The sequence below is a fragment of the Anas platyrhynchos genome, chromosome 12 (genome assembly GCF_047663525.1).
Source record: "Anas platyrhynchos isolate ZD024472 breed Pekin duck chromosome 12, IASCAAS_PekinDuck_T2T, whole genome shotgun sequence".
In the NCBI taxonomy this organism is placed as follows: domain Eukaryota; kingdom Metazoa; phylum Chordata; class Aves; order Anseriformes; family Anatidae; genus Anas; species Anas platyrhynchos.
The window spans coordinates 19,138,295-19,715,010 of NC_092598.1; the positions used below are offsets into that span (position 1 = coordinate 19,138,295).

The 576,716-nt window shown below is 38.2% G+C and overlaps 2 protein-coding genes and 2 long non-coding RNA genes across 5 annotated transcripts; 2 read left to right on the plus strand and 2 right to left on the minus strand.

Moving 5' to 3' along the window:
• The first annotated feature begins 18,456 nt into the window (after positions 1-18,456).
• On the plus strand, positions 18,457-34,080 carry SHCBP1 (SHC binding and spindle associated 1). Of its 2 annotated transcripts, none has more exons than XM_072043810.1 (13): positions 18,457-18,645; positions 19,154-19,324; positions 19,920-20,035; positions 21,536-21,744; positions 22,696-22,788; positions 23,796-24,029; positions 24,131-24,299; positions 25,747-25,867; positions 28,875-29,006; positions 29,945-30,063; positions 30,827-30,913; positions 31,275-31,410; positions 32,017-32,590. In XM_072043810.1, exons 1-13 carry the CDS (start codon positions 18,558-18,560, stop codon positions 32,442-32,444), a joined length of 2,103 nt encoding a protein of 700 aa, XP_071899911.1. In that variant the 5' UTR covers positions 18,457-18,557; the 3' UTR covers positions 32,445-32,590. The 2 variants fall into 2 exon arrangements, with proteins under 2 accessions (XP_071899911.1, XP_071899912.1); XM_072043811.1 differs by having other exon boundaries at positions 18,461-18,645; positions 32,122-34,080.
• Positions 34,081-47,523: 13,443 nt separating this feature from the next.
• LOC101804338 (uncharacterized) lies at positions 47,524-397,547 on the plus strand. The gene is made up of 9 exons (XR_011812257.1): positions 47,524-47,651; positions 95,967-96,137; positions 106,987-107,084; positions 270,825-270,889; positions 341,062-341,204; positions 373,232-373,297; positions 390,164-390,338; positions 395,749-395,861; positions 396,707-397,547. It is a non-coding gene; the product is annotated as an uncharacterized lncRNA (long non-coding RNA).
• On the minus strand, positions 342,990-346,581 carry UQCRFS1 (ubiquinol-cytochrome c reductase, Rieske iron-sulfur polypeptide 1). The gene is made up of 2 exons (XM_027466929.3): positions 346,311-346,581; positions 342,990-343,794 (listed from the first exon to the last, which is right to left on the minus strand). The coding sequence occupies exons 1-2, from the start codon at positions 346,516-346,518 to the stop codon at positions 343,184-343,186; spliced, it is 819 nt and encodes a 272-aa protein (XP_027322730.1). The 5' UTR covers positions 346,519-346,581; the 3' UTR covers positions 342,990-343,183.
• Positions 377,519-378,973, minus strand: LOC140003486 (uncharacterized). The gene is made up of 2 exons (XR_011812258.1): positions 377,756-378,973; positions 377,519-377,674 (listed from the first exon to the last, which is right to left on the minus strand). It is a non-coding gene; the product is annotated as an uncharacterized lncRNA (long non-coding RNA).
• Positions 397,548-576,716: the final 179,169 nt, after the last annotated feature.

Sequence of the window (576,716 nt, forward strand, 5' to 3'; positions counted from 1 at the left end):
GTGGGCTGTTGAATATTTAAGGGATAGTGAGAAGAACAAAGTGATCTAGAATTTATTGAAATCAATGAGATTTTTCTGTGTTCTTCACATAGTTTCATGTCCCAGTCAAAAGTGAAATTGAGTTACATTTGTCTTTTGTTCTGTTGCGCTGCAGGATCATGGCTGTAAATTACCAGATGCTGCTGAGTGAGACTATGAAGTAGGTGCCTCCCAAGGTTAGTAAGGACACTGAAGTTTGGTGTCTCTGCTTCCCAAAGGCCAATACAGTAACCTAGGCTTTGAACATGGGAACTGCAGTGAGATGCCTGAAGTTACTGTGTATACTCATTCACCCACGTCTATTTAATAGGACTATTGACACAGTGTAGATTTATCAAATTTATTTTTTTAATCTTGCTTGTAAGGAGGATGATCAGAAATCTGCTATGTAAGGTTTTGGAGCTCAATTTCTCTATGACAGGATACAAATAATTCTTAATAACTCTTAGTGTAAGAAGCAGCTCCCTGACAACAGTGAAATCTTTACGTACTAGACTGTAGTAGGTCAATAATGTAACTTCAGTGTAATATAATGAAACAGCATGCTCATGGAAAACACAGTAAGTTCTTTGGAACGCACTATGGAATAAAGATATCATTTACTTGATGGCACATTTAGTAAGTATTTATCTTTTAAAAATAAGATATATATATATTTTAATATGCTCTGTGTACTTAAGCAAATTCTGCAGAATGAGGCCTCAGATATTAAAAGGATGAATGGAAATTCAATATATCTCTGTCTCCTTGGCAATGTAGTCCTGTATTTCCTGTTTCCTGGGCAATTTACATAATTATGCCAACTTACTGGACATCTGTTTTAATATCCACAGACAAAATTGCATGGCTGAAATAGCACTGCTTCCATCTTGCCTGTTGAGACAACCTTTTGAAGTTGAAAGAAAAATTCAAAGTTGGGCACGTTCTAAGGAAAATAAAAGCCATAAAAGTAAGATATGGACATATGGTTTGGATTTCTATCCCATTAAACTTCATCCTATTCAGTCACATCTGAGCCAAGCAAAGTTCAAGTGCTGACTGGCTAATTAGGCACAGCAGGATGCGATGTTTCTTAAGGCTGCCCCTCAGTGTTGTACAATCCAGGCAACAAAAATTACCCAGAAATGGCAATTCAAAACTAGGAATTTAGCAACCCAACTTTAAAAGTGGTGCTGCCTCTCCTGCCAGCTTGTGTGTAGCTGAAAGAGCCAATTTCATAAACTATTATCATGGTCATGGCTGGGGAGCATGCGTTACAGTTACCTATGAAATGTGGAGGGACTGCTCCACGCTCCATGGTGCGAGCCCCTTGCAGCCCTGTGTTTCTGGGCCAAGCCCTGGGGCATGGCTGTCCATTAACGTTCTTCCAAGATGCTGTGGAGTGAAGTTAGGCAATGGCACTTACAGAGCTAAGGTAACATCCCAGACAGGTCAGGGTACGGCCTACCGGGCTGAGGAAGAGAAGGGATTTAATTTAGAAATGGGTATATCTAGCTGGATGAAGAAAGGGTTGGATGTTACTCATGATGCTGATAAAGACTTAGCAAGCCTTTTCTCCCATTTCTCTCCATTCTTCTTCCAGTCTTTTCAAATTTTCTTATACTCTATGTTCAGGATCACTTTTCATGCACCTCTGTTAAAATAAAACAACTGAATTGATTCCTGCCATTACACACCTCTTTATTTGCTGAGAGACGTCCCTTCAGTAATAGAATGGCATCTTCTATGTCTCATGTCTCTGTAAAATCTAAGTTTCATATTGAAATATTTAGGGTGAAAGCCAATCTGGAATTCCTGGAGTCATTCTCAGGACATAGTCCAATAAATTGCTTAGGCCCTGTTAGCAAAATACCTTTAACTATAAATTCATTTACACAGAGATAACAGAGTTAGCATAAAATCAACTATGCACCCAAACACTGCTGTGCTGAATTTATACTCAAATATAGCCTAGGTTTGGAGGGATAGTTTAACACTGAAGATAACTTTTGTCCTATTTATTTATTTATTTATTTATAGGTATCAGCCTTATCTTCTCTGCTATGTATTTTTATTTTATAGTAACATAAGAAACTTAGCTCCTGTGGTAAATGGAAGAAGTATGACTACTGCTTTGATGATGAGCTAAGCCTTTACTATATGTACAAAGAATAAAATAGAAATGGAGTGAAATGTATGTGCTTCACTTCTGGCTGTGTGATGAACTTGTCATCCCATAATGGATATTAATGGGTTTTCTTCCATCAGATATCCCTTCAGAACTATTTGTCTGACACAGAAATAGCCTTATTTATTTCATGGACAGGGTGAACAATTTTTTGGGAAAATTTCAGACTGAAAAGGGTAAAATGAGTCTCTCTTTACTTTAAATGTTCTCCTTCTGTCTCCCCAGTTGTCTATTAGAAAATGCTATTTTTTAAGTATTCCTAAGAAAACTAAGAAAAATAATGTTTGTTGTTGTTTTTGGTTGTTTGTTTCCCTTTGGCCATAGGATTTACTTATAATTTGCTCTTAACATTTGATATGTTGATAGCAGCCTACTGCTCATTTTTTCCTTCAAAACTTTATATGAATTTTACTCCTAAGACAGTCTCTGGAGAGTTGCTCCCTGAGCAGCCCGTGTTCTTCTTAGCTGCACAGATAGCAGAATAGCACATTCATCTCCAAATCCTGACCAGGTTCCACTTCAGTTCTAGTTTGCTAACAAGACACCTTAAAAATAAGCAGAGCTGCTGCCTGCTTTAAATGAACCAGCTGCCTTTTCCAGCTGCTACTTCAGTAGTCCGTGTCTCCCATCTGTTTGGTTCCAATAAAACAATCATGTTTGCAAGGATCTAATTCTATTCCCAGACAAATCAGTGAGATCAGGATCCAACTTAGAAAACCTGCGTTGCCTCCTGTGCTGCTTGTTACTAACCTGTGTGGAGCACTGAAGAGCAAAGTGTCTGACCTGGGGGGAAAAAAAGAGAGAAGGGGCTGTGTGCATGCCTATCCTGCATGGCCATTAGGTGGGAAGCAGTCCAGGAATGGCAATGGGCTTCTGTAGCTGTGGAAATAAAGAATCCTTTCCTTTCTGCACAGCTTCTAGTAGCCAGCGACCTTCCTGCGTTGGGTGTCCCAGCAGTGCAGTGCTGTGTGCGGTATGGACATGTCTTCCATCTCATAGCTGGGGAATCACAGGATGGTTGGGCTGGAAGGGACCTTAAAGGTCATCTAGTTCCAACCCTCTGCCGTGGACAGGAACCCCCCCCCACCAGACCAGGTTGCTCAAAGCCCCATCCAGCCTGGTCTTGAACACCTCCAGGGATGGGGCATCCACAGCTCCTCTGGGCAGCCTGTGCCTGTGCCTTACCACTCTCCGAGTAAAGAACTTCTTCCAAATATCTAATTTAAATCTCCCCTCCCTTAGTTTAAAGACATTACGCTTTGTCCTATCGCTATACTCCCTGACAAAGAGTCTCTCCCCAGCTTTCCTGTAGACTCCCTTTAGGTACTGGAAGGTTGCTGTAAGGTTTCCCCAGAGCCTTCTCTTCTCCAGGCTAAGCTGTGTGTGACATGGCGTATGACTCATTAGTGAGCTTCTGTCCTGGCTACTCTCTTTACTTCCCATTAACTGGGGAACCAAACCTGCTGTTATTTATTTATACGTGGGCACAGTTTCATTAGTATTGTAGTTATAAACTTGAAAAACACATCTCAATTTTCAGTAATTTTTATATTATATTATTTTATATTTTTATTTTATTTTATTTTATTTTATTTTATTTTATTTTATTTTATTTTATTTTATTTTATTTTATTTTATTTTATTTTTGTGGAGGTTCCCTTTTCTTGGCTCGCTTCTAATTTGCTTTACTCCAGGACCAGTGACACTGCTGCGCTCAGTTGGAATCACTGCATGATATATTTTGCACCGTCTCCCAGCATTAACTTGTTCAAAGGAAACTGCAGGCCAGAAACTGTAGCCCAAAGTTGCATTGCCAAAGTCAGAAAGATTAAGACATCTGCCAGCTAGGTGGTGCCAACAACTCCTAATGGACAGGCACCTAATGCCCAATCACAGTCATTTCCAAATAAGCTGGACAGTGATTATCAACACAAATAAAACAAGAAACCATACAGTGTTTTTTTTTTTTTTTTTTTTTTTTTTTTTTTTTTTTCAGAACTTTTTGAATCAAGTGGATTGGTTGAGGAAAGGCTAGCAAGGGAAAAATGCAGCAAGCATTAAGTGCAGCATTCAGACATGCTGCTTTCTGCACAGGCCACAGGTGAACTGTGTGCACAACCTCTTAATGCTCTTCTGTAGAACACTGCCCGTATGCACCGTCCACGAGAGGTGTGTCTATCTAGCACAATCCTCCTTGTAAAGTGCTACAAAGTCACTTGGAAGAAACGCTGACAGAAGAAGAATGTTCCTCATTTGGTACTGGCAGTGATGCTACTTCGGCCTGTCCCTGGCATGGACACGCTGCTAATAAGGGACTAATTAGGAGTCTGCCCAGCTGCGCAACTGTACCCCTGCCTGTGTGCTTCCATGCTAGTGTGTGACAGTTACTGCCAGATTAGCTTTGTCACATCCCCATATAGATGTATTTGATGTATATGAGTCAGTGTTGGAATGCTGCTTTGCTATAAATGAACTTGCATGTTAAGGGCTTTGGATGCAGAAGTGAATTTCTGCAGTGCCTGGATGGGAATACAGCTTGACTTTAGTGTGCAGCATGGCCTTGTTTTCCTGCTGAAATAACTGTCTTGCTGTGTAAAATCTCTCTCAACTATTTGCTGGTTAGTCATTGTCATGTAAATCACAAGTCAGCACTTTCAGAGATGTTTTTAGCAGTAGCCCTCCTGTGTACACTTAAGCAATATCAACTGAAGAAAAAACAGTAAAGCAGCAGTAGACATTTCTGTATCAGAAAGAACAGGATTTAAAAGCATACTGCATTTTTCTACCAATTTATATCTTAAAATGAAGATCTATATCTTAAAATGAAGATTTATATCTTAAAATTAAGAAGGGTTATAGCACATTTTAATGACAAGTTCATTTGAGTAACAAATACAGTTACTGTATTTGTCATCACTCTAGTCTTTGTTGCATGGACTCCTGCGTACGGTTTTGTCTTGACCTTTTTTTTTTTTTTTCTTTCTGTCTTCTCTAGTGCAGTAATGAGAGCTTTTTTGTACTCTTTCTTACATAACTGAGTAAGAAAGTTGGCAATACTTAGAAATATAAAGGAAGAATTCACATACTACTAATTAACATTATAAGTGTCAGTTGAACTTAAACTCTGTGAAACTTCTTGGTCAGTTGTTCCCTAAAAGAATGCTTGAATTTGGAAAGCACATGATAAATGGAAATTTAATATATCTTTTAGCTGTATCTTGAAAATTTTGTTCTGATGACACACATTAAGCTGTGCCTCATTACAAACTCAACTGCATAACCCAAACCAGGCATACTCAGTGTCCAGTGCCAAACAGAAGACATGATCTGATAGATTCTTCAGGCTGAGCCATTTTTTAATTTTTCTGGAGGTTCAAGGTCCCCACTGTCCCTGTGCAAGTGTTTCTAGCTGCAGACTGGCCTTCTACAACCTCCTCTTGTACTGTTTAGCCGCTGACTTTGGCATGAGATACAGATGTTGGTACTAAGTTTTCCCTTAAGGTCTGACAAACTTATTCACCGGCCTCTTTCCAGGGTCCCTGTTCTGCATATTGAAACTGATGAAATTTGATCATGAATAATCTGAATGAGTCATGGTCACTTTTTTTTCTTTTGAAGTATAAATTTCCTCCTTGGATTCTCCAAATGTTACCAGCCTATAGTGTGAACTTCTTGTTGAATACCCATTTCATGTGTGAGTGGCACTTATTTTCTTTGAGGCTGAAAGCAAGTTGGTTGATCCCTATGTAAACAGCCCTCTTTTCCTAGTTTTTATTGTTGTTGATGTTGTTTTTGTTTTTTAAATTTCATATCTGTCTTGTACCTGTACCTGGGTCTAGTGCTTTACTTGGAGTAAGCACCATAACCGCGGAGTACCAGCATATCCCAAATTAGCATATATGGTTGTTAAACACTAAGTATCTCTACATCACTAACAAAGTCAATGCCTAGTTTGCTTTGAAATAGCAATTTAAACTTGAAGCTCATTATTTCTTCAGGAAGATCATTCATTGGCAAGTGGTGAATACACTATCTTTTTTCAGTCTTACCAGTGGAGTATTTAGGACATTTCATTTTGTCTTATTATATACGTTGAAAAGCCTGTCTGTGTCTTCATACGATGCAGATTTCCATATAGTGTGATGGACAGATTCCAGAAAATAGCTAAAGATAAGGATGGATGAGGCATAAAGAAAACAAATGCATATAAATGCTGGATTTCGTGAGAGAAATCTCAAATAATTTTCTTCAGACAGGATCTCCTATGAAGCTATTTTATTCGCAATTGCAATGGCAGGTGTTCTGTCAATTAGAAGTGCATTTTAGTAAACAAATCCTAAACTTTTATTCCCTATTACCTGATGCCTGGTCACCTCCCCAGTCTCCTCATTGGCTGAGTACTACAGGTTCACAAGCTACTCAATGCTCCTCTATACCGTATATGCACATTTTTTTTTTCTTTTCTTCAACCCTTTAAATTCTCCTTTTTCTGTTTTTTTTTTTTTTTTTTTTTTTCTTTTATCTTTTCTTTTTCTTTTCCTTTCTTTTCTTTTCTTTTCTTTTCTTTTCTTTTCTTTTCTTTTCTTTTCTTTTCTTTTCTTTTCTTTTCTTTTCTTTTCTTTTCTTTTCTTTTCTTTTCTTTTCTTTTCTTTTCTTTTCTTTTTCTTTCCCCCCTTTCTTATGTTTTGAGAACTTGTGATCTTTGTTTTACTGTTCTCACACTGCTCATCCTGTTTTTCTCAAGCTTCTACCTTATTTTGGAACTGTGAGGCCTTCCACTATCCACTTATCTACTTAGCATTTCTCCTTATTATGACTCCACAACTACCTTTGAATACAGAAAATTTGTTCTCTACTGCAAAAACACGACTGTTTCTCACAATATTCCACTTTGGACCAGGTTTGTTAGGTACAGTTAGCAAAAACCTCTTCTGGTCCTCAGTACAGAGCTCAGAACAAAGCCGGTGTTTCTGCCTCTCTGTGTCTCATCCTCTCAGAGGTGAAAGATCTGGATAGGTACCAGTGTTAACCCCTAGCTACCACCCACAAAGCCCCATACGGGGAACAAGGACTGTGCATTTTCTTGGAAGCCTTTGAGAGAAGTCTTTTTCCAGGTTTGATAGAAATGTGATCTCTCGCTGAACACATTTATTGGAAGTATATTGATCATATACCTGTAAAGGTTTTTCAGGTGTAAGGCCTGCTGAAAGAGGTTCACTGCTCCAGACCTGAGCAGGAGAACAGCAGATAGCATACCACGCAGGGCACCACGGTGCCATTGCTACTGGCAGCCTCCTTATTGCTCTGAATAAAGTTTGATAATAAAGGGATACAAACTCCAGTGACAAATACATGCTAGTGGTGCAGTTATGGGTGTTGCACAATGCTCAGCAGCAATAGAGGGAAGTTAGTAAAAGGTGTTCTTTATAGACAAGGCTGGGACTGCTGGAGTTTTACCAGTCTAGCAGGAAGCTGTATATTTAGTATGTTAAAGATGAGATGTAAGCTGGGTGTGCTGTTAGCCAGTCAGCCTTTATTCATCATGAACACAAAGAAGTTTATGTCCGCTGAGAACACCATGCTGCCAGCTGCCTCCTACCCCAGCTGAGCACACCCACACTTGCCGGGGACAGGTGCTGAGTACACCGCGGTAATGCTGCTTGGGAGGCGGGGGAATTAGGCCACCCGCTACTGCTTGTATTTTCATGCAGCTTTAATTTCTGCTCTATTGTTTGCTTCCCCAATACTTTGTTTCAAGCAACAGATGGGACCACTGTCCTACCTCATATGAGGCTGAGGTTTTTAATCTAAGAAACAATCTCTGCTTTTGAGTTGTCCTTTATTTTAAATAGCATGACATCTATTCTATTCAAATAACACTGACATCAGAGGAGGGGGGACTAAAAAGAGATAGTCAAAGAAAAAAACTAAAGCATAATAATTAAGAGCCTTAGCCATCCAATAATAATTATTAATATTGCTAATTTTCATAGCACTTTGACAATATCAGTTTTTTTTTAATTATTTTATTATATTGGTATTAGTATAAATGGAGTTGCCTTGTATCAGCAAGAGAAGAATTTTTGTTTATACCACATAATGGGATGTGCATTTCCCTGCCTCGATACGTGTGTGACATTGCTTCAGGCACTTTCAAATCCTTCAAGGTAAGTTTGCTGCCAAATGGGAAATTTGCCAGATGGCAAAAAGTGTACAGAATTTTATGGCATGGAACAAAAGTAGGGCTGGGACATGCTAGCCTCAGTGCCTACGGATATTGCTATTTAGATTCTGGTGTCTGCACAGAGGGCATCTGCAAGAGCAGCAAACATTAGTTTAGGTACTGGGCTGGGATACACAGAGTCACATAGAATATTTTAAGCTGAACGGACATCAAGAAAGCATCTAGTCCAATCCCCCCTAACTAAAGCAGAGTGAGTTAGGACAAGTTATTCAGAGCTGTTTCTGGAGGGGTCTTGGATATCTCAAAGGACGGAGACTCCAGAACCAATCTGGGCAACCTGCTGCAGTGTTTGACCACTCTCAGAGTAGAAAGGTGCTGTCTTATGTTTAAATGGCATTTCCTGTATGTTCCTGTTTGTGTCCATTGCTTCTTGTCCTATCATTGGGTTCCTTAATCAGAGATAAGAAAATTGATTTGGCTTTAGAAGTGGGACTGAATAGGGGAAAAACACTCACTCATGCTTTGCTCTTCAACTTCTGAAAGATCAGAAAACCTTGAGAGCATTCTTCTGACCCTTCATATTCCTAGTAAGAGCTGTGGAGCTCTGGGTGACCCTCATGCTGATTCTGCTGCAAACTCTGTCACTTCACAGAAATATTCAAGATGTGTGTCTTTGAAAACTCTAAGGATTAGGTAATTAGTGGGCCTGATTCACTCCACTGACAGTCTCCAGGCTGTGAGTTCCCACAGACAGAAAGTTGTACAAATAGGCACTCTGAGCTGTACATTTGATACAAAGCACGAGTCACATTGTCTTGGAGCATATGATTTTGTGGCATGACAAGCATTTGAACCAAACTGACTGCTTTTCTGCTGCCCCTCCACCAACCCTGCTGTGCTGCCATTCTTGATTAATGTTCCTTTTGAACTAGTAGGGTGCTGTGGCGTGACGCAGACCCTGCAGCACAGCTGGGACATAGTGCTTGGTGCATGGAGACCACCAGACAGCAGCTGGAGAATTAGATTGCTGTGACCCTGGGTATGCCGCTGTATCTGTCTTCTCAGTGAAGGAACCCCCAGTGCAGCATTTTGTGCAGGACTGTGCAGAAATAGCCGATGCTGAAAGGTAGCAATTATGTTTTAACCTAATGCAGAGGGAGAACAAGTTCTTAGTGATTAGTCTCTGTTTCTAAAAGGAACTGCAATAGCATTAGAAAAAGAAATACACAGGCCAAACTTAAATACAATCTGAATGATAACTCTTCCTACCAGAACAGTAACATGATATTCTGTAGCTCAGGAGATGGCTGTAAATTCTTCTGCAGTGTATTTTCTACCACAGTCACCTCTCTTCTCTCAGAAGAGAAGACCAGCTCCTCACAGGCTAGTGTGCACTGGTATGCATGTGAAAAGCCATTCATTTTAATGTAAATGATCAATTTAATGTTTGAATTAACAGCCTCAATTTCAGTCTCTTTTGCTACAAAATCTTTCTAGACTTTCATTCTTCTTAGACACGTTTCACTAAAAGGATCTCTTCTTTCTGTCTTCCCTCTAATTTTTTAAAAATTTGGTGAGCAAGCCACAAATATTTGTGTCCCCTCCTCCATGTGTGTAAGAACATGCTAACTTGCCTGTTGTCTTCTGTTCTGTTCCTTGAACACACATTATTTTTGTGTGACGTGCAGCTCTTTGAGGCTGGTTTGCTGAGTGGCTGCATTTCATTGAAAAAGCATTGAGGGATATGAGTGTCTCAATTTTCTCTCCATCATCATTACATCCCATTTGTTGCTGGGGTATTTAATCTGCCATTTTGCTGTCCATTCTCCTTGGGTATAATCCAATGTACTCAATGCACGCATCCCTTCAGTTTGAAGAATTCAGCAGATAAGAAACTTCCTCTGTCACCTTTTTAGTTGCAAATGGTCCCATAAACTATGCAGAACTTGAAGAGTAAACCTTCAATGTTCTCCGACTAATATTTAGTTTTCTTGTAGTGCTGCTCAGGGGTTACATGAGTAACTGTTCCTGGTCAAGGCCATGGATCTGAGAAATTAGGTCCTCTGGCTTTGGTTCTCCATCTTTAAAATAAGATTTTCTTGGCCCCATGAGGGTGTGGTAAGGATTGATCTGCCATGGTTTTGATGCACTTGTGTAAATCACCTAAGTGCTGTTGCACAATGATGGTATCTGTACATCACAGTAAAGCTGTGAGCTGGATTGAGCCTGGGGAAATCCTACTGTCCAGCACAGTGTTACCTGCGTAATGCTACATTTGAAGGGAACTTCCAAAATTACTGGCCTTGAAATAGTTAAGACTATCAAATTAGTTTCAAAGACATTTGGAATAGTTAGCATTGTTTTTCATATTGGGGATTTTTACTTATGCATGACAGCTTGCAGGGATGGATTTTTTTCTCCGCATTTTTCCTATGTTGGCTAGCTTGGAGGAAAGCTACCAAGGGCTACAATTCTTTATCAATTGACTTATTTTAAGGAAAATCTTTAGTTATTTTGCAAAGAAGCCTGATTGTTCAGACATAGCAACACATTCTCATCAGCATGCAGTGTTTTGCTTTGCTACAAACAAAAAAGATGTATCTTAAAAAGACATCTACAAATGAGCATACAAACATCATCAAGAACTTGTTTTCTTTTTAAACTGGACAAGGTATATTTTCCATTTCAGTACAATTCTGTTCTGCATTATAGATGCTATTACAGAGTGGCAGTGTGTACAAAGGAAAGAAATGTAGTGGCTTCAAATGCATTTAAACGTAGCATTTTTCTTTTTTTGAATAAGTAAGGACCTGTTTTTCATGGGTAAGATTTCCAGATATGTACAGAAATGACAGAGGAAAAAAAATGTTTCTATCTAAAGAGTTCATTTGAAAGAAAAAATATATATATTTTAATTTTAGACTGCATAACCATTACTTTGTTTATTAATTTGGATATAATTTAAAGATAGTATATACAGGTTGAAATGTATTTTTCATTGTCATGTTTGAATTAAAACATTTCAGTAAATAAACAGAATAGCTTTTGATATTTTGAAAAAAGCTTTTTCTCCTTCCATCCTGGGATCTAATTCATAGTTGGTTTTGATCTCCCAGAAGACCCATATTATATTTCATCTACTTAAAACCAAAGCCAAAATAAAACAACCCCCCCCCCCCCCCCCAAAGCAAGTCCCCTGAACAAACTATGATAAGCACATAAAACAATAACTTTCAACCAGGGCATTTGTTACTAACATTTTGGGGGGTGGAATCTGGAAATGTGTACACCCATGAACCCAAATGTCTCCAAATATGTATGCCATCCTACATACAAGAAGTAAGATTTGTGCATATTTTATCTAGATTAATAGTTTGCAGTTGTCAGGAATTACTGAGCCACATATTCTATTGTTTCAGAAGCCCACCACAAAATATACTCCAGTATCTTCTGTATTGAGCTGAAAACTGGTATTTTGTCTGAAATGCTTTTTCCTGACATGTCTTAAATATACTTTTAAAATTTCAAAATATTTTAAGAATTCCATTAGAGAACGTGTTGACTTTATTATGTGGCATATATGCAGTTATACGTTGCACTGTTATTACACATAAGCAGACACATTTACGCGGTATGTAGTAGAATTGTTATAATTACGCACAAATTGCTAAGCAGATTGCAGACTACAGAAAACCAAATCAAAACCAGAAAAACAAGTAGAAAAGTCCGGTGTGACTGTGCATACTTTATTCTGGCTTATAATGTCCAGAATGAACTGGCTGCCTATTACTGTTCTGGCTATCAGCTGAAGTAGCATACTTCAGATAGTTCCAACCTTTCAAACTACCATCTGTTAAGACATAATCATAAGCCCACTGACAAGTGTTTGTCAGAAATCACTTCATGCTAATTGATCTCTTTTCCGACACACTTCAGAAGCTAATTTTTAAGACCCGAGAGCCATCATTACAACACATTAGTCGTCAAGATAACGACACAGCTGTTCTTTGAGAAAAAAAGAAACCCAAATCCTAAAGCGCTTGAACAATCACAAAATTATAAGAGAATCATTTTTAAACAGCCATGTTCAAAATTTTAACTGAAACGAAAGGAAGGATTGATCAAAACAAAATACCCCATCACCAACAGCTGTATTCTTCTGCATCTTTAGTAAATTTAATTTTGTTTTGTTTACAGTGAATGGAGAGGTGCAGTGATCACATGAAATCAACACTGCAAGCAATTTTCACTCTTTTCAAGCATGCCTTCTTCCTGACATAATTATGCATAACGATTCGTTGTGTTCTGCATCTGCAGTAATTATGATTTCATCCTTATCTTTAATCCCCACATCTTTGCTATTCGTTCAAAGATGTGGTCAGCAGCTCTGGAGAGGCAGAAAGGGTAAGGGGCCAGTGATGGCAATGATGCCTATTCTTACTTATGCCCATAAAAATTCTGATGGAAATAGGGCAAAATACAGCATTCACTGCGTTATACGATGTTAAATGCCTGATAAATAAACTTCACGTTAGTCATAAAGCTGAAGCCTGTTTACAAATTCCATTTTTGCCCACAGTTGCTATTTATTCCCATCAATATTTCAACATCTGTTGGAAAATCTGCCTGCCTATTGTTTGTCTCTGAAGAAAGAAACCATTTTATTATGGGTTGTGTTCCTGTTTTATCTTTGCAGTCAGTTGAGGGACACCTTGTAATATTCAGTCTGTTCTTCTAGGTTCTCGAGGGCAACTTTAAAACACCTGGAAAAGGGATTTTTTTTAGCTCTTTTCATGTCTTCTTCCACAGAGCTGCATGTCTGGGGAAGCGGCTGATCCAACACTAAGGGAGCATGGCCGATAGCACTTTTGTTGCAGATGAGTCTTAGTGAAGTAATCTGCATAGACTTGAATTTTCCATCATTATGCAGCTTCCTCCTCAAAGTTATTACCTAGATTGAATGTCCCCTGAGATGAAAACATGGCTGAGAGGGAGATATATCTCAGTAAATATGAAATAATGGCAATTCCAAATGAAAAACCCACCTACATTACATCAGTTCTCAGCTGGACCTGATTCTACTCCTGCTGAAATGCCTTGCCTACTGTATAGTGGAACTTGAAAACATCTGAGGAGGTGAATGGAAATAAAACTGCAGTATCCTGTTTAATGAGCAGAAAGGCTGCAATCTGTTTTACCAACTTCCTGCTAAGAAAAGCAAAGGCTCAGTTTGCAAGGTCAGTCAGCTGAAGCTTGCATTTCTGAAATTGAAGGAGTTAGTGATACCAGGCATGTTTGTGGTTAAGAGAAAATCAATACTCAGCAGACAAAGTAGTATAACTCTTGAAACTCTTTAGAAGTTTGCAAGAAGTGTCTATGCAGCATGTTCACGAAGAAGCCTATGTAGAGGACATTCTGAAAACTGCTTAAAACATAGAGAAAACAGTTCAGAAAGCATCCTCTGTTAATAAAGACAAGCAGCAATGCAAGCAGGTGATTTCCATCTCTAATTTTTCTGACTTCTGGAATTCAGATATACTGATCACAGTGATGTGGCTCTGTCTTTGATATATGTAGACATTTGGATGAAGAGAGAACTCACATGTGAAGCTCCAAAATAGTTCTTAAAAGAAAAAAGGGATTTGAGTTTTTGAAGGAATGAAGCTATACAGGTTTGCAGAAGTTTAATTGCTTTTCTAGTTACATTCAATTTATTTAGGATTACTATGATGAAATACCTGACAAAGAACACCAGTAATAGCTAATCTCCCAGCTAATTAAGAGCAGTTTACAGTTCTATGATGCCATTCTTCCCCAGAGGTAAAAAGTGGTTTACAAATGAATTAATAAAACATATGCAGTTAAAAATATTATCTACATTTACTGGTTGGTAAATGGAGGCCTAGAGAGACTAAAGTGATTGCCATGGTAACAAAGGAAATTTGTGTCAAGACCAGAAAAACTATGCAGAATTTTTTTACTGTCTTACGTACCAGTCTCTCTCTCTCCTTTTTTTTTTTTCTTTTTTTTTTTTTCCTTTCATGCCTTTGTATTGTTTCTTCCCCATCACTATGTGAATCTTTCTTGGCTTGTCTCAATTGCTTATTCCACACATATTTGACAGACATCTTCATATTTGCCAAGTCTTACATCAACTATTTTTTTTTTCAATACATGCAATAATATAATTTGACCTTTTGATATATTTTATATTTTAAGGTTGCCCTGTAATGAGATGTGGTAAAGAAGATATTACTATTTCTGTAAGGCATCTTAAAGCAGAAACAGCCTGTGTTCCCAACTGAGATATACATAATGATGATATGATATACATACAAAGGAGAACTAATACCAAGGGGTTTATCTTCTAGCACTGAATTAGAATAAAGATATTGTTTCTTTGGAGAGGAGCACTGGGTAAAACACTCCACCATTCTTTCTGTAGGTTTTTAACTTTAGAATTGAGGTTCCAGTTGGCATGAACAGACACTGCCCCAGGGAAATCAGTGGCACATAATGGAGTTCTGGTTCCAAACCATCCAAGTAAGTTTGTATCCTATATATATTTCTGTGGACAGCGGTTTTTCCTTTGCAACCCCATATACAAAAAGAATGGCCAGGGAAATTTATTTCCACTGTATGCCAGTCTTGCTCCACATGGGCTCGCAGGCTGACTTGTATATGTCAGCAGGCTGCTTGTATAAGCAGCCCTTCTGCCTTTCTGCTCCTCTTAGCTGGGAGTGTGGATTACCACCAGCCTCGGTGACTGAATTGCACATATATTACTGACAGGAGCAATTGCAAAGCAGTTTAATTCAGAAGTGCGAGAGTTGAGTACAGACTTTCCTCCTTTCAAATAGAGATGTGTTCCTGTGTTCCAGGTAAATTTTTGCCAGTCCTTTGCACCTCACACAGACGAGTCATCACAACTCACAAAAAAAAAAAAATAATAAAAAAAAAAATTAAGCCTGGAGAAAAGTACAGAAAAGAGCAACTAGTGAGATTAGGGGAATGGAGAGCCTGCTGTGCAAAAGAAAAATAAAAAAATTAAAAAAGAAAAAGAGAGAGAGAGAGGTAATTCCTGCCTAAGAATAAATTGGGCAGAAAAAACACTAAGAAAAACACTGTAGAAAGAAAAAAGGCTGTTAAAGCTTGAGAAAATAACTGATGGTTTGCATTGCGTGTGCACATTCAGGCTGGCAAACGGAAGGCTTTGAACAATAAGAGGACTGGGTTTCTATTTCACATATGAGGGGGAGAAAAAACTACTGCAGTGGAGTTTTTTGAGCACAATAGAGCTTGATCAGTCCATGACTTAGTTGCATGCAGTAGGAGAGGAGGAACAATCCCTGCTAGGACTGTGTTTCTTTGAAATATAACAGCTCTGTTGCAAGGGTCAGGGATAATTAACTCAACATTGTGGAAGCATCTCAGACAGTGGAACATGTTCTGCTGCAGCCATACTGAAAGGTGAACATCCCACCAAAGTAGGTTATGCCTAAGCACTGGAAGATGAGCTTCATCGTCTTGGTGGAATATCCCTTTTCCATCACTTTTCTTTCTAATCATCTTCTTCCCTTCCATTCCTATTGTGAAATTTCTTATTGTTGTTCCTGTGTTATTTGTCCTTTGGTTTAGACCATTTCTTACTCTTTTTTTTTTTTTTTTTTTTTTTTTTTTTCCCCTATCTTTTCTACTATTACTCAATTCCTCCTGACTATGTACAGCCTGAATATAATTTTGCTGGTATGTGTTGCCGAGGTTGGATTCAAAACCCTTAGTCATTCAGTGAAGTTTTCTTCATGTCACAGTCATTCTTGTGTGAATATAATGAATGTGTGTTGCTTGCTGCAGAATCCCAGTGCTGTGTAATTGTAGCAAAGAACTGATGTAATTAACTGTATCACTTCTCTCCTTAGACACAAGAGATCCTGTTTCAAATGTAATACAATGTTCAATGGTATTGGAGGTTTTGTAGGGACAAACTCCCAATTATTAATTACTTAAAACCTATCAATTTATAAACCCTTCACTTACAAACATATTCTGCTTTGAAGGCTGACCTCATCAAAACATAAGCTTTTGGGAGAAAGTTAGGTAATTTTAGTTAGAAAGTTAGTGTAATTTTGTAACTGATAGATCAAAACTATATGACTATTAGCTAAACGTGCATACCCAGTATAATAGTTAAGTTCTGCATACTGCAGAAAAGTCATGGGGACTAAGATATGCTTTTTTCTGCAGGGGTTACGATAGGCAAAGGTTGATTTCAGCAGATCTGTGGCAACCCTGATTTGTGTAATGTAGGGATAAATAGCGCTCTAGGTTTGCTGTGAATGTGTAAACTGTTACAGGCACGTGCTGCTGCTGCAAAAGCAATTAATATTTTGAAAGCTAACATGAAGAAACTCCAGCCTGGCAGCTGCTTAACCATGTGGTTAGAAATCTAAGGCAGCCCCCTCGTGGCCATTTAAGTTTTGAAGCAATTGTGGTTTCAAAAAAACATTTTAAAATAGTCATTGCTTAGAGAAAAAATGAATGCCTCTCGCTGTAATGTTACACTCGTTAAAGGTGTTGATAACACCAACAACCTGTCATATTAATATTGTTCAAAAATACTTTTTTCGGGGTATGAATCTGAAATGATGGTATTTCCAGGAGCAGCTCTCTAAAACTTGCCTTATTACTTGTTATTACTGAATATGAGGAATGATGCTGCTAGTTAGCCTCATTTGCCCCTGTTTGAGGGTTAATTTGTTCCTATGGACAAGTAAATTACTATTGTTATTGTTGTTGTTATTATTATAATTATTATTATCATCAAAGGACTTGTAAATTCAAGCTTATACTAAAAACAGAAAGCTGCAACCTAAATCTTATGTATTCCTTATATGGCCAACTTGGAGAAATGTCCTTGTAACTTATCCTCCAGGCTGTGTCTGTAAGATTTTGTTGGCAAGTCTGCCAGTGATGTGAGAATTAGCTTGTTTTCCTTTGCAATAGAAGCATGTTTTATTGATAGAAACATGTATGCACTTAACTCTTCTTTGAAGGCAAGATTAACCTCTGAGCAGAAATCCCGCTGTATCCCTGTGCCCTTTAAAAGCAGGATTTATGAGGGACTTGAAAGCTGTCTAGATTTTGCACTGACCTGTGCCTATCTGTGTCTTTTACTCCAACACATATGCTCTGTTTTGCATGTAATCCAGCAATTTTATTTCTTGATAAGACTGTAAGTATCAGTGTGCTTCAGATACACGGCATTCAGCTTTATCTGGCCAAGTATTTCAGAGTATCTCTGTTTCCCTGGCTGCTTTCAGAACCCACACGTCTCTCAGAAGGTGCCAGGCCTCTGGTGCCCAGCGCCTCCCCGCCTGGCTCCTCTTCTGAGCACCTGGCCCCGCAGCAAGCTCCTGGGCACGCGAGCGGGCTGGGCAGGGGCAGCCGGGGGGCTGAGGCCGTCTGAGGAGAGGCGAGACAAATACAAAGGAAAGGAAGAATCCAAGCACTTCAGAGCTCAAAATACAAAGTAGGTTGGACAGCTGGGTCTTGAAGAGATGCAAGGCAGAAATGTGATGGGTGAGACACAAAAATGGGTGAGACACAAACTGGACAACAGGAGATTGAGGCAGTGAGAAAACTGAGGGGAAAAAACGCGTGCCTTGCTTTTTGAGTCGGCACATTTTGTGTTGCAACAGCTCAGAGCTATCAGCAAGGCGTGTGGCCTTGGCGTTCCGTGAAGCATTTGTGTGGCGAACTACTATTTTTTAATATTTCTGCGGCTGCGCGTGGCTGGTTCTTTCCTCAGGGCGCGCCGTGCGCTTGAAACACCCACACAGGCACGCGTGGCCCGGCGGAGCGCACCGCCCGCCCGAGGAGCACACCCGTGCCTTGTCCTCTGGGCGCAGGCTCGCTGCCGGGCTTGCCCACGGCGGGCGGGGTGAGCCCGAGCCCGAGCCCGAGGCCGCGTCCCGCGGCCGGGGGAAGCTGCGGGCGCGGGGAAGCCGCCGAGGGGGCCGCGCCGCCGCCAGCCCCGCCTCACGGAGCCAACGGCCCGGCCGCCGCCCGCCCAGCTCCGAGCCGCCCGCCCAGCCCCAGCCAGTCAGGGCGGCCGCTGGCGGTGACGTCGCGGAGCGGCGGTGGCGGTTTGAAAGCGGCGCGGGCGCCATGGACGGCTCCGGGCCGCAGGGGCAGGGGCAGGGGCAGCCCGGGCGCGCCGCCGACCCGCAGGAGCTCGCCGAGGAGGCGAAGCCAGGTGAGGGCCCGGGCAGGAGCAGCTGCGGCCGGGGCGGGTGTCGCTGGCGCTCGCTTTGGGAGCGAGTTAATGGCAGCGCGCGGACACCTTGGCTCTTGGGTACCCGTGTGCGGTGCCAGGCTGGTGTCTGTGGCTGCAGGCTTGCGAGCTAGGTTAAATTGTTCTGGAAGGGGTCTTGTGCTCTGGGGCTCCTGTTAGCGCTGGTGCCAGGCATTGCTATCATAGCTGCTGGATTTGATCAGGAATGTGTAAGTGTAAACAATATTTTATTTACAGTGTGCGTGTGATATGGTTTTACAGGAGTTGTTTGAAAACTTTCTGAAATTATGCGTGATTAAAGTCAACTTTTCATTTTCAGTGTAGGAGGGCTTTTTGTTATGTGTTGTAGAAAGCAGATCCGTGATGGATCTTGGGCTGAACAGGAATTCTCTGGGAATAGAGGAGTGAGCGATGATTGCATTCGACTGACAACTTGTGGGATTTGCTTTGTTCCAACTCCTCTGTCCAGATCAGCTTCAGGAAGATGAGGATATCAGCAGTGACTATGGGAGTCGTGACAAACCAGGGACTGCTTTGGGACGGACTGTACCAGATGGGAATGCACTTCTTCCAGACATTTTTCATACTGATCGTCTTTTGTTTTATGAACGATTTAAAGCTTACCAGGATTACATTTTGGGTAAGAAATTCCTTAGTGGAAAAGGAACATGTAGTCAGGTTTCTGAAATCATCCAGTTTAAGTGGAGTCAATTCTGTATTATACTGTGAGATATTCCTAAAAACAGGGGCTAGAAAACATGAAGTGTTTTGTGTTGCTGTTGGATTATCATATTGTAACTTCAGCTGCTCTAACTGGTAGAGCAGGAGGTAATGGTTTTAACGTAAGTAAAAAAAAATCTGAGTGAACGAAAGGAGAAAACGCTAATGCTGGACTCTGTGCCTTGTTTTAATTGCCATTTCTAGAGCTTTTTTTCTTTAGTGAGGCTGCTTAGGATAAGGCAGAAGTTAACTGTTTAATAGTACTGGTGCTGAAACCCTCAATACCTAGGAGATTGAGTACTGCTTCTTCTGGAGAAGCACAAAACAGATGACTCTCTATCTCTCTCGCTACTGAGATAAGCAGCAAAAATACTGACAGTTATGAGCAAAATAGAATGAAGTCTGAGTTTAGATGAGTTAGAGGGATATATTAACTGTGAATTTCATTTATCAATGATTTTGAGGACTTTTCCTTCTTTTCCTGCATAACTGTACTGCTTTAATTTTCTTTTTAGCTGACTGCAAGGCTTCTGAGGTGAAAGGATTCATAGCTGAGTACCTGGAGAAGGTCCTTGAACCATCTGGATGGCAGGCAGTCTGGCGTACTAATGTGTTTGAGGTTGTCGTTGAGGTAAATGGAATGCAGTTGTTCAGCCATTTGTCTTCAATTAACATCACTTACCTCTCTAACAGGCAGATAATTTATCTATGAAGTTTATGAGCTAGTAGAAAATTATATCTTTTTAGTATCTAATTGTCAGTAATAGCTAGAGCAACAGGAATTTCTTTCAAAAGGAGCCTTATTCTGAAACACTGTCTTGTGATACTCAAGACAGTGAGGCACTGTTCCTCCAAATGAGTTCTTTAGGGCTGCAGCATGTGTTGTAAATCCAGAAAGCCATGCACTAGATATACTTGCTATTTTTGGCATTGTTGCGTTTTTTAACCTTGGAATTTGGCTGTTATTTGTTCTGCTATTTAAGTTACTTCTGCTGTTGAATTATAGTAGAATCAGTGAGGTAGGTGAATCTAATTTTCTTTGAGGCATCAACCTAAAATAAAGTGGCATTGATATCTTGCAAATAAGCTTGATCTGGTTCCATTGTGCTGATACAGTTTATCATCTGTGTTTTTTTGAACTTCACATTCTTGGCAGGGTACGAAATGGATGATTATTGCTTTTGGGATAGGTTCATCGGTGCTAAACCAAAAAGTCTGTGCAGCGTTTCTTTCAGGCTTTAACACATGGAAATGTGTTAAAACACTGCACAATCACCTTTACATGAGTTTCTGAAGTGCTGCACAAATGATTTTCAACCTCAATGTGGCAATACAAAGCCTGTGTAATTGGCCTTATGCGAAGGGGTTGTGACAAGAACATCTCACGTGGGCTAATTTCAGGGATACCTTTGCTAGTGTCTTAGTATTTTGGTGGCAGGACTATGCCTAAATGAAAGCAATATCTTCAAGGGGTCCTTGCTGAAGCGGGGGAAGGAGGATCCCAATGCAGTGTGAGTGCGCTGTGAGGTTGGACGCGGTGGACGCAGAGGGGATAAGCACTCTTGGTTCAGAGCTGGTTGCTGAAATACAATTTTTTCAAATAACAGGCTCTGATCATTCATTATTATTTTTTTTTTGTTTGAACTTGGACATCCATTGTATGTTTTCAGAGGGGAAAAAGCTTTGAATTCCTTTGGCTTTTCAGCACAATTAATAACAAAATGGATTTCACTGGTCCAGACCAACTCTGGGGTTTCTCTGTGTCTTGTGGGTACTTGGAAAAATGAGCTACAAAGGAGTTAATGAGAACTGTAAAGTATTGATTCAAGTCTGAAAATACTGCTTTTCCCTGTCTGAAAGAAAATATAATAGGGAAGCAATTTACTAGCCTTATATGGATGTTATGAGGGTTTCGAGATAAGTTGTGAATGTGAGGCTCCAAATCTTTTGGTCCTGAGAAGCTCAGCTCTGGGTTATCACTTCAGCTGACCAGGTTGCCTTTGCTGTACTATGCAGTGTGCATTGATTTATGTGAGTCAACTGGCAGTTTGTGAGGCATGTCATGTTCACCTTCCTCAGCTGCATCTATCGCTCTGCCTAGGGAAATCCTAAGAGCTATTCGTTCCAACAGGTTGTTGACGTGGAGTACTGGGCTCTCAAAGCGGTTGTTCGACTCAGCGAGCCTTTCCTGTGTGAGGCACAGGTCAGCACCTTCACGTTGGAATGCATGCAGGAACTCTTGGAGCTGAAGGAGCGTCAGATCCCACTGCGGGAGCTGTGGGTTGTGTATGATGAGTCGGGAGAATTTGATCAGACAGCGCTAGCCGTGGAGCATGTCAGGTACAAAAACGCATAGGGTCTTATTTTGTCTTATGCAGCTGGAGTTGATAGCAAAAACACAAGGCCTGCTTTTCAGCAACTTACTCTCCGTGCCAAAAGGAGTAGGAGGAAGAAGTCTCTGCATTGCTTTCCCTCTCTTCTCCACCCCAGTCTTCCTCGGGCTGTATCACCTTGTTGGCTCTAGTGTGGTGTTTCTTTCTATTCTGAAACATTTTAATATCTCTTTCTCTTTTGTCTCATTCTTTCTTTTGCTGCAATTTGTCTCTTCCCCTAAATTTGCTCTTTCTTCATTAGGTGTCTGTTCACATCTTATTTATTCTACTTTCTTGTCCTTTCTTTATCATCTCTATCTGTTCCTCATCTCTCTCACAGTAATGTACTATGTGCTGCATGAAAAGTCTACAAATTAGCACTAGGACTGGATTAAAAAGATAAAACAGAAGGAAAGACTTCCTTGCCTAGAAAATAGGCTATGTTCCAGAAGTGGTGGGTGTGGAAGGAAAGAAGGAGAAGAGACTCGTTGTTTCGACCATTGCTCAGTAGTAGAGATATAAGCATGTATTATGGAAGTGACAAACTCCAGGTAGAAAGGAAATCTGAAGGATGTCTAGCCAAAAACAACTAGCCAAAAAGTGTCAGAATCCTGAGGTCTTATTTTCAAATCCAGCTTTTAGTTATTCCATCTATTTTGGTGAAAGTCAATGGGACTCAGGCTGTTATAGATTTTTGAACTCGAAACACAAAATAAAATTGTTTATGCAGGTAACAACAGACAAGAAAGATAACTTTTGTGACTACTAAATAGCTCACAGGATGGTGACATGAAATGGGAGAGAGATGATGTTTTGAGCTGAATTCTCAAATAGATTACATTCCTACTTCCAGTGGTTTTGTCTCTGCTTGAGTAAATCTGGCCTCCTTTGTGTTTAGACGCTTATTTTGTTTCAAAAGGTTCTTCTACCAACACATCTGGAGGTCCTGGGATGAGGAGGAGGAGGATGATTTGGATTACTTTGTGCGATGTGTTGAGCCTCGACTGAGATTGTAAGTGGTTCTTTGATATTATTAGGTAGAACCACAGGGAAAGGCAATGTGGGAATAGTGACAGACAAATTTCAAAGAAAACTCTTCACTAGTAAATCAAAGCAAGTCTGTTCTAGCAGCAGTCACTGTCTGATGCTCAAATTTTTTATAGGAAGAGGGTGCAACTGAAATTGCTGCTCGAGTCCTGCATTTTTTTTCCCCTGTAATCCTTAACCTCCCATCAGATGGCGCTCCAAATCCAGCTATTGCCTCCTTTAACTTGTAGGCTATGAAATGTAATCCTAACTAAAGCTAGCGTGGAATGCTTTCATACCTTTGGGCATTGAATAAGAACCAGAATGGAACAGAATGTAAACAAAAACTTGTAAATTCGTCATGCTGAAGGAGGAGTGTGTTCATTTCTTTCCTTTGTGGGATTAGTTGGCATTAGGCTTACTGAAGGTGGATTTTTTTTTTTTTTAATGCCATCTGGCTATATGAAACTGAAGCAGTGCACAAGAGCACAATCTGGTTAAAATTTTGAGGGTGCTAAATAACCAGAGCATACAATAAAATATGCCTGGGAAAGATAATTATAAGTGTTTCTTTTGCTGTATTTTTTTTCTGATGTTTGACACGGTGTGTTTATGTTTTTCATGAGTTATTGTTCATTTCCTTTTTTAAAAATCATATAATTTAGTATGAGTATTTTGAAGTTTGTATGTCATTCAGTTGCATGCTTACAACTTTATTTACTCTAAACCTTTGTTTCAGAGTAAGCTTCAGATGACTGGTACCTATCCACCTTTAAAAATTATATACTACTTAGAGAAGAATGTAATATACTTGTGTGTGTCTGAGGGTTTTGGTTTTGCTGCTTTTAAAAAAAACACCATAGTGTTGGTGCAGACTGCAGAGAGTTTTGACTTCAGTACTGGTATAGAACTTCTCAGGTTCTCTGTGGGTTTGCATTTGATCTTTCAAAATTGGAAAGGGGAAATACACTGACCCCTTGTTCTGAATTGCAGGCATTATGACATCCTCGAACACCGTGTGCCTTCTGGGCTTGTTGCTGATTACCAGAATTACTTGTCTCAAGGTGAAGAGCTCTACAGGAAGTTCTTAGACGTGAGGAACAGCATATCAAGCAGTGATTCAGACTCTGAAGTAGAAAACGTCTCCATGGTGGAGGGACTTCAGTTGTATGAGAAAATAGAGCACTTGAAACAAAAGCTAAAACTAATTGAGAATCCACTGCTGAGGTACTTAGTGGGTTTAATGCAAGGAGGAGATCCCATGTGGGAAAGCGTGTGTAGAAAATTCTTTACTGAAGAAAGCACTGATGGCTTTGCTCATGTTTTAGGTATGTGTTTGGTTACCAAAAATACAGTGGTCTCCAAGCTAAAGGACAGAGGCCAACAGGAACCAAGATCACTCATGTTGTGTCTTCCACCATGATGGCAGGTCTGCTGCAGTCATTGATAAGGGACAAACTTTGCCCTGAATCTTGTGGCGAAGAACTAGAAATACAGGTAAAGTAACAGCAATGGTCTGTTTGCCGTTACTCTTTTCTCCTCAAGAAACCACATGGAAGGATAAGTTAATTTGTCATTTGGAAGATATTGCATTTGCACGGTGCTTTTTTTTTTTTTGCCAGTCTAAAAAGAGCTCTTTAAACAATAAATGATATGTTTATGATAAGTTGTAATGATAAGTATGTAATGATAAGTTGTCAATAATTTATCCTAATTTGTCTGCTGAGTACTTCATAGGAGCAGTGAGGGGGGAAGGGGGGAAACAAGCCTTCTGTAGTAATTCCATAATAAAATGTGCTAAGGTGTAATACTTATATTTTGAGATACCCATTTCTTTTGATGTTATTAATAATGAGATCGGGTTTCAAGAATGAAATGTTCTGTTGCTCTGCTTCTGTGTAGGGAATTTATTTACTTACTAAGAACAAATATACTTAATTAAATTCAGCTAGGACTTAGCACTTAAGTGTTTAAGAATAGTCTGGAACTGTAGTTGGACCATGCTCTTAGAAGCATGGTTGGATTTTTTTTATTTTTATTTTTTGGGGTGGTCCTTTGGAGACCCAGGAGTTTGACTCTATGATCCTTGTGGGTCCATTCCGACTTGAGATATATTATGATTCTTATGAATCCTTGGGCGTAAACAAAATTGCTTGCTGTATTCTGGTCATGTTTGTGAATTGCAGGTGGGCAAAACAGACCCAAAGTGAAACTCTTGAATTAACTCTTGGGTGATAAATCTGATTTTTCTCAGCAACTGAAAAATTCTCATACAGTGCTTACCATGGAATTTACTGGAAAGCAATAAATGTGCAATTTTTCTGTACTATTTTTTACCCTTCAGTACAGAATGGCAATACTTGAGAAGGACATTAACCTGTGTTCTTTAGGCATTGATTCACTTTTTTTTTTTTTTTTTTTTTTTTTTTGTCCCCAAGAAAAAGTGCCATGTGGACCCTGTATTTGCCATTGTAATGGCTAAATGCTGTTTTGGAGTGACGTGTTCCAGGAGTGAGGAGTTACAGTGGTGTTTGGCCAAGCTCAAATCTAATAGCTGAGTTGCCTGTGGTTTATTTTCTTTTTCTTCTGTCATGTCTTTAGTAATTTATACAAGTCACTTGAAGCAGAATTCAAATGTTGGCCTGGAATCCAGGCCATATCGAGGTCTGCTTTCTGCTGCATATGTTCTTCAATCTGCCACTGCCCCATTTTTCTCATGGGGGGATGGACATAACACAAAGGAATGCTTTGAGGCTTTTTTTTTTCCAGAGAGTGCTATGATTCTTGAATTCAAAGTAGAAATTGCATATTATTGGTTCCATTAAAAAGGGCTTCTTTTAAGCAAAAGCAGCAACACTTAATTGAAGAACAAGCTTTTAGGGCATAAATGCATCCATTTTATAGCATTTTTTAGGAGCTGATTATATTGTTTTTTCTCTTACAGTTTCACAATGATCCACTGGCAGCTGTAAGTGCTTGTTACGAAGGAGACACAGTCATCATCTGTCCTGGTCATTATGTCGTAGATGGCGTGTTCTGCATTGCTGATTCTGTTGAATTAGAAGGTAGGGGACTTGCTAGAATAATGGTCCTTAAAATAAAGTAAATAACGTGTCTTTAACTTAGCTCTGCTTAGAGGTTTGTTATATTTTTGCAGAGTTTGGCTGGAGCATTTATTTTTTTTTTCTTTGAACTGTTCCTATTTCTGCTCGCGGAGCTGTGTCTATTTCAGGAAGGAGTAAGCCGTTTCATTACCCATGATCATTTCTGCAAATAAGTTTTAACTTTTGCTGATTAATGGCAAACTCACTATTTCCTCCTAACTATTTGCCTGGATAGATCCTGGTTATATAAATACTAGAGGGGATCCGACAGCAACACAAGTGTGTTGATTTTTAATTTAATAAACACTAAAATCATTCTGGAGAGGTCTCAGTTTCTAAAGTATTTGGGAGAGGTCCTTGTTTTCCTTTGCTTGTCTTGATCTGCCTCAGAGGCATAGTCAGACTCACTGTCAGGGTAGAACTGGTAAATACAGAGAAAGAGCCAAGTGCTATTCAAACTTAGTTTATGACATTTGTTGCATGTCAGCTATGTGTGTGGGGGCTACTGATGTGGATCTGTGCATTATGTGAAGCACATATACAGAGAGTGCTATTGGCTTAATATGCCCTTTTATGCTGTAGAAGTGGATGCAGCATATATGTCTGTTTTTCTCTCAAAATATTTGTTTGAAATACTTTTATCTTGCCTAGGATATGTTGCTTTCTCTTCCTCACAATTCTTGTTTCCTCAGCATAATGTCTCTCCTTTAGGTATGCATGCTGTTGCAGTGTAATGGTCTGTGTATCACTGGGGCTTGTGCAGCTGTTCAGATGCTTCTTCAGCTGCATTTCTTATCTTGTCAAAGCTGCATAATGGGGAAGGCTGGGAGTTTAATTTCCTGCTGTTCTGGATTGTATTTTTCTTGTCCTTATTTTATGAGTATCGTTTTCTTTCTTGCCCTTCTCTTGTGTGTGCTTGGTTTGCATAGAAATGAATGCTGATGGACAATGCACCTGCAGGATAAAGGAGCTCAAATTGTTTTATTTGTCTTCAAAATGGCATTGTTCTAAAATTGTGAGGGGACAACTTCTTTTGTAGTTTTGAGGAAACGGGAATGCAAATGGTGAAATAGCACACCTATTAAAGGATGAGCTACTCTATTTTAAGGAGCAAGGCATATAACTGTATCTTTAGTACAAACCACTCTCTGGGTAATGAATATGTCAGGGTGTTTAATCTTCTTATATGGACTTCTGTTAGAAGTTTTTATGGCAGCAATAGCAGCTGAAAACATTTGAAGTAAGAGCATCAAGAAAAATTCTGCTGGCGCTAATCTGAATAGTTGGATGTTTTGGTGGCTTTTTTTGGGATGAAAGGGTGACTCATCAAAGAAATAATGTTGTTTTGCTTAGTAGAGATTTTATTTCTTTTCCAGTCACTGTGCAAGCCAGTACTAAGGTTGAAAGTACGAGGATTAGTAAGTCAGGGATAAACAAAGACTTACAAGAACTAAGTAAAGTTAAAGCAGTAACAGATGCAGGAAGCCCTAGTCAGGATAGCTTTAGCACTTGACAAAAAAATGTAGCAAAGGTACTGAAGAACTTTGCTCCACCTTGTTTAATAGTTTAAGCTGGAAAGGAACCTGTAGTATCAACCCATCCAAAACCCATGATCAGTGTTACTGGATGACAATTGCCTGTAGCTCCTGGGGAGTCCCTTAACTTACAGGCAGGGCATACGGCCCTGACCTGGCTGGGTATTGACTACTATTTGATATCAGGTGAATCATTCCTTCTCTGTTCCTTGTCAACAGCTTCCTTTACTGCTAGAGCTGCTGCTTCAGAAGTGAAGCAAATTAAAAGCTTTGTTAGAAAATCTGTAGGTACTCGTAGGACAATTATTCCTAAAGCTTTTTCCACTGTTGTGTAGTTAGACTGGATCTGCTATTTATGGTCCCACAATGCTCTTTACATACTGGAAGTAAACTGCTCCCTGCCACCTCCTCCCTAGCAGCACTGGAAAAAGATTCCTGGGTAGTATAGTGTACTTAAGTGTCAGTCACTCAACTACATTAAATCTGCTGTCTTTAAAACTTTCTCCCAACTCTTGTTCAAAGGCTCTTTTTTTTTTTTTTTTTTAACCTTTCTACTTGCACATTAGAGTATTTATTTATGTACTTGGTTAAAAGCTAGCATCCCGTTCAGGCACTTCTTATCTAAGCTTCTGTGTGTGTGTTCAGAAAATGATAGGACTCATGCTGCTCTAATAGATGCTGCATTATTGCTTTCCTTATCATGATTCTTGGCAGTGACAAGCAGTAAAAGCTTTACATGCTCATAAATTGCCCTGTAAGTGGTTGAACGCTGACAAGTGTGGATGGCTTTAGTAAATCAATGCTGGCATATGCTTTTGAAAGTTTCCTTTTTAATCTGAATTAATCTGGAAGTCCCTGTAACACTGGAATGTCAAGTATTGACCCAGGCTTCTCTAAATAGAGAAGCTGAGTTAAGTTTAGTAACAATGGGGAGTCCTTTGCACTTGTTTCCTTGCTTTCTGATGGGGACTGCTTCTCCCTGCTCCCTGTGCTATTTGGAGCCTCTGCCTGCTGCAGTGAGCTGCCGTACTGGAAGCAGGCTGCGGGTGCCCATTGTGGCTGTGGTTACTGCACCTCCATACCATGGTGCAGTCTGGGGAATAAGAACTTTGCCCTCAGCAAGTGTTAGCCCTTTGTTTAATTGGCTAAAATAACCGTATTTTATTATATTATGTGTCTGTCATTCAAGGAAGGGAACTTTTGAGTTTGGTTGTTTTTTGTTGGTGGTGGAGTTTTTTGAGCACCTGGGTCTTGGTATACAGGAGATGTACATGTAAGGTGTGCCATGGCCACTGGGGGAAAAATCCTGTTCAAGATAGTCAAGGATATCTCGAGTTCCAACCCTCTCTTACCTCATCTGAATGTCTGCTTAGGTACCGAGCATCTGATTACCAGTTACTCAACAAACTTGTGTCTTTCACCTCTGCTTTCAGGCTATGGCCTGCCAGATGATATTGTGATAGAAAAGCAAGGGAAAGGAGACAACTTTGTTGACTGTACAGGAGCCAACATAAAGATCTCCAATTTGAAGTTAATACAACATGACGCTGTGGAAGGGATTTTAAGTAAGTGTAAAAGTATCTTGAACTTTTCGTGAATCTTTTATAATTTTCTATTAAAATTAAGTCAGGGATCCACTCTTACAATTTACTGGTTTTAACAAAATACTGTAGGAAAGAATCCTACAGATGTAAATGTTAAGGCTTCCTTTTTGTTTCTTTCCCACTTGCTTATAATGTGGACATCAAAATAACTTCTGTTGTTTGTACTTTCAGGTTGTTGTGGCTCTTAGGCTTTATTCTTATTTTTGGATAAGATAATTTGTCTTAATGTTTCGGCTGTTATGGCAGCCTGACTGACCACTGCAGAGCCTCTGCCAGGCTGCCTGGAAAAGGAAATAATTTCTCTTTCCACAAAAGAGCTCCCATGACAGTATTCACCTGTAGCTGAACCCAACCAGCTCTCCATTGAGGAATGGCATAGACTTTAGAAATAGTATAGGCCTTTGTTTACTAAAAACACATTTGAACTGCCATTCAAATAATCCCAAGTTTTATCCAGTGAGTTTGGCCATGACCTTCTGTCTTTTCAGAAGGTGCTAATTAATACTTTGCCTTGACAGACATTTATTTGTTTTTAAATGTTTAAAAATGTTTATTAATACCCATATATTTGTATTTAATATATTATTAATTCAGAGGATTCTTAGGCGTATAGAAAAAAGAATCGTTGTCACTTTCAAACAAACAAACAAAACCACCCAAAACTAAAACACTTCTAAGACAAATCTTTGACTAGGGTTCCCTTACAGTTTTTCTGCTGATATTAGGAAAAACAGTGTGAGTTCCAACTACGCATGGGCAAATCAATAAAATTAACATAACGTATGATTAAAATGATCATTTTCTCACACTGTAGAAAACACTACAAGTCCATGTACCTGTAGGAGGGATTTGCCTTTGCGTAACCGATTCATTTAACAATATTTGTTGTCTGTGTATAGGTGTCCATCAGGGGAAAACTACTCTGGAGAATTGTGTGTTACAATGTGAAACTACAGGCATAACAGTGCGAACATCAGCTGAGCTGTTAATGAAAAACTCAGATCTGTATGGTGCCAAGGTACAAATGAATTCTTAACTCTGGCTATTTCCTAAATTAAAATAAAGGGTTCTGGTTTGAAATAATACTTCAGTAAAGGGGTGGTTTCTGTCACTCTTAAGAGTACCTTTAAAAAGTGTCTTGGACAGCTTTGTGTTAATAGGTTTAAGAAATTGTTTACAGTGGTCTTGTGGCCTTCAATAGTATCTAGTGAAGTATCTTATGTTGATTTGTATGTGATGATACGAAAATGATCCAGTTACAGGGGATATCTATGAAATAATGACTGCTGCCTTGCTGGACTTATTCTTGTCCTGCAATACCTTTAACGTGATTTTTTTTTGTTTTCCTTGTACATAAGTCATTTTCTAATTAAACCATGTATTTGGCAAATGAAATGCCCTTTTTGGACACCTTATCCATTGATTCTTACAGAATGATGATAAACACAGAATTGAACTCTGAATAGGGCACTTTGGAGAATGATGGGGCTTTGAGTGTTGGAGTGGATGACTAAAGATCAATAAAGCAATGCAAAGTTGCGTGGTTACTCCTTGCCAGAGATTTTTATGGGCTGGTGGCAATAGTATTATTCATGGAGCCTCAACGTTCATATTACTGCTCAAGTTAGTTCACAAAGCTGTGGAGCTGGGGTGGTAACGCAATTTTACCTTGTGCAGCTGGTGAATGAGCACAAAGATCCGTAATGGAGTTGTCAAGCCAAACTGTAAATGTGCCCCAAATTATTTATGTTTTGTGAACTGCAATCTGTTTTATCTTGTAGGGTGCTGGTGTGGAAATATATCCAGGGAGTACATGCACCCTGTTAGACAATGGCATACATCACTGCAAGGAGGGAATACTTATAAAGGTCAGTTCAAAGCATAATGCACTTTTTTAAAATTAAAAAATAAATATATATTCTTCTTAGCATTCAATTCTTATGGCTGTTAGAATTGATGCAATGACTGCTGTTTAAATTGGCTTATAAACTTGCTGCTTTGTGTGTCACGTCTAATGATGATGGTGCTTGTTGTTTGCCTTGGGTTGGTACACCAAAGCAATATATTTGTTTTATTCCTTATCTGTCAGAAAGAAAATCCCTTTTGCACTGTCACTTGTATTGGCTAGCATGTTATTAGCCTATCCAGAGAACTGACTATCCAAAAGTGGAAAGGTTTGCATCCCTTTAGCTGGACATAACATGCTGGATGTCTGTTTCTTTGCTGTAGAACTTCTTAAATGAACGTTATGAGATCCCCAAGATAAGCATGGTCAATAACATGATCCATAATAATGAAGGATATGGTGTGGTCCTGGTTAAACCAACAATTGCGTCTGATGTAGAGGATGCTTCAGCAATGAAAGGTATTTTTCTGACTTCCTATAAGTAAATCGTAAAAACATTAAATATATAGCATACCTATGTTTTTAGATCTTAAATCTTCATCTTCAGCAAATTCCATTGTTCTGATAGTTATGGATTATAAACTTCAGACAAATCCTGTGAATGTCTATGCTCCATGTCATGTGGATGCTTACACTTTTAAAGTCCTTAGACATTTGATCTATGCTCCTGATGAACCAGAGCCTGTGTAACTCATGGGCTACCTGAATCATACAGAAAGAAGAGTGTAATCAGCAAGAAAGCAGCTATAGCTTCTCTTATAGCTGTTCTGGTTCATAGTTCTCTGCAGTTTTCTTCCTTTGTACACTAGATCTGAGACATGGATTAGCCCAGTCTCCCAACACAGAAATTGTTTTCTGCAGTAAATGAAATGTTAACAACTCTATTTCTCTTTTTATGTCTTAATCAAGGAGTGTCATGGTCTTAAGTGCAGTGTGTAAACCCACTGTAACTTTCTCTATTATCATTATCACTTGGCAGCCTGAAGTCATCACAAGAAGAAAACTCTTCTTTAAGTATCATATGCTGTATTTGAAATATATGGCTGACATTAAATTGTTTTCCAGAAAGTATGGGTGATGCAAATGTTAAGACTGAAGAAAACATAATTCCAGGAGTTTTAACTGATTTGGCTGTTTTGAGGATGACATTCTCATTGTTTCCTGACTTAGGGAATACACAGCTTACCTTGTCAGGTGATGGGAGAGCATGTGTAGAGGGCTTCAGACAAGAAGAACTACCTGAATGTGTGACTGATGAGTTGGAGCTTTATGAGCAAATTGAGACTTCTGAACAAACTGAAGGCAATTATGAAATTGCAAATGAACTTGGTGCTGCTTCTGTGAAGAAGAACCAGATGCACAAGAAAAGGCTGAGTAAACTGGGAATCACAGAAGCTGATGACAACTTAATGTCACAGGAAGTGTTTGTTTCTATTGTGGGCAATCAGTTCAAATGGAACGGGAAAGGGAGTTTTGGTACATTTCTCTTCTGACTGTCCTGCTCCTAGTGGCATTGCAATAAGAAATTTGCACAAGCTGTTATTTTCACTTCTGCTTTCCAAGGAGTTAACATGTTCTATCAGCCTTCCATAACATTACTAGAATGTGACAAATATTTATTGACAACGTATATATTGCATGTGGAAGCTTCACTTCTTTGCTGCAAGCGTGGACAACATGGTAGAAAGCAGAACTCTGCTTGTCGACATACTTGTTCGTTGCTAGCTCTGATGAATTCTGTAGTATATTTATTTAACCTCTCTTAAAAAATCTTCCAAAAAAAGGTTCACCGTGGAAGAGTGGCTGACAAATGTACAGCAATAATTGGTACACCTGCCTCCATATGTTTGTAAAAGCACAACTAGTCTGCGGTGCCTCCTATGAGAGACTGACTGAATTTGTATGTTGAACAGAAGCTAGTGAAATGTTATTATGAAATGTAGTAGTTAGCTGCCATGCTTTATACTTGAAGGATTTTTTAGGGAAGTTAGCATCTGGAAACTTAGCATCATTCAGTCAGCTTCGTGGGCCATCTGTTTACTTCCAACAGCAACCCCTGCCTATGCAACTTTTCCTTAGGGAAGACAGCATCAAAATAAACTATTAACATGAATAAGGAGCAAACAAAACAGCTATTTGTGACTGTTAGTTTTGTTCCTACTGTATATTTCTGTGCCTTATTCTACAATATTTAACACTGCTCTGCCTCTTGTAGCAGCAGAGGTATTGGAAATAAATGGAAAATTAAAAATACTTTGCACTGAAATCTCATCAGCACACGGCTGTGGAACATTCTGCAAAACAAAGGTGTTTCAGTGTCTTACTGTTGTTCTAAGTCGTTTCTTGAAAGAAGACTTGAACGGACTGCCTGAATGAAGACTCTTCCTTCTCAGTGCCTCCTTGATCCTTAATTGCAAATCCAAATGCCTTATTACAAATTTTTATGCTGTCTTTGGTTATTGTAGATCAGTTTTTGAAGTGATATGTGGAAGTACATGTGAGAAGATACTCAAAAGTGGTGCAGGATGTCCTGTACAATATGGTATTAAGAAGGAGAAAGCATGTTGCCAGCAAATAGAATTCAGAATAGTTCCTGCAAGTAGCTTAGCAGGTATATACCTTCGCTGGAAATGCAATGTGTTGCCTAAGGTGGATGTCAGTCATCTGCTCCAGGTTTTTCACTCCGTCTGTTTCTTAAACTACAGTGAGAATCAAAATTCACTTCAGTACATAGTTTGTGTGAGCAGAAGATGTGAAGAAAAAGAAGAAATGTATGTTAGAAGCTTTTTTTTTTTTTTTTTTTTTTATGAACCATGGAACATTAATTGCAGCTTTCTTATCCCACTGCTTCTGGCTTTGTTCTGCTCAGGGCACACGACTTCAGGACTGCACTTTGAGTTTTAATGAGACTGAAAACCATGACAGTGTCTCATCCTGCACAAACCAACAAATATTTGCATTTTAGAGACTCTAAAGAAATACTTGAGTCAGGTGAAAACCCACTGCTCAAGCTAGCGCTAGTATAATATCTTAGGCTATTCATGAAGTCACATGCCATGTTTAATGCTTTGATATTATGCCTTTATTTCCTGAGTGTAATACTAATTAAATAACTGGGCCTAAAACTGATGTTGTTGTTCTTTTATCTTTTTCAAAACCATGATTTTCCTTGAGTGAGCTGCCTTCATGATGTGTACACAGTATTTCTTTCTCTTGCAATTCATCTTAAAGCTGTCCTTTTTTTTTTTTTTTTTAAAAAAAAAAAAAGCTTATCTACCTTTTTAAAATTCAGTTTTAAGTCAGGGAAGATACAAGTTAAAATATTCATCTTCTGCTTTCAGTACTGCAACTAGTTTGCCTGTGCCAGAGGCTGATGTTGATTTTGTTATGCAGGTTGTCAGAAGTTGAAGGATCAAAATGTGAAAAGATGAGTCTGCTAATAAAACTTTGAGCCACTTCCTTTGTGCAGCAATTATGAAATTGTAGCTTGGTTCTTGATGATACTTGAACCTTGAAGGACAAAAGTGAATGGAGTCTTTTCCTCTCTGTGGAATTTGGCTTTTCAGTCATGTATGTCACTTATAAATGCAGGCTTCTTTATTTTGCAGTTCTGAAATGGCAAAGGAGATATATTTAAATATGAAGGAAAGAACTGAAGGAACTGTTGACCAAAACAAGATATGTGCTCATCTTAGTATTGCATTTTGCTGTAGGTTATGTTTGCATTTTCTGCTCTGTGTAAATATTTTCCTTATCTTTTTCCTTGAAGTTCTTATTTTTTAAATTTATTAAATGTTTCTTAAAGGTATTTGATGCTACAGTGATGACTAATGATCTTTTCTCTGGGAATGTTCCCTGCCTCCTAAATTAGAAACTAATTCCTGAATGTGTTCTAGCACAGCTGTCAAAGAAAGCTAATGAAAATATTTAGTTTCAAGAAATGCTTAAGCAGCTGCAAAATCACTTGCAGGATATTTCCCCAGCCCGTGTGTATAGCCTGTTGTTCTTAGACTTGCCATGTTTTGCCCTTAATGTGTGATGTAGTTTATCCTATGGCTTGTCTGGGACACTAACAATCCAGCTTATTCTTTGTCTGGCCTTTCCACTATTTATTCTCTTGGCAACTTTGAGCTTTGTCTTTAACCTTTTTCCTGTCTCTTTATTGTTGCTGAGCAGCACAAAGCCAAGGATTCAGCTTTTTTTAGCAGGATCACATAGGTAAAATCACTTCACTTCCTTTCCAATTTTAAAACCTACCAATGGCTACTTCCATACAGATCTGAGATACTAAGATGTGTTGCTCAGTTCTTATAGCTGTATAATTGTACTATACAGATGCTACAACACTTTAATCAAGAAATCTTGTGTTCTCAAAGTTGTAATGATGAGATTTATATTCCACAAATCATGTTGTATTGGTATTTCATTTAATTATGAGGCCCATATCATTGTTACTTCAATGCTTGCTGTAAGGCTGGCAGGCTTATAGTTGTCCAGGTTATTCACTTGATTTGCAAACAGAAACAAAGCCTGACAGTACTAGGACTTTTTTTTCCTCCCTTTGGAATTTGCAGTTATTCCAAATCTACATCCTAGATCTGGAAAAATGCTACACACACACACACACAGAGCTTAATGAAAATAACTCAAAAAAAATAAGTTTCTGCATAACTTCTCCTGATGTGACTTGATTAGAGGAGCAATCAATGCTGCAAGGTGCCTGTTTCTTATTGCAAGGTAAGGGAGAGCTGAAATAAGTCTAGCCTTTTTTAAATGGAAATAAATAATGATGTCTACGTATGTTGTCAAAATGATAATTCTACATTGCAACAGGCTTGTTAGCAGCACTATGTTGTTATGTCAGATTTTTTTTTTTCTTCCGGTGCAAAGGAATTTTGTCAGCTGGCTGGAAGCTTTTTAAGGCAACATTTTGCCTCATTTACTGATGTGTAGTGTCTTTTTTTTCCCTGCAAGCATAAAATCTGTTGGAAACATACAAACACTGGGGATTAAAATGGAAACTGATCTGAAACTGGTAGGTTCATCTTTTATAGGCCGGACATGATTTCTGCATGGTGCAATTTGAAACAGTGTGATGCAGGGCTCTTCTTTTTGTCTGTTTACTGATAAAATGAAAGCATAATTTTCAGAATTTCTGAGAAGGAGGAATTTTCAACATCTTTGTTTTAAAACTGCTTTAGAACAAACAAACAAATAAAAAATGGTAATATAAATCATTTGTTAATATGATGGTGGCAGTAAGTGGAGTTGAAAGATCTGTATTTTGACATATTATTTTTGATGTGAGCGTTCTGGGTTATCCATCTATTTTCTAAATGATCTGCCTTGTTTTTAAGGGTGGATTATGGATTCTTAAAAACTTTTTGCTTTATTTGGAAGTCAACTTTTTAGAGTGATATCTAACCTAGTTAAGGGAGGATCAAGAGTTATACAAGTAATAAAGGTATTGATCGACACCAAGGAAGGTAAGGAGGGCAGGAGTTAGCTGAGCCTATTCTTGTACCAGTCAGTAATTATGTGTCTTCTGCGTCTAGAAACCAGCAGCACATCCCATCCTATCTTTGTTTCTAGTTAGCTGTGAGTGTAGTGATGTGAGAAGGAATTTTATAGACTGCACTTGTTGCAAAGACTTACAAAACCTTGAAAGTCTGAGCTAAGGGCTGAGGAGCTGGTGTAATAAATGGTCTGCCTGGATGATCCCTTGTGAGTTCCACTCTCAATATAAGCAGCAGTTGGTGACAGCCTGGATGTAAGAAGGTTTCCTTAGCAGATGACTGAGGGTGATCAAATCTGCTATTACAGCTTCTGGTGACTTGCCTGATGGAGTTTTAGTCTTACTTTCTAGTGTACCTATAGCCAGGGTAGCTGCAGCAGCTGAGCAACCAACTGCTTTAATAGCTGGTGCCCTGTGTTGGTCGTGTTAGTTCACATTCGTATGTGAGCTAGCAGTTTTAAAGCTACAGATATGCTCTGTGGGTAGATGTAAAAATGACACTGTAAACAGGTGTAATTGTTGCCATTGAAAGTAGTACACCTGCATCTGCTAAGGCAAGATCTGCAAAAAATATTTTGTGTAGGCATCTTAGTTCAATGTGGCTTGAAAGCGTGCTTTTAATAGTACCCCTTTGACTCCACAGAGTTGAAGGGGTTGGAAGGGACCTTGAAAGGTCATTGGGTCCAACCTTCAATCTTCCTCTTTCATTAAAAATCTTATTCAGAGTACAACAACTATCACAATTTGGGATTTTTGTAATAGAAAGCCAAAAGCTTTGGCTGAACCTGCAACTATAATACAATTACAGAATTTTATTGTATTGACCTAATTCATTTAAAAATATATCCTTGACTGAGCAGTCTGCTCTAGATGACACCTGTTGGTTTTTAAGTTTATTAAAAAGAAAGGATGAAAGAAAGCAAAATGGAGAAAGATAGCAATTTTGATAGGTCAGGGGTTGGGTAGTATGTAACCAACCACTGTATTGGTCCCCTGGGGGTGGAAAGAGAAATGAAGGAGAAGGAAGTCAGTGTGTGTGTTGAGCAGGTACCATTTCAGTGCTGCTCCTAGCACCACTGTCCAAATACTTGTAATATTACAAATACCTCTGGGAGACTAAGCTCGCATCCCTGAGATATGTAACAGCTGAGATCTTGTGAGATATTGGGGAAACTCAAAAAGGTGCTTTTCCAGGTTGTGTGCAGGGAACAGGCTGGTGGTGTTGGACTTCTCATTGCTCAGCAGTGCAAAGCTCCTCAACTCAGAGTTCCTCCTTATGTCCTGGACAAGTAGATTTCTCACTTTACTGGGTGAACCAACTATCCAGTTTCAGTAGCTGTCTGCTGTCTAGCACAAGTAGTTGCTCTTTCCTCATTTTTACATGTGTGGCTGTGGATTACACAGAAATATCAACAAAGCGTTAAAACTACTTTCAGCTTCTTAGTTGTGTTGTTTCTAGCTGCTTTGGACTGACTCTTGTGATTGACTACTGCTCCACAGGCAGGTTTCATCATCTGCTGATCACAGTACTTGTGTCACACTGTGTGATGCATTTGTGTGATTTTTGGTAAATGACCAGGCCATTTTAACCAACTCTAGTAGGCCTTAATCTGTCAGCAGAAAAATAAAACTTAAAAGCAGCGGTAGAACACAAGTACCACTTTATTAAGAGTTCTCAAAGTCTTTCAGATCTTCCCTTCAAAAGCTTACTTCAAAATAAGCACTTCTGTTCAAACGCTTCTCCAGGTTTGGTGTGCTTGTTTAATGGAGTGAAGCATGTTTGTCACAGGTATTTATCACATTAGCACATTCTTGACCCTCTGAGTCTCCCCATGGGGCTATTTTTAAAGGAAGTGCTATTCCCTGATAACGCCCACAGCTCATTGCAGCTTGGGAGAGAAATACCACAGGTTCAAGTTTGTCTTTGGCTGGCAGATTACCTTCTATCTGAACTGAAGTGGGCTAATGCTCAGTGCTTCTAAAGCTTTCCGAAACCCTTTTTTGATATTCTGAAACAGAAGGTACTCTGCAGAGTATCTGACCCTGTACTGTCCTTCCACCCAATTTATTTCTCCGGGGGGTAAATAGCTGTGACTAATGTTGCCATGTTAAGTGGCAGGGTATTATGATGTCTCAGTTTCCCCCACTGAGGTTAGAGATGGCAGCACTGGAAGGAACAACAGTCCAAACAGCCTCCAGTCCGGATCTCCTGCTGCACTCTTCACCCTGCAGCACAGTTGGGATTGGTGCAACACCTGCATATGATCTAGCAAGTGAAAGCCCTTAAAGATAGATTAAATATAGGTAAGATTTGACTCAGGACTGAAGGGAGTAGATATATCACAGGCTACTCTACTTCTGTAAGATGCCAAAATCTGTCTAAGCTGCCCTCTGCGCAGAAAGTGACACTGCTATCCATGTCCATAATCAGCTGTATCCAAATAGGATTATGTATGTATACAACTATGATTAAAGAAATCTTAGTCCACAGCACATAAATGCTCCTAAGGAAATTTCCCTTCAGGCGGTTATCAAATGGAATGGCTCAGCTCTCCCAGGCAGTGGACCATGTGCACTGGATCTGGCCAGGCTTGGCATATCCAGCTGGTTACTGATGAGGGGAGCTGGTGCTGTGGTCATGTCCCATGGCAGTCACCTGCTGCTGAACATCTCTGGAGGAGGTGAAGGGGAATGATCATTTCACCAGGACAAGGTTTAATGTTTAAGAGAAGGGAAGGAAGCTCGGCTTCCCTTACACAAGGAACACATCTGAACTGATCATATACATGTACATTCCATAGAGGGTTAGTTGCTGTACAGAGTCCTGTAGTGTTTAATTTCTATTTTAAATACCAAGAGAGTTTAAATTGATGGTTTAGACTACCCAGTTAACAACTGAACATTTGAAACTGTTCTCTCCTCAGCCCATCGATTCCACCCTGCAACAGTTCTGGAGATTTTGACAGTTTATTTCTTGCATACAATTTCCTCAAGAAAACATAAGAACATTTTGCACAGACTGTGTGCATCAGAAACTTCTCCCCTTACAACCGTTTCCAACTCTTGTACCTCAGCACATTAATCTTCAATCCAGTGTGTTACTTAGCAAATATTCGCACAAGCTGTAATCCTAACCACTAGTTTCCTCTGTCTTTGAAGCATGTTCCATGTTTATTTTCTTAATTATTTCTCCACTTTATTCACTTATTTTGCCCTTTTGCTGTAGTTTTCTTGCCAGTTTTCAGATGTTGATAAAATAGTGAGCTGAAACCATTATGGAAGCAGCCTTCCCAGCCCCTGAGTCAGATTGATGCATTAAAGGGAGTGACCATTAGCCACCACCATGTCAGATGGCATTGAAGAAACAGAAGATCGTGTTTGCACAAATATATTCCATGCTTCCTTTCTGTTTCCCCCCCCCCCCCCCATGTTTTTTCTAAGAAAAAGATATTTAAGAAGCAAAACAAAGGAAAAAAAAGCCCAACCCAAGCTAAAAACCAATAAACAAACAAAACTAAAAACCACTACACCTCTTGGTGATAGTTTTCCTCTTTCACAAACACAGTTTTGCCCTACCTGCTCTCTGAGCCACGTGACTGACACAGACAGTATTTTCATGCTGTGCAATTAGAAAATAAACTTAGCTCAGGCTGTCCTGTGATATTTCCTTGAACAAATGAATTCCTGTCTCCTTTCTGTCACCTCACTGCTGTGCCTTCCAGCTCTTCAAGGTCCTTGAGTAATGGCCAGTTCTGCACTCTGCTTTCATCTCTTCCCCGTGTAGGTTTTCATGTGAATCTCTTTCTTCTGCAGGCTGACATTGCTGTTATTTTCTCTTCAAATTTCCTCTCTAAAGCACACTTCTGTTTTTCTTTAAGGCCATTCTAATATGGTGCAAATGGTAAAAAGGATTTTATTTTTTCATGTGTGAGATGAAACCAGCCAGCACTGCTTGCTTTCTCAGAAGCAGATGATGTTTGCAGGCCTGGCAGCACTCTCGTAAGTGAAACTACAGCTTGTGCCACGTGGGTCAGAAAACTAAATCTAATTTACTGTATTCACTTGTAATGAGCTGAGTAATTGTAAGTGTGCCCAAGGGAAAAATCTGAAGGAGATGTAATCTGTCTTACCTGTGATGTTGTTTGCTTTCTTACTTCATCAGTTTTTAGTTTCATAAGAGATGCATAAATGAGTCAAGGCAGAGTTTAATTGTATATTAAAGAAAGCAAACAAAAAAACTGAACAAAGCAGATCCAAGCCGACATTCACCACCAGCAATGGGAATTACACACATCTATTCCTTACAGCTATTTTACAGCAGAAATAAAGCCAGTTGTGTTCAGGGTAGGAATAGCCAAAGAGTACTGAAAGAGAGAGTCTGCATTATGGATACATCTGTATTTTCCTACAAGAAGTCAGCTTGGGAACGCATCCAAAGATGATTAAAGCTGCTCTACTAAATAATGAACTATGTAAACTAACTGCGAATATGTGAAAATTCTTTTGAATTTAAGAGGAAGCCATCCTTCTTTTTAAAGTACATTTCTCTATGCTTCAACTGGAAGACTGGGTCCTCAATTCTTCTTCATTTGTTTACTCTGAGCATTTAACTTCATGCCATGTGGTAAACAAACAAACAAAAAACAACAAACAAACCAAAACCCACCAACCCTTCCTTTTTTTCCCGGTAGACTGGAAGCTGGCAAATGTTGTGCCGATTTTCAAGAAGGGTCAGAAAGAAGACCCTAGCAATTACAGGCCTGTCAGTCTCACGTCAGTGCCTGGTAAAATCATGGAGAAGATGGTCCTCGAACTTATTGAGGCGCACCTGGGGGACAAAGCAGTCATTGGTCCCAGCCAGCATGGGTTTGTGAAGGGTAGGTCCTGCCTAACTAACCTGATTTCCTTTTATGATAAGATCACCCGTATGGTGGACCAAGGGAAACCAGCTGATGTGATTTTTTTTGGACTTCAGCAAGGCTTTTGACACGGTTTCCCATAGGATCCTACTGGACAAAATGTCCACCATACAGCTAAATAAAAACATCATACGATGGGTGAGCAATTGGCTAACGGGCAGGGCCCAAAGGGTTATGGTGAATGGGGCTGCGTCAGGCTGGCGGGCGGTCACCAGTGGGGTCCCTCAAGGCTCCATTTTAGGGCCGGTACTTTTCAATATTTTTATAAACGATCTGGATGTAGGAATAGAAGGTATTTTGAGCAAGTTTGCTGATGACACCAAACTTGGAGGAGTTGTGGGCTCTGTTGAGGGTGGAAAGGCCTTGCAGAGGGATCTGGATAGGTTGGAGAGCTGGGCGATCACCAACCGCATGAAGTTCAATAAGAACAAGTGCCGGGTCCTGCACCTGGGACGGGGAAACCCTGGCTGCACGTACAGACTGGGCGATGAGACGCTGGAGAGCAGCCTAGAAGAGAGGGATCTGGGGGTCGTGGTAGACAGCAAGTTGAATATGAGCCAGCAGTGTGCCCTGGCAGCCAGGAGGGCCAACCGTGTCCTGGGGTGCATCAAGCACGGCATCGCTAGTAGGTCAAGGGAGGTGATTGTCCCGCTCTACTCTGCGCTGGTGCGGCCTCACCTCGAGTACTGTGTGCAGTTCTGGGCACCACAGTATAAAAAGGACATGAAACTGTTGGAGAGTGTCCAGAGGAGGGCTACGAAGATGGTGAAAGGCCTGGAGGGGAAGACGTACGAGGAACGGCTGAGGGCACTGGGCCTGTTCAGCCTGGAGAAGAGGAGGCTGAGGGGAGACCTCATCACAGTCTACAACTTCCTCGTAAGGGGGTGTCGAGAGGCAGGAGACCTTTTCTCCATTAACACCAGCGACAGGACCCGCGGGAAGGGGGTTAAGCTGAGGCAGGGGAAATTTAGGCTTGACATCAGGAGGGGGTTCTTCACAGAGAGGGTGGTTGCACACTGGAACAGGCTCCCCAGGGAAGTGGTCACTGCACTGAGCCTGTCTGAATTTAAGAAGAGATTGGACTGTGCACTTAGTCACATGGTCTGAACTTTTGGGTAGACCTGTGCGGTGTCAAGAGTTGGACTTGATGATCCTTAAGGGTCCCTTCCAACTCAGGATATTCTATGATTCTATGATTCTATGATTCCTTTTTTTGTTTCTGAGTTCCACGTCATGATAAGAAGCTGACAATCTTCAATGCTTATTTTAGAAACAGAACTGTACGGAAAGATGCATTAAAATTTATCCAAAGTCTGGTGGATTTGGTGGCAGATGGCATCACAAGGCAGGCATGTCTTGTATTATCTATAGATCCCAGTGCATTGATACCAGACAAAAAGCAAGATAAAGACATACAGAAAAATAATAAGGTACTGCAAGCCTAGATCTTGCTTGGAAAGACAGACAGTCTTTGACCTTAAAATGGGATGGCAGGAGTTGCACTTGTTCTACTTGCGTCTAACTGCTTTTCTTGGTCTTTAAAGTACTTACTTATCTCATGCTATGTGACTAAGGGGAAACGCACTGCACAACACATGACTACCTCAAGCACATACCATTCCAGTATGTCTGCCTTATGTTCCATTTCCATTCTTAGAGTGGTTTTGTAAGCAACTGTGTTATTCTCTGTAGTATTGCATTCTGTAGCAATGCATTGCTTCCCAGTTGTGAAGCTTTGCGTCTTCTTTGGATGTGAAGAAACAAGCCGGTAATTTTCTTGTGATGGGTAGAGTCTTGATGATTTTAATTAAAATAATTAAATCCAGAGAGAGCAGCTGAATTAATCCGATTTAGGTTGTTATATCAGCGTATCTGTTTACATGGACATTCTATTATAATAATTTTTATTCTGGCTCTTCGACCATCTACACCAGGCTTACACTTGCTGTATGCTGAATAGTAAAGTGGTAAAGTAAATGAATTTCTTCCACTTTTTAAATTGCAATTGCTTCCCAATCAATAAAGAATTTGCTTAAAAAAATTAAAAAATGCACAGATGAACATTGACTTTTGTTGCTTCCCATTAGGTATATGAAATACTTACATCTTTACTCCTAATGACAAATCAATTTCATCATTTTAATGCAAGCTAAATCCTACTGGTTGAGAATGTTATTTTCCTGTTTTCAAGTTTGAACATCTTTTGTATTTGTCTTCCTTCACTGAGTGCAATTTGAACAAACCAATAATTATTTTGTTAGCACTGTACAGAATTTTCGTTGTCTATATTGCTATTTTAGTGGGAAGACTTGTCTGAAATTACTTAAATATTATGGGGGAATTATAGGAGAGGCATGGAGGAAATTATCTTTCACTCTGATAAATGTGTACTATAGTACACAAAATGCTGTGATAGAAACTTTGATGAGACCAATAATCTGTATAAGGGCCCTTTGTTATAGTGAAATACAACTTCCCAGCCTAATACCAAAAATAGCTAACGGGGAAAGCATTCTCAGAATCTACCTTGCATTATGTTTCATAGGGAGTTTCAATTCCTAGAATATAATTGCATTATAGGTTGGATAGTGAGCTTAAATTAGGATGTACATTCTTATAACAAGGAAATGTACTCTCTTAGTTTTGCTACTTTAATAATGCTATTTCAACGTGACTTTGTATAATATTGTTAATTCTGTTCTGTACATATCTGCCATTGGTTGCTACCAATACGATTTGTCAAAATTTCCTCCATACATGATGCATTTAAAGAAAAACTGTAGGGGAAATGCTGTTGATTTTTTTTTTTTTAATTTTAAATTGTGTTGTCTTTGTCTTCATAGCATAAATTTCTTCTTCCATATGTAAGTCAGATCCATTTCTAGACCAACATTCCAAGTACCATAACAGCAGGGCACTAGAAACATCCACATACCAAGTAAGGATGAGGAAGAAGGGTGGGGAACTGACAGAAGGATATATACTTTAAAAATCTTTTGTTTCGTTACTGGAAATGATGTGCTAGTTGTAAATAAGAGGTGTTACCAACTGCTGCACTTTATAAGGTGGGGTGGCTTACACAAATGACCTTGATCAAGAGCATGCAGTGAAGATGTCTCTCACTCCTGCACTGGCAGAGATGAGTTTCCTTCAGCAGAAGGGTGCTAGTGGGTGTGGAAAGCACTAAAGCTGTTTATGAGAAACTGGTTCAGAACAGTCCAATAATCTCCCAAATGCCAGCCAGGTAGGACCCATCATAGGCATACTCTGAATGTAGTACCAAATACAAATTGTATTTGCCCTCTAAAAGAAACAAAACTTTCAAAGAGCATTACTTTCAAACCATTCATCATCATGTTTGTGTCAAATGTTTGAATATTTTTGTTAGTATGACTTTTAGGAAATATAAAATTTCATGAAAAACATTGCAATTTTTCATTTCCAGCTCTAGTAAATAAAATTCCATTGGAAATGTACTGAATGGATTTTTGCCACTAGCATCTATTTCTTTTGTTTTCCCTCTGTGACATTTGTGGAATAGTGTACTACTATACACTTAGATTATTCTAAAATTCTCTGTATTTTTCCTTAAATACCTAATCTTTTTCCCTCTAAAAGGATGACCCCTACAATTTAAACTCATATAGCCTAAGGGGTTATACTCGGTAATATTATTTATGATGAATATATTTATGCTCAGATAAATATATAAATGTTTATTCAGGGTGGAAACTAATCAAATAACTAATAAAGAAAAAATAACCCCAGGTGTTTTAACAGAAAGCCAGGCAAAAAACTTCCAAGATTATTTTAGGAGGCACAAATGCAATGTTGTTTAGTAGAAATCAGGTTTTTATTTTTATTTTTTTGTGGCAATGTTAACTATTAGGGTCATAATTAGGGAAAAGAATTGGTGTTTTCAAATGAAATAGGAAAAAATAGATTTTAACAGAATTCCCATAGTACCTCACTAAAGAGATAGACAAAACAGTCAGACCAGACTAACAAGCACTTAGGGAAAAAAATTAATCAGCAGAAAGCAGGCTGCTTTGTCTCCTTAGCTATAGACATAATCAATGAATGCTCTTTTGTTTATCAATGGAAGTTGGGTATGGTTTGGTTAGGGAGATGATGAACTTCTTCAGAGACAGGACCTCTTGAGTCCTTCACAGGACTGTGATGGTTCATGCTCTTGCTAACCAGAGCAGCAAGACAACCTTTTGACCTGTGTACTAGTTTAATTTCTTTAAAAAAGAAATACAAGCAATTAAATGAGAGATGATGAGATTATTAACAATCAGTGAGATGCTTACCTGGAAAATGTGTCAGCAAGTGGTAAGAACAAAACAAGCCCAAACCCAACAACATAACAAAGTTACAACCCTGGATGTGTAGAAAATTAAAACTGGAGTGTGAGCTGCCCCAAAAGCTGTTTTGGAGAGTGTTTTATCTAACTTTTTACTAAATCCATTGCTGTAAATAAAGCTAAGCCTGGTATACTTTTTTCTCTATTCTAAATTTTATATCTAAATACTTCAGCTGAAGGTTTAAAAAACCTTTAAAAAAACCTTCTCGTTAGTTTTTTTTTTTTTTTTGGTAACGTGCAATGTTTTAAATCTGAAAAGAGGTTAGTTAAAACTGCATTTTAATTTCAGTAGGCAAATAGCTGTAACTTTCCAATTTTGATTCTTATATGTAGGCAGAAGGATCTAGAGCTAGATCAGTTATATCTGGCTGATTATTGCATGTTCTGAGCACATTCCTAAGGTTTCAGGCTGTAGATGGCCCTTTAGAAGGACTTTTATTTTCCCTAAGCTCTGTGATTATACAATAATATTTTTGATTTTGGAAAATATTTACCATTTAAGATAAATGAAATTTATCATGTTTTACAAATGAATTTAATGCTGGCGGATGAGTTTGACTGACAGTCCTATGGTCAGAATGCTCTATTTCACATCCCAGAACAGATATACCAGCAAGTAATGATGTGCTGTAACTTAAAAATTCATAGTGAAAATTCAGTGTCTTGCTTTATTAATACTAGTCAGGTATTACATCTGTTCTGCTAATGCAGCCAGTAAAGCACACGTCTCTCCTGTGATACGGTGACTTCTTTTTATTAAGGTGGAGATCTGTGTACATATAAAATGTGATTACATAAACAATTTGTATAGCTTTTGCCTGAAATTTCTGTAAAACGCACTTACTGCAGCTGGTAACCATAGCAACAGGCAAAGGAGGCTCGTTTAAATTTGTTAGTTCACTCTGGGAGAGGCTTTATATTTTGTTGTCTTTTCCTTCAGATAGGCCACATGCTGGTGTAGCATCCCCACACAATTTACATCTCACATAAATCAGGGCATTGGGAGGTACAGCATGTTCCTCTCATGTAAATCACGTACCTGCGTGCTCGGCTGTGGCACTTCCTGATTCCTCTGAGCTACATTGGTCATGTTTTGTGTGCGAGGCTGTAAAGATGATGTCATGAGCACTCGTACTTTATTTGTCCTACTTCCCTCTTCTAACATGTGTCTTGCTTATTTATTAAAAAATATTTTTTTAAAGGCATGCTCTAACTCAAGGTGAAAACATCAGGAAATGTGGGTGGACATAAAAAGTACAGTATCCTGCCAAGCTAGACAGCTTTATATATCAAAATACAGTTAGGTCTTTCAAGTTATTGCACAGAAGTGGAAGCCATACCAACATGCTGCACAGAGTAAATGTCATTAGCTGAAATAGGATGTCTGCTGAAATAGAAAACTAGTAAAGAGTATGTGTAGGGTAAGTTCTAATGGAAGAAGAGACTGAAAATAAGTGAACGATAGCTACATTCATCACAGACTTGTGTTGAACCTTATTCCTGGTAAGTATTTAGCTACTGAAAACAGCTGGTTCACAGCAAGAGAAAGATCTTCACAAAGCTGTTGTCCACCAGTGGTCCCTGTTATACTTGTAACTGTGGACAAGTAAACGGGACAGGCTCTGCAGGCTTTGAAGTTCCTACAAAATATGAGAAGCCATGATGATTACAGATGTTTTCTTTCTTGTGTGTAGGTTAGATTTGCATAAGCACTCAGCTGAAATAAATCACACCTGTAGCCAAATGACCCAAAGTCTTTATTTGGGTAAGGATTTAACAGCAACAGCAGACCTGAAGCAGCCATACCTTGTCTGTTCCGTATGGCTCTGCTGTTTGCCTGCTAGAAACGAGCATCTGAGAACATCCCGCTGGATGCTGCCAGAGATGGTAATTCACTTAGGTATCTCATCTGCATACAATGCAATGAAAAGTAGCTTAAAATTAGGTAACAAAAAGGTACATTTACTACATATAAAGTCAGTCATATATGATCTTTCTGATTTTCCAAGAGTCTGTGGAAAGTTTCAGTTTCCCCCATTTGTCTCAAGTCCCTTCTTCTGCACCTACAACAGGGTATGGATGCTGCAGAAGCCTTGAAGTCTTTGCAATCTTAGTTTTCTCCTTAATTGTGATAACATTTAATCATAGTGCATTAGATTGATTTGATTTTTTTTTTTTTTATTACTGCTATCTGGTTAGGGGAAAAAACATCATAATGGCAACACAGAATGGTAACCAAAATATTATTCCGCAGAATTTGTGCTCTAGCAGATGTTTCTCTTACATAAGTGCTGCAATCAGTACAAAGAATAAGGAGCTACATGGCTTTTGTGCTGAAATGTGCATGGGAGGCTTTTTCATTTTATTAAAAAAAAAAAAAAAAGTAGCCAAGTAGCCTGTGAGACTCAAATCCAACTCAGCACTGTGATTCAGAAGAGTGTCAGGTGAATGATTCCTCCTGGATGACCTTGCTCATTCATAAAAAGAACAGGAGTAATTTTCTTCTTCAATAGAAAATCTAGTGTTTTCCTAAAATTCATCTTGTGATTATGATATATGATCTATACTTTCCTGAAGCGAATTCATTGGAAGTCAAGTCTATATGACATTTCTCGAAAGAGTACAAATAGCACAAGCAGTTGTCCTGTACTCCATGCTAGCAAGTAGAAACTTGTAGCCAGCAGCTCAGCCATTTTGTTTCTGGTAGGTCTAGGTTCAACTCTCTCTTCTTTTAGTTTCTTTCTCTGCTGTTGCAGCATCTTTTCTACTCAAAAAGAGTAAGCCAGGAGCAATTTATTTCTTCTCTGTCTTTATCCTTTTAAACTTTCTACTTTAATGTTCCAACAAGCATGTTAGTCTTTTCAGATTTTTCCTGTACCTGATGTACCTAAATTATATTATCTGCCGCAGTGTTCTGAGCTATTTACACTTCGTGTTTTGTCACAGTTTCCTAGCAGATATGTGCATGACCTCTCTTCTCTAGGTGCACTACAGTCCACCATATACCATCTTGTGGCACACTGCACTTTCCCTATGTTCTTGGTTGTTATTTTGGTATTTTTCACTACCATTTGGAATTATTTTACCAACGTTAGGCTAAATCTTTCTCTGGAATTTAAGCATGTCAGTTTTTAATGGTCTCAATTATTGAACTATTCTTTGAGCTCTGGAATAATAAATATCTCTCTCATATTTCATTCACCATGTCACTCACCCCTGTGAAAATGTATTTAGGTCTCAGGGATGTGCTCCAAATACTTTCATGAATGTTAAGGCAAACAACTTATTCAGGCCTTCAGCAACACCAGCCTTATCTGTCACTATTAGTGTATTCATGTTCCTTAATGACCCCGTTGACTTCTTTTTTATTCTGGCTGCTTGCTTCTTTTTCATGTTTATCATTACTCATTTTGAAAAATGTCCTTTGTATTTGCATTTTGATGAATATTCTTATCATTCCTAAAGCACTCAACTAGCTGTGATCAAAACCAGCACTAAACAATTTTATTATCTTGTTAATATTACTTAAACAATCAGGTTTCTGGAACCAAGCTATCAGCTGTGCTGTTGTTTTTTTCTTTTATTATAGACATTACATTTTCTAAGTTTTTTATTTTTCAGTTCATTTCAGTACTATTTCTGTTATTCTCAGGTATGTGATCCGAATCACCAAAGACTCACATCCTTTAGAAGTACTGTTTCTTAAAAGTGTATTCTCAGATAATCCATACCATCAAAAAATCAGTAGCACATAATGGGCATCAGTGTTAGTACATTCTCCCCAGGAAATCCATCGTGGAGAAATTTAGATTTTTCTTTATATTTATGCAGAAAAATCACCATTACTTATCCTTGGAGTGTAGGGCTATATGAATAAAAGCTGATGGTCACATGAAGAAGCAGTTTCTAGGCTGTTAGATGTCTTTTACGATCACTTACTGTGTTTCTCATTTAAAAACAGGCTTGCTTTTAGCTGTGGTAGTGCACTGAAAGCATAGCACAGCTCGTTGCTAAGCAGAATGTGCACCTCAGTTCTACGACAAAGTGCAAGTAAAGTATCTGTGAGCTTTAACCTCCCCCAGACATGTATTAAATCAAAAATATAAGAGTTAAAATATAATTAAAAATTCTGAAATGAAGTCCTTTTTGTAGTCTTGGTGCCTGGATCTTTGCTTTGTGGTTTCTATAAAGGTTTATGTATTTTACCTCCTGAGGTGCTACAGTGCGAGTTTTGCTTAAGATAACAAATACTGGTATTGTGGCAAATGCCATTGAATGCAGCTGTTAGCATGCCAGTCACTTGCTGTATTATTTTCTCTTTCCAAAAAAAGCATTCATTTCCTCGTCATACAGCTTTCTTTTGAGGTTTTGATTGTTTGCATTACAGTTGGATCCCTAACTTCAGCACTTAAAATAGACAAGACTGATAAAGGGGAAGTGAAGGGGTAAATGGCAAATCATAAACAGAGAGAGAGGGACAGTGGTTTTCCCAAGGTCACACAAAATGACTGTAGGAGAACTGGGATCAGTCTAATCATCCTTTATTCAGTCCCTATTTTCTGGACAAGAGCATTTTGGTATCAATACATGACACAAGTGTTTCTATCTGTGATGATTTTATTATCCATAAAGAATTAACATCTTACTGAAAAAAAAAAATTACTAAATTTTGTGACCGATTTACTTGCTTCTTTAAACTGAATTCAGCTTTGTCAACAGAAGCGTATGGACTTCTCACTACTTGTTTCAATGGATGAATTATTTGAAGTATTTGCCTGTATCAAATCCAAAATGGCTACCAATGGCAGTACCTTAAATAACCTGCTCTTTCAGTGCTCTGAAGTTATGCTCCAGGCCTCTTAATCTTATTCTAGTTTATGAAGATAGTTTGTAAATTGACTTTTTTTTTTTTTTTTTTTTTTTCCCATGTGGAAATTTTAAGTCTTCATCAGGAAAACAGAAACAAAAAAGGCATACATACATTTCAATGGTGTAGATAACTTCTTTTCTGGATAGCTTGACTTCCACATTAATGCCTATTAAACTTGCTTCAGCTGGGAAACATTACTTTATTTTGAAGTTCTGTCACATGCTTAATGTTTTGTCAGTAAGATTACTGCAATATCTCATGCCATCTGTCACATTCCCTTCTCTCAGCAGGGACTCTTTTCCAGTTTAAATTTATGAAGTCTAAACCCTTAACATGAAAGAGTACCATTCTTGGGCTTTTTGTTGCTTGGGCAGCAGGCTATGCTAAAGAAAAAGGAACGTTGTATAAGATTTTGGGGGGTTATTGGTTTTAAATTTGAACACAAAACTTTCTACAAATACCAGATAGTACAATAGTCTTTGACGTATTCTTGGTTTCTGGACTGCTGTTGTTGTTTGCCACAATACAATTTGTGTGTTCTGAAGAGCAGTTGCTGCCTTCCTTGTTCTTGCTTCTAAGAACTATTTCCACATGCAAATACTTTTTGAGAATGATATTCATGCAGTGCATGGGAGTTAAATTACAATACCAAGTGTACAGTGTCTGGCATGCGTGCTGCATAGTAATAGCTGATTCTGCCTAGTCTGCTGAAAAGACTGGCATCCCTACAAGTCACTGGATACTGCAGCTGCATTTCTGTGTGCTACAGAACTCTCTTGTAGGAGGTAGGAAACTGTCAAAATGCTTTGACAATTAACTTAAGAAGATGTTTAAGTCTTCACCCAAAATCTTTATGCTGGTGTAATGTAATTTCTACTGGCACAGGATAGTTAACCGAATATTCCTGGCCAAATTCCAGCTGAGATAAAATGTCATCAGACCTAAAACTTCCTTGCACAACCAGATTGAAAAAAGTGCTTCCTTCCAGTTTGGTGCAAACACATATTGCACTATTGATGTAATAGCTGTCATCAGTGTTCTCTCATACTGCTATGAATCCAGCTAAGTTTTGGCATGTCATTCGTTTCTTAACACCCCTATATTCTTAACACCTCTTTATCCCCAAAAGGCAGTGGAGTATCAAGAATGTATCAGTCAAATTAAATACCTATGCTTCTGCTGCAATTCATTAAATATTCTTTCTGAAAACAAGTAATGTTTGCAAAACATTTCTTTAAGACACACTTTTGTGTAGATTTAAAAGCTAATAGATTTCTTTGTATACAAAAATATGAGGAATGAAATTATTTGGGAGTGAGAATCTTTCCCAAAGCTGGGCTAAGATCTTCATCTAGCAATTGGATTATAGTTAAGCAAGTGCATTTCTTCTGAAGGCTTTGACAAACATTGCACTGATTAATTTTGTTTGAATAACCCTTCTGTTATGTTTCAGTAATTCTGGAGTATTAGTGTGTGGGAACATTAGGAATCAAAACATGCTCCTTTTCCCCTAGCACTGGCTTCAATTCATGCCTTTCGTGTTTGTATCCAGGAATATCTTTGGAGGGTTTAAATAGCTGCAGTCTGAGCTCTGTGAATCACTGGAGGAGAAATGAAGACAAGCAAATGAATATTTAACAAACTTGTAGACTTGTAGCAGTGTGGAAACAATTTCACAGGTGTTTATTGTTGTGCCTTCAGCAGCTAGTGAGATATACATCAGTACTTACAATCTATTCTGCAAGGACTAATCAGAGTGTAACAAGGCTACTGTTTATTTCACTTAAAGTATTGTATTACTCAGTCCTTTGCATCCACCTGTAAACAGCTTTGTAAAACAAACCTTTTTTTTTTTTTTTTTTATAGCAAGTTATACAAATTCTGTTCATTTGCTTACTTATGTTGGAAGTGATTTCCTTGAGCATGAATTTTCCTGCAAAGCAGAATAAAACCCATGTTCATAACCAACAAATGTATTTTTGAAAATCCTGTGTTTTATTTTTGATTTATTTTTTAATGTATTGGAATGTAGTTGTGAGGAATGTCATGTCTACTGTGAGAGTTTGTCATGTCTCAGTTGTGAATCTGGTATTCCACAGCTCTTTAATTTTATGCATTTGCCTGTGGTTAGAAACAAAACTAAGTTTGAAATGGAGTTAGGAAATTTCAAATGGACAGCTTTGTGGGCAGTCCTAATTTTTCAGCTTTTAATATCAATAGTGTGTTTTGAATCTGGGCCTATAGAAGAAAAAAGATGTTTTTGGAGACTCTCATAAACTACGTAGATCAAAGGCAGAACTTAAGTTTCCGTTAGCAGGGTAAGTAACAGAGGCATGTGTTTTAACTCCAATTTAAATGACTTGTGAATTTGCTCCGTATTCTAGCAAATGTTGCTGCTCTTACAGCTCTAGCTGATTACAAGCTGAGAAGTCCTTAACCTGGTTCTGAGGTAGCTCTTCTCAATGCTGGTTCTTTCTCTATTTGATTCCAGCAGCTGCAGCTATGCAACTGGGACTGCCCATACAGATTTTCTTTCATGTGCTAAAGAATTTGACAATCCATGACAAAGTCTTCGCTGTTAGACAGGACTACAGGCAGACAGAGAGGTGCCAGAAAACTTAGTTTGGGAGGCTTCAGGAGTAAAAATGACTAAGTCTGGTTCTGACTTGTGCTAGATTGTGCTTTTTGTCAAAAGTACTTGTTAGGCGCGGGTAATTTTCAATTCAGAATTAGAGTTAAATTAAAGAGTTAAACTTTAAATGGAACTTTTACTGGGAAGGTGAACTTAGACTCCTGTATTATTTAGAAAAACAACTTTGCCTTTGAAATTTGTGACGTTTGTCTCAATGTTCTTTGTGATTAAGGATGGCTGCATAAAAAGAATTTATGCTTTCATTATCATGTTTCACTCCCAATTGAAACAACCTTCCCATATGGACTATTTGAGTTAAAAGAGGTAATACACCTTACAACAAATTCTATGTGTACTATTCAAAGCCTGAAATATATGTGCACAAAATATCTATTTTCAAAATAGAAGTACTATCTGGTATAGAGCTGAAATCCTTTGCTTACAAAAGCTTAAGTTAGGCTATGCTTAACCTTTGTATTCATACAGTGAGCAGAGAAGGGAGCAAATTTTGTTAGTTTCTGTTTTGCTTTATTTCCATTTATCCTCATTTCAGTTGTGGTTCAGTATGGGGTTTTGCACAACCAGTATCTTCATACCTAGGATGTATACTCAGACACATGGCCGAGGCAGCCACTTGCAGCACTAAGCACCCATCTCTGTTGGAATGCGAAAAGGGGTGCCTGTCTGCTGTGCTTCATGTGCTACTAAACTAGCCATTCATGTAGGTGCAATTATTCTGCCAGCCAATCTGACCAACAGGCCAGAAACTGGAGTGTCATGCATAGTGAATAATCAAGGACCTCCCTAGCATTGCCTTTTTTTCCCTTACCAGCCTCAGGACATACAGCATGAGGAGAAAAAACATTCCTAAGTTCCACATCTATTTGTGTCCTAGAATCACATGTATTGAGGTTGTATTTAAAAATGTTATCATTCACATAATGGAAATATAGGTTCTATCATTATTTTTAGTTAAATTAACTGATTTGTTTGAAATTGTAGAGTTTGAAATACCTTGCAGCATGTACATGCATCATATAAAAACTGAAGCATTGTGACCAGCAGGGTATGTTCAACTGTGTTAAATCTTAGACAGAAAGACACCTGAGGATTACTTTTCTGCATAGTGAACTGCCATTCAACGAGACACTGCATAAGAAACACAAGTGAGTATTAAGTCCTAGAGAGGTTTTTATGTATAGCAGTATATTTTTAGTTGCAAATTTTCATTATATTGTCAAAAACCACAACACGTTAAATGACAATGGTGATACGTAGTGATGCCACTGCTAATATTTAATACAAGATTTTTCTTACACTGGATACTTAAAGCCTCTGTCTATGGACAGTTAATCTGCATTAGCTCTACTTAAGAAAAGAGGATCAGTCAAACAACAATCTGTTTTAATTATAATCAACTTAGTAAAGCTAAGAGCACCTTACAGGGGCAGGCCTCCATCATATTCTGAACTGCACGCATACAAAGCAAAGACAAGTCAATGCCAACAAATCAGAGAGAAATGTCCTTTTCTGCAGAGGAATATAAAGTAAATAGCTTTTAAAGAACAATCTTGAGTTAAAGCTCTGATATCCAGACAGGATTAGCTCACGACAGATGGATTTATTGGAGGACTAATAAGGCCCAATAATTTTTTTGCATATTTTGGTCATGTGGTGCAGTGATAGGGGCAAGCATTCCCACCTCTTCCCTTGGAGTTCCAGTAGTTTTGTTGCAGTCACTTGTATACCTTCCAGTATTGGCACTGCAATGTACCAAAGATAACAGTACAAATTCTTTCTCAGCTTCCTACTGCCTTGGACTGTTGGAATATCTTTTGCCTTTCCATGACAGAGAAAGACACATGCTTCACTAGTATCCTGATTTATGCCAAGAAGTCGATTTTCTGTGCTTCTTCAGTGTGTGGTGTGTAAGAGAAATAAAGAAGTTTGTTCCTCTTTCCTTTGTGCCAAAGTGTTGATTCCTGGGTTCCAATGCACCTCCAGTTAACTGGCCCAGCATCAGCAGCTCTCCCAGAGTTACAAACGTTTTGGTAGCTGCCACTTCCAGCTGAGAGCTGTAAGAATGTTGGCTGAAAAAGTGACAGGAACTTCCAGGGTGAAATGACTCTGCATGCTTGTTATTTTATGTGCTTTGTAAAACCACACGAGTCCTGGCAAGCTGCACAGACGAACCTGGTTTAATTAATGCTATCTGTAATATCTCATTCTATTTTTTCAGCCTATTCTTGATATTCATTAGGTTGAGATCATGAAAAAGAAGCATGTAGTTGCATCATACAATTGGTTGCATGTGGAAGGAATCTGGGATGTTAAGTAGCTGTGTTCGTGGTCTGCTGAAGCTTTACATGGATTGGAAAACAGCATAATTTGCTGAGAGGGTATTTTGCTGGTGCCAAAATAACAAAGTGATAAAACACCTAATACCAATCTCAAGCTGGTGAGTTTTGTGCTACTGAAATCAAGGGATAATATCTACCCCTGTACACAAGGGTATTGAGTTGCTTACAGACCCAAACAGCGAAATACTGCAGTTTGTGCATGCATGTATGTATTTGTTTATTTAAAACTAGGGTCATGTCTACATTAAAGAAATACTGGAAACTTTCTCAAATGGAAACTCACCTTGCAGTAATGTTTTCTGTTTTTAAACTGAAACTAATTTTACTGAGGAAAGTGTTCTTGCTGGCTGTGGCTACAAGGTTCTGTAAAGTTATTAATACTCTTTGCATTTTATTTATTATTATTTTATTTATTATGTTAACAAGAACTTTGAACTTAGGCTTCTGTGTGCAGAAGAAGGACTTTTGAAGAAGTTAGAACATGTTTTAATCAATTGGCTACTGTAGGCAATTATGAAAAATATTTGCACAGGCAGTGAGCCATGTTTTTTTTTTTTTTTAATATATTTTTGTATATTTAATAGGCTTAGTGTTTAGGCTCCCTGCCCAGGTTTGGAAGAGGAAGAGCTATCCTGAAGCTTGCAAATGCAGTATGCCTTGTTGTATGTTCTCTTGTTACAGGATTTTGCCTTTGGCTCAGTTTCAGGTTCAAACAAACTTGAAGGAGTAAAATAAATGCTAAGATAAACTTCTTGAAGTCATTGGAATTATATCAGGAGTCCTTATTAGGTCTTTTTAAATTTGGCTTGATATTCTTATCAAAATCGTACTCAGGTTTCTCTTTCAGAAAATTGGTGGTCCTTAGTTTCCCAGGCAGCTAATGACAGTAAGAGGTGTTCAGACTTGCTTAGGCTCAGTTGCAGATAATTTTGATGCTGAGCCTCTCGTTCTGTTTTTAAACATTTATATAACGACAGCAACTTTAAAAATAATCTGTAATAAGTTTTGTGACCATCACAGAGATGATACCATCTGAGTCTTGAAGTGCTTAGAGCTTTGTAGTGACTGTCTGATGTAGCTCTACTACATACTGTCAGTGAACTGTTACAGGAGATGTACTACTTATATAGCAATAAGCAAGCCAGGTAGATTTATTTTTTGGCTTCATATGAAGTTTTTCTGTAATTCCAGAAATATTCCTAAGTGAAACTACTATAGGATGACTTCGTTATTTGGCTTTGGGACAACCCAAGTAGAGAAGGCTGCCAAGCCTATTGTTTGGCAGTGCTCACCGTTTTTATGTTTCATCATCAAAGCTAGATCTTTGTTACATGAGTAAGTTTTGTAGAATAATGTGTAATTTGTAAGGTGGGAGTTTAGTTGCACTACTGGAAAACTGCTTTTCCCCTTGGTAATGTGATGTTAATTACTGAAGACACAGATGAATACTTTGTATGTGCATAGGACTGTGAAAGCATTAATAAATAACATCTCTAGTGATCAACTGACAGAATGGCAAATACGTAGGTGTTACAGTGAACAGATGGATTCTCTGTCAGTCAGGTTCACTCTGGCAGTAAAAGGGTCAAATGTGTCTTACACTATTTTCTTATAGAGAAATGTCTTCCTGCTTCCCTCAAGTAATGAATAAAGAACTAAGTGATTATGACAGTGTCTTTTCTTTCTCCTTCATTCCTGGGCTTTGGGAACTGAACAACATTTTATTACTTTTAGGGGCTGCTGAAAGGTAAATATTGTGAAACCTCAGGCAGGGAAAAAAATCTCCCATTCCCTAAAGAAAAGCAGAAAAGCTGTATGGATAGAGATCTTATAACCTGAAAACCCATTTCAAGGTCAATTTTTTGCTTTACATGAAATGTGCCAAGCCATTGTGTCCTTAGGAGTTTTATGTTCTTTCTGAAAACAGCAATAACCGAAAACTTGAAGGGATTTGCAAAATCTTTCCATGCCAGTTGTTTGTTGTGGAATTTGTTTGCCTTGTTTTTTTATCTCTGTTATATTTGATAAATAGCTGCAGAGATAAAATTCGGAGAGGCTTTTCTGAAATGGTCTAGCTGCAGGACTGCCTGATAAAGTGGAGTTCTGCACAGGCTGTTGTTAATTTTCACTTTCTCATTTTTAAGGACATGAACAGCTGACTGTATCTAATTATATTTGTTTCCCATCACTACAGAATTTTCCCAAAGCTAGGGCTGGGGTCAGCTCTCTGACACATGGATCAGTGGAGATAAACTGCAATCTGGAGTTCATTTTAAAAGATACTGTACTTCAGCTCTGTTGTTGATTATCCCGGATGCCTCTGTGCAAATCTTTCACAAAGCATCCAGAGTTCTCTAGGGAACCATTCCACCCAGCCTTGAATAAGGAAACTTTCAGCCATGTTTGTTAAGGGAAAGAAGAGAAATATCCTGTAGAATAATGGCATGCAAAATAGGTCTTGGTGAAAAGCAGCTTCTTCTGCTCTTGTAGATTGTGGGAAAGGAACTTTTGTGCTATGCAGTCGTAGGAAGTGGGCATATAATGAATTATGCAGAGTAACAGGGTTTCCAAGGTGATGTGAAGGTGTTAGTACATTCTGTGGGCCTGTATTATCAACTACAGGCTATTTGTAATAGCATAGGACAAGTAACGGGCTCAAGCATAACATAATCCTTGATCTGTGCCCACATGTCTAAATGACTGTCAGAAGCCATCTGTACTTGAATTGTTTGAGCTCTTCACTAGAAATGACAGGATATGAGAATTAGGACTTGTCCAGAACTTTCCTGGGCTTGTTCAGTCTGCTGAAAGTAACTGCATGGGACTTCGTCCTGCAGTGCTCCCAAGTTAAAGGAGGCTGTAGTGAGGTGGGGGTTGGTCTATTTTCCCACATGCCTGGTGACAGGACGAGGGGGAATGGGCTAAAGTTATGCCACACAAGGTTTAGGTTGGATATTAGGAAGAACTTCTTTACTGAAAGGGTTGTGAGGCATTGGAACAGGCTGCCCAGGGAAGTGGTGGAGTCACCATCCCTGGAGGTCTTTAAAAGATGTTTAGATGTAGAGGTTGGTGATATGGTTTAGTGGAGGACTGGTTAGTGTTAGGTCAGAGGTTGGACTAGGTGATCTTGGAGGTCTCTTCCAACCTAGACAATTCTGTGATTCTGAGTTTGGCCATGTTTGAATATGAGGTGTGTTTGGGAGCATAGCTTTGAGCCACTACTGGCTCAAAACATGGATGCACTCTAAAGCCATCTAAGTTATAGTAATCATGGCACATGGCCACTTATGTGTAAAGCTATCTTTCTTTCCCACTTTATACAGTACAGGACAGACATTCAAGGAACTGGGATGCAATTCGGATGTTCTAAAAGCCAGTACTTACAATAGCTCCCACCTATGAGGGTATCTTTCTCACAAGGTCAAAAGCAACACTAAGGAAGCTACGCAATGGTAACAAAACACTAATTTCCTTCCCAGCTGATTACCTGTAATGTCTGAGTGCACATGTTCCTGTGGTTTGGATGCGGGATATGTATTTGTAAAAAGATAGATATTTTCTGGTTTGTAAACCTTTGGAAAATGAGACTTTACATGCCCTGCTCAACACCTCCTCTGAATGCAAATCTAAACATTTAGGTCTCTAGTATGTATGTAGAATTATAAATCTCTTACATAATATATGTTGCCAAACTGAAAGTTTACATCTTTGTAGGTGGAATTTAATCCTGGCCTGCCTAACATCACAAATTTCGTTTCTCCTGATAATGTCATGTCTTTTTTTTTTCCTTTTTTTTTTTTTTTTTGGTGTGTGTGCGAGTAGGATAATGAATACTATTATGTAAAGTAACAGTTTGAATAAGAGAGCTTTTTATGGATATTTCATCTGCTTTCATTTTCTGTGTCACTACTACTTTGTACTATAAATTAGTTTAACAACTTCCAATAGGCCAAATTGTAGTCTTACATATACCAAAACCCTGGTGAAGCAAGATTGTGAGTCTATACCTAAAAAACCCTTTTAGGTGAGCAGTAATTCACAGACAATGGACTTAGATAAACTTAAATACTAGGTTGTCAGTGACGTGTATACAAACTTAACCCATGATTCTAAGATGTTGATGTGAATACCTCCAAGTAAAATGAAACCTTTCAGTGCATGCAATTATTGTGGAACTAGCATTGCTACTTTGAAAAACAAACATGGCTATTTTGAAAAACATAAACTTATTTTCTTTGCGGTTTGGTAGTACATACACAGATCCATACTGCATTTAATAGTTTTTTTTTTTTTCTTCCCCCAGCCAATATTCTTAATATTTGACAATGGAATACTGTATGCCATTTGAAGCCAAAAATCTATCTTTACTCTATAGCTGTGGGTATAATTGATCAGACATTTGTGGCTTCTTTAAAGAATTTCACTCCAGAATATGATTAAAATTATCTCAATCTATATTAGGCCCAAAGATTTTTTGTAAAAAGGAAAAATTAAAGACAGGTAATATTTGCTTTTAGTTTAAATTTTCAAAGATTTCAAAGGTGGGTATTATGCCCAACAGAAACTTAGGAAAAGGAAAAAGGTAAAGAGCTTTCTGAGCCCTCTTAATGGAATTGGTTGGGAACTTCACAACACGTTTTCACTGATGTCTTTTGAGTCCTGAACAATCTTATTGACACATGAGTAGCAAAACTGTGACATAATAATTTACAGACAGCACACGAATCAAACTAGAAACATGACTACAAATCCCATCTGATAATTGGGTAATTTGTATTTGTCTTTGACATTTTTGTGTACAAGGTACTCTGTTACTACCTTTTACAAATAATATATATCTTAGTGCTGAACATAACCATGAGACTTTTGAAGGTACTACAACTATTTTCTTCAGTTTAAATTTAGGACATAATTGTTTCCAGTAAGATTAAAGCTTGCTCTTTAAAGCTCAAGTGTTCTTCTAAACTGCTGTCTACCTGATAGTAGTCAGAAATGGATATTGATTCCATCGATTCACTACCTGCAGTAGTATGAGCTTTTCCTCATTCCAGAGGCAAGTAAGAATATTTATGAAGCAATTTAATAAAATATGTTGATGAAGAGCAAAACTATAAAGCTGGGATTTCAATTACTTTAGTAAAGCAGGCCAATTACTTTAGCTAAGCAGTCCAATACTACTACTTTCCATTTTAAATGACCTGTATTGATATAGAAAATACACATATCCAGAATCCAGAATCTTTGGAGAGTTCCTTCAGTTGTACAGGTGCTGTTCCTCTTCACTGAAGCTCTGAAAAGACAGAATTTATTTGTGTTTACAAATAAGTGTTTGCCAAATCCATGTGCTGTCTAGTTGAAACTTTCCCACTTGGTTAAATACTGTTTATATTTCCATAATTATAGATAATTCTGCCTTTTTTTTTTTTTTTATTGTTGTATACTATTTCATTGCTTTCTTCAGTAAAAACAAACTATCTTCTTGGAAGTCTTAGATGAGAGTTGTCTGGTTAATCATGAAACATTGACATACATGGGGCATATGAAAAATTTTGTTTGTGTTGCATCTGTGTGTCTGAAACATGAGAAAACACAAATCTTCAGGAGATGTTTGGATTTGAAATGAAATCTTCAAAAATACTAGTACACTTAAGCTCTCTAATTGCTATCAGAGTACAGTCTGTCACAATATCACCTTGCTCTTCCATGTTTTACCATTGTGTTTATCTGCTCTAAGTATGAAATATAAAATAAGGTGTCAAACAGAAATAAAGCTCAAGAGTATGCTGTCAGCATATGTACTAAATGAACAATACCAATCCTCACGACTTGATATCAGTTAGAAAGGTGTCTTTATTGACATGATATGCATCAACAGTGAAAAAGACAATCTATAGAAGTCCGTTGGTCGAACATACAGTATAAATTATTAAGAAATTAACATTTCTCCAAAATAGCTGATTGACATACAGTTTGTAGAATGGAATGGATCCACTACAATCAATAATCTCTAGATTAAAGAGCAGGAACTCACAAGAGGATTAGAAAGGTCACAGAAGAAAAAGTTCAGAGTCTAGCAGAGAGCTTCCTGGAAAAACTAACAGTTATAACCAGCGCACAGCAGGAGACAGTTCTAGTAAGGCTGAAGGCAGGGGAATAAGGAAAAACAAACAATCAAATGACAAAACACAACAATATTCCTGATTTATCTTTAAAACATTTTCAAGACAATTAATTATCCATTCTCACAAATCCACTGAATACGGTAAATGATGTTCTTTTGTCTTGCAAAGGAGAACTTGGCACAAACAGCTCATGTGTCTTGCTGAACTATGTAGCACCAGCAAAAAGGTGGGAATATAGGAGGTCATAACTACTAGTTTTATGAAGGGCACAACCTCCTGCCCTTCTCTGTTTCTCTAGGAAGCTTTAGGAAGCCTGTCTTAGAAATCATCTGCTAAACAACTATTCAAGCTCACTGATCATTAACTCTTTTCCAGCTGTGGCTAATGTTGGCTACTGCTGTTTGAGATAAGCGCCTTTCCACATAAAAATTATTTTTTAAAAGGTTAAAAAGTGGCCCATCCATGCAATTATTACCAAAGTAGAAGACAGTAGAAGACCAGACCCAGCCTAGATTTCCAACAAAGTTATGCTGAGCTAGACTGTAACTGAAAATCTCTTTAAAGAGTGGAAGCCTGCACTTGCTTTCTGATGCTTCACTTGGATAATTGCATTCTGACATTTTTGTAGTCCTGATAAGTAGACTACAGGCAGGTCCCTTGCTTTGCAATGGCATGGGCTACTCGCTCCAGCTGGTGGGAGAGCACTTATCATTGGCAATGTGGTTGCTTGATAGCTGCTAAGAAACTATGCATGCAGTTAATTAGTTTTTGCTGTTGCAGTGGCACACCCCTTCTTTGGTTAAAAGCCTTCCTTTAGCCTCAGTGAATTTGGTAAGATGCTAAACGTATTGTTTATATAAGATTCTACTTTCCATAGTGTTTAGTTTTGCATGTCTGAGTTAGCCTTATTGGTGTCTACTTTATTCTTCTGTATTATTCTCAGACAGGTAACTGAGGTAGCAAATCCTTACAGAGTCCATAGCACAGCCCTGTTGGGCTGTCTGAAAGCTGTGCAACAAAGCATGTTGTTTTATTACACTATTCTGGGCTGGGGTGAGGTGACATGGCCTCTGCATTGTAAAACCCCAGCCACAGTTGTGTGTACATGGGGGAGCTGAAGGTGAATGCCACAGAAACCCTGGGTGTCTGTGGTTCCTCAGGTAGATTCTTGTTGACTGTAACAGGGGCCTGAGCAGTTGCTATGGTGGGGGGAAGAAAAGCCATTTTTTCTGGCTAGTGGGCGGTTTGCTTGGCATTTGCCTGAGGGCACTCTGATGGGCTAATGCTTCAGTCGGTGTTTATAATTCTCATTTTTTCCTCGATGTGCATAATTCCATAAATTACTGGAGCTTTTCACCATGCATTTCAACAAATGTAAATATGTTAATCGCAGAGTGATGTGAGAGAAATAAATTCTGTGGAATAAAACTGTCCTGAGAAGTTGTCACTGGGGATTATGTTAACAGCAGTGTTTACTTTTGGACTTAGGTAATTATCGGTGATGCGTACACGATTACTTGGTTGCTAGTCACAGAAGTGTTTATGGAAAGTATGGCTTGTTAATCTCCCTTCTGTAAAAATTAACTTACCGTTGGCTTTGAGTCTTTCTGAACTTTTAGCGTTTTGCTGTAAATTTGACTGAAGCCCTCTCCCTAGGTTTTCTGTAAGGGTCTCTTCCAAAATGTGTATGAAACCTTCAGGTGAGTTTAGCCTCCATTCAGTGTGCAATCTCTTTTGCTTTTCCTTGGCTATGACACAGTTTCCCAATATCTTCCATTAGATGGTTTGTTACACATCCAGAAAAGAAAAAGGCCATGCGATGATGTGACTTCAGGGCAATATGGTGCTGGTGAGCTAAGCTGGAGGTTGGGGGAAGATGCTCACATCACTTAGAGCAGACAGATCCCTCCCCACCTTTCCCTCTCCAGTAGCTTCCATTTCTTCCTGAACCTTTGGAAGCCAGAGGGTCTGTTTGTAGTTCCTCTGTAGCCTCAAGACTGATTATTGGGTGCTTGATATGCCTGAGAGTGTTGTTACAAAATACTTGCTGTGCTTTTCTCTGTACTGGTCCGACTCTTGGTCTGGTTCTGTAGTGTCTTCCAAGTATTACAGCCTGTACTTTGTCACAAACTAGCTGAATGCTCTGCAGCATCAGGCAGCAGTCTATGGTTATTTCTTTCCCAACAATTAGCTCCCCTACACTGAACTGCTGAGTTGGAGCCAATGGTATCCATTCGCTGCTTCATTTTTGGGACTCCTTTTCTTGGGAGTTGAGTTGGTTGATAACAAAGGGGGTAGTTGGGCTTGGGCTCAGTGCAGCGTCGATCTATTAGATGTTGAATTACTGTGGTGGCAGGTGGCTGTCTGAAAGCTGTTAAGCAGAATCAAGAATAAATTTGTGTGCTTTTTTAAAAATTTATTTATTTTATTTTAATAGTTTAATATTACATGAACGTCTGATATGTGGCAGTTATGGTTAAAATCATTCAGATAAATACTGCTAATAGAATTGTTCAATGAAATTAATTTATGACATTGCTAATTCTTAACACATGGCATAAGCTTGCAATACAGACAAGGTATGTTTCCAGAACTGAGCAGTGTATTTATTAGTTGTTTCCTTGCTTATTCATGTGATAAATAATCTCTTTTCAATCCTAAACTATCTTTCTATTTATAAATAACATTACAATGGAAAATTGTGGTTCTGACACACAGCAAATATTTCCAATAAGATATTTAGAAATATGTTTTTGTGTTGATTCATTTACTGTGTAATTATTTTGTCAATGTTATGATTTCTATTTCAAGATGAGATTTGTAGCTCCATAACCACTAGAAGGCACTCTGGTATAAAACTTCCTATGTAACAGCTTACAAAACCTGTGTCTAAGTAAGGACAAAGCATAAATAAACAAACATGACTAGCTTTAAGCAGTTTCCTTCTAAAGATAGTTCTGTTCACTCTTATGTGAGATGATAACCTTCAAATTATGATTTGTCCAGCTACACTTGTGCTTATGCTCAAATGAGTACATACTACATGCATATGCATGCATAGTAATAAGTATGTTGATTATTATTACTCGTTTCTAATTGCTACTTGTAATAATAAAACAAAAAGAGTTTGGGTTGTCTCAAATTCTGTGGCCTGTACACATGTATCCTAAACACACTGCTGACGAGCTAGCAGGTGGGATTTTTCACAGGCCAAATCAAATCAGCTCAAATCTCTGTTGGCTTCTGTGGGGTGATGTCACTCCACCACTGTGTATTTGTGCAAAAATACACTCATTCAGTGTTACAGTTCATATTTAAAATAAACATAGTAGTCTAGAAATGTGAAAATGTTGCTATAGTAACACTAAATTGTTTTTATGTTTTGTGATATTACGAGATGTTTCCAGTTTAGCAAGTACTTTAGAAAACAGTAGCTTTCAAGTCAAAACACTGCTACAGATAACTGATATACATGTAACATATTGTATATATCTTTTTTTTTTTTTTTTTGTTTTCATGTATCATTGGTTAAATTTCTGTCTCTATATGGTGTTTTATTATAAACTGTTAAAAAAAAATAAAACAAAAAAGTCCAAGACCTCTTGAATTCAATACTGTAACACTTTTAGTCTCAACATTTTTGAAAGGTTTTCTGTGAAATTACTTACAGAGCATTTAGTACTTACCAGTCTTCACTGAAAACAAATGCAGGTATATATATCCTGATCAGAAAAGGCTGTCATATTGGAAGAAATCACCTGACTAGTGAATTGTCAGTATATGTCAGCATTAAACCTGATCAGCACAGCTAAACATTGCATGTCAGAATCTGAAACTTCATAAATGTGTTTCTCAGCATATCTAGTTTACTGTGTCTTATGGGTAAGCCTGGTCAAGCATTTTTCCAGACACATTTTTCCATAGTAGGAAAGGATTCCAGTACTTCTAGTAAGCATCTGAACCCTGTTTAGTTGTTGGGGCTGACACCTCGGTCCCTCTTGAGATGCCACATCACTAGTACCATGTCAAGAGAGAAACCTAACTGCTGTCAATTTCAATAATATAATTTTGCATAATAGGAGTCCTTCAAAAATATTAATCCTATGCTAATTTTTTTCACTTAGTGTACTTTAGTTTCAGAGAAAGTTAATATCTCTTCTCTGAAGGATTGTCAAATTACATTATTATTAGACATTTTTTTTCCCAAGCATAGGAAAACAGATTTGCAAAGATATGCCATAAGGCTCTCTTTCTGTAACTGAATTTAGAATGGCAGATCTTTCAGTTTGGACATCTATTAATTATACATAATACCAGTTTATGTAATCTGGTTCCAAATATATTATCTACAACTAATTCTGATGCTGTCATTTCCATTTAGTTCCTAGGGAACACTTACTGAAGTGGTATAAAGTTGAAACCAATGTTTTGTGGAAGTGTAGGACTGTTTAGAATACTTTGACATTTAAAATTAAAACCTCACAGGAAATGTTTCTTCAAAATGCTGGAGTGCAAAGTATAGCTGACATAAAACCCAAGGAATAAAATAGTATATTATATGACAATAAATCCAAACAAACAAAAATTTTATGTTGCCGTGAAGAAACAAAGTGATAAAAAGCTTGGTTTAGTTTCAAGAATGAAGTCTTGATCCTACAAGATGCTCAACGCTTGAAGTTTGACACTTGGTCATTTGATTTTTCTCAAGTGTAAGAAAAGTTAGACATACAAGTTAACTCTGCTGGAATGGGGGTTCTGCCTTCCAAGTATGGATTTTATTAAAGCAGTTAGATTAATCCTTGTTCTAAGATAAAAACATAGGAATGCTTCCCAAGAGGGCTGAAAACAACAAAGCCTAACCTGAACAACTTTCCCTCCTTTTCTCAAGGAAATGCTTAATGTAAGTTGGGGGGGGGGGGAGGAGGGAAAACCTGCAGAGAGCAAGGGTAACCTGACTTTGCAGAATAGAGCTGTTATTGCTACGCTATAGGTGCATGGAAAGAAAGGTTCCTTTTGAGGTTCATGTTTGAACACAAGTAAAAAGGTAATGAGGCAATCAGTCCCACCCCAAGCATTGAGAAAGTTCAATCCATGTGCTGACGTTTTGGAAGGCTGGCACAAGAGGCATCTGTTTGTATAGCACAAATGCTTTTGCCTGCTTATATCAGGTCAGAAGTTTGTGAGAATCTCCATCCCCACTTCACTTTTTCTGGGGGTCTACAGGTGAAAGTTTCTGTTCAGAAGAATATGCTTGAAACTGCAGGACAGAAACATTTGATTTCCTTTAATGAGAAAATCCTGTAGACTAAAGTAAATCTCAGAAAAAAAATTTGGGTTATGCAGTAGCAGTTCCAAAAATATACGTTTTGACGAGACAGTTTGACTGTAAGATTGTCTACTGAATTAGAGGCCAGTGGAGTCTAAGGGGATATTTTAAACTGAATGTCAAGAAAGCAGAAGTAAGATGTTTCTGACATTGCTCACTAGCCAGAGAACTTTAATGTTGAATGGAGATCAATCTTTAACTAGTTGGAAAATAGAGCAGTAGCTTGAACATCTGGATGTGTCCTTATTAAACAGCCTCATGAATTAGCCTCAGAGACAGAAACGGTGTCTCTGTTACCTCATGGACATACAGCATGTTAATGCTGTTCACCTCCTTGGAGAGCCACAGTGAGTGTGTTGTTCTTATGTCTATCAGTATTAAGAAAGAGCTTCTATCACATTTACTGCAGGTAATGCTAGTCAAAGTCTCCTATTGTTTTAAGTGAAGGTTCTTTTGACTAAGTGCTTAAAACTGGACCAGGTCATAGTTCAGCCAGTTGGTGAGTTTGTGATTCAAAGTTCCTGAAGGATCTAGCCAGACTGGTATCTTTAAGTAGTGCCTTTGGAATAGAAGAATGGTGGTAAAGTTTTTGTAGGACAAATGACTTCTAGTGAAATTTCCTGTTTCTTCACTAAGAGATATAGTGCATTGTGGTATTTCTATAGCTTCCTGAACCTTCTGGACAATCTGAAGTATGCTTGCACAGTAAAAAATTGGATTTGGTTCACTCAGTGTATACAGGTTCACTCTCTGTATACTTGAAGCATTAACATTTTAACTCTATTAGCATACTGGTAATTGGTAAGACTTTTCCTTGCTTAAGTGGTAATGACAATAGGAACTGATAACACCTGTTAGCCTCCACACAAGAAGTGTCAGCCTACACATGTAATGCTGACAGCATAGCTCACTCTTTATCTGTACTGTATTGCCATGATTTTTCATTTTTGTCCTTTTCTAAGAACAGACTACCAGCTGTGCCAGATTTTATGGTAACTTAAGATAGAGTGAGTAAGGACTGTCTAAATGATCATGTTCAGATGATTTAAGTTATTTTCATTTTTACACTACAACTAACTTCTGCTTTCCTAGGAAAGAAGGAATCTGTCTAACTCAAGTCAGTTGACTGCATGTGTGAAAATAACCACCTAGGTGCACGTGAACCCTGATTCTGTGTCCACTGTCATGATTCTTTTTTAACTTCACAACTGTTTTGTTTTTAAAAGCTTTCCACACAGCAGGATAACCACATTCTCTTCCTCTCTTTTCTATACTTTTTTTCTGATAAGAGGTCAAGCACTGTAGAAGAAAAATTACCGTGTGAAGCATCTCATTGACCTCTACACCAAACTGGACTCCCTCATACAGTTAATCTGTTATATTGATGGACAGTCATGGTTGCAAGTAGAAGGTGCCTATCATCTCTTGTGTTTCCTGGCAGAAAGAATGAATCATATTACTAGGATAATGAACCATTTAATGACTTGTGTGTTGATTTATCAGATGGTGCTGGAGAGGCCAATGTAAAAATATAAAGCCATAAGTCATGGTATTGCTGTGTGTGGCCCATCGAGGCTGCTTGGCTCCCTTACCATTGATTGCTGTGTTAATCAAGGTGTCATTAGGGTTGGCAAGCAGTGAAGTGCTTAATGCAGTGCTTTTTCATTCTGCTGTGGCATTTCTTCAAAACAAGAATTCATTATTTTTCTCATGTTTAAAAATAATTTAAGCTAATAAAGTCAGCATTTTTGTCTTTCACAGCGAGGGAGTTTCATCCTCAACTGAGGAATGTATTAGTAGTGGGCATGGGCGTAGAACGAAAAATGTAATTGTTAACTGGCAAACACTAGGTTGAGGTGGTGTCTCAGTGCAAGAATAGTAATGTTTTATGGCCTGGTTTCTGTTCTTTAAGTGATACATACCTAGTAAAAATGATAGCAGTGTGCAATATAAGGAAGATAAGATGGCAGGAAATTCTTCACTAAGACATATGCTTTGATATTGTTTCTCTTTACAGAAGTCCATATTTTATATCTTCATTTTAAAAATAGTTTTGAACAGATTTTCACTAAAAGCCTAGAGAAATGTTGCCTGAGTAGCGCTTTTACTTACTAAATGTTGTGGTGTGGCATAAACTGATGGAGGAAAACACACAAATTGCATTCAGGCTATTGACAAGCTAGATAGTTTTGTTTGTTTGTTTTTCTTGAGGAATTTACTAAGGAATTTATCAAGGTATTTATAAAGCAACAACAAATGAATTGTGTGATCTCTCAGAACGCTGGGGCGAGTCTGTGCTCTGTTGCATTATAAGAATGTTAACCTGTGAATGCATGTGTAGGAAGAAAACATTTCCAGCAGCCCTTTTTTCTCTCTTTTTCTCTCTGTTTATTCTCTCCAAGAACCACTTTTTTTTTTTTTTTCTTCCCCCTTCTTCTTAGTGCTTAATAGGCAGGGGCTAGTCCCTGCCCCTTTTGACTTAGAAAGTATGTGTATATGGGATTTGAGTTTCAGAGAATAGTTGTCTGTCTTCCAGCAATTACTCATCTACAAGTTAATTCTTGGCATTTGTAAGTAGGATTATAAAATGATGATGGATGATTTCCACGTGATGATCATGTCCATTTTTAAGGACAAATACAAGTTATTTTAGTATCTCCTGTATGAATTGTTCATTCAGAATGGATTTCTCTTATGCCAATAATTATCTAACCTACCTTCTGTTTCCATTAACTAATTTTTTTTGAGGTTGTTGTTAAATGCATATTGCTAAAGACTGCATAAGCTCTCCATCACTCAGCTTTGATGTTGATGTTTTAGTCCTTCCTCTTTCCAAATGTGAGGACATAGCTCTTTTTATGAACTTCTGTATTTCTGGGTATATAATTTTGCTTAACAATGGTTTTGTATTCAAAGGTCTTTAAGATTCAGAAAGTAGCTTCACAGAAAAAATATATTTGAAGGCTTGTTTGCAGACATACTGAAAGTATAATATGCCTGGCTTTTGTTCCTTCATTATGTCATTAGCTGTACACTCAAGATTAGAGGGCAAAAATAAGTATGTTAATTTTTCTCCACTATACTGTTGATTTTTCTTATTTTTAATATTTTAGTATTTCAAGACTCTTTTCTTAATATTTTAATATTTCATTTTTAATATTTCAAGACTCTTTTCCTTTTCTTACCACCGACGTTACTTCTGCAGATTAAGTAGTACTGGTTCCTTGACCTCTTTCCAAAGAACAGGGATCAGCTTCTGTAATCTTTCTGGTTGGTCTGCGTTTTTCTTCAAGTGTGGTACCTAAAGAGCATGATGGAATTCTCCAGCTGAAACTTCAATAATCTTTGTAGAATGGGGAGGTTCTCCTGTGTTCCTGTCACATATTGAAGTACAGTACTTGCCTTTTAAGCAGCAGTGTTGCTATTAACAGATGTTCAGCTTGTGGTAGACGGTAACTCTAAAGTAGACTTGCTACTTAACCACTTTGTCATCATCATGTATTAGTAGTGGCTGTTGGTTATTTCTGTCTTTATATTATTCCTTGAGCATAGCGATATTTAGAGACCACAGTTAAAGTTTCATACTCTCATGTTGAATTCTAAGCCTGTTTTACAACATGACTGTTGTCCCTAGCTCTGTATCAGTTGCATCTTTGGTTAAGAATAGTCCTTACTCCATCATTCAGGTGATTCACAAAACTACTGAACAGATATTGGGGAAACCTTCTTCATGAGTTCTTGTCAGGTAATTATTAATAACTGAGTGGGATTGTTCAACCATTTTCTTCCTTACCGTGCAAGAGTTTTATCTTTCTGATTTCTCAGCTTTCTTAGGACTGTCATATGAAATGGTGACCAAAAAGTCATACAGATCAGTTACAGACCTGCCATTTATTCACTGTCTACAAGCTCTGGTGTCCTGTGGTAGAAGGAAATTAAGTTGGTTTGATTTATTTATTTATTTATTAAATGCACATTGCCTGCTACTTACTTACATGAATACTGGTTTATTAGTTCTCTTCCTTTCTCCCAAGATGGTCTATTCTTTCTAGTATTAGTTGTTTTAAATGTCTTTTTGTTTTTCCAAAATGCTAAAATAGCCACTAGAGTTAGATAAAAGAGCAAGAACAACTGCAGGAAAAGAAAAAAAAAAAAAAAAAAAAAAAAAAAAGCCTGTTAAGTATATGGAAATGACAAAGTAAAAGAGCAATTTTCTCCCACCCTGACATGGTGGGCTCCAGAGATCAGTATAAGCGAACATTTTAGATACAGGTAAACATGCAGGTCCGTGCTTATGTAGTAGAAAAAAGTCAACAGAGAAATTACTGCATTAGTTTCCACCTCCTCTCCCTAAAAACAAACAAACAAACAAAAAACCCACACCCACAAAACAGAATGAAATAAACCAAAAACAAAGCAACAAAACCAACCAAACAAAAAATGTTTCAGAGTGTCAGTGATGATCATTATTATCTGACAAGTAAAACTGTTTCAGAAAAGGGGCTTTCCAGGAAATTTTTATGAGGGAGACATATTTACTTGTATTAATCTTGGTGATGAGATACTGATTATCAATATTTCCCTGTGATATTTGCCTATCAGTGTGATTGATCCATTCCAGTCTGTTCTGCACATGACAATCTAGGTATTTATTCACCAAATGCAGTCAGGGTAATACATAATGCCACCAGATCTCTGCAGTGAAATTCCTCAGCCTTATTTTGATCTTGGTTACTAAATTGAAAATGTCCTTGTTGCAGATTTGCCTTTTGTTTCTTAAGCTTAGATAAAAATGTCATGCAGTGCATGGATTCCTGAATTTGGATTAGGAGGTATATCCAAATGCAAGAGGATAATCTTGGGAAATGAGGGTCGCATTTTAGGATTTCCATAACGTTCTTCTCAATGTGCTGATTCAGTAGGTCCTGAGTCTTGAGAACATACCTGAAGCCAGTGAAGCTACTCATTTCTAAAGTACAATAAAGAGGCAGGGGTTGTTGCTGTCCTTTACTGGTTGCTAGTGTGGAATAGTGGAGTGACTTGAATTAGTTCTGAGAAGATTAACATTTATATTAAAAACGTATATAAAAATAGGGAGGAACAGTTTTCAGAATGAATTCCTTGGAAGGAAAGTTCACTTTAGTACAGTGGCTGGCTTCTAGTTTCATGGGTCTCAGAATTACATCTGTAATGGCAGCTTAAATTAATCTGAAATTGAAGGGATGAGTAATAGTGAAGTCATGAGTGACATTTTCCTGACAGAGAGCAGAAATGGTTATTCTTTATTTTCCCTAAGATCCAGGCAGCTCCTGGACTTTCAGTTAAATATGCAAAAGAAAGCAATATATACGCTGCAGTGCTCGAAGTTATTACTAAATGTATAGTACATGCAAATTGTAGCACTTGTTATGTTTAACTGATAAAAGCTGTGAATGTTTCATATCATTAGAGGGAGAGTATGTCCCCTTTCCCCCATAAAATGTTTCTTTTCAACTGATCTGCTTGCAAAGAACATAATGGTGGGAATACAAATGGACTTAACTCCAGAGCCTGCATGCACATTAACACACAGGTATGAACATACACACATTTTTGTGTTCCTTGCTCACCATAAATAGTGTACAAAGAATATAATCCATCAGATATGGTCACTGATTACTGTTCAGTCTGTTTGGCAAAACCACGCTGCACTAGGTTTCCTGTCTGAGGTCAGATTAAAGGTATTAATAACAAGCACAACCTGATTGCAGAGGATTTGTAGCAAGCAGCTTTGAAATCAAATGGTATCAAGGGTACTGCCTATGACAAACTGTAGATGTGATGTGAATTCTAACGTGCAGCTCAGGTGAAAATTGTTGAAATTCTCCTCAAGTGGGCACACCCCCCATAGACGCTGGCTTGCAGCATCCAATCAATATAAGAGGTAATGCACAAATATACTGTTTTTCTGCTTGAAAGGTTTGCTATATTACAAACAGCAAAGGTTTTCAGTTTCAGTGTTTTGTGGGCTTTCACTAATAAAATAGCTCATTTTAATCTTAATCATAGGACTGTCAGCCTTTATAGTGATACAGTATTCACCTGTTCTTAAAAAGTGAAAGTGCTTGATAATCTAATGAGAATAACTCCTATATGGGCAGTGCTGACATCAGTGTGTTAAAATTCCAAGGAATACTTTTTTTTTTTTTTTTTTTTTTTTATCTATAAAGCTCAAACATTTGAAGCTACAAGTGATAAATGTTGCAGGGATGCCTCTATTATATTTTATAAATACATCTGATTCTGTATCAGGTTAAACATTGTGAGGATTAAATGGCTATGCAAAATCATTGGCATGGGCTAAAGGGTTTTGGAAATATGTCAGTTCGCAGTTTGAAATAAATATGATAAATGGTTTGTCAGAAAGAATGACAACAGATTTTGCTTTGAGCACAATAACAAAAGATGGCCATTACCTTCAGACATGTCTTATTCCAGCCTGGTATGTCAGAACTTAAAACATATTTTTGGGGGGTTAGAGGAAGGTTAGTATTTCAAACAAATCTATTTTTTACCCCTTTAACTTTATTCTGTGCATATTGCTCTCATAAATTAACCTCAAACTCAACAATTGCTGGTGAAGGTGTCTGTTATAGCTGCTCTCAATATACAGTTTATTTTTCCCAGGGAAGAAGCAACTCCCCTCTGCAGTAAGCTATTTCTCTATATAGCATTGCTGTTTATTGGATTAATAATGTGATGGTGGGAGGAAACAAAACTTGTCAATGACTCGGAAAGAATTAACTGGCATCTTCTAACATGTTCCCCACAGCACTACAGACTAGCTCCTTAAGAAGCATTTGCTTCCACTGCTCCAGACTGGTTTTCCAGAGTTGGTTTGGACATAGTTAACTGCCTTGATTTTTAACTCCAGATTGTTGTATGCAATTAAACTCCTGCTGTCAGAAATTAACAGATGTGTTAATTGTTTAAGACCTATTTTGAGGTTTCAGTACTGCTAAATCTATTACTTCATCAGGACGCAAAAACAAGTTATTGTCTCATTGTGTTTCCACTAAGTGTTTTTGAGTATAGATGAAATTCACAAGCTAGCAGTGGCTGAGATAGTGCTGGAATGTTTTAAACACTTTCATTTTTAATGAAATTAAATACTTCATGAAAAACTCCTATTTCTCAAAAGCTAAATGCCTAAAATCTGAAACATTTCTGTTTAGGTGTCCTTGGGCTTGAAATCTTTTTTCCTCAACTATCTTGCATCATCTATCTATTTTTTCCTCATTTATCTAAGATGCAACTTTCTGCTGCATCTCCTATAGGATTCTGGAGGTGAGGCTTCTCATTATGTTCTGGTACATCCTGATTGTTGTTGCTTTGCTATCCCAGTAACACTGTTTGCCATGAAGAGCAGAGAGGGTTCCTGTATTGTCACATATGTTTATATGGGGCTGTAAAGGTAGCCCTATAAAAGATATGAAAAAAGAATAGACACAGGTGGTGATACTGTTCTTTATTATTGCAAACACACATTCACAGCCATTGATGGTATTTGTGGCAAAGGTCTGTTTTCCAAGAGATCATTTTCTGTTAACAGTGATGGCTATGACTAAACTGCAAAATCAAATTTTTACTCATGACAATAAATCTGTAAAGAAATAACTTTCCATGCTGAAAAGCTTAAAAATAGGCAAGCTATATATATATATAATACATATTTTATATATATATAGTATATATAATATAATAATATATAATGTATTTTATAATATGTATTATATATATAAATATATATATATAATATAAATATAAATATATATATAAAATACATATTTTATATATATATATATTTTTTTTGCTTGATGGGAAGAAAAAAAAGGAAAAAAGTATCTTCAACTTTGCATTGAGGGGAAAAAAAAAAAAAAAAAGAAAAACCCCAAACCTAGACATTTCTATATGTAGTTTTTCTGCTGCAGTCACTTCAAATTGTTTGGTTCATTCTAAGCTCAATGCACAATTTCCAAAGCAGTTAAAAAAACATTCACTGTTGATTTGAAATAATATTGAGAAAGAAACAAATATGGAGTATATTGTGAAATAAAGGTAAATTGATATAGATGGGAAAAATAGCCAGTTTAGACTTAATCACACATTTTAACTGAACTAGGCTGATTCTATTTCATAATCATGCCTTGAAAGCTTCAGGAGCCATGTTGACTTAAACAGTACCTTATGCAGAAGTACGTTTAAAGGCTGAATTACCATTTGTAGGTAGAATACACACTTTATGTAGATGTCCGAATTTAGGAACAATATCCAGCTCTTCTCTTCACAGGCACTAGAAGGCCCATGATATTCCCAATGAACAAAAGCCTGATTCAGTAGCGTGTTGCACCAGTGTAATCCCAAAGTCTCAAGTGGGATAATGAAGAATGATGTGCTTGTGTCAAACTTTAGTCAGCAGATGCCATCATTCTATTGAAGTTTTATTTCTCCTGGTCTTCTGTAGTTTTCTGTGGCATATCCAATATGCAGAACTTTTCACTAAAGTCAATGGAATCTATGTGTCTAGAGTAAATGTTCTTTATTTTAGTGACATACCATGTGTCAGATTTTGCCTCATTAATATTATAAATTTGGAAGGGAGCCTTCACAAAGAAGTCAAATAACCTTCCCCCCAAAAAACAGACTAGAAAATCCCCTCTGAGTGTTGTTTATTCACAGATACCATAATTAGCTTGTTGAAAGCTGAGACATCAATGGCAGAGATTTCTGATTAGAAATCCTTACGTGAATTCAGCCGTCACGTAACACATGGATGAAGAAAGAATATTGGGTCATACTGAAGGCCAGAGCTTGTCCCATTGTGAATTAGATGGGAATCAATTGTCAATGATTGTAGAAAGTACCCTGGATATGGATCGCTGAACTGGCTCTAATTAATTTAGGAGAGTGACAGGTTCTGGATAAAAGAGCAGCTTCGCTCTGCTAGCAGCAGAAAAATGCAATTCTGTAGTTGATGTTTGGAAATTTAGAAGACAACTTCAGGTATTTAAGCACTACCTGCCATTAAATTTGTTCATCTACATTGCCTTTGGTCTGCACAAATTTCAAATTGTTTTCAATTTCAAGCCATTTCCAGCATTAAAGGTTGTTGTGCAACAATAGCTAGGAAGATGTCAAATGGGTTGCTCTGCCCTTGACTTAATTCCAGTCAGAAAGGCCATAGTAAATTAAATACTTTGATGTAAGTCAAGTAAATGAATAGCTGAATGTAATTTGCTATTTATAAATTAGTGAATAGGCAGAAAATAGGAGTGTGCAGAGGGTCTGGGCATATGAGCTGGGGCAGCTGGTGGGTGCCTAAGCCACTCAGCTCTTGTGGTAGGCATCTGTTGGTAAGGAGAGTGAGGATTTTTTGAGTGTTTCTGTAAATGTGTATGAGTAATATTGGTTTGTTGACATCAGAAGAGTGAAAGCTCCCTCAGGAGTTATTGAAATCTATTATGTTTGAGCCAAGAGAGTCATGTACAAGATTTAGAAAAACTTCAGTGATGTGTCTTGTTCTACAAAATAAATGGCAAACCTCACATAAATTTTAAAATGTGATCAGAAGTCTACTGCTTCCACTTTTTAAAATGTGATCAGAAGTCTACTGCTTCCACTTTTAAGTTAGGAATGGTAGTTCCCTTTAGGCAAGTGTTTCTTTTCTGATGCAGCCAGTTGATTTGAAGTTGCAGGATTTTGATTTCTGTATCGGGGGGGAAAGGAATTAAAAAATCAGTACCTTCCATTTTTACCTTCATCTGTAGGAGGCACAGCATTTTTTTTCCAGTAGTTTGCACCCACACTCCTTACCTCTTAGCACAAATCCTCTAAATTACGATAAGTCCCAGGATGATATTTTGCAAAATGAAAATTGTGCTTCCAGTGTTGTTACTTAAAGCAAATAGTGACAGTTCTGATGGTGTCCAGAGATGGTTGCTACAGTGAAGGAAAAAAAAAAGTGAGAAACAGCAACCTTATAGCAGTATTGAACCTCTTAAGTGACATTCCTGTAATTTCTGTTAGAAAAATGACTCCCCAAATGTGTGTTATAACTTGAAGTTCCAAATTGCAGAGTTCTTGCAGAAATTGCTTTCTGCCCAGGAAGAGATAATGTCAGTCAAGATGCTACCTGTTGGGATTAGCTCTGCGCTTCCTCTGAAGGGAGTTTTCTGTTCAGAAAACAGTGTTTGCTGGAAAGCTTCTTTTTAAAATACAATTCAATTTCCATGTTGAAATTTGATTAGTACTTCTAAAGAAAGTCTTTCTCTGTCTTGTTATGCATGAAACTTTCAGTCATTAGTTGATGTGGTGGGAATGTGCAGCTGCCTGCCAGGAAGAAGGGGTGTGCATGCCTCAGATTGTCTCCCCTTCTACTGAGGAAGTGTTTCTTAGTGAGCACCTGGCATTGTTTGTTATAGTTTATTCTGCAGGGTTTGTTTGTTTGTTTGTCAATGGTTTTGTTACAGGGCTTACTGAGCTGACTGTGCTCAGGTGATGGTGAGTAGTAGCTTGTGTGAGCCAGGCACCTGAAAAACAGAGGGTCTATGTGATGTTCCTTTGGCTTAGTTAGCTAAACCACTGGTAGCTGATAAAGTGCAGTTCAGGAGTTGATGTTGGATTTAAAGTATAATTCTGATTAAGCAAAATTCTAAGAACCTAGAAAGCTTTCTTAAAAATAACAATAATAAAAAAAGTAGTGGAGGAGGCATTGCAAGGTTAACATATGCTGCCCATGACACTTGTAAGAGAGATTCCACCTGCTGTGAAGTTTCAGAAGCAATTGCTTTGATTTGGATCCTACCTGACTGTTGCTGTGCTGGCTTGGGCCAGATGGGAATGACTGCCTTCCATCAAGTGATGCTTAGATGTGCTAAGCCTAAAAGAAAATTAAAAGGTGTTGAAGTGGTGGTGAATAAAATCACATTTTTAATGTAGTTCTTTTTGAACAAGAGCTAAAGCTAAAAGTTTGAAATGCATAATCGAATATTAGCTATGCACACAATTTGTAAGCACTTATTTCTAAATCATTTTTGTTTTAAACCCAGTAAAAAAAGAGAACAGATGGAAAAGAATAAATTCTGAACCTGGGATTTTGGTGGCAAATAAGCATTTTTCAATTTGCCATTCTTATTTTTAAGCAGAAAAAAACTTTTTGAATTGTTATCTACCTTTTTGGCACTTAGTTTATTGGTGTATGGGAATGCAACTTTAATGTCCCTCAATTCTTTAAATGACTGTTCCTTGAAAATATCAGACACAACTGTTGTTCAAGGTGAAGCTTATAATTATTACAACCTCCCCAGATGTCAAAGGATTTTAAAATCTTTTGAAACATTCGTATAACTGCTAGATAAATGGACCAGAGGTTCTTTTTTTTTTTTTTTTTTTTTTTTTTTTGTATAAAACATCACTGTAATGGACAGACAAATAGTAGAAAAAAGTGCTTAATCCCAATTTCAGTATGTTTAATTGCTGTTGTAGCCTCAGCAGAAATACTGGCATTAGATTAAATGCATGTGGGAATATCTTGCTATTCAGCAGTCTAGTGTGACATAGTAATTGAGCTATATTTTTGGTAAATGTGAATTAGTGCTGGTTGTATGCTTCATTTTATACCAGTAAGCAAATATATATATATATTTTTTTTAATAATTGGTCCTCTTCTGCCCTTGAAAATATTTGAGCCTTAAGAACTGAAAACTAGCGACAGAAAGAGGGATGAATACGCAGGGAGCTAAGGGTAACATAGCAATCTGATATAAAAATTTAATGAGCTTTCTTTTGACACTGTAATTTGTCTTAGTAAATTTTTCTAGTGAACAAGGCCAGAAGCCATATGTAAATGAGTTTTCTTGTGACTTGTGCTTGCCAGACTGCTGCAGCTGCAGGGAGTATTAGGGTGATGAAATGATATTGCACATAATGGGGTTAACAAAAAGATTACAAGTTACTTCCTTCAGGGAAGTGTACTCTGTTCATTTTTTGTTGTTGTTGTTGTTGTTTAAAGCAAGCTCACACTGAAAGCCAGGAGTTCAACTCTATGATAATATATTGTAAAATCTAAGTGGGGGTTGAGGCAACATATCACAAATTGCAGGTGCATAATTAGCTATTGTGTTCTTTTGTGATTGGTTGTATTCCTCTGAGTGTGTACTTCTCACTTCAGAAACAGTAGTGCCATATGAGCAGGCTGGCAGCCTCCCTTATAGATATTACTTATAACTAGCAACTCATCCAAATGATTGAATATTGTTGGCCTTGTCCCTAGTCCTATACACACCTTTAAAATACAGTATTTATAAAAGACATTACCAGAAATCTGTGAGCTGCTTAGATATGTCTAAGAACAGATGAAGTACTTATAAGATTTTAATGAGAGTAAAATATTCAAAATTCTGTTATTTAACACAACCAGTTTTTCCAGTATCTCCAAGAAGCCTCAAATTTCAGCAAGCCCTCGCTGGTTGCATCCTTGTGGTCTTCAGACTTTTGCATTTGCTTTTCATGGAATACTGTCCTTAGTTTTCCAGTCTGCAAGAGGTATATCAGTTGTCTAAATCTTTCCAGCTTCTATGGAAGCCTGTGATCATTAATTACAGAATAACAGCATTTATTAACATCAAGTAGATTATTACTTTCCAGGAAGTATCAAGAGGGGAAGAACACCTGGTCTTCAACATTATGCTTCCCTCTATTTGATCAGTTTAGTTATAACTCATTATCTAACCATCTAATCTTTTTATAGGTTTCTAGCCCTCAACCCCTCCCCTCCCAATTGACTTATCAACTTAACTGTTATACTGACAGGCAGTTCCATACATTATATGTATGTTATAATATACATGTTATATTACGTATGTTATGAAATACATACATATGTTATAATTGCTGTTGTGGGGGACGCAAACCACAAACAGTATGAGACACGTCTTTGGCACTTTTTATTGTTCTAACAAGTAATCTGAGAATTATCTGTAAAATTTGCATAGGCAGTCTCTTAATAGGCAAAAGAGTAATTTATTGCAGGCACTATAAAATTCATGTAGGCAAATACCTTTTTTTTTTTTTCCCTCTGCATAGCTACATGAGCATTGCCTGATCTGATATAACAGCAACTATTCTATGAAATACTTGAGGCAAAGTTTAACTCTGTATTTTAAGAGTACTGATTTTTCCTGGCTTTTTGTGCCCTGTTTGAGTTTCTTTAAAGAATCGTTTCCTTTGAGAATGCAAAGAGAAACAGATGGTAGATACTAGCTTTAAACTTTGCCTTTCATTATTGGTCTTTTCTTAACTGGTAATATATTGGAAAAGAGAAGATATAATATTCCTTTTGTAATAATAGAATACATCTTTATTATTATTTGTAGCAGAAGCAAATGTAGAAGATATTCGGGTATTCTTATTAGTCCATACAGTGTTACATGTTTTAGTGACTCTATTATTTTACATCAGCAGACGAGTGCTGAGAAAAGATAAGATACTGAAGAGAAGTGTATCCAAGTTTTTGTTGGGTTGAAAGCATTTTATGCGAAATGAAGCTCTTTTCATATCTTATTCTAAAAGAAGATAAAATTAATATACTTCAAGGAAGGTAACTTGCACAGTGCTGTGAAAACTTGGAAGGATCTGCCTAGTGGCATTTTCAGTTTATGGTAAATTAATTCACACCTGAATTTTATAGTGGCTGAATCCTGCCAAGTCACTTTCCTAACTTATTTTCAGACTTCAAAAAAATGTATCATATTAGGTCTAGCTGAGTGTTTCTGTTCACATAAAATTATATATAAGACAAATTAACATAATTTAGGTGACCTTACAGGGAGTATCTCTTTATGATATCCTCTTTTTACCTGTACCAAAACTGAAAATAAAACCTATAAAATATAGTGGGAGGAGTGCATGTGCAGAAAGGAAAAATGCTTCTGTCCTTCATGTTATTCATCCTACGCAGGAAAACTCCAAAGTAATCAAAAATGAAGCCTGAACTTTGGATGAAGAGTTTTTGAAGTTATCTGCAGAGTCCAAAGAATGAACCCTTTTTGTATCCTAAAGAAGCTAAGGACTGAATTCTGTTCTGTTTGGTACAGAGGTTCTGGGAGGCAGCGGAGAGAGATTCAAGGACTGTTTGCGGCAAGCACTCCTGGTCCACCTCTGTGTTCACTTTAGTTGTAGTTCTTAGAACCTACAAAGACAAGGCTTGCTACTCTGGGAATATTGTGGTTGCTTTCAATGCATTACCTGAAATATAGACTTGAACAGATGTTGTTCTTGATCTGGCTTCAGGATCAGATTTCAGATTCAGATTTCCCCATCAGTTGCTAAGAGAGTGATAGAGTCTTGACGGAAGACCCCAAAAAGCATTAAACCACTCAATTTTTTCACGTTCATCTATAAACTGAATGAAAATGAAAACATTTCCTTTCCTAATGTTTGTAAGAACTGGGAGAGAATGACAGTATTTTAAGCCATAGACAAGCAAATGCTGAAAATGTAAAGGTCTCTAACTAAAGCTGCTTAGCTATGTTATATTTATGACTTGAGAAAAGCCTGTTTTTGTCTTTGTAAGTTGCCAGGAGTTAGTACACTTCCTCTACTTCCTATCAGCAAAGACTTAAAAAGCAAGGAAGTTGTTCCTTCATTAATATTAAATATTTTATCTCCCTCCCTATCATGCAGTAAAGTTAGTTTTTGAGAAAAATAAGTAGCAGAAATCTCCAGTGCATTACTGTAATTTTAAAGGAAAAATAGGAGGTTGTGACATAGTTTTTTTGTCATCCTGGGAGAGTTGTGCTCTGCATTTTCAATTAAATGCATTTTCAAGTGCTTGAGTCCAGATTATTTTTCAGTTTATTTTTTTATTGGGGAAGAGGAAGAATTACTTCTTTATTTTGCAGAAAAAATATATTCCAGTTTGTTGTTATTAAGTTCTGTGCTTCACTGGCTTCAGAGGTATACTGTAAAGAAGTGTTCTGATTTTCCTTTTTGCTTGTATTAAATCACTTTGGTTTTAAGCTATCCTTAGCCCTAACTTTGCTTATACATTCACATTTTATTTAGTTGTTAGGCAAAATCTCTGTTCAGACCCACAAAACTGTGATCAAACTTACACCATTACAGGAAATGGAGCACATGAGAGAGTGAAAAAGCAGATGTGCCAAACACATCCCTTTTGCAAGTAGGTATTTTTATAACTGGCTGTGCATCTGAAAATATTTTATACTGGGAAAAATGAATGAACTCTTGACCCGTGATTTTTAAATGGCTAGCTATTGTAATACTTTCTTACCAGGGACAAATAGAAATGCAGACTTGATATGTTGGTGGGACAGATAACAGCCACTGTGTAGGCAACCAGAGCTTTGCTGATGATCAGACCAACTGAATGTGACTAGTGTAAAAATGCAGGTACTTAAATATGGACTCCTGTGTGTGTAGTTGGGAAGACCCTCAAAAAGCAGTGTATATTTTGATTATGAATATTTCACTCTGTTGTTTTTTAATATGCCTTGAAGTTTTTTAGTCTTCATCTCCAAAATGTTTTTGGAAGGACTTTGTCCTCTACCTTCTGCTTGGCTGGCTGCTCCTGGGAAAGCTGGGGCATTAACTGTATCACTGATGCGTTCTCGACAATCTGTGCAATTGGGTCAGAAAAAATTTGAAATCTCTTGAAGGGCTTCCCTTCCAATTAGGAAGATTACAGGAATTCACGGGATCAACATAACTAATATGGATTATTGCAAACATATTTTTTTCATTACACACAGAAAAAATATCTAGAAATGTTTAATCAGTAGGTATCTGTATTATTTTCGACCTGTATTTATTTAGGACAATTTCTCCTAATAAGCTCTAGAAGGAGCACAGCTTTGTGTTTCATTTGAGTAACTGGGGAGGTGGGGAAACAACCTCTACCCAAAAAACTATTTTACACTTAAATAAATTTATTTCTGTTCATTTCACATTTTGTTTTGCAAGTGGTGATAAAGATGATTTTTAGCTTCAACTTGCATGGAGTTCTTTTTTGCCTCAAAGAAAAATATTTAGATTTTATTAGTTTTAGTGTTTTTTATATCTCTGTGTGATTGTTTTTAAAGAAGAACATTGGAAGTTTTGGCTTAGACCTTGAAAAATGTCAATGTTATTTGTAAAATAAGGTAGCATAAAATGCTGAAGCTTTCTTCGCCAGTGCTTGTGCTCTAATTAGTTATGAAAATCCAGGTTCAAATACCTACTTCAGCTCTCAGTCAAAGCAGAGATGATGTGGAGTGTCCTGTCTCCTGCAAGTTCTCCCTTAGCTGCTTACTTCTTGCATATGCTGCTGTTGTTTGTTTGTTTGTTTGTTTTTTCTTTTTCTTTTTTTTCTTTTCCATCTTTCTAATTTACTTGATACTGTTCTGTTTTAGCATATTTCAGTTAATTGGAATGGGGACTAGAACTATACTTCCCTGTTCCCCTGCTGCCAGCCACAGTGAGTACTGTAAGCAACATGTTACAGTTTATTCCCCTTTCACCATCCGTGCCAATATTTTCTATTCTGTGTCCGTTGAAAATATGGGGCAGTTATGTGGGACTGTCAGCATCAACAAAGGAGCTTCGTGGCTCCCGTACCATGTGGACTGTATTGTGAACCACAACAGGGAAAAGAACATGTGTAAACCACCTTATTGAGCAGGAATTTATTTAAGTTGATTCTGTTTCCTGATCCAGTCCACAACAAAGCCCCACAGATAATTGTTAGGATAACTCCATGAGGTGAGGGAGGTTCCTCTCCTTGGGCTTGATCTTCAGGAGAATCTCTGCTGACATCCCTGCATGACAAAGCGAGCTGTAGAGGAGAGGGAATCTCTACCAAGTTTCTAGGTTTATTTCATTTTTGCCCGAACCAAATGTATTTAGTGTATTCAGGTTTCACAGTGCTTCCTGTGATACAGAGGCTGTGTTTGAATTTGTTTTACTACTGGAAAAACAAGCAAACAGCAATGTCCAATTTGAATGCAATTCCAGATGTAATTCAGTATAACTAGGAGGCCAGGCCATTGACTTCTGTGAAATTAAACTGAACGAAGAGTATTATAATGTGAACATATACATAAACTCATCTGCAACTGAATGATACTCAACTTTTTGTATGTCTGTGTTTACACGTGTAGGCCTACATAGTGAAAGTTTAAGGCCCCACATGTACTATAGTTAATTTTCTTCATCGCAGAAATGGAAATATTTTTTGCTCGTGCATTAAATAGGTTATTTTCTAAACCTTGCTACATTTTTCTGCAAATGCAGAAGGAGTTGAGAGTATTTTGTGAGATATCTGATTCTGCCCTTGATAAATAAACATACTTGCAACCAGTTATCTAGTGGTAATATAGGCAACACTGTCTGCACTAGGTTAAAGAAGGAAGGTTTGAACAACGCTTGGAATAATGACCTTTCTTTTAGGTTAACAAACTCATTTTTGTTTCTGGTAAGCACTTTCACAAAATGGATTTAGCTTTATTAAAGAACAATTCCAACAGGTGCTCCAAAGAAGAGGTTTCTTCTACCATATCTGTAGGACAGCTTTGAGGCTTCTGTTCATTTGTTTCTCCTAATGCCTCATGTATTGCGGTATTTAAGAAGCTGGTGCCTACAGGATCAAGGTTATTTTTTAACATTATTTATAGACATGTTTATTGGGTGGAAGAGATTGTATTAAAATGGCTATTTAAAGCAAATCGAATGTGACTGCATATGTGTGCCAACTGCTGCTTGCTCTTCATTTTCTTAAATTACTAATCCCATAGTGCTGTGCTCATGTAGGTTGTTTAGGGAAACAGATGACATATGCTGTAGTATTTAACAAGCTGAGGTAGAGCCAGGAAAAAGACAGAAGGTGTTTGTTTAGTTTTAAATGATACACAGTCAATGAAATGGCTTATCTCAGAAAGATACACAAACATGACATGCTTTGTAGGCAGTGGTCTAAGAGCTAAAGCAGTTAGCAATGCCCAAATGAAACAGAAGAATTATTCGACTCAACCTTTGTTGCTTGAGATAAGGAATACTTCTAATCACGCCTGACAAAGGCTAGTAAAATGGTTTATTTCTAAAACAAAGACAAGTGAGGCACACTTAGTGCATAATCTCATAAGCCATGTAAGAAAAGAAAGGAGAAAAACCTCAGGTTATGCAAACTCTGACTTTCAGCCCAAGCTGTTTACTGGCATGAATTCACCTCTGGGTCAAGTCCAGAGATCAGGTCTCAGGCACAACCAAGAGATGGAAGAGGTATGTGGTGACTAACCAAGAAATTTCAATAACAAAGTTATTTGAGGAGTCCAAAAACATTTTCCTCACATTCTTGTCATTGACAAAAAGCCCATTCTCTTGCTGAGGCGCTCTGCTGAGGTCTCGGTGGTTTAAAAAAATAAAAATAAAAATTAACTAATCTACTTCACAGTGGAGTTACTCTGGGTTTACCACAGTCTTTGGTGGGGTTGCTAGATATAAATGTATTCAGTTTTATTACAGCATTATGACTAACTTAGACTGTGGAAGAGTGCTGCTGACACAAACTGTGTGAAGTTCAATGGAGGGAAATGCAAAGTCCTGTGGCTGGGGAGGAATAACTCTTTATTGGTCCAGCCTGAGGGCTGATTGGCTGAAAAGAATCTCTGCAGAAAAACACCTGAAAGTCCTGGCTGACAAAAAGCTGAACATGAAGCACCAATACACCTTTACAAGAAAAAAGAAAAAAGAAAGGGATGGGGGTGGGTTGGGTAACAACATTCTGGGCTACATTGCAAATAGCACTGCCAGCAGGTTGAGTTCGGTGATCATTTGGGTGGCTGAAGAAGATTTTATTCTTAAGACTCCTTAGTTTGATTCTTTCGTCAATTATAGCATACTGTATTTGCAGATCTGTGCTTTTCCTGCTACCTTGAGACATATTATTTTAGTTCTGTTCTGCCCTGTCAGCCCATGTTTTTAATTGCTTTCATCCCCTACAGATCTGCTTTTCTGCTTCATTTCATTATCTACCTTGTTTATCTTTGTCACAATTTAAATTCTTCCTTTATTTCTTTAAAATTCTTTGCATACTTTCATTAAGTATCTAGTCATCTTTTAAGCCATGGTTGGTATCTTTTCCAATGTGAGAAGAAGAAATTTCTAACTTGCACACAAACTTTTTCATTGTCAGTTGAGAATTACCCAGTAGAGGCAGAAGAGAGGGAATGAACATAGGACCATTACCTCCCTGTGTATTTGCACACACATTTTGTATTGTGAAATGTAGGCCCATGCTTTTTGTTTTATCAAATTGAAATTTATCACTGTCTTCCAGTCAGACAGAACTAGACACAATGTGGTAATTTGTATGACTGTGTGTACCTGTATCCTTTGATTGAAATAAACCTTTATTCCAACCTGATGATGATTTTTAATGTTGTGGAAAGATTTTAGTTAGAGTATGTTAGTTTTCTGAGCTGTAGGCTTTTCTGTGGATTTTTTTTTTCCTGCTTTATGGTAATTAATGATTCAATCTTAATGACTGAAGAATCAAATGGGGAATATTTTATCAAGCATTTCTGAAGACATACAGAATAATAACAAATACAAAACCCATGCTTTTATCTATTCTAGCTTCATTATTCGTATGCTATGCTAGTATTTCATTTCTGTATTGTAATGAACATTAATGAAACCTCCTCATCACATTTTGTTACCTTTTTAATATTTGTATATAAATCAGAGAATATTACCTTACAGCATTACTCTAGGAAACTATCTTTCATGAGCGTTAAGCAAGTGTATTTAACATTACATTTACCAAAGAGAAATATCCCACACAAACTGCTAACTTCTGTGATGACAAACTTTGTCGTAATTTGTGATAAATTCATTGAGCTTCTGAAGTTTCTGTCTAGCAATAACATGTACTTTTGGCACCATGTGGAAATATTTTTCTGTTTTAATAAATGAGACATGGAGGAACTTATACGTGATGTGCACTGTTTATAGTCGTATAGAAAGTCTATTGCAGAGGGGACTGAAACGAGCCTTCTGCCTCGGTGACTGTATTGTCCTTTCTCTGACTTTGCTGTGAGGGAAATTTACTATGTCTGTCTGTCTCAGACTCTTTACTTCCTGATATAATTTTAGAGAATTATCCATAATTTAATGTATTTCCACTTGCAATTATGAAATGTATACAATAATAGAATTGATGCTATCAGTAAAGAGTAAAATTTCACTTAGGTAATCTGTTCCTGCACTTCACAAAATTGTGACTGGTAACTTGTAGGTGAGCCAAGAGAATCCAATTATTGTATGCTTTGGGGGGCCACTTTCTCTTCCTGAACATTAAGTGGCAGGGTTGTATGGCAGAGTCTATGTTGCGCTGTAAGTCACTCCCCTTTTCCTGAAGAACTGAGGTTACAGTCTGTATGGGCTTTATTTAGTGTTCATTCATAGAAGTTGATCCTAGGAACTATCTAGATTTAATGTTAACTCTTTTGTCCTCTGTATATCTTTTTCTGCTATAACTCTAGAGAATTCTTCAAAAAAAATTTTTTTTTGGCTGTAACAGTGTAGTGTTCAAGAAGAAAACCATATGTTCCTATCTGATACACAGGAGGAAGAGATGTAAAATGTTGGTATGTGTGTTTTCATTTAAAACAACATGATAAATGTAATACATTTATTTAATTTTATTTCCAATTCACTTAACCATTCATTCCATATTTACAAAAGTAACTTCTCATTTAAGTTACCAATTAAAAATTGTAATGTGTAGAGCACATCTAGGAAATGACCTTTCTTCATTTGAAGTGCTCTAAAAATTAACTTCTCATAGATTGTAGGCAGCACTCCAGGGACAGTTTTTTTAATGTACTGGATATTGCTTTCAAAGTACTCTTAATTGCCTAAATTAATAATTTTTTGTTCCTTTGGTTCTTATAAGGGACAAATGTATTTGAAGCACTCTCTAAAGAATTGTATCACTGGACATCTTTTTCTGATTGCTTTTTGCATTCATTATGAAATTAAAAAAAAAAAACAAAGAACACCAAGGTCACCCTGGGGATGTTTTTGGTTGTGAGAAAAATAAAGGAAACCGACATTAACTCCTCTTCACCAGTTCTTGCAAAAACACAAGGTCTACAGATACTATGGTAATGTTACACCAGCTCTAGTTGGCATATGTGTATGTAAAGGTAATAGCTTCTGAACTGTACAATGAAAGATAAATGTATGTTTGTTGCAAAGTATTGAGGTAATACTTTGCACTGTTGTGTAAACAAAGGTTGGATATTAGGAAGAACTTCTTTACTGAAAGGGTTGTTAGGCATTGGAATGGACTGCCCAGGGAAGTGGTTGAGTCACCATCCCTGGAGGTCTTTAAAAGGATGTTTGGATGTGGAGCTCAGTGATATGGTTTAGTGGAGGACTTGTTAGTGTTAGGTCAGAGGTTGGGCTTGGTGATCTTGGAGGTCTCTTCCAACCTAGACAATTCTGTGATTCTGTGATACTTTATTCTAACTGTAAGCTTTATTCAATAATGGGAAAAATTTGCATTATGGGGTGTAGATGAGTTTTCTGTACTCCATCTGTCAGTTCAGAAGAGAAAGAAAATTAATCAGGTACTTTATAATTCACCTGGGGATCAACTGAGTATGTAATTAGCCCAGAAGAGCTTCTTAAAATGTTGTATATAAGGTATGATAAATCAATTCCAGCTCACTAAGTCAAGCTTGTTTGCAAGCTTGAACTTCCAAAGGTAATACATTCAAAATGCTGATCTGCTGGCCATTCGGTACAGAGCTCTTTGCTGTTGGGTGTCAGCATTTTGGATCTTTAGTGATAACACTTGTATTAAAAAGGGAAACGTGGGAAATGGAAAGATTGAGAAATTGTGGTTTAGATATCCTCAAGTACTAGTGGCACTTGAAAGAAAGCAAAGTACGTGGACGTTCAGGTTTATGCTTATGACTCATGATCTGATGGGAGAGGGATGTGCCTTTTTTCAGGCTGCATCTGCTAATGACAGAAAAAGCATAAAAATATCTCATGTTCTGTGTTAATTGTGGCTACTGAAAGAAATGGAGCAGGTAGAAGCCAAATAAATACCTGTGGTAATTTAATGTAATGATATCTTGAGGAAAACTTTCCTTTTTAAAAAATTATTTATTTATTTTTTATCTACTGTATTGTGTATTGTCTGTATTTTAATATTAAACTTAAATACTTATTCAAGAAAAATAACTAAGGAGGCAGAGAAGACTGAGCAGAATTTGTTATGTGGTGGCCCATTTTTGTTCTTACTATTTCTTGTGTAAATAATAGGTGTAAGTTGTTTAATATAATTGTATAATATATTGTAATGATTACAGACTTAGTATGATTTTTTGTTTTGTTTAGAGGGAAATTCAACTTCATTTTATTAAGAGTGTTTCCTGGAAGAACACAAGACTTGCCACTTTAATGCTACATTCTAATGATATTTTCTCTATTAGTATTTTGAAAGCCTGGCTGGCCGTTTCAGTAGTCTCAATGCAGTGGATTTTCATTAGACAGTGATGCAGCGGTTTGTTCTGTAGACTCATATTTTGCTGTAAAAGGCTGGTTACTATCTGGACTTTCAACTCAACCATAGCAGGGGTACTACAAGCAATTATGGAAACACCTGCTGTGGGATTGCTCAAGGTAGTCCAGCTTTGCAGCTGAGAAGCTTGTTTTGCAAGGGCCTATTGAATCTACTAATCATCAAAAGGTGTGTTAAAGATCATAGTACAAGACTGTTGTGTATAAATTAGAGAAACATTTTTTAACTTATATTCTAATACAGTAGATTTCAAGTTGAAATGCCTAGAAAACTAGTAGTGAAAGTTGTCTCCTAGCTTGGCAAAATACATATCACACATCCCCAAACTCTTCCTCCTAATGTGTCAGATTTCCAAAAGCAGAAAAAAAGCTCCTATTCTTAAAGATGATTCAAATGTTTAGTTACAGCTGGGTTTTCAGTAAGTATTCAATAGCGTGTATAATTTTACATGCTTTTAATCTGCTTGTGATGCTAATACACCACCAAAGGTGCATGCATTGCACCAGCATCTTAGTGTGCATAGGAATACTCTAACATGGGTGTTAACCTGTGGAGATACAGGTGAAGCTGTCAGGTCTGGCATGTGAATCTGTCATCCACTACATGTACAGTTAACTCACAGTGATAATTAGTACATCTAGCTATATGTAGTCAGAATTGTACGTACAGTCCTGAAGGTAAGTGGGTGAAAATCAGGTTCTGTCTATGCAAGTGATAAGCTGATTTGGTAACAATAAATAAATAAATAAAATGTGTGTGAAGGTTACATTATACATAGAAAAACAATTCCAGGGAATAAAGTCTGAATATTTTTGTCTGGTTTTGCTTATTGCAATACCTGGCATAATGCCTGAGGACAAAGTTGATTTTAGTCCTGTAACTCGTTCTTACTGTTATTGAGTCTCACTGGGTGACAGTTCAAGTGACTGTACACAACTAGCAATGCAGAGCACGTTATTTCTACAGTCACTGCCAAAACCAGAATTCATTTTAATAAGAGGGGAGAATTCTGTCAGGGCAAGATTTCTGATATGCCTTACAGGATTAATCTCACTTTCAATAGAAAATATTTGTTATCTTAGAGCAAGACACATGCTGCCACAGCTGGGACTCTTCATAATCTCTCAGTTTGCTTAATTGCTTTAGTGTTGCTTTTACAATTAAGACCTTTTAACTTGTCACATATTAATAGTAGGGATGGCCCCTGAAACAGGCTGGTAATCTCCTGTTCTTCTGAAAGTTCATAGGAATGTGTTAATCTTGTTGTTACTGTAAAAGCAATAGAGGGAAGTAGAAAACCATTTCTTATAAATTGCTGGAGTCTGGCTAGTAGAACACATGTAGTTCTGTATTATTCAGTAGGCAGCTGATAGCTGAGATAAATATTATTTATTCCTTATTTATTTTTAAATGGCATTGTCCTGTGATATGTGCTTGGTTGTGGGCTTATTGATATAAATCTACTAAAATTAGTTTTTTATTATCATCTTGTAAGACAGAAGTGAAACGCTGTTTAAGAAGGAAATGTTGGACTTGCTGGAAAAAGGACTCTTCCGGGTCTATTGAGCACATAGCAGAGCTTAGCAGATAGCATCCATTGAATAATTTCTGGTTGTGGAAGCTGCACAATAATCATAAGCCATTTTTGTGGGTCATTAACAGCTAGAGATTATTTTTAAGGTGATGTTTACAACAGACAATATTTTCTCTCTGAAGCCTATCAAAAAAAAAAAGAAATCTGATTAAAACAGGATCAGAGAAAGCACTGAGATGTGCTGTTATAACTTGAAATCTCATTAGACTATAACAAGTTAAAGGCAGGGCAAATTTTATGCTTCAGCACGTTATGAGGATCTTTGATGTTTTCAACCATAAATAATTAGTCCATGGTGATGATTCTCTAGCTAGTTCCTCCTCTTGCAGTACAGTATATTGAAGCAGAGCAATCTGTTGGATGCAGAGAAGCATTTAGCAAACGTCATTATAAGGTAGTAGGAAACTGTTCAGAGACCTCCACTAAAGCTGAAGCTGAATAACTACAGGAAAAGAAACTACAAATTAATGGTCCAATTATACTTGCAGCAATTTACATTTAATTATTATTTAATAATTTATAACTAAGAAAGATTACGTGGTGTGTTTCACAGCTGGATTACAGATTTGGAGCAAGCTCTGTATAAATTTAGGAGTATATTTTTTTCCTGGCATAGTCTCAAACTGCAGCTGATGGTGTTATCCTCTGCTCAGTTTGGAAGTGTGTTTAGTTTATTAGTTACCAAATAATGGTAATGTTTTTATTTCTGGTATCACAAAGCAGGAAATTATGTTGCTTCACTGAAATGTTGACAGGTCTGTTTGTTTGTTTATTTTTTTAATTATTTTTTTTAGATAAACACTAGTATTGTTTTTCTCCTTTTAAAACTGAAGTGGAATAAAGTAGTGATCGTCATTGAAGAAGCTGGGATAAAGTCTGGAACAGACTATTTTGCTCAGTGGTATCTTATTTAAATGAATTGGATCATTCTAAACAAGAAAACCCACCTGTTCAAACAACCTCCAAAGCAACAGAAAACACCCACCAAACAACAAAACAGAACAAAATGAAACAAAAAGATTACCACCGCCACAAAAATGAAATCAAATAACAAAAACAAAACAAACAAAAACAAACAAACAAAAACCTAACAACACTACACTTAAAACTTACCTGCTGGAGCCACCAGATCTACACAGAACTCTACTATTTTTTCATTAAAATGTAAACAAAAGAATGAATGTGATTTTCTGTTATAGTTTCTTTTGTTATGCTTGTTTGTTATGTTTTCTTTTCTTAAACTCTGTACAAATCCAGAAATAATGTGTCCCCTACCTTAATCTAGAATATTTTTTTTTCACGTGGAACTCTCCAGGGGGACTTCATGTTGAAATTTTCCATCAGATGTCTGAAATAAAACCTTGTTCATCATCCTTTGTTCCCCAGAGTAGTAATGTTAAATAGAGTGTTCTAAAATTGAATAATGTACATTTACTTAAATTACTTGAAATGATAAAAAAAAAAGTAGATACAACAAAATAAAGAAGTAGTTTTTATTCTACTAGAATAAAGTTTTCTACTAGATTTATTTGTAGGCTTTTTGGGTGTGAGTATGAATGTAATTATAGCAATAAGAAGGCTGGTAGACTACAAGTTTCTTTCAAAAATATTAAATGGGCAGTCAAAAGATGAATTAAATTTTTAAATTGGTCCAATCCCCTAGAGATAATATTAGAAAGCTTTTTGATCAGAAAAGCCCTGTGTCATAGAATATTTGCTTTCACTTTTTTTTTTTTTTTTTCTTCTTTCCCCACTGGGTACATCTACAGCATGCAACACTAGCTTTTTATTTTGTAAGAGTTCATACAGTCCTGCTGTTTTTTCCATCAAAGTTTTCATCTCTTCATGGAAAAAAAAAAAAAAAAAAGTAATTGGTTGTGGTAGAAGTCATTTGAGGGTCAAAAATCAAGGAAATAGGATGGTTCTAAGTGGGGAGTAGGCATTAGGAATTAAGGTCAACCCTTAAGGAAGAGAGGTCCTGGAAATCTGATGAGCCTTTGGGTCACAAAAGGCAAAGAGCATCTAAGCCATTTGAACTCTTTCTCTTCCTAAGCAAAGTAGATTATACCTTCACCTCCTTACTTCCTCCCAACATTTTGTTTTGATACAAACATGCTTGTAATTATGATGTGATATTTTTTATGTCTCATATGAAGGCAAAGGAATGCTGCTCAGGCTTAGACTACCAGCAATAATAAGTAGCATTAGGTTCTACAGTAAACATTATAAAATGAGAAAAAATGAACCAAAAGCAAGAGAAGGATTACAGATAATAGAGCTTTTATTTTGTATGTAGTAGGCAGATGCTGATCATTGGTGATATGAGGTAGAAAACACATTTGCTTTCTATAAAAATAGAATTTTGAAGTTGTTTTAAAATCTTAATGGCTGATTTTTTTTTTTTTTTGCATTAATGTCATTATTGCAAATATTTTGTTGCAATTTCTGTAATGCTTTTATTAAAAACCTTACTAAGAAAAAGTCAATCTTTTTTTTTTTTTAAAAAAAAAGTATTTTTAGTGAGTGAGAAATTTCATACATCACTTGAATGTTTGCAGTAAGAAAAAGAAAGGGGAGAGAGAGGAGAGGGAGAGGAAGGGCAGAGTCCAATATTTACTAGAAATAAACATTAGGTAAAAATATGAGAGAACCTACAGGGTCACTGTGAAAACAGGGGGCTAAATTCTTTAAAACACAGGTGGGATGGAAAAGCTCTTTGTGGCACTGTCAAGAAGCTGTGTGAGTGGGATGTTTGCAACCGCTTTGTTTCTCTTTTGTTTAGTTAGGTAACTAAAATCATTTAATTCTGCACTCTGAGAGCAGAAGGAGGAATGAATTTGTGACTTTGTGACTTAAGAATCAAATCTATTTACTTCTCCCTGCTTTTTTATGTGTATTTGTTTCTTTACATGTACTTTGTCAGTATTGTTAGAAGTTGCGTGCTATGTGGCTGGCTGGCTGAATAGTGATGGATTCCTAACTCTTGCTGCCAGGTGATTTCTTAAGAAATCTAGTATTGTTCTCTTCATTTTCTTCATTCTGCTTAAAGTAATAAAATAAAATAAAAATAAACAACAACAACAATAATAATAATAAACGGGGCAGGATAAAGCAGGAGCTCACTGGAATGGTGTGCCTCTGGCTTGAATTAGTGACCAGCACCTTGAGGGGCATAGCTGGTTGCTGGCACACATGAAAGCCCATGTCACAACTTCTGTGTTCACCGTGGGAACCAGGTTAAATTGACACTGTAATGGGCTGTAATCAGATCTAGTTTTCCTACTGTAGATATACTGAGAGCCAATTTAGTGTTCTGAGAAGACTGTGGCAGTTTTAGTTTAATTTTAATATCCTGAGAACAGAATTGAGACTGAAGACTGTCAGTAATAGGCTGACTAAAAGTAATTGGTTTGCAGGAAAAAACTTTTTTATTATTTTATTGTATTGTATTGTATTGTATTTTTTACTGATGATCTGTGAGACTTCCTGTAGAACATTTCACAGTCCTAATTTGAAACCAGATACTGCAATAAATTCAAAATCCAGTCTGTGTGTACAGAGCAGAACTAGCAGGACCCATGTCACCCCCAAGAAAAGTTATGCCAGAGGATTCACAAATGAATTCTTGGTTTCACAAGAGATGAAACGTGTTGTCTCAGATTACTTATTTAGTGCTTCCTGGTTCAGTCATTTTTTGTGGTGTTTGGCAGTTCTGACTTATGTGGAAATAGTTTGTGGCCTCTAAGTTAGAACTAGGGATTAATGCTCTTCTGTGAATGTAGGTGAATTGGATGATTATGGGGGCTTGAAACTGATGCTGCCTCACTTAGAAAGCTATATACAGATTTAGCTTAGGTTGACAACGGGTGTGCAGATCCAATGAATATTTTTAGAATGCTATTTTTTGAAGAAAACCTGCAGTGTATGCTCATGTAATTTTTTATGTACGCCTTGCACTAATCATAATTTTGCTATGTGTCCCTTTTTGGAGTTGCTAACTGTAAACTTGGGGGGATGTTCCTGAGAAGGACCAGTGTCTTATCTTTTCCCCATCTTAACTCTGCATTGGATGATTTGCACTGGTAGCTAACACAGCATGATGAGCATAGTCCATAACCTTTTATCCTGTCATGGTTTAACCCAGTCAGCAGCTAAACACCACGCAGCCGTTCGCTCATCCTACCCCCTCCCTCTCTGGGATGGGGGAGAGAAACGGGAAAATAATAATAATAATAATAGTGCTACTAATAATCATGTGTATGAAAGAAGTGATGCACAATACAATTGCTCACCACCTGCTGACCGATGCCCAGCCTATCCCCGAGTAGCCAGTCCCCCACCCCATCTAGCCACCCCTATATATTGTTCAGCATGACCCCAGATGGTATGGAATACCCCTTTGGCCAGTTGGGGCCAGCTGTCCTGGGTCTGTCCCCTCCCAGCTCCTGCTGCACCCCCAGCCTGCCTGCTGGCAGGACAGAGAGAAAAGCTGAAAAGTCCTTGGATTGGTGTAAGCACTGCTCTGCAACAATTAAAACACCAGCATGTTATCAGCACTCTTCTCATCCGAATCCAAAACATAGCACCCTACCAGCTACTAGGAGGAAAATTAACTCTATCTTCACTGAAACCAGGGCAATACTGAAGTAGCAAGCCAAAACTTTTGGTTTTCTCTGTTTAGGAGGAAGGAAGACCATCCATTCTGGATTATGCAAGAAGTGGTAGTTGTCCTTGAGGTGGAGCAGACTATTCAGTCAAAATCAGCAAAAAGAGAGAGGAGAACATGCTGCTTTTGAGGATGAAGCTATGCTTCTTCCTGTCCCTTATGCGACTTAAGTGGCTGGAGAAGCAGGTAAGAAAATTTCACAGGTTTCTCAGAAAACTGTTATTTATTTATTTATTTTATCTGATGCATGTATAATATGTAACAAACTTTGCAAGTCTGAAATGGTGGTGTTTGTTCTTCAAGAGACTTGAGGGAGCCACATTGTCTACTCTCACATGAGAGGATGAGCTCTGCCCTTCAGTTGCCTTTCCAGAATGTGGTTACTGTTCTGCAACAGTAACTATTAGACAAGGGGATAGGAAGCCCTCTCCTGAAAGCGTGAGTAAATCCTGTTAGATAAAGTAGTTATCTCATGAATGTATTTAAGAGGTGCTTTCAGGATAGGGATTTATGGTTTTGTTTTACAACACAACAGGAGCCTAACCGTAATCAGGCCATATCTGGACTCTTAGCTCTTTTAATTTCTGTAAGTCACTAACTGACTGGAAATAGCCTGAATCAGTAAACATAAGAAAGTTGATTCATGTTCATATGAAATGTGCTTTTTAATTTCTGCATAGTTATATCCTTATACACTGCTGTGTTAAAAGAAAACCTTATAATACTCTTAACCTCTGTATAAAACATGTAGTTATGTTATCAGAGGCTTTAAGGAACAAAACATTCATTATGTCCAGAATCTTCAAATGCATAAATATAAATATCAGTTTAATGGTTTAGGTTTTACAACTGTGGCGTTGTTCTGTCATGCTTCTGAAATGAGAAAAAAAAATTGCTTCTGCTGTTGCTGTAGCCTTGCTGGTTCCTATAGTGCTTTTGGAAGATTTGGAAGATGCTATTTAATTAAATTCAGATTCAAAGAATTATTTTCCTGCAGTTACATGAAACAGTTATGTTCAGGGAAAAACAAACAAACAAAAAAAAAAAAGAAAAGAGAGAGAGAGAGAATAAGGACACAGGGTGGATAAGGTTGATTTTTGTAAGCTTACAGTATATGCAGCACTTTATAAAAGACATCCTGGAAATGTGATTTCAACTTTTTAAAGCATAACTAGCTTTAGATCAGAAAACCATGACAGGGAGGCTTACCACTCTAAATTACAGAATCAGAATCACAGAATTGTCTAGGTCAGAAGAGACCTCAAGATCATTGAGTCCAACTTCTGACCTAACACTAACATATCGCTAAGTTCAACATCTACACGTCTTTTAAAGACCTCCAGGAATGGTGACTCCACCACTTCCCTGGGCAACTGTCTCAATGCCTCACAACCCTCTCAGTAAAGAAGTTCTTCCTAATATCCAACCTAAACCTCGTGTGGCATAACTTTAGCCCATTCCCCCTCGTCCTTTCACCAGGCATGTGTGAGAATAGAGCAACCCCCACCTCTCTACAGCCTTCTTTAATGTTATTATAAAGAGCAATAAGGTCGCCCCTGAGCCTCCTTTTCTCCAAGCTGAAAATTCAGTCATATAAATTGATTTGCTATTGGGGTTCTTTGGATTTTAGTGATTGCTGTAGAATTTAGGGCAATGTGATCTGGATCTGTTTAGATTTCCAGAAAATGTACTGATTTACCACTGTGTTGGAACTGAAATTGTCAGGAATCCTATTATCTTCTAGGGTGCAAAAGTTGATGTCATGAAAAAGAAAAATATTTAAATTGTGATTTCTCAAGACTTGTCATGGGGGTCTTGTAAAAGATACTTTCTCTCTCTAGAAACCCTGGCTTTCTATGTTTTTCACTAAAGATGTGAATTACAATATTTCTTGTATTCAGCCATTTCTGTAGATGTCATGCTGTTTGTTTATAATTATAAATCTTAATCCTTAAAGTAACTGTTTTGTTATCAAATTAGTCTTTGCACAATATGTGCCACAACAACAGTCACTAGTTCATCAAGGGTCTAAACACTAGGCCCTAAGTTAAGTTGAGAAAAATCCTATTGACTTGAGCTGTATAGGACCAAACCCCAGACCACTAAATTTTCTTTGAGGTTGCTAGTATTTTTAGGGTGGTACCTAATCTTGCCTTAAAATTTTCAAAAGACAGAGAAGTCAAAATATAGTGCTGTTTTAGCACCAAATTCTCTATGAAATAAAGAGAACAGAATGAAGTGCCTGGAGGGGGTGTTTCCAGCTGTCCCTGCATAGTAAATTGTAAGCATTTAGCTGAGGCTGAGAGATTTTTGCTTCTGTACAGGAATAAGCATAGCTCAAACAAAGCATAATTTGCAGAAGTCAGAGCTAACTTAAAAAGAATTATCCAAGATGAGTCATAGAAAGATTAAAAACCTCCATTTTTAGCAAAGCTGATGAGCTGTTAGAAAAATATGACAGCACTGAAATGAAACACTGCCATGCAAGGATTTTAGGGAATCTACAAATTGTAACATGACAAAGCAGATAGCCACCTTTATATGTGTAGCTAATGATATGGTAGTAATTTCTGAAATACTGAAGAAACAGGATCTTTTGAGAAACAAGAAATTATTTTATATGAAAAAAATGTAAGCTATGTTTAGCTAAACTTAGCTATAGCATACTGACACTTGAAACACCCTAGAAACTACTTGATTTTGGACTAAAAGTTGAACAGAAACCTATCATGGTCTTAAGTATTTTAACAGGTTCTATGATTTTTCAAAATAATCTACTAATCTACTTTTTTTTTTTTTTTTTTAGATAATTCTGGGTTCCAATACTATAGTTCCACAAGAAATTTATTTATTTATTTATTCATTTTCTTTTCCCTCTTCTACATGTTGTGAGGGAAGTAATCCATGCTTCTAAAGTAACAGATGAAACACAGTGAGGTGTCAGAGGAAAGGCAAACATTTTAATGGAGTAGGATTCTGGACATTCCAAGTCAGACTCTCTCACAGTCCACCATTATTTCTCTTACGTGACTTATGATGTATAGCAGATAAGTTAGTATCTATGTACATGTGATTATTTCTAAGCAAAATTTCATTTGTCCTTAAAGCCAGCTTCCTTGTGAAAGTGATTTTCCTTCTTTATGTACTTTGAAACTAAGGAACAGTAGTTCGTGTTGGGCAATTTTTATTGTACCCCTTGAGACAAAATAAATGATTAAATATGCAGAAATTTTTTGAATGTTGCCTTGGACAAAGTCCTACCACCACAAGCGATTCTACAAGGAGTCTGCAAAGATGGAACACAAGTGGATTCCTTATATACACTTGCACCTGCACCAGTCATAGGAACATGAGCATCAGGTGTCTTCACCCACTGTTTGATTCATGTCCCAGTGCCAGTTCTGTTTACAAGAGTGGCCTCTGACCACTAGCTTTCCATGATCATTAGAAAACAACATGGTGGCATTTCTTGCCAACCCTTCCTTTTCCACAGCCTGTACCCCAGCTGTGAACCAGTGAGAGAAGAGTTTTAACGATCCCCTCTCACTCACTCTCATTAACTAGCACCTTCATTGAGGTCTCTTGGAGTCTTTTGCTCTGTACACTGGACTTTTCCTGATTTTAGGAAATCTGCTCAGCACAGTGATTCATAGGTTAGGTAAGAGTCTGAAATGAAGCTGAAAAGAAATTTATAAAGAATAACTACTCAAATTAGGACTCTTCACCCACAGAATGTAATAATGCCACCTTGACAGTCCCTTTCAACATAGATCTGAACACACTTAAATATATCATATTAAACTGCTCTTTTTGTTCAACAAAGAGAAGGTAAAGCTTATTGTTAGTTTCTTAAGAGGTTACAGTATAAGCCTATGTGGTTAAATATATTTTAAAATTACTAATTAGGTTTTCTGTAGTAATAGTTGTAGTTGGAATTATAGAGAGTCTATAGAGAATAATTCATGTGGCCAAGGTATTGTAGAACTTTCATTTTTGTAGACATATGGGACTGGGAAGAATGGTTTGATGTGATCATGTCTGAATATTGCTAAGCAGGCGCTGATGAAAGCAGTTTTTTAGCAGTTTTTTCACTGTTTAAAACAACAAAAAAAAGGCAAACAATGGTTTATGTGAAACACAAGTCTCATTTAAAAGTAAGAGTTAAGAAAAAATTCTGCGATGCCCATAGCAAAAGGAAATGTTCAAGGTCCATCTTCCATGATCATGAGTTAAATGCTGATTTCATAGTGCTTTAACACATCCTTCTCTGATTTTTTCCCTGCTTCACACTGAAGTGTCAATCAAGAAAGCAGATTTAAATTGCCTCTGGTTGCAAAATAAAAACAAGAAAATAGTTTAAAATTTCCAATTAAAGCAGAAAATAAGGAGCTAAGTGTAACTGAAGTAAATTTATCTAAAGTTCTAACAGTTTCTGGTAACCGCAGCTACTGTGTGTGTCATGTTCCCAGTACGAATGCAGCTCCTTAGTTAGCATGATCTTTTGTTTTTGTTTCTTTTTCTTCAGGTCCAACTGAACACATCAAAGCCAATATTGCATTACAGAATTCTAATGAGATGAAGCATAAAACCAATCTAATGTTAAAAAGTTCAACATGCCTGTCTCTCATAGGAAAACTTGTAATTGGAGTAAAAATATTGAAGAAGCAGTGTGTCATTTTTCTATTTACGCTTAAAAAGTTGAAGGAAATGTGTTGAGAATCCACACAGCCTAGAGATCTTTAACAAATTGTCTTTTGGTGGTATAAGGAGCCAAGTGTGAACTGGAGCTACATTATGAAGTTAGTGAACCCAGAAAAACAAACAAACATTTAATGCCTGCAAGTCCGCTCGCATTAGCCCTGAGATTTCTCCAGTGTGGAGCTGGCAGTTCTTTCTGATTGGCCTTGCCTTAGACACATTAGTTGCAACAGTGAAGTGTCTTGCTTTACAAACAAACAGATTTCAACCAGAAGATAAGAGCTACTCTAGGCAGGTAGCTAAAGAATTTTTTGGGTGGCAAAAACAAGTGAAGTTTCACTAAGTATTAATATATTTCATCAACTTGCAGGCCTCTAATGCTGGGAATTAACAATTCATTGAACTCAGCTGTGATTGCTCTGGATTCAAGTAAAATTTAATAAACCATAAACTAAACGAAGTTTTCTTTTTAGCCAGATGAAGTGCATAATTTTCCTCCCTCAAGTATTGAATTCTGTTGATAGTAATGAGATTAAAAATTATTCACAGTTAATCTAAAAAAAAATATTTACCAAAAAAATCAATTTGAATGCAAATTGGAATGACTCTTCATTAAAATGAAAATACATGTAAGCTTGCAAATTTTACTTGCCACATATTGATTATGGAACACAGTTATCGAAACAAAACTTTTCATTATAGAAACAATAATGGTGGTTAAAATGGCTTTTAACAGCAACAGCACTAACCACAGTATTGTCTAAAGATTCACTGGGAAACTCTCTAAGAATATCTGCAGTTTTTGCTTGTGACTCTGGAGGCTTTGTGCAAAGCCTGTGCACATACCCTGTTCACTCCAGATAGGCACCTCTGTGTTAACAAGCATCAGAGAAACTTCTTAATTTCACTTCTTTTATGACTTTGAAGTTCTAAGGCTGCCTCCTTGATGTGGCACATATATGTGTCACTGAGACCTAGCACAAGAGCAGGGAGAATTGACAATTGCAAGTGCAAAGCAGGAAGGAAAAAAAATTAATTAACGAGATCATGGTTTTAAAATTTCATAATTGTGTAGCTTCCCTACAAATCTAGGGAAAAACAAAACAAAACAAAAACAAACAAACAAACAAAAAACAAAAACAATTGGTGATTGGTTGAAGCCCCAGGTTGATGGGTCTGAGCCTGAATTGTCAGTGTTCTGTTTTTGTATCATTCTGATTTGCTCATGGAATTTCAGGTTCTGGAAGAGAGCTATGGCAATATTATTTTAAAAAAGAGGATTAATGTGCTTCAAATTTAGTGCTGCGTTAATTGCAATATAATCTTTGTTTTATAAAGTTTCTAGTATCTACTATAAATTTTGTGACTTTGGTAACATTTCCTCTGGGAACATTTTTGGCCCTAATAAATTTAGCATCAACAGAAATGTTCCATCATTCAGTGTAATTGAGTTGGCCAATTAACTGTATGTAAAGGCCATGCCTACCAAATGCTGAATGTATGAAGTACACTGTTTGGCAGAAGCAAGGTCACCTGCTCCATATGTTTGCTTTCATTAATAATGTGCACATTTCATCTGAACATTAAGCTAAATTAACCTAATTATCTGTGACAGCTAATTTTCTTAGTGATAGGGAAGTGTTTAGGGAGTAGATTTTTAATATAGTGAAGGATCATCTATAAGTTAGAAATTGCAGCCTGAAAAATACATTAGTACTTGTGAGAAGAGCTCACCAAACAGGTCAGATGAGAGAGCAAATTAATAATTAAGAATGCGAGAATATATAGAAGAAATAGTTTCGGGCCTGGAGGAAATTGGAACTTCTATTTCATGTTTGTGTGGTTGTTGCTTTTTGTATATATATATATATATATATATATATATTTTTTTTTTTTTTTTTCTTGAGAGAGAGGGAGAATAATTCACAAGCAGAGGTCAACTGTTTTGTAAAGAAAATGCAGAACAAGTCTGGATGGCTTCTTAACTTTTCAGTGCCAGTCCCTAAGGACATGGGATGGGGATATTCATGTATCTTTAATGCATCTCTTACCAAAAATACTGGGGTTATGTTACTGAAAGTGTCTGAAATAGCATCTTATTCTAGGAAGTGTTAACAGGCAGTGTTATTCAGTTAACAGGCAGTTCTCATTTTCTCACTCCTCTCCCAGCTGCTGTAGCACAGCAGTTTTGTTCTCTCGTCTTTCAATCTGCTCTCCCACAGGCCCAAGCAGTGTCATTGGCTTAGCTCTGGCCAGCAGCAGGTCTCTTTTGAAGCAGCTGGAGCTGGCTCTTCTCTGGCATGGGGCAGCTGCTGGGGTGTTGTAGTGGGTTTACGTGGCAAGGCTTTGGTAGCAGGGGGCCATAGGGGTGGTTTCTGTGAGAAAGATCTAGAAGCCGCCCCATGTTTGGGAAGGGCCCCATTGTTTTCCAGATCTGAGCCAATAAGCGATGTTGTTTTGCGCCTCTGTGAGAGCATATTTAAGACAGGGAAAAAACTGCTGCGCCACACAGCAGCCGGGAGAGTCAAGGGAGTGAGAAACAGCCTTGCAGGTGCCAAGGTCAGTGTAGAAGGAGGGGGAGAGGTGCTCCAGGCGCCGGAGCAGAAGTCCCCTGCGGCCTGTGGTGAGGACCATGGTGAAGCAGGATGTCCCCCTGCAGCCCATGGAGTACCACGGTGGAGCAGGGTTCCACGCTGCAGCCCGTGGAGGAGACCACGGTGGAGCAGGTGGCCCTGCACTGATGGAGGCTGCCGCCTGTGGAAGACCCCTGCCGGAGCAGATTCCGGGCCGGACCTGTAGCCCGTGGAGAGGAGCCCACGCAGGAGCAGGTGATCTGGCAGGAGCTGCTGCCCGTAGGGGAGCCAGGTTGGAGCAGTTTTCTCCTGAGGGATGGACCCCGTGGTACGGACCCATATCTGGAGCAGTTCTGGAAGAGCTGCTGCCTGTGGGAAGCCCACGCCGGATCAGTTCGTCAAGGACTGCATCCCGTGGGTGGGACCCCACAGCACAGGGGACGAGAGTGACCGAGAAGGAGCGGCAGAGAAGAAGTGCTGTAGACTGACCATAACCCCATTCCCCCGTTCCCCTGTGCCGCTCGGGGGGAGGAGGTGGAAGAGGGTGGATGGGGGGAGGCGCTTTTGGTTTCTTTCCTTTGTTTCTCACTTCTCTAGCTTGTTAGTAATGAGCAATAAATCTTACTATCTGTCTTCTTATGCTGAGTCTGGTTTGCCCGTTACACTAATTATTGCGTGATTTTCTCGTCCTTATCTCAATCCTTGAGCCCCTTTCACATATTTTCTCCCCATTCCTCTTTGAGGAGGGGGAGTGAGAGAGCGGCTGTGGTGGAGCTCGGCTGCCCACTCGAGCGGAACCACGACAGTCCTTTTTGGCGCCCAACGTGGGGCTCGAGGAATTTGAGATAAGGATGATAGTTGGTAGAAGTAACGGGCAAAATATGCGCAAGATGATTGTTAAGAATGTACAAGTTGTGAAGAATTTAAGAAAGCAGTAACTGTGAGATGTTAGTGTGGTGAAGGGACGAGGGGTGGTGTGTGTGTAAAATGTCCACCTTGTCGGTGCTGTGATGATGTTATGTTTATTTTGGTGTGGTGAATTTTGTTTTCTTTTTGATTTAAGTGAAATTTGTGAAAGTTGTTGTGATAATTGTAAAGTAAGAGTATATTGTGAGTAATCTTAAATATGCTTTTCACAGAGGCGAGGGGTGGAATGTAGTGGGTTTACGTGGCAAGGCTTTGGTAGCAGGGGGCCATAGGGGTGGTTTCTGTGAGAAAGATCTAGAAGCCGCCCCATGTTTGGGAAGGGCCCCATTGTTTTCCAGATCTGAGCCAATAAGCGATGTTGTTTTGCGCCTCTGTGAGAGCATATTTAAGACAGGGAAAAAACTGCTGCGCCACACAGCAGCCGGGAGAGTCAAGGGAGTGAGAAACAGCCTTGCAGGTGCCAAGGTCAGTGTAGAAGGAGGGGGAGAGGTGCTCCAGGCGCCGGAGCAGAAGTCCCCTGCGGCCTGTGGTGAGGACCATGGTGAAGCAGGATGTCCCCCTGCAGCCCATGGAGTACCACGGTGGAGCAGGGTTCCACGCTGCAGCCCGTGGAGGAGACCACGGTGGAGCAGGTGGCCCTGCACTGATGGAGGCTGCCGCCTGTGGAAGACCCCTGCCGGAGCAGATTCCGGGCCGGACCTGTAGCCCGTGGAGAGGAGCCCACGCAGGAGCAGGTGATCTGGCAGGAGCTGCTGCCCGTAGGGGAGCCAGGTTGGAGCAGTTTTCTCCTGAGGGATGGACCCCGTGGTACGGACCCATATCTGGAGCAGTTCTGGAAGAGCTGCTGCCTGTGGGAAGCCCACGCCGGATCAGTTCGTCAAGGACTGCATCCCGTGGGTGGGACCCCACAGCACAGGGGACGAGAGTGACCGAGAAGGAGCGGCAGAGAAGAAGTGCTGTAGACTGACCATAACCCCATTCCCCCGTTCCCCTGTGCCGCTCGGGGGGAGGAGGTGGAAGAGGGTGGATGGGGGGAGGCGCTTTTGGTTTCTTTCCTTTGTTTCTCACTTCTCTAGCTTGTTAGTAATGAGCAATAAATCTTACTATCTGTCTTCTTATGCTGAGTCTGGTTTGCCCGTTACACTAATTATTGCGTGATTTTCTCGTCCTTATCTCAATCCTTGAGCCCCTTTCACATATTTTCTCCCCATTCCTCTTTGAGGAGGGGGAGTGAGAGAGCGGCTGTGGTGGAGCTCGGCTGCCCACTCGAGCGGAACCACGACAGGTGTGCACACAGCCCTTGAAGTGTCCCACTTTACCTTCATCCTACTCTTTGCCAGTCTTCACTTCATTTTGCATCTCTCACTGCTCATCAGCATTCCTTCCTGGCAAATTCCCAGAGGGTGTAGATGGAAATGTGACAACATGCACATTTTGAAAGTTCAACAGAGTTAAGGGAGCAGTTCATTCCACTTTGGTTTACCAAGTAGAATAAATTTCAGAAACAATGGTCTCTCTTACTGAAACTGTTTTTATTTGATGCAGTAAAGTTGCTACTGTTTTTTTTTTTTTTTTTTTTTTTTTTTTTTTTTTTTTTATAAGTGTTTTAATTAAATGCTATTTTCTAAGGCTTGAGATATCAATGGGATATCTTCTAGTAACCCAGTGATGACAGCATCTTTTGCTTTTGTAGCATGGACAGATATTTATTTTTTATGTAAAACAAGGTAGCTGACATAATTAGACAGCAATTTGTGACTTCAAATGTAAACATTTTAGGAGCTACAGAATAAGAAGTGGGTGCTAATTAGAGAGCTGTTAGCCAAACATATATAATTGGGTACAGACTGACAGACTATTCCAAACAGCAGGCTATTTATAACTCCACACTGCTTTAAAATTATATTTTGTTTAAAAGACTTTGGACAATGCATAACAGGAGAGTTTGATGATTAGATTTGCACTTTAATTTCTTTAAATAAAGTGAAACCTTGCAAATGTGAATGCTACACAGGCTAGCTGTGATAATTAAAAAGTATTAACTAGATGACTTTGAGGCTGAACCATTTTCTAATTTCTTTAGGAGTGGGGACTCCCTGAAGAGAATTGTAAATTCAAGTATTACTTAATTATGCTTTTAACAATAAAGGGCAGTTTAATCAGCAGCCTCTCAAAAGCCCTTGTCTTGTAGTCATTTATTCCAACAATGAAAATGTCAAGAGATACTTACATTATAAAGTCTTCTGAAAGTACAGTGTACCTATTCACAGGCCCTAACTTTTAGTATAGCTGTTCCTATGGACATTTACCTTTCAATATCCATACAAAATTATTAGTTTAACTGTTTTCAGATAACTGAAGTGTGATTTACTACAAGGTTTTTTTCCTTTTTAAAGGAAAACTTAGAAGATATTTGGGCATTGTGATCATTCTTATGAATAGGGTTGAGAATGTGAATTCCAATAATTACCCTTTAAAGAATGTATTATGTTTCAGAGGCTGGGAAAGCTAAATGTACTCCGGAAACAATTTTAAAGCTTAATAGGAGTTTTTATCTAGATCTTAAAGGGAAATATATGTTAGTTTCTTTTTAGGAGAAGTCATATGAGTTTCTACACGCTCATTTTGAAAATACGTGCTTATACTAACACTGTTTAGATCTCTGGTTGGTAAATTTAAATAACTTACCCTGTAGTAAAAGAGACTACAACAAAGATACTAGTCTCTATTGCACTATGTTTTCCAGTATGCACTTTTTAGTATTTTGTTTTGTTTTATTCTTCTCCATGTGTTTTTTAACCCCTTGATGTAGTATTTCACATCTTATTTTATTCTAGAAGAATAAGTGAACTGAGTGGGGAGAAGAACTGGCCACATAAAATCCTGAACAAGCAATTTTATTGAAGAAACTAGACAAGACAGAAACTACTTTCTTGTAAGTGTGACTCTACATTATATTTCTCCTAGATAATTCTGTTCAAACCTAGTCAATATTTTGGCTTCTTAAATGTGTATGATTCCAGATTAACTGAACACAGTTAGTAAATTGTATAGATTTGCACTGGTATTACTGAGAGAATCTTTTTGAACCAAAAGCTCTATAAGTCTTGGTGGTCCTGGACTGATCAAAATTGCTAGTTAAATTTAAGCTACCTTAAGATCTCGATGTTTGTCTTAGTGACCTTGCCATATATCTTTGAGTATGGACTTACATTTTGTTGACATTGTGGCATTTTGATTAATTACCCCATAGCTGAAACATGGTGATAAAAATGTTTCTTTGACTTATTTCTGTTATATCAGTACCTGTTCAATAATACTTGATTCTGATATGTCATGAACTTCTGTAATTGTAAAAGGATAAGTTGGAGGTTCATTTAGACATCCAGAGTCTCCCTATAAAAAGAGAAAACAACAAAAAAATAAAAATAGAGAAGCCTTTCTTTAAACCCCTACATTTAACATCTGTTTAAAGATGACAGAAATTATAGACTTTAAGGAATTAACATAATACAAAGTAAAATTGACAAAATTTTAATGACTATATCTGTAGTTAGTGCTGGAAAAAGTGGTATTGTTTTTTGTTCAGGAAGCAGAATTGCTATTCAGAAAATGAATCATCCTGATGTAGAAGCCAAAGGCAGAAACAGCAGATTTAAACCATAATGCTCTTAGATTTCTCAGTTCTGCTGTGAATCAATCACACATTGACAAGATCGTGCAGGTACAATGCGAAGAGCATGACACAGCTCTTCTGGCAATGTCACCTCTGCTAGGAGCTGCTAAGACTATTTATACATAAACTGGGATTCTAGTTGGATAGCAGCGTTCCCTTAGTTTTAGCTTTGCTAATGAAAGAGAGCTAGTTCAAATAAAACACAAACCCCAGAGACTCTTGTTTTCATTTAAGTGTGTTTTTATTAAGCTTGACAGCTGAAGCTATCAAATAATCTTACTGTTTTAAGCTTTCTAAAACTAAAGACAAAATCCTGTCACATACTCAGAGAACATGTGTACAGATGCAAGCCTTATCAGTTCCTTCTTAAGTTAATAGGAAGTTGATCAAACTCTAGAATGATGTGAGAGATCTCTCAAAACACAGTAACATTTCAGAAGAAGGTAACTTTTTAAACCCCTTTGTGATCAGATGTCTAAACTAAAGGCAGCATAAGAATGGTTCATTTAGGACATATATGATTTGAGTAGTACACTGAGAGATGTGTAAGAAGAGTTTGGCAGTTCTGGGTGTTATGTCATTGGACAGTTCTGTAAAATAAGTCTTACCACTGGAAGCATATGACAAGGTTCTCTTAATCGGATTCTCTTGATTCATTATTGCTGAAAAAGAAAATTAATAGTCGATTAATGATGGCTGCTTCTATCAAAATGCAGAGTAATGGTTATTCTTAATCTGTGGTGCTTGAGGGAAGGATGAGACTTCACCAAAATTTTATTACAACAATTTTTATTGCATTTACTATGTCACTTTCTATCCTTCGGTGATCTTAAGTTGTTTTGCCTTTAACTGTAGCTTTCCTAATTGAAATAACACATTTTTTGAAAGTAAAATTTGAATACAAATTGTTCAATATTGAACAGTGCTTTCCAATTACAAATCTAGAAAAAAATTAAAGGGAAAGTTGAATATTTTTCTTTGCTGTTTTGACAGTTTATTTTTCCTTGACACTCTTAATTCTCTCATTAAAGGTCCCTGGCTTATTTTAGCCTTTTCCCATTTCCACTGCTTATCCAAGGGTTTAGTTGATTGTTGTTGTTGTTGTTGATTTGTTTTAAACTATTTTGTTTTCAGTTTTATTTATAACAAAGACAACTTTGGACATGTATAGTTTCTCATTTGCCATTTCTAGTTTAAATGTGCAAACACTGGAAGAATTTAAGAATGTAGATCACAAGTTTCATAACTATGAATTCATAGTGCTTGCTGTTAAGCACTCATTTCCAGACATCTAAAAACCAACTGATTTCAGACTTGCAAGGCCTTAAAAAAAATCCGATGCTTTTCAGATTATGTTAGTGTTCTGACATTCCTGTTCTGCGTTAGAATAAAAAATAAACCTTATTACCTTTTTCACAAGCAGTTAATTATGAAAGCAGTGGGAGAAATTAGACTTGTTTACAATCTATGGTTAGATTCTCTTATCTAAAAAGGCAAATCGGCAAATGCAGATTAAAGTTTTTCTTGTGTTTGGGATGTTCATAACCCTTTCTCTGGTATATGATGAGAGTTGGATTCATATTGCAGGCTTTAATAAAGCATCTAAGAACGTAATTAACTTTGAGATGCCAATCCAGTTATTGTTGATTGAACTTGGCAGATAAATTCAGAGATTTCAGATGCACAGGTGGGCAGATGTGAATACATGCAGAAATGCACGTGCCCTCAGAATGTGCTAATTTGCCTAGTTTACTTAATCTCATGATAAAGACAGATTGAGAGACAGACACAAAATTATGAGCAATAATCTCACTAAGCAGTTGTGTGCCATACAAAATACTGAAGTTCATGTTATTAATGATGCAATACACAAGTTACAAATTAGGTTTCTCTTGTAAATTCCTGAATAAAATGGCTGTCCTGGTGTTGATGTGTATATCTAATAACATGAAAAACTTTCCACAAAATTTACTGCAAAAGTATTGGTTTCTTACTTTTGGGTTGTGATGAGGAAAAAGAAACACTCCATAGTCCTTAAAAGTGGGTCTAGATGGATCCATTTGGACTAGGCAAGCACATTTGACCACATTAATGACTGGGTTATTTAAAAAATACAGGAAACAGATCAATTTCTTCATCCGAATAAGCATATGATAAAGGAAACTATTCTAATTACTAATGAAAGGGCAGCTGAGCCATTTGAATGAGAAGTCAGTTCTCTCTTCAGACACTTCTTTATCTTTGAATCTCCTGTCTTCAGTCTCCATTTTTGATTCATATTTTGTTTTCATCTCTCCATTAACATTTCCCTCTTCACACATTAAACACAGTTTTGTGAATGTATTCTTGGAATTCTACCTGAGATAGCCTATTAAGCATTATAATTAGTCATGACATCATTAATAAACTGGAAAAGGCCAGTTATGATGCATCTGTGAACAGTAATGAATTCTAGAAACTCAGATATTATAAACAAAATATATTAAACATTTTATAGTATAAAATATGCTGTAGGGACATTACAAAATGAATGAATTTGTTGATAATATTGTAGATATGAAGTTTAAAAATTGGGCAGTGTATGTTTTCCACAAAAAAAAATATTCTGGTTTAATTAAAAAAAAAAAAAAAGTGCAAATAGGCAATGAAAGGTACTTAGAACCCTCACAATTTATATTTTCTCTTCACCTAATGGTATTTTTAGTATGTGTGAAAGAAGAAACCAGACTAAAAATAGTATTAACTCCATAATTGAAAGATTTTGATTTGCCAGAATGGAAATTTCATAGAAAAGGTAAAGACGTTAGGTATTTTAATTTTGTTTTTAAACTTCAAAATTTGTCAGACCTAAAAAACAAAAACACCACCACCACCAAAAACCAATTTCCAGTGATGTCAATAACTAGCTAATCAATGCTTAAAGATTCACATCCCTTCTTCCCCAATCTAGAAAGATTTACATACATTGTTATTTCTTTTTATTAAATTACAAATATAGTTTTATATTTTGTTCAGTACACTTTACTTTTTTTCTTTCTTAATGAAGCTGTTTTTAAAGGTAAGGTTATAAGTGTTTTGTGATGAACTGTAAGCAGTAGTTTGATTCAAGCCAGTGGTTGTGGTCCCTCTTTCAGAGAGTCTGCTGAATTTGCTCCTGGAGTTTGTCTTGCTAAATGTTTGCACGGTTGCCATTAAACAGTGCCTTTTGGAAACTTTTTGGAGCAATCTGGTGTGCCTTTCATTTAATACCGACCTCATTGGGATGTTTATACAAAAGGGCACATTTAGCCTAGACTTAAAAATTCTTGACATTAAGCTATGCCTCCTTGAAAATAAAGCATGATTTTTTTTTTTTTTTTTTGGTGTTGGGATTGGATCCTTGTGCTGGGAGGCTTTATTTAAATAACTAAGCTGTCCAGGTTTAGAATACGATTTTTGTCATCCTAAATTTTGTGCTATGCATGAACGATAATTTACTAAATCTAGTTAAAAAAAATAAATAAATCTGGATGCCTTCTAGTAACTGGAGCTTTATTTAGAATTTTTGATTTTGCTCTTACATCTTAATATACTTGCAGTCTAGTGTATAAGTATGAGTATACTACGAAACTGGGCTTTTCTTTTACTTTAGTATAAATAAATTTTGAATTTACATTGAAGTGCACTCAGATTGAATGGATCGTACCGACTGTGTGATTGCAATGGTTATCAAGCCTTTTTGATTTGTGCATCCCATTAGTAAAAATCAATAAATTCCGAGCATTCACCCACAATATGTGTATATGTACACCACTGTTTTATGCACATTATAAAATATAAACATAGAAATTTAAAAACCTGAAAATAAACAATCATAAGAAAATATTATTAAATTACTTTTGAGAGCAAAAAGATTAAATACTGTTAAAATTAGATTAAAAGATTAAATACTGTTAAACGCTTTGTGACACAGTGATTCAAAGGTTAGGTACCAAATTCAGTTTACTTTAATAGTTGGTTTTAATGGTTGTTGTAGATGAAAAAGCTGCCTAATAAAAGACACATAGATACAAACAGAAGTGCATTGTTGGCTATGTTTACAAAATTGTAATATTCATTTTTGAATCCTATCCACCATGTGAGAGTTTTTATTGAAGTTTGGCTAGTAAATTTCTATCCTCCCTGATGCCAACCAGTTGCTCTGACAATGCAGTCAAAAACAGTCAAAAAGTGTTTTCATTGTCTTTACTTATCTGAAAAATTGCTCTCTTTGTCCTCCTGCCCAATTCTTACCTTTCCCTGCCTAAGCACTGCTCCCTGGCACTCTGCATATGCTGCTCTAAAGTCATTCAGATCAGCATACAGTAAATCTTGTCCATGCTATGGCTGAGGAATTAAAAATCAGAGGAAGGTAACTGGTGAAATCAAGCTTCAGGTGGCAACAGAAATAGTAGCTAGGAAGTATGTTTTAATTATACTTTGCTACTGCTCTAACTTTATTTTTAAATTGTATTTTTCTTCTGTTTCTTGCACGATTAATCCTATTTTTGATTAATTTGAAACACTAGGTCTGTGCTACTCCCACGTATTATTCCTGGAGGGATAATGTGCTTCAGTGACAAATGTTAACTGAATGAGCTGCATTATCTTTTCTTGGCATGGCAAACAAAGAGGAAAAATCATTTATTTCCAGTTTCAGAAAGCAGCCTTAGGGGATCACACTAGCAGTGCTTTGACTTCAACTAAATAATTGTGGTAGCTTTTCCTTAGTTTTATCAGCAGACAGGAGTGATGACACTCTTACTCCATTAGTGGACTAAGAAACATAAAACATCTGTGGAATCCATTCCAGATGAAACAGCAACCCCCTTTATCATTTGTTCAACACAATCTTGTTCTCCGTCAACTCTATTCCTCCTTCCATAAAATGAATATATTGGTGTACTAACTGAACAATTATAGGTAGTTCTAGACTTTGATGGCTTAAGATAATGTGACATTAGAGATCCAGTGAGATGTTGGAATGAAATAGTTCCTGAGCATTGCTACAGGAACACCATGTAGGCCAAAGGCATTATTCTTTTGCTTACCTTCCCTGGGAGTGTGTGGTGAGTGACAGCAGGGATGGGTATAAAGGTTCTGTGCAAGAAAAAAAGAGGAAAACCATTGCAAGGCAGTTGGCTTTTAAAAGAGATGAGGAGACAAGTGAAATGCTTATAAGATCCAACTCCTACTGCATGTTAGTATGTGCTTTGTTGTGTATATGTATTTACATGTGCATGTGTGTGTATATGTTTATATGTATATAGACTTGTGCACACACATGCTGATCTGATGACTTCAGAGCAGCGCATAGGAACAGTGGACTAGTGTATATTTAAAGACAATAAAGACAATTGTATAAAGACATTAAAGACTATTGTACATGTATATTTAAAGACAATAAAGACAATAATCTACTGTATAGTAACTACTGGCTACTGTACAATCCAGTTAAGTTAGTCTTAAGCATGAGTGCAATTCTGATAAATGTTTTATAACTGCTCACAGCTGTACCTTGCTGGGCTAATTTAACTGCTATATGGTTATCTTAGTTGAATTGACATAGAAAAATAGAATTATTTTTCCCTCCAATTTTCTTTAAATTTACCATTTAATTAGAGAAATAACATCTGGTTTTAGTTCAGGAATCCTTATCTGAGAGTTTTTCACCCTGTATACTCACACACATATATATCCTTGATTTTTGGCTGTGTATCTGGCTGACTTTAATGTGCATGACAGTTAAGGTGTTGTTGGCTCCTTTTCATGAAAGCTATATTCTGAATGAAAGAAATTCATCTGAAAATAGAGATTGGAAACTTTAGGCAAATAATAATTACAGCTGTGTAAACAAATTGGGTTGTTATGTGCAGAAATGAAAATAAGGCATGCACAACAGGGCAATGGGCACATGGAGGAGTGGTAATCATAACTGTAAATCAAACATGCAAAAACATTATAATAATATGTAGGTATGGTGTATCATCTTTATTTGAGGATTCTAATACATTTTAGAATCATACACTTTTCATTGTAATACTGAATGACTAATGTGTCTATATGATAAATTCATCTCCCTGCCCAAACACATATTACACCACCTCATCCATTTTGTTAAATCTTGCAAATATCTTCTTTTTTTGGGTGCTCTTTTAGTGGACTTGTGGAAATTAAAACCTGGGTTATTTCTGTTAAGTCAACAAGTCAAAATTTTATCATTTTTTAAACCAGCCTAATATATATGGTGTATATAAACAGCAACCAAAAGACCAAAAATTGTCACTAGTAACATTGTTGAAGATTTTACACACTGCCATCCTGTTCTGGTAAGGTTGCTCTTGCCTTTTTTACCGCAGATAGCATTTTTAGGGGTGCAACCAATATATGATAAGGTGATTTGTTTTGCATTCTTTTACCTCATGTGTAACCACAATACCTTCTTCAGGGTTTCAGATTGGTACAAGCCATGGTCTGTTCTGTCCTGTGCATATTCCATTTTACTAAGACTCATTTCTACACTGGATGTGCATTCAATTTTTAACATTTGTGGATGTTGGGGCTTATAATAGTGCAAGCTAAAAATAAGATGTTTGCCCAGCATCAGTCATGAGTGTGGTATGCCACAATATATTTTGTCTGTGAAGACAAATAATGTCACTTCATAATACCATTGCTGTGAGGTTTCTTCAGGATTATGTTGGTTAACAAAGCAAAACATGTAACTCTTTCACCTGGCTTAAATATACAGGAATATTTTTAAAAAAGATTTATTTCATTTTCATCTTGTCTTAAAATACAGAAACAATGTATAAGGGGCATGGTCTCTGAATTCATTTATATACAAGAACTATTATTTTTTTATCTGGGAACTAGTGGTTGATGCTTCTATCATTTTATTTCCTATTTTTCTATGCCTTTGTTCTTTTCTTTCCCTTGAAATGCTGTAGTTAATATTCAAATGGTGTATTTGCTCTTTAAATTGGAGAATCAATTCTAATGGCTGTGTCCTGTTGACAAGTTTACTTCCTTGCACTGTTGACTGTTAAAAGAGATACTTCACACATGATAGGTGTAGATTATTATTATTATTATTTTTTAAGCCTCCATTTTAGGAATGAGATCTTAATTTCTTAGAAGTGAAAGGTACAACTTCTTCATGTGAATGAATTGATCACATCCAGTAATCAGAGACCTACTGACTATCCTGCAGTCCTTGTACTGTTCTGAATTTACAGATGGCACACGTTATAGCTAAGTTCTGATATTAGGAAAAAAGATTAAGAGCATTTGTTAGAGCCCTTTTAGTTAGCTTTGACAAATGGTTGAATATGTCATTTTCAGTAATGACAGTATGCATGAAAAAGTAAAGTATTTTAAGATCACTTAAGGTGAATTATATAGGTAACAGCTATTGAGCTATTAATCAAGTCTGAATTGCTAGAAGTCACTGAAGCAGTATCTCCAGGATGGTCTTCTGTCTCCTACTTTTTTTATATAGGCTGTGAAAAATGGGATTTTTGTAACAATGATTGATTGGTCTATCTCAGTTTTGGTTATGAGAGTTACAGATTATATTTTTTTTTCTTATGTTCAGGTAAGAAATGGATGTAATTTTCCCCAGCAGAGGACACTGTGCTTCTGCAGTTGACATTGTAGTTTTTTATTTTGCCAAAGACCCATGGAAACAAATGAAGTAAGATATGATTTTGTACTTGGTATTCTGTATGGACTTCCTGACTGACATTGCAATTATAGGTTTTTGCATTGTTTATGCTTCTCCAAAAGTATATCTGAGTGCTTTGAACCACTGGCTGAAAAGTTCTGTGCTAGGTTTTATTATAGTGTATAATTACATTTACCTTTTAAGGCCTCCAAGTATGGTTGTGCTTTTCTCTTGTGCTCTAACACTATTTTATTCATAATTAAATGACTGGATGAATTAATATGCTTGAAATAATTTCTTTAAAAGAGTGATTTAGCATAGTTTTCGAGTATCTATGTGAAACTGTCCTGTGCTCTTTGTTTTATTTTCTTGGTGTTTGAGGGCTATTGATGTTCTACCCCCCTTCCCCCCATTTAAATAAAACACATTTCTTGGAAAACATACATTGTGCCAGTGATGATACAGTATATCCCTATACATTATTACAGCTTGGATATATTATAGCTGTTATATATAGCTTCCTTGATTCTGGTCTCCTTGACCTCTAAACTCATAGAATTGTATAGGTGTATAACCTATCCCTTTCTGGTTATCATTTGGCTTTTTGTTACTGGTGTTGTATGGCTTCAGCTTTTTCTTTCACCTGTGTTAAACCTTCTAGATAAGACCAGAAACCATAAGAAATTTAAACCATTAGAAATTAGCTTCTTGAGAATTAGCTTCCATTAGAGTTCTGTGTAGGTGGGCTGTTTAGAGAAAGTGTAATAGAACAATCAAATCATGCGTGTGTTGTCTTTGTTTCATGATCACTATGACCCTACAACTATATTTGTGGTTTTCATAAGACAGTCTCTGCCATGAAAATATGGGACTTTTGTTTCCTTCATTATTGCCACTGAGATTTCACCAAATAAAAGGCTTCCCTACTGTGGTCCTATTCCTGATCACTACCGAGATAAATAGCCTTTGATTTAAAGCCTCACTTATGTGATATATTTTAGGTCTCAGACAGAAATGAGAATATTAATATAATTATGTTCATAAATGCATATAACAAAATAGAGTGAGATAGAGTGCGTAAAGTCCATAAAAGTTAACTATGGAATTGTCACAGTTTATTGTACATGAAGCCACCTTAAACTGTGTACTTAGCTGTCTTTCACATCTGAAAGCTTGACCACTAAATTTCACGTGAAAGGCAGTCTTTCTGCATTATTACTAGTAAAGTACTGAGAAGCACTTAGGTGCATAGTGTCATCTGCCATTGCTTAAATCATTCAGTGAATGATGCTTTCATGCAGGGTATGCTACAAAGAATTCAAACTTTTCACTAATGGCTGTTAGGCAAAAACATTGTTCAAAAGATATTGATGAATGCCGTCCAGAACGGCACTGAAGCTTTTTAAATGAATACTGGCTTTTGTAGAGACATAGGCGGACTGAAAGACCATAAAATAGCTTAGAGTGTTTTAAGGAAACCTTGTAAGAAGATTCTGTTTGCAGTGGCTAGATATGAATGTCTTATTTGGATTTGGGGGGATTCTCATAGAGGCTGGTAGCAAAATAAAGACAGAAACCTTTCATGGAGTGTGTTTTCTGAAAAGTTTGCTTTTCAAATGGACACCTAGGAGTAGGCATCTTAACATACAGGCAGTTTTTCAAAGTTATTTAGAGATGACTAAGGGTACCACTGTCTCGGCACTTTAATTTCCACTGTTTTTCAGGTGAATTAAATAAATAGGTGGTTTTCAAAGTCATGTATTTGATGTGCTTTTGTTATCCTTGGGATCTGTGCTAGTTTTTCTTTTCCTGTTTCCTTTTCCTGGTTCTCAGGTTGTTTCTGTTTTTCTGATGTCTCAACATACAGTTTCTGAGTGTTATCCTAGTTTTTAACATCCTTAGTCAACTAGTGGGATGGTTAAATAATGCACTATTAGGGTTCAGCCTCTGAACTGAGAATGATGGAACTAGAAGAATCTCTGTATGCGCTACAGACAAGCACAATGTGTTCTGCTTTATAGTTTTATTATTTGGGGCCCTGGTGTATTTAAAAGTAAAGCAACTGCCTGCATCAAATTACAGTTCATGCTTAGGTACCTAATAGGCTACAAGATTATGAGTCTTCTGTGTTTTTGTACTTCTGTACAAAGGAACACAAAACTATGTTATCTTAAAGCTGGCTTACCTGCTTTAGTTACTGGGGAGGTGTCAGGGGGGCAGGAAAACCTTGTTTATAATGGAAATAAACAGTTAAAGGGGAATACTAGGGTCAGTAGATATTAGGAGTATTCTGATTTATCCCTTCTCAGAATTTGCATGTTATTGAGACAATAAGGGAAAGATAGAGTTTCTTTTCTTCCAGGGACCAACGCCTTTTGTGTCAAAACTAAACAGTATCACTCATGTCACTGCTTGTGCTGTCTCTGAATTGACATGTATCCAGCAAATATCTTCCAAGCAAAGAGATTCTTGTGTATAAGTGATTTGTTTTAAGTTGGAGGTTTGCTGGGACTTATGAGTGGGTATGATTTAGGAGCACATTGTAGGTAAGTGTATTTAGTTGGATCTGAGGAAGGAGCAGTTTGACTAGTACAAAGAATAGAATAGATATACTCTATTCTATTCTGTATTCTATTCTATATACCTAATAGATATGTTCTATTCTATTCTCAGGTTGATAAAATACTTGATAATTGTCTGGTCTAATTTGTTGCGCAAGATAATGTATATGTTTTGTGTTCAGAAAATTTCTAAGGATCACTACAGCATTTATTTGCAGATAAGTTATATATTAGAAATTAGGTAAACATAAAATTTAGCTTCAAACAATATTCTCCTAAGCAGAAATAATTTGAAATATTCAATATTGACATTTTTAAACAAAGTCTATTTATTCCAATATTGTTAGATATTTAACTGCCTATAAATTGCTGCCTCTAGAATGTTGTTGAAATTCAGAAGTATATTGTGTTATTTTTGTGGGTAATTGATTGTAGTAATTTGATGCTACTAAGGAAAATGCATCTAGTTATTTTTTTTTTTGGTAATAATTTATTTTTGAAAGGTAGATGCACAAATATGCTCTATTAATGTTGCTTTAAAATGTAGTTGAGTTGTCATGCTCTGTTACTGCCAGACTTCTGTTTCCAGTTTGAGGGATTGTACCTATGTTTTAAAGTTGTACAATTTACGGTTGCTTGTTTTTCATGAACTGAATTTTGGTCATTAGATTAAAACAAAACAGAAACAAACCAAAAAAAAAAAAAGCAAAACACGTCATCAGTGTTGTACAAAGCACACCATAGAGCATTACCCTGTGGGTCACTCAGACCTGAGGTATAACTGTGATTTGTTTTAATTTGAGTTCTACATTGGGAGTAAAACATTCATATTCTGTGCAGTTACTCAATGTGTTTTGGTTGGCTGGTTTTAGATTAGTCATTTAATGAGAATGGAGTGTGTCTGGGGAGCTGTAATGCTTCTGCCAGTTTCTAAAGGCTGTGCAGCTGAGGAAATCAGTTTGAGAGTTCTTTACTTTGAACAAGAATGGAGCCTATTTTCTTCAGATAAAAAAAAAGAGTTGAACATCAAATAAAAATGTACTATCTACTATCCCATGTATATTGTCTAGTGGGCATGTGTATATGGATCATCAAATACAAAGAGCTGGATACTGAGCTCAGTCCAGAATGTGAGAGCAGGAGTGCGCTGTTCCAAGTCACAGGTGAAACTTCAGCAGGATGTTTTGGGAGTTGGTGTCCGTTGGTTGGGCTTGTATTCTCTGCATTGAGAAAAGGTGGCTTTCAGCCAAATATTCAGGTCACTATTGCTCACCACAGTCAGCAAGCCAATTAACAAGTTTTCACGGAGGTTGTTTATGTTTTGAAACACTGTGGCCATTACCATCAGTTTTGAATGGGCATTTCCTTTTTCTAATTCACTGAGAACTTTAGTCCCTAAAAGAAGAGTAGTGCATCAAATCATACTGTCTTGATTTCCCTTGATCTAACCATGTTAAGTTCTGTGTAGCTGACCTACTAGATACTTTATTCACTACTTATGCACTAGATTAAGTTTGTTCTACAAGAAAATGAAATAAATAAATAAATAGATAAAGCTATCATGATTACAAAAACTAAGTTTGAAAGTATTTTGTGCATTAAATGAATTGCATCAAGTAAATAAAACGTATTCTGTCCATTTAGTATAGATGTTCTGTCACCAAGATAAATGGACTAGCTAGTAGAAATATTGGTGTGGCTGAAATGCATAACCACGTAATTACTGTGCCAAGAAAATGCTAACCTGCTTTAATCATTCTGTTCACAGCATAATGTAAAGTGATTTAGTGGTAAAATGAATCTACTTACAATTTCTGGTATGGTCATAATGCAGTCCCTTTGTAGAATGTAAACTGATGATGATAATTTTATGGGCAAATGATTTTTCAATTAAAATGTCTTTTCACAGACAAAACGGGAATGTTACAAACTGCTCCTAATAACTGTATGTCAGGGTGGAGGCATACAGGGCTGTCAGATGTATCCACTAGAGCCTCAGCTGAAAGAACTCTTATGTTAAAAATGTGATTTATTTTAGTCAAATTTGTAATTTACTTACATTACACATGAAAAGTACTTTTATTTGGCCCTGTTGATATAATTACCAGTGTAAGAATTTGCTGTTAGATAATAGTAACTGATATTTGCCTTTTTAAAGTATTTTTATCTATTAATGATGATATGTTTTAGTAATTCATTTCATCTAACTATTCTCTATTATCTTTATTGCAATAGTTACAATGTCTAGAAGGACTAGAATAAATCATTGCAATAAAGTCATCTTTAATTTTACATTTGTGATGAGGAAAGAAATTATATTGCTCAGCCTAACTAGAGTAACTCCTTTTCAACACAGGAGGGTACCCTTTGATTATTGCTACAGCATTATTATACCCCTAGCTGTTTATATAGCACTGGTGTCATCTTACTAAGTAAAAATGACTTCCGTTTTTGCTACTGCACTTAAATGCTTCTTTTCTTATTAGAGGTGTAAGCCAGCCTATGAAATATTTGTGTGGTAACTCCTTTAAAGAGCTTTTACCTGGAAGATCATTAAAACATTATCAAGTGGCTCTAAATGTGCTACATAATATCTAATTTAAGTAACTCTATTTGATTTTTTCCCCCCACTTTAATGTAGCTCACCATGTTATCTTCTTAAAATAGTATTCTCCCAGAATAAAACAGGAATAAGTGGAATGTCTTCCTCATTGCACTAAATAAGATGATCTTTATATATTTATTGAATTCATATCTAAGTACACATCTGTCTTCCCCTCCAAGGTATTGAACTACTTCAGCTTGCTACTTTCACTATAGTCTCAGTCTATTTCTTCTTTTCTTTTATTATTCATGTTTACATTCAGTAAAAATTTATTTTGAGGGGAAAAAAAAGAAAAGCTTTTAAATAAGCTGAAAAACACCTGCATTTTTTTCTCCTTTACCTGTTTCACCTGTTTTTGTGAGGAAACAAATATTGAAAATAAGGATTTTCTCTGCCTAACAAATTGTCATTTACAAGTTGAGAAAATAGAATGGGGAAGGAAAACTGATTCAAGAAAGAGAGGTTAAAGAAAATCTCTTCAGCTGAATAGAAAAAAAAAAAGAGCAGATGAAGAAGGAAAGAAACAGAAAGGCAATCAGAGAAATGATGAGATCAGACTAAGGAACCCCTTTTAAGTATCCAGCAGCCTTGGCTTTGCATAGTGTCCCTCTTGAATCCTTTAGAAATTATCTGACTTGGTGGACTCTGACACTGCTGCTCTTGGTATAAACCAAGAAAAGTGAATGTTATTGAACTCTTCAATTGCACTTTGTTAATTGTAACAGGATATAGAATAAGGAAATGATAGTCTCATGATTTCTGGAGGCTAGCTTTAGTGTGAGATTTTACCACATATGTCATATGTAACCATATTGAGCACAAAAAGGAAAGTAACAGAAACACTGAAGGCCCTACTCTTATGAATGATGAGTTTTGCTCTATTGGATGCTCCTTCCTGGTGTCAAACACCATCCCTTTTATTAGGATACTTGTCCTGAGTTAGACCCCTCTTAGGTTTCCTCTGTGTTACTCTTCTGTTTGGATTTCATTGTCAGAAGCTCTGGTCAGGGCCAATGGGTCTCAATTTAGACTCACTGAACAGATCTTTTGGAAACCTTGACAAAGTGAAAAACCTCAAACCCTTGTTACTCATACCAGTTATCCAGCATATGCCAAATATTTAAGGATTGTGAGTCAGAGTAGATTTTCAAGCTTTTCCCACTTTACTGGTCTCTTGATCTCAGCAAAGAGCAGCTCCTATTGTTAAAAAACAGAAGCCATACTTTTGTTATTTGTAAGAATGGAAGAATATAGAACTTTTTTTTCAGTGAAATCTTTACAAAAAAAAAAAAAAGTGAAAGAGTGAAAATGACCTTTTCTTTTTCAGAATATTTCAAAGACACAAGCAAATAATTGATCTAACTGGAAGACACTTTTATTGTACCTAAATGTTGTCTAAGGCTGCATCCTGTTCATGCATCTTCCTGACATTTAGAGGTCCATCAGTGCTCATATGCCAATACATGGCACTTTAAATAAAAAAATAAAAATTTTGCAGTAGCCAGGAGAGCTTGGGATGGTAAACCATTTTATATATGAAGTTTATCTTACGGTTCCATGTGATCTGATCTCTAAAGAAAAAATCTGAGTATTGTTTACAAGATGATCCCATATGTATATTTTTATTGAATAAATAAGGATTCTTAGCTGCACTATTAAACTAAGGATTCACAGACCTTCAAAACTTTTGAAGTGTGTTACTTTTTAAAAAAATAATTTTCTTTTTTTCTGGTGAATGACTGTAACTTAATAAATCCTCTCACTCTACTACTATTTCTGCATCTTGTGATTTTAACTAAAAATGACTTGCATTCATTTCTGCATCAGCAGCCAGGGATCACTTTGATAGTATCTCTCTCATAACATTTTTCCAATGGGGATTGTAGCTGGAACCCTAACAAGAATAGCAATTTGTTACAGTTAGAGAAATGTCTATAAATCCTTAAGACCTTGTCATATTAGAAGGAATTTAGCCATATGATATGGGCAGGAAAGATACAGAATCAATGATAAAAAATAGATAAGAACCAGTGGGTGGTCTAAATTGATATTGACAAGACAACGCTACAAGCTATTCTTACCTGATTAGATTGACTATAACTCTATAAGGATTTTGCAAGCTAATGGTTTTGTCATGTTCTGATGGTTTTGAAGTGTATCATCTCTGAATATATTGTGTGTTAGTTTCTTTTGTGAATGTCAGGTGTGGACTTCATGTCCCAGAAGCTATAATTCATGTTTTATCTTTAGGTCTTTTAAAGATGGAAAATCTTATGTCTAAAAACCAGAAGCAAGCAATAAAATCATACTTTAGATTTAATAATTTTAATCATAAAATTATTATTATTATTATTATTATTATTATTATTATTATTATTATTATTATTATTATTATTATTATTATTATTTTTAAGGGAACAAACTACAAAGGAGGGCATCCAAGAAAGGAATATACGTAAAATCCATTAAAATAAATTGTTGGGCACCTTAATGATTTAATAGTGAAAAAAATCAGTAATACTAATAGAGCTTTGTGAGCTTTAGGATTTTATTTCCTTGTTGGTAGGCACAGAATTAATCCAGAGGGAACTGGATTTTGTTAATAAGCAATGGGATATACAGTATTTACTGAGAATTTGGCAAGTGTATTCTTATCAGTCCTATTATTAATGCTGATGCTACGTGATCCTGAACAAGATCTGTTTTATCTAATGAACAAGACATCCTTAGATAACTTTTTAAGGCCTTGAGTAATTCCAAGACCTACCAGTAGTTTAAATTTTCTCAGAAAAAAGGAGGGTTGGGGTTTGTAGTACATTTAAGCCACTTGAAAAGTCTGCTGTGAATTTGTATTAGAATTAAATGATCATGGAAAATGCTATCAATCTGGTATAAATCAATTTTTTTTTATGAAGCAGTAAAGTCACGTAAAATTCCGGTGGGATTTTGGCGGGTAGGCAGAGAATATTCATCTGCAGCCTTCTTTGACATCATGATGGAAAGGTAATTTCACTTTTCTGACATATTTTGCTCTTGCAAACATTTCTCTCAGAGCTGTTTCTACTGAATCACATATGCCATAGTTCTCAGTAGAGATAAGCAGAAAAGTAAACCAGAACTAATCTCTCTAACACCTGTACAACAATCACAATGAATCATGGCTTTGTAGAAATGTGGTAGCAGTTCTTTTGACATTTACTTGTACAAAAGATTTTCTGTAATTCTTTGTATTGGAATAAAAATAGAAAAGTCATTTTGTGAGTTGACAGCAATATAAATGACACCATCTTTAAGAATGCAGTGTCACTGTAGGTCATCTGTTAAAATCTTATATTGGGGGATTTAGTACTGTTGTATTCAGGGATGTTATAAAGTCTTTTCTTAGTAGAATAGACCCTCCCTTTCTTAGATTCTCCTGTAGTTTATTACCAAGAGACGTGACTCAACAGAACTGGAAATAATGATGTAGTTTTCCTTACCCATCAGACCGTACTGCATATACGCACATTGAAACCTTGTTAGTCTCTTCACTCAAAATATTTCTGCTAAAGGGTATTGTTTGTAGGTGTCCTGTTAATGTTTGCCTGGAACTGATTGTTCTTCAATTTTATGATTTTTTTGTATATTATTCTGCAAAGTATTGCAGATATACTAAGGAAACATTAGTGGAAACAATCAATTTTATCAGAATGTTGCACAATGTTTATAGAAGCTCAGATTAATATATGACAGCACGTTTTTGCATTGGAAAGCTTTATAAGATTTCTTTAACGCTGAAGGTAATAGACTGAAACTGAATGATTGACTGGTTCCCATCAATCTAATCCAGCTTCTTGTAGACAAACTACATGAAGATGCTGAATTTCAAATACAGTTGAGGAAGTGTATGATAAGTCTGGGCCATTCTGAACAGAAGGAGGTATGTTGTAAATTGATTGTGAGTTTTTTTTCTGACATTACTTTTCTTACAGCTTCTTGTACTTTCAATTATGAAGAGACAGTTATAATGATTTTGTTTAAATATGGAAAGAACTGGGCAAGTGAGAGAATAAAGAGGTACAAAATTCTGTATTACTGATTCATTTCTCTAGTTCTGTATTACTGATTTATTTCTAGAAACATTAATTGTTTACACTGTTTTATCAAAAAGTGTTGGATCCAAAGCACAGTAATTAAAGATGGCAGGCAAGAAATAACCATTTCAAACCTAAGATTTTTTTTGTCTTGTCTGAAGGTACAAGCAAGTAGTTACTGAACGCTTCAGAGAATATGGTATAATACAGGCTACAACCAGGAACTGTAATACTTTATTCCCTTTAGTAAGTAAACCCAGGGGAATAAATGCACATGTAACTGTTCATGTGCATGTAACTTCAGGGTGGGCTGGAGGAATGCACTAGATCTGACAGAAGCAAGACATTTCTGGATTTGCATGTTGTCTTTATTCAGATTTTTGGCCATTTGCTCACCGAATTTAGATTTGCCTATTCTGTACACAGTGAAGATGACTACTTTTTCTGTGGTCAGAACACATTCACCAAATGAGGACTGTCTTGATTACCTCTAGGCAGATGACAACCCCAATTCACAGCTTAGTATGTAGCTAGGAAAGTTGGAATTTGTTCTCTATTTCAGCAAACTGATTGCATATGGTAACAATGCTGCTGTTTCCGGTATGAAAGATCTCACAGTGATTGAAAATCTGTATCATGACACAGTTGTTATAAATTGCTACTTTTTCTTTTTTTTATTGTCAAGTAGGAGATATTTCAAGTAGGTGTTTCCATCTAAAAAGACCAGAGTCACAAAGAACTTCAGAATTGATGGAAGGGGTAGTAAGGAGTAGCCTGACCTAATGCACCTTCTCTGCATCTCATTTAAATGCACCAGAGGTGTCCAGATTACCTAAGGCATTTTAGAATGTGTAGCTATGGCAGCACAAAATGTAGTTAGCATGGACTCTTATAGTCTTGTTGAGCGAGCTACAAAATTTAATAGTGTAAAGTAGTATCTGCAGCTCAGTAAACTGCATAGAGCATGAACAAAAGGAAAAGAGTAAAAGAGTAGACAGTAAAAGTTTTTTTTTTTCCTGTTTTCTTTTTCTTTTTTTTTTATTTTTTTTTTAATGTTAGTAATACATGTAGAACTTTCTTTTGGAATTCTACATATGCTTCTTGTCCCTGTTTGAAAAACCCTTAATTGAATTAGCATTGAATGGAGAAAAGCAACAAGAAAGAGCAAGGTAATGGAATGGCTTGCACATGACAAATGGTTAAATAGTCTAGAATTGTTCAGTTTGGAAAGAGATAATAAAGAGGGATATGAAAAAGGTCAGTGATATCACAGTAATACAGACGAAGTAGAAAGGGAGTGATCGTTCCCTGTTTCTTATGATATGATGACTGCTGGCATCAAAATGAAATCATCAGGAGAATGTTCAAAACAAAAGGGGTATTTCTTCACTTCACAGAGAATGTAACTGAATTTTAGAGCTTGCTCATTGCAACGGGATATTATGGCTCCGTGAAGGACACTTAAATACAAAGATATCATTCCTGGCTCAGCCTAGATGTCTTTGAACTATGAATTGCTGGACACTGATAGGAGTCTGTATAAGACAGGTGGTATGTGGTAAGGTGAAAAGGAAGAGAAGGAACCTCCTTAGGGTCATCATATATTAACATGTGGCAGAAGAACAGTTAGAACAAGTCTGGATATTCTTTAATATGTAAGCTACACCAAGTGTCCAGAATTTCTGGCAGACTCCCTTCTGTACAATTTTATTTTCTCAAATGATGGGAAGTGTGAAACAATACATATTACACAGGTTTGTGCTTCCAGCTGGGGAACAGGCTTGGATCTAAATGTCACTTGAATACCTTGCAGTAAAGCTGGATCCATGGTAAGTCCAGCTAGCAGACAAAATGCACCAGCTCAGTCTTTTATGGCTAGTTGTATTCTGGGGTACGGCTCCCCTGATTACAAACAGCAGTATTGATCTGCCCACAATTTACTGTGCGCCTGATATGGTATCCTGTCTGGGTTGAATTTAGCCTGCATCTCACATCTTAAAATTAGCTACACTTTCTCTTTGTGGCATGCATTGTGCCTTGTACCCACATGTTGGACAATCATTTAACTTTACTGCAGCTCTGTGTAATTGACTTCTGATGAACTGGAAGGCTTCAGTTTGTTATTGCTGGCTGATTACTGTGACTAAAACCAGACTTAATCATTATAGATTTGATTTAAAAGACTTGAAAGTGAAGGGATTTCCCAGTGACTGTCAGGTGTGAAGCCCAATTCTGTCACTCTATTTTCTCACAAATTGTTCATGAATTTAACTAGAAGAACTTTAAGTGTGGTATTACTCAGTTGAAGAGACATTCAAGTATAGCTAATGTATCTTAAAAAAAAAAAGGTGTTTAAGCTCTGTAAATTAATTTCAGTTTGCATTTCAGAACATCGTCTGCTACCTTAATCAGTTTTGTAGTCTGATTACTCTGTTGCATTGTGATTATCCTCGGTACTGAATTTTTTGAAATTATTTCCTCACTCTTAATTATTATTTTACAGCCTCAGATAAAACACAACAACAAAATAACTCTACAAAGTGCCAGAATCCATTTTTGGGATAGCAACACTCCTTGAATTGCAAATATACCATTACAATTGAAAGGAAAATAAACTGATTCTATTCAAGTGAGGAATTTAGTTTATGATTCTAAATAGAATGACTTGCTTTTGACTCAGCAAGAGGAAGATTACAGTATCTGATAAGCTAACAGCTTTTAATGGAGGGCATTTGTGATGAGTTCATATTCATGTACCTTTTTATTTTCCTGAGTAAATTGTTAATACTGTTTTTTTTGTTGTTGTTTTTTGTTTTGTTTTGTTTTTTGTTTAGCAGTGGAGTAATTTTAACGATAATAGAAAATAAACTGGGAAAAAAAAAGAGATGGAGGGCATTTAATGAGTTTAAGATAATCTTAAAAAACAATGGGATTCTTGTGAGTATGTATATCATGTGTAGTAAATTGTATAGTCTTCCCTTAGAAGACTATAGACCGTTCCCTTAGATGGTTATTAGCTTTGCAACTGGAAGAGCCAAGCTAGTGCTGTGCGCTCATTAATTATATAACTCAACCTGGGAATTGGTTGAGGGGATTGGGAGAACCCTGCCTTGTAATGATACGTTTCAGTGTGTCAGCACGTCTGGTTCAACTTGAATAGTATGTGGCCATTCGAGCCAATGAGGCCTTTGAGGGAATTGTTCTCTGTGTACATTTCCTTCCTTGTACTGTTTCTTAGGGGGTGTGCTGGTTGTTACTGCATGTGCAGGTCACTTGAGAAACCAACAGTCTAGCCCAAAAGTATGTGGTTTATCTATACTGAAATGAAAGTAGGATGGTGCTAGTTTAGGAATTATTGCACAGACATTAGAAAGATGCACGTCACTGATGTTAATTTTCATTACATTTTTTTACAGCTTTTGCTGGAGCTTAATAATACCGTACATCTTCTTAGTGTCAGGTTTTCTAAGCCTCTATTTTCGGTGCACTGAATGCTACAGATAAAACTAAGCAGTAGCAAGCCGGACAGAAACAGGAGCAACTCGGATAGAAAGAATGAAGGGATTAGTCAGTGTCTGACTAGTCCAAGCTTGTAGAGGGAGAGTAATCAACCTCCATGTCAACATTTATTAATGCTGCTCATGTCAAAGGCTGTCAGATGAGCACTGTGCAAGAGTCCCTGGCTTCAAAAAAAGGAATATTGATCGAAAAAAAACTCAAAGTGGTGTTTCAGCATCCTTGTTCAATACATATTATATAGCTTCATATTCTGTTACAAAGCCTCTGAAGGCTGGCAAATTCAGTAAAGTACTTACAGAAATGTCGAATCTTGATCTTCACATGATGAATACTTGCTTGTCTGATTCCTTCCATTTAGTGTTAGACTTAACAAAATAATAGGTGCAAATGGAAAAGATACACACACCTACAAACTACTTTTTCACATGCAACTTTATATTTTTGTGTGCCTACAGTGCAAGTATTCATCATACAAAATTTTTAGAGAAACTATATGGTGTGGTAGAATTCTGAAACTGATATAAAGCAGCATAATGAAAAAAGCAAATTTTGAATCAAACGTGTAAATATGTGGTTTTAAAAATAAAATTAAAAATCAAATAGTGGATTCCAGGATGATTACATTATGGTATCTTTGGCAGTGGTCAAAGTTACAATTGTGAACTGAGAGAGAACAGTGCCTTAGGAAACATGTTTGCGTGTGAGAGAATACAAGCCCTTTAACAGCAGAAAGCTTTTATATGTGTGGCTAGAACTCTTACACTGAATTCCTGTGGGACCTTGAGCCTTTCCTCTTTTCCTTCTCTATAATTTCTGGTTTACCTGTTTTTGTCAGGCTGTCTTTATGGCCCTTGCTTTCTCAACTAGAAGGGGTCCTTGATCTTTACAAGGCATCAGATATAGTGAAGATAAATTTTAGTATTAGTACTGTGAAGAGTTCCTCTTAAAGAACATTATTGTTGACATTAAAATGTTAGAAAGTTTGATTCTTGTTCATTTCTTCAAGAAAATTTAAAGGGATAAATGTGCTTAATAAATTTTTCTCTGGCTCTATTACCATGAAACCTGAGCATCTGACATCTTTCCTATGTGATTGGAAATGCACTTCTCTACAATACACAAATGCAACTGTGGATTAATTATTTCCTAAAGACAAAAATCTGGCTGTCAAAACAAGATGGATTTATATGTGGTATTTGTTGTTCCTCTTTGTAATATGTTGGTTAAGTCTCCTTAATTCCTCTGAAAACTCACACAATGTAGGATAACTTTAGCAATCTTGGAGAGCAATGTCAGCAGCCATTCTTAAGGTCATTTACAAATTCAGGTTGGCTACTTCCAAGCAACAGGATGACACGGGAAAAATTGGTTGCTTTCTTGATTTCTTCAGCAAACCAAGGCCTCTGCCTCTCTCACAGCTGGTAAGTGTTGTAAAGCAAATTACTCATGGATCTAATTTAACATATAGTTATTTTCAGCATTATTTTTTCTTAGCCTCCTAGTGAGTATATGGGGGCATTGTTTGCCCTCCTCTCCTGTATTTGATATCCCATAGTACAGTCTATACACGTGATGGAATTTAGTTGCTGAAATTGCCAGGGAAAGTATCACGTTCCTATTTGCAGGCTGTTTTCTATTTAACTTTTCATTCTTTTGCTATAACATGAACAGCTTTGTAAAGAAATGTTGAGACTTGTGGGTTACCAGCACTTCCTGTAAATATTGCTTACAGCTAAGTGAGTTTTATTGTTTGTTTTGTTTTGCTGAAACTTTGCCAATCCCATCCAACGTCACAGAAACTGTATAGCATCTACATTGGAAAATGGAGGAAATGGTAAACAATGTTTTTTTGTCTTTTCATGAACATTGCAGAAATTATAAGCCTTAAATTTAGCCATGTTCTGGTTAGGTTTGAGTGTTCATAATGGCTTTGGAAAAGCTTTCTTAAATGGAAAATTTCTTAAGTTGAAGTCAGTTGTCATTTATAAATTACTGTCTCTTTGAGATTCTACCACAAATTATGCCTGAGTTGAGAAAATGGTAGTGGCTGCCAGACTATTCATTCATGTTTCAAGTTGAGCAGAATTATGGTCTGGGTCAGAGTCATATACAACTCACTTTTAACTCTAAGCCCAGTGCTAAGTAAGTTGAGCAACTGAGTTGCTTCAAATGACGTCATGATTCAGGCAGTCTTTTCAATTCTAACAGTTTACTATTTTCTTACTCTGAGAAGATGGGGTGGGACAGTGCAGCAACTGACATAGGGGACAGAGAAATTACACTATTTACTTAAAACATCAATTTATGTATGTCTGCCAACCTTCATGGAGCACAACTGGTAATTACCCAATTTACATACTTACTTATGAATGGTTTGCATGTTGTTTTAAACATCCCTTTTAAGACATTGTGTAGTGCTCGTGAATTTTCCTTTAAAAGGTGTCTTTGGACAAAATAAACAGGTGGAAAATGCAGAGTCATTGTCCCATCTGGCAGAATTGAGGGTGTAATGACTTGGTGAGTTAGAGCAAATTGTTTGGATTCAAAGATAAATGGCAGATTTTATGGGGGGCATGGTTTCTGGAGGGGAGAATGCTTCAGAATTGACTTCTGTCATTTCTGCATGTCTGCTATGTAACATTGTTTTTGTGTTTTCCCATACTTCATAAAACCAAGTAATCCTGTAGCCGTAACTCCTTTTTTCTCACAAACTCTTTTCTTTACTTTTGCTCTGTCCAGTAGCTCTTGTCTTTGTTTCATCTCCAAGGAGTTTCTTTTTGAGTTATTCTTTTAACCTACAATTATGTTTTGGTTTTATCTGAAGATGTCTTTGGAAGGGACTTTAAAACTCTTCACAAAAAGGGGCTGCAGGGATATCTGGCCCCTCAAAACTGGTACTCAGTACTAGGAGGCTGCTTTGTCATAGCTTGTGAAGCAATTCGGTATTTGTTGACTTGGAGAATGTGGAATTCTTGGATCCACTGATAATCTATAAATATATTCATGTGTATTAATCTGTACCTCCCTTTCTCATTGCTTTTCATCTGCAGCCTGTTAGGCTGAGGCCTGTATCACTTCATAAAAAGAACAGTGTTCTATGAAGATAAATCTTCTGACATGCAACTATATTTAATGGGAAATTCAAGTCTCTCTTAAAATCTGGCTGAAATTGTTTTATCTATGGCACTATGTTGTTGTGGTAACTGACGCTTCAGATATAGTAAATAAATAGAATTTCTGGGCTAAGAGAAATACAAGTAGTTTTGGTGAGAATCAAACAGAAGAAAACAGTGGTTAAATTTCCAAAACTGATTCTGCTTCAAGTATTAATACAGCAAGCAAATATTAGAAATCTTTATCTCACTGGGTTCTTGTTTACTTCAATTCTCTCTGGTAATTCCTGTCATCATCATACCCCAAATAATTGCTTTTTTGAGTTACCATGTTACAGATAAATCAGTTAGAGCACTTCTGTGTTGTAATGGTGTTACTAATAAAGGCATTTTTGGAGTAGAGCTGGTTAGAAATACCATCCTTAAGGCAGAGTTTTAGAAATGGGCAGCAAATACTTGTGATATTATGAAGATGAATACAAAACATGCCTTATTAGTTTAGTAGCTAAGTCATAGCCATTTAGGGCAGACTCACAGGGGATGCATTAAGGTTGAACTCTTGATTCAGCAAGGTTGTGAATATACATTTAAAAATAGAAACTTTGTAGAGGTTACAATTGAGTATCTGTTTATCTGGAACTGCCTTTAGAAGAAAGTGGGAACCCAGGACAGTTGTGGGAACATTTATCAATACCTTAGTTTCCAAACCAGAATCCTTAGGGTTTTGACTGTTTCTGTAAAAGCTACACCAGGAAATGAATTAATGTTGGAGGTGTGATGGGTGTGTGTGTCCATAGAACTGTACATTAGACAGGAGATATTCACATGATAAAGACATTAGCCCACTAAATTCTTCCCTTGCATGTGGGTGGTTGCCTTTTGAATTTTTGAGGAGCACTAGCTACCAGAGTAGCATAAGGATTCAGCAAACTCTTGCATGTGCCAGGAAAATTATTATTAGGTAATAATTAATAGATACTAAGCCGTTATAAAATGGGAAATAAAGTGCAGAATATGCAGGTGTTAAATTCTGGTGTGTTAGTCAAATTACAGCTCATATGGTTCTCTCTAAAACAACTGCATTAGAGGCAAATTTTGGAGGCATCAGATATGTAATATTAAACTGCTATCTACAAAAATCTGATACCAGATTCCCATTCCTTTATTTTACTTGCAAAGAGCTAAATATCTTTCTAGTCTTGTTGAAGTTATGTCATCCATTAATTAGTGGTAGATTTACAATTGTACATCTTGTTAATGAAGCTATAGAGATTATTTTATGTACTGCCCAAGCTCTTGTATGTCTGGGTGTCTTGCAGCATTATAGTAATCCTCAAAGATTTTTTCAACACTTAATGTATGGCATGTATACATGGCATGTAATACATGGCATGTATGGCAAATACATATGAGGAGATGTATTTGTGTAATTTGCAGAAATTCCTGGGTACAAGTCTGTATTAGACCTTTTTCTAGAGTGTTTCTGAAACTGGTACAAAAAGTTACTGTGTTGTTATACATTTTTAAAATCTGTTGCTAGCTGTGCATTTTGATGGTTTTGTGGCATGTGTGTGTTTAAAAAAAAAACTTTTATGATTTTTTTTTTTTAAGAAGGAGGTCAAAAGATAATTCAGCTGCATTGCAAGTATTCATTTGTAGGTGAGTACAATAAAGAATACACAAAATAAAATACAGCTGTGTCATATTGCTTCAGGCAAAGGAAGTTGGGGCTGGCATCTCATTGGTGTGTTTGTACAAGTAAAATTTCTATTGCAAAAAGAACTGAAGCATGTGAATTTTGTGGTACTAACTTCTGGGTGGGTGTATATCTGTGTATATATATAAGGAGCTACGCCTGCTATATCATTTCACAAGGATTATTCTGGGGTTGGGTTGCAGTTTTGTATTCTGCACAGAAAAGCAGAAATGCTGTGTATGTAATTCTATCCTCCCTGAATATTTTGAGCAACAGAAACGTAATAAGAGCCAGTATGTTCTGTAATAGTATATGCATTAAAAATTCAAAGAAAAATATTATTAAAATGGATGTTCTTCACCAAAAAATATGTTCTTCTGCAAATACTGCCTTCTGTTCTGTTATGATTAAGCAATAAAAGAGCTTGTTAGTGTGTGTCTTATTACAAACTTTCTACGTGAAACAGATTCTTAACACAAAAAACACAAAATATTCAGATTAGTTCCAAATTTCTCTGTTACTGTGTAAGATATGCTGCTTAGAAAATGAATTTCAAATTGTTTTCCTTGAAGATGTTCAAATAATTAATGTCACTGTTGCATCTTTTAATATTATACTTAACAATTCTTTGAAATCCAATTTTTTTTGTTAGTTTGTTTATGCCACTGATAATTAACAGTTACTGTGACATCTTATAATTCCTGCTGTCTCTCATTGTTGTACCCAAACTGGAGAGTGCTGGGAGACAGTGAGTGTGTTCAGGGACAGTTAATCCATCTCCAAGGTGAGATGGCTCATTTTCTAGGCTATAAATATTTTGTTTAGCATCTAAATGTAGGTAAGACCTAGAACAAAAATGCATTAAATTTTCTTTAGTCTGGGTTATGACATATTTTCTGTGTGGAGGTTAACAGCTGAGACAATGTGAAGGAAAAGAAGGAAGTACTGAAGAGGCAAAAATATTTTAGTTTACTAACAATGAGTTTTCTGAATGTTAAAAGATTAAGATCTACGATTGGTTTTGATTTAAAAACAAACTGGCTTTTCCTCATTATAGTGGTAGTAATGTTACCTTTCCTTCTTCAGAGGTTATAATTCCAATTGTTGTCTGTCTACTTGTGAAGTTCTAACTGATTTGTTTTTCTTTTATATTCCCCTGTGGCTTGAAGATAATAGAAGGTTTCACAGACATTTCACAAGGGGTCTTTGCTTCTTCCACCCTACTCAACTGCAGTAATATTTGCCAAATAAGAACACCAGCTAAAGAAATATGATTTATTTTCCTCTTTCAAACAAAAGGAGACCTCTAGCATTATAGATGGGACAAATAAAATTGTAAAAGGATATGCATATTATTTTTCTAAGTGTACTTATTGTTTCTTTGTAACTAAGCAACTCTGTTTCCAAACTATGAGGTTTGCCATTGCATTTTTTTTTTTCTTTTTAAATGAGGGATTTCTGACTTATATTTGTTTGGGAGAATATGTATCCTTATTTTCTTTTTCCATAGGAAGGCAAAAGACTTCGTATAATGTTAAGAAGTTGTTGAGTAAGAAGCTCTAATATGTTCAGGAAAGTGAATTTTTGATTTACCTCTTCATATGCACTGTAGGCTCTGTTTTTTCCACTGTTGGGAAATTTGGGAATGTTTTCTCCACTTGGGGGAAATGTAGCAAAGTCTAACATGATATGATGTTTTCTGTAAATCTAGGAAGGTAGGTCATTCATGTGTTCACTTAAATCTTTTCATATTTGAGATTCCTTTAAATTTTAACATAAATTTTAATGGGGAAAACTATACAAAAGAAAAATAAAGTTTGAGTTACGTGTTCCATCAGTATTTTGTGTTCCAATAGAAAACAAAATACGCATGGCAGTGAGGGCATTTATGAGGACAAACAATTTCTATCCTGAATCAGTGCAAGCCTTTTTTGTCACCCAAAGGTCACATTTAAAGTCTTTGAAAATAGGCGATATGTAGTTGTCTGTGGTCCCTATAGTCTATCACATTATTTTCATTTCAATTTCTTGTTAAACTGGAAAGAATGTGTTACAATACAACTTCACCTCAGCATGGTATGGTTTGTATTTCATTTCCTCTTTCATTCATGGGCATAAATATGTTAATTTGAAGATTACAACACTGTTTGGTTAAAAATATGGATTGTTATGGAAATGGCTCCTGTTGCATTCTCACACAGCTCTAATGACTGACTTTTCATTTTGTAAAACCAGATATAATAAAATAATTTAAATAGTATGCAAGTTAGAGTTTTGCTCTGTTAAGAAGTCAGGGAAAAATGATAGCTCAAGCAATTAAAGGCAATTTGGATGGTACCATAAGTGGGGGGACAGGTGACGTATGTCTAGGTGAGAGAATCCTTTTTACAGAGTAAAAAGTAAAACAGTACATTTTACAGAGTAAAAAAGTAAAACACTAAAACAACACATTTGAAAACCATTGAATTACAATTAGTAAATAATCTTAGCTGTGCAATCTTAAATATATCCATACTGCCCCAGACATTTTCAATCCTAGAACTATGTTACTGAATAGATCAAACATACATACCTGAACTGAATGCTCACATATTTTGTATGCAACAAAGGGAGCTTCTAGAACTAAGCCCAGCTGCACAGTTTACTAGTACACAATCACAGAACTGGAGATTGTGTTCCTGATCCTGGGACAGCAAACCTGATGTACAAGCCATACATTCTGATGCAGTAACACTTTTGGCAGTTTCTACATACAGTTAATGCACTGGTGCAATAGCTCCAGGAAAGCTGACACTGTTTTAGAGTTGGACTGAACTACCAGAAAACAGTTTGTATAGCAGACAGAGAACTTTCACTTAACTGTGGACAAGAGGCAATGCACATACTGTGTAAACAGGTATGCAGTTTTTGTACAGTGTGTATACATGCAAGCTGTGTACCGACTGTATGTATAGGGTCATCACTGCATTCATGCATCATCTTGCTCCCTTTTTGTTTTCTTTGTCAAGAGTATATATCTGCTTCCTATCCCCTATAGGAATTTTAGCTTGAGCGAGAACTGTAGAACCCTATTCTGAACCAGATCCTCTTCTAATTTTCATTTGCTTGGCTCTCAGAGGAACCAAGTCAATTCACGCTAGCTAAAGGTGGAAGAATTGATTTTTGTCTTACTGGTCACAATACCTCCTTGGAAACTCATATTTAAATAAAATAACATTTCCCACAACAGTGTCAGATATGAATAAAACCCAGTTATGTCAGTAATTCTACAAGCTTGCCATTTCTGAAATACATGATTCTAAACACTGTGTAGAGTCATAGTTTTGGATTTATTTTAAAGCACCAGTTACCTAACAGAGAGTGAGGATATTTTTTGCAGTGATAGTTCCTGCTTTATGGAAATTCAGGAAATACATTAGCTGAAACAAAGGCAGTCATCTTAGTGGTTTTCGTGGATTTATAAGTGTTGACAGCAAATCTGGTATTGCTTTTCACCAGGATTTTATGTTCTAGTTGTGTATTGTCACAGAACTGTTGGGATTTTTTTTCCTTCTTACATCAATTGAAAAGAATTATAATGCTGGTCTGTCAAGTCCATTTGAAATGTTTCTGTTCATATTTCATAGCCAGAGCTATCAGTCAAGCTAGTTATATTCCTGAAGTGGTATCACATCTAATAGTAAACAACATTTTTTGAGTGACAGAAAAGGTTAGCTTATGTGTGGATTTGACATCACATCCACTTGTTATAAAGTTTCCTTCTGACAAGCTGTAAATGAGAGAATTTTCTCCTTGATTTTATGTTAGGAAATAAAATGGTGTGTGTGTATCTGTCATAATTAATTTTTTTTTCTCATTTTATTGGCTTGTGAAGGAAGGTCTGTTTTGTTAATAGAGGTATCGTACGAGTTATTGAGTTTCTGGTTTAGTACTGTGCTGAACTGGACCTCTGTGTCAAATTGTCACGCTGGCACAAGAAGTAAGTAATAACAGTACCTGAGGTAAGCATAGTTCTTTGTAGTGCCAGAGAGAGCAGCAAGTGTAAACTTGTGCAAAGTGTCGAAATACCCATGATTTCAGAGTTTGAACAGAGTAATTTATAACCATGATAATGAAGGTTTGGGTTACACATAATTCACAAACTATCTTTGAATAATGTCAAAAGTTAAAGGACATGTGGATTTTGGTTTTCATCTTTATCCCATCAGGTAGGTAGATTACATAATTTACTGTATTTTTGATTAATATAATCTTAGTAGTTGTGATGTTGATTCCAGTGTTTTAGTGAAGTTAAAGATTTGCATGACATATGCCATACAAACCAACCTCAGTGGAGCCACACAAAGCATTTCTTTAGCATTGAAAGGCACTTAGAGAAGGCATAGTCCTTTCTGTCCCCTGCTGTTCTTACACTTTTCAATTGATTCTGGCAGTGGCCAAGCACATATTTACTTTTATCTGAGATGTTTGGATATGTGACTTCATTGTCTTGGAGCAAGGTAACAAATTGAAACATGTCAAACAATTGATGCAATAATGCACTGTTGCTTTCTGTTCATGACCACAAGCATATAAATTCAGAAAAATGGATTAAGTTTTGAAACTGCTCTCTTGAAATTATATATAAAGTAATAACATATTCTGCGACTTGTTCTTTGATCAAGACCCAGATTGCTTTAGCAATGTTGTGTTGTTTTATATATTATGAATCAAAAGAAATCTTGCCTGTGCACTATGGGAGCATAGGCAAGCTGAGAAGTGGTGTCAAAGTGGTATGAGAGAGTCTTGAATGAACAGCCAGCAGCAAAAAGAAACTTTGAACAAGGTTGTTGGAGTCTGAAATGGAGCTTGGTATTTCAGACTGGTTGGTCTTCTCAGTGCTTTCCTGTGCTTTTCTTCACAAGCTGGGCTTAAAATATCTATTTATAGGTAAAACACTAACTTTCTGAAAACATCTTTTTTTTTTTTTTTTTTTCTTTCCCCATTGAACACTCAAAACAAGTATGTAATGCAACATCTATGTGGAAAAGGTGAGGTGTGTATGCATCTCACATTCTCTTGGAATAGGAACAAGAATTTATTTATTCATTTATTTATTTATTGTAACTCATTACCACATCTGTGATTGAATTTATTCAGCAATAGTATGAATTTCCTTTCTGGAGAGTAGCTTCATCTTGTTGCTGTTGGATTTCATGCTGGAGCTGGCCTTGTGCATTTGAGCATTGCAAAACCAGTATATAGTACAGCTTGTTATCCTGCATTCATATGAAAATACGATGTCCAGTCAGAAACTCAGTAATAATAATTCAGCATTTCTGAAAATGTGAGTTATGCTGCTTTGGATGGCTGCTGTGTTAGAGCCAAAATTGAACATCGAAGTCATATTGAATTCAGAAAATATTTTTAAAGTACTAAAATAATCCTAAATAACCTTCAAAGATTTAAATATAAAGACTTAGATGTCAAAATTGATTTAATCTGATGACCTGTGCAAAATGAACATGCTTCCTTTCAGCAAAATATCCCAGTAGTAATTTTTCAGAGTTAATACTGAGGAGTGAATAGAAATTTTGTGCCTGGCTGGAGAAGTATGTGATCCTCTGCATTCTCGTAAAACTGTAACAAAAATGTTTGTTTCTAAATTTTAAATTTCTAAAATCAGAAATCATATGCAGAGGACACTGCATACAATGGGCAAAAACTTACACCACAGGACAAGTTCTGGGGCATCTAGAAAATATGTTACTAGTAGAGATGTCAAAATTATAAATATATTATTTTTAATTATCAGGAAAAAACTGTGGAAATTAAAATATATAAAAACGATTGCACCTGTAGGGAACAAAAGCTTGGTCGAAGATTAAGAACGGAATTATTAGGAAGCTGAAACAAGCATAACTGGAAAATGTTGACCATGTCTTCTGTGCTCTGCAAGAGGATGAAGAAAAGTAGAAAATTTAGGAGAGCATTAGGAAGGAGTTCGGGAGGTAGTAACTGTATCTGTCAAAAAATCAAGATCTTTAATAGTACAGTCACTCAAGCTGTCCACTTAGGTCTGTTGTTCTCAGAAAGGTATATAACAGGAGAACATTTGGAGCTCTGGCTTTATGCAGGTGAGGTCTCAACAGTTGCTGCTATTCTCAATAGCTTACTGAGAATGATTTTATGTAATTATGCAAAAGGTCTTGGATATTCTCTTTTCTCTTCCTCTTCCTCTTCTCTTTCCATTGTTTGCTTCTATCTAGCATTCTTTTGATTCTACCTCTGAAATGCCTGTCATCTGAACTTTTAGCTAATGGTCTCATTTGCAAACTGTTGTGACCTGTACAGACTAAAAATATTCCACTGGAGTTTTGCTGGTATTTGTCTAAAAGAGAAAAAATAGGATAATAAAAAGAAGATACAGAAGGCATAGAGACCTAAATTAAATATGCACAAGGTCTACTGCCAGATTGAGGAAATAATCAACAGACAGGAATATGGGGAAGATGCACTGTATATTCCCCACATTACCAACCTCATTTGAGCCTCATTCCCTTACTACAGTGCACAACTGAAGATAGGTTAGTCTTCTGTTTTAAGAAATAAGTATTTTAACAAGGTGTCACACCCATCCTTAATAATTTATTTTCTGAATACTTGTGCTTTCAAGTTTTATAAAGAATGATATTCAATCTCTTTTTTGAACAAATTGATGCTTAAACTGGCATTGTGTCAAACTAAGTGGTTCAGGCTGATATTCTCATATCATTGAAGTTGAATTTTTCATACAGAAATGCAAAGTGTTTTTCTCAGTGATAGGTTCCTGAAATTCTGTCCTCTGTATGGCAGTACAGAGCTATAAAGTCAGTTTAATTCACCACTGGAATGTTTTCCTCATATTAAGAAAACCCAAGGGCATACTGCTTAGTAAAAGGCAGGGGAAATATTACATGTTAAAAACAAATTTGGGTTCCCACCAGCCTTCTGTAATTTTTCTTTTTCTTTTAAATGTAGCCTCATATCAGCATTCCATGTCTTAATAATCAACTTGATCTTCAAAAAATAAAAATTGTAGACATGCATTTCTCTACATAAATATCAAAGATTATATTTGTTCTTCTATTAGTGTTTATCTTATATAGATATTGTAGAATCATAGAATAGTTTGGGTGGGAAGGAATCTTTAGAGATCCTTAGCCTCACCCCTCCGCCAAGGGCAGAGTCAATTCCCACCAGACCATGTTGCTCAAAGCCCCACCCAACCAGTCCTTGAACACTTCAGGCAATGAAGCATCCACAGCTTCTCTGGGCAACCTGTACAAGTGTCTAACAACCCTCATGATATATATAGAAAGATTTCTGTTCAAGCTAAAATCTTTTTAAGACTGTTGTAAAGTTAGTGAAACATAATTTTACTTCCAGGAGCTATTTTTAATGCATGACTTGGCAAACCAAGCTAGAGCAAATGTTAATGCAAGTACTAATTTCAAAAAAGGATGGATAAAAATTAAAGATGTGGCAAGACTGATCTGATTTCACATTGCAACTGACTATGAGTACCAGCAAATTATCTTCTACTTCTGTTTAAATCTACTTCATTTATCATGTCCACAAAAATTAGAATATACATTCACCACACAAGTTACAGCGGTTTAATACTTGACAAATAATGGTGTTGTCAACAAGAAAGAAGGGAGGGAAAAATTAATGTTATTTAGGAAAACAACTTTCAAGGCTGTTGAACCGCTATTCAAAGTGGAAGCAAACTCTGAAGTCACCAAATTAAGTTTGAAAGGAAAGAAAGTATGTAAACAAAACTGTTAGTATAGCTTAAATATCTCTGAAAAGAACTTCTGCAGGTGAATTACAGGTTCTAAGTTTAGAAAGAAATTCTTAACTCCACCCAGCCTATTCCATAGTAGGCCAGGGAAAACACAAACATGGGGAAGAGTGACAAGTGATGAGAATCAAAATAGAATGGAACATCCTCAGCTCCAGAACAAGCTGCTTTCAAATTAAAGATTTTGTATATTTAGGCATGACTGCCCTTATATATATGTATATATATAAATATATACATACATGTATATAAATATATATATATATTTTCCTCATGAAATTCTTTCAGAGAATTCTCTTTAACTCACCTTGTAAAATCTTCATTGCTATGACACTTTGCATCTTCTCATGAAGCCTCTTAAAATTTTGTCAAGTCCTTTCCTTTCTTTCTTTATTCTAAAACTTTTAAACCCTCTGGTTCCACTATTTCTTCAGCAAGATCTTTTAATATGTATAACTATGCTGATTACTGCTGTAGGGAAGGTCAGGATGGAGGCTGAAATATTTACCCCCCAAACATTCCCTGCATCCAGCTATATTAGAGGCTTGACACTGAATTGTTAGGTTGGTGTGGATAATGTATCACTTTCTCAGTTTGTATTCCATTTTGCCTTGAGCAAATGGTACTGCTTCAAAGACTAAACACAAGGGTGTGTTCAGCAGGAAGACTAGCAATCACAACAGATTACAAGTGTGATTTTGGGGAGTGATACTCTGACATATTGATGTACAGTGCTGGAGGCCTTGCTCTTACCAGAGTCTTATGAACAATTATAGCAAACTGTTCTCTGTAATAACACATTTGGTAGTGTTGTTTACTCATAGTTTAATGCTTGCATCCAAATATCATATCATTTGTTGAGTTGTACAAAATCAGATTTTATGGAAATCTTTGGTAATTGCTTTCAGTATAAGTAAGGAGGTAAAATGGAAAGCGGTGGTTTTTTTGTTTTGTTTTGTTAACAGAAAGTTGAAAACGTCTGCAATTAGCAAATGTCTGAACATTTGGATCAGATTTATTACTGTGCAGCCTTTAAACTGCCACAGTGGAGATGTTATCAAAGTGCCTCTGCTCCAGTTTGTATTTCTGACAGAACTGGAGAAAAGATACCTGTCAGTATGATGCAGTTCCATCACAGGAGACACAACTAACTCTTCTTCCCGTAAGGCTGAATATGGGCTTCCATTCTTCTGTGTGATGGTGGGTTCTCATTACTGAGACTGCCAAACTTTTCATGGCTGTGACCTTGCATTCTCTCTTTTGCCCAGGATGAGTGGGGTGGCTTACTCCTTGCCAGGAAAAGTGGGGAAGCACAGGTCAGACTCAAGAGGTGAGAACTGGTAGTGCAGGGAGGTCACTTGTCTGAAAGCTGATAGAGGTTTGAGTTGCATTGGCTCTTCTGTGCAGATTCTCTGTGTAGTTTTGCTGCATCTTTGAAATATTTCATGATAAAGACTTCATCACAACTTTAAATATGCTTTAAATAGTTCCTTCAAGGGTAGGTGGGCTTAGGCCATGCCTGTTCCAGCACTGAAGGGGTATTATCACCTGCAGTATTCTAATGTTATATTAATCACCTTTTTTTTTAGATGTTTTGATACTGTTTATGTCACAATTATATGAACTATTAGCTAAACTGAATCTCTTACTGTCCTTTCTTTCCATGCTCTAGTTTGTGGTATTTTTAGAACACAATGTTTCTAAATGATTTATTTTTTAGTTGTTAAATTAATAGCTATGAAAAGTTTCATAAAATGTTATTGATGTCATTTTTTTTCCCTACTCAGAGTTATTCTGGTTTAAATTTTTAATTGTGTCCTGGTTTTTGATCAAATTACCTTTCTTAGAACTATCTGCTATTACCTGTCCACAGGTAATAAGTACATCTTCTAAGTCTTCTTTTTCCAAAAGTAAAAGTCTTGTAAGAGAGAGACAAAAGCCTGTGTTTAAAGCTAACTACATAATTTCTTCATTAAATTCTTTAAAATACTGAAAATTTTCAATGCAACCTCCTGGTATAGAATCATCTGATACATGATACACTTGCCAATCTCTTGATTTTGGAGTTCAGTATTTTTAGAGAATATTTATTAAAACAAACAAACGAAACAAACAAAAAAACAACAAGAGTTCATGTTCTTTAGTTTGGTAATTATATTCCCTATAGTATCAGTTGAATAGTTGCAAATTTATAGTCAGATAAACAAGAAACCTCATACATTGTTATGATGAGTGCTAATGGTGATTTTTTTTCATTAGTCTGTCAAAACTGTAGTTTTGGAAGGAACAAAATCAAAAGAAAATCAGAATAATTTTAAATATTTTGAATTTGGTTTGAGTTCCACTAGGGTTGTTCTTCCATAAAAAATAATCAATGGAAGTTATGCCTTCAGGTTAAGTTTGGCTACTTTTTACAGAAATTATTGAAATAAAAATTCAGGTTTTGATTGAAAATTCTGCCTATTGTCTTTTTTTTTTTTTTTTTTTTTTTTTAAATTTCAAACTGATCTAAACATTTTCCTGTTTTTGTTTGTTTGTTTGTTTGTTTGTTTTCTCCTTGTTTACCTGGGGGCCCAAAATAATTTTTCATACAGTTCAATTTCAAAGTAGTTGTTAATTAACATCATTTTGTTTTTGTTAGCCTCTCCACCTATTTCTGTTGATTCAACTGCCTGACAGCAAAACAGAATCTGTTTCAAGGAAATTCTATTGCCATGTGCCTGATTGGATTTTTAATTAAATGAAGAAATATCTTTAAATTGTTTTCTTTTCTGCTCAACACATTGTTTTTTGAGCACTAATGTAGTGTGTTGTAATTTGCAATACACTAGTTAGAGGCTATCTGTATTTAATATTGTTACATCTTTTTGATATTTTTTCTGAAGCTTTGTTTTATATTTCTTATTCAGTTTTAATGCGTAAGTAGCACAGCACTTTATACAGATGTAATAGATTGATTAACTCTGGCATGTAAATAAAAACTATATGTATACCATGTTAGAATGTAGCATGTTGTTTTGCTATGGCAAATCTCAGTTGTCTAAGAAATATTTACTAATATGGTTTTACTTGACTTGCTGTTTAAAGTACGCTGATTATGAATATATGCATGTGGTAGCTGTTCTTTCCTGAAGAACATTCCAGTTGAAAGGATGCTGATAGCCTCCATTGTCCTACTTGATTTTCTGCTCATTCTCTGAGCATAAAGGTCTCAAACTCATTTTGTTTTCTTCTGTGACACAAGTAGTTGTTTGAGATCACACACAGACTGTGCCTTTATGAGACTCTAATTCAGCACAAATAGTAATGGGTAGAACTGCATATGGCTCCCAAGTCCTGTTGAGATTCATCATTGCAATGACTCTTTTCTGGGCTGAACTGATATTTTGTCAAAGGAAATGCACTCTTTATTTCACATCTTACTGAATGAAACGTCAGTTCTGAAATTTCAGCTTTAATCCTGTCTCCCTGAGATAGTTCAGTGCAGTATCTTTTTGCCTCAGATGTTTCAGGAAACCACTTAAGTAAATCAATAGGTCACCACAGCAAGCTAGCAAAATAGAAAAAAAATATTTTCACAGTGTTGTGGAACATTTTTTTCAGATCAAAAGATGTGCTCAAATAGTAAATCCATGGGTATCACACATGCAGGATTTCATTGAGGTTCTTCTGCAGTAATCTTCTGATAGTTGTCTATCCAAATAGATTTTTCAGTACTGAACACTAACTGTTGGTAAAAGATGAAGAAAGCTATCTCTGTTGGTTTCTATATGATTGGATATTAAATTCATACCAACGATTATTCAGTTTTTAATTATTCCCTCTTCTGAGCCAGGAGATTTTTGAGGCTGTGAATCCATGTTATCAGCTGCATCTATTTCTTCATATTCATTTAACATTAAGATTATAGCTTAAACATTATAGCCTAAGTTAAAACAATTGTGTGTGCCTTTTTGTTGAAGTTAGAGAAACATGAAGAGTCACAAAACAGGAAGCAAAAATCAGCGGAAAATAAAGCAGGTGGATTGAGAGATTTCCCTGGGAACAGTCTCCAAATGCAAGGGTAGGAGCATCTGCTGATTGTGGTAACACAGGCCAGAGATGGATAATAAGCTAGAAGCCGGGGAGAGCTCGCACATTTGAAATAAGGAAGACATTGAGAAGTAGTCCTAAAGAACTGGGGAATCTGGAGAGGGAGAAAAAAATGTAATTTTGAAGATGATACTTAGCTAAGGTAAATTTTATCCTAAGTGAGCTGAAAATGTCAACCTTGTCTCCCCAAGATAATTATTTTAGGTCAAATGAGTTATCCAATCTGATCAAAAGTTAAATAATTCTCAGCTTTCTTGCTTGTGGGAGAACTGAACTTTTTATTATAGCTAGGTATTTTTATACCTCAGTTTGGCCATCATAAAAAATAAAATAACCAGTTTTTGGAAAACTTCAACTGAAAATATTACTTGTGAGAGAAAGGAGACGTACACATTTGAAAAATGGCAGTAAGTCAAATAGATTCTGCTACTTTTTCCTCTGGGAAAGAGAATGTGTTTTTGTCTTTTTTTCTGGAATTAGTAAGACTGGACAAAAGAAATGTCATACTCATCGACAAGTTCTCCTTCCCCAGGGAAACAAGGCAGTATGTTCCTAAGCATCAGGTAAATTCTTTAGGCCAAAAAAACAAGTACAACAGTCCAGTAAAGGGCACCGTTAGCTTTTTATTTTTCTTTTTTAATTTAAATTTTTATTATTATTATTATTTTTTATTTCTTCCTCTGTTGTCCTATGTCTAGCTCAAGCTTCACCAAAATACTTCCCTACTTAGTGATTTATTTGCAGTCCAAAAGACATATTGTGAGGCTACTTCTCTAAGACCCTCCAGGTAAGCCAGCACACAAGTAATATTACCTCAGTTTGTCACCTGCAGTGGCAGCCAACACATCACCAGAAGGTTATAATGTCAGAGTAGCATTCCTTTCAGTTGGAAACTCCTCCTATTTCAAATGCGTTAGTATGGAAAGATATTCTGTTTAAGAATGTTTTATGAAGAATAAAGCTAATATGTCAGAACTGACTGTTTATTTGAGAGGAAACTGAGCTATTACAATAGTTGTATCCTTTCATATTAGAAGTGATTAAACAAAAAACTAAAGATCTGGGAATAGAAAAGCCTCGATTATTTCCTTTAATTACAAGGACAGACCATGGGCTTTGTGAGAAACATCTCAAATAATTTTCTTCAGACAGGATCTCCTGGGAAGCTATTTTATTCACGATTGCAATAGTGAGTGTCCTGTCAATCAGGAGCGCATTTTAGTAAACAAATCCTAACCTTTTATTCCCTATTACCCGATGCCTGGTCACATCCCCTGTTTCCTCATTGGCTGAGTACTACAGGTTCACAAGCCACTTGATGCTCCTCTATAACACATATGTACAATTTTTCTTTTTCTTTTTTTCAACCTTTTAATTTCTCCTTTCTTATGTTTTGAGAACTTGTGATCTTTGTTTTACTGTTCTCACACTGCTCATCCTGTTTTTCTCAAGCTTCTACCTTATTTTGGAACCATAAGGCCTTCTATTGTCCAGTTATTTACTTAGCATTTCTCCTTATTATGACTATGCAACTACCTTGGAATACAGAAAAGTAATTCTCTACTGCAAAAACACAACTTTGTTTCTCACAGCTTCACCTGTTTTCTGTCCTTTGGAAAGGAGCAGTATTCAAGAAAGCAATAAGATACTGCAACTAAAATTGTGTGTTTTGGTGTGGTGTTTTTCCAAATACCTGTAAGTATTTCTTGCAAAAGATTGTCAGCTGCACCAACAGTGGCACTGCTAACAGTGCTTAATTATCTTATATTCTTTGCTGAAAGGACCCCTCCCCCCTTCAAAAAGAAAAAAAAAAAAAAAAGAGATTTGAGTAATCAGCAATAGTAATTGCTAGCAATGCAGATATTCATGTTCCTAGTGCTGTTACTAAAGGAAAAAAACAAACAACTCATAGTCTCAATATCAGACTACTGGTACTAGTGTTATTTATAGAATAAAGGATTGCTTTTGTTTATTTTGCTATTTTTCGCTTTAGGCCAACTACAATACTAAGGCTTGTTACTGCTATACTTGGCAGTTGATAGGAGTGCCAATTCACCTGATGAAGATGATAATTTATATTGTAGCATGAGGGAGCACAAAACACCCAGCTGTCTTGCAATAGAAATTCCACTTTGATATGCAGAACTGTTAGGCTCTTAAAACTGATGTTCTCATGGAATACGAGCAAATCCTATTTTATTCCTTTATTTGGAAGGACAGGGAAACTTTTTTCTTGTTCTTTTACCCATTTAAGAAATTAAATCCTGAACGCTGAACTGAAATTTTGATTCAGTAGAAGATGAATGAAACAGTATGTTGTGATCTTTTATTTTGAAGAAAGACAATTCATTCACCTGGAGTTAGGAATTATAGCTTAAATACAGTAAATGAGTTTGAACTGGAGACAACTGAAAAGGTGTTTTCCTTTCTGTAGGCACGATGGATACCTAGGAGTTTGAATAGCCCAACTCAGAGTTTTCTAACTTTAATAGTAGATTGACACCCAGTGCTCCTTTGCATTTCATTTAGTGTTTAATTAGATGCTATAATAAACTGAATTTATAATTAATATTCTTTATTTTCTTGATGCTATGGAGAAACTGTTGCAAATAAAATTGAGTTGTATATTGGAAATTGGAAAAATGTTTCTAGGTAAATTGCATTAACGAGATTGGTTCCATATATATATTGCATAAAACTATACTATTTCTGGCCTATTCATGATTTAAAAGAAGTGAAACATTTCTTTGCTGCTGTCAGTACTAATTAGTCAAAGTAAAGTTACAAAATGATTCTTCATGAAATAAATATAAAATATGCTAATATGTCATCTTGTTAAGAATACCTTGCTCCTCCTCTTAAAAGCTCATTTTTTTCTGATTGTGTAGTCTGATCATTAAATTAATCACAGTTGATTCAGGAACATTTTTACAATTAAAATAGAGCCACGTCACCAAACTATGCAAATTTTATTTTTATTTTTATCGTGTAAAATGCTGAAGGCATGGATACTAATCTTTAAATTATGATCTGTTCTTTCCTGCCTTCTTCCTCCTTTTTGTACTTTCTGTTTTTGCCTTTGAAATACTCCCATTTGGATTTACGTCTAAGAACCACAGATGACAGAAAATGTAGTACACGGAAATGTATTTTCTACTTAAGAGGCATACATCAAACTTTCAGTGATATGGTCTTATTTACATAGTCTTGTCTTTGATAGTTATTTTTAAAATTGAGTCAAAACAGAAATCCTCTTCAAGACAGGACAGCATCTATTGATATATACAGGTGGAATTTTAGAAGATTTCTAAAATGATGAAGATTTCACATTGGCTTTATCAACGTGCAGAAGAGCTTTTAAGAATAAATAGCTTCTGCAAAAGTGCTATACATGTTCCTAAGGCTTCCTCATCTTCCTCAGACCTGTGACTCATAAATGGGTTTGTTTGAAAGTATTAAATGAAATTTACAACCTCGAGGAGATTGAAAACAGTCTGGTTTTGAGGGTACTGCTTTCACTTTGGAATGCACTACATTAAAGACTTCAGTATTTGAAGAAGTAATGAATATTCGGCATACCCACTCTGAGTAACAGTTCATGATACCTGCTCAGGAATGAGTTATCTCATGTCTTGGCAGTAAAGATAAATAGCATATGAAACATCAACACTGTTCATTAATTAATTAAGGCTTTTTGGGGGGGGCGGTGGTGAGAAATTTATGAAAAAATCACATTTGTGGAAAATAATGAAAGTCTTAAAGTAAATATTGTTTTAGATGTTTTAAAACATCAGATGTTTTACTTACAAATATTATATTGAACTTAATAACCAGACATTGCTAATTTACCAAACAAATGGAAAGTTAAAAGGCATTTAGGTAATTTTAAAAGGATAGGAGCTCTTCTTAAAAGTAACTTTGCTGATAGAAACTCTTACACAGACACACAAATTTTTAATAATTTTGCACAGAGTGGACATACTTTCTAAATATGCATACATAACATCACAGTCATGTATCTTAGCTGCACATTAAAAACTAGAATATATGGAACATGTAAATACAAAAAAATAATAATTCATTATTCTGTGATAAGGAGCAGTTCTATAAATGACTGTTACTTTTTAGCTATAAATTCAAGTCTGTATTCTCCTGTCCTTAGCAAACAAAATCTTGGAAAAAGTAAAATATTTATATTTTTGCATTATTTACATATACTTTAGCAACTAGCTTTAGTAAAATAGTGTCAATCTTTGTATCAGAAAAAATATCTTTTTCTTCAAACTAGCCTATAAATGAGCAATGAAGTATGTGTGCTTTGGATCCCAAATGGTTAGATTCTGTTATTACAATCCTATGTGTTTTTGTAGATGTCCATGTTGCTTTAGAGAGTGAGAAGTCTATAGTGTAGCTGATGGATGCTCACTTTTATATATCATTTGGATTCCTTCAGTTTGCTTTCTGTTGTGAGGAAAATGCTTCTTTATCATTATTGTAAATCTTTTGTAATCTCTTTCTTGGCTTTATGAAAAGAAAAATTGTAGTCTCTTAAGTGAGTCGAATGATATAACAGGAAAAAAAAAATACCAGTAAAGCATTTTCTTGGAAAACTAGTCAAGGCAATTTTTGTGCCCTAAGTATAAAAGTGATAATCGTGGAAAAATCACTTCTGGTTTGCTAAAGTACTGCATGCTGATTTTATGGATTTTGTTTAATTTTAAGATTATTTGTGTTATTAAAGTAGAGAGTTTCCAACTTGCTTAAAATCATTTCATTTGATTTATCTTAATTTCTCTAATTCCAAAAAGTGCCAGTTGAAGGCTTTTTCTCCCTTAAGAACAGGCTAACTTCAGGACTTGATCTTGCACATGTTAGAAGTTATAAATAAATATATTACAAAGTTATCCAAAACAGGTCAATTTAATTCTTTTTCATGTTCATTTTCAGTAAATCTTGTTTTTTTTTCCACTGACAAATGTATTTAGTCTGTAGATAAATAATGCTTTTAAAATTATGATGAATGAACTGTTTATAAATTTTCTAGATGTTTCCCATGAACAGCAGAATTATCCCATGTTTTTTTTTCAGATTTAGGTACAGTCAGCTATCTCCTTGCTAGTTGTACAACTGTACTTTGGTAGTGGATTATATGTAGTAATAGTGAAATGAGAAATTGCTGGTTAAAAGGACCATGATTTTCATTTTTGATTATTTGGATAATTTCATTTTGTTGAAAAACTTCTTTATAAAGATTCTATTTTTCAATATCTTCAGGTGATTAGCAGTAGGCCTATAAGGAAGAATAGCTAATATTTTATGGCTGTCCCACAATGACTACACTAGTGTATGTATCTTGGAAACAGGTAATTGTAAACAGCTGCAAATAATGGTATTGTATATGCATTTAAGGGGATAGATAAAAGTATTGATTTCTTTCTTCCAATTATTCAAGTGATAATGTTTTTTCTGCAGTGTCTAGAAACTTGTTCTATATTAAAAATTGTCCACCCAATATATTGCTTTTAAAGAATCTTAAAATATTCCTTACTTATTTTTTTTTTCTCCTCTCTCTTACATATTTTGCTGCTCACACCACTTTGTCTGATGTTCCTTTTGGAACTTCAGTGGTACAGTAGATCAGAACTGAGGTCCCCAGCCACCTGACATCCTTTCCTTTTCTGGCACTTGCTTGGCCTAGGGTTCAGCAGCTTAGAAGTTATTTTAGTGTCAGTAAGAACATTGATTCACTGTGATACTGCTCTTGCTGATTTACTGTCCTTCCATACCAATAATTTCTTAGGCCTACTTGATAGTCCATAACACTACACTTTTTTCCTAAGGGGCTTTGTACACTTCTGAATCACCCTTACATATGGGTACAGTTTCTTTAATAAATGGAAACCCTGCTGATTTTTTTTTTTTTGCTAATGAATGTGAACTGTTTACATTAACAAATTAATTTATGTATGATGTTAGTGGTCACATCAAAAGGTGGTATAAAAGGCATATTTAGGTATAAAATTATTAGTACATATACAGAGCTCATTTGTCAAATGTATTTTCTTTGCAAAGGACAGTTCTGTTTGAAATTTATTTTGCAGTCCAGGTACTGGGAATGCCAAAGGTAGTTCTCTTTTTCTGTGTTGAATTAACAAAACCTGACACAATTCAGGGTAGGACTTGTGAAGTAATCAACATTGCTGATACAATCGGGGTTTATATCCAGGTCTTTTAAAATGAAATGTAACAAGGAAATTCTTGGAGCATACTTGTAACACAACAGAAGCAGACCCTCAGTGTGTTCCTCATGCTGGTAGAAAAAATGTCTTCAAATAAGTTCTTACTGAAAAATTCAGCTTCATTATTCATATTTTGAATTAGAAAAAAAAAATGTAATGGCTTTAATAAGATTTTCATCTTTTAATGAAAAATTTCTTTCTTACCTTTTCTCCCCATTTTTCTCCATTACCGTATTTTATTTTTCATCTCTCAGGTGGAAGAAGGTGTTGGGAAAGGTAAAACAGAAAAGAGAAGTTGAGGAAATGTCATTTTTCTTTTACTGTTAAAAAAAATAAAAATATATTTTTTAAAGTCAGGAAAAGATATACATATTTAATTTTAATTTACCATTATTTTGTTTTAGTTTGTTCAGATAATTTTCCTCCCTTTAACAATGAAAAATTAGGTATTTCCTACTTTTTTTTTGTACGTGGAAAATGTTTGGCGTCAGAGGTTGTGAGATACTCTGCATTAAAATTTAAGAAATGGAAAATGAAATTCCGATTGGCTAAATTCAGGTTGTTTAAATTTATTCAGCAAGTTATTTTATTCTGTGTAAAGTTAGAAAACAGAAAAGATCAAGTTCTGAGCAATATTTGGATAGGTAATACACTTTCTTAGAGAACTTCAGTAAAGTCAGTAATCTCATTACGAGGATAATTTTGATATCTTCTTGCTCTTGTTGATACATTAGTGAATATGCTAATAGCAAGTTTGGAAGGGATTTCAGTTCCCGTAAACGAATTGTAGATATTAAATATTTCATGTCTTTCTTACTTCTTTATATATATATATATATATATATATATATATATATATATATATATATATATATATATATATATATATATATATATATATTTAAAAGAAAAAAAAAACACAACAAACAAAAAAACCAACTTGTTGAAAACTATTAAAAGTTAAAATTTATTCTTTAACTAAATATAGTTAAAGCCTTTACACAGTAAGGAAACATCTGCTTGTTTTAAAAGCTAAGAATTTACCAACCTAACTTTAGGGCACTAACTGTAGTAAAAATCAAAATTAAAGTAATGTGGCATAAATATTAATGGATATAAATGCTGGTAAAAATCTGTGACACGCCTGTTAAACTTGTATTGGAAAAATTATGTCCTGTTTTCCTCTGTCCTCTGAATGTAAAGCATTCATTTATCAGGTAGTATAAAAATATGTCAGACCTGACTGAATAGTAGATGTATTTCACTATAACCACTTACCATTGTTCTAATGCCTTCTGATTTGAATAGGTCTATAATGTTGGCTCTTTTTATATTCTACTGTAGGATTCTACTTCTCAAAAGAAGCATAACTAGAATGACTTAGATACAAACATTTTGTCTGTTGTTTTCCCTTATCTTGTTCTCCAGTATTTTTCTTATGATTGCCTTTTGCTTCAGAAATCACTCATACCTCTTATTTATTTCTGGGTTTAGACATGTTGTACAAAATACACCAAAGCCAACACTACAATCTGCTCAAATTCTTGCTATCTTGGTGTCTTTGATTTCAGTACAATTCAACTGTAAAGAAACTTGCTAGTTTGCTTTATTGCCTATCTGGAGATTCAGAGAAGAAATAATTCTAGCACAAAAACCGTGCTGGTAAAAGTTATTTTTATTTATTTATTTATTTATTTAATTTTTAGCGTTATCTAATGAGGTTTCCACTTTATTTAAATATGAAATCATTTGGGAAACCTTTTTATTTATCTGAAAGTAATCTTGGAGCATAGAATAATTTAGATTAAAATCAACAATTTCTCGAGGTCTTCTAATCCAAATCCCTTTTTCAAAGATGGGTTAACTATGTCAGGGTGTTTAGGTCTTACCCAATTGATTCTGAATATCTCTGAAGTCAGATATTCCACAGCATCTCTGGTTCACTGTTTCAATATTCAACTACTTTCAGATCCCCAACTAGGTCTTCTTTCTTTGTAAATAGCAGGTCCAGCAGAGCATTTGCACACACTGGCTCCTTGATCAGCTCTGTTAGGAAGTTATCACTGATGAACTCCAAAACCCTCCTACATGCAGGTGCCCTGCCGGTTTGCCCTTCCAGCAGATACAGAGATGGTGAAAGTACACCACGAGGGCTTGCAAACATGAGGCTTCTTCCAGTTGTCTGAAGAAGGTTTCATGTATATCTTCTTCCTGATCAGTTAATATTTAGCAGACAACCACCACAATATTATCATGTCTGTCTGCCCTATAAACCTGCCCCAAAAGCTCTCAGCTGGCTCACCACCTTCCCCAGGCAGAGCTCCATGCACTACCCTCCATTCAGCTGCTCTCCCACATACAAGACAACTCCCCTCCTTGCTTTTCTGCCCTTCTTAAATCACCTGCATCATATCATCCTAAATCATCCATGCATCATAGCTCTCCAGTTGTGTGAGCTGTACCACCATATCTCTGTGGTGACTTTTTTTTTTTTTTTTGAAGTAGTTAAATAAAAATAAACAAGATTTCCTAGGAGGATGTAGGTTTCTTGTCTTCAGAGTATCTGCCAGGAACTAAAGGTGCTCTTAATCTTACAGCTCATCTGATGTGTTTGCCACGTTATCTTTTTAATATTACAAGGGCATAAAAATCCAACCCATTTATGGAAAACAGTAATTGAACTATTCTAAGGGCATCCAAGTGAATGTGGATTTTTTTCTTTGTAGGATGAATCAACTTTTTTTTTTTTTAAATCTCAATTCCTTTACATTTCCTACTCTCTGGTTCTGTCTAAAGCACCTGTCATGGCTTTTTGTTGTTCTGAGTTTGTTGTTTTCCCCTTTTGATGGTATTTAATATTGCCGTGGTGATTAACAATAAGTGCACTAGTGAAGTCCTGCATTAGATCATTCATTTTCACTTTTGATAGTGGAGCAGATGGTTTGGACTAACAGTTTTACTCTTGAGCCTGCTGTACTGTAATGGGGAAAAATGTGTTGGAAAAAATGCATCTTCTAAGTTAACGTTACTTGTTAGATTCATCTTTGTCTGTAAGGAAATACACAGTTCTTTTAGAGAATGAGAGAAAATAAAAGCTATTGAGCTAAAATAAGAGAAGAGGCCATATCAGGAATGTATTTATGTCTGGTAGAAACAATGGCTTCTGGTGAAGGAGTCTGCCCAGGTCTGGCAGAAAATAGAAAAATACATTGTGTTAACTTCTTAGTATGAAGGTGTCTAAGGGTTAGGTAAGAACTTAAGCAATGAAGAATCAGCCTAAACTTCATCCATTTGAGGTTACCAAAGGGAAGGCATTTTCATTGTGAATTTGTTTTCCCTGGATGAGTTCAGTTGAGAAGCCTTTGAATTTAAGGGCCACCTGATACAGCCTAAGCATAGTAAATTCATTGTATGAATCATGAGGAGAGGGGTGAAGCAAAGGTATTTCATGGCTGTGCCTTTGTTATCATAGCTTTGAGAACTGTTCTTAGCTACTCCAAGAACCCCTATTAGCATGATACTATGCAAATAGTTTTGACATTTCCGAAATGGGAGGGAATATATTACTACTTTATATACAGTAGCAGTAACAATAATTAAAACAGTGGTATGATAGCTATTGCCTTTGATTTTAAGCCAGGTTTTGTAGACTCTTCATGCAGTGAAGGCAGGAACAAAACCACTTGTTTTACTTGGGATGCTAGGAAAGAAGAAAATCAAAGATCTTGTTACATTTTTAAATGACTATTAGGTTCTAACACTTGTTATTTGTTCTGTGGAGAAGTTTAATTTATTTAATGAATGAGTACATATGGAACATGCAAGGCATACTTTCCTCAAAGTGCAAAGCTGTTTTACTGTCTGTGCCTGTGTTCATGAAAGTTCATGTTGCAACAACTGCTAAACATCATAGTGTAAAGCATGCAGTGCCCATTATGGTTCTTTATTGGAAGTGATTGCTGTTGATTTATGTTGTAAGTTGCTTAAGGTGTATCTAACAGGATAGGGTTTGAGAAAACAAGGCTGAATAGTTTGTAATTTGTTTGATAATATTTGTTTGATAATATTGTCCCTGGAAACATTAAAACACCCAACATTTTTGTTAAGTAGGTTAGCATTAGCTATGCTTTTATAAAGTACCATCTTGCAGGACGAGTTAAACTGTGAGTTGAGCTTCTGACTGCAATAAAGAACTTCAGAAATGTTTAACACAGCTCCCCCTTTTTGTTTTAATGTTTAGTAACTGGCTTTGAACAATAAAATAGCTGCTGTACTCACATCAGTGAGTCAGTTTGACCTCAGTTTGACCTCAGTACCAGGGAAGCTCATGGAGCAGATCCTCTTGAGAGTCATTACGCAGCACTTGCAGAGCAAGCCTGCGATCAGGCCCAGTCAGCATGGGTTTATGAAAGGCAGATCCTGCTTGACGAACCTGATCTCCTTCTATGACAAAGTGACGCGCTGGGTGGATGAGGGAAAGGCTGTGGATGTGGTCTACCTTGACTTCAGCAAGGCTTTTGACACTGTCTCCCACAGCATTCTCCTCAAGAAACTGGCTGCTCTTGGCTTGGACTGGCGCATGCTTCGTTGGGTTAGAAACTGGCTGGATAGCCGGGCCCAAAGAGTCGTGGTGAATGGAGTCAAGTCCAGTTGGAGGCCAGTCACTAGTGGCGTCCCCCAGGGCTCGGTGCTGGGGCCGGTCCTCTTTAATATCTTCATCGATGATCTGGACGAGGGCATGGAGTGTACCCTCAGTAAGTTTGCAGATGACACCAAGTTGGGTGTGTGTGTCGATCTACTCAAGGGTAGGAAGGCTCTGCAGGAGGATCTGGATAGGCTGCACCGATGGGCTGAGGTCAACTGCATGAAGTTCAACGAGGCCAAGTGCGGGGTCCTGCACCTGGGGCGCAATAACCCCAAGCAGAGCTACAGGCTGGGAGAGGAATGGTTGGAGAGCTGCCAGGCAGAGAAGGATCTGGGAGTGATGGTGGACAGTCGGCTGAATATGAGCCAGCAGTGTGCTCAGGTGGCCAAGAAGGCCAACAGCATTCTGGCTTGCATAAGAAACAGTGTGACCAGCAGGGCTAGGGAGGTGATCGTGCCCCTGTACTCGGCTCTGGTGAGGCCGCACCTCAAGTACTGTGTTCAGTTTTGGGCCCCTCGCTACAAGAAGGACATGGAGGTGCTTGAGCAGGTCCAGAGAAGGGCTACGAATCTGCTGAGGGGCCTGGAGAACAATTCCTATGAGGAGCGGCTGAGGGAGCTGGGCTTGTTCAGCCTGGAGAAAAGGAGGCTCAGGGGCGACCTTATCGCTCTCTACAGGTACCTTAAAGGAGGCTCTAGCGAGGTGGGGGTTGGCCTGTTCTGCCACGTGCCTGGTGACAGGACGAGGGGGAATGGGCTTAAGTTGCGCCAGGGGAGTTTTAGGTTGGATCTTAGGAAGAACTTCTTTACCGAAAGGGTTGTGAGGCATTGGAACAGGCTGCCCAGGGAAGTGGTGGAGTCACCATCCCTGGAAGTCTTTAAAAGATGTTTAGATGTAGAGCTTAGGGATATGGTTTAGTGGGGACTGTTAGTGTTAGGTCAGAGGTTGGACTCGATGATCTTGAGGTCTCTTCCAACCTAGAAATTCTGTGATTCTGTGATTGAGGTAGTGTTGCTTATTAATTTTGTAATACTCCTGTTTAACATAAGCTCTTGTTTGGCTTGAAGCACTCTTGTGATGCCCTTTTTCTTGTGTTCATTTGGGTTATGTATCCCAAAACCTTAGCATTAATCTCTTTTTTAGCTGAAAAGTAGTACTAATCTTTAAAAATGCCAGAGTATTTTGGACAGTCTATTTTATTATATAACTAACAGTGTGACTGTCTGATTTTATGGAAACGGTTGCACTTTTTTTTCAAAAGTCAAAGAACTCTCCACAAAGAAAAAGAGAAGTAAGAACTGTGGGTTGATTTAATAATTAAATAAAATTGTAACTGATATTAAAACACACAAAGAATGTGTTCATTTTGAAACAAAGAAATTTCTTTGCATTTTTCAGTACCAAATATTGGCATAATTAAAATAATTTCCCATGTCATTTTTTCTGAAGGACCAATATTCCATCAAAATTCCATCAACTGTAATCCCAATACCACTTGGTATGTTCTGTGTGCAGGTGTCCGATCCCCATGGTTGTCCCACGTTGGAGTTACCTCAGTGTTGTCTATGTGCTTCTCTTAGACCATTCTGATATTCATTGACCCCCATGTTACTAAACACTTCCACTCAGTATCTTTTAAAGGGGTATAAGGATTCAATTCTTCATTTATATTTCAGTCCATATCTGGAACTTCCTTGCCTATGAGCAAAAAAACTTAACTTTGTTACCAGATGTGCTTAAATTTATATCCAGGGTTATACAAAGAGGTGTCTGGAAAGAGTATTGACGTATTGACAAGAAATTGTTTCTTTATTTTTGTTTAGCCTTGGCTAAAGTTGCTTCCTATGGAAAAACAATCAAACAAACTTTTTATTGACTTAAAAAGGAACATAACTTGTTATTACTGCCAACCAAATTATCATTAATATTCAGGAATCTATGTTAAGGTTACTTAGCAGATTTCCCCTATTTTGTATCCTTATTTCATGTCTGCATTTGATTATACTAATTAATGAACTGTATTAAAAGATCTTCAGATTAATAAATTTCTAGCACACTTTAAATCTTTTCTGTAGTATTGTGATGATCCTCCATCAGATGGTGCTATTAGGATTTAAGAGGAAAACCTAGTCTGGCTTGCACTTATGAAAACTGTCAGATCTTCATCCTGTTTGTCATTTTCTATTTTAATTTAATTAGTGGAGCTTTATTGGAAGTTTTTATATTGTTCATACAGCGAAGAAAGCTGTGTGTGAACATATGGTAAATGACAAATTCACTACTGATTTGAAAACATGCCTCTCAACGAGTTTTATTAAATGTTTTAGAGAATGGAATAAGATTTCATCTTCAGTCTCATCAGTTCTATGCCAAAGATAAAGCCAAAATCCCACACTATCCTTCCTCCTCTGAGTCAAAAAGGATTGCTCAAGTATTCTTGAAAGCTGTTTCTGCTACTGACATCTACATGATGCCTCACAAGGAACTTCTTTCCCCATGTACTCTTATGATAACAGGAACAGTAAGAATGGTTGGTGTACTTCCCTAGCAGCTCTCTGTATTTAAACATTTAAAATTATATAAAAACAAATTTCAGTTTGTAATAGCAGCGATAACAGTTGACAGTGATGACTGTAAAGCCAACATTCATCTCTACCTTACTGACCTCCCATTCTGCCTGGCACTTCAGTACTACTGTTTTATGCACATGTACATTTTTTCATAACAAAATCATTGTCTCTAACACAAATGTATATCCCTGAGGATATATGTGTAGACTGTTAATTATTACATTACAAGCAAGCATTTAGAAATTTCATAATACATAATTAATTTACATGGTGTTAAAAATCAGCAGTCAGAACTCATGAGGAGCTATGGGCAAAAGTATCTACCGACCTTTTCCAATTTTGTTTTCATGCTCCACAAAGAATTTGATTTTATGATAAACAATTTTTCCAGTAGAATATGTTGTTGTTACCAAAGTACAAAATTGTATCCTGCTTCCAGTGAAGTTAATGTGAAAGTTCTCTTTAATCTTAGTAGGAAAGAGTTTGTACTGTAAGAAAAGCTGACAGATAGGACATTCCTTCTGAAGGACTTTTTATTTTTTAAGTTAATTTTTTTTAGAAAGTTTGTGGTTGTCTAGTTTATTTTCTAGGCATAAGAACTGAACAAATTATAATACACCTAAATCAAACTGCGTTTGCCATTTATTATGTTCTGACTGGTTTTTATCAGTGTGACATAAAATGATGTTTATCGTTACCAAGAACATTACTAATTTGACAGCATTTTCTGAGTAGAGTAGTGGTCTCATGAATATTCTATAGTGAGGCTTTGGACTGAATTATAACATTGCTCCCGCTGGACAGTTTTATTATATTTTTTAATTCCAGTGTTTGTTCTTCACTAAGCAGAACATAATTCATATAAAATTTTAATTTCATTAGTGTAGAAAATGATCTTGAAGTGATCTTTACCTAATGCACAAAGTCATTACATGACTGAACTTGTTAGTGCTTTTACATGCTTTGAGATTCTATGGTGTAATATAAAATGTTGTTATTACCTCATGGTGTACAGTAAATGAGATACGCAAATGCCTATAATGGCTATGCATGGTTTGATTATAAGGTATGACACAAACATTTTTAAAGGTGTAATACACTGCTGTGTGCATTAGAGTCCTGAAGCAATGCACACAGTGAAAAGTCATCTTCAGCAAACTCTAATAGATGTTACCTGTTGTTATGCAAAATAATAAAATGAACAAAGCACAAGATACAGGTTTTATTTTAAGACTGATGAAATTAGGAAAAGGCTAAGTCATTTATTGTAATCCAGTAGAAAAACTCACCTTGAATGCAAGAGCGGTCTTAAAAGATAAACTGCTATAAGTTTTTGTGTGCGTGTATGGATATTTCAAGTATTTCATTATGCTGGATGAGAAATAAAAGGTAATTTTTAAATACAAAGTATTATAAATATAAAAGTAACACTTCGATTACTTGTTTCCATTAAATAATTTCAAAGAACAGGAATAGTTTATTCTGTAATTGGCAGCAGATGCACCCCTTTTACATTGAAATTTTCAGTCATTTGAAAGCTCTGTGTGATGTAGTTTTTGCACTCTAAACACAAATAGACCATTTTTCCTTCTTCCCATAATAGAGAAAAATGAGTGAGGTATCCCACTGAACAATCATATGGGACATATTTAAATACTGTTCTGAAGACGAATTTGGATTAAATGCAAAATTGTAGTTAACTTAAAGCTTATGCCTCTGATATTCTCTCTAGTAGGTACCAACCAAAATATAATGCCATCAAACCTTTGGTGTGGGGCAATATGGGGACATGTTAACAGAAAATACAGCCTTTTACTTCTAAGGTGCTTATTTAAATCAATCCCTGATGAAGGTGAGAAATTATATATGGAGGTAAGTCTGTTTTCTAGTGTTCTGCCTAACACAATTTCATATCATGCATTATTTTGCTGGCCAAGTCCTCCATCTTTGTGTGACCACAAAGTGATGTGACATTTGCTACTTTCTGAAGTTTGTCTTGGATATACTGTGAATGTAAGCTCTTATTCTGCTAATGTAGTGGGAAATAAATGTATGAAAGATATTTTACAGATGTTTTCAAATACTTAAATATTGGTACTTGTAGGGATGCACTTTACAAATTTGACTTTTTACTTTAGGTAAATATTTTTCCTTTGTAACAATACATTGCTCAAATTTACCCAGTGTTAATGGATAAATCTCATGTAAACACAATTCAAACTGTGACTTATTTACTCAGTTTTACCACAGCTATTCTTCTGCATAATGCTGCTATTGGTCATCTAGGGCAGCCACGAGTATTATTTTTTTTCTTTCTTATTAAATGGGTTTTAAGTCCAGCAAATGTTTTTATATTAACTATAATTAGGGCCCCTGATACAAATATCGATTCAAACAAGGCCATTCAAATATTTTCATTTCAACCATCTCTGTAATATAAAAGAGAGCAAGGATTAGTTAATACAAGGTTCTTTAAAATCCTGATAGTAATTCTTACAACTAATTTTGGCAAGCTCTGCATTGAATATAATTGATACATATCCAGCATATAGCATGTTTCTAAACAAAAACTAATTTGGGGTTGCTCTTGGTAACTAGACCTTGTTGAAAACATGCATCTAGAAATGCTAAAAGTCAAGGAAAAAGGATTCATCTAGCAAATTTCAAAGTTTTTGATTAATACAACTTTATAAAGAGTTAATTTTACTCTTGCCCTTTTTGTTACATAAATAATTTTCTTCTTTCCCATTCTCAAAAGAAATAAAAGAAATATACAAAAGAAATAGAAGTTGATGTAAGTCCTTCAGTCCTGAACTGAAAGAAAAGTACCTCTCCAAAAAGGCATATAGTGTCACCTAGTACACCTTTTCTTTATAGATCAAATTATAATATAGGAAATGCCCAGCGTCCCTGAACTGTTTTTTTCAACGTTTTAAGTATCTATCCAAAGATGTAATAATGTATCTTACATGGAAGTCAAACACAAAAAGCAAAAACTAATTACTTAACACATTAAAATTGGAAAATACACAAGTTTTCAAGTCTGGAATTGGTGAGTTTTTGTGGCATATCTCTATAGACTTGAATATCATGAGAAAGAAGCAAATGTTCCACTTATGAATAAAGAAGAGCTGAATACGTTTTCTATAAAAATTGTGAAATAACACATTCTGGACTTCCATAAATAGTGACTTTACATGATATGAATGTTTACAAGTAAACTATAAAATGTTTGAAAAGTAAGTTTGTACCAATACTGATTTGTGAGGTTGTATGCCATCAGCTGAAACAGAAGCTTTAAAATACGTTTTTATTGTGTTTGATACTTCTTGAGATACTAGTTAGTGTTATAGCCAGATACTAAATAGCGTTATAGCTTTGTGCTGATTTCACAGCGTTTAAGGGAACTATTCAAAGTATTTCTCATGGGTAAATCTTGCTTTAGGCAACAAACAAAAACAACAACAAAACAAAACATTTTCAGAATAGCCCAAAGATAAATAATTTCAATAGTTCTTCCTAAAATGGTGAAAATGTCACGTGCGGACAGTGGAAGCTGGTAACTCTGATATAGGTGTAACGTTGTCTGTGTTTCTTGGGCCTCTGCTTGAGAAAAACTGATGGAATAATAATCAAAATCTATAAAAATAAGGCAATAAGGCCAGAAAAAGAATACTAAGATTACTGATTTTTATTTTATTTTATTATCTTTTTTTTTTTTTTTTTTTTTTTTTTTTTTTTAAGAGTTTAAAGCTCAGGCTTTCACATATCCCTTTTGGATGTTTTTTTGCCTGATCTATGTTTTCTCGAGTACTTGGGCAACATTGCAGCTGGTGCAGTAACAAAAAAACAAATAGTGCTTTTGATATACAGTTCAACGTAATTACTTTCCTAGAAGATGCAGGGGTGACCTAAGCCCTTGTTTTATTTATTTTTTTTTATTTTTTATTTTTTTCCCAGAAATTATTATGGAAATCAAGGGAGTCTGTATACTATTAAGTCACTGAATTACTGTATCAGTACAGAGGAGTTGTACAAGAAGCAAAAGTGAAACATTGGGAACAATATCCTTTCCAAAGTCATGCTTACAGGTGGGGAAATATGCAGTATTAGCCCCACTGTATCAGGCAGTGTTTGTCACCATTTCCTTGTGGAGGGTGCTAGAATTATTTCAAGAATAACAACATAGTAAAAAAGAAAAACAAGCTAAAAAACAGCAGTGTAATTACCACATCAGTTGGTCAAATGATGTGCGTCATGAAAAGTATGGTGACACTACTAAGTACCTTTTAGATCTCAGTGTCAGAACTAGTTGTAGCAGAGAGATTTTTGGGTAGCACCCACTTTTATGGCATATTGTGGCTTAGCGGGTATCTTTAGACCCTGGCTACATTGCACAGGCTCACTAATCTGCTGTAAACAGTAGGATTTAAATGGCTCATTAAAAGGCATTCTGTGATTTTGCACTGCAATCAAAAGAAAATATTTTGATGGAGTTCAGTGCTATCCTTGCTGGGCAAATTAAAATTCCTGTGTAGGGATCAGGAGGTATAGCTTAGATTAATATCTTATAGAAGGAAGAACATAATATCTTCCACAGTCTAATGCCTTTACCTGAGCCAGCAGTTCATGATGCTGTGAACTGCTGGATTCAAGTGACCTTTCCCAGTGATATTCACAGCAAGTGGTAAGAATAACAAGTACACACACAAAGATGCTCTGAAACTTTTGCCCCCCTCTTTTGACATTATTACTTCATTATATTTAAAGACTTCTTGCAACAATGGCTGCCACCAATATTCACACAGCAACAATTTGATGCCTAGTATCACGCCACTGCATGCAATTTCATTATAACTAAAAAGACAGAAAAAGGCTGTCTCTGCCCTATTATGGCAAGATGGTGCTTTTTATATTCCTCTGGGACAAATTCTTATTGTGTTGCCACAGTGGCTACACTCCATTAATACTTTATAAAGTCATTCTCTGGGAGGTGACTGTGTCAGAATTTCATTCGGTAACTGCTACTTCAGTTTCACTTCACATTCATTCCTCTGAGTTCTGGTCCACGTACTTCTTGTTGGATCCATAATAGTCAGAGATAATCCTGAGAACAATTGCCACTGAATCAGCAGGTCTGCTCTTAGATAAAATTATATATATTCTCAGAAACCCTTATCTTCAGCTGAAATTGATTGATATGAAATAGGGGTAGAAAATGCATTTTTTCCTGTACAATGAATCTTACTTGTATGTGGCTTTCCTGCTTATTTGGATGAAAACCTGAATTACCAATATGATTTTAAACATGTTAATGCTGATATACATTTCGTGCATATTCTGCTTATGTTCTTTGCTGAATGAGGTAGATTATAAATGCTTTATTTATATGAGACTGCCTCTATGCTAGTGTTTGGCAATACCGTAAGTGGTTACTTGGTCTGTCTGTCTTTTATAGGGATTTACAAAATGCGGAGAAATTTACTATTACTTTAACCTGGGTAAAGTTAATTATCTTAATATTTGTAATCTTGTTTTTGTGCTGGCTTTCTGAACAAAACCGTCCAATAGACTCATGGCTTTAGAGCTCTAATGTATTCAGTGAAAATTAAAACCTTGCTAGATAAATATAAATTTATTTTAAATAAAACCTTGCTGTAATAAATTTATAAAGACTGTTTCTAAAACAATTTCAGCAAGTGTTAAAAGAGGAGTAATACAGGACACTTACCAGTTGTTAAAATCCAGCCTTATGAATTGCCTAATGACTCTAGTGGCTTCTGAAGAAAGAGTACCTACCACCATGATGTATTTTCTTCCAAGCATTCTGCCACATTTTCTGTGGTTTTGATTGTTGTATCTTACTATTGCTTTTTCTGTGGGAAATCCTGATAGCTGGAGACAGTAACTTGGCCTAATCTATGGAGTCACAAATCTGTTATCTCCTGATAAGACTTGAAAAAGTGTGTGAAAAAAGCACCAAAATACAAGTTCTGCCCTTGGTGCGTGACTGACTGTCTTTTGAAAAAGCACTAAGTAGCTAATGCATTATTTTCCAGCTGGACCTGATGAAAGTCCACTTTTTTCTGGATTAATCTATTTGTATTAAATATGAGAGAATTAATTTGCATATTAATGGATGAATTTTGCGGCAAAATACCAAATATGTACCAATATGTATTTAAAACTTATTTAAAATTTATAGAGGTATACTGTATTTAAAATTTATACATGTGTTTAGTCTATCTGCCCTAATGATAATAGTATATAACAAAATGAATCAGCAAATGAATGGAGAGGAAAAGTTTGTAGTGATTGGTTGTGTTAAACAGCTTTTTGTTCTCCTTTAGCTTGATGTGTGTTCTATATTGTGTTTTGGGAAAACTGTTATTCATTCCTGGCATAAGGAAATCTTTTTCACCCCTATAGCTATACTGATTAAATAAATAAATAAATAATAGCATTTCACTTTAAATGTGGTGATAAAAATTCCCACAAGCTACTCTCGTTTTGTGAATACAAAAAATGCCTGTTGAGCTTCAATAGAATTTTACCTCTTTAAATGGATTGTTGATTGAAGTGTATTCTTCCTTCTTCTCCTCCTTTTTGAACCAAAATGTAGGTTTAAACCTCTAAAAGTGGGGGGCAGTGCTAATTTTAAATTTAGACTTTTAAAAATCCACATTATTTTATGAATTGGATTTCATAGAATTCTTATTTTGAATATTATATTTTTTTTGGATAAAAATTGTGTAGGCTAATATTGAAGTTTCAATAGGCTGTATTTTCAGTCCTTTAATTAAAGAAATTACCTGCAATGTCTGGAAATTTGAATGTCGACCGTCTACAGGAAGCTACTAACTACTGCTGAAGAGGCAACAAGCCCTTATAGGAAAGGTTTTCTTGTACTCAACTGAGGAGCTAAAATAATGGCTTCAACTGGAGGAACATTTTACATATTTATGTGATACTTCGGTATAATCCTGAGGTATGTGCTATATAGCCACATAAAATGTAATGTTCTTAACGGTTTGTTCTTCTGCAATGCCCAGTAAGGTTTTTGGTATTGTTAATCAAGAAGATATCTTCCTTCAGCATCTTCCAGACAGCAAGTATTCCCTAGTGTGTGCTTAACTTGAAAGAAATCTTATCTGCTCTCTGCTGACAGTCTTTTCCATTTATCACCGCAGTCTGACAGGGGTGACCCGTAAGTACAAGAACTGGTCGCGTTCACTTTTTGCTGTGTGTCTCAGGGTGTCGTTCCAGTCAAGCTGGGACAATTCCCCTAAGAAATAAAGACAGCTATCATCAAAATCTGTATGGATTTTTTTTTATTTTTTTTATTTTTTGTTACCTATGTTCCTCTGAGATCATCTGACCTTTTTGTTTCAGAATTTGTCACTTGTTTAAGAAGTGTCATGTTGTTAATCCTTCATGTACTGAAGTGGTGGTCACACTGGAAGTCTAAGAGTCCTGCAGAGCCAGCCTTTTGTGGTATCTTCTAATAATACGCTGAAGATAGCAGTATTAGTCACAGCTGAAGGGTATCTTGGGGTGCTTAATATAAGTAATGGCCAAGCTTAGCTCAGAAGGTCTTGGACAGGCTGAATTCAGAATGCTCTGAGGAGGAGGAAGCGTGGAACTTTAAAAGGAGTCTGTTTTTTAAAGAAAGTATTTGATAACATTGAGGTTTCAAACAGCAAAACCCCATGACTCTCAAGTGCATATTGCTTTTTGGCTTGCTTCCTCCTGCATTCTGGTACCAGCTGCTTCTTTCCATTTTCTTTTTTCCTTTTGTGCATTGACCTTGTTAAAACTAAATAAAGGTTTTTCAACTTTTTATGGAATTTTTGAAAGAATATTAAAAGGAAATGAGACTTGAGCTGAAAAACCTTTGGTTTTCCTCTTAAAAAGACAAACACCTTTATATTTTATATCATTGATCTAGTAAGTAGTCATTAAGCTTTCAAGTATTCCTTATCTACATCACATATTTTAGAAATAAAAGCTCTGTTGGCAAATTGGCTATTAGACTTTGTTGCTATTTTAAATTGACTGACAGAAACTTGCATGGTATTAAAGGTGAAGATAAATGAAACCAAATGGGCTGTATTAATGGCAGGCCAGTGTTCAGTGGTTCAGTGCATTTTTTTTTAATTTTTTTTTCAGTGTAGAAAAAATCCTTTGGACTCTGAACAAGATCTGTAAATGCTTTTAGTGGAGCTCTGCTGCAGTGGAACCCTTGATACAGTGAGGGAAACACTGAATCCACCTCAGTGACTGAGTGGAATTGTGGATACTGGAAGAGAAGCCCAGTCTGTCTAGAGCTGCTCTGCCTGTGGCCTGCTGAGCTTAACCTTGTTGGGATTGTCCAATGCAAATTTGAAGCAGATGGGACAATAAATCAAACGCAGTTCTTGTTCTGCACTGAGGGTAAGGGAGCGGTGGCACAGGATACTGTCTGGATCTTAGTAAGAAATACCTGGAAAAAAGTGGCTTAATTAGGTGACTGCTTTAATAAGAATAATGTGAGTAAAGTAGAATGAGTAAATAGAATGATACTTCAGATGCTGGACACCTTGTGGTTGTGCAGCATCAGATGGAGCCCAGGTGGATTTTCCTGTGGCATGCTGTGTGGAGCGAGCAGACTGTGTCTGTGGAGAGAATCCATCTCTTTTGGTCATTGGAGCTATTACAATTTACTCATAAGAAAACAAATCCACTCCTGAAGGAGTGTTTGCATGAGAACTTCTTGCTGCAGTTTTAAATAAAGGTGAAGCAATGCCAGCGGCACGATTAGCAGCACCAAGCGTGAGCTGCCTGCAGGCTCCTCTGTCACAGTGACCTGGCTGAGCTGTCCTGCAGCCAAGGGGCTTGTGCTGCCCAGCACAGGCCTACACCTGCTCAGGTTCACTGCTTAATGGATCACTAACTCCTAAATGTGCCAAGCTGTCTTGGTCAGGATCAGTACAGTAATTTTATACAGAAACACCTCTATATAAAATACTGTATTTGCTTCACTTATTTATAAATCGAGTAGCCTTTATTGACGTAGCTAAATTCATCCCTGTGTCAAAATCGTGAGCCTGTGTCAACAAAACTTGTAGATGTTGGTAACCAGGTGGCTTATGTACATAGCACTGTGAAGTACATCAGAAACTTGTTCCTCAGGCTGGTAGTACAATCATGATACATGGTTATAATTTTCTTTTGGAAAGAAGAGGTTTTTATAAATGTCCTCTCACGTTCTCATGGGGAGATATTGCTGCAAATGATAGTAAAAGTACAAGGTTTTATGAAAACAAACAAACAACAACAACAAAGAACAGCAGAACTCTGGATTATCTGTAGACATTCTTTTGTTAAAATGTAGCTTATGGTTTAAGAAAAAGTTTGATACATTTTGCTGCCATGAAATCAACCCTTCTGCTCCAGGGCCTAGTTTTCCTTCTAGTTAAAAATAGTTCCCTGCCTTCTTCTAAGCATATCCTACATGTGGAATAACTAAAAATCTTTATTTTCCATTTTCTAGTTAATAATGTAATTATAGAATATGCCTGTGTGCTATATGTGAATACAGTTGTATATGTGGCCTACCACTTCTAGGGGTGCTAGACATAGAGAGCTACCGACTCACCACCCATCTGTTAGATGCCTGAGTGGAAGACAGAGGGGGTGTAGTGTTTTGTGGCTGTTGTGGTTTAACCCAGCCGGCAGCTAAACACCACGCAGCCATTCACTCATCCTCCCCCCTACCTCTCTGGGATAGGGGAGAGAAATGGGAAAGTGAAGCCTGTGAGCTGGGATAAAGACAGTTTATTAAGACAGGAAAATAACAACAATAATAATGATAATAGTACTACTATTAATGTGTACAAAACAAGTGATGCACAATACAATTGCTCACTACCTGCTGACCAATGCCCAGCCTATCCCCAAACAGCTGCCACCCCCCACCCCCCACCCCATCTAGCCACCCCTATATATTGTTCAGCATGACCCCAGATGGTATGGAATACCCCTTTGGCCAGTTGGGGCCAGCTGTCCTGGGTCTGTCCCCTCCCAGCTCCTGCTGCACCCCCAGCCTGCCTGCTGGCAGGACAGAGAGAGAAGCTGAGAAGTCCTTGGATTGGTGTAAGCACTGCTCTGCAACAATTAAAACATCAGCATGTTATCAGCACTCTTCTCATCCGAATCCAAAACATAGCACCCTACCAGCTACTAGGAGGAAAATTAACTCTATCCTAACTGAAACCAGGACAGTGGCTAAGCTTCAGTTATTTTTTATGCATTGAGGTGAGATAGCAGTAGACTTGTCTGGGTATAACTCTCCTGTTTTTCTTTAATGCTACGGACACTGAATAGAATTACAGTGAGATGGTACATGCAAAAAATACTGAGCTGTCAAATTGTTCAGCTGTTTGACGTAACTGTAAAATTGTTTGTCATACATCTGTCCTTGCAGTTGTACTTAGCTCCACCATAAATTTCACAAACATTTGTAACTGAAATAATTTCACTCCATGTCTATTAGTATGTGAGGAAAAGCTGTGGCAAGACCAACTTTTTGTTTAGGGACAGCATTCTTGTGAAGTGATGAAACCTTCACTGAATTTGTAGGTAGGTGGACACCTACAGCCTTGTGCAGGCTGATTAGTACACTTCATGAATAATATCTTTACCTGCAAGACATCCTGCTAAAGTCAGTGTAAGTTATGATACTGAAGTATGGACTAGGAAGGGGAGAAAGCTGCTTTCTTTTTGCAAGGACATACATGTATTGCTGCATTAGATAATGCAGTAAAAACGTAAGTGCTTCTAACAAAGGCCACTTTACTGCATTGAAACTGTCATAGATCTCCACAGACCAGCATAATTACTTGAAAAGTGGGATTTCACCTGGGAGACTCAGTTACTTCTATCAGTGGTTAACAATCAATGCTGTAAATATTTCTGCAAGAGATCTGATGAGGCATATATGGGGATTTATGATGACTCCTAATATGCTTTGGAATGGGGAAAAGTCATATTCAGTGTCTCTGTTCTCCTCATTAGTGACATTGCTGAACACAGGTGTTTATTGGTTTACCACTAAACTGCTCAAAAAGAACCTTTATTTGCCATGAACCTTCTGAAATCTCTTACCTGCTGTTGAGTGAAAATAGGACAAGAGATACTCTCAAATTTAAAGTGTTTTCACATATCCAGGATGTATCAGAATACAAAAAGGACAAGGTTCCTGAAGAATAAAGTGGTTAAAGTATATAAAGTGGTTAGAAGTTTTGGGCCCCTTGCTACAAGAAGGACACGGAGGTGCTTGAGCGGGTCCAGAGAAGGGCGACAAAGCTGCTGAGGGGCCTGGAGAACAAGTCCTATGAGGAGCGGCTGAGGGAGCTGGGCTTGTTCAGCCTGGAGAAAAGGAGGCTCAGGGATGACCTTATTGCTCTCTACAGGTACCTTAAAGGAGGCTGTAGTGAGGTGGGGGTTGGCCTGTTCTCCCACGTGCCTGGTGACAGGACGAGGGGGAATGGGCTAAAGTTGTGCCAGGGGAGTTTTAGGTTGGATCTTAGGAAGAACTTCTTTACCGAAAGGGTTGTTAGACATTGGAACAGGCTGCCCAGGGAAGTGGTGGAGTCACCATCCCTGGAAGTCTTTAAAAGACGTTTAGATGTAGAGCTTAGGGATATGGCTTAGTGGGGACTGTTAGTGTTAGGTCAGAGGTTGGACTCGATGATCTTGAGGTCTCTTCCAACCTAGAAATTCTGTGATTCTGTGATTCTGTAAAAGTATTCTGTGAGAATAAGACAGATCCAACTCTATCCTAGCTTTTCACCATGTCTTTTGATACTGTTGTAAGCAAATGAACTGTCTAAAAGTGTGTGTAAAATTTCATTAACTTAAATCACTTCCAAAGAAGGAAGAAGCTCTATCAATGTCTTTCCTAATCTGAAGTTGATTTTTTTTTGGTAAATAGTTAAAATGCTGTTTTTGCTGTTTAATTTATTATGTATTTTTTTTCTCTAAAATTCGAGTTTCTCATTTAAGTTTCATCTTAAGTGTACCACCCCAGTTTTCATACAGAATACATTTTAAATATAATTGATCTTGTGTTTATATGCTTATAAAAATTCTGTGCAGATAAATCAAATTCAAAGTCTGGGTCTGCAAAGAAGAACATTATTCCAATATCAAATAAATCACACAGTTTATGAGTCTTTTTACTGCACTGCCAGAAGTTATTTACTGAATGATCATGAAATACAGATGGTATTTCACTCGTAGCCATAGCTACCTGAACAGGTCAAATATTTTAGTACACAGCCACAGCACCCAACAAGAAAATTTGAATGCTAAATCTAATGGCTCTTTGGTATTTCACATATAAGTATAGCTTTTTATATTCACTGCAAATTAAGCATTCTTTGTATTTATATGCTTTATAAAATATTATTGCACTTTCATCCAGAAGAATCCCAAATTTTAAATAAGTATAAATCCAGCCAGGGTCAGTGTTGGTGGTACAGGTTTGGTACCAACTGTCATTCATAGTTCTGTTGACTTTAATGAGTTTGTACAGGTAAGCACTGAGAAAGACAGTGAGTAGTTGTATAAAGCTCAGCCCCATTCTTTGAACTAACACATTATGTGCTGCTGATGTCACTGAGGGGAAGTCTGAAAAACTCAGCGCTCAGTTTAAAATAAACAAACAAAAACTTTGAAAAGTGAAAAGGTGATTACATGAAGTTTCAACATAAAGTTAAAGTACTGAGGAATTGTAGTTGTTATTGGAGTGTCATATTGATGACTTCATTTACTGTAACTGTGATGAATTCTGGTAATTTAGTGACTGTAGCATCCAGGGTTTCATTCCGTTGTCATACTATGCACTATAACTGTACTTGCCCTATTTTCAGTCTAGTGAGATGATGTAAATTCCTTTCTATATAAGACAGTTTTCTGTGGAGTTTTGTTCACATTTGTAGGTCATCTTAGTATAGCATGGTTCTAAATGTTTGGTATCTGATCATATCATCACAAAAAGGCCACGCGCAGGGTAGCTACTTGTATTTGGGTGTCCTCTACACAGTCTGAAACTTCACCTAGATCTCTTCAGAAAGATTAATGTGTTTTCCTTTGGTGATGGCGCAGACAAGCTCCTTACTGCAGACTGACAAAAGGATAAATTAAAATAGGCTAGTCAGCTGTAATGGTACTTAATGACTCTCCTCACTTATGGCCTGTGAGGTTTTCAGCTGCACACTAGGTCAAGAGAGAAGTAATAGGTCCTTCACCCTGTCATTCTGGGAAACGTTGTTAGAGGCCAAAGAACCATTAAGAACCTGTCACAGTTTCTTTGTTCTTCCTTTTATTTGAGGACACAATCTAGTATGTTTTATAAATATATATATATATTTTTTCAAATACACTTAGAATAATCTTTTACAAACTTGCATTAACCCTACAGAATTATACCCCTATCTGGGAGCTGCAACATATGTTTACAAGCTTTTATATAAGGAAATATTTTCATTTGTGATGATTTACCATAAATAGATAAAACAAAAGAATGATGCTCTTTTAAACTACTTAAAGTTTTCCAAGAAGATTAACGATTGTGAGGATTTTAATGAATCCCTTATGACAGAACATGTTTTGGTCATAGTAATCAGAACCAGCAGTAATTCAGTCTTGGTGTAGACGTCCTGTAATTTGGTTTAAGAACATTGAGTAAAAACACAAATGTATGATTCAGAATTTCTTTCTATTAAAGCTATTGCTATTTGCAGAGAATGTGATGTTTTAAAAAAAATATATACTAGGTCAGAGTACAAAAAAGTTTAATGCAGTAAGTAAACAATGTAAGCAGTTTGTAGTATGAAAGCAAAAAATTATTTCTTGATGAGCAGACCTCCATTTTTTCCCTGGCTATTTGGCCATCTGAAAATATGAGTCAGCAAATAGACGTATATATAAATTTAAACCCACCTTTGTTTTAGAAACTGCTACTACTTTTTGGTTCATCAAAATTTGCCATTTGCTGAGGCGATCGGCTCTGGGACAGATGCGTTCTGGAGCGGAGCGGGGGATCGGGCCAGGCAGGGCTAATTTTTCCAGCATGGAGCCTACTTGAGGGAGCCGCCAGGACCCGGCAGCCCTCGTGAGGGAGGCGGAGCCAGCAGCGCCCCCTCCCCAGCCGTTCAAAAGCTGCTCCTAGGGAGCGCGGCGAACAGGACGGGCAAACGGTATGGCGCGTCACAAGGGCATGGCGCGGCAGTTACCGCGGCAGTTTGCACAGGCAGGGCGAGCAGGAAGGGCAGAGTGCTCCCCCCCACCCATACAAACACCTCCTGTAGCGAGGTGGGGGTTGGCCTGTTCTCCCACGTGCCTGGTGACAGGACAAGGGGGAATGGGCTAAAGTTGCGCCAGGGGAGTTTTAGGTTGGATGTTAGGAAGAACTTCTGTACCGAAAGGGTTGTTAGACACTGGAACAGGCTGCCCAGGGAAGTGGTGGAGTCACCATCCCTGGAAGTCTTCAAAAGACGTTTAGATGTAGAGCTTAGGGATATGGTTTAGTGGGGACTGTTAGTGTTAGGTTAGAGGTTGGACTCGATGATCTTGAGGTCTCTTCCAACCTAGAAATTCTGTGATTCTGTGAAAATCTTAAAAGCTTGCTAAGGTTGACATTGCCTTTAAACTAACTTTAAACTCATCTCTTAATTGGCAGTAGAAATTCCGGCTGTGCACTTTGTTTTAATTTAATTTGAAATGTACTCCTGATCCAGTTTCTATAATATGTCACTGGCATTTTGTTAACCTTACAATATGCACAGCATTGCTTTGCTTTAGCACTTTATATCACAGTAGTGTATTTAATAAAGTATGAGAAATATATGCATTTGCACTGAGCACGATGCATTATAAAGAGAAGCAAAGATGATTGAGATTAGAAATGCTGATTAATGATTAATTCTGGATTCTGATGTAACGAATATGATCTGTGCATTGATTTCTGCACCTTTGTCCGGATCAACAAATTTCACTATTCAGAGTATTGAACTGTGATGATAGTTTGTCATGGGAGAAAGCCTACTCATTTTTTCAAGTTCTAGAAATTGAATGAACTCAGATTTTGCAGTTGGACTTTGATCTTTTTAGGTCCCTTCCAAATGAAATATCCTTATTTGGACCATATAAAAAAAATTAGTGGATAATCTTTGTTGCTGTTAAGTTTAGATTGACCTCTCTTATAATTATAAAAAAGGCATTGTCAGTAAATAAATCACTATCTTAGTTTTTTTTTGTTTGTTTGTTTCTGTGCAGCAATGCACAAAGCACAAAATTTACCTTGTAATAAAGCAGAATAAAATGGATTTATGAATCTTTGCTAGTTGTTTTCAGGTTTCTCAGGAATTTCTCTGAGGGAAATATGCAAACAGGAAAATCCTGCAGGGGAAGTAGGCGTGCTTACAGAGCTAGATCTTTGTAGACTTTTAAAAACTTTCCTTAAAATAAATAAAAATTATGAAGCTTCCACCAGACCTTCAGGTTTTTAATTATGAACTTATGAACTGCTTAGCTGTCATATTTGAAAGCAACAGTTAATTTGAAAATGCTATTTTATTATGCAACTTATTGAAGTGCTCAAATTGGTCAAATTCACAGGGAACATTTGCTCAATATTGGCAATTTTGAGAAGTTTGAATAACAAACTAGGAAATGATTTTATGTTCAAAACTATTTTTCATTACCATTTCATGTAAAAATATCTTTAATTTCCTGTTGCATCCACTGCTTCCCACAGAAGCCAAATAAATTCATATACAGTCACTGCTCATGATGTTCAACATACTAGGAAACAAATCGTGTTACCACTGTGGAAAAAAGGCAGTGCATTTTCTTCTGGTATTTATAGTGTTTAATTCTAATGCAAATAATGATCAATGGTTTAAAAGAGCCAGCTTATCTGGCTCTTAATATTTATCAAACTAATTTGTATTAGGAAAAACTGATTTTAACATAAATATGTTTATATATATATATATATTTGTAGTTTAAATTTCATAAAATAAACAATAAGAAAGAGAAATACTTAGATGTCATTGTCCATGTAAAAATGCAGGTACTGCTATTTCGGCCTCAAAGTGAGACTGGATGAAGTGCTTGATCCTTTGAATTCCTGGAGGATGTGAAAATGGGATTGTAATGGTGAATAGATATCACAACAGTATGTCTTGAAGGGTTGAATCACTTTAGCTTTGAAATATTTGCTTCAAGACTAATGCTTTTCCATTCTATATATTACTGAGAATACTATTCATGCAAATATAAATCCAGTTACAAGTATCAACCAAAAGGCCTTATATTTTGACCTCTTCTAACATTATTTCAATCAGATAATGCAGTATAGACTAGGCACACTAATTGCAAGCTCACACTTGGCTTCCTGAAGAGATCTTTGTTTCATCATCAGCTAGCACCTCTTTTTACATAGGACCCAGGAGTGTTAAAAACTTTGTTATGTTCCTCACTCAAAATATGACCAAGTCATTTAGGCTGTCTGTTCTGCTAATAAACCACCAGGAAAGACATTATTTCATTTTTCATGGATGAAGGAGCATATTATATATGTGAGGCAAGAGATGAATGAGGAATGGAGAGGGAACTAGAACAGACAGTCCTAGCAGTAATCAGGGCAAAAATGACCTGTTGGAAAAGAAGTTACAAGTGTAGACTCTTATTGGAAAAGTTCCTTAAAAAAAGTTCTTCTTTTCAGAGAAGTCTCAAATGACCTCCAAAAATGTGGCTAGAATGTATAGAAAGTGGACAGAAAGCCATTTCTGTTGTTGAACTGCAAAGTCTATGAATCTGCAGTACCCCCAGCTGAGAAGAATTCACAATTCTGTTTTCTTGGAGTCCTCCAGCATTTTAGAACTTGGTTTTTCTTCTCATCTTTCTAACCTTAATTACAATATTTGATTTACTGCATATTTTTTTCCCTTTTTATTTGTTCTGAATACAAGTAGTTTCTTTCATACATGTAGCAGCAAGAAGGTGAATAACAATGAATAACAAATAACAGTGTTGCAAAATCTTCATTAGGCAAAACCCAGAAATGAACATTTTTAGCTAATGCAACCAGATATGGAACAAGAAGTTTGGAAGTAAAAGATACCTATGAGAATGTAACCATTTTGGAATGGGAGAATGTAGTACAGGAGAAAAACAAAATAAACAAAATGAAAACACAAAATGTTTTAGGCTTGTCCCGTTACAAGAAGCATGAAAATCAAAATAGTAAATTTGTGTCAGAAAAGTGAAGAAGTCCATGTCTTCAAACACTGTTCTATTACCTCTGTGAGGAAGGTTTTTTATTTAATCCTAATTTGAATCCTGAGCCATTTATAACACCTCCCTAAACAGTAAAAGAAAAGAATAAAATTGAAATAGATCAACAAGTACAGTTCAAAAATATTCAAGCACAGTCAGGATGTAGTAGAAAACTTAATGAAATGTTATGTGCAGTACAGGATATTAGAATCATCATTCTTGTGAACGAGATACCTGTTTTCACTTGCCTGGAAGTTTTGGAACAGTCTGGGGAAAAAAAAAAAAAAAAGAAAAAGATTATGTACAGTTGAAACTTCAGAAAGTAATAGTGTATCAGAAAGTATGCAATTACTAGAAAATCAGGCTTCTGGAATGTCTAGGGAATAGGATTGCATTACTTCAAGTAGTAGCATTGATATGTGCTGACATTTGGATTCTGCCTGTTCATCTGAAGCCTGTCTGATCACTTGGATCTTTGCACACACTGCTTTTCTTGAAAGGCAATTGCAGAGGCACGTGGCTGTGTTTGGAGCACCTTGCTGTATTCACCCACCTACCTGCCTAAGGTACCTAGACTCTGCTGATACTCATATTTTTGACTTCAATTAAACAAAGCTCCCACATGGTGCTCTGATACTTCTGGGCACCTCAGCCAACATGGAATCTCAAAAGAGACATTGTTCATGTTCTGTTAATTGAGAAACAGGAAGAATAGTAATTCAATTTACAGCTACAGAGGTACACCTTCTGTGTTAAGGTGAGTCTCTAAGCAGAAGGCATGTTGTCTCTATTCATTGAGCTGGAAAGGGTAGCAACTAAACAGAAAATTGCCAATGCTGATGTGCTTGAAACAGTTTCTATCTGAATTGTGCTGCTTTGTGGCAGTCTGTGATTGCTAACCTCATCAAGTGCATCTTTAGAAACTAAGAGCAAATCACGGAAAGGATTATCTCTGTCACAAAGTTGCTCTAGCCTTTCAGCAAGTACTGCATTCATGCAAGCTGGTAAAAAAAATCATGGGTTTAAGTGCTATGCTATTTGGAGCATATACATAACCACTGTGCCTTAGGTAAAAATAAAGACAGTTTGAAAAAGGCACAACTGTGATGAAAGACTCACCGTAGCTCTTCTCAATTTCAAGTTACACGTGTCCATGAAAAGGTGTAATTCTGTAAATGTGGTTATGCTAGTAATTGGATCTCTAGTGTCAAGTTAGCTGGACAGTTGTAATTGAGTATAGCAAAACATGTATTCATGTCATCAGCTGTGTGGATTAAGAGAAAAACTTCAGTCCTCCAAGATTTCTTGTCATGCTTTCATAGGGTAAACCTCTGAATGATGTTTCTAGAGACTTTTATATGAAGTTGTTTGTACACATTGCACTGGCCTTTTGATATAAAGTAACCAGAAAGGGAAATACACAGATTATATATGTAAATATTTTGTGATATATGCAAATATTTTACAGGTGTTTGGGAAGGATTGGGGGAAAAATGCCAAATGTATACTGAAGAGTTTCAGTTGTGTATTGTGTTAATGCATAACTGCTACCTAATGGCCAACTTGTGGGTCAAATTCAGTTCAGAGGAAACTTCTATCTGGCCAGATATTGTCTGATTTACTTGCTAATAATTTAGAAAAGCTAATGTGTAGTTTATCACCAATTAATTGTTACCTAATGGTAACAATTGGTATGATGGTTGGAGAAGTTCTCAGGTTTAGTAGCGTCCACATGTGTGGAATGAAATGCAAAATATGCAGAAAAAATGCAGAATATAAATAAGTAACAGAATTCTCCACTTTGATACAGGGAGTTAAAATATTGTAAAAGCTCAATCTCAAGTAAACAACTATGCTTGCTGATTTTATTTTGGTGTTTGCAAAGCTTTCAGTATGCAGATAAATGCGTGTGTCAGTCAGAGGAGCAGCTGCGTTAGTAAGGAACCAGCTAGTATGTTCTCAAAAAATGAGAGCTGTCAACTGGGAGTTTCTCTTTAATGCAGTTCTTTTCTGATGTCTTGGCAAGTGTCCTGAGAAAATAAACACATGTATATGCTCTCTTTACTTTGCATAGGTTTGAGTCTCCACAAGCTTCTCTGTCTTGATATCCATTTTCTTCAACAAATGCAGACTTTTTGTACAGAACTCTTGTCACTGTAGAAAATGTTTGTTCTAGTCTGGCAAACCCCCTGAGGCATGCAAAACTAGAGTCTAGTTATGGTAAGGGACAAAATATGCCCCTGAGCCGGCATCCTTATGTTCCTTATGTTAGGATGTGTGTGTATATATATATATATATATACACACACACACATAATATGGTGGCTTTCACATCTTAATGATATAAATAGTGTTTATTTTCATACATATTTTATTTCTCATCTTTGTATGCGCACAGTAGCTGAAGGCAGTATTGGAATACTCCTGCCAGTTCTGCATTCTCAGGTATGTCTGCCAACTGTAATGTTTGTCTGACAACAGAGACAGTAAAAGAAATGTGGCAGAACTGTTTTGATATTCTGGATGTAGGCAAAGTTAAAATAAAGCGATAGATGAGATCAATGTCATACAAGAGCAGCACAATGAGACTTAAAGATTAAAAGAAAAAAAAGTAAATGAAGTACTTTGACTAGTACCACAAGGAGGAGACTTCATTTCATCTTCTCTCACTTTGGCTGATGCCTTTTCTAGTCATATCAGATGTCAGATTTATCACACATGAAAATATTTTGAGCTTTTTGGGGGGGAGATAATTTTTGGAAGTTGTTGTTTTAAGACATTATTAAAAAAAAATGTATTTAGGAATACTTAGAATAGACCATTTTGGGTTAAATGACTTTCTTTTGAAAAAGCACAGATTCTTAAAAGGGAAATGTTTGGTATGTTGAACATGGAAGTTGATAAAAACATTAGAAATCTCTTTTTCCTCTTCAGCAGTGTCAATAATTAGTGACAGTAACTACCTGGCTTCCATAGTTCTGGCTATGATGAAGTGTGGCATACAGGGGCTGTTGAACGGAAGATGCTTTTTTTTTTTTTTTTTCCCCCATCAGTTTTGGTTTTGAAAGTTTGATAAAGTATTTTATGATGGGATATAATGTGTATCTCAGATTTCACCAAAAGTTAAGCCATCTGCAAACTAATCAGTTTATTAGTTTATCTGTTTATCAGCAATTATTTAATTTCTTCCACCTACATAACAAAGCCACAGAGTGAGTTTGTACTTCAGAAATGTTGTAGCTTTATAAAGTCATAGTCATTGAGTCACTGGACGACCAGATCACCATTTCTCATGACTTTTCAAATTTTAGCATTTATCTTCCTCCTAAAATCTTTCTGTTTTAAGAGATGAAACTGAAGGCCAGAATATTAAAAACTAACATCATAATTTTCTGTGAAACCCGAATTTTAATTTGACAAAAAAGAGTACCATTCTTGAGAGGTAGAATCTGAATTATGTTTCCACATTAGAAAAATTGATCCCCTAAGGCTCAGTGATGAAGCCTCTAAGCACTTCAGGAAACTTGCTTTAATCTATTCACTTCATCCTTAGAATAGGCCTGGAGGGGAAGACGTACGAGGAACGGCTGAGGGCACTGGGCCTGTTCAGCCTGGAGAAGAGGAGGCTGAGGGGAGACCTCATCGCAGTCTACAACTTCCTCGTAAGGGGGTGTCGAGAGGCAGGAGACCTTTTCTCCATTAACACCAGCGACAGGACCCGCGGGAACGGGGTTAAGCTGAGGCAGGGGAAATTTAGGCTTGACATCAGGAGGGGGTTCTTCACAGAGAGAGTGGTTGCACACTGGAACAGGCTCCCCAGGGAAGTGGTCACTGCACCGAGCCTGACTGAATTTAAGAAGAGATTGGACTGTGCACTTAGTCACATGGTCTGAACTTTTGGGTAGACCTGTGCGGTGTCAAGAGTTGGACTTGATGATCCTTAAGGGTCCCTTCCAACTCAGGATATTCTATATGATTTTATGAATATACAGCATATAAGAGAACCAAAAGCCAGGCATACACTCTGACTTGAGTTTTGTGGGAATTATCTTGCATGATTTTAATATGAATGTACTTAATGTTCCATCATCTCTCATTAAAATATTTTAATTTTGATTTTATGGTATAAACATTTTTTTAATGGTATGGCAATATTTTTAAACGGCTTTTAGCATATTTTCAACCTAAAAAAAAGCTGTAGATAGACCTTAAGTACTTTCTACTGCGTTTCTTTACCTGCATATTTGTGCTGTCTAATGTCTGTTTGGCCTCAGCTATTGCATAGCAATGCAGTAATATCTTACAGTGCTTTTACAGGTCTTGGCAGTAGACTACTGCTTTACAAGTAATTGTGGTGACTTCACTGTTTTCCTCTGCTGTTCATCTGCAATGGGCAATGCTTAAGTTTCAGCCATTTTAATCTTACACATTTTATAAATTTTAATATTTTTTTTCATTAAAATTGAAAGTCTGAAGAGAAATTAATGGCTACATAGAAACAAAAACATTGATCTTAAATATAATACTTTGGCCTGAAGAAATAGGCCAAATGCTGTATGATAAAATGCCCATTTGTTGGAGGGGGGCACACTTGAATAAAAATTTATACAAATATTCAAGCTAATATTCATGGTATCTAACCATTCCCTTATCACTTCTCACTAAATATAGTTGAAATAGAATGACTATGAGCTTGGTATAATGTGCAGTTGCCTACGCTCGTGATTTTGTCAAATTTAAATAAAACTTTCTGGAAGAACTAATCAGTATTTGGAGTAGTTATGTTATAACATGTACCTTGTAAATGTATTACAATCGGTAGTTTACCGGTAGTGGTGTTTATAGTATTAGATGTACCTTGTAAGTATTCCAGCTTCTGTATGTATCATTTGTTGATGTGCTTACATGTGGTGGAAGGGGGAGAAGGATAATAAAGAACTTTTAGTTTGTACACCTTTCTACCTAATAAGAATTAAGGCTTCCCTTAAGATATAACATATAATGGAGCAAAATAACATTCTGCTTTGCAGCTGATTTTAAAGAATAGTGGCTATTACTCACCACGCTGTTAGAAATACTTACATGTGTATGTAATCCATCCTGGATTAAGATCCTCGGTATAGATCAAAAAGACAAATTTAGAAAGGACTGGCTACCTGCCTAGATTCCCTTCTGTATTTCATCTGTTTCCACAAAAATATTGTAATGAAGGCAGATAGTGGGATTTATAGAGGTAAGGCATTTTGAAAATGTGCATTTTAATAGAAAACATTCTAATGTTTTTGAAAAACTGAAGTAAAATTAATTTCTCAGAGACACTGTCTGTAACTGTAGTTGACTCAGTGCATCTCTAACTCGTTTTCCATGCTTAGAACAGATTGTCGACAAAATGTTCTTCCGTGTACACTCTCAAGTGTTCAGTATTTTAACACAAATGTGTGCACATACATGCATGTCAGAATGTGCTGATGCTTTCATTATGTTAAAAGAAAGTGAAGCTTGTAAAGTCAAACATGAAAAACAGAAAAATGTTGAGATGAGGGGTTGTGTGATGTTATGATCCAATACATACATTTAATGTTTCTATATGCCTTTTGCTTTAGGAGTATATTGTCTTAAAACCCCGTACATTTTTATAATTTTATCATTTACCATAATGAAACATTTAAAATGATATGATTTAATAGAACATATGGAAAATAAATGAAGTTTCTTAAAGGTTTATCCACAAAAGTCACAAAGATATGGTCCTGGTATATTATGCTACTGCACCTTTTATTTACATAACACTTATAATATTCTGAGGGATATGGAATGAATAATTATCTTAAGGCAAGCAGTTTTGTTTCTTCTTTTTTCTGCATGTGATTTTCCAAGGTAAAGGTTCAGTTTCTGACAGTAAATATCAGGGATGGCATTCCAGTCTTGGTAAATCCAGAGTAACTGTGAAAAAATAAATGGAGCTAAGAGGAGGAATAACTTTGCACAAGATCTTGAAATTACAAGGTAAATGATGATTGGGAACTATGGCAGATTACATAATGTATTAAAAAAAAAAAAAGTGTTAAATCTTGAAAGAAAATACAGTGATACTGAATGTCATACCTCATAGACCTTTGCTGAAAAAAATGAGTCTTGTGTTTACAATTTTAACTCAAAATCATAGCTCTTATGAAAGTTATAGACAGAAAAATCTTATCTGTAAGACAAGTCAAAGTTAGTTTTCTTCCTCTTCATTAATTGAAACAGGAGGAGACTGTTAAATAAGGGTCATTTGCTGTAAGAAACATAAACAGAAACCCAGTGTTTTCTCAAGAAAGAAAGAAGAAAAGGGGGAGGGGAGAACCTGAATTACCTAGGCAGGCTTTCTATTTCATTTATCCAGTAATTACAACTGACAGGTTCTTTTTCTCATTTATTCCCCAGATGGTTCTCTTCTATGTCACCCTATCTGTGTCTCTTTTCTAGCAAGTTTCAAATCTAGGTAGATACAAACAATAAGCAAGAATCTCACTGCAGAATTAAGCAACATTAGCTGTGATTGTTGTGGCGGCTTCATGCAGAAGATTCCATTTATTATTGTATAAATATAAAATGATAATCAAGGTCAGGTATAATGTCAGGACTATGGCTGTAATAAATGCAGAGGATCAGAAAATTGCTTCATAAAGAAAAGATATGGCCTTGTTCCAAAACCAAATTCATACCACCACAGCAAATTAGAAGAGGGTATTTCAAGAACATTTGCAGTAGGCTACACTTACAGAAGACAAAGTGACATGTCTGAAATTATCTCATTATTTTTCCTGTTTATTTTAATTTGATATTATACACACTTGTCTGTAAATATCTATAATTTTAAAATAATTCTTCTAGAGTTTTTATTTCCTAAACTTTTGCAATTTTCTCTACCAGTGGAGAAATTTTATTACCTACTCAGTGAATAGTTTGTGGAACCAGTCAGCCACAAAGTTCCCCAAAGATGTCTCTTTCATCAAACCAAGCAAATTCTTACATGGTGAAGATCATTTCTTAGGAGGTTGTCTTTCTGTCCATGAAACATTATGTGAGTGGTATTAAGACAAACCCTGCCTGCATGTGAAGAAATTAATTTACCAGAAACAATGAGCTGAGTTGATAGAATTAGTCTGAAGTGAGGGGAAACAAGGATAAATTCCATATATATGTAATTTCAGGTATCAGCAATGCAATGACTAGAAGGCATCTTAGGTGGATATATGAAAAGAACAAGGAAAACAGAAGTTGCTTTTTCAGGTTTATTGAGAATAGAATTCTCAACTACTGCTGGAAATATAATAAAGAAAATTCTAACGATTAAATCTGAAAGATATCAAACCAGTCTCTGTCTCCGGGCTGTGTCAGCTACAGAACATTGCAAAAGATTCCTGGAATCAAATGTGGTCTTAAAATTCATGGAAAAATTATGTGATCTATCATTTAAATCTTTCCTTCTTTTATTTTAACATAATTGAAAGATCAATTAATTGTGCATCTTATAAGCAATTATGAGTGTTTCCAAATGGCACTCTTCTCTTTCTTATTGTTTTTCCCTACTTGCTTTTTTTCAAAAAATTATTAACTCATTTTTTAACACTTGTGATAGTTGTATATAAAAATATATACTAGGTCATCTATGCAGATGTTTGCATGGATACCTTTGGAAAATGTATAAAAATACGTATAAAAATTAGTGCATCCTTATGCTTTTTTTTTTTTTCTCTTTGCATTTGTGAGCTTAAGATTTGATTTTTTGAAACTAAATTTAACAAAGCACAATAAAATGCTAATTATGTTCTCTGCGAAGGAGAGTTCAGAATCAAAGTTAATGCCTGTCCATTTTCCAGGGTTGCTGAAATTCAGGTATTTTTCCTGTATGCTCTTAAATAGGACCTTAAAAATAAAGATTCTGAATCCAAGTAAATCCTGAAAAAAAAAATCTAAAACATATTATGTTTAAGCTGATTATTACTGAACTTGAAGTGGTTGGTCACATGATAAAATAACAAAAGGAGCTGATATTTCATAATGTTCCCAGTAGACAACAAGGTAATTCCACCTAATTAAAATTTATATTCCACCTAATTTAAACTTAATTTGGCAAACCAGGAAGGCATACTGCAACAAAGTGAAATTCAATATTTTTTGCAAGTAATTTGTGTGTTATTCTCTTTCTTTTGCTATAAAATTTGCATGTTTGATGACTGTACCTAGAATAGTCATTTACAGACTACAATTAGAAAATAAAGGTAACCTCAGCTCTCTGGCAACAACAATGCTATGCAAAAATGCTTTAACTTCCTCTGCCTTCTCATGCTATAGAAGCAAAGTGACCGTAAATTTACTCCACTGGCATTGTTGTATGAGCTGAGTCTTTGAGTAATTCAAGTCATGCTCAAGGTCAATTCCTTTACATTCAGTAATTAAAAAAGGCATATTGAAATGGAGTGAATCCTGAGTGGTATGCATGAAAGCTCATTTACCAGGCTATTATGACAAACATTTTATGCTATTAATGACTTTCCTTAAAACATACTTATGCACTCCCCCTTCACATTTTAAATTTCACTACCTTGTAAGTTTATGAAAAACACTACTTAAAACTCCACTGTCAACAACACACAGAAATTCAATGCTCTGCCTTTCTTGTAGGAAACTTTACATGTGATGCATCATTATTTAATTTCTTCCATAAATTTAGGTTAAATGTTCCAGGAATTTTTTTTTTTTTTTTTTTTTTTTTTTTTTTTTTTTTTTATGATTTTATTCAATTAACCCTATTCTTTAAAAGAGCCACAAAAAGATTAACAGCTCATTTTTACTCTTGGAATTCAGGCTTGAAATACCACTGTGAGTTTAGTTTTAAGCTAAAGAATCAGGTCTCAGTGTTCCCCCTTTCTTTAAAAACTATTATGTATTAATTTGAAAAAAGTTCCTGAAGGATCATAGATAAAATGGTGTTCATATAGGCTTGTAATAATACAAAGAACAGTGGAAATCACTGAAAAACTAGTAAAAGACTTTCCTTCTTACTGGATATAATTTAGGATATAAACTAGAAATGTTTGTAAGCTCTAGATTGTGTTATGCTCTTCATTTAGCAGTCAGACAAGGTAATGTAACAGTACCTAGGTCTGAAGCTCTCACAGTCAGCATTTTCTGCTATATTTTTCTTTTACGATTTTCTCCCACTACTGAGACACAGGAGCTACAGGGGAGAGGAATCGCTATTTATAGCATGAAAATAGTGCGATGGATATTATCTTTTCCCCAAATTTTGAAATCTCAGAGGTTATACTGGTCATCACTGCCATGTCCTTTTAAAAGTAGGTTATCAGAATATGTTAATATTTTGCAAGTTCCCAGACCACAAAAGAATATCTTAGTTTGATTCAGAGCATCCATTGTTAGTGTAGCAATGTACATGACAGTACTTTGGCTTTAGGAGGTTCTCTCTAGAGGCATCAAATAATTTCATGTGCCAAGAATTTCCCTGCATGGAACTAAGAAAAAAATAATTCTCAAAGCTTCAAAAATTATTTCTAAAAACTGTTTTTCAGATGTTGGGAAGAAACTGAATTTTGAGTTCAGAATATTGGGGAACTACTTAGTATAGGAGAAAGAGATGTTAAAATTAAACAAAGGAATGCTCATTCATGGTGGTAATTATCTTTTTCAGAGGAACAAGTCTTCCTTTCTGAATTGCATATACAAAGGTAAATTTTGAAGATGGAAATTGTGTCATATTTCTAGTATGCTCTCAAACATGCTATGATATTTTATAGTTATTATCTTCAGAATTATTCAAGTATTTTACACTGATGTATCTCCACATTTGGGGTTTTGCTGAATCATTGATCTGCTGTTTTCTGTTAGTTTGTAATTGCTGTCTGAATCGACTGCCTTGTTATATGATCCTGCAGTGTATCATTCCTACTAGAGGAAGAGAAAGACTGAAATAGCCAGAACTATTCTTTTGCCAGATCACCAATGTTCAATATCTTTTTTTTTTTTTTTTTTTAATTTTTTTTTTATTTTACAAAGCGTAGACTGAAAAGATCTTTTAAAGTTGTATAATCATCATTTGGTTGTTGCAGGGTTCCATGCCTTTCATTTATCCTATTTCAATGCATTTGATGTTGAAATAAAATAAAAATAAATGAAAAAAGTACAACTCTAATGTGTGTGTATGTTGATTGTGATGCAGTGTTACACAGTATCTTTCTGTCAGCAGAATATTGTAGTGCATTCCCATTTGGCTACCAGTTTGGAGTGTTTCAGTACAGCCAAATGACTGTCTTTATTTTAAATTCTGTTGGAGTACCACATAATATTTTTGGCCAGCTTTGTTCCTAGATAGTTTTGATGAAGCTCCTAATTAGTTTTTTGATTTATCTGTGTTTAGGAAAGAGATTTATTATAGTAGCACCCACTTGTGCTGCTGTCAATTAAAAGGCTGTCAGCATTTTTGTTATATAGCTCTAGTCTTGAAGGAGAGAACCCCTCCCCATCTGACACTTTGGATTATTTGTGAATGACTCAGGCAGTCTGAAGAACTTGCCACTTTGGCTAAAATTGACTGGAAACAGCACACCTATTAACCAGCCATCACTGCTATGAGGTATGCCTGGTTTGTTCTTTTCTTTTGGGAAAAATTTAAGGAATTGAAAAATTAGGAGCAGGGCCCTCAAATGTTTTTTTTGGGGGGGAAGCTCACCATGCTGCAGATAAAAGAATAAAAACTCTAGCAAAATAAGAAACAGAATTGCATTTTTAGAAGTTCAACATTTGTGTAACTTCTTCATAAAACTATACGTATCTGTCATTGTCTCAAGAGGAATTTTTATATGTCAGTAGCTGAGTCTGTATTCCTCATTTTTGGCATATGATCTGCTTCTAAAAGTCAGATTTTCTGAATTACACATGCGCCCTTTGCTCAAACTAAGATGTAAACTCTTTTCAATTTAGGGTTGTAGCGTGTACAAAAAATCTCAGTTCACACAGTGTAGGTGATTCTTGACAGCATTTAGATCCCATGCATTGACTCCATTGTATTCTCAAGCAAACCTTTACAGGCTATCTGAATTTCTCAGCAATTTTGATTTTGCAAGAACCTGCAAAATTGAATATTGGCTACCATCATAAAACTTTTTTTTCTTTTGATGAGACATTTTAGTGGTTTTCTGTGTCTTTCTAAAAACCCAGGTTGAATCCATGGCTGCGTATAGCTGCTCATGTGACTTGCTCCAGAAACAGCTGTTTACTGGTGGGGGGGGTGGGGGGAAGCTCTAATATGCTGCTTTGAAAATTTATGTATGTTTTAGGAAAGGACATATAGCATGCTGGGAGACAATATGAATATTACTGCAAAACAATAATTCAGCTTTTATTTATTTTTTTTTTTAAAGACTCTTGAAGTAATGCATTATTTTTACTTGGCTATCAGTGCTTTTAGGATTTATACAAGTGAGGTGGCAGAGAAGGATATGGGATTATATTAAACCTCTACTTGCATTTATGTATTATGTATTTGTGAAAGACTGTATATATGGTTTATAAATTCTGGTACATCTAGTTCCTATTACTCATCATAACATAAACTTTATTTTTTTCTATCTAGACTTTTTGACTTGTTTAAATAGACTTCTTTCCCCCTTCATTTATTTCCATTTTCTCTGTTGATAAATCTGATCTGCTGTCAGTAACAGTAGCTTCTCATCAACTTCTGCCAGCTTGTACTTTTTTTACTTTTTTTTTTTTTTTTTTTGAATAGGCAGCTTGTAATTGGCATCTTTGGAAACCAAACAGCAGTGTTTTGTAATTGGGGAAAAAAAAAAATTAAGCACAGGATGTTCTGTTGCACTGCTCCTGTTCCAGAGCTCTTGGCCTTCGGAGGGCAAAGGTAGATCTGCTGTGGTTAGTTCTACAAAAAGCAAGCACAACACACTTTCACATCAGTGTTATCAGAAGGGAGAGAAGGAAAGACTCTTGTCTTTGGACATGTAAACTGAAGTTGTGAACCATGTAATCTACTTAGCTGTTTTAGATCTGGAAGCTGTTTTCTGCTGAAGTATGTCAGCTCCTTGGTAAATCTCTAGATTTTCAGCATAAGACAAAAATTTAAAAGAAATTTTAATTTGGTGAAATTTTAAATTGGTTAAAAGAACCCTCACCATCCTCCATCTGACACCAAGCATGCAGGTTATAGTGGATTGTTAAGGGCATGCTTATCAATATAGACTTCTAAATTGAAGAATGATGCTATGTGTGTCCTGAAATCATTGTTTTATTGCATTATAACAATGTACTAACAAAAGACAATGAGTATTTTCACATATTTAAAAAAAAAAAAAAAAGAATTAAAACCACTTACTCATTTGGAGTTGCCCAGTACAATATAAATAAATAAATACAATTTGAATATGATCTGGTGACTGTGAGCATTAAGTCCAGAGGAGATTGGAGATGACTTGCACACAAGTCAGTTGAGAGAAATAACATATTACTGACATAGTGGAATTTACTGTTACTTCTGTTAAAATCCCATTCTACCAGGACTTGATTAGTGCTTTTGAATTTTGTTGAACTTCAAAGACTGGGATGTGCTTTCTGATCTGATATGTAAAAATGAGAAATGATGTTGGAAGTTATTCTCAGCCAGATAGAGCACCCATTTACCATCTTATTATTGCAGTGTAATATATCATCAAAGAACAGATAAACAAACTCTCTTCTGATTAGTTTCCACCTCATTTATCTACTTGTACAAATTAACTGTTATCCTTGACATCTAAAGGTGAAACAGTCAAATTCCAGTACTTAGACAATAACAATGATTATCTATGTATATAAAACCCATGCTTTGCACATCTCAAGTACCTTTCTATGTATGCGGTTTTGGTATGTGTGGAATATTTCATGATGCCACTCTTCTCCCTCCTCACCTCTTGGAGTTAATTGTTTTAGGATAGAAATACACACATGAATTAAGCTACAAATTCACTTTTATGCAGTAACTAGTTCATTCTTTCCAGCACTGCTTTTTCTCTAGTATCTTTCTAGCTTCTTGGAAATATGTCCTAGCTTGCTATTACTTCTCTGATTCATAAGAAATGTGCAGTTTTGACAATGAACAGTTTTAGGACTGTGAAAACATCACCACTAATACCCAGTAATTGCTTTGTTTTACCCAAGAAAAATATCATGTACCCCTTTATATGCAGTAGTGAAAACGGAATATTGTACTCCAAAAGAATAAATCTGTTGTCCCTAATGGGAAGTGGCAATTGTGGTTTTCAGTGAAATACTGCCAGCCCTGATACAGAATAGCAAAAACTGATCCTTGAAATACTATGGCCTGTAGAGCCTGTGCTGAGAGATTTCAGGATGATCAGATATGCATTGGCTAGTACACATTCAGCAAGGGCAGTCGCTTTGGATTTTGAAAGTCTAAGATTAGACTATTGTATTGCAACTGCAAGGCTATTGCAAAAAACATTTTGGTAATAAAATTTAATGAACAGCTAGAGGTATATCTTTTGTACATTCTGTACAATTTTGGAGTATAATTACTTTCATCATATAGTAGTCCAGGGTATGTGTATTTGTGCATGCCTATTGTGCGCAAAAACTAATAAATTTTTCAGAGGTGAGGAAATTATTATAAAAGAAGTGCATTTTAGAGATCTAATCCTCCAAATTTATTCATCTTACTCATTGAAGTAATTAAATGTAAGTTAAACAGAAGATGATACTTATCATAACTTAATTGACTATATTTGCCTGTAAAAGGAGATTGGGTTTTACAAGAATTGATGGTTTGTGTTACCTGTTTTTAGTGGCAGTAAGCTTAATCATAAATGCAGATACAGATTTTTCTTACACTCATCTTTACATTTCAACTTTAATTTACAGAATGTAAGCCAGATACTGTGTTATCTGGAATAAGTCATCATGCCAGCTGAAATTTAAAAGGAACGTGTAAACTGTTTTTGTTATGATAACTTGTACTGAATACAAAGCCTAGGCTTTCTGTTTCATTTCATTTTTGAAGTCAGAAAGTTTAGTTTATGTTAGCAGCAAATAATAATAAAAAAAAAAGTCATTATGTACCTATGAAAAAGTTTTAAACCATAAAAGCTATGTCACGAATACAGAAGTACTTCGGTTGTGAGGGAATGGAAGATATCGCATTACTTTTACTCCATTTCTATCCCAAATTCTAGAAACATTCTCAAGCTTTTACCTTGAACTAGAATGGTGAAAAATGAGATTTTACTTTTGTTCTAATTCATCTCCTTTGTTTCTGATGTGTGAATAGCATACTTTTTTTTTTTTTTTTTTTTTTTTTTTTTTTGGTTTATTACACTGTTCCCACTGAGACAGAAAACTTTCCTCTGAGCTTTTGAAACAGCAAAGCAAATAACTGGTCAGTACATTTAAGAAAGTTTATTTTTAGAATCAGTCTGACAAAGCCACTCTCTTTTGAAGATTCTGGTTTTCCACCTTTATTTTTATTGTAGTGCTGTTTTGAATCTCATCAAATGTGAACACCTTCAGGAACATCACAAGGTTTGGAAAATGCTTTTATAAAGTGGAACTATAAGGGCACCTGGCTTACATTGGCAAACTCTTGAGAACGGAATAAACTCAAGCTATCCATGGTATTTATTTGAATGGAAAATAGACTTTTAAAAGTTGTGTGCACGAACTACTGGATTTTTATTTTTTTTCAAACAAATCCTTTTTTTCAAACAAAGACAAATTTCCAGGCTTTGTAAGTAAGTCTCTCCAAAATTGATTTGTCTAGTTGGAAAATTGCATGTCTCAATGTACTGCATCAGGCACACAAAATTATTTGAGAGACCTTTTAATCACTGTACCATATGAAGAAACTGAAGCCATTTAAGTGTTTATGGTCTAATTAAGAGAGAAGCCTGAAGATATAAGAGCTGAAAATAAAGACCTAACTTCCCACAGCATACAGTAGTTTCTGTCAATTCTACAAAACCTTATCATAAAGTCATAGGAAAATCAATAGTTCAATCAGTTTTGTTGTAAGGCAGCATGCCAAGAGGCTATTATGAAGGTTATCATTCCAGATCAGGATATGCCATACCCATTGCTCCACAAAAAGGTGGGTAGTTTTTTTTGTTTGTTTGTTTTGTTTTTTGTTTTTTTCTCCCCATTTTCTTTCACTTCTAAAGAGAGGACCAAGTTCCAGAGAAATCTTTAAGTCGAAATGAGGAATACACATGAGAAAAGTGACTCCCTGTAACATGCACAAGAACACTGGTTTGTCAGGAAGCCCATGTTACCCCCATGCACGTTTACAGGCATATGCCTTCATTTGTGTGATTTGGTGTGACCTCTTCTGGGCATTCCCAATAACATTTTCTCTGCTTCTCCCACATCCCTGAGGTATGCTGTCTGGCACTACTTGTGTCAACATTTTGTTTAGTGTTAGCCCCACATAGGTGCTCCTTTGCCAGTCATGGCTAACAGAGATTGAAATATGTTGGCACAGGAAGGCAGGGAACTGAGAGTGACCGCTCCATGGCAGAGATCTGTTTTTCCACTTTAAATAATAGACGACTGTTCTTTCTTCATACTTCTTATTGCAGGGTCTTGTTTGGGTCTTCTGTGCCTTGTGGGGCCACTCCTCACTGTTCCCCTCACAGGCAGGCAGCAATGGCCCCCTCCCCAACTCCTGACTGGCTCAGCGCTGCCCTGCAGCAGTGCTGCAGAACCATCTGGAACCCTCTGGCACATACAATAGATGCATCCATGTGTTTGCCTATCCGTAAGTGTACTTTGAACAAGCTTGCTAAAGAAAAACATTACTAAGCTCCAGATGGGCTGCCAAATTCAACCAAAAAACAAGCGTTCAGTCAACTGGTTTCTGCTAAGGGCTTAGCCACTGCGGCTGCAGCTCATTTAAAGAGCGCTGAGGCATGTGCAGAATTCAATGGCTCTCAGTATAGCTGGGCCCTCAGACCTCTGCTGTCTCTCTTTTGTTACTGTACTGTATTTTAGCATACACTGGGGAAGATTGGGCACAGATTGACTTCCTGGACACTCAGCCAACTAATCACTACTATACAGTGCTTTGTGGTTTGTTTCTTTTCACAAATTCTTGCCAACAGTTTAGGACTTGCTTTCCTTCCTCTTGGGGTGGGGGGTAGCAATTAGACTTACATGAAAAGTCAAACTGTGGTCACATTTCTTATCTGTACCACAGAGTTCCAGAGAATGGGGCTTGCAGGGCTGGACCTGTGCAGATAAATGAGAGGCTTTCTGGGATAACATCCTGTCCAGGACTGACTCTTCTAAACGTTAGAGAATTGTCCTCTTGCTGCTGCATAAAAAGCTTTGTACTAGATGGGGACACTGGTGCTGATTTGCTAACAGAATCGGTGTTCAACAAGTTTGGAGACATGTGTTCCCCAGGGCTTCGCTCTTACTGAAGCCTTTCAGGACTATGCAGGAATGGAGAGTGTTAGACAGAATTTCTCAGTGTCATACTTTTCCTCTGCTATTAAACTAGATTTTGTTTTTATTGACTTAAAGTTGACAATGACCTGTCTGTTCTTAAGCTCCTCTCAGAAAGAGGAGGTAGAAGTACAGCCAGAAGTTGATTGCAGTAAGCATCAGAAAGGTCAGCAGTGAATGTCAGAGCTGAAGGCTGCTATAAACTCTGAGCAGCTTTTTCTAGTGGTTCATTTATGTATGCTTAATTACTGATCATTCAGCTTTAACACTTTGTATGTTAAACATTTTGTCATGAGAGTCTATTCTCAGGAAAATCTTCAAATGGCAACTGATGATAAAAGATCTAGGGTTTGTTTAATTGTTTGTTAGTATACTTCTGGTACGTATCACTAGGAAAAACCTGGTTAGGAAAGTCAAATGAGCACTGACATACCTGACACAGCATATTGGCACAACTCTATGGCCATTAGCTGAAACAGTAACTGGAAAGAGAACAGCTCCTACATATTTATAAGAGAGGGAAAAAACAAAACAAAACAACAACAAAAAACCAGTTTGTCTGCCTATATTCTTTCACAGCCAGTTGCTTTATGTTGTAATTACAGCATGTCCTTATCTTATGGTAACCTATAGGACAGCCAGCCCTTGAGAGTCACCCTTGTCCACCCCTTCTGATTGTCATAGGAATAGGCACTTACAACAAGGGTGACTTTGTGTCTTTGAAGAGAAAGCTACCAGTAAGTGCCAGGAGATTTCTTCAGCATCCGCCCAAACAGGACAATTCTGATCCTAATACGCAGTAATTTAAAAAGAGGAGGCTTCAAAGTAAAAAATAAATAAATAAATCACTAATACAGATTTTTAAAAAGCTAGGCATGACTTTGTTTCTCATTCTTCTAGAAGTAGCTATCATCTGTGATAAAAAGGTACAAAACTCTAGTCGTGGTGATGCATTTATCTCACGAAATGCTTTTTTACAGCCTATCAGAGATTATCACATAAATACATGACCTTGACATTGATTCAGTGTCAGCAAAGCAGTAGCTCTGATCTTCCACTGCATGGAGGGGCTCCCAAGAGAAATGAAAAATTGAACTGTATCTTCAAACCACATGGGTTCAGGTGCAGAAAACAGTTTCCCTCATAGGAGAGGCTTTTGAACACTTTTTTTTTTTTTTTCTTTTAATACTTCAGAATCAGTTGGTGTCAAGGTCAAGTTTAAAGTCTTGATTTTGCTCTGAGCCTGATTTGTCATCCTGATACATCTTCTCAAATAAAAGCTGTGGTTCTGCAGACTTCCTAAGAGAAAGGAACATTCTGGGATGCTGTGGGCCATGATGATCTTATCCCTTACAATTTCTGAACAGTTTAAAATATGTTGACCTTGAGAACTAAAGTATTACAGTGTGAGATCTGGCACATGTTAGCAGATAATCCCCATAGGCTCTCAGGCAGAAATTGTGTGTGTGTTTCTCTCAATAAGTTCCTGGATGGCTTGTCCTACTCTAATTTAGCCACAGGCAGGTAATTGCACTGATCATGTGCCTGCTGAAATTCTTATGGGTGGGTAAAAGGTATATTTTGTGATCTTAGATTGCAGATTAGATTAAAATAATTTGTTGAGTCTGAGTTTTGTGCTTCTGAACTGTCAAATTTCTGTGAATGTGCTTTCAATTTACCAAGGTGTGCAAAATACTTAGGGCTGGCACTCATTTGTGTCTAAATCTAAACAAATAATATGAAATAGGATAAGTGATTAAATACAGCCACTCTACTTTTCTTTGGAAAATGTTTGTACTGTCACTAACTGGATACAACTGTGGTGTTACCTGCTGTAAATACATTAATTATAGTTAGCAAAAAATAATTTTATTTGTTCTCTTAGTGCTTCAAGAGAGATGAGGAACTATGCAACTGACTTTGCTAAGGGTGACACAAAATCAAAGACTGAGATACCTAGTGCAGGTGATGCCCACAGAATGTGAACAAGCTGGCTAGATGGCAGTGACTTCATCTGTAGGCGGCAATTAAGACAGCGACAGAGGTTGTAATTATTAGCAATTTCTGTGAATTTGAAATGTTGAGTTTTAAATACCTCTAAATAAGTTTTAAATACATTTAAATAAGTTCTGTATTTTGTTTGCCTGTATGCTAACTTCATCGTTTTAATGTAGTTTGTAGCACAAAGTGGGTTTGGAGTCTTAGCATAATCTGTGTCATATCTACAGCAGGTGTGTTCTGGGGGGCATCTAAGCTGCGTTCCACAGGTGTCACTAGTGTGTCTCTGGTCTCCTCTGTGAAGCTTTTTGAATTGCAGCCAGATAGTTTAGAGCACAGAATCAATAATGTGATATTGAGATAACGCATTAACTACGTAACATAATGAGTTTGAACAATTGGATTTAGGAGTCTTGTGCAATAACAGTCCCCTCGGAGCATCATTCTCCCCAAGCTCTGTCTCTGAACTCTGCTCTGACTTCAGTTCCTTATCAACCAAGACTTACTGGATGTCTGATAAATTTGAATTATCTCAGAAAGTCCTATGTATTTGCTGTATGAGAAGCATAGTTGGCAGTGTATTCTTTGCTGGTCCTTTACAGTGTGAGAACATAGGACATCTAAGCAGCTGTCTGAGCAGTCTCTTAAAAAAACATTCTGACTGCTAGAAATATGGATATATATTTCCTGGGGGTCTGTGCTTTTTTTTTTTTTTTTTTCCTTTAACCTCTTTCATGTGGCTGTTTTTATTTTTTTTTTTCTTTGTGACAAGGGCTATCCAAAAATAAATGTTTGCAGTTCTACTAAAGTGGATAATTTTACTGGGCACTAGCAGAGTAAATTGACACCATGTCTTGCCTGTTACTTAACCCAGAAGCTATAGCAGAACTCCTGAAGAGCTCTACCAGAAGTTTTGGAATTGCACAACTCCTTTACGTACACGGTTTATGCTTTAGGTGGTGTTCTGCTTAACCACAATGGATGACAAACCAGTCTCTAAACTCTTTAAAACTGTTGTGATTTTGATTTCCTGAAAACCTTGTTAGGCATGGACAGCAGGGATTTTCAGTTCTTGGTATTATGATAGACTTTTACGAAAATAAAGAAGTGTAGGTAATTTAGCTCTTTTTTTTTTTTTTCTTTTTTTTTTTTTTCCTTCCTTCGTTATGATTTTTAAATTATCCTAATAGTTTTGCTAGGCTTTTTCTATTTCCCCACTCTTCCCTTTTGGAATATCGATACAGTATTATTAAGCAAACTCGTTTCTTTTTTTATTATTATTTTTTTATTTTATTGCTGTTATTGACAATCATATGTTTTTCTGAAAAGGTATATTTTTGTTTGTTTGTTTGTTTGTTTTTGATTTTATGGACTATTGTTTTTCTGTCTGAAAAGGTGCTCTAAATTCAGCCAGCAATGCTCTTTTTGTCGTATCTCTTCTTATTTGGCTGCATTATGTGTAAGGGGGTCAAAATGCATGCCTTTGATTTATGTGACAGTGTAAAGAACAGCTACAAATGCCATGAGGCAGACAGTTTGAATCTGTCCCGCTGTTAAGTGTTTCACTGTGAAAAATGATTCCTTGTTCTTCAGATCACAGAGATTGTACAATTACAATTTTAATCAATCCAACGCAAGATTCATTGGTTGCAAAGCACATAGTCGAAGTCCAATAAATCTGCTTTTGATGTGCAGATCCAGACTCCTGGGTCCTCTAGGGACTGTAAACAGATGATAGGCATGTCTGCATTGCCTGGGTATTTCCATGGTGTCATGCATGCAGAAGGGAATGCTGATACTTTTGTGACTCCTAATGTGGCATCTTATGGCTTGCATTTGAATGACAGAAATAAAGTGCTGGAACTGTTGGGTGCAGGAGGTGAGGAGGTGATACTTTGTCTTATATTTGTCTCTTGCAACAAAATCTTATTTCTGTTGTGTGTGATTATTGCTGGGTGTAAGTTGTGTGTGTTTTTTTTTTTTTTGTTTGTTTGTTTTTGACAACAGTTTTCCTGTATTGTTGCATGCAAACACTGCAAGTTGATCAGCCAAAGCAAGTTCCATTTTGAGAAGTATTTTGAATTTAAAACAAGACCTTTCAGAAGTTTTCCAGAACTAAGACTCCGAGGTACGAGAGAAGAAAGATAAAGTAGAAATTATAGATCCCTAGCTTAAGAAACTAGTTGAAGAGGAGGCTGCTTCAGATTGATGTCCTAGTTACAATCCACGTAAGTAGCAGTGTATTGCTACTATAAGTAGCACAATTACAATGTTTTGGGAGGCCATGGTACATTTTTTTATTAATAATGTACAAACAGCAATATTGTCTGTGAAATGTCATGAGCAGAGTCTGTCCTGTGCTGATAGTCTGCAGGAAACAGGAGAGAATGACAGGCCTGAGCCAAGTGTTAAGGAATGGCAAGCAAAGAGAAACGGGCAGCAACCTGCTGGTGAAGGAAAAGGCAGATAAGGACAGAAACCCGAATACTTGATGGGCAACAAGATAGGTCACAGCACTGAGTGGGAATCCCAAGTATCTTGTAGAAAGAAATCCTAGCATGAAGGAAGCAAGACCAGAAACAGGGTTTTTACCTGTTTTTTTTACCAGAGGATGCAGACTGGATTGCAGGGCTTACAGTCACAGTGGAGGGTAGGGAGCAGGAACTAGGCCATAGGAAAGAGAATGGGATAGAAAGTAGTAGGTTACATCATTCTGGGCATTTCTGTAGCTGCAGCTACCGGATTAAACCCACCGTATTCATCTGATACAGCATGGGTCTTTTTGGATTTAATGTCCGAATGTTTTATGGCTTTCCTTTAATATTTCACTGGCCTTCTGCTTATTTGTGAGTCATTTTGTTTGTTTCTGCTCTATTCATACCTTGCTTTCTTGCTCTATAGTTCTCAATTTTTCCCATTTCCCTTTCTTTATTTACTTAATATTCTATTTCCTCTTTTATATTCCTTCTGGTTGTTGTTGTTTTGTTTAATTTTGTTTCTCTTTTCCTCGTTCACTGCTGATCCATTCTTCCATGAGTCGTTTTGACCTCTAGATTGTTTTTCGACATAGTATTTTTTTTTTTTTTTTTGAAATGCACAAAAATTGAGAATAATATTGTATTGGCTTTTTTTTTTTTTTTTTCCTCCTGAGGAAGTGTTACCATCAGAGAACTGAAGTGGGCTATCCATAGGTAGTGTTATACCCCATGTAACCCTTCAACTGCATCTGTGAAAGCATTTCTGATAATAAATGTAACTTTTTGCTAACTGAGGAAGTTAATAATTTCAGAAAAGTTAGTGAAGATGTTAGTTCGATGTGGACTGAAAAAGGTATATAGAAAATGCATAAATTATCAAACTGGCTGAAACAAAAGTGATTCTGAAGATATTTTCAGTATGTTATTTTCTGTTCATTAGTAGATCTAATGCATTAGCATGTAATGCTATACACATATAATGAAATAAATACCACTAGTATAGTAGCATGTAACATTATATAATGAAGGGTTTGCTACGTAACAGCAGGTGACTTTATAATCATAAAAAACATAAAAATATGGTAAATATTTTACATAAGTAAATGTTTTGACCTTTCATAACTACATATAAAGGGATTGTGTACACAGCATTTCAGATGAAGAATTGCCATTTTTTCTACATGGAAAAGAATAGAACTTGTTTTTAGGAAATGGTTTTGTGCTGACATCAAAACATTTCCTTTCATGCTTTATGCACAGATTTCTGCATTCTGCTTAGGAGCAGCTTCTCTCTTTTGTGTCAGTAGGTGTAAGTGTTTCCAAATATTTTTGATCACTGAGAATGAATGCAAAATATTTTCACAGCTCTGCTCTTGTCACGCTCACATGTGTGTTTGTGTCCATGAATTTGTTTCCTTCATATCTAGGGGTAGTGCATATTAAATTTCTTTCTCCTCTTGCTCTTCTTCTTAACTCTTGAAAGCAACCTATTTGTATTGTCACTGAGTAGTATTTTTCAAAGTCCTAAGTTGTTTTAAACAGTCAAGTTCAACCAGGACAGAAGCATGTTCTTGCCAGCAGGAAGGAGGCACCAAGATACAGGGATTACAGGTTCATAATTGACTGTGAGTCAGACCTCTGAGTGAGGCGACTCAATTACATTGAGACATGGAGATAACAGGCATGCACTTCACTGTGATGCTGTGAGGACTAGGTAGTTCTTACAGGCTGTTTTGAAGATGAAAAGTACCACAAAAGCTGAGAAGTCAGGCTTTTGATTTTATACCAGGAGCCCAATGCAGGAGAATTTCCAATGTGGTTAAGTGTTTTCGGAATACATTTTTTTCCTGAACATCCACGCAGTACATATCCATTTGCTTTTTCCCAGGCAAATCATTAACGGACTCTGCCTGTCCTTTTAGAAGCTTTAGAGCATGAATAGCATTTTCAGGCCTGAAAAAAACATTTCATGACTTATTTCATATACAAATGTAAAATGGCATGGGAGACTAGCACTGTTTTCTGACAGATTGTCAAGCCTGAGGGTAGTGTGCATGTCTGGCCTCACTGAATTCAACAATGGTAAATTTTAGAGGAGGATGGCTCACTGAATTCCTGCTAAATTGTTTTCTTTTTAGAGTTTTTGTGTTCTCCCGTGTTGTGGTTCATACTGTCTTTCTCTTCATAACAGGCATTGACAAGTCCTTGAGGTAGCCTTAACTTAGAATTCCAGGAAAGTCATGTAGGTAACACTGGTACATAATAATTCACTGAAGTATGTTCAGCTTTTTTCTGCTGTCCATGTTTCCTCATATGCTGTCCTTACATTTCAAAATCACATTTCTCCTTGTAGATCTTCAAGAAAGACAAAGGAAAGTAAACCTACTCTGACTAAATTTAGTGAACAAGCTTCATATCTGGTAAATCTGAGATCACAAACATTATTCGAAGCAGGGAATGCTTGAAGATTTTGAAGGATTGAACAAAGGAACCTTTCTTTGCAAATAAATCATGCATTGTCCAAGTGATTCTGCCATACTGAATGAATCTGAACAGACTCAGAGCACAAGCAGTACAGAACTGGGTGTTGTGCAACAAGAAAATGCATATTTTAACTGCACTTGTGCAGCAGTTCTTCTAGCAGATGTAAAGTAGCATGGGCTGCTCAGCACCTGGAAAGAACACAACAGCCTGGGAAAAGCAATATCCATATGCATGTCATTTAATGCGTGCCTCTTTATGCAGTACATGATGTATGTCTCTGAGGCCCAGCACAAGGCAGTGATTCTGTGCATCCCTCACAATTTTTGTTTCATGTCCAGTCCCTGGGCCCGAACATTCAACTGGCACTTCTCTGCAATCTTTTGCACACACCTGACAAAGTTAGAAGAAAACTTAAAAAAATAATAATAATAAAAAATAATAATAATAAAAATGAAATTACTGTTCTAGCCATGCTTTATATGGTGTTGTCAAACCTATGTTTTGCCAGGTGAGACTACTCCAATGAATACTTTTAATAAGGATATATGTTAGATGCCTCCAGCTTCTCCAAATATGGGAATTTTTAGTGTGAGGACCTTGTAGCTGTCAAGGAAGGGTCCATTATGTCAAGATGTGAGCAGATTTCTGGCAGGACAGAGCCTGTTTTCTCCCAAATAGTATGTTTTGTGGTATACACCATTTTGTCCTTGTCATTAAACTTTGCACACTGTAATTGAAGTAACTTGTTTTCTCTCCGTTCCTCAACACAATGGCTTTTTTATTTTTATTTACTTTTGTTTTTATTTTTATTACTTTTTTCCCCCACAGCTCTTTCTTAGATGGTAGGAATACCATTAATGACTTTTCTTTCACGTTACCTTTTCTGTTTTCCTTTTTTCTTAAGGCATTTGGTAATAATTTAAATGGTGTACAGAGCTGTGGCTCAGTAAGCAGTAGGCAGGGACATTGCTAACTCCTTACAAAAGGAGAAATACATTAGTTTAGGTTGCTTGTAGTACTAGTTTCAACATAAGGATGCGGATGCTATTGGTGAATAGGACAAGAATTTCCTCTGCAAGTTTTAGCATCTCCAGGCACACAGCTGTATCTTGGCATCTAGTCCATTAGTCTTTAGCTAATTTAGTCATGCTTGACTTACAGTGCCAGCAGATAAGAGGGGAGAGGAACTGAAGTGGTATGGGTGATTTTATGATATTGTACACAATCATCTGTGATGGCTTCTGTTATTTCAGAATAGACTAAGAGGTAGACCAGACTTAAACACAGCTTCAGGAGCTAAAATACAGTGTGCAGCACTTGGACCACGAATCCATGGTTGCTGGATTTCAGCTATGATCTCAATCTTCCCTCCCTCCCCCCACCTTTTTTTTTTTTCCCAGCTTCTCTTGTATAATTGTCCCTAGCTGTTCAACAAATGACATGTTACCTTATTTCTCTCTTATTCAGTTTGCATTTAAAAGTACGGTACATAGGACGTGACAACACATTCTTTTGACCTTGTAGTGCTGACCTTATAGGTTATATGTTTCATAATATCTCCTGTTGAAGAAGATAAGGTTGACTAAACTAGATCTGTTTCGAGCCATTGGGCATTCATCCACAATGCTCAAGCCAATTTCAGTGAGGTCGCTTTTTCACACAGTGAATCTATAATAGTTTTTGTCTCCTACTGTCTGATTTATTCTTCTGGCAAGGACTGCTGTTTTCCCTGAAACTGAAGAGGCAGTTCGTTCTTTTTTTTTTTTTTCTTTTTCTTTTTTTTTTTCTTTTTCTTCTTCTTTTTTTTTCTTTCTTAGACAGGAAATATATTTATTTTTAAGCACACAAAATTTTGTATGTAACACTTCACTACAGTGTAGTTGTATTATTTTACTGGTTTTTTTTTTTTTTTTTTTTTTTTTTTTTTCTCTCCCTATATTTTAGGCTCCTGCAGGATTTGCATTGTGAGCCAAATACTGTTGCTATACATACAAGGCAAAATATTTCAATACTTTCCTGCGTTATGGAGATAATTATAAGCTCTATTTCCTGAACAATGAAAGCAAGACCAATGTATGAGTATTCACATTTCTTTTCTAATAAAGCAGATGTAAAATGAGTTCCAAGGTATTAAATAACCTGGCTGTACTCTGAATTGTCCCATTAAACACCTTGTCCCAGAGAGCATTGTAATTACCATATTTGTTTGATAGTTTCTCATTAATTACACTGCCACTAATCCCTAGTATCCTATACATTTTTGTTTTAAATTTTATCAGAGTTCTTTACATGAACTAAAAAGTATAGGATATAAATATGTAAATAAGATGTACACTAGGGAGTTACTGGGGTCAAATACACAATAAGGTCAAAATTGAAGTGTTGCTCCATACTGGCCTGGACAGATTTGCTCACATGCAGATGTGTCAAGCTAGTTTGTGCTTGAGATGTGTTTCTACCTTTTCAGACAATTGTCATTCATAGCTCAGTATTTAGCTAGGAGATCATCATCATAGTGTTCATGTCCATCCCTGAGTTTCTATTTAGGCAGGCTAAACAAAGCCAGTCTCTTCTAGTTTCCCTTCATAAGACAAATGCTTCCAACAGTAACCCTTCTTCATATTTTTGTTTCATTTTCATCCATGTTAGACAAGGATAAACAGAACTATTCAAGATAGGAACATGCTAAATTAGGTCTCTCCTGTGTTTTCATTTCATAGCGTTAATGTTCCCCTGTGCCTAACAAAAATGTTTTACTTTGTCCATTCTAATATTGCATTCACCTTTTGATTGAATCAAAAAAAAAAAAAAAAAAAAAAAAGAAAGAAAGAAAAAGCTACAAAAGATTACACCACATAGTCTTAAATTTCATCCCACAGTCCTCAGTATTGGCAGTGATTTCTAATTTCGCATCATAGATTCCAAGATCACTCTCTGAGGAATAATGCTAGTAGCCTCTTGATTTTGATAACGCTCCTTTTGATATAACCTCTTGAGTCTTTTCATTCCAGTCATCCACAGTAACACATATGGAGCCATCCTGTGATCAGTCCTCCAGTTTCAGAACTGCACATGACAACCCTGTTAACCTCAGATCGTAACTGACCATAGTGTTAACATTTAGTTCCAGTTTATTCATAGAATTTTTATGAAGGGATAGGGTAGGGAAAAGAGGTAATAATTATTTTTTCTTGATCAACTGATATCGATAGAGCAGACAGGTTTTTGGACATACCATCAAGGTGCACAAGAATGGCATCAATTTTATTCCTATTGCAGTATGTTTCTAATGTATATTTCTAATACTGAGTCACTTAACTGGAGTTTGTTTAAAGACTAACTTTTGTCCTACAATACTCTCTTCAATTCTGTGAGCCTGTTGATGGTCGATAAAGGAGTGTGACTTATTGATGTGATGTGGTAAAATGATGAAGTTCTTGCTTCTGGTCAAACCTTTCTGCAGATAGCATCTCAATTTAGAAAAGGAATGATGCCATTAGTTCTGATATCAAAATAGCTTCCTCAGCTGACTTCTGGTGTAAATCATCATGACCTGTGCATTCATCATTTCTAGAGGAAAGCTTTCTAGTAGAGGAGTCTCAAATGTAACTAGTAGCAAGTTAGCCTTTCATAATGTCCTTCAGGATGAGTGGTTTTCTAAAGCTGCCGCAAAGAAAGGATGACATGTCTTGCTGAACCATCTCAAACTCCATCTTTCTCTACAGAATGAAGTGCTAGGTGTTGAAGTGCTCCAGTTACTAGGCCATCTGTGAAACAGAACAATCTTCAAAACAGCAATGAAGAGGGTTGTAGTGATCATTGTTAAATGCTACAGATCTTCATTAACCTTTAGCAGAAGAAATCCTCATTACCAGGATACTGTATTTCTACTGTCACATCCAAATTTCCACCATTGCATTGTTAGTATGTGGTGCTGGAGTAGGATCTGTCTGTAGGGCACCAATGTTCCTAAATTTATGATGGCATCCATTCAGAGGCATGGTAGAATTTTTCTTATGTTGCAAAAATTAATTTCAGTCTTTCATCATCGTGTTGTAACTTTCTTTAGGGCATTGTTTCTGGCATTGCAATTTTAAACTAGAGCTCTTTCTTGGTAAAAGATACCTCTAGGCAGTGATTCTCATTATTTTAAGCACTGTGTTTGCCTCCAGAGAAGAATTCCTGCACTAAAATTATAAATTTATACTTTTTTTTTTTTTTCTTCCCCAACTAAGAGCTACTTCCTGAGTCACTCTATCTGACAGTACACTCACATAATACAGCTACCAGCACAAGGTTCCCAGCACTCTCTTTAGAGACAAACCAAAGAACATTTATACAACCAATGTGACCAGCAGCAATATATGACAAATATGTATAAAAATAATGCACCTGTCTTATTTTCCCTTTTCAGACATATAATATCCACAATGAATTTCTCCCTCTTCTCTTTCATAAAGGCTTCATTGCCATATATTCTCATTCCATTAATTACTTCAATCTGCTCAATAACTGCCTTACTGGGGGAGTCTATGCAAATAAATAGCCAGTCAGGATAGAAGAGAGTACATTAAACAGATAAACAAGTATCAAAGATCTCTGCAGTCACAGCAAGTCACAGCAAGTAGTTTTGGACTAGCACATCTTGGCCATTTTTCTTGTAGTGCTTGCTGTTCCAGCACTTGGGCAGGCCTGAAGTATATGACAGCAAAGCAAGATTCATGAATGGAGTAACAAGTAATTACACTACATAAATTCAGCAACAATAAGGCATACATTGTTTCAGTGTACGAAATGCTGTCTGGAATCCAGATGGATCTAGGAACACTACCATCAAGACAGAGCAAGCGCTGGTAACTGAAGAGTAGAAATTTGGCATTGGCGCTGAGATTTAGTTTGTTTGTTTTTTAATTTTATTGAACAAATGGCTTTCATCTCATAATCTGCTTCTGAATTTTAGTAAAACTCTCTGTAGACTAGATTGGTCTGTGCATGCACACATGATATATTCCCAGACTTAATGACTTTTGAGCCCCAGAAAGCCCTAATGTTCTGTATTTATCCGGGTGAACTAAATTCTGCCCTGTTTTTATACCTATTTAATTGCCATTGTCAGCTACACTCAGCAAACAGTTAGGACTTAAAATAAGGTTGGCTGAAAAATATCATAGGATGTTTAAAATAGTAATAATTTACAATGCCTTTTTATTTTTACAATATTTTTTGTAGTCTGCTGGGTTCAGTCATTTCAGTTCTCTGTCTTTCAAAGGAGACTTTTTAGGACATCTTGGTCTGAACCATACCCTGTCTCCCCTACACAATTCTCTATCCAGAGCAAGTCAGGATGTGCTTGGAGAAGGGCCCTGCAGCACTGTGCAGCAGGTTGTGGATGCTGCAGCCCTCTGTGTGAATCTGTTTATGACCCAGGTTAAGGCAACTCAGAAAAGGTCATTTATTGCACCCTTCCTCTGTCACTGCTGGCACCCAGGGCACTGATGTCACAGTACAGCATCTGATGGAACAGAGAGGTCTGATGGGACAGGCTGCATCATACTGCCCTGCAGAGATACCTGAGACAGTGTGGGGGTAACGAGTGGACAAGTGGAAGAGCTGCACAAGTGTGATTCAGCCTGTGCAGAGCACTACTGCCCGGTGAGATTGTGTGCGGCACTTACAGTTATCAGAGATACTCCTACCTTGTGTGGTACACAGTATTTGTCTTCTCTGTCTCGGGTGTCATGGTTTAACCCGGCCGGCAGCTAAACACCACACAGCCGTTCGCTCACCCTTCCCCCCTCCCTCTCTGGGATGGGGGAGAGAAACGGAAAGTGAAGCCTGTGAGTTGAGATAAAGGCAGTTTAATAAGACAGGAAAATAATAATGACAATAATAATAACAATAATACAATGATGATAATAATACTAGTACTAATAATGTGTACAAACAAGTGATGCACAATGCAATTGCTCACCACCCGCTGACCGATGCCCAGCCTAACCCCGAGCAGTCTGGCCCCCTCCCCTGGCTAGCCACCCCTATATATTGTTTAGCATGACGTCAGATGGTATGGAATACCCCTTTGGCTAGTTTGGGTCACCTGTCCTGGGTCTGTCCCCTCCCAGCTCTTGCTGCACCCCCAGCCTGCCCGTTGGCAGGACAGAGCAAAAGGCTGAGATGTCCTTGGCTTGGTGTAAGCACTGCTCTGCAACAATTAAAACGTTGGGGTGTTATCAGCACTCTTCTCATCCGAATCCAAAACATAGCATTCTACCAGCTACTAGGAAGAAAATTAACTCTGTTCTAACTGAAACCAGGACATCGGGGTAAATGGTAATTTAAGTCTCTGTCAGTCTTTCCTTAATGCATCTTTAAGATGATAGACCTGGCTGCCTTTGACATTTTGCTGAGGGAGGTTTACATGCTTATACAGTGAGAAACTTTGCATTTCTAAGCCGTTGACTCTTTACTTCCTGTAGACCTCTTAGTTTGTTAGGCTTAATGAAGTTTTGTTCAAGCAAGTTGTTTTGCCCTCAGATAGGTGTGTCTCGCAAACTGATTGGAGTGATACAGCAACAACTCCTTCCTTTTATTCCTTTACCCAGCACAACTAGCATACACAGCACACATTTGAAGGGCTTGGATTTTCTTTACCCGTGCTTCAGTCATTCTTACACCAGTTTTTGAACTCCAGCGAACTGCACCTTTGGTTGGGCAGATGTGTTTCTGCAGCATGCTAAAAATAAATAAATAAATAAAATTTAAGACTCACTAAAAATTGAACTAAGGGGAAGATGCAGGAGGAAGCATTTTCCGCTTAGTAACTTCCACCCTGTTTCTCACAAAAACTTTAATATTGTATGTGAGAGAGCCTTTAATTTTCTGTGGTTTTGTTTCCTCTTAAGGTCATTCTTATTTTATTTCAGACAGGCTAATATATTGGGATCTATTTGATTTTCTAAAAATAAAAAATCAAAATGGAAGATACTCATTTTTCATGCTTTTGATGAAAGTCTTTCCAGATACCCTCAGAGTCTATGGTTCTGCTCCCATGGTAAGGAAAGCAACAGTGAGTCTGTTTCTCCAGATGTGATACCTCGACAGCTTTACCCTCCTTAGCCAATGAAAAGTAGGCTTTCTCTCAGCCTATCATGGTTTACACTTACATTTCAATGTTCTTGATGCTAAATTAGAGAGAAAAACAATTTAGGTTTTGGAACTGAATGCAAAGAAATATGTTTTTTTTTGTTTGTTTGTTTTTTTTAAAAAAAGGAAGACTTAACAGCTCCCCAGTTCTTTCAGAATAATTAGAATTTAGAGAGAGAAAGATGAATGGTGTTGAATACTGAGGTGTTGTAAAACTAGTTTTTGGGAAGGTTAACTGATGACTTGTACAGAAAAATATCTATACCAAAGTATTACAGGAGCTATTTAGTGTATACTACTGTATAGCCAATAAATCATTGTGGTCATAAAACTGAAAATGCTTTTGAGCAGATTATATATAGTCAAATTTAAATGAAGCCACAATAAATTTACAGATTTTTTAAAGTTTAATTTGACAGTACAGTGTAATGCAGGACTTGGACTCGATGATCCTGTGGGCCCCTTCCAACTCGTGATACTCTTAAGATGTCTTTAGTTGCTATGCTGCTCCCTTCTTATTTGACTTGCTGATGTTTGAGGGACTGTTCTCTCTGTGCTGTGGCAAAGAGGTTTCCAGCTTTAGGAGACATCAGTCATGCAGGCAAGGGGAACAGCCTGATACTGCTGAATTCTTCATTGGGAATTTCTTATTTAGCAGCAAACCCTCACTGAATTTGCCTTTATTTTGTAGCTTCTGCAATCTCATCATCCCTTTGTTGCTGATCTGAGGTTAGGTGAAAGTGCCCGGAGTCAGGCCCTGAGAATAGTCTGAGCTCAGATGAAGGAACTATGGACAATTCTGAAAGACAAAATGAGAGGATGAACTAATATTTTGATCGCATGTTTCAAGTATATCAAAACTGAAAATTACATGAGTAGTCTGATAGCATATAATTTCACATGCCAGGCTTTAGTCCCAAGAAGCTGGCGATTAATTTGAAAAATTGTAATGATTAAGAAACTTAATATTTTGCTATCAACAAGCATAGCACTTTTCAGGATTTTAACTGCAAATCTTTGATGTAAGAATCGAGATGATGGCTCTCTATATTACTATCTCTTTATCATAAGTGTTTCATGGTCTTTCTGTTTTACAGCTTGCATTAAGCCTGCAGCTACTAGTTCATCTTCAAAAAATGTTTGTTTTCTAAATAATTCTATGCTTGGACTAGATGGGTTACATTATCAGAATGGTGTACAGGAAATTAAGTGTCTGACTTCTGTTAAAAAATAATAAGAGCAGCATGCTTTACTTGCAATGAAAGCTTACCATATGCTTTGAAAAAAGTTCAGTTTTTGATATTGAAAGTAATTTAAAGTGAAGTTGTTTAGCAGGTGTGGGAAAGTGAGAACCAGAGAGGCATGTACCCTTGAAGCTGCCCTGGTGTTAACATTGTTTGACTTGTTGTCATTGCTTCAAATAATAACAAATTCTTCCAGATGCATAGTACAGTGTAGTTGGTCAGTAAACCTTGGCCTACTGTATTTCAGGTTAGAAAAAAAGGACACAGCAGGAGGTGTCGTAAGGCATGCATGCAACAAGCACTCTGAAGCATTTTTGATCACAGGCAGGATGAGAAAGAAAATGGCTCACGCAGCTACACAGTTAGACCAAAGTCAGGACACAGTTTTTATCTCATTCATACTATATCTGGTGCTACACCAGAGTTGTAAAATGCTAATATTATTTCCAGTAATGTTAACTGGAAACTTTTATACTACTGTCACCTCTCTCTTCCTATGAAAGGTTCCTGCCGGTTGAATTAGAATGTGGCCACAGAAAAAGGCAATGGGCCATTTGGCATGGCCAGTGGGGTCAAAGGGCTCCTGGGTGTGCTTAAAAATGCGTGGCTGGTCTGGGAGGAAAGTGGAGGGCAGGACACAATATTCACATAACAACCACTGCTGAAATGGAAACATTCTCTACCAGCAATACAACTGTTGTAGCTGAAATTGTTAAACGCAGCAGGGAACATGAAGAGAGATCTTATTAGTCTTTTTATTTACTCCTTCCCCCCACCTTTTTTTTTTTTTTTTTTCCAAAATGGTTTTCTGCATTGTGCTTACAAGGCAGAATTAACAGCTCTTCCATGCTTATAGTGCCTCACTGCCTTGGGAGAAGTTAGAAATCTGGAAGTCTTTCAGCAAACTCGTAGGAAATTAAGATAACAGAAATAACTATTTTCCTTTTGTCTGTTGCATCTTGCAAAGCCTTTCACAGAGGATATGAGTGCAACAACTTTTTCTCTGTCCCTTCTCAGTGCTAACATGGGGGAAGCATGTTTCAGCTCAAGGTTTTGAGGGTTTCAGTCTCACCTCTCTGGAGTTTCACAAATGAGTTTGTTCTTACCCCTAAGCAGAGCATGAATTACCAGCTAACTCCACTGTCAGTACTACTATACTCAGAGATGGTTTCAATCAATTCTGTACATAAGGGAACCCTCAAAATGTTTGCATAGAATATGCTACAGATCTAAATTTAATACATCGGAGGATAACTTTTTTTTCTTTTTTTCCTCCTGAGCAGCTATTTTTTTCACAAGAGAATAGGCCCATTTACTAGAAAATAATATGCTTGGATTCTGAAAGTATCTCCATGCTCAGTAAATTCTGAACTTTTTCAACCTAGTATATCTTATGCACATCTAAATACGAGCAGCTAAAAAAGCTAGACAGCTATGCACATGGAAAAAATAACACTCATCATAAAATAAAAATTACCTTGGTAAATGGGATTGGTATAAATAAATACCATAGAAGCATAGAGACATGAGGTTAATAAAACATGGATATTATCTGAATTAATTTTCCAGCTTTTATTCAGTTAGCTCTGATCTTCAATTTGCGGGTATTGGTTGCTTGAAATGCATAGATTTTTCTATTTCCTTTACATTGCATCAATTTTCCTTGATTTTTTTTTTTTTTTTTTTGGTCTAATTATCTGCTAGATTACACTATATAGCCACATTGATATTGAGTATTTAAAAAGATGGGTTTGTGTACTCTGAGCTGTAAATTTGGATTGGTTTCTATGGGCCATGCAACTAGTACCCCCTGTTAGTTAAAAAATATTCATGCCTTTGCTAGTTCCAAAACAAATAAGATGAGCAGCAACATGCCAGCCCCTTCCCCACTAGACTTTATATTGAATCAAATGCTTGCCTGCAGCAGCAACAATTCGATACTGGTCTTCATGAAGCTAGTTCAGAACCCATTACTCTGGGCAAATTGCTTTGTATAGTATAATGTACTATGTTGGAGTCTAAAGGGACATGAACCCCAAACAGTGCTTAATACAGACCATAAAATATTTAGAGCCTAATACATTGATTTTAAAATGCTTAGGAAGTTAAAACTTTATCCAAAAAGAGAGAAAAAAGTCATTCTGATCCCATTAAGTCAGTGATTTAATAGTTTTCAGTACAATGCATTTATTCCATGATAATCAATTACCTCTAGTAAATTAAAATACAAATGAGGTTGACTTGGAGAGAAGGAAGCTGTAAAACAATTCATTTTGGTTGTGCATAAATAGAAATTTCATAATTATGGTATCTTAACGTCAGAACCAACATATTAAGAAACCATTTCAACACACCATGACAGAAAAATATTTTAGCCACCATAAGTGGCTAGCCCATCAACCCTTTTTTTCAAAGTTGGGAGAACAAAATTATAATCTCCCTTTAAAAAGTTCCCACATTTCTTCATTACGTGTATGAGCTGTGTATTTCTGTCAATGACAGATCACTGCATAGCAGAAAGCTAACTATGAATTATAAGATTTCAATTTCAAATTTAAAAGGTGCTTTAGATTTTTCCTTGATCATTTATTGAAATAAGAAAAAGGGTTGCAAGTATTGAGCAGTATTAGCAAAGACAGAAGGTAGTTATTAACTTCCAGATTCACTGAAGTAGTTTGAAGGATATAATCAGACCTCAACAGATAATTTTTCCGTCAGTTGAAATATGTAGAGCTTGGTTTTAGGTATTTGCATTCTGATACCTAATGATTTGAGGTGACTTAAGAGGAAACATGTTGGAATTACTTGAAGGGAGGGTAATTACAGTCTGTGCTGTGGTTGGTGGCATTATTCCCCTTCTCTTTGATTTGGCTGTAGAGTAGGAAGTAAAACCTTTCTATACTGAAGTGGGATATTTAGGGGAGTATGGCTGCATGTAATCTGTTTGTTCAATGTGAGACGATGAACCCTACGTACTTGTGCTGACTTGTAGCTTTTTAGCCATCTGTCACTTCTCTTTATCTGCAAAAGGCTAGAAATTCATGCAAGGTATTATACAAAGCTAATAATAGGAATATCATTAAATCCAGATGATTTTCTTATCAAAGAAAAGCACTCACAGAACTGGCTGTAGATAGAGGTGAACCAGTTTGCTGCGAAAATATCGTTTGATAACATCCAAGGGGAAGGGTGGGCTTCAGGTGCAGTTACAGTGTTACCTGCTGTCACTTAAGAACTTAAGAAACTCTGAAGGTATCTTGTGTGTTTTCACTACTGCGTATGCCTGTGAAGATTAATTGAAAACTTCAGACTGCTGGTGGCTGGAGCTCCTGGAGAGAAGTATGCTCAGGGTGAGGAAGGAACACCCTGGGGACAGCCTAATTCTGTAGTCAAAGCCTTGGGCTGTGCACCTCCTATGCCAGGGAGATGAAAACAAAGTGGGGCATTGCAAAAGCAGACATCCAGGTCACGTTGGGCTTGCAGACAAGGCTGGGAGCAGTGCCCTGCTTTGGGCATAAGAAGAGCAGTGCTCTTGCATTGCTGCACAGCAAGGCAGGACATGAAGTTTTCTCACCTGTCCTCCCTATGCTCTGTGCTCTGTGAATGAGCCTTGGGCCATGCTCTGGGCTTTGTGTGGTAATTTTGGCACTACATCTGTTTAACCACGTATTTGCTTTTTTGTGACTTTGTGTTTTTGAAGATGATGATTTGTGGCTACAAATGAAAAAGATCACTTTTGTGGTCTTGTCAATGTAACAAAGAGTCCTTGTTTTCCAGAGGAGGAAAAATTGATTGTTGAAATCAGTTAGACATTTTAAGCCTGCAGTCCTGGTGCTGGTAAATTCCTGCACTATTTAATTTTTATGTATGAATGTTTGGGGGAATTTTTTAGATTATAAATGAAATCAGGATCATCAGATTTCCAGCAAGGATTTTTCATTACTTCTAAAAAAAGCTTTCTTTCTGACACCCAGTATAACACAGCCGAGTTACTCCTGAAAATAAATTCAAACAAAAACCCCACTGTGAAGCAGGGCTACTATGTGAGTAATTCTACAGTAGCTGGATTCCATATTATATGAACCAGAGATTGTGTCAATGTAGTTCAAAAAGAATTACGAGCTTGGTTTAATAAAGTCTAGTCTATAGACTCCATTCTTGTTTTCCTGTGCTATTTACCATTTGATACAGAATAGGTTTTTATATCTTTATTCTACCTGACCTTTAAATATTATTTTCAGATTCAAAGTAAGGATCTCAGCAGCATTATGTCAAGGCTGCATTGTATATATAAAAATTAACACTGACGTCAATATAAACACTGAATTATAATGAATATTTCTTCAGCATTCTCAAAATTATGACAATCTTCTATAAGCCTTCCCACAAAAAGTCAAAAAGCATTGCTTACTGACACAAAAAATTAAAATAAAAATATTTTTAGTGAACTATTGGAGCTAGAATGTTCTAAGTAAATATTGCTAGAGGAAATTAAGCAAGGTTTGTCCCCAGATCCCTGAGAAATTTCACTTGAGAATTCATGAAGCGAAGGACAGAGTCACACATCATTCTGGGCTTCAGTTCTGCTCAGTCCGGAATGTGGTTAATTTTCCATATGCGAATCTTTGCACATTAGATTTGAGAGAGGAGACTTGGGAATGAAGGCAGTAGGACAAAATATCCATGAGACACTGAGAGATACATTTCCTTATTACAAGCAGAGTTAATGATTTGGTCTTCTTGAGTAAAAGCATCTTATCCATAGATGATAAATGCAATATTTTAATGCATAAACTAGAGTTTATAGCAAAGAAACCTGTAAAACTACACTTAATTCCTCCACCAGTTCCTTTGATCCTTTGGTGATCTGCCTGCGTGATGAAGGGCATTATTTCTGTTTCTGCATTGCTGCTCAAGAAATACAGAAAAAGTTCAAAGGGAAGGGGCAATCCTCCAGTGGTGTCACTTCAGAAATGGGAAAAAGGTAGGGGTTACCTCTTAGAGCTCTTTCAGAGTTATTCTGTTATGAGAGCTCCAGCCAAGACAGCTGTTCAAAGGTTAAAAGAAGCTAATAGAGGTTTTAAAATGACCGTGACTGAAATGAATGTCTGCTTTGAAGCTGCACTGCTTCAGTGTACCAAGGCAGGCAGGATGCTCCTAGTGCTTGCTAGTCCCCAAGGGAGAAGTTGCTCGTACCATCAGTGGAAATCTGGAAGTATGAAATGTCACGTTAAAGTCAAGCTTGTGCTGTCTCAGAGCCTAAATACACTGTGCTCCCATAAGAGCTGCTGTGTGCTCTGACCCCAGCCTTTGAAAGGGCCAGTGAAATGGAGAGCAGTTACTGCTGAGGCTGGGGAAGAAGCAGGTCCCCATGCTGGGGCTGGAGGGAGCAGCCTGCCTGCCTGCCTGGAGGAGCAGCTGGGTCTGCTTCCCCAGTCACTAGAGACGGGCAGCACCTGTGGGACACGAAGGTTTTAGAGGATAAAGGTGAGCAAGTTAGCAGGGTTTGGGGTGTATGGCACTGGGAGAGCAGGCTGTGTTGTGGGCTGTGGTAGAGATGCTGTGAGTGTCTGTAAGAGCTGGGGTGTTTACCTATATTTTTGTTTAGGTAGTTACCTAGCACTGTTCAGTGTTGCTTAATGTTATGGTGACAATTCTGTGGCTTATGTTGAATGAAGACAGAGGATGGTAATGCCATCAATCAGGAAATATTTTTAGCTTGTGTTTAGGTTAGTGTAAATAAGTGGTGTTACTTTTTGTTATGGCTGTATTTGGCTTGGATTTATTTTTCAAAATGCCAGATCCACTAGGTAAATTCATTGTAAACTGAAAAACAGCCCTCAGCTGTGCTAGCAAGTTCCTAGTTCTACCTGTAAGGTAGAACTGTGTTCAACTGTGTTGAACAAATTTTGCTTACGATGGGTATCTTTGGCCTCTAAGCCTCAATTAATGTGCTTGAGGTGGAAACTGACTTTCCTCATCCTTGAGGGGATGCAAACTGGAGATTTGGCTGCTGCCTTCTCTCAGAAGTATTATAATGAAAAGGAAACCCTCTACCTCATATTGCAGAAAAAAAGGCACTTCATTTTAAGGGGATAGGTAAATAAATATGTTCTCAACGCAGAACTGACTGGAATACTATCCTTAACTTGAGTTTTAGCTGCATATACTTTTTTACTTGGGCAGTACTGTTTCTACTTCTTTGTTGACTAAAGTGGGAGTTAACACAGCTCAACTGCTAACATGAGAGCTCTGTGCAGCCATGCTCCCAAGTGTGCTGTTCTCATTTAAGCGAGTCTCCAGAGGAATCGTTTTCACTGGAGGAAACTTTAACAAAAACAAAAAAAATACATAGTTTTGAAGTACCAGGCTTTTAAGTTGTGTGCTTGTGATCCTTTGAAAACGAACTGTCTGTTCCAAACACATGAACCAAGTGAGAACATAAGGACTTGTGTGATCTAGTGGCTCTGAACATGCGTAGCCCAGCGTGTTTATCAGTCACACTCTCTCTACATCACTTTGAACTACATGCACATATTTTATAAGTTTTTTGTTTTTGTTGTTTTCTAACTTTTTTCAAGGATTTGATCAAATATTATTTTCCTCCTCATAAACTTAAGATGTAAGACAGGCAGGAATCACTTTCAAGTATATGAAATAAATTTTTTAAGAAGAATTTTGGAGCCTTTCAGTGCAATAATCCTAAGCATTGTTTTATTTATTTATTTATTTTCCTACGGTGGTATGCCATGTGTTCTGGTGTGGTAGTTCTCTGCTTGTTCAATACAGTCCTTTCATTTGCATCAGCAAATGTTAGAGTGTATATGTGTAGAACAAGAAGCTTGTACTTCAGTACAAATACTAAACTTGGTAGTGCTTTTTTAGAAGTATTTTATCACTTTTTTTTTTTCCTCCTATCACTTAATGTTTCTGTGTTTTCTTTTAAATCAGTATCTTTTGAAAAGTAGTTTTGAAGCATGGACTATGCATTATGACTACATCTGGGGACTTTGAGTGAAGATTAAGTATTGCAGCTGATCACAGCAGTAGCTGAAAGATTATCTGTTGGGGAAGGATCCAGATATACCGTGAGGGCAGTTCCTGAAATTTCCAGACATAGGGAACTCTGTAGTGAAATGCTTTGTGGAAGCTGTTGAAGAGAAGGAAAACTGATAGAGATGGCAACAGTGTTGTTCTGGCTAGAAGGAAAAATATTTATAGAATAGCAAAAGTGGATATTTTCTGTAGATAAAAGTCCTGACTAGGTTTTCTTGCAACAAATCCAATAGTTTATTCTGGACTGTGGTCTCTGTGATCCTTTGAAGCTATGTAAGTAGTTTATTAACGGGAAGAACAAGTAGCTTATCCTCTGTTATCCAGCACCCTGTGATAATCTGCAAAATTAGAAAAGGCTTCCCATCCTCATCTGGTTTAGAAGCATGTGGTACTTCTTTGCTGTAGTCCAAGCAGGACGGCAACCTCTGGGCATCTCGTGATCCTGCTATTAATTACTGCAAGGCCAATGTCTCTGTTTCCCAGGTGAGGTTTTAAATTGTGCATCTGCTTCTGCTCTCATTCTGCAAACTCAGAAATAGAAACAAAACCAACCCATTTCTCCCTCCTCCATGTGATGGGAAACCTGGGATGTGATGACAGAATTGGATTTAAACACCAACCCTGGTTTTAAACTTGCTGTTAGAATGACTTTTAGTCTGACCTTGTGTACTTGGGTAACTGTTTGGTCTTTGCCTTAAAAGGACTAATTCATTTCTGAGAGGCAGGACACTTGCACTGAGGAAACCCAGCACTCAGTATTTTTTTGGGTGTATAATACTGCAACTAATCACCATTAGCAGATGGTGGTATGATGCTGCCATTTTCTGTAGTTCACACTGTTTTCTTGTGTTCAGATTGTTAGATGTCTTTGTTCTTTAAAGAAAAATATATACCACTTAATAGAAGATATTAGTGACTTAGGCAAGTATCTGCTGCTATATATTACTCCCACCTAAACAACTACAAAAAGTAAACAGCAGAATAAATTGCTTGTCTGCTACTATAAATCAAAAATACGATCTTAGTCCAGTGTAACAACAGGCAAATACAATAATGGCAAAATCTATAGCTGTAGAGATGATGAAGTAGCAAGAGGATCTGCCCTTTACTCTGAGGCCTGAGTATAGGATACATTATTTAAATGTACAGTAGGCAGTGGAAGTGATCAATACTTCACGAGTCTCGACTTCTGAAAGTGGTAAATTGATTTGATCCTAACAGTGGATCGTTAATACAGTAATAGGGATTTCTAAGATGCATGCTATGGCCAGTATTGTTGCAGTCTGCATAACTGTTTAAGCCTGGGGAAATTGAACATGGTATGCCACTAAATTTAGATTAGTAGTGTTTTAATGAGTAATAAATAGGTAGAGTAAGCACAAAGTAATGGAGAATCTGGCTAATATTTTGGATTCTCATGAGATTACAGGGTAGCATCAAGCACTCAGAGGTAACTTGCCATTAATTGCACTGTTGCCATCACCATGATTCCAGCTGTACAGCTATAGTTTTCATCAGTGTAGGGTCCTCCCCAGTCTGCTGCTGCCTTTGGCAATGAGTTGAGGCTGCCTTCACCTATCCAGTTCATTTTCTAAATGTTCTGGATAAATCCCAGCCCCTCTAGATGGGCCTGTGGTTTAGTGGAGCCCAGAGATTCTGAGCTTCTGGAAGAAAAGAGATTTTTTCATTTTATTTGAAAATGGGAAAGGGAAAAGGTAGAGGGGAGAAGGATGTACACAGATTTTCTTCCAGTGATGCAACTGGCAAGGTCAAGGATCCAGGCTTTCAGGTGCTGTGAGCTAGTGTTCTCCCATTTGTGGGGGCTTACTGGTTATAATAATAAAGATAGTGGTCTGGCAAGCACAGAGGGGACAAAGTTCTTTGTTTTATAAGCAGCACCTTATGATTTGTGGTGTAAACTGTTAAAATGTTAACTTGACAAATTAAGTCTAGACTGTGCAAGGCTTACAAAGATTTAATTAGCAAGATGATGTCAATTTACATCTCTCTAATTGGTGCTAAAAGTTATTTCCATGAAAGCTTTTAACCATTCCTAACATGCATGCTAAAGGAGGATACCTTTCCTTCACTCCCTCTGAAATACACAGCGTTCTGTCTGGGTCATGGGATAACTGACTAATTGCGTAAGTCTGTCTTTCCATGGGAAAGTAGGCATTTCTAATAATTCTGCAGTTTATTGAAAAATTGGGCAACTTTACAAAGGCATCAGAGAAAGACGATCCCAGTAAGGATGAAAGGTGATAAAACTTAATTTCTGAAAAATTTGAGACATCTTTGCTGCTACTTCTGTTTCTAAGTTACAGTTGATACTTTACCCCTCCTCCCTCCCCCAGTGACAAGAAACAGAGCTGAAATAACTGCCCTACATTGTAGGTAAGCGAGCAATGGTCAGTGTTTTGCACTGTGTGGGGGTTACTAACAAAGACCATTATGTGCTTGTACATGCAAAATTGAACAACTCTGTGAACCATTTTCAAAACCTTAGGTCTTTCAGACTGCAGATGGTCTGTGGGAGGACCTGCAGGTGGAAAGGAAGCCACTACAGTGTGATCACCTTGACAGTGTGCTTAGCCTTCAGCCAGGTGATGGTCAATGTCTAGGGTTGTTTGAGAAGGAAGCTACTGATATAATTTTTGCCTCATAATAGCTACAGCTACCGTGGATGTTTGAGAAGTTGTAAGAGTTTAGAAAACTATTTTTTACAGACTACTTTCCTTTTGTCTGACATCACTTGTGCTTTAAGGGTTGATCTTTAAACCTATTTTATCCAATTAGAGCATCTTCGAAAGATGCTGGTGATGTTGCCTTAGGATATCAAGGTTAAAACAAGAATCTGTAAGTCAAATTTATTTAAAAAAAAAAAAAGTAGTATACTTCTTGCCAAAGTCATTAGGATAAAAACAAAAGCAGATACAGCATACATTTAAAAGTATTTTGATTTTTTTCAGGTGTTATGTTTGAGGGACATGGCTCAAAGCAAAGTTTTAATGACAAAGGTGGGGGGAGAGATTGTGAAGACAGAGCAAGATATAAATATTTTCTGTGGTTTGAATCTCTACAAGTTTGTGTGTGGAAAAGGAAACTTGTAGTATTTTGGTTTTAATAAACTGTACAGCATAATTGAATTTTATGTGGGGAACCTATTCTGCTCGGCTGGTAGCCCCAAACAAAAACATCTCAAGAGCAAGAGATCTGGAAAAAAAAATACAGAAGTAAATTTTACACCTTTTGCAAGTGGAATCTGCATGAAAATTGTAGGCAGAGGATAGGAAGAAACCAACTTTACAGATTAAGTTTATTATCTGGCAAGGGAAATGCCAACCTAAGGATTCCCAGTCTTCAACGGATCTTGATCAACAATTTTGAGGAATCATGCGCTGAAATTGCAGGTTAACATGCTTGTGCTCATTATTGGCATTGGCCTTCAGCATTTTGAACCCTCCTTCCTTAAGTGGCTTCTTCAGAAGATCCTTTCATAACCAAACACATATTTTTGAGACTGCTACTTTTGTTTCCTTTTGTTGGAAGTCTTTGTGACTCCATTAGAGCTGTTTTCCAGGTTTGTGTACTGAGAATGGTTGAAACTAGAGTATCATTCAGTTTCTCAGTGGTGTTTGGTCTGGTATTTCACTGAAAGCACAATAAGATTCTTCCAGCTGCAGAGACCAGAAAACACTGAAGCAGAGCACATAGGACCTTATTTTTAAAAGTACACCATTTGAAAGCATAAAAGAAAACAACAACAAAAATAAAGTAAGATTATACAAAAGAGACCTAGCATTATTTTGAAAACAAAGCTGGTTCTTGAGTGTGTGTGTGTATATATATATACACACACATATATGTATACATATATACACACACACACAGATATATAGGCAGCTGGAACGTGGAAGAGGAGGCTGGAGTGCTTTTCCAGCAGTGTGCCGGTAGTATATTCGGGCTGGAGGTGTCAACTCTAGATGTGAATAAATATAAATGGCAACAGCTTTCTTGCCATGTAGTTTATCTGCATGAGTTCTGCACAGTTTATCTCCACCAAGAGTGTGATGCACTGGAATATAAGCAAAAAAAACTGTAAAGAAAATCAGGAGCAAAGTTTATTTGTTTTGAGTGTGTAAGCATGGTGCTTTCATTAAACGCCACAGAGCTATGAATCATTGCAGTAAAGACCTAATGTTCCTGATGTGTATTTCAGATAACTGACACCGCTTTATTTTGACAAAGATAGAATCACAGATCTGATTTTGGAGTTCCCGTTAGTCATTAGTGGTTATAAAGTGAATCACACTGGTGCTGATGGGGGTTCCTTAAGACTTTATATATAGACAGAAAGGTTTTGTCTAGTGCATTAGCGAAAATGACACTGTCATTATTCATCTTGCTAACTTGATTTTAATCGTCTTTGTCCCTCACAGGCTAGGAAGTTCTTTCTAATGCACTAGACTGTGACTTTATCATGACACTTGTATTTATAGAAATTAAATTTATCAGTCGCTTAAAAAGACAATGCAGCTGGCTTAAAACAATGAAGTGTTCAGCCAATTTTTTTCAGGTTTAATATGGTCATTTTCCTACTAATCTTCACTGTAAATCTGTGAGGTTAGGAAATAAGTATAGATTGCTGAGAGCAAAAATAAGTAGCATGCACTGAGAAGAATACTGACACTGTGAAAAGAACCACTGCTGTTCTAATTCAGGTTGTTGCTTGGTCACATCCAACATTACTTGAATTTATCTCAAGCAAACAGCCTCTAAATGTATTGCTTGGCTGCTGGAGAGAGCTTTGAAGATTGTGAAAAGCGTGATGAAGAGTCAAAGGCTGCATGGCAAGTTAGGGTCTGCATCGCTTCTTTGATAAGCATTTTCCGTGTTCCTGTTTCCTCACCAACTAGGGACAGAGTTAGAGTTCAATCTCCTGGATTCTGGGGATGTATTATGTCCCTTCCTGCCACGGAGTCAGCACTGGGAAGTAGGTTGTCATTGTGTGCATACTTTGAACCTACTGGATAAGTGCAAAGTTGTGCATGTGATAATCTCTACCAGCTGTACCTTGGAAACCATACCAAATTACAATGCAAAAGGTCTAAGTCTCTATCTACCAAGGCCAAAGTTTCCAAGTCTCATTTGTGTTGCTGTGGCTCTTCATGGATCTCAAGGGGATGAAACACTTCTACATTAAGACAGAAACTAAAAATACGGAGACTACATCATTCTTCTGATCTCTTTTAAGAGAACAAATTTGTTTATTCTAAACACTAGAAAAGCTACTAAATAACATGAGGAAAATTATCTGAACAAATGATATAAAAAGCATTTTGATTTAAACTTAAAATCTGTTTTTGTTCTTTCTTGTGCTTAGATTTGGCAAGGTTTCCAGAAAATGGGCTATGCCATGAATTGTCCATGAATACAAACACAGCAACCTTCAAAAGTCTGACAAGTTTTTTTTTTTTTGAATTAGAATTATGAACTGAATGTGCTTTCAGGAAAAGGTCTGATATGTATGGTATAGATCTTATGAATACAAAAATAATTAAACCAGTAATAACATTTATTTGGTTAACCATGTCATCCCCTGATCATCTGAATTAGTGTCAAGAGCTTTAGTCTCTCAAGGAGCAAGTTACTGCCCTTCGGTGTGGTCTCTCTCCTCTCGTGACGTTTCTAACATCTTAATGCAACTAAACTGCCTCCAAGAACGTTCAGTTAAATCAATGTATCCTAAATACTCTCTGTGCAACATGAGCTGTAAAATGAATAGATCTTCTGTATATTCGACTTTGTTAAGCACAGCAAAGTCATACTAGTATATTTCAGTAAACAGACAGTATGACTTGGTGGTTGTTAATTGTCACCAGTATAGGATGTAAAATGAGTATCTGTAAATTACCTAGATACAATATTTAGGTACAGTAAACAAATAATCCTTTTTTTTTTTTTTTTTTTTGTATTCTTCAGGCATTCCATGGGGCAGTTAGTCAAAGTCAGGGAGAAGGTTAAGTAGAGAGGAAAGGAGAAATAGAAGCATGGCAAGAGAGCCCAGTATGCTCAGCACAAAGCACAATATTTGAAGAGCAGAGCATTTAAAAAAAAAAAATCACAAAAATGACACAAAATCTCCACAGCAACAAAATAACCAAAACTTTGGTTTAAGGTAAAGGAATTCCAGATTGCCTTGAGGGCAGTGAAGTGCTACAGGAATTTATTTCAATTTGACACCAGTGCATGGGTTAACAATTTAGATTGTCTGAAAAGAGTTTCAGCCACATCAGGATATTAAGTGCTTCTCAATACCACAAATATGGTTGTTTAGACTAATGACAAAAAATCTAACCAAAAGGAGGCATATAATTATGGAATGAAAGAGGAAATTTACCAGTAATAATGTTCAGTTTCATATTTCAATGTGGCACATAATGCTGAGGAACACTACTGTGAAAAATTCCCAGTCTGATGCCTGTCTAGGAGAAAAACAACAGTTAAAGAAGCTATCTCAAGTTCTTTCCATCTTTCTCCAGGATACAAAACTGCTAGTTTTGCTTGATAGTTGAGGAGCTGTTTGTAGCCAAGAGCTTCCTTGTGTTGTGTTTTTTATTTTTTTATTTTTTTTCCCCCCCCATAGGAGCTATTTCTGATAACCATAGATCCTTATAATCTATAACTTCAGGTGAATTCAGATAACCAGACTTGTATTTTTGTGGCTTCAAATGCCCTTTTTGACTCAATCTCTTACTGCTTGTCATTTTAAATTTCCTTGATCTTAAAACACCAAAAGGTACAAGCCTGCAGGAGAAGGCAGGTGCTGTTAGGGCACAAACACACACTGCAGGCTCAGCTGCTCACTTCCTCATCTCCATGAGTGCTCAAGGTCTTTTTATAGGGGAGCGGGGTGAGGAAGAAGTTTAGTTGTCAGGAAGTTCTGTAAGAGAGGAAGGGGGAACAATGACCCCTCTGGCCAGTTAAATGTAGCTGTCCTTCACATCTCGGTGGTCTCACATAATGGTGTGGTTGTTCTTGCAGGTTCAGGTATGGCTCACGGGGGGCTGAGCTGTTCCCAGGAGCCCTGGGGGGCACCTTCCTCTGTTGGGAGACACAGGCACAGCAACTGTGCGAAAACAATATTGGGAGGGCTCTGGGCTTGCCTAGCTCCTGAAGCAACAGGAGAGCCAGCAGCAAGTACTCATTTGCTCTTGGTTAGGCGATGATGCCCATTATTACTGTGTATGGCAGAGCTCACTGCCTGGGCTGGCAGTGCACAGCAAGCTGTTTAATCAGCCTGGATGTTCAGGACAGGTTTTTTAGCTTCTTCCTAAACAGGAAAAAAAAGCTGTCTGGAAGGAGTACTGCTGCAATTTTAACAGACAAGCTGGAGGAAGGCAGTAAGCCAGGTCTGGTGAGATGGGAGAGCACAGGAGCAGCCCTCCCAGGTGAGGTGTGGATGGAGACTCGTGAGCAAGGTGTGGACTGAACAGCCATGAGGAAAGCACCTTCTGGAGCTGGTAGACTAGGGATTTGTAACTCAGCCTAAAGAGACTGTAGGCCTTCCAAATATGACAGAGGGCTTAAAAAGCATAATTAAAATGCAAGATACACGTTTTGACCAGTCTTAACTGTAGGAGTATGTTTGAAGGAAAATTCTAGCCTGTTCCTTTGAACCTCAGTTGTGTTTGTCTTATCCATGGATATCTGTGTAGGCAAGTTTAGAAAGATTGGTCCTTACTTCGTTGTGTTTTAAACAAAGCATCATGTTAATCTAGTTGTGCATCCTGAACAGTAGGAATCCACCAGGTTGTTCTTGTGCTTTGTTAATATCCTGAATATTTAAAAACAGTGTGGATACCAGTATGTGGTTGGCTTCACCTTGGCACCTGTAGCATTTAGTAATTAATGCTCAGTCTACTTAATGCTTTTACCTACCTGAATTCTGGATAGTGTAGGGGAATTGAGGCTGAGTCTGGAGCCAGGAAAGGGTATCCTTTGTTTTGAACTCTGGCTGTGTATTATAATAGGATCAAAAGAAAAGAGATATCTCCTAAATGCTGGTTGTATTTCTCATCTAATGAAGTCACAATATCTTTTCATCTGTTAAGATGGAGATGTGTGTCCCTAACTCATGATTTTTTAATTTAATTTTATTTATTTTTTTGCTATATATATATATATATTGCAGATATGTTGGATTTTTTTCCTAACTATTATTAGAGATAATCCTGTTGTGGAGTGAGAGGTTGGCTGTGGAAGAGAAAATCTTTAGGAACATCTTTAAACACTATTCATGTTGTAAGGGCGAAAATTAAAAAAATTGTTTTCTTAACTGCATGAACGCCAGTCACCTGTTCGAAGATAAGATATCATAACAATTGATTCTCAATATGAACATTTAAAGAGGAAGATGGGAGACTACCATTGCCTGAAATTTGAATTGTTTTCTATACAAATGCCTCTTAATTTTATTCACTTAAAAGTTTGGAAATTATTGCATTCAGGCTTAGCATGGTTATGTGCTAGCAAATAACACACATTTATCTTTGCTATGTATTTGAGTTTGCATCTTTTCTTTTTTAAACAATTTAATCTTCTCACTGGCTAGTGAAATCATATTGTCCCTCAAGTAGGATAAAAATTGATCTCATTTGTGTACAAGCAACTGCATCAGTCTGTTCCTGTATCTGTTTATTATAAAGTCAAGATATTCATTTCTATTACAGATAAGCACAATGACAATCTTCATTTCATTACTGGGAAGAGAAAGACCTAATTTTGTAAAGCCACTACAGCATTCCTTAAATTATAGGGTTCTTTCCATAGAAATTCAGGAAATCATCAAAGAGAATTAGAGACTGAATTATCTTAAGTGCAGGGGAAAAAAATCTGATGTACTTTAGCATCAGGAAGGGGAAATTCTTCAGTCTACAGATGTTCTTTTGGAACAGAACAGTTCTGTTAGTGTGGTGGTTTTACCGTGCTGGGCAGCTAACCCCACAACTGCTCTCTCACTCCCCCTCTTTTTAGATGAGGAGGGGGAGAAGTAAAGCAAAGAACAACTCACGGGTTGAGATAAGGATAATTTAATTAAAGGGAAATAATAACTAAATAAAGATTATTATGAACTAAAGAATTTAACTAAAGGGAAATAAAAAGGGAAAGGGGAAAAGGGAGGGGGAAAGGGAAAATAAAAAGAAGGGAGGAAAACAAACAAATAAAAATAAATGAAGGCTATGTATTAGCGCAGAGGAAAGAAATTACTCTACTTCCCACAAATGAGCGATGATTGACCACGTCCTTGAAGCAGGGCCTCAATGCACGTAGGTGGTGTTTGGGAGGAGGACCAACGTTTTTCCAACGAGAGCCCACCCCTCCCCTCTTCTTCCTGTCTCCACATTTATTGCTGAGTGTGACATCACATGGTATGAAAGGAGAACAAGTCCTACGAGGAGTGGCTGAGGGAGCTGGGCTTGTTGAGCCTGGAGAAAAGGAGGCTCAGGGATGACCTTATTGCTCTCTACAGATACCTTAAAGGAGGCTGTAGAGAGGTGGGGGTTGGTCTGTTCTCCCACGTGCCTGGTGACAGGACGAGGGGGAATGGGCTTAAGTTGCGCCAGGGGAGTTTTAGGTTGGATGTTAGGAAGAACTTCTTTACCGAAAGGGTTGTTAGGCGTTGGAACGGGCTGCCCAGGGAAGTGGTGGAGTCACCATCCCTGGAAGTCTTTAAAAGACGTTTAGATGTAGAGCTTAGGGATATGGTTTAGTGGGGACTGTTAGTGTTAGGTCAGAGGTCGGACTTGATGATCTTGAGGTCTCTTCCAACCTAGAAATTCTGTGATTCTGTGAATATCCCTTTGGTTGGTTTAGGTCAGCTGCCCTGGTGATGTTTCTCTTCTCACTTTTTGCCCACCCCCTAGGAGGGTTAGAGAGAGGCCCGATGCTGTGCCAGTGCTGCTCAGCAGCAGACACAACACTGGTGTGATAACACTGCTGTTCCAGCTACAAGTGCAGAGTACAGCGCTGTATGGGCTGCTGCAGGGAAAGTTAACATCCCAGCCAGACCCAGTACAGATCCTTTACCATTTTTTTTTCAGTCTCTGCTAATCTTTTGAATCTTCGGTATGTTTTCCTCTTCATTTTCCTACTTATGCTATCATAAGGTTTTGGGAACGAATACTTCATGTGTTTGTAGAATTTCTCATATGGTTTTAATCTGAGGATTGCAACAATCCTTCCCCCACCTCCCCTTTCTCTTTTTTGTCTAGGGTCCTGAAACATTTTTCTCTTCTCTATTCTGTAGGGACACGCCACAGTAGAATTGAGAACCATTACAGTATGGTTTTGGGGCACTAATATAGTACAGGTGAATGACATCTGATCTAAAAGAAAAAAAAAAATTAGCTCATTGAGAAGTCATTTTAAAAGAGAGACATGTCTTCAAGAGGAGGCATTTCATTACTCATATTCATCTGGATTTTACTATATATCCCCAAAGCTATATGATCTTTTTTTTCAATAAAATGGTTTATTACTTTCAGTGAAAACAGGGAACTTCATATTGTAATAACCTTTGGAGGTCACAGACGCTGATGAGGCTGCCCAATTCAGGCAGAGCTTGCTCTTGTTCTTTTGGTCCGTCTTCCTTTCCCTGCTCTTCCTTCTATCTTTTCTTCCATTTAGATGCTTTTTATTAGCCTTAAACAGTTGGCATCTATGGATTACCAGTATACTATAATCTTTCCTCTGATCTGTTGGCTTCAGTGGGCTTCAGGGAAACTGCCTTGAAGTATTTCGTAGAGTATTGTAGGTGACTGAATTGTAGTCCTTTCATGATCTCAGCTTCTTGAGATGCTGGAATAGCTAAGACATCTATTAAAACAAAGAAAAGTGCTTCTTTGTAATAGCTGGACTGCTTCAGTAATTTTGGGTTATGCCACCTTAATTAGTAGGTATTCTCAAGTGATTAGTGAGTCACAGTTAAAAGTCCATTTATAGCTGGTGGGAGTTTTGATATCCCAGACATTAATTTTTCATTTTTTATACCTTCTAATTTTTAGGGTGCTTTTTATGTCTTCATTATAAAGTGCTAATTGATGCTAACTATCCTTTGACATTATCCAGGCATAATACCACTGTGTCTGTGTTTATGGCTATTAAACTTTTTTTTTTTAAAACCAATTTTAATAGATTAATAGATTTACGCTCAGACTCTGAAAGTGGCCTTAAGTAGAAGTGTATATGTGGCTCTAAATAGAAACTAGCAGAGCACAGAGAAAAAGATCTGGAAAACATGAAATTATCCCGTGCAGCTCCAGTAAGCTATAATTGAAATCTAAGTTTTTCTGCTTGTTGCTTTTCGTGTTTATCTATATTCTTTACTGCTGATGCTCTGCTATGCTCTCCCACATGTTAGAAGCTTCAGTTTCACAGTCTCTTCATGTGACAAAATGAGGAGACTGGGTAGGATGCTGAGAGGCCAGGACAGTTTCACTCAATCTCCAGACACTTACAGCAACTTCTGTTTTCTGTTGCTGCTACTATCAGAAGTGGAGAAAAAACAACAGGATCATTTGGATTGCTGCTACACTGTCTTACTGGGCAAAGCATGTGGGAACTTCCTCCCCTCAGGCTGGACTTCCTTAGCTGTGCCATATCAGAGATTTCAGAAGGCTAGAAACTCAGTGGGAGTTATGTTTAAGTCTGTGGTGAGAGATAAATGAAGGCAGTAGATCAATTTTAAAGTATTAGTGGTCTTCTAGAAAATTGCATACTAATATGACAAGTTAATTCACAAATGTGGTGAAACAGATGTTAAACATGAAAAGAAGCCACTGGAGGAGAAAAAGATGTCAGGAAAAAGAGACAGCAGGGAAGAGAACATGAAGCCCTGATATTGCAGGGCTGGGAAAGGACCTTCAAGACCCATGCTCATCTCTGAAGCAGGATCTTTGACCTGTGTCATTCCTTGCAGGCCATTTCCCTGTACTCTACCTTCAACTTTTTGCATTTTTCTGTTACATTGTTCACTATTTAATCTGAATATCTTTGGCAGGAAATTGCTGATATCTTCACTAAAACGCTGGTCATGTACATAGGTGTTGTATACTGTATTTCTTCTGAGGGCATTTTGATGCTGTAATTCCACTATGGCTTAATGCTTCTTTTGTCAAGTTGTAGATAAAACATTATTGCTATTTTCTTTTTTATAAAGCCTGTTACTTGTCTACAGAAGGAGATTAGATTAACTTGATATGTCTTTGTGATAAATCCTGCTTGCTGCTCCTTGGCTTTGTTATTGGTTTCTGTGGAGTGAAATTCAGTGACTATTTGTTCTGGTGCTGCTCTATAATTATTAGTTCTTCCTCTTCCATAGGCACACCACACTGGCCATTCTTTAGGTGTAATCTTTTATACCGTAGCCATCTCTCCTGAGTTTTCAGAACTGGCTCTAAGGATTTCATCAACCAGCTTTAAATATCCTAGGAGGAAATTCATCTTGTCATGCTCACTGGTGAGCTGGGGTGAAACCAACAAAAAACTCTCTATATTTATTTTTCTTCCTAACTAATGGTTTCTTTATAGCTCTCTTGCACAAAAAATAAGTTAGCAATGCTCAGAGCACATAGTAAACCTGTCCTGAAGTAGAAAAGTGTGGTTCCAAGTACAAGCGATAGATAGGTCTATGCCCAAAGTGAATTTTTTCTCCACATAAGGGTAAATCCATTTTTTGTGGGGATTGCTGTGGGTACCAATAATGTACAAAAGACGCTCAAATAATTCTGGACAAAGGCAGCAAAAAAAGGTTAAATTGATTCTTTTTAGACTATGTTCTATATCATGATCACCTTAAAATGAAAACAAGGCCTGTCAGATAAAAGTATAGACAATGCAGTGTCAGTGCTCTTTATTTCTAAATATTAACCTTTTTCTCCTATGACTTACTGAATATCAAGATAAGTATGAAGTAAGCTGGTATAAATTTAAGGCGGATGGTGACACCAGCTGGCAGTGAAACATAGGTATATAAAAAAATGTGGGTTAGATCCTTCCACTGACTGGGGCTGTGAAACTCTTGGAATGGCACGGGGGCCATGTCACCAAAGTAGCTGAACGTGACTGATTGTCTCACCCTTTGAACCTGCCTAGGAATATTCTAAACTTGGAGAAAACAAACAAAAAAGCTATTAAATGTGTTTTTGTTGTTTTAAATCAAAAGTAAATAATAGTTGAAGTTCTCAGTTTTGCTAAAAATATTTTTTTTACTGGTTTCAATTAGGATAGAGTTAATTTTCCTCCTAGTAGCTGGTAAGGTGCTATGTTTTGGATTCGGATGAGAAGAGTGCTGATAACATGCTGATGTTTTAATTGTTGCAGAGCAGTGCTTACACCAAGCCAAGGACTTCTCAGCTTCTCTCTCTGTCCTGCAAGCAGGCAGGCTGGGGGTGCAGCAGGAGCTGGGAGGGGACAGACCCAGGACAGCTGGCCCCAACTGGCCAAAGGGGTATTCCATACCATCTGGGGTCATGCTGAACAATATATAGGGGTGGCTAGCCGGGGGAGGGGAGCTGAACTGCTCGGGGTTAGGCTGGGCATCGGTCAGTGGGTGGTGAGCAATTGCATTGTGCATCACTTGTTTTGTACCCATTACTAGTAGTAATACTATTATCATTATTATTTTTGTTATTTTCCTGTCTTAATAAACTGTCTTTATCTCAGCTCACAGGCTTCACTTTCCCATTTCTTTCCCCTATCCCAGAGAGGGAGGGGGAAGGTGAATGAATGGCTGTGTGGTGTTTAGCTGCTGACCGGGTTAAACCACAACAATGAAGAAAACAGAATAATACTGAGTGGAAATCAAATGAATTACAACTTTTGCACTTTGTACTAAACTCAGTTATGATCTAGAAACTTAATTCCTGTGTTTTGTAATAGTCTTTCTAGAAGAGTTCCTTCTAATAAAACACTGACATTAAATATCAATAGATAGAGAACAATCTGACAAAGCGTGCAATACATCAAAATTGTTAAATACAATGAAAATCCCTCTTTGCAAAAGATATATATTTTTTTAAGGGATGATAAAATTTGCCAAAACAGATGTCACTTGCAGATTCACAAATCTGTCAAAAAAGGGAAAATTTCTATTTGTCACTATTCAAACTCTTAGACAAAACCTTGAATTGTACCTTTCTCCCAAGAACAAGAATAAAAGTATCTACGATTAAGATAACAATATCAGGTCATATAGCCATGGGGAAATATTGTGGGCTGAGTAATCTCTTGAAGTAGCTGAATAAATCTGCTTTTAGTGGCTTATGAGGCGTATTAAAGGTTTGGAGCCACAGATTTCCATGTAAAGGCCTTTTATTTGTAGGTGAGACAGAGTACACCTGACCCAGGCTTGTTTGGGGCATGGTGTTTGGTTAGGAACCAGTGAAGTTCTGTTGCTTGACCTGGTAGGATATTCATTCATGTACAGGCAGGACACTATAAAGAGACAAAATCTTGTAAAAGAGCAAGCTTTCAAGTTTTAAGCAAAACAAACAAAACTACCAACAACTAAAAAACAAACAAACAAACTCACAAAAACTAACCAACCAACAAAAACCCAAACTCACAAACCTTCACAAGGTATCCAGATTCCGTAAGAAATGTAAGTCTTATGATTAATTTAATGATGTATTCATCACTTAATTTGCATTCTTCCCTGGAAGCACTTAATACTTTGGGGCTTATATTTTTAAAAAAGAGGGAGGGGGGAAAAAAAAGAAGAACATGGCTTTGAAATGTCTGGGAGACTGCCACCACTTTTCATCCATGTTTGTAATGGAATAATTCAGAAACACGCATTATCAAAAAACATATTAATGCCTAAAAAGCAGTGTAAACAGTGTCCCTGATGTGCCTTGGTATGCTTCTATTTTCATTACTGCAGGCTTGAAATACACTAAGCAATTTAATTCTTTCAAGCTGCGTTGTTTAGATAGGATGACAGTATCAGATATTCTCCTGACTTTAATGGCCATTGGGATTGCCATTGCTGAAGAGAAGAGCTGAGCTGCCTGTTAAACAGCTTGCTCACAGCATATAACTGTACAAAAATGGAAAGTATTGCATGGGTGTATGTATATATAACAAGTGTGTGATCTTTCAACCTAGTATTTTGATCAACTTTCTCTTTTTCAAGATTTAGTATGCAAAAAATGAAATGTTAGACACAAATACTTTTTTTTCCTTCAGAAAGTGCTTTTGTTAGACCTTTTTCTTTTTTCTCCCCTTTGCACTATGAAAAGAAAAAAGTGAGAGAATTGGATTGTGCAACTCAGTAGGTCAGTTCAGATTTTTTTCTGTTTATTAAAGTAAATCAAACTCACAGCAATAAATACATATACACTTCTTTCTCACACTTTTCTTGAAGTTTGCAAGCATCTAATGGTAGCTCTTCCTGCAGACATTACATACCAGTAGTGCCACTGTCAGTTTGTTTGGTTTTGTTATACTTTGTTTTTAAAACAATTTTCAGAACTTTTTATGTGGTGACCTGGCAATGGCTGATGGCCTATCAGCGAAGGCTGCTGTTGGGAGCAGAACAAATGGCTTGAGCTGACCTATAGAATTTTCTCCACCCTGTTTTTCCTCATCAGTAAAGGTGTTTTGTTTGTTATGTTTATCTTTTCTGTCTGAACAGTGGCAAATGGCTGGGGCAGTGATGGCTGTTAATACAAAGCTCTTTAAACTTCAGCATCTAACATGAGGACTGTTGAACTGTAGGCTATGCTGTCACTATAATCAATGGAGCTACCCTTGGGTAAATGATCTCAGTGTAAATGTAGCTGATAAAGCAGTGCTGCTTTGTCTATGACCAAGACCTTTAAAATGGCACCTGGTGGCTAAAGTTCTTTTTGGTAGGTTATCTATAGGTTACTTGGCTTGGTGTGTTTGGAGCTGTTCTTTTCTTCCCTATTGAATATCCAAGAGGAAGCTCGTGGCTGCCAGGAAATTCCTACTGAGACCTTTGGCTGTCCACTTTAGAGGTACTTTGTGTGTGTGCATTGCTCACACTGCAGCTCTCCTTTGTGCCTTATGGCTACAAATGGCTTTCACCACTGAGTCGAAGTGCAGGACATGGAAAAGATCAAAGTAGCTCACTTGGCTACCTCTCAGAGAATATACCAAGCATTTAAGATTTCTGACACCTTATTGTCGTAACATAAGCCCAAACATGTTGCCAGACCAGACAGTGTGAAGCTTTTGCTGTAATGAGCACTGAAGAGCTCCATTTGTACACAGCCAGTTTGCACTGGCTGTGGTACAACCAAGTTGTGCTGCTGCCTGTGGCCCTCGGCATGTTCTACATCCTCAGCCCAGTGCAGGTGTGGGATTGCAACAGCCTGGGATACCTCTTGAGAAACCTGTGGCTCTTCCATTTGGGAAACATGGAGGGTAGCAGTGCACCTCATGTCATTCCCATTTCTCCCTTGCAAACTGAGAACTGTGGAAGCATTTCCAAAGTAAAAGTGGTTCAAACTTGGGGAACAGTAATTTTCCTTAAATGCCCCCTGTCCCCAAAGTGGCTGTCTGATGGGGTACAATATAGCATTTCTCAGTGTGAAATAAAATCCTAAATATGAAACAGAATTACTGAACACCACTAGCATTCTTTGCAAATAACTGAAGGCAACAGTAGATGATAAACTGAGTCATTTATAATGTGAGATTATCAGTGCACTGAATACAATGGAATTATAATGTTCAATGGAAAGCACTATCAAGAGAAAATACTTGGTATGCAAATTGTAAAAGATAGTGATTCAAATAAATCTGTGTTAAAATTACTGAGGTTATAATATCTAGGGAGTATATAAGATGCCGTGTAGTTGACACAGTTGGTATTCTGTTCTCTGGTAGGGTGTGACTGTTGCCAGCCAGAGCAATATTCTGGTTTGGGGCATTTGGTCTGAAACAGGAATTTAAATGGTTTTTTGTGCATAGTTATGCTGCAAGCTCACACCTGCAGTGATCCACAGGCTACCTGCCTCTTCCCTGAAAAACTAATTCATTACGATGGCCTGTCATCTTTTGCAGATACAATGATATGGAAATATCTGCCTAAGTTAAAAAAAAAAATACAATAAATGAAAAATTCTAGAGATAGTGGCAATCCCAAAGGTACTTGTACAAGGAATTAATTTCTTGTACTGGATTAAAGTGTATGGATTCTAATTAATTTTGGCATTGCCTTCATAAAAAGAATCATCATATCAGAAATTCATAATTAAGAAGGATTGTGCATGGTGAGATTGACCTTTGTACCTTTGCTTCTTTTCATTTTCTTGCAACTGTCTTCAAAAATTGAATTGGGCCTTGAGCAATTTTAGGATGAAAATAAAGTGGAATGGAAAATGTCATGAATATTTACAAGTACATTGCCTTTTTGTTGCCATAGTTTGTTTATGGATCACTTACAAGTTCTCTTATAGGAGAGTATAAATGTACTTTCTAGTGCTAATATTTTATTCATTAAGATGTTGCTCAGATCTCCACTGAACGTTTGGGTGGTGTCATCTCCCTGTTAAATTCATTATTCAACAGCCTCTTCCCTGGAGAAAAGGAACCTTTGTGGCAATTCTTCAATCTTTTTTTCCACTCCCCTCCAATCCTCTCCAGGTTTAAAGCATCCTCTGCACCATTTGTCCACTCCGGGAAACCTAATGAAGAGGAAAAGTGCCTTAGCTTAAATAAGCCGTTATCTCCCCTTTTTGAATTACTCTCTGCCCATGGCTGAATGTGAGAGAATTATTGTCATTTGGACTGGCAGTGGGGTGAGAGAACAAGTACTACAGTGGATTTGAGCTCCTTAGTGCTTGTATTGGCTTGTATTCAGCTAACAGCATCTGGCGGCAGTGAAAAGCCATGGTGTGAGGAGCCAGATGCAGTGCAGAGGTCTGTGTGGTGCAGGTGGTGTGCCACCACTGTCCCTTGACCTGGGGGCAGCTGCTGGGCAATCACAGTGCAGGAGTGCTGGAAAAAATCATAGGGCGATAAAAGCTCAGGCTTGTCACTTGTGGCAATTACATACATCTGGGATATTTGCAGGTGGAGTAGGAAAGAGGTTCAATGATGGAAAATTTCTTCTAGCAGTTCTCTGCTCCTGGGAATCATTTTGTCCCTTCATATTCTTTCCAAGTTGTATGGAAGTTTAGTTCTGTTAATACATTATTTCAAATTGATACTGGAGACCTGATCTACAAACAGTTCTTGAAGTGCAAACCTACAGGATGTGTAAGCAATTACAATCTTTACACAGGCGCCTCCAATCTTCAAAACTGCCTCTGCCCCATACAATCCCATGAACTCGTGTAGGAGGGACATATCATTCCTTTAAGCAAGTAGTGTCAAGAATAGAAAAAAGAAAAAAAAGTCTGTTTCTTTTAGCTAGTGTTTACAGCCCATGTTGTAAACCAATCTTGACTTCTAAAAACTCAGAACTCTTATGTTCTAGGTTTCATCACTTTTTTTTTTTTTTTTTTTTTTTTTGGCTGTAGCATTGCTGGTGATCTATGTTAGACCATTACACTTATTTCAATCCTTGCAATTGAAAGTTGGACAGAGAGGGCTGCAAGACTCGATGTGGTGCTCGTTGAGGTCATCGTATCACTGGTCCTGCTGATAGACAGGGAGGGAGCTGGTCCTGCGGAATGTGGGGGGATGCAGCATCTGGACCATCAGAGCACAGCCAGACATCATGGGAAGCGAGAGTGAGTGTACATCCTCTCCCAGCTTCCAGGGGTTGAAGGCAATGGAAAGAGCACAAAGCTACATAACACAAAACTAAATATCCTGTCTTCTGGTGATAGAACCCTTCTGAATGCTAAGAAAAAGAAAATAGTAGCTTTTAAATCACCTTACTCCATCTTCACACTGGGCTTTCCTGCCTGACTGCTCAGTCCATGGAACTGATGTAAGAGACAAGAGGTGGTTCTTATAATTTCAGTGTTACAAAATGGAAACCAAGTGTCTGTTGTAGCCCGATGTTGATGGCTTTGCCAGTCTTCTCTGGAAGGGAAGAGCCTGTGTGAGAGAGAGAGAGAGAGAGAGAAAGAGCCTTTTCTCTCTAGTAATTTGCTCTTATTTCTTTATTTTTTTAATGATTCCTGAGGATTAATTAGTGATTATGTTGCTGCTGTTCTGTGTTTACACTAAAACATCTAATTTAGAGGCACTTGGCTGTTGTTTTTCTAATCTACAATAAGAAGCAATATGGCAGTACATAATTAAAAAGTACTTTGAATAGACATCATTCTATGTTTGTTATTTTTCACTTGGGATGAAAATTAACAGAGCCTATTAGTGTGGCTGCGTCAGTGTGTGGTCAGCATTTCTAGTAATTTCAGCCCTTTTATAAGGAGTTTAAATGTAATTAAGTTTATCTCATTCCGCCTACAAAGTGTTTTAAGCCTGCCATCAGTTCTTTCTTTCCAGAGTTTATAAAATGTACTAAGACACTCCCGAAGGATAAAAGTAGAAGGAACAAAATTATAATATGGCTTTTTTTTCTGGTGAGTTTACTTGAGCTATCCTCTTTATGCTTGACTTAGTTTTGTGTAGTGGGTTTTGTGAGCAGGAGAGTTAGAGTGATGTACTGTGCTCTACTGTTTGATTCTGGTTATTTCTCTAAACAAAACTCATCTTTTTTGGACTTTGTTGTTACCTTGCAAGTCATTCCTATGTATTCTTAGCACAGCTCTCAAAAGCTATGTCTTTAACAGGGATGTTATCTGCTTGTTTATCTGCTCTACCCTAGTGTATGTATTCTAAACAGTCTCAAATGGATTTGGAGGGGGGAGACACCCTCAAAATATTTTGGCAGCTGGATACAAGAATGAGGCTGGGCTTAGCACTCCCCAGGGAAAGGCAGGTAAGAATGCAGGTGCTAATGCTGTGCATGGCACAGATTGTAGCTGTCTGAGTAAGCAGTGACTGTAAATCTGGAAGACCAATACAGGTGTGCTTTTGGGAGGTTTCCTAAGAAGCCATTAAGCGAGATGGTGGGGGGAGTTATTCTGAAGCATATTTTGTACAGTGTCTAAATAAAGCTTCATCCCACCGGGTTTTTGCATTTCTTTTAGTTGCAGAGGACAAGTAAACTGCACAAAGAAAGCACCATCTCTTGATGTGATAACACTTGTAGATACTCATTTCTATCCGAGAGCATGTAGTATTCTAGAGGTGGGGGAAGAGAGGGATATTTGAACCTTCAGTTTCTTTCAAATTAAAGAAAATTAGAGTAATTTTTAGCATTTATTTTTGTTAAAGACCTATTTAAATATGAAAGCAAAGTTGATTTTTATGAACACTCTCCCAACTAAGATAATCATAGTTAGAAAACATTTGATGCAACTATACGCTCAGGAATAAAAGTGTGTGTATCTAGTATTGAGTAAACTTCAATAGCTGCGGGTAATACAGGGTACAGCAATGGTATTAGACATTGGTCCATTCAGAGATTTCTTTCTGGGAGGTATGATAATTCCTTCTGAATCTCCAGATTTTCCTGGAATGTCAAGACAATATCAGAACTGTGTAGTTTGACACTTTCCACAAGCTTTTAATGTAATCCGAATGGTGCATTGCAACTCCACATATTCCTTAGCTGTCTAAAAACACTGGGAGGCAAGGGCACAAAGGGAAGAATACTATTACTTTTGTTAGCTACAGAAAAAGTTAGGTGCTATAGATACCCTTCCCCCCAAAAAACAAACAAACAAACAAACCACAAAAAAAAAAAAAAAAAAAAAAAAAAAAAAAAAAAAAACTACTTGGCCTAGGTGTATGGTTTGGTATGGTTTTCTGTGTTTTTTTGGTCTTTCCCAAAATCCAGTAGAACCCTTTGTATTTGTGTAAAGAACAGCTCTGAGGTCTGCAAGGTGCTCTTTATCATCTGAAACAAGTTGTGAAGATATCTAGCAAATTGAACCACATAAGAGCATGGCAGAAGGTCCAAGTTTGAATTACTTATTGTGACAAAGCAGTTTTCTCTTGGTTTGGCCAATCTACATCTTAAGTATATGAATTCCAAGTACCTGTTGTAAACTAATGTTGCTGATGTTATTTTTGGCAATGCCAAGGGGAATTATGAAGGAAGTTCTGCCACTGGACTTCTTTTTCACTGCTCTGGAGGCATTGTTTTTTTGTTCTACATATAGCTGAACCTGTTGGCTTAACTGCTCTCAGGCAATCAGTGTGAGCTGCATGCAAGTGCATTAATGCACACACATTGTGGAATTAATGTGAAACTTTGTTTTACACTACGGCTTCACTGTGAAACCCACGTAGCATCACTAGATGGTGCTACAGAGTAGGTTTGCTTTGGGTTGTTGAAATGATTTAAATTCATGGAGCCCATCAAACCAGATCACAGTGCATATGCTTCTAGGACTCTCAAATCTCTTAATTTGACTTTCCTCTTTTTTTCCTTTTTTTTTTTTTTTTTTTTTTTTTTACTGTCCTGATGAAGACTGTGGCAGGCCTTCTGTTGACTGTGATGCAATACTAAGAATTTCTGACAATGTCATAGTCTTGTACCTGGTGTAACATCTGAATTGTGGACATGCATTTACTGCGACTTCTTATTCAGGTTCTGAATAAGATCTTTTATTTGAATCCTATATTAGATAAAATGTGATGGAAGTTTTATGCTACATCCTTACAAAAAGGTGGTGCATTTTCAAAAAGCATGCAGATGAAAGCCTAGAAGATATATATGCCATTGCTCTGTGTTAAGACAGACAGCATCAAGTCTTGTCCATGCCTAAGTATCTGATGTTGCCTGCTCAGTAACCCAGTGGTAGCTGACTTGAAATTTCCGAATCAGCCAGATGAATTCAGTGTTTGCATGAAGGGCATTTTTTTGTTGCCTTGCTGTATCACAGATGATTTTACCTGTCTCTTCTGATGAAAGTCCAGGTGGGTGGGTGGTTGTCCAGTACTGGCTGTGATCAAAAACAATTAATTTCAGAAGCTTTCCTTTATCTGTCCAGGCCATAGGTGATATGAATATTTATTATTATCTTATTATTTATTTATTTTTTAATGGTGGCTCTGGCTTGCTGTTTATCAGCTGGCATTCAAGTATTCTTTACAGATCATTTTGTATGTCATTGAGCTACATGCTGCACTGAAACTGTCTCTGCATTAGCTACAGAAAAAAAAATTACAGTTTTAAACGTGAACCCTTATAGTGTAAAATAAGTCTTTAAGCTACGTGGTCTGTATCCTGAGTGAATATAGCAAATATAGCAGGTTCAAAATCTGTTTAATGATTTTTGTTTGCATGTGTGCATGCATTTATCTCTCTTTCCTTTTGTAGTATTTGGTGTTGTAATTAGTAGTAGACAAATGAAAAATTTTTTTTTTTTTTTTTTTTTTTTTTTTTTTTTTTTTGTGAGATAAGTTAATAGTATTGGCTTTGGGGGAGGAAAAAACAACTTTTGTTAAATCCAAAATGATGAGTTTCTTTTGTGCAAAATGGTATTAAAACTTTTTGTAAGAAAGGATTTTATTTTTTACTTTAAGGTTTTATTTACCTTTTGGTGACATTGCAAAAACTCATTATCTTTGTCTGTCACAATCTCCTCAGTAAAGCTGAGATAAGGCAGTCTACAAATTAAGCATTTATTTTACTCTGTAGGTACAATATCTAAAGTGTTTTTAACAAATACAATCTTTTAACAATGTAATAGTCACTATTTTAACACTTTGATAAGATTATTTGTATTAATTACACAAGAGAATATTAAGATGTGCTTAGAAATATTTTCTCTCTGTCTGTATTTCCCCAGAGTTTCTCTGAGGGCACGTTACGCTGAGATCCAGGGAAGCAGCTACCTTCATCAATGACACAGTTTATTAGCTTTTATTTTTTAATTCCCCCCAGCCCTGTTAAGATACTGTTACCGAGTTATCTGATGGATAAGGCAGCAGATTAACATAAGGACCTTACTAATCAGTGTGTTTGATTTTAAAGCTGTTTTCACAGTGATATATTTCATACTTATAGGTTAATTGAAATCTCTTATCCATTCAGCCAGTAAGCAGGCAGACTGTGCCTTGTGTCGGGCTCGTGAACGTATTTTTCTCCCAGTCTGCATCTTCTAATCATACATTTTCTTTTAGGGGCATCCTAAGTGTGCCAGGCAAGAAAAGGTTAAAGTGGGAGTTTGAAGATTTGGTCCAATAATTGCACCATCAAAAAGAGGCACTGCAGTGAAGCTCAATTCCCATTCAGAGCAGTGTCACTAGGTGGTACTGCAGAATAGGAAAATGCCCAAAGTGCAAATTTTGTCCAAATACAGGGTGGAGAGAGAGAGCTTTAACCAACGAACGAACATGCTTTCTTGAGCAAAAAATAAAGGTTAACGGGTTTTTCATAAGTGTCTTCTATGCTTCTATGTTTATTTTCAGATGATGCTGAAAATGTTGCCCCCAAAACATTATGAATCACTAGATCTGTAACTTGATTTTTGATTTCAGCAGTTCAGATGAAAGCTTGCTTTTGTTTAGGTTAATCTGTCATTTCCAGCTGTCTTCCCTAAAACTGTAGGTATTTTGTGGCTGTGGTATAACACAGTTCAAAACTCTACCTAGGCAGCCCAGAGATGTAGCTCAGCACTGGGCTTGGTCCTGGCACAGCGCGCAGTGTGTACATGGAGTTGGGTTTCATTGGAAGGGCAGAGAGCAAAGCCAAATTCCATCAACCACTGAAACACCTGGGTTAAAGACACATTTAGAGGCTCACAGGTTTGGCGAGTTTTTCTCTGGAAAAGGCATTTTCAGACTCACGCCAAGAGCGTTATGGCGTTTCCAGCAGGTTTTGCTGCCAGGAGCAGGCTGCAGTGGGGCTCTATGTGCTGCTGCAGGTCTCTGGCTGGCAGTGGTGGGGTGACCAGGGCTGACCCCATACCAAACTCCTGCAGAACGGCTGGTGCAAGGCCCTACAAACCTGGCAGCAAGCTTGAGTGGTATGATTTTACTTTGTAGATAATTGAGAAAAAAATATCATCTGATTAGCAACACCACAGTATTTTGGTGAAATCCTAGTTTTAAAAAAATAATAGAATTTTTGTATTCATCTGCAACGGCTAGTGTAATCCAAAAGACTTCCTCACTGGTGCAGTGTCTCATTCTGATAAGGGCTTTTAGGGATTTTTCTGCAATAACTCTTAATTCCTTTTCCTGGCCATTATATTGCAGCTGCATTTCATTTCAGGGATTCTCTCATTGGGCTTTCTTTTTTCAGGACGTGTGGTTTGTGTTGATCACGGAACAGAAAACTTCACTTTTTTTTCACCCTTTTCTCCAAAAGTTCATAAATCTGCTTTGAAGTTGTATAGTGTGGCTGTTGAGAAAAGCAGGGGAAGAGAAAGGTTAGGAAGGTGGGGGAAAAAAAACACAAGTCAAGACACAATTGCAAACAATACCATGCTCCTGGACAGTTGGATACAAGAGAATAATTGAAAATGAATAATTTATTAAACAAAACCTTTTTATGTACGTAGAGGCAGGGAGCAGCTGCTAATTCAATTGCATTCATTAGTTTAATTTACACTTGCATGTACTCAATGGCATCTTACTTAAGTTAATTTGTAGCATGTGCTGTGTGATAAACCTGGCCATAGCAATACCGATTTAAAATGTGGATAAGTCTTGCATTTTTTCTTATATGTGGTTTGTTGAATGTTATGCTGCTTAGAGGAAAACCAAGACAAAACAACAACAAACAGAACTTGATCAAGGAAAGGTCTATGCTGTTTCCTTTCTCCAAGAGCTCTGCCTAGTCCTAGACAGCCTCTAGACAGTCTCTAGGGCCCTCCTCCCATTCTGCTATGGCAAAAGAGAAGTTAAAGTGGCTAACCTGACTGGGATTTTTATCTGCCTTCTTGTGACAGATGACTAGGTACAGCTCTGTCTGGTTTCTGAAGTCTTCCCACCTATTTTGTGTGTATGGCAAAGCCATTGCCTACTATTGCATAAATAATATAGAAAAGAGAATAACAAAAATGGAAGCTTTTTTTTTTTTTAATGCCACAAAACACGTCCAAATCCTACAGTAGAAGGTTCAAGTTTTGCCTCACCTTACTGGAGGATGAGGATTTAATCTTTGATAATCACAGCTTTCAAAGGAAAATATTTTTATAGAAAATGAGAGGATTTATCAGTGCAGTGCAGAGGACATTAGAGTAGATATCTGCAGTAGGAGTATTCATATATCAGCTACTGTGTTGTCTTCTAGAGATTCATTATGGAGAAACGTGCATTTTGCACACATTCTATGAATTTAGACAAATAGTTTATGAATGCTCACATTTGAATGATTTGTTTGGACACTTGTTTTGGGATTTTGGGGTGTAGTGCATTGTGTTTGAGCTTTTCTTTTGTTACTTATGGTGTACTCATGCCATCAAGAAGTGTTTGCATTGGCAATTTTACACAAGCTAGTGATAAAATTCTTTTGATCCATGGTATTATGTTTTCACTCTACTTGTGTGTATGGCATGACAGGTAACGTACTTAAGAAGTCAAACTAATGTCAGAACAAACAACAATATTGTTAGCTCTGTTTCACGTATAGCAATTCCATGAAATAGTATCCCGGTATCCAGATCGTATTAAAAGTATGCTTGACTGTAGTAGTCAACTTACAAAGGTCTTACGTTTGCCACTGAAGTGCATTGACTTCAACTGCTGAGTGCTAAAGATGATGCACAGGAAGAAGGATTCAGAATTGCTGATAATATAGAAACAGGTGGTCTGCGTTAAAGCTATTGGAGAAAAGAACTGAGATCTCTGAGTAACAGTTTGTAGGCTTTCAAGCTAATTATAAATGAAGTTTTAGTCCTTACAGTTGAATCCATTCAGAAGTTCATTTCTTTCCCTAGAGTAGGCCTGCACCAGAAAATTAAATGTGTGGTTCCAGAACCAATAACACAGACCATGAGTTCAGAAGTATTTTTACCACTTAGTAATTGAAACCACAGGTTATCTCCTTAAGAAATGGATATTTTAATACCCTGATGAACACAGATTTGAATTTTGCATACACTGAAGTCATTTCATAGTTGGTAAAGAACATTACATTGATTTAAAATATGTATTATGTATATATTTCATCCAAGCTGCTTGTGTGAACTGTACTCTGCACTTTCAGTCATTAAGCAAATTAAAAGCTCTTAACATCCGCTAACGCAGATGTCTTCTTTCTTATTTTTCTGTAGTGTTCATAGGTTTGTCTCACTAAGAGAATTTTGCTTTTTAACTTACACTTGAAGGCAGACCGCTTTATTATATGAGCTTTGTTCTGGACTCTTTTCTGTTTAACTGGCAACTTTTCTCATTGATTTGTGTCTTTATTTGCTCAGCTGTGGTAAGAGTTATCTGTTTCTTCTCTCAGGTCTATTAAAAGACCATTATCACAGCATTTCCTCTTGAGATCTTTTTACCCTTATCACATTTGCTATAAATTCATGAACTCCCATTTCACTTGAAGATATTTGTGCCATATGAGCCATTTTCTTTTATAATCAAAATGTAAAGGTAGGTTCCAATGTTAAGTGCCCATTCCAAACTTCTATTGTAGATGAATGATTTCTGCATTTTTTGCAATTACTACCTTACAAGAAATGACGACATGATAAAGACATTGCTTAGTAAGACAGATAATGGCATTAAAAGCAAAAAGCTTGAAGGGGAGTTTTGCTTTTCCGATCCTTCAATTACGGTTTAAATGTAAAGTTAAATTTAATACACTTTTTTTTTTTTTTAATATGTAATAGCACACTGAATAGGAGGGCAAGGACTACAGATTACACAGACTCATCTTTAATTTGAAATATGCCCTTTAACTCCAAAAGGTTACACTCTTGTATCCCAAGTGAATTGGGATAGGAGACCTTCATCTACATCCCCCACAACTAACAACCCAGGAAATGCTGTCCTGTCTTCTAGTTCTCTTGGACATCTGATGTCATTTTACAGCCAAAGAAAGTATTTCCTAAGTGGAATGTAGAACAAAGTGTCTTGCTAGTAGCATCACTGAACATCGCGTGAGGCATTTTTAAGCCAAAATCTTCAAATTCTATGAACAATTTTTCAAAAGGGCAAGTATGTAGAAAATGTATTTTTGAACATACAAGCTCACCAAAAATGTGTTTGAGTTGATCACTGAACAGAAGTAATATTCTTTTATGTGCTGACAAAACATGAACAAAAACATCAAGGACTAGTGGCATGTTCTACACAGTAAATCCAAAGTCAAAAGCAGAGATGTTAAATGGGTCCAAGAAAGTCATACTTCACATATACACAGGTATCTGATGCCTCTGGATATCTTATCTCATTCTATATTCCTTTCAAATAATCTCCAGTTACAGAAAAATGTTGCCATTCAATGTCTAGTATAAATGTTTTTGACAACATGACTGTAAGTTAGTGGTGACTACAGCAAAGGTTCCATGACACCTAAACACTGGTGACCCAAGGCAAAGTCCATGGTGAGGAATTTTCTGTTCAAGGAGATTTTTTGTTCTGGCAGAAATGGAAAAAAGTGTTCGTTTTCTTTTTTATTAAGTCCTTAAAGTTAAAAACAAACGAACAAACAACACAACACCCTTAATGAAAGCTAGTAATTACCAATAAGTATGTGTAACAACTTGTGAAGTGTTTGTACCTGAGGCTTACGCAGAAGGCTGGTAGAAGCTTGATTTTTGGATAGCTGTAACCTGCAGTAAGCCCAGTCCAACCCCAGTTTTGCTGGGAAAGATGGTACAATGGCTGTTTGACTGAAGAACAAGAGGTCAGCTTGATCTTAGACTAAGAACCAGACTGATCACTGCTGGAAAGCAGTGGGACAAAAGACTAGAAGGCTATTTTGGTTTCTTCTTTTCTGGAAGATCATAGAGCAGGAATTATTTGATTGTTGTAGAAAAAAAAGTTGTTTTCACTTGCTTAGAAAAAAAAAAATCTCAAAGTAATGGTGGCCAATATGCAACGTTCAATGCAGTAACAATTCAGTTTTGTGCAAATAAAAAGATTGCAAGAAAGTAATGAATTTTAAGATGTAACAAATGCCTTTGCTGAAGCAGGAAATACTGCCTTTGGATTTAGAAATGGGTGGCAAGTTCTCAAGTGTAGGAAATTTTGTCTGTGATACTGTAGTATTATGCTTGCTGGGAAGAAAGAAAAGCCAATAAAGGAAAGAATAATAGTACATTGATCAACTCTTTATCACAGCAGGGTAACTAAATCTGCTGTCACCAAACATATCACACAGCCACTTGATTAAAGTCCTGTAATTTGCTGGGATGGATGCAATAGTTGAGCTCTCATCAGCAACTGTGGACAAAGGCAGATAAGGAATGCATTGAAATTACAAGAGCTTCCAGCTGAAAACTCTCAATTTGCTTCTCAAAGGACGAGGGTGTTCCACTGTTTTTCTCCATATTAATAGCACAAATCGCTGTGTCCTTATGTTTTGTGAGTCCCTAATAAAACACAGTAGGGACATAACCACGTTCAATCAGCCCTATTCAGTTTTCATATCAGCTGGGAGAAAGGAGGAGTGTTCTCTATTTAAAAATAAAGGAGAGGGTGGAAAGTTGAAGGCAGGGGGAGAACTCCAGGAGGGTGATAGGGTTATGCAATGTACTCTGAAGTGAGAAGAGCAACGGGAGAGGTATCCAATTTCAGAACTAGAGATATAGAAGGAGATCATATTGCTGCAGTATAACTGACACTGACTGAGCAATCACTCTAATTTTCATGTTTTTCTGTTAAGTGTTGCAGAATGCAAGGGCGCGTTAAGAGGGAAACCATGGGATGTGATACTGAGTCCTTCCCACCTTAGGAAAAATGTGGTTCCCCTTGTAATCAGGCAGAGTTCCTCAGAATATGGCCGAGTGAGTGGTCCTTGGAGCTGAATGGTAAACTGAGGCTGGCCTGAGATCACTCAAGCTAGCTGGGGCTGCTAGGGCTCACCTACTGCAGGTCAGCGTTTGTGCAGGGAAAACTGAGAAATTACAGCCAGGTGCCTTTCCCATGCCTCCACAGGTGAGTGTTCAAAGTTCATCCATAGCTCAGTAGATGAGATGATAGGATGTTTTTCACAGTATTTGATTGTGGCTATATGCAATGGTCTAGCATAGAGCCAGATCTGCATTTGCTCCTAGTTCTAATGAGTCTTTGACCTCACAGCACGTTATGGATTTGACCTGCTGAAATGTGAAGTCTTGCAATACTCCTATGAACAGAGGTTAGAAGGATTTCTGTTTTAAAAGAAAAAAAAAAGAAAAAAGTGACTATACTAAAATATCAGATTTAGAGCCATATAAATGGTCTGAAAATATACTCAGTCCAGTTTCTGCTTTTTGCTACAGAAGTTTTGTATCCATTGTGTGAGAGAGTAATTCAGAGGGTGACTGCTTTTTCATCAGTGATGCTTTGCTAGGAAATTACTTCATCAGGAGCTTTGTTCTCCTGATGTTACGTGAGCTTCTTTGTGTTGTCTTGTACAAAAGAATTGCCATAACTTGACAGAAAAGAGTACTCTGGATATTTTACATTTAGATCAATGCCTACAAAGTAAAATAGTATACCCCCAAATCTTTTAATTTTACTCTCAGAAATTGAGTTTTAACAGAGTTTCCCTTACTAAAGCTGTAGCGTTCCAGTTATGGGCACAGCCCAGAGTGCCCATGTCATCAGATCAGTTCTTTAAGCCGGCAAAACTGTGTATACTGTTAGTTATCTAAATGTCCAACATAGTTGAGCAGGACCCAAAGTGAAATATTAATGCTTTTTTTTTTTTTTTTAAATATCTTTAATGTATTCAGGACCTTACTGCATGACAGAATACACAGCACTGCTACGTTTTTGCTTTGGTCATTGGTAGGTCAGTGTATGCTCATCAAGTAGCTATTAAGCCAAATTTGCTTTGTTTTATTTGAACAGCTGCTGTGTGATAAAAATTCATTACAGTTAGTTGATTTTTTTCTTTAGCTAAATGTATTTGTTAGAGACTCTGTATAAAGAAAAGGGTTTGATTGTACTATTCCTATCAGGATGGTGATACTGTGTTTCTGCCTGTGACTGGTCACAGTCCCTGAAAAAATGGCTGTTTCTGTGGAAGTAAAATATACTAGCTGTAAGTTGTTTTTTTTTTTTTAATTAAAAAGCCTCGTTCTCCTACCAAGAGGCTTGACACAATGGCTGTTATAATCAACAGTAATATTTCAGTGAAGTTGTATTGGCTACTTTGGGGGCAAAAAATGCTAATAGATGGGATATGTTTGAAGCAGAAGGAAGCCACGGTCTGTCTGTTCATCTAGTTTTGGTTCTGTTTGAATGTAATGAGATAAATTCTTTGATAAATACATGAAGCTGTCAGATAAATGGTGATGGGCCTTTTTCCTTAAAGTAGGACAGGTCAAATCTACATTGTGTTTGCTTGGAAATCCCTAGCACTTTGAAATGGTAGATCTATCAACTTTTCTGTCAAGGACTATCTTTCCATAAGGGTGTGTGTTTGTGTGTGTGTATCTAACAACTGATCTCCAGCAGTTAATAACATCTCCTAGTGCTTGCTACCACTGGCATTGAATTCAATTGTAACAGGGTTTATACATGATGGCAACTCACAAAAGGAAGCAAAACAGACAAAAGATTATTTTGAAATATATTCTCAGGCTTATTGCTGGCAGGTTTTTTTTTTTTTTTTTTAATTTGTTTGTTTTTTCTTTTTCCTCCCAGATAATACTTTATAATAAAACATAGTTTCAGTTCCCTCAAACTGTTTGTGAATTTATTTAATAGTTTAAACAGTAACATTTTTAAGCTAGATTCACAAGCCAGAGGAACCAAAGATGTAGGTCACTATTTTTCCTTAAACCACTAAAGAATATTTCCAGGGAAAGAAATAGCTGAATTAACCCCAAAGGACTGCTTATCCCTCCAGCCCACCTCTTCCCGGGACTGCCCAAACAGTGCGGGAGACCATGAAATATCTGAGATGTGCAGCTCTGTGCTCTGGTGGCTGCTGCTCCTCATGGAAAATCCTTGTCTCACAGAGACCAAGCACAGGAACAGAAAACTGAGCAGTCAGTTCTGAATGTGCATGATTTTGAGCTATTAGATGAGACCAGTGAGGGATTATTCATCTCCTCCTCTTTACTTCATTTTTATGACCGTGTTTTTTGTGATTTTGTGACTGATACTACAAAGTTTGTTTCAGCTGAAATGTTTTGAATGTATTGGTTCTCTGATATTTTGTGTCCATACGAAGAGCAGAAATTAGGATGGGGAGAAGAACATGGGAAGAGTTAAAAGTCAGTACCTGTTCTTTTTAAAAAAGCAGATAAAACAGTGTAAAATGTTTCATTCCAAAGACTGAGAATAATTTGCTGTGCAAATAAGATATTTTTAGGTCTCAAAATAAGTAAGTCTTCTCTTGATGGCAAGCGGATGGAGTCATATTTTTTGTGTAGTTTATATATAAGAATAACCACACATCATTTTCCACTTTTATCTCTGCATCAAAATAAATTTGCATGGGCACCTTTTGTACTTACTGACCTTCTTACAGATCTGAAATAATGACAGGATTCAACTGGCTGTTGTCCTTGAAGCACATGCTGTTGAATTGTATCAAAAGACATCAACTTGGAGTTTGCTTTGCTCAAAGTGACTGGCCTCACTGTGAGCACCCTAATCTCAGATACTATCAGATTTGCACACTTCTTTTTTTTTTTTTTTTTTTTTTTTTTTTCCAGTTTCCATTTATTAAAAAAAGCAAAGTTGGCTAAAAATAGCTGTCTTCAGGTCATGAAACTTTACTTACTCTGGTCTCTGCTCGTACTCTTTGCTAAATCTCATCTGAGATCATCCTTCTGTCTTTTCTTCTCAGTGAGCTTGTGTGGTGCCTGCGGTCCAGATACCACAGTGGCCCTAAACTAACCTAATATTGCTAATTGGTTTGATTTTTGTATCTCTGTCTTCTGAGTGAGATTTCTTTTGTTGTTGTTTGTTTGTTTTTTTCTTTTTGGTGTAGATCACAGCAGCCACTGCAGTTGCATTAACTTGCATACAGTTACCTTCAGATTAGGCATATCAATGCTGTTTGTATGGAGAAGGACACGTACAATCCATCAGGATGTTAAGAGTGAACAGTCTTATCAGTTCTTGCATCAGACAGAACTGAATGCAGGACTGGCAGTCAATGAGGAAAATGTTATCTTCTGCGGTTTACTTAAAAGTTAAAGAGAGACTGTGTGTGTGTTTTGAAGACATAAAATATAAGTAAGTGTATTCATTATATAAGTGTTCTTTGTAATTCTCTAAGTTTCTGCATACAGCTGTGGGGCACTTAATTTTCTGTCATGTGAACTCTTTATCTTTTCCTGTATTAAATGCTCAGTGGTTGTATGCACAGACTTCCATGGCTCTTGGTTGAGTAAAACAAGCCGACCTTTTATTTAAAACAAAACAAAAAACAAACAAAAAAAAAACCACAAAAAACAAACAAACAAACAAACAAACAAAATAAACCATTGTAATTCACACTTCATGCAACACATCCAATTCCTGATCTATGATCTCTACTATAGTCATGTATCCTTACTGGTCTCTTAAAAGAGTCTAAATACCTAAATAAATCTAAATACCTTCACATATTAACAAATTCATGAATATCAGAGGATTGAGCTATAAACTGAATGATTATTCTGCTGTACATGTTCTGAGGAAAACGGAAGGCAGATTTTTACTGTAATGTTTTACAATTCTTCCACTGGGATAATTACATTTCTAATTTGTCAGTGTTGACTAGTTTTTGATTACCTCGGCAAATAGTGTAATCTGAAGCCTCAGAGGAGGTGGGCGAAAAAAAAAAAAATGCACTCAAACCATATCTTATATAAGCTTCAGTTTGCCCACTAGGAAAAAACTATGCAGAAATATAATTGTTTCAAGTACTGTAGTAAATATACACACTGAGTCAAGATCCTGTTATCCTGACCATAAAATAAAATAAAATAAAAGGAGAAAATGCAATATTTTGGCATAGTTTTGTACATCACTTCAAAAGATAATGGAAGTGACTTATGCATGTTTGTTTGTTATAAATTTGGGTAAATACTGAATGCTTTATAAGATCATATAAAGCATTTGGATCATATTGAAGAACAATTTTTAGTATGGGAGTCACCCTACTGATTGCTAGAAGAGGAATCAGCTCACTTTTAGTCAAAGACTTTCTTATTACATTACAATAAATACATAAATGCAAAGCATCATGCCTAGTATGAGGAAAAGTTCTGAGGTTGTGGAATGCCAAGAAAAAAAACCAGAAGCATTCAAATTGTATTTTTGTAGATATGACAGCTATAAGCAAAAACACCTGACTGTTTTATGTTCTATCTCATTACTATTTTGACAGAGTTTCCATTTTACTAATTAAAAGGTATTTCTGCAGTACCTTTTAGCTGAAGTTTTCACTGTGTATCACCCAGTGTTTAACCTCAGTTGCAGGTGGGATTAGGTTTTCAAGTCACATCCCATTTTCTGAGTAGCAGCGTATGTACAACTCCTTTGTTTTTGGGGTTATTGCATAGGGTAGAGAAAGGTCAAAGTGCTGGAAGGATGTATCTGGATTCAGGGAATAATTTAGGTAATGCAGAAGTTAATGGCTGCTCTATGTTTTTGAAACATGTATTTCAGAGTTTCAAAATAAGTATTAAATAGATTGAGATTTCTGCACTCTCTCAATGAGATAATTAGAATCGCTATTCCTGTATTTTAGACAGATGCAGAAAAAATTGAAAGGGCTGCTAGTTTCAGTAGCCTGCTTGTCTCTTTGCAGTGATTTCAAAGGAAGGCACACAGAAGTCCTAAAAAAAAACAAAACAAAAAAATGCTTTGTGAAAGCATATTATTTTTTTCCTACATAACTTAGGAAAGTACCCTAGAGGATCTAGTGATCGGTGTCCTAATGGACATAAAAAATACTTTAAATACTATGAAGTTTTAACACTCAATTTCAGTACACTTCTACACACCTTTTAAAGATGACCTGCAAAGATAGAATATGCCTTGCCAACATATGACCCATATCTGCAGCCAGGTCAAGGTGGCAATTTAGTACTGCACTGCTTGCGAGAACATGGTGGAGAGGGGAAGCAGCTGTGAAGGCAGCCTGAGAGTTTAAAAGCTTTCTTCAGAGGAATAGCCAGAGTTTTCTCTCTTGATCTGTAGTTTCTTGTCCCCAGAAAATAATTCTGCTTACAGGCACTTATCCCCACACAGGCAGCCCCAGAGTTGTGATTTTAGTCACAGGGCAATGGATTTAAAATTAATTTGGGATTGAAATTTAGGAATTTTTCCTAAGGTCAGTGCTTCACCGCCCTGTTGATAGGATAATCCTTTCATCTCTGAAGGTGTTGTGGCATTACATACATTGGTGAAGACTGAGATAGGAGCTGTGGGCACTGCAAGTGAGTCTAAGATTGTGAATAAGGAAAGAGGCACAACTTTCAGCCTCCTATTACATGTATTGGTCAGGTTGGTCTCTTCAAGTGATTATTGATGAATCCAAAGAAACAATGAAGAGTTCTTTCACTAGCTCACTGAAAAAACTGGGTACCCCTAAAGAAAAATGATAAAGAATCAAGCTAAAGTACAAACTGCCTTCTTTAATATGTGAGGGCTTTTAAGGTATGACACGCATCTCATGCAATGCAAAATTATCAAAAGGATCTGAAAATGGACTTTATTTTACTCATATTCCAGTACTGTCATTATATGATTACACTTCATAGTTCCAGACAGACCTTTGGCTGCTGCGTGTTTTAATAAACTGTATCTGCTAAAGTGAGTTTCTATGCTAAAACCTGAAAATAAGGATTTATAATAATCACCGTGTCTGTAATGAGAGCACATTTTAATGTCTTTTCATGAAATAATGGTACTCAGATGGATAATACTCTACACATGACAAAATGATTCATTAATAGCCTGCAAAATGCAAGTAAAGATGACTGGAAAAGATTTGTAGCTTTCTAGCTGAACAAAAACACTGATGTTCGTAATGGTAATGGTATACTTGACCTCTCTCAACATAGCCCAAAATTTAATTAAGAATTAATTTTGAACTTCACTGCTTCTTGATGGAAAATACAAAGGTTTTATCTGAAAACATGGTTGGTATTTTCCCTATTGCTTTCATGATCTCCATTGCAAGGACGTGTTAAAAAGCTGAAGGCAGGAAACAAGAGTTCAGATATATCAAAGAGCAGGCTGCTCTTTTCCATCACTCTTTCTGTAAGCAAAATAGGAACTGGAAAAAATAAATCTCTGCTATAGTGTTTAGGATATATGTGTGTGTGTATTATATATATATATATATACACACATATATATAAGTCTCAGTAATAATGGTAATATCTGTTCATAAGCTTATTTGTGCATAATTTTTGGTTAATGAAAGCATTTATTAAGGTACATGTGAAGATGCAAACTTATATTTTGCTGGTATAAGGAAGTCATTCTGAACTCCTTTGTTCGCTCGTTTGACTCAAGATCATTTTGTTGGGGATAAAGCTACAGAATAAAGTAGCCTTTCTTGTGATGAAAAGTTTGAAGAAGAAACTAGAAAATACATTCATTGGAGAGAATAAAATACACAAAAATTATGAAAAAATGAAACTAAGGACTAAAATGCAAAATTCTGGAAATTTCTTTTGTGGAGAAGACAGAGTAATCAATTCTGCTAGCACTACCTTTTGCTCACTTTGCACTATCACTGAAAGTAATATTTTGGGTTCCAGTTAAAATAGGAAAGGAAAACATCCTCTTTGTTTACAGTAAGACTAGGTGAAGAAATACACAGCTGAATTCCTCAGGCCCAGCTCTGTAAACAGGTCTGAACTGAAACAAAACAATTCAGTCACTTTTTGAGGTTCTAATACATTTGCTCTACCTATCACAAATTATATTTCATCTTCATGTATCTTTTCTCAGCTGGGGCTTTGCTCTTCACAGGCAAATGGAATGGTATCAGTCCCTCCAGACTGTATCTCCTCTACTGACACTCTGTGCCAGGTATGCAGATGCTGGAAATAATATTGCAAAAGGACCAAGAATTAATTTGTGTAGCTTTGCTTTCTGTGTTGGAAGTGAGCCCTTGTGTGTCAGTAAACAACCCCTAATGAATAGCTCAGGGAAAACCGCAACCTTCGGATCACTGTAGGAGAAAAAACAGGAAAAAGGTGCTTAATCAAATTTTCTGTGTTCAAGAAATAGTTGGGGAACTGTGTTGATTCAGTTTGATTGTCTGATGTTCAATCATTTCTAGCAAATATGAGTATTAAAACTAAGTCCATCAGAAAAAAAAAATAAAAATTAAGTGTGTTCATATTATCTGTTGGATCTACTTTAAAACTTTCTGGGACATAATGACATCTGTTCATTTATTTTTTTGCTGCCATCTTGCCAAATAGAGTATGCTTACAAATGATACAATTGCTAGATGGGACAATATAACTTGATTTGTTACGGAGCTCAAAGAAAAACTTCCATCAATATAAACTTTTTTTTCTTGATAAATACAGTCAATGAAATTTGTATCATAGCTCTTCTAGAAAGTAGAATTACCATATTGGCTGCTAGGGACAAGATTATGCCAATGCGTTTAAAGCACTTTTTCTGTATTTGCTTTATTTTTTGCAGAAATCAGCCTGTTAGTTCCAAATCAGTGCCATTGTTTTGTTGGAGGTAGAAGAAATAGGTTAGACAAGCCTTGTCCTTCTAGGGGAAAATGCAATGTAAAGGAATTTAGGTAGTGTGGTAACAACATTGAGAAATAAATTGGGGCAGAGTTCTGTTATACCTGTGCCTAACTAGGGATTGATTTTCTGCTTTCTTTCCATGGTATTACGGCATTTCTTTTGATTTTTGAAGCTCATGGAAATGAGTAGCATGAGAGATGATCTTAATGTTGATGGGCATCACCAGCCTCAAATGCTGGAAGCAGTGAATGTGAAAGTGTAGCATCAGTTCTGTAAAAGAGCAGTGTGACGCTAATCCACTAGGAACTACTTGAATTATTCAGATTAAGAATCAAAAGTAGAAATTCCCATGGTGAAGAATGAGAAATCATCCAGTGTTTTTCCAGCGTGGTTGTTGCTGCTGAGTAAGCAAAATGAGAAGGTTTTAGATCAGTATTGTGTTAAGTTTTGCATAGCCATGATACTGTGATAACCAGTGTCAATGCTATGAACAACTAGTTGCTGATGTCTTACTAGGAATGAATTTCAAGACATATAGGTTGTAAGATCTTTAATATTTTTGATTTTCTTTCTGCCCTTCTCAGTTTCAAAGAAATTACTGGCAAAACTCCCACTGGCTTCTGGGATGAAATCATACTCATCCTTTTTGTCCTTATTCCAATGAATATTCCTGATGCAGAGAATTAATGTAAGTATTTGCAATTCTGCTTCTGGCTGGAGCTGAAAAGGTGATGCTGCAGTCAGTCTGAAAGTTGTCTCTTAAGATTTGTTTTTACTTAGAAGAGAGTGTTTGTCAGGAGGGTTCAAGTTTTCTTTCATATGGTTTTTAGCCCCTCCTTAAGGGAACCATCATCAGTATGATTGCTTTTTCTGCCTAGTCTATATAGCATCCAATGCTACATGAAGTTACATTTTAATCTAAGGTTAAAACAGAAAACATGTGAGTGCGCATATTATGGCAGAAATATGATAATGGCACGTACATTTGACAAGAAAAAAAGATATTAAATAATAATAATGTTTGTGTAGAGGGTCTGTTTCCACAGTTTCCTTTCTGTTGATTCTTTTGTCAGTCCCTCTGGTTCTTGTGGACCACACAGCTTTCTTTCTTACTGGGGACAATGGCTCAGCCTTCTGCAGCGCAAAGGCTGCTTTGGTTTATTCCAACCCATCCTTAAGAACACCTACATATATAAACACATGAAAAAAGGGACAAGAGCCACCCCGTTTATCTTTTTTTTTTTTTTTTTTTTAAAACCTTGCTGTCTTTAAATTGAGAGTTTAATGTGACTGTCAGGTAGGAAGAAATATAATCAGAGAACAATCTTAAAATGCTGCAAAATTGCTCTAATGTACTGGAGACTATTCTATGCTCTTATTAGGCTTAAAGACTCAAGTCAGTCTGTAATCTTGAAAAGGGGTCACCCACAAAGCCCTCATGGTGAGGCACGCAAAGGCTGTTGACTACAACTGCAGGCAGTTTTCGTGGCTGCTGAGACTGGGAAAATGATTATCTACCCTACAATCTATTAATGCTGATGTTACACATTCTACTTGAAGCAGCAGATTGCTCAGGCTTGAAAGTGTGCCAGAAGCATCTTCATTGCTTCCACAGTTGTTCTCTTGAATGAAATCCAAAAGTTTTGAATTTGTATCAAATTGTGTTTTTTATGTAATTATGCTGTACAGTGAAGGGCACTGGCAGAGATGACTACTTTCCTCTATTCTATTTTCTTAATAGCTAGAATTTCCTCCTCAAGCATTTATAGTAATGTCAATAAGAAAGATTTTGAATGATATCAGGGGGATACAGTGACATTGTTTTGTGTACTTTGAGAATAATCATGTTGCATCTATTCTATAAAATACTGAGAAGTAGAAGGATGAATCATTGAACTGAATTTATTTTTAAACCTCACATTTTGATACCACTAGTCCTGGATGCTTCCAACAGGGTTAGCTAACTTTTTCAGTATGAATGATTTTACTGTCTGTTTATCTCTCTTTAAGAAGTTTTCTTTAACTTGAAATGTAAACATTTTGCAGACCACAATACTTTAATATACAGCTTTACAGATGCTATATAGCAACATAAAGATGTCTGTTTCTTGAGAGCAACATTTGGTTAGGGTACAGAAAATTAAATAGGAAGCAGAATCATTGTTTTGCATTACTAGGACAACTACAAGCCTTTCAACCTTTCTAGTACTTTTGATACATGCACCAAAAAAAGAGTACATGTATACCTAACATTGAGAAGAGACTGCTTATGCTCAAATCAATTAAAAAACAGGAATGCTTTTGTGCTTGACTGGTGCTTTGAGTCTCATGGCCACGCAGAATTCCACTGGGCCCTCTGCACTTTTTTTCAAGGGCAAAAAGGTCTCACATCCTGATTAGGCCCTGGGAAACAGAATAGAATAACAGAAGAAGTGAAAGTTTGCCCAAAAGCTTTCAATATGAGCTTTTCCAACACCGTTGTGTATGATAGCGTAGGAGAAGAAAGTGACATTTCATTCACTGCAAGTTGTAACTCCACTAGTGAAGAACTGCTCAGTGGTCCATCTGGTAGCATTGAATGAAAAAATGGCTAGTGAAATGTTAATCTGGAAAAAGCATGACATTCCTATTGATAAAATAATTTTACTTATTGTAGGATAAACTACTAAAGAATGTTATCCTGCTCAGTAAATTTAGTTTTAAAATAATCGGAGCAGATAAGAATTTTATTCAGTTTGGACTCTTAAGTAAGGAGCAGCTTAAGGTAAGGAATAAGCATGTTGCTGAAAGCTCTTAGTGTAGATACGTATCAATAGATAATCTGATTTTTAAGAATATAGGTGTTATACTTATGAAAACAAAGAACTCTGACCATAGATGTATTTTGGCCCTGTAGCAGTCTTTCAAAGGATCTGTGTGGCATAGGTAGCTGCTATGGCTGCACGTGCTGGAGGGATCTCTGGAGATCACCACACTCCAGTGAGCTGAGGCTGGCATAGCTAAGAGCAGCCACCCTGGGACCTTGGATGGCAGCAGGTAGCCAGGGGGGATGCTGGAGAACATCACACATTTATAATACAGCTGTATTTATTTAATACAAATAAAAACAAAACATACAGTTTTTGCTCAGGAAAGCCTACGTAATCATTTCCCAACAGCCTACTAGCCTCTGCTGGATCACCACAGTAAGAGTGGTCAACACAAGAGATTAGTACAAAAATTCCTGAATGCAGCAATTCACTCTTTATAAGATTTACTGTCATTAGGAGCTGCTTTGAATTATGTAGTTTTCATTTAATTAGGCTGTAGTAGTCATCTTCCATTTCATTTTGCTAACTGCTTCTCATGGTGCTTTACAGTAAAATCATTGAATGGAATCATCAGATGAGACAGGAACTCTATACAGAAATGAAATCTGCTCTATTAACCCCCAAGGTTTCACAAAGTTACTCTGCAAGTTAGAAGCTCACCAAACAAGAGCCGATGTCTTACCCTATAGACTTCTGATCTCACCAAAAGCACTAAGGAAAGTTTTTCTCCACTTCACCACTTTCTGCAATTACTGGAAAGAACAGAGTGCAAGTAATAACCCACTCTGTTAACTGAAAATCAAATAAAGGATGTAGGAGCCTCTGGGATCACTGAGTCTGCTATCAGAAGAATGGACATGAGCTTATTTTCAGAAATTGGTTGTTTGATGTAAACTGAAGGAGGATAAGGAAGGGAAACAACTTCAGTGGTCACTAGAGTTTCAAAACAGAATCACTGCGTTCTGTGATAAAACTTAAGAGCATCTCTTGTATTTTGTTGTAGTGATATTAGGAAGACTGCTTGTCTCAAGAGATTACTTAGTTGTATTTAGTATGGAAAAAGTTGCAATTAAAATGCGAAGCTGAGGAACATGAGCACAGTAGTTTGCCAAAGCTGAAAAGATGCACAGTATTTCATAAATGCCATCATCTTCTGATCATGCAGAAAATATTCAAAGCATGCAAAGACCGAGAAGGGCAAAATACAGTAATTAAAAAGGGGGGACAGAGGCGTATTTTATTTTCCTAAGGAGATTACAGTATTTTAATTATCTGTTGAATTTCAGTTTTATCAGATCCCACTTAACTAGAGAATAAGATACAGTTCCAGAATATAAAAGGAAGGTATCTTTGGTAACTAATTAGGTGAGAAGACAAACTGACTGTTAGTATTTACTTACTATTCTTGCATCTTCTGGAATAATAGTGCATTGCCCCGTGTTTGAGTACCGTGTTTCACGTGGTTACGTTGACCAGGAGGTGAGCAGTATTGGCAAATCACAGGACTGGACTATCTGGTCTTTCTGGCATTGTCATTTTTTCAATGCCGCTTCCAAAGAGGGAGCTAATTTCACTTGTTAACTGCGTCTGTCCTCTCTACTCATAGCCAAGTCAACACTGTTTTAAAGCTTTATTTCTATGGTTGATCATCTTTGGTGCACGTATGGGGCCAAAATCAACGCAATTTTAGAAGCTGAATCTCACAGATAAAGATGCAAATAACTCAGCTTTTCATTTAAGATCATCACAAACAGTACTTGCACATGTGAATGACAGAATGGTTGCCCTGTTGTAGTGTGCAGGTCTGTGCCCTCCACCTGTAGGTGTGGAGGCTTGTTTGCTGGACAGAAATGCTCACACATCTGTATCGTGCGTATGAGCAAAGTAATTTCTGCTGGAAATGTCATAGTCTTGTTTGCATATGCAGTGCCAGCTAGAACTTCCACATACTTTCAGTCCCAAAGGATGTTTTTTTTTCTTTTGGGAAAGTAAAAAGCAGAGTGTGACAATGATGTGGGAAATATTTAAGTTTTATGAACTGATACACATTAAGCCTTACAGAGTATAAACTGATTTTCATTATGAAACTGCTATCCTAATGTGAATAGGCAACTGGAAGAAGACTTCAAACATTGGATTGAAAACAATTTAACGTTTCCTAAGAGTCTGGCTGGTTTTCTATATTCTGGCAAATTTTTCATGAAAGAAAATTAATATTCAGAAACATGACTAGAAAAATAGTGGGGCTTGCTTGTTTGTTTATTTGTAAATTATATCCAATATATCTATTTCATGTTTTTCTTTCAGTGTGATTTCTTCTAAGTACCAGTATCTATTATTATGAGGCTGACAATTTCTATTACGTTTCCAAGCCCTACCAAAGAAAGCACATTTTTGTCTCTTCCTGAACATTATGTTAAATTCTGGAACTTCTTCCTCTGGATCAGCCCATCTAATAGATCTTCAATTATTCATCAATGTATCCAGCAGCACTGGGGAAAATCACACTTTGGACAGCCTTTTTTTTTTTTTTTTTTTTCCTAGCATCCTGAAGAGGGGAGGAAAATAAAATCTTTGCCAAGGATGCAGCAATGCGAATTGTTTTAGGATGCTCCTCTGTAATTTATATGTGCTTGAATTTGCCTCCATTGTTCATTTAAAACAGTATAAGCAGTATTTCCTTCTACCCATATAACTTGCAAGACTTCAGTACAATTGCTTGTAGCTTATAGCTTGCAGGCTCTATGGGTGTCATCTGTTCAGAGGATCACTGTTCAGTGGAGGAACTGAAAATGTGCTGTGAGCGCTGCAGCTGGGGTCTGCGTATTCCCTGGGTTTGTGTCTAATCTCTGTTCCAGCCCACGAGCTCCTGAACCTGGCTGTGCAGAGCAACAGGAGTACAGTTCAGGTAGCTAAATGAAGTTAATCAGTTGACTTGGTTGTTATGGATAAAGGAAATTAGGTATGCAATGCAATCTTTTCCTTAAAACTTCTGGTCTGTAGGAAGAACTGGCAACACATTCGCTAAACTAGTTCCAGGTTTTCAGCAGCCTTACCAGTTGCTATTTTCCTCAACTTGCACTTTATATGGTAGAGTGGCTGCCATACAACTGTTGGTGAGGTGCTTCTTAATGTTATGTTAACAAAGCATTTTGTCCATTGCAAAACTTTATCTTTTCATATGCAAAAGTGATTAACAGATGCCACTTTGTCGCACAAATAATCCTTTCTGTCCTGTGAAGTCCCCTTCCTCTTCTCCTGCTGGAGATTCTGCACAGATAATGTCTGTTATGACATTTTATTATCATGTTTGAAGAAAATGCACTATGTAATCAGTTTAATCTAGCAGTTTGCACAGAGTAAAAGGATTTATTTGGAACATGCCCCTAGCCCTGCAAACTGCTGACTTAAGGGTACAGCTGATGGTATACACACATTGCTGAATGCAATTTCGTTTGCTAACTAAATCAGCAGCACTTCAGGACTGTCTTGTTTTGAAATAACTTTTGACATTCCCAGCAATCATGAGAATGATCAGTGTTTTGATGATGCTTGGAGCAATGCTTAAATAAAACAAGTGGTAAAGCTGATGCTTAATTGAAAATTTACAGTTCTGTTATTGGGGAAGTAGGTTGTTATTTTTAGCTTTAACCTTAAGTAAAGTAAAAGCAAAGAAAAATACTGGCTTCTCAGGATTCTTGTGATCACTGTTTCTGATGTTTTGCTTTTTCTTTTAGGGAATTGTTATTTCAATCTGTAGTTATAATCCTAATGTTTTATTCATATTTAATACATATTATGGGTCAATTTTTTTTTCTCTAAATTGTGTAAACACAGGCCTCCAAGTTTTTAAGGTGATCTAACAGCTCATACAATTTGCTAAAGCATCTGTATCTATTTGCAGCAAGTGGGTGGGACACCACAAAGGGGTCCTGACTGAACTCAAAGGAAGTGTTTCATGAGTGTACAGTTTCTTAATAGACTAAGCTTTGCTAGGTCAATTTTAGTGTCAATTTAGCTTTAATTCCCTGCTGCCATATCTCAAGTGGATTTTCTTCATAAAGGGTACTTGTGGTGTTAATTGAACCAAAGGAAAAAACAATTTTTGCAAGTGTTTTTCCAAGACACTTTTTGGGGTGGGTGTGTATATATTTATATGTGTATCTGTTTATGATGTGAAAGCTGATGATTATGCAGCCAGCATAATCACGGTACCAGTTAAGTGGATACGTCCCATTTGTCTGCAGATCTTAGGTGTCATTAAGGTAGCTCCTGACTGTATTTGTGTAAATTTATGTTCTTCCTTGCTGCTTTGTTGCAATTCCACACGCTGTGATGCTGTGGTGACCCAAGCTCTCTGTCACCAGCAGCTTGCAGTTGGGGATGATAACTGGGCTAGGCTACATGACTTGGAGTTGGTTAGTTATGGGAAACAAGAAAGGGAAAAGAATGCATTTACCATGGGACTCCTGGCACATGCAGTGATTGGTGCAGTTCATTGATCAGACCCAACACACATTTGCAGTAGGACCGGGGCTGGTATAACTGCACGTTGTGACCCAGGGGCTGAAAAGAGATGTGATGGTTTCAAACTGGGTAGAGAGGGCTGCTGTTGCCTACAGGAGTCCACCCAGCCCTTGTAGTTGGGATGCCTGTTGCGAGCATTGGAACAGTTCCTGCAGGGCTGGTGTTTAGCCCAAAGCCTTAGGGTTAGACTACAGCCTGAGGCTGCCTGCTGCCCTAGCGTAGCCCTCCTTCAGGGGCAGCAGTGTCTGTCAGGGCACCACTGCTGCCCATCTGCATCCCTTGGCCAAAACTGGCCCTGGGCTGGAGATGTGTGCTGTCCTGCGGCTCAGCTTTTTCATGCAGGAACAATTTGGAACAGTGTATCTAGTAAAGTGCACATTTACATTCTTCATATGGTGTTTATATAAAACGTGTGTATACAGAGAAAATATCTTTATAGGAGAGAAGAATTGTTACCGAGATCCTCGGTTCCAGATAAGTGGTGTTCTAAGGCTTGGCCTATATCTATTAGCAGAAGTGTAAATAACTTGATTTTTATTTATATATATGTAAGGTGAATGATTGGAATGAGGGAATTGTATTTGTGGTGCTTTTCCTCAGCAAGTCGGTCTTGTCAACCTGTAATGCTAGGCCTTAAATTTGAATTAATGGTCTCCAGCAGTTTGTTATGGTTTTGCTAGGCGGTGGTTTAAGGCATTTTATTTGCTAAGGTGACATTTCTGACTAGTAACAAACTGACTATTAGATTATGTCAACCTAGTGGGTGTTATCAACATCAATATTATTTTCACTTGAAACAAAACAGGATGGCAGCTCACAAGAGCGGGTTTTGCCCAGGGATGAATTGATTTTCTATCATTTGAGGTCCTGCAAGACAGCTAGCTGGAAACAGTGTTTGAATTTTCTCTTCTATTAAACACACTGAGTTTAGACTTCAGCTGGAGCAAAACCACTGCACTGAAACAATGTAAATCCACACCAGCTGAGAATGTTATCCACTGTGTATCAGAAGCCTTGCTTGAATTGAATTAGCTGCTCGATTGTTTTGACAAGATTAAGATGTCCTCAAAAAATTTTTGATGCATTTGAAGCAGAGAAGCTGGCTGAACTCCCATATTTTATACTGTCATTGCTCATGACCAGCTATGTTTTTTGGGGAAAAAACTGTTAATTTGTGTCCAGAGCCTGTTTTTTAAAATGGATTACATAGATAAAATAGATTAGTCTTTCAAAAAACAAAAAAAACAAACAAACTTTTGAATAAGTAAAATCTGGGCCACTCCTAGTGACACATGGAAGTACAGGAAAGAAGTGTCATTACTGAGCCCCATACTTTTTGTGAACAATAAGCTTACCTGTCCTACACTGGTAACTTCGAACAAATTTATAAAATACCCTCACATATCAGATACTAATAAATAAGTTTCCTCCAGTTTCTACCTTCTCTTCTCCAGTTTCTTGCCTTCAGTAAATAGAAGTTGATCTCTTCCCTTGCCTAATTTGTCAGTTTTCATATTAACTGAGGCAAGATGTGGGCTGTTTGCTGGCTGTCATTTAAAAATTTAAAAACTGACATTTAATGTCTGCTCCTTTTTCAGAAATTGCCTTGAACCAATTTACAGAATGCTGCATGTGGGGCTGCAAGCAGGAGGGATGTGCCTTCAGCCAGGCAGGGGGCTGATCTAGACAATTTAGATTAATGGAATGTTCTGTCATCCATTTTATTTTATTCCTTTGCCCTAACAGCTGCAAGCCAGAATCTTCTTAACAGGTTCATTTATAATATTGGGGGAAACAAATAATCAGAGTATATCTGTAATCTTATTAGAAATTGCAAACAAATTTTTTAAATCATTTGAAGTTCTAATCTCTTGTTATTAATTTGTTCGGTATTATCTTGTGCTTAAGAAGCACAAGGAATCTGCAGCTTTTCGTATGGTTATGATCCTCCCCAGCCTAAAATGGGCTTGCAAATTTAAACATTAACAGGTAATAAAAGTCAGGTGTTAGAAGCCTTTGTTTTTATGCTGGAGCTTTACCAAAATCTTTTCCTGAGCTTTTCAAAATCTGTAATGTCACTCTGATCTATAAGATATACACAGCCATAGCCTAAACCCTAATCCAATTCTTAACCCAAGGCAAATGACCGCCAAGGGGCCACTTGCTACTGCTCCAAAATGTGCTTCTGGAAGACTACTGTCTATTGCTCGCTTTCTAGCCCCTAACCAGTGCCCCAGGTGAAAATTTGCCTGAGGCCAAAACCAGACCACAAGCAGCTGCCAAATAACTATTGCCCGGAACAACATCACAAAGCTTGCGCACACATGCTAAAGCACAGGCTAACTCTTCATGCACTGCAGAAGCTTACTCCTAGTCCATTTCTTACATTGGTTGAAAGCTATCATCCCCCCCCCTGTTATTTCTGGCAAAATGTGAGGTGTGGAGGAGAGTTTAATGAAAATCAGACTTTCAGAGATCTGATATTACTGTGTGCTTAGCTAGGATTTTTTTTTTTTTATTTTATTTTTTTACTGTTCCCAGTAATGCAATGTGCTAGCAGAAGATAAATGGTAGGTTTGCTGTCCTTTCCTTTCCCATCTCATGATTTTAGAGGATTATCATTTAGTACAGTGTGTCTAATTGTCCAGCTAAAATGTTAAAAGTTCTCATACAGTTAGAGACCAGAGCAGTAAATCATTCTTAAGCCACGTCAGGATAAAACTGAAATCTTCCTTCTCTCCTTTCTTATATCAAAATCTTCAGTGAAGACCAGTACCAAAAATAAAAATAAAAGAGATGCTTCTTTGTCAGAAGATTGTGTAACAGCCTGTTCTTCATAAACACATTTACTCTTTGAAGATCCAGATATTGAGGACAGTATTCTAATAATCCTATGGGCTAGATTCACAAAAATGTTAAGAACACTTTGGAATGTGGTATATTCCAAATGTAGCATGTTGAACCATTGCTCAGTTGCTGTATTGGGTGTTGTTCAGTTTCCTTTTTAATGAAAAATCGGATGCATATTTTAGGTACCTAAGGATTTGGGGACAGGCCTCAGATTGCTTTACTGACAATGACAACTTATTGGGCAGAATTCAAGGGTCAGGTATCTCCCTTTGCATGAGTACAACTTTGTAGATATTTGCAGTGCACACTTGATTAGCTTGTGGCATTGTAGGACATGATAGAAAACAGCTGGTTGAGTAGCTTAGTAATAGAGAATTGAGCCAGGATGAAGGTTCAGTTCCTCTTCAGTCTGAAGGGATCATTACCAGGCTGCCCGGTGGTGTCAGGGCCTTGCTTGTAGTCAGCAGCTATAAGGATAGTGCCACAGTTTACAGCATGGGCAGGGGAGGGTCTTAGTCCTCCTGCAGTAAACTTTTAGGACTTTATTGAAATAAAGGCTGGCAGTTTCCATATAAGTATGCTAGAGATGCCAAAGTAAATGGAGGATTAAAGGTTGTGAATCACTAATGGAGGTAACTAATCTGCAGGGGTGGGACTCAGAACATAGCGGTATGTTTGGTTTGGTTTGATCAGTCTTGGATAGCTTGTGAGGCTGTTCTGTAGCATCCAGTTGTTGTCCTGTGTTGAACAGTCAGGATGCATTGCTCAGACAAGGCACTGGAGGCAACGCATTTTGCCCATTGCTTAGCACTGTTATTTGGTCACAATCCTCCATGTACGGGTGAGCACTGGAGGACAAGATGCCATCTACAGGTGCCCTTTTTTTCCTGGTCTCTGTCCATAGAGCCAACTGTGATTTTTCAGAGGACAAAATGGACCGCGATCACTCCCACAGGATTTGGTGCTCTTCCAGCTATTTTTTTGTTCACAGTCCTTCTCTGCAAGGTAAGGTGGACGAGGGAGTGAAATATCTGTGACTTTCAGCCATGAGCTGATAGAAGATGTTCCTGGGAAAGGAGTAAGCCAGTAACCTTCAAATGAAGGAGGAGGCTCTAACAAATCTTGGAAAGGAGAGAGGATGGTTTGGAATATTTATTTGTAGAAGCTCAAGGGAAGGTAGGAATAGGAACTACCAGCAGCAATCTTCACAAATATAATGTATCAGGTGCTTATCACTCAGCACTTTGAGTGCTTAGGACCCTATATGATTCCCAGGGTCAGCAAAATAGAACTACGGCTCCATTTGGAGAACCAAAGGATACTTTGGGGAAACATATTTTGTAGACAGTTCCTAGAATTACACCTAATTAATTAGTGGGAAAGTCCTAGCTATGCTGTATGGAACATTCATTGCCATATCAATGAAAAACTACCAGCTCCAATGCATACTCTGCAAAACCCTGCTGTAATTAGAACTTAATGATTTTTCTCATTTGAATGATTCGTTTCTAACTTCCCTGATCTCCCAACTAATCCAACCATTTATTATAGGCCAGGTCTAAAGGAAGGCTGAATTAATGGGCTTGGTGAAGAAATCACACTTTTTGTATTTAAGTTAAATGTCTCTATACTTTGGCGGGGTTGGAGGGCTATTACTGTTGTTTTTACCTTCTCCATTTTCACAGCATAAAAGAAGAAATTACACTAAACTGTGGTGCAGTCCTGAAGGATGCTTGTCAGTGAGTAGGGTGTTAAAGCAATAGCAAGTGTTTGTTTTGGGAACATACAACATGCTGTATAGAGAAGTGCCCTGCATTGCTGGGAGCTAGTCCTTGCTGTGCCATCTCTCCACAGGTAAAATTGTCATCCATTCTGTTCCTCAGGTTCCAATTCCTGAAAGTAGGATCTTTGTGTTTACCAACCTCACTTTATTGCGGCAGTGCCCAACTTGGTCAAAAATTAAGACACCCCCTTGCTAAATACAGAACAGACAGATGGTCCCTGGCCTGAAGACCTTACAGTCTGTTTTCTGAACTTGGACTAGTATTTCCAAAACCCATACATGAAATTCTTCATCACACTGTTCAGCAAGCAGTGTCTCCTGCCAGCAGCTCTGCCAGTTCCCCCTGTCCAGGGGGCAGGCAGCTGCGGTGGGCTTGCTCAGCCTGCCCAAATCTGCCCAGCTGGCTGGAGCCCTGCCATGAACAGCAGCTGCCCCGGCTCTTCCACATGCCCTCAGCTGTGCCTCCCTGAGCTGCAGTGCTGCAGGCACCCGGTTATGTCTTGTCTGCCTCATGTCCCTCAACACAGAGCAGGGAGGAAGGCAGTGTCTGGCCTCAGGGCTTGGTTTCAGCAGTCTGTGGGCCTTGGGATGTCATTTAGCTGCAAGGGTATTGAGGCTTCCTCTCCTAACTGATCCATAATATCAAAACAACAAAGTGACTTCTCTCCCTTCCTCTATGCAATAAATATCATTTGAAATTATAGGGAATTAGACACCTTTTGGAGTTATAAACTGAAACAGTTGCATGCCAAAAATAATAGGAGAGGGCAGCACAGATTGCATTTTACCTCCTCTGCTCCAACCATTTTGTTCTTTCTGTGTCTGAGCAGAAGATAGTCAGCATTTTAGAATGACGTCTTGTTATCATACCAAGAGTAACTTGCATTTTCTTCCTTGCGGAAAAGAAAAATACTACCTGGGCTTCAGGTACACATCCCTGTTGTTTGTTGCATTTCTACCTCCACTGATGGATGCTTCAGATGCTACTAGATTCTGTAATTCCTCTGCTTTGCTTGTACTTCCTAGAAGTCTGCTGTAGAAACAGTTAACTATAATGTAAAACACAAGCAGCCTGAGAAACAATGTTTTGCCAGTGGATAGAAGCCTGTTACTTGCTTAATTAGTTATATTAAACAACTTGAGCTTTGGCAGTATTAACAAATTCATTTAATTGTAGTAAATAATGAGGATTATAATAGAAATTCTGACCTTTGTCTGCCACAGAGATACAAAGTTGTTCCAAGTTTGCTTCATACTTGCTAAATCAGTGCTGATCAATGACTGGCATTGGCCAGACATAATATATTTGCACTTCTTAAAAACTTTGGGAAAGGAAAGCCAGTTCGAACTTATTTTGAGGATTTCAGGAGGAAAGTGAACATTATTGACTACAGGAAAAAAGTGTAAACTTGCTGCAAGTAAAACTAGGAAAATGCCAGTATGCTCATGCAAATGTACAGTGGCCAATGAAGATAATTTCTGATGCCAAACTTGTTACTTACATGTACACCATGCCTTCAGAAGACCTTAAGTTTAAGAGGAATGGGGAGTGTGTGGAACTGGAATTTGTTGTTGCCATTTTCTAAAACTTGGTTGGAAAGTCAAGATTGAAATGAAAATAAAGAATTTCCAAAAGGCTTGGAAGAAGAGAAAATCTTCGCCATGCTGTGGTACAAATGCCTGTGCATAGAGCACCGAGTATCACAAGTTGGTGGTTTACAAAGATACAGCCTGGCAGCCAAGCTATTCTAGGTGTACAGTAATAGCTTCATACCTTGCTTCTTTTCTGTTAAAATGTCAGAGAGAGCCTCCTGGAGGAAAGAGAGGTGGCCAGGTAAAGGATCTCCTGTTTCAAGATTAAATATCTTTAAATACGTATTAAATACATGTGCTCACATGTAGCTAATAATACATAGCTCAAAGGGGGAAATGCTAGCTTATAGGGGACCAGAATATATTTGTAAGTAGTTTGCACAAAAATATATACTGTTTAGATACATATTCTGATCAGATAACATGAGAAAACTATGCCCTTAATTTCTCTCTGTACCCACCTCTATTTCTTACTGTCATTGTAAGAAACTTATGCCAGCCCACACTTGGCAAGTGTTTGTTTGCAATTGCCCACCTTCCCTGTAAAATGTTGCTATGATTCCTATCTAAATAAGAGCCAAGTTTGCCTATCTGTAGAAGAGGAATAAGCAGAAAAGGTCTCTGAGACAGCTGTACTTGGGAAGCGTGCAATTAGCAGCTGAGTGGCATGGAGTGGGACGATGCAAGTTCCCCTTGCCTCAGCCTGCCATGCCAAAGGAGTATCTCCAGCCCAGGCAGTAATGCAGAAGAGAAGTGGAGGAAACTGTCTAGGGTTGGGAGTCACCTCTGATGTTTTTTCCTGGCCTTCAGACAAAGAACCTAAACCAGGAGGTAACCCCTGCACAGAGGAGTGGTGCTACCTCTGTGAATATTAGCTGTCCTGTATACATCGCCATATATGTAAGGCAAGTTGTGTGAATCTTCCCACTTCTGCTCTAATTTATTTGGAAAATCATCTTCCTGTAATAGAAGCTGACCATGAGGGGCACACCTAAATAGGCAGTCCTAAGTCGTCTTTGTTGTTTCCCTTCCACTGAAGTGGCTGCAGTAAGCATCAGCAGATAAAGCTGCATCCCTGAGAGATGTGATCAGTAGCAGCAGCTACAGTGCAGCTCAGAGTTAACAACTGCTTGGTTTAATTCAGAGCTCTTCAAGTATTTCACATTCCCCAGTTATTAATATAACTTAAAGCATTAAAAATACAACAACAAAAACAAACAAACAACAAACAACACCACCACTCCTCCCTCCAAAAAATCTTGACTTTGAATGTCTTTGGCAGAATCAGCATAATATGTGCTACATGTAGGATAGTTATTTTTGGGAAGCAACAGAGACAGCTAGGCTCTCTGTAAGCCTTTTTACTAAACCATCCTTCTGAGAAAGATGTTACAAAATGTTTTATGGCAGTTATAGATGGGGCATGCTGGAGCTACTTCTAGTTTAGCAAAGTGCCTAAGGCAGAAATTTGTTTGCCTGAAACTGAACATTAGAGAAAGAAACTATAAGCTATCCACCAGCTATATATGATGCATTAGAAATGAATATGTCAAACCTGACCTGTAATGTATTTACTGCAGTGCTTACGCTATCATTTTAGATACACTTGGTCTTGTCTATGATAGGAATAAACTTTTTGATAAGAGCCTATGAAAAAAAGAAAGGCTTCATGTTTCACAGGAAATGCAGCTACAAGAAATATAGCTGGTTCTGCCTGGTGAGATTTAACAGCTTAAGATGCAATCAACTATCTTATGTTGTTTGAACTGGTATCTGTACACGTTAATGTTCAAAAGCAAGATTCTGGAAGCAATCTGGAACAGTGGCAGAAGTCAGTGGAAATCATTAAATGTTTAAAATCTGAGCATAGGAACCCCAATTTTATCAGGACCCACAGGACCCAACCGTGGTAGGTTCTAAATAAATGCAAAACCTGAAGGTAGTTTCTTTCACAAAATCACTATATTTCTATATTTCACAATATATTTATTTATATTTTTCTAAGTATATTTTAATATATTTTTTTCACAATATTTCAATATTGCGAAATGGAGAACAAATCCAGTCTGTAATGCAGTATGACTGCTTTTATGATTTATTTAACATTTGCACTGTGATCACAAAGAGGTTAAGCCCCATTTCTCTATGCAGTTTGAAAACAGAATGTGTGAAAATTGTGTACCGAGGAATTTAACGGTCCAAAAGGCGTAGCAAGAAGGCAAACAAAATGGAGTAGACTGCATCAAGAAACAGTGCCACAAGTTGAGAAGGATTCCTGCCTGTGTGTTTTTAAGAAAGGCTTGGACTGGATTTTGCACCCTTGGTTGGTGTGAGCAGTTTGTACAGACCTGCTGGTAAAAGCTGAGGTGATGCTTTAGCTTCCTCTTGTTCACAAATTGTTGTGACCCTTATGTGGCACCTAAGGAAGGTAGTTGATGTCAGCATGGGCAGAACCATGCATAAAACTTGGATCAGTTCTTGGCAATAGAAGCTGCAAGCAAATTTGAAAATTACTTACAGGGTTTGCAGATCTTGCTTTCCTTTTTACTGCTATTCCTATAAAATCATGTGGTTCCCTCAGACAAGATATAAACCGTATCTATAAACAATTAGATATAAAAATCTATAAACAATTGATATAAAAATCAAATATAGTCTTTTTGGTTTGTTTTAGATTACTATGTAATTAAGTAAGGTACTTTTCTGAAGCCAATTTTATATTGTCCTAATGGTTTTGGCAACAAAACGAGATCACCAACTAAATGACTGCAACCGCATTGACCATTAATGATATTTTAGGAAATGCTGTGTTACCTTGGACTGAAAATTTTTGCTTCTGTACTATTTGGTGTGCAGTACCATTAACATATAACATTGAATGTTCATATTGCATAAAAATAATTATAATGAAATTCTACATACAAATATACATTTTTGTGTTGTCAATGTGACATGACAGCTTCAGGGACATTTCTTTTAATTTATTTTTAATAACCTTGTTCAATAGTCTACTGATAAGGTATTTAAGTTCCACTGAGGTGGGTGCTGAAGCTTCATAAACGTGATGTATATCAGCTGAGGGTTTGTCCCAGTGGGACTTAGGATAGAGTCATATGCTTTCCTGAATGAGACCCCAGAGGATTACATTCAACTCATTTATGGTTACGAGCACATAAAGTATTTCCAGCAAGCTAATGTGGGAGTGGGGCTGATGATAGTTCTTAATAATTTAGTGTATGGAAAAAAAAAATTATATACACAAAGTGTATATAAATAGAGAAATAGCCTTAGCCTTCAGAGATAAAACTCTTTAATTATTAAATTTTACTAATGATCTCAAATATCATCTGTGTTAAGTCTTTTCTCTCCACTTTCTAATTCAGTGGTCTATAAAGCAATTACAATTCAGAGTCATCATTTCATTTAATAGGCTGTAGCATGTTGTTGGTTTTTGTTCATTGTGGACAGTGTATTTTTTTAATTAACCATGTAGTACATTATTGATTTTTGTTATTTATAACATAAAAGTTAGAGGTCACAAAATCTGTAGTCCACTCAACTGTAACGTGTTTTCTTTTTAATATATATCTATCCTGCCTTGTTTTCTTCACTCACACTGAATCCTGACTGGAGCATATGTACATTTTTTTCCATTGCTGACTGAGTGGTTTTATATGGCAGGTGATAATGTGGTAGCTGTTCAAGAAGCTCTTTTACCATTTTCTGTTTCATTATTTCATCCGTATTTGCAAGTATGCTTTATTAGATCTTAATGTTTCTAAGGAATGGGAGACTAAAAGCCTGTTTATAGAGTTGTCGGCAGAGGCCTGTTTCTTGTTGCCTGTTTAGACTTCAGGTGTGTGCTACCTGCTCTCAGATGAATAATGCAAGGTGGCATGGACTGCCAGCCTCTACTGTATGCCAGCCCCACACCCGGTGAAGACAGTGACACTTGTTTGAGCTAGGACAATTTGGAACTGCTGGCAGCTTTGGCTAGCATCAACGGATCCTGTGAAAAGCTGGATTTTAAAGTCTGACCAGTCATTTTTAGGAAGCAAATAACATCCTGTACGTGGGAGAGTTGCCGCGAGGTGTAAAAGTACCTGGGGAGGTTACTTTGGAAGCAACTTACAAGTAATATTCAGCAGCCAAAGAAAGGAGAAGCTTCCCTTTGGAGCTCCACGTTCTGCAGGTGTTGAGTTGCTTTTGAAGGCAGGAATATTCAGCCAAGCAGATGTGCCTTTATGATCCTGCTGACAAACTATTTTTTTCCTAGATAAAATCTGAGATTGATTTTTAGTCTAAAATAATTTAACTTGTATTTAAATCACTGGCATTGAAAATAATGTCTTTACTTTTACAGTCCTGTAAGAATTTGCTAACTATTCTTTGAGCAATATATTACTTTTCATGTCTGTTGAACAGATGCAGCAAGATGCCTGCGTGATTTATAGGCTACTTGCCTGACAATCCAGGGGTAGTTAGTTGGTTTTATACATTGTTGTCATAATGTTTCGTGAATATTTTATCAATTGCCAAAGTCTCTGTTCTTTCCTTGGGTTATAAGGTTGTGAAATTTCTAAAAGGACAAAGAGGGATAAGACACTGAAGGGAGTCTGAGAGTAGCGTTGTCAAAAACATCAACTGACAGAGTTCTATTTTAAAAAACAGCTTGTCTTGGTAGGTGGTGGGAGGCAAACAGGTTTCCAAAATCAGGTTCCTAAACACCCAAATTATTCTTGACAAAGAGTTTTTAACTCATTTAAATGAGTTTTGAATACACCCATTTAAGTCTCCTTCTTCCTGATTTTAGTGTAAGTCTAGTTCTTTGAACAACTAATCCATGTAGCATGTCATTGACTCCAACAGAATTTATTTCCATAAGTAATTAGACATGCAAATAAACATCATGAAGAACATGCCTTGTGCAACACAGCAATACTTCCTTTCTTTTCTGTTAGGTTACGTAATATGAATTTTTATACAGTTAACATATAATTGAAGTTAACATAAGTGTAATAATTTCTGAAGTACCAAAATCACATGGCTACTTCTGCTCAGCAAAAGCCCTGGTGCTGTTGGTACTGTGTCAGTCTTGTGTGGAACCACATGGGTGGCTCTCCTGCGCTTCTCCTAACCTGTAATCAAGAGTTCACTACATACAATACAGGAAAAAAATTGTCTTACCTGAGACATAATATGCACGTTTTTTATAGTTGAAAGTGATTATTAAAGTGAAGGTTATTCCTTGCTAATATTGTCAATAAAATAATTTTTATAGAAGTGACTGAAGGAGTAGGAAATGACAGGAATCACAAATCCCCAGAGTTAGGGCTCAATGTTTAAAATAAGGATCAACAAATGGATAAATTACTTAGCTGGGCAGTGCTTTTTGCAACATAGAAATACTTGTTTGAAAGAGTTGTTTATACTCAGGCTGAGTTAATGTATTTATATCATATATAAGTAGTATAATATTAAACTGTATTCAGTATTCAACACTTAGGCTTTAAATTGCATATATTGTGAATTTCACAAGGAAGTGTACAGGTGCATGAGGCAGCACAGCTGGGCAACCAGTTCTTGGTACTCACACTTCGCAGTGCTGTAGCTAGCTACTAATGGCTATGAGAGTTTGCAGCAAGTGAAACTTCCCTGCCAGCAAGCAGAGCATGGTGTTGAATATCTTCTGAAATACCCAAAATAAACCAATCTATTTCTCTTATGTTCATACAGGTGATCCAGTTGAGATCCAGTTGGACACATCAACAGATCTCTCAGTTGACTTGGAGACCATGAATGTAAGGTATTGGTTTATTGACATAACTGCAATTAGACAATTTAAAAAAGAATTGATTATGAAAGATTTTGCTGCTTTTTTACCCCAAGTTTTTGACCCGCCCCCCCCCCCCCCATAGTTTGGGTAGTGCAAAAAATAAATAAATAAAATGATAATGTATGTTATTTGAGGTGTGTTCTGCCTATGTCAAATGTAGGTGATTCAGAAATGTTGGAAGACTGTTGTACAAATGAGTGAGTGAGCTTGGTGCCCAGCTAGGGGTTTGAAAACATCTTGGAGGAAAAGCCACAAGTGACACCTTCTCTGTAGCTTGCTGTTGCTGTAGTATTCATCCCTCCTTGCTGCTGTTAAAGTGTCCGTATCAGGTGGCAATAAGGAAAGCAATGTAGTGGTTGTATAGCACAGTACTTAAAATGTTACTGCTGAAAACATAAAACTGGGCTACACACCTGCTGTTAAACCTCAATCTCACCCTTAAACCTTTCAGCTGTTGTCAAACCTCAGGATGATTCAATACTATTTAAAAAGAAAATAGGTTACACAAGTGTTTTGAGAGAAAAAAAAATCCTTCCCCACTGACAGTGAAAACAGGAGCATGTTTTCCATACTGTAGTCTGCTGCAAGATGCAAATTGCTAAAACAAGCTTTTCAGTCTGAGGCAGTACAGGGACACACATATTTTAACAGGTAAGAACTCAGGTCCCTATTTAAGAGAGAGACAGTCAGCTCATGATCATATAAAACTATAGAAAGCAGGACCTTCATTTTGACCTAGATGGCCTTGTATAAGGAAATAATATGGACAATACCATAAACTCTGTCCTAGCTAACCTGCTTTGAAAATGTACATACTATATTTTCTGAGAGTATTTTCTTGTGCCCTCAGGAAGTACTGGAATCTTAAACTAATCTTATTTTATATACATACATCTATATTATCACAGATTATTCAAATTTAAAAGACAACTCTCTGTTTTCTTGTTCATGGAAAGAAACAGCTTTTCATCTTCAGCATCTGGAAGATGCAGTCAGGTCAAAATGATGTCAGATGCAAAAGAAAAAAAAGACAAACAACACTTATCTAAAATTATTTATACTTTTCTTCCAGGAAAAAACAAAGTTATTCTCACTATTCATTCCATTGTGATTCCTCAAAACATTGTGTAGAGAGCATAAGTCACATGATACCATATTTGTGTATCTTCCTGGTATTTTCTATGCGATAATTTTCCCCAATGAATTCTAAGTGTTGCTATTGTTAGACATTGACATTTAGGGAATACTTCAGTTTAAAGTTTGTTCTTTCAAAGTATTTTTGCTCAAGGTCTCAAATGGTCATATGGAGGAAGAAGTAAAGGTCATGAATGCATCTTTAAAAATAATTTACTTTTGAATTTTTGTCAATGCTTGCAGCGAAGACTGTCCTCTTATTGCAAAGTTCTGCCTGTGGGTAAGTCGGCAAGCACTGTGTCCTGTGGCTCTGCTGCTCGCTGTCCTTCTGGCAGGCCTGCATGTGCAGTGGAGTGCCCTGAATGGGACAGGACTGATGCTGTCCGTGTGTGCTGGTCTGAATCTGTCAAGATCAAATGTAGGTATCTGAGGAAAGGCAATTGGTACAATACTCCTGTCAAGGGAACGGCATCAAGGCTGAGGCTATTGTATTTTCTAAAGGAGTTCCCTAATGTAGGATGTTATAAATGAGGTCTCAACTCAATCTGAATTTTGTAATATTTATAAAACAAATATTTCTAAAAGGTATAAAAGCTATAAAAGGCAAGTAAACAGCACTGGGTGTGCAGGGAGTCTATGCTCCACCAACACGCACACACGAACATCAAACATTCTAAATATACAGAACATTGCTTTACATACTAAACCCGAGAACACCTAAACGTATGTACAATCAGAAAAGGTAACAAACAATCCTTTAAGTTCCATGACTTTACAGTCTCCATTTTCCACTCCTTTTCTTGATTACATACAAGTCTCCATTTTCCATTCCCTTTGAACAATATGTCTTGCTTTAAGTTGTCAAGCAACTCGGTCTTCAGGCCTTATGTATCCCGTTCTTCCCGGATCAAAGAAAAGCATATCCATCTCCTTGTGAAGGCCAAGAGGCCTGGGTCAAAAGACATGTCCAGGTCACCAGGGCATAACAGTAAAGGCCTTCGATGGCTTTAGCAGCAGAGGGGCTGGTGGCATAGCAGTCAGATTAGTAAAGGAGCCCGCAGCTCCCTCACTGTCTGGCAAACCACGTTTCTGACTGTGGTCCCACAGGGCTCTTTAAGGCCTCAGAGACTGCTCACCAGGTGCTGAGCAATCCCACTGCAACCTTGTCGGTTTTAGTTGCAGAGTCCCACACCTTGACCTCAGTTTGGTCCCAGATTTCAGGCTCATAAACTGCCCAATTGATAATAAGGAGAATAAGCTGTAAGGTTACCAGGACAGTCTTTGTTCCTAAGGACGTAGGATTCCCCATAATGCACAACTGCTTACCAGCGAGGGGCAGCTGTGTGCACAGCTCTGCTTCTCTCAGCTCGAGCTTCTCTCCAGCTCCAGTGCGCCTGTTTCCAGCAACTTTCTGTACGAGCTTCTCTGAGCAGTTTGCTGAGTTTGGCTGAACCTATCTTCATGAGACAATCAATGTGCCTGCTCCCGTCCTGGTCTCCATTCTGCCAGCCTGTTCCTCTTCACTTCTTTTTCCTGCTTCTTTATTGATGTAAGTTCATCGTGTTGCCATTTTTTTTTTTCTTCTCCTTTCTTGAGGGCAGGCTCCCCTCTTACACCCTTCTCTCCACAGCAGTTCTTTTCCAAACAACTTTTCATTGGTCAGACAACTTTGAAGCAAACACCCAGAAACATCCATGCCTTAACGGCTGGAGAACAAGAGAACCAGCTGGAGAACAAGAAACCGGAGAGTGCATGGAGTCTCCTGAATCACCCTTCTTTTTTCCCTCTAAACTTTTATATTCCTGATGGCCTCATCGTTAAGAGTCTAATGTTATCTCAATCATGGGGTTTTCCAACCCCCATGGCCACATTCTCAAATCTCCCCCTTCTTTATTAATATCAACCATTTTCTTGACACGAATTACTACTTCATATATAACAGGGAGTAGTGGGTTTTTGTGGAAAAAATGACATTCAAGAAAGAGAGAGGTATTGATGGTCACCTCTGGTGGATCATTCTATCTAACAGAACATGGGAGCTTTTTACATCTGTGATGTAAAATTACAGCTATGTGTTGAGATGCAAGAGAGTAATATCTTTGCAGAGAATCACTGGAGGAAGCAGGACAATGCAAGTCGGAGAGTTGCTACCCTGTAAAATACTCCAGATTTGAAGAGGCAGATTCACTTCCTCCCTTACTTTAACAGTGAAAATTTGGTCTCCCTTTGTACATACTGCAAAACCATTTTGCAGCTCAGATGAGCTGGCAGCCCCACACAGGGGCCCTGTCAAAATAACAAGGGTGTAAGAAATCAGAGTTGTGTAGCCTGTTGGGCAAGGCTGTCATGTTGTGCATTACTGTGTAGGCTTGTTCCACTGCAGCACCTCTATTTCTGTAGAAGAAAATGTTTTTAGATCATGAGTCCTAACTTTTGGTGATCTTTTGAAGTATTAGTGATGGATTGTGGGGGAAGTTTCGTCTAGCAGAGTTCCTGGCAGAGACAGGAGATGGATGTGAGGGAAAGCCTTAGAGAAGACAGCTTACAGTGATTTACCTTGGGACAAAGCGAGAGTAACGCTGGAACATTATACATGCCTAGCAGTCCCTAAGGCCCAGGATGCTGTTCTGTAGGAGGACCCTAAGAACTGAAGATAGCAGAAAGGGATTGCATGGACAGGGCTTTACTGCAGCTTGGGCCCAAGGTCTGGTGCAATGAGGTTAGCTTGCCAGACACTGCTTCCACAGAAATGAGCAACTTATACTGCAGCAAACAACATGCAAGATATGACTAAATTCTGAGCTACCACTGTTATAGGATAGTTTTAAAATGTGTTTCGCACTGCTGTTTTAAAAGGCTGAGATCTGGGTTGTTTTAAATATTAATGGATTGCATTTTTCTAGGCCCCCATGTTACTACCAGTTGGTACAGTCTCCTAAAGATGCAAATACAATTAGAGCTGCTCTGAGTGTGTGTTTTTTGTTTTGTGATTGTTTTTTTTTTTGAGCTCAAATAAGAATGAGTACAAACAGAAGGCTGCTTTCAGCTAGTTATCATTACCACTTGGTAAAAAAACATTTTCCCCTGTAAAATTTTTTTATTGTCCTGCAAGGAAGTCCCATAAAATACTATAAGTAGCTTGCGAGGAAGCAGTTCTTTCTCCAGGACAGGGATGTTTACCAGAGCAGACTGGAAAGGTAATGTGAGCCTCAGGGAAATCACAGCTCCATGAGTGGAGACCTATGGAAACAAACACATGGGCACAAGGCATGTCCATTATTTTGCTCTAACGTGACTGACATTTCACGCCAGCACTGCCAGTCCCAATCTGATCTCTCAGAAGGGATCTCCAGGCAAGACACAAGACCACTGTGACTTTGTCTGTACTTAATCTTTTTCTAACCCAAAAGTGAGCTACTCAAATTTGATTGAAGTATAAAGTGTTCTGGGCAGCCTTTATCTCATTTCAGGCATTTATTTCATGTATTCCCAATCCTAGTTTAGGTGTCTAGAAAGGATAGACTTTTGAGCTCAGGGACTCTTCAGACCTAATAGGACTAAGATTAATCATCTATAACTAACTGTTTGAAGAGAACGAGTTGTTAAATTGCTCTATCATATCATGTTAAGTAAAAGGTATTATTTTGAGCCGAATGGAAGTAGTTAGTTTGAGACCACAGGAAAGTTTTCCAAAGCTATAAAATTAAAGCTATAAAGTGAGGTACTGACTTAAAACTAAAAGATATGGGCAGGAAAAAAGACATGAGTTGAATGTGAAAATAGAATGTCTGTCTGTTTGATCTGAGATAAGTTTAATGTTTCTGAGCAAAGAATGTACAGCTGTCAGAATGTTGTTGTGGTCAGGTAAAGATTAGTAGCTATGCAATACTGTTATTGATTCTGCTGTTTTCATAGATGTAGAAAACCAGTAGGCAAAGGAAATCAGAAAGCATAACTGGAGTTTCAAAGGAATGGTTTTGAATGTGCTATTCATAAGAATTAAATTTGAATTTAGAGTCCTACAAAAGCCCAGTAAGTATGTTAAACAGCTTCAATGTATGTTCAAAGTCATGGCAGAATCACATGCTTGGATCATTCTTAAACTTGTCAGTTTTTCTTTTCTGAGACATACCTTTTTCCCAAAATCTCCTAGCCCAGCTCCTCAGCTTTGGCTGCCATTCCTTTCTGTTTAAAAATCATCTGAGCCTCCTCCAAGCCTCCTAAAATAGGTTTTACTGAGGTCAGTGGGATTTACTCAATGCATGAGATCTTTATCTTGTAAAATGCTGTCGGAGTCATGCCTATGTTTACTCTCACCCTTGGTGTATTGAGCAGTATGTAATTGTGTCCTTGAGGCTATCCGTGAGGGTGCTGACAGTGGAAAAACTGATGAAGAAGTAATGGGAAGACATGGCTGAGGTTGCTGCAGAAGTAAACTGGTCTTGCTGTCAGCTACAGGAGCTGCAGACAGCCTGTCTCAATGGCATCATTCCTAGATTTATTATTGCACTGGGCACTGCAGATATGGTGAGATACAGTTGTCTGGAATGTCTGAAAGTTTGTCAGCCAGGTTCTGCCTTCCAACATCCAGGTGACAATCTGTGGTATTGGGTTCACTCTGTACTGAAACATAGCAGAAAAAATATAATTTTGTATGAATACTGACCACTAGATCTCTGTCAATACCACCACCAAGTCAGTGTGTGTGTTGGGTTTGTTTTTTGTTTATTTGGTTGTTTCTTTTGAGCTTTGCTCCCTTTAGTTTTAGACAATGCCTGAATGATAAAAGCAAGGTGTTCAGTTTGCATTCTCTCCTTGTTCATCATTACCAACAGCCACTCTAGTTTGGAAAAGCACATTAAACATATTGACAGTATTCCGTTTTACTGTGCTTGATGTGCCTAATGATAAATGCTGCTTCGTTCTCTCTAGATTAAATAGATTCATGGTCTTTGTTACTTCTCATACATACTAAAAGAAATGAGTAGGTGATAAACAATAAAGGCTAGCAAATGAGGAAGCTGAGATGACTTGCCACTCTATTCTAAATTGTAACCTTTCAGATGTTGTGAACTTAAGGAGAGAATAAGAGAAAAAACGATGTCCTGTTTCTCCAGTTTTGAAATCTTCCCAGACCAAGGAGGGGAGGTTATTTTCAAAACCAAATATGATTTGTGCTATGTGATTCCAGAGATCAGAGTTCAGCATCCTTTAATAGCCAAATTTTCCATTGACCTCAAAGAGAGCTTTGTAGGAGAAAGAACTGTGGAATTCAGCTCACACTGATTTCTGTTCTTTTTTAATAAGGAAAAGTCTTGGCTGGCTAACACTGTGCATTCTGCTGAAATACTGGTTCATCATTTACAGAGTAAATGTACTGTTTAATATTAAAGAAATGATTCACTCTTTTAGTAGCAAAGTTCTTTCAGGTTATTAAACTAGCATTATAATTTCTGTTCTAGTGGTGTCACAAATGAAGTTCTGCAGGATGGTCGTGACCAATTAGTAGTGGGTTGAGCCTTAGAAAGGCTTATTTTAATCATTTCTTACTATCCAGTTTTCGGTTTCTCAGTGCTGAAGGAAGATTTGGCACTCAGCAGATTAGCGAATTACTAAGCATTTTTCAGCTTTTTTAAAACACTGCTTAGCAGGATTTTTTGTTAGCTGTAAGGTCTCCAAACCCATCTGTCCTTCTTGTCTTAATTTAATATTTGTATCTTACACACACATATAATGTCTATTTTTCACCAGTGTGTGATACACGTAGGTGACTCCAGCTGAAAGGAGACCCAGTACCATTTGGGAAAGGCACACTTCTTACAACAAGTTGGCAATCTAAGAACACAAGACAGGTCTAAGAATATGTCTCTGTGCACTGGGAAGTGAATCAACTAAAAAAAGGAGAAGGGGATTTAATCAAGTAGCATTTGTAGGCAGCAAACATTTCTAAGCATTGATTATTTGGATAAATTTATAAGTTGAATATTCTGACCAGATGCTCCTGTGTTTTAGTATTTCCCCTTCTCCTCACTTCAATGCTTTACAATACTAGTTACTTTAGTTACTTTTCTACGTATTTACACAATCAGTAGTAGAAAATTCAGTGGCACATTTCATCCTAAACATGTAACATCAGACTATGAATAGAAAAACAAGGAGGAGGTACCTGCCATATTTCAAAATACTGTTTCAATTCGAAAGAAAGGGCTTGACTGATGTTGAGGGGTGTTTGCAGGGTGAGAGAGGCTATTCATCTTGGTTTCTGAATCCAGAAATTAGCCAGGCTATGTCCTCTTACAACTGTGACAAATGTTTCTTAGAGCAATGCTAGTGGGAATAACCTATTTTCAGATAATGTGAAAAATGAAACAAGATAAATCACTTTTTGATAGCAGAGCTAGAGAAATTTTAAGCCAAAAGTGAAAGTGGTTATTTACAGTGGTTCCAAGGAAGCTTTTAATAGCTCTGTCCCATTTTTCCTCTCTATCTAGTATACACAATGCTGTAAAAAAAATGCCTTTATTTATTTATTTTATTTTATTTTTGGATACACATGTTGTTCAGAATTTGGAGAGTCCCACTTTTTAAAGCAAAATCATGGGTATGGTTATACAGCTGGCCAGGGGCTGAAGCCTTTATTCCCTAATGCTGTCATGTTTTGTGTGACGTGCCTCACTGTTTTACGTCCGTGTCCGCCATCTCCTGTACCTATAGTGATACACTATTTTCTTATTAATATTCTTCTGTTGGTCTCTCCTTTATAGGTTTAGTAAATATGTTAGAAATATGATATTAAGCGTCTTTTAAAGTATTAAATATTACAATAAACATTGTGGTAGAACAGAACATTTGTTAATGGAGGTTAGTAAAAACTTGCTTCGGTCTGTAACCTTGGCTGCCTCCCTCCTGGAGCCGTGGTAACAGCCACCTGTTTCTGGCCTGCCCTGGGAGAGCTGTTTCTGAAACTTCCATGGAAGTAGTAAATAGACCATGGTGCCCTCACCCAGCTGCATGGGCTGTTACTTGCACTGAACACTTTCTATTTTCCTGTTGCTTTTGCTACGATAAGCCTGTAAGGCTTTACTCTGAATCTGGGCTTTTAGCCAAAATATAAGCTAAAGATGCATCAAAGGACTTGCTCAGAGGATGACTAAATATTCCGTTTAAGTGGAATATAGAGAAGTATTTCCTCTGAAACTGTAGCCTGGGTGTGTAAAATACTGTGTACAGAAGGAGAGGTGTGGAAAACTTGAGAAAAGTTGTTTCTACTGGACAAGAACGTGGTCACAAAGCTTTAAAAAAGGGCATCTTGGCAGCAGTATGCTGCAGAAAGACCTTCTGCCATGAAAGTAGATGAATAGTAAAGATCACTGCAGAACGAAGTGGCATTTATATTGTTACTAATTCAAAAAACACGGTGTTGGCAATAAAGTTTGCAAGCAAGAGATGATTTCGTAGAACTTGACCAAGAACCAATTTGAACTCAGATAAGTGAGAAAGTCCCAGATGAGTTTGTGACAATGACTAGAAGGAAAATGAAATGGGCAAATGATCTGTTGGCTGTTAAGCTTCACTTGGTGCTTCATTTGCTCCTGTGAGTTCTCTGCTGTTGTACCTGGGCAGTGCTGGGAGCTGGCAGGGCACAGTGTATGTGCCCCAGCCTGGGAAAGGCTTTGGAGAGCTGCTTGTAGCCAGCTGAGAATGTGGCTGCATAGAGGAAGGCACGGTGAACAGGAACTCGGTGGTGTGCATTGCCCAGAAATAATTACAGCAATTTCATCTGGAAGCAAAGTGGACATGACCTGTCCAGGAGAACTGAGGAGGGGATTCCTAAGAGATTAAAAGCTGAAATAGAAATAGAAATACAGACCTGTTGAGGAATTTACTGTTGTGTGACTTTCTCATCGACTCTGATGCTCAACATTGTATTAATTCTCCAAGTATCAAAGAGCCCTTTTGGGGGGCAGGAGCAATGGAATATAATGTATCTGTGGTCCTTGGCTCTATCATTACAAAAATAAATTTTCAGTACCCTGCCTAAGAGGTCTGTGTGGTTATAAGGCAATATTATTCGGGATAGATATAGGAGATAAGTTTCAGAGGTACTGGTATAAGCTAAGCAGCGTACAGCTACTTGTTTGGCCCGTTTTCTTTGTATCAGTGCTGATAAATTAGTGTCAGGTGGCAAATTGGGATCTGTCAGCCTCCTTAGCTCTGAGAGATTACTGAGCAACATGGGAGCTTGGAAAAAATTGTGGGTCAAAATGCTGAACAAGAGACGAATCTCACGGATGCATCTCTGCTTACATAATTGGAGTTTTTAGCAAGCTCAGGATCTCTCCCTTCAAGAGGAGGTATGAATTACATCACAAAAATGTTTTAAAAAATAAATAAATAATACATATGCCCACTGATGAGTTTGTCTCCTCTTGATTAGTGTCTTTATTGAGCTGCCTGTCACTTTACTCTCGTAATCTGTCTCCTTCTGTGTACAAAATACTGCACCAGATCGAACTGTTCACTGCAAACAAATTGTCAGGCAAATGTGCATGAGAAGCAAACAGAGAAGTCTGTGAACATCAGTCTTGGCTCTTAACTCACATAAATATTTGTGAATCACTTTCTCTAATTATATTTCCAGATGCAGTAAAAATCTGAAAGGCTCATAAGGTTACTCAGAAGAGAGCCCCAGGTATCTGCAGTCTCTGCTTGTTCCTTTACTTTTGTTCATCCATCTCATAAAAATTGCTCTTCTGTCCAGATTTTTTTGGATGTTTCCATTTCATGTCTAAATTTAATGTTTACTTTTCTCTCCCCTCTGGAGAGTACAGAACCCCTGTTATCTTAGCAAACTGGCACATTTTAATATCTGAAGGTGTAACACTTTTCTGCAGTATTAACAGCAGTGTATTTATTAACATCGCTGTGGGGGATTTAGCACTACATAACACTACAATACAGAGAAATAATCTTCCCAAGGATACAGAGGCTTGTTTTTGTGTAGGATGCAGTCTTTCATATAGAGCTGTTTCTTGTGAACCCTAGAATAAGCATTTCTTACCCATTAACATGTCTTCAGATTGTTTAGTTAGTAGATTAAGTTGAAGTGAAAATAAACCTAATATTTAGAATTTGTATTTTTAATATTTAGAGGTGAGGGGGGAGGAGGGATGGAACAGTTTTTAAAAAAGATAAATCAAAATATTTTCAACACGTGTTATGAATTCAATTCTGCCCTGCAGCCACAGGGCACGTAGTTTTTTTACAATCCTTAAGGCTCCAGATTTAATTTGCTACTTGATGGACCTGCTTTTTGCTGTTTGTCAAGATGGAGGCTATTGCCTTGGAGCAGTGTCTTCATTTAGAGAAATGACCCAGGCTTCTTGCTCAGCTGCTGTCTTCCTGGGAGACATAGGAGCGATTACTTACATTCCAAATAGAGAAGATATTTAGGCATATTACGGTATGGACGGACACTGATGCAGTTCTCAATAGTATCCAAGTTTGTCCCTCTAATTTAAAGGACTGTCTGATTTTTATTTATTTATTTATTTGGTGTTGGACCTGCAATACCATCTGTAAACCGGGTGGGTGACCCTGTTGTGCCTCACAGGAATGTTGCAGAGGAAAATATACCAAATAATTTCCTCCCCACAAGATTTGTAGTTTTTCAGTTTGAATTTTCTCATTGTGAAAATGTTACTGACATTACTCACAGTAAGGAATATTCTTGTATACAAGGTTAGGAGAAATTTTCTCTTTGAGTGCAAGATCATTTTTAGCAATGATCTGGATGCAGGAGCAGAGTTAATCCCCAACAAGTTTGCTGGCGACACTAAACTGGGAGGTGTTGGTGACTCTGGGGAGATTGAGAGGCCTTGCGGAGGGGTCTGGGCACATTGGGGCGTCAGGCAGTGAGCAATGGAATGAAGGGGCTGGGTTCTACATGTGGGACAGAGCAAAGCCGGACACAGGCCCAGCCTCGGAGGTGAGTGGCTGGGGAGCACTGAGCAGGGAGGGCTCTGGAGGTGCTGGTGACAGCAGGAGCCAGCAGCATGCCCTGGCAACCAGGAGGGCAAATTGCATTTTGGGGTGCGTTAAACCCAGATGCTGATGGCAGGGCATGCGGGAACGGCACCGAGCTGTGCCAGGGGAGGTTCAGACAGGACGTTCAGGGAAAATTTCTGAACCATGAGAGTGGCCCAAAAGGGGAACAGGCTTCCTAGCGAGGTGGTTGTCACTGCTCAAGAGGCATTTACACAATGCCCTTAATAAGATGCTTTAACTTTTGGTTAGACCTCAAGTGGTCAGACAGGAAGGTCCCTTCTGACTGAACTGTTCTATCCTACTCTATGAAGATTGCAAAGCCTTTTAGTTCAAGTCTTGAAAGTTCTTCCAGGGCATTCTAGGTTGAGAGTATGAAGGCTTAAATTACTTGTGTGAACAGCTCTTTCCTAGGAGAACACCTCGGTGCTCACCTGAGCAGGGGGCCTGCTCTGTTTGGCTCAAGGTGTGCACGAGCATCCCTCCACACAGCAGTTTGCTGAATGCAGTTCCTATTTGTTTATGAAATGTTACTGCGAGACTTTGATTTTTGCAATTTAAATGTATGGCTAAGCAGCCTGCTCTGATTAAATAATAATTTTCCCTGCAGGTATTTCAGTTTGGTACTTTAAGAAGGATTTAAATGTCTCTAACCTGCTAGTAATGCACATGTGGTATCATTGTGCTTAAAAACCCATGTTAACAAATCTGTGTTGGCTGGAGGTTAGGGTTTTTTTAGTCAGCTGTCAAGTGTTTTGGGATATCTTTCATGACTCACTTGTGGGTTTGCAACTCAGATTACTCAGTATCTCAAATGTGTGCCTTGAATTTTAATTCATTTTATGTTCTCTTCAGTTATGAGCATGGAAGGAAGAGCAGAGCAGGGCAATAGCAGTAAGATGCACCATTGTACAATAACATGCTTCTGAGTAATTTAGATGCATAATTGATACAGATTTTGCAATAAATCTTTGTGAAACTGTTTTTAAAAGCTGTGGAGATTTACATTTTTCTTTTCACCTTTGTGTTTCACTTCTCTGTCATGCTTTTATATGGATCTGTGTACCCACTCAAGCATATTTATCAGATATCATTATCTTAGGCCTTCAACAGGATGATCAGTACAATTAATTACTATATTCTCATTAAACTTTATAGACTACTGAATTTCTCTTCTTTCAGCAAGAATCTCTCTTGCTCGCATGCATGCACACAAACACATGTGGCTGCATGCAAAACTTGGTGGGAGCCTGGAGCATGCTGCTGAAACCAGAGGAAAGGCCTGTGGCGGTGGCAGAAGGGGCTCTGTTTGCTCAAGAACACTACGCCTTGTGGCTTCTTCACTGCACTAGGTTTGTCTTCTGTGCATTTTTCTTCAGTTTCTCCTTTGAACATTAATTTGTGGTGGCTTTCCTTTTCCCCTTTCATGGCTGTGCTTGATCTTATGTTAAGTAGCTTTCGCTTCCATGTGCTAGACACAATGCTCCTTTGCAGCACAGGAGAATATATGAAATGCCAGGGGTTAAAGGATCTGTCTCAGCAGCTGGTCTCTGACACTGTTGTGATTGCCTTGGAAAAGGTGATAGGAAATGGGGAGAATATAAGTGAGTTTCTTTCAACTAGGTTAGAGACTGCCTAAATAGAACAAGCTGCTTCCATGCTTTGGAGGCTTTGTGGGAATGGCCTCAGTGTGTTTAGCACATTGCAGGAAAAGCCAAATCCTTCCCTGTGAGGGAGATAGCGGAGAAGAGCTGTTTCTTATGGGCTGCAAGACAGGAAGCAAAGCTATTACCAAGTTTATTGGTGTGGTCCTCCACTGAGTTAGAACATATGTTCTGCTCCATGTTGTGGATATGTCGCTGTGAGAGACAGCATCTGCCTTGATCCTCGCTCCCAGTTCCCATTGCTGCCCATTCCTCTCCCAGACTGAGGTCCCCCTGACTGAGCACCAATTCTAGCAGCACCGGCATGCTGTGTCCCTGCAGGGGAGGGAAAGGCTGTGCCACAAACCCTGCTCTGAAAGAAAGGATTGACAAGGACAATTTTACTGAATGATCACCGGTTTAGAGTCTTCCGCCCTTTACTTAAAACCACATCAAAGTGAATTATAATGTGGAATTATTGCAGCCCTAATTGAGCACTGTTGCAAACATTTGCCATCTTTTGTTCTTTCTAATTAATTTGTCTAATGAGGGGTAAATGGTGATCTTAAACCGGGGTTAAGAGTTTCCATTAGGAAAAAAGGTGAAAGGTATTTTATGTCTTAGGATGCCTTAGCCAGCTGATCTAAGGACTTCTGCAGACCTACATCTTCCATAAAATAAGCCCAGAAGAGGGACCTATAAGATTCTACAAAAATGAATTATTAATCACATTGGATACTTGTCTAGCACAAAATTACACTGTACTCCATAAATTAGAAATTACTGTAGGGTATGTATTCAGTCTCTTCAAAATATATTATATGTATAATCTTTTCCTGCTAGTCCTGAGTGAATAATTGTTACAGATGTTGTCTCAAAAATCTGACTAATTCTCAGTACCTTTTCATTTTCTAATCTTAATTAAATCTGTGACTGAAGAGGACACATGATGAGAATGGAAAAAATCACCTTGTATAAATCAAAAGCAGTGATATGAAATCAAACTGATCAGGATAAAAGTGTGTTTTGTATATAAGCCATTAAGGCCCTTTTGTTTTTTTCCTCCCCCACTTTTTTGTTTAATACATCCAAAGGACAGAATCGCTGTTCAGCTCCCGAGGCAAACAGAGGGCTAGATTCTACAGCTCGTACAGAGGCTTCTTGTGCAGTGAGAGCTGCACTGCATCTGGTTTCTGAGAAGTGCACTGTGCTTCCAAAAGCTTAGAGTCGTTTGTCTTTCCATCCAGCCCAGCTAACGCACTCTGCCTCCCTCAGCAACCACACAACTTGAAAAAACTTCTTTTTTGAGAAGGCTATTTTCAGCCACAATTGGTTATCTGAACTAGCTCACAACTGCCCAGGTGACTGTTAGAAGTGATGAGTGGATGCAGAGGCTGGAGGGCAGTGGGGGGGAGAATCAGAGGGGAGAAAAGTATACAGCCACCCAAATTCATCCTGCTGTCACCCCTTTGGGTCGTGCACAGCAACCCTGCAAAACTGGTACAGAATCAGGATGCCAGATCAGGTCCTGGAAGCACTGCAGCACTTCACCCGATTAAATAAAGCTCTCTTAATTAGCTCAAGTGCAGTATCTAATTGACAAAGTTGTGTTTATTTATGGCAGTAGCTATGGATTTTTTATATGGCTCTCTGTTGTTTATAGGACAAATCACACAGAAGTTACTAATTCCCATGGATTAGGCTCATGTGAACCAGAGCAATAAAAAGAGAACATGTGAGAGTTTGCAGAAGCTGCTTTTCTTAATTTGACAATGTCTTTAGATAAACTAATGTAACTGTTCTGCATGCTCAGAGCTGTCTGTTGGTATAAATCAGGCACGACTTCATTACTCGAGCTTGAAACTGATCCATGAAGGAGGAGAGTTGGACTAGGTTCTGGGCTTTTGCCAAGTTTGGGGGATTAGGATAGGAAGTGGTTTATTGTAAATCAATTTGGCTATATGTTGTTGCAGTAAATAACAAGCAAAGTATGCTTAATACACATTTAAGTATTGGAACAGTACGCTAATAAAATGAGATGGGAGGTTTTAGAATTTTTATAGGTGTGCGTATATATATATATATATATATATATATTTTAAATCATATTCAGTCAAAATACCAAATTAAACAACCTAGTTTCTTGCCCAGGCCTTTTAAAATTGAAGGAGATGTAGACCTTGTAGCAATTTGTGTATTAAGAAGATAATTTAATTTCACTTTTTGAGGTTTTGGCTTAAAAAAAAAAAAAAGTTCAAATCTGCTGATTTTTAGCTTATTCACTATTCAAAGCTTGTTTTTCAGATTTACTGTAGGGTGCTTTTGGCATAATTGGATTGATAAACAACACATACTGGATTGCTTTGTGAAATGAGAAAAACAAAATACACCTCCCGGTAACATCCAATACTGTGAAAGTACTTTTCTTCTTAGGTGTCTGACTGAAAGTACATTTTCCTTTAAAGAGCCTCAGATTGGCTGCGTGGTACGTGGCAAATGTTTGGAGTCAGGTGCAGCCTTCATGCATGGAGGGGAAAACAAATTCTTTTGGATTCTGAAATACCAGAGCTGTGCTCTTTCTGTCCTTGCACATCCCCTCTGTAGTGCCACGTAACATCTCTCTGAACTTTTCTATATTCAGATTCAAAGTCAGCCTCTTGCTCAGAAGCATGTAGAGTTCTTGTTGAATAAAGCCGAGACTGTCAGGAAACATGAAGTGAGCAGGCTGTGGGCTCAGTGTGGGAATAAGGAGCAAATGGACTCTTGGCCCCCATGTCTGTCATCCCCAAGCAGCAGGTGAATCACATAATGCTACATAGCAATATCAGATCCAACAGTAGGCCAAGGAGAAAGATCTTAAAGTTATTTAGTTTTGGGGGGCGGTGTGGTGGTGTTAATTTTAAACAGGGACTGTAATAAGAAATAGTATGACCGTCAGACGCATATCATTTTATAATCAGTGTTAGCTTTGCTACTGCAGGTTAATGCCTGTTACCTACCTGCTTAGGTTCAAGGTTGAAAAGGCTTCTGTTGCCCAGCTAAATTCCAAAATGTGTTGTTCTACTTCGAATATATAGTGCATTTGTACTGCACTGGTACATTTGCACTGCTCCTGTATAGTGCCTGGAGACTCGTAGTGCAATACCTGCCACAGTAGTGCAATCTCTTAATTGCTCTTTAGGTTGCCCATAATGAGTTTATAAATAGCTTAATGTAAACTTGCTAATGAAATTTGATGGTAGACTCTTTTGGGTAGCTTCATTTTGAGCTAGGTTTTCCTTTTTAAGTCATTTTCAATTTTATTTGAAGTTGTTAACAGTGGTAAATGAAGATCTGTGTTTATAGTGAAAATGTGTGTTGCAATGCCACAGAAATTCATCTTCTCAACATGTTCAGTTAATGTTCTGAAAAAGGATTACTACTCTTCAATGGTGAGAAAATGGTTTATTCACTGGGATCATGCATTTTCAGTCTTTCTGAACTACTTTGGCAACCGCCCTTGGTAGTGAGCAGAGTAGGAGTCTACAAAGGGACTTTAAATGCAGTTAAAGCATTCCGGCATGAAACTGTTGAACAGTGGTAACCTGTTTGATTTCAACATCAAACAAAGAAATCAATCAAAGATTGATTTCAACCCAATGGCTTTATATTTGATAGTATTTCTTATGAACAGTTTTGTGATGGATTTATTTGTACCTAATGTTTCATTTGATGGTTGGACCAGATGATCTCAGAGGTCTTCTCCAACTTTAATGTGATTCTATCTGCTTTGCAGTACACGCTGTGTAGGTAATGAAAGACACACACACACACACACACACACACAAAACAAAACAAACAAAAAACAAAACAACAACAACAAAGTTTTTAAGCCATGAACAATGTAAAATCAAGCATTGTATGCAGGCAGTCTCCACTGTGGTAGTATCTGCACTGCAGCAAGTTTCTTTTTTGTATTATTTTCTATTTTTTTCCCTCAAAAGTTTCTTCTTAAAAGTTATGCCGAATGCTGTCTCAAAGAAGTTTTTCTGAAATCAAGATGGCTAAACTTGGGACTGAGAGTTGGTCCCTAGAGTAAGATTCTTCAGAAAGAAAGCAACTTCCGCCCCCCCCACCCCCAATAAAGTAAAATAAAATTAGAGCTTGAATATAATCCTGAATGGGGACAGAAATATATTCTTCCACCTGAGATGCTTTTATAAACAATAACTTTCTACCTTTCTACTTCAAAAACATCTGCTGGTGTTTATATCATTCTGTATTGCAGTTTCTTCATTGATTTTTCTGGACTTGTGGCATTGTAGGCTTTATATTCCACATTTTTCCTCAGCTCTGTTACAGAGCATATATACTTTGCTTCAGCAGAACTGTGATTTTCTTTGTTATAATCCAGTGGTAGCAGAAACCTGGAAATGTGTTATGGTTTGCTTATGTTTCTTATTCTGCTATAAAACTCAAGATATTTGATGAGAGCTTGAAAAGCTTTCCTTGAACTAACATGTATTTTAAAGGTATACAAGTTTACCAAAATTGTTTGTATTTTCTTTGATTTCTTTGGAAGAATTTTATGTTATAAGCAGAAGCTCTGAAGAAGGCTTTTAAAGGATTATTGAATTGGTGGTAACACCAGTAATAGAAGACTTCTTCTATTGAAAGCCCCCTTCTGAGTTAATTAATACTTTATTTTCTCTTGCATTGAGGGAAAGCAGTTTTTTTTTCTCCATAATTTTGTTCTTTAAGAGCATATTTACTCATTTAGTGGACTCTAAATATTGTCAGGAGAAGAGCTATAGCACAGGAAATACTGAAGGGAAGATACTTGTTTGCTTCTTTTGTTGTCTGCAGTTACATCTGTGTAATAATTTCTGTTTTAAGAAACAAATGCATCAGAAACTCTGCAAGCGCAGGCCCAGCCTACATAGTAAAGTGCGATGCAGGAGGACAGTGTTACCAGGTACGTGTCCAGCATTTCCTAGGCAAGTAGCTGTGAATGCACAACACCCTGTGGTAGTGAAGTCTGCAAGTGGTAGTAAAGACTGGCAAGCAGTCTGCACCTGGACAGCGTTCTGCCAGGTTTGGGAACAACAGCTGTTACTTTAGTAACCTCTCTTTATAAACTAGACACTGCCTCATAGTGAACTTCAAATAAGGCCATGCCCTGAGGACATGAGGAGCAGAAGTTCCAGAAGTACCAGATAAATGTAGAAAACCTTAATGTTTTTCCCAGACACTTATCTAACAAGAAAGAGGGTAACTGGGGCCACAGGGTTTGTTACTGAAAACATCTGAATTGAACAAGCTCCTTGGTTAAGGATTAGTGATGTGGGCTGTATCAGCATTTTCAGCAGTTGATGAATCTAAGAAACGTTATGGCTTGAAAACTCTCAACTTTTGGCCTCCCTAAAGCACGAAACATACAGTATTTGCTTGTATGAATTAAGCTTTTTTTAAATAAAAAAAAATAATTTAGTTCTAAATTGGGCTTTGACCAAATTTTGCAGTGTCGAGGTTTGCTATAGACCAAGAATTCTGACCAGTTCCATCTCTAGGCAAATTCATCCACAGCTGAGATTGCACACCTGCACACCTCTGCCATGTCTACATTACCAGCTGGAGTGATTAACATTTATAGATGTTTCAGCTAAAGAATAAAAAGCCTAAGCTTTCTGATTTTGGAAGTACAGGGGATTACAGTCAGTAGAAAAAAGTTCATCTGTACTGTGTGCTCTGCAAGTGGTAGTAAGCAATGGGGAAAATGATAGGTTTTATTTTACAAACAGTTTAACTTGTTAGTGAAGAGAAGTGTACTAAAGTTCTGCAGATGAATAACTAATGAGGAAAACACAGCTGATTCATCCCTGGAAGTAGAGAACTCCTATAGATGAGGCCATCACTCAGCTAAGCCAACTGTTGAACAAAGTATATCATTCAAGTCTGGGGAAACTGACAATTTTCAGGGTAAAATAATAATAGAGTCGAGATATTGTGTGAAAACAGTCTCAAATCTTGAAATTGAAATAGAATCATAAAATGGTTTGGGTTGCAAGGGACCTTTTAAAACTTTTAATTTTAAAACTTTTAAAAGTATATAGACATGGATATCTAGTCTTGCACGAAACTATTTTTACTTTGTGTGCTACCAAGTTAGGTGTGAAGTAGCTGGGGTAAGGGAGAGCGCCATCTGTGTTCTCCTTCAGCAAAGGAAATCTCCCACATGTTCAATTAGGAGAAAAGAGGCACTCTGAAAAGGCAGGGAGTTGTGAGTGACCCCTCCTATTGTAGGTAAACTAGAAAATGAGAAAACAAAGTCCACAAATTAAATATTTGAACTAGAAATAAGACTTTTTTTTTTTTAATGTAGCTTTCTTTTTAATGTTTGCAACATTCTGAATGTGAAGAAAACATTCAAACACGCACACAAACAAAAACAACGTGTATTGAGGCATTATCTCCCCTATACAGAGAATGCCAGAGGGTTTTTTTAATTTCTTCCTTCTTGTTAGATAGAAAATAAAAGTGCTTTTGTGTAAATAAATGTTAAAGAACCTGGGGAAGCAAGACTTGTGGCTGCAGAATGCTGTATTGGCTACAGGTTACTTTGGGAAGGCATGGGGGAGGAATATTTTGCACATTTTAAGCCTTGAAAACCACAGAAATTGTATTAGGGGGGAAATTTCAGACAGAGGAATTTATTATGGTTTCAGGAGTTGTGAATTTGTACTAATTAATATATTAAAAAATTTACTTTGACATTTTGGGGACCAAATTAAATAAAATGAGTGTATGGTATGTTAATGTGAGTTCATAAATGGCTAATTTGAATATGTAATTTAGATCAATTGGAAGGCACTTTTCAACTTTAAACAGTGATAATAGAAATGTAAAAAATCTGGGTAGTTGTTAGGATTAATAAGAGTGTTTAAAATAAATTTGCAGTGTCATATTTTTAAATGCAAATTAGGTTTAAAATTTAAAGATAATATGCATATATATAAATGTGCAATATATGTAAAAATGCTATAATTCATTACAGAAAAATCATGTTCTATAGATGATAAATTTTTTATTATTATTGCCTGCAAAATAGGTAGGCAATAGTACCATTTTTATTTCCAAAGAAAATTTAGTTTATGGGATAGTTTCCACACTTAGTTACATTCATCTTTCTCCAAAAACTTGCAGACTAATTTTGGTCCTTTTGAATTGCCACAGTGAAGTTACACTGGATCCAAATTAGGGTAAATGACATCAAAATTTTTCCCTGAGGTTTTTATAATATTTACAATATGTGTAATTGATTTCCTTAGGAAAAGCAACATACTTATCTTGAGGAAAAAAATGTGGATGAAGACTGGTTGGTTAAAGATTTTGAGAATCCTCACGTTGTTTCTGGGATGGGCTGTAGGTGAGTTTTAGGAGAGGCTTTTGTTGCTAATAATTCCTGAATTATTGTCTGTGTAACAGATGCACCACTGTTACAGTATCACCTTGTAATTGTTCCCTCTCCAGTGGCAGGATTTATGCACCAGGCAGGATTTAAAACGTGATTGTCCCTTTTGTATGCTCACAGTATTCAGTGTGGAGACAGCTCTGGCATTTCTCAGCCATGTTTCAGTGGGAACTGAATCTCTCTTGCAGTCAGGAGTCAACTGAGCCTATACGAGGCACAACCAGGAATAACCAAACTGCTTAAGATCTCCTTAGATTTAACATACCTTTAGATGTCTGGTATTTTCAGGGTCTCTTTATTAAGACTGGTTCTCTCGAATGTCTAAATACTAAATGTCTTTGTATGGTGCGGGAGCTGTGGTTGCAGCATGACCCAGCACAGTCTTCCTGGCTTCTCACCTCCTGTCCTGAGATCTCCATGAATACCTGCTTGGGATGGGCAAGGAAAAACAGCTGGCAGGCAGCTTGCTAGATAGTAAAATGACCTACCTAGCTGCTTTAACTCCTGGTAGCAGTTGTAGGTTGGTAAAATTTAGCTGAGATATGCCTACATAGTCCTTAAGCATATTTTCAGGGTTGGCACATGCATGCCCTACTGAGATGCATTTGTTTAAATAATGTATTCTTGTGGTGTCCGACAAGAGTGCCTGTTGCCTATACTTTTGCTTTGAGAAGTGACTGAATTTCCTTTCCAGCCAGCAGTCCAGAGTATTGAGATTTCAAGCTGCTAAAGGTGCAGTTATCTCCTGCATATGTGGCAGGGTCAGAGTTCTGGAGGCTTCAGATTATGGAAGAAAAAAAGGCATAGAGAATGTATTTTCTTACCCTCTATTGAAACGTAAAACCTCAAGTTGTAAATGCCATTAATAAAAACCCAAGGGTGTATTTGGAACTAGAGCATTTTGCATAGCAGCTTTATGCACTGCTGCTATGCCACTAGGCTTATTAAAATATAATTTTAAGAAAATTATTACAATGGGGTGGAAAACCTACAGAGTTCATTTGAGAGGAGACAAAAATAATTAAAAAACATAGATTATCATCAATGGAATTCAGCTCCAGTTAATTTAAATCCACACTGGGTTGTTCTTACGTACTGCTTCTGAGAGACTACAGAACAAAACTAATCTTTATGCTGTAGGAAAACATGATTAAGATCACCCTACCTGAGAAGTTTGTCTTAAACTAAATTGCTGCATGTTTATGAGGACAAAAATATTTAGTCTATGCAACATGTGCATTAAATGTAGTTATGCCTTCAGTTGGCTTTTTGCCCTCCATTTAAAATAATTTCCCTCTAAACCATATATTACAACAATTCAGACATATACTAAAACATCCCTTACAATATTGAAATGGCTTTTACTGGTGCAGATCGACAGCAAATGGCATGTACTCAGCGCTGCATAAGCCATATGCTATAGAAAAGATGGTACTGCAAATAGAAAATAGCTTTTCTCCTATTACAATGGCTTTGCGGTGAGTAGAGATTCCTGGTTTTAAAAAGCTGCAATTCATAGAGCTGTTTCTGCAGCCCATCAGTGGCAAACATCTGCCCCGACACAGCAGAGGCAGCGCTGGCCAACATGCTACATGGGGTGCATACCTCCCCGCGTCTTCCAGCAGGGCTTCCCTGGCTTGCTTTGTTTGAAAAACTCCATGGAGGCATATAATGTCAAATCAATATGACAGATTTTTAGAAGTGCTGTATTAAGTCCACAGGTGATCTGCAATAGCTAAAAATCAGATGTGATTTAGAAAATTTAGAGCATCTCTTTGGCAGCAGCCGAAGCACGGGAGCTGGGAGCAGATGCCCAGAGATGGAAGGGACTTGGTGGCCAGCATGGGATGTGCCAGTAGCATGAATGAGCTTGATGTCTCTGTTGTGCCAGGTGGTTTTATGGCATAGAGCCCTGGGCTTAGAGATGGTGGCCCTGCAGCACTCCTGCACCCATCAACCTTATTCCCATGCTGGTCATGGCAAGTTGAGTCACTGAATTTGTGCTTGTGCCTTCATGGGCTGTATGTCCAGTCAGCTAAACCACAGCACTCACAGGACAAAAGTGTTTCTGCCGTACCACTTTGAAACAGCTGTTCTATAAAAATTAATTCTAACTCCTGACAGGCAGAAATATAACTAAAGCTCAAGAAAAGAATAAATAAATAAATAAAAGTCTTTTAAGCAAAACTCGGTTTGTCTTCTAGAGAAGAAGTAGTTCGTAGCACATATTTTATAAGTTCTTTTCTTGAGAGGCCAGCTTCAAATGCTATCCTTGCTTATCAAAATGTTGCAGGTTTACCTGTGTACCAGGTTTTGGTGTAACATCCTCCTGCCATTTTCCTTTCTTTTTCTTGTTGCTTTAGTAACCGTGATTTTACATTATTTCAAATATTCCAGAAGTCACTTCACTCACCAGCGCAACAACCAAGAGTAATACATCCAATGAAGTTCTCACTTAAAAACCAAACAACAGCAAAATATGTTCCCAAATATTTATTTGTGAATGGAAAAATCCTTAGAAAACTGGGATTTGGCCCATAGTAGACATAACAAAATCTGTATGTTCAGCAAGAAAAAAAATGTCCTAACATCCGCTAAAGTTTCCAATGAAGCCTATGAGATGATGTGTATGGAGAAGTGCTTTAGAGGATTGCATATGACTGGCATCTTTGATCATCATTATAATTTCAGTTGTTCAAATGCAATCTATAAATAATAGCTTGTCGCTAATTACCATTGTTTTTCTGCTCCTTGCCAAAACACATAGCTAAATGTGCTTTCAGCTCAGCTTGCTGTAACTATTCCAGTCTTTTGAAGGTCTCCCCCACACTCAGTAGTAAGCTCATTTGGGGGTAACATATTATGATAAACTGGAGCATCCCCAGGCATTTCCTCTGTTCCTCGGGTTGACAGTAAATTGTCCCAGCAAACTTCTTGCCATGGGGGCATCTGGCAGAGGCATAGTTCTATGTAGACTTCTGCGTTAGGCACACTGCGACAAGGTTTTGATGACTGGTGGTCTTTTCTAAGGCTTCCAGCTGACTTCCATCCTCTGTATTCTCACCACGATCACTATCCTGCCCGGTAACATTTGCCCAAGGTAAAACGTCCCTTTGAAAATTTGTTTAACGCTTTTCCATGCAGTAAGCTATTCTCTTGATCGTGTAAGCTGGCATAAGAATGCTATTAGGTTTTTACATGCTCACCTTCTCTTGAAACTTTTGCTAATTCAAGGTCAGTTTGTTTTGTTAGATACAACATGTACATGTCTCATTAAGTTAACTACTTGTGTTAATGTCAACGGAAGAATTCAGTCAAAATACAAAAATTTTTGAACCATTCCTGTTTATCTGTATTGGGTCATTGTTTGTCCCTGGAATTTACCAATGTCCTCTGAATAATCAGTGAATTTAAACTGATTTGCTTTCTTCTGTCTTACTAATATTCACACTAAAATCCAAATTGATTTGTATTGTTTCTATTCAGAATTTAGCTGGTATAATTCAACTTCTTGATCACACAGACCCTCTCAGCATGGTTCGATCTACCACTAATGGTTCATAAAGCCAGACAGTGTTTTCCAGTGAATCATAGTGTAACAATTCTTCTTTGTGCTTATGTAGACTCCTCCCTGTTTCAGTGAGGAGAATCAACACTGAAATGCTTTTAAATAAATTGTAGGGAAAGGAGACCTGGTACTACATGTATGAATTTGGCAAGGCTGTTGACCATTTTCACTGTATCCCACATTCTTTCTTTCCTTCTCAGCTGTCTTTCTTAAAAATGGAGAATGAGGTAAACCCACCAAATTAATTTCTACATGTCAACTAAAAATAGTATTTCTTTCTGTGTTACTGTTTGGTTACTATTTTTTTTTTTTTGTCTGTTTGTTTTATTAAGAATTTCTGTTTGTCTCTCTGGATGGTGTCAATAGCAATAGTCAAAGGCAGGAGTTCCTAAAGACAAAACTTGTATGCCGTATGATAAAGATTTTGAAAAAGCATATGGATTTTTTTTGTTGCATATACAATAGCTACCACTGTGTAATTAGTGAGAAATGCTATTACTAGTACTAATACTAATATTGCTAATTACTAATACTAATACTATTACTAATACTACTATTCTTTTTTTTTTTTTTTTAATTTAGAAAGCAATTCTAGTATTATGCAGCTTTAAAACAGTAAGAGTGATTTTAGCATTTATATGTGCTGATAAGTTTTGTTGGCTGTTTTTCTAAAATGGATGATTTGCACAGGTACCTTCCTACAAGTTATGCTGGGCTGCTCAAAGAATGTAGGGAGTTTGTTTTCCATGCATATGTACAGTCATTGTCTGATACCTTGCCACATTTGGATTGCAGGAATCATATTAGTCTCACTATCTGCTTATCTGCTGCTTTCTGTGGGATCTACCATTCTCAGGCAATGATTACCAAGTTTTTTTGTTTGTTTTTCTTTTTTCTTCCCCAATAGGCTTATCCGGGATACCCTTTTTTATTCTTACATGAGTCCAACAACATCAGTAAACGCTTTAACAGCTAGTGATATTATGGCCTGGATTTTGTTTGAAAACACATAATTTAAATCAGGCAGCCTTTGAGAATGGTTGGAATATCACTTTTAGTAAGATTTGGACTAAATGTTTAAAAACTATTTAATTTTAAAATGACTGCTTAAAAATTAATTGATTTTACGCATGTACTAAATAGAACACTTAATTTAGGGTGATATAGGAGGTGTTGTGTGCTGATTTTTAATTCCTGGTAGTACTTCCTAACCATTTCTAAAATTTATACTTTGCTTGAAATTGCATTTGTATACTCAAAGCTGATTGCTAGTGAAACATTGCATACTTCATTCATGTACCGTTCTACAAATCACTTACAGTAATCTGCAGTCGTCATAAGCTAAATATAGACCTCCTAGTGTCATATCTAGCTAGTCAGTATAGACACTAACATGATCTATGGCAGAGGAGATAGGATATGAAGTACTGCTGTCTGCTTTAATAAATTCATGTAACCATCTATAAAAAGTATATTTAAACCTAGTTTTATGGACAAACTTTCAAGATAAAATATGGCTGAAAGAACTAGTTATATACTCAGAATTAAAGAAAAAAGAAAAGAAAGGAAAAGGAAAGGAAAGAAAAGGTAATCATGACCCATGATGCCATAGTATTATGAAGCCCAGCTGATAACCTGAGAGGATGATGCATTTTACTACTTAGTCTCATTTGTCCATTCACCTCTGTATCAATTTAATTCAGAGGAGGGAGCTTTTCTGGGTGTAATAACAAACAGATTTTTATCAGATAGCATGATCAAATTTACTATAAAGCTCTACTATCTGTCAACTGCTTTGCTGTTTCCTTGATATTTGAGAGCATCCTGTCCTCTGGCAGGCCAGTAGCAGGACTCATGTCAGGGAAGCAGTAAATGCACAGAGATCCTTTCATGGACCCAGGCATGGGCTGTTAGGTTTGCAACCCTTCTGCACTAGTGGGACCTCATGGACCTTCTGTTAGGGGGCCCCTCTGATAACCCTGGGACAAGACAACAATGTCATGTTTCCATTTCCCCTCTGCTGTGAACCATCTGAGAAGTGTACATATATCAGTCCCTGTTATCACCCTGGCAGCATGAAAAGACTAAATTTTGTTCTACTGTCTCCTACATTTGTCCATTAAGATGTAGTTCTAATATAAATAGAAAGTTGTATATACCCCATTAGAGAAGTAAAAAGACTTTTCAGAAAAGTAACACGTGTCCTAGTCCAGATGTCCTCATCCAAACTGTAATAGAGTTGGTGAGGTCCTTTTTGTCTTCATTTTACATGCATCTCACTTTCTCAAAAGCAATTAAAATTCATGATTTTAATTCACAGTTTTCCCTTAAATAAATTAGAAAAAGTCCAGAACATTTTTATTTTATTATGAAACTATTCAGAAGTAAGTTCTGATAATTTCATGCATTGACATAAATCTTTTATATGCAATACTTCTGCATGATGCATTTTGAAGCTATGATCTGTAGGGTTTGAGGAAAATCTGAGTAGAATCTGAACAAATCCTGTCTGCTCCAGACATGTCAGTGTGTGGTATGGTCTGGAGAGCCATTTCCCCACAGATTATGCCATCATGGAGAGATGTTACAATACATGAATGAAAGGAAGGCTAAAATCTAGAAAAGTATGTAAGCCTCACAGTTACAACTGTCTAGCCCTGTGTCTAGACAACAATGTCCTAATTGCTCAGCAGAGATGTTGTTGAGTTTCAGAAGCAGCAGACAATTTTGCCAGAAAGTTATGCTGTAGAAAATCAGGAGGCTGAATATTTAGTGGAGAGTTTGGATCAGAAGGCAGTGAACAGGTTTTTTTAACTCATGCCCTCTAAGTTGGGAGCACCCTTTAATGTTGAGTTACTGAATGAGCTACTTTGCTATCTTAAAATACTTATCTTTATAGGATCTTTTTATTCTTCCTCTAGGGATCCAGAAACCTGTCACACAGAGTATACCTCTATCTTTAGATAAAAAGGCTTTTTCAACTCAGCAAGTTGTGGTTGGTTGAGATAATGCAAGGTTTTGATAGCAATAAAATAGCCTTAGCACAAATGAAAGAGGTTTTTGCCAAGAATCTTCATCAAAAGTTAGCTTCCAGATTTGCTACCAAGTGTAATACTTTAAAGAAGCCCAGGTTAGAATGAAGAGTAGTTGGATGTAGGTTAAAACTGAATTGTGTCTCTTCTCAGTGTGGTACTGCCTAAAAGTAAAGATTAGAACCAGAAATCCGTACTCTATAAACAGCTACCTTCTTTAAGTTGGTAGTAAAAAGTTACCAAGCGCTATTGATCTGGTGATCCCAGTATTCCTAAATTAATAGCAAGATCTATAAAGATCTGAAGCATAAATGCTTATTATAGCTTGTTATAAATTAGAAGGTCAGATGAAACTCCTGAGATACACACTGGTTCTTTGTTCTTTGTCTGCCTGTGGGTCAATAACATTTCTCCAAAAAACTTTGACATCTCAAAAAGCTAACTCAATACTCTAAAAATGCTGGCACAGTCACTGCCTTCTGAAGTAATTAGTGTTTGAAAAAGGTAAAGGTGTTACAGTGGGCAAGTGTGCTCACCATGGTAAGCCAGTTCCTCTGCTGTGGCCAGATTTGGTATCTGATGGTGGCATTGGGAGACTCCAATAAAAAAGTAAAACCCAAACCACTATACTGTTTGATCAATGTTTTCAATCAATTTTAATTGCTGAAGAAGGCAGTTTAGAAACCCTGCTAGGAATCATATCTCAAGTCAATTTTAGTACTTTGGCATGAAAAGAGGAATTTTGACCTGATGGCCTTCTAAAATGATAAAGGTAGATTTAATCATTAGAGAAATGTATTCAAACATCAAATTATAATTAATAGTTAGTTCATGGATTTTACCAATGGAAGTATATTGAAGATGAATGCCTTTTAATGGCAAGGGTTTAGATCTATTACTGAGGGACAATATCTTAGAGATCAGTAAATTATATGTGTTAGTAGTTCTCTTTCCTATCTATGCCAAATAATGAATTGCCTTTTATGATTTAACCTTGGATGCAGAGGAATTCCTTTGCAGAGTGTGCATACAAAGGGGAAAGCACCTCAACCTCTACTGATGACAAGGTGTTTTAATAGTTCATATGCAATACAACATCACAGGCTGTCATTAAACAGAAGGAATACAGATCAAACATCAAGTCAAATGAATCAAAAGGCAAACTTCTTTATTTTTTTAAATGTGTGAGTGCGCTTAATCTTTCTGTATTCATTTAATATGTAAGCATCTGGAGTGATTGAGAATTATCTGGATCTGCAGTTCCCATATCATTGCACTGTCTGTATACATGTAAAAGACTTGGAACCCAGAGAGTTTATGCTACATGTATTGGATGATGAAATACAAAACAAACTTTCCTGAGAGTGGTTGTCTGCAATTTGTTCACCTCCATTTTCCAAGACTGACACCTAAACCAACTAGTCATACATGACCTGAGGAAGCAGAATTGCATCTCACATTTCCTTGGGTTTATAGAGTTCAGAAGGTTGATTATATGTTTTCAATAGCAATTTTCCAGCCCAATAGTTTATTGTATCAATCGCTGTGCAACAGTTCCTATTGTAGAAATGCACAGCCGATATAATATCATAATACAGCAGTTTCAGGACTACCTTTTTTTTTTTCTTGCATCATCTCCTATTTTTCAAACTTCCGTACCAAGCATCTGGGCTGTTACATCACATATGTTGATCATTAATTTGTATTTTCTTATATAAACAGTAAAACAATGAGCATACATAATATTAAGAATATGGAGAAGAATGTATTAAAGTGATATGCTATTCAGCTGCAGCATACATTGGAGTAAAATGATTTTCAGAGGCAGCAAATCTAGTAAATGATTTAAAACAGAGAGCATCACCTAGAATTCCTTGGAAATAGTCTTTCTGTGAGGCAAACCTACCACCTTGTAGAGAGCAAAACAAGTCAAGATGCAAAAATCTATAATGGTAGAAATCCAGGGTAGATGAGCACAGGATTTATATGATCTGATTTGGTTCTTGACAGGAAATGCACAAAAGAGCCTTAGCTTTAAAGAGTGCACATAATACCTACTCTAGATCTCACTGTACACTGCCACCCACAAAGCACCTGCCAGCTCTAGAAAAAACTTCTGGTAAAAGACCAAAAGCCAAACTATGTGCCACAGGAGAACAGCCTAAAATCTTATGTTCTCTCCTGAGATGACTGGGGAAAATGCTCAGTAAAATCACAGATGATCTTATGAAGATGAACATGCCCCAAAGCACAAGCACAGTTCTGGAAAATGACATGACTATGTAGATAAGTAAAAGCAGATGTCAGTTAAAAAGAAAGAAGAAAGTTAAAAAGAAAATTCTGCTTCCTCTTTATATGGAGGACTTTCTGCACTCCACTCTTCATCTATCTCGATGGACAGAAGCCTTAATCTTGAGAAAAGCAGGGAAACAGCTCACAGAACAAGTTGATGTCTCCATGTCATCCTATTACTTCCCCAAACTTTCTCTCTATCCATTATCTTCAAGTAGACTCTATCTATGAATCTACATTTCGCTGCATGTTCTGGATAGCTACTGTAAGATAGTTATCCACGTGCATGATTAAAAGTTCAGTCCTCAGACCTTTATCATCTCAGATCCTGTAGCTTCTGTTTTAGCTTGATGAATCTTGTTTAACAACCCTCTCCCAACAGCTTTTCAGAATGCTACACGTGTATAGAGAGTGATAATGAAAAGAAGCATAGTGTTTGCTTTTGTAATGTATGCCATAATTTACATGAACTTGTCATTTTCTGAGCATAAAAGATATGTAGAAAAGTTTTGTGCTGTTCTATCTGTCCTTTACTCAGTAATTAAGAGTGCACTGATACTGATGCATTGTAGGCAGATACTATCCAAGTCTTGACAAAGAACCACAATTATTCATATAATTTATCATCATGGCCATCGTGAATACTAACTAGAACACTTCTTGATCAGAATTGTCAAAAGGCGCTTCCACTGCTCTTCTCCCAGGGAACATCTTTTCTGGCAGATGCTGCCTTTCATGCTAACTACAAAGAATCTCTCCTGCTTAATTTTGCATTTTTCTGGCCTTGAAGAAGCATGGCACTGTAAATGTGTCTATCTTTTCTTCCTTCTGTTCCCTCCTGAATAGATTTTTATAGAAAATTATTTCATGTGTTTGTTAACGTGGTTTTCTTAGTAGCATAATTCTTGGGGCTGACAACTTTTTTTTTTTTTTTCTCAAATATATACTGTTAGTCCTTCATCTCTACCCACATGGTAGAGAGCCTAGGTTGGAGGACCTAATTCTGTTCATAGCATTTAGAGTTTTGGTTCCACTGTGTTCAAATGAGCAAATTCTGATTTACACTGTGGATATAATAGCAGACTCAGGCTTTATGATAATAGACAATAATATGGTGTTTTTTAAGTAGGTTAAAAATCAGTTCCACTCCGGGATGCATGTGCAAGTTCCAATTGACATTGCACACACTGTGGATATCTGGGGGGAGAGAGTGTTTGACCCTGAACTGGAGAAATGATTCAAGCTACCACAACTACTTTTCTCTTTTATGGGAAATTTTATCACACCCAAGGGTATGCAGCTTGTCATTTGGGAGCTGTGTACTTTGTAACCTCAGTGAGAGACAAGAATTTATAAACTTGGCAACATTTTCAGTACTTCTGCCAAACCTCGTTCATTATTCAGGGGGCAGGATCTGTTGCATATTTCAGGAGTACTTGCAGAGTGATCTACTTGGGGCTCAATTAGTTGGTCTTAAATTCCTGTAGTCCTGCTCTAATCCCTGATGATAATTCACTTCTTAATATAGTGTTTTGTTTCTATATTAGATTTTCATAAATTAGTGCTTAAGTTGTAGCATTGATTTAGAAAATACAGAAAGTGTGAATCTTCCTGATTCTCTTGTATTTTCAATAACCATCTTTGGGGAAAATTTCAGTAGATGATTTATGGCTTTTCAACCATATATATATATACGTAGACTGCTGTATGTGGCACTGGGGTCCCTTTAAAAATATATTAGAAAATTCCAGACTTGCGGGAAGTACTGGGCGCTATTTTGTGCAACCTATAGATGATAAAACTGGAGACTAAGCATTTTATATCAATAGGGCTGGGCAGGAAAAAAAAAAAAAAGGACCATATGTGGTAAAGCAGAAGATCTACTTGTATGCATGGTAACTGTGGAAAGCTGCATTTGCACTCACCTCTTTCCATATGAACAGAAACACAGGCCTATAACACAGAATATGTTGCACTGGGTTATGCTGGTACTTGCCCTTTACACAACCCGTCCTTGGAGAGCTGACCATATGAACCAAAAAAGCTCTGCTGTCTGACTTCTGTTGGTTATGGGGTTGTTCATTTAAATAAACCAAGTAGGAATGAACTATTAAAAAGGGATTCAGCTATAAAATACTGTGGTGGAGAACAGAATCCAGTTGCCTAAGCAGAAACAAGAAATCAAACAGCAAAGTTGGTGTCCTGCTCTGCATGCCAATGACAGGATGTCTACACGGTATACTTGTTTACATTTCCACCGTGCACAGTAACTGTGTGAAAGTATATGCCTAAATAGAGAGTAAGACAATAATTAAACTTGAATAGCACATCCAGCCTTAATGGAACTGAACTTGTTCTAGTCCCTAGAGAGCGCCATGAAAGCACAGTGTAACATTTAAACTTTTGATTGCAATTGAATGTCCATAAATTCTACAATCACTTCCTACAAACTCTTCATATGAATTAAAAAAACAAACAAACAAACACAAAACTTGAATTGATTGTTTGCAGGTGCTGGGTGATGCCTTACTTTATTTGCTTTTGTAAAGCGTGCTGTCTGTGTCACTCTTTGTTAGCACCACTACAGCAGCTCAGGACTGGCAGCCTGGGCGTGCGGAGTGTTAGGCTGTGCTTTGGTGATGTCAGGTTGCTTGTGTTCTGGCCTCCGCAGATGAGATGGTATAATGCTTCTTTGCCAATGCTGGCTTCAGGTTGTAGATCAATACTTTTGCTGTTTTCTGGGAACCCCACAAGCCTACCTTGGTGGGGGGAATGTCTGTTGAAGAGCCAGAATTTGGGAGAGAAAGTAAATTGCTTTGTTGGACCTTGTTAAAGCATAATCATGGTAGTTCTTTAGTCATTGTGTATGAGTGGGCATCCATAGCTGCCTATGTTCTCTCCACTGTAAGTTTTGGACTTTCTGTTATGTTGTGAGACTATAAATTGACTGGAGAACACTTCTAGAAGGCTTTTAGTGATTTCATCACCACTTAAAGGCAGAAGGTGGTTACTTTCTTACCATTTTTGGTGCTGCTTTTAACATCTCTGACACATTCAGTAGCCTTCTCTATACAATTAAGATTTTAGGGGAACATCATTGAATGAATGACAGAGAAAATAACACAACATTCTTGTACAAGATAAATAGAAATTTTCTACAGTACCTTTCAGTAAAGAAATGAGTGGGGAAGAAATGTTTATTTCCTGCTTTTAAAGAGCACAACAATACTTTTATGATGTAAAAACATTTAAAACAAAATAACTTTCTAATGCTGAATCCTAAAGAACAAAGAAGTTATAATTATATTCACACCTGAAAACATTTCTTTAGGGTTCATTGGCATTTCTTTATGAGTATATCATGTACCTTGTGCCAGACCTATGCCATATGCTCGATTGTCATGTGTTGTCTGGAAGTCTGCTCTTGGAAGCGTCATCTGATTTATACTGATTGTAGCTCTTGCCTTCCCAAGAGCTAAAATTGCATGTGAAATGCATGGTAACAGCAGTGGAAGCACCTGCTGGCATCCCGTATTTATAGATGAAGACACCGAGTTGTGGGTGGGCTATGATAGCAGTTCAGTGGTGGCAGTGCAGTTCCCAGCAGGATCAGCGCAGTGTCTGGCTCCTGAACCACAGCAACCACCCAGCCCTATGCAGTGCGGCCAGCCCTTCTTCTCTGCTTTCCTCATCCCTCTGGGTTATGCGGACAGGCTGCCCCACTCTACCCAGGCCACCTCTTTGTCCCCATCTCACAGCTGGGGGCTGTCAGGAGGCTTCATAGAGTCGCCTCCTCTTGCCTCCCCAACCACCTTACCTCTCAGGAGCCACAGCAGGAACTGCAGAGAAAGTCCTGTGTGGGCTCTGGGATATGACTGGAGTATTTAGCTCTAGAAAGTACACTAATCACTGCTGTGAAGGTACATCTAAGGAATCATAGGCCGTGTTTTGGATAATTTCTGAGTGACAAATGAATGGCCAGAAACTAGGATATCGCTTGTAGCAAAAATTGAAGGTACACTAGAACATTTCAACAGAAAGTGCTAAGTGTTTTTGCCATAAATAATGCCTTTCTTTCCTAAATTCACTTCAGAAAGTAATTTTCAAAAACTTGTATCTGAAACTTTCTAAAAAGACTGGCAAATACCCACAGTGAAAAACTTCAGCCTCCCAGAGTTACTGCACTGGGTCATGCATTGGAGTCAGGGTACTTACATCCTAAGTAGTGCTACCACCTCTAGCTAAAGTTAATATAAAAACAATTCCTGTCCTACAAGTAAAAGCTGGTGTTTTTAAACCAAGTAGTTACAGATATGCTTTTAATAACATTGATGAATGTTTGAACACCTTTTACTCTATCAAATGTATCATTCTGGGATGGCAATTTGAGGCATCAGATGTCACACTAAGGGAGATGCTTTCCTATCAAAGGCATCTGGTCTCGTTTGCCAATTTTTTGGGCAGTTACTGCTGGCAGCTTGAATTTGCCTGCAGGTCATTAGTGTGGATAGGATGCTAATAAGCTTTCTGAGCTGTGTTATTCTCCTGGCACTGTTTTTAACTTATTTTGCACTTTGAAAAACCAATGCCTTTTAATTCTGTGAATGTATTAAGGTCTTGCATAAATTCATTGATGAGATTTCTTCATAAATTTTCTCCTTGATTCCAAAAGCACCATTGCTCTTGTTGTGAGATATATTTTCAGAATACTAAATACATTTGGGGTAATGCACACCCTTTGAAGTACCCTAAGATCTATTGCACTGTTCTCTGGAATTTGAAGAAACAGACATAGACAGAGATTTTCATTTATAACAGTAGATTTTTATGTGAAAATCTTTCACTGTAGTATATTCTAAAATTTAAGTGCTGTATGTGAAGCATATACATGTATTTATCTTCTTTTTACTTCTTTTTCTTCTCTTTTCCTATTTCTTTGAGTTACATTTAGTTTGGATCTTGTCATCAACTCCATTCTCTAGTCTTACAATTTGGGAAGTTTGGTTTTTAACCTTGTATATTTAAATTGCTCTGTGTAGGTATTCAAAGAGAATTTTGAAAATATGTTGGAGATTTGCTGAGTATGTCTATGTCCAAAGACCTTCTCTCTTGATTCCATTCATATTTACCTTTTAACTTCATAGTGGAAGCTTTTATAATTTGTCAGGAAGGATGAAAGCTGATTTCTCTTCCAGTGCTGCACAAGGCACTGTCATAGCTAAAGGTATTGATAGATAGCTTCCAAACTGCTTGGAGCTTTTTTTCAAACTGCTTGGAGCCAGGTATTAGGGGCAAGGCTTGATCTAAGAACATAGTTCTCCTGCACATGTTTGTTCAAGATCAGTGAGAGCAGTGATTGTAGAGCAAAATAAAGTGGGAATAAAAACTCTTTTGGTGTGACATTAGTTTTGACCTTTAAGAATTATTTTCTGAATGACCAGTGGGGACCTACAGCCGGGAATAAGTCTGTGGAAAGGAAATCAAGCATCTCGGATGTCCACTATATCCACAGAAAACTAGAGACAACATCTTTAAATGTTGTACTTCTGACACAGGCCAAAAGTTGCTTTGAGTTGCATTATAACTAATCCAGTCACTTGAAGTCTTGGTTAAAACGTATTCATAACACACATTGAATGGTTAAAGAAAAATCTGGGCAGTTGTATACGAAGAGAAATGGAGCTTTAGTAAGAGTGATGAAACATTCCCAGACATGTTTTCCAAACATATTTCTCTTTCAACTAGATGGTGGTAGTTTTAAAAATAGCTCAAAGACAACTTTTACTTCCCTTTGTTGCCTTGGTAGAATAAAAGCGAATGATATCTGAGACTTCTCAGGATTTTTAAGTCCCCAGAATATTTGATTTACATTAAATATATCATTGATTCATCTAGATAATGCCTTTCTCCTCTGTCTGCTTACCAGACAGCTAAAATGTGTAAATCCTCAATACACATTATGTTGAATTTATTTTCACTGAGTACATATGTTCTTTTATTCTATGATTATTTGTAAATTGAGTTTTAATTTTTGTTTTGTTCTGTCACTTGTCTTTTTATTTAATCTCATTTTTAAATTCTTGTGTGTTCAGAAGTCCTAGCAATGACATAATGGCATCTTGACACCTCGTGAGAGCTTTAAGATGTGGAAGAAAGTGCCAACCAACATCCCCTGTGGTTTGGGATAATGCTGTTCTGACAATGGTGCTTTACTGTAACACATTTTTATGGTCTGTGCAATTCTTGTAAAGGTTTAAAAATACCAATCAAATATTAATGACAAAACCCTGACATTACTTTAAATAGATAAATCAATAAGAGTGATGCTATGGTGTTCTGGAAGGGTTTCAATTCAGCAGAAGGGTGATTTTCTTGTTGCTATGGACAGTTGTGTGAGAGCGATGCCAGCTATGGGGCTGCTGGGGACAGGAGGGCCAGAGGCCCAGGCACATCTGATGCTGGGGAAGGTGGGCACTGTGGCATGCCAGGCACTTCTGGCATGGTTGCTGATCCTGCCCTGTGCATGGGGCAAGTGCTGCAGCTCATGGCCTTGTCACGGCCCCTGCAAACCCCTTGCCTCGACTTCAGCCATGCTTTTGCTGTCATTTAAGGCCAGAATTGCGTGAAGGCTTTAAGTCATCATTGCTGCTCAAAGAGACTCAGGGTCTGCTGTCCCCTTTCTTCAACCAGTGGGGTTTGAGCAGCTACATAGAGACCTGGGCTGTTGGGTTGAGCCAGGCTGGCAGTAAGCTGGCAGGAAAAATAATTAATGGTGTATGATCTGAGTCCTCCCTGCTGGATGTGTTCCTGGTGTGTATCCATGATTCCTGTGTACCCAAGAAAACTGACTTTGATGGTAATTCGATAATTTCAAATTCAATTTTGAAATCATTGTTTAAAGCTGCTGCTCGGCAAGGCGTAGCAGATGAGCTCTACATAAACAACTCGCAGCATCACCATTCCTCATTCTGTCTCTGTGTGTGAGATATTTACTGCTGTGCTCTGTCTAGTACATGAAATAAAACTTGATGAAAAATAATTTCTCATTTTCGGAAGGGGGTGCTTCTTGGTCTAGTTAGGGCAAGAATAATCATCTATTCTCAAAAAAATACCAGTAGGCAATGCAGCTCATCGTATGGCAGCTCTGTATTGTGGCTTCTGGTTTGTGTGTAAGAACCAGCACTGGGAGATATGTTGTATAGCCTAGTGGTATTCTTGCCTTCAGTGTTGGAGAAAGATTTTGTTAAAAAAATAATCTTGATAAAGTGTTTTTTTGTTTGTTTGTGTGTGTGTGTATGTGTGTTTTTTATTAGAAAATGCCCTTTCTTTGATACCAAAATGGTCTAAAAAAGTGGTGACTGATTTTTATTTTTTTTTAAATACTTTTTAGGGATTTTTGACAAGCTCCATGCTTGATTTGTATTTTTAAAATATTACTACGTATACATGTATTATGTGATATAATTTACAATATAAAAGGAGAGGAATGCAACATCAGAACAAAATATTTAGGATGTCCTTATTTTATACACAAAGCAATTTGTTGTTCAGAATTTTAATTTTGTAAGATATGTCCCCAAGCTGGTTCATTTCAAAACTTTCTGTGCAGTGGGAATTGCAGAGTTTGAGCAGGTCTAGCTGGAAGGCTCAGCTCCTTGAGCAATCTAGTCACAGAGGGAAGTGCAAGCCACACACCACTGCCATATGGAGAGAGTTAGTCTTAACAGGATTTTTATACTGCAGAATATTTGGATGTGATTGTTAGGTTTTGCGCAAGAACTAAAATGCACAGTCCCTAACCAGGAGCTGCCACAGGAGGCTGGGAGTGAATGCCCTGACTTACATTCACTTCTCCATCAGAAGGGGAATTTTCAGCTCCCTTCACCGACCTTGCAAGTTGTTTCTGAGGCTGCTCGCTGGGTGGGCAATTGCTGGCAGTATTTTTTGCCTTGCTTCTGCCATGGGTACGGGAGCTGGCATTTAATCATCAGTGCTCCCACCAGAACACAAACTGGTAAGAGCTCGTCCAAGAGGCAATGTTTCTTCTTGTTTCTCTTTCATACTGCCTTGCCTGCAAGTCACTCGCCAAGGAAGGCAGGAGGGATTTGCATTCCCCTCTGTCAGTCTGAGCTCACCCCTGCTTGGGAAATCAGATTAAGAAGACAATGATGGGAATTGTGAATTTGCTGTATGAGTATTCGCACAATTGGAAATTGGGTAGGATCTGCAAAAACAGTATCTATAATTAATGCATAGGAAATGCTTATGTTCTTTTCCTAGTCCTCTAATTAGGATAAATGTATGTATTTCTACACAGCTCATTAGGAGAGAGCATGGGAGTCAGCTGAATATATGTGGAAAGGGGGAGTTATCTTTAAAAACAAAGTAAGCGATGAGGTTAGTGCACTACTAGCGTAATGCTTAAGTACTCAGGAGCTCAGGGAGGCATGACTAAACTGCTGTAATAGCTTGGGAGCTGCAAAATACAAGAAGTGGAATGAGTGACTGGTAAGTAATAATGGCAGTCCTTTTTTCCTGATCCTCCTTTTCCCTTTCTTTTCACTTGCAAATCATGAATATTCACAAGTCTGCATGAACTACACGTTCAGCAATCCCGCTGTGCGCTGCCATGGTTAACACTTTTGCTTTTGTGGTCCTATTGATACTAAAAGGCCTTACTTAAATGTATTCAAAGGGTGAGTTTACTTTTTCTTTCACATGCTACTCAGCTAACTTTATTTACATAATGCCCCAGTGACTGGTTCAGCTGCTCTAATTTCCTTTGTACTCCCATAACTACCTCTCAAGGTTAGTGTTAGGCTCTATCAGTCATTAGTTAAGATTTGGATTATTATTTTTTTTAATTCTTCAAACAGTTTTCCTGGATTATAACTTGCCAAATCCCATGGGTTTAGATTCCCATTTCAGTTTAGACAGTTATTATGGTGATATTATTATAGAAATTATTCATTTGTCTAATTTGTGCTGGAAAGGATGGATACAGAATTTAGGGCAGGAAGGCAAGAAAGGAAGTTGTTCTGTATGAAGGAGAGCAGCAGGAATGCATGGTGCTCGGCCTGGGGAAAGTGAAAAGCCAGCTGAGAGCTTTTGGGGCAGACTGACATGGGTAGCATCGTGGTGGTTGTATGCTACATAACTGATCAGGAAGAAGATATACATGAAACCTTCCTCAGACAACTGGAAGAAGCCTCATGTTTGCAAGCCCTGGTCTTCAGGGTGTACTTTCACCATCTCAGTATCTGCTGGAAAGGCAAAGCAGCAGGGCACCTGCATCCAGGAGGGTTTTGGAGTGCATCAGTGGTAACTTCCCAATACAGGTGGTCGAGGAACCAATGAAAGGAGGTTCTGTGCTGGACCTGATATCTACAAACAAGAAAGATCTGGTTTGGGGCAGCCTTGGCTGCCACAACCATGATCTGAATCCATGATCTGAATCCATGCAGGAGTCTGCATGGATGAACAAGGAGCTCCTGGAAAACAAAACAAAATAAACAAACAAAAACAAACACAGAAAGTTAGCTTCCAAGAGGTTGAAGCAGAGTCAGGTGACATAGGAGGAATAGAGAGAGAATTGGAGCATGTGTGGGTTGCTCCAGACACACGACGCAAACCTCCTGCCACACCTGCTTCTGTGTGGGGCCGATGAAGCATTTGAGCTGAGCATTTGGCATAGGCATAAATACCCTTTTTGGCTCTGCACTGTCCATTTACCAAAGTGTGGAATTATGAAGCGAGCTTAAAGTGACTGAACTGGATCCAGTAAACATACAGTGCACTGATGATATTTGTCTGGAAGATGAAATAATTAAGAAAGTTTACATATTCACTAATTTTTCAGAGATTCGGGGTATAAGTGACATCTTTTAATGTATTCAGAAGTTACTTTAAAACACTGATACTACAAATCTCAATTGGCTGCCTTTATAATGACTTTATTTTTCTTTGCTAGAATTATGAAAAAGTTTCTAACACACATTATCTGTCAGGTTTTGAATTGTATGCAACTTAGAGGGAAAGAGGATATCTCTGGGCTCAGATAAGGCCACAATCTTAATAGACTTGTCTTGGAATAGCTTATCTGCTGTTCTTAACTACTAGCTACAGAAAATGTAAGAATAATTGCACTGTTCTGGAAGGTGTCCATGGTCTAATTACCTATTGTAATTTATTAGGGATACCATATCTATATTAATCTGACACCATATTTTGCAAAGAAAACTTTTTCAAAATGAAAAGGGAACATTATAATGTATTTGACACTTTTTTTCTTTTATGTCTATTGTTGCTGTTGTAATTAAAGAGCATGAAATCATGGCGAAGAGAAGAGGAAACAAACTACTCTCAAAACCCAATATGAGGTTGTAAACACTTGCCTCAGATGGGAAGAGGTTATAAAAATAAATACATAAATAAATAAAACATTTAAGATAAAAATGAGGTGAAAAAAACCACCACAGTGCTTAAAGAAACAAAAGGATGTGTCTTCCTGTTGCACTTGTCTTTTTCTTGTGAAGTGCTGTGGATACTTCTTAAGACTTGGACATTGGTAGCGATGTTATCCAGGTGCAGAGCAGTTGTGTGACATCTGCAAGATCTCATTGCATTTGGGCTTGGTTTAGGTTTTTAGATTTTTTTATTAACTTCTATTGCTTAACTTATTTAAATGCTAGCCCAAAGCCATGTAGGTATGAAGTTTTTGTAGACCTATCTGAAATATAGATGTTGTATACTACATGCTGACCATTACATGGGAAAAATAGTAAGGCCTTTCTAGCTTTCTGTTCTACACTTTCTTGCAATCTTTATCTGCAGCCTGTGTTACTGCTTGTGTGGCTGTTATGGTTGGTTTTTCCATTATTTTCTTCTTCCTAGGGACCCACAGAGAGACCTTCCTTCTCAAGTGAAATGCAATGTTTAATTCTATTATCTATTATCTATTATCTATTAACGGCTGAGGGCACTGGGCCTGTTCAGCCTGGAGAAGAGGAGGCTGAGGGGAGACCTCATCGCAGTCTACAACTTCCTCGTAAGGGGGTGTCGAGAGGCAGGAGACCTTTTCTCCATTAACACCAGTGACAGGACCCGTGGGAACGGGGTTAAGCTGAGGCAGGGGAAGTTTAGGCTTGACATCAGGAGGGGGTTCTTCACAGAGAGGGTGGTTGCACACTGGAACAGGCTCCCCAGGGAAGTGGTCACTGCACCGAGCCTGTCTGAATTTAAGAAGAGATTGGACTGTGCACTTAGTCACATGGTCTGAACTTTTGGGTAGACCTGTGCGGTGTCAAGAGTTGGACTTGATGATCCTTAAGGGTCCCTTCCAACTCAGGATGTTCTATGATTCTATGATCTGCTTCAGCTCTGACCACAGATCATTATTGTTCAAGATCATTTGCTCACTACTGCTGGTATCTAAAAATGTGAGTACACTGCTCATGCTTCTGAAAATACTGAGATCTCAAAAGTTGTTGCTTCTGATTCTTTTAGTGTTACCTGGCGGAGAGAAACAGCACTTGTGCCACTATTGTATAAGCTTTTTATTGAAAGGTCCAGTGAGTACAGTGAAAGGAAATTGGTACATGTGTATTAAAAAGTGGGTGTAACTGAGTATGCATTCCAGGCAAGGAGAAAAATAAAACTGAATGTATCTAAAGCTGCTGGGAAGCTTTAGCTGATGTTTTTATGTTGTTCACTCTTAATGTCTATGCATTAGGGCAATTTCAGCATGCGGTAACACTTTGCCATCTTTTTATGTTTTCTGCTTAGCTTCAATGTGTCTATACTTTACTTTTGAATTTAGTGATTGATTCCTTACATCAAGGTAATTTGTTCTCCCTGTATGATTTTCCATATTCTGTAAAATTCCAGGCAGCATTCTGGGAGGACTTTTAACAGTTCTCAAAATTGTGTTGTGAATGCCTAAGATTTGGGTATTGCTTTCTCTAATTAACCTGGCTTGTATGTATTTTGGCACCCAGTTTGCATGGTTCTCTCTATTTCATAGCTATGATCTCATTGTGTATGGTGTGCTTCCTAGGACCCAGCATAATAAAGGTTCCATGCTTTTATGTCTACAGTGCTTAGAGTAATAATAAAACAAGTGTGGGATTAAATATTGTAAACATGCATGTGAGAAACTCCATGTCTCCTCAGTGTGCTTACTGGGATTAATTACACACATCCCTTGGGCTCCAGACCTGATAGCATAACATTTGTGCTGATAAGCATAATTATTCCTGCAAGTCATCTCCCTTTCTTCATTGATTCTAAGTCATTACAAGGTAGGCAGATAGGGGAGAAAAAAAAAGAAAAAGAAAAAAAAAATGTCCTTTTATTCCTGACACATAAGAGAACATTTCTAGGGATGTTAGAGGAAATACAGAACTCGTCTCATGAAGCTGGATGCACATTATCCAATCTCAGCCTTGATAGTTTTCTTCTACTGGCTAAGAGATGGAAACAATATATGTTGCAATAAAGCGTGATGCCCTGCTTCATTCAATTTTAGGTGGTATTCAGCTCCGTAAAAATGAAGAAATTGGTCACACCCAGTTGTTTAATAGCAAGGTATCTTGAAAATCATTGCCATTCTACTTCCAAACTTCAGTGCTTTGGAGTATTGCAGCATTTCTTTCTGCAGCATCCTTCCTGTTTTAGGTAATAGCAAACAGCAGATAATGCTAGTGGTAGCACTGAATTTTAATTACTTTCTAGGTGAGTGATGATTTGCTGGCATTGCCAAATAGTCTCAGTGGATTGGATTGTGCAGTGGGGGCTGTATATCACAGATGAAAATCTGACAGAAGACTTCAAATCATTTTGTCTCTTGCTTGCTCGTGTGCAATTTTGCAACCTCTTCCTGTGAGTGGGTTCAGCTAGGTTTGAAATCAGTCTTCTATTCAGGTCACATTCATTTTTATTTATTTATTTATTTTTAATAGCTTTGGGATATGTTGAAAAAAATGTATATGGTTTAACTAGGACTAACCTGAATAAACCATTTTTCCTTATCTTGAGACTTTGCATGTTTTATCATGTAAATTATGATGAATGCTCCAGTACAACCTTGTGTTTAATTCATTAACATGGTCTGACTATAACTGCTGTCTGTAACCCAGAGTACCTATCCAACACTGAAGACTTGATGGATGTGATAGTCAGAAGTCTTGGCAAGTGCCTTGACAGCAAATACAGAGCTTTGGTATCCTCCTTAGAAATAATCTTTCTTTTGGCAACTGTATTGTGATTCGTTATCATTTACGGAAGCAAGCAATACATTCCAGATAGACATAGCTCATTTTGATCGTCAAACAAAATGACATTGAAAAGTCTGTTTCACACAAAGGACTGCCTTTGTCAGTAGAAGAAAGCCCCTTTATGCTGAGCAGGTTTTGATGTGATTTACTCCCAGGCAAACCCAAACGAAACTGGGGGAGTAGGATGATTTAAGCCTACCACTTCAGCTCAAAAATCTGTGAATTTTGATCTTTTTTCCTCATTTCAATTTGGAGCAAATTAAAATGAAATTATGTAATTGCTCCTGAATATAACTGTTGTTGTCCAGCTGTATCATCTGTGGCTCATGTATTACAGCAGCCATGATTCATACTTTATGAATTCTAATACAAGTACATTTTAAATGATTTTATTATCAGTTTAATCAACTGAAGCAAAATACATGATTGTGATGCAGTAGTAAGGAGAGAGACCTACAGACTTGTCCTTCTAGTCACTGGGAATTGGTATGCAGATGCTAAGAGAACAAAGAGGGTTCTAATATGAACTTACAAGCAACCTGGCCATCAGGATTATGAAAGTCAGTACTTAACCTATGTGTTTCTTGGTTGATCAGAGTGTGAGAGTCTGAGAGCTGGCAATGTGAAAATGTCTGATCTTTTTGTTGTCTTGCATCCCTGTTTGCCAGGTTCAGAGGCAAAGACTTCCCCGTTATGAATAAGGTCCCTGAGTCCAATTGATGTGTATCAGAATTTGAAACTGGAATCAATGCTCAGCTTGCATACTTCGATCTGTGACATGTATATTTTTGTTATTCAAACACTTAATAACATTTTACCACATTACTTACAACAGTCCCTGCAGTCATGCTGTCCATTTGAAAGTGTTTCCAGGGTAACATATATATTTTTAAACTGAATTGGTAGATCAGAAGATTTAGGGAACTGCTGTTTTAAACAGCAAAACAAAAAATTTAATGGTGAAAGAAATATGGCATTTTGAAAATGTGAAAGTAAACATCCTGCAGGCTCTGGGTATGAAGCTGTCGAGAGCAGTTTATGCAAGCAGCTTTGTCACTGAAGAAGAAGTAAAGCCTAATAATTTTTTAATAGGCCTATAAATCTCTCTTATGATATGCAGCTACTGTAAACACTTCTTCCATATTTTTCCAAGTATTTATGCAGTGTTGTTAAGTGTTGTTAAAGAGACATGATTGCCACAGCTCTCTTTCCCTCTGAAGGGGTTGCCAGCTTACCAGGGGGTGGCTAGAGGGTGTGGAGAGTGCACAGGGCAGGGGAAGACAAGCAAATTCCCAAAGGAAAGTAGCCTTATAGATATTTTTATGAAACTTGTAGGTAGTCCCACAGTTACAGGTGCTAGCTTGTGACTCAAGTCCTAGGGAACTGTAGGCACAGACCCCAGTGTGTCCTGCAGTCTGTGCACTACCGGATTGGGATGGAGAAAGCCCCAGTGGCTGCCCAGCATTCATACCATGGCCATATCCAGCCCTGATTCCTATTTTACCTAAACTGTACAGTACTTGTATAACAAAACTTGAATTTCAGAAAACTCGGAAACCAAAGGAATGAAGTATGTAACTCAGATTTGTAGCAGAGTCCTGCACTGGAGAACTCACTCTGAATAGATTATAGCTTTGGTGGGGTTCTGGGTCCAGAACGAAACTGTTGAACTTTTTTATAATGAGAAAATTGAAAGCCTAGTTCTCTTCTTTGATTCCCCTTTCAGGCTTCAATTGGTGGACGTAATAATCTTGATTCACTAAAGATGTGAGTTGCATAAAATACGACAGCCCTCAGCCCTAGCATAATACATCGTCTCTTAGGGATCTGTGTTCTGAATATTTTCAGCTAAGGATCAAATGGGTATGCCTGTCGTGAGTAACTTTTCTTTATGCCTGAGGAAAGAGACAGTGCATGTTTCAGTGTGCGGACTGTTTTGGTGCTGCTTAGATTTCCAAGTCTTTGGAGTTAGACAGAAAGCAAGGAACAGGACAGTTCAAAGAATTTCTGATTTCTGCATTGAAGTTTTCTTAGTATAAAAAAAAAAAAAAAAAAAAAAAGAGGGAGAGAGAGAGGGAGAGAGTTTTGTCAAAAAACATAAACTAGGCCATAGAGACCCAAGTAGAAATCCTGCATCCTGGTGACACACGGAAAAGAATCCACAACCATAGGGCACAACCATAGGATTGTAAAGTAGGTAAATTTTATTGCAGTGCACCGGGCACACTGGGAATAGCTTCCCTCAAAAAAGTGCGCACCTGCCTGGTCATCTCTCACAGTTTTATACATGACTACTGATATATATTACATGAACTCTAATACATACTCATTATTTTCCCCAAAAAGGGACCAATTCCAAGTACTCATTTCCATACTCCCCACCCTTAGCTCCTCCCAGTTGCACCTGCACAATGTAGCCTGGTGGTTGCGGGCAGGGGTCTTTCAGGATGAAGGCAACGAGGAAAAGGAGGTTAAATTTTTTACCTTTCTGGACTTTGACCTTCTGTTGGACAGTATTTAGGCCTTTTTAACTTATCTTTGCCTTGTTTCCTGCCAACAAGTCGTTCATCCTTCCCTAACGAGTTGTCCGTCCTTCCCTCATCATCCATTGGCCTTGAATGATATCTTCCTTTTTACATCTGCTTCTCATAAGGTTCTCATCTACATCCCTGATAATTAGGATATTTTATCATATATGTAGCTAAATACTAATTTGGATAACTTTTAGCATCTTCCCCATCTCACTGGAATTATTTTGTTTAAATTTTAAATGTGAGACTATGAAAGCTAATTTTCTCAAGATGCCATATTGCACTGTACACAGCACACATAAAGGAGACAGTTCTACTGCCTTTCAAGTGTCACTGTCCCTTCTGTGAAGCATGGAAGTGAAGTAGAAAATTGGCCCATGCATGTGATGTGGTTTAGGAGGGATTTTAAAAGAACAGCATTAAGCAGTGATATACATCAGGAGCTGTGTGCTGAGGTACTGCCTTGGAAAACATAGCTGATGGAAATACAAGGTCTTGGCCCCCCTTTCCATGGAAGAGACTCAGTGAAGGTCCTTGACATCGGGCTGAACTGCACGCACGTTGGGGCTTAGCAACACCTGGATCTGTCTGCAGAGAGAAAACTGCCATTATTTTAATGCTCATTTGAAGGAGTCTGAACTGAAGATTAAGAGTGTGTATCATTTCCTGAGTATCTGTAAACAATCTCATGATTTATGTTAAGATAAAGTTGTGCAGGAGCACTGCATTATGCTGTGCATGTTGCTTTCCGGCAGAGTGGCTGCCAACCCAGTTAATCAGATTGAGTGGACGACACCCAGCTGTGAAAGGTGAAGACTAGCTCGATTTTTTCTAAATGCGCTTTAAGCTTTTCTTGCCAGACAGATTTTTTTTTTAGAGAGAGCTGTGAATTGATGGTGATGGTGGTGGTGAGTGTGAACTGTGGAGACCCACTCTGGAGAAAAATGACATCACCTGTACAAAAGCTATCCTGTGTGCTCTCCAAGCACCACACGCTGCTGGTGGGTTGGGAATGAAACACAAGCAATGCAAGCCAGGCCCCACATGTCTGAAATGTTAATGGATTGCTTTTCAGACAATAAATGATCTAAGGTGAAGCCTTGGTAAACATATAAAAATAATAATAAATTGTTTAAACAAAACAGTTTTTTTCTTAGTGAAAAATACAGTAAGATTACACTTTTTTATACTTGTGTTTTTCTTTGTAAAGAAATCAGCTCACTGTAATGCTTCCTATATCCTGACATGTTATAGCAATTAGAAACAAATTATATAAATTACTTGATTTTTGTATGCAGAAGTGAAACCTTGGCCCTATCCTAAATCAGTGACATTTTTTCACCTGAGAGCTTTCTGTCTTCTAAAGGCTGCATAGCTGACAACCTGGAATTAAATCCTCTAACTTAAACTGCTGCTTTTAAGGACTTATCCTGCATGGGCTATAAAAATTCATAGTCAGGATTAGAAAAGTTGTATAATTAAGTACCACTTAGCAAAAACGATAACCAGGATCTAAATATGAAAAACAAATCTTCAGTTCTCTAAAACATATGTACGCTTCCACATTTTTCTTAGTCACTCACCTCTACTCAAGCTGCTGCCAAGATTATTTCTCTCTTATTTAGAGTTTGAATTTTGTTTTGTACTCAATTGTTCTCTGCTGTAGTTTTGGTTGGCCTTTGGGGTACAGTAAAAACATCGCATCGGTCTGCTGAAAAACTAGCTGCATCTGCATTTCATCTGGCAAGATCCATGCCTTCGTTAATTGAATAATAGAGGAAAAAACAGAGTGCAAAAGGAGAGGAATCTCAGCCCAGATATATAAGGAACATCTGAATCATTTACAAAATAACTCCCTTTTTCTTTTTTTTTTTAAGATAAAAAAAAAAAAAGATTATTTATTTTTAGCCAAGGGAGCACTGCCACACACCTGCAGATGCAGGCAGGGGGAGCTTAAGGATCACAATCCAGTTCTGCTTGTTGCATTACTTCACTTTTCCAGTGTTGCATTAGGTGGAGTCTGGGGCTGCTGCTGTTATCAGCGAGTCACACAAGTAGTTATCAGGTACAGCTGTCACCCAGTTATTCCTAGTACTATAGCTTATAATTCCCTAAAATCCAGAAGAAGAGAAGCCAATCCTTTAAGTGCGCTGAAGGCCAGCAGGGATGCTGACGTTAGAGGTGACTCGCCTGGTGCACCACAGGCTGGGAACAGGCAGCATTTCAACTCTCCACACAGTGAGCATCCAGCCTGTTTGCTGAAGTCACAGCAGTGGGCATTTGTGCCATTCTCACTGGTAATGGTAGCTTCCTTCTACTTGTATCGTCATAGCAGAACTGGAAGCAGTGCTGTGAGATGGCTGTCGGGAGCCCTGCCCTGTATGCAGATGTCAGTCCAAACTGGAGGAACCTGCCATGCTTTGCATCCCTCTGTGTGTGTCTTGGTCAAGGCTTTGACTGGAGACTCTTCTTTGGCATTTGTCTGATTTTCTCATAGTTTGATAAAACCCAGTTATAGCTTCAGTGTACATGCTTTTTTCCCCCTTAGAACAGTTAATAACTGTGCCCTTTTATAACGTTAACTAGCTACGCATCTGTTACTCTCAACCTCAAAACAGGCACTATTTATATTTCAAGTAAGTGTATTTGTGGCATACACAGGGAGTGTGGGGCTTTTTCTGGATTGCATTGTGCTGAGGGCCATATGTAAGAGAGGGCACAAACTGAGGGGAGCTGGGTGAGCTGGAGGCCCAGTGATGGAGCAGGCGTGGACCTCAGGAAAGTATCTGCTGGAGTGCCATGGGGAAGGCCATGGCCTTGAGAGGCAGGGACAGGGCATCTATCATCTCCATAGCTAACTAGCATTTAATTATGGAAGTATTTGGCATTGTCACAGTTTCTCTTTCAAATGGAAGCAATCTCTGAATTTCTTTGTCCCCAGTGGCCCAAAAGGCATAATGCAAGCTAAACCTGTTTCAGGCACTTTGGCTGACATCATGATTGCCAGACTTCTTTATTAATAATTTATGTCGAAATTTAATTCCTAAAGTAACAGTAATAATAATTCAGATGGTGACAGACTCTTAATTGAAATCACCATAGAAGACTTAAGCTTTTAGCTGCATTGTTCTTCCTACTATCAATGTGTATTGGAGAGCAACAGTTTGCTAAGATAAAATTAGAGCAGCCTGGTGACAGCTATGAGAGCTGAACGCACTCTGTATCTCCCAATGGGCAATGTACATGCATACAGCTAACTGGGAAAAGAGCAAGCATTTCTATTAAGTTTTTGTCTCGAATTATGCTGATTTTAAGGACAGTATAGGAACAACTAAGTAACCACCAAAAATTCACAGTAAGCAGCTGTCTGATCTACATTCTGGAAGATTAACCTCCAGACTAATTTTGAGACTAGTACTGAAAATAAAGTGAAGGAATATTGAGTGAAAGGGGAAGCTGGCAAACATGAAAGTCTTCAAAAGGGACTGGCTCTTAGCCAAAGTTATAATTGTTACCAACACAATTCAACCCTAGACATCCTTCTTGAAGATGTGTGAAGTTTTACACTTAGTGGGAAGCAGCCTATCAATTGATGGGTGGGGTAGTGTCTCTAAATGGTCACCCACCACTTCTGTCTGTACAGCCTTATTTTCCCTTCTAGGGCGCTGTAAGGAAAGGGATTAAATGGACCATCAGCTTGACCCACATGGCAATTCCCATTTGTTCTCTGTAGATCAGGAATTGAAACAGTTGTGAACAGTTTCAGTCCACTGATGTAGCAAGTTCCTTGCTGCTCTATTTTACTCTGAAATTGATCTCAGCCACTAGTACATGATAAACAGATGACAAGTAATCGAGTTAATCCAGGAAAGCTTTGGGGCTACATCTGCCACAGTAGGTGTAAAAACAAATGCATGCAAATCCCTTTGTATATCAGGGTGGATTATCTAATTGCTGTCAACCTTCTGAAGCATCTGTTCACTTAGATCTGCTAGGTGGGACTTCTTGTTGTGGGAAGGAGTCACTGTCATTAACTTCTTAGACTGAGATTTGAAGCAATGTAGCACAGGAAGTGTGTGTTATCTGAGACCGTACACCCTAAGAAGTAGGAATTATTTTTTAAACTGATGGAAATACTGAATAAAATAGGTGTTTTCTCAAGCATGTAAAAATATATACTTTGTTATAATCCAAGAGTGAACACTAATTTAAAAATGGATTCCCTGTGTGACCCTGTCTTTAGTTCATGATAAAGATATTCTCATATCAAAGCCATGCTTATTTGCTGGTTTCTAGGTTAGTCAACCAAGGTCTAAATAAATAAATAAATAAATAAATAAACTGGGATGGAAGGATATTTTCATCCTCTGTATATTCCCTTTTTTTAGGAATAGTCTCCATATAAACTTGAAACAGAAATCTGTATGAGCAAAATCTCTTTTGCTGCTAGAAATCCATTAATGACCTTAGCAGTCATCATGCACAACGTCTTCTCTATGAGTCACTTGGGAAAAAATTTCTCCATTCCCCTGGTGTCAGGCATGCATTGTTATTTTCAGACATGCATAAAAGATAACAAAGATGTAAAAATGTAGCTCATTTCATAAGTATCAATGGGTTCTCTCCTCATCCCTGTATGTTAGTTTACATTATACACAGTTTAACTTCCCCTGAGATTCTGAAAAAAAAAGCAAAAACAAAAACCCACGTGTTAAAGTGCCAACATTTTTTGCAAAATGGACACTGATTTTCAAAAAGTTCTACTGCAGTTAGGAAGAGGGAAGACAATGCTACATGCAATACCAATTCCAATATCTTCATACTCTTTATGCTACTTAATTTGTTTTTCTCAGGTACTTGTGTTATTGCAGAGAAACCTAGCTGTGTGAGGCCTCTTTTTTTTTTCCTATTTAGGCTGGGATAAAGTGTTCCTAGGTAACTTCTAGCTCACTGATATGCAAACAGGCAAAATTCTTTCTCAAGCTGACATCAAAGCTAGCACTAGATCAAAACCATTTAATGAAAAAACTCATGAGTAAGCTGTTAAAAATGCAACAAAATGGTCAGTAAATGTCTGAAAAAGTTAAAGGACTGATAAAATTCATATGCTAATACAAAGCTGTTTACTTGAAGAAATATGAATCTATCAAATTGTCTGAAGTTGCTATTAAAGTTCATGATTTATTTTTTTCTAAGATGAGAGACATTTCTATTTGAGTGTGGATAAATATTCATGTGAGGACTTAATTTGGGAGGAGAAATTTGCCATTAATATCGTTATGTCTGTTCAAGATACAACAGGCTGCTGCTTGTATATTGCGATAAGGGTGGTTTCCCTCATGTGAGGAAACGAATATTCATAGCCGTCTTTAAAAACTTTGTTTGTACAGTATATTTCCCTCAATACCTAAACACCTAAAAGACATCTAGACTAAGGATTTCATTTTTTTCCTATCCAAATGGATTTCATTTCCGTTTCTTGAAGAAACTTTTCACTAAACAGATATATTTATCTAATACTCAAGGCTTACAGGAAAAAAATCAGACGAAGGAAAAATGCACTGGAAGGTTATATCCAGATCAAGTCAATGGCTTCTCATGTGACAAGGGAGAAGCAAGAAAAAGAACACGTGAACACACAGATCTGGCAGGGAAAAAAATCTAGCTTGCTGATCTCGTTGTGGTTGTTTGACCATAGGTGGTTTTTACCTTATGTTTTTCAAGCAGATCTTCTCAAATAAACCTGATATCATTTTTTATTTTGTTGGCAGAAGTAGCTGTACAGTTAAATGTACAGATGATACTGACTCAGCATTGCACAGTACTCCAGTTAAACAAGGGGCTGGTGTACAGTCAAGCCAGTGTGGCCTGCCTTATGAGTTTGTGTCTTGAGTTTGATTTGAAATGAGATAGGGGGTTTCTTCAGCTCCAGAAATATGCCTGTAGCATGTTTAGAGGCTGGGGGTGAGAGGATGTAGCTGGCAAGTGCCTGGTGATCTCTGGTTTCTTGCCTGGTGCCAGCATCCCTCCACAGGACAGCATGTCTGGGGAGAGGGATCTCATCAAGCCAGAGCTGTCAGTCTTCCATGCTTCTCCTTGCTTAGATTCCTCATAATCAAGAACTGTGTTGCTTAGAGGGTTTTTAATCTGTTCCTGGGTAAATCAAAGGAGGAGGAGCACTCTGGTGTCTTCTTTCTCAGGTGTGTTCTAGTCCTGAATTTTTATCACAGATACACAGTTACTAGACTACTTCTGCACCAGTCCTATTTCCAAATAACTGAAAGAAATACAAATATATGTATTGCAGGAGAAGGTAAAAGATGCCTAATGGGTAGAATGGGGGTGATTTCCTCTAATCAGATAGAGAAAAGAGCTGGATTAATACTCTGGCAGTAGAATAGCAGTTGAATACTGCACACAGATTTCATTGGATTCCCTCCAGGCTTTTTGATGAGAGTCTATACCATAGTGGCAAATGCTGGGATTGTGTTCTCAGAGGAGCAGCACAACAGAATTCACATTTTATGGTTCTGTAACAAATTACTAACTTTTAGTAACCAGTGTGTTAAATGTGTTACCTCATATTCAGAGCCAAAATAGTGAGTGGATGTTACAGATGGTGATATGCATGCTTTTGGAAAGATGATGAATGCCTCCAGCTCTAGCTGCAAATGGCTAACTAATTAATTATTGTACAGTGAGTTCTTGGTTATAAGACAGTGGAAATTTACAGAATTAGTTTTGGTTAATGATGTTTTTATTCCAGAAACAATAGCTTTTAATTTTAGTATTTATTCACTGAAGGAAATTTACCTGCAGAACAAGCAGAGTCTGTCTGTGCACCCTGTGAGCTGCCTTCCAAGTAGTGATTAAATACTGAAGGGAGATCATGGGTGATGGCATCCACATGTGGAGTTGTGAAATGCACTCTGAGGGGCTTGTGCATGCAGCTGCAAAGCTGCCAGCCCCGGGGCTCTGGCCAGGCAGGCTCTACACCATGCCGGGTCTGCAGCTGATGCTAGAGCAGTGATGGCTTTGTTCTTTGGGCAGGTGAGGCATCCAAAGAGAAGAGAGAAAGGGCAGAGGTATCATTTAATTTCTTCCTTGCTTAGCAATATATAGATGAAAGAAAGTTGATATAGCCAAATCATTGACATGAGCCATAGGCCATAAGGTTCGAGTATAAACTGTGTCAGAATTAATGGCTGTTAATGGAAATGCAGCTGAGAAGTGGAGGATGCACAGGCAGGCATCCTCCAGGGAGAGAGCCAGCAATAAGGGGGCAGAGGGGTTATGGGCACTGTGCTGGTCAGAATGGGGCTGGGAAACTGGACATGGTGCAACTGCCTTGTAAAAAAGAAAAACTGCACTGAGGAAATAACAGCTTTACCGCTACCTTTTTCTCCTTACTGAAACAGTCCGCAAGATCTCGCTTGTTGGATCCCTGTTGAGGCAGAAAGAATCCTAGCAATAACAATAATGACTGAAGCAGAATCCAAAGAACCTGTGCTGCAAGCCAGTCTGGAGATCAACCCACTGCATTCCTTCATGGGGAGGGATATATAGGCTGCTCTCTGAAATACCAACTCTGCACCTCCTGGGAAAGTGTGTTGGCTTTTCATATATCATTACGAACACTGAGGGCTTGTTTGCATTTGCTGGAACTATATTTTATTAGTTTGGTTGGATTTCTTAATGGAAACAAATATTTTGAAGTGGTTAATTTACAAGAATAAATATTATTCAGCAGGTTCCTAAAGTCCCCAAGGTAAATAATACAGACATGGTAAAGGCCAGCTCTGTTGTATTAATAATTGATGTTTGGCTTCCTCCTAGCTCAGCTGTAATCTATTCATTCTGCTTTGTAAAAGTGCAATTAGAGCTGAATTATAGTAATCAATACAGCAGCAGCATTTAGAACCAGGGAACATAAATAGAGGAAATTTTGCACATAGGAAGTTTTTTGAGGCATATTGAAAAAACTAACTTAATTGGATGGAATTTTAAATGATCGCAAAGGATATTAAATTATAATTGATACAGACATTTTCAGAGATTCTCTTTTTAACAAAAACCAAGTCCTAAGAATTTGAATGAAATTATTTCTCTTCCTTTTACTTCTGTCATGTTTCACAGTCAACCCATACACTAATGATGTGACTGGGAAAATGCTGTTTTCTTACACTTGTTCAAGTATCTACCTTATTTGTGTGTACATAAAAGGAACAGAGAGGGATGCGATGGGAAACAGGTCCTTCACGTGGAAAATAAGTGGCAGATGTGGGAGGTAGAGCAAATGAACAATTTAATGGACAACTTGAAGAGATACAGAGATGGAATACAGTAAGCCTGCAATGCTGTCCTGTGCAGTGCAGGGCTTGCTTACAGCTTGAAACTTTTGCTGAAATATTTCTTGGAGAATCATTGTGGCTTAGCTAAACCCTGCGTGGGATTTTTGAGCCTTGAGGATTTAGGTGTCTTAAAAACTGGACCATGTTCTCCATCCTTTGTCTTTTCCAAGTATCTTGCTTGTTTTCGTGTTAGCTTGAAATAGCCTTTCTCAGTGTCAGCAAACCCATTCTGGATCCCGTGTATTTTCGGGAGCTGGCAAGAATAGTTTGTGTGAGGTGTATTTCTGCATTTTAGTGTTCAGTCTGGTTTAATCAGGCACAAAACCTGTGGCACAGCTTCCCCTAGTACTTCATTTACTCAAGATTATGGACTCTCCAGAGCCAAGGCCTGTCTCTGGTGCTGGATCTTGCCAACATCCAGCTTCTGCCCATGTTGTCGGAGAGAAACAGCAGCACGGGACTGCAGGGGGTCTGTAGGGGTCGATCTGCCAGCAGGGTTTGGGCTGCAGGGTATTGGCTGGGTCCAGAGCTGGTCACAGTCACTGGGAGGCTGTCAGTGTGACAGCACAACACCTGGTGATTGCTAATATTAATAATTATCATCATATTCACCTCCTTTAGAGTACTGTGACATTTGAGGTGAAACTAAGTGCTTTCAGTCATTTAGGAAGTGTGTAATGGCTCAATAACATATTCCCCATTGTGTCTTTTGGACTTTATGCAATGATGATAAAAGTATAAAATATGTTTAATTAAAGGGAGAGGCTGATATTATTGAACAAATGTACCAAATAAATAAAGTGGGTCTATTAAAATGTCGGTCCAAATTTTCAAGCACAGTTTTAATTTTACTGTAGAAATTTAAAAACAAAATATCAGTTAATTGATGCAATTAATTTTTGATTAATGCAATTAGTTGCTGTTTTTGTGAAGGCAAATAGGGTATTAAAAGGGAGCTACCAAATGAACTAGGCAGGAAAAAGGAGTTATTTAAAATGGTACAGAAGGAAATGCTTCCTTGGTTAGAGCATTGCACATGGAAATTAAATAAGTAAAGCTCTGTTTAAAACAAATTCACCTGGGAAGCATCAGCTCGTCTCTGTGTAATGCATGCATCGTTCTGCATGTGTATTATGTTTTAATAATACTTCCATCTTCCTCTTAGGGCATATTGTCTTCTAATTCAGCCTACTCTAATAAGCCTATCTTGACAGTTGTCATGAAATACTGATTGCTTTTGGTGAGTAGCATATACTGTAATTATTTCCTTTTCCTATCATGGTATAATATAGCTGAGATGCTCCATACAAAGAAATGCACCTTCATAGAGTATTCTAATGTGCATTGATTTTTTTTTCTAATTTTTTTTATCAACATAATGAAATGATCCCCTTTCACATCATAGAGTAGCACAATGCTTATTGATTTATTGCTGTACCTATTTACATTGGCTTATCAGAAAGGTGCTTCCAATGCATTAGCAAACCCCTGAAGCGCTTCTGGTAGTATCAAAATGTGCCTGGGCAACTGAAAATGTAAGAAAGAAGGTTTATGGTTTTGTTGTTGTTGTTGTCGTTTGTTTGTTTTTTAAAACTGATATACAGCAGAAGATTCCATTTCCTCAGCCAGGCTGTCTCATGGCTAACCTTCTCCGCAGGACAACTGCTTGCAGGAGAATTTAGTTTCTCTTTGGCCCCAGCCTGCTGCCTTCAGCAGCATTTCCCAAGTGTAGGCAGCAGTGCCCTCATTTCCTTGCTTTGTTTATCCTACATAGAAACAATTTCAGTTCATGTGAAGAGACGGAAACTGCTAGGAATTAATCCTACCTTGCAAAAGGAGAATTAGATACTATAGTTCAGCATCAGTTTAAAGACTTTTCCAGAAGCGACATCAATTTAGGATTAGGAAACCATCACGATGTTGTGGTGCACCTACACACCTTCATGCACACCCCATTCAGGAGAAGGGGGGGCAACAAACAAATCAACAAACAAGTCATTCCTACAGTAAATCTCTTCTGATTGAACTTGAGCACAGCACAGTATGCTACAGAAGAATGAATAAACCGATGATAATAACAGAAGCTGATTACATTGTGATGGGCAATAACAGCAAATAGGCCTTATCTTGCAATGTGAAATAGAAACTCATGGCCAAACAAATAAGTCTAGATTCCCAGAGAGAGCATTTTCAGCAATTTATGGGCAATGACCCTCAAAATTGTGTATTCAGAAAAAATAATTATTTTCAGAAGTGCAGCCTTGGCCCTTAGCGTAGCTGAGAATAAGGTATTTGTGTCGCTCAATTGCACATGCAACCTATCATCAAATTTTCATCCCATTCAGAAATGCCTGTGTTCACAATTGGATGCTGATCAGGACCTGTTCACATATTACCATGTATACTTTTCTTGCTTTGACCGTCTACTCTCCCCTCTTCCTTTTCATTCAGAGAGACAATGACTTTTTATCCTCAAGAGAAAAAAGAATTTTAAAGCATTGAAAATGGACTGGGGGCTTAACCCTTTCATCTGAATAAGCTGCATTCCTATAGGTGCACTCCACTAAGAGTACACGGTTTGCTTTATGTGCATGGTTTCATTTGGAAGATGGAGAGCAAGCTGGTTTTCCTTATTTCATAAAATCCCCAGATTTTAAGCATGTACACACACATTTCTACCAATAGAGAAATAAATATTTTTACAAATTCTTGTTTATTTGTGCAGAAGTACAAATATTTGTGTAAACAGCGGGTTGGTATCAGCTGGGATCTCCCCATACATAGTGTTTCAGCCAGAGTCAATGAAGCACTTAAACAGGTACTTCACTTTCAGCAATGTCTAGTTAGGTACTGACTGCGGGGATGTGGTGAGCTCTAGTACTCTTGGATTTAAAGGTTTAAGTCTGTGCTTAACATTTTCATTCTTTTTCAAAAGAATGAAAGCTATCTGTGACAATGCTGATTATATTTCTTCCTGAAAGAGTTTAAAAAGTAAACTACTTTGTGTATCCTATTAAGAAGTCTGAAATGTCTTTACTCCATTCTTTTCCTGTCCTTTAACAAAATTCACTGAACATTCACAAATGTAACTTACATTAATAAAATACAGCATTTTATATAAGACAATTAGTCATGAAACTCATTGCTCTTTTTAATATACTTGAAAATGCCCCAAACAAAGCATGTAGATCATGCTTCAGTAAGTCTCAGATCCATCAAGTAGGTGTTCCCTGCATATTTTAGTGCAGTAAGTGTCCATAGAGTACAATGAGTGTCATACAGAAAAGCAAAGTAAAATGGATGGTTTTAGTATATTAGCTACTAGGAAGCTGGTAGACTACAAGGACATCATAAATCTGAGGAGGATGATGAGATTCTGGCTTCCTTCTTCCTTGCGCTCCTACACAGGTGCCTTGTACCTATCCACACCTGGGCTGGAGCCTCTCTAACTGTCAATAAATGCTGTGGTATGATCATATGGTATGGATATACAAAGAAGGGAAGCTCTCCTTGACCTTGTATCTACTAAGAATCAATCTAGCAACTGATCAGCATCAATTTCTTTCCAAAGTCTGAAAAATAATTCCATAAACATAAGTCTCACCCTTGTTTCTTATAGTGGCTATACAAGAAATATATCAGCTCCAAAACTATGAAATAATTCATTTTTTAATTAAAAACATGCTATCAATATCCATACGACAGTTCAACTTGGGTGTTCCTTCCCCATTTTGTTGTACAAGCTGAAAAACTACCCTAAATGAGAAGATTGTTATTCACTGGTAGCTGAAGAAATGAAATAATTTATTCTAGCTGAGCATGAGTCTAATTTTCTTTAAAAGACAGGAAAGGATTGAAATAAGTCCCAAGAATGTTTTACAACCCTATCAGAATAAAAGATCAAAGAGCCTTAATTCCAACATTGTGCTTGCATAAATCAGCATGAAATATTAGTCTTTCAATGTATTTTTGTATCCTTTAAAAATAACATGAAATATTACCAAGAAATAAAGTAAAATATGCATCCAACCATATTGTTACAGAAATAATTATAGTGATGGCTGTCAAAGTGCAGCCATCACTACAGTATGGTTCTCCAGTCTCAAGTCAAAACTTTCTCTTATAAGTCTTAGTAAACAACTGTTTCTGGTCTGCCAGCTTATTTTGTACAAGTAAAGCTCATTGAAATTTCCCGCTTATTAAAGATGTGGCATTAGTTACTGTTTAGCAGTGCATACTTATCTTTCTAACCACAGTCTTACGAGGGCTCGTTTTTGCTTACCTGGTGATAAATATCCAAAGGAGCACTTGCAGTCATGAAGTAACCACATGGAGCGTCTTAGGAACCCTAAAACTGGGAACAAGGGTTCTGTTATGTTTTGGTTTGACTTTGTGCATGTAAAGGTGACTATTTTCTGAAACTTGAATTAAAAAATCAGTTGAACTAGTTTCCTGCTAATTGTATTTTGTGTGATGCAGTTTTGGAGTGTACCTTTACATTTACTTAAGGGGGCAGAAAGGAGCAGTGCTCTTGTGAAATCTAAGATAGAATAAATCAGGGTTCAGTTCAGAAGTTTGTCTGCCTTGATCTCATGCAGTTGCATTTTATAACTTTAGTTCCCATTGGTAAAGAGCTGATCATTATTCTTCATTTTTTCCCATTAATGTGTCTAGAACTGACATCTCCCATGAAAACCCCTCCTGTCATTTATTCATACTTTAGGAAAATACGGGATACAAAATGACTATCAAAGAGGAAGTTAGGTCTGATATGCACACAGAGATACCGGTCCATTTAGTGTATCTTTTTGTGTATACCAGTCAAATCTGTACAAATTTAAATCTCTCTAGAGGCATACTGAAATACATGGAATTCTAGAATGTAAAGCTACATGAAAAAATTTATAAGTAGTACGTATTTATCACAAAGCAATTAAATATCTTGGTTTGTTTATTCCAAAATTAACTTGGCACATTAATTTAACATGAAAAGAGTGATTTAATGAAGTCTTCAGAGAATTAGTATCTGCCCTTTGAATAAGTTATCTAAAATGCTATTTTGTTATGCAAAGCTATGTAAAATAAATTGCATTCAAGCAGTGGTTCAGAAAGTAGCTTATCGTAACCCAATGTTCATAAAGAAATGACATAAAAGATCTGGGGATCACTGCTTTGCTTTCAAGATCGGAAAAAATTAAGCAGAAATAGTCTTTCATTTGAAAACAGCTAATTTGACATGGAGATAATTATCTTGGTACTTTGAAATGTGATTAACTCTAATTATAGAGAGAAAAAAAACCTACAGGGAACAATGAAAACAAAATCTAAATGTGGAAGTGTGAGTGTGGACTGTCACATGTGTAATTCATGTGACATAGCAGGTCTGATTTTCTCCTGTATGCAACCATGTACACAAACTAGAAATTTCTATTTGCATCCATATTTATCTCTCAGTGTGAGAGCCACATGAGCATTGCTTGGGGTAAATGACTCACTTCTCTAATGTGTGTATGCATGAGCATGCACAGACACACAAGCTGAAACTGGCACCCAACTTAATGTAAATCTGGAATATTCCAGTTTTGTCCATGGGTTATCACACCATATTTCTAACAAGGTCGTTGTGTTGGTTCCACTAACGGGGTACAATAAGGCTACCCAAGCACCTGTGTCCTACACTAGGAAATACTGTTACTCATTGCACCTTTTTCTTTTACCAAATAAAGAAAAACATTATTCTCCCAATTTCATTGGGTAATATATTTGAAATACAAGGAATGATAGTATTAGATAGCTATCATTATTCTAAATGGATGGAAGCCTTATTCAGTGTCTGGCTTTCTTTTAACTAAGCTTAATAAACTTCTCCCTTCACTACTGTTTTCTGACAGAAACAATTTCTGTATTGTGTTGTTTTGGTTTTGCTTTATTTTTTAAGCATTACCCAGTATTTATCATAAATCATAGATTTAAACCAGGGATCATTCTCCTTGGGTGCACTGCCAGATGCAATAGTACATGCAAAAAAGAGAAATCAACATGAATTATTTGGTACTTTTCATACCAAAGACAGTTCCCAGGAGCTGTTCAGGGAGAGGAGGTCTAGAAGCCTGGCTGTCATTATCCACTTATGCATAGCTCATGAGGATACATGTGGCTTTTCATTTAAACAAATACTCTCATGCTCTTGTTTTATGGAAAATAGTAAATAGGATTATGGTTTTAAGGTTACGTATGTTGTACAAAGTTCTATACATTTTTCCCAAAGGATCTGACAGTTCTAACTGTCCCTGGACAATAAATGGATTATTAGTCTTCTGTGGGTTTTTCGAATCCCTATCAATCTGGCTTTTGAACAGGCAATGGTGTGCATTCTGTTACATTTTGGCCCTTTATCTCAAAATTGCATGCTGAGATATGTTTTGTTGAATAACTGCATTCTTTAACTTCATCAGTTGTTTTTTTTTTTTCTTTGTTTTTCTTTTCTTTTTTTTTTTTTTGTTTGTTTTAAATGAAGTTAAGTCTTTTTTGAGTCAGTTTCATTTACATACAGAGCTTGTTGGCTGCTGTGTTTGCACATACTAATGTAGAATACAGCTTCTAGGCTCTGCCAGCTTGGCCAGAGGTGTTTTAGTTCTGTGTTCCAATGCAATCTGCTGGAGCCAGGAAGCCTAAACCATTGTGCTGGGAACCAAACTATAACTCGAAGTTTTAATTCAAAGCTCCCAGCTTTGTGATGATGGATGCCTAATATTTTCAGCTTAAACCAAGTTCTCAGGGCAACTTAGCTTTTTAGTACCAGGTTTCCAGGCACCCAACACTCCCTGCTTTATGTTCAGAAACACCAGCTGATCCTCCATATTTTTAGGAATTTGTTAAAACCGGTATATTCATGTGTAATTTCCAATTTAGATGAATGAGTGCTTGTTTCAGAGGAAGATCCAGAAACAGACCAAAGCTCCTGAAACATGGTCTTGCCAGCTCTCTCCTTCTTGCTCTGTCTTTGCGATACAGCCCTTAGGAGGTAACACTGAAGAAGGGTCTGGAAGGGAATGCATCATGATAGGTGTGGAGGAGGATGAAAGCAGAAGGAGAGAAAGAAAACTCTGTAAGCACTTTGAGATAGGATCAAGAATTTTCTTCACAGGGAAAAAAAAAAATAAATCAGCAGAGGAATGAATAGGCAGGATGATGCCACAGGCTCAGGAAGAGGACTTTAATGGGGGTGTGCTGCTATGCTGAATGAGGGAGGGTATCAAGTACTCAGGGACCAAATTAGACTCATTGCCAGAGTCAGCTTAGTTACATAAAGGCAGATGAAAAATAGGGTGATAAATTCCCGAGTTGCCATCTGTAAGCTGGGGGCATTAAATCCAAATCTTTGGCCATTCCCATTAACAGCTGAGGAAATCATCAATAATTCTGCAGCAGTTTTTGTAATGGATAGTGGGGAAAAAAAAGAAGACTGGGAGTAGTGTTTATTCTGTAGTAAAACTCTTTCTGCTATTTAGTGTAGGGGAGCTTCTGATGGGTCTAGATAAATGACAGAATTTCCTAGACCTTCTCTACAGTATTAGGATGCTTAACAATGTGTTAAGTATGTAAAGTATTAAAACCAAAACAAACTAATGTTTTTCTCTTATGTTGTATCTGGAGATGTGTGCAAGGAAAACAAATGTCATTCAAAAACTAGTTCATTTCTCCTCTACACAGTACAACTATGGTAAATGTGGATGAATTATGTAGAGGATGTTACCTGACTTTATGTTCCTCATTAATTTTGTGTAGTTGTACTAAACTGAGAGATCTCTATCAAAACTGCTAATTTATCTGACTCAGCTTGCCTTTTCTATGTTCTCATTAATGTACTGGAGCAATCTCATTTGCCTTTTTTTTTTTTTTTAATAATGCAAGCAACATCCTTTCTAATTTATTTTTAATTTTAATCAGAATAGGAAAAAATCTAGTACTGTAGAAGTTGATGTTACAATAGCTGGGAATGAAATGCACACTGTAAAATGTTCAAAGCAAAAGATTTGTATTTAAATGCTGGGAAAGATCTGAGTATTGGGATAGAAGAGGGGATATTGGGATAGAAATGACACCAGCAGCTTTTCTGGTACTGAAGCAGTAAGAAGAAGCTTGAGCAGCTCAGAAGCCAGATGGGTACCCTCCTGCCCTTGGGCTGTGCAGAATTGCCTTGAGTATGCGTGACTGACGCGCTCCTACAGCAGTAACCTTTCACCTTTTTATTATGTCGTAGTCAGTGTCACTTGTACCTTCTGACATAGCACACAGTGACAACTTTTTGAAGATTCTCATGAGAACCCTGCTGAGGTTTAGCAGAGGTTGTTAATAGCCCTTCACCCCAGCACTGGGGCTGCACGTTGAAAACTCTCTAGGGCAAGGGAGGTGTCTTTATATTTTAGTTGCTGTTTAAAGTTTCTTGAGCAAGCTGATACACAGTAAACATGCTCACTGGCTTTTCTGTTTTATATTTAGTATGGCATGTGAAAATTTATTGCTCCAATTACCCACTTTACAGGGCAGCAGGGGTCTTTCCCTGTCTCCCTCGCTAGCTTCCATTGCACACAACCTTGCTGGGTTTTGAGGCCTGGCCCACTTGCCCCCTGCACAGCCCCATGGCTTCTCTCTGTGCCCCCAAGGCCATGTGCCTGCTGCATCGGGGTGCTCTGGGGATCAGCAAGGCACCACATGTCCTTCACATCCTTGCATCCCTCTTGCCAACTAACTTTCAAAATTATCTGCATAGCTCCTTTTGTTTTCATCTTCTTGTCTTCCATAAAGTTACTGTTTTCTTCATTCTGAAAAATGTTCTTTCTGAGAGTAAATTTGATTTGCAGACAGAGAGAAGATGATCCAGAGTAGGGCATGCTGGCAGAGCTCGAGGACTGAGAAAAATACACCATGCTGTAATGGTGTGTGTAAACCATGATGCACCTGCAAAAAAGTAACATGCCCTCATTGCACTTGTGCAATTCATATTCTGCCCGTGAAGTTGGGAGGAGGGTGCTGTGTTTCCAAATGACTTTGTTATTCTCCTCAGTAGTTCTAATATTTGCAGAAATGTTCAATTAGAGATAAATCTTTTCTAATTCCTTTGGATTTCATTGTAATAGTGTTAATCATGATGAATTCTTTCACTATTTAAAAAAATCAATTGTCAATTAGCTTTTATGGGGAATTATACACTGTGGTTAGTCATCATTTGAGCATTATGGCTTTATTTGACAACTATGTTATTAAAACATACAGTAATTTGCTTTTATTATAATCTATCTAAAAGCCAACACAAGTTTCAAAAATAATATGAGCTTTGGAATTATAATTAGAGCATTTTTTATTATGAATTATTTTATAATGCTGCATTACTGTTCAAAATTAATTATTCTGTGTGAAGAAAAATTTAATTAATGTATTATTTACAGGAACCAGATAGTTTACCTGCTTTTTTTTTTTTTTTTTTTTTTTTTTTTGTAATTGCTTGAAGAATAATGACTGTATTCACAAGATTTAAACAAGTAGATAATCATTCTGAAGTAAATAAGCTTGATTGAATAATTAAAGGTTTAAAAAATACTTTATTTTCAAAACACTGGACCAGGCCCTAAAACTTTGTATAACCAGAGGAAGACCTGTTCCCAGACAATCTGGAGGTTGGTGCTGTCTTGCAGGATTGGTCCAAAGTTTATTCAATCACTTTCATAAGCAAATGATGTAATACATGGACCTACCTCAGCTAATTCTGTAAGGAAGTGGTGCATCAGTTCGTAATGCTAGCAACAAATGGTATTAAGCAGATGTATGCATTATATTCTCATTATTTTGATTAAAGTCTATATGTTGTCTATAGTTGTCACAGCCTCTGTTTAAAAAGATGCTAAAGATGCTAAAGTAAATCATAATGGATACAAGCTGATCTCATTGCTGCAGTTAAAATTTGGAAAAAAAAAAAAAACAAAAAAAAAAAAACAAGGAAATTTGTGATACTTCTGTTACTATTATCAGTGGCACTTGGGGCAGAAAAGATCAGAATGCTATTCAAAAAGTGGATGATGAAGAGTGAAAATGAAGAATTGATGATATCCCAGATAACATCCCATGTTGAGATATTCTTCCCAGCTGTTGGGTATATCAAAGATCATCCTTCTCTTGCCAGAGATATTTATTGACCATAGCTTTCATTACAGAGCAGCCAAGTACCAATAATCTAAAATATATGCAAGTTTTAAAAGTCTCTATTCAAGTTTTAAACCTTTTTGCTTATGAGGAATGTTCTTACTGGCCTTTCCCTGTCTCATCTGGGAGATGAAATGCGAGCTATATATTTGCTCTGGAATTGGCTTGGCTCTGAGGGAGCCATTACAGTTGCTATTCAAACCTCAGGATTCAGCGTATCTTAGAGTTATTGTGTTCTTCTATTCAGTGGAGTATTCTAGTGTAGGTGGTGCAATGTGAAATCAGACTGTATAAACCTTGGCTCTATAAACATTTTTACACTGAAATCTTCTCTACAGTAATAATAATAACAATAACTTTACCAGTTAACTGTTACCCACTATACATAGGCTACTTTATTCAAGGAGCCCTAAATAACTCTTAGAAATCTGTTGCTTCATCAGAGATATAAAATGAAGGGCAGATTATGGCAACTGAGAAAGATAATTACCACTGCCACTGAGCCCTTGGCTGAATAACCTCTCTGTGGAGCATAAGAAATAGTGCATGAGGTCACAGCAGGCCCACCCCTTCTACATCATCACGCAGTAGCAAATACTTTGGGGAAGGGCAAAGAAACAGTAAGACTAGTGTTGTCCTTCCTCGGAATTTACAGTCCCGGTTCCCAGCAGTCATCTGCAGTAGGTTTCTCCTGAACCAGGGACTAAGCCTCAGGTGTTGTGTTCAAAGCCACAAATGGACCTTCCTCTGCAGATTTTCTGTTCTGTTCCACTTTTAAGCCACCTGTGTTTAAATGCCTTCCATACATTCTGGTGCAATGTCATCTTGTGTAATAAGTATTTTCTTTCTTTCTTTTTGCATTTGTTGTTTGATGATTTCTCTGCGTGCTTTTCATTCATTCTTTGCTCTTTTATTTGTTGTTAATCTGGGAGATGATCTAAATGATGCAAAGCTTTGTCTGGTAGCTGAGCTGTCTTTGCTATGGCAAGCCTCATCCTGAAACCAGAAAATTCTTCTCTGCCTATTTAAATATGTCTTTCAAAGAGCAGTGCATTGAGCAGTGTTGCTTGGGTTCCTAGGCCACTGCAGAGCTGTAAAATGTTTCCTGAGCATCTTGCTCACCTGCCTGTGCCCTTTCTGTGTGGGGGCACTCATCCGATTGCTATTTACAAACTGGAAATGAGGTGGGGTTAAATACTACACCAGCAGAAGATGTAGCCTACTTCAACGTGTTCCTTAAGATTTCTGTTTATTACTGTTCTTGCTTTACTGTTCTCTTCTGATTTGTACTGCATGATACATCAATTTCAGAGAATTTAAATTCAGGTTGATCATTGACCTAATGTATTGTCCCAATGGGAGAGGAGTAGGAGTCTGTGAAGAATCTGCAGAGAGCATGAACCACTATAATTTGTAAATTGAACTGGCTGGGGGTGGATTACATCACTTTAATCAGTTTTTCAACTTACCATGCTGTTCTACAATTAATTGTATTTCAAGCATTGCTGGTCCTTATCAGACAGTGTCTTTATGCCCCGTGTATATAAGTGTAACCATTAGACAGAATGAGTTAGTTATATCAGAGATGATTACATAAATGAATCAGAAATAAATTATGTTGCATATAAATACAGGTTTCAGTGGTCACATTGAAAGACATTAACAGAAAGTCAGAAACTGGAGACGAGCAAGTGACAACCTAATCTTGGCCTAAATAAAATATGAACCAAGAATAATGAAAGCACTGCAACTTAGGTTCTCACAGAGTTGGAAGAGTTTTATCAAAAAGTGCAATTAGTTGTCAAAAACATCCCTAAGCCATGACTTTCTTGTATCGCTTGAAGACTTCAAAGCAGTATGTCATTCAGGAATACACACTACAGTGCAACTGGGATGCAGCTTAGAAGATAATAGTAATGGCAGTCTTTGAGATCCTTAGATGAAAGTATTTTTATAAATATGAGTTAATTGAGCTGCTAAAGATAATTGTAGTTAAGGACTTCAGTATTATTTCATTGTAATTTATTGCAGAATAGAAATATCAACAGATAAATGTAGATGTTTCCAAAAGCTGCACAGAAAATAGTTTTGCAGCTAAGTCTAAAGGCTGTAACAGAGACAAACATGTGCACTGTTCGGATCTTTTTTCTCTCATGAAGATCAAACTGATACTGATTAATTATAGGGGGAAATATACAATACAGTTTTGCATTGCTCAAGCACCTAAAAAACAGCTAGAAAACAAGACTTCTAATGCTCACTTAGGTAAAGACAGTAAAAAAGCAGCGTACAAGAAGCTGGCAAAAATGCTAATAGAGTATATCTCACCTGGGAGAAACATACTGATAGACTACTGATAAATGAAAGACAGCAGAAAACCACAGTATGGGGCAGTTTCTACCACCTCTGAGCTTTGTGGAAAGTAAATGGAAGGGAAAATAACTTAAATACCATGAGCATGATGGGAAGAAGTGCATTCACAGATTCAAGAGATTTTTTCTTTGCAGGTTGCTAAATCTTCACCACCAAAGGAACAGAGGCTGTGATTCTGGCTATACTGTACACAGTGGGACTTTGGCATTCAGGAAATTGTGGTTCATTAGTGTTTCATGGCACATTTATTTTGCCACTTAAGGTTGAAGCCCCACAGCGCCATTCAGTTTAGTACATAAAATGAGATGGATTTAGGCCACCATTGTACCTGTGTGCTGTATGCTTCAATTGCAACGATCTGTTTCATGATGACCTGGATATCTTTGAAGACATTTCTGTTTTCCTTGTGTTTTTTTTTTTTTGTTTTGTTTTGTTTTTAAAAAAAAGGATTATTTAAAACAATATTTATTTATAGACTGGTGGGCTTTGCACATAAAGTCTGCCCCAACTTATATAGAAGAACATTTAAAATATTTTAAGTTACAGAATAGGACATACTGAATGGGCAAACAACATGCTTTCTTTCCATAGGATCTTTGGCTGAATTAATCCAGTTTGTGTGCAAACAGCTACAATGTGGTTGAAAGAGTTACACTTTCAGTATTGCACTCTTCATACTTTTTGTAGGATAGCTTCACACTTTTTATTTTTTCTCATGTCCTACTTCTACTGCCCTTGCTACAACTTAAAGCCTTTATTTTATCTGTCCATGGTAAATGTGAATAGTGCTTGATAGTTTTCACTTGTATCAGCCGAGGCTGTTACCGTTTATCTTCTCAATGTTGATTAGGCTGAACAATCTGATTTCCTTCCTTCAACCCTCTCTCTCGCTCACCTTTTCTAGACCTCTACTTATTCTTGTCCTCCTCTTCTGGAGTCTCTCCAATATCCAACACTGTTTCCTAGAAATGTCTGGTTCCATTTGGACCTTCATGAATGCTAATACAGAACATGTAAGCCCTATTTTTGCATCCAAGCTAGACATTTGCTTTTTTTTTTTTTTCCACAGCCCTATGATGATATTGTTTCATTCTCAGTTTGTGAGCAACTGTAATTGAAATTGTCTTGCATTTTAGTCATGTCTTTTAAGATGTTGGTGTCCTTTGCTTGTTCAATTTCATCTTCAAATCTAAGTATGTTGCTATTCTACTACCCAACTTGCTATTGAAAGCGCTCAATATTGATATGACCCAAATCTGTAACTCCCACTTGTTTCTTTCATCCTTCAAAAGCTATTTGTGCCTGGCGGTGATCGCTAACTACTCTTTAAGGACTACTTTTCAGTCAGTTCCCATGCGTTCATTTGAACTTTGTTTCCTTGACTTGCTCCTAAAAGATCACAGCACCTTATTAAAGCTAAGTCCACCTTGTTTGCTTCCCCTGATCAAAATCAACCATGACTCCAGGACATTACCACTAATCTTCCAGACTTCTGTTAATCACAGAATCACAGAATCACAGAATTTCTAGGTTGGAAGAAACCTCAAGATCATCAAGTCCAACCTCTGACCTAACACTAACAGTCCCCACTAAACCATATCCCTAAGCTCTACATCTCAATGTCTTTTAAAGACTTCCAGGGATGGTGACTCCACAACTTCCCTGGGCAGCCTGTTCCAATGCCTAACAACCCTTTCGGTAAAGAAGTTCTTCCTAAGATCCAGCCTAAAACTCCCCTGGCGCAACTTAAGCCCATTCCCCCTTGTCCTGTCACCAGGCACGTGGGAGAACAGACCAACCCCCACCTCGCTACATAATCTACCCATCAGTCCTGGTTTGGTTTTGTTTGGTTTTGTTTTGTTTTGGGGCTTACAGGTGCAGTGGAAGTGAAGGGCCCAGAGTTTTTAAGTGTGCTCACAGTGCAGCGCGCACGGAGTGGCACTGCTCTCTGTGTGAGCAGCTGAGGGATGTGTTATCTACTGCAGAGCAGGTGACCTGCTGGTATAAGTGGAAATATGTTTATCAGGGAAATCAGATGAACTGAAAAGGTAGAGGATGAAAAAATTGGAAGATAAATAGCACTAGCAATGACAACCTTTAGTGACCTCAGTGGAGCAGCTTAGAGATGACAAGAAATTCAGGCTGAAAATAGTTGGTGATTTATAGACTGTGTGTCAGAATGGCCCACATTGATGGGTGTGAATTAGAAGTAAGGACAGATTATCTGTCAAAATAGGAAACTGTCTTCAAAAACAAATGTTTCTGAAAAATGATTGGCACAAGGTAAGAAGATCTTTGTCACATTCAATTAAATTAAATGATCAAGAACAACTCTTCCAGTAGGTTAAGAGAAGTGAGCAGGACAAGCTGAGTGACACTGTAATTATGGCCTAAAATTATCGGATGCGTGTCCAGCCTTTCAAAAGCTGGTATAGAAGATACCCTAATAATGATGAAATCATTACATTTTAAGAGCCTGACATTTACTCATTTGCAGGTACATATACATGTGTATGTAGTTATTTTTCTTTTCTCAGAGTTTGTCTACCAGATATACAATGTAGATACACCTTGAGAGCCAAGAGCAATGTTTTATTTAGGTGGAAGCAATGCAGAAGTTTTGAAGCAGTTACTCATCTTCTTAACCAGTGTCAAGTATAGTGGCTAGGAGAGTAATATCTTTAATTTGTATTGCAATCATAAGCAGAAGTATTAAAAAAAAATGGAAACAACCATAAATAGTTGTTTCTGCTATGGAAATATTAAAGGCCAATAAAAAAAAAAAAAAAAAAAAAAAAAAAAAAAAAAAGAAAAGAAAAGAAAGCATCTTAGGAGCTGTATAAAAAAAATAATATTGCCGTACATATGCTGTCTTCTTATCAGGCAGTCAAAATTGATGCTGTTGTGGGGAAAGAGTAATTGCTAGGTCAAAAGTTGCAATGCCATTATGGATATCAGGTACTCCAGTGGGAAATCTATCAGCCAAACCTTGTTACAGGTATTTAATTCTAACTTGCAAAAGACCCCAGTGTACTTCAAATCTTTGGGATATATATAATTCCGGACAAACTGCTAGAAAAGCTACTGAAACTCATGGTATTTTAGTATTTAAGACAAAATTACCATTCAGTAGGAACTGAAAAGAGAGGGAAAAAAACCAGCTGTAGACTGTCACAACTGAGAGGTTCTTCTGAAGGCAGGGGTTAAGTGTTCTACAGGTGACATTTCAGACTGACATCTGAAATGCTCTATCACACTTGTTGCGATTCAGAAGGAAAGCTCTGTTTTATTTCAAATAATAATGCTGCCTAAAGGGTGCTGTCATCAGTGGCCCACTCTACATGAATTATACAAAATAGCTAGGGTTACAAAATAAACTGCTTGTATTATCCTCTTCCTCCTCCTGCCCTAAACACCAGCCTAACAAAAACCCCCAATGCCTCTAACCTAAGAGATAAATCTGATCTTACTTAGCTGCATCTTGCTATTCCTATAACCTGTTTAAGTGTAGGCATGAGAGGAGAATTTTTGTATGCACAAAGCCTCCCCCCTTGCATAAACAGACATTTATTAAATAATTTTCTATCATGTTTTTGAGTACTCTGTTTTAATTATTAAATACCCTTAAACATAAAATGCCCTGAATCTGCTATGAAATTCTGCAGTTCTCAATAGCTCTTTGGTCTGATGGCCATGCAAACCAATAGCCAATTCACCAAAAAAGCAGCCTCTTCAGGAAGCTGGCATTTCTTATTTGTGGTATGAATTAGAAAATTTACCCTATGAAAAGGGCAAAACAACTCATTATGTATGGTGGTAATGACTGTAATTAGTAGTGGTAGTGAGAGCTCCTTCCAAGGGCATCTCTGCCCTCAAGGTGATTTGGAACCCAGTCCTGGCCATCAGCACATCACTGCATGGAGGGTTATCACTGCTGGAGTCATGCTTCTCTGATTGGGACTTTGGGCCTTCTGGGGCTTCTTGTCCCAGAAAGGCCAATGCAGTAGCTGGGCACGACTCTCACAAATCACAGAATCAGAGGCTGGAAAGGACCTGTAGAGGTGATCTACACCCTTCTTGCTTAAGGACAAAGGACAGCTGCCCAGGAGTCTGTCCTGTTCAATTTGAATTATTACTATATATTTTTTTAAATTTTGTACCCATAATTGTAGCACAAAAATATGAGATTATGGAGATTTAAAAAAACTATTTCTCAAATTCTAATAAATCCAAATTCTTTTCCAGTGCACGCTTGGCTTGTTACAAATGACCTTTTTGCAACTACAAGGAGAACAAAGCCTTTAACTGAAGAGAGGACGGAGGCTATCACATCTGCATTGTCTATGAAGCAATACTTCAACTTCTGTCATCAGTCTGGTGAAGCAGAGGTACTGCTGGCTTCTCATGTGTAGAGTAAAAGCTGTTCTGCTCACAGACATGCCATATCATGGCACTACGTTAGTTGTAGACTGGTAAGATTGCCACCAAGTTAGTATGACGTAATTTAAATAGCAGCTTATCCTGTAATTTTATGGATGGACATTTAAGCCCAACCATGACATGCTAGATTTCACTTGTGAATTCAGAAACTGCCCTGGTCACTCCCCAATTTACAGGGAGCTAATTTACTCTTAGCACAGTTACTCAGTGTCTATATAAACCATGATGAGGCCTAAGTAATCTAACTGTGGGATTAAAAGAAGACATTTTTAGGATAGTAGTAACCACTTGAGAGTTGAAGAGCAATGCTTTAATTTATATTAAATTTATATTTTTAACTATTTCAGAAGTTAGTTAGCTTTTCTTGAAATACAAAATTTGAGTAAAGAAAGATCCACTATATAACACAGGGCACATATATGACCAATTATTTGCATACAAGCTTGGGAACATCTCTTGCATTTCTTGTGTAGTGTGATTTATTATACAAGAAAGTCTTGAGAATGCTTTTGTAGACATAGTGATAAGGTGTAAAGCTTAAAGTTATGAAATTGTAGAATGCATACCTAAAAATTCCAGTAGTAGTTATCTGTGATCATTTTCCTACCTGAATTGTCTTAGAACAGGTGAGCTATAGTCATCAATACTCTGCTTAATTCTATTTAGTTTCAGCTTTAATCCAGCTGTCAACACAGCTTTACATGAGGCATATGCGAAATATATGAGATGTGAGACAAACTATCCCAGCCCACTTAATGCACCACAAGACACAAAGTGATCACAGAACAGCAGTGAACAACACAAAGCATACAGGAAGTAGCAGATAGATGTTTTTTTCCTTCTGGAAACAGCAAACCTTGTTTCTCCCTATATGTTGCCTAGGCACTTAATTGCTATCTTTGTTTTGTACCACTGGCACGACCAATGCTAGTTAAATCTACTGGTTTCAGGCTGTATTTGTTTCTCCATAGCCCAGGGGTCAGCATTAAGGTAAAAGAGACTTCAAAGTTTTAGCTTTTATTGACCTTAGCCTATGAGCGATGTGAAATATTTATTTTCACACAAATCATGTGGATCTTAAAAGTCTGATTATGTATAAACCTTTTGCTACATTTAACCTTAAAGATTAGTCCAGACTGAGTGGTTCTTACAATTTAGTGTTCACTGTTGAGTTCCCCTTTCTCAGTTTGCTAGTGGAAGCATCAAAGATTTTCCAGTGTTCTAAGTATATGATCTAATGTTTAGGTGTGTATAACATTCAGCCTCATCTGGAAATTAAAAAAAATATATATTGAAATTCTACTATGACACATTTACTTTTTGTCTGCATCATCATAAAATTAACATTGCTACCCTAGTAGCTAAACAACAATACCCAGCCTCTGAAGAATTTAAAATAACTTTTCCATGTTTGTATTTATGTATTTTTCCCTTCACTTCCCTCAAAAACAAACAAAACTACATAGGAAGTAAAAGGATCGCATTTAATATGATTCTATACTGAAACTGACTCCAGTGTTAGAAGTTCATTGTAGGATTTTTTAAAAGGTGTTTCTTACTATACTGCAGTATAAACTAACTACAAGTAATGAATATATGTGGTACAGAAAAGCTGTGGCTGTGTAGTTCATTATCAATATTGAATCAGCATCCCTTCAGGAGGGCTGCATAAACATATTTGGGGTATGCTGTGGTATCTCTTTGACAAGACACACTAAGAACACAAACACACATTATCATAGAACGAGTGCTCACTCAAAGTTTTTATTACAATTGAACATAGGGAAGTATTCGAACATACTTCAGGTTGAGTCAAGACAGCTAATGTTTATTCAGGATCATCTGGTTTGACAGTATCCCAGAGGATCAGTTAACCCTTTTGAGTGTACATTCATCAGAACAAGAAAACGAGCAAGCACTTGATTATTCAGCCAACAACAACTACGTCATCACTAATAAACTGGTAAGTTGGAACCTCAAGGTTAAGTGGAGCAGGACCTTTCCTGATTCTGCCAGAAGCATCATAATGGGACCCATGGCAAGGGCAGTAATAACCACCAAAATCTCCAGAGTTAGCAATTGGTACACAACCCAGATGAGTACAGACACCTATTAATATGACCCATTCTGGCTTCTTTACTCTGTCTAAATCATGCTGTGGATCCCTCAGTTGAGACAGATCAACTTCAGCTTCCTGATTAATCTCTGCTTGGGTTCTGTGGCGCACAAAGAGGGGCTTCCCCCTCCACTTGAAAGCCATGTTCTTGCCTTCCGGAATGTCAGACAGCTTGATTTCAATCTTTGACAATGCTAGCACATCAGCAGAAGCACTGAGGCTGGAAATAAACTGGGTGACAGCATTCTTAGCAGCATACGCAGCAGTTACACATGTTGTTGCAGTCAGCAGGTAGGAAAACCCTTTTCTAGCTTCACTGCTGCTTTGAGAAGATGCCGTGGCATCTAGCACATCTTGACGACGGTAGGCAGAGAAGTCAGGTACTGTGACATCATTATGGACACAACGCACGGTGGCAGGTGCTGCAAGAAAAACAATATGAAACGACAACACTTTCAGTTAAAAAGTAACTAACATAAAATATATTATATTTTAATTAAGTTTTTCAAATGATGGGTAAGTTATTTCAAAGTCTTGGTAGCATTCCTGTAATTATACATTTCAATTCTAAGTTGTAAGCAAATGGTTACTAGATGGTATTTTTGGTAGATAACAAGTGATTTGTGAATTATTCCATTTTCCATTCAGTGAAAATGTTATGAAACCTGTTAAGGACATAGTAGGACCTGCAAGCAGTTATGGGTTTAAAGTTTTTGTTGTTGCTTTTTTCAAATTTCAAGGAAAAAATGTTACAGAATACAGTAACTATCTGAGAAAAGACAGACATACTTTCTGCTCAAACATTTCCCTTAAAAACATGGTATGAAGAAATTTGATTTATTTTGACTTAATTTCCATGCTCTTAATAATCTTCAGTGTCATTTTTAAGATTAAAAATGCCAAATCAGACACCCCCTTTAGAGAAGTTTAAACTGCTGTCAAAGCTAACTGTCCCAGTAAGTGATTTTTAAATCTTTCAAACTCCAGTATCTAGTTTTTCAGATTGGGTACACAGAAGTGATTAGGAATAAATTTAGTCAATATCTAGTTCCCAAATTTGCGAGATTCCCATTTTAAACCAGTGTGCTAAACTGTCAAGATGTGGCCTTCCATTACCTTCTCCAGCGCAGGAAAGCTGCCTCCCTCAATAAAAATCTAGTATGCTAGGGAAAAGAACACACTAAGGGCATTATTTGCTAAAATACAACCTCTGTTACTTGACAAGAACTATTTAGTCTTAGTTTTTTCTAGCAGTTGGCACAAGGTTAACATAGGTTAATAGAAAGCGTTCGCTCAGAGTACTCAAAATAGCTCTCAGATCTATATCCAATATAATGGGGAAAGTATTTACATTTATGTACAATTAACTCAGCAAAGAGAAGGTATTTGCTCTAGGATATAAATTGCAGAGAAAGTAAACTGAAAATTCTCTGAGAGCAAGCCATACTAACTTACCACTTTTTTTTAATATATTCATTGTAAAGTGTGACAATGTTAACTGAAGCTAAGAATAAGACAATATATCAACTATGTTAATTATAGATCTCTAGAATTTCCACCTGAACATATCCTTTACAGCTGAGTGTCAGGTGAAGTCTATGGTTCTAATCACTACAGGCACAGCAGTCTCTAAGACTTGCAGAAATATCCTAGTTTACAGCATGGTACAAACTGTTGCTATATGCCCAACATCAGCAGATAAGGAAGCTCAATTTCACTTCAGTAGAAACTGGTTTCCTGAAATATAAAACACTGCAGCAATTTGAATGCTCCCTTTTTTAATACCACACTGGGACCCTAGATCGGCATTACAGATTTCCACGTATGCATCAAAAAAGACAGCAGTAGCATCAACCTTTTTGTCCTTTCCTGTGTTCTTGCAAAAAAAAAGTGGAAGGCACTGAACCTGTAAGTGTGGTTTGAAATAACACTGATCAGCAACTCTTTTTATCTCTTAAGAATAATACAGGGCTGCTTATGCAGCACATCAAACAAATAGGAGTGGCCCTCTACTTCTATCCGTTTTCTGTATTTTATGAAATGAGTAGGGGATACCATTTTAAAATGTACATGCAATTGGTACAAAAGATCCTTCATTTGGGGAGTAAAGTAACCTTTCAAAAATGCTTCTTGTATCTCATACTAAATCTATGTAAATTTGTTCCTTTGTTCCTCTAAAGAGCTTTTTGGCCTAATACATCTCATCTCCCTTAGCGTGAGTGCTTCAGACCAGCTGGCTTGCCATCAGCAGCAGAAGCAGGCTGCATTCCAAAAGGCTGCAGCTTGCATGTCCGTGGGCACATCCCATCCCTGAATCCATGAGGAACACGGCATTAGCCACAATCTTGAAGTCTTGCATTAACTCGATGCTGTCAAATACATCTTGAGGGTGGGACGTGGGTATCACGTCTGCTGGTGAATACGTGTCACCCTGCTTTTGGCAAACCGCCTTCACTGCACATATGCATGTGAGCAGACGCAGTTTCCAAGTGCTGAAAAGCCGCACCTGTGAGACTACAACCACAGTAACAACGGGCTGGGCTCTGCTGGCGTTTCACAGAGAACCACTGTCCTCCGGCCACAAGCTGGATTCGGCAAGCACTGACTGCAGCACCTCGATCGGGATTTCCCTGCCCCTTCCAGATGCCAAACAGCCCCCCTAGCCCCCGCCAGCCCGCAGCCCCTCGAGCGCCTCCGCCTTACCACAGACCGGCCCCGGGGCCAAGCCCCGCGCCCCTCGGGGCTCCACCAGCCCGAGCGGTGCGCGCCGCCCCTGCCGAGGCCGCTGGGCCCCCGCTGGCCTCGCTTCCCCCCGCCCCACGGGCCCCGCTGCCGCTGGCGGCCGCCCCCGGCCCGGCCCCGCGCCCGTCCCGGCGGCCCCTCGGCAGGCCCCGCGCCCGGCTCCCCGCCGCCACCCCCGGCCCGGCCCGGCCCGCACCGTTGAGGCTGGCGCTGGCGACGAGCCCCCCCCGGGCCGCGCGGCCGCTCAGCGACTCCCGGCAGAGCAGCGGCCGCCGCAGGTCCAGCGGCACCTTCTCGGCCCGCAGCGCCGGCGGCGCCAGCGCCTTGAGCGGGCCGGGCACGGCGTGAGCGGCGGCCGACAGGTAGGGCGCGAAGGGCCCGGAGCGGGCGGCCACGGACAACATGGCGGCGGCTGCGGCGCTGCCCGGTCACCGCCGCGACCTTCCCGGCCGGCGCCCCGCGCTGACGTCACAGCGGGGCCGGCCCCGAGCCGCCGTCACCGCGCCTCGCGGCCCGCCCCGCAGGCGGCTCGCGGCCGGGAGGGGCTGCGGCTGCCGGGCCCCGGGGGGCGGGGGGTGCGGGGGCGCCCGTCAGACCTGCGGGATTGAAATCCTGCCTTAGAATGCCTCAGGTGATATTTGTAAGCAAATCGAAACCATGACATTTTAGAATCTTTCAAAGGATGGTTCAGGAAATACTGCGGGGACATCTGGGCAGTCAGGTGCCCCTCCTGTAGGTACAGAGGGATCCAAACAAAGCAACGAGATCCCAAAGCACCTGGGAGGGGTTTCCCTCGGTAGTTCTCCTCCCTCGGTAGTTCTTGGAGTTCTACAGGCAGCTGACAGAAGTTGTGCAATCATCCACGCTTGTTCTTGTGGGGGACTTCAACCTCCCTGACATATCCTGGAAGCACAACACAGCCCAGAGGAAGCAGTCTAGGAGGTTTCTGGAGAGCGCAGAAGACAGCTTCCTGATGCAGCTGGTTAGTGAGCCTACCAGGGGAGGTGCCCTGCTAGACCTTCTCTTCACAAACAGAAGGACTGGTGGAGGATGTGATTGTCGGGAGCTGTCTTGGGCAGAGTGACCATAAAATGGTAGAGTTCTCCATTCTTGGAGAAGCCAGGAAAGGGACCAGTAAAACTGCTGTACTGGACTTCTGGAGGGCTGACTTTGAGCTGCTCGGGACACTGGTTGGTAGAGTCCCTTGGGAGGCGGTTCTGAAGGGCAGAGGAGTCCAGGAAGGCTGGGCGCTCTTCAAGAGGGAAATCTTAATGGCTCAGGAGTGGTCTGTCCCCATGTGCCCAAAGATGAGCCGGTGTATAAGAAGACCGGCCTGGCTCAACAGAGAATTATGGCTTGAGCTTAGGAGAAAAAAAGAGGGTTTATAATGTCTGGAAAAGAGGGCAGGCAACTTGGGAGGACTATAAGGATGTTGTGAGGCAGTGCAGGGACAAAATTAGGCACAACAACCCCAAGCAGTGCTCCAGGCTGGGAGATGAATGGTTGGAAAGCTGCCAGGTGGAGAAAAACCTGGGAGTATTGGTTGATCGTCGGCTGAATATGAGCCAGCAGTGTGCTCAGGTGGCCAAGAAGGCCAACAGCATCCTGGCTTGTATCAGAAACAGTGTGACCAGTAGGGCTAGGGAGGTGATCGTCCCCCTGTACTCGGCTCTGGTGAGGCCGCACCTCGAGTACTGTGTTCAGTTTTGGGCCCCTCGCTACAAGAAGGACATGGAGGTGCTTGAGTGGGTCCAGAGAAGGGCGACGAAGCTGGTGAGGGACCTGGAGAACAAGTCCTACGAGGAGCAGCTGAGGGAGCTGGGCTTGTTCAGCCTGGAGAAAAGGAGGCTCAGGGATGACCTTATTGCTCTCTACAGGTACCTTAAAGGAGGCTGTAGTGAGGTGGGGGTTGGTCTGTTCTCCGATGTGCCTGGTGACAGGATGAGGGGGAATGGGCTAAAGTTGCGCCAGGGGAGTTTTAGGCTGGATGTTAGGAAGAACTTCTTTACCGAAAGGGTTGTGAGGCATTGGAATGGTCTGCCCAGGGAAGTGATGGAGTCACCATCCCTGGAGGTCTTTAAAAGACGTTTGGATGTTGTACTTAGGGATATGGTTTAGTGGAGGACTGGTTAGTGTTAGGTCAGAGGTTGGACTCGATGATCTTGAGGTCTCTTCCAACCTAGACAATCCTGTGATTCTGTGACGACATGCCCCGTATTATTTCTCCTATTTGTGGCACAGGGTATGATTTTTGCCCCTTTTATTTCCTTTTTCTTAGCTTATCTGTTTATTATTATAATATATATGTATATATAGTTCTATATCAGTTGCAATTTGTGAAGATCTTAAAAATTTTCAGATGTCATAGGGGATTTGTGAGTGGTAAATTTTACATCATGTTTGAAAAATGTGAAGCAGGTTTTACCATGCACTCATTAACGTTTATAAAGCTGTTTCTGGGGGCATGGGGCAGCTGCCACAGCTTCAGTGTGTGCCATTGCTTACCAGCACGTTCTGCCTGGAGCTCAGGCTGCTCTGGAAGTCATATGGTTCCCCAGAAACTCATTCTTATCATCAGTGATTAGGAGGGTGAAGGAACACAGCAGCTCTGATTATTGCCAAAAATATATTTCTTCCATTCTCAGTTCACAAATTATCCCTGTAACATGGGCTGAGATGCAAACACAAGTCCAATTTTCATCTTCACTCGGATCGGTTTCGTTCAGCTATACGGATGGTGTGGGAAGCTTGTTTATTGTTGCACCTATTGATTGGTGCAGTTAGCTTAAGAAAAAAACACTCTCCCCCAACACTCCCACATATTTTAAATGCTTCTCTATTAAGGGAAGAAATTTCAGTACACTTGGGGAATCTTTGAAGTGGTTTAGATTATTTATCAGAAGAGTGTACAACGTTGCTCTCTCGAAGATAGAGTGAGTTGTTTTCCAAAAGCTCCAAATGTATTTTTGAGTAACAAAAAGCTAAATCAAAGGCTCTGTTCTTAGGATTTTTTTTTCTGGACATGCATGCTGCTTGTCCCTGTGTGGTTGTAGGCCGAGTCAAAGTATTTCATAGTACTCTATTAATGTTACAGAAAGTATTCTGATAAATTTAAACATTTCTTCTATTAAGAATATTCTAAATCTAGTATAATAGCTTCAGATTTGGCTTGTCCTGCAAGGGTAGTCCCCAAATGGTTGATGGTTTTACTGCATGGAACTTCTCTTGTGGAAATAAGATTGCTTTTAAAAGAACATCCTCTTACGAGGTATGGCAACAACATGCAAAACAGAAGTGTCAATCCATTTGTATGTTTAGTTTCTTTAATTAGATAATAAGTGTGATATTATCCTTTTGACTGCATTGCAAAATGATCTGTAGCAAAACAGTGCTGCTGTCAGCTCCTTCCTCCATGTAACAGGCAAATGGCATCCTCCAGGCAAATTAAAACTGAAGCCACTCCCAAGGGCAATTCTGGAGGTGGTAGTTTAGTTCATAAAATGAATCTTGGTACATACAGGCTGCACACTCTGAGGAAGAGCAGCAATTTTCAGAGGTGAGGAGGAAGAATGCCATAGTAGTCTTTCCTCCTTTTGCAGCAGGGAAGCTGTTAGTTGGCTACCACCACAGAGCTACAGCCGTGACATGCAGACAGGCCTCTGCTAAGGCAGCAGCACTGGAAAGAACAAGTGTCTTGGACTCCACTGAAGCACCAACCCAGCTACGTGACAAAGTCCTTCCTCTAGGCAAGGTTCCCATTCTCTGTAGTAACCACTTAAAGGTTTTGGACAATATTCTCACCCAAAGGTCGTTTGGGTTAACTGCAAGGGTAAGAGGAGAATGAACGTATCACACAGACAAATTCTGGGCTAAAGGAAAGATGCATTCTTCCAATAAAAACTATGGTGAATAAATTAATACCTGTTTATTCTTATTATTCATTTATTTATAACATCAATTTTGTACTTGTAACAGCTTCCAAGAGTAAAGTTCATCTTGGAATACTAGGTGGATGCACTGGTAGTTAAATCCTTGCTCTAGTCAAGCCTTGTCACTTCTTCAAGCTTCTAAAATTTTCCCAAAATGCAAAATAAACTTGGCAAAGAGGTTTGTGAGGAAGAAATGTGAGCTAAACTATTATGTAGAACTCTAAGCATGATTTTTCACCTAGTCAACCCAGTCCATGCATACAAGGCTGTGAAGCTTTAGTGTTTCCTACTGGCTATGTCGGGAGCTATTGTGAAATTCAGCTGTTGCTAATGATGCTATTGCTAAATTAGTTTATGATTGTGCATTTTAAAAGATGTCTCAGTGGAATGGTAGTTTAGGGACTGGCCCTATTAAGATTTATTTAAGGGTTTGACTTTTTCATATAAGTAATTCACTGAGTCTTTTTAACTGGTGTCTGAAATGCATTGAAATATGGTTGTTCTAATTAAGTAGGATGGAGCTTTCCCGTTCCAGTGGTATTGATCTATAATTTATTTCTTTCCCAGCAAGTTTTTCACATCTAAGCCTGGATAGATAATGATTTACCCAACTAAGTGCACTGTATTGCTGGTAACCATAGTTAGTAGTGAAGTTGTAATTGTAGGGTACTGTGGTGTTATTCTAGAAGAAAGATAATTTGTAGAAACTACTGGGACTATGAATCAATGTGGAGGTGGAAGTAAATCATATTCAAACAGGAAAGAGAAAATTAGAAAGGACCCATGTTTTTGCCAATTTAACAGCATAAATTTAATATATATATATATTTCGTTTTACAGAAAAAGACCTAAAGAAACATGATCTTATTTTCTGTTCTCAAATGGATTACAGAATTACCACGATCATAGTAAATACCTGATCGGAATCAAAAAGTAATAACAGGGCAAGAGGAAGTTCTTCCAAGGCCATCAGATTTTAGTATGCTGAAGATAATTGATGTTTCACCGTGAGACTGAGCATCTGAGCTAGTGCTTGTAGATGTTTGTTTGTTTTTTTTTAAAGGATTCTAAGCTTTGACAGTGAGAAATGATCTGAATTCACCAATACAGCTCAGTTGTTTGGGATGGGGCAGAGGTAGCTTCACAATGTTTTTCTGTCTGAGAGCTACTCCCAGAGACTTGGCAAAATGTGCTTGCTACTTCTAGAGACTTTTGACAAAATGAGGTAGCTGTCATTTATTTGGAAAACATGATCATAAACGTTTTTAAAACGTAAGGTGGATTTAAAAATATAATGTGGTCATAATATGATTAAAATGTGAAAATATTTCAGCAGAAAAGGCACCTTCCTCTGTTATCAGAGTGCAAAAAAAGAGTAAATTTAATTTTCAAATGCTTCAAAATAAGTATATTCCAGTACGTAGGTGCTTCTTTGAGAAGCGCTGTCAGGCTTATGTTCCTAAGTAGCAATAGTGAGCAAGTGTTTGCCAGACAAATCTGAAAGTTAAATGTCAATACGGTTTTGTGTAAGCCATCTAAACAGACCTCTGTGACTGCTTTTCGCCTTCACAAATGTGTTAGCCTTATGAAAATGTATGCTGCTTAATGCTCCTGTCATTTTAAAGTTAAAAATTCTTTTTGAGCTAATACAAATGCTATCATACATCAAAGCTGCAGTATTATGAAATACCTGCAGCGAATTGTTGTAAGGACTTTGGGCATATGCAGTGGTGCTTCAGTGCCTTTCTTTATGTACTATTTTATTCTTACACTTACGTGTTTTTTAGATATTAACTGCAGAACTTGCTTGGGTTTTTGCTAAAGGATTGGTCACCCTGGGCAATCTGATCTTACCAGACGGTTATGGTTCTTTGAGTTCTTTGCTATCTTGCATTATTTTTATGCTCTGAAAAGTCAGCACTACTGAACTGGAGACTGCAGGATTTGCATTTGCTTTTTGGTTTTGCATTGATGATCATTTCATTTCTCCCTGAATGAGATTTTTCAGAAAGAAAGAAAGAAAGAAAACAAAACAAACAAACAAAAAAAACCCTCTTGTTGTGCATTGCTAACAAAGCAGAAGGTACGCCCTGCTTCATCACGCTGAAAGATGAGTTTTTTCATACTGTGCTGCAGAGTATGACTGAGAACAAGTGCCTTGTGGCCCAGGTGATTTATTTTATCCTCTCCAGTTATGTTTCATGGTCTCACATCTGTAAGATGGAGAGTGCAGATGATGCTGCCCAGTCCAGCATCCAGGAACAGGTTGCCCAGAGAGGTTGTGAAGTCTCTGGGTGTGGAGATGCTCAAAACCCAACTGGACGCAGCGCTGGACAGCCTGCTCGTGGTGCTCCTGCTGAAGCAGGGGACCTGGACTTAAAAAGTCACTTACAACTTTGTAACTCTCTACAATTCAAACTTACATGCTCATTGTTTACTAAAGAGTGAGAGAAAGCTGATTACTTAGAAGCTTTTAGATAGTCTTGTGAAATACAGTGCAAATGTTGCCTTGCTCTGGTGTCTGCATGGTGCCATTGTTGAACATGGATGTACGATCTCAAAGTATGCTGAGCAAGGAGAATAGTTTCTGGAAGTCATGATGCTTTCTTTCCACTACGTAGCCTTTCCTTTAAAAGCTATTTCTTGCAAGAGTACTTCATACTTTTTTTAAAAATTATTATTATTTTTTTATTTAACAGTCTTTGTATAGCTGCATTGTAATTTTCTTGTGTGAACTTTCCAAAACAGGGGATGTGCCTTAATGTAGTGGTTTGTGTTGAGGTCTGCAGCCTGTCAGCATTAGATGAAGCCTTCCAATTCATTCACTATTTAGATACAAACACCCTGCTGATAGAGTGGCTCCCAATGTTTGCAGTTAGTTCCCCTGCAGAATTAATGTTCCTCACAGTGATGTAATTTTGTGTTGGGGTACTAGGGAAGCTGCTTAAATAAATTTGAATACAAATTTGTGTACAACTGTGTACCCAATACAGTTTGTTTAATAATAAAATTATAGAGATCTTTTGATAATTATATATTTTTGTACTTTGAGGTTGGCCTATCACACAGAAAAGTACCAAGATGCAACCAAAAGAAAAGTATACAAAAAGTGAGGATCAAAAATGGATAGTAAAAAAGAGAGAAAAATCTTCTAACAGTCAGTTGGTCAAACATTCCTCTGCCACTCCCCAATTAGTTGAAGTGCTAGCGCTTCACTGCTACAGTCTAAATCTAAATTTTTATTTATTTATTTATTTATTTCCAACCAAGCAAGCAATAATTTGAAGTACCAAGAGCAAAGAAGAAGTCTGGCAGCAGCTTTTTAGCCCTCTTTCAGTTAATGCAGGAGTAATAGGCAGGAGTATGCAGCTTTAGGACCCGTCTTATTCTAAATCTCTTACATCCCTGTTTGCTAATGCCAAGATACGTTGCCTTGAGGCATGGAATATCCAGCTCTGGCAGAGTCTCTCAACTTGTTGATTGTAAAATGAGAGAAATAGGAAGAAAGAATTTTTCCTGCCCCCTCCAACCAAAAAAAAAACCAACAACAAACAAACAAAAGAAAGAAAACTAGCGAACAAACAAAAAAGCTGATGAGGAAAGTGGAATGGGCAAGAGGAATAGGATTTTCCAAATCTATTGTAGAGAGAAAAGAGAATAAAAACCATTACAGTGAATTAAATAATAAAAAGACCAAGCCTAGCATTATGTCAAAGATTTACATAGTTTCCCAATGGACAAAAAAAGTCACATATAACTGAAATGGGTAAGATCTGATCACACAAATCAGAGATGGCAACAAAAATGTCCAACCAAGCAGAAGCCAACGGCTAGATGTTAACTGCCTGGGGCAACATCAAAAGCTGCTCAGCCAGGCACCAGCCAGAGGCTGAGGGTGTTGCCTGGAGCACCATCCAGGACAGCTAATACCTGCACTGGTTCAAGGGAAACTATTTTCTCCCTTTCTTTTCCTTTCTCCCTTCACATTGCATGAAAAATCCCTCACACTTTCACCTCTTGAGGGATGTGGATTTGACTCACAGCTGGCTCCACTACTCCATATATTGTTTGCCTTTTACAATGTGCCAATTCCACTGTTGGCCAAAAAAAACCCTTGGTGTTACTTCAAGCTTTAGCTGTAAATGCTGGAACTCAGTCTTCTGTCATTGGCAGCATAGCTCTCACATTGCACAATTATGAACAAATGTTATAAAAATAGAACATTTATAACATTTTAGAGAGCCTCAAATTATTGATTACTCAGAATAGAGATCTCTGCAGGGCTAAGAAAAGCAGAAGTAGAGAAAGGGAACAGTAGCACCAGGGTAAATGTGCTGCTTGATGCAGGGCTACAGAATCTCTCCTGCTACCACCTGTATATATCTGTGCCACTGTGAAACCTATTTTGGGTGAAGAAGCAGAATGAGAAGGTCAAAATAAAAAAGGTGATGAAGGAAGCTTTTCTCAATTTTGTGGTGTTTATTACAGATCTTGATCAATATTAGGTGCTTGTAAGCCTCTCCCTGATGCAAGGTTGCTGGATCTTGGCTTCTACAGAACATGAGGCATAAATAGAAACAAACAAACAAACAACAAAAAAAAATCCTCTTTGCCATTATCTGCCTCATTATTTTATTTTATTTATTTATTTATTATTTATTTTATTTTATTTATTTTATTTTATTTATTTTATTTATTTTATTTTATTTTTAATAGAGTGGTTGGCAACCAAAAATCATACCATTATGAGCTAATGCAATGAAAATGTCCACAGCTCATAACTTTTTCCTTTTCTTCCCCCTTATAATAGGCATGAAAAGACTTTGCCTGTAGCCTTTCCTCATCTGTGTACTTGAGTTAATTGTGGGACTTACTTCTAAAATAAATTATGACTAGTTTGGAGTGTGTGTATCTTGCTTTCAGCTCGAGATCTGTGTTACTGTGAGGAGCATCTAGTTTAAAAATACCATGCTGAGAAAAAAGCTGGCCATAGGCCTAAACTCTGGTATTGATCTCTGTGTGCCTCAGGGAATAGGGAACAATACGTGTCTAATGTGTACCTGAATTGAGCTAATTGCACGCTGTAGCTGTAATCATCTAAATGTTTTCGTTACTATTACTAACCACTTGCTTCATTAGTAGTAGCTCGTGGAAAACTGCCTATTATACATTTTTTTTTTATTAACTACTTATTGTTTTCTAAATGCAATACCTTTTTTCTCTGTCCTTCAGTTTAGAAATGATAATTAAGAGGCTTCCTGTCTGTTTGTGCATAGTTAGGAGAATAATTGTGCTGCTGGGGCTGTTCCTAATGGTCCCCAGTGAAGTCCCTTCCAGTGTTCTTATTGGTCATGTTTTATATTTTTAGTGAGCCTTTGGTGCAATAAGTAGATATATACAAATGAAAACTGCTGAGACAAACCTAGGAAACATTCTCTACTCAGGGGAAAAATAAGAATATAATATGGAAAGGATTCGAAAACTTTAAAAGTTAGGGTGAAATTTAGTAGAACAAAGTATGAGATTGTACAAGATTGATGGGTGATCAAATTATAACTGCATGGGATCTGTTAAACAGCAATGCTGTGGGATGCTGGAGCGCATGAAGTTTTTCAGTAGATATAGGAAAATCATTTTATTTTACAAAGTCACACCCTAGTGGATTACACTTCCTGCTTACCATTAGATATGTTTGAGAAGGGTTAAATCAAGCTTTGACTAATGAGGAAGAGAACTGTTAGGAGAGCAAGGGGTGAGGCAGGGCAGTGCAGCACTATGGGAGGAGCAGGTCGGCTGGGGTGTTCCCCACCTGCCCTCCTGCTGTGGCTGACCTTGAACTTTGCCTGCATCCTTTCACTTCGCCTGGGTTGGAAGGCAGCTGTTTTGGTGCCTGGCATGGGCATGCTGCATGCATGTGCTCCAAAATGCTTGTTTGACCTAGAAAAACAAAGCACGGGAACAAATACGATTGTGGTAAATCTGTTCCGCTGAGCATGAACCTACGGAGAGGAGGAAAAGCTGTTTGAACAGAAGACCATATGGGCAAATGCATTCAAAGTACACTTCAATGTATTTAGGCTGGAAATTAGTGTGGTAAGGAGACAAGACAATGAACCATTTTGAAACTTGAGTTTGGAGAAGTGAGAAAAATATTTGCAGATTCGGTGACGTGGGAGGTACATTCCACTCACATATCGCCTTGAGACCTTGCAGGTTTTTTGTCTATCTGTTACAGAGCGGTCTCTGAGTAATCACAGAGGTTCAGATGGTCATCTTGGTTGTCATAGGTTTCTGTGGACATACTTGATCAGTTAAATAAACAGCTAATCTGAAATGAACAGTGCAGTTGAGAATAAATACATTGACTTCAGTTACTCAAACAAATATGCTCTCAAATTTGACACAGGATGTTAATGCAAATAAAAATGTAGATTCTGACTGAAAGCTCATTCAGTGGAAGTAGAAAATTGTGAAAAGGTTTTTGCTTTTCACCAGGCAGGGATCTAAATAAATTTAATGGTACTGGTGTGGTGTTATCTGTGAAGGGAGGTGAAAAAGGGTGGTGTTTTCAGTGTAAATGTGTGCATGAAATTTTGTCCTGTGTTATTGGACCCTGCGTTACTTTCAGCGGTAACACTACGGGTGCCTTACTGAGAAGTGAATTACTAGAATTAAATACTGATTGTACAGTGACAAATTCTGTCATGGTATTGTTGTGAAGGCATGCTTTCTGAGAGAGAAGAAATTAAAATTTTAACTTGTGTACTGAAGTCTGAAGAGACAAAAGACAATGCATTAAATTGATAAAGTATCCTTTGCTGAGGCATATCATTAATTTTATATTATGGCCTTACCCTGTAAAAAGTTGTTGGCTTTCTTAAAAGAAGGCCCATGCGCTGCCTTGCTATGTAAAATGGATAATATGGTCTAAGAGAAATGTTAGTAAAAGATCATGACCCATTTTTCATGAGCTTTATGTAGGGTAACGAGCAGAGTTGCTGCAGTTGCAAGGGTCTGTCAAAAAGCAGATGGAATAAGTTGTGGCATGTTTCCAAATGGATATAATACTACCTGTTCTGAAAATTAAGAGTATAAAAAGGTGCCAAAGGAGCAGGCAAAATGTTGGCAGACAGTTCACAGTCCAGAATGAAAGCAGTGTAGGGTTAAAGCTATCAGCTCCACTAATCTCAGACTGATACGTCCCTTTGTCATCATTAGCTTATGTGGGGCAGCTTCATGTCCTCCATAGAAAATTTCCAAAAAATAACACCAGCTTCATTTGTATCGAGAATGGTATGAAAATACAGCATGAAAACTGTAGCAGGGCCAGCAATAATTTATTCCTTATCTAAATTTGAAATAAATACTACTTTGGAACAAAAACGTCGTCTTTTATTCTGTCCAGGCCCACTTCAGCCAATGTTTTGACAGACACAGCAAGTATGAGCAAGTATGTTGGTTACAGGAAAAACCGGGCGTACTAAAATGTTGCTTTATATTTTCTGAATTTCACTCTGAGGACACTATAAGCAGAGAAGCTTTTAAACATTGCACAAGATGATGCTGTTTGGTTCTTTAAGAGCCTCATTTGAAAGCCTCAGCATAAACCTCACTGAAATGTTTTTCCAGGGTTTGTCTCTTCAGGAAAATTAACAACAGTGCCATAGTGGAAACCTCTCAAAAATAAACTACAGCTCCTAGCAGCCACATCACTGCTTTGTCAGCCATGCTGGAGACAGCTTTGACACTCAGCCTGTTGGTAAAGATTGACTTCTGTCCACAAGGTCCATGAGATAAAAACCCATGGATGAAAGAGGAAATAAGTTCATCTGACAGTGTAGACTTACTTGGTAATAAAAGTCCTATTACTCTGGAATAATAACTCGTTAATAAAACAAACAAACAAACTCTGGCACAAAGTTAACATGGGGTACATAGGAGAGGAGCCATTTTTATTTTGCAATTGTTCTTTTGGTCAATTCCTTTTTGTGGATTTAAAGAAAACTCACTGACTTCTTCCTTAATCTCCTTCTATCAGCTGGCATGACATACTTCTTCCCAACATCTTCAGAAGAATGACCTGCTTGTTGTTCCCACAGAAGCAGGACTCTTCAGCTGACTTGTCCCTTCTGATCTCTGGTGTCCCCCTTCTGCTTTTGATTCTTGGAAAGGATGATTTCAGGGAAAATGCATTTTATATGCTCTTGGCTTTGCTTTTTCTTACACTGATCAATTATCGTGATGTAGCTCATGATTTCCTTTGTGCTCCTAGGTTTCCTTTCATGCGTGCTGGCTGCTACCACTGCTACTCCGCTTCAGGTTTGCTGATGTTGCTCAGCCTGGCTGGTTTTGAACATTATTTCTGCAAAGTTAGAATTAATCTGGGGAGTTTGCTTCCCAATTGTGATTTGTTATGCAAATTTTAATTAATTAATTTTATTTATAGAAACAGGTGAACTCTTTGCATAGAGTCCTGCATACTAACTTTGTTCTCTGGCGGAAAGTTCAGCAACAGTGTGATAGTTATGGTATTATGTCCAAATGTACTTTCCCAAGTACAGGATAAAAAGACAAAAGTAATGTTATTAGATGGAGTTAAAAGTTAGTTTTATGCTTTACATAAAACATAGCAAGTACAAGATCGGTGAATGACTTTGCAAAGCAATTCTGGACTGGGTTTTTCTCTTTGCAGAAGAGACTATAAATCAGTTTATGGATGTATATGAGCTCTCCCCTATGATCCATGTAATAAATGTGTAGGATTGAGAAGCACTGTTTTTTTCCTTTTTTTTTTTATGTACTTTTTTCATATTTTTTAATAAAATGCAGGAAATAATAAAGTGCACATTTGATTGCACCAACTGAAATCTGAAGGTGATACAACGTATCTTACTGGGTTTAGGATCCTGTACATTTGTGAACAGACTACCTGGAATTTAATAATTGCAAGAGCTGTCTATGGTCTTTATTTTCATATAGGTCTTTCTGTGTCACATCGGAGATTGTTCTTTGTTCTCTCTCTCTCTCTTTCTTTTTTTTTTTTTTTCCCTTTTCCTTTAATTTTACATATGTTGATTTTCTTTTTTGTTTGGTTGCATTTTTTAGTTTTTATTTTTTGTCTTGAAATGAAAATAAGGGACCTCAGTAGCTCTGAGGATGTAGGCATCCGTCTCCTTATGTTTAAATTTCCTAAGAAAACTTCTGCTGTAAAAATATGATCAGGTATAAATTCATTCACTTGAGCACTCGAGTCTTTAAGATGCTTCTTGTGGTTGTGAGTTTTGTTGTTGTTGTTGCTTTTTCTCCTTTGGGTTAATGCTGATTAATAATTCATCTCACTATCTACCATGACTTCCCTTTCCAGGAGAAAAAAAAAAAAATGTGATTTGCCATATAACTTTTGTAAAAGGCTTAAATTAATGAACACAGTAAGTATAGGCATATTGGTAGCAGCATCCTGACCTAAGGAAGCAATTAAAAGTGATAAAATAATATTCAATAAGAGTTGTTTCCACAGCAAGAAATAGAGAATAAATTTCTTAAAGTAAATGTTTTAAGTACTCATTTGTGTGGAAGGAGGAAAGAGTAGCCCTAAAATACTTAATGCACTGAAGAAACAAGAGCAAAAGCTGAAATAGCACAATCCTTTCCTCTACAAAAAAAAAAAAAAAAAAAAAGGAAATGGGAGAGAACAGAGTAGGGAAGCAGAACTTTAAATATTGTAATTAATTATCTTGAAGGAATTGCTCTGAAAGAGCACATTCATTGTACTTATGCTGGCAGGAGAGCATGTCTGTGGGAGCACAGAATGAAAACTCTTTGAATAAATTGTGGGCATCCCTTGTCCACATAAAGTTCCCACCAAATTTCTACAGAAGTGCATGAACAATGATATAGTTGTCCTTATGACTCCAGGACAGTGATTTGCCTTAATTGTCATGAACATCTGAGTTGAAATACATATTCCCTTCCTATTGTAAGCATTGTGTGACCGTGCTGCTTCATTTTAGGGCCTGACCCAGCTCTCGCTGATGTCAGCTTTTTACTTTAATGGCAAGTGAATTGGGCCAGCCATGGTTACTTATGATCTCTGTCAAACAAGTATCCATTTCAGTTACCAGTGATGTCATTGCAGTTTGTAAAATGATCTGGCACTGTAATAGTGCCTATAAATGCCAGATGGGATTACTGGAGCAGTGGAAGAATCAATTTTTTTTCAGTGCTGTGAAAAATGGGGTCAGCCTCAGAGCCAGAGCTAGCCTGTGAGGTGGCACCTGAGCTGGTCAGGGAGAAAGGGACAGGCTGCCTTGTGGAAGCACGAGGAGATGGAGTAGGTCGAGACTGAAATACTTACTGACACTATTGAGCTCATTGAGTTGTATGTTGCCTTCATTGGAAGCAGAATTTCACTGGAAATATACCTGAATAAGCAAAATCCTATGAGCATTTGACGTGTCCACCCTCTTGTCCCCTCTCCCTCATTCTTCTCCCTCCTCCTTGCATTTCAATATTAGAAATTGTTGGATAATTTATCAGTTCTGTTTGAGGCATGACAAAATTTGGCAGAGAGTACAAAGTTGGAGTAAGTCATTCTATAATAGTTTCAGATCTGTGGTAATCATTAATTTTGAGCAAAGGTGATTTTCTTTTCAACTGCTTATCAAAAAAGTATCTCTCCGTGTGAATAGTAGAACTTCATGAACATAACAAGCCTCCTCGGAGCCCTCAGGGAAAAGAGCGGCATGACTGCATGTTGTGTAGTCATCCAGAGGAATCTGATCTTTTTTTTTTTTTTTTTCCAGAACTTTTATACAAACTTGGTCATTTTGTTTGTCTGACTGCAAGACCAGGTGAAAATGTCACAGAACTTGAGATGAGTACTTACGAGATGTAACAGAACCCTTCCACTGTGAGAGCAGAGGAAATCTGACAAGTAGTGGAGAACTATATGTGACTTGATGTAATTATTTTCATTTTCCAGTTCCATGAAGATTTGCTTGGACTGCTAGAGAATTATAGATTGGAGTTTAGTCAGACAACTGTCAGTTACATTTTCCCAATATTCATATTAAAAATTTTATTTTAAGTGGCTCACAAAATACTTTTTACATTTTTAAATTGCTTCATGAGTAGGGATCAATCAGCAAAATATAGCAGTAATGAGTTCCTTTTAATAGCAAAGAGCTCACTAATTATAAAACTGATTATATAAACCAAGTTTTTTAGCCAACAAAAAGGCTCCTGCAGGCAGTGTCCTTCCACCTGCTGGGGGGCAGACAATTCCAATTAAAACAAAAAGAAGACAAAATAATTTTTCTTTTTAATGTTTCAAATCCTTGGGGAAAAAATGTGGGTTCATGCATGTTCTATACATAACATCATCTGAAATAGCATATGCTTCTACAGGTCTTTGAAAAGACTGCCCCCACCAAAAAGTTTAAAAGTAGCTTATAAAAGCAACTGTTTTTTTCCATCCACAAGGTAGGTCTTCCAAGTCTGAGGTTTAATCAGGGGCCTGCAAGTGAACATGTGATCGCCACTGATTTTTTGTTGCCGGGATGTGTTTGCTGGTTTTCGCTCTGCAGCAGGGTGACGAATGCTGTGCACTGGTGCCCAGCAGGAGATCGTGGTTCTCTCCAGCCTTATTGTCCGTGGGCTCTGCAGAACTCTGGTCAGCTGAGTCTGCTCAGAATTCTCTTATGGGCAGCTTTAAGTATGCTCAAAGGGAAGTTAAAATGAACATTTGAAGAATGCTCTGGATTCGTAGCTATTGGAAAGCCAGGGGATAGTCTATTGCTTATGGCACTGGGCTGGAGTTTGAGAAACTTGTGGGCTTGCAGGCAGGTTGGGCAAATTGCTTTGCTTTTTTGTGCCTCTTCTGGAGGCCTTTTTGTGCTTCCTCTGGATGCCTCACTAATACATGGAAAATCATAAAGTGCCAAGAGGCTGGGACAGAGTAAAGTAACTAAATAGATTTCATGCTGAAAGAAGCAAGGAAAAGTCTGAAAGCTTTTTTTTTTTTTTTTTTCCCCAAAGGAAAAATGAGTTCTGAGAGGTACACGAACCCCTTTCCTTTTAGACAATTTGGAGGAAGAGAGAGCTGAGCCAACACTGGAGTATCCCTTGGGACTACTGCCTGATATAGACCTAGTGCCATTCACGCCATTCATGACACTAATGTTACCTTATTACTTACTAAAAAAAATAAAAAATAAAAATAAAAATTATTGCTATCACACAGATTAGGTTGTTGGTACCATGGAAAAAGCAATTGTCAAAAAGCTTATTTTCCCAATTATTTATCTGAGTATGGAGATTTTAATGCAGTTTGACCTTTTTCGGTCATTTTTTCCACATGCTTTTTATTTATTGCAGATGAGTTGGGAAAGCTTCACAACACATAGTTCAAAATCTATAAGCAAGATTGCTGGAGGCAATGCTGAATACCTCACAGTAAGAACTGATGCAAAGCCCGATTTTATCTAGAATAACAGCAAATGACAATGTTACTGAATATTCAATGTCTCATTTTAAATGTGTATATGTGCTCAGCTTTACTTCTTGTGGCTAGCTCTACTTATCAGAAATTCAAATCCTTATTCATGTTTTAAGCAGAGACCGAGATGTGTACAAACTTCTAGCTCCTAGAAATACACCATTCATAGCAGAAAGATATTTGTGAAACAGAGTGGATCGCTTTTTCCACAGTTGATTTTGTTTTGCTCTGTGGGTAAAGAAAGAAATTTGGTTTTCAGTGCTAGAAAAATGGTATTTTTTTTATGTGGTACAATTCTTTAAACTGTAAATGAGAATCCCCTGCCTTTCTTTTCTCTGAGAAAATAGATCATTACCTTTTTTACCTTTTTTTCTTGAATATTGTCATTCAAAACAAATCTTAATTTTTAATAATGAAAGTAAAAAATAAAAATATTAATTTTTATTTTAGTGGGATAAAATTGTGTATTTGAATGTAAGGAACAGAATATTAATGTTATTGTACAGAGAAAAGTATATGAGAATTGTATTATTGTACATTTTATTTAATTTATTCTGCCTGCAGGTACTAATTTATTTCATTTTCATTGGTTTAAAGAATGTGTTTGAGCTAAAATATTATGCTCAAAGGCATCAGCAAGCAATATAATAGGACTGCACCTGTAGTTCAGAGTGAGGAGATAAAAGAAAAGAAACTGTTATTCCTACGGAGAATTAAAAAGGAGGGGAGGAAAGCCCTTTTTAATAATGGTTCATTTTCTTCCTTTTCAGTACAAAGTGATAAAAGGAAATAAATTCATGTTCTAAGCCTCAGACATAGTGTAAGGTCATTTATAAGGATGTTATCTTCATGGGAGAAGAAAAGTTTGTCAGAAGTTGTTAATGTTGGAAGTATGGAAAGTGAATTAAAATATTACAGGAAGAAAAAAAAAGAAAAGAAAAAAAAAAGATTGTCAAGATGACAGAATAAACTTGTATACCTATTTTCCAATTTTCATCTCAACGTGAAAACACAGCGTGATACTAAGTTTCAGTGAAAAGAAACAGAATATATTGGTCAGCAGCTTGGTAGGAGGGGAATCATATTTTTATAGAGCAGATACTGGGTTTGATAAAACAGAAACACATTTCCTAAATTAGTGATTATGTTCTCTGCTGCAAGAATGGTTCTTGGACAATGTCCATTTTTTGCCAAGGCTATATGAAAAGTCCTGCAAACAGCCTTTTCCAAATACGTGTCACTGTATGGATGTCTGATCATTGGGGACTCTGGGTAAGTTTAGACAATGGCTATTATACCATTTCTGTTGGGTAATTGGTTTACTTAAATACAGGGGCCAGCGAGCAGCAAATGAAAGGGAGATGACTATGTAAACAAGGAAGAAGCACTGTCCCAACTTACAGTGTAACCTGAAGAAGTTCTGCTGCGAAGGGGATGGTATGTTCAGTCCCTGGAATTGGTGTGGATGCAGTGACAGAGTTGAGCTATCTGATAGTAATGACAACGTGACTGAAAGAACACCAGATGTAATCAAGGGCCAAATCCGGTGTGCAAAATTAATTCTTCTGATGCCAATGTCTGGGTGCGTTGGTAGGCTTGATGACAAGAAAGGATTTATAGAGATATCTAACTTTAGTTTGAAACAGAACACCTTGGTTGAGGAACTAAACAGGAGGAAGGTAGAATTTCGTAACAGTGTTGTCAGAAGTGCTGCTAGAACAGAATGGGTTCTTGTCATTATTACTCATAATAATGAGTAATTATGTCAACAGTTTCATACAAAAGTGAGTTTGAATCTTCACTTCCATGTTTTAGTTATCCCTCTGGTTAAGGGTCATTTAACTCTAGAGTTCAGACTTACCATAAAAAGTAGCACATGTTAATGTCTTTCAGTCCTACCATTTGACCATAGGCTGCACCGATGGGTTGAGGCCAACTGCATGAACTTCAACGAGGCCAAGTGCCAGGTCCTGCACCTGGGGCACAACAACCCTAAGCAGAGCTACAGGCTGGGAGATGAGTGGTTGGAGAGCTGCCAGGCAGAGAAGGACCTGGGAGTGATGGTGGACAGTCGGCTGAATATGAGCCAGCAGTGTGCTCAGGTGGCCAAGAAGGCCAACAGCATCCTGGCTTGCATAAGAAGCAGTATGGCCAGCAGGGCTAGGGAGGTGATCGTCCCCCTGTACTCGGCTCTGGTGAGGCCGCACCTCGAGTACTGTGTTCAGTTTTGGGCCCCTCGCTACAAGAAGGACATGGAGGTGCTTGAGCGGGTCCAGAGAAGCTGGTGAGGGGCCTGGAGAGCAAGTCCTACGAGGAGCGGCTGAGGGAGCTGGGCTTGTTCAGCTTGGAGAAGAAGAGGCTCAGGGGCGACCTTATTGCTCTCCCTAGATACCTTAAAGGAGGCTGTAGTGAGGTGGGGGTTGGTCTATTCTCCCACGTGCCTGGTGACAGGACAAGGGGGAAAGGGCTAAAGTTGCGCCAGGGGAGATTTAGGTTGGATCTTAGGAAGAACTTCTTTACCAAAAGGGTTGTTAGACATTGGAATGGGCTGCCCAGGGAAGTGGTGGAGTCACCATCCCTGGAGGTCTTTAAAAGACGTTTAGATGTAGAGCGCAGTGATATGGTTTAGTGGAGGACTGGTTAGTGTTAGGTCAGAGGCTGGACTAGGAAACAGAGTTCTTAATTTCCTGGCCTAGGAAACAGAGACTCTGGAAGCTTCTGAAAAGTGTGAAGTTTTGAGGCATACTTAAAAAAAAAAAGCAATCCAAAACAAAACATACAAACAACAACAAAAACAAGTCTTGTTTTCACTGCTAAATATAGGATATTAGATCTATAGCACAAGTACTTTGTTATTATGGACAAATTAGAACCATTTCTTATGATATCCATATTTTCTGGTAACTGCATTTTCCACTTGGCTCTGGAAATATCCTCTTCAGTAAATCTATCCAAAACCATTGCATGGTACTTCAGTTATTTGATAATACAAATCCATTCAAATCTCTGAAGCTGTTTTGGCTTGAAGCATGACTTGCTTTTTGCCTACCTGTTGCAATTCCATTTGATTTGCTTTCTTTGCTTTCCTTTCCTTCCCTTCCCTCTTCATAAGCCATTATCCTCTTTCATTGAGGAAAGAAATGAGAAATGTAAAATTTGGAAGAAAAGAATATTAATGGATGTATATGACAAATAAAATGCATTTGAATTGTTTTTTTATCTTTTGTCACTAGCAGTGCTTAATACCAAATTCCCCAGATCCGTGTGATTAATACAGCTTTCATTCCTATGAGAAAAGTATTTTCTTCCACAGAATTTTACTTCTTTTTATTTGCATAATTGTTTGCCTTGAATGTAACCATAACCAGAAAACCTGTTAAAGACATCATTACCCATTCAAGCATGGACCCTACTGTCTCTATTCAGCATCATTAGATTTTTATTTTTTTAAATTTACAGCAGTTTATTGAAATAGCTTTTTTTGATGAAATAGTGTGGCAAAATAAAATGAAATAAAATAAAATACAATAAACCTTCCTTCCTTCTCTAGTGTCCTTTTTTTTTTGTTTGTTTGTTTGGTTTTGTTTGTTTCTTTTATTGCTGTTTTGTTGTCTTTGCTAGTTCACTTATTTTAGTCACTACATGCTTATTTGGCTTAGGTATTTTGGGGGGTGAAGGGAGTTGGTCAGAGGTGTATTTTATTAATGTCTACTGTGTAAATTCTGTTAAGTGGTCTGTATCAGCAAATCAATCAAATCATTTTCAAATACTCATTTAGCAGGGTCCATTAGAAGCCAGTGCTTTTCCTTAAAATCCTTTTCCCAACCAAGGAACAAAAATCTAATTCTTTCTTTGTGGATTACTGTCTGAGGTTCCTAGGCAATCTCCTGAACTGATTCCCTCCTATCTTTGAGACCAAGTTGGCGTCCCCTTGACAAAAAGGGCACTGCTGGCAAAATACACAGCCCACATGGCTCTGGCTCTGGAATTCTCTCCCTGATCCTCTTGGTCAAGGAGCACGGAGCAAGGACTTCTCAAAAAGGTGTTTTCAATGATGTAAAAAAAGCTAGATTCTCACTGGATGTTTGTGGTACGTTTTGGTGGTTGGTGCTTCTATATACTGAAGCCAGAAAACATAATTTGGATTTTATCTTGTCTTACGACTATTTGTAATGGCTGTAGGGAAGTAAAGCTCTTGGACTAAGGTGTGTTAGTTTGTCTCCACAAAATGTGATCATTTTTTGTCCACCCTAAGAACTGTGAGCTGAAGGCATTGTTCTTCTTTTACAAGTTCACAAATTACTATAATAAAAATGAACCTTTTTAAAATTTAATTTAATTTATTATTATTATTTTTTTAACAGAAGATTGGGAATGAATAAAACACCATCATTCAACTAGCTTGAAAGTCATGGAGATGCATTTAGTCAGATGGCACTTCCTCTTGTATTCCCTGACATGAGGCAACCTTTATAGTCTGTACTATGCTCAGCTCTATGTCAATTTTAATGATGGCATTTGGCACTGAGCTGCACTAACAGAGCCTGTAGTAGTTCCTATGCTGTGCTGAAAGACTCTAGTGAATCAGACTAGCTGCTTTGGTTTTGTTTTTCAGTTTCAGAACACGGAACAGTTTTTCTCTGTTTGCCACAAGGAACATCATCAATTGAATAGAGGAAACTTTCTATATTATATGAAAAATCCCATGTTTTTGTTATGCTTTATAGTAGTTTTCTGTTTATTTCTTTCTGATATTACATGTTTGCAAAGACCCACTTTGACAGATAATAACTGATTTAAATAGCGAACATCAAATACAAAAGGTGTATGAATACTAAGCAAAACAAATCTTGACAAAAGGTGAACAGACTCTGCAAGGGTGAGATTGTCTGCATGTTTCAATGTCTCTTTTAGTGGAATCACATCTTTACTTTCAATTTCCTCTTTAATGTAACATACATTCTGTAAATATTGTTGCTACTGACAAGAACATCAATTCATGTTATTCATAAAGAGACTTTCAGTATTCAAGAGATGAATAGCAAGCAGGAGGAACAATTGCTTGTGTTTTTATTTCTTAACATATATTCTTCTGCTAAAAAACGGAAGCAGAATCAATTTACACTTATCAAACACATACTGCTTTGGGGAAAAGCACTGATTTTAGGAGAAAGCCATATACAAGTGAAAGGAGATAAATTTGTTCAAATATATTCATTTCCTTTATGTATTTTAAGTGGTTTGCCAAATAAAAATGATTGGGGGACTGAGATATTTTTGTAAGAGTTATGAAATCAGTGGTTGTGAAGGGATCATTTTAACAGATACTGTACTTAATAGTTTTGCTTAGAGTAAATGGGGTAAGAGGTGCAGATGTCTATGTTCCTGTGGACAAAAGAAAATAGTTATGCTTAGTTACCATAAGAAAGCAATACTATGTATGATTGTATGTCAGTATCCAGCAACAACACTTTGTGTTTAGCCTTAGTCCTTCTGCGGCACTTATCCATATGCTGCTTTACTTCTCTGAAGTCAAGTGGGCCATGTGCATACTTAAAATCAAGTGGGTGCACAAGTACTTACTGAATTGGAGTCTTATTCAACTTAGTCATCAATGTGAGTAAATAGCAATTTAAATAAAATTTGGGGACTACAGTAGAAAGGTGTTGACACTGTTAAAGAGCTGCACATCCAAAAAGAAGGCTTTCAGGTGTGGAAGAAAATAGCAGAAAGACATCCTCACGGAATATGCTTAGTCCATGCAGGCGAAGCTCAATGGAAAGAAGATGTGGAACAAAAAATGTGTTATTTTCCATTCCCCACCCATTGCCCACCTGCCTTGTCTTGCATAGCTCCAGCAAAAATGTAGAATACGCTCTTAAAAGGCTGGTGTATGAATGCAAACTAGCAGCTATTAAAATGTGTGTGGAGCAAGCTTATGATATCAGGGCTGGAAAAGGAGAGTTACTGAATATTTCCCACATTCTAATCATTATGAACTGCAGGTGCTTGTCACATCTGAGGATTAAAGTTAAAATCGGGAAAAAAATTTGAGTCATTCTGCCAGTACAAAGTGGCAAATTGCCAAGGAAGTCTAGGCAAGAGTTTTAGCTGCATTAAACAGCTCAGTGTGTTGCCATTTTCTGCCTTTTTCAGCTGAAATTGCTTTGCCATGACCAAGTGGAGACCACCAAAACCAGTAGTCTTTAGGAGTCAAGAGACACTGGGAGAGGCCATGCAGAAAACTCTTCTCCTGCCTTGTAGAAAAAGCATACGTTGTTTCTAGTCTTTCACTTTCTATTTATTTATTCTTTTAAGCTCTGTTCCTTTCCAAATGCCTAGAAATATCTTCCCTGAAAGGGACAAAATTTGCATTCATTTCTGCATTTGCCACTCTTTGTGCACACATGTGCATGTAATTTTCCTGCATTAAATGGAAGGAAAAAGTGGTGCTCTGCTTTAAATTCAGTTTAATCTGGTACATATTACTTGATGAGTAATAGCCAGCGGTACTGCCGATGACACATAAATACGTTATGGCATGAATGTAACAGTGACATCGTGGTTTTTCTGTTTCCTATTGTTGCTTTAAAAGACTGGTAGCAGATGTGGAATGGGGGCGGGCCCCTCCATTATTTCTACCAGCAAATACAGCTGTTGCAGTATTTGTGCAATTCCTAATGATTATTTTACTCTGCTCTTTGTCCTTTAAAGAACAACAAATATTTAGCCCTGTATTTTGCTATTTACAAGAGGTTTCAAAACGGATTTCTTAGTTGTTTGCAGTGTGCATCAAAAAAAAAAAAAAAAAAAAAAAAAAATCAGTTTCCTCAATGATACTTGGGTTTATTCTGCTTATTAGAGAGGTAATCCAAGCATGATTAGACTTATTCATTCTCCTACAATATGGTTCTCACTGTGTCTTTTGTGAAACGCATAGAGATACCATTAAACAACATGCAGAAGGGAAAACAAACATCCCTAAGATGTAAGTATCACTTCTTTTAAGATTAGATGTAATGTGTTGGAGGGGACAAAAAATATTAACTCAGCATTGTCTTTTATTCTTTATTTCTTTATATTTTCTGTTTGACACTTTGGTAAAAATAACTTTTTGCATCATTATTGGTATGTTTGAATGGAAGGGTCTGTTCAAAATAAGTACACAGAAGTTCTGCTCAATGGCATTCAATGAAGCCACAGGGCACTTTGAGAGCTGCAGTCAGTAGGACATACTGGTCATCATTTTTATCGGGAGTTTGCATCACTGACAAGAAAAGTTGTTCTCCCCCTCTTATTTTTGTGTGAGTGTATGAGGTTGCTGGTCATGGGCAGTTTTAAGTTCTTTTAAATATGCATTTCCTTTAATTCATTAAGAGACTTTCATGTTCCAACATATCCATTACTATGACAAACTGACACTGTAAAATTAAAAAGCCTGCAATTACTCACTTGGTTTGTGTTTTAATCAAAGCTATTGTAATATGACTCCAGGGAACCATAAATGGCAAAACAAAGGGTTTGGGATTTATGTGGGACCTCTGTATGTGGACCATCTAAGTAGCTGGGCAAGAACACGGGTGCTGTATTTTTTTCCCCTGGATGATAGTTTCAAGCACCCAAACCCAATTTAGAATTTGTTTTTCTGATGCCTCCTTCTTGCCTTGGGCTATTCCTGAATACATTCAGGGTTTTAAACTTGTAAACCCTCCTGTATCCAACAATTGTATGCCTAATAAGTAGCTGGTACAGCAATGTGGCCAGAGTCAGGAGCAGTACAAACCTGCAGCTAGTTCTAGGCCCTTTGTGCTCACCCACCTGTAGTGGAGACAAGACCAGCCACGTGGGGATTCCCAGCTGCTGGACCAGTGATGCTGGAAGTGCTCCTGGACCACCTCCCTGCAAGTCTCTGCAGAAAATGCAGTGCCTGCTTGTACCTGAGGCAGGGCAGATCACAGTGCTCTCTGGCAGCCAACACAGCCCTCTCGAAGAGCAAGAGCCAGTCAGACAGTTTGAGCAGAGCCTGAAACAAGCCTAGAATAGGCTTTAGAATCTACCTTGTAACACTGGCAGTTAACCACTGTATCTCACAATGTGAGGTTAACTGTGAGCGTTGTGTGGTAGATTCTAAAGTCTGTCACATGATGCATCAACCACCCTGACAGTCTTTGAAATACCAGGAGAGAAACGGGCTTCCTCTATCTGTGAACAATTGCAATCACATCTCAAAATGTGCCGGCCAGTACAATGCTGGAAAGAGCCCAAGTACCACCATGTATGAACTGGGAATTGTTGCGAGCATTTTGCTGACTATCATTTGTTAAACTGACCATAGCTTTTTCTCACTCAGGCAAATCAGCCTTTTATTTTTCTCATGTTCAGAACACTTTTTGTTTGTCAGCACAAAGCTCTTTTCTGTTGTGTGACTGAGGGAGGAGCAAATGACTGTAATGAAGAAGGGTAGTCCAGCGCATAATCTAGATACTTGAAAATGCGAAATGCATGATGCTGATCCTCAGAGCAACAATTCACCCAAATACAATAATAGAAATACTTTGCTAATTGCTCTCTGAGCTGGATCCCCTAAATCTGAGCAAAAAGCAGGATGGCCTCTCTAGCTCCCAGAGCAGTGGCTTCCCCTTCCTGGGGCAAGTGGTGATGTTGGTGTGACTGCAGACATTTCTCCCATCAGCCATCTTCACTCAAATGCCTTGTCTGCACTAGATGGCACTGTAATAACACTTGTTCCATTACCCAATTTGTTTACCAAAAACTCAAGCCAGGGAATTTACCAACTGCAGTAAAGTTAGTGTTTTATTTGTATGCTCCTTTTGAATGTTAATACTTTATTGACATTAAGAAAATGATGTTATACATATGGATATGTTTCTACTAAGTTGCTTTCTACGCATGTCTGGTAGTCCAGACCTGTTCCAATCATACAACCATGCATCTAGTGCATCTGCTCTGACTGGCTTGTAGGTTACTCTTTCAATGATCACTGGATTACACAGTGCTCTTTTAAAGGTCTCTATTTTTGTCACTTCTATTGTAATTCCTACCTTGTAATGTTAGAATTTAAATATAAATAGAGTTTAAATAAATTTAAAGAGTTTAAAGAGGTTAAATAAATTTAAATAGAGTTTAAAATATCCAATGTTTAAATATTTTTCATTGTATCAAATCTTCTGGGCGAATGTGACATATCTCCCATTTGCCCATTTGTAAATTCTTATGATCAGCAGAATACATCCATTGCTTCCGAGTATCCATCCATCTACCCAAGTCAGGTGCATTTCGCAGTATTTTCTTTTTAAACCTTAAAAGACTAACTTTAACTTAAGTTAAATGCCTTTGTACCTACGTCTCATAATGCAATTTTTCAATTTTGGCTGCTTGCTCAGCCACCCTTTCTAATTTCTAAATGAGTTTTACATCTCTCTGGCATTAGAGGCTGGTTTTGGTCTGATTAAGTCTTGCATTTCTATGATGATTTTCATCCAAGTAGATCCCCTAGTGCTTTATAAACTTTATTAACTGGTGGAACACGCTACATATCCTTTGCCCTTGATCAAATTAATAAACTAGTAGAGTAAAAGACAGTAAATGATTTTGCTGAAGGTGAAAGGTGACAGTGGGAAGCATATGAAATCATACAAACCACTCCAGACTTCAAGATTCTTCCACCCGAATGGAATAAATGAAATATCTCATCAGTGTTATATAGATTTCAGCAGTATCAGAATGATTATGTAAACTAATTCAAGGTCTATGCCTTTTTCTTGAAGCTCTAAAACAGCTCATGCTGCCTCCTAAAAAGGCACAGCAGCTGGGGTAAGCAGTCCTAGACCTTCTTTGTTGTCACAGCAATAGTATGAGTAGCCTTGGCTCTTCACTGCAGTTACAGCCTCCCAAATCCATCCATAAGTGCTTACTAAGAAGTACTGCCCTGCGAGAATGCTGCTGAAGTTTAATGTTATATTTAGAGGCCTTGACTGACGTACTGTAAAGAGATACACGTTCAATCCAACAGTTCTTCAGTGTTCCTGAACAACGCAATTACAGAAATAGAGCACTGCATACTTCTGATATAAGACATAGCATATGGAAATACAGAGTAACCCTTCAGACTCAATCCTGACTGGACAACCCAATTAATAACTTTATGTGTTCCAAGAGTACCAGAGATTTTCAAAGATAGTGCAAAAGAACTACAGTTAAATGTGAAAATATGGGTACAGCAAAATATGTACCCATACGAAGCTGTGGCACTAGTATACAGTGTAAAGGAGATTTGCCAGCTACTAGGATGTATTTTTTATTTTCTATTCCTGCTTGGTGCTTTGCTTAATAATGCTATAGCTGGAGAGAAACTGTAAGACTTTTTTCAACAGATTGATTTTCATTGACTTTAAGAGGGATAGTAGATTAAGGTACACCTTAATTTACATCTTCAATATACATCATTTGCAAATGTAACCAAACTTTTCATAGTAGCCCCTACTGTGAGGTTCTTTAATTTTAGAATCTCAAAAGCTGACATAATCTTCCAGGTATCATTAACACTTCTGCATTTGGCTTCAAACCTGCCATTTTGTGACAGAGAGCTCTCTGTTGGCATCTGTGTGAATTTCACATTAAACTTCATAGCAGGATATAGCTTTTTATCTCTTTCAATTTGTATCTTTTTAGGATTTCCTAAATGCTGCCCAGCAATGAGTTGAAGCAATGCTTCTCCTATAATTCAGAGATAATACGGTAAGCATTTTCCTCCTTCTCATGTGCAAGATTTAGTTGTCTTTAGCATGGTGCTGACCCAACAAATTGTGGATTTCACTGTAATTGAAATCCTGTTTTCATTTAAGCGATAAAAATTCTGTGTTAAGTGATGAAATTAAATTATTTCATTTCTCTCTCTGTTGCATACAATGTCCCAGTAAGATGGATTTAAACAGTATAAGATGGGAGACAATTAAAACAATGGTACCGGAGAGGCAACGTTCTTGACCCAAGAGCAACAAGCACCATCTGTTTCACAAGGCAGCACAAGAAGTGTACTAATACCTACCTGGGATAAATTGCCAGTGCAGATTTGCTTTGTTTTAAATTTAAATACTGTCCATTGGAGGATTTATACCATAATATAAGGCTTTGGTGATGTTTGTTTATGTTTTTGTATTCTATATAATGTAATATGAAAGTTCTTACTGTCAGCATCACTTGTTAATCTTTTTTCTAAATCCCAATCTGATAGATAATTTGTGAGGTTGGATCCCCTGAACAGGCTATGTGTGTGTATGAGAGGCATTGGATTCCATGGTGTTGATTTTTGATATTTTTAGTTAGCATGGTTGGTGAAAGGGGATTTTGTTATTTTGGATTATGGTGGTGTTCTCAAATCAAAACAAGTAGCAGAGCTAAACCACAGGCAAGTGAATGTAAGTGAAATATATGTGAACCTCAGCTGGAGCTGGGTGTCAGCCTGGAAGATTGCTGTTCTCTCGTATTCTTTTAGGTATCACAAATCATAGACGATAATGTTTAAAACTGAAATTCCAAATTTTGTTGTTTGTGTGGAAAAACAAGTATGATTTGAAATGGTACCAAGAACACTTTTCTTCATTGCTTGTCAGATTTATTTACAGGCAATATTTTAAATTGTTATAAAATTATTTTGTCAAATTGTTAAGGACATTTAATTGTAGCATGTTAAAAAAAAAAAAAAAGAAAAAGAAAAGAACAGGAAACAGCTGTTTATATTCCACAGGCATGTAGACAGCATCTGATTTGTAATTGTTTTATTATTGTTTAAGCCTATCTTGTTTGCTTTATTTTATTTGTTGAAGCTGAGTTTGATAATCTGTGAATATTACTTTGCAAATTAAAGCCATTCTCAAATATAAGTGAGGAGCCTGACATTAAATAATGTAATCATTCATTTTATATTGAAGTATTTAATTTGAGTGAATAGCTAACTGTTAAAAATAATTAAATGTAATTTTATATAATTATTTTGTGCATGTGGCACATTTAGCAAATATTGCCATCAGTTTTAGCCATATATATAGTCTGTCTTATTTTTCACATGAACTGGATCACAAAGTCTAGAAGGTATATGATGAAAAATGCAGTATTTAAAGAACTTGAAAGGCTCTTAAATTTATCAAGGCAGTATCTGAATTTACTTTAAAAAATATGTCACGTTTTCTGGCATTTAAAAGAAATATATAGATCAAATGTTCTTTCCTACTGAGAGGAATAAACTTTATGATATTTGGACATAACATATACCAGTGTTTAACACTATCCCTCCTTGAGTCACTACTTCATTGTGTTTTAATCATTTTTGTTTGCAAGGATTAGGAAGATTTCACCTATGATAATTAAAGTTGACTTCCAGAAGCCTCACTGATAGAAATATTAATACCTGATTTTATGGGCTTGCAGTGCATAGTACACAGCATAATGGGAAACAAGTGATTTAAATAGGAGTGGTAGACACTGAAGGACCCAATCTAATTAATAGGATTGTGAATGGAGCTCTTGAGGAGGCCCACTAAGAACTAATGGGCTACCTTATAGCTTTACTCATAGTACAGTGCTTATATATTGAGCTGCACTGTAAATCAATTAAATGTTCTTGCTAGTACCACATTATTAACTTTATGTGGTCTGATCATTTTCTTTTAGCTTTACATTCATGCTGTTGCCAGTTCTACATAAATGATACATTGCATTTTAAAATTAAAATTGCTTTAAAAAAATGCAACACTGTCTGAAAAATCAGAAACTGTAATCAGTAATTTTGGTGTCTGAACTCTAACATCAAAAACAAGTGAGTGGACTGGGCCTTGAAATAATAATGGGCCAACACAAAGGTAAATAGATTTTTACAAACACTTGAATCTGAATCTACTATAACATTTTATCAAGATACATTAGGCAAATACTAGCAGTCTTGAATCCTAGTGTTCAGGGAGGCTCTCTGCTCTAGACATCCAAACCAAACTTTATGCTTGGAACTGCTCTTGTGTGGAGACACATCCTAGAGAAGCAGAGGAACAAAAACTACTTTAAATGTAGATGGTTTGGATGCAAATGCAATTTCACTGTGTCAACCACAACACCCACAGCACAGGAATGTACTTCAGTAGAGCTGTGAGATCATCTCTGAAAAATCAAAGCCCAAAAGGTTTGACAATCACTGTGTTGGTATGAATCTGTAGCTGAAGGCAGTATTGCCATCCTAGAAACACCAAAAATACCTAACTGCCTTTTCCTGGTTTCTGTCCCGTTGGGGATTCAATGAGCTTAGAACAGTTTGAGAGGTAAATTCTGCTTTGCACAGCTTTCCTCGTTCATGTCTTGGGATCTTGCTACAAGACTGAAATTGGAATCCCCGGTTCCACCTCTTTTATTCAGGTAATTGTGCGGTTTAAAGGCCTGCCGTGTCTTCATGTCTTTCCAAAATACGTCCTTCTATCTCTTTGGATTCCAGCTGGTTGAAAATAGTCTGTATAGATGGGAACTTTATCACAGCCCATACAATTCTGTGCAGATGTGAGGTATTCCCTGTATTGCTAAGTATAGGCCAGTATGGTTATTGTTATTATTATGCATTCTTCTTCATTATCAATGTCAAATCTTCATTTGCATGAAGGAAAAAGGGTGACATTTGGTCTCTTATAGTAATGTATAATATCAATTACTACTTTGAATGAAGAAATAAAATTAAATACTGCATGCACACAAAAAATGGTGTCATACAACATAAAAGATAGGAATGGCATATTATTGTGTCTTAGGTATAGTTTATTAAATACTGTATAAAATGATCTCTCAAGAATTTTCAAAAATGAAAGTAGCGGATTGATTTCTGTGTTTAAGAGCATTTGACTAGCACCCAAGCAGTTCAGAGTTGTGCAAATAATTCTAGGTGAGCGTGTATGCTAAAGGTGTTTGATAGCTGAATTATTTATTTAGCAGTACTCACAGGCACTGAAGCAGAGCCCTTTGAATCTGGATTTTGCCATTTTTTCTTACTGCTGGGGCAAGATGTGTGGTGTAACAGCATTTGGTGTGTGTGAGGGTGCTGGAATCCAGTCAGATGCCAGCTCTGTCTTTCCCTGGGCATTCTTGGCTCAGCTGCAGCAGCACTATGGAGACCTCTGGAACCTTCCAGAACTCACTGCGGTGGGCCTGGGGCAGCCCCAGCTTCTCCTCACAGAGGCCCTGCTGCCAGTCCCTGGGCATGGGCACCCAATTCCAGGGGTTAGTACGCGGCTGTACAGGTGCTGGATACCCAACATTTCCTGTCAAGGAATTAGCAGTGATGCGGTTTGGTGCCTGAGCTCCATTTGCCCTCTGAATCTTAGCAACCGCTGGTGGCAGACTTCAGAGCAATGCGTTCTCATGGATAGCTCTTTGAAGCAAGCTGTGCTAAATGATAGCATTTTGACAACGTTGGCAGGAGAGTGTTGTGAAGCAGCAGGCTGCCAGAGGCCGCCACGTCACCTGCCTGGCCCTGGGCCCCTCTAAGGGCACAACAGATCCTGAAGGAGCTTTCCAGGAAAGATGCACCGGCTGTGTGGCTCTGTGCGAGGAGTCTCGTGGGAACTGGAATGAATACGGCCCACTCCCGGCTGGGTTTACAATTCTTGTCTCCAAAACAAACAAACAAACAAACAAAAACACTGAAAAGAAAAATCATTGCTCTTCCATCCTGGCTTCTTCAGTTTATTTTGCATGTAGAGGGAAAGTCTGAAAAACAACCATGGTGGACAGCTACATAAAGGAGTTTTCTGAAGTGATCGTTGCAAATCCTTGAAAACCAGGCAAGGAAAGGTGCTTAGTGCTTATCTGATGTTTACCACAATGTTAGTTTGATTCTGCTAAAATCACACCAACCTACTAAATAATTAATAATTTTCTCAGTAATATTTGATTCCATAGAAGCCTTTTACAATAAACAAAAATAAATATTATTTAGTATTTTATTACAACACTTTTTGACACATTTGAAGTGACGATGATGTATCCTTTGGTGCCTTCTGCTTGGCAGTTTCTGTGCTTCATGCTTTACCTTTCCCTGCCAGCGGGATTTCTGCCCTGTGGCTCTCGTGCCTGATTTTGAGCCTGTAGAAACCAGCATATGCCCGGTTAGATCAAGACCTACTTTGTGAATTTATGTGGTGCTAAAATAGATACAGTACTCACCAAATCCGCATTGCCTTTCTGCACTGGTTTGATGTGCCTCCTGTTGCATACAGCTGTTCAGATGAAGGAGATACTTTTCACAGGTAAATATGGAGAGGTGCAGAAGTGACTGGGGAGATCCCACAAACCACATGCTTGCCTCAGGCAAAAGTCATTTTCTTGTCAGTGTGCTTGGAGATTTTTTTAAAAGATTGCTCTGTTAACCTACATTAGTTACTCCCTGTCCTCTGATGTAGGTGAAATAGACCTTATCTTAATCTGCGCCTCTCACAGATGTGCTGTCTTCTTTGACGTACTAAAATGGAAATTGGTGTGTTCTTGCTAATTAAACAGTGGGAGAAAGGTGCTGGCTGGGTAGCGTAGTGGCAAGGTATTTGTGTGAGAGTAACCGGTCATCTATTTAAACCCTACCACTTTGGAAAATCTACAAGAACTCTGTAACAATTTTCAGCAGAAGAAATTTTCTGTGACTTGGTGTTAGTATGAGATAAGATTTGTGCTTTAATACAGATAGCCTGGAAACGTCACTTGGCCTCCTGTTCTGTACAATGGGTTCTAACAATTGCCTGCATCACAGATGTGTCATATAAGCTCACAATCATACCTTGAATTAGTGAAACAATTATATTCATAGTGAGGGAGATGTTAGTACCACAGAGTAATTACAGCTCATTTTAGAATGCCTTCCTGTATATTTATGTGTCTTTTTATTATTATTATTTGCAGACTGCTCTTTTCTTGGTGAAATACAGCAATATCTGATAACAGCAGCACAAATAAAATTACTAGTAGCAAATTTTTCTGAGATGCCTAGAGGCAGGGTGGTGGATAGGTGGGATGTGAGTGGAAGGCTTTTCTCTGCTCATAATTTTTTTCTGTTATGTCAATGCCTAAATACATCTGTGGTAGTTTAAGCTAATTAACACAGGTGGAAGGATTGGGGGGAGTAGATAAATACTAATTGTGACTGTCTTTCCTTTACCATAGACCACTGGAAAAAGGAAAAGAACAGTGGAAAATAGTGGCTGTATTTTCCTTATTTTCCCTTTTATAGTCAATGCTGAACTAACACAACTGGAATTCTAAGAAATCCCAAGTTGTGCTGGGTGTGTGACAGTAAATTTGACCAGCTGTAGCTGAATTGGCCAAGTGTGAACACCAATTAGTGTGGAACATGGTAACATAATTAGCAGAATCATGATGAAGTTAAGACAGAGGGAAAGGTAAGCTGAATATCAGCTACTTTTTATTATCAGGCTTTTAAAACTAAACTGGCAAAGCTGTAGGCAAGGGGCTGTGTAACAAGCAATTTTACTCTGAAAAGGCCTGGTCTGGCTCATTTTTATCTCTAAGTTCTACAGTTCTGTGCTTAGTGAAGCATTCTCTAGATAGCCACCGACAGCTGGTGTGCATGGGGTATGTTGACTTCTCTACTAATGATCCAAAACAAACAAAATAAATTTTGGTTATTGTGTGCAGCCGCATGTAAGCTGCCTGTGTGTCTGCTTTGCAGCAGGTAGTAGTGCTGCATGTCTTTATGTGTGTGACGTCCCACTGATGTCCCAGACTCTCATCTCACTCTGCCCAGCGCCAGCCAGACTCTTAGAGATAACATTGGTATCTACAGAAAAGCACGGGTAGGGGAGTCCTCAAGAATTGTTGTGTGAAGGATGTATTTATGCTTCATTTATTGAGTAACACGCAATAAGCAAGCAATGAATTTAAAGTGGACGATAGCCTGTACTTTTCCTCCCTAGTTCCCTGACTAGTGATACTGTAATATTAGAGAAGGAGGAGATGGATGTCAGAAAAGAGAAATGTTGTTGCAGAAGGGTGAGGAATATATATGTCCTATATAAGCCATCTGGCATGGCAGGCCTATGTGTGGCTGTGTCTCTTAAGATATGAAATCCTTTTTCCAGTCGGTTGACTTTTGCAAAGGATTTAAGTCCCAAAGGAGTTTGGGGGTAATAGATGAAATGACAGCAAAATGAGTTTTCAAAATTAAAGTAGTATGTCGAATTGTGCAAAGAAACTTTCATGTCAGCAGGATGCTGTTCTAGGTAAAACTAGCGCACAGAAATAACTTCAGCGTACTATTAATGAAGAGACCTGTTGTGTATTGGGCTCCTGATTTCCAGGTCAAACTTTATATTCTACCCAAGTACTAGTTTCAAGCTTCTGAATTTTTGTTACCAGGAATTAGGACATAGAAATACTTGCCAGTACTTAATTGCTGCCCCTAGACAATGCATCAGTACATTCTCGTAATAAAATTCACAGCTCAATTTACATCACTATTAATCTCAGAGATGCACAACGTTAACAGGATTTGGAGTCATTCCAAGAAAAAGAGTTCCTTAGATTGGCATGGCAGAAGGCTTTTATAAGAAGAATATATATTTTTTTTAATGCTGCTTTGAAAATCACTGAAAATGAAACCAATATTTTGAATTTCTTAAAATCTCTTTTCGTTTCATAGTTCTGTAGTATCCACCTGTAGATATTAAGTATTTGAATACAGTTAAAGTAAGAATTATAAAAATAGCAGGATTGCTATTATTGATCTCATTGTCCTTGTCTGGTCTTCTGTGTTTCTACAGAATCTCTGTAGGTTTTATTACAGCTAAATAGTTTTCTCTCTGAGTGTAAATTGTATCTTTTTTAAGCAAAATCTATCATAGCTTATTTTGAGTAAACTAATCACAGTGTTTCTGTTACAATTTGTTATAAGAAGGAGGAAGATTTATATCTTATTGTAGTACGCTTGTCTGAAGAAGAGTGCTGTTATCTCTGACTGGGGGAAATTTACTTACTTATTTGAGCATGTGTTTGTACATGTAAACTTCTTTGTGACTTCCGCATTACAAATGGGTTCCTTCTTGGATTTTTATTTTTTTTTTGTACACATATGAGCAGTTGTACAGTGCTTCTGTCTTTGAAAACAAACAAACAAAATAAACAAAAGGGGATACAGTCAGTAAATGACATTCTAACAAGTCATGAAGTATGAACAAGGAATGACAGATTAGTAATATATCTGTTCAGTATTTCTGTTTGAATGGACGAGCCATCCAAGACCCCTTTGATCTATTGTACTTTCTGGGCAGCAAAAGAATTATACAAAGGCAAAGTCATTCCCTTCCTGTCACACAGAATATACTTTATATTCTGTTGGCATTAGTAAAAGGATAGCAAAAGATGTCATACAGATGACTCTAACTATGATGTAGAGTCCTGGGACGCTATCTTAGAAATCAGTAAAATATTCACTGAGATTTAGTTACAGTAATAACATTAAAGATGCTCAGTTACTCTGTCTAAGAACAGGCAGGTGTGAAATGGTTGCAATCTCCTTCAAATGTTCTGGTTTTCCTTGAATTAGTGGGAGACCAGAATTTTGATGATGCTTTTGAAAAGATGATTGGGAGAGGAAAAAATCTTATTTAAGAAAATCAAAATGTCTAATTTTGGTAATTTTGAAACCATCCAATCCTTTATAAAAACAGATTATTAAAAAAATAACTTATGTCTGAAAATGTAATTTGTTTTAGCTGAATGCTAGAGATGTTTTCTGTCTCTGTCTCTGGGACTAAAGGTAAAAAAAAAATAATAATCTCTAAGAAAGTTTGCTGGCTTTGCCATAAATTACTTGTTTATAACACTGCGACATAAACTGTGAAGATGGCAATATATAATATTATATATATATTACAATATATTATTATATTATAATATATACTTATATATAAAAATAATATATAATATGTATTATCTATATTATATTAATATATAAATAATATATAAAAATAATATATAATCTGTAAAAACATTGTGATGGTACATAAACTGAGCATTAAGCTAAAAGATGACCCTGATGTATAAATTATACAGTAGGACTTTCACACCTATAAAAGACAGTTATCTTCTGTGAGTGGGTATCACCCATTGCTATAATGCTCTGTTTCATGACAATAAAGACAGTGATATTTCCATTCGGTATCTCTCCTATTAATACATTCATGAGTGTTTTAAAGATGCTTAAGAGACTTCCTAATCTTGAAACGTCTTTTGCTTTCAAAATACCTGTACATGAACTCCAGCTGAAGATCAACTGTACTTCTACTGGCAGGATAGTTTCAATTGGCGTTAATTTTTTTAATACATCCCCCATTTTGCCATGTTCTCTGGAGAACGTATATTGCCCAAATCTCATCAGGCTGGATGTAGTTTGATCCATGTCTGTAGTGTCTCCTCCAGGGTCTTCGTTCCCTGAAAACAGGTGTAGGCATGCTTCCAGAAAACCCAGGGCCAGCCTGTGTTGGTCTTGTCCTGATAACAGTATTAAGGTGAACAAAGAGCCTCGTGGGATCTTGAAGCCCTCAAGGGCACGCCATTGTAAGAAGGGCCTGGAATATATTTCAGTTGACACAAATTCTGCTGTATAATCCTTAAGTAATACTGCTTTTTCCAGTTGCTGGAGTTTTCAGATGTTGCGAGTGCTTGCCAGTCTTATTTTTCTTTTTTTGATTGGTATCGCACATTGAGATCTGTGTCAGTTTTTCAGAATGATTACAGATTCTGAAGAAACTTGAAATGATCAAAATCGGGCCCACATTTTCAGTGCATGATACAACTTTGTCAGCATGGTCTTTCACTGAGTGCTTTCAGTGTTTTCCTATTTTCTCTTGAGGATTTATATGCTGTATTATTGTTTAATAAGGGTTTAGGTTTGTGTTTATCAGCCATTGGCACCTTCCTTTAACACCTGAATGTTCCATTTCCTAGATAACCGATGATCATGGAATAAACAGAGCTTCCATAACAGAGTGTTTTTTCAACACACTGTTGAAAGCTTATTCCTGTATTCTGGTGGAGTTATTTTAGTATTATTATTATTTTCTTGTGGGTTGTTTTGTTTTGTTTTCTATTTCTTAATCTATTTTTAAACCTAGCAATTTCTCTTCTGACTACCTACTTTCCTGTATGCTATGCCTGGTAGTATTATCTTACCCAGACATTTGTTTCTTTGGAGGCTTGCCTTGAGAGTAAATTGAAAACATGAATGTATTGATAGCAGCCAGCTAGCATAGATAATAAAGGTGATGAAAATGGAATAACAAAGGATTGCGTACAGATGAGGAAACAGAATATATGTCCAGCATTTGCATTGGCTGTTGTCAGTCTGGGATACATTCCCTCTTTACACCTCGTCACTAATATATGTACCTGGAATTAGGTGAAGTTAATCAACCGCCTTTATAGCAGATGCACTTCACTTGTGTTTCACTGGCTCTGCAGATACACTCTAAACAATCTGTATTTTTTGTTAATGAAGAAAATTCTATTGAGGAAAGTTACATGCTGAACAGTTTCACAATCAACACTGAGACAATGAAACCATTTATTCTCTGTGATCTCATTTTGTATCATTGCTCTTTTTTGCTGATATTCTGTCAGTTCATGATTCGAGAGGTTTCACAGAAATATAAATCAGCTGAGTAATTCTTCACATTATTTTAGGTGCATCAAATATTTGTGCTACAATTAAAAACTCCTGGAACAAAACTGAGTGTGATTAATGTCATCAATTTTTTGGCTGCCATTGCATTTGAAGATTCCACTTTCTTCTGATTCAGAAGAGGGTTCAGACTTAATTCTTTCTTTACCAGCCTGTGAACTAGCAACTAAAGCAACTAAATTAATGGAGTTCAAGAATGTGTAACATTGTTTCTGGATTTTGCAGGACCATTGCAGTCTTACAGCTGAGCCCAGGAACACAGCTTCCTCCACCATCAGTTTGTGTGAATTCTTAACAAATGCCCAGAAAAAGTTTTAAAAATAGTGTAAAAAATTCCTATTGCAAACCATTTTTGAATTAGTCTCACATTACACCTGCATGATCAAGGCAGTCCATTAGACTTTAATCTTTTTCTGAAACTAACTCAGGCTAATAGTTAACTGACAAATAGTTAGATTTTCATTTTTATATACAATTCAATGGTATAACTTCATATCAGCTGAAAGCCTGATATGACATTCTTTTTATCAGCAATACTGATATAGCATGGCAATGCAAAAATAGCTTGAAGCTGTTGAAACACTTTACTTTCTGATTTCTGTCTGACATTACCTTCTGAATTTTGCGCAACCTGTGAAGGTTGATGTTCTAAGCTGTCGTTTGGACACCTGCAGCAACTGGAAAGCCGAATGCCTATATTTTAATTTTTACAGTTCCGTTAGTAGTTTCATTCAAAGGAGGAGTAACTGTGAGAATTATAAAACCTTCATGACCTCATTATGAGCTTCACTTAACTCCTGTGTTTCAGGCTAGCTGGAGTCTGTGTCCTGGACACTTGCATAAAAAGATGTTTTAAAATCTGTGCATGAGCCCGTGTAACTGCACAAATGGCTTAGATTTATCACAGAGCATAAAATCTGAATTGAGGTTTAAAATGAAAAACTTAAGGCCTCATAGGTGAACAATCACATTTTAAAATTTAAAAACATGTCCCAAACTTTTCAGTAGTAATGTGTGGTTTAATCCCTGTTGTATTTTACTGTATGTAACAAAATAATAACCTTTTCAAATTACGCTGTTAGGTGGGCAGATACTGCTATTCTATTTGATAGGTGATGTATATATCTCTGAATTTATGTCATTAATGACTCTGAAGAATTTACATGCTATTGATTTATCGATTTACATGCTATCGACTTGGCAAACTTTTAAAAACATTTTTAATCCTGTATGACCAGAGCCTTGTAGTTCCTCTCGCTTTGGAGCTGGTGACTGTAGTTAGAAAGAGAGTTTGGAACCTGAGTACTGGCCATACACAGTCCCTTTCCCCAAGCCATGCTGAAGAAGTAGCAAAACCAAAAACCACACAAAACCGCTTGAAACATAAGCCATAGCCATGAATTATGGCTAATAGGGTTAATATTTCAGCAGACATATCTGGTTTAATAAGTATTACTTTTTTGAGAGGGAAAAACAAATTTGTATATATATGTGTGTGTGTATTTATAGTGTGTGTATATATTTATGTGGAAGATTAATAGGTTTTTAAAACAAAATGCATGTGTATTTCTAGAAGATTTTTCAACCTTCTGTACTGAAAACACTGTAGGGGCAGCAACCTCTGTGAGTTAGTATTTTTGTGGTTTTCTTTTTTAGAACCAGCTGCCTGAAGTCTTCTAGACAGAAAGTTCTGATTTTTATGGGATAACCTGTAACAAACTATTTATGAAGAATGAGGTGGAAAGGAGGCCAATCTTAGTAGAAGTTTGGAAGCCAAATGTTTTGAATTTTGAGGGTTTCTGATAGCAGCAAGAAAACTCAAATAGTAGCATAGCTAGCAGTAAAAGTTGGCCAATCTTGTGAGAAGGGGTGTGTATTGTGAAATATTTAAAATTCCCTTGCAATTATGAAATAAGAAAAAATGTTTTACACTAGATTCTTAATCCCCTAAATTTCCAGAAAGACTAAAGTGATTTTTTGTTTGTTTGTTTTTGCTAATGGTTTGACAAAAATAACTGACTTTTGTTAAAACTGGTTCTGGGAACAAGGATGATGGCTTCCATCTTTGTGGCCTGCAACCCATGCATGGAGCCATTCTCAGAACTTGAATGAAGGCTCGTCTCTGAGACATATGAACTTGCAGTCTAGGAGACTCAGAAAAATGTGTTGTTGAGCTTGTAAAAATTTTTGTTTTATCCTTTCTCCTGAATACATCAATAGACTTGTTGAAATATTCTTTTGCAGGATATAGCATATAGCGTTATGGCATATACTCATTATTAATTTGTGGTTTTGTATGTGTGTGTGTTTTTTTTGTTTGTTTATTTGTTTGTTTTTTTCAGACAAGTATGAACAGTGTGTTCTAAAAATGATTCTAACCTTTGCCAGTAGCAACACGTCCTGTAGTAAAGCGGTTTACCATTGCAGGGACACCGTCAGATCCACATTCTATCTGCAGCCAGGTATGAAATTGGGACTGCACCCGTTCCCTCAGGTAGTTACACAGCAGACAGTTTTTCTGCTTTGCCAAAAACTTTGTCAAGGTAGCACCGAGATCAGCTCAGGACTGAGGAATGGTTGTTCTTTTGGGGACTAACTGCTTCTGTTGTCACTTCATTCTGACCTAGCTCTGTAACATAACAGAAACCTGAGTCAAACATGAGTCTGAAGCTCTTGTCTGTTTAATGCACGCTTTCAGCAGTTTTGTTGACAGTGTGCCTAAAGGGAAGTTTCTGTTATTTTGGTACTCAGTGGTGCAATTTTTAATTTGCTGTTCATTGAGAGTCAAAGAGATAAATGACAAAAAGGCTTGTGAGTTTAGAGGCGCTTGTTCAGCGGAAGAGCTGGTGGCAGCACTAAGTATGCCGTTAATAGGAATATGATCAGCCTTTATGCTCTCGGTGGCGTGACTTAAAAGGTTGGGGCTTGATAACTCCACAAAGAAATATGATCCAAAAATATTGCTAGGGCTGTGACCTTCTTCTCTTGAGCTGTGCTGGATGGGATGGTATAGTTTAGCTCAGCAAAGTCCTGATCAGGAGTAAGACACCAGCTTCTCTTGGGGAAGAAATACTTCATACACTTGCCTTTAGCTGCCAGAGCTGCCAGTCTGCAGAAGGATGTTTATGTCAATGCCTTGTCACTTGCCAGATATTGGATGTCCTGTTCTCATGCACAGTTCCCGGGTGCAGTACTTTTTTTTTTTTTTTTTTTTTAAGGACTTAATGCTTGTTAGAAGACTCTAGCCACCTCCTTGTGCATTTTCTGATGTCTCTTCCCTTGGCACTTCTGAATACTACGTCATCTGTTCTCCCTGGAGTAGGACTTGGCTGTTTCTCATTGTCAGTGTCAGCTTAATCTATTAAGGAATGCTAGAGCTGTGGGTTTTCCTGTTGTTGTTTTTGTTTGTTTGGTTGGTTTTTATAATGTCTTCCATCTACTTCTAACATGTCCGTAACTGTTAGCTTGTGCCTTCTGTGATCGTTTGCATGTAGTATTCTCTGTCAAACCTGAACCCAGGACCAGGTAATGAAGGAATGGTTTGAAAATAGCACACTTCATACAGGCCATAATTTGATTTGTGTAGAAATAGTACTCCCACCGAGAACAATCATGTGGAGTATGTTCCTGTGCAGAATCTGGATGGAAATTCTGCCAAACCAACTAGCTTATCATCATGCCCCTCTGGATGGATACTTTTATTTCTTCTCTTAGCCAGCACTAGCCAGTGATGAAGACACTTCTAGCAATAAATAAATAAATAAATAAATAAATAAAAATTTGGAAAATGGATGGAAGCACTGGAAAAATGCTGAATTATGTCTGGGATTGCATTACATGAGGGTGAATGCAGTTACATTACAGACCTTAAGATGGTCTAAAAGCTCTAAAAGATTTGGAAATCAAAATCTTGGTGATGTTCACTCCGCTGTACAGAGTTTAGAGTTTAATTTACCTGAGGCTCATGGGAGTGACAGCATTGTACTTTAAGGATTCCTCACTTTGCTGAATAATTGTGCTGCTAGTGGGATTCATGTATAGCATCACTGGGAATTGTTGGCAAAGTTTTCAGGAGGTAGAATTAACTAAAACAAAGCTGCAGCCTGACAGATGACTAGACTGATGGTATATCTAAATCTGTGTGTTTCTAAATAATGATGATGCCTCTGTACGGCACTGCTCTTGCTTCTGTGAGTGGAGGGATGGTGGTTTTGAAGGCATTCAGCCTTGACTGCATGCAGTGCGAGGCCCCTGTGTGGAGGCACTGGCTGTGACATTCCACTTCTGGGATGGGTGACATACACCCGGGGAGGCAGAGCTGTAATTGCTCACCACCAGTTTTGTATCCATCTCCCACAGGATCCTGCCTTTCTACAGTGGAAAGCCCTAACTTTTCTTTCCACACTGTTTTTCCTTTTTTTTTGCAAGACTTGAACCCTCCTTCTGACCGTCCTATATCTTTGCTTGGTCAGGGATCTTACTCTTTTAGTTGGCTGATTTGATGAACTACCCTCAGCATTAAACTTCAGTATGGGCAGAAATATGCTTTGGAAATATTGGGACTTCTTTTTCAGAATTGGGATCTGACAGATTTCTCAAAATTTCTTCAGGCAAGAGGTAAAATAAGCATAGTGCTTAACAATAAGGTAGTGAATTCATTAAAAGTCATGAAAAGTCCCTGCTTGGAATTGTTCACTGAAACCAAAGAAAAAAGCTTTACTGTTTTGAAATAAAACTATGTAAGAATCAATAGCTGTAGTTTTGTTTTGTATTTTAGTAGGGAAAGTAAACAAAATGCAATAAGAAATTTCTTACTAAGTTTGATTTTAAATTTATTATGAAGGAAAAACAGCTAATTTGAGAAAGGAGAGAAATTAATTGTTTTGTGAACAGAAGCTTTCAGTGGTTAGAGGCAGTGAGTGCAGACAATATGTTTTTTTCTTGTCACTTTAAAGCAAAAAGCAAATGGTGAATTACAGAGACATTTCATCAGCTCTGGTAAGGAATCTGAATATCATAGATGCAGCTGCTGGCGCAGTCTCTTGTGTTAAGCTCAGTGTAGCAGAAATGGAAAAAATCAGTATCCACATGAATGAAGTAGAATTTGATTCTTGGTTGCATGATCCATTTTAATGAACACTGTGCTTTCCATTTGCTCCCTTCTCATACAAACCAATGGAGTTCCTCCTGAAGCACCTGCAAGGTAGTAAATAGTCTCCAACAGCGAATAACAGAGTTCACCAATAGTTCAAGACATTTTTGTCAATAAATTCATTAAGATTTACATGAAGGATATCATATTTTAGAAAAATGAAGAGGAAGGGGAGAAGAGAGAATAGGTTGGGGTTTAACAGAGGGAGATAGTTGCTTTCAAAAATTAATGACCCATAACACTGGAATATGAAGTTGTTTTTTTGTTATCTTCTCACAACAAGTGCAGTGCAGGCATACATAACACAGCGTTCTACATATTTATGCAGATTAATGATTATAACCTTCCTACTATAAATGAGCCATTTTTTCATCTGATGCAAAATAATTAACCCTGTACTACTAATTTCTACTTTGGGGAAGAACATTTCATAAATGTTATACTATATTGTTCTGCAAAATAAATTTCTTCAAATTGGTATTTGGAAGGAAATAGATGTATTTATTAAAATTTTTCTCTCATGTCAGAAGTAAATATGGGAGCTATCTACATGTGAGTTATGTATAAAACAGCTGAAAGATCTAACTTGGCAATATTTTTAGTAATAATATTAAATATTGATTATTTTATTGCATGATTGCCAAGATGAGTATTTCATACTGGCACACAATTGTAGCAGCTACTAAATTACATTGACATTGAAGTTCTTTTTACCTATAGGGCTTCATAATTTGGCATTTGTCAACATCAAATCATTTCATCACAGACTGACAACACTCTATGACTCTCAATAAATGAGAAAAGACCAGGACGTTTTTAAATTTCAGAACCACCCCTAACCCATGCCGTATTTTAAAGGAAGAGTACCCCAAAATTTTTCTCCCTTGCTGATCTGTTGGGCTCCAATTGTCCTATGCCTACTAGCTGTAGTTTTATTAAACGTGCACTAGAGCTAGATGGAGACAAGCCAATTACTTTCACTTGAGATTTAGTTCATGTCTTACAGCGGGTTTGCAGAATTGCTTGGCTGGGCCTATAACCCATTACAGATGGATCTTTCTTATAAAGAAACCCCTGCTTTCTTTTCTTGCTGTTAGGATACAACCATATGGCAACAGTTTGTACTCCAAGACACTGTCATCTTAAATTCTCTGCCATGAGAACACCCTGACATCTTAGCTGTTTGTGCAATATGCGTTGAATGGTTCTATGAAAATAACATAAAGTCACTTTCAGAAATGATGTAAAAATCAGGGATGGTCCCAAGGGTCATTAAGTGATCAAACCAGATTTCTATTCAGACTCTAATTAAGGAGGACTATAGACTTGCAAACTCTTTCTGTCATGCCTGCCAAAGAAAGCTGATATGTTTGGCTAGATAAGGTAATGGCACAGTAAGATGTTTTTTTTGTTTTGTTTTGTTTTGTTGTTTTTTCCCCATTATAGTTTGAAATTGGATAGAGCCTAGCAACATGGAGCTGTGAGTTTGCTACAGTGTTTGAGTTACCTGATCTGGAAGTTTTGCTCAGATCTAGCTCAGATCTTGTTTTCTTGCTGCCAGCAAGATCCTCTAAAAATATTAGTATTTTAATAATAATAATAATAAATATATTATATTAGAATGTAATAATAATAATGGTGTGTTTAGAAACATGATATACCTAGAATGTCAGCCTGGCTTACTGGTAGCACAGCTGGATCAGTGGTTTTAGCAATATTCTGTCATCTCTTGCAGTGGCTGGATTCCAGTGACGTGGCTGGTGTTCGTTCTTGGCTTGGCACCCAGCTTCCTCTGATGAAACTGCTCCAACATCCAGTAGAGACTTAATGGCAGCAATGTGCAGGGTGTGCACAGAACCGCACAGTGCTTTCAGGTGTCTGCTCAGCCCCCTGCCTGCCTTGCTTATCTGGTAAGCCGTCTGAAATGAATTTTTTCTTCTGTCATTTCCTCATATCCCAGCACACAAGAGGTTAAGGTTAATGCTGAAGACATCTCTCTTACATGATGCACTGAATAATCCTTCCTTGTCCCAGTTCAGATGGCGTGTAATTCTGTGGACCTATTCCCCACTTACAGTTAATCATGCCAAATGTAACATAGAGGAAATCCAGAGAGAGGGGGGAGAGAGAGGGAGATTGATAGCATAAAGAACTAAATCGAAGGTCTTTCAAGATTAGGAGTTTCAGTGACCATAATTATGTCTCAGATTTTAGCAGATAACTATCTTGGCAGAATAATCATTCTTAAGGCTTGCTATGGATCCAAAGTATTTCAGTGCTATGAAGTATTTGCTTGGTCATAATTAGAAGGGTTGAAAGCAATTCTTTCTTAATAATATCCTGTCCTTTTTATTAATGATTTAAGAGCAGTTTCTTCCCTTGTCAAATGTATACTTATCTTAGAAGTATTTTTTTTTAAATATGCTTAATATCTAAAGAAAATATTAGTGAAAATAATGTAGTGTACTCTCCATATAGCTCTGTATTAGTTTGTATATAAGTAGTTGTAAACCACATTGCACATACAAAGATTTTAAGTGGCTGAGCAGTTAACAGGTGAACATAAGTATTTACTGCATTTCAAATACTATGCCACCTCACATTTTTTGGCAAACCTTATAAACAAGCAAAGTAAATCGAAACTCTGAGTAGTGACTTATCAACTGCTTTTGATGGTAATCTGGATTTAAATACTGTCTGAAGGAGATTTCTGCTTGGATGAAGACTGGCTGAGCAAGGCAGCTGACAAGGATGCTAGTTGCAGCTAGGCTAAAAGGCAGCGAGGGTGTCTGATCTCCCAAGTGGAGCAAATATCAAAGAAGTGCAGCATACAAGTGGTCTTGTTCAGTACTCAAGAGCTGGTGGCAGCATGTGTGCTTTTTCCTGCACTTGGTATTGCTTTTAAGACCTTTGTGTTGGAGATATAGCAGTTGCCTCAGAGTTCCAGGTCATGAGGTTGGAGTGCTGCAATATGCTTCACTGTAGGGACATCTGAGAGCCATGGGGAGAACCTAGCTGGGACAACTGTGATAACCTTTTCATTAGGCAGCGTGTCTTGCAAGAAATCTGCTTCACCTGTGTTTTGTGATTCAGCTTTCTATTGCCTCCCATTACTTTTCTTGTACACCATAAAGAGTTTGCATTTTATTTTTGGCTTTAAATTTATTTATTTATTTTTATATTCCAATGGATTATGGTTCTGGTAACCCTGAAAAGAACTGCTTTACTGTTTACAACTACCTGATCAATCATATTGCATCCATAGTGCTTTTGGTTTACATTAGTACTTCTGTTAGAGAGGGCAGATGGTTGGACATTCTCAATTAAAGACTCCTGGTGTATCTTTATCCTGATGGGGCAACCAAGTTTTGGTAGCATTTAGATTAGGTCTGCTAGCTTTTGGATTGAATTGTGAAGCAGGTTTTTTTGTTGTTGTTGTACGTTTTTTGTTTGTTTGTTTGTTTGTTTTTATGCAACCGATAGATGTGTCTGGGAAAGAAGTGGTCAGAAGGAAGGATTTCTTTTCAATTTGGTTTGGGGATTTTCTCATGGATTTTTTTTAAAAACAATTTTTATGTTACTTTAATAAAATGATGCAATATGTTCTGGATAATAACAGTGAAAGTGTAGAGCCTGAAGTGTAACAGCAAAGAAGTCTTTATTTCCCTGAAGCCTTTCAATTTGTTTAACTAATTAAAGAGAACAGACCAGGTAAATGGTCATGGCACCAAGCCTGCTGGAGTTCAAAAAGCACTTGGACAATGCTGTTAGACATATGGTTTGATTTTGGGGTGGTTCTGCGCGGAGCCAGGAGTTGGACTCGGTGATCCTTTTGGGTCCCTTCCAACTCAGGATATTCTGTGATTCTGTGATTCCCATGCTACCAACTTGGCTCTTACCTCCCTGTTTTTCCTGAGAGCTATTGTGATTGCAGAAATTTTCTGCCCGAGACTCTTGCAGCGTGTACTGCAATATGTCAGTATCTGTTGATTGCATTAGACAAAGGATAACTTGTGGGTACAGCTGGCTGAAAAGATTTCTATGCTAAATTGTTGGATTTGGGGGTTCTTTTTAGTGTTGTTGTTAGGTTTGGTGCTGGGTCAGACTAACTGACACTCTGCAGATAAGGTGCATGCTATGTGAATAAGTTGGGGTGGTAATATGGATGGTCAAATGCTGTCCTCTTAATCTCGAATAATAGGCTCCAATCTGCTTCCAGATGTCTCTAGTCCTCCACAGCATGTGCAAGCCTTCAATGTCCAATGCAAAATGGTTTTATCCTTTCGTCATCCCCTTAAAATTTTTTCCTGGAAGTTATAGCAACAATATATGTTTTTTTTTAATTTTATTTTTTTTTCTATAGAAGCAAGAATCATGCACCAGACAGCCCTGTCTAGCCACCCCTGGTTTGTGAATTGTACTGGAATCAGCCTTGCCCCCCCCAGCCATGGAGGCTGCTGTTACTGAGTGGTGTTGACCTATGTAAACTCTGCAGACGTTTAAGAACAGGAGGAGATAACACTCGGATTTTGCTAATTCCAGCAGGGCAGTCCCCCCCTCCTGCTTCCATGCTGTCTGGAGATGAGGTGGTCTGTCTCTGTCCGTTAGGCTCTAAATGCCATCTCAGGAAAAGCTGCAATTTCTAATGGTGATCTCAGGGATGTTATATGTTACAATCTTACCTAGCTAGTTAAACAAATATATGATACCTTTACTTACAGCGCAGATGGTTTTAGGAGAAAATTGTCAGTTTTTGCAAAATCTTTCATGATATAACTGCTTTCTCCAATGCACATATACACATTTCTTACACCAATAAAAGGGCTTTTCAGACATACATGTAGATCTCTGGAAAAAACACTAACGTCTAGTTACTAATTAGAAAAGTGACAGATGTTTGTTTCCTTCTCCTCTCCTATCAGCTACAGCTCTCATTGTTTTTTCTTTTGTGCATATCAATTCTTGGAATTAATATAGAGCAGGGATATTTTCCTTTGCTCATCTGTATGCTTCTGGCTCTTGTTGGTATGTCAGACTCATTTTCTGCAAGAAGACAAAATGACACTTTTAGTTAGGACCTGCAGGCAAGACTGCAAATATAGTCCACATGCATTCCTACAGATAACAAAGGTTGGAGTCTAGTGCGGCCCTGCAGATACCTCAGTGTTTGGAACGGAAAGGTTACCACCTCTAATACTGTCAGGCAAGACAGAGAGAGCCCTGTTAGAGCTACCTGTTAGACCAGGGCCCCAGGGAGAATTCACATCAGTAGGCAGAGACAGAAACTGGCTCAAACTGTCATTCCATCCTCCTAAATGTCAACTGGATTTGTGAAGTGAGGAAAAAACACAGTGCTTGCCATCATCCCAGGGATGAACTGGACCTCTTGGAGCTTGGCATCCCCCTGAGCTGCATCAAAGGTACTCGGCTTTTCACAAGGAAAGAGACATATTGCAGAGAGAGAATGGATATATAACTGCAGTGATGATGCACTATTGTTTGTATTCTTTGCTCACTTGGCTGCTTTTATATTTAGTAGGATAATTTGCCCATACAGTTGCGGTATTTTTTTGCATAAATGGGAGAAAAGTGAAACAGAAACCTATGTTCATGTGTGCTAAAAGCATTTGGAGACTGACCCTGAACAAGGCATCGTTAGTTCCCAGAGTTAATTCTCTATTGAGATGAATAGGGTAATTCATATAGTTCATATATTAAAACAGTAGCTCAACCAGGAGCAACATCTCTTATTTTCAGAATGTTTATCTTCGTAGTTATCAAGATTGAAAATTAACTCTTCTGTTTTTTAAAGGCAAATGTCTATCATTAAGCATGGGCCTTGGCCAGGAAAGTAGAAAACATACCAAATGAGCACAGAGGATAATGACTCTCTTTTGTCTCTCTTCCACATCTGAAGTTAATCTAAGACATTAAACACTATGATGAAATTACTGCCTTTTGAATAATTTCTGACACGTACTTTTTTAAAAAAAAACTATTAGTCATTAAGTTTTGATAACACTGGTACTTTCATGTCTCCTTACCACATCATTATAAACAAGTGAATCCCTGGAGAATCAGTACATGCCAATGCCATCATGGATGCTTTGTTTTCTCGGCCACAATTTTGTTTAACAGGAGGCTTCGTGTTCTTTACTTGCATCTGAATTCCAAAAAAGTCAGTCATGACAGCTACCAGCCCCATCAGCCTTCTAATAGGTAGATACCAAACATTATTGCTTTATTTCCTGAAGGATCTCTTGCACAGTTTTCTTCTGTGAAGCTTAAATTAACTGGAAGTTGACCAGAAAAACTGTGTGTAATATTGAAAGAAAGTGGCTCTACACTTTTGTAATCATACTTTTTCAGCCAAATGTTATACGATGCATTAACCTTGGCTAGCTGCCAGATACCTACCCCCTTACTCTCACTCCTTCAACAGGAAGGGGGAGAAAACCAGATGAAAAACCTTGTGGGCTGAGGGATCACTTCAGAGAGATCACTTACCAGGTAGCACCACAGACAAAACAGACTCACCTTGGGTAAAATTAATTTTATTTATTGCCAAATAAAACAGATTTGGACAGTTAGAAACATAAGACAAATTAGACCACCATGGTTTCCCACCTTGTTTTGTTCCCCAGGCTCAGATCTACTCCTTCATTCCCAAGTCCGTGCCCTGAGCAGCATGGGAGCATGGTGGGACTGCAGTTAGCCTGTAGCAGCTCCTCACTGTTGCTCCAGCATGAGGTCTTCCCATGAGCTACTGTCCTTCAGGGTACCTGCCCCACCATGCAGCTGCAGGGGGACTGCCCTGGTACCTGGAGCTCCTTTACTTCTGGCCCGGGTGTTCACAGAGCTGCTCCTCACGCTTTTTGCCTCACAGCCAGGCAGCGTTTGCCCTTTCTCCAACTCATTTCCACAGAGGAGCCATTGCCTTTGCTGGCAGACTCAGCTGTGGCCTGAGATATGTGGCTCTTGTGGAGTCAGCTGGAACCATCTGGAAGCAGCCGCGTGAGGCACAGGGCAGCCCCAGCCTCTCCTCACAGGCATCACCCCCACTGCCAGCACCCAGCCTGGACACCCAACGTGTAATAATCAAGCATTTTTGTTTCTGGGAGCATCACAAAAGTAGCTCGTTGATTTACTTTAATGTTTATACTGGTATTTTCAAAATTGGGTAGTTGGAAACTGAAAAATTGGGTGCCGTTTATTTCTTTGGAGGTAACAAAGCTGAACGAAGCAGTAAATGCAAACAGACTTGTCCCCAGGGTTTGTTTATGGCTTTCAAGGTCTGTGAAGTGTTTCCCATCCTGGCAGATGCTGTGGAGCAGGAAGGGGAGTGGAAAGTACACGATCAGGGAAGGACTTCTGTGCTGTGGAGATGGGAAGGACTTCTCTGCTGTGGAGATGAGAAGCACATATTACCCCAGGTACAGCTCTGGGCAAGCCATGCCCTACTGGAGGGGAGGAATGTCTGTCACAGGAAGTGTGGATTTCTTTCCTATGATTACAGATGCAACTATAATCCTAAAGCCAGCTGCGGTCAGGGTAAGCTTATTTTAATTCTGCAACAATATGGCTGTACCCTGTGCAGAACTGGCTAAGGTCTTTGCTCTCCCTTTTGCATTAGCCAGGGGTGCCCAGATGAATCCATCTACTATAGCCATATTATCCAGCATCAAATTTACTTTTTACAGGAATATTTGGCTGTTTTGTGCAGTCAGTAAAGGAAACCTGGCATGTCCTGTGCTTACATACAGATACGCATAGATTTTGTGGCTTCAGTATCTGTTGTACTATGTTTTATTTTGAGTTTTTGTTGTTGTTGTTTGGTTTGGAGTTTTTTGTTTGTTTGTTTTGTTTTTTAGTTTATGATATACCACTAAAATAAGGCTGTGTTTTTTCAACCCACTTCTAAACCTATAATCCCCACAGAAAGGCAATATTTCACATACTTGTAATTCCTAGTTTTACGTTAGCCCAAAACGTAAGTAACTTTTTGATGTGGCTAATTCTGGAATGGAATGTAAGAACTGAATATAAGAACTGGAGCTGAATGTCAGCTCCACTGACATTGTGGAGCCCCTTGAGATGGGCAGCTGATAATGGTGTCCAGTAAGGGGCACCTGGAAGACCTCTTCTTCTGAGGAGCACAGAAAGGATGTTTCGCAATCAAAGCATAATTAACCAAGACAGAATTTGGTCACGATACAGTAACATTACATTCTAGGCGCTGCAGATGGAGGAATGCTTATGTTCACTTTCTCATCCAAAGGTTGCCACTTCAGTCTGCTGCTGGATCACGTTCTGCTTGCTACTGGAAATGTGTAAATTAGACCAAACTCTTATGAAGAAAATGCCTGGTGTCAATCTTACGCTCCACTTGATGGGAAAAAAAAAAAAGTTCAAGTGTGTTCATCCTTATCTCTCACAGGAGCAAAAATGAAATCTTGAAACACTCAGCATTTGAGCAGTGTTTCTGATGCTAGTGGTTCTTCAGAGGTCTTCCATAAAATCCTGACTTCACCACATCCTGCTGACTTCCATATCTAGCAGGATGGTAGCACAGGGTAAATTGGCTGTAACTTAGGCGGTATTTATTTCTTGTACTATATTAAATTTGTATTATAATCAATGACATCTAGAAGCTCACTGGGAACCTCAAGGCAGTGGTTATACAGATTAAAGATGAATTTCTATTTTATTTTTGTACTGAAGTGCATTTACAGTAACAGGCTCAGCTTTTAGAAACTTTTCTTTTACAAAGAGTTGGCATTATAGCTTGGGCTAAGGATAGACTATGTGCGTTGCCAAAGCCTAACAAGGGCTTATAATATAAAGATGATTAGCAGAATAAATCGCTCAAATCCTGAAAAAGGCAGCAAATTCTGTGACACTGAAAGTGATGGTGAAGATTTTGACAGTAGGGTTTTTTTGCTCGGCACCTTGTGTAAATTCTTGTGCAAAAGAACATTTTTTTTTAATAGGTGCAGTCACAAGATCATATATATTGAAGTGTTAAGAAATTAAGCTAAAACATAGAAATTGTAAGATTTATTTAAAATGTATATGCACTGTGTATGAGTATGCATATGACTGTAGAGATGCATTTATATATGTATATATGTTTGATGAATGAATTTTAGAGTCTTTCTAAACAGTAGTCAATTTCTCTTTTTGCTTTATGAGATCAGTAATATAGGTAACACAGTCCAAGATTTTTCTAGACCGATGCAGTCTATTTCTAGAAAGTGCTGTCTTTAGGGCTGTATCCAAAAGGTCACCACCCTGGCATAGAGGAGAAAAATAATACAGATCTCTTGCAGTCAGAGACAAATAGTTTTCCGCCTTAGTACACATCTCTGCTACTAAAAGTGTAGTGCAGCAAGGAAATCCATTTACAGTTTTTCCTTTACATAACAGTTGCAATGCCCTTAAGAGGCCCCAGTCATTTCCATATCCTCTTCTTCAGTTGTCCTGTGGTATACCTTCCAATAAAAAGCCTGTTTACTGAGAACTGGTACTGTTCTGTGAAGTGTTTCTCAGCAAACATTACAGGCCAAAAGCACGTGTTTAGACTGCTTTGAAAGCTCTCTCAGGTAATAATAATAATAATAATAATAATAATAATAATAATAATAATAATAATAATAATGAGACTCCTACTTTTTTCATTACAAGAGTTCTTTACCTATGCATAGGTATCTTTTACAGTTTTATATCAAAAAAAAGCATGTAAGAATGCTTGTGAAAGCAAAAGGGGATGGACTGGCCTTGCAATTGCCATGTGCCTCATTGGTCATAATCTGCATCTGGGGTAGCTGCTTACACCTGTGCTGAATTTCTTAACTGCCAAGCGAGTGATACCACCTGAGCCCTCCGTGCAGGTATACATGTAATTCATTACTGGGCTGTTTCTCCTATTGCTTCTTCATTTTTGATCATTTAGTTCTGCCTACATATCCAATGGCCAGGTTTTTGCTCACCACAAAGACCTCATTTTGTATCCTGCGGCCAGAAGGACTTTCCTCCATTAAGTTCTGCCATTTTCCTTGTCAGAGGCCCTGCCTCTGTTGTTGAACTCCATAAACATGGCCCCACCATTCAGTTGATTAGGATACTCTATGAGTCTTCCCCCTTATTCTGCCTTCACAGAATCACAGAATTTCTAGGTTGGAAGAGACCTCAAGATCATCGAGTCCAACCTCTGACCTAACGCTAACAGTCCCCACTAAACCATATCCCTAAGCTCTACATCTAAACGGCTTTTGAAGATTTCCAGGGATGGTGACTCCACCACTTCCCTGGGCAGCCTGTTCCAATGCCTAACAACCCTTTCGGTAAAGAAGTTCTTCCTAAGATCCAACCTAAAACTCCCCTGGTGCAACTTTAGCCCATTCCCCCTCGTCCTGTCACCAGGCACGTGGGAGAACAGACCAACCCCCACCTCGCTACAGCCTCCTTTAAGGTACCTGTAGAGAGCGATAAGGTCGCCCCTGAGCCTCCTTTTCTCCAGGCTGCCCAAGCCCAGCTCCTTCACCCTAAGCTACACAGAAACTCGTTTAATATTTTAATATTCTCTAATTCATGTTCTACCAGTTGATGCAACTTCCCATTTGTATTTTACATTCCACTAATGTTGTTGTCTTGATCAGCCTTTTTTTTTTTCTTTTTCTTTTTCTTTTTTTTTTTTTTCTCTTCCTTCTAAGCACTTTGCAGTTTGCTGGTCTCTGATGACATTTGGATGCAAAAGCAACGCTCAGTTTTACCCTTGCCCCTAAGAATGAACTATACATCCAGGTTCCTGAGTAAGAAACAGAAGATCTCTTAATGGTTCTTCCATTAACCAAGTTTGTTTCATCTTTAGGCATATGGTTGTTAATTAGAATAACAGATGAAGTACAATAAATGTGTTCCAATTAAAATGGACAAATTTGTAACTCATGCATAGGTAAAATTACTTCTGCAGTTCAGTGGTTGTATAAACAATGTCTTAATTATGTTTGCATCTAATACCATCAGCAGTTGCACTTTGATAGCTATGAGAAGTTCTGTGTATTATTCCAGTTAAAAATAAAAACTGATGATGGAGCTGGTCACCTCTAATAACATCTATGAATTATAGCACAGATGGGAGAAGAAATGAACACAAATGCACCATACTGAAATAACGAAGGAGAAAAATGTGAAAGAAAACAATAGTAAAGAGAAAAGGGTTAGAAAAGGCAACCTCTGAGGGAAGTTCAAGGAAGTTAGATTTTGTCTAGGAAAAAAAGGAAGGCTAAAAAAGACCGAAAGAGGTGACTATAGAAGCAGCAATAGAGATTTAGTGCATTTTAACACCTGTTCTGGTGTTACAGGCCTCTCTCAAGGCATCCTCTGGCTGACGCTCTCTGAGGTTGGACCTTGATCTTTTATTCCTGTTCACTTCTCTTTCTTAGCTGTCCCTGCCCAGAACTTGCTCACACAAGCTTTTTCCATACATTTGCTTCTGTTTTGGGTGGAAGCATGATCTTGTAGGTGCTTCACAGTAAATGAGAGTGGTTAAATGTAACAGTTTCAGGATGGTTAAGTGCAGTCTGGGGCATCTTTAGCCAATAAGGAGCGAAGGCATAGTACAACATTCAGAGTGAAGCTAATTAATATTTACAACATATCCACATGTATGTGGCTTTCTTTGTATGTAACTGTCTTGTTCCCTATCTACATAGAAAGCTTTTTATTGTGAAAGAGTTCTTAAACAACCTTGTGAGAATGAGCACATAGTTTGGGATGTGATGGTGGGCAGGCAACTCTTCACACAAATCAGCACAGATTTTACCCTGGTTAACAATAAGAGTCAGTTAAATGGGAAGGTTCTTTGTCAACATATGCAAAATGTTGGTAATGTTTCAGTTGGCTCTCTGAAAGCAGGGGTATCCTTCTGGGCAGCCTTTACACAAAGGGACGAGAATGAACAGGAATGTAGTAGAAAAACTGGAAACCAGAGTAAACTCCGATTGAGAAAAAAGCTGTGTCTATCAGAAATATGCTGTGAAGGATAACAGGGACAGGGAAGGCTTTCATGTAGCTTCCATTACAGCTAAAGAGGCTTTCATAACTCACACCAGCTGTGAGGCGTTCCCACTATTAAATCAAGAAAAAGCAACTATGTATACTGAGTTCTCCTAATAAAACTGGAGAACCTAGCTTGTTGTTCTGAAGGGAATTTTTTTTTTTTGGGGGGGGGGGGAGGGGTTGTTTATTTATTTATTTATTTTTTTACATAAGGGGAAGAAAAGCATAGCAAAATTTTTAGTATTGCTCATATGTTGTTGAGAATCTCAAGGGCTTATCTCTGCTTGCCAGGATCTTCTGAGTGTTACCATGCTGTTATGATTACTGCATCACTGACTTTGCTGATGGAATTGAGAATATACTTAAAATGCAGAGAGCCATAATGAATTGTGAATGGGAAGCTCTTTCACAAGTAAGTTGGAGGATAAAATCAGAATTCAAAGTGATCTTCAAGTGGAGGATTGAGCTCAAGCATCTAACATAGGTAAGTGCAAAGAAGGAAACCCACACATAATAGAGAATATCTGGAATTACAGCTGGTCACCAAAAATAGATATGGTAGTTGTAGCATATTGTAAATTCCATATATGGAATATGTGGCAAAAATGCAGTGCTGTTACCCAAAAGAAAAATAAGCTAGTTTTAGCTTGAAATATCTTAGCTGCAGTCTCCCGTCTAACACAGGGAAGAACGTTGTTTTGTCTTTCCTGGATCTCTTGAGCCTCCAGGTAGAATATGGGTACAGTCCTGAGTTTCACCCATGAAGACAGACATACACAACTTACAGAAATATGAGGAAAAAATAAATAAATGTGAATTTCAATGAATTTAACCTCTAAGGGAAGCTTGAAGCAATTAGATTAATTTGACTTAAGGGGAAAAAAAAAAAAAAGAAGGCTAAAGGAGACCACAGTAACAAATATTTAGTCTGTACAAGATAAAGAAGATTGTGATTTCATTTCTTTTATATTCTCTAGAGGTAGAACAAGAAGTAATCAGTTCTAATTGTAGGAAAGAAGATATAAAGCGGGTATTTAAAAACAAAACCAAAAAACTTTTCCACTGTAAAAATAGCGGAGCAGTCGAAGCAGGGTATAGGCATGTGTTTTCCTTAGAGGATTTTTTTAAAAGGATATCATGAAAACATCTGTTAAGGGTTACCCTGGATATTCTTGATTCTTATCATAGAATGAGACATAAATCAGATGATTTATCGAGATCTGCAGACTGATAGTGTTTCCTGCCATAGACTGTAGCCTCTCATTTTTGCTGTATTTTGATTGCTGTGATGCAAAATTGAAATAGTTCAATAGAACTCTTACAAGGTCTGTAATAAGATTTTGCAATGAAAAGTATGGTGGATATTTCAGGAAATTCTGATTAATGTGCTGTAGAGGAGATACATGTCTCATAACACAGCAGCGTGTATTGTGCCTTGAAATAACAGAGTTAAGAGTTTGTAAGTGCTCACAAAGTGGCATCTTCTTGAATTCCTGCCTTTAAAAAAAAAATCCAGTCTGGTTATTTTATTTTATTTTATTTTATTTTATTGTAGGCAATATAGACCTGATGTTCCCCTTTCATCTTCTTCTTTCTACTGAAGGAAGAGAAGCAGAGCAGACAAAATGATTAAAAAATAATATGAGCCTCAAATCATTTTTGCATATGAAAAGTAGACAGTCTTTATTTTAAAAGTCTTTTTTTTTTCTTTAACATCAAAAGGGACAATATAGGTTGCCTAGTCTGACCTTAACTCTGGTTTATTAATAAAGTCAGAGCTGGTGATAAAATGGTTTCTGATGATGGCACAGAAATAGCCATGTTAAAGAGTTAGTACATCTTCATGTACCGTCTTAGACTAATATATATGCGTGTGTGTGCCTGCAAATCCTTTGGCATGTGGGTGTGTTTTTTTTGTTTTCTGTTTGTTCTAGATATGTATCCATCAAAAGATATCTGAGCCAGAAGTTCCTTTTTTGTTTCCTGTTCTCTCCCAAAGTACTTGTAACAGAGGTTCTAGCGCTGAGCTTGACTTTGCATCAGTTAGGTGGAATTGCTGACTCCGACCCTAAATCATGATGCTGTTCTGTAGCAAAGCAGCCTCTTGATAGCAGTCTTCCTCAGCTGTTCAGAAATTCAGTTTCCAATGGCTAAAAGTGGTGGGTTGTCACAGAGAAACAAAATGTGACCATCCATGAGTTGCAGGAATTCTGCCTGTATTGTGTGAGCTTTTCTAGTATAAGATTATTATTATTTTTATTTTTTTTCCAAAATTTATGTATTATACCTTTCTAGTTAACACTGAAGTGTTTGGAGCAGAGAGCTGTTAAAGAGGCTTGAAATAACATGCTGTAAGAACAGAGTTTGATTGAAAAGGTGCATAATAATGAAAGCCACCTAAGCAATGAATTATGGGTCACACTATTATCAAGAGAACAGAATTAGTAGAGCTCAGAAGAAAAGCGAGTGCACAGTGTGACAATAGCCCAGGGCATGTCTGAGAGGAACTAGTAAAATGAGATTACTTGCAATACACAGTGCAGACACAATAAACAGTAATGGGCTAAAACAGAAGAAAGGAAACAGGTGTAAATAGCAGGAAGGAAAATCACTGCAAAAATACCAATTAGGCACTTGCATAACTACTGTTCATCATGCGTGATATGCTACCATGGCTGGATTAGGCAAGAAATTTAATATGGATTTTACAAAGATCAGCATACGCCATCCTACAGGGCTATGTTCAGTCTATATCCTTGTTGATCCACATGTAGAGTAGGTGATCAGAAGACTTTCTTGGTCACTGGAGTAAGATTATTTTGGCTAGTTTAAGCAAAACAAGAACAAGGTTTATCCTTCTTTTTATGCTTTGGAATTAGAACATACTGTTACATGAATGATTTGAGCAAAGTCTAAAGGAAGGACTGAGTAGTGAAAAGAGCTTTTCTAATTCGGGACCCGTTATTGTACTGGATCAGCCAACATATCATTCCTACTCTGTATTGGCCTTTGGAAATTTAAAAAGAAAAAAGAAGAAATCGGTCAGGAGTGAGAGCATACTACAAAACATTGAGTGCTTTATTTCAGTGGAGCTGCATCCTGATCCGGCTGTCTGCTTTCTGCGATGGTCGCGTACATCTCCAAGGCTTGCCCCTGATCCAAGGTCCAACTAGGCAGGATTCACTGTGATCTCTGACTCACATTTTCTCCATTGCAAAAAGCTGCTGAAGAGTGTGTGTGTGTGTGTATATATATATTTATATATATATTTATATATATATAAAAACCAATAGATGTTACTTGTTGTTGCTAGCTCGAACATTTCTCTACTGGTAAACTTTCAACCTGGAAGTGATGACTGCCTAAGGCACATCTTTTTACTGTTGTTATGGGAATAGGAAGAAAGGTTGTTTGTGTGAAGGATCCAAGAGATTTTAAAAGTTGAAGCAGAGAGATGGAATTGTAAAGCTGGTACATTGCCGCAGCTGACCAGGAGAATATAGAAATAAAAGATAGTCTGAAGAAAAGACAAATTAGACCACAGGAACACTGAAGAGTTTGAATTCCAACCCCTCATCCCCCCCCCCCCCCACACACACATTTTTGTTAGGCAAGTATCCCAGTGAGTTCAATTGGGATTTCATACAAATAGAAATGTACTGATGTGGCAAAAATGGCATATTTTCTACCAGAACAACTCTGCTGACATTACACTTATGAAAATGGGATATAAATGACTTTACCATCAGGGCTGGAATTATTCTAGCAGAGCTTTTAAAAAACAAAACAAAACACTCTTCTTTATAGTCGTTGTGTTTTAGTTTTCTTTGCAGAACTAGTGCTCCAAGTTTATCACTGTAAACTTGCGCATTTCAAGAACTTCTTGACACCATAGATATTTTAAGTCCCTAAATTAAAGTTCATGGATTTGAGGTAGACCTTTTCATTACAAATTGAGTTTTTCTATTGTCTTACCTTTGAACCAGTGGGGGACTGCTATTTCCTGCTACTTATCTCTTCAGATTTCATTCAGTTCTTTCTTAGTAGTGTTAGTTATGGTTATGTTTGGATAAAGAATGTTTGTTTGTTTCATCCTATAAGGAATCTTTTTTTTTTTTTTTTAAAAAGGACCTTTTTCCACAGTTATTGTTGCTTTTGCTTTAGCATGACTACAGAGCAGTTCTGTGTTCTGTTTCTTTAGTAATTAAGAAGAAAAACTCGACAAGCCTCTGTTAGTTAGTTTGCTTAAGGAAGAGGCTGCCTGAGATTAGAGATGCATACATCAAATGGGCATGCGAGAAAGCTGAGCTGGTGGTTGTGTAAGAAGAAACTTGCTGAGCATCTTGGAAGTGTGTTTGGAAATGGTGTGATGCTAGAAGCTGTGCAGAGTGTGCTGTGCTATCCCAGTTGGGACAGCTCCTGAATTCTGAGTTGTGCCCTTTGTTGGATTCACTGACTGCTCTTTAGTATTGAGCTCGACTCTTCTTGCTTTACACAGAACTTATTTGAAGTCTTTGGATGTTTTTACACTTAACTTAAGCAACTGCCAAAGAGAAAACAGTCCTTCATAATTTTCTGTTTTGTGGACTGTTTGATTACTAAATACGAATGAGTTGTATGCTGTACTACAATGACTCGTTCCAAGTACTATTATCATTGAACAAGTTGCTCAATTACATTATATAAAACCATATCTAGCACTTAATATTTTTCCCCTAAAGCTTCTTCTGGCCTCTTCTGTATTTCTGTTCTTAATGTGTAAATAAAATGTGATGTGCAAGTTTGTGCTTGGTTTGTTGTTCTCTGGTGACTTTTACTTAAGAGGCTCTTTTAAAACAGTTTGAACTTGCAGTGGTGGTGATATTCTATGCTTCCTCCAGACCCTAGTTTCTTTCATTCAAACATTTTTAGGCCATGATTATCCTAATTTTACTGGGCTAAAATTGTTCAGTAGAAATTAGTCCAAATCAAAGAAGAAGCTGCTTTATTTATTTTAGAGCTCGTAAACATGATTTAAGATAACGATTACCCAGAGCTAATTTCTGCACTCAGCGCTCTTGAATTATTCTATCCTTCTAGCCAAAGGCTTTCAAGATGGAGCTGAAGAGTAGAGTATAATTTATATGTTGTCCTAAGGTAAAATCAGATGTTTCTGTCAATTCTTGCTTCCAAGATTTTACAAGGTCTGTAAATTAAGTGCTGTAGATGGTGTTGTTGCCTGCCTGCTTTTGACAAGGAAGTCAGAGTTGATGAACATTGATTTGCCACTGGGAACCAAAACCATTAATTGAAGCTGTGGTGACTAATCCATTACTTTGCTCTGCTTTGTGGATCCTGACTTAACAGTTGTTGCTACAATCAAAAATTCATTCATGCAAATGCACCTATTGTGATTGAAGTAATCAATTTTTTCTAGTTTGTAGTTGGCAGGCTCAGGATTATAGAAGCCTTTCCACGTATCGCTGAATTGCCTGAACAAGCTTACTGCTCCCAAGGGTGGGGCGTGCATGTGCTGGGGGGACAGGACAGCAAAGCAAACAAGAGACTGAGGTATTATTCATGCTGCCAGCTCTAAGGATGGTCTGTGATTCTGTGGGGGAAAAAAAAAAATGTCATACAGATCTTGGAAATGAAGATGTAGAGTTTAGTGGTTTTTTGTTGTTGTAGTATAGCCTCCATGTCCTGCCCTCCTGGATTATTTAGTCTATAAATGCTCTAAATTTAGCATACAAGAGAAACTGCAGTGGAAACAGAAGAATAGTCCAGTGAGATTTATTTACTTTGTACTTATGTACTTACAAACTTGGGCTCTGGAAACTTGAGCTCTTTGTCTGGCTTTTTCCATCTGTAATTTCTCCTTGCGACAGAAAGGGAGCATTTACTCAGAAAAGGTTTTGAGGAGAGGCTTTTAATCTATTTCATATGAAGTACAAGCGAACATTACTAATGGAAGTCTCTTGAATACACATATTTCTATTAGTTGATATTTAGGGAATGATCTGATGATCCCAATGATAAATTGCTTTATCTCTAATTGATAGTGCTTGCATTGGTGTAAATCATAAGTATGTGCTCTGTCTGGTTCTTGTTGGCGTAATTGGCAATAGCAAATAGCCTAGTTCCTGTAGGTGAACAAATGTGTGACTTTAATGCTACATTAGTAGGCAGTTCATGAGATTCTTTATGTTCTGTTGCTGCCTCTTCTTAGTCTCAATCTGTTGAGGTATTATCTCAAAAATGCCAGACACTGAGACAATATTGATGCTTGGAGAGGATGAGTGACAGGAGTGCCTTGATTTTTAGAAATGACTGTGTAGAGAGAAAACATACTTACTTAATGTGTTTAGTGAAAAGAGTATTATATGATTACACCCAACATGTGATATCTTTATTTTGGAGCACATGTTTGTAAAAAAACAAAAAAAAAATTTGAAAGAGCTAATGGTCTTTCATGAGATTTGTGGGCTCTATGTCTGCATTCAACTGTGGGGAATGCTGTTTAAAAGTTCTGCCTGCTGTAGATAAGGATGTGATATTGATAGCCCTGACACTTGGATTGCGGTTTCTTTGGGTTGTGGGGTATTCTAATGACATCTAGTCCTGTAAGCATATTTTGTAAAGTTACTGGACATTTTTCTGTTTTCATAATGGAGCAAACACGAGTGGGTGCAATGTATGTTAATGCAGGCAAGGTCTGAGCAGTCAGCCCGGGTCTATTCTTGAGGTGCTAAGCTGATACAGTTTGGGAGGCATCAGGGTAGGAATATTTATTCTGGGTTCTCTTTTCACTCAGCTTGTTGACTTGCAAATTGTCCCTAGTTTTTGGAACACCCCAGCCAAGGTGCTGCTGGGACTTAAAGCATCGTTAAGTTTGGATGAAAGGGTTTGGGTTATGGATGGATGGGAGTTAGAGGAGAAAAGGTCTAACCCTTATTATACAGGAGAACACTGCAGTAAGTACATATCCTAAAATTTCATAATTACTGATATTTCTTACAGTTTCCCCTCATTAAGGGACTGTCCAGTGCCCTTGATCTCAATATCTTCTCAAACTAGTTTGTTATCGATAATTGGGGTTAGAAAAGTGCCATAAAGTGTCTAGGCTGGCATAAGTGTTCTATTTATAATACAGGCTATCCTTCACATGGGGCAGGATTTCAGGTCGATTCTTAAGCTTCATAATAATTAATATAGATAAAATAAACTTACATGTCCTTGGTTAAGACCAACAACAGTGTTAAATACTACGATGACAACAGCTTGTGCTTAATTTCTCAGCATTCCCATCAGAAGAAATCTGTAATCCTTTTGTACTGTTAATTAGCAAAGCAATATTACTTTGCTGTACTGAAACCACAATTTTCATTTAATAGTCTTCACTATAAAGTCTACATAATTGCTTATCATTGCTTGTATATAAGTGCATGCATGCAGTTGAAATAGCACCAGCTAACGTAGAGGAAAAGATATCTTCTGTATGAAAAAGTGACCAAACCACATTAAACAATTGTGGGAATAGCTCTCATTTTCATGACTTTTGCACATGCAACTCTGAATCATGAACTATTCAGAGAGATTTTTCTGTTTTAATACACCCGTCCTGTAACCTCGTGAAGGTCAATTGTGGAGATTTTTTTGCCTTTTCTTTAGCTGCCTTGGAGGGAGGTGTGTTTATCTTTCTGTTTGGCTTTGTCAAGTTACAGCAATTTTTCTGGTTTAACGTTAGCATCTGACATGTCATAATCTGGTGGATTTGTTTTTGTTTTCTGAATGACACTGAATATGTTTACTTTTAAAAATAAAATAAAAAAATCTTTGGAACTCCAGAAGGAACTCAGAACCATCTGTATTGTCCAATACTTCTGCCACTCTTAAGTAACATCTAAAACCTCAATGTATTCCATAGGTGCTGAAAATGGAGCAAAACAGGATATTAGGATATTATTGTTTTCATAGTCAACTCTCCAACATTCATTCCATTTCCAGCAATGTTGGTGTCTTGCCCATTCTCTGCTATTCCAGAGTGGGTTTCTAACATCAGGAACCAAAGTTTATTTCATTAACAGTGAAGGGTCCTATCGGGATATGATGAAGAAGCAAGGGATTTATTTATCTATCTGCTTATTTGCTTTAGAACAACAGTTACTGCAGCATTTGCCAATTTATAACATAAAAAAAATCCTGAAAATGGCATGTTCAAGCTGTGCTGATGGTGAAGATTTTTAAGCTCCTTTATTTTTAAAATGGATTGTGAAGGGGTGGGTTTTATAGTCCTAGTCCTGTGTATGGAGCAAGGTTCTTTTAGTCCCTGATGAAGCACCAGGAACATCTTATTTTGGTGAGTGTCTGTGTGCTTCACTGCAGAAGGCTCTTCCCCTGTGCATGATCATCTCCGCAGCAAGGCTGGCAGCCAGGCTCTGCTGCACTGTGGGAATGTTTGCTTTCTGGGCCCTCTCTGCTCTGGGTTTGCAGCAGGATCAGGTGTGCTGCAGGCCCCAAGGACATCACCTTCCTTGTGAAAAGATAAAAGGACTAAATGAGGAGAGTCTCTTTGGTTCTGTGCTGTTAGGATGACATTCAGATCTGGGGGAAAAAAATAAAAGGATGTTAGCTTTGTGCAGGAATTCTTTTGTGCCCTGAGGTCTCCTCCTATGCTTCACGCTACCATTTGTTGTCAAAGGCATTTTACAGGTATTTCATACGTGTACATTTCCTATATATGTGAGAGAATGAATTACAGAGGTTCTTCTGTTTAGTCAGAAGGTTAATTTGAAGAGAAAAAATATAGAGATATGTCTAAAAATATGCTACATAAGTTATTTTCATCTGGAATATGTTTTAGATGAAGTATGGGAATTAAAGGGAAGTGGATGAAGAAAACATAATAACGTCAAAATCTCTAATATCATTTTCATGCCCTGATAACATGTCTTTTCTACAGTTATTTATCCTAAATGAATATTAATTTGTCAGTAATGTCTTAATTTTCTAAGGGAAAGTGTTTTTTGTGTGTTTTTTTTTTTTTTTTTTCCTCACCAAACCTATGTCGATAAAACAGGAGCTTGGGTTCCCTGTCCTAAGAAATAATGCTACTGGCACCAAGAACTGTTCTTCCTTGCCAGGGCTGTTACTCTGTTTTTTTAGGCACCCAGTGTGGATCATGCAGTATATGTCAGAAGGGAACATCAGTACTACAGCACTTTGATTGTAGATGGCAGAGTTCCCAGGACCTTGTTTTATCAAGTTCCTCCGGTAATAAATCTTCGTGTGTATGCTGAGTATATTAATTAATTTTGGATTCCCATTGAAATTAGAGCAGTTTTTGTAAAAACACTTGAAAATCATGTATGGAATTAATTTCAAAAGGAAGTTCTGTAATTGGTGTCTGACTTATTCTCTTCTTTCTTTATTTAATATTTGTACCATGCATGCAATAAAAGCTATTTAGCACTTTCCAGGAACTTTAGCATCTGGCCTGCTTCCAGCATGTTTTTCATAGCCAATGTTCTGGAATAGGTGGTGATTATGTATCTGTATAAGTGATTAAACACATTCTCATTACAAGTGAAGCTTAACAGGGTTTTTCCTTATGGCCCAAGACAACGAGTTCCTCATCAGTGTTCTTTAATAACTTATCTATTTCTCCTTCTCTTCCATTTCGTTTCTGTTCAGGACATTTTCTGACTCTGCTGACCACGTTAATCTTCAATAGTGCCTGAGGGATTTTGCTTGTCTCCTTTGGCGTAGTCCTAAATTAGCTCTGTTCACATTTATTCAGCATATAGCTCTGTATTTAATAGGACAATCTCTTGTCTTCTGTTGGGTAATTAGTATTCTAGGATAGTCTTTTCTGAGACTGGTGATTTCAAGTCAGAACATTTGCTGGCATGATATTAGTTTTTACTTCCTTGCTACTAATACACAGAACATTTTGTCAGCAAAGCCAGTAGTTTGACTGCTCTTCCTGTGCTGACAGATTGCCTGGTAGATAGAAAGGAGTGTTAAATTCCATTTTCTTCAGTAAAGCCAAACAAAACATATCCTTCAATTCCCATATCGATGCTGGGCCTCTTCCACCTTTTATACAGGTTGCACAGATGTAACTTCTTAAAGATAGCTCAGTGGGGCTTTTTATTATTTTTTGGTTTTTTGCCTTTTTTTTTTTTTTCCATCCTAATGAACTCTCTTGAATATCTCATTTGAGAGATTATAATGGCTACTTATTATCCCATTTAAAATAAAATTCCCTGACAGTAGTTCATTTGGCCTTTCCTATCTTTGTGCTTGTGAGGTTGTCAAACCTGCCATTCCTCAGCTCCTGGAAAACACTCTGTGTGGCCAGATATGCAAGGACATGCTTCCTAACTCACTAATCTCTTGTCTCTTACTTATGCAAGGAATTGCCCTCCATGTTATAAATTGGATTTAAAGCTAAGATACTTCACCCATTGCTTTCTTTTGCCTGCTCTTCCTGTTCTCCCCCATGCCACCATGGTTCAGTGGTGCAGTGAGTACTGAGAAGAATGTGCAATATTGTAGGGGAACAAAATGTTTATGTGCCTGTGTGAAATAAATGTCTGTGGTATCTGCCTATGGGGAGGTGGTTTGGAATGCAGGATATCATCAATTCCAAAACTTTGCTGGTATGTTCAGGATGCAAATGGCCTTGATGAAGAATAGGAAAAGCCTGGGAGGTTTGGGTTAAAAATGGGGAGTCTGGAAGGAAAGTCTTAGAGGTCTCAAGCAACCCACTGAGCCCGGTGGTTGGAAGAACTAGCAGCTATGAACACTTTATCTTTTATTTCAGTGAATGTCTCCATAAAGCTACCGTAACCCTTTGAGGTAGGAATGTGTCCTGCTTGGATTGTGGGTGAGTGCCCATCCTTCCAGTAGATTGCACCGGTCATCTCAGTGCAAAATAAAGCATTGACCAGCTTGAGTGAAGCTCCTTTCAGTGAGAAGGGAGAGAAGATATTACAGATGGCAAGGGAGGGAGTAAAGGGAGGAAGGAAAGGAAGGACTGCTGGAAGAAGCACAGAGGCACAGACGTAGTTATTCTTACAACACAGGGCTTCCTGTGAGGTCTCTTCATGCTTCATAATTCTTTAATGCTTTTGCTTGTCTGTGAAAATCTGGATTTTTGTATATTGATTTCCGATTTGGACTTTACTATGCTTCACAGTACATGATTTTTTCCAGTTTCTGACCTCTTCTGCTTCTTACAACCCTAGTGTTGCTTTGGTATCCTTGTACAATCTGAAGCATCTTAAATGTTCTATGATGATTTTCTTCCTGTTGAATTATTGGTTTTCCTGACTTTATCCTTCCCCCAAGTCCCTATGTTTCCACAGTTTCTTTCCTCCCCACTTCCAAATAAAACAGATCTAGGTTTCAAAAAGACTTGTTTATTGTTATGAAGTGCTAATCGACTTTGAGTCCGACAACAGCAGAGAAATTATATATCATAAATATTAAAACTGTGGTAATTTTATTTTATTTTATTTTTACTGTTCCACTCAAATTAGAGTACACATTCTGATAACACAAACTAATAAACTTTAATTTGCTTTAACTTCCAGATTGCACCTCTTTGGCAAGATGGCTCGTTTTTGTGCACTTACTGCATTTCTTTTTTTTTCTCATAGTGAATGAGAATTGGAAATGTCAACTATGTAACCTATAAGGGAAGAACTCCCTGTAATCTGTATGAGATGCAGTCCACTGACTGCACAGCAGCTAGGACGTAAATGGCTTTCTGAAACAGCTAGAAATGAAAGGAGTTCTGAACTTATGGGGAGATATAAAAAAAAAAAAGGGGGGGGGGGGGGGCTAAACTTTTGGAGGATATAACCTCACAGCTCAGAGTAGGATTTAGACATGATATTTCTGTATATAAATGATAAAATCAGTAAAGCATTGATCTCATAAATAGGACTCATGATAAAATTTATGAGTAACAGGCCCTTATATGTATGGTACTTAGGTATCATAATTATGAGTTAAAGCTTTTAACAGAAAACTACTGTCCAACTGGTCAGAATAATCCACAGCGGAAAGGGGCAGAAGTCTTTAAGCTTCAGGAGATGTTGAAAGAGATGGTAAATGAAATTAAATTACCTAAAGCTTTTATGTGTCATGGAGGATTTAGGGATATATTATATCTAAGATATAAGCCTTGTGTTGCATGTGATCTGTACTGCTATGAGTCACCTTAAACACCACCTTTGCTGCATTCAAGAGTCTTTGTAGTGTCCAGGAGAAATGAATGGGGGTTGTCCCTACAATTGCTTATCTGGAAAAATGTCAAGAATAAGGACCTTAAACATATTCTGTTACTGTGTTTTTTTCATCTCAGATGAGCCTGCCTGCTTATGCAAATTCTCTTACTTTGCTGTAATACTCTTTTAACCATTTCTGCCACCACCCCTCAAAGGCTCAGACCTCCTGATGGAATATTTCCCTCTTAACAGAGTTCATTCAGACTCCAGCACCATCTAAGTTTGCTTTCAAAGTGGTACATTGTAGAGGCAAAGATTCTTTCCTTATTTCATGTATGTGCTGAAGTACAAAGATAGAGCTGCAGAATACTCAGGCTTACTGTACGTAAGTAAGGTGGTTACTCCATTTTGTTGTTTGGTATTTATTGTGGCCAGAAGGAGTTCTGGTCATAGATCATTACCAACTGGGAAAAAAAATGAGACATTTCCACTTTCAGTTGTTTAGAATCTTCCTAGATTTTAATTTTTCAAAGTGAAAACATTCATATGTATCCTTCAGGAGAATTCTTTGCTTGTTATTGAAAGATATAGAAAAGATGGTATGGTTGTTTTCAAGCTTACAAGAATATGCTATTTTTCCTATACTAAAAGTTTCTAATTTGTCTTTCTGAAAGCATGTAGTATATATTTATTTTGAAACAGATGCTTGAATTAGGTAACAAGGTCTCAGTTGTACTTAACGCCTGTATTTAATTGAAAAACCACTCCCAATCTAACGAAGTTGCAAACCATTGAAGGGTTTTAGTTTGAGTATGTTTAGTAGAGACTTGTTAGAGGCTAGAAACTGTGTTCAAACAGAAGCAATGGATTTCAGGAATTCAGAGCATTGGTAAGTGGGTTCTCCTGTATGGCTAGTCTAAGCAAAACAGGTGTTCAAAAAAAAAAAAAAAGGTTGCCAGTTCCTTAAATAAATTATATTATAGACAATGGTGGAAAAATGTGTTTTGAGGAAAGGCAGCAAATTAGTTCAGGCTAATTCATGATTTCACATGGGATATCAGATGCAAAAATGGAAGGTGCAAGCAGAGGAGGCAGGGCCAGTCTGATAAGGGTAAATTCCAAAACAGATTGTAGTCATCCAGGAAAACCTGAGGTATGGAACATAATTCTTCAAACAAAATAGCATGTTGGTTAATTTTTTATTATTATTCTTTTGCCTTTGTTGGCAATAAAGTAAAGAGGAAAGGTGTTATCAGTGGTCAGTACAGTAGGGAAGCTGTCAACAAGTGATGCTCAGTAGGTCTGTGTTTTTAATTCTATGTGATTCATAGCAGTAGTAACATAAGGCAGAGACCATAGTATGTAATTGGGAAAGAAGAAGCGATGAAAAAGCATGAGGAATTTCATCATGGTGTAATTAAAGCTCACTAATGAAATAAGAGTTGTTGGCAGTTATTGTCAAAATTTTGTGACAGATGTATACTATATTGGAAGAATTTGAAAAATGTGAGAATGGGAAGAAAGGAGGGGCCAGGAATTTCTAGACAAATTCTGTTCAAGTTGTGGGAAAAATCCAAATTTAGTTGTTCTGAACTTTAGCATTTGTATGTCTGTAAACAAAGGGATGGAAAACAGTCAACTTAACTTGATAAGAACAGACTGACCAACCAAACTAATTTTCTTTTAAAGTACAGAAATGGGTTTTGTTTAGTCCTGCACTTTGAATCCAGTTATACTTTTGACAGTGTTCCATTCACATTTTCCTGAGAGAAATATAAGTGGTTTAGATGAAAATAATGTAGGATGCAGATCTGTTTGGAAAACTGCTATAAGGGGAGCTATTTTGGTATGTGGCTATTTGAATACTTTGAATGAAATCAAGTTATTTTCTGGACCCTATTGTTGCTGGCATTTTCATTAATTGTCTAGCTAATGGAATTGTTAAATTGCATATTTTATGAATCTGACCATCTCCTAGCATTTTGGAGATTGTTTCAACTTCAAAATAGTGTAGATATTAGAGGAGTGGCCTGTCAAAAATAGGATGACGTTCAAGAGGATCAAGTGCAGAGTATCATACGTATGCAGGTGTGGAAGGAATACACTTTGAAGAAGGGAAATAGTTGATAAGGTAACTATTCTAATTCAGAAAGGACCAGTGAGTTACTGTAGGTCACAATTTATGTAGGAGTCAACAACATGCTTCTGTGGGCCACAAATTTCAGCAAGGATGAGATCTTAATGGAAGTATCTAGGTTTCATACTAGAGGATTCAGTTTGAGAGTGTTGACGGCTGGGGGGCCTCTAGAGAAGGAGGATAGAAAATTAACAGCATACTAGAAAACATGACCTACAAGTAAAGCTGAAAAAGGGCCTGGGAACTGCAGAGGGCTTTGAGGGTATCTTGGAGGAAAGTGTTTTTCTCTGATGTGCTGCACTTTAAAACAATACATTAGTATGGGAAAAGAATTTAGAATGCTTTGGCTAAAGGACAATATTATTAGTTATAGAAATTTAAAATAGTTTTTTGGATTGTTATTTAAGATGCTTGTGTAATGAGGGCTCCCACAGTTTTTCTTTCAAAGCATGCAAACAAGTTTTTGGGGGGACAGCGGGTTCTGTTGTTAGTTTGTATGCAGTGTTCCTGCACGGATGCCGTGGAGGATATGGGATACCCTCCCACTCCTTGCCCTTTAGAAATAAGTTATGAAAAAACAGTAGGTTTGTGAAAGCTTTATGTTGATGTTTAGATAGAGATGTTTTTCAAAGAAGGAAGTAATTATCTTTTTTGTTCCTATGACAGGACCAATACACGTATAAAAGCATGATAGCCTACCAAATTTGAATCCATGGTTTCTATCAAGGATCAGGTATCATCTATTATCAGCAGCTGATGTCAGTATCAGAAAGCTCCTGTTGGAAGGTAGGATAATTGTATTTTGAAAGTACTTATACTTTCTTAGCTGCTGCAGTTGTACGGTGCCGATGACATTCTGTACGTTGTTGCTGGGGATTTTTTGTAGTTCACTTATGTTTCATAGCATAGCATGTGTGGAGACAGACCCCTACGTGTAAGCTGGACTAGCTGAAACACAGGTTTCTCTCGGTATGTCCTCTTTTTCTATAAGGAAAATTTGAATGATCAGAACCAGAAAACTGACTGATATTTGGAAATCTTAGTCCGTGGGATAATCCTTACATATAAATTAGACTACTCAGAAGCATTAGATCCATTTGTGTTCTCTGCATGCTTTGTGTCCAGTTTTTCATGTGTGGGGTTTCATGGGCAGAAATGTCCAAACTTGACTGAGCAATTCAGAATAGCTACCGCATCTTCCTTCATGTTCTCCTACCAGCACTTCTGTAAAGTTGTATCAATTTCAGTAGAACTTCTTATTAGAACAAAAAGCTTCTTAATGCAACAATGAATGCTTGTATATTCAGTGTTACTTTATTCTCTCATTCACAGAATAAGAGAACGTTTTTAGAAAACAAAATCTAATTAATCTAAGCGTATGGCATGCCTGTTAAAATTCACCTGTCCTGGAATGTCCATTTATCATAATTATGACTGAACAACCAAACAGAGAAAGGTGCTGCTTCTTCATTTGATGCAAAATGATGATTTATTACCCTGTGTTTTTTTTTAGTAATGGTTAAATCTAATGGACATTTCTGCATGACAATTCATCCTCAGAGTAAAATTAGACATGTTGTTCTTTCATGTAGAACATTTCACAGCAATTTATGGAATACAGAAATCTTGTGTCATTAAGTGATTACCACAGCCTGGCTGCATATATCAATTTAAAGAGCACATGTACATATTAATGTTTTAATACAATATAGGCTCTTGTTTGTAAAATAATTTTAAATATTTTAATTGTAGCTTGCAAACTGATCAGGTCCATTTTCCTTCATTTTCATAAATTGTCACAGATCTGAAAAATACTTACCATGATGAAAAATTCTACTCTTCTTCATCTATTGTGTGTACATAATAGGAGTAACATAAATGTTAATAAGGTACAAGTACACCATAGGAAAAAGAGCAGTAGGATATGTACATGTTCCATCTTTATACACTTGTTCCATCTTTAATTAGATCATTCTATATCTAGTAATAGTACTTCCCAACTGAGGAAAGTTATGGAGTGAAGTTCAGTCTATTAACTGAGCCTTGTGTGTATATTTTGTCTTCTGGAGTGCAAATACTATATCAAAGCATACTATGCATATATACATAATACTAATTTATGTCAAAGCATACTGTCTTACAAATCCTCTGGAATTAAGATTTGCAAGACATAGTGTGCTTTGACATCTGTAATAGAACACTTTTTAAAATTAACTTTTTAGGAAGAGAGATTCCACCTAATCATTTGCTTCCAGGCAGCTCTTCACAGAGATCCTTCTGAGTAATCTCTCAGTACAGTCAGCTACCAGGTTAGGGTATTGATGCTACTCCCCTAACACTGCAACAGAAGCTCTGTGGGTTTCATAAAGGAGATCAGTCTTAAAATGTGTGACTTGAATAGAAAAAGATGATGTAAATTGTTTCATAATTTTCTGAATAAGTCTGGCTGCTTTATTGTTCTAACGTTGTAGTAGCATATGTTTTAATCTACTTCTAGGCTCTTCTAGTAATCAGAAAAACTTCAGACAGACGGTGTTCTAGTTAAACCATGTGCTGTAAACTGAGACAATTAATCCTTTGATCATGGGATTAAGCACTTGTGTTAGAATTGGGGTTTACTTAAGACCTTTTGCTTCAGATGTTCATGCTCTGGCCTGTCCCCTCCTTGCACATAAAATGATTTAATGTCTGTAGCAGTGCTATACAGTTGCCTATGGTAACTTGGTACCTTATGGTAGCATCAGAAGGCCAGCCTCAGAGCCTCTCTGAGTGCAGTGCTACAGAAGGGTCCCTACAGTGAGGTGCAGGGCAAAGGAGAGTAATCCACTGAGAAGCTGCACTGACATCTAGGGTCTCTTTTCATGGAGTTGGACTGTGCAGAGTGAGTATAGGATTCAGAGCAAATTCTGACTGAGGTAAGGTACAGAGGTCTGGTGATGATCTGTCTGCTCATGCTGGCAAGAGCCAGTGTCCTGGCAAAGATAATACTGGTACAGTCATTAGCTTGTAAATTATTTTCCCCTGCACATGAAGGGGTTTAATAGCAGTGACACCAGCGAGTTGTATGCTGTGATAGCTTCCAAAGAGCCAGAACACTGTATCTTCTGTATGCAAGGAAAGGTAAAATAGTAACTACTATCTAATAGTTGTTACAGACCCTTCCCAGTTTGGACCTACTCCTGATTTTAGTGTTCACGGGTAAGACAGTTGATTTTATTGCAGAGGGGCCTCTTCCTGGTAGCACACACTGGCTTAGGGTCAGTCCCTTTTTGAGTTCCTCAATGACTTTTAAATCTTCTTTCTTCCCAAACATTTTTATTTTCTTTATTATCTTTATTATCTTTATTATCTGGTCTGTAATCTGATTCTTCATCTTAATTAAGATTTTTTTTTTCCACTTCTTTGGAGATGTGTCATTATTAGACCAGATGTCATCTCCTGTACTAACCTAATTAACAACTCTGTGCAGTAGTGAAAAATAATAAATCTGTTTCTTCCCCATTGGTAACATATTATGCATGTTTTGGCATGAATTGTTTCCTCCATTGAACTTTCATGTTTTATACCACCAAACATATGGAGACAGAATATCTAAGCTTTCTCATCTGTAGTGGGGCAGGGAAATATGCAGCTTCCCCTAAGTTCATTCCTTCTTGGATAGTAAAAATATCCCAAAATGGGTTAAACGTTGGTATGCTCAGACAAGGTTAAAATCTTCTTATGTGTTCTTACTCTTCAATACAGGGAATATGAAGGGAAAGCAGCCAGCACTTCTGGAGGCTGTGCCTTGCCTTCTGCAGAAGTAAACAACAACAAAAATTTTCCATTTGGTTGCTCTCCAGGCTTTTCAGAAGGTGGAATCAGGTGGAAATCAAAATATCATTTAAACTTTTCATTTGAAAAACTAATGGGCAATTGGAGGGGGGTTGCTGGACTCAGTAGATGAATATGTAGGTGCGTGAATTTCAGAGGGATGTTTCATCCCAACATTAGCAAATGGTGCAGTGAAGGAAATCTGTCTGACTGGGGTTGCTGATATGAGTTTTTCAGCACCTCTGGACACTGTGATCTAACTTTCTAGTAAATATGTTATTGCCTGCCACTGATAATATGATTGCCATGTTCTAGGATGAGCTATTAACTTCTGAAACAATTAAAAACAAAATCCAGATTAAAAAGTAAAAAATGCTGTTGTTTATTTGTTCTTAATGTTTGTTCTCTAATCAAACAGCTCTTGAGAAATATCTTGTTGCTATCAGAAGAGATTTTTACCTGTGACATCTTACTGAGCTGACAGGCAAGATGTGGAAAGCACTGTACTAATAAAGGGAATAATCTATATCTGGGGACAGATCACTGAGCAAACATGGTGCTAGAAGAGATTTGAAAGCCTCCACGCAATCTCTATGGCAACAATCAAGTTTATGTACTTATTTTATTTTTTTGGTCCTTGGATGAGTGGTTAAAGGATTCATTTTGCTTTTCATCTGACTCCCAATGCACACTTCTGTTATCATATATATATGTTTTCTAAAACAGTTCCTGTTCTTTGCCATAGTGATGGGATTGTACACACTAGTGTAGACAGGTCTGCAATTATGTTAGAGAAGGCATTTTTTTATCTGAAGATGAGTTCTATTTATGTCCAGACTATTTACACAGCCGCACATAACTATATTCGGGATAATGTTTCAGCACTTGCTGCATTTTGGCCCTTGAGTCAGTTCTACCTATTTTTCAGAATAAATGACAAGTAGTAAATGATGTCCAATGATGTAAGACTGGGAAACTTTGCAATTCCTGGTGTTCTGATCTGTAATGAAGTATACAAGGTGGGACTGTACCACTTCTCTGACTATTGAAGTCTGCCTGCCTTTTTGAAGAAACCTCTTGGCTTTGTGTCAGAGAACTATGTGGAGTCCTCTTTGAAGACAGTATGTGTTTTCTGAGCAAAAAATGGGCAAAATACTTTTTGTAGAAGTTGTGTTTGAGTTCCAAACTGTAGAGATGAATACCCCTTGGATTCTCTTGTGGGATGAGCATTTTGTAATCTTATAAAAGGTATAAATTTATCAGATTGAATTATGAAGTCAGAAGAAGGAAGGTCTACGTTCATTATAAAAACTGGAATGGACACTCTAAAGCACCATGTTTTTGTTTTGAAGGTCAGCTACATCAATGGGATTAAAATTGTACATATATACACACACACACACATATATATATATATATATATAAGGATTTCACTAATAAATTATCACTTCTTAACAATTTCCATGTTTTTAACTGAACTATTTATCAAAGCACTCAAGACTTTTCAGGGCAATAGAAGATTTGGTTTTTGTCTGTAAAATGTTAAATTGGGTAAATATTATTGAGAACTGATAGCCTGTCTGTTTTCTGTCCACTTCTGCTGAAGTTACAGAGGGTATAAAGTTTCTGATGGATTCTGGAACTCTTCTTGCTCTTGCTCTAAAAGATTGTTTGTTTTAAACTTTTCCTTCCCTGTTAGAAATGAGATAGTATGTTTGTCATGTTTATATGGATTTTCAGATTATGTTTGAACATGCTTTTTAAGCAATAGATATTATTTAGAATAGGAAGAAAAATATCGCTGCTAGTAGATGAGGGGGCATTTCAAGACAATTTCCTAGTCTTTTAAGTGTACTAGAAGCAACAGGAAAAACTAGTCAGAAATGTCTCCAAAATTAAGTAATCCCTAAGAGTCCACCTTGCTCTTTGAGAGCCCACCATACTGATTTAACAAAATGCTTCCTCCTTTATGGAAGGGCTAATTTCTCTGTTTTCAGGAATTCACACACCCGCACCCAGTGTACGTTTAACTTTAAATAACTTTTGCAAAATTTGAAGGAAGTGTCAAAGTGTCACTTTTCAGGATTTTGGCAGGATGCTTCACTGGTCAGTCAGTAGAGTAATGCCAAAGTTTTGGCATGCATTCCCAGGGAGCACATTAAAGAAAATACACTAAATATGCAGTGTATGGTTTTGTGTATGTGCTCATGTAAATGAAGAAACTCCTCAGAAACTGCTGGTGTTTTATAATGCAACAAAATTGAGAATATGGGAGAAAAATTAGGCTAATCTGTATTTTAAAGCTGATGTACATATCTTGAAACATGTCAGAAACTAGTCTTACCTTTTATGAGACAGTTTATGAGAACTCCAAATTTGGTGTTCACATTATGCCACAGAGCTCCCTAGCTTGTAGAAGAATTTGTCTAAGAGGATTTGTGAGTTATAATTCATGCCTAAAGCTATGCTTGTCCATCAATACTCTGTGGGTAGCTCAGTGGTTATAGTTCTGCAGTTAATTAGCTGGTTTATTTGTAGGTTCAGGAGCTCTTGTGTTTTCATTGTTCTTACCACTTAGAAGTAATAAAATATTGTAACAAAACTTTGGAACTTGTAATGTTTTGATAGACAGATGACATTAGTATTTGAAACAGCAATAGTAATTTGTATCTTCCCTATTTGCTGAACATTCAGATTAAATCTTTGTCTCAAAGTCATTTAATGTGCTGAATTTGAGGCATTCATAGCTCAATTCTCTCCTGCCCCTGAGGTTTCCAAAGTTAATTTTTTCCAAATTGATTTCTGTATGTTTCTTGTGTAATGACACTGTTTCTTGACCTCTGGTCTGATGCAGCTTTATGTATTTTGTCCACTGATATTCTGTGGAGCAGTATTTGACCCTTTTTTTTTTTTTTCTTGGCAGGGGGGGAAGAAAGGGGATCAATGCTTGCTCCTGTTTTCATTTAAGCTGCCAAAAAGGAAGTAAAAGAAGGAATTACTGATAGAGGCTGACTGAAAGTATGGTTTAAAAAAAAAAAAAAAAAAAAAAAAAAAAAAACAGATGCAATGCCCTATTTTTTGCTATGTTTGGTTTCTCTATATATCTTTTTTTTTTTTTTTAAGGCACCCAAACCAATCTGCCATGGTACAAATATCATCTCCTGGACATTCTTGTTTCTTTTCACCAGCTGGGGAGGCTGAATTGCAAATTGATGCTTGTACTTTTTTTAGCTAGACGACACATTGGTCTTATGATGCTGATTAAATGTGTTACCCCACACATTCTTTCCGTATTGGCAGCTGAGCCTTTGGAATTCCCAATCACTCTTCAGTCAGGAACCTTGGCATTGTTTTAAATTTGGGACTGAACAAGGGCAGTATTTATAACACATTGTTTGGGAAAACAGCTCTTTTCTCTCTATGCTATTTTTTAATGTTTGATTTGACAAACATTAAAGGAAAGCTTCAAAGTTGATTGCTTTTTTGTTTGCTCACCTAACTCCTGCATGTGATGTGTGGAAAAATTATATGTAGCGCTTTGGAAACTTTATGTCACTGTTTAAAAAATACTAATTTATGATGAGTATAATTATTCAATACAAGGCTAAGAGCATTTAAAGAAAATTCTGCTATTTTTTACTGATAAGAAATAGGAGATTATTTTTCTTAATTTATTCTTTCCAGCCACAGCTAATTTTTGTCTTAATCAAAGGAAAATTAAACAAAACAGTGCAACAGGTGGCCATCAGAAAGAATTTCTGAACAGTTCAGAGGTCTGCTGTTGAAAAAAGTTCTAAATTAGAAGAGATGTATATGCAAAATTCTGAAAGTGATGCATTATAGTTTTGTACTTCTGAATTATTAACCAGGCATTGGTTGAATATATGACAGCAGTGACTTAGGGTATGGGCAACTGAACTGCGCAGCTGAGTGGTGTGATGCAGGAATTTCATCTATGTTGGTGGAGTTCTGCTTTCTCAAAGTGTGCTTCAGAAGCAAGGACTTCACATGAGGAGTACTCTCTATTTCAGCAAAGAGTTTAGAACAAACAGTCTGCCATCAAGGTTGAAATTACAGTATTTTCAGCACTTAGGGTTTAAAAATACCTATGCTGGGCAGATTGCCCTACAATTGAGGGTGGCTTTATAGAGATGGTCTTTCTTCCTCTCTTTTTTGTCCTCATTATCAATCCTTCCCCACATTCATAAATACAGACTCATTCAGCCAAGCTTGATGTATAGCCATCAAAAAATGAGGCAGAAATCTCAAAATGTATTTAGTAAGCAAGCAAAACATGTTTATAAACATATACATTGATTCACCAGTTAGACTAAGATACTGACGTGGCAGAGCTTTCATTTACTTAGCTTTGTTGCTTTGTTGCTGCTGCTCTGTTTAGCTGAACTGGGTGAAATAATGGATAATTATGGTTTAGTCTTATTACTTATCTTTGTACAAATCGGGGAGTGGAACAAGTCCTAAGTGCAAATAGCTACAGACCTTGCCTTGAAGGTAAATCTGATAAATACATAAGATTCAAAACAATAAATTATAAGGCTTATTCTAATTCTAAGCATTGCTCCCATATCCATTTTGCATAAATCTGAAAAATGGGCTCTTTCTTAATATAGCTCCAAGTAGTTGGTGGTGGTGGTGTATGCTTTGCATGGGTAAACTGTTGCTGTTTCAAGTGGTTTGGCCATTTGTTTCATTTTACTTCTCTGTTGAGTAGCATTGCTTAGGATTCCTTTCTGTTCATATTATCTCCCCCACTTTTCTTTTACCTGGATCAATGGATGGATACTTCTAATTTTATGACAGATAACATGTTGGAGTTTCCAAATGAGATTTCATATTAAAACTAAAAATAAGGGGAAGCTGTTTTGTGATGCCTTTCACGTCCTTTCTCCAGACTGCTATAGGTCAGAAGTCAGATTCATGGCTGTAGGATGAGTGTTATGTGATGGGATTATATATAAGAGTTGTGCATAGGAACTGGAAGCATGATGCTGCCAAAGAAATGAATGAGAAAACAGGAGCTGTTAGAGTAGGAATGCAATGGGGAACTGCTAATGGGTGAAAATCCTGTTATATCAACTTTGCCTGTGAGTCTCTGGAATACAAAAAGATCATCTGTTGCCTGTTACACGAGCAAATATCCGCAGTTCTCTGGACTCTGTCTTCTTCCTAGAACTGACATTTGCAATGGAGGGTGGTTGAAATTTCCAAACACATAAAAGCTATTTCTGAAATCTCACCCAGAAGCTGGAAGCAAGCCTGTGAGGACTAGTAGGCAAACCTGCTGAGTTTAGTAAGTTTTATAAATATGCTAGTAAGCATTCAGTATATGACTGCTGAGTAATAATGAGACTTGGGCACATTTTTCTTTAAAACATAATGTATTTGCTCTCCCTCTGAAGAGTGTGTTCTTTGGCAACTACTCATAAATTTTCATAAAGCTTCAGCTGTAAAGAAAGTTAGGGCATGGTGAGGTACAGTGAGGAAGAAAAGCCACTAGCACCCATCCTCTTTGTGTGTGATAGCCCAAATGTGGAAAGTCTCCATCACTGCATAAAACCCCTCATGTAACCTTGCCCTTTGGTGGAGAGGGAATCTCAAGCACTGTCTGCACCTCTGCGGTAGGGCGCTCTCCAACACATTTGATCATAATGCTCTGTTCTAAAGAGGTCAACAGAAAGGGTGTCTGGCATCTCTGAGTCTACTAAATGCCAAAGAGGAGGGTCTGATTTGAAATATCGTTATTCACACTATCTTATGCATAATGATTTGGAATAAAAAACTGTGAGAGTTTTAACATAGGGAGTAGCTGCCACTGATGATGAATTCTGTTTACAAGCTACCACGCAACTTGATGTACAAAAGCATGTGCATAAGCACCTTCCTTGACTGGCAGTAATCACATTGCTCAGTAGGACTAATCTGGCATTGAAGTTTCTTGCTGAATTGAGGCTGCAGTTGTTTAGCTGTAAAATGGAAGCTTTCCTCTCTAGTTGCCTTTTCTAGAAAATCATCAGCTTGCAATATACGTTTCATCCTTTGGCTATTTGGCTTAGTAGAAATTAATAATAAGTTTACATCCTCAACTGAAACTAATAAATCAATAGCTAATACAAAGCATAAAACAGTGTTGGCCTAATTAAAACGTCCTGTACACCTCAAAATTACTTTTCTCTAAAAGTAGTGAATAGCAGTTACTCATCCGCTGGAGGCAGGGGGAATAAAAAGCAGACTCCTTTCATATTAAATAATAAGTCTAAAAATTGCTCATTAGGGTACCTGAGAACATGTAGCTACTGGGAGCTTCAGATGTTGCCTTTCCTTACAGTTCAGCCCAAATCCTGCTGACCTTGGAGGAGATTTGAGACTGTTTCCACGTGCGTGAAGTGTTCTTGAACAATTTTCCTGATGTGTCAGGCCTGAGTAAGTTTTCCATTAATTTCAGGCAGTCTTCATTTCCAACCTGCTGTTTCTCTTCCTTCAGTGCACACCTTCTTAAATGTAGCTTTTACAACAAAAACTTGTTGTTTAGATCTTGGCTTCCCTATATATGTTTTATAATTGATTTGAGCAGTGATACAGTATAAGGAGCTGCCACTTCCTCACACCTCTTTGTCCTAGTTGTAAGTAACATGCACCAAGTTTCTATTTCTGCTCTAACCTTTTAATAAAGCTTACTTTGTTCTTAGTGATATCTTTGGATGTTTTGGAAGATAAGAAAAACAGGGCAGGAAAGTATGAAGCAAGGAATCAGTTGCTAAGTAATTATATTTAGTGACAAAAAAAAAAAAAAAAAAAAAAGAGTGTAGCTGTGTTATATGATATATTCTTCTTTCTGTGTTCACTGTTGCATGTGTATCTCAATTTTTGGTTTTGAATCCTGTGTTTGCTAAGGTAAATAGTATCAACAATACTCAATGTGCTTCAGCTTAGCCATTTTACCTGTGTGTGTGTGTGTTTTTTGTTTTGTTTTCCCCTGAAATAACTATGCTTATAGCTCCAGGTACAGATCCTATTGTAGGATTATCTCAGTGCATAAGTGACTTCTATCAGTATCGTTATTCTTGTTTCAATATAGCATGTTTTATAATCCTTTGTCTGCAGAACAAAATGATACAATTCTCTAGAAGGGTCAAGAGCTCCATTTGGCAAATTCTAATGTGTGAGCATGTGTCCTAAAATGTAAGGATGGAAAGGCAGCTATTGCCGAATTGATGTTTGGTGAGACGGACATCGTTTTAAAACTGGTGGTTCTTGCATTTAGTTTGTTGTAGCTTCTACCATAAGAAAGACTCACTTAGAGAGAAGAAAATAAGTAGGTGCCACCTGAATGAAATTTCTGTCTGGACAGATTTCCTTATCTTGTGGTAACATGAAGTATGGAAATTTTAAGATCTAAAATGTATTGGTGCTGGTTCTTTAAAGACTTCACATGGTAAAGGGAGGTTTAGTTGTCCTCCCAGACCAAGTGTTAGGCTCATGATTAGAAGCAGGCAGATGGAAGCGAAAAGCACAACTTTAAATCCTTACACTGTATCAGGGAACTCTGATAGTCAAAGACTATACCGTTGGTTGTCCTGGAAAGAATATACCTCATTCCTTCCTACTATTTGATCTAATCTATATTAGTTATTTAAAAAATTAAAAAAAAAGTGTTACGCAGATGTTGAACCTGTATTCTGTTTTGCTTTGGTAGCCAATATTCCAGCCCCCAGCTATGCTGAGGATGGTTTTCTCTTTTGTTGTTAAGTTGTACCCGATGTGAAATCACTGAAAATACATGGGTTACTGATAAACAAACTGAGCGAATCACAAAATAAATCTGATACAAACTTATTTCACAGGAAAACTCTTAGTGAACTCCAAGTACAGTAAATAAACAAGTGTGTGGGGGGGAAAATCCCTCTGCCGTGACATTTTTATTGTTGGTAGCTCCTTTTACATGAAACAGGGACTTGAGATTCATACCTCTGTTGTTGTTATTATTACCAAGAAATATTGATTGAAATAGGTATTTGATACTGGAATATCGGTGTTAGATCATCCCAATGTATCTTCCTCTAACATCTCTGTAAATTGACTTCTGATTAAATGGAAGACTGAAGCGAATTTAGGAGCTGAGACCCAGTGAGTTTGCATATGATCCGAAGTCCTTTAAATTGATTTGAATCTACTTTTTGGTGGTGCTAAGGTACATGGCTGCGGATTATTAGATTATTATTGTTACAGCTGTTAATAACATTGCAAACCAAACAACCACAGCCAGCCACTGAAACTGCTTGGATTGACCATTACTCTTCTATTCTTCAAATACATTTTGATAAATGATCTATGTCAGCAAGTGAGAAGCTTTAAGGCAGTGCAGAAAACAAAAACAAAAACAAAAAAGTAGAAAGCTTGCAAGTAAAAACAAATGTTTTGCCTTTGCTGATGCAGACTAAGAACTCCACCTGGTCCATATGTTGTAATATTTTTAGACCATCTAGAGTGGTGGGAGGAGTTTGTTTTTATTTTGTTTTATTCTGTGTCAGTGCTTTTACAAAATGGGACAAATGCATTTTCTGTATTTACTCTCCAGGAGCTATAGCAGAAGACTTGTGTCTAAATGTTATAAGACCAGTGTCCTGCTACATGCACTGCTCCTCTGGCTACTGGCCATTTGATCCCAAAGTAGCACAGTACAGTGATGTGAATAGGCTCCCATTTACAAGTTCTTTTTGCATTGTTTTGGAGATGCGAGACTCACCTAGACTCACAGGTGGTACCACTTCATTTCTATTCTTATTAATGCTTTTTCTAAAAGCCCTTCTTCACCGTGTATTAAACATGAATATTCTTTTTTTATAAGATGCATTTATCAGGTACAAACAAAGGCTTATAAAATGTGATGGACTGTTCTGGATAAAATTGCATTTAGTAATTAGCTTTTCCTAGTGGCACCTGTAAATGAGGAAATTAGCTTAGCTTAGTGATATGGTTTAGTGGAGGACTTGTTAGTGTTAGGTCAGAGGTTGGACTTGATGATCTTGAGGTCTCTTCCAACCTTGAAATTCTCTGATTCTGTAAATACACACCCTCATTTCTGAGCCCCACTGGCCATGCCTATGCTAGAGAACATTACAGATCTGCTCCTGGTGCATCACAGAGCTGGATGAATGTTAGTCATGGAAGCACATCAGTTGTGCTTACAGTCTAAGACTGTTTCTCGATGTGAACCACCTAGAAAACATTGTGAGTCTCATGACACAGCTGTCTTTCTGCTCTGAACACAGTGATAGTGTGAGCGTGTCTGCAGGCTGAGACAGCTGTACAGGGAGGGAGCATGTGGGGTCCCTTTTTTGCTCAGCCATACGGTATCTGCTTGGGCCAGCCTCCAGCCCGGCAAATGCAGTGCTGTGCAAACTTTGCACCCATCTGGGCAATGGCTAAGCGTGCTTAGCTGGAAAATGGCAACATCAATCTTTGTAAAAGGTTTTGACATTCATAGCATGGGTAATTCTCATTTTGTTTTTTGAACTCAATAGTTGAACAGATTTCTTAAAATCATTGAGGTGTGTTGTATGTTGACTTTTTTCTTTTTTTTTTCTTTTTTTTTTTTCCTTTTCTTTGTGTGTCTTTAGTGTTCATTAAAATGTGTTAATTGCTGATTCTTATGGAACCTTATTGTCCTGGTTAATGTTTATCCATATTTCCCTTTGACTTCCTCCAGGGGTGATAACTATATCAATATAACTATATACTGCTGAATGGCACAGATGAAAGTTTCAGTGGAGTAAGACTTCCCCACCAAGAGTAAAGCAATGTTGTTTACTTACAGAAATTAGTCTATTGACACTGTTAATGGTGTTTAAAGTAGATAGAGATGCCACTGTTCATGTAGAAATGTTTTATAATTAATTGGAAGTACACTTGAGGAAAGCCTTGCTGATAGTATCATAACTATAAAGTTGGTTTGTTTTACTGATTGGCACATCGTGTGTCTAATTGTTTGTTGAACTGGCATGGCTCACAGATGCATTTAATGATTCCCTCTTGAGTTCCCTTGGTTTGCATTGATCTTCCCAGAGACATGGGAGAACAAGATGCAAAGGATGTTGCTTAATTAGCCAACAGCTTTATTAATGTAGCTCATCTGGGAGCTGTCCAGCAATAACTCATAAAGTACAGGTCATGATGACTTGAGCTACTGCCAGCTGTTAAAAGTTAGCAGTAGTTGCCTCCCTAGGCTTTTGCTGAGCATCCACTGCATCCTTGTTGTGTGAGGATTAAAGCATTTGGGGTTTCTTAGCATGGTAGTATTGGACCATGACCTTATTCCTCAGTTCCCAGTTGTTAGAATTAGCTTAGAACTAAGCCACCAGTGGCAAGAATGATCTGCACTGTGTAACTGCTATGAGGATACCTTTATTGGTTAGCTTGTTTGTCTTGTCCACAGTTCTGGATTGCTAATAGTTAATAGCTTTTACAAAATATGTTTCCTGAATAGAGAGAATAACCCTGTTGTTCCAAAATTACTGAAATCAAATATGACTATGGTAAGCGGTGACTGATTTTTCGTGTTGCTTCTCTTGTCTGTAACTGGTTTTGTAACCCTGTTACAAAACTGTTCCACTGCAGGATTTCAGACCATTTTATAGTCAATACTGCAGAAAGGGCCTCTGTCTGTCACACATACTTGTGACATTCTCGCAAGATCTCATAATTTTCACCTGGCTATCTAATCCCCATGTCTGTCTGCTTCTCACTGCTAGGAAATTTATAAAAGGCAAAACTGGCCATAGCACAAACATCTTGTCATTCTTCAGCAGTGAAGTGGTATTGGATCTGTGAGCCTTCAGTACCAGCCATAACCACTCAGCACTCATACCACCTTGTAGGGAGTCCCTGCAGTTCAGAAGGAAAAGATAAGCAGAAGCAGGCATGTTCAGGCAGCTGAGTACTTAGTTTCTCTAGCAGCTTAGAGGAAGCGCTCCTTCCAGCCAAAAATGACACCAGGCTTTCGGGGTTTAGATGAAGGCTTAGGCTGACAAATAAGACCCAAAATGCTTATTGCATTTATGCTACTGATTTGTCTCCCTAGGTTTCACTGATGATGAACATAAGCCTTAGGGTTCCTAAAAGTAACTGTTATGTTCCTAACCATACGATCTGTAGCTTCTGCTTTACCAGCAGAGCTTTTAACATTGCAAAGTAGTTGCACATCTCTTTTTGTAGTCATTTTTTCCCTTTGAAAAAAGTATAAACCAAATGCTAAAGAAGTAAAAATTTCTGGTTCCCCTCTGTTTCTGTAGGACTCATCTGTTGCTCCACACTGCTGATATACAGGGTGTCAGATCTTTGCTAATCCCTCCCTGTTGTGAGCAGTTGCGCTGCAGTCTTATATAAATCTTTCCATGCAGGTTTTTATTAAGCTTCATGAATATGACCCCTCCTGTAGCATCACCAGTTACTTCCTGGTGCTGATTTAGCTTGTACTTTTGATCTGGGCATGAGGGAATGGCTCAAGCTGAGGGTTATAAGGTCTGGATACCACTGTGGGTTGCAAAAGAGCTAGTGATTACTCAACCCTGCTGCCTGCTACTCTGTCCTTGTCCCCTGCAGCTGTTCTTGTCATCCAGACAAAGGGAATAATTAAATTTCACTCAGTTTTTACTGTTAAGCCACATATAGCCCATAGCTCCCTCTTTGAGGTAGTAGAGGGAGTGTGTTCTAGGATGTATCTTCAATATATGCTGCAGTATTTTGTTTTCCTGGATGCAGAGCAGCGTATACAGGTTTGATTTCAGGAAGACATGATATTATAAATTATTATGTATTTCCACTAAGTGTAGCAATTCCTAATTGTTTCATTCCTTCTAGAGGAACTGCTGTTTGTGGCTGTTGAAATAATTTGTATTGAACTGTGTAAAATGTAACTTTGCTTAGCTGGAAAATATACTTTGCATATTCATCTTAGAGGCTGGTCTGATGTGAGTGTAGGAGGGAATTTTCATGAAAAGTATACCTGATGTCTGAATATATCTGTAAAGTGTTTAGGGACTGAGTTAAATGAGAGATTATGGGAATAGATTATGGGAATTTAATTCCTCATAAGGACAAAATTTTTAGTTGTACAGTCACAAAAACAACAGAGTAGACTGGTTATAGCCTTTCTGTGCAGCTATTACACAAATGTTTAAGAAAACAAATTGGATTACCAATTATGGAGGAGGCTTAAAGGCATAGTCTTGGTTCTTTTGCTATGCTTCCAAATTCTGTTGTCTCTGTAGCACTTGCTTGATAGAAGAACAGTTAGCATGTTAACTTGGTGAGCGCAGTTATGATGCTTGTTGTAGTATGTATGGATAATCAGGAATCCAGAATCATATGCAGCTAATGCTTTTTCTCAGCTGGCCTGTGCTTGCATAAACAATAGAAAAGGCTATACAAGCGCAGTTCCTTTTGAATTAGGTTATAGTTAAATCACAACTTAGTCGTTTAGCCTCATTGGGATAAAGATCTTCAGCTCTGAGTTTGCTGGCTGACAAGTCTGCTGTTGGAAAGGGAGAGGTGAGTTTCCTTTTTGTAATTTATTTTAGAAAAAAAAAAAAAAATAAGCCATGACAACATCATAAATAAGTCCTGCACTATTTTTACCTTGTTTTTGTTCTTTGGATACCACTATTCTTGAAAGGGTTTTGCTTTGTAATTCCTTAAAAAATAGTGAAGTTGCAAGTGCTGATGTATGTTTGTACTGTCTGAGTATTCCTGGAGTACTGATATGCTGCTCCCTGAAAAACTTCTTATTGCCAATTGCAACAACAGTGAGACAGGATCTCTCACAAAGAATTAACTTTTCTGCTCTGTTGTAATTTTCCCATTTAATGATGTAATACTTCAGTAGGCTGCTTAAAGCATTAAATAACAGTTTATTTTACCTTTGGGCCTTTTTGCTGCTCTCTGGCCTTTGTCAGTTTTTGTAGTTTCTGAGAGCATCTGCTATAAATATAAACCCAGTCATTGAGCCATACCTCAACACCTGTGTCCTGCCCACCTTTTTAATTATTTGTTTGTCAGTATCATTGCCCAAGTAACTGTCTGTAAAGGATTTTCTTAAAGTAGGCTTTTTATCTACTGGCTATAAAAGAAAAATAACTTTTTAATTAAAAATGCACCATTTGAAGGGAAACAATTCTGCCAGTCTCAGAAAGGGCAATGGAGGGCTAGAGACAATGTGGAACCAGGCTCCGCTAAGAAATTTATAATAAAAGGACAAGAGACAAAAAAGTTACAGCAAGGGTGCAATACCTCAGGAGAGAAAGATTTCATGAGCACTAGTTTGTTTAGAAACATTGATTGTGCCTCTCTCTCAGCCTATGTATGGTACTGCTAGTGCATAATAGTAATGTCCAAATTCAAGTGGTCTCCTCTTTTGCTTTGACCTGATACCTCAAAACTATTAATAGACTTTCCAGCTAATCTTTTATTCAGTAAATTAATCTGGAAGAGAATTGTAAGATGCAAATAAAACATCTCATGATTAACGTGCATTGTACCACATAGCAGACATCTGGCTGTAGCAAAAATCAGCTCATTTCAGTTTTTGTAAAGAAAATATGAGGCTTACAAATGAATTTTCAACTGTATGCAGTGATGTCCTGCCCAGAGCTCTGCAGTGCTATGGAGGGGGAAAAAATGTAGATTTTTTTCATAGTGTTTTTTTAATTGAAATGGAAATTTTGTTGTCAGAGAGCCTGAAGCATATGAATTCTCAAGTCTTATTTCTAATGTGAATATTTACATAATGAGGAATATTTTTTGAATAGTGAGATTTTTTAAAAGTACCTGGAGAAGCATTTTAGATTATTTACCTTTTAGATTTCTAGAATACGCCACTTAAAGGGCACTAAAAATACCCTTTGTGCATCTGCATTAAATTCCTAGCATGTCTGTGCTTTTTTTGATGATCTTCTAATGTAAAAATAGTCTTGAGATATAAATGAATGAAACTATACTGTACCCAGCAATCTATGAGCACTTTGAAGTATTTAACATATGTATGGAAATGTTTGGTTTTTAGTAAAATGAGAAGCTCCTTTAGGTTATCTTGATGTTGAAAGAGGCATTTGTGCATCTTAAACATTGAAAATACTCATACGCTGAAAACATGGCTTCTGATTTTTTTTGCAAGTGGATATATATGTATAGCAACTTCCTCTTATTAGGACCCTCTCCGGAAACAGTGGGGCTCAGCGCAGGCACATTAGCATGCATGAATCAGATGAAAGAATCCAGACCCAGATTTTCAGCTGCCTAGAGACCATAGACAAAAGTCTCATCATTACCTTAAATCTAAAGTGCTAACAAAAATAGAACAAATTGGTTCAGGAGACAGAGAGATGCATGTCTGGTGAAGGGATGGAGCGGAGGGAATTAGAGAAGGACCCATGAGAACATACTTAAAACAAGCTTGGGAAACTGGAACGGGCATTATTGGCTCTCCAGCTGTACACACTACATGACTGAGCAATTAACTATCATTCACTGACTTCTACGGATTTTGAAGTAAAGCAGAATATTTCATTTTTTAATCTAAAAAGCACTAAGTTGACAGCAGCAGTCTGAGCAGTTGCATTTAAGTGTATTTGAGGGAGACCCATTTACCAGAAGATGGAAGTGATTGTTTTAGCTTAGCATAGCTTAACTTTTAGAATACCTAGGTATTTTTCTGCTTTACATACCTTGGAAGAAATCTAACCTAAAGTTTGTGTTTGCTTAAAAAGCGTAAAACCAGTTTAACAATGATATCTTGATCCTGCTATAGCAAAATACCCTCAAATAAGTAAGTCTTGTCTTGACCATGCTGAAAAACTAGGCTTGAGCTTTAGCTGTAAGTCATTCACTAGTTTAGAATTTCAGCTTCTTTAAAGTCTCAGGTGTTGTTAATGAGGTTTAACCCCAAACTCAGCTCTGTAATGAAAGTCAGACTCTGGGAGTGGTAAAATCTGGGGATTTAATTCAAGCCTAACTCTACTCAAAACTGTGAAGCCTCTCTGGAACTATGTGACTGTAGGAGGGCAACTGTGCAGCAAGATAAGCAATGAAGGAATGTCACAAATACAAATAATAAATAAAACAAAGATTTTTTCCAGAGTTGTTATAACTTTTTGCAATTATGAATTGTTCTTCCATGTTATAGAGATCAGAAAGCCATACAGTTATATTAAATATGAGTTTTCTCCTTTGGAAGGATTTGTAGGAGGAAATTCTTCAATTATTAAAATCAGCTCAGAGGATTTAGTCCAAGACTTATTTAGTAATTAAATATGGCAACTTGGATTCAAATTTCAAATCTCACCTTTAGTGGTTTTTGATAACACAATAAAAAGTTCTTGAAAATTTGTAGCTAAAGGTGTTACATTTGCCATTTGTACAATTTCACAACAGTACTTCTTTAGGGATCTGTTTATTTGTAGTATGGTATCTAAATGGTATTAATCCTGGTGTGATTCTTTCGTACACTTAGTCCAAGGAGATATATATGTAAGTATAACAAGAGTCTCTTCTTTGCATTTTCTCTTCCCCTGCAAAGATATTACTTTCATCATATATGTCACTGTTTATGCAGCCTAATTAGTTATTCTGCAAGCAACCTTGCTATCAGTTTCTACTAAGTTCAAATACCTCTTGTTCAGCTCCAGTGAAAAGACATAATCAGTACCTTAAAATACATCCCCAGATTTTATCTTGAAGAAACTTTGAAGGCTGGTGGGGAAAGGGAGATCACCTGGTCCCTTCTGTAGCTAATCCGCAGGGCAGGTATAGTAGAGGAAAGTTGGTCAATAGAGCTAGATGGGAATGGGTGCTGGGAGATGCAATGGTTCTGGAGAGAGTAGGAAGATCAAATTTCCTGCAGTTCTGAATTCTATGGGAGAACTTGGATCAGACCAGCCAGGTGACTCCTGACATTATAGCACCCTGTTCTGATGTTCCAGCTTTCTATAAAGAAAGCTCCGGTTCCGCTCTGCTGTGTCTGGAGGTGACAGGAGGCACCAGCGGGCCTCGTGGGCTCTGAGCAGCTTAACCAAAAAGTTAAGCTATATTAGGGGAAATGGTGGATATGGTTAGGAAGGGGACTTCCCATTTGTGCAGGTGTTTAAGGCCATGATGGCTGGATGTTTTTTTTGGGGTGTGAGCATCCTTTGTTAGGAGGTGAATTAAGTATGGCTAATCTACCGTAAATTAAACAGTATGGGCTATCTAGTGAGGAGGTTCTTCACAACAGGCTCTCAGGGAAATGTTCCTATCCATATGTTTATGACCTCTGCTGTATACCTGGAAGTCTCCCAAGGGACTGATTCTATTTATTTATTTATTTTTAATTTTGCCCAGGAAAGGGAGAGGAGTGGGGCAGCTGTTTGTCTGTTTCTGACAGCTCTTGAGGCTGCATCTCCTCTTAAAACCTATGGCAATGTTGCACTAGACTTTCTTTTTTTTTTTTTTTTGGGGGGGGGGTATCATCTGAAAGCTCTATGCTTCTGCTTAGAGGTTTTATTTCTTTATACTGTAGATATATTTTTTCCTTGTGTGATAGAACTGCTGAAACCACGTCAAATTATTGAATTAGCACCTGGGCTAAGAATGGGAGGGGTAACTGGTGCAGGTACTTGCCTGGTAGGCTGAAGCAGTGGGCTGGCTCGCCAGCAGTGATTCCAGCTGGAAGCTGATGCCTGCATTTCTGTGCCTGCGTCCTGCTTCTGAGAGAGAGATGAATCGTGTGTGAGAAGGGGTGAAAGGTTAAATTCCTATCAGGATCTTTGCAGAGAGTTTCTATAGACCTCTGGAGAAATATTTATCAAAAATAATTGAATACAAAACAGCTCTAAGGAAATAAGTGGTGTTATTGTTGTTAAATTAGGTTTATTCATTAAATATTAAATGTTTACAGCAATAATTTAAAATAGCTGTAACGATCTGGGGCCCTGAGATTTGAGTCTCTTTAAATGTTCATCTGTCAAACTGTTGTACTATCCTGAGACCTTTTTTTCCAAAGCAGTATACTGGAATACTTTACTTGCAGTGACTACACATGTGTGTGCTCTCTATATTCACTGTAATAGAATGCTTATGGGGTAAGCCTAAACTTAGACATTACAGTCCATTTGTCTCCTTTGCAAACACAAGTTTAAGAAGTAAATACTTTCTGTTTTTATCTGTTCTTTATTGGAATGCAATGAAATATTGAGTTGCTTAGGGGTTAATGAGTGCTAGTAGCACACACAGGTAACTTCAAGAAATTAAACATCTTGCATTCGAGCCATCACCTCAAAGTTTGTGTGTAAATATTACGGAGGTGAGAAATGATGCCATTTAATGTTGGTTGTTTTTGTGGTTACCTAAGCCATAAATGGGCAAGAAAACTTGTTTCAGGAAAAAGAAAACAATGGATCAGTAACTATGGGGCTGTGATGAACTTCAAAGCAGTGGCTGGTCGGCTGTGTGCCGGCTGGGGGAAGGTGCTGCTCTGTACAGGGCTTGTCACAGCAGCTGGCAGCAGTGGCACCAGTAGCTGCTCTGTCCTGGCTGTTCAGTCCGCTTCACTGCTTTTGTTTATTGTAGCTCAAAATGTTCTTACACAGGTTCTTCTGCCATTGCACGCTGTGACATGAATATTGTTTCTGAAATTATTGTGACATGCTAATGAAGCAGAGGACAGTGTGAGTAGATTGAAATATACGTGGTGCTCTAATGCAGAGAAGAGGAAGTGGATTCAAAGCCATTTTAGAGATTCTGCATAGACTGATATGTTTCTAAATGATTCTGTCATGCGGACAGGATGGTACAGGTTGAAGCTGTTTTTAAATAATAAGTACATATTCTCTTCTATCGCTGCAGTGAACACAGTAGGAAGCAATACTCTGCTATTAGCCTAAGACCTTCCTGAGAAGCTGTTTCATAGCAGCCTCACTGGCACCTTGGACAGCTATTTTTAAAACAAATGTGAAAACCTTTCAATTGCACTCTGTAAATTCTAGGCCTTAATACTGAGTTAGTGAAACCATTTCTTGCAAATACCTAGCTGTAGAGGAAATGATAAGGTTAAGTGTCTGTTCATGCTAGTTTTACAAGGCTTTAATTTTGTTGACTTGTTTAATATTCAGCAGGGTTGGATAGAGTCTCTGGGCCATGAAACTGCCATTCCATATGAGCTGGAGTTAAACTTCTGCATTATAGTTCAGGTTTAACCCTGTGTGCTTTGTGTGCGCTATTCTTTCTGTTTTCTATGTGTTTTTGTGCTTTAGACTGGAAGTTCTGGTTGTCTGACAGTTTATCTCAAGATGAAAAAGATAAGTAAAGGTCTGAATACCTGTACTTTTAATAGTAAGTCTGTATTGGTCCAGTCTGTTCCTTGAGAAATATGAGCTTTTATTTCCATGAGATTGACTAGAAGAATTGAAGTGCTGGAATAATAAATATGAATAGAAACATGATGATACAAAGCATGCTGTTTAGAGACTCAGAGTAAGCATGATGCAGTGCCACAAGAAATTTAGAGTCCAAATGGACAGAAATCAGGAGAGAGTGACAGAAGTGATCAGAAGCCTGTAAAAAAAATCATTGGCAAACATTCAGAGTTACAGTTCTGTCCCTGTACTTTGCTCTTTTTCTAGTTTCATGAAGCTTTATAAATATGCAAAAGTGATTGCACAGCAAAAGGTTAAATTTCTGTCTCCCTTCTTTAGAGACACAGAAGATAATGTAGGCTTAACAGCAGTGCAGTAGAAAAGATTCCCTGAGGTGGAGAGGAGTACCTTTGCCCCTCTGTGGGGTCAGGCTGGGCACTGCAGCAGGATGGCCCCGTGTCATCAGGGGCCTGCATCCTGCTTATGGGAAAGAAGCACGGGTGGGGAGAGTTCACTTTGAGTTCCTGTCGGGGTGGCTGGGGAAAATCGGAAGGATATCTGCAGATGTTCACAGCATCTGAGGTTTCAACTTAAGACCACTGCTCAGCCTCTCTCTTTAAATACTATGGCAGTAGTACTGTAAATACATGCAGGAATTCCTCACATTTCAACCCGATCTTTTGTTTGCTTGAATAACCTTTTTTCTCTTAAGTAGTGTGAAATGGGGAACTCCCAAATATGAATACATATATGGCTTGTTTGTAATAGTAATATGTGAAAGTTTGTCTGGTGCCTTTAACTAGAGTCACCTTTTAAACCCTGAGCTTACTCTTTCTGAGTTTGCACAATGCAGCTTGCTTGCTGTGAATGCATAGGTGGATAGCAGATAGTTTTGTGCTGTGATGTTTTTGTTTTGTGGTGTGTGTTTGTTTTTTCTTCTTTATGAATATTTTGGTTCTTGCATACTTCTCATGGGCAGTACATTAATGGTAGTGCATCATACCCTGAAATGCAGGAAAAGCGGTTAGGGGCTAGGGAGACCAATGAATTAAAATACGTGAGCATACCATACCTGTGAAAGCCAGTGACAGCAATAAAATATATTTGCATCATCAGTAGTAGATCTGATGCATTTTATTGCATACTAGCATCTATGCTTGTTTGTCTGTGATGTAAAATCATATAAGAATTCACCAACTTGCTTTCTGTCAGCTTGATTTGTTACTTTTTGACTTGAGCTGTGTGGTTGGGGTAGTAGAGTTTGAATTTCAGCTTCAAGGACTGCAGATTCAGTAATAGTCATCTTCTAAACTGTGTTAGAAAAGCATTGCATATTCTTCACTGTTTTAAACTTCTGTCATTCAAAGCTATTTGTTTTCTCTGGTGAAAGCCCAAAGTATGTTTGGTTTTGTAACACTCTTTTTTTTGTTGTTGATTACCTTTAAATGTGCAAACAAACCTAATGCTATCCTATTCATTTTGAAGCGGTGTTGTATGTGATGATAATGCTTTGTATAGTAGCTTTTGAATGTGTATGTATTATAAATCAAGGAATTGAGACAGCATTTACCTAATTCTGCATATTCTATCAAGAGAAAAATGACTAAAAATAAATTAAAGTGACCAAGGAGAAGAAGAAAACCTGAAAAGTGTCAGAAAAATACTTAGTTATCACAGTCCATTATCATGTCAAATCTTTAAACTGAGACCATCAAATGTCATCGTAGTAATGCTAATGTGTTTAGCAGGGAGATGGGGGAGGAGGTATAGAGCAATTGTTTTGTCCCAGACGTAATTTGTGACAAAAACTGGGGAAGGGAGACACAAAGAAACTGGGTGGGGATAAGAGCAGGGAAACTTGTAAAGCAGTCATTCTTGTCCCAAAGTTATTTCAGGCTGCTAGGAAGCAGTAATTGATCACGTGTGAACTTATAGAGGTATGAAAAAGCAGGCTTTCTTTAATAGGTAGCTTATGTGTATTGATTAATATGAAGGTATTAATATGTATTGAGTAGTTACTTTGTTTACTATCTTTCTCAAGTGAATGCAATTTGCCTGTTCAATAATTCACTAACCAATGACGCAAGTTGATGGGAAATGTATGAGGTTCCATCAGACCATTTATCATCGGGAGAGAAAAGAATAAGCGTTCAGTGAATAAATAGCAACAAATTCATGACAGTAATCAGACAGCTGCTGTTGTGCTTCTGGTCTTCTCCAGATGTGAGGAAATACCGTAAGCGAGCATTCTTGTTCATAATTATTCATTTAAATATACATTAGTTACAATAACTATCTGCTCTAAAACCTACTATAGTTATTGGCAAAAATGGAACAAATGTTTCAGAAAGCAAAGTTCTGAACTGGAACCAAGGCTAAACAGAATATTTTTGGTCAGACTTTGATCTTGCTTACATCAGTAAAAGCAGCTCCAGTGAAGCTGATGAAGTTAATTTGAGGCTGACTAACACTGGGAATTAGTCATGCAGATGCATATGATAATTTATTTTATTCTTGACTTAAGCTAGTCATTATGAAACAAAAATAGAGAATGAGAAAGGTATTTCTGCATCATGTCTGCTTATGTACAAAATGTATTCCTGTGTATAAATATGATTTTCTTTGGATTGTCCATTTCCATGTTGTATATTGTTTCTTGAATTGTCTTCCTGTTAAAATAGAGAGAGCAATAACAGAGCAAGGCATCTAGCATGGGACTGTCTGGCTATTCCATTTTCTTTAGGAAAAGAGATCTCTCCATTCTCGGTTCTGCTTTTCACTTCCTAACAACATTCTGTCATAACACTTGGACAAGTGATTTCTGCACCAGTGTCAGTAGTGTTGGTTTTAGTCAGCCTTGGGATCTGGAGGTCACATCCTTGCTTTCTGAGAAGCTGTTACTCTGCTGATGTCAAAATAGCAGTCACGGCTGTGTGAGGCACAGAGCATCTAGCCCTGCCTGGTGGTGTCCAGACAACTGTGGTTTGTGCAGTTTGGGTTTGGATTGAAAGCTAGAGCTGCCTCTTGTTGACCTCTGACAGGACTTGTGTTTTTTTTACTTCCTGGCTGTAATATCAAAGGTTTCCACAATCTGTTCATGGATTTAATGCAGGGGATAGAAAATTAACGCGTGGTTTTTACACTACTGTCTGGTGCTACTGCAGTCTATGAATGGAAATAATAAAATAGTATTTCTTAATCTTTCTACTCTAAGTAAACAGTAGAGAAAGTAAGGACAATCTGTAATTTTAATTTTGGATTGATTTGTTCTTTCAGACCTTATCTCAGTGCATTCACTGTTTCTTTTTCAAGCTCTGTGCTTATATTGCTAAACTACTCTCAATTCTTGCAGCTAATATACATGCCCCCCTCCCAATGTGGAAAACCAGCTTGCAGTGAATGTGCACTTTTTCCACCTGTGTTAGCATTTCACTGTTTGGCACTCTATGAGAAAAAGAGAATTTAGCCCTGTTGTGCAGCTGGGGCAGCAATTGCTTCTAAAGGTGCTGTGAAAAATGTTGGTTGTCATAAGGGATTTAATCCAGCCCAGAGTGTTTCTTCTTTCACATTCTTGGTAAAATTTATTTTCTGCAAGGTATGGAAGCAATGTACTATTTGATATGAAAATGGTTGAGATTTGCCTTAGATCTATTAAGCACAAGTCTTAATTCTTATTTTTTTTTTGGTTTTAAACAGAATTTGCAAGGTTTTGGAGGTGTTGTCTCAATATTTCAGTTAACTAGTATCACTGTTGGCAATAGCCTGTGTTGGTTTTTATTTCTAACTATGAACTATGCTTTTCATCGCATTGTGTTGGCCTGCCCTTCAGAGAGACTTCAGTGCTGGTTGCAATAATGTTTCTTGGTGTGGGGCAGAAATCAGAGCATACTTGTTTCAAGTACAAAGTACTTGTTTCATGGAGAAATGAGGAGACTGCAAATCAAACTCCTTGTAAGTGAATGGTTTAATAAAATAAAATTGTTATACACTCTTCTGGAGTAACTTTCCCTTGCTGATGCTGTCCATGAACAACTTTGCTCACATCATGGGTAGTCTGTGGCTCTGGAAAACTTAATGTGCTAGAATAGCACAGACTGTGTTCAGTTACTTGCAAGTGTCATGATTTTTCTAGACTCTTGCCTAATCAAGGTGCAATTATCTGAGAAATTAAGATATATGATTTTTATTTCTTGAATATATTTTATGCATTTATGTGCATTCACATCTATACAGGTACATGTAAAATACCTGTCCTTTTCCAGAGACTGCAAAAATCATTGAGAATATTCTTGTGTTGCACGTATTCAGTGCTAACAATAAGAGTGAGTCAGTAAGCTTGATGTTTTTGTGTTCAAGATAAGAAAGGGTGATTATCTGAGATGGTAGTGATTAGGCTGAGTAGTGATAGGTTTGATTCTTGAAGTTTGAATGTCAAAATGACTCAATGAAGGCCAAAACTGAACATAGCTGGGAAAGCAAGGATACAAAGTATTGGTATGGAAATAGAAAAGCTAATCTTACAGACTTGGCTAAAACCTATTTCTGCATGAGACAGAGACCAGGCGGAAATGCAGTATGCAGCACTTTTCCTGTCTGCCAGCTCATTTTAATTTGTCTCTAAGACTTAATTTTATTTGAATTACTATTATAGATGTAAGTTTACAATATTTTTTTCTGTTTTTCTTTCATTCATATCGGTTCTTCAATAGCAGAGAACCATTCTAAAAACAAATATCTTAGATTAATGCTTAAGATATATGAGAGTGTTTTTGCATGGTTTCCTTTTTTTTTTTTTTTTTTTTTTTTTTTTTGTCTTCTCTTTGTTCTTTAGCTTAGGTATCCTTAGAAAAGCTACTGCAGTTTCTACAATCACATCATTGCATTGAAGATGTTGTTGGTAGTATTTGATTGCAGAATCTTGAGCATGTTCTTTTTGATGAAACTCTCATTGTACTTTGTCTGGGTTTCCTGCATCAGATGTCATCTTCATCAGGTATGAGTTGTCTCATTCCAGCATCTCTGGAAAAAAGCAAATGAACAGAGAACTGAAGATTAAGACAGAGGTCTGAAGTGAATTACATCATTGCAGCCACACCACCTGTAAGCTTGGGTATTCAGCTGACAGCTGAATTGCTTCCTGAAATGTTTCCCAGTAATCATGTAATATGGGGTTGGAAGAAACCTGAAGTGCTTGTCATGCCAGAAATCAGGGGCAATAACCTGGTGTCATTTTTTTTTTAACAAGATGTTACCTAAAGCAGTCTTGAAAACGTTTAGCTATGGAAACCTCCCAGCCCATCTATTCTGATGCTTCACTATCCTTGAAGTTTCCATATGCAGAACTAAACTCATACAAAGATGACTTAAGTTTTCATCTGCCAGTAGTAGTCTTTAAAAACAATTCCTTTCCCTCTTTCCTACAGCAATCCTTTATGTATTTGGAGCATAATACTGTCTGTTCCACTCTGAGAATTCAGCTCTTTCACTTTTTCCTTGTTTTGTGTATTCACTCTGCTCATTTCATTGTTGGCTTCTGAACATTTGTGAGTTGGTCCCTGTCAGTTTAACCTTTTTTCCAGAAACTGGGCTTTGAGTTGACTGTTCCTCTTTAGCAGTCACTACTATGGGTAGTTGGAAGAACAGTAACTGCAGGACAGATATGTTCCTGAGACTTTGAGTTACTCCTGTTGTGAACATTATTACTGTGGTACAAAGGTACCTTTGTGTTACTTCGCTACTAATTTGAATTCTTCAATTTTTCACTGTTTCTGTTTTTTGTTTGTTTGTTTTTTTTTTTTTTTTATTATAAAGATACCTCTATGCATGCATCAAAACCAATATAGTTCAGTAAGACCAAAGATGTATAATTTGATGTGCTTGTTGCTAGTAAGGTTGCCCTTTTGCAAAGTATTTCTTTTTAAGCCACAATGAGTGGCTTAAACTTATGAGTTTATAATAAAACTTCCACCAAGAGGCTCCATTGCATGCAAAGTCCGATTTTTTTTAAAGTGGTAACTAAAGATTGGTTCTTTAAATGCTCAGAATAGCACTTTTGTTACAGTGCCAAAAAAACTAATAGAGAGACAAAACGAAACATTGGAGAAACTTCTCAAATATTCATTTTTAGGTCTAATGTATTCAATACATAGACAGAGCCAATTTCTGTTTTCAGTGCAGGCTGCAGCTGAAACTTATGGGTGTATTATGCAGAACTTAGTGGTAGAAATGTAGGAAATTACCTTTTTCTGCTAACAACAATGCATTTACTCAGTGCTGCTAAATTGGTACCTTTCCTTTTGAATAATGCTCAAAAGAATTGTGGTTGCCTCTTGGAGAGTTTGTGTGTGAAGAAAACAACTGCAGGTTAGCTGGGTTACAAAGTCAAATATGTTGGCTGATGTCATTCATGTGCACCAGTACTTTCTGGAAACCAAAGAGTGCACAAATGTTCCTTGAAATGGTACACAACAGAGAGACAGACTTTTGGCAGCAATACAAAGAGATATTAAAACGAATTATTGTACCTGAGGTGTGGGAATTTATGGCATCCCTTTGTACAGGCAATCTAAATGTTAATTGGTACCTATACCAGTTTCCATTTTGAGGATCTTCGAGCTTAATGCTAACTTTTTTCTTTACTTGCTTTGCAGTTTTAGTGACTTTGGTTTATGATGAAATATCTTGAATGTGAAGTTCCAAACTATCTTATTATGGAAGAGTCTCTTAAAGCACAAAAGCAATGAACTTATCAAACTAACCACTAAACCTAGTGTAAACACACAGTCCAACCTTATCTATCAGTTAGATATTACAAAAAATAGTCATTTTTCCCAAGCTCTCAGGTGCACTGGCTAATTTTAAGACAAATGGAATTCCATGAGTTTGGAGCCTTTGGGATTATTCCTCCCCCCATTCATTTCTTAATTGCTAGTTTCTTTCAGAGTGCCTCTGCAGAGGATAGCTGCTGCCCTGTGAGTGTGATGCAGCCTCATAGGCCCTGTCTCTGGGAGGCAGTGGCTGGCCCCAGACCCGCAGGTAGAGCCAGTGCACGTGGCAGAGCAGGCCCTGGGGTGATGCAGCACAGTATTGCAGGGGAAGGCAGCAGAATAAGCAACTAGTGATGAAGTACAGGGCAAGGATGTTAAGGATAGTCAGTTATTGGTAAAGAAATGTTCTAAGAACCTCTCTCTTTCAAATCCCACATTAAAAATTGGGGATGATTCCAAAATTATTTTGCAAGAAGGTGTATTTCCCATGCATTAGGGTGCTGCAGTATTTGAGATAAGAGAGAATCATAGCTGTTTGGCTTGCAAACAAAGAGAGAAACCCTCTTGGAGGTGTTGTTGGGAGGGAAGTTAAACAGGTTGGAGATGTGAGGGGCCTAGACATCTGCATGTGTCAGAAACTCAATTTGTAAACAACAGGTGATGAATTTGGTGAATAAGGAAGCTACAAGAGATACAGTAACCATGTTGAGGCTTAGTGTAAGGGTTTATACTGGATGAAGAGGCAGATACATCTTAATTCTAATTTTGGGGTGAGAAGAGCGTGAGATTTGGGAGGAACTGCAGGAGAAGTGGAAGCCTGTTCCTCAAAACAGGATCCTCTTTTTTTCCTTTTTTTTTTTTTTTTTTTTTTTTTGTAAGTGTTCGTATCAAAATGGCAGAAAGGAAAGAGGAGAATGAGAGCTTTACACACATGCATGCATGCTTGCTCAAAATGGAAGTCTTTCCACCAGGGTTTCTTCTGTTCTTTAAGCTGTGAACATGAGTGAATACAACTTATTCTCATCATATACAGAGGCATAAGTTTCAGTTTCCTTTCTATCTGCTTAAATCAAATTTTCTTCTTTTCTCTTGCTATGCAAATAGGAAAGGGAGTAGCATTTAGCATGCAATACAGTATGTGGAAGTGTCTTGACTTCAGTCCCAAGGCACTCTTTATAGATATAACTTACGAAATTAGGAATAGTATTACATATTACATTGTATCAGAGCACGCCAAGTAATGATATTATAAATTGAATTAAGTTATTGATGTTCTGGTATTCAATAATTTCTGTATGACTAGTAACTTTGTTCAGTGGCCTGTCTCTCCTTTTTGCATGATAATTTGTAAATGAAAGTATAGGGATCTAGTTAAATAAATTACTCTCCAAATAACCGTCTCTGTGCAATTTTTGCTCCCTACTATATTCAGTAGTTACTCACTCAAAAGTATCACAAAACCGTGATCTAATGGAGGGGTCCCCCCCAATGGCGGGCGTTAGAACGAGGTGAGTATTAAAGTCCCTCTCAACCCAAACTATTCTGTGATTCTGTAAATCCTTAAGAAGGGGAGATTCTTCCAAACATGGGATACCCTTGTAAACTCTTAAACTTTGTAAGTTTTGAGTTCAGTAACAATTCTGTCTGGAAAACTGTGATAAGTTTTTGAAAAAAAAATAAATACATTTTTACTTCATAGTAATTCGACAAACATTATTTGAATGCACCTTCTTCCAAAATGATTTTGAAAGAGGTATTATAATAGGTTGATTTGCTTAAAAGTGCATTTTAAAATATTATGTTGAAAAATGTAATGATATCGCAATGAATAACCAAGTGGGTCATGTTATGTTAAACCCTGATGGACACTGTGAAAGTGCTAACCAATATTAATTCTTATTTTGATCAGATTCATTAAAAAAAAAAAAAAAAGTTGAACTTCAAAAGGAAACAAAAATTTTAAGATTCAACAGCTTATCTAAACTTTTCATATTTAATTACTGCTTGATGTGGGTTAAAGCTGCTTACTTTAAAAAGCAAATACTGAGAGCTAAGTGTCCCACATAAAGCAATACCTGAAAGATGGTTTACAGGTCTTTTCAGCTGTATGCCTGACAAGTAGAAGAGAATTAATTGATCTTGAAAGTTTTGATATTTGAGAGAGAATGTGTTTAAACAAATAAACAGACAAACACGGATTTACAGATTTCTTCCAAGACTAGAAAAGGATCAGAACAGCAACCACTTTCTTTCACTTTTCAGACATGCTGAATCAATTCTGTTTTTAAAGGTAAATTTATTTAGTTATCAGATGCACAGAAAGTGATGCCTGCAGCAGCTTGTGTGTGTTCTCTGCACTCCTCTGGGAGAGCACATCCATCCTTGCAGACCTAAGACAAAAGTACGGGTTTATAAAATTGAAGCTTTTAAGGGCTTAAATGACAGCAGATAGTGCCAACTGAAAAAGACCCTTAAAAACAGTAACAGTCATTTTGATTAGATACTTGTTTCAGACATTTGATTTGGTTATTACACATGGCTTTTGCAGCAGTCTGCCAAACAGCACATCACTTTCTCATAACTCTGCAGTTCTTGCATTTGCCATATTTGTCCCAATTGCATTATGGTTTCTCCTTGGCCTCACATAATGTGCTTTGCTACTATTTTTGTCTCGTTTTAAAATTGATTAAGAGTCTTCTAAAGGTTTTATTTCCCACCACCACCCACTTACTGCAAGGTATAGTTTTTACTGTAGAACTTTCATTCTGAAAATTTCCACCTCTTGAATTTATATTTTAATGCAAAGCTAAATTTTGCACAGCCCTTTCCTTCATGCTTATAGAAAGACAGTGCGTCTCAATTAGACATGGTCTACAAGTAACTGTGCTTCAGGAATGACAATTACATATTAAATTCATCAATTTAGCTGATCTGCTTATGCAAATATGGATGCCTCCTACTTGCTTCCAGTTTTCCAACAAAACAGAATTTATCTTTAACGTTCTGCACCTGTTTCTTCCAGTGTTAAAAGTTTTTAATCTGTTACTCAAATATGAACATCTTTTTATATCCATCTGATTATGGGCACCCAAAAGTTTTAATGCAGAGCTGTTTAAAATGTATCCCTGGATAAATTTTGCATTGTTGAGGGAAGTTTCTGGGGAATAATCATGAGTTGTATACAGTCTCTAAACATCCAGCTGTCTATGGCTGTACTTCTGCACGTACATGATCTACATGTATGAAGAATTTTCCTGTGGTTGTCTTTGTCCTTTTGGGTAGATTTGAGGAGCTAGAAAAAATGCATGGCATTCTGACAGTGTTCTCAGGTGCTATGGTGACATCCTTTCATGTTGAAAATACCAGCTACACTGGTTCGTTGGACTCCTTGAACCTGAGGACTAGAATAAGGGTTTTGTGGTTTGTCTCCATTCCTGATGAGGCCCTTTTTTTCCCCTGGTATATTAAGAAATCACAGAAAGTGCAGCCACCCAAAGGGAAGGACTTTTGTTGTTACTTAGATTTGCTGCTTATGACATAGACTTTTTAACAGTTAGAGGAACTCACTCAGTCGAGGGCTCTTAGCTCCTACTCATTTGTGAAAACCTGCCCAGAGCACTGTATAGGGATGTGTCTGTAGCTCCTTAAAACAAAAGAAGAAAAAAATAAATAACCAAAGTTCTCTAGAAAAGAGGATGGAGCAGTACATCAAGATGAACCAATAACTCTAAGCACAATTTTTATATTTATTTTTTGTGGGAAATGTAAGAGGAGACAATTTTTCTATATGCTGTCAAACTGCCCAAAAATAGACTTTCAGGGAAGTATATTTAACCTGAATCAGAAGTTGCAGTGTTTGTGTAGGCCTGTAAATTGCAGAAGTAATCTTTGAACTGCCTTCAGATGTTCTGAGTGGTGTGGGTCAGAAAGGCAGACATGACATCTACAGGGATATTTTTGTCTAGTGTAGGGGGGGCAAAACAGCATCTGAAAGTACCTAGAAAACACTTCAGACATAGATGTATTGTCAAGCTGCAACAGAACCTCTCATTTTGGTTGGGAGCTTTCTCCATTTTAAAGCATGGGGGAGAAAATGACTATTTCTATTTTGAGATTTAGCCTTGCACAATTTCAAGTGGCAAAGTTATCAGCCCTTTGAAAACTGTTGTTTCTAATAGTAATACCAACAGGCCTTAAACTATAGGGACACTCTTGGCCTATGCAGTAATACCATTACAACACGTAGTGCTGTCAGACTTAATGCCACTCTACTGTATCTAGAAGGTAAAAGGCAATGACAAATGAATGTCGTGGTTGGCAATAACAAGTACCCTCAGTCTAAAACACTGCAAGCCCCTAAAATAACTGCAGGCAGACTAATGGGGACGTTTGCTGAGCTGCAGCACCAGGACCTTGCTGTTCAGGCATCTAACAGATTGTCAAAGCTAAAAACAATCACAGAAATAAAATTGAAATATAAAATAGCTAGGATACCTTTCACCATATTGCAGCAAGGAAAAAGCTGCAGTGTTCAGGTATGCAGTGGGATTTGTCAGCCTTGGGTTTCCTGACCCCACAGAAAGCACTTTGAGGAGGCTGCTGGACATCTTTTGCTCTGCTGACCAAAGTGTCGAGGCAGCTGCATCTTGCTTTCAGAAGTGACTAAATGACTGCAGTTTGCTGCATGGGGCAGAAATGTCTTAAATGTCTTAATGTGGGAAAACAAAGCCCAGAGTTTAAGTCTCATGCCCATTTCACTTGTCACTTAACATGAGAATGTAACTTTTGTGCAAAGCCAGTGGGGACCTCTATGTATTGGGTGCAGGGAGCTGCCACGCGTTCAGCTGATGGAGGTTGTGTAGTGGTTTAGGAACATGTAATGAATTGCTTGGCCATGTAAGCAGCAACCTCAGCTAGAGGTGATTGTTCCAGGGAAGAGTGGTGTGTTTCAAAAATCATGTCATAGAAAACATTAAATATTTCCTACTAACCCTAGTCTTGTGCATTTTAAGCAGCAGGACTTGCAAAACACCTTTAACAGAAACAGTGTTGGAGAATCTTAGCCCTTTGTGCATCTCTTTTTTTCATTTTTTTTCTGCATCTTACTTGAAGAAGATTGTTAACACTTTTCTTTCTTTCTTTTATTAGAGACAGGATTAGCTACTGTTGATGCAGTTCAGAAAAATGTGTGTCCAGGGAAAATATTTAATATACAGATGCAGTATTGCTTTTCTCTCCATCCTTAATATACCTTTATTCATACTAATTCACATGAAAAATCATCAAAATAAAAAGGTGAACCAGGTTTCATGATAATACTGGTGCTTTTTCAAGATGATCTTGCATGTCTGTTCTTGCATAAGCCACGTACCTGACCTCTCTTGTACTTCTAGATGCAATAAGTACAAGTAGAAAGAGCAAGGCATTTTTTGATTTTTTTTCACAAATAAGCATTGTCTAAGATGACCATCTTCATAATACAGGAGAAGTCATCTTTACAAAGATGTTTTTATTTTATCTTTGCATTATGTACATGGGGAAAAAAAATCATACCTGCTATACGGTGACTCTTTAATCTATGTTTTAAATGTATATTCAGATCCCAAATTCTATAATAGTGCCCTTTGGGAACCCTAACAAACCACTGGAAGAAAGAGCCCAGCTTTCAGCCTGTTTAGTGTTCAAAATCCTGTCTGTTCCCTGAGATGATCTGAATCACTGTTGAGATTTGTTTAATTCTGATCTGTGTATAAGCCATGATCTAATAGTAAGCTGTGCTCACCCTGCTCCTTTTAGAACTTACTCTTGCCCTGGAAGAACAAATGAACCAAGGTGGATGCAGAAACTGCCCCTACTGATGCTGTTTGGCTACAAAGAGACTGGTGCTTTATCTTTTGCAGGCTTACATGTTGCATTTAGTGTTAGCCTTTGCATTTAGTTTGTCTCTCTCCATCAGTGATTTCCTGATGGCATGATGAACTGTATGTTCTTTAGCAGTTTGGCACTATACAGCTTATGGTAATGATCTTAAACCTATCTCAGCTTTATCTGCATGTAGCAGTTCCAATTTCTGTTAGATAGTAGTAAAAGTCGCCTAATCTATTGTTCAGTGTTGATAGTATTTTTAATGTTTTTTCTTCTATGTGATGGATGTTTTTATGTACTGTTTCTGAAATCAAGCTGGTTTGTCATCTAAAGAATTATTTACAGGGATCCTTCTGTGAATACCCTGTTGTTTGCACATGGGTTCCTGATTTTGTACTGCTCCTAAGCCCTTCTCACCTGCAATCCATACTGTACCTTTGGGCTCGCGTAGAGTGGCATTACTATGCTGCTATGTGTGTGATGCTGGTGTGCTACTCGGAGTCTGAGGAGTAAGGGGGGGAAAGCAACTAACAATTTAAAGCTCAAATGTGTGGAGTTAAAGAGAAATATGTAAAACACTGAACAGGTCATGGTGAAGTTGGATTCAGAAAGGAGTTTGTGTGCAAGGGGAAGCAAGGTTTATGCTAGCACTGGAATATGTTTGTTGAAAAATTGCTCACCTGTTTGAAGAGCTCTTGGATGATTTCCTCTTTGTAGCTTTTTGTAGTGAATAAGCCTGTCACAAAGATGTTCATGGCTTCCACAGGTTGAACAAATCCAGTTTTGTCTGCTTGTACCATGCTTCTTCTACTGTTTTGTTGTTGGCTTTGTTTTTTAAAATTATATTTTCAAAGGGTGTAATGTTTAAGGTTGGTGAATGTGCATTTGGTTTGCATTAGAATACTGACAGTATTCTGCTAGGCACAAAGCTGGTGGCACCTTTTTTACATTTGGTAGTTATTTTTTTTCTGTTTAATTCTGACACAGTGGAGTGAATAAACAGATACGTTAAAGACTACCTGTCTTCCCTCTTCCCCCCCCCCCCAAAAAAAAAAAAAAAAAGCATTAGCTTCCATTAGCTTCCAATGTACAGAGTCTTCTTAATTATGCATTGCTAATGGAATTATGGGAGTACAATGATATAGGCTGTGTAGTAGGTAGAAATAGATCAAGGAAAATACTGTTTTCTGATGTATTGAAACTGAAGAGTCTCCTCTAAGAAGATTTCCCTCAGAATGCTAGAACCTGAGCTTTGCCAGAAGCCCCAAGGTTGACTGGGTGTTGTGTGTAGGACACAGCTTCCGCAAATCCAGTTTCTTTCTTGTAATAAACAAATCTGCATTAATAAGGACCTCCAAATGAGTGCTCAGATCCATGACTCTGCTAATGCTTTGTGAAAATGAAGTAGACTGCTCTAAATAGGATACAGGTGTTCATCCATACTGGTGTCAAACTTGGTTATTGAGGGATAATGGACTTCCCAATGTAAATGATAGTGGCACAGGGAACTTGCTTTCCATTTTGAATACAGATGGCATGTAATGCCCTATGCCTGCAAATCAATTAAGTTAGCTATTGTGGTCGAGATTTTCTAGGGCCAAAGTCCACCAATGCAATAACCATCATGTCTTTGTTAATAAATATTGAATGCTTTGTATATAACCCTGGAAAAATGGTTCAATTCACAAATGGAAATTTGCATTTGCATTGGATGTAACCAGGGTGAACCAGGAACAATCCACTGAACAGGGAAACATGATTTTGCAGCCTGGGTTCCTCATATTAGTGAGGATCTCTTACCTGAGGGGCAGACGCAGGATCAGGCTTGAAGTAAGGAAGACAACAGATAATGTACACTACATAAACAGCTCATAACAAACCACACAGATGATAACAGTAAAGCAGGATCAATTATTTGTGCTCCAGGCACAGAAAACAGCAAAGTGTATTTCCAACACATGCAGAAAAAAGGATGCCTAATAACAAGCCAAAAATACCTATAAATGTTTGCCAGCAGTCCTTAATCAACACCATGGATTGGATCGACCATTCAGTAGGAAGTTCATTTCTCAACATATGTCTGTCTCTCTTCACTTTCTGGGTAAACATCTTAGGAGCAACATGGTACAGATTTTTTTTTTTTTTTAAGGCTACAGGTACCTAAGAGTGGGGGATTACAGTAGGATACCATTCCACCTCACACTTTCTCCCCTTTAAAACGAAGGATGTGAAATTTTTTTGAGACCTGTGTGCTTTTGGAGTGTTTCTCTTCAAAACATATGAGTGCTTCCATCTCTGCAGATGTCAAGTTCTCTCTTCCTTTCGAGTTGGCTATACAATAATTTCAGAAATGACATACTTTTAAGCCTTCCAATCTTTAGCTCCTACATTCAGAACTTGAAATGACAGAAAGATGTGTAAGAGGTGTTGAAAAGTACTTTTTCCCCCCTTTTCCTTTTTGCTCTTTTTTTTTTTTTATCCTTTTTGTTTGTGGTTTCCAAGGTATATTATGCCATATTAATACCTCATGCAACGTCTGTTGGGAGCTGTAAAAGAAATCACATGAGTTAAAAACAGCAAACATTGACCATTAAGAAACTATAATGTTTGGTAGACTTATGGTTCAGTACATTTAAGCAAAATTGCTGTTGCTATCCTATGCATTCAAAATGCTTTAATGATGTTCTGTGAAGCAATTCAGGATTTTTTTCCCTCTTTCTGCTTTTGGAGTTGAACAAGACAGCAAATACAGAAGGCAAATGGTCAACATGATAGCTTCAAAGAGGATTATATCTACTGTCATTATTAACTACGTGCCCAAATAAAATACATCATGCTGATAAAATAAACCCAAAATTCCTTTCTTCTTATGTTCCCATGAGTTGTAATTTTTTTTCCTGTCTTATTTTAGGTTAGCTCGAAGTTGGATTTGATTAAGAATGCCTTAGAGTAAATAATGTAGAATGCATATGGTTTATAAATATATACTTCTCACTTCAAACAACAAAACTGCTGGATTCATGTGTCTGCTGTTTCATTTTTGAGGTGCTATTCTCTCCATTGAGTGTCTCCCCATTACTGTTTTTGGTGTCCCCAGCAGATTATTAAAATGTTGCTAAAATCAGCTTGTCTATGATCAGTGGAAGGGGAGATAGCAGAGAAGTGATTCAAATGTAAAATCTTCAAGATAGAATTTGTTTTCAGAAGCTGAATTGCATTCCTTATATAAGTTGTTTTGTTTACACGATACAGAATAGGTGTTGATAAAATAAAGTTGTTTTTTCAGGCAGGTAAGAGTATCTGAAGGTATAAAAACTGACAAAAATAGTGCAAGTACAGATATTTAACTATAATTAAAAAACAAAAGCTATACCAAAATGTAGTTAAAAATATTTATTTCTATAAACTCCACTATTATTATTATTATTATTATTATTATTATTATTATTATTATTATTATTATTATTATTATTATTATTATTATTATTAAACCTTGGAGGATTTTTTTCCTGGGATAAAAATGATGAGTTGGTATGGTCTATGGAAGAAGTTTCACTTAACACACATTTCTTTTCTAGAGAATTGTGTGTGTCTGTCTCTGTGGGGTCTGGCCAGCTTGGTGATGTTCTGTGTTTTTTTGTTTTTTTAACTTAAAGGGCTTTCTGTGGGCTGTGTATCTTTTTATGGCACAGAATACCTTGGAGTAGTACTGTGGCTCCTCAGTTCTCTTCTGGCTATTTCATAACAGCAAACAATAAAATTTGTTTAGTGATCATGAGACAAAGGAACAGGCATTCCTGAGAGGGCCAAGTTCCAATACACTCAGCTGAAGTTGCAGGAAATAAGTAGCAATGAAATATGAGTGAAAATGTTCTGGCCAAACAAATACATGTACCATTTCGCTCTCTCTTTGGGCTGTTAGAGAGCTTCAAATCCTTAAAGAACCTAAATGAAAATGGATTAGCGAGGGGCAAGTGTTATGAATAGCTGCTATGGGAGAAAAAAAAAAAAAAAAAAAAAAAAATCCAGCACCATCTTCCAGTCCTTTCCCTCAAACAAAATTCCTACTTGGTTCTTGTGCTATTGGAATATTGTCATGGATGTGCATGTGGTGGGGGAGCTGGGGCACGTGCCTGGAGGCCTGGGGGGGCAGCAGGTCACAGCAGGGACTTGTGATGCTGCTTCCTGTAACACATTGGTGGGGAATAGTTCTACTCCAATTGTCATTAGGAGCAGCTGTAAAATACAGGGGAATTGAATTTGACAGACCTGTTGTTGCTGATTTCACACAGCTGAACTTAAGCACTGTTGGGTTTCCTTTGCTTCAGTTTCATGCGATGAATATGGACTGTCAGGTGACACAAGAGGAACTCAAAATCATGCTGAAAGTTAATCTTTTACAGCCTAAAGAAGTTTCCTGAGCTGACCCTCATCTGTGCTTTCGGAAATAAAGGAATCATTTGGCCAACGCCTGTTCCATTTGCAATTAAACATGCTGGCACCTCTCCAATGAGCCCTCTATCAGCAGGCATATTTAGCAGCATAGAGAATATCATTTCAATGTACTCATCTAGGCTGGTGCCAGATGGAGTAGAGGGTTGCTTAGTGAAAGCAAATCTACAAATGTTTTTGTGAACAAAGGAAGCCACTTCTGATATTTGGTGGGAGCACAGTACAGGGACAATGAAGGGAACACTGGTTTCTTCATTCTTTTCAGGGGTTTCTGTGCCCTTTTGTTTTCCTTTGTCTTGTTCATTTTCATCTTAGCTTGAGAAACTACAAAGCTTCTTTGAGACTATTGTCTTTTATTTTGCGCCAAACTGAAGCAGCATACAGCAGAACTGCTTGCTCATACCAACAGCTGGGAGGGCTGCTCTGAGCCCAGGAGTTGGGGAAAACATCACTTCTCCACAGCTGTTGTTGGCCCCGTCAACCTGGTACTGGTTCCAGTAATGCTGCTAGGGAAGGGTTGCCACAGGACTGGTGCAAGCGGTCTGCTACTGCCCCTGTTTTTTGATCTCCATCACGTGGCATGGTTCAGCATGGTCCTCCCTGCGATGGGCCAGTTCATGAATCTACCTTTCATTTCCTTTCTCCATGCAGGATTTGCTGCGTTGGCAGCTGACATTTAGCTTTGATTATTTATGTTTCCTAATATTTTGGAGGCTGGATTTGATGCCCTAGGTTTAAAAGTAATGAAGACTTTTTTGGGGAACATTATATATTTTACCTTCTTACCACAACTTTCATCCATGGATTTTTGTTTGTGTAAGATTGCCAGATCTTGATCCAATTTCAGTTAAGCACCCGCTCTTCTTGCAGTAATAAATGTCATGCTGTAAGAGGATTTCAGCTGGACAGATGTACCTTAATGTCTTGCAGCAGGATTTACTGTTTTATAACACAGATTCTAGATTACTCTGTTCTTGGTTGGACTGTGGCAAATGGTACCCATCCTGGGACAGAGGTTAAAGGAATGGTGCTCATGGAGAAAGAGCTTGGACCTATACAGATACAGAGATCTTTGTACTAGAAACAAAGCTAATTAAGTTCAACTGTCTAATTAGCTATTATACTCAAAATAGCCTATACTGCACTTCTGAAATAACAAATTTCCTGCAGTGATCCAAAGCAGGCTGAATCCTATTATGCAGGAGCATAACTTCAGGATCACTGTTAATTAGCCATTGTATTTGCAGCTCTTAATAGTTGTTTATAGTCAAATTTCTGAAATTGCCACTATGCAAGTGCCTTTCCAGTACACCTTGCAGAGAAAGATCATTTGGGCAAGGTGAAAACTCCAATCTGTGATTCTCATACATGATTTTATGAACAAAGCCATCTGTTTGCTGGAGATTTTTTTTTTTTTTTTGGAAGGTGTTATGGTGATTATTACGGTTGCCCAAGATACTTTAATGGGGGAACTCTGGAAGGCTTTGCGTGCGTGCCCATCAGGGTGCTGCTCCATCCTGCAGAACATGGTACTCAATGTGACCACCAGGCCACATTGTTGTGGGACCTGAGCGCTGCCCTGTGAGATGGCACACTCACAGCATGGTGTGAAGGGGATAGTCTTGCATCATTTAATATGAAATCAATTCCTGGCTATAAACTATTTTAATCACCATAGAGAATTATAACCCTATTAATGCTAAAGAAAGACAAAGTTCAGAAAACCTGTAAAAACAGGCTCATTCACAAAATCCTTTGAGTATTTCTTGTGTTGGTTAATGTAATACATTACATTACCATAGAATCCTGTTGCCTGACTTTTTTTTTTTTTTTTTTTTTTTTAAAAGTTATGGCTGTTTCATTACTTCTAGCTTGATAGAATCACCTTAGTAGGGGTTGAGCCCTACAGGGTGTGTAGCTGCCATTTAGCAGCTTCCTCAATGTTTAATTCTCAACTTATTTTTGTATATCAGCCTTGACTTGGCAGTTCTTTTGTTGTTGGGTTTCCTGGAACAGGTGCTGTTTGATTTAACTTTGCATTTCAGCAATATGATGTCTTGCTGGAAAATTAAGCACAGGGTGTATGGAAAAAAAATCCCGAGAAATATAGTTTTCTGTTTCAGCAATAGATTTTCAGCTACTATTGTGAATGCCGACCTTTAAATACTTTTTTTATGTACTTTTTTATATATTTATACCTTTATATCCTTTTTTTTTTTTTTTTTTTTTTTGGTGGTGGTAGTGGTTGTTCTTTTCATGTTTGGTTTGTTTGTTTTTCTTCTCCCTACTTGCCACTCTCAGATTAGAAAAAGTTGGTGGTGGAGTTGAATTGTGTTATTCTTTTGTTCCTAGTTCTTACAGACTTTTAACTTCTTTAAAATTCTTATGCATTTGTGGCTGTGCGTGTCTGAAGAGTGCTGCTGCAAATTAATTTCCTTATCTAGTTCTTTTTTATTTCCTCCTCAATGCTTTTGGGGAATAAAATCAAATGCATACAACATGCACCGAATGGGATCGCCTCTTCCTTTAAGGTCTAGTTATCGTAGACTTTTGCTCTTGCTGAGCAGAAAAATAATGTTAACAGCTGCTTAATCTAGTTAGAAATGCATCTTGCTGTGTATTAAAAATGACTTCCACTTATCTTTTCTAGTGGCATAATTTGTAAAATCACATTTATAAAACCAAAACAGCCTAAATGTTCATTCTTTTTGTGTAGTTAACATAAAGAGGTTGAACATTTCAAAGGTCTTTCAGCATATGGCAATTAAAATAGACACCTAGGAAACTATCAGTGCCTTTTTAGGCACTGAAGTACTTCTAGAAATCTTGTCTAAAGGGCTTACAGTGGTGCTAGATTATTTCAATTTAAAAAATAATAATCATAATCATTCTGCTTCTTTTCAAATGGCATTTGCTATTTCTGGAAACCATTAAATGTTCAGATTGAGGACCCACCCTTTATAAATTAATGCAGCGAAGTAATTAAATTTGGTAATCTTGTTTAAGCTTTTAATGGAATTGATCATTTTAGAGTTTTTTTTTTTTTTTTCTGGTTATTGGGATTTCTTAACAAAGAAGTCACAATTGGATTATTACTGCTGATTTCCAGTTGCAGTTTGTCTTCAGCTACCATGCAAGACGGTCTTTCCAGGACATTGATTTATTTCTGTTGAGGACAGGACCAATGTGCAATTCCCTAAGGAGATGAGAAGCCCAGTTTTAGTGTTCTCCTCCAGACTATTAGCTACTACTACTATCATTGTTTTTGCTAAGGCTGGTTACAAACTGAGATCAAACACTTACTTTAAAATTGCTTATTTATTAAAGTGAAAAGTTTAAAAGCTGTCAATTTCAACTTGACATTTTGGTATGTATATTTAGCAGCATAGCATACTTTTGAAGAGAATGAAGTTGCTCAGATGTACCTGGTTTGATTCTTCAGTAAAAAACACTTCTAGGGTTTCAACAATATGTGGTTTCTGGGAAATAAATAAAATCCTTATTTTCACTTTGTTTCAATTTATAAACTGTTAGGGTTGTACTATTGTAATATCATAAAAATGTAGTGTTCCTGTAAAATTGCTTTGCAGGGCTGTACTTATTTTACAGAACTTTGGTCATTTTTTACAATTAAAAAATAAAATATAAAAAGAAAATAATAATACTGAACAATTCTATTCATTATAGCAATAAGTTGGATATATATATTTTGTATGTATACATATATTTTTTGGACTGCTGCCTTATTTCTTTGTTGCCTTTGTAAAGGGTTGGATAGTCACTGGTGGAACCTTCTGCAACTGGAGTAGATTCCTTTATTAAAATGGGCAGGAATGGTAAATGTGAAGGTAAGGAAGGGATAATACATTATAAATCATTGCTTTCTATGTTAGAAATAAGATGTATACCAGTTTTCCTGTCACACCTTACACTTTTGGTTAATATACCAGTTAGAACCAGGACTTACACAGTAGGGTTGCGTCCTGCTTAGGAAGCAGAGGCGGACTCATCTGCCTCATGCATAGCTCCTGCCACGTGCTCTCTGCTTGTGTGTGCTTTCAGAGGGCCAAAGGGCCACAAGGCTCATCTGACCCACCACTGACTACCAATGCTTTTAATAAGCTCAAAGTGGTGGCCCAGGCAAATTCTCCTGGTTTTATAAACATGGTGATTTTAATGTAAATTAGGGAATACTTTCATCTTTTGACTGGTATAGTACAAGAAAGCAATTATTTTTGCACCAGGATGTTTTCTGCAGATTTCATGCCTCCTGCTCTTAGTTTCTGCTCTAACATACACCAAAAACACACACCTATTTTTATTGCAGCTACATTTTGTCCACCGAAATTGGAATTCATTGAAATAGTATTTTTAAGTATTTATTTTCCATCATAAAAAATCAAAACCATCTTTCTTGCAGTGTAGCCTTTGTTTCAAATTACTTTCTCTAAATGCTACATCCATGTTGAGTAAGTACACAGAAAAGGTGTGGGAGCTGCATTTTCACTAGGTTATCTCCTGCTGTGAACAAGCTCTCACTGTTTTCCTTTGCCCACCCAGGGCAGCTGTTGGGTTTGCAGGTGTCCTGGTGAAGGTAAAGATTTGCAACTTAAATTTTATTAGTATTTTTCTTTCTAGATGTGTTTAAAAAAATAGTTCCAATGGTCTTTTCTATTGTCTCTAACTGTATGCCAGCTATTGGATTTGGAGGTGCTTTCCAACAGTACATTAAGGTTGTGTTTAAATGTGAAATGAAGTTTTTATTAAACACAGGATGTAAACCATGGTGCTGGTCTTCATGTGATCAAAACCATTGGGTTTAACTGACATACACAATGACAGTGGTTGTAACAATAAACATGTTCTCATTTATCTAGGTTGTCATTATCTTTGTTACTACAAATAAAGCTAGGTGGAGAAAAGATTGCTCAAGAACTTTTGAAAGATGCATTAACTGGAGAGCCAGTCTAATTCACATTTAGTTCATCCAGTCTGTCTGTATTTCTGTATTCCACTGAATTTAGGTAGGGATTTGTCAAGCTCTTTAAGTTTATACTTAATCATTTTCTTTCTGAGCTGTTTGACAACTTAGTGTGTGCAGGAGGTACAGTTGCAATCAAAAATGTAAGTTTCCTTTTGAACATGAAAAGCTACATCTTTGTCTATTTTCTTGTCTTGTGAAGTTGTTTTCCAGTTTGTGCATATTTTCTGCTTTCAGGGTTTGTTTCTAGGCGTTAAATAATTTTATTTATTTTTATCGAACTTTAGATAATAAGTCTGTGATACAAAAAAAAATAAATCAACAAGAGTTGCTGCAGGTTACTTAAAATATATATATATTATATTGTTTATTTAAAATGTAATTCATATGGAAACACTGATTTTGTATTCAGAAAAGCTTTTGGCAGCAAGTATTAGGAAACTTTCAGGTAACTTGGACATCATTTGACTGCTTGATGTAAAATTTGGTCCAGACCATTCTGCACGTGAAAAAGACAAAACTGGAAAACATGTTTTAAAAAGAGCCTTCCTTCTCTCTGCATCTGCAGGATTGTTGTATGCCTAAAGGAAGACTACCTACCAGCGTAAGGTCAGGTTAACACAATAAAAACCATGGCTCTCCCTGCTTTGCTATGCCTAGGACAGGCCCTTCAGAAGGTACTTTCAAGCCACAGACAGCACTTGGTCTCGTGCCAACCTCCCTGTACCTGCCTCCAGCCCCAGCTCAGCCAAAGCCATGGGGTAGGTGGGTGCCTCCTGGCAGCTAGGGACAAACCTGCATTTGCTGTCATATCTGTCTGTCTGTCCTGGCCTCTCCTGGGAGGGCCACAGGGAAGATGTGCTCAGTGCAACTGTGGTGCTTTTCAACGTTTGCTTTCCAATAGAGATATGTACTGTGAGCACTCATATTGACATAAAGTAGTAATTATGTCAGGTTGAAATTTTTCACTTGTTCTTTACATTTAAAATGTGTCTCCAGAAATAAATGCCATGAGACTGTTTGAGACCTTTGTGAATGTTCCCTGTTATAGACACCATTTATTTTGCTTTCACTGCTGGAAGATTTATAGTAAGAAGTCATTGTGTAAAGATTGATAGACCCCATCAGAAACAATTGCAGAGGATCCAAGGCAGCTGATTTGCAAAGAAGCCTGGAAGTTGGTACCCACGAAATAACTTTGTGGAGAATACCAAGCCCGTGAGGACATAAAGTTCTGGCCACTTGTGTGCAGTGACCACCTGTCTTCTGGAGCATCATGTAGGAGGCAATCAGATGCCAGTACAAATCCTGGCTGTCTTCCTTCTGTGTTTGGTGACTCAGGGCAGAGGAGAAAGCTCCACTCTTGCCCTTTCAACATTTAGTCTGCAGAGCAAAGGAACTGCCATGGGCACTTATCTGCCCCCTGTTAATACACACAGTCCTGGAAATGTATCGGTGATGCATCCCAGTGGCACCCGCTGTGCTTTTACAGAAAAGGCTGGTGTGTATTTCCCTTGCTTATCTAAGGTTCACCACGGTCAGTGATACAAAGGGGAAAAAGGTGCCAACGACTCCCCAGCACATAAGTATTGGAGAGCTCTCACTGAAATTGTGGAAGTAAATCCACAATGTTTCTGATGTCTGAGCATTTCCTTGTACGGAAAAGGTCAGTTTTAATTTCAGGGACATCTGTTTAATCACTCTTCTATTATCTCAAATTTCTTGGTAAACTATTTTCAATATCATCACCATGATTTAAAGCTCTGGTAAAAGACTAGGAGTTACTAGACTGACATTTAAATTGATCTTAGCTTTACTAATTTTGAATCTTATTCCTGTGGATGAAAAATATATTAGACTGTGTGTTTATCTCCTCTTTTTTATGAAACAGTGCTAAATACTACTTGGGGGGGGGGGGGTGGAACATGATTTGACAACAAATGGAGTAAAAAGGACACACATTCCTGCAAGGTTCCTCCATGCCAGCTGATTTTCATGCAACTCTGTAGACTTCAGAAGGCTGGAAGGTGGCAGGAAGGACAGTCTTGTAAGAATTAGGCTGCAGACTCTTATTCTTCAACCCCCACTGTGCTCAAGGAATAGGATTTTAGTGCCTGCAAAACTGCAGTCAAAAGGAAACACTTAATATTGCTGATAGAAGCCAAACGTTTTAAGAAATTGTTTCACTTAAAAGAAACTGAGTGCATTAAAGCAGCTGCACTTATCTGAGGAATGCATTTTGCAATAACTATAGTTTTTCTACTTATAACAGAATTTCCTAACTTCTGAAGTGTTCAAAAATGACTGCTACTCTGAGTCTAATAAAGACTTAAGTCTCTGATACGGAAAATTCTCAATGTCAAACTGTGAGCTACGACTGACCACTTTAGAAATCAGATAATGGGCTTCCTTCAGTTTTCTGAGGAGGCCAAAGAAATATTTCAGGCTTGAGGTACCATCCCCATCCCTTCCTTGTACAAGAGATAGGGGTACAGTTTCTTTAGTGGTAGTGTAACAGGATGCCTGTGCCTATGAGAAGTAACAAGATTAAGCATTAGTACATTACGTGTTTGTTCGTGTTGCTTTGAACTGCATCTTATTTCCCTCCTGAATTTGCTTTTAGAGTGTTTTGGGGACTTCTGCATGGGAAGAGGGGTGCTACAGGGATCCTGGAGGCGTCCTTCATACAGGAAGTCATTTGTTGTCAATTGCTATTGATTAATCATTGAGTGTGTTTGTGTGCTGAGAACAGCCTCTAGGTTAACTGTGAACAGCTCAGAGCATTACTTGCTTTTGTTTTCATCACATATGTAATACATAGCTGGCCTCAAGTCCAGTTTGAAATGCAAAATGAGTATAAACCATTCTTCAAGAACATCAATGAATCAGCGTAGTACTGCTTAGCATTCACTCTGTCAGTATGCATCAAACACTTCATGCAGCCACAAAGATACTGACCGGTAGGCTCTGGCACATGGGATTTTGTATTGGTGCGATTTATTCTGTACTCAGGGCCTCCGCTAATTATACTGGCTTTAGAATAAGCTATTTTCAGATGGTTTTGTACATGGTTTGTAATGTGTTGCATACGTGAATGTATGATTTGACTGAAATCTTTTCCAGATGTGTTTAATTTGTTTACTCAAAACTGTGTTTAGCTGAAGTCATAGAATCATAGAATCATAGAATATCCTGAGTTGGAAGGGACCCTTAAGGATCATCAAGTCCAACTCTTGACACCGCACAGGTCTACCCAAGTTCAGACCATGTGACTAAGTGCACAGTCCAATCTCTTCTTAAATTCAGTCAGGCTCGGTGCAGTGACCACTTCCCTGGGGAGCCTGTTCCAGTGTGCAACCACTCTCTCTCTGTTTAACTGTGTTTGAGCAAGGAGTCTGGGTACTTGTCCTCTTTTCAAGGTATTTGGTAAAGGATTCTTGAGGTTGTGCATTTCTAGTGTTGTGATTCTAAAGGCAGCATTGGTTAGATGTGGTGGGTATTGTTTGCTTTTAACCTGTGTGAGCAATTAAGTTTCTGTGAGAAAATTCATGTGCTATGCTTCTCTTTGCCTTACAGTATAAGCAGTGCTGTTAATGGTATCTTTTGGCAGCATTGTATCAAAAGGAGGGTTATAAATATTTTCATTATGAATTGTCCTAGACATTTGCTGTAGGCTGTTGGTTTAGTATTTCCAGACATCCGGTTCAAAACCAAAAACAACTAAAAGTTGATCTTCTATAGCTCAGCCCACAATGTTGAAACATCTTGGTATTTTGAGAAAAAGGGAACTTAAAAAGGTATCAGGTTGTCTTGAGCAAATCAGAGACATTCTGAAGAGCATTTATTTCCCACCAAATTTAATAAATGTTTTCATCTAAACTACATATAATATAAATGGCACCCCAGAAGGGGGGTGGGGGGGAAAGTTGTATATACATATCTTCTTAAATCAGTCATGCAACCTTTTCCTTCATTTAAAATAGTGTTTAACAAAAATCAAAATACCACCAGCAGAAGTTTCAGAGGCTGACTGTAGGGCTATAGAGAATTTGCAAGCCTGGAATTACTCATTGGCTTGCAATTCTGCCCAAGAACTCTTGAAGCTCAGATTCACATCTGTTTTTGTGCAGTGTAGTCCTCAAGGCTTCCCTTTACTTCTGTGTGTAGTACTGCGTCGAGCTCCTTTTATGTTTGTTAACAGGAAATCCTATATGAGGCTGAAGCAGGACAGTCCTTGTACTAGCCTGCTGACCTGGACTAAATTTCGACAGAAAAGAAGCATTCTTCTTGTTATTACAGTGTGTCGTCTGTCTTTTTCTCTGCAAAATGTTCTCTGTTGACCTATTCTTTTGTAATTTAACACTAGAAATCCTTAAAGGTGATGGAGAGCAGGCAGTGGGTTTGTTACATCTCGCCATGCCGTGGGGGTGCTTCCAGCGTCTGAGGGCTTGTGGCCTCCTGCTAGGGGTACACGTGTCTACTCCGTGCGCTGTTAGCCCTGCTCTGCACAGGGACCTGCTGACCCTGGCTGAGGCCGTGCTGTGGGGACTTGGAATTACAAGTCACATGCTTTTTCAGAGCAAATTAGTAGCTTTTTTTATGTATTGATTAAATAGCAGATAGAAATTGTGTCACAAAAACAACATATATAGCTTAAAGATGAGGTGGAAACTTGACAATGTTGCTTTAATGGTGCTAAAATGAATATATCTGGTAAATTAGAAGAAATAAATATACTTGCGGTTTGCTGTCTATGGGGAAAATTAGTTTTCACTTGAAAACGTTGAAGTGCTAGCAAATGGGGAATATTAATTTATCCTCACTCATGCTTGCAGGCTTTTTATTCTCAGGTGTTTAGCACATGTGCTTGTTTAAGCCTTTGTGATTAAAATGCCAGTCCTGCTTGACCTGGTAATAATTATTAGTGAGAGTGAGAGCATATCCAGCCAAACACCTCGTGGGTGTTCAAAATCAGTTAGAAACAGATAGAACATTGGCTTGTAGAAGGTGTCTCTGGGTCCTTCCTCGGAACATATGTGGCTTTTCAGATGTGTACCCAGGGTGTGTGGGTCAGGGATGTTTCCTTTGGGATGGCCTAGATCTGGGCTGCAGATCCTGCACCTTGAGGATGGCAAGGAGGCACTGGGAAGTTTCTCTGCCTCAATAATACCAGCAGAGATAAAGGTCAGCATCAGTTCACACCAGTTAAATAACAGAACTAAGCTGTGCTAGGCTTACTGTCCCCACACAAGGGCTTGCTAAATGTGTATTATTATAGTGGCTCTCTTTTTGTCTTTGAGATCCAGTTGGCCTGCTGCCTTCCCTGCCCTATATACCTTTTCTATCCGTAACTGAAGGAGAGTGAGTTAGAGATTGGTGATCCAGCTCAATGTAACTGACCTTTGAAAACCTAGAGAAAGAAATCACCACACATCTCCCGAACTTAAATTATCCTTTTCACCCTTTGAGTGATGTCCCTTGTTCATTACTACAGCATATAGCTGTACTACCAAGTATTTATTTGGAGTGCACAGTACTATGGCAATGTTTTGTTTAATCCCAAAGTCAGTTTGCATGTCGTCTTGGTCTCAAAATGGAATAGAAATTAATCAGTTGATTTCTTACAGGAGACTTCTCAGCCCCACTTAGTCCGGACCCATTGCTTAAAAGAAGAAAAAATAAAGGATTTTTCAACAAAATTAGATAACTATCCCAGTATTGGGTTGATGAGGATGATAAAATTAGACCTGCAGAGGGGCAAAAAGCAAAGTTTATGGAATAGCGATGTACAGTGACAGACTGAAGAAGCAGAACAGGGATCACAACCTTGGGACTGAGAGTTGATACCCCTTTGGCCAGGTTGCCAGCCAGTGTCCTTCCTTGAAAGGCTCTCATGGACATGGGGGCACCAAATCTGAGCCTATCAGTGACCAGCAGGTCAGCATTTCCTTTAACTCTCCCCAACAGAACAAATGTTGTTCTTTTGGATATGGTTCTCTTAGGAGAAACCATATGAGACGTGTAAGGCATTAAAGGGTTTCACATCATCACTGAGGGATAGTTATTTGCCATGTCATATGGGCAATGTGCTGTATGACATGCTATACTGTAGCGTGGCAAGTTGCTATGACTTTGCAATTAAAATATAAACAAAAACACCTGTTCATTTATATGGCATCATCTATCATACTAGAAAGCAAACATAGGCTAAAGTATAGCCAATGTATTAAAAGAATAGTTTTAAATAGCAGCTGGTAGAGTTCACATACATCTAAAAAATATTCCTCTGGACTTGAATTTTTATGTATAGTAGAACAAAAGAGTCAGCACTTGGAAAACTGATGATAAAAGATTATTTTCCATTTAGAAGTGAATGTTATGTTTTAAAAGCAAGTGTGTGTGGAAAGTTGAAGTGGAGTTGGTCACAGATTGTATCTGAACTTGCATAAATTCACTTGCTTGAAGAACAGTTGGAGATAAGAGAATAATATTTACAGTGGTTGCTGTAGTTGAAAATAGATGACTTTCCTATCAAGTTACTTTACCGTTGTCCCACAAGCAGTATTTATTTTTCAGAATTAGTCTTGATCGTGTTTTTTTGTTAAATCTCCTCTTCCAGTTTGAATAGCTGAGAATGCATTGCTTCACTCTGCAAATCATTTTGTATTCATTGGAAGTCACATGTCCAATTGTAATGTTTGATTCACATGTCCAGTTGTAATGTTTGATGCAGTTTGGATGATGTAACTGTTATTTGTTCCATGTTCATTGTATTTATAGTTGAACTTCAAGTCATTGAAGTACTCTCCGGAAAAATACATTTTCTTTTGTTCTGTGCTCAGTCAGCATGCAGGATAGTTTGTTTTCAGATTGCCCATCCCTTTCAGTGTATGCTGACAGGAATATCCAAAGGCTAACTCTATACTTTAAAGTTAATTGAATGTAATGATATTTGCTCCTGCTAGAATTATAAGGAAGGGGGAAAAAACAAACAAACAAACAAACAAAAAAAAAAAAACTAAGTGAGGTCAGGGAATTTTTGGATAGCTTACACAAGCTATCCATGGTTTTGTGTAAGATAAAATGCCCACAGAAATATATATATAGTTACAAGACTTTCTTTTTAAGTCTCTTCTGTCTCGCTCATAACTAGCTAAACTGGGATTATTTTCTAATGATATAAAAGAACTGTGTTCTTTGCAGTAAAATTAAAAGAAGAGCTGGAGCTCTAGGTGTACCTTCTCATTTCCCCAAAGCCCCAGGCGAACAGCAGCTTTCAGATGCTCCTGCCAGTAAGAGCCCGTGCTGATGCGATGACTTAAGGTGAGCAGCAATGTTATGTCACCTTCTGAATGACTGGTCCTAAGTCAGCAGTACTGCCTGAAGTGCTTCAGCAGAAATGAAAGCAAGAGTAGCAAATCTCTAATCCAGAAAGTACTTTAAACACTCACAGCTAGAAATCATGAAGCTCAGGTCACGCCATTACCAATTTTGTCCAAAGCTAAGGGAAAGAAATAAATCTTGAAAGAAGCTGTTAAGGTTTAATTTTGAAAAAGGTCAGCTCCTCAACATTTTCTGGATTTCAGAAATACTTGTTCATTCAGTTGCAATGCTGTTGGCAGTTTAAAAGATGGGCTTGGACTTGTTGGGGAGGGGGTTATCTATTAATCAGCACTTCATCATCTACAACTGCTTATCTTCTCTTTTCTGTAATTCCTCTTTTTAGTTGGACATTGGCATTGTCTGCGTACTTCATATCATCCATCAGCAGGAGTGAGTGAAGTACACAGCAATATATCAGTTTGACTAGGCTCAATGAAGTGAAGGAGAAGCAAAAAATTATAGCAATATTCTTAAATCCTTAATGACAGTAGAGTTAAATATATATCATTTTCTTTACTTATTACTGTAATGATAAAGCTCTGTGCTAGTACATAGTTCTAATGTGACATAGAAAGTATCTCATTATTCTGTAAGTAAAAATCCTATTTGTGTGGTTTTGGAAACTTGTGGGAGAAATGGTATCTGAGCTGTTTAATACTGAATACCAGAGTACATGAATATCTTGGAGAGTACTTCTTCCAAACTGTATGTAATAAAAATTAACCAAACATTTGAAGGAATGAACTTATCTCCAATTGTGTCTCTTTCCCTTGTGTTTGACAACAACAACAACAAAGTTTTGTTTTACATTTTGAATGAAAGAGAGTCAGCTGTTCCAGAGCATGAAAGGCACTCACTTTTGTCCTGGTTACAAGTCATTGCAGATGTTTCATTAAATTGTAGTGTCCTCCTAGAGAAGGGATGAAAGTTTGATGGGAATGCAGGAAATGATCTTTCTGCTATTTGTGTGAAAGTTTGCTCAGCTTTGGCAGACCTATCTTATGCATAAGAGTTAACAGAACTGGCTGTCAAACTCTCTGAGGATTCTGCACAGGTCTAGCACGCACAAGCCAAGGGCTGCAAGGATTGAGCTGAGCAATCCCAGCACGTTTTCCCTGGGGCTCAGGGTTTGGATTAGACTGGACCTTAAAGAGAAAACAGATGTCCTTCATGTCCTTGCTGAAATAAGAGTAAGTGAAGGCAGGGAAGATAGGAGTCAGGCAAGAGAAGGACAAAAGTAAGATGAAAAATGCAATCTGGTGTAGCCAAAGAAGACCAGAGTTGCCTGGACAGAAGACTCCAGTTTCTGTCACTGCAGAAGGAAGAGGAGCCTCAGATCAACTGGGGTCACTAATGGCAGCAGGTAGCCATATGGGGCTCTCGAGTAAAGCAGTTGCAACAGCATGGATCTGAGGAAGAGGGAGAGATAATGCTGGAAGACCCTGGGTAGGACAGAGGCTGAAAAGAGAAGCATAAGCCTCACCAGAAATGGGGCAAAACAATTCCTGCGTGGGAAATTTCTCTACTGTTAGTGATAAAGGCTTCCCGGTAGGTTTACAGGTATTTTCTAAGTTTAAATCCTTTGCTTACTTTACACAGTTCTGTGCTGCATATCCAACTGTGCTTATTGAGCTTTGAGAAGAATTTTAATGCAAGTCTGAATTACAGAATTTTAGAGGGAGTTGAAGGAACAAGTTCAGATTTATTTATTTTTCTTCCGTTTCTTTTAACCTAAGACATTCATACATAAGTTATATCAAGGTTAAGGTTTTGAGACTTGATTTTGCAAGTTTAAAAGTGGTAGAATTACCTGTGCAATGATGGAAGGAGTTTTGCAGCAGCAGCAGGGAGAAGACAGCAATGTTTTGGCAGCCCGTTTGGCAGTTCTTGCAGGAAGACACTCAGAACACACACGACCTCAATCAGTGAGAAACTTTCCATGTTGAGGTTATTTGATACAAAGAAAACCAAGCCCTTTCTTAGTGTAAGGGATGTAACCTCAAAAGGTTATTGCTTTTAATAAAACTGTTCTGAGTGTGACTATACTGTGCAACTTCAGTGCATGTGTGGCTGTATTTTCATTGCTTCTTCATCTCCTAATAGTCTCCAGAATTCTGGTCATGTTTTAGATGAATAGCAGTTAACAAAACGATTTATGGATTTAATGGGGGTTCTTCCTTCACAAGAATATTGTGTGGTTTTGGTAGCTCCGAAACTGCACATTCTGCAGTGGATTAGCCTTACAACCAAAAGTCTGATTTAAATTCTCCTTAACTTCTGAGAACTTTTCCTTTCTGTGCCCTCTAAACTACTTTGTCTATTTAGATGAATTGCTCTCATCAAGAGTAAAAAGGGCATCTTTTTGAAGCATCAAATTCTTCTTGCTAAAATCCAGATTTATTAACTTCGTGTTATGAAGTTAATAAATGTTTTCCCTCTCTCCCTTCTGAGGCATTTGAGGATGTGATGGACTGAATACTCAAATGTTTAGGACATTTACATATAATGAGGGGTCCTTAGCAATTTCATCCTTAATTTAAGGGCTGACGTATGATGTTTGGAAAAGGTACCTTTTGAAGGTGGGGTTTTTGTTGTTGCTTTTTGAAGAAAATCATTTGGGACTTTCATATCTGTTCTCTCAGCCATTCAGTGTACAGTAAGATGTTCATCTCCTTGCTTCAGGCTCCAAGTGGAGATTCAATGTGATGAATAATTTTTAAAGAACTAGTCTAAATATAATTATAGCAGGACGTGTTACTGAGATTGCAACCTGGACTTGTACTGTAGCTGCAGAAATTGTGTTCACCAGGGAAACCTCCCAGTTAATCTAAAAGAATAAATAGTAATCTAGCAGCCCAGACCACATGTGTGATGTGGGTGTATACAAGATGGGTTGTAGAATCGCTAAAAGTACAGATACGTGTTTCACAACCAATATTACTTCTCTGTGCTCCTGAAGATGCCTTAGGGAAAATTGGGAAATGCTCTTTCTAATCTTTTAAGGTGTCTTCTGATGACAACTATCATTACTGAAAAATATGATTTTTAATTATGAACTACAGTTATTCAACCTATAGAACACTATTCTTTACATATGCAAGCTACCCTCAAGCAGAGCTGATTATTTAGGTCCAATTATTTGCAGCGTATCGTGCATGTTCTAAGAACGAGATTTATTCAATTACAAATGTATAAACATCAATATCAAATACAACACGATCTATTTTTTGAAAGATCTTGTAGAAACATAACATTTGAATTGATCAAAGAGGTATAATGTCAACCAAACCAAAGTTTGAAAATTCCTTTGATTTTCATAAGAACATATTTTTCCTCTCTGACTATTCTTTTGAAAGAACCCTTCCAAAGTACTTGTGATTTTGCCTGAAAGCTATAGTTAGCACTAATTTTGCTAAAAGTATATAACAAAGATTCTTTTATCCAGCTGTGTGTGGTGATGATAGATTGCAGGAAATATGATAGCCATTTGTCATGTAGTTCATAACTGCAGTAATCCTGGATCATTTCAGTCTTCTCTGTGGATTAGATGATATGCCATTTTGTCAACTGAAATTGAGACAGAGCAGGAAATGTGTATTTTCCTTTTTTTCCTGGTATATTATTTCAGTTACTGTGGTTTGACTTCGCACCTCTCTCTGTCCATGCAGATAAACTCATTAGAAAACTTTGAAAGTACTTTAATTAAATCCCGGTCTCTTCTAGGACAATATGGTCATAGTTTTGAACTTAGACTCTCTCCCCGATTAGGATTTTACCTAAAGGTAAGGAAGAACAAGTGCACTGAAAGCTCTTGGAAACATTTTCCATAATTTCAGCCCAAGGCAAGACAAACACTGCTGCAATTGAATAAGTGGCTGCTCTGTTTTTGTATTTGTCCAACTGCACCTGTGGCAAATCCAATCACTCTGTGCACTGAAGTACCCCAGAAATACAAAACCTTATGTGTTGGGCTTTGCTGTGGGGGTGTCTGTGTGAAGATTTACCTGATCTGGGCTCCTGTTTCTGGTTACCTGAGCTGTAATACATAAACTTAAATGAATCACCCAAGGTTACCTAACAATCCTATTGTGAAGCAAGTAATTTAAATTGATATCTTCAAAGTTAGTATCCTACAATTTGCTGTTTATATCCTGATCAGAAGCTGCCTGAGCCCACGTGAACTCAGCGAGAGCTGCTCTGTGTGTGACACCTTCCTGCATAGTGCCTCTCCCCCGGCAGTCTGCGGCCGCATTGTCCTGCAGAGGAGCAGCACGAACTGGCTGCTGTGTGGCTTCCAGTGAGTCCTGCCTCAGGCGCTGCCAGGCATTTAGCTCATAGCCTCTGAGGTTGTGTGAGCTGAAGTCAGTAACTGAGGAAATACTTTTTTTTTTTTTCCCCTCTTGTTATGGATGGGGATGGGGATGGGGAGCAGAATGTGGCCTTCAGAATCCATCAGGAAATGGTTGGTGACCTCCTACAGCACTTGGATGTATGCAAGTCGATGGGGCCGGATGGGATCCACCCGAGGATACTGAGAGAACTGGCGAAGGAGCTGGCCAAGCCGCTTTCCATCATTTATTGGCGGTCCTGGCTATCGGGGAAAGGTCCCAATCGACTGGCGGATAGCAAACGTGACGCAATACTAGCAAGTGGACAACTTGCTAGTATTAGGTCAGAGATTGGACTCGGTGATCTTGGAGGTCTCTTCCAACCTAGATGATTCTGTGATTTTATGTGAGCATTGAAGTATTTGTAACCAGAATCTCTCATGTTACAATACGGTTGTAGGGTATACCTGAAAATTCCCTCCTAAGCCGATTAATATTTCCTAAGTAATAAATGTGTCTGCCAGTGTTATTCTGAGTCTTCTTTCTTCTGAAGGTATCCAGGACTCCAATATGCAGTTTTATACTTGTATAAATAGGTAATAAAGAGTTTCAGTTGTATGACTTCCCCGTCCACATCAAGTATCTCTGAGAAGCAACTGTTGTATAATATCTGAAATATTTACATAATCTGCAACATCTATACTTTGGTAAAATTGGCAGGAAGTGCTGATGTGAGTACATGTGTTTGCATAGGTATATGTCATCTTCTATGCTACAGTACAGAAAAGAAAAGTAAGACAGTCTCTCTTGAAAAACACAGTGAAGACTTGTTTTTCATTGTTTTAGTGTTGTTGTTTTCTTATGTGAATTATGCCTTTGTGCCAGAAAATCACAAAATATTATTTCCTTGCTATTATCCCTATGAGAGTTTCAACAAAATAATGTATGGGTCTGATACTTCTGTAACTATGGGGTTATGTTGCACCTTGGTGAGTTTAAAACTGTTTTTCTTACCTTAACACAGCTGTGGGGCTGGAGCTATGGGTCCACCCAGGAAATGCACTCAAGCATTCAGAGTTCTTGTAAAAGGCACATCTTTTTCAAGAGTGCAGGCTGGATGCCCCAGTGTAGTGCAGTTCCTACTTCCTTCTCTTGGAGTTCTGGTCTGAGGAGTGACACCACTTCCATCTCACATTGCTTTGTGGTCAGCATCAATTGCAGCAAAGTGCAAGAGAGCAAGCACACAACGACGAGGCACATTTCTGCCTCATGTCCCTGTCCTCTGCCTCCACTCCTGGAGAGGCAAGTATGGCTTTGGGGTCTCCGTAGTAAGTGTTCCTCTTCCCTATACGTGCCCTGACCGGACATTTGCCTACATATGAATGTGTTAGGCTAATAAAAACCTCTCTCATACCCAGTGTTGTGACAAGGGACCTGGAGAAATACATCTTCTGCTTAACATCTTGTAGCAATAACCTGTTTCCACCCTTTACAACTGCCATTTTAGGCATCAACAAACTCCACAGCACCTATTTGCATGTCATTAGAGATTCAGCAGTAGTTTGTGTTTCTTTTTATGCTTTCTCAGTGGTTATAAATTGGTATGGCTAACAAAACACCCATAGATCAAGATGTCTTACCCTAAAAGAACCTAAAATTGCATATTCTTATGTGGCACAGAATTTCCAAGGGCTTTAAAAAGACTGCAAATTAATGAGCCTCGTTTAGTATGTAAGCAGTTATGTGAAAATATACTGCACTTTATAAGTTCCTACAATGGTGGAATGGGAGGTGTTATGATTGCTCTCTATAAAAGGACCTAATAAAAGGTAGAAATCTCATTTGAGCTAGAAGGCAACATTGACACCAGAACTAGGATAAACTGTCCGTGAATAAAATTAATTTGGTAATGAGAAGGTTGCTACTCAGTAGAACAGTGAAGTTCTAGAACAACTTTCTAACTTGAGTATGAGGGACAAAAAAACAAATTACTTCTAAGATGGATCTTGCTAATTTATGAAAAGTTTACGTTATGTGGTTGACTGTTATAGCAGGGAATTGCATTTGATGACCCAGAATGTCCCTTCTAGTCTTATTTCCTATGAATGTATAATCATTAGGAAAATAAATAAAGCTTCTGGTGTGCTTCACTGGGTGCAAAATCATTTCCATAATAACCCTAGGAAACTAACTGGAAATAATTAATAGATCTTCTAGTTATAATCTGAAGAGACAGAAAGCTGAAGTGAACAAAAGAACAATGTGGACAGTCTTTTGCTCTGTGGATTTAGCTGACAAAAATGTATATGATTTACTTCCTTGAAAGACTAATTGCTGTTAAAGCAAAAAACTTGCATCACAATTATAATAGAACTTCTTGTATGGCACCGTATATTTCCCCTTCTTCTGTACTGTGTCTCTGTGCATATTTAGCTACACATTCCATGTTTCTGCTCTGTGTTTAAGTGACTAAAACGAATGACAATAGCAATTGCTGGTATTTAGTGAATATCCAGAATTGACCTATCCAAGATTTCTTTTTCTTCTAAGAAAGCATGCAATACTTTGCTGTTGTAGTCATTAGTGATTCCCAAGTGACTGTCTGGTCTTCAATTCACATCTTTCAGATGGTTGTCTGTGCTTCTGCTGGTGGAATATATTTTCCTGAGGTTGCTGACTATATTTTTGAGCAAATCAGAAAAAAACAAAGCAACGTTTGGAAATCCAGATATGCTGTGTAAACCATTATCAAAATATTAACAATAAATCCCAGGACTCTTATGCTGCACTACAGATCCTGCAATTCAACATGTTGAAAAGGGACTATTACACTTCCAACTTGGGATAAAATAATCACAGGAAAATAGGTGGTTCTGTCAAGTTGTTAAAAGATAATACTGAAATATGCAGCAATCTGCACAGCAATAAGGCTGTCAAAGATGGTAAATACTAGTCTAGAAAATGGGAAAGTAGACAATTTTTTACATTAGTGTTTGTGAAAATAACTTGTATTTGACTTTGTATTTTAATTTTTGTATCTTTAACCCACACTGGAAGGTTAGTGCCAAAAATTATGCAGAAGAAGCTACTATGTTTTTTCTTTAAAAACAAACAACAACAAAAACTGTTGCATGACCTTGTAGAACAGAAATACAAAGAAAATGGTTTGTATTTAAAAAGAAAAGAAATTACTCGGGCAAATCCAGTTTTAGTTCAAACAAATCTTTAAGGTTCATTTACAATACAAAATCCTAATGACTCTTGAGACCTGAAGAGAAGGAACAAAAAGTTTCATCCTCTTCCCACAAAGTCACCTTCTCCATTATTAATCACTATAAATCTTTCCAGCATGCTTAGGTGAATAAAGTACACTGACTTGCGATGGCAAAAAGATTACTGGTCACACCAGATTTGGATGATTCCGCACTCAAACTGTGTACAGGGTGCAAGCGCAAAGCCTTCATTTTTAGTTTTCTAGTATCATGACAGAATCCACTTGAAAACCAATGTCACTGCTTTTGGGGCTGCCAATAATTAATCAGTCACACAAATGCAAAGGAACAGTAATGAGGCAGTATCACTATTACTTGGTGCCTATTAGAAGAGCCTTCTGTAAATACTAGAGGGCAAGAAGAACTTCTCAATCTAGGTGTTCACAGTTGTCACCATTAGATATGACTGAGGAAGAAATTCATTGTCCTCTAACTTCTCAAAGATCACTAAGAAGTGATGCAATTAGCAATACTGTGCTTTACTGTCTTTGTTAAGTGCAGAAGAATGAAAGCCTATAAGATATGGTGTAGGCATTGCTTGTTGTGCTTCCTAGAGTTAAGGTTACCTTTTGTGTCCGTTTTGTAAGATTTGTTTCTGCTGAGTTGAGCTTTGTCAAGCTGAAATGTGCTTGGCTACTGCTATGGATGTATTTGAGACTTTGTCAGCAGAAATAATGAAGCTTTTTTCTTGGAAGGAGACTAGATTTTTAATTGTTGGCTGAAAAACTCTTGCACTTTCATATTTCAGACCAGGCAATTTGTCTAGAGGGTTGCTCTGTTGCTGGGGATAGTCATCTTGTTCTTGTAAGAATCCAGCTGAATTTAGTCATGTTACTGACTTAGACTTTATTTACACATGCTTCACTAGAGGCTGAGTGGGCTTCAAAGTGAGATGTCACTCTTCCTGGACGTGCCCTAGCTCTGGGATATGTGCAGAGCAGCAGCTGCTTTGTGGTCACAGTTCCAGGCATCCTGCCTTAGAGAGAGCTTTAGCTGGGGCACTGATAGACCCCAAAGAGAAGCACAGGAGAGGCTGGAGCTCAAGGCAGGTGCTTTTGCTCAGCAAAGGACAGTAGAAGCTAAAAGAAAGTCAGGTGAGGGGAGGAGTGACATGCAATTGCTGGAAGAAGACTGTAAGGAAAGGAGTGTGTATGAGACTCAGCAAGCAAGTTCCATATGGCTTGGTGTGGGCACTGGATTCTTGGGACAGCAGTAACAGAGATCAGAGTATTTAGGGCTGCTGTCTGTGAGCATTGGCCATGAGGTGACATTCCTGGAGCAGATAATGTGCTCACATAATTAGTGTGTCATGATGCATCTCTTCAAAGGAGAAGAATTAAACTTGACTTGGCTTTGCAACCTTGATGATCTTTTACTACAGTGGGTTTCTTTGCAAGAGAGATGGGCAGGCTTAGTCTCAACTGGATTTCTGGGTGGCTGAGGGCAGACAGTTTAAATAAAGCTCTTCCATCTCCCTTGCTCCAGGGTGCACTGTTCTCCAGCAGCACCTGTAGCAATCCCCCAGTCAGCACAGTTTGTCCTCATGCACACTCCCAGCAGCGGTGCAATCCAAGCCATGTCCCTCTTTTTTTTTAAACTGTGTTCTACATGGGAAATGTGGCTGTAATACCAACACCTGATTTTTTTGTGTATTTGTAGAAAACAGCTCTGCTAGTGTATGGCATTCCTAATCTCTAGCAGATGTCCACCTACGTACCCTCCGCATATGCTGCTGACAGCTTAACAACTGATACAGTCCAGAGATAATTAAACATTGTCTTGAATAGGCTCTGGTATGTTACCAGTAATTGAACTATCATAATATATTTGCTTATATTTACTGCTGTGTGCTAAGCAAGGTGCATTTAACCACTTTGGTCCTTTTCATGCAGCTTTTTTCATACATTGCACCTTCATCTGTAAGCAGCAGTATTAAGTAACAGCCCTACATGCTTCCCATTCTTCTTTGCCATAAGAACACGCTATATGCAAAAAAAAATGCACATGTGCTTTTAAAACAAGTGGGAGCAATTTTAGAGATATTCTGCAGTCATTTATTGGAAAGAATCTGTCCAGGATATTTTTCATAATTCCTTTTAGTTTTCTTCGCTAATATTTATTTCTTTCTTCCCTTGAATACCCAGTACGTTTTCTTTCCCTAGCTCTTTTCACTACCATCCTATATGTAGTTTGATGCTGTTACAGGGTTGTATGATCCTGCAGGATTTCCTGAAACAGTTCTACAAAAAAAAAAAAAAAAAAAAAAAAAAAAAAAAAAAAGCTATGGGAAGCTATGGGTTTAGTTTTGCCAGAACTATGCAGACATTATGCATTGATACATTTTAGGAGCCTGGGTAAGATTCTTTAAATACAGCCTTTCTGGGGGAAAAAAGGGAAAAGGTGAAGGCACCATTGCTTTTTTGAAACCTGTAGCTCTGTCTCGGTCTGATGAAGGTAAAGGACTGTACCTCTGGATATGCCTGGATGGCAGTTAGTGTGGAGCTAAGGGCAGTGAGAGCACCAGCAGCCAGCCTCTGTTACCTGGCCTTGGGAATGTGAACCTCACTAGAGCCTTGGGACTTCCAGGGGTCATTTGGCAGACTCCCTAGCACTAAAACACAGGACCAGAAGTTCTGTGTTTAAGTTCAAACAGCACACCAATAACTAGGTGGGGAGAATAATTTTAATTTGCTTGTTCTAGCACTGTGGTCCTGCATATACTGGCTGTGGTTGCCTTATACTAACTGCTCCTCTCCAAGTGAGACTTGTGCCTTTCTAGGCTCAGGGCTATCAAGAGATGGTCTGGTCTCGTGATATGGGAGCACATGCAATAAATCAGTGCCTTTGAGGAGGGAAATAAATGGCAACCAAAGGAGTAAATGCAGGCTGTATGACAGAGATCCACATATATTACAGATACGTAGTACCACCTAAAGCCCTTCCTCCCCTTCCCCCCTTTCTGCCTGAAGGGGCACAACCCAGATCTGCTGGTTCTTTGCCCAGTACACAAGACAGCAGAGCCCAACATTCATTATTCACTATAAATTGAAGATATTCTAATTAGACAGCACTGTAATCCCCTGCTGCTTTGGATCAGATCTCTTGCAGTGTAAACACAGCCCCATCAGACTTGAAGTGGGTCAGATGAAGGGGTGATGTGGCACATGATAGCCTAATCCAGTGGAATTGGATCTAAAATAGCCCCTCTCAGTGGGGGAAGGGGACTCTGGGCTGCATCCTACCCTTAGAAAACGTCACTTTATTGGAAAAGTAAAAAAATTCAGTGTTTGCCAATGCCACTTTTTTTTTTGGGGGGGAGGGGGGGAGGGGGCATTTTGGAGGTGCTGCACTGAGACAAGGGACCTCATGCCTTTTGTGTGCTTTCCCTATTAGTTCTGCACAAAAATTTGAGTGAAATACACTTTCAAAAGACCATTTACAGAGCAATGAAATGAAACCATTCTAATCTAACTGTATGTAAAAGCGTATAAATTTGGCAGTGACACATGGATGTATAATTGTGCAGCTTATGTATTGCATTAATGATATAGAAAACGTGTCTCAAGAACACAGCTATACAGTGACTTTACTTCTAGAAATCCATCAGAACAGCATATCAATGAAGGTGTTTTCTTTCCACGGTGTTTAGAAGACATCTGTTAAGTGTTAGCAGCAGCTGGCATACAGTTGGGAGAGTCTCTGTAAGGACTGAGAGAGGTGAATTTGCCCCTCTTGGACTTGGTGTCATTGAACTATTAACTGTTATGATTTAATATTTCTGTCAAATGTCACGCTCCAGGCTGAAGGGACCCTATCAGCTGTGGGACTGTTCTGTGTCACTTTTGCTATCCCTTTGCATCTGGTTTGGAAAGGATTTGTAGGGGCCGTTGGAACAGGGTAGATAGTGCATGGATGCAGGCAAATGTGGGTGCAAACAGGAGCCCAGAGTACTGAAGAAACAGACAAAAAATCCTCTTCTGGGGAAGAGAGAGAGGGAGATCTTGAAGATCTCTTTATATATCTCAAGACTTTTTCCACAGCTCTCCTCTGTATCCACAGATCTGTTTCCACAGTCCCATATGTATGTGAGACAGCAAACAAGGTAATACGTAGCTCGGTGGGGAGCTGCGCTTGTAAACAACTGGAATCTGAGGCTGATGGAAAGTAACAATGCATGCTTTGAAGAATTATGCCTACAGAGCTAAACAGAGCATATGAGGCTCTTCCTTAGGATCAGTAGTGGCCAGATAAGCAGACAGGTAAGAAAAACTTATCAGAGTTATAACAAGCTTGAAAATAAATGTTACATCTTGTATGAACAGTTTTGAGTTTGTCCTTAAAATAATAAAATAAAATAAAAATCCATCATGATGAATTCCTGAATCAGCCAAATTTTGTATTGTCCTAATGGTAAGATTACTTTGGACTTCTTCAAGTAAATAACTTCTCTCTTCTGAAGCAGTGTTTAGATGAAATACTCCAGTATATTTAATTAAAAAATAAAATCACTATATAAAAATGGTATTTGAACTAAAATTAAGTTGAAAAAAAATAGCAACATGGTTCTTGGCCAGCCCTACGTATAATCATAAAGCAGTGGGGCGGGGTCCTTGGAAGGGTCAGGCTGAGACCGCTCAAGGGAGAAGAGCATTGAGGGGACTCTTTGAGACACAGACCTCACTTTGGGCAGTGTGGTGCAGTGACAGAAGGGCTATAAAGCAGAGTGCTTAAGTGGTCCCTTTGCCTGTGTTACATGCAGTTCAGAAAAGCTTTGTCTGGTCCTATGGATCGCATTGATTAGTGGCTGGAGTACATTAGTGGCAGTCTTGCACTTGCCTTTTGTCCAAAAGGAATCTGTTTTGTGCTCCGAGGCCACACCTTGATGTGAGAAGGGTTCACAGGGATATTTACCCCCAAAGTGCCTAAACAGAGGAAGACCTAGAGTGAAATGGATAAAGGGTGATGTAGAGTGAAAAGTAAAGGTAATTTAAATGGGATCCAATTTTCCTATCAAGACATGCTGCTGTGATGATAAGGAATTGGAGAAAGAATACTACTGTTATTTTAGACATTGTTGGGATCTGTGCTGGAGAAGAGGTCTGGCATGAGGGGAGTCTGAGCTTGCATCTCCAGGTTCAGGGGGTTTACACACATCTCTTTTCTGAAGAAGTCTGCAAGTGTCTGGGCAGCCAAGCATTGGAAACAAAAACCAGTCTAGCCCCAAATAACACATGCTTACGCGAAGTTACATTGCATTGAAAGATCCCAACCCCTGGAACTGCTTCACCTTCACAAAAGCTTTCATTAACATACTCAACATTGCGGATGTGTTTTCCTTTATCAGAGCTAGGTAGGGAATGCAGGGAACAAAGCTTTTTTTCAAGAACTGTATAAGGTTCTTAAATTGTATTTGTTGCATATCTTTGACAGAATTTAGAATGAATTCAGCTGCCTGCACAAGATAAGCTATTTTACACTGACAATGCAGAAAACCAAGCAGTTTGGAAAGCAGGTCATTCTGAATGTTGGTTATAAGAAGAATCACTTAGTTTAATGATTGTTTTCATCTGTTTGCTTATAATTAAATTTCTTACAGTTGTAAAAAGTACAAGTGTGAAATGTGATGAGCCAATGTTTAAGATGGGAGTTTATAATTCAACAAATCTCTAAAACTCTCTTGTCCCTGTAGCCTGACTGAGAACGGGATAGGTCCAGCATGACAATGGAAATCAGATGCTTATGCTGTGATCAACAAAGGCAATTCTCAATACCTTCTTACATAAGAAAAAAGAAGTCTTTTGAGTAACTAAAGAACTAATACATATTGTTTAAAATAAGCATGTGACCAAGTGAAGTGCTCTAGCAGTTGAGTTTCCTGACACACACACACCTTAGCAGCATGCTGTGCTCTACCAGACTGGGGATGATAAAGGTGTGAAGGAGGTTTACAGGCCAAACTCCTGAAGTTGTAGTGTTCTCTGTAGTGTTCCCTTCTTTGCAGGGCCATTGTATATATGTTTGCAAGCGTTAAACTGAGGAGACTGATATTTGGGAAGGAAAGTGAAGTGATCAAGTTGAGTTCAGTTTGTGAATTGGTAACAAAAATACCCATATCTGACTCCAAAATAAAAAAACACATTACCTTGCTGTGGAGACTGATGATTAGTTTGGGGTAATGGGAAGCAGAGTAGCAAATTTCCCAATGCTTTTACCACTGAGTTTGCGGCAAAAGGATGCACAAGGTCTTGATTTTGGTATAATGCTAAATACTAAGGATGCTAAAGAGCACCCATCATCCTTAGTAGCCTGGTTATTAAAAGAGAGAGAGAATATTGATCCTATGAAGGACTGTGTAGGATATTTGATGGAAGTGCCAAAACTTTAGGTCATAATTCTTATTTTGATGTCAGTTATGAAATGTGCATTTCTTAGGAGTTACCTAAATGCAAAGGAATGCCTTTCCAAAGCTGATCACAGTTTGATTTCTGCACTCTATCAGTGTGAAGTAGGTAATCTGAGCTTTTTCATCTCTGGGTACTCATCTGTGCTGAAGAGAGATCTGTTAATTAGAGCGTTCTCAATATGGATTTTCTTTTTCTGTGTGTGTATGCGAGTGGAATCAGTCTTTTAGCAAAGCAACCAAGTAAGTCCGTTTCAGTGCCCTGCAGCAGCATTGTGTTTGGAGACAGTGCAAACCTGTTGCCTTGTGTGTTTGGGGAAGAAGGCTCTATCTCTTCTGCTGATGAGAGAATTAACTACAAGAATAAAGAACAGTTTCATACCTGATTCTTGGCCAGTGTCTTAAGCCTGTATGAAATCAGTAAAGCTGGCACCTATTTTTGAGGTTTTATCAGCCCAGTGTGTCAGTATGATTAAACCTGGGGTATGTAAGTTTCTGTATTGTCTTTGTGACCTCCAAGAAATATATGAGTTATTACAGAATTAAGGAATGCCATAAATAACCATATTTTCAAATGGTCCTAGGTTAGTGTGTTAGTTCAAGTACATGGGAGCATTAGTACTCTGTTTCAAGCATGTAATGGCTGTCAGAGTCGAGAGATGTGCATATTTACAAAAAAAAAAAAAAGAGAGAGAGAGAAATTAATATCCTTGTCATTAAAACTCACAAAAATTCATCAGTGATTAATGAATTAATGATTGAGCATTGGCTAGTGAGAACTAGAGAGACCAAAAGAAGTGGATCTTTTCACAAAAAAAGGCAAAATTATAAAAAAATTTGTAATTTATCTGTAAACAGGTAACTGAAGACTTGGAAAGGGGACTGAATTGATAGACAAGAAAGTAAAAAGTAATGCGTAGCTTATCCTACAGTTGTCTAGAAGATTTAACAGCTTGTCACTAGTAATATCTTTTCCATAGTGGATTGACAAAAAACAAGTTGAGAACTTTGAGGCAAATTGAGAGAGTTATCAAAACATAGTAAAAATGTATTAAAGCAGCATGGAGGTTAGATTAATGAGTCAACTGTCACTTGCGCGTTCTCAGCTAATGTACCTAGAAAGGACTCTAGGGGAAAAAGTTTTTCTGATTAATCTTATGAAAACTGCACGCTTCCCTCTGCTCTGTTTGCACTCTTGTTGTGAGAGGCTGCGGACAGGTGGATGCAGAAATGCCTCGAGCTGTGCATGAATCGAGGCTACAGCAAGAAAAGATGAGAACGTTTCTTATGCATCTCTGCCACTTATTCATTGTCTTGGAAAAATGTGCGGTGCTTTGATACTGTGACATGACAGCAGGACACTAAAGCCCGTTTTCCCTTGAGATCCTTAAGGCATTCATGTGGTGAGGTGGTGGAAACCCAGGGCTGCGCAGTGCCACCCCACCATGATCCCACGTGTGCAGCTCTGCTGTGGTACCTATGTGGCCCCTTGCAGGGCACAGCTGGTGGCCCTGGGGGACAGAGGTACAGGGCCACTCTGTGCCCTTCCCTCATGTGTGGCAGCAGGCTGTGGCTACCTGGGCTGCAGCTGCTCATTCTCCCAGCCCCTTTTGTAGTCCCCCTTTCTGATGGAGCTCCTCTTTCTGCAGCAGACCCTCCTTCAGCCTGTGCAAAAATTGTATGAGTAGAGATACCCCAAGAGTACCAGAGCAGGAAGATCCTCCGAAGGAGTCTTGGACCTGTGTTAATTTTTCTACTTAAGAAATCTGTACTGGTAGTTTGATATTGTACATATATTGATGGGGGGGGGCAGTTCCTTAGGCACTAAGATTCCTTTATACATTCTTGGTTTCATTTTGTTGTAATTTTAGCCTTTTGCAATCATGCCTGAAATTTCTTATGGTGTCTGTCCATCTTTTACTAGTTTTTAAATTTCAGTAAAATGATTCCATTGTTTATGCCAAAAGGACTAAATGAAACTACATTCCTCTGCTCAAATTACTGGCAGATTACTGGGAAAAGTTATCATATATATGCGTAAAAACAATCTTTTTTCTTTTAACAGTAAATGTAATTGAACACTGTAACAGGTTGCCTGGATAGAACTTGGAGATATTCAGGTTTCAGCTGGACGCAGCCCTGAGCAACCTGCTCTAGCTGACCCTGCTCTGAGCAAGGAGGTTGAACTAGATGATCTCCAGAGGTCCCTTCCAACTTCAGCCTTCCTGTAGCTGTTATTTGCAAATTTCTTCTTGTAGCATTTGTTAGACTGAGGTTGTCCATGCAAATTTTTGTTATGAAGAACATTTTTGTGAAAAAGTTTAAAGTCCTGGAAGAAGTTTATAATGTGCATACAATCTTTCCTAAAACAATACAGATATGCCAATATTACATATACAGAAAACATGGAATAAGGCCTAGAGTTAGACTGACCTATAACCCATGCAAGATAAAGCACTGGGAACACTTGCAATTAGCAGTTATCAGTAGCAGTCTCCTGATTTTCTGTATCATGGAGCCCTTTAATATCTGCTTTCAATTTCCTCTTACATTAGTGGAATATCTATTCCATAATGTATTTCATCTGATTTTCTTGTTGCTTTCAAAAATCATTATCAAAAGAACCAGCTGAACCTACTTTAATTTGTTCAAGAGTTGTTGCTATCTTTTATTCTCTTATTTTGAGATATATAATGTTTCTTATCTATTTTATTTTGTGGTTCTAGGATTGTACTTTATTGTTTGTAGAGTAACACATTTTCCTGTTGCAGAGTTTGCCCTGTAGATACAGTATTTGTTATTTCAAACTGTGAGGCAGTTTACTTTTTTAACTTAGGCACACAGCTTTTTTTTTTTTTCCTTACTGTCATACTGGGTGGGATTTGGAAACAGGAAACTATTTTAGAGACATGTTCAAACCTGGCCAACATTCTCCCTTCCCCTCCCACTTGAGATCTGTTGCTGCATTTGAAGTTTGAAGATAAGGAAGAGAAAGGATGTTGCTTTTCTATATTTCATCCTGGAGGTGGTTTCATTTCTGCACTGAGAACAGTGATTTGATGTAACGTGAATGTTACTGAATGGACCTAATTCTCTGAGTTGCAGCACATTCATTTCTCACTAATTTTAGTAGCAGTTAGAACTGCTCAGAACTTTGAAGCCAAATTATGTAAAGCCTGTTGGGAACCCTTCTGGAGGAGGAAAGGTATTGTAATAAATCTAAACTGTTTACTCTTTTAACTCAATGAGAAGAAAGTAGTCTAACAGGGAGTTGAAAGAGAAGAAGAAGAAACTTGCTTGTTGCAATTTTTCTTCTTAAGTGTAAGAATATATTGTCGTAGAAGAGCCTGAAAAGTGAAGGGGAGTTGTTAGGAAGATGCATGATAACGGAAGAGATTTTATTTCTGATTTTTGCTTAAGAAAGCAGAAGTCTCTACTTTGTGCCTTGGCTTTGGGCTGTAACTGTGAAGCCTGGCTGCTGCTGTACTTAGGGCATGTTACATGGGCTTCTCAGTCCCCCTTGTGTAGGTGGTAAGAGGCTAGAATAAATCTGTTCCAGTTCAAGCTGATCTTTTACCAGGAATCTTGTAAAATCAGTGCCTGTCAACCCCAAAATAATTTTCAGGGTATAGGACTTCTGAGAAGTGTAGTTCTGGATGTTGTATTTCATTAATGGTCCACCTCCCCTTTTCATGGGAGGATGCTATTACCCCAATGTCCCGTGGAACAGGTTTTTTTCCAACTATTCATACTTAAAGCTAGTGCTTTTTGACTTTGGCTGTTCAGGCTGGCTTAAGCAGCACTTTGGCAAGGAAGCAGATATGTCCGTGTGTGTTTGTGTATCCTTTTGCACTATGAAGGAGACTTTTAAAATGATGGGCAGAATATGTCTCTTAAATCTTTAATTAAAGTACCTCTATATTTGCAAACTGTGTTCAAATACTTCCTATTTGTGTTGGGCTCCCCTTGGTCACTATCAGTGCTGAACAATTTACCATAAAATCAATCTGTTTAGGTTGATTTTTAAAAATCAGCCTTTTCTTAGCTGTTCCTTTCAGTCATCTCTGACAAGAAAGCTCACTATATTATTTTTTAGCGAGCTTAAAAAGTGGAAAAGTGATTTTATATCAGTCTTATGTTTTAATTGTGTGTGATCTATCAAGTGTGCTGTATTAAAAATAAACAAAATGGCTTCAGGAGAAAAATCATGGTAAGATTCTGGTAGCAACTGCTAAATTAATCTTAAGATGCATCTGCTTTATGGTGAAGTTTTTAGGCAACAATGATAGCACTGCCAGTATATCATGTTTTGTTGGCTGAGACTGTATGTGGGGAAATTCTGATAAAAGCCATGAAGATTTTTATTTGCCTTATATTGGTGGGGGAGAATTTCATTGATTTTCTTTGCACCTCTTTGCTCCTAAATTTTAGTGCCAGATATTATGATGATCCGTTATGTTCATTCAGAAATATTTATCAGTTTATTAAGCTGAACTGCACTTACTAGATGAAATATTAAAGAATAATCTATAAAATAGCAGAAGCTTCCCCATTGCAGCAGGGCATAGCTGCAGAATGGCAGCTGTTCGGACAGCTCTCCTCCTCTCCGCTTTTTCAGCTGTTCTGTAGCACTTCTCAGCAGTGACTAAGCATTTGCCTCTTTCTAGATTGAGTACTTATATGGATATCTGAAAATTTCTTGCTATATAAACACATGAAAATTTGCAGTATCCTCTCTAATGACAAGACTATCAGAAGAGACAGAAAATTTATTAGGTGTCGTTGTTAACTGGACATGAAGTCAGTGCAAGCCAGTAACCAGAGCGGTTTCTTGTCTCTGATGGTGAAATACTGACTTTAAACCTCGTCAAGCTTCAGGGTTTCTTCCTACAATAAAACCGGATTGTTAAATATTCTGTGGAACCTCCGGCAGCCGTGCCAGTTGGCTGTTAAGCTGAGTTTTCTTTTTCTCCATTAATAGCTTAACTCTGTATGGTTGCAGAGATGAGCTGATGAATTCACTGCTAGCTGGATTGCTCGTGCATAAAACCATGCACATGCATGAGCGTCCTCAGCAGCAATGAGCCCAGTGACTTCGGCAGGACCTGTGCCAGGCTGAAAGCACTCACTGGGGCTCCCATAGTGGCCCCCACATGTTCACAGATGGCTCTTGTCTCGGTTGTGGCCTCCATCTGACTTCTGTCCCCTTTGGGTGTGTGCATGTGGATGCTGAACGGGAAGATTTTGCGGGCTGAGAGGGTTTTGTGTTGGGAATCCCATTTGCAAAGGGTCCTTTTAAGCCATGTCATAAACTGTTGTAATTTTGCTGAAGCATTTTGAGTCCTCATCACTACAGTTCTTCACATTATTGACTGAACTTTTAATCTGCTTCCCTGCATTTAAAGGTCCTCTGCTAAGCCTCTTGGAGCACTACCATGCCTGCTTGCTTGTTATTAAGCTATTGTTGATGAAATACAAATTGAAATGTGCATATAATTGATGCACAAGAAAATAGAAACAAAATACATAAGACCACTTGGGAATATATATTGGTTTGTTTTTTGTTCAAGGTTCATAGTTTCCTTCTAATTACCTATCACAATTAAAAGGTAACGTACTGTCAAATATAATCTTTCCTTTGCAAAAAGAAGTTGAGTTCACTGTGGGGCAGTCAGATTATATATCTGATGCCCCTGTTTGACCTTTGTCCTTTAAAGTCCAGCAAAACTTCCTTCACTGCACTTTTGGGGCTGTATAAGCCTGAGGAGAAACATTGTCATTCAGAAGTCAATTCTGCTAGCCCATTAGGGAAGAACATTCACATTAATGGTTCCAGAGTCAATCAGTAACAAAGTCCTACAGGAAGACATACCTGTTTCACTGTTCACTGATCTGGCAATTTGATCAATATTATTTTGAACAAGTCTTTTTTTGACTTCATCCGTAACATCTCTTTTTACAGGCAGACTGAATGCACACCATAAAACTGTGCTGCAGATACTGCTAAAAGGACCAGCCATGTCTTTTACAGGTTCAGAGTCCATAGGAGAGGCTCAGCTTCATTCACCCAAACAGTTTTATCTGCTTTCAAATGAGCTCCTATTAATCTGTTGTACCCTGAGGGAGTAATAATCATGATCTCTTTGCTGACTCTTTGAGACATTGCTGTTCTCTCTAGCAGAATTTCTCAGCGTGTGCCACAGGCTTTCTGTATACTTCCAGAATGTTAGGGAGGCTCTTAGGCCATTTGGATTTTGCTGTTGTATTCACAGAAGTGTAAAAATACAAAAATGACCCTGAGCTTACCTCTTATCTGTTGCAGGTTGCCTCTGCATGTGGTTTGAGGTCCGTATCCCATGGTGCTGGGGTAGAACCATAACAGCTCCCCGCAGAACCTGTGCAGTCTGCAGTGAATTGATTGCTCTGTGCTCACCTTTTCCCAGCTGGTTGAAGAGGTCATTCAGCTTTAAGAGTCCACAGAATCTGCATGGATATGACTTTGTTGCTCCTAAGTAACAGTGAAGAAGATCTACTGCCAGCATTTCATTTCCTCTCTGCCTTTCACCACTGCGGCTAAATATCAGTCAGATTTCCAAGGAGAAAGGTAGGGATCTTAAATTAAAATATCTATACTTTTTTGAGTCAAATGCAGTTCCATCCGAAGAATGAATTTTGCATAATAGAGCACAATGGAGATCAGAGGCTTTGTAGCAAAGCAATTCATTAGTAATTTTCAGCCAGTCTGATATTTCATAGAACAAGTGACTTCCTGTAAGCTATGTATTACACAGCAACGAAAATATTTGTGCACAGAGTATGAAAAAGGTGGATGATGTTCTAATGTTGAGAAGGGTTCTGTTGAAAGGAGCTTTGCAGGTGGTCAAGTAATCTAGTGGTTCAGACATTTTTCTTCTGCTAAAATGAAATGGTTTGTAATGTTTTTAAATTTGACACATCCTAATATTAAATACATTTTAGAAGAAAACATGTCTAGAAGATACTATATAGCAATGGAAAGTGATTGACTACTGATAACCTTGAATAACTGGAAAAAATGGCATACAGTAGGAAGCGGGAGAAAGTAACTGGAAGACAGAATCACAGAGTCATCTAGGTTGAAAGAGACCTCCATGATCACTGAGTCCAACCTCTGACCTAACACTAACCAGTCCTCCACTAAACCATATCCCTAAGCTCTACATCTAAACGTCTTTTAAAGACTTCCAGGGATGGTGACTCCCCCACTTCCCTGGGCTGCCTATTCCAATGCCTACCAACCCTTTCAGTACAGACGTTTTTCCTAACATCCAACCTAAACCTCCCCTGGCGCAACTTTAGCCCATTCCCCCTCATCCTGTCACCAGGGATGTGGGAGAATAGACCAACCTCCACCCCTCTACAGCCTCCTTTAAGGTACCAGTGGAGTGTAATAGGGTCTCACCTGAGCCTCTTCTCCAGCTGAACAATCCCTGCTCTGTCAGCCGCTCCTCTTAAGACTTGTTCTCCAGACCCCTCATCAGCTTAATTGCCCTTCTCTGCACTTGCTCAAGCACTTGTTAGTATAGGCACCAGAATGTGTCAAGGTATGGGTAAGGACAGTTTCGTAAGGCTTTTACAATAAAGGAGAGTTATGTGATTGGGATACTAGGGTCAAGGATATCAAGTTGCATGGTCTGAATACAGAAGGAATTTCTGTTAGTTAAAGCAGCAGATCAAAAAGATGCAAAAACTATAAAATGCAGTTAATATGATTCTAACTGGAGGGGAAAAATATATATATATTGTGAAGTTTCCAGTGCATAAAGTACAAGATATAGCCTGTATCACGTGAGATGGATGCTTGGCTGGAACATGAGACTCCTTCTCTTTGGTCCAGAATTTTTCATTGGTCTGTGTAATTTTTCTGTAGTTTTCTGAAGTGCTACAGTACCTTAACCTAGCAAATCAATTAGTTATATGCTTAATAGTAAATATGTAAGTAAATTTTCAAAGATGATAGAATGGTTTGGGTTGGAAAGGACCTTTCAAAACATTTCTGTTCTTTCCTGGAGTCAAGGCCTAAATGTTCAGCATCTTGGAAGTTCAGCCATAGCAGAACAAATGTCTAAATTCATATTATGTAAACACCAGAATATAGCCCTGAAAGATGTTTAAAAAAAAATAATTAGAATCACAGAATTTAAGGGGTTGGAAGGGACCTCGAAAGAGGTTCCTTAGAGCAGGCTGCCCAGGTAGATGAGATCCCCTCTCAGTCTTCTTTTCTCCAGGCTGAACAGACCCAGCTCTCTCAGATTTTCCTCATAGGGAAGATGCTCCAGGCCCCATATCATCTTTGTGGCCCTCCGCTGGACTCTTTCCAGGAGATCCCTCTGAGAATGTTTCTGCTGTGCTACCGTTGATAGACTATTGAGAAGGATAATGTTTATCTAACACAGGTTGTGATGTATCTGCAGTTTAAAAATTTATCATTAGGTCTTCAAAAGTTAAAAGTTATCTGTAGGTCTTCAACAGAAATATTGTAACATTTTCTATTTTCTCAACCTACTAGCAATAAAATTCTATTACAAAATGCAGATATTTCAATCGCAGTCACTTGTATGAAGAGCACTTAATAGAATACATCGTAGAAATGTAGTTCATGAAATGGCGGCCATGTAAGAACACATACAGCCAGAAGTGACATCTTACTAATCTGTAAAATGTCCTTTACTTTGTAACCCATTTGAAGGATTCTTACTGGCAGTTAAAATAGACACTATGTTGGACATCAGTTAGCGTGACTAAGTATGGGTGTTTTTTATAATTATTATTAATCATTTAGAGAGGGGAGTGAAAGCAAATTTTGCAAAAACACAGGCTAGGTGGTCAACCATTTGGGGATTTGCAGAGTTTGCAAAATTCTAGTTTGACTCAGCGGGTGTTTTTAGCCTGTTGTTTGAAGAGAGAATCAAGGAACTGTCTAGGTTGGAAGAGACCTCAAGATCATCAAGTCCAACCTCTGAGAAGGGTGAGTGCTTTTCTGACTAGTTAGTGTTATCAACCCTGTGGTCAGTAGCAGGAGGAGGCATATCTAAGAGATGCTGAGTTGTTTTCTGCAGGATCATCTCTGTGCTCGTTCTATATCTGGTTGTGTTGTGGTTCTGCAAGATCCCAGAGGTGCTGAAATCTGCTGTCTAAAAATAGATGGTATGAATTACCCCTCTAATTAGTCAACTTCACTATTTCCCTTAAAACTGTTGTGTGTATATATTTTTTATTTTTTTTCCCAAGGACCAATCTCAGAGCTGTCTAATATTGCTCCCCTTGCTATGGAGAGGAGGTCAGTCCTCACTATTGAGGCATTCAGAACCAAATACCACTAGCCTGTTACATTTGCATATAACTTTGCTCTAGAAGATTTTATTTTTGATGTAAGCTGATATTTTGCTAATGAGTAACCTTCTGGGTCACAAGTTTTAGGAAGTTCATTGTATAGGCATAGGGTACCTACCTGGTAGCCTTGGCAAATCTTGGGTACTTATAAATAATTAAACAAATTTCAAAACATTGTTTGAGTGCATAAAGACAGTCTAATAACTACGTACTGTAGTATTTCATTTGTAATATTTTATTTTTATTTTTTATTTTTTTAACCTTACCTGAATCCCACATCTGGTAATTGTATAGCAGTCTTTTCCTTTTTGGAAGAGCAGTTACCTCCTGATCTCAAAAATACTATAGAAGTTGAATATTAAAGGTTCAAAATAAGAAAGCATATTCTTAGAAAGAAATCCATTAACAGATTATTTCAAGGAGAAAAAAAAAAAAAAAGAAAAAAAAAAGAGGATATTATAAGGGTTTTTTTGTGTTCTTGTAGTAATTTTTGAATGCTAACACTAGCAAAGCAAAATTGAAACTATCATAATGATACCACATGCATCCATATGCCATGCTGAGACCTAAGAAATATCTTAGGTTTTAGAGGGGATTTTTAATCCCCTCTATTTCCCAGTGTTATGCTCTGGTAGGAAGGTAGGAAGAAATTCTCCAAACATCAGCAAATTCTTTTTTTAATTTCTATTACAATTTTTTTCTCTAATTGTGCACTGTAACATTCCTTTTTCACTCAATAACTTTTGTGAATTCTTCTTTAATTTCTCTTTCGTGGTCTTCCATTTATCAAAATTGACCTCAGTATTACTTTTGTGCAACTTTCAAAGCCACTCATAAATTGTAGGCATGACATTAAGCCAATTACATATATAAATTTTCCTTCGTAAGTTTAAAATAATGCTCTCACATATACCTATTTCCTTTTAATGTCATATTCCTACCAGCATTCTTTTTCTTCTGACCTCCATTCTTAATATGGAGATAGGCACATTCTTTCAGTTACGAGGTTGTTTTATATTGATATCCTCTTTCTCAGTGTGAAATTGCTTGGTTTGTCTATACAGTTTCTCTGCCTGTCAGTGAGTGTGTTACTGCTAACAGTCTGTGTCTTGCCAATTAAAAACTCACTGAGATCATAAACATCTGGTTTTTAATCAGACATTATTCTCGGATAATGTTCAAATAATTTCTTGGGAGTTTTTACCAAGTGAAAGGATACAATCCTATTTGATGTTATCATTTAGAGCAATTCTTTATAAAAAGGTTATGAAAATAGTGTCTTGCTTTCTTCTAGGACTTCTTTCCCCCTATATGTACTGTTAATTACTAGCTAAATACACTTAAAGGATGAGATACACAATATGCTCAATTTACCCAGAATGAATATACAGTGGCTGCTTTTCAGGATTTACACAAGGTACTTTAGGACATAGGTACATGCAGCAAAAGAAAAAGCAAGGAGGTGGAGATGAACAGTGAAATAGTTTAAAATCCAGTACTTTGTATTTCCTAGGGATGCTGGCTGTGAAGTTTTGCTTCTGAAGTTGCCCCAAAGAGACCTGCAAATAATAAAATTCTCTCTGCTGTGTTAGAGAGTGGATGATCAACTTAACTAGTGTTTTCCTTTGTCTTGCAAGACTGACATCAGTTAGTGCATTTTAACGATTGCTTCCACAGACCAGTATGGCCACACTTCTCAGTTAGTCTGGAAAGCCAGCTTCAAAACCAGCCCAGTGAAATTTAGTCCTGTACATATATATACTCACGGAGTCAGTGTCCGGTGCATGGCAGGTGTCACATACACACAAATCTAATATTAGATAATTTAGCCCTAATTGCACTGTCAGCACACACTGTTTTGCAGTGAAGCAATGTTTCTCCTATGCTTAAAAGCAGAGACTTGCTGTTCTTTTCCTCCTCTTTTTCATGGTCTGCACAGCTATATGCATATGTTAATGCACTGGTATCTGATTAAAAAAAAAAAAAAAAAAGGCATTTGAAAGGACGGTAATTGTCTTTGAGATGTCAATAAAATTAAATGACATCCTTCCCATTCTGGCTTTTCTTCAGCTCAGGATTTCCTGTGTTCTTTCAACAGTGGTCTTAATGGGCTTTGAGTTCATCATGTTACTGTGTGATGAAGGTGCTGCAAGCTCCACCAGAACGGCATTGCTATATAAGCTTAGTAGCTTGGAGATTTTAAACAGAGTAGTAGCCAATGAATTTTAGGAATTGCAAACTTAATTAAGTTCCTGTTTCCCAAACAATGAACCTTTTCACGTTTAACAATATTGTTTGCAGTGTATCATAATTTTTGAAGCTGTTCACTTTCTCTCTCTCTCTCTCAAAATGAATCCTGCTGGGAAGAGTGTATCAAATGAGGGTGAAAATAGATACCTTCAGTGTGAATGCACAAAAATTAAATTCACAACATGTTACTGCAATGGTAAAGAGATCAACAAAGAAGTTTTTATCATTTTATATTTGAAAAATGTTTAAAAAATTATAATTGAACCAACAAGCATGGCATGATTTTAGGAATGTGTGATAACCAAAGTTCTGATTGCAGTCATCCGAAAGGATTCTGCCCAATTCCCTGAAGGCCTAATGAATTAACGTCTGCCCAAATCATGTTATAATGATTCATAATTTCATTTTTACGTTTATTTTCTGGAAAAGGAAAGGTTTTTGAACTTCAGCTTTTGGTACCAATATCTAGATTTATTTTTTATTACTGCTTGGAAAGTAGACAACTATTGTAATTGCTAATATGTTATTCTTGACTCAATTACGATTATAGGTGAAATTGTCGCTAATTTTCTGTTTGTGTGCTATGAAGCAACTGAGTAGGAAATATTTTTTGTCCCTTTCTCAGGGTTTAAAAAAAAAAAAAAAAAAAAAAAAAAGCTCTTTATTTTAAACAGTAAAAGTGAACAGTATTATTCCCCTACATGCACACAATTTTTTTCAGCATGTAGATTTCCCCCCTACAAGGGTGCTACCTGAATGAAGGCATTTCTTTGGCAGGCCATAAAAAATCATGGCTAAAAAGAGTAAAAAGAGTGCTTGAAAACACCTGTCATGCACTTGTAAATCTCCCTTAGACCACTCTTTCTGACAGAGCTGTAATTTTACAACGTTTGATATTAAAATGAAGTTTGGAAACCTTTTAAATTGGCATTGCTATCTGGAACCTCAGGATGGTAAAATAAAGAACGCTGTGAGAGCTGCGAATTAGCTCAGCTTTCTCGGTTTGGATCCAACTAAATCTATCCAGGTAAATGACAGGTGATTTATACTAACAAGGAATTGTCTGAGAGGAAAAGAGAACTGAAAGAGAATTGAATTGGGATAGACGTGAGTGAGGAGAATGAGACACTTGAATTTCTCAGATGTGTCTAAGCATGTCATTATATAGACAGCAGCTGAGGGAGCAGAAAGAAATCACTGATCAAGCACAGAGGCAACTCACAAACAGGAACCAGAGAAAACTATGAAGAAACTCATTTAAGTATTCTGGACAAAACTAGTAAATGAGGAATCTACCTTATCACCAGCTGACTTCACTGACTGTCTAAAAATGTCACTAAAAGCGTATATCATCATACCTTTAAACCATAGCCAATAAATGCAATAAGGCGTACCAGCAGCTGGCGCAACAGGAGCCCAGCTAGCAGTGGCAGGCAGGACCAGCCCCATGGCAGTGCTGTGCTCTGCAGCCCCACTGAGACCGGCTCAGCAGGTGACAGTGGTCACACGAATGTGTCAGCCTTCTTGTCTGCTCCATCCTTGGTCAAGTTGCCATTTCCCTCTCTGTATTTCTTGCCCTGTGCTGCTGCTTATTTAACTCAAGTGGTAATGCTTACCATGTGCCCAGCTCAGACCACAATGAACGTTTCTGAGGGAAAAGGCCACCAGGGTAATATAGCGTCATTGTGAACTTCCTCTGTTGGAAGAGGAGATCTTGTCCAAGAAAGAGCAGCCGAGCTAATGGTTCCAGTCCAAATAAAGCATGTACAGCTTTTCAGGCCTGGTCCATCGTGAGGCTCAGGGTGGCATTACAGGGGGTAAGAAGCACGCCAAAGGGGTACCCACAGGCAAACCTCCTGCTCAGGAGCTGGGGCCAAGGTCTCTGCCATGGGGAGGCATGGTGTCGCGGTGGGATAAGAGGGGCATGCCGGGAGGAGACCATAGCACCTGCAGGAGGGCAGCAATGGGCTGCCAGCTGAGCTAGGCTGATGTTAGTGACTTGAAGGATGTGTTTGTCAACCTGAAAAGCATTAAAAAGCATTTAGCTGTGAGATTTGCTTATTTTTTCACACTTCCTTTTCATCAAAAGCAATGAATATTCTGCTTGTTGAGAGATCGAATATAAAAGCTTGTCTCTGGTGCAGCTGCCATTTATTCTGTTGCAAAGTGCCTTTCTTTTTTTGTGGTGATTTTTGATGTGAAAAATTCATTATATTTCAGACCCACTGCTCCTTTTTTCCTCCTCTATCCTTTTAAAATAATCTTTGAAATTCTAGAATAAAAAGCTGGAAAGAAGTGTCAGAGCTGAGCAGATCCAGTTTGTATACTTTGGTTCCAGCATTGCATAATTAGATCTGCTGTAGACTTAATTGAATCTTCTTTTAGTACTGTTCAGACCTGCCTCCAGCTTTCCATTTGGTTATATAATAAACCTGTATTGTTGTTTAATTACATCAACTATGTTGGTTGGCTGAGCTGACATTAGGTTGCTTGCTTGAAGACACAGCATTTAAGAGAGAGCATTCGTTCTCATTTTCTTCACTGTGTGCTTTGATGTGTGCACTGTTCACCTGTGCTCATCTGTTCAGTGTTTCTAGGTAATTATTGCAATTTAAGACCCATTTAATTATAACTAGTTAGATTTATTTTAATAATAAGTCCAAAGAGTGTATATTTCTCCAGTCTGTACAATGAATTCTTTTTATGGTAACAAGTGAGGTTCTCTTTTCAGTAATGATGGTTACATTCTGGTAATTTACTTAGCCTAATTGGAATATTTCTTGTCACAATCCTTACAAATAACTTTTTGGGTGCATTGGCAGTGCATTCTAATGCCACTTACTCATGTAATTTGTCTTATTGGTGACACTCTTCTGTGACTCTGTAAGTATTAAAAATTCTGACTGTCATGCTGTAGATCCTGTTAAATGTTAAAACCATCTGGGAATGTCTTAATCGATTATTCTTGTGCAAATATTAGATGGAGAACACTAACGGTAAATTCCATCTTCAGCTTTTGCTGTAACTACTAATGCTTTAGTCCTTTGTATGAAAAAAAAAAAAAAAAAAAAGTTTTGTGTGTGTTTTTTTTTTTTTTTAAGATGATTTTCAGGAAAGCTGACAGGTTTAGGGCCTGGGAGTTGGTGCAAGTATCTCTTTAATATTTAAACTTAGGAAGTTTGTTTAAGAAAGCAGTAGCAGATATAGTTTGTACCCTTCTGCATTGGTTACTGTGCCAGTGTATGTTTTGCATCTTTAAAAGGAAATAGAAATCCTGCTGCCTGTGAGATGCCATTTTATCACAGAATCACAGAATCTCTAGGTTGGAAGAGACCTCAAGATCATCGAGTCCAACCTCTGATCTAACACTAACAGTCCCCACTAAACCATATCCCTAAGCTCTACATCTAAACGTCTTTTAAAGACTTCCAGGGATGGTGACTCCACCACTGCCCTGGGCAGCCCGTTCCAATGTCTAACAACCCTTTCGGTAAAGTTCTTCCTAAGATCCAACCTAAACCTCCCCTGGCACAACTTTAGCCCATTCCCCCTTGTCCTGTCACCAGGCATGTGGGAGAATAGACCAACCCCCACCTCGCTACAGCCTCCTTTAAGGTACCTGTAGAGAGCGATAAGGTCGCCCCTGAGCCTCCTCTTCTCCAGGCTGAACAAGCCCAGCTCCTTCAGCTGCTCCTCGTAGGACTTGTTCTCCAGGCCCCTCATATTCATCATATTCAGCCGACTATCCACCATCACTCCCAGGTCCTTCTCTGCCTGGCAGCTCTCCAACCACTCATCTCCCAGCCTGTAGCTCTGCTGGGGGTTATTGCGCCCCAGGTGCAGGACCCGGCACTTGGCCTTTTTGAACTTCATGCAGTTGACCTCAGCCCATCGGTGCAGCCTATCCAGATCCTCCTGCAGAGCCTTCCTACCCTCGAGCAGATCGACACACACACCTAACTTGGTGTCATCTGCAAACTTACTGAGGGTGCACTCAATGCCCTCATCCAGATCATTGATGAAGATATTAAAGAGGACCGGCCCCAGCACCGAGCCCTTGGGGATGCCACTAGTGACTGGCCTCCAACTGGACTTGACTCCATTTACCACGACTCTTTGGGCCCGACTCTCCAGCCAGTTTCTAACCCAACGAAGCGTGCGCCAGTCCAAGCCACGAGCAGCCAGTTTCTCAAGGAGAATACTGTGGGAAACGGTGTCAAAAGCCTTACTGAAGTCAAGGTAGACCACATCCACAGCCTTTCCCTCACCCACCCAGTGCGTCACTTTGTCATAGAAGGAGATCAGGTTCATCAAGAAGGACCTGCCTTTCATAAACCCATGCTGACTGGGCCTGATCGCCTGCTTGCCCTGCAAGTGCTGCACGATGACTCTCAAGATAAAGTGCTCCATGAGCTTCCCTGGCACTGAGGTCAAACTGACAGGCCTGTAGTTTCCCGGGTCAGTCCTCTGGCCCTTCTTGTAGATGGGCGTCACGTTTGCTATCTGCCAGTCAACTGGGACCTCCCCCAATAGCCAGGACTGTTGATAAATGGTGGTAAGCGGCTTGGCCAGCTCCTCTGCCAGTTCTCTCAGTACTCTTGGGTGGATCCCATCCGGCCCCATGTTTATGTCTACATATAGAAGTGAGGAAGATGTATTTTTCTTCCCTCTGTGAGGGCTGACTACGGTACAGTTCTTTATAGCTTGCAGGTTACCTGCTTAAGCTGGGAGATGGCAAACATTGCATGTGAAAGTGTAGTGTCTGAGCTAAACTGTAATAACAACTCAGATTCTGACATTTTCCAAAGCGTTTGACAGTCAGCAGTTTGACTGAAGCTGAACTCGGAGGAGTTTATTTTACACTTAGATCATCCCCAAAAGATTGTTGATTTTTTTTCAAGGCTAATGATTCAGCAGGGTGAGTGTCTGAAGCTGCACATGCTGACTTCTGACCCGAGGGGCTGTGGGCACCTCTGCACGGAGGCAGACAGGGAAGAGAAACACAGTGGAACAGATCTCATCCTTCAGCTGGGATGTGCTAGCACCAGCCCTGTAATACCCCTCAAAAATAGCAGTATCTGCTGGCATCGTCTTGTTTTCTTCTTTTAACTCAAAGCTGCTTCCCATGACTGCTGTCCTATGTTGCCTGGCTTTGCTTCAGTCTGTGACAAAGTTAGAGAATGCAAATCAAAATTAGAGTACCAAATAATCTGCAGAGGCCAAAGGGGATGACCCTATGTAACTCCACAGTGTCAATATAGAAATTTTGAATCATCCTGATTCAAAGAGACTTTGGATCACTTTGAAGTTCTCTTTTCTATTCTTACCTAATAAGAAAAAAATGGTATGAAAATGGTAGGAAGCCGTGATAACACACATGCATGTGTGTATCTTGAGCAAAAATCAAGGTAACTATCTCATATTCAGCTGGTAATTATTCAGGCCTTAGGACACCATTTTCTTGAAAATGCACACAGGGGAGAAATGAAAATAACCATAATAAATTATTCATTTTGAGGAAATTAATATGCTAGCTATAAAAATAATTGCTCTGAAATGCAAATATGGTTAGAATAGTTTAGCTGGTTAGATATGTTGTATTGATAATTAATATTTATGGAAAGATAGGTTGTCATCAAAGTTAATTTTGAAATGGAAGAAGCTGTGTATCCAAAGCTAAGTCTACATGAATTTGTAAGTATAAACTGTGCTATTTCCTACAAACATTTTTAGACTTTAATTTTATTTTTATTTTGACCTAAATGCTTATTCTGCTTATATTTCTAATTCTCCGAGGTATAACTAGTGTTTCATCTGCTATACAAATAGACAATTTGGTTATGGATGGGAAGGAAGACTTCAAATATTTAACAAAATCATGTTATGGCTGCAGAAATAGAACAGGAAATGTTAGGAAGCACGGCCGAAAGCACAACAGACACCAGTCGAGTCAGATCATGCTGCTCCATTTTATTGCCCGAATAGCCTAACTTTTATAGTGAACTTGACAGGGGCGGACAGTGTTTCACACAAGATTATTGGTCAAAAGCACTCAGACAAACAACTATAAGAAAACAACCCCACCTGCAAGAAAAGAACCCCCCTTGTGATTAGCAGTCAGGAAAACAACCCCCCTTGTGATTAGCGGTCATGTAGACCTTGTCCTTGAGGCCAGCTGCCGGTAACAATATTTTTCTGAATTCCTCAATTGGGCGATGTGGGAATCATTGTCGTGGGAGCTTCTCATAGTTACATAGTTATTCTGGTAGCTTGGTTTGCTCAGCTACAGCAGGCCATGAGATTTTCTAAGGCCTACTCCTGGTTGCTTAAGGCAAGCCCAGATCGAACAATTGTTCCACAGACTCGTGTCCAGGCCCTGTATGCCAATTCCCAACAAAGAAAAAATTTGGAAATCAAAATGCTGACTAGATTAAGTTTCTGTTTTTAAGGAATGTGTGATAAATATACATCTATCAGCTGTGTTCTTTGACTCACACATATATGTTCTGACCAAAATGATCCTTTGTAGTTCACTTATGCTACAGCTTGTACATAAAGTTACTTCATTAATTTATTTTTTCCTAAAACCCAAACTAGCAGATAATAATTTTATCAGTATTTGGGGGAAAAAGAGTATTCAGGGATTTTTATTTTGTTTATTTTTTTAATTCTGGCTGCTAGGGACATCAAGAAAACTGTTAAAATATGCTTTATCCATATCAAGAACAAAAATGCAGGCATGTACTTTGTGTATGTAAACTGAAGATTAATTCAGTTAGGAATTGCTCTGTTACATTATTTTTTAGAAAGCTGCTTTTCCTAGTAGCAAGTGACACAATAAGGATATATAGGAAATATTTTGGTCTGTTGGGTGCCTTGATTTTAGTCTCCCAAATCTTTGCATTTAGGACTGTGTAAGTGAAAATTCACAAATATATCCCTCAACGGTGGCATAAGTTTCTCCCTCCAGACTGTGAAAACTAAAGACAGAAAAGGGGAAGTGTTTGTGGCAGTGCTCTCAGACCTTGACATTTTTTATCAGTTCACCACAGGATCAGTTTCGTTCCCTGGCACGGGACTTGTTAGGGGACAGTGAGTCATGTTTCACTCATGACAACATGAATCAAAGTCATCCCAAGAACACCTGAAGCTAGAGAAATATTCCTTTCCTTGCATAAGGAGTCATGTATGTTCATAAATCTCCAGTTTCATATGAAGAACCTTATTCAGTAATTCCTGTGTTAAACCAATATGTGCTTTGATTATGACAGTCAACCAAGTCAGCATTTCTGTGGCTGTGGGGTGTCACTCTACTTCTTGAAGACTACAAAAGCATGTCAAAGGAACTGAATAGTAGTAGAAAAAGCTTTGGAAGTGTTTGAAATACTCTTCCTAGTCTATTCCAGACTTTGCAAGCAGATAGAAACAGATGAGCCAAGTGGGGTTTGTATTTTCTCAAAGTCTGAGAAATACAGAAATACTGATGGAAGGAATTCTTAAGCAGCTCCATTCCTCTTTATATTCAAATTGTTAAACAAGGGTATTTGAACTTTCTTCTGTGCGTGGAAAAGCACAGAGGGAGTCTGGTGGATATTTCTATTCTAATTTGAAAGTATAGTTTACCAGGAAATATGTGGGAAAGCAATTGTATGAAAGTGTGTAATCTATTTTTAGCTAACCTTTAATGTAGTGTAGTACATGAAAATGAGTGGAAAAATAATAGCAGCAGTCTCTGATCACTTTAACATCAATACTGACTTGCATGATTTGAATTTGCTCTCCCTCATGCACATTCTGTCTCCTTCCTTGTCTGTAGCTATAATGGATGTCTGGATGTACCTATTGATGCAGGTGACGGTACTGCCACTTCTGCCTTTCACTAATACTCTCTTTCTTACTCTTTTTTACTCTCTTTCTTTTTACTCAAGCTGTGTTTTGCTGCTGATCCTTTGCTTTGCCAAAATTCCTTCCTTTGGTATATGTTCTGTAGAGGATGCCAAATACTTGTCATTTTCCTTGTGTTTCATTTACCTGGCCTTATTCCATTTTGTTCTTGCAGGTAAACGATGCTGCAAATTACTGGGAGTGCAGGGCATAACTTATGTTCATGAAATTCAAAATCTACCTTTTGTTGTACACTCCTTGGCTTTGTTTTTAATCGCTGTTTTGCATTTTAGCTATATTAGGCAGACTTTTAGGTAAAATGAATACTGTTTTTTCTTGTTTGTGATGATCTCAGTAGTTCCTTTACCGGATTTGCACAGTGTCTGGGAAGACATGGGTTAGAGTTTCTTTTCTCTGTTTGTGCAGCCTTCATCACTATCTGTTTTGTGTGTTTCTGGAGTTCCTGGTTCTGCAAGTAATCCATTTCTACCTAGGATGTGTTTATTTCTCTCGTCTGACTCATTCAGTGGCTTTTGCACTGGGAATAGGAGACAATAAGAACTGTTTTTGGTATGTGAGGAGACAGAAACCTGCAGTTCAGTACAGTTAGCATTAAGAAGGAAAAAAAAAATGTGAGGGAAAGGGGGGAGTGAGAGAGAGTGCTCTGCAAAGCCTCCCAGATTATACATCTGCCCTGGTAATTCAAACTGGGATTTAACACAGAAGTAGTGAAGTTGATTGGGTAATTTAACAGTGGCAGAATAATCTCCTTTTTCAGTGGCACATGTCTTTGAAACACTCCCTGACTAACCGACCTCCTCACCCCCAAATGTTTGAATGCAGCTTAGCACACTTGCCAAATATAAAAATTAAACACCTGCCTGGTTGTTATGCACAGCTGTACCCATCTGCTGAGCGTGTCACTTGCCACTTGCTTTGATTAAGAGCAAGTTAAGAGAGGCTTTAATTAAAGAAAGTCCGTAACACTGTTAAGCATCCACCTCTTCAGCTTCTTTCCTTGATTATACATTTTTCTGCTTTTCTCCTTGCAAATGACAAATTATCGGCTCCAGAAAGTGTACAATTTAATAATAACAATAGATAATCATTTTCCAGCTTAAATATAGAGCATCTAGACAGTGCCTAGACTGACACATCAGCTGTGATTTTGTGAAGCAGTGGTTATTCCTCAAAGTGGGGCACAGGGCTAACCAACTGCTCTTGACAGGCAGACGCTGTTTGTTAGTGGTACTGCTATTAGGTTTTGGTATATTGTGCTGTTCCTGCATATAGTGATCATAGTTGTCTTTAAACTGTAGTTAACTGTGGTTAGTATACAAAATGCAATAAGGAGTATTCTGTGAAAAGGTACATAAGCCAAGAAAAAAAAATCATAGCATTTTGTCATAACAGGGACATTTCACAATGGATGTAAGACAACCCAATGACACTGCAGATTTATGCCTCTTAATACTATGATGGCACTAAGGCAAATGGCCACAGTCCAAGCCAAATGAACATTGGAGCAAACGCCACCTAATCAGCGTGTGCTCATGAGTTGCAAAGTTTCTTCCTTCAAATAGCTGTGACTCAGTAAATTTGCATCTTAATGAGAATTAGCTATATTGAAGCAAACAGTGATAAAATGCATTTGATAATTACTATGTATGGTTTATACAGATATTCTTTCTGTAGCACTCTTTGCCTGATTGCAGTTGCTACCCATGGTCTGTAGTTTGCAGTAGGAGGAGTAAGCAATGATACCTTTAAACAAAGACAAAGCATATCTCATGTGTGCAATAGGATTATGAAATTTAGTGTGGGATTTGGGGGGATGTAGTCTAGCTTACTGAATAGACTATGACAAATAATGGGATACATTAATCTTTAAGAGAATCTGATTGGTTCTTGGTCATCATTTGTCTTGAAAAGAGCTCGGGGAAGGAGAGCAGAAAACATAGAGCAAAATAATTTCTGCTTGTAAGAAGAGTAAAAAATGTATGTGCATTGATAGAAATCAAGGTTCTGTCATACCCTGGGATGTTATACTTTAAGCACAGCTATAAGCTAAATTTAAGTATTCCACTATGTAAACCTTTCTTATCTAAATCAAATTTACTAGATAAACTTCTGCATAAATAGTTCTGTAACTTGTCAGTTGTCTGTTACTCTGTTGCTTCCTGAGGAAATAGAAAACAGAGTGTCTAGGTTCTCAGTTTTGCCCTGACACGTGTTTTTGAGAACAGTGAAGTATTCATGTATTCCCGATGGAATTTGTGTATTCTCCTGTAGATCATAACACATCATTGTTGGCCCAACTCCATGAAAACTGTTTTTATCCTACATAGCTTTGAACCTGTTTGTCCAGATGCTGGAAATGGTGTAAATGTGTAAACCAACACTCCTCTCCAGCTTAGAAGTAGCACATAAACTTGCCTGCAGTATGTCAGTTGAACAATACAGCTTACCTGGACCTTTCTACAGTACTGCTCCATGACAAAAAGATTTATGCCATGGGGGTATACTCTAGATTGCTGTCTTGCTTTTTGAGTAAACCTATGGAAACCTGTAGGTAGCATATGATTGCCAAGGCAAGGAAAGCTTTGTGAGGTGTGAAATGTCAGCATGGTCATCAAGAGTCCAAAATGCTAGGAAACTGTATTGCAAAAATAAAAAGGGGGGCGGGGGGGGGGGAGGAGAGGGGAGCCTGCTCATTTAATATCAGACTTCTCAGATTTTGGCAAACCATTCCAAGAAAATTAACAGAAGACAGGCCTACAGGAATATATTTGAACTCCCCTCACTGAAGCTGGTAGGTCTTTGGCAAGATGGAAAAGCTATCATTCCATGAGTCTTGTGCACTAATAAATTGTTAGAAGTAGAGGAGGGAAAATTTAGCTGCAATATTTTGTACCACCTTTCTTCTTGAGAGCAACTGACCTATGTTTCGTTCAAGTTGACTAAAGGAATTTATGTATGATCTAAGAACAAATCTGACAAAGTTATTCTTCAGGGTAGGGAAGGGGAGGGTGTGACTTACAGCAAACCCAGAGAACTTCTTTGAAATGAAACTGTTATCCTCAAAAATATATAGCAAATGTATAGCCATTTATCTAGGAACTGTGACAGAAAGTGGCTGATAAGTAGTTGTGGATGTAATTAAGCTTCATGTGTTTTCTTTGGTTGGGAAACATTAGGGAACATTAGAAGATACAAAAGAAAGAAATGGCATATATCTCCAGAGTACTTTGCTGGCTATTTCAGAGCTGTTCATCCAGTTTTCCAAAGGAAATAAAGTGGTATAAAGAACTCAAGAAGGACACTTAAAACAGACATAAAGTTTTGCACCAAGACAGTGATCAGAATATTAGGTATAATGTATTAAAAGAACAAATTTTGCTAGGATTGGAGAGATGAGGAAAAAAGGACTTTTTCCAGACTTCACTTTTCAGTTGAATGTCAGCCAATTCTTGAATTAGTCATGTTAAAAGATTATATAACTTTGCATTTGAAATATATTGATTTTTACCCCTGTCTTTTGACATTTATTTTTCAACTTAGCTTGAGTGTTTTGATTTTATTTCCTTTTCCTAGCACATTTTCATATACAGACATAGAAAACAAAAGCTAGGTATGAAAGTAGGAAAAAACAGGCTATAAAAGAATCTTTCTGTAAAACAGGCAATATGTGGAGTCCCTTGGCATTTTATATTTATTAAAATTTTATCTAGCCACTTCTTGTCCAGAAGTATGAGGCTTGTTTGAGATGTGTGACAGTGCTTTATTCAAATCCTACAAGAAGCATTATAAAGAATGTTAGAAGTGTTGTCTGCATTTTCTATCAAGGTTGTAAATGACCCCTTTCCTCAGTAAATCTTGATATCTTCCTAGAATTTCAAATTGAGTTATTGCTGTAATAAATACTGTCCTTCTGACCTTCTCAGCATATTGAAATAGTGCTTTTTGAATACATAGTGTTTTTATTAACACTGATTGGCATTTAGGAATGTGTGTCTTTGTTAAGACTCAAAAAAAATCTTATTTCACATCAAAATGAAATGAAGACTTTTTCTCTTTTCACTACTCATTTATCTTTGCTCTGGGAACTTGCTAAAACAAGGATTAGACAAGTTCAGGTGTCTGTGCTAAGAACACAAAAGAGGAGTGTTGATCTCAGGTATTTCTTACCTTAGAAAGCTTGGGGAACTTGTAAGTGTTCTGAGATGTCATTCTGACCAAAAGTTTCATCCTAGACATGAAAATAATTCTATTCTCTCCAGAGAGCCATTATTGCAGTCTTTCAATAATTAAAAGGGGGCTTATAAGAAAGATGGAGAGAGACTTTTTACAAGGGCATGTTGTGATATGACAAGGGGCAATGGTTTTAAACAGAAAGAGGGTAGATGTATGTTAGATAAAAGGAAGAAATTATTCACTACAAGGGTGATGAGGCACTGGAACAGGTTGTAGATTAGAAGCTGTGGATGCCCCATCCTGGGAGCTGTTCAAGACCAGGTTGGCTGGGGCTTTGAGCAACCTGGTCTGGTGGGAGGGGTCCCTGCCCATGGCAGGAGGGTTGGGACTGGATGATATTTAAGGTCCTTTCCAACCCAAACCATTCTATGTAAGATGATCAAAATTGTTTTTGTAAGGAAGGATTTGGTTTTGATGAACCTGCCTTTTCCAATTGAAAGACACAGTTTTGCCACAACCTTCCAGGCTGGTATTGGAAAAGATTCAGCCATGCACGATAGGAAACAGATGAACTGGTGTATTCCCCCCAGCTGCATCAGAAGTGTCACAAGTGTGGCTGAGCAGCATCTTAAGTGCTATGTGGGTGGCTGTTCACAGCAAGAAGCCTGTGGTTCCTTGACTGGAAGTATGAAATATAAGGGTCCAAACTCCTGCAGCAGCATTTCAGCATGCAGTCTTTCTAGTTTTCAGTTGCCTTCCTGAAGATAAAAGGTGACCTCAAAAGGATAACTGTCTCTAGCCTGAAGAAAAGACTCCATAGGGCTAATACGGCTGTTCTTCCTTTCAGGGAGGAAGTTTTATATCCCCTTCTTCAAGGCAAATGTTGATGGTCTTCACCACTCTTAAGCACTTGTTGCACTATTCATTGTTCTCAGTAATCTGGAGAAAAATATCCACTCCAACTGCAAATGGCTATATTAATCAACAAAACCATTTATAAAAAATTGACATTATAATATCAATCAAGATGACAAGTTTTACAAAACTGACCTTTGTATGCAAGAGCGAACAGGGTAAAAGCCACTTTGCATTCTGAATAACACCAGTAAACTGCAGCCCAGGTACTTTAGCCACTTTAACAGAGTGCACACAAACGGTAGGTGGTATGATTTAGATGATAACAAAAAGTCTGTCTGTTCTTTCTATCTGGACTTAGAGCTCTATAGACTGACCTCAAAATTGAGGTTAAAAAAGAATCTCCACCTAATAATATTGTGATGTTACTCTATTCTTTGAAATCACATTGCAGGTTTATAGCACTTTATAATGATTTCATATTGATTTAGCATCAGAGTTTACCAAAATAGAATAATCAGAAAAACCCAAAGGTTATGTCCTTTCAGCAAGCTGCAGTTTGAATTTGCTTCTTTATCGTACTCCCATCCACTAGCAAAATCCTGTCCTAGATTTTTGCTGGTTTAAATATTTTAAGTGCTTCCAAAAACAAGGCTGTGAAATGATCCAGGTTAGGAAGGAAATCAGTCTAGAATTCATAATAAGGTGGCCATGGTAAGCTACCTAACTAGGCTCAGCAGTAGCAAGTTAGTCTGTGTTCAGTGCTGGTACAGCTGACAAGGTGAAACTGCAGGCTGCAGCTGACTTTATGCAACTCATCATTGGTTAAGACAGCACGTCTGCTGCAGAGAGCATCGCTCAGTGGTCCTGAGCTGTGCTGTGCCTGAGTTAGGCTGGCATGAACACGGTTGATAGAAGAAGCAGTTCGGGCAAGGCAAGCTCCAGCAGAGTCTGGTTTAGCTTGGTCCTTGTACCACCTGCACTGCTTCCTATTGATCCTTTCTAACTCAAAGTAACTCCTTGTTTTGATGGATAATCTAGTGTCTAGAAATGAGTTATACACAACTCCTCTCCCTGGTTCACTGCATTTTGCTGTGATTTGCCAAAGTTGCTTTGAAATTTGAATTTTTCCACAAAGTCTATAATAGAGAAGTGGGCAGACTTAACATGTATGTCTTCTAGCAAAATAGAAGAATACATCTTTAATACAGGAGGAAGAAAAGGAAAAAGGAATGTGGGGGCACCAATAGGATTAAAACTTTTTTCCAAGTGCATTGTACCTTACTGCTGTGGTCCAGCAAACAATCCTAGCAACAGCTCCAGTGCAAGACTCGACCCTACATTCATAGAAGTTGCAGAGGAATGAACTTTTCATTTATTGTGTCTTAATGTACTTTCCAGAATGCAATCATGACATTCAAATTCATGTTTCTTTCACTTGAGCTTTCTTAGCAAGTACTTATTTATGCTAAATTGAAGCCATATGGTATTGTGCTAAAATGATACTCCTTTTTACACCATTCACTGGAATGAACTTCTCATTAGCCTTTGGTTATGATGAAATATCTGTGATGCCATATTACACTTCATAGGTTGAGTAGACAACTGCCAGAGAAGGGGATTACATACATGCTGTGAACTGGATTACGTTGGTTCATCTAAATGAAAATGGAAAATAAGGAAACATGCTGGTTTTCTACAGTAATGAAAAGAGAGAAAAAGATGTACTGAAGTCCTAGTAGCAAATATGTAGCAACGCATAGGTCACAAAAAGGGAAAGGCAGCCCACAGGGAAGTTTGTTGGTTAGCTGTTTGGAGTAATTTTTGAAAAATGGGTAAATAAAAGTCTGTGTGCTGAAGGATTCAAATCCAGTTGTCCGTGACTCGCTCCCAGCCTGTTTCTAGCCTGCCATGGTCTGAGTGCAGAAGAATAGCATTGCTTTCACAGAAACGCAGCTTGGTAGACAGCCAAAGTTTGCTGAGAGAGACTTTTCTTCAAACAAAAATCAATCCCAATGAAAGCAGGAAGAGGAGAGAAGGGGAAACGGTGCAGCCAGGAGCGGGGCTCACAGGCCTGCTGTGGCGTGGCTGTGTTCCACCAGCTGTGTCCTGCTGGTAAATGTCAGCTGTCTGATGGCCCTTTGTCACCAGCACTGCCTGCAGTCGCGCACAGGAATGAAGGTGAATTCTACTTGTCACTCCAGTGCTGCCAGCTCATTCCTGTTGAACTCACCTCATATTGTGAGATGCGAAGCAAGGACTCACAAGAACAAGCACAGATCCAGGTTGCTGGTGTTACCTGCCCATTTTTCTACTGCCTGCATCTCGTTCTGTCAGGGTTTGCTTTAGAAAATATTTGGAGCAGAAAATGCAGGTACAGCATTTCAAATTCAATTTTAATATATAAAAGTAAATGTGTTGCTACACTGAGCAAAATGGCATCAGTATTTTTCAATAAACAAATAATGTTTGTTCCCCTGCCCAGTGCAAAGACACACAGCGTCAATAGAAACAATTACTTCGTTCTAATTTAATTTGAAAAACTACTTGCAGGCAAACAGGCAAGCCATTTAGTAAGATTGATGTAAATGGTGGTTTATTTAGGTTAGATATGGATCCAATCTGAAAACAGGAGGCTTCTACAGTGCATCTGGGACTTGCCATATACATTGGGAAATATTTGAATTAAAGAAATCAAAAAGGTTCAAATACATTTATTTAAAACCTGCTGTTGTTATGTTTATGATAGGCTAAAAATAGACATAGAAACTTTTTTCCAAAGCTAAGTTAAGGCCTTGAGTTTTTCTAATACCAATCTGTTACTCCATCAAATTTTGCCCTTAACGTTGCTCTTGGGTATCTGGTGCTGGAGCTCTACCTTAATCACGTGCAACAAGTTAACTTTAACAAAATTGTTACTTCTTGAAACCGCAATAACCCAGTTTTGCCCAGAGATTGTGATTGGATGTCCTCTTTCTCGGCAAAGTCAGGAGGGGGATCAGTAAAACTGCAGTCTTGGACTTCTGTAGGGCTGACTTTGGGCTGTTCAGGACACTGGTTGGTAGAGTCCCTTGTGAGGTGGTTCTGAAGGGCAGAGGAGTCCAGGAAGGCTGGGCGCTCTTCAAGAAGGAAATCTTAATGGCTCAGCAGCGGTCTGTCCCCATGTGCCCAAAGATGAGCTGGCATAGAAGAAGACCGGCCTGGCTGAACAGAGAGCTGTCACGTGAGCTTAAGAGAAAAAAGAGGGTTTATAATCTTTGGAAAAGAGGGCGGGCCACTCAGGAGGACTACAAGGATGTTGTGAGGCTGTGCAGGGACAAAATTAGAAAGGCCAAAGCTCATCTGGAGCTCAGTCTGGCTACTGCCATCAAAGATAACAAAAAATGTTTTTATAAATACATCAACACAAAAAGGAGGACTAAGGAGAATCTCCAGCCTTTACTGGATGTGAGGGGAAACTTAGTGACGAGAGACGAGGAAAAAGCTGAGGTGTTAATGCCTTCTTTGCCTCAGTCTTTAGCAGCAAGAGCAGTTGTTCTCTGGATATCCAGCTCCCTGAGTCAGCTCCCTGATCGGGATGGGGAGCAGATTGTGGCCCTCACTATACACGAAGAAATGGTTGGTGACCTGCTACAGCACTTGGATGTATGCAAGTCAATGGGGCTGGATGGGATCCACCCAAGGATACTGAGAGAACTGGCAGAGGAGCTGGCCAAGACGCTTACCACCATTTATCAACAGTCCTGGCTATTGGGGGAGGTCCCAGTTGATTGGCGGATAGCAAACATGACGCCCATCTACAAGAAGGGCCAGAGGACTGACCCAGGAAACTACAGGCCTGTCAGTTTGACCTCAGTGCCAGGGAAGCTCATGGAGCACTTTATCTTGAGAGTCATCGTGCAGCACTTGCAGGGCAAGCAGGCGATCAGGCCCAGTCAGCATGGGTTTATGAAAGGCAGGTCCTTCTTGATGAACCTGATCTCCTTCTATGACAAAGTGACGCACTGGGTGGGTGAGGGAAAGGCTGTGGATGTGGTCCACCTTGACTTCAGTAAGGCTTTTGACACCGTTTCCCACAGTATTCTCCTTGAGAAACTGGCTGCTCGTGGCTTGGACTGGCGCACGCTTCGTTGGGTTAGAAACTGGCTGGAGAGTCGGGCCCAAAGAGTCGTGGTAAATGGAGTCAAGTCCAGTTGGAGGCCAGTCACTAGTGGCATCCCCCAGGGCTCAGTGCTGGGGCCGGTCCTCTTTAATATCTTCATCAATGATCTGGATGAGGGCATTGAGTGCACCCTCAGTAAGTTTGCAGATGACACCAAGTTGGGTGCGTGTGTCGATCTACTCAAGGGTAGGAAAGCTCTGCAGGAGGATCTGGATAGGCTGCACTGATGGGCTGAGGTCAACTGCATGAAGTTCAACGAGGCCAAGTGCCGGGTCCTGCACCTGGGGCGCAATAACCCCCAGCAGAGCTACAGGCTGGGAGCTGAGTGGTTGGAGAGCTGCCAGGCAGAGAAGGACCTGGGAGTGATGGTGGATAGTCAGCTGAATATGATGAATGTGAGGGGCCTGGAGAACAAGTCCTATGAGGAGCGGCTGAGCAAGCTGGGCTTGTTCAGCCTGGAGAAGAGGAGGCTCAGGGGCGACCTTATTGCTCTCTACAGATACCTTAAAGGAGGCTGTAGCGAGGTGGGGGTTGGTCTATTCTCCCACATGCCTGGTGACAGGATGAGGGGGAATGGGCTAAAGTTGCACCAGGGGAGTTTTGGGTTGGATATTAGGAAGAACTTCTTTACTGAAACGGTTTTTAGGCATTGGAGCAGGCTGCCCAGGGAAGAGGTGGAGTCACCATCCCTGGAGGTCTTTAAAAGACGTTTAGATGTAGAGCTTAGGGATACGGTTTAATGGAGGACCTGTTAGTGTTAGATCAGAGGTTGGACTAGATGATCTTGGAGGTCTCTTCCAACCTAGATGATTCTGTGGTTCTTATTCCATGCACAGTAATCACAATAAATGCTTATATAACTTCCATTCAGGCTAACCTAGAGGTGGAAGCTCCTACAAATCCTGCAGACCTTCTCCCACTGTTATTTCATGTAAGAAGGTTTGGTTAATCTGCAGTTACAGTATAGAAGATATGCCATCTTTTTTTTTTTTTTTTTGAAGCACTTTAATGAATATAAAAGTTTTTTCTTAGCCTTGCAGGGCAGCAAGCTTTATAGCTTGTCATACATCCAGCCTGACAATATGTTGTTTTTCTTCTTATCACAAAACTGACTATAAAAACAATGTTTTAAAAATGAAGTAGTTATGCAGATGACCCAGACAAAGAGCAGAGAGTGCGCCCTACTTTCTGGAACCTATGGGTTGGTGCTGGCACCAAGTGCTTCACCTGGGCTGTGCTACTGCAATTCCTGGCAATTAAGCACATGGCCATTACTATTGCTGTTGATGCTGATTTGATACAGATTGGTTTGGGCAGACTGGGTTCAGGGGGACTGATAATCTTGAAAGCTCATCCATGGGTACATTAAAGTCCTTGGAAATAGGATGTAAGTCTTGGAAAAGCTTGCAAGTCTGCTTTCTGATGAACTCTGGCAGTTTGGATTCTTATTTTGTCTGTAGGGCACAAATTAGACTGGGTCATGAAGATGTAGAAGACCAGCTCTGCTTCAAATTACATTTTTCTGCAATCTTCCTTTTTAAAATGGAATTTCAGTGAGGAAATCAGGGTGATGGGAGGCGCGCTGCAAACTGATGGCATTCCATCTTTTCTGCTCTACATACTCCTTCGTGTGGTTTCTCTGGTCATGGTTAAAGACCTTCCCTTTCCCCTGCCTCTCCCAGAAGAACTAGTTATAAGTAATGGAGAGATGTCAACACAACCTGAAGGGAACCTGCTATGATAGTTCCAAACTGCCTTATTTATCCTGACACGATGTTAATCAGCTGTCCGGTGCAATCAGTTACTTGTCACCCTTGTTAACAATTTAATTCTCCCCATGAAAAAGGGAGGGAGAGGATGACAGATATTTATAGTTCACTCTCCATGACCTCTTATCTAGTGCCGCCAAGAAGAAACTGCTGCTGCTTTCAGCATGAGCACCACCACGGGCACCCGGGGACCGTGCTGACCAGGGAGGTAGAACGAGGGGCCTGTGTGGACTCTGTGCACTTACTGCAGGTGGTGTGCAAAGTTTCTTCAGGGGTATCATTGTCATCCCTTTTGTTAGACATGTCTGTAGCTATGCAGATAACTGCTTTTTCCCCCTGTTCTCTGCTTCCTACTTAAGGAGTATCTGGTTGTGCATGAGAAGTGCTACTTTAAAAAAATAAAATTATCTTTCTGAACTGCCACTGTAGGTTCAGTTGAACTTTAAGAAACATTAATGTTGCAGGCAGGTCCTTAATTCATTTGAATGAAATTATACCTGTTATTAACACAAATAATACAGTCTTTGGGTGGGACAGGGTAAAGGCTCAGTAGAAGGAAAACAAATGAGTTCAGATAAATGGCAAAAACAGCTACAAAGAGGGCAAAATGGAAATATCCAAAGAAACTAGCAGAAAACATCAGGCATGCATAAAAAGGCAGATTTGAAGGCACACGCAGAAGAGCTTGATGGCTATAATAGCAGGGGCAGCAGCATCTGAGGCAGAAATGTGAGAAATGGTAGCAGATATGACAGGAACAGATGCCGAAATAGCAATAGCAGTAATATCTCCTTTCACTGTGCACCCAAACCACTCATTTAGGGGCAGCCAAATAGACTGTTACAAAGCAAACGGACCATTATGGTCTATTGTGCAAATATGTATTTGGATAAATGTTGATGTGCAGTGGCGTGGTGAAGCAGAAGTTGTTGCACGTGCTTAGCAGCCCTGGAGCCATGCTGTTCATTAGCAACAACCCTTTCTGCAGAGGTACATTTTATTTTTTTTTATTTTTGTAAGAGGTAGTAATCAAACGACTCCAAAGTTTCCACCTATGCTTTTAGTTTTTTAGTTATTAATTTTTAGTTTAGTCATTCAGGTTTTTTTATTATTATTATTTTTTTAAGGGAAAATTCTTTGGAGACACTAAATTTGTCTGTCTTAATGGATAAATACATTCTGTAATGCATTTCCTGGACTCAAGGGTGGCTTTCACAGCCTTTGTTGAAGATGTCATTTCCCTCAAAAAAAAATAAAAAATAAAAACAAAAAATTGCAGTGGTCTCTTAGCTGTAGCAACTGCACATTCTTCCTTTGAATCAGATTGAGCTGTAGCCACCTGTAACAGCAAAGAAACTAGCCTCTTGACTCCTAGGCATATTTACCTCTGTTTGAAAACATACTTGAATTCCTTGTTAAAAACTGATAAGTACAGTTACCCCCATTTGCTTTGGGTTTAGATTAGGGGTGTGTGTACATAGATGTGCATTCACAGACTCATTAGATCTCCAACCTACTCCTGAAAGGGAGGTGTTCACCCATTTTAGAATCTCAATTAATTGTTCTTATTTGGTGAAAAAAAAAAAAAATTGAAGCCTTATACCTTTCAGCATAAAAAGGGCAAGCAGGTGCTCTTGGAATTGTCTGTGTGAAATAGAAATTGCTTTAAAGAAAATTTCTTAGAGGAGCAGGACTTTGATTCAACAAATACTGAGGCAGTGCTTAGTTCTGAAATTAAGAGTCAGACTGCAACAGCAAAGCACTTGATTCAGTGCTGTGCATGACTAAAGTCTTAACAACTCGAGTGTCCTGTTAATCTAAATTGCGTATCTATGCTGTGGGCATCTTCCAGTGCTTGTTTCCATCAGCCAAGCTCTGACCTTGAAGACACAAATGCACAGCTCCATTGATGTTGTTGAATATGTCCCCAAGTTTTTACCCACAGGTATAACCTAAAAATGTCCAATCATAATCATAAAGAAACTTGCCCTCATGCAAAGATGTCTGATGGCAGCTTTAATCTTGGAGCTAAATTTTACATCTAAATTCTAATTTCTAGTAAACTCAGTATTAAAATGTGGACATGTGACACAACAGAAGCACAGGCATAAAGAAAGCAAGTCGCACACTTTATTGTAACAACTTTTGATTACCTAGCAAAGAAATGTGTAATAAATAAACATTATTTTAAAAGGCTTGATAGCACAATGAATTTTTCAGTGGAAGAAACAGAAGAAAAAGTATTTAAAAATACATGAGTTTCATATTTGATTATAAGTCAAGAAGCAGTAGAAAGACAAAAAAAAAAAAAAGGAGAGAGAGAAATGGCAGCAGGCACCAAGCTTTCAGTCTTGAATTAATGAGGTTATTCATAATAGGGAGGGAGTGACATAGTGATTAGTTAATTACTGTGCAGAAACATACAATTAATGCACAACTAGAATTAGTATACAATGAATTAAACTGCAACATAATACAAGCAACAAAAATTGAGAAAGAAACCTTGATTGCTGATTGAAGTTATTATTACAGGAAAAAGTCTATTGAAGTCACAGTAGTTTAGCTATCCAATAACATGTTTAACGTGTGTGATCTTATTCCACCCTGTCAGTAGGACTGCTGCAGGAGAGGGGCTTGTGCATTAATTGCAAACTTATAGATGCATATAAGGACAAGTGCAATTTAGCCCAAGAGGAAACAAAGGGCTGATGATAGCAAACTCACATGCATTGTAACAGAAATCCATTGTGATGTTCAAGCTGACAAATGTCATCAGCTGTGCTGGACAGAACACCTGTCCTGTCATCGACGTAGGGATGTTGCATGGCACATGCAGGCTGCTCAGGACTGATCAGGTGCAGAGAGCAGCACTTACTGCCCACAGAGCACACACCAGCCACCCTATTGTATCTGCTCTACATGGATAGATAGCTCTTTTGCTGGACATGTAGTACCTTGTATGAACACAGTGGTAGTGAATGATTACCACGTGCGGTGGAGAGGTCTGTTCTGTGTGACCACGAACCATAAAGCAGGATGGCAGCTCCAGGCCAGGAGCAAAGGGAATTTATGCAGCCAGTTCCTTTCCTTTTGGGAGAGCAGGGGGAAGGAAAGTATGTATCATGGACCGGGAAGGAATTATCTCAAGGTACTCCAGACCGTAACAGAGCTGCCATGGGTCTACTCTAAGCTATGTCAGAGAAAAGAGCTTTTATACTTTCTGGGGCTTGCTGTAGCATGCTGCTCACCAGCACCCTGCAGAATGGATGCTGCAAAGGAGCTGCAGCCACTGCACGGCCATGCACAGCAACTCGACAGCTAAGAGCCTTGGTCCATGGCACTGTGCTGTTTACCCTATTGGCAGACTGGTTTTGCTGTGGTTCAGGGAAGAGTTTGTAAGTACATGTGTTTTTTAACTTAAATTGCAGAAAATCAAGCTGACAGTGTGATCTTTTAATACTGCCCTCAAATTTATTATCTCTGTTTCCTTTTAGCTAGCAATGTAAGTAAGGTTGATATTTTACCTTGAAATTAGATTTTGTTTCTGTCCTAAGGAAGTTAAAATCTGAAGTAGGAAAGTAACTTACAGTAGTTTGCATAAAGATAACCTCAAGGGAATTAGGCAAAAGAGAAACATTAGAACAGGAACATTTTGCAGAAGGTATTTTGTGCATGGGAACTCTAAGTTATGAGCATTGATTTGTGTTATAGTATATTTGTTATGGTGTAGCATTTATTGCATTGCTACTACTTTATTTCAGCTGTATTTAAAAAAAAAAATGATGAATTTTTGTTGGGACATAGCACTTCGCCTTTGCATTTCAGAAAGGAGGTAGGAAGAATCAGTAGCAAAAACATTAAAAAAAAAAGCATACTCAAGCATACTCAAGTATTAGATCGCTTCCGTGTTGGTGCTAAAGTATCAGTAGGTGCATACTGTTACAGAAATCTAAAAAGGTAAAAACTTCTGAACAAAACCAAGAAACCATATTATTAACTGTGATAATTTTAAGTTTATGACTGACAGGAAACTAAATTCTAAGGAACGGGCAACAGTAGAAAAACTCAAAAATCTTAATGCTCTTCTTTCCTATGGTGGGCTCCTATTCAGCAAAGCAATCAAGCTTTGAATCAAGCATTGTTAATTAAGTTGCTCATAAAGACTCTGCTGGATGAGTCAAGTTCTTTGAAAACCTTTCATTATGTCACCAGGAGCTGTAAGGAGGTCACTAATTTTTTCCAGGTCATTTCTGAAGGAGAACCTTTTAGATAACACTGTGTAAGAAAGTCTGCCTTTAAGTGCTTACATCTGGCCCTATTAAGTTGAGGGCAAAAGTCCCATTTACTGTAATTGTCCGGAATGGGAGCTGCTGGGAGTTCGGGCAGTAATGAGTTAGGGCTCCCAGGCTGTGCATGACTCTTGGAGTGCCAAATCCTCCTCTCCTCTCCTCCTCCTCCTCTCCTCTCCTCTCCTCTCCTCTCCTCTCCTCTCCTCTCCTCTCCTCTCCTCTCCTCTCCTCTCCTCTCCTCTCCTCTCCTCTCCTCTCCTCTCCTCTCCTCTCCTCTCCTCTCCTCTCCTCTCCTCTCCTCTCCTCTCCTCTCCTCTCCTCTCCTCTCCTCTCCTCTCCTCTCCTCTCCTCTCCTCTCCTCTCCTCTCCTCTCCTCTCCTCTCCTCTCCTCTCCTCTCCTCTCCTCTCCTCTCCTCTCCTCTCCTCTCCTCTCCCCACTTTTCTGTAGCCTACCACAGTGACTGAACAAAACCAAACTTGTAGGAACATCCCCCAGCACAAAGCAGTGAGCTGCTAGCTTTGTCACTTGCAAGTGACTTTGCAAATACTTTGACTTTTTCTTTTATTCATTGCTTGGTAAAATAATTTTCATTATGAGATGTCTTTTCTTTACCAAGATCTGGTTAAAATTCATACCATGTCAATCAGTCTGGGTTTACCAAATCAGAAGAAAATTGGGGTTTATTCAGTCTTATCTTGGATTTTCTTTTTCTTTTTCTCTCTCCTATCCTTCTCTTCCGTTGCTGTTCCACTGAGAAATTAACTCAGCCTTTCAGGTTGTGCGTGTGATCCAGGCTGGGAATAGCAGGAAAACCTCAGTTACTGGGAAGGGTATTAGTTTATAATAAAGTGCTGATCCTTCAAATGCCATTTTCATGTTTAGAGGCAGTAAAATAAACAGCAATAGAAAATCAAGTAGTCTGTTCATTTAAATGGTTGGCTTGTTAATATTTACAGTATTCTAAGCAACAAAAATAACTGTCTGCATGTAGAAGTTGAGCCAGCAGTATCTGTTGTGAAACATCATGGTTGTTTCATGTCATTAATCAGGTACGAGCTGCATGCCATAGCTGAGGAGGTGGGAAGCCTACCAGGTGGTTCTAGTCCCAGGCTTCTCTCCTCACTAGTAAAGCAGATTATTTGCCAATTATTTTCAAAATTGCTTATTTGACATGTGCAAAGCAGAACAGCGTGCTGATCATCTTCACAACAGCTCCCTATCTGTCTGTTTCCTACAGCTCTCCTTGTGCTTGTCACTTTGCCCTACAGAAAGAGCTCCTTTCATCACAGCTCCTCTTTGCAGGTCCGTGTCCTCGCCCCAGGCAGTGAGTGTTCCTGGATGGATGCAATGAGCAGGCACTCACTAGGTAACATTTGGGACCATGTTTATTTATGCTGTGAAACATGGCTAGTAAATCAGCGAGTTGTTTCAAATCACCTTTGGAAGATTCACAGAAGCCAATGTGCAGAGTTGGGAGCATGTGTGATGTTGCTGGTAGCTCTTATTTGCCTTACCTCTGAGCATGGGCAGCGCTGCCTCTCTGGGGTTGGTGTGGTTTCAGGTAGAAGTGGATCTGATACAGTGCTTGCATTCAGAGAAAGAGTAAAATCTCATTCTGTAAAACACACCTATGCAATAACGCTGACTTAAACATAAGGCAGGTGAACCATTCTTTAATATTTGGTCATTTTGAAGCATGCTGCTCTTGACCATTGGCTCCCCAAGCATGAATGTCATATTTAGGCCTTAACGTTTACCCGTGAAGTCAAATATTAACAAATCTCAGAAGGTGGTTGTTATTATTATTTGCCATTTTCATGGTTGAGTTTCAGCTGAAATCAAAACCCTGAAAAAAGATAATGGCTAATTCCAGAGATCTTGAGTCCAGGATTCATCAAAACTCTCACAACAGGTCAGCTGTATTTCAGGCTGTAAAGGAAACGGTACTTTTTAAAGCATGCAACAAAACCTGTTCTTTTGGTAAAATCATCCTGTGTCACTTTGAAAAAATTCCTGTGTTCCATCATGAGAAAATAATATTTTGCCCTAATTGCTAACTGAAAGAAGTTGCTACATTGTTTCAGATGTTTTGTGGTGTTTTTTTTTTTTTTTTGTTGTTGTTTTGTTTTTTTTTGGTACAGCAAAGACACAAATGGTCTAAAGGTTTTGCAGCTTTGCACCCCACAAAATGCATTACGTGGGTCCTTCAAACATGAGTGAGGATTGTGACTCTTCCTACCTGGTACAGGCAGGAATAGAAGTAGAAGCTGAAATTCATCTCAGAATTTACTTGGAATTATCTCAAAATTTATTTGCCTGCAGGAGTACAGCTGACACCTGAAGGAACACTTTCTTCTCTCTGAAGCTTTAGTTCCTTCTGGAAATGGCAAATCTGCAGGCAGATTTGGAAAGATTCAATGTACTGAATTCTCTTAATCCAACAGGCACTGAATGTGTATCTGGTTTATTTTAATTGCAAGTATGAAATTACACTTGCAGTTTTTTGTTTGTTGTCAATTAGTGTGCTAGTTCCAACCTAGCTTCTGTGTTCTCAATTAAAAAAAAAAAAAAAGGCTGCCGTATTTGTTGCAGGAATAAAAGACAAATATAAGCCATCTCACTGTCCCAGCATCATTTCTGAATAAGGGGTGATGACAAAATGCTGCCAAAGCTTCCTGAAAGCTGCAGAAAACACATTGTGGTATTTTGTCCGTAGCTTGCCAGACTGAATGTCTGAAAATATTGTATTCAATTTCCTGAGTTTTCCCTGGAATTACAACAACACGTCATCATAAATAGGCACCTGGCAATGTCTCCCCCAGCCAGTGACAGAGCAGAACAGCACGACTGGGCTGCCACTGGCACATCCCCACTGGCATCCGCCCCGCAGGAGGAGTTTGACATAGGAAAGGGTCTTCTGCCTGGATAGGCTCAGATCCTGATTCATGTGAATAATTATCTAAAAGTAAATCATGCCTGTGAATGTACAGTTTGGAAAGTTTTAGCGATATATCAAATGATTATTCAAATAACATCCAGATGTGTAAAAGGCCTCAACAGATTGTTGAAATAAACCCTTTGTAAAAATAGCAGTTCGGGGTTGTGACAGCCAGGGATTCCTAAGTAGGGGGTTTTATGCTCTACACATACGGTTTTGTCACTTGTGGGGGAGCTGAGTGCAGCAGGGAGGAGATGCTCACCTCTACAGGGGCAGGGGATGGGGTACAGCTATGGTCAGGCTTGGCAGCACCTCTTGTACCACTGGGGAATGCACTCAAAAAGTACGAGTTGTTTTTTAACACTGGGGAAGAGAAGACAAAATGGTGAAATGTTGTGAAGCACTAAGTGGCATTTACACAAGAGGCTTATCGTCCAGGCTCCTGTACCATTTTTTAAAATGCACTTGAGTGTTTTTTTTGTTGTTGTTGTTGTTGTTGTTGTTGTTGTTGTTGTTTTTCTTTTTTTATCCCTTTCCCTCCATTTTTAAATGCATCTCTTGTATCTGTTGGTTTTAGAGCACCTTAATGTTCAGGTGCAAGGTCTGACAGCATCCAGATGTTGTTACTCTGCTATTTCCTCTCCTACATGTTATGTTTTATTTTACGCAGTTGGAAGAATCCGGAGCAACTTTTATTAGCTTTATTTTTTCACTTTCCCTTCTGTGCCATGTGATGGTAGAACACCTCTTAGAATACTTCGAAATAACTGCAACAATTTCTCTGGGTAATTCCATTTCTGAATGCCTGCTCACATTCTCCCCACATGTTTCTGTTAATATCTGATATTCTTCAAGGATTGAAGGCAGCATTACACAGTAAAAACAGCTGACACTTTTGATTTCTCTCCATCTCCCAGTGGAGGAGGCAGCATTTGTCATCCCTGGGCAGAGCATCTGTTTACAAAGCTTTACGGTGAATTGTCTGTGTTTACAGTACTGCAGAATGGCATTTTTTGTAAATCTTTTCCTTAAATTGCTTATTGCAGAGTCCTATCTTAAACTCTGTCTCTCCATGCACTCTGAACTGAATAGAGGAGCAGCCTCCAGCACTTAGTGCCTTGCAGTAAATGGAGTCTGGTCAGAGTGCTGCTGCCACTGAAGGGCTTTCTCCATTGATTTCAAGGGGCTGCTGATGTATACTAAGAACTGGAGCTCAGTTGCTCTCCCAGTGAGTAGCTTGCTATGTTTACAGCCTTTAGGAGTGGGACTTAGAGCCCAAGAGATCTTTGCTCAAAAAAAGTTATGCTCGTCTTTTGTAAGAATATTTTTTCTAGTACCTCTTGTTTTCACATTGATGCCAGTTACTTAGCTGCATTTGTACCTGCTTCTGGCACAAGTAAAGCTTCACTTCCTGCAGACTCGCTCAAACAATTTTTTTTGTTTGGTTGGTTGTTTTTTTGGGGGGAGGAGAGTGGCCTGTACTTTTGACTTTAATATTCTTCTAATACTCCTGGCCATCTGGACACTGAGGCATGACTTTGTACAAGGATCTGGATTTCAATGCAATGAAATTTTTCTTGTTTGTGATAGTTTTTCCTACCTCCTTTTGTTGCTGTTTTTATCTGATTCCCAGACTACTGAACTGAGTGTCTATTTCTCGTGCAGTGCCAGTTTTTTTCTGTTTCTTTCTCTCACCAGATAGCACCTTACTTCACAACATTCTCTGAATTTCAGTGAAATGAAATTATAAAATAGGTTATGCTTTAACATGATGCAGATACTATCTGGTAGAAGTTATTTCCTCTAATCTTCAAAATGCAACAATGTGCCCTGAAACGCTTTCCAACTGTCTTGGAATTAAAAACTTGTCATTTGGCTAAACCAGATCTTACACATGAGAAGTGATGTTGGATGGACTCTCCTTAGTGTCATCACAAAAATGGAGAATGGAGAAATTGGTAAGAATTAGAAGAAAGGTTGACGTGGCAAGTTATCTGTATTTTGAAATAAAGCAGCAATTTAAAAAATGTGCTTTTTCTGCTTTAGCTTACAAGCTTCCAAAAATTTTGTTACGAAAACCTTCTGAATCATAACTAGTACTACACAGTACAGTCTATTGTGGGGAAGTTTTTATACCCTCACTATTACAATATAAGTTTGGATCCCTCCAGAAAAAGCTCTGAAATACCAGAGCGAGTGGTGAATTACCCAGTCTTTTAAGACTGACCTTGGATTGTCAAGTAGCATTATAGTGTAAAAAGGAAAAAAGGAAAGGAAAAAGGAGAGGATAGTTTTGTGATTCAGATGAAAGTGAGAAATGAAACTAAGATGAAATTTATAGGAGGAATTGCTGACTGCCTTCTCCAGGAGAATCGTGTTATCTTGCGTGTGCCGTGCAGCCCATTCACAGTGTGCCAGCCAGAATCGCCCTCCAGTTAGTACATCCCTTATGAGAAATGGCTTGTTATTGCTTGTGCTCTTGTCTCGCCTGGCTTTCCCTGAATCTTCTCCCATCTGTCTCAGTGTCACGTCACAGGAGCGTGAACAATAATTACAGTTATTTCTTTGGGTGGATCTTGACCAGCTATAACATTAGATCCTCTGTTTCTTTCTATAATGTCATTTTTCTTGCTTTGTTTTCTCTTTCATTGTCTGTACTCTAGCTGCTGAGTCACTATCTTCCTAAGTGTGGGTAGTGCAGGCATACTGATTTTCATCTATTCAGAGGACAGAAAGGTAAAGAAGGGTCTCCGAGGAGCTTTGACTTTCCCGTATCCCGCAGGATGAGTCTGGGGCACTGTGGAAGGCAAAAATAGTTTTTGTCTGTGAACAATTACCATTCGTGACAGACTCCATGCACCTATGGAATAACACGGTAAAAAGCCACAAAGATGAAAGTCCTTGTCATTGTTTTCCACAGTCAAAAGTAGTGCAAATAGATGCAGAAATACTATCAGCTGAAGCCCTTGCTCTATACGCTGAAAGATCCAACACGTAGAGGTTTCTGCTGTTCTCAGATACTTTGATAGGAAGGAGGGTTCAGATGCCCCGGCTGTGCTCAGGATCCCTCCTCTGTTCATCAGATGTTCAGACCTAATGACATGAAGGCCTCTCTCAGCAAGTTTCCATGTGGGTAGGCTGTCCTCTCCTGCAGGGTTTGCCGCTGAAAGTTTTCCTTCAGCTTTGTGGTACATATTTCTTCCTTCAAAATGCTCAGAACTAGGGTAAAAATGAGTGCAAGGTGCAGTAGTTTTCCTGGTACAGACTTGCCTGCCTGACTGCCCTAATACTCTCAGAGCACTGTGGGCTAAAAAAGGGTGAAGAAAATGCACAGTCAAGCAAAGCAATCACTGTTACCTGAAGCCTACTGAGTCTTTTTTTTCCCAAACTGTCACTGTACTGTTAGCCTTAAATGACTGGTGAGTGCTAAAATACTTATAATCTTTGCAAACTGGAGACACACTGTGGATTTGTGAGTTCTCCACATAACCCAGCATCTCTGCAGTATATAAAAAGCCTCTGTGAACACTCACAAAGGGCCAGTGCCTCAGCCGAGGCCCATTGACTTGGCTGGAGCTTTGCCAGCCTCCACCAGCCGAAAACCTTTTTTCTTGTATTTCTTAAAGATACTATTGGGAAAACAGTTTTGAAATCCTATGAACAAAGTTCAGTTGATAAAAAGTGAGGAAAAAAAAGTATGTGCAGCAATGGAACAAATGAAATCAAACCCAGAGGTGACGGAGTAGTGCTGGTTGATGTTTTTTTCTGGCTGATAATACTGATTTGGCAAAATGGGAACACTTCACAAAAATGAATCAAGTTTTATCAGAATGCTGTGGGAAATCATTGGAACCTTTTGTGTCCAAGCTAGCATACAGCATTTTGTTTTAACTATTCAGCAGTGAAAATTGAAAAATCCTTCTGGAAGCAAGGCATTTTGATCCCCCTGAAAGCAAATATTTCTGAAATCTCATTTGGCTGTAAATTATGACATTTCAACTTGTTACTCAGATCTGGCAAGAAAACAATGCCAACATTCCTGATGGAAAGGTGATTTAATACAACTTTAATAAGAAGCTGTTTTAACAGAAATTACTACCTCAGAAAGCTGTGAGTGAAATAGGCTCCCTTATTTATAGCATGGTGTGCATTACAAGAGAAATCCTCACAATCACTTTATAGTGTAAAATGATATAACACTAAATAGTAGCACAGCATTTCAAGACTATTTTCCTCTGCCTATATATAACCAGCACAAGTTTTGTAAGCTCTCAAACTGCAAAATGTATGTACCAGGTGTACTCAGGAACATCAGCATAAGCATATCTGCCTTTTCTTAATAAATTTCTAGATGGCATGTAAGACACACAATAGGCAATGCCAGATCAGAGGCAAGAGGATGTCTAGGTCTTCCAGCCCTGCTAAGAGCTGGGACAAGGGCTTGATCCATTTAACCACCCTCCACTGAGAAAATTGGTGGGGATTGTTAGCTGGAGCAATCAGCACTTGAGTTTCTTGTATTTTCATGCCTTTTTCCCAGATTGTTTTCCTGTTGGTAAACAGTTGCAGGAGATAATACATCACCCCTGCAAAGTTATTGATGCTAAAAATTTGATCCATTCTCTGAGCTGGGCTATGCTGCCAAGGCAGGTGTATTTAGAGGTTTTATATTGAACAGGATGATATTTCAGGATGATATTTTTTGATCTGAATAACGTAAACCATTTTTTTTCCTCCTCTGGAGAGCACATTTTTCTGTTGCTTAAAAAAGGCAATAAAAGTACTTATCTGAAAAGCACACTGTACCTTGAAGGTGTGTGAAGTTCTCCTTGTAGCAGAGCTCCTTTGGAGTGGTTCTGCTGGAAGATTTCCCTAAAAAACTGCAGGAAAGGGCCCTCCAAGAATAAAGATAAGTCCAAAGTGCACTTTCAAGACCTTGTATCTTGAGAGCCTCCCTTCACCCAATATGGGGATTTGTTCATATCTTCTGTATTGATAAAAAGTCTCTTTCAGTTCAAATGAAGTATATTTGTATTCATGGTACTGTGTCAGAGTTCTCAACTTGTAAGGATATCTGCATATTGAAGTGGAGCTGATTTTGTTCTAATTCTGCTCGTTTTATTTCACACATATTTTTAGTTGTAAGGAGTAAAATACTTTAGATCAGGGGATTGTTATGGAATGAAAGAAGCTTAATATTCTCTTTCTGTTTCCTACCTGCGGCATGGAGGGAAGATGAAAGTTAATCTCAACCCATTCCACTTCCCTGCATTCAGGGAAGAATCACTGAGGCATCATTTGTGTTTGTGAGCCTCTCCTGAAAAAGTGGGTGAAGCATCCGATTCTTTCAATGTCCCTGGCTTGGTCTGGGAGGGGCACCAAGTTAAACAACCCTACAGCTGAATCGGCTGTGGTGCGCCCAATTCCAGCTTCCCGCCCTGTTCTGTATGTATCCTGGGCATTGGTGCCAAGAGGGTATTTGAGAAATGTGGCATAAAGACCACAGGGACACCAGGGTTCTTTTAGGATCAGTAACTGCTACTTCTTTATGGATGACATAACTTCATCTCTCATATTGAGGACATAACTTCATTGTCCCTGTTGCATTCTCCTATATTGAGGGCAGGCTCCCTTCCTATACTATTTGCCCCACAGCAGTACTTTTCCACTAACTATTCTTTGGTCAACAACTTTGCCTGGTAACCAGCAAACCCCCAGCAACTTCCATGCCTTAACAGCAGGAGAACAAGCAACCCCAGACGGCAAGGTGTCCCCTGAATCACCCTTCTTTGAGCCCTCTAAACTCTTTACATTCCTGATGGCCTCATCGTTAAGAGTCCGATGTTATCACCAGCCATGGGGCTTGTCAACCCCCATGGCCACACTCCCACAGAGAAACTTCACCCTCCTCTGAGCAACAGATGACCATGGCAAACCTGCTCAGGCTCTCCTCCTGCCAGCTGTGGGGTGAGCACTGGTATTGTGGCAAGAGGGCACAAGAAGTACCGGAGCTCTTGGCCCGCCGCTAGCCATCAGGACTGGCAGCAGCCTCAGTCAGGCAGGGGTTGCTGACAGCACTTAGGGCAGCCTCAGCTTCATCCATCTCGATGTCAGGGCAGGAGGTGTTGCTCATTTCATTGAGCTTTCTGCGGGCGCTTACAATAACTACAAGTTACAGAGTTGAGCAATTCCTGTTCTGAATGAAAACATTAGTCCTGGCCTCAGTTATAAATACATGATTCCACAATCTGAAATGTCAGAGTATTCAAAAATTATGCAGGAAATGAAGCTGAACAGTACTTTTTTTGTTCAAGTTTTTATTCTGACCCAGCACCCATCATGGCTAGAGAAGCCAAAGATGACAATCTCTATACGTATATATTTTATGTATATATTTTTATTAATTTATGAAGTTTATCCTATATATCTGTAATGATTATGCAAGGAGTAGAACTCCAAAGCACTTTTTCTTTTTTTTTTCTCTTTCTTTTTTTTTTCTTTTTCTTTTTTTTTTTTCTTTTTCTTTTTTTTAACTTAGAAGGATGACTCATAATTTCCTGAAAAGTGAATGCAGGCTGTAAAATCCCTACTCATTCTAAGTCAGAAAATGTTTGAGGAATATGCAAGAAATGAAGCTTAGCTTTGCTACCTCTTCCTAAACCTAGCTGGTATAATACTAAATTAAAAAACAATTAAGTGACTCCCTCCGCTCCCCTCTTCTCTGCCTTGTGTGCCTGTACCTGGACTCCCCTAATGCCCTCCTTCATTTAATTAATGAACTCTTTAGGGTTTATACAAAAATTCTTGCTGTATAAAACATTAAGGGAAAAAGTGTTGTAATGCAAGAAAGTAGATGCAGGCATAGAATGTATTATAAGAAAAATATGTGAGAACAGAGTTGTCTGGCTCAAATAAAATCTCCCTATTTCTATAAAATTATAATGTTGACAGGGTAAATGCTAGTTTCATAAGTGATTAAAATAAAAATTAGGCTTTTCACAATGTTTTGTCTCAGCAGGCGATATCAGCAGGAAATTCCCCAGGCATTCAAGTTGTTTTGTCTGTCCATGGGCTTTACAGGAGAGCTTTTGTGTGAAGAGAGCGCATTTGTACTCAGTCCCTTCTGATAGCAAACCTGACCCAACTGCTACTGCAAGCAATGTTTGGAGGGCTGTGTGCTGTAGTGAGTAAGGAGAAGGACTTGAGCAGCAAGCTGCTGTATGCAGGTTTCTGTGCTGGCTTGTTCCCTAGGTCACTATTGATGGGAAGCTGTTGGTCAGGATTTTATTACAGATTTAAAAAAAAAAAAAAAAAAAAAAAGTATTCTACACTTTGACTGAGAGTTTCTTGATATCAAGACAGTTACCTCAGTCTGCCTTCTGTCGGGAGCCAATTTTTTTTCCTCCTCTTATACCCCAGCTTTCCTCTTGTCTCTTCTTCTTTCAGCCCAGGCTCTTTCACTGCATTCTGAACAGGCAGAACCTGTGTTTTGTATCCTTGTTTGCTTTATTGTCTACTAGCAAATGCTGTATTTCTGATTGCTTTTGTGACTGTGTGAAAACTACTAACAGAGCAACGCTGAGATGAGCAGAGGTTTGTGTTCTTCATACGCACCTTAACCGGGTGGTGAGATGAGATGAGAACATACATGTAGAAGTTGCTATAAAATGATGCTTCCAGAGGGCATATATGGCCTCTGCCAGCTCCCTGCAGGCAGCTCCTTACATCGCCAACTCCCTTGTCCACCAGGGCTCTCTAAGGACGTTACTAAAGTGGTACAGAAGCTGGAGTTCCTGTTTCTCTCTGCATTGTAAATCAATTCCCATGACTTTTGTCAGATAAAAGCAGTTTTAAATGTGACACCTATTGTTTATTTAGCTTCCCATACAGCTGCTTGGCAGCTTCAATCTATGTTAAAGGCTGAGGGTGCACACTGCATGTCAAAAACAAGTCTGGTGGTCCAGGGAAATGTAGTATGAACTGGCTTCAAAGCAAGGGATGATCAGAATTTACTTTGTTGACTTAAGTGCTTGCTATAGGAATGCAGCGGACAGCTCCCACCACAAAAAACGGTGTCTTCATAAGCAAGTAAATAAATTTATATAGTCAAATTAAAACAGTTGCATTGTTTGCTCTGTTATTTAATAAATAAAATAAAATAAAATAAAATAAAATAAAATAAAATAAAATAAAATAAAATAAAATAAAATAAAATAAAATAAAATAAAATAAATAAAATAAAGACATTTTTGTTTTACTTTTAAGCAAACTGACCTTTGGCTGATAGAAGAAGATGCAATTTCACTGCAAAAGAACTTATTTCATTCAAAAGTGTTGAAATGTCATTGCTGGAAAAATGCAGGAAAGATTGTGTAGGACAGATTCTGGATGGCTTGTGTAGGGCAGTGATCCCAGATGGCCCTCTCCATTTTACAGCATCACAGCACTGTTATGGGGGGAGCAGGAATCTTGACGTCTATGTCAGCCACAGATACAACTGCATCTGACAGACGGGTCATTCTCTGCAGTCCTGCAGCAAGTCATTGGCAGTTTAAAATTCTTGGGGTGATTTGGAATTGCTTAGCGTCCACCACTTGATAGGCTGGCCAGTTATTAAGTTTAGCTTCAGACATGCTTTGATTGAAATATGTCAGCACTGAGTTGTGAACGGCTGAAGTTCATGGTTGAGAGAGACCATCTCACATAAATCAGTTTTTTGGCCTTGGCACTGACCCCTCTGCTTTTTTGAGTTACCTGAGGGGGGCAGGCAGTTTGCTACAGCCCTCCCAGCTGCTGCAAAATCCTTTGGCTGCAGGCGCTCAGGCTCACTGCTTTCTCTTCTGAAGACAGCAAAATGAAATAACTGCTTCTCTCCTTTTATACTTCTGCATGGCCAGTGATTCTTAACTCACTGGCTTGTCTGTGTTTAATGACTCATAGCAGCTCTCATGTGTACAAGTGCAGTTTTGGGCAATTGATGCAAGAATGCTACAGCAGGCTTTTGTAGAAAGTACTCTAGGCTGCCTGTCCCTTATTCAGGCTCTATTTTTAATTTTTTTTTTTTGTCACAGTTGAATTTTGGCCTCTTCTGCTGATGTTCATTGTCCATTTCCCCTGAGTGTGAATTTGGTTGCCTCAGACTCAGCTCTTAGGCCAAAGTTTAAACAGAGAAAAGGATAACACTAGTATGTGTGAGAATTGCTCCGCCAGACTTGGCAATGCATCTGGTAAAGTGCCAGTGAAACCCCCAGCTCCTAGATGCGTTTTTTTTAACCACCATGATATCTAAAGAAGAAATACCTAAGTTCTCCAAGTAGATTAAGTAATAATTATTTTTTTTTTCCAAAACATATTTATTATGATCATTAAAGCCAAATCCATTGAGAGTACTTGACCTATGAACTAACTCATAGGTACTTGAGCTATGAACTAACTTATTGAATAAGCCAACTAGCTTATTTCTCAGAAAGCCAAACTGAAACAATTGTGGTTGATGTGAATATTCAAGCAAGCTAGAATGGAGACGAGGCTTCCTTTCTAGTACTTTTCAGGACTGGAATTGAGCATTTATCATTCACAGCTATCTAGGTGATTGTTTCTGTCTGTCTTTCACTAAATTTCCCGTGATTCAACAATTTTCTTCTTTTGCATGCTCATCACTTCTCCACACACCTGGTAACTGCTATATTCGTCTCTGCTGTTTGAAAGAACAGAAACCATACTGTCACCCAAGGAAGTTTTAGCATCACTACAAAGGCTGAGAAAAGAATTGTATCAGGAAAGTAATATATTCAGTACCCTTCTGCTCTACAATGAGAGCTGGAAAGTTTGGAACACATTCTTCTGCTTGTTCTGGTTATTGCTATGGTCATTAGATTTGAAGCAAAAAGAGATGCAGACCTACACAAATTTCTAGGAGACATTGGAACTGAATTGATAGAAGAGATACCAATTGAGCCAGTTCTTGAATGGACATGGACATGATTTTTTATTTCTTATTTTTTTAGTAGGTAAGAAATGAAGTGCTTTGTTCATTATTAGATCCAGCTGTGCTGTATAAAAGAACAGATTGCTGACATCTAACCAGTAAAATAAACATCCATTTTCATGGCAATCATAGATTGATACCCCATGAAATATTCTAATAGTCTGGATCTAGCAGCACACTGCCATAAATTGTTCTATTGATACTACTAGTAGCAGTTTTACTGATGCACTTAAACTGCCTCAAATAAAATTCTAATTGCCTAATTTTGTGGAAATCATGGGCCCAGATCCAGTCATTTACATCTCTGGTATGGTATTTGGGGTAAAGGACCTATACTTCATTCCGTAACAGTAAGAGTAGCGTGAATTTGAGTGTTATGCAGTTGCTAGGTCAACAAAATTACAAATCATTGAAGTTTTTGGGAATTAGGGGTGGGAAGCCTGCAGAAAAAATGCCTGAGAGAGTGACTAGGGAATAACATGTTGAGGTTGCTTGGCTTGCTTCTAGCCCTAGCTGAATTGTTTCACATCCATGTCAATGGCTTTGGGAGCTGGCAGTGTAGATTTCCTGCTTAAGTTACACAGAGATAGAGGCAATCCCTTTCTCCCAGATGGATAATGTCTGGAGACTTGTTTCATTGGCGTGTAAGAGGATTTTACAAAGCAATTGTTCTGTTGATTTATGTCATAGCGATTTCCAATACATCATTGTACATGGAAATCAACTCCTTCATTTCAGGCAATTAATTAAGGTTGAAAAAGAATATTCACCTTTTCAGATGGCTTTGTTTTCCCTTTTTCTCCCCCTTCTCCCCGCTACCTCCTCTTGATCTGTACTACCACATTTTGACAGAGTTGCTAAGTTTAGCAGCTTTGTGCAGTCCCCTTGAGTGGGGCTCCACTGAACTCTGTATGGACACTCAAAGGTCACGTTGGGAATGTTTTTCTCAACACTTAGACTTAAATGTTTTCATTTGCTAGGTCATCCACCAGAACAGTTTTCCCTTGGAGGAGTCTCTTTGGTTATTTGTGCTTGAAGCAAAAGTTAGTGAGAAGCCTATTGACCCTTTAAGGCACCAATATTCAGCTGTTTGCTTGTGGTTCTTTACTTGATGAATTACTAATTTAGAGTGAAATCATACTCTTTAGTGGCTCCCTGATCATAAATCACAATCTGACATTTTTTCTCTGGGGGAAAATTGCTGTTTGCAGTACGCTCTGCCACCAGAACAGATGACAATATTAGTTTATCAGGAGAAACCTTTATTTTAAAAACAAATCCTGATGCAATAAATTCCCAGCTGTCCGTATTACTGCTTGAATGTTTTTATTGCCAGACTGTCTCTGATCTTGAGCACAGAAGTCTTTGCATAGAAAGCGAAGAAATCCAAAATGGAATGTATGATCAAATGGGCAGAAAGGGGAAAACAGTTTTTCAATCTGACAGTGGTTTGACAGCCTGTTACAGGTATTACAGCAGATTAATTATGATGAGAAATCACACACCACTTTCAATTATGCAGCATTTAATCAAGAATAAGATTTTACTAATGCTGGAATCCAGCCTTTTTCCAGAATCTATTAAAGTCGCTCATGTTTTAAATTGTTACCACAAAACGGGGGACTAGATTTTTAAGCGTTTCCCAACCCTTTTAGAACTGGAACCTTGTATTGATCTCATCTTCAGAAGGCTGTTGTCATGATAAGACCAATAAAAAATGTTTGCCTGTTGGAACAAAGACTCCTTCTCCAATGCAAGTTGCCGGACAAAATTAATTTGCAGTGCAGATAATGTACACTGGTTCAGTTTTCTCTCCAGCCTTTTAAAATGTCCTTCAGCATAAGAACTTAAGTGCCTATCTTTAGTGCTTGCAAATTTTATTCAGCAGCAGCTTCAGTGCTCCAGTAGGCAGGGGTATGACCACCAGAAGGAACTGCAGGCAAAAGAGAAGGAGTGGGACAAAGAGACAGACTTTTCCTTAGGCAGTATCTTTTTTATCTTTGCTTCCAGACAATCATTCTAGCTCTTCAGAAACAAGGTTAATGCACCCAGGCAGTTTGAAACAATTGCTCTTCTTTTCTACTGAAGATGTAACTCATAAAGATGTCTTGCACCATTTATGCAGAGTCTGTTTTATTTGACATAAAAAGGCAGAAATTAGTTGTTTCATGGAGGCTGTAGCGTGTTCCTCCGGGAGTCATGAAACCCAATTTTCCCTAAAAGTAATTAATATCCTTCCCATTATGAACTGAGGGAAGGTCCATGTAGGCCAAAATGGCAGCACATGAATTGTCAGAAGAGACACAGGGCTGAGACAATTGTATGCTGAGTATTCATTTAGAAAATGAACTTCAGGAAGAATCACAGGGAGATAATAACACCAGGCTTTATAGCTGTGCCGTGGTACCTTAACAAACAAAAGATGCAACTTTCACTGACTCACAGCAGTTGTCACACAGCACAGTGGGTTGTTTTAGCAGCACTGCTGCTGTATTCCAGTCAGATCCAAAACCCTTCCTTGACACAGTCCCCTTCACTTCTCTGAAGAACCACCATAGCGGAATTTGGCTCATGGTTTCTGTGAATTGGAGCCTCTCCCAGAGATCCAGCTATTGAAAGCAGAGGTCAGCACAGCATTCCCCTCCATGCCCCCACGGCACTTTTGCTCAGTAATGATGGACCATGGCATTTATCACCTGGAAGCTGCACCCATCCTTTCATCAGTTGAAGGACAGGCTAACCACAGCCTCCAAAAGCGTGATGCCATTGGTGGTGACTGGGGAGGAGCACGGCCTGGAGCAGCTGGGCCATGCAGAAGGAGTTTTTCACTGGTGCCTGGAAGTAGAAAAGGCAGAAATAGATCAGACATAGTTTGCATTCTGTTTGTGTGGCATTGTGTGGTGACAAAACAGCACGTAACCTTTGTGTGAAGCACTGATTAGCAGCCTCAAGTGGCAGTGTAGTTCTGGGGAAGAGGTGCTGCTTGATCTACCAGAAACTCGAGGAGGTTAACGCCTTCTGGTACTCTTACCGATTGAAACACAGCCATGGCAGCAGTGAGTTTCTGCCAGGACTCCAGTAAATCTCTAGAGTTTCTCTTCTTCTTTTCCATTAGGTCTCTCTTCTGGGCAACTCAGGCATCACACCTGTATTCCCAAAAGTCAACACAGGGTCAGATATTCTTCACCAGGTTTGAATGCAGTGGCACTGCACTGCACCAGTCATGCCGGGGCTCATCTCCTGTCCCTTCAGTATGACCTCTTTATTGGTTATTTGTCCCTGTTTTCTGATCAGGGACATTGAATAAAACATTCTTCAATGTTCCACCAAAGTAAATTCTCTAAAGAGGTTTCAAACTTGTGTCTGACATGTCCAGTCACCTATTAGACTTGATTGTTGCTTTTATAGAAACTCATCTCTGTGATGTCATGAATGAACCCGTTCAGACTTGATGGATTTCATCCTACTGACATCTCTGGGCAAGCGCGTGGGAGCTAGGTGATGAAACAGACCCTGAGAAACCACAGTGGAAAGCTCCCCCAGCATTAAGTTTGATAATAGAAAACATATTTACCAATGGAGTGAGAAGTCAAGGCCTTCGCTGTGTTTTGTGACTGAGCCTCTGAAATGTTTTAGTTCTATGAAGGAGTCTAACTTGTGATGGTGTGCTCTGAGGCAATGGCCCCAGCCAGCCTGTGTCATGACATTAGCTCAGCTGTAGGAGCGGCAGCCCATCTCTGCACAAGGAGAGCTTTGGGAGGCAGTAAGCTGCAAGGGATGAGCCTGGGATGGAAGTCAGTGGTATTCTGCTCCTCGTAGCCTCCTCTCCCTCCTGTGAGTTCATTCTCTAGTAACTACTACAATGAACTTCTAAAGTGTCAAAACATTGATGGGTTGTAGCATCTCAGTGTGGCACAGGATGCTAATTGTTCACATCTCCCATGGAAGCCAAAGAGAGTTCAGCATGTTTTAACTCTGACTGGCTTCATAAATGAGGACCAAGTCCTTTACTTACCAGTTATCTGCACTTGTCTGATGGTGATCAAGTCTGCTGGTGTTATCCTATTTGTATAGGTCAACAGCATTAATTGGTTTTCGTGCATCTTGTATATTGAGCATGCAAAATGTGGACTGTCTTGCCAGGAACAGAAGCAGAGGCAAATTAAAGAATGCTTATCTTGGGGTAATCATAAGATGCTTCCAGGTAATTTTAATAAATTAGTTGTTCGAGTCAGTCAGAAAGCACTAAATTAATATGTCTAGAGCAATGTGCTGTATTTTCTATCAATCATTTTTTATTTTTCTTAATTATATTTCCCCTGCTTTAGCTATTGCCTTCTAGCTGTGGAACCGTTATACTTTAGCTGCAGTAGGTACCAAGATTAGAATACAAACAGTGCATTTAGCTCTCAGCAGGAACCTGAGTTTAAAAATGGTTCAGTGAGTGCACAACAGAGTGGAGCTTACTGTGGATCAAGGAGTGGTTCTGAGAATCCTGTTCAGCTAATACACAGGGAGGGTACCCAGGGCTGGAGAGTACACAGAGCTACTAGAAAAGACAGCCCTGGATCCCTAGTGGGCTGCTACTATGTAGATAATGGAGGCCACCTGGCTTTTGTTAAACATTAGATCAGAATATTTTTAATAAAATAACTTATTTTCGGCCTAGTGGAGATTTCCCTTCTCTGCACAGTGGTATTCTCAGAAGCCCTGGCAGTGAAAGAAGCCACGGGAAATGTCACCTGTGTGTTCAAAGGCTATTTATCTCTTTCCCCACCACTGACATGTCAGAAGCAATCCCCATGAAGTCCAACCAGTCCAAATGATCACTTCAGGGTGTTAACTGCAGCCCTGGTGCTGCAAATGCTGTCCTCACAGTGAGTTGCTGATGTTCTGTGCACACTTACATGGTACCTTCTCTGTGTTCTTTACAGAATAAACTTCCCCAGTAACATTTCCGCAAAACATATTGTCTCAGTGTGATTAAGCACTGGAATATGTCTGGAATTTCAGACTAGTGAAACAGGAGGCTCAGCAGAGTGCTGAAGCACATTGAATATACCAACACAGCTTTATTAGCTTTTTTTTTTTTTTTTTTATACTACTGGAGACAATGACTTGGCAGGGCATATGCACAGATATTTGGAAAAAAAAGTGGGAATGAAATGCAGAAGCCCTGGCTTACAGCAATGCCTCATCCAGTTCTGCAACTGGAATACATTTTCCTTGGGTGCCCTCCAAAGGGAGGGGAAAGTCTGATGTACTTGGCGGGAGCTGGGGGATGGGGGGGCGTAAAAGCACAAAAACTGCAAGATTGGCACAAATGTGCTAGAGATATGAGTGAGCAAATCATTCTTAAGTGACACCAGTAAAACCTTTTATGATGGAATAGTTATATTTAGCTATCTTCCTACTTCTCTGTGTATTTTCTGTTTCTTCCCCCTTTCTAAATCTATGATATTATATAATTGTTTAATTGATATGTATGTTAACACTAGCCTGATGCACCCATTAAAACAAAACCAGTGTGTTGAGTGAGCTACAGCAAGCATCTTAATTTTTATTTTTTATATACACAATGTCAATTACAGTGTAGTGTGAATATTGAGCTACAACCTTGAAGTCTGCATTAATTGCTTGCTTTTTCTAATTCACAATATACTTATAGACATTCTGTTGGGTAGTACGTACCTAGCAGAATTGGCCTGTTGCTCATAATTTTAGTAATATGGCTAAAAATAGGATATATAATCAAATCTTGGTTCTTAAAAATAATAATAATATTAATAATAATAATAATAAATAATAATAATTTTTAAAGTCCTGTTCAGCTTCACTTGCATCTGTTTACTTCAGGTGTTGCATTTCCGATCAGATTGTATAATGGATGTTTAGGGGAAGCATCAACCTGGTTTCAGCCAAAGTGCATCTTGGGTTTCAGTTTTCTTTGCTATTTTTTCATCTTGCCATGTATCTTTTTCCAGGATATCACTCTGAAATATGTATGAATGATCCCAATCATGATTTCTGGCCATCTGTGCAGTCTAGTGGGGATTTCATAGGCTATTTCTATTAAAATTTATCATTTCTCATAGATTTTTCTGGAGGACCAAATTTGTACAGGAAATACCAGAGGAATGCCCTTGTGGTTTAAAGCCTTGAAAAGATGAGTACACAGAGAGCAGTGCGACTAAACAAAATCTTAACTGCCAGTCAATCGTCCATAAATAGTTGATAAAGCTGAATATACCTTTCTGTAAAGCAAGACAATGTGTGTATTGAAAAGAAGTAGACTACTGAAAATGCAGATATATGTTACCAAGATAAATATTTTAAAAACAAGGTCTGGTTTATTGGAAAAAGCTCTCAAGAGTGGAATATTCTTAACACATTCTCTGCAAGATGAGGTTGGTCAAAAGTAATCAGTCTAGGCTCACTGCTGCACTAACTAGGTAACAGGAAGACAGCCTCAGGTCTTTTGCATGTCTAATTATTATGCTTCCATGATATTCTCCAAATCCAGGTCACTCAGATCATTAGGCGCTGATCACAGATGAGCATTTTCTAGCCCATTTGCATTTTGCAGTATGTGCTTAAAGGTTTAACAATTGTGGATGCAAATTAGGAAGACTTGTGGGTGGGAGAGCTGAGCAAATTCTACATCTCATTGGAGAGCTAAGGCCAGCAATTGTCCAATGTGCCTGAAGCTCTTAGAAACACAGATCCTAATTTCCCATAAATGTATTGCAGATGTTTAATTTTGATTCCAGTCTTCTATTTTTAAAACTTCTAAATTTTTTGTTTACAAGTTGGCCTTCTAGAATTGCTCACAGTTAGCTAGAGTAAACCATCTGTTCCCACAGGCACAGTACTTAAGCTCAGTACACTCGTCGTTTCGCGAGTAGTGATGGAACTAATAGATCTGTAGCTAACCTAACCCTGTCTGACAGAAAAGGAATTTTCAAAAGTATGGTCAATAAACCTGGCATTGCACTGTGATGTTCCCTAGAACCCATAGACTATTTTAGTGTTATACATGCTACATCCCATTTCAGTAAACACTTTGCTACTCCAGGGGGAAGTTGGGCATCTGTAGTGTTGTATGTAACATTTGTATGTTACATTGTAACATACATTTGTATGTATGTATGTATGTATGTATGTATGTAACATACAAATGTATGTTACAATGTATGTAACATTTGTCTCCTACAAGAACACTACTAAGCATAAAATTCTCCTGTGTGTGTGTGTTCTTTGTCCTGTTCCAGGCTGGGGGTGTGCTCAGATAATTCAATGGTAGATAACAAAATGCTTGTTATGCTACAGCAGTTTGGTTTCCATTTCTCATTGCACTTAACACTCAAAAACATTTTTGTACCTATTTTATATGGTAGTTGATTTCCAATTTCTTCCTCACTGTTTTTTGTTGTGCAAACAAATGCTACCTCAAAAAAAAAAAAAAAGTTTTTGTGTACTGTAGTCTAGCCAAAAGTATTGTTCATTTCAATTCAGTGCTGCTAGCACAACCCCAAAGGCTCTTGAGATTTACAGTAAGGCTTTTGTATGTGGCAGCTTATAACCATTGGGAATATCCAGGGGTCTTTAGGATATGGTTTGAAAGGACCCTGGAGCTGCAATTTTGCTGTTGATCTCAAAATGAATACAAAGAAACTCTTGTTTGCTCTAATGATTCATGGTAACATGGTCATGCACCAGAGTGAGAAGATGTCTCAGAAAGAGTATTTACACTGCAGAGCTCATTGAAGCCCCGTGGACAAGGGAAAGCTGTGTAGAAAGCACAGTCGTGAAGCTGAACATTCACCAAAAGGTGACCTGAGAATTCTTGCTGTTGAATTGCCATTCACGAGGTAGAGAGAGGTTATGCACGCAAGAGAGGCTTAAAAGGCTCTTGGCTGCTGAGGCTGTGAGTGCAGCTGGCTTAGAGCCTCCTGTATGCCTACCGCAACGTGCAATTCCTCACCCTCTTACTCTGCCTGCAACATGATCATGCCAGCCTGTATTTTCTGTTTCGAATAATAATCCATAAAATACTGTGGGTATCCAGCTGCTCTGCCAAACCCAGCTGTCTTGTCTGTGACCCTCAGAGAGCATCAGTCACTCCAATTGTTCACCGCTTGCCAAAGCTTTTATTTCTCTGTTTTGTCACAGGACTTATGGTTCCATTTCAGACACAAGACCTCCCTGGGACTAACCAACTCATCACTGAACGCTGTGAAAATCAACAGATAAATCCCCCTGTTTGCTTAGCCAGAGCTGTAACACCTGACAATTACGAAATCACGTTATGCAGCAATTTTGCAGTTGCAGAGCTGGGTGATGTCACACACTGAGTTGCTGCCACAAACTGAAAGGATGCTTTGGAAAATTAGGCTCTGGGGAAGTGAGTAGTGATGATGCCTTGGGATTGCAAAAGCTCATAGTCCTCTTCCAGATCTAGCAGTGAGAAATGGCAGTATCTTGAAAGATGATCTGAGCTTTAAAAACTAATACGAAACTCACGCGCTGTCCATTTTTTAAAACTACTTGAAACATCATGTATCAAAGCAACTGGAAGCTAAGCTGAGGAAAAGCCTTTTGTTTTTTTGCTAAGCAAATTCATTGCAGCCTAACTGGGAAAAGTTTGCAGGAACATTTTTCAGAGTGAGACTGTTGCCTAAATTTGTCATGTTTCCTGAATGTGCTGTCAGGATGAAAAATTTCACCAACAAATCAGCTACAGAAATTCAGGAACATGGGAATTGTTTATTTTGTTGTTGTTGTTGTTGCTTTTTTATTATTATTATTATTTTAGTGGGAGAAGGAGCCAGGGTTTTACTGCTTCTGAGGTTTGTGTCAGCTTTCTCGCAGTTTGAATTAGGAGTAGCAATGCCAGGCAAGTCAAGCCTGGAGTTGGGCACCATAGGTACAGCTCTGGCTCTGCTGAAATCACGGTGAGTTTAATTTCAGTAGAGCCAATATGTCTGTTTAGTTATGTACCTGCATGCCGCCTAATATGTTAAGCTCATTGCGTTCCCAGTAGCATCTGGGGGTGATGGATGCCTAGCTTGAAGTTGATTCCATTCTTTGGTACTAGATATTTAATGCTTGCCTTTGGCTCTTCGGTGATTTCACCTGAAAATAGCTTGGAAATGCACTTGTGAAATCAAAGGACTTTTCAAACTGGCCTTCAGTGATTGCTGGAAGCAGTAGATAAGAAAGTAATGATAGCAAATTGTGAATATACTTGTAGCTCAGAACTGCGTTATGAAGAATAGAGCCAGTATATATATATATATATATATATATATATATATGTATATATGTCTATGTATATATATATATAATTCCGTTGTTCCCTTGGCCTCTGTTGGGTTTGTGGAGACAGAGTGCGAAACTGATACAGCTTAGCCTTCCTTGAGCTGAATCTGTTAAGTGCAGGCTTCTTTAATCCAATTGCCTTATGTGAGCTGGCTCTGAAGTGTAGCAGTGATTCCTTATTCATTATTATTTGCCTGTGTTTGAGTTAATTACTGTACCAAATGGGATGAGGAAACATTGAAATCCACAAGAATTTTAGCAGGCAGGGTTTTTTCTTAAAAAAAAAAAAAAAAAAAAAAAAAAAAAAGGAAAAAAGAGAGAGAGTGAGAGAGAGAGACCAACCCAGACTAGCTATCATCATAAAGCTGAACTTTGTGGAATCAGATATAATATTAATATGTAACTGTTGGGATAAATCATCTTTGACTGAGTCAATGTTCTCCATGCAGACCTTTCCCATTGCCAGGAGAGGCAGATCGCTTTTGGGCTGAGAGAGTCAGAGTACCTCTCAGTGCAAAGCTGAACAGCAGATTGTATCAGAAGCAGAAAGGGGGGCATTTTACCAGGGACTTTGAGCTGGGGGGAGGACAGCTGCATTCTGTAAATTGACTCTGAAAGGCCATCAGAAGATTATTCTCCAATTATTCATTGAGCAGGATTTTTTTCTGTTTCAGTAGTTAGTGTCTTTGACATAAAGCTGTGAGAGAGTCATGTTATAAAGTTCAAGTATCCTATTTATATATATTTTTTTCAGATTTGTTTCTTCTACTTTCTGATTAAAATGTGTAGCTGTTGTGATAGAGTTGCACTGCTGGAGCTTCTTCTTTCATATGAATGCACTGATAATGTCAGGAAAACAAATGGAAGAGAAAAGCTGTCTGATTGAAAGTAAATACTTAGAGCATTTTCAGTAGTCCTTTGGGTGGGAGCTAATATAAACTTGCTTAGTAAATCAGTAAACAAGTCAAAATGTGCACAAAAAAGATAAAGAGGTAGAATACCATCTGAAACGAAGGGGCTCCCAGGAAATAAATCAAACTACCAAATATGTAAAGAGCCGGACAGAATCTCAATCACGTGGCTGCAGAAGGAGGACACAGCTTTCCTCTGACACATCCTCATCTCTGAGGTTACTGGCCTCGACTGTAAATATTCTACAGTTCTGTCAAGACTTGCTTAACCTTTATGGCCAATGTGTCTTGATGACAGTCTTCTCACTGGAAGATTGAAGATGATTTCAGTCATCACCATTATCATTGTAGCAGCAACTGTTACGGACCTTTATATATTCACAGTTTGTATAAGTCTACAAGAGATGAAGATAAAGATAATTATTTTGAGGTTTTCAGAGCTCAACTTCTCTAAATTTTGCAAATGTATTAGTTTCCACTAAACAGGTAAAGCTGCAATGAAATTATGTCTCTAATAGGACTTAGACTGACAAAAGGCAAGAAATCTGTAGCTTAGTTTCCACAGAAACTGAGGATTCAGAAACCCACTGTGCACCTTTGAGAAATATGTAATAACGCTTAAGCTGCTGCTGCCCCATATTCTGCATCCCTGGCAGAGTCTCATAGTTTGGATTGGGTTTATATATACCTTCTGAGTTGTAGGGGTGCCAGGAGGCATGTAGTGAGTCTTTTTTCAAGTATTTGAAGCTAAATGCTAGTTTCCATATATATCTTAACAGAATATACTTGCATTAATAGTCAAAGCATTATGATGGAAAAATGTTACATGCTCATATGGTTATGAAGTGTTTGCAGATGGGATGATTTTAGCTTTGAAACATCTGCAGTACCACAACACAGTTTTACCTGGTTCCCATGGATCCAGCAACACTGGAAAAGTAAATTCAAGTTTAAAATAGATGACCTCGGTATCCTCTTGGAACACCTGTAACCAGTGGTGTGGACCAACAGCTGTTTAAAGCACAGGATTTTTACTTACAAGGCAGATCAAAAAATAAATAAATAAATAAATAAAAATGAAATGGTGGATTCCATGTGTGCATAGCCTTGACCAGCATGGTGCTGCAGCATGTGCTGAACAGCACAGGGCTCCTTCTTAAACTAGAGGGGAGGTCCAGGCCAGTCTGGAGGCCACTAGTCAAACTGTGCTGGGGAATGCTCCCAGCAGAGGTGCTCTGCTCCAGAATGCCAGACAGCCCTGGTGTTGCTGATAACATCTGCCCTCCTGGTGTCTCCTTAGGCCGGCAAGTGACACCATCCCCATGTTCCCGCATTATCATCACCAGCTCTGAGGAGACAGCAGCACATCCCCTTCCCTTCCCCACAGTGCCAGTGCTCCCTTGTCACGGAGGCTGCACCCTGTGCTGCAGCATGCAAGGGCTGGATTTTGAGTTTGATCTGTTAAAAATCCTTCCCTGTAAAATTGGTCTAGGTGTTCATTTCCTGCTTTGTGCAGTCCCAAAATCCAAATGTCATTTTGTTTTTCTTTACTGCCACTGTACCACATATGTCTTTCAAACTGCAAGCAAAGGTAAAAGTTGTTTGGCGGTAAGTCAGAAATGTATGGCTGTGCTCTCTCGTATCCTGACCGAGCCGGAGGGGAAAGTGCCAGTCCCGAGTGTGCTGTGCTTGCGTCAGCCCAGGATCCAGGCTTAACAGTGATTAGTGACCCCTGCGCTCATCATATGCATCAGAAACTTTTCCTAGACCGTAGAATTAAACTTCTGTCAAGCCCTATGCGGAGCAGTCAGAGTGGCTGAGCAATTCAGCCTGGTTCCACCCTAAGTATAGATGAGAACACAGAATGATTTGGGGCCTTTCAGTCAGCCGTGACCACGCTGTCAAGAAGTCAACAAGACTGGGGACTGTGGCCAAAGCCTTTAACTACTAATCCAAACCAATTTCCCCTCTTTCTCAAACGTTCAGTGATTTGAAAGCTTTTTGAACAAAGAATTAAAGTTTACAAAATACCCCCTTTCTAAGTGCAATGGTATAGTCATGCTTTCTGAGTCTGTCTGACTGCATAAACTTATAGACGAAATGTAAATTTTTCTGGTTTGAGCTGAACTTGAAAATGTTTTATTTAGGAATGGTCTTTTAAATCCAGAGACAGGGAAGGGAATTCCTTACCACATGCTGCCTTTTTTTTTTTTCCTTTGTATTTCAGCAGGCAGTGAGTAGATGATGAGTCAAAACTATGCATAGAATATATAGGTGAATTGTCTGCTCAGCATATCTTACTTTTGGAGGATCAACTTTGGTAGGACTATCGTAAGTTCATTCTTTGATTACCCCTTGAGCACAAAGTGGTACGCCCAGAGCCTTTCAAATTTATTCTCAGCATCTCTGTATTCCTTAAGATTGAGTATACAGACTGGGCTGCTGCACTTTATCTGCTAGTTTTTCATGTCCTATTTATTTTATCTGCACATCATTGTCATTGGGCCACATGACTTTCAGTTTCCTTTTCTTCCCTTTCTTTATTTCTCAAAATAAAATGAATTGAAAAATGAAATGAGGATCTGTGCTTACTGCAAGGCAAATCTTGCCTCTTGATATACAGTTCCCAATTAATGCTAATGAAATTTAATGGACTGGAAGTATTCAAGATAAGAATTTGGTTCTGTGATTGAGGAGAAAATAATTTTGTCATATAATGGCTAATTTGTAGAGAATATTGATCATTTTCATAAGTTTTATTCTCTGTGGGATTAATGGCGTTTGTGAACCAGCTCCACAATTTCCTAATCTATTCTGCCTTCAGAAATACTTGATAAATACTACAAGCAAAAACCTGGAAAGCTGTGGATTGTTTGTGAAGCACCAAGTTTTGAAATTCAGTTTCAGACTTTGCATGTTTATTCATGAAAAATTGCTACTTCTTTTTGGAATTAGACAATGAGATCAATCGCATTCTACCTGCTAGGTATAACTTAATCAACAATTACATAATGAGAAAAAACATGCTTGGTCAGAGAAATCTGCTTGTACCTGCTGTTGCTTCTCTCTGGAGCTCCAGGCAAGTTTTATTGCACACCACCACTTCAGTATCACCTGAATATTGAATCCTCTACATTTACATCAGATGTTACATGTGGTAAGATCCTGCAAGAATTTACCAAACAAATGAAAGGAGAAAATAAATTTCTAGTAAAGTATCGAAATGTTTATATAGGCAACAGTTTTTTAACTATTACATTTTTAGGAAGGAAATGAATCTTAAAATAGGATTTCATTCCTGTAAGTACATGTTCGCTGTCATGAATTCTGGTCCTGTTTTCTATGCAGCTCCTTTTTTTTTTTTTTCTGGCATAAGACCTCAGAGCAGAACCTCAGTTTATTAACATGTCCATCCTGCAATAGGAAAGACAATTCCATTTGGTAGTTATTTCTCTGTTTTAATCCTATCTATTTCAGAATTAATCCCAGTTCCCATAGACCTAGTACTGTGTTTTGACATATAATGTCTGGGTAATCAACATTCAGAGATAATCCTCTTTGCTTCAGGCCTTCCATTCAAAAAATGCAGAATGACACAGACAGCTTGGTGGTTTTACCATTGTTAGTTTGTTTTTTGCCTTCTTTTCTGATGACACAGTTAACCCTCCTGTTATTTTAATGGGGTTTTAATTGCGTGTCTTGACTCATCTCCCCTGCCCTCTCTGTTCTGGACAAGAGCTCCTCTTGGCTCCTGGCCGTGGGGCCACAGAGGCTGTGTGGGCTCAGCCAGAAGTAGGGCAGAGATTGTCACCTTCTCCTGGGCCAGGCGCACCGAGAGCTGCTTTGCCTGTTGCACGTTAGGCTTTTTGTTTGCATGTCACTGTAGCTTAGCTTCATGTTGTAGGTCTTTAGAAATGGTAGCATGTTTAGTGCTGATCAGATTAACGTGACAAAATTAATAAAGTACTTTAATATACACGGAGAAGAGACTGAAGGGAATTGAAATTAGGGAGACAGAAGAACAAAGGCAGTTCTTAAATGAACATTTTTAGCAGTAGCTTAACATTACAAAGATTAATAGGAATTAATTTACATATATAATGCAATGTACAGAACACAATTCAAACTGACTACTGATTTTACAAACACTATTATTGTAAAAGAAGAGCAACATAAAACAGACATATCTGTTTTCTTTCCCTGGCCCAGTGAACATGCCTGACTAGAGCTATAGCAGGCACTGGTCATTCTCAGATGTTCTTGTGTCATGAGCCTTCATCTTGGACTGCACAGGCAAAACCATACCTCATGTTGATTCTAGTGTGACTGACTATTTCTATTTTATAGCTGATCAAAGCACACGTAGTCATAAATAATGATAACACCAGTAATCAACATTTATGGTAATGTTGAGTCAAAACAAAGTGATCAATAATCTACTGGTTGGCTGCTCAGGGAAGAACAAGCAAGTCTACAGAAGAACCAAGGAGTAGTACAACATAACTAGTTTTATGCAAGCTGGCTTAGATGTAGCAGTCTCCCAGCGCATCAGTGTTTAAAGTCAGCCCACAACACAGCAGTCACACAGAGCAGGTACGGCCTCTGTTTCTCTGAGTGTTCCTTGCTCGTCTTTTCTCAATGTAGTTTGCTGTAGGGATATTGTGTTATCTGCCCAGCTGCAGCATTTATCTGTAGTGCTATCAGAAGGCACAGGCCTAGCGAGCACCAAGTCCAGCCTGGGAGCCCTCCTAAAACCCATCAGCTAGGACTAGCATTGTCAAAACTAACATGACGTTTCCTGTATAGTCTGATTGAACCTCACGTATTCAAAACCATAGCAATAAATAGGATGGGATTTCTTGTATTTCTCCAACATTTGCTGTGTCCTTATATACAGGAATAGCACGTCTTCAAGTTTCAAACCTGCTGGAGGTGTATACGTGATAAGAAATGTTGCTTCACACCTTGTCTACTTTGGATGATCTCTGGGAAGGGGGAAAGAGAAACGCCTGAGAACCAAAGATAAGAATAAAGGTCTTTAAAAAGGAGCAATTGCAACAGATAGGCAATGACACCTTTCTTTGTCCCACACAAGCTGCATACACTGCTGTCTGTCAGCCCAATGTAGCATGTAATTTAGCTCACTAGGTTGTGATATTTTGCAGTAGCAACAAGCCACTGTCACTCTAGAAGCTGGAGGCAGGGCCACTGGTGCCATCCATATGCAACAGGCCAAGAGTTGCCAGGATGGGTGCCCACAGTGTGCTTGTGTAAAGCACACTGGGGAGCAACCAGTAGGGCTGCTTCTGTTTGTAGCTGCCCAGCTAGGATTGTGCTTGCTTGCAACAATACTCAACTTAAAACTGGTCATTTCCACGTGGTTGCCTGCTGTTTCCAAATGCTGTCAGATAGTACAGTAGAGGAAGATGGGTATGTCCCTCTTGAAACCAGTGCATTACCTGATGTCTGCAATTGAAGTCTAAGACACGTGGAAAACCAGGAAACTTCAATTCTGAACCAAATTTGAAGAATGATAAGATTTCAAAAAGAGGGAGTAAAATTGCATTTGAAAGTTTTCAGAGCTCCTAGTCATTTGTTCTGTCCTCTCCTCTCCTGAAACTGATGCTTTTTAGGCTGCTCTCCAGAGTGCTGGCCAGCTTCACAGCCGCTGACTCTACAGGTGTGGTGGTGAGGGGCTTGTCATGAGTCTCAGGGCCCACTTTGAAGCCCTGCTTTAATTCTGCATTATGGTGATAGTGTGTGCTTGTATCAGAAGTTGCTTCTGCTTCCAGTCTGTGCAGAAAATGTACTTTTTCCAAAACAAATGTAAAGGAGAGAATCACATGCGCAGTTCTAGATTGTGGGAACATGTCTGTTATGTGTGCCAAGGGACAGGGATGTGTAGTGCATCAAACAGAATCCTTCCACAGCCCCAGATTTGAGTTTCTCTTGATTCAATATGTAATGAGAGCTCTGAAAATGAGCCAAGGGTGGTGCTCCCCTGAGGGGGGGGGTCTGGAAACACGACAGCATGGATGTTTTCAGCACACAGGCCAGTTCTGTCCTATCCGTACCGCACAGACTTTTGAGTGGAGTAACTGCATTCTCTCATACAGTGTAGTTTCCAAAATTAATTTTAGTGCCAGAAATAAAGGTGATTGATTCTCATTACAAGACTTGCATCAAATTCCAGTTGGACAGTAAGAGGACACTGGCTCTTCACTATGGAAATGAACAAGATTATGTTCATGTATCCATATGTTTAGAAAGAGTTCATTTTTAAGTAAATCCAGCTCAGAAGGTGATTATCTGAAGTACTAACAGCCTTGGAAAGAATCCCTGCCCTCAGTAAATGCACTGTAGGATTTTGACTGGCTGTATCAGTGCATGTTATCTAGGTTAGATAGTCCCTTCCCAGAAACTGGTCCTACTCAGAATCTGGATTTTATTGTGCAAGTAAAATAATGTAGAGAAAATGTTATTTTTTAAATAATTATTTCCTGTCATTTTTTATTATTATTTATTACCTAATATTCCAGTGACCCTTCATCAAAGACCTACATCTTCCTCCCGCAGGAAGGTAGGCTTACTGGCTTGTTGGCTCCTTCACATTTCTAGCTGCTGTAATCGTCTCTCTTCACAGGATGCTCCAGTGCTTCTGCACTGGCATTATCCATCTTGTTACCTTGTGTGCAGGGTAGTGGTTCTGCTGGTACCTCGGAGGTGCTGTATAAAGAGCAATAGAAGGAAAGCTGGAAAAAATATCATGAAACTTATAGCAGACAAGCAAGAGGGCTGATATTGTGTGAGGCACGCAGATAACCCTGAAGGACAGCTTGCAGTGGTAACACGATGCTTGTAGGTGCCGTTTGTGTCAGCAAGTCACCGATAATGGCTTTGAAAGAGTGAACAGATTTTAGTCCACAGCACAGCTAACGTTCAAGTATCATGAAGCACTACTGAGTGACACTGGAGCATCTACAGAGACATTTAGCATCTGCAAAGATCTGCTTTAAGCTGCTGCACTGATTCAGAGTTCCTGAGGATTTACTTACTTCTCAGCTGTATTTGTTGTTCTGTGATGCATCTCTGTGCGAATGGATAAAAGCTTCTCTGAGCAAAATTTCCTTTTGGCTCTTCAAAATTAGCATGTCCACAGGGCCAGAAATCTCTCATCTTCAACCTCTGTGTTCAACACTTGTAGTGGTGGTGCTGTCACGCTTGGATGGAATGGCTGTGGCCTCGGTTTTAAATTATTTTTTTTCCAAATTTATCATCACAGACAACATCTGGAGGTTCAGTAGGTAGCATTGCTGTCCTCAGCCATTTTTCTACTCTAGAATAAGAATCTCTCAAATCCAGCCAGATACAGCAGTCTGTCAGCGGATTGATCCAAGTTTTATCACACCATTAAGGATATCCTGTCATTTACAAAAAAGGTTTGAGATTGGTTTGTTTCCTGCAGCTGGAAACCTTCATTTCATTACGCAAATTATTTCTCTGAAAGCTGCTAAGAAGGATTGTGGTCTATAATTAGAATAATACCCCACAGGATTACATTCACAAACGTAATTATATAATCATTGAGAACTAAATTGTGCCATGAAACTAGAGGGTTTTTCAAAGTGGTACTGGCATTTCTGGAGGGTTGTTTTTAAGATTTTCTCTTTATAAAGCAGTTGCCACAGACCAATTACAAAAACTTTCAATTCAAATGAGAGCCCCACTCCACTGCTTCCACTATCAGAAGTTTGACACTAATCAACATCAGTGTTCATGCTCAAATACCTGCTGCAATTCAGAACCAGGTAGTGGCACTGAAATCAGATGCAGGTGTTTGACTTCCAGTATTTTAGGTGGAATGGTGTAAGCTGAAGCATGTCTGTTGAAAATCCACAGGGGACGGCTGCTTTACACAAGCTACTTTGGTGCTTCGGTGTAATTGGTACTTTCAGAAGCAGTCAGTTAGTGGGTGGAACAATTTGTTCTTTGGGGAGCCTTGTGTCATGGCTTTGTGGCAGGGTGGCAAAGAGCTGCCTTTACATCTGCGACGCTCTTAGAAGATGTCAGTGAAACAGAGCAGATTCCTGACTGCCTAGCACCAAGCTGGTTGTGCTGTTTTTCCCAGGAGACGTTGCAGTGTTGCTGTCATGTGGTGCAGTGTACGCTGTGACTCCTCGCGGCGGTGCTCGGGATGGGTTCCACAGTGATGGGGTGATGGGAATGCACCAAGCTCTTCTCATACTTGAACCTCTGTGAAGGTGTCGGTGCGGTCCATGGACAAGCCTTGATACAAAGCTTGACTCATTTCGCTGCACTTCTGCATGAAACAATGAAACATCGAAACATGAAATAGAGCAGTTCTAATGGCTGATTTTCTTAAGGTTTGCAAAGACTGTTTTGATATCTTTCCACTGTTGACATGGCATGGTCACATCCTTTTTTACATGAGTTTCCTCACTTACATTGCCTTGTCTCTTGCTCAGACAAAACAATACCATAAGCTTGCTTAACATAGCACATTGTACTGAAGCTCCAGAAGCAAAAAGCAGTACATTGCCCTGTTTTATTAGGAATTCCTTCACTGTCCTTTCTGGTTGCAAACCCCTGGTTAGTGAGACAGTGGGCAATAGCAGGGTAAACTAACAAGGAACTGCAGTATTTGCGACCTGAGAAAGGCAAATATTTCACAGAGCTCTCCAATTATCTCTGGTAGCCTCATACACTTCTAATGAGCACGAGGTAATCAGCCTATCTCTTCCAGTGTATTAATGAGAGTTGCTTAAAATGCTCTGGGATTCCTGTGGTGAACCGAGATATGGACCTAAATGGATAAATAAAGAGGTTGTACAATTGCTACTTCAAGGACTTCAAGGGCTGCCATGGTCTTTCCTGTGCTGGCTGTCTCTGCACGTGGTGTGTTGTGTCGATGTGTTTATTGTATGCAAACTAAAGAGACAGTAATTTTGGAATTGCAAGGGTACTTGAGCAGCAATGTAATCTGGTTGCTGAGAGACTACAAAATCATCCTTCTCCAAAACCACATCTCCTAACGAAGACTCCTCTGTGCTTGGCTGTGGGCTCACATCTCAAGAGTACATCTGGGTAAGAAATAGTGTGGCAGAAAATGCAAACCTGCAAACACTAACAGTTACTCTCTGGGCTTTTACCATAATATCCCACATCATAAACAGGAAAATCTTGGGAAGCAGGGAGCACAGCATGATGGCTGTCTGCTTTGGGAGGCAGAATAACCTGTAACTTCCTACATGTAGGAATCAGCAGGAGTGAGGACATGATCTGGAGCTGTAGAAATAGGAAGCACAAGAGAATTGTATGGAATGGTAGCAAGAGCTAGAACCGTTCTGCTTTACCATATCATAACACCCAGGGGACTAAAGCTGAAGAATACAAATAAAGAAACATTTGTTTCTGATCAGCAATGGTAGCTGTATTTATTCAAGGTTTTTTAAAGCAAGGACAGAAGAAATGGTTACTCAAATGGATTTTGCCCATGAGGTTGGAACGTACGCAGATCTGTTAATACCCAACAGAAACTTGGAAAGGAAATAGAATTTGAGAACATTCTCCCATCCAAAAGTCTGTGCCATAATGAAACCCATTTACCAGCAGATGTTTATAGGAAAAAAATATCAGTCATTTAAAAAATGTAAACTGACAGCCAGTATCCTTTCTAATTCCCTAATCTGCAGCTGTGTTGAATTCAAACGTGCACTTTTGGATGCTCAGGAGATTGGTACTGAGAGATGTTCTTCCACTTTTAGTACCTCCTGGCCTTAAAGTTGCACCACATGGTTGTATCTGCCTACAACTCATATTACACGGTTTTGTAGCACAGATCAGTTCCGAATTTTTGTAATCATGCTGACACCCTCAGCAGAGCTGTAAGTTCAGTTAGGGGACAAAGCACTGAGAGTCTGTTTTTCCTGTATGAGAATCAAAATTGCACAGCTGAGTTTTTAACTAGTGTCTTTGTCTTGTATGTAATTAGCATAGAGATTGCCTAAAACAACTGTCTTGAAGCAAGAGACAGAATTGAAACATTGTTCCTGTTCTGGTGGCCTATGTGGGGTTTGGGTGGTGTTTCAGCTCTCAGTGGGCAAACACCTGCATGACAATACCAGCCCCTGCTGAGGCCAAGACAGCTGGCAGTTGGTACCTGGTGACTGACCCCTAAGGCACGTCTGAGCCTGTAGGACAGCTGTACAATGAAGGTTACTTTGCCATCACCAATCCTGGTTATTTTTGTCATCCCTGGTGCGAGGGGATGAGTAGCTTCTAACCGTCAGTGTATTTGCTCTCATGGGCTGCTTGTGAAGAAGGTCATGTCATTACCCTGGTTTGCAGGTAGAACCTGAGGTGCAGAGATGTAAGGACCTCATTACACCTCAACCAGCCACAGCCTGTCATGCAGGAACCTCAAGAAGCTGACAGCAGCATCTCCTGTGGCTCTCTATCTCCTTCCCTTGGCTGCAGAAGGAGCCAGAAGTGACTATGCTCCCACCTGAATCAGCCCCCTACTAGCTGCGTAAAGCCACATGGGATGATTTCCAACTCCATCAATCCCCTGTGGTGGCCCAGGGCTCCTGGTTCCTGAGCAAGGACTGTCAGGAGCGCAGCTGCCTCTTCCCTGCCCCTCCTGGCCAAGTGGAGCTCTGGGCATTTGAATTAACACTGCCCTTGGCTTCTCACAAAGCACCAAGGATGACAAAATTCTGTTTAAGATTTAAGTAAAAAGCTTCATCCGGCAAGGTGGTAGCTCCGGGATTTGCTGCTGAGAAAGGTCAGTGTTGAGAGGCAGTTGGAGAGAGCTGGGAGTGCGGTGAGCACCAGCCCAGAGGGCTAGCATTGGAGCCAGCAAGGGCAGCAAACCACGGATGGTAAGGGGAGAAATAAAACAAATATTCATATGAATAAAGTGCTGTGCATGTGTGCAAAAACCTCAGCTGTAATCTTGTGATACCTGTTCTTGTGGCTTATGATGGCATTAGGCTCTCTGTAGGTTTATTATGTGCAGCTGGATGTACATTAGTCTATTTATTAGTCATCACGAGGTTGTTGACATTATTTCCACAGTGCTTTTACATTAAGAGCTTACTGAAAGGATAGATTTATGTTAGGGTACCGAAGTAATTTCCTCATATCAAGACAGCTTAGAAATACAGGGACCTAAGCTGTTGCTGTAATGAATTTTCTGCCTCTCACAGGGATATTTATCCAATCTGTTCTGTAAACAGAGAAATTAGTTCAGACTTGTGCAAATGCATTAATTACACTTAACTGGATTAATGGCTGAACTCTGAGGAAATGGGGTTTCTTCAGACAAAACAGTTTGACCAGGTCATCAAAGTACATTTTAGATTCAGCCTGGTGACTCCAGAGAGAGCAGCCGTGCACAAGCTGGGCTGTGGGGAAGCAGTCACCTCACTGGGCATTTGGGTGGGACATGAGGGTCTGCGACACAAGGGGCTGCTCAGTGGGATGGGACTGTGCAAGGAGACGTTTGCATTTAGAGTTTGTGCCACCTCCTGTCTTCAAGCCCACTCCCCTTGGACAGAAGTTAATCTTTAGAAACTGGCCCACATTGTGACAGTTTTACAGTCTCTTTCTTCCCATGTGAGTGAGTGGCTCCAATTTTTTTTTTATTATTTTTTTTATTTTTTTTTTGTGAATATTTGCTGATCGATCATCCAAAGGTGAATGCAGCAAATCATGGTAAAGGCTTCAGGTCCATTTTCCTTGTCTGAGTTGTGTTAGTTTGAGTGGCTTGCTCACAAATTCGATGACTTTTGGAGGTCCTTTGTTTTATTCCCCTTAGAGCAGCCCTGACTACATCTACAGAGGACACATGCCTGTGCACTCTGGTGGACTCCAGGCAGCCTGTCCAAGCCACAGCTCCCTGCATCCTCCAGAAATGCTCTTTGGCCTTGCAAAGGATTGGTTTTCTAATACTTTGCACTAAGCTCTTCACTAAATTGCTGTAGCCAGCTCCCTGCACAGCGTGTTGTTTTCAGTATCGTGCTGAGGCATTTCTGTTTTGCTTTTTACCCTATGGAAACCAAATACAGCAGTCACACTGGACCAAACGGCAACACCTCTGAAGGTCGAGTTCAGTTTAGCCCCCAGGAGCACAGCATCCTCCTGGCCTCTCTGTGCTTCCCTCTGAGCGAGCACCTGTGCTGGCCCTTTGCAGAAGTTGCTCAGCAGTGTTGTCAATAAGCCCTGAGTGTAAGGGAGCTTCCTTCTTCCTTCTCAGACTTCAAAATGGACATAAAAGCTAAACTTGATGACTGTGGTCCAATGGGTTCATGGTCATAAACAAAATGGCACCTCCCACTTGTACCCTTTTTCACCTTTTCAGCGTTCTTTGTAGAGAAGGTTTCTGTGGTTCTCATAGATACAGGAAACATTGATATCACTTATCACCTCTGTAATTTCCATGCATTCTAAAACCTGCTTGTTGAATGGTAATGCTCAGCTTTCCTTTCTTCTTCCCCATCTCTAGCAACGTATATCCCTGCAGCTCCTCCTCTTCTTTTCTAAACCTTGAGCTATTTAGAGGTAATAGCTTGGCTTCCACTTTTAATTGCCACCGTCTGAATCAGAAATACCACAGAACTGTGGAGTTTCTCTGGTTTGCTGGAGTCCCCAAGACCAGAATTTCTTCTAAACCACAGCTTGCAATATGAAGGTCTTCATGGCAGATTTCAGCAGTGTCTGTGAAAATTATTCTAATTAACTCTCTCTGGTAAAAACATCTGTTATAAATATTGTATATGTAAGTACATTTCAGGCAAAGGAAACTGGAAGAATTAAAAAGGAGTTGTATGACAGAAGACTGAAAAAAAAAAAAAAAGTGAATTCACTCCATACAGACCTCCTTGATCTTACCTTTAAAACATCTCCCGAGTCTTTTTCTGTATTGTCATTTCTCCTCTTCATTGCGTGCTTCTCCAAGGTTCAGGATCAGCTGGAAAATAATAATAATAATAATAATAATAATAATAATAATAATAATATCCATAGAAATAAAGGGGTTTGGGTCAATTTTGTCCTGAGGTTTCCTTGAGCATTGTTCCTAATGCTATCCTAGACTGATCACAGAATCACAGAATCACAGAATTTCTAGGTTGGAAGAGACCTCAAGATCATCGAGTCCAACCTCTGACCTAACACTAACAGTCCCCACTAAACCATATCCCTAAGCTCTACATCTAAACGTCTTTTGAAGACTTCCAGGGATGGTGACTCCACCACCTCCCTGGGCAGCCTGTTCCAGTGCCTAACAACCCTTTCAGTAAAGAAATTCCTCCTAACATCTAACCTAAAACTCCCCTGGCGTAACTTTAGCCCATTCCCCCTCGTCCTGTCACCAGGCACATGGGAGAACAGGCCAACCCCCACCTCGCTACAGCCTCCTTTAATGTACTTATACAGAGCAATAAGGTCACCCCTGAGCCTCCTCTTCTCTAGGCTGAACAAGCCCAGCTCCTTCAGCCGCTCCTCATAGGACTTGTTCTCCAGGCCCCTCACCAGCTTCGTCGCCTTTCTTTGGACCCGCTCAAGCACCTCGATGTCCTTCTTGTAGCGAGGGGCCCAAAACTGAACACAGTACTCGAGGTGCGGCCTCACCAGAGCCGAGTACAGGGGGACGATCACCTCCCTAGCCCTGCTGGTCACAGTGTTTCTGATACAAGCCAGGATGCCGTTGGCCTTCTTGGCCACCTGAGCACACTGCTGGCTCATATTCAGCCGACTGTCCACCATCACTCCCAGGTCCTTCTCTGCCTGGCAGCTCTCCAACCATTCCTCTCCCAGCCTGTAGCTCTGCTTGGGGTTATTGCGCCCCAGGTGGAGGACCCGGCACTTGGCCTTGTTGAATTTCATACAGTTGACCTCAGCCCATCGGTGCAGCCTATCCAGATGTTATGAATTTAACTTTCAGGACATGGTGCTAACATCGGGAAGACCAACTGGGATGGGAAGTGCCTGCAAGGGACCAGGCATAGGAGGTGAAGACAGAAGGAGTACCCCTGCGATGGCCAGGACTGCCACCAGGGTTGGGCTCAACCCTGTACGAAGTCAGGGCGGCCGTACAGCAGCCAGCAGTGGCTGCGGAGCCTGTGAGCTGGGCGCTGTTGCCCTGCAAGCCCCATGGCAGGGTGGTTGCCCCAGGCATCACCAAGGGCCCATGAGAGGGTTGCTCGGGCCAGGTGAGGGCAGGGCCGTGGCACGGCCAGTGTGCTGTCCGGGCAGCCCTGGCACTGGGTTCAGCTCCAGTGAGGGGCAGGGCTCGTGGTAGGGTGACCGCTGAGATATCCTCACACTGCGAGCAGTGTGTTACGTTTCTAGACTTGTTCTGTGTACAGGTTTGAACTAACAGGTCTAGGAGTGATGAGGAAATTCATTCTATCTCCTTGGGGGAAGAGCCTTGGAAAGGTCCCTGCATATCCTTGAGATGAAAAGCTGTTGATACGTGCTGGTGACTATGTGGGGAAGGTTAAAATTCTTTTTTTTTTTTTTTTCAAGCTGTCCTCTTTTCTGTTATTCTGCTCTGTGTTTGTAGCATGCATCTCTTCATGCAGTGTACAAGAAGCTGTGTTCAGTAAAGTATATACAATTTTAGTACATCCACATACCCACTGCCATACAAAGATGAATGTATGACTTATTTTTAAAAAAATGTTTTTTGAATTTGTATTTTCTCAGTATTGTAAAGATACTGTTTTTACAAGGACAGCTGTGAGCTCTCTTCTGCTTAAGGTTTGAAATATCTCTGCACAAAACATGAAAATGTGAGGGTTGTCAGATCCTGCCAGAAAGGAAATCGGCTGTAATCAAACCATGGCGTGGTGTTAAATCTTTCACCTCACCATGCAGACGATGCTGGGCTAAACGGAATCTGTAAATTCAGCACGTGTCAATTCAATGCAATTTAGAGTTCACTGCAAGTTGGCCCTGAGTCTCTTTTGATTTAAAATATTCCTGATATGCACTGGTTCACCTCAAGAGAGGGAGTCTTCCCCAGCTTTTTAATATTAACAGTGAGTGGAAACGCCATCACAATTTATCATTCAAACTTTGCTGACTACATTGCACTGCAGATCTCACTGCTCCTTCTGCAGAAAGGGAGAGGAAGGGACTTGTGTTAAGTGCCTCACAGTTGTGCCAGGAGGCTCCTGGTGCTCCCACTGCCCAGGGCTTTCTCCTCAGGAGCAGAAGTCCTCTCTGCTGTCCCCTCATGGCCGGCCAGCCCGGAGCGGTGCTGGGAAGATGCCCAGAGCCGCTGGCTCACACTGCATGTTGGGAAACAGTCTCGGTAGCTTGTGCTTCCCAGAGCTCCCCTTCCAAGTCTTGGGAATGCTATTCTGGTGAGTAGGCTTTATTGGGCAGGGGAGAGCAGTACCAAAAGTAGGTTTTTCCCCTAGCCAGCACGCAGGCATAGCCCTGCTGCCGTGGGGCAGAGAGCAAGCAGGATTGTCCTCCTGCCTCCCACGATGGAGCAAACTTGCTGTCTCTTTCTCAGCTTTTCTCTCCTCTGCAGAGAGCACGGTGGTTTCCTGTAATGTGTGTCTTCCAGGAACAGACCCGCTTCTGAAAAAACTATTGCAAAGGCAGTCACACTGATCATAAGACATTAAGAACATGATGCTCCTCCATCCCTCAATAGCGTGTTCATTCATTTCATCTCCCTTGGTGTTTACAAGGACATGTCTGGCTTTTGATTTGACTTTGTCTGGCTTTAACTCCCTGGTATTGGTTCCTTTCACTGTCTTTTCTTTCCGAGAGATTAATAATCCTGATAGCGTACAGTGCTTTCTCAGCTCAAAGGTGACAGTATAATTCAGCCCTGGGAGTGTGTGAAGATTACACACCAGCCCGTGGGTTTGTTACAGGGAAGAACTGGATCTTACCTTGTTTTCAGTCCTTTTATTTTCTTTGTGCTATTGCAGCCAAGCAGCAGAGGTTAAGCCTAGCAGAGAGAGGATGCAGCTTTCTTTGTGCTGGGTAAGGCCTGCGTGGACATCGCATTAGCAGGAGTTTCTTGGTTTTCCCCAGTTTTGGCAAGAAAGTCACTCTGGGAACAGCAGAGACAACCAAGCATCATCCATCATGTACTGGTTGAAAGGCGGGCTCATTCTTCTTTCTTTTATGTCAGCAGAAATAGGAGCAACTTACCCCCAGTCAAAGGAACTGCGCTGCCAATGACTGGTCAAAACAGAGATCTGTCTGGAAAAACTGCTGAGTTTTTTTTCTATTGTTCCTTTATTTTTTTTTTTATTTAGTTTAGTGTTTTGTTAAAAGCTACTGACACCTGAGGAAATACTGTTCAGAAAACTGAGGTGAGTAGAACATTTAGGTTTTGCATTCAATTATGTAGTGCAGATTTAGTTTGTGGCCTTACCACTTAGTTCAACTGGTAAGTTAGTTTCTGGAAAGTTTGAAACGAGCGATTTGATGTTTGAATGTCACCTGCATTGCTTCTTGTCATGGTGTTGGTGATAGGGGGAAAGCCTGTGAGTAAAAACTTAGTTCAGATACCTATAAGATTTCTAAGCTCTTGTTATTTGGGTTTTGAAAGCATAATCACTTGTATTATTACCATAAAGCAAATGTCAGTGAGGTTTTGCAATTTTTAGTGGGCTACTGAAAGCTACATCACATAATGCATTAGCGAAAAATACCCCTGTTCTCTCCCCCCAAAAAATGTCACTGTTGTCTATTGGTGCAGAGGCAGTGTGAGAAAGAGATAATACCAGTTTTCATGGCAAAATTGTTCTTTGTTGGTAAATCAGTTTTATGCATATAGAGAGTGCTTGGGGATTTTGCTCCCATGCATGTTTATTTATAACATGGAAAAAAGGCAGAAATTTTGAGTAGTCCCAGTGGTATATCTGAGGACTGAAATGTAAAGATACAGAAAAGAGCCAGTGATGCTAATAATAGAAACACAAGATCTCTAAAGTGAGTGCAATCGGTAAGGAATGCCACTGCTGTTGTAATCAGGAAAGAAAGGTTTCTTCTGCTTCACTTCTTTCCAAAAGTTTAGGAAAGCTTTTTCTTTGTTTTAAACTTGTGCTTCACAAAATCTGGCAGAAGTCAGAACCTGAAGGAGCAGGGCAGGGAGAAAGAGTGAATGCAGCAGAGCTGAATGTTCAGGGGCAGAATGAACAGCCAGGTTGGGGCTTCATGGCATCAAGGGGCAACTGGCAAATCTGCTCCTCCTAGCTTGCCACTGACTGTGTGAGCTTGCACAAGGTGGAGGGGTAGTGCTCTTCTGCCTCTCCACCAGAAAAGTGCATCTCAGCAGCAAAATGGCACAAACACAGGGAAGCTCCCCAGTGAGACATGTTCCTCTCTCACTCAGTCCCTCCCCATCAGGCTAAGATCCTTTGGTCATATTGATTTCAATTTCCAGTGGCCCATGTGCACTCTTACATCATTCAGCTTTGTCACTGGAGTTGCATCTGTATTTGTTTGTCTCTCCAGCAGTGTTAAATGCCTTTTTTAAGCTTTGTTTTCTCTACTTTCCCCTCTGTTCCTGTTAGCTTCCAAGCAGCCTGCCGTGCCTCTCCTCCAAAAGTGGCATAAGCGCCTTAGCACACTAAGCGTGCATGGATGGTTGCTCCTGCTTCACTGCGTGGAGGTGGAGATGATAGGGACGCTCTTTCCAATCCTATTACCTCCTCATGCTCTTCTAAAAAGTGGGCAGTGGGGGCAAGTTGGCTATGAACAGTGCTGTGCAGGACATCAGTACAGTCATGATTTAACACAATCATTCAGCAGATATAAGCCACTAAAGCTTTCAGGAAAGCTGTAAGGCTTAACCCAAAGCACTCTGAAACAAGATAAAAGCTTAAGCATTTCCTCATCTCACATTCGCACCTGAAGATATGTGTGTACTGACCTTTCATATTGCTGGAATCGGTGTGTAGTGAAAATCCCTCTGTAATTTAGCGCTACGAGGAGTGCAGTCTGACTCATCCTCTGAAAGAACATTTTGTCTGCCACTCGGGGTCTAGAGTGACTAAATGTATTATTTGTCTATAAATAAAAACACCTAATGAAAATTGCATTCTAGTTGGGGAAAGCAGGCGTGTTTGTTCCACCTGATTATTTTGTCCACAAAATACAGAAATTGGCCAACTGTGAAGCAGCTCTCAGTTACCCAGCTCTCTCGTCGCCAGCTCCTGCTGCTGCTGCTTTGGTCACATTGAGGTGAAGAGGAGCATGCTGTGCTGCTCCAAGGGTATTGCCCTCTAATTATTACACTTCAGGCAGACATTGAAGCTCACCTTGTTGGGGCTGTTGGGAGATGTTGGGCTGTTGGTCCACCAAGGAATCCCTTCTGTGAAAGGTTGCACATCTCTCTCCTTGGTCTTTTTGTCAGGGTTATAGCTGTGTCCCTGTTCTGAGAGACGGTGATCTTTAACAAAGTAGGGTGTATCACAAAATTAGGGTCTTTCTAATAAACCTTGAGTGGTTTTGATTCTTTGGCTGGCTAGCTTCTGTTCATATTACTGGGGTATGAACACGGGCAGAGAGGCAGACCCTGGGCCCGAGTGGGCTGTCTGTTGTAACTCCAAATTCAGGTACCTGCACTGCATCCGAAATCTGTGTGTCAGGTGGTTGGTATTCCTGGCATTAGGCAGTCTGCAAGGGGCTTAAGAACATCAGGGCAGAACATATGGGGTGATGTCCCAGTATGTAGGCAGTGGCTGGCTCAGCGTCACTAGCTCTCTAGATCCAGAGCTGCCATTTACTTTCTGCATTAAATAACTTTTGGTAGCAGCATCCATGATAATGTGTTGCCTGCAAGTCCATGGCTTTTCTAGCAGGGAAAATATATTGGACTAGTCAGGTTGTCTTCTGCGGTACCTGTCAGTTTAAATTGTATGACCTTTTAGCAAGCTCTGGACCTCACTTGTCTAAGTCAATTTAATCATGTGTCTTTGTAAGGCTTCACATTTTCAGAGTTTTTCAGCTGAGAAAACTAATTGAAAAAAGTTGGCAAATACTTAAGAGTAAGTAAACTTGGAGGAGAAATATATCTTCTTCTGCATGGATTTTCCTATACTGTTCAGCTGCATTTCCTTTAGATGCCTTCTGCTGAAAATGTTCACCCCTTAAGCAGCCCTTTATCTTTTCTATCTCTACATTTGACTGGTTCTCAGAGGCCAAGATCTGTGGAAAGTAATTAAATTAGATCTTTTTTCCTAATTGGTTTGAGTTCGTGCAGTTGTTGTCCATTTCCTTCAGGCTTCACAACGCAGAGGTGACTATTTCCTCTTGGATTTCAAGTCTTCTATTTCCAGCCAATGCACTGACATGCTATATTTCACCATCTCATCCTGGCAGTTTGTTTGCTTTCTCTGGCCCATGGCAGTGTGTGTATTTCTCATTCTCAGGAGAGACAGTCCCTGGGTTTGTTGCCCTTTGTGTAAGAACTGCAAAGAACCCTCTTCAGGCCCCGCTGCACTTACTGTGGCCATGCCTTATCCTCCTCTGGGGCTTTTGGCTTGCAGCTATCTGCAGCAGCAGTGCAGAAGGGAGCATCTGCCATCCCCTGCCTTCACACAGCACCCAGCTGCTCTCGCACTCTACTGTTGCCCAAAGGCAAACGTTTGGTTTCGTTCCCTGGTGGCACGTACAGCACCCAGCTCAACACAAGGGTGGCGGAGGACAAGGACTTCGCAGTGTCACAGTCCAGGAGTAGCCGCTGCAGTGCAGATGGGCAGCAGGGGAGATGCAAACACTTTTGCTGCCTTTTACTGTGCTTTCACTACGCTTAGATGTAGAGCTTAGTGTTATGGTTTAGTGGAGGACTTGTTAGCGTTAGGTCAGAGGTTGGACTAGCTGATCTTAGCGGTCTCTGCCAACCTAGATGATTCTGAGGCTCTGTGATTCACTACACCAGCTTTCCCAGGCAATCCTCCTGGCTCATCGCCAGTCCCAGTGCAGGTTGCTGGGAGCCAGTGCAGGTTTATCAGAGGCAAATAATGACACTTTAAGCATAACGTGGTTGACCACAAGAAGGGTTTAGACTCCCATAGCTAATGTTATCACCAGGCCAACAGGAACCTCTGCATGCTACTTTTGTTGGGAATAGAAATGTCTACCTAATAATTCCTAGTCTCAGGCCAGAAAATTTCCAACCCTAAATATTCTACTAAAAATAATACTACGTTATGTCTCAGGAGCACATGTTGCTGCATCCCCTGCCTCTGTTGCAGGCTAGGCACTCTACTGAAAAATACAAAATATTTGGAGAACTCCTACTTCCATTGGCACAGAAAGGTCACTGTTTTGACCAACCTTTGTAACTGATCCTCATACTTCACTACCCTGTAAGAAAAATAAAGATTTTTCATGAGAGTTCAGAAATCTAGAAACCCAAATGTATGTTGTAGAGGAAAAACAAGGGAGAGGTACAATTAGCAAACGTTTGTTGTTTTTTTTCATTAAAAAAAAAAAAAAGTGAAGCGAAAAGCTGTTCTCACCTCCTACCCCAGGGCTGTCTCTTTATCTTTGGGGTTGGGCATTGCAAAGGGGAAGAGGCTTCTCCATGCTGCTCAGCACTGACAGTCTAACAGTGATGCCAGTACTCCTGCCCTGATGGACACATCAGCTCTTGGTTACATGCTGGGGTTACCAAGTGGTCCAGCGCTGTGCAAAGCAGGATGTACCTGGAGACAAGGCCAGGCTGTAAAGCTCTTGTGTATGATGAGTTTTCCTAGGTTTTGAATCTTCTTTTTCCAATACAAGGCAGAGATGGGCTCAATATTTCAGAGAACTGTGCACAGAAGTTTGTCAGAGGAGGGCAGTGACACATCACCTGCTGGGGAGCATCTCCCAGCAAAGATCTAGCAGGGAAAATAAACTCAAGTTAAGGAATGCAACCGAAATTTTTCTACTTGTCTTTATGGTGAAAAAAGGGCCAAGAATATAAATCCAGTCATAATGCAATCTGAATCCTGGAGTCCTGGTTTAGTAATTTATCAGATCACATTTGGATTTGTAAGAAGGGCAGCCATAGGTAAGCCTGGGAGAGCTGGGGCTGTGGGCTGAATGGCATGCAGCACTCGTGATTTCACTCCGTCAGCAATCACTCAGTAGCCGCTCAGCCAAGTGAATAAGAAAAGGTCTGGTGTAATTGACAGTAAAAGGCCGCTGAATTGAGTTACTCCTGCTTTTCCTTTTAACGTTTCTGATTAGAGTGTAATTGCTACTCAGTAGTAGTCTTCAGCAAGAGTGCCATTTTTCTTCATCCATATATTTTTGGCTTTCTGATGCCAACTTTTGTCAGAAGCAGCTCAGTAATTCGGTTCTTTTGAGGTCGGGGCTGGGTAGGCCCCTCCTGTTTGCAATTATTTCACAATTCCTAGTGCTCATCTGGGTTGCCTTTAGCAGAATATATGACCATTGACTTAGAATTCATTGATAATTACAAAAAGGAGAAGGTTATAATTTGTCAAATGGATTCACAGGGCACCGGTTTTGTTTCTGCTGCCTGATCACATGAAGTTCAGGAGCCAAATGCACGATGGCAGTGCTCCAGGCAGGCAGCTCAGCACCATGCAAGTGTCCCAGCAAAAAGATGGCACACAGGAAGAAGAGGCAGTGAAGCACTAAGGAAAGTCAGACTGGGAGGAACACTGTCTGAAAGTCCAGCAGTTCACTGTGCAGTAACAACGTATGCACTTACGTGAAGTTCAGACAAAGCACAGTAAAAGTTTTTTTCTCTACAGAGGCAACCAGGTAGATCGAACAAAGAGAAACTGTCTATTAGAAAGATGGGAAGGTTTCCAGTGTGCCTCAAAGCCATTATGGTTTTATATGAAGCAGTAGTGGGGCCAGGGGGGAAGAGTTCGCTTCTAGGAGATCTTTTCTTAAGGATATGATAGATGATTAAGTTACACAGAGAGCTTCAATAGTATATATATGAAAGTTCTCCCTGCATGGGTTCATTGTAAAACAAATGGGCTGCTTTAAGGATAATGGCATGGTATTATTTATGTAGACAGTTCCAGCAGTTCCCAAAGAGGAGTAAATGCTGTAATCATACCCATAAAGGTCTGCCTGCTTGCTTGCACATTATTTGGCATTAATTTTAGTACAGAATAATTATCAAAGGAACATTTGGATTTATTATCTGTAAAGGCAATTTTAAATGAGGTATGAATTCAATACAGTAAGTGTTCTCTAAGCAGTGTGAATCCAAAATAGAGTCGTTGTCTTTCACCTGATAAGTCAAGCTGTGCCTGGGCATATGGAGATTTTCATAATATATTCTATTCAAGAATTAGAGAGCAGTAAATATTTGTGAAAGTTATAATCAGCAGCTGCTTCTGAGGGCAGGGACGATGCACTATAAGATTTAGAAACAAGTTTCTGAAGTTAGTGATCCTATACTGGATGCTGAAGCCGTGGCTTGGCTTTTATGGTCTTTTAGAGGGGAGAATGAGGCAGGAGAGTGAGGTGTTAAATGCTGAGAGTACAGTTTTAAAATGAGAGCCTGAGTTAACACTGCTCAGTGTGATCATCACCTGCAGTGAAATGGTCACCTAAAATTCCAGTGCTGCCATTTTTCAGCTTCTAAAAGTAAATGGCTTAGGAGCTGGTGCAAGCCGGTATTGCAGCAGCCTGTAAGTCTTACTGGACTATTTTTGATCTCACTGGACTAAACTCTGCTCCTGGTTTGCTAGATAGCAGTGAAAAGAATCGTCCTTTTCCAGCTGCCCAAGCCAAGTAATTTATTTTGCTCTTCAGGATCGAAATGTGCTTTATGCCCTCATCACATCAAGGCTTGACAGTGCTGTAATGGGCATTATACGCCCCTAACCAGGAAAGCCGCGTTCAAGAATCAATTCAGGTCACCCTACTTCTTGATTAGAGTAAGCCAGCAAAAGCATAAAATACCTTTGCTTCATACACTAGTGTTTGCTAGCACTTGCACAGGAGTCCTGTGTCACTAAGAAAACACTGCAAATATTTCCCAGGGCCCTTCAGCAGCCGTGTCCTCTTCAGTGATCCCCTGGGCTTTGGGAAGGGCTCCTGGGGCTAAGTCCTCCCTTGCAGCCGGGAGAGCCCATGGAGCCTGCTCTTTCGCCTGCCGCTGTCTGTCAGGTCATGAATCTGGCTGGTTCAGAACAAGATCAGATACTTTTCTGTCAGTACAAACTGCTATATTTTTTGCTTATCTATAGTTATGTATTAGGAGTGGTAGGTAGTCTGCGCTGGCAAACATTGGGCTGTCAGGGTGGTAAGGGCTTGCACGCATGTAAAGGTAAAGAACGGTGTTGAGCAAGTCAAAACTGGCAAGTGCTCTGGACTTGAACTCCATTTGGGACTTTTTCTAGTAATAAAATTAACTTCAAAACCCTGTAGGGCATTATAACTTTTTCAGTAGGAGAAGAGTATAGCGGTATTAATGAGCTGCACTGCCAGCCATGAATGTACTTAGTGAAGCTTTGCCTGAATGTAGAAATACAGGCAGGAAAATACAGTACCAGAACAATTTGATTGTTTACTTTCATATTTTGAAGTAACTGAACAGAACGTAAACTTTGAAAAGAGTTTTAGTGCTCACAATACTAAAAGTAGACATAGCAAAGTAATTGCTAGAGGATCAGCAAAGTCATTTATCCCTCTTCTCTGTTCATGGTTTGCTTGTAAATGGTGAAGCATTTCCTAGGTGGGTGCCCCTCACCTGCTGGTGGAGCTACTGATAAACGTCTGCTCACGTGGTGCTTGTTTTTGTCATAAGTGTTGTCCAGCAGGGAGCAGAGACCCTTCTGAGACCCCACAGAAAGGCAAGCAGAGACCCTTCTGTAGATCAGGCTGTCACGAGCGAGATAGTGGCATCTGCCCCTAAAAAGCTAAGCCAACAAGTGGACTTAAAGGGGAAGGACCGTGGGGCAGTTTGCAGGGAAGGTGGTGCAGACTGATAGCTTGCTGGGATGGAAAGATAACAGCAATGGGAAAACTTAGGAGAGATGGATCAGGGCGAGAAAGGAGAAGATGCCACAATATAGTGCAGGAAAAAATGTAGTAAGGAGGAGAATACTGGCTTCAGGAAAGAGAACAGGATTCATGGCACCATAAAAAAAAAAAGAAAGTAGCAGACCAGCTTTTCATGTTGTGTAATGCAGTGCTGTAGCATCCTGATCTTCACCAGGTGAGGATCTGTGTCAGTTCTCAGGGGGCAGTGGGCTTATCTAGCTGAAAAATGTCCTGCCGCTCAGCGAGCAGCGGTGGTCCTGCCACAGGAGTTCAGGGCTGGGGGGGCCAGGCAGCAGCACTGTGCCATAGGTCAGAATTAGATGATCATTATTTTCCCCTCTGGCTTTAAAATCTATTAACAGCTATTTTATGATGCTGATCATTTATCAGTGTACCACAGACGGCAAGACTAGGACCACCATGATATACTTCATAGTTAATTTATTTTCGTTAGTTTGTAGCTAATCTTATTTAAAAGAAATTCAAAAAATTGAATTAGAAAGGAGAAAACCTGGAGAATTTCCAGTGTATAACTATTTGAAAAAGTAAAGGGATGTCCAGAGCCACGAGTTGGTGTGGGGTCCCAGATGCAGCTGTGTGACTCTGGTTGTGGCACTGATACCAGCCTGCTGCAGGAATGCCACATTTCCCAGCACATGCAAAAGATCAACATGTGGGCTCAGGCAGGAGTGTGCTCAAGGCTCCTTCATGGCTGAAGCTTTACTAATGAAACACCTTTTTGCAGCAAGGACTGTTATGCAGTTTAATTATTTTTTCTTTGGCCTTCTGATGGATATTAACTGCTCTCTTGAGAAAAAAAAAAAAAAAAAAAGTGTGTCCTGCATCTTTTGCATGCCCTGCCTTTTCTGCAGACCTGTCAGGGCTGAGGCACACAGTGTCCCTCAGCCCACATCATCCCAGTTGTATGGAGTTGGTTATGTGGGTTCTGCTGATAAAAATGAGAAAGGTGTCTTGCTCTGTAACTGGTGTGGAGAGGGAGTGGAGACTTGTGAGATGGAGGAGAGGAGTAACTTGTTGCACCATTTTCCCTCCCCGTTTTACAGAATTGCTCTCTTCCTTCTCTCTTTACTTTTCATCCTGTCTTGACCTTGCTGCTAAATGGGAAAAGAGTGATCCCTGAGGAAGCGGCCTGCTCACTTCTGCAGCATAGCAGGTCTTCTTCAAGCACACGTGCTTCCAGGAACCAGCTGGTTTTAGCTCCATGTTAAATCTCACTGCACACCACAGAGCAGGATTGTCTCACAGAAGGATGGGGAAGTTCTTCTGATGATACAGCAAGAACTTAAGACTTTTTTTTTTTTTCTATTTGCATATGTTACAATGATTTTTTTCTCCTGAGAACTTAATCTTCTATACTAAATTAAGTCAAATAATCCTCTTGTCACTATAAAAATAATTACTATAGCTTTTTGAAAAGAACGTAGGAAATAAAAGATTTTTCAACACCCCCAAACACACAGCTTTTCTTTCCAGCATTATTTTAATGAGCAAAACAGTGTAAGATTTAAAACTGCAATTAAGACAAGAGTACAGAAATGACCAGCTTTATTTTTTGACCATATCTGCTGTTGTTGAAGCTGCTAATAGCTTCCACCGTCACCAATATTAATTGGCCTAACACCAGATGAAGCTAGATTTTGTTTTAGGCAGATATTTAAAAAAGAAGAAGAGATATAGGGAGAATAAAATCTCCTTGTTCTTCAGGCATACAAACTCCAGAGACAAGAAAGCAGCTCCTCCAGGCCTGCCCTCAGCGGTGAATGTTCTCCCCTAATTTCTGTCATCAGGCCAAGCTCCGTCTCCCCCAGAGAGTGTGTGGAAATAGTCCCAGTGGGAATGGAAGCAATGAGCCTTAATTAGTAATGTCCCTCTGCAGCTGGTAGAAGTAGCAGCACTGCTCTGAGTAGTTTTCCTTGTAAGAATTACTTATATTCCTGTGCTCTTTCACACAGATCCATTAACCAAATGTACTTCAATGTCAGATGTGTGACCATTACAAAATACAAACTGAACTGACATGACAAGGTTACTGATTGCTAAGACACCCGGGCCAGGTTTTTAATTTCTGCTGGGTAAAGCTCTCTACTCCCTGTGCTTAGGTATTTTCTGCACTGGGACCGTAAGCCCTTAATGGGACTTCCCAGTGCAATCCCCAAAGCGGACCAGCTAAAACTGAAATAACCGTGCCTGGTACCAGAGCAGTCCTCCTGGCTATAGAGGGCTGCTCTTAAGATTAGCTGAGGCCTGAGTGTCTGCATAAATCAGGACAGCAGGAGCTGGCCCAATATTTGTAGAGTGCCTTTTGAATTGAAAAGTTTATTTTCTCCTATAAACTCTCTTGTCCTGCATTGTTAAACTACAAGGATTTTATTGCACTCTTACTAATCGTAGCAGCAATTTTGTGACAGTCTTGAAAAGTGTCCTGAATTAGTTCATTTTGCTTATACAGTCCGTGCTTCTTGCCTTGCAAAATGGCTGAAGTGAACAGATTTTAACAGAGACTCAACACACGTGCTTCTCTCCAGTGTCAGGATTCTTGGTTCATTCCCCAGCATGGCCAATGATGTCTCGAACAGGGTCTGTGCAGCTCTGGGGTTTGTTTCCTTGTTTGTTTATGATGGCAGCTTCAGCAAGAGGTGGGAGTGTGGAGCATCATGCAGCTGATGTAAAGAGAGCAGGAGTCTTTTGTAATTCCTTATAGCTCTCAAGTGCATCCATTCATTTTGCTATGAATGCAGTTGTATATTTTAACCAAGCACACAAGAACAAAGCACCCAGTCCTGAACACTGCTTATTCAGTGTCTGAGAAAGGATTTCCAGACATTCCTTATAGATATTTGAACTGTTTTTACCTGGAGTTGAATTTCGGACCTAAAATCATTGAGTGTAGCCCCCTTCCAGAATCTGAAGCCCGATGTGAAGGAGAAAGTTTAATCATCCCTCTAGTAGAAGCTTTCTTGAGATATTTTCGCATCCAGGAAAGGATGCCAGGTTTGTACTCCAATTACTTCTAAGATATTCCTAAGCCTCATCTTGCAGATTTGTTAAAGTGAAGGATGAGTGACAATATTCCCGTTGCTTTTGTGGAGAAAAGTCTCTAAATGTAGAGGCAAATTTCCCTGCTCTTCAAGCCATTATTTACCATCTCCCATGGTTTTCTGCCTGTGTGGTATCACTAATTCACTAATATGACACCCTTTTATATCATTCCAATCTGTCACAAACTCTAAACGTTGCCCTTTTGTGTTTATTTTGCTCCTTTAGTTTTTACTTAGCTATACACAAATGAATACTGAATTCAGCACCTGATTTACACAGATGCAAATGCCTTATTATGCCTTTAATTTGCAAGCCTGGTTAGTATAATTAAAGGTGTTTTTGCTTTTTAGACACACAATTGCATATGGCTTTTTAAAAAGAATGATCCTCTTGAAGGATTTTTCCCCACTAATGAACATAATGGTTGAATATCAGGTGCAGAGCCATTCCACAGGCAAGACAGTGATATTCTTGTAAAATGAGGTATCTCATGTGTGTTTGTAGTTGCATGGCCTGAATATATCCCTATTAGCTATATAGTCCTGTATATGGATAGGTTTGGGTTTTGCTGACAATTCTGGTGTCTTTTTTTCTTTTGGGTGATGGAGGGCAATTTACCAGAGGGCAAGGGTATAATGTTCCCTAAATACAACATTCCTTGTTTAAGTGATCTTTTTTAAAAAAGTAAAAACTTTCCTAAAAAAATGCTTTAATACCATGTAATCTATTCCACTTCTTGTGTAACAACAGGAACAGCTTAAAATTTTCAATAATTTTCTGTAAAGTATTCCTGAGCTAGTTATTTGTATGCTGGATTTCCACTTGATGCAATATGAAACCGCGAAGATACCTTATCATACCCTGAAAGCTGACATTAATAGGCACTACTGAAAATATTGCATAGCTTTGCATAGCAAAGAACCTTCAGCTGAGTAGCTAGGGAGTATCCCATGTTTTTAAACAGACACCTTTGCTGTTTCAATACCAATGGAAGTTTGGGAGAAAAAGAATCTAGTCCATAATATTTATATAATTTTTAAGTGTGATGGAGAAAAAAAAGTCTAAAACTGAAAAGAGAGAAAAAAAAAAAAAAAAAAAAAAAAAGAAAAAAAAAAAAGAGAGAAAAAGCAATCTACCTGGGAAAGTTTTAGGGCCTCCATTCTTGCATATCATCATTTTTAGTATGGTCAGGGGCTCTTTTAGTGAAGGGCTGAGCAAATGGACAACAAGATGTCCCTGCTTCAGAGAGGATGCAGGCTAACCAGACCTGCCCAGCGTCCCCTGTCTCAATGCAGGAGAGTTTTTAGGCAGCATTCCCAGCATGCTGGGGCCCATGGAGCTGGTGCCACCACCACAATGGTGCCACACTGGGGCTGCCCCTGGGCAGGGCACCCATTGCAGCAGCCCATTCCCCTGCCCCATGCCCCAGTGGGGTGGCTCAGCCAAGGCGATCGGCATGGGGCACGGTGGGGTCCCAGTGCCACGACAGGGGGACTGCTGCAGCATGTGCCCTTCAGATCCAGGGCTGTCCACGAGACCGGGAAGCATCAGAGATGGGTGCTCCTGTGTTACACAACAGGCTGCGCAGCACTGGCTCCCAGGATCTCCTTTCTCAGCAGGAGCTTGTATCTGGGCAACTCCCTCCCGAATTCATTCATAACTCAGCTAAACATCAGAAGTGCAGCTGGTAAGCTTCTCAGGTAACTTCTCACTGCAGCCACTTCTGGCACAAGATTTGTCAGGATACACAGCAATGAGAAACAAGGGTAACTCTTCAAAAACAGCTGCCTTTGATACAACCTGCAGATTGATTTGGAGTTATCTTCTTTCTGCTTCATGTAAAACTTGATATTTAAATTGTGGCTTCATTACGGAAGGCTGTACTTTCAGATAGCTCACGTTTTCCAACCAGATCTCAAGTTTTCTTTAAGCCTTTGTCTGGAACTGGATCTGAATTTCACATGGAATCAGAAATAGTGTTTATGTAGATTAAAAAAAAAAAAAGAAAGAAAGAAAGAAAAAAAAAAGCAACAACAGGTTTTAAAACACCTCCCAGTGGCTAAATCCTTCGCTTGCTGTTGATAAGAAACCCCCTTTTTTTTTTTTTTTTTTTTTTTTTTTTTGCTAGTGGTTTGCTGCTGTTTTTCATGGCTTTGTAAATCTGAGCTTTAACATTTCTTCCCATTTGTGCTTACATCCAAAGATGTCAAAATCGAACTATTGTAAAATTAATTGCTTTGGGAAACACAGCATCATTTTTCTCCCATCTCTGATGTTCATATTGCCACTGAGAGAGGGAGAGAGAGAGAAAGGCAGGTTTCTGAATGTTGTAGTAGGCAAGCTGCTTGTTTTCTTCACTGATAAAGGGAGTGATTCCTTCAAAGTGGAGCAGAAAGATGGCTCGGGACTTAGGCTGTGAATAATATCTCATGCGGCTGCACTAGGAGAGGAGTCAGTAGCATGCTTTGTGGGCCACCGGCTGTCTGAGAAGGAATGCTTTAAGACTGCATTTTGAGGAGGCTAAACTAACAAAAGAATTTTATTTTAAAATATATATGTATACTTACATGAAAGACCTTTGCAGAATGTCTTATGTATTCCGTGCTGTAAAAAATGTCTCTGAATATATACAGAGACATATAAACACACGTAGATGCAGAGCTGTATAAAACACAGTGGAGGAAGGGAGGTAGGTTTAGATGTAAATGCAAGAAGAAAGGAAAAGCTAAACACAGTTGGACAGTTGTAGGCAGAAAAATGAATGAGTACTGCATTTTTCTGCCAAGCAGAACATGTATCTCATTTTTAATTGTCTCCTGAGCCATGGATGTGCAACCAAATAGATATGATAAAAGGTTAGGGGTTTAAGCTCCACGCTGAAAGCATAAAGAGAGAACTAATTGTCCTGAGACATTCCGTGCCTTTCAAAAAGGACAAACAAGGCAACTTCAGTGTGCTAGTTCATGCCTGATCCTCACTCACGGAGTTCAGAGAAATACCGCCCTTTCTCTGTCCCACAGAGAACCAGGTTTCTTCTTCACCTGAGCATTTATAAACTCTTTGCTCAAACACTTCCCAAGTGGGATGGACAATTAGAGCACACCGGAGCTGGGTACAATGCTGGTGAACTCGAAACAACTGATGAATTGGAGGGCAAGTCCAGCGTCTGGCTGCCTTGTGCTGGTCTCTGTGGTGGCCAGCTCGCTTCTCCATGCCCTCCCTCCCTGACGTCAAGCTTTTCCCTTCCCTCTGCCCCCCAGGAGGGCTTTCTACTTTCCTTCCCTCCTCCTGTAACTTGTGCCCATCCTCCCCTAGCCACAAGTGTCTGTTTTTTCCTCTCTGGAAGCAGCAGTGATGGCAAGTGTCCTTCTCTGTTTCAGTTTCCTGGTGCTGGAGGTAGCTGTTCTGCCTGGACATAACTCATTTTGGGGTGCTGCCACGGGAAAGGAAGGTTGGGTAGGCTCTGTGTCAGCTGTGCAGCAGTGCAGGGGGCTCATTCTGCTCCACACTGCTCCCAGTAAAAGTGATTCACTAGGGGCATCTTTGCCCAAGATGTTTTCAATGATGACCCTGATATCTACATCCACATGTTTAGGGATGCACACACATATAAAAAGAAATGGTACTTTTTTTCTTTTTCTTTTTCTTTTTTTTTTAATGCTAGGGATCACCAGTGCAACAAATATAATTTTATATATATACATATATATATATATATATATGTATTACAGCCAGATTCCCTGGATTACATTTCAGCATTACTGCACAGCACTTCGTTTATCCTGTTTAGTGTTGGAGTGCTGTAATGCTGAGAGAAAGTTACAGAAATCTGAAATGTAGAAGTTTTTTATCCATTGTAAGTGCTGCTCAGAGTCATCCTAAAGTCAGGAATTATGCAGCAGGTATATTCTCTGGGAAAAGCAAACATTTTGCTCTCAGTCTGTTTGTCCCTCCTTGTTTACAAAATAGTCCTCCTTTCACCTTAATAAATAGAACAATTAATGAAAGCTTTTTTTGGCAGCCTGGCTATTACTTTTAGATAGCTGTCAAACGGAAATGTGAACAGGATTGACAATTTCATTTATCTTTGTGATAGAAATGCAAAGTAAAGAATTTGTAGCAAGTTATGTGCACATCATAATAAAAGGGCAGCAAGAAGCCCTTTTCCAGCCAGTGCAATTTATTTACCTCTTTTCAAAATCAGTTTCTCATTGTGTGCCTACAAATCTGCCTGCACTGAATATGCATTCAAAGAGAAAGAAAACAGGACAAGTTTGAAAGGATATTACATAGGAAATTACAAAAAGTATTTTATAATTACTTAGACGTTTTGTCAAATTGGACAGTGTATTTTTGTGCATTTCAATAGGGTAAAAAACGGCTGATGACCATGGGAAAGGGAAGCCAGCGAGAGACGAGGGCGGTGCATAGGTCTGCTCGGGCTTGTTGTGGTGCCCATCACCGTGTCTGTGCCCCGCGCAGGCAGGCCTGCCTCCACAGGGTCTCGTCTACAGAGAGTCAAAACCAAAGAAAATGATGACCCGGGGCACAGAACTGACTTATATATGCTGTGATTAGCTATTGTGACATGGAAAGGAGCATGAGATGGAGGTGCTGAAACTGAGACCTTGTCCATAATAGTTACTTACAGACACAAGCAAGGCAGTGTTTATAAACGTGAATGCTGAGTGCCCAAGCACCTGCCAGAAAATTTCAGATTATTGTCCACATGAAATCTGAAAATTTCAGATTATTGTCCACATGAGTGGTGAGCCATGACAATAAGCAGTTGGGTGAAAAAAATTGCTCCCTGTGCCACTCTGGTATTTCCATAATGTCCTACCAAGGAATACATTCCCACCGTTAATATTTATCTAAAACAAAGGCTTATGTGATTCTTTGAACTGGAGGTTTTGTGGGTCTTTGGTTTTACTCTTCTGTGCAAAGACTGTATCGTATCTCCAGCACAAAGACAGGGATAAATCCAAAATCATTGCTGAGTCCAAGACAAAAAGAATAATTGGCATTTGGTTTGATAGCACTAGCATGCAGTATCAGGAGCACCTTCTTCCTTCCCTCTGTCTCTCGACACCACAAGTCAAATGTGGAAATAATGGTAATTATTCTGCAGAAACAATGCAGTGTTTCATGTGCTTTCTCTGTCTGGCATTTCATTGAATTTGCAAAAATCTGACAAATCTAACCAACCATTAAAATCTGTAATAACAATGACAACAAAGAAGCATGCTCTGTGGGAGCATACACATGTAAATGCAGATGATGAAGAAACAGAAGTAGAATTTCTGACTCATGATGAAGAGATTGAGTAATCTGGTCAGACTGTTTTAGTAATTCATCATTTATTCATTAGCTTGTACTGTAGCATACTCCTATTTATTTTGAGTGCAAAGGCAAAGTACAGCTGCACAGACTGAAGGCAGAAAGCTAGCTAAAGGATAGTTTTAGGACAGATGGTATCCTAGATTTGTAAGAAGGCCTTTCTATAATTAACAGTGGATTCACCACATCCAAAACATTTGCTTGTGTAATGTGCCTTTGTGTAGTATCAGGGTCATGCTAAAACCTATCAATTACTTTGCAGAATTCATAAGAATATAGACATCTAATATATTTGAAGAGTAAAAAGTGAGTCATTAGCTGCATTTTTATTTAACAAGTTTAATTTTATAAATAAGATTTTTTTTCCCCAGGCTACCATTTCTCGTTATGCACCTATATAAATTTGTGCTATGGTATTAACATTTCATAAACTGCAAAGGCGGTTTTCTGTCAGTGTGGAATAGGGCAGAAAGATTTCTGTGCAATACAACTTAATAACATATGAAGTTATAACTCAAACACTTGTTCAATGTTTTTGGAACCAGCTCTGTGTCAAAAGTGCAGGTTTTTTTCTACTCAGCTAAGCCACAAGTTCAAGTGCAATCAGGTGAACGTTTTAGTTTTAGCTTAACCTCTACCATTAGACAAAGAGTCTGGAAAGCTATCAGCTATTGCTCAGGAAAAGGTCAAAAATAACTGCCAAAGAGACTGAATTCTTTGTTGCTCTATGTAGGGGTTGATCCAAAGTCAAAACAACAAAAAAAATCTTGTAAGAAAAGCTAGATAAAGATGTCAGTATCTTAAAAGCATAAATTATTGCAGCAATTACATTGGAGAGAGAAATCTACTTGCTTTTTAAATCATCTCTGGTATTGACTGTAGCCCTGGAAAGGTGAGACCTGTTGGAGCTTTCATCAGAGCAAGTGCCCAAGGGGAGCGCAGCCACCCAGCACTCAGGGAGGCCACCACAGCCTCACCACTGCGTCCTCATGTCTCTGCATTGTCTGTCACCACCTGCAGCTGCCTCCCAAGGTGGTTTGCCACAAGGGAGCATTGCCCAGACAGTGAGCATCTCCTGGGCTTCTGCTCTCTGAGGCTTCATTCTCCCCATGTGAGCCCCAGTGATTCTCTGGGAAAACAAAGAGCTTTGTTTTTTTGGGGTTCTAAACAAGTTTTCCTGCTTTTCCCATCCCCTGGTTTGCTGGAGGTGCTCATAACTGCCCACACATACAGAAGCGACAGGTTATTCCAGCAGGTCCCTCTTCTTTCCCACAGCACCTCTCCCCTTTCTATAGGGCCAAGCCATGCCATGGGAATTATTTTGAAAATTAATTAATATTATTTCTTTCAGCCATGACCACCATCACCAACTTCAAGCCTCTGTTTTCCAGAGATTTGTTTTTGTCTTGATGGTATCACGTTGACAGAGAAACTATAGACAACAGAAGAGCTTTCTAATAGAAAAAATGTTGCTTGTTATTATCAGGATTTTCAATAAGCGTTAGCTAATATGTGATTCACTGTGATGTACTTCACCAGAGTCTCATTAGCCAACCAAGCCTGCCTAATTGACTTGGCATTTCTCATACACGCAACAAGGCCATGAAGTGGGACTTTAAAAGACTTCCTCCCTGACAGCACAAAGTCTTTTGTAAGAAATCATAAGCAGCAGTGAGGAATCATCACCCATATGATAAGAGGAAGCCCTATCAAGCAGATGATATAGTGCTGGTAATCAGCGTAAGATGAAGCATGGCAAGGTTATGATTTTGAAAGCCCGCTAGGAGTGGAGGTTTTGATAAATCCCATTCAAAGCTGGCTTTGAACTCTTTGGTGTAGTGCTTATAGCAAAAGCAATGTGATGTGCATCATCCAGGAAGAAAACACAGAAAATATTTTGGTGAGGTTTTGGCTCTGGAGCAGATCTCAGGAGCACAGCCAGATAATTCAGGCAGTGCAATACCAAGTAGCCTCTTCTCCTTTCATTGACAATCCCCAGAGGGATCGTCCCTGTCCCTGTGGCTATCGCCCTTGTGCCAACAAAGCAAGGTGTGCTCAGCCCTGGCGCGCTGCAACCAGTGCTGGCAGCGCAGAGCGGGACCGGTGCGCCTCACTGCCCAGGTACGCGAAAGGGTTTCTGACATTTCTCCCCATTTGTTAGAGCAGCCATCTGGCCAACGGACTTGTTCTGAGGTATAAAGCACAGCTCAGAGAGGCTTTATTACTAAGATGCAATAAAAATAGATAAGCAGAAAACATCATGTGTAGAGCTTTCGTACACAGAATAATAATGCTGTGGAAACAGACTGAATTTCCACGTCCCAAGCTTAAGTTGGAAGCTCTGGAACAGACCATGAGCCCACACACACAGCTGTAAGAAAAACACCAATTTTGCTGGGATAGAAAACTCTAATCAGTGCGATTCTCACAGTGTTCAACTGCTAGCGGTGTTGTGCTTGAATTAATTCTGGTTATCTCTGCAGTTAACATCTTCATAACTGCTTTCTGGGTTCCTCCCGAAAATCTAAATGCCACGGTAGTGGAAACTGGTGAGCATCAGCAGGATCTTGGCTATATATAAAGAGCTCTCAGGGAGAACAGACATTATAGTCAACTTTATACGGGATTAGGAGGCTTATCTCCTAAAAAAGATCAAAATAAAACAGAGACCTTCTGAACAATGGAAATCTCTATCTCTAACTAGCACTGTAGTCAATTTATTTAAATAAATATCTATTTTTATATGGTGGATTAATCTCAGATTAGTGAAATAAAGGCCTTAATAGTTAAGTAGCTGTAAAGATTTGAATTCTACCAGTTTTATAGAGTTGTTACTGTTTATTTCAAATACCTCTCTGCCTAATGACATAATTTATTCCACGGGGAAACAAATACACACCTTCAGTTGCTGGTTGCAATGTGCTCCAGGTGGGTGCTGGCCTGAGCTGCCTGCAGCTCACAGGGTCTGAGACAGAAGGTGCTTTGGCACAGCGTGGTGAGAGCTGCTGCCCACTAGCAGCATACCTCACAAATGTCATCCATACAGCCTGATGCCCAGAAACACAAATGAATTCCTAGCATGTTATGAAGCTCGTCCTTTCCAATCCACCTGGATACCTGCCCCTGTGTTTGTATGACCGCCCGCAGTGAACTGGACAGGAATGAATTACAGCTTGAGAAACAATCATTCTGCTCAAAAATTTTCTCCCTGTAGAAGGCTTAAATCAGAGCAAAGTCATACGTGAGTATCAGGACTCTTACCCACAGAAGAGACTAGGAAGGAGAAGCATGTTTATACATCCAGTCTTTGTTATCTTCGTGGTTATCTAAATTAGCCTCCAGAGCTTTCAAAGGGCAGTATCTGAAGATAAGCACATGCTTATCCTTAACAGGAACCACTTTGAACAAATATGTCTTGCATTTTTTTCCTAAGCATTTCTATTTCTCTGCAAATAGAACTGTTTGTCTATTAAACACTTTGTTAGACTATTTGCTTACCTCAAAGGATTCATGTCATGATGATCTTTTGTCTCAGACTTTTCTAGTCCTGCAGACTTTTTTGCACGCTTTGTAATCTGCACACTTTTGCAGATTAACTGCTGGAACTTCTGTGTTTCTATAGTGGCCATTATCGGTATTTTAAGCTGGCAAAACCTATTTAAATTTTTGTCAAAATCAAGCTCTCCTGAGCATTTTACTGAATACATCTTCCTGTATGTTCAGTGCCTGATCTGAGTACTGGGCCTCATCTGTAGCCAGTGTTCCTGCCCACTCTCTTTCCACTTGACAAGCTCCTGTCTGCTGAAAATCGATTATTAGTTGCCACTCTGTACTGCACAGTTTCTAATCTGCACATACCCAGCACGCTGCTGAGGTATGGTTTTGGTGTTCCCTAGTTTAATCAGTTTAAAGGGCTGATGCAGAAAACCCTTTTAGAAGTTATCCAGTTCAGATCTGGGTGTGGAAGGGAGGCAAGGAGGGATTATTTTTAATCTAATTTCCCTGTGAACAGTGAGAAAAACATCAGAGTCCGCAGATGAAGGGTGTGGAATCAAGAGCCGTCTGCCTTTCAGCTCTCATCTTCTTCCCTTTGCTCGTGGCAGCAGCTGCCCAGGTCTTCTGGTGCCACAGTCTCCTTGGAGGGTGGGGAGAGGCTCTTGTTTCTGAGCCGTTTGTGACCAAGCAAGTGATTTAAATCCCATAAATTCTTGAAATGTTGCTCCTTTGGGGCTGAACAGCTCTTCCTCCTTCAGGAAGAATTGCCTTAGACCCACAGGCCACAGAAGAATTACAGAGAAAATTCAGCCTGGCCGGGAACAGGCTCTGACCTTCCACACCAGCAGCCCAGAAGCAGCACTCGCACCTATCAGTTTTTCTTAGGGCACTTGCCGGAGCGATCCCTACTTCCAGGCTTTGGATGTAGTCCTTCACAAGTCGCTCTGCCTGATAAACCTACAGACTGGTTTCTTCCATTTTGGAGGATAAGCAGTTCAATTTTCTGGACAGATTTTTCCTCAATCTGAGTCCCTCCTACCAAGGCTATAAAACGTTAATGCTATCAACAGGCCATAGCCAAACCTCCACGGCGCCACGTCCCAGATCAGTACTTACTCCTCCACGTGTGTCAGCCCCAAGGCTTTCTAACTGCAGCGAGCAGTGAGGAAACACTAGCAAGTAATTGATCCTGCTTGAACAAAATAGTCATTTCAATTCTAATTTAGGAGCTAGAGTCTCTAACAGTCTTTTTGAAACAGTGGGTAGCGGGCTGATTCACCAGTAGACTGAAAGGATACATTATTGATGAAAGGGTTATCTGCTAACCAAAAAATGCACGTCTTTTCGCATTCCCTTCTCCGTTGCAGACACACATGCTGTGATGGGGAGTGTGGGGAGGTGACCCCCTCTCAGGCTGCTATGGGCTGTGGAGATGCTCCGCTGGCATCCCCGTCCAGGCTGGCTTCTGGCAGTGGCCAGGGCAGATGGGAGGAACAGGACTGGAACAGGGAACCTTGCCCAAAGTTTCTTTTTATTTCATAAAAAGAAAAGTAATACAAATGATTAAGTCAGGGCATCTAATTCATCTGTACAGCACTGGGTCAGGTGTTTCAGCTGATAAATGAAGATATGGACTTATTAGCCTTGTTTTGGCAGAATTATTAAGAGCATGTTTACAGTCAGGCTCATTAAGGGAGACATCTAAAACCAGAAGCATCCAAAATTAATGGATGCTTTTTGAAACTGTTGGCTTCAATGAGTTGTGTTGCATTCTTTTTTAAATGGATAGGGTTTTGTGGTTTAGGCAGAGAGCAGCTGGGGATAGCTCCTTAACAAAATAAAAATACTTTCTCGAGCTTTAAAGGAAATTTAATTGAATACCTAGAAGCCTTTCTATGTGTCAGCCCAGATATGGTGTGTTTAATACAAGATGTTTGTGCCTTGTATCGTTTTCTGTGTTTTATATATAGCATAATATTCTTGCTCTACTTGAACTTCTCTTTTTCCGGCACTCTCTTCTTTTATGCTCTGTTATCAATTGCCAGAACAGGATGTGTGTACATGTTCTGATTGCATCGGTTTAACAAAGGTCATGATTTTAGCTATATGAACTAACCAGGTTCTCACTATCAACACCCTCTCTCTTGCTATCTCACTCACCCATGGTTCAAACACGGATGCATGCTATGTACTCAAATCCCTAACTAACAGTTGCAATAACTTGCATTCATTTGGAGCACTCACCTGCATTTTCACAGCTTAAATGGCATTTACAGATGTATTTAATGTAGAAAATCTTACAAATCATTTAAAGTACAACAATGTCCGAACCTGTTTTAACTCCGAGCATCATTTATA

What these genes read in the sequence shown, in the direction of transcription:
- SHCBP1 (XM_072043810.1), top strand. Translation starts at nt 18,558, where the DNA reads ATGGACGGCTCCGGGCCGCAGGGGCAGGGGCAGGGGCAGCCCGGGCGC. An exon ending in CTAGCCGTGGAGCATGTCAG is followed by an intron (nt 21,745 to 22,695) that starts GTACAAAAACGC and finishes TTGTTTCAAAAG; the next exon opens with GTTCTTCTACCAACACATCT. An exon ending in GTTGAGCCTCGACTGAGATT is followed by an intron (nt 22,789 to 23,795) that starts GTAAGTGGTTCT and finishes TCTGAATTGCAG; the next exon opens with GCATTATGACATCCTCGAAC.
- UQCRFS1 (XM_027466929.3), bottom strand. Translation starts at nt 346,518, where the DNA reads ATGTTGTCCGTGGCCGCCCGCTCCGGGCCCTTCGCGCCCTACCTGTCG. An exon ending in CGCCAGCGCCAGCCTCAACG is followed by an intron (nt 343,795 to 346,310) that starts GTGCGGGCCGGG and finishes TTTTTCTTGCAG; the next exon opens with CACCTGCCACCGTGCGTTGT.